Source organism: Ranitomeya imitator, chromosome 1, assembly GCF_032444005.1.
Source record: "Ranitomeya imitator isolate aRanImi1 chromosome 1, aRanImi1.pri, whole genome shotgun sequence".
Lineage (NCBI taxonomy): Eukaryota > Metazoa > Chordata > Amphibia > Anura > Dendrobatidae > Ranitomeya > Ranitomeya imitator.
The window spans coordinates 437,666,327-438,156,610 of record NC_091282.1 but is presented as its reverse complement, the minus strand read 5'-3'; the positions used below and the strand labels follow the sequence as shown (position 1 = coordinate 438,156,610).

The following is a 490,284-nucleotide window of genomic DNA, read 5'->3' as shown; positions in this document are numbered from 1 at the left end:
AAACAGAATTCTGGTGGGTTGAGGAGTTGAATAATAAATGACCCTCTGAAAAGACTTTTCACAATTTAAAAAAAAAAATAAACAAAGAAATAACATTCTTTTTTGCTGCAGTGCATTTCACACTTCTAGGCTGATCTACAGTCCAAATGTCACAATGCCAAGTTAATTTCAAAACCTGCTAAATCTGCAGGGGGTTGAATACTACTTGTAGGCACTGGATACCGGTTTTTACGTACCGGTAATAGGATTTTACAGGGTCCACGACAGCACCCACAACGAGAGACGGGATCCGCCCACCTTCCGGACAGGAACCTACAGGTTAAAAAGGGGCGGTCCCCCTCGCCCTCCAGTTTGTGTTCCAGAGTACAAGGGATACCGCCAATGCATCAGTACATGACAATATTATCTTAAACAATACTAAATACCACCACCTCTATAGAGTGATCTCTAAGGCACACTTTCCAACAGAGTGCAGGAATAAGTAACTAAATACGGGGGGGAATGTATGGGTGCTGTCGTGGACTCTGTAAAATCCTATTACCGGTACGTAAAAACCGGTTTTCCTATCGCCACGACAGCACCCACAACGAGAGACTTTCAAAGACTATTTAACTGGGAGGGACCACAGCACTAAGTACTGAACGGCCAAACTGTAAGCTGGAATTAGCGGATAGATCAAGGCGATAGTGCTTATAAAAGGTGGAAGGTGATGACCAAGTTGCCGCCTTACATATCATTTCAATGGGGACATCTGCCTTCTCCGCCCAGGATGATGCCATGGCCCGAGTGGAGTGCGCCCTGATGCCTTCTGGTGGTGTTACTCCCTTGGCAGAGTAGGCAAGACATATCGCTTCTCTAATCCATCTAGCGATAGAGTTCTTCGTGACACCAGAACCCTTTTTCTGATTCTGAAAAGAAACAAACAGAGCCCTACTCTGTCTCCAGCTTTGTGTCCTATCCAGGTATTCTAATATCGCCCTCTTTACATCTAGAGTATGATATTTTTTCTCTTCTTCTGAACCTGGATTTTCATAGAAAGATGGTAAATAAATTTCCTGACTCCTATGAAATTTAGTTGCTACCTTCGGTAGGTATGCGGGATCAGGTTTTAGGACAATCTTATCCTGGAGAATTATCAAATAGGGAGGATCTACTGATAACGCATGTATATCACTGACTCTCCTGGCAGATGTTAATGCTAAGAGTAGAGCTGTTTTTAAGGTTAAATTTTTTATTGAAATAGAGTCTAAAGGCTCGAAAGGAGGTTCAGTCAACGCCTCAAGCACCAAATTTAAATCCCAAGGGGGTATTCTTACAATATGGATTGGGTTAGAACGCTGATATGCTTTAATAAATCTAGCAACCCATCTATTACCAGCTATATCACTGTTATATAGAGCTCCCAAGGCTGAAACATGAACTCTTAGAGTGTTGACTGCTAAACCCAATTCCCAGCCTTTCTGAAGAAATTCTAAAATAGCCGAAATCGGCGCTTTATCTCCTAATGGCTGTTGATAAAACGTAAGGAATTTTTTCCAAATTTTTGTGTAGATCTTTGTAGTGACCTCCTTCCTGCTTTTCAATAAGGTAGCTATTAAAGCATTAGAGAACCCCCTCTCCCTCAGAAGCTCCCTCTCAAGTTCCAAGCCGTTAAGTGAAGAGTCTCCAAATTTGGATGACGAAATGGACCTTGAGAAAGGAGTTCCGGAACCACTGGCAACACCCAGGGATCGGTCACAGACATTGTCCTGAGGAGAGAGAACCAAGGCCTCCTGGGCCAGAAGGGGGCTATTAAGATCACTCTGGCTCTTTCCTCCCGGATTTTCCTGAGAACTATCGGAATCAGACACATTGGGGGAAAGGCGTATGCCAGCTGGAAATCCCAACGGACACGAAGGGAATCCACTATGAATGGTTGGTCTGCTATCTGTAAAGATGCGAACCTTCTGACCTTCCTGTTCTTCCTCGTAGCAAACAGATCTATTGTCGGCAACCCCCACAGATTGACTAGCTGATCGAATATTTGTTGGTCTAGGGACCACTCTCCCTGACGAAGGGAATGGCGACTGAGGTAGTCCGCCTCTATATTGAGTTCCCCTCTTATATGAACTGCCGACAGGGACTGAAGGTATCTCTCGGCCAGAGACAATATCTGTGCTGTAGTGGTCATCAGGGATCGAGATCTTGTCCCCCCCTGATGATTGATATAGGCTACTACAGTCATATTGTCTGATTGTATCTGTACATGCATATTCCTCAGGGATGGTAGTAAGGAAAGAAGAGCCTGATTGACTGCCGTAAGCTCTCTTAGATTTGAGGAGTTCTGGGACTCTTGAATCGACCATCGCCCTTGGGCTAGAATATCTCCCATATGGGCTCCCCAACCGAACGGGCTGGCATCTGTTGTAACTATCTTGTTCAGATTGATGGTCCAGAGAACTCCTTTTGACAAATGTACCGGATTGAGCCACCATCTCAGATCGTGAAGAGTGGCGGGTGATAATTTGAACCTTCTGCTCAGAGCACCATGAAGATCTTTTTCTGCTTGAAGAACTTCGTATTGCAGCATTCGGGTATGAGCCTGAGCCCATCTCACCGCCGGTATACACGCAGTCAGAGATCCTAGTAGAGACATTGCGTCTCTTAGACTTAAGTTTGTAACTGTCCTTACTGTCGTGATCCTTTGAACGATCTTCTGCTTCTTTTCTTCTGGTAGGAAGGATGATTGATCTTCTGAGTCTAGAAGAACTCCTAGGAACATTTGACGTCTTGTGGGTTCCAGTTTTGACTTTTTCCAGTTGATTATCCATCCAAGTTCCTGTAGGGATGATATTATGGCATTTACCCTAGACGTACACTGGTCAACTGAATTTCCTACTATCAAAAAATCGTCTAGATAGAAACCCTTGTGGTGCCCTCTCTCCCTGATATGGGCCATTACTTCTGAAACAATCTTAGTAAAAACTCTAGGTGCCATGGACAGGCCAAATGGCATTGCCAAAAATTGAAAATGTTTAATCTGATGGTTTACCCATACTGCCATCCTGAGGAATTTCTGGTGATTTCTGTGGACTGGAAGATGGTAGTACGCGTCTTTTAGATCCAAGACCGACATGTAGCACCTAGGGAACAAAAGCTTAGTTGTTGACTTAATGGATTCCATCTTAAAAGCGTGGTACTGAAGATATTTATTTAATTTTCGCAAATTTATGATAGTCCTAAAGGACCCGTCAGGTTTAGAGATTAAGAATAACGGAGAGTAAAAACCCGACTTCTCCTGATGTTTTGGTATTTCTTCAATAACTCGCTTTGTAAGCAATTGTTGAATCTCTAATTCTAAGGCCTGTTGTTGGGCCGGGGTGTCCAGTGATGTTATCACAAAATAATCTGGGGGAGTTCTTAAAAATTCTAATTTTAATCCGGACTCAACCACCCCCATTATCCAGGCGCTAGAAGTAATCTCTTTCCATTTATTTGAGAAGAACTTTAGTCTTCCACCTACTGGTAGGTCTGTATTATCTGTAATTACGACTACGTCTTGAGAAAGATGAAGGGTTCTTATAGTATCCACCTTTCTTCTTTTGATCTGATGTTTCCCAGTCGCGATTATATCCCTGCTGGTCTGCCTGGAACCTTCTGAAGGGCATGCGTCTTCGGAAGGCGTTCCTAAAAGTGGGAGTAAACGTTTTAGGAAAACCCTTCTTCCTATCTTCTGCTTTTGCAAGGATGTCATCTAGTACTGGGCCGAATAGGTACTCACCCCTACATGGAATGGAGCAAAGTTTAGCTTTAGCCTGAGCATCCCCTTTCCATGTCTTTAGCCATAGTGCCCGTCTGGCTGCATTTGAAAGACCTGCCGATCTTGCGGCCAATTTCAGAGAGTCAATTGAGGCATCCGCTAGATAAGCTGCTCCTTCTCTGACTTGAGACAGGGAATTCAACAATTTATCCCTGGGTACCTTCGCTTTGATGTGTTCCTCCAGCTGAGTCACCCAGACCATGATTGATCTGGCCGTACAGGTGCCTGCGATAGCCGGCTTAAAGGCTCCAGATGATGACTCCCATAGTCTTTTAAGGAGCATGTCAGCCTTCCTATCTGAAGGATCCTTGAGGAGCCCTACATCTTCTAACGGAAGTGAGGCTGTTTTTGAAGTAGAGGCTACTGCCGCATCTATTTTCGGAACCTTCATCCACTGAGATAAAGTGTCATCTTCAAAGGGGTACCTCCTTTTCGCAGCTGAGGGTAAAAATCCTTTATCCAGCTTGTCCCACTCCCGTCTGATCAGGTCCTTAACTGAATCGACCACTGGGAAAGCTTTCCTATTCCTCTGGCTCAGCCCAGCGAACATGATCTCCTGGGTTGTTTTTGGTTCCTTACTCTCTGCGACCCCCATAGTCGCACGGACTGCCTTAATTAAGGTTTCCATACCCTCTGTAGAAAAGCAAGGTCTTCCCTCCTCATCTGAAGAGGATGCCGAAGAACTTTCCGAACATTCGCCCTCTTGTACTGAAGGGCTGGAATCGGACACCAACTCCACACTGCTTTTCTCATGCCGTCTGGTTTTAAGGGATGATTTTATCTCTTCCCTAATTACCTCCCTCAAATCCGATACCCGGAGAGGGGCCTCTTCTTCTAACATACGACATATGCATGATTGACAATCTTTTTACATAGGCGTCAGGTAGAGGCTCTGTACATACAGCACACTGCTTATGCTTAGACTTGGAGACCTTTTTCCCCTATAATAAAGCATAGTGTAGAAAACACAGCTGTATCAGGCAATGGTTTACATAATACACTCACCACCGATGGAAAATGTAGAGTACCGGTTTTTGAGGGGGTGAGGTGCGACGTGACGCTGATTTGCCAGGGTCCTGCTGCCCACGTTCACCGCTACGAGAACTGTGCTCTCCTGCCTGTCGGTGTTCGGCGTCTCCTGCTGAAGACATGATGCGGCACACCGATCTCACCTGAGCGCTGCTCCTTTGAAAGTCCCGCTCTCCTCCTCCCGGCCTCCTCCGGAAGTTGTTTACACTACTTCCGGGTCATAAGCGCCGACCTGCTCCCGCAGCGTCGCGCGCGTGTGGACGACCCAGGGCGGCGTGCCTTCCCCCGGGAACGTCACTTCTATCGCCCGGCCATGCCGCTCCTTGCCAGACGAGGGGGGAAGCTGGAAACAGGACTTCCCCCGACGCTGCTTCCGGGCCCCCGACTCTGCCGTTCTCCCCGGACACCGCACAGAGGCTTGGCGGACCCGGGTAAGACGAAATGACCTGTAGGCTCCTGCCGTCCGGACAGGAACCCAAACTGGAGGGCGAGGGGGACCGCCCCTTTTTAACCTGTAGGTTCCTGTCCGGAAGGTGGGCGGATCCCCTCTCTCGTTGTGGGTGCTGTCGTGGCGATAGGAAAAGATAGATAGATCTTGGTATATATATATATATATATATATATATATAATTTTTTTTTTTTTTTTTTTTTTTTAACAACAAACAGAGGTTTATTTTTTCCTGAGTGTGCCAGTACCCTACATGTAAATCGATAAATATTTTTCATGCACCATGCAAAGCTCAGAAGGCAAGGAGCGCCAGATTTTACCGTTATGGTTTGCACTGGGAGAGCCCATGAGGTGCCAGAACAGCAGAACCCCCCATAAGTGACCCCATTTTACAAACTACACCACTCAATGAATTCATCTTGGGGTGCAGTAATTATATTGCCACCATGGGTGTGTCACAGAATTGTATACCATTTGGCAGTGAAGACAAAATAACTATATTTTTGCCAATAAAATTTTGCTTTAGCCAAAGACTACATTTTCACACAAGAAGTGGGTAAAAATGGCACCAAAATTTGTCCCACAATTTCTACTGAACTTGGTAATACCCCATATGTGGCTCTACAGCACTACATATATTTCTAGGCAGCCACACACTCAGGCCCCGAGTGCCGGGTATTGATGCGCAAGTTTCTCCGCCGGCTCATGAAAAGCTGCGATCGCAGCGTTTAGGGGGTTAGAGTGCGGGACCGCTCCTGGCACTTAGTGCTGGGTGTCAGCTGTCAGAATTGCCCACCATCGCCATGACGTAATAATCTGTCCATGGTCAATTAGGTCCAGGGCGCAGTAATTGGTTATTATGTCACATGTCAGAAAGGGGTTAAAGGCCATGTTAACACATATAGTCACCAGTTTTTCTGCAGAACGTCTGATGCTTTTAAATACGAGTTTAATATTTTTGAGTATGAGGCTAAGAACTTACTGACAGGTAGTTGCTAACTACTTGCCTATTCAGCCCAGCGCTGATCTCTGCTGGCTCAGAGTGGTCACGGACCTCTCCTGCCAGCAATTCTGGAACTTCCCCTGATGTCACAGAGAAGCATTTTCTCTTCTGCTCTGTTGATTGTTGAGTTACTGCAGAGGTCATGCTGATTGTCAGTCGGCTTCCGCTGCCCAACTGCGGGGAGGCATTTGTCAATCAGCAAGATGTCTGCAGTGACAACCTGTCAACAGATGACCGGAAGAGGAGGTGCTCAGGAGGGGTGAAATTATGTAGTAGAATCACTGGTTTAGTCAACAGAGATGTTCCCCTTGCAGAACAGGCAGGTAGGTACTAATTACCTTCCTGTTAGCTTTTAGCCCCATATGCAACGGTATTAAAGGGAACCTGTCACCCCCAAAATCGAAGGTGAGCTACGCCCACCAGCATCAGGGGCTTATCTACAGCATTCTGGAATGCTGTAGATAAGCCCCCAATGTATCCTAAAAGATGATAAAAAGAGGTTAGATTATACTCACCCAGGGGAGGTCCCGCTGCGCTGGGTGTCGCGGTCCGGTCCCTCCCATCTTCTTACGATGTCGTCCTCTTCTTGTCTTCACGCTGCGGCACAGGCGTGCTTTGTCTGGCCTGTTGAGGGCAGAGCAAAGTACTGCAGTGCGCAGGTGCCAGAAAAGGTCAGAGAGGCCCAGCACCTGCACACTGCAGTACTTTGCTCCTTTGCTCTGCCCTCAACAGGGCAGACAAAGTACGCCTGCGCGGGAGCTGCTGAAGAGGACGTCATCGTAAGAAGATGGGAGGCCCCGGACCAGACCACGAGGCCCATCGTACTGGGAACGCCCCTGGATGAGTATAATCTAACCTCTTTTTCTCATCTTTCAGGATACATCAGGGGGGGGGGGGGGGGGGCTTATCTACAGCATTCCAGAATGATGTAGATAAGCCCCTGATGCTGGTGGGCTTAGCTCACCTTTGATTTTGGGGGTGACAAGTTCCCTTTAAAAGTGCTGCATAACCCCTTTAGCAGTTTAAGAAAAGTGGATGATAAAAGTCATGCCCACTGACACTGTTCACGTGAGCTTTCTTTTTCCTATGGGCTTCTCTAGGGAGCCAGAAAAAAAACAAAAACCTGAAAATGTATCAAAAAAGGGAAACATGTAATCAAGAGGAGACTGCCATTGTGTGTTTTGGTGTGGACACCTGCAGAAAAAGATTCAGAGATAAGAAATGCAGTATTGCTGCACATTAGAGAGGTTTTCCGCAAATCCAGTCTGCGAGAGCTACCAAAAGGTCATGTATTCAGGATTTCCTTAGTATTGCACAGGCGATGTCACCTGAACAGACAATAGTTCCATCACCTGGAGGGAAAACAAGAGGTGGAAAGGTGCACCGAGTGCCAGTACTTTATTTGAAAAGTCAGTCTCTGCTGTTGAGTCCCTTTAAAGGGAACTTGTCAAGTTCACAAACACTTATCCTGCAGATATGGAGCAAATCCACAAGATAAGGTACCTTCACACTGAACGATATTGCTAGCGATCCGTGACGTTGCAGCGTCCTGGCTAGCGATATCGTTCAGTTTGACAGGCAGCAGCGATCAGGATCCTGCTGTGCCATTGTTGGTCGGTGCAGAAAGTCCAGAACTTTATTTAGTCGCTGGACTCCCGCAGACATCGCTGAATCGGCGTGTGTGACGCCGATTCAGCGATGTTTTCACTGGTAACCAGGGTAAACATCGGGTAACTAAGCGCAGGGCCGCGCTTAGTAACCCGATGTTTACCCTGGTTACCAGTGTAAATGTAAAAAAAAAAAAAAACACAAACACTACATACTTACATTCCGTTGTCTGTCCTCCGGCGCTGTGCTTCTCTGCACTGTGTAAGCACAGCGGCCGGAAAGCACAGCGGTGACGTCACCGCTGTGCTCTGCTTTCCGGCCGGCGCTTAGTGCAGAGAAGCAGAGCGCCGGAGAGGACAGACACCGGAATGTAAGTATGTAGCGTTTGTTTGTTTTTACGTTTACGCTGGTAACCAGGGTAAACATCGGGTTACTAAGCGCGGCCCTGCGCTTAGTAACCCGATGTTTACCCTGGTTACCAGGGGACTTCGGCATTGTTGGTCGCTGGAGAGCTGTCTGTGTGACAGCTGACCAGCGACGCTGCAGCGATCGGGATCGTTGTCTAGATCGCTGCAGCGTCGCTTAATGTGACGGTACCTTTAGTGTTCTAAAGCAGTGTGGCCTTGGTACTCAAAGCCCAGCTATGAGGAGGAAATTAACTTTATTCCTCCCGGCAGTCTCAGGCTTTCAGACAGAGTCACGGCTTCAATCAAGTTCATTGTGAGCAGCGGCTTTTACCATGCCCGACACTGTGGACATCCCCTTTAACCACTGACAGTATGTCCGCATAGGGAAGGGTCGGGCAGTTTGAAATTCCCATCAGAGGCTCTAATTTTCAGGAAGATAAACCTTTACTAGTGGTGTCTGGAAGAGGCTCGCTCCTCTCACCATACAGAGCACAATATCCAGGTGTATGGTGGATTGTCAGGAGGGATAGCTATTGGGCAAATCATTTGGTGAATAGAAATCTAAAGGCACACTTATATTTTACACATGAAAGATAAATATTTCGGTACCATATTAGCCAGTAGTCAGAAGTCAGTAGAATTGAGAGTCCTAAGTGGTTGATACCTTTTAATGGCTAACTGAAAAGATAGTAACAAATTGCAAGCTTTCAAGACTACACAGGTCTCTTCATCAGGCAAATACTAAAAGAAATTCTGAAGAATCACATATTTATGCACAACATAGCACAGAAAAAAAAAGACACATGGATAAAACAGGTGACATGAAGCAGAATTACCATGAGTGATAAACCGTTATGGTCATAAATATTGGACCAGTTCTTAGATAAGGAATGTTTTATTGTCCTCTGATTGGGGTCTGGTTCTGTTGTGATGATCCCTCATAGTCTGAGGGGCAAGTTACTTAGTTGATGTAAAAAGACATAAATCCATGCGACACATTCATTCCTGAACTAAGACTGTCAAAGGTCATCATCAGTTTGTATTCCCATACTCTTCTGTCTCTCTTAGATTTGAATCTACCTTTTATTACAAGTAATTTCATGTCCAGAATGTTATGATTTGGGAGACAAAAATGTATTGCCAAAGGTAGATCCATTCTTTTTTCTCTTAGTTCAGGAATGAATGTGCCGCATGGATTTATGTCTTTTTACATCAACTAAGTAACTTGCCCCTCAGACTATGAGGGGTCATCACAACAGAACCAGACCCCAATCAGAGGACAATAAAACATTCCTTATCTAAGAATTGGTCCAATATTTATGGACATAACGGTTTATCACTCATGGTAATTCTGCTTCATGTCACCTGTCTTATCCATGTTTTTTTTTTTTCTGTGCTATCTACTATATAATTGTCTAAGGGTCACTTCCGTCTGTCTGTTTTTCTGTCTGTCTGTCACGGATATTCATTGGTCGCGGCCTCTGTCTGTCATGGAAATCTAAGTCGCTGATTGGTCGTGGAAATCTAAGTCGCTGATTGGTCATGGCTGTTTTGCCACGACCAATCAGCGACGGGCACAGTCCGGCGGAAAAATGGCAGCTCCTTCCTCCCCGCAGTCAGTGCTCACACAGGGTTAATGGCAGCGTTGACCGCAGTGTAACACACTGGGTTAACGCTGCTATTAACCCTGTGTGACCAACTTTTTACTATTCATGCTGCCTATGCCGCATCAATAGTAAAAAGATCTAATGTTAAAAATAATTTAAAAAAATAAAAAATAGTTATATACTCACCGTCCGTCGGATCAGGAACAGGCCTTTCCCGCTCCTCGCGACGCCCCGGTGACCGCTCCATGCATTGTAGTCTCGCGAGATGATGACGTGCGGTCTCGCGAGACCGCCAAGTCGTCATCATCTCGCGAGACCGCAATGCACTCTTCAGACCAGAGCGTGCGAGGAGCGTCGGTAACCGCTTCGATCCGGGGCCAACGGAGGGTGAGTATATGACTATTTTTTATTTTAATTCTTTTTTTAACAGGGATATGGTGCCCACATTGCAATGTACTGCGCGGCCTGTGCAATACACTACGTGCGTGGTACTGCGCGGGCTGTGCAATATACTACGCGGGTCGGGCAATATACTACGTGGGCATGCATATTCTAGAATACCCGATGCGTTAGAATCGGGCCACCATCTAGTGTTGTGCATAAATATGTGATTCTTCAGAATTTCTTTTAGTCTTTGCCTGATGAAGAGACCTGTGTAGTCTGAAATTTGTTACCATCTTTTCAGTTAGCCATTAAAAAGGTATCAACCACTGAGGACTCTTAATTCTACATATTTTTATATTTTACAGCCAGTGTTCAGGTGGCACTGCCCAGCCCGACCACAGAGCTGATCTTATCTAACAGCATCATACATAAGTGACCATGATATGGTTAGTTCAGGTCAAGAGATCCTTCGTCTAGCCAGGCACTGCTGGCAGAACATGGACTGTATCCTAAAGGTTTATGGGCACCTTCAGTTTTCTGTCTAAATATTGGAGGTTTAGTAAGACACCATTCACATGCCATCTTTTTTTTTTTTGCATCATTTCGTAAAACTTGTGCCTTTTTCAACCAAGTAAAAAGGTTAAAAGCTGATGTATGGATCGATATAAGTGGAAAAGTGAAGAAAAAAAAAAAAAAAACACAACAAAAAAAACTTTGTTTAACCCCTTAATGACCGCCAATACGTCTTTTAACTGACCTGAGATATAAGAGAATAGCCTCCCCATACAGATGACAATCCAGCATCTGTTGGTTGTACACTATAGCTGACAACTTGCTGTATCATCCACGATCAGTGTTTGCACCGTCCAAATCTGTTTAACCCCTTAGATGCTGCTGTCAAAAGTGACTACATCATTGTAAATGGTTAACAGAGTGTGGGGGCTTCTTCTTTATCCCAATTGGTGCCCTCAGATCATGATTTTGTTGTCCTGATGTTTGCGATGGCAATTCATGACCAAATAGCGGCCTCAGAGTCTGACGGCTGTAGTAATCTGTTTAGAAGTTAGCAACATTTAGGTGGTAAAAATACACATTTTCATTTCTGTCATGCCACTTTGCATTAATTCCTGTAAAGCACCTGAAGGATTAATAAACTACCTGACAGCAGTTTTCAATATGTCAGGGGGTGCTGTTTTTAAAATGGTATCACGTTTGGGGGTTTCCCAATATATGAGACCCCTAAAGTCACTTCAAACATGGATAAGTCCCTAAAAAAATAAATGTGGTAAATTTCTTTGAAAAAATGAAAAATTGCTGCTACATTTTTAAACCTCCTAAAATGCTAACAAAATAAAATAACATGTTACAAATGGTGCTGATGTAAAGCAGACATGTGGGAAATGTTATTTATTAATGGTTTGCTGTTGTATGACTATCTGGATTAAAGGGATAATCATTCAAATTTAGAAAATTGCTAATTTTTTAACATTTTTCTCAATTTTTTTATATTTTTTATAAATAAACACAAAAAATGTTGAACTAAATTTACCATTATCATAAAGTATAATGTGTCACGAAAAAACAATCTCAAAATCACTGGGATTTGTTGAAGAGTTGCAGAGTTATTACCACATAAAGTGACACTGGTCAGATTTCAAAAATTTGGCTCGGTCACTAAGGGGTTAATACACACGCATTATTTTCTTACAGCCAAACATGATCATATGTCCAGTGTCCAGTTAACATCTAACTGCAGGGATTTTGGCCAAAAATAAAAAGTATGGGACAGATTTACCAATGTGGTTGCACACAGATCTGGCACACATCATTTTTGACAAGTTCTAAAATGTGCCCAAAACTACCTGATTTTCAAGACGCGCTCAATAGGAAGCCTAATGCTAGCCTCATGCAGTCAGCAAACGTTAGGGGTTAAAAAGTGACATGCAGCCACCATTTTTAAAGCCACATTTGCTTCTTTCCAGGTCCTGTACTGCTGCTCCTCCACAGACCACTAATCCCAGGGCTGGAAGCCCCTAGTCCCAGCCATACTGGCCACCCACTGCAGTCACAGGGAGCCAGGGCAGGAGTGAGCAGCACTGCCCCCTGTGTCACCTGCTGCCCCCTGCCATCCTCAGGGGGAGACCCAGGTGCCCGGATATAACCAGCAAGGAGACCACCCAGCTGGGCACAGGCAGACCTCCACCATGTCCAACAGAGCAGCAAGCCCAGAACATCAGGTACACTGCTGCGCAGAGAGGGCACCACTCACCTCAGAAAGGACTGCCCGCACTAAGAACAGGGACGCTGCAAGTAAGTCCTGGAAGCTCCTCAGTGTGACTAGAAATCCGCCCAAGAGCTGAGGAGCGAGGCGAAAAGTTCCACTCACAGGAGACGTGAGTGCGGCATCCTCCTCTCCGCAGCGTGCACCTCACTGTTATCAGTCTTTGTAACAGGAGGCGCTCTCTGCACATGCGCACTGCAGTCAATAAGCCTCCCTCCTGCCCGGACTTCACACGCTGTGTGCGGTGTGGGGGAGACGAGGGGAGGATCAGTACGGACAGGGCGAAAGGGCAGAAGCGGTCAAACACTGAGGTGAGTATGGTCAGAGATACAGCAGCCTACACTGAGGTGAGTATGGTCAGAGACACAGCAGCCTACACTGAGGTGAGTATGGTCAGAGACACAGCAGCCTACACTGAGGTGAGTATGGTCAGAGATACAGCAGCCTACACTGAGGTGAGTATGGTCAGAGACACAGCAGCCTACACTGAGGTGAGTATGGCCAGAGATACAGCAGCCTACACTGAGGTGACTGAGGTGAGTATGGTCAGAGACACAGCAGCCTACACTGAGGTGAGTGTGGACTGAGGTGAGTATGGTCAGAGATACAGCAGCCTTCACTCAGGTGAGTGTGGACTGAGGTGAGTATGGTCAGATACAGCAGTCTACCATGAGGTGACTGTGGACTGAGGTGAATATGGTCAAAGATACAGCAGCGTACACTGAGGTGAGTGTGGACTGGTGAGTATGGTCAAAGATACAGCAGCCTACACTGAGGTGAGTGTGGACTGTGGTGAGTATGGTCAGAGATACAGCAGCCTACACTGAGGTGAGTGTGGACTGTGGTGAGTATGTTCAGAGATACAGCAGCCTACACTGAGGTGAGTATGGTCAGAGATACAGCAGCCTACAATGAGGTGAGTGGGATCAGAGATGCAGCGGCCCTGGACTGAGCCGAGTGTGGTCAGAGATGCAGCGGCCCTGCACTGAGGCGAGTGGGGTCAGAGATACAGCGGCCCTGGAGTGAGGCGAGTGGGGTCAGAGATGCAGCGGCCCTGCACTGAGGCGAGTGGGGTCAGAGATGCAGCGGCCCTGCACTGAGGCGAGTGGGGTTAGACATACAGCGGCCCTGGACTGAGGCGAGTGGGGTCAGAGATGCAGCGGCCCTGCACTGAGGCGAGTGGGGTCAGAGATGCAGCGGCCCCGCACTGAGGCGAGTGGGGTCAGAGATGCAGCGGCCCCGCACTGAGGCGAGTGGGGTCAGAGATGCAGCGGCCCCGCACTGAGGCGAGTGGGGTCAGAGATGCAGCGGCCCCGCACTGAGGCGAGTGGGGTCAGAGATGCAGCGGCCCCGCACTGAGGCGAGTGGGGTCAGAGATGCAGCGGCCCCGCACTGAGGCGAGTGGGGTCAGAGATGCAGCGGCCCCGCACTGAGGCGAGTGGGGTCAGAGATGCAGCGGCCCCGCACTGAGGCGAGTGGGGTCAGAGATGCAGCGGCCCCGCACTGAGGCGAGTGGGGTCAGAGATGCAGCGGCCCCGCACTGAGGCGAGTGGGGTCAGAGATGCAGCGGCCCCGCACTGAGGCGAGTGGGGTCAGAGATGCAGCGGCCCCGCACTGAGGCGAGTGGGGTCAGAGATGCAGCGGCCCCGCACTGAGGCGAGTGGGGTCAGAGATGCAGCGGCCCCGCACTGAGGCGAGTGGGGTCAGAGATGCAGCGGCCCCGCACTGAGGCGAGTGGGGTCAGAGATGCAGCGGCCCTGGACTGAGGCGAGTGGGGTCAGAGATGCAGCGGCCCCGCACTGAGGCGAGTGGGGTTAGAGATGCAGCGGCCCCGCACTGAGGCGAGTGGGGTCAGAGATGCAGCGGCCCCGCACTGAGGCGAGTGGGGTCAGAGATGCAGCGGCCCCGCACTGAGGCGAGTGGGGTCAGAGATGCAGCGGCCCCGCACTGAGGCAAGTGGGGTCAGAGATGCAGCGGCCCCGCACTGAGGCAAGTGGGGTCAGAGATGCAGCGGCCCTGCACTGAGGCAAGTGGGGTCAGAGATACAGCGGCCCTGGACTGAGGCGAGTGGGGTCAGAGATGCAGTGGCTCTGCACTGAGGCGAGTGGGGTTAGAGATACAGCGTCCCTGGACTGAGGCGAGTGGGGTCAGAGATACAACTGCCCTGGACTGAGGCGAGTGGGGTCAGAGATGCAGCGGCCCCGCACTGAGGCGAGTGGGGTCAGAGATACAACTGCCCCGGACTGAGGCGAGTGGGGTCAGAGATGCAGCGGCCCTGCACTGAGGCGAGTGGGGTTAGAGATACAGCAGCCTTCACTCAGGTGAGTGTGGACTGAGGTGAGTATGGTCAGATACAGCAGTCTACCATGAGGTGACTGTGGACTGAGGTGAATATGGTCAAAGATACAGCAGCGTACACTGAGGTGAGTGTGGACTGGTGAGTATGGTCAAAGATACAGCAGCCTACACTGAGGTGAGTGTGGACTGTGGTGAGTATGGTCAGAGATACAGCAGCCTACACTGAGGTGAGTGTGGACTGTGGTGAGTATGGTCAGAGATACAGCAGCCTACACTGAGGTGAGTGTGGACTGTGGTGAGTATGTTCAGAGATACAGCAGCCTACACTGAGGTGAGTATGGTCAGAGATACAGCAGCCTACAATGAGGTGAGTGGGATCAGAGATGCAGCGGCCCTGGACTGAGCCGAGTGTGGTCAGAGATGCAGCGGCCCTGCACTGAGGCGAGTGGGGTCAGAGATACAGCGGCCCTGGAGTGAGGCGAGTGGGGTCAGAGATGCAGCGGCCCTGCACTGAGGCGAGTGGGGTCAGAGATGCAGCGGCCCTGCACTGAGGCGAGTGGGGTTAGACATACAGCGGCCCTGGACTGAGGCGAGTGGGGTCAGAGATGCACCGGCCCTGCACTGAGGCGAGTGGGGTCAGAGATGCAGCGGCCCCGCACTGAGGCGAGTTGGGTCAGAGATGCAGCGGCCCCGCACTGAGGCGAGTGGGGTCAGAGATGCAGCGGCCCCGCACTGAGGCGAGTGGGGTCAGAGATGCAGCGGCCCCGCACTGAGGCGAGTGGGGTCAGAGATACAGCGGCCCCGCACTGAGGCGAGTGGGATCAGAGATACAGCGGCCCTGGACTGAGGCGAGTGGGGTCAGTGATGCAGTGGCTCTGCACTGAGGCGAGTGGGGTTAGAGATACAGCGGCCCTGGACTGAGGCGAGTGGGATCAGAGATACAGCGGCCCTGGACTGAGGCGAGTGGGGTCAGTGATGCAGTGGCTCTGCACTGAGGCGAGTGGGGTCAGAGATGCAGCGGCCCTGCACTGAGGCGAGTGGGGTCAGAGATGCAGCGGCCCTGCACTGAGGCGAGTGGGGTCAGAGATGCAGCGGCCCTGGACTGAGGCGAGTGGGGTCAGAGATGCAGCGGCCCTGGACTGAGGCGAGTGGGATCAGAGATACAGCGGCCCTGGACTGAGGCGAGTGGGGTCAGTGATGCAGTGGCTCTGCACTGAGGCGAGTGGGGTTAGAGATACAGCGGCCCTGCACTGAGGCGAGTGGGGTCAGAGATGCAGCGGCCCTGCACTGAGGCGAGTGGGGTTAGAGATACAGTGGCCCTGGACTGAGGCGAGTGGGGTCAGAGATGCAGCGGCCCCGCACTGAGGCGAGTGGGGTTAGAGATACAGCGTCCCTGGACTGAGGCGAGTGGGGTTAGAGATACAGTGGCCCTGGACTGAGGCGAGTGGGGTCAGAGATGCAGCGGCCCCGCACTGAGGCGAGTGGGGTCAGAGATACAACTGCCCTGGACTGAGGCGAGTGGGGTCAGAGATGCAGCGGCCCCGCACTGAGGCGAGTGGGGTCAGAGATGCAGTGGCTCTGCACTGAGGCGAGTGGGGTCAGAAATACAGCGGCCCTGGACTGAGGCGAGTGGGGTCAGAGATGCAGCGGCCCTGCACTGAGGCGAGTGGGGTCAGAGATGCAGCGGCCCTGCACTGAGGCGAGTGGGGTTAGAGATACAGTGGCCCTGGACTGAGGCGAGTGGGGTCAGAGATGCAGCGGCCCCGCACTGAGGGGAGTGGGGTCAGAGATACCTGTGCTCAGCAGTCCACCTCATCATAAATCAAATTAATTGGGTTGAGGCCAGGTGATTGTGGAAGCCATGTCATGTGATGCAGCTCTCCATCCCTCCCCTTCCTTGGTCAAGGCCCTTACATAGCCTGGAGGTATGTTTTGGGTAATTGTCTTGTTGCAGCACAATTGGTGCAAACCAGAAGTGATAGCATATCACTGCAGAATGCCGTGGTAGCCATGCTAAGGCTACGTTTACATTTGCGTTGTGCGATGTTGCGTCGGAGACGCAACGCACAACGCAAACAAAAATGCAACAAAACGCACGCTAAAACGCAGCGTTTTGCGACGAATGCGTCCTTTTTTGCCGAAATTTGGACGCAAAAAAATGCAACTTGCTGAGTTTTCTGCGCCCAACGCTTGCGGCAAAAAAAACGCATGCGTCGCAAAACGCAGCACAACACATGTCCATGCGTCACCGCTGCTGCACCCGACGCAACCACGCAAAACGCTAATGTGAACGTAGCCCAAGTGACTTGAATTTTGAATAAATACTAGTGATGAGTGAATATACTCTTTACTCGAGATTTCTCGAGCACGCTCGGGGGTCCTCCGAGTATTTTTTAGTGCTCGGAGATTTAGTTTTCATCACCTCAGCTGAATGATTTACATCTCTTAGCCAGCATAAGTAGGGGGTGGATGTGGGGGTTGTCTGGTTGCTAGGGAATCCCCACATGTACTTATGCTGGCTAAAGGTACCGTCACACTGAACGATATCGCTAGCGATCCGTGACGTTGCAGCGTCCTGGCTAGCGATATCGTTCAGTTTGACAGGCAGCAGCAATCAGGATCCTGCTGTGCCATCGTTGGTCGGAGCAGAAAGTCCAGAACTTTATTACGTCGCTGGATCTCCCGCAGACATCGCTGAATCGGCGTGTGTGACGCCGATTCAGCGATATCTTCACTAGTAACCCGATGTTTACCCTGGTTACCAGCGTAAACTTAAAAAAAACAAACACTACATACTTACATTCCGGTGTCTGTCCTCCGGCGCTGTGCTTTCCGCGCGTGCGCAGAAGAGATCGCGGCGGCCATTTTCCCAAAGCCGAGTTCGGTTCCTAGAAACCGAATTACCGGTAAATCTAATTCTATTTTCTCTAGTCACCTTCCACAACGGCATACGGAGGAATACCAACTAATTTGGCGCTAGGGAGGGACAACAGCCTGGAGAACTTTCCGGCCGAAGACTAAATCCTTGTTGGGCATTATGTCCAATCTATAATGTTTGGAGAAGGTATGTATTGAAGACCATGTAGCTGCCCTGCAGATTTGCTCTGCTGATGCACCTGCTCTTTCTGCCCAGGAGACTGGAGTAGATCTGGTCGAGTGGGCCTTAATCCCCACTGGGGGGGTGTCTTGTTTTGAGCAAGATATGCTTGCACTATAGCTTTCTTAACCCCTTAGTGACCGAGCCAAATTTTTGAAATCTGACCAGTGTCACTTTATGTGGTAATAACTCTGCAACGCTTCAACAAATCCCAGTGATTTTGAGATTGTTTTTTCGTGACACATTATACTTTATGATAATGGTAAATTTTGTTCAACATTTTTTGTGTTTATTTGTAAAAAATATCAAAAATTTTAGAAAAATGTTAAAAATTAGCAATTTTCTAAATTTGAATGATTATCCCTTTAATCCAGATAGTCATACAACAGCAAACCATTAATAAATAACATTTCCCACATGTCGGCTTTACATCAGCACCATTTGTAAAATGTTATTTTATTTTGTTAGCATTTTAGGAGGTTTAAAAATGTAGCAATAATTTTTCATTTTTTCAAAGAAATTTACAAAATTTATTTTTTTAGGGACTTATCCATGTTTGAAGTCACTTTAGGGGTCCCATATATTGGGAAACCCACAAACGTGATACCATTTTAAAAACAGCACCCCTAAACATATTGAAAACTGCTGTCAGGTAGTTTATTAACCCTTCAGGTGCTTTACAGGAATTAATGCAAAGTGGTATGACAGAAATGAAAATGTGTATTTTTACCACCTAAATGCCGCTAACTTCTAAACAGATTACTACAGCCGTCAGACTCTAAGGCCGCTATTTGGTCATGAATTGCCATGGCAAACATCAGGACAACAAAATCATGATCTGAGGGCACCAATTGTGACAAAGAAGAAGCCCCCACACACTGTTAACCATTTATAATGATGTCACTATTGACAGCAGCATCTAAGGGGTTAAACAGATTTAGATGGTGCAAATACTGATCGTGGCTGGTACAGCAAGTTGTCAGCTATAGTGTACAACCGACAGATGCTGGATTGTCATCTGTATGGGGAGGCTATTCTCTTATATCTCAGGTCAGTTAAAAGGCGTATTGGCGGTCATTAAGGGGTTAAATCCAGTTAGCAATAGTACTCTTTGCTACTTTTTTCCACTTATTTTGTCCGGATGGATGGACAAATAGATTTTGATCAATTCTGTAAGAGCTGGCTTGCTCTAAATAATATAGTACAACACATATGACGTCAAGAGTATGAATACTTTCTTCTTTTGGATTTGCTGGATCTTGGCAAAAGGAAGGTAGAACAATTTCCTGGGAGCAGTGGAATTCTGAGACAACTTTTGGAAGAAAAGAAGGGTCGAGACGCAGCACTATGGAGTCATCTCTAATAAACAAATAAGGCTCTCTTATTGAGAGGGTCTGTAGTTCTCCTACTCTTCTTGCTGAGGTTATGGCCACCAGAAAAATTGTTTTGTAAATAAGATTTTTTGGAGAACAGGAGGATAACGGTTCAAAGGGTGGACCTGTAAGCCCCTGTAACACCAAATTAAGGTCCCATAGGGGCACCATCGTTTGTGTTTTAGGATTCATCCTAGAGGCTAATATCATGAACCTCTTAATCCAGCGATGATTTGCCAGATCCTGGTCAAAAATAGAACTGAGGGCGGAGACCTGGACTTTTAAGTTGCTAGGCCTGAGGCCTATTTCTAAGCCTTTTTGTAGAAAATCTAGAATTTGTGACAAATTCGGATTGAAGGGATCTGGTAATTCAGGAAGACAGAAGGATGAAAATTTAAACTTTATTGTATATGGCATTGGTTACTGGTTTTCTAGATTTTTGAAGTGTAGTAACTACTGAGTCTGATAGTCCTTTAGCTCTCAGCACTTGGCTTCAGTAACCATGCCGCCAGATTCCATTTGTGAGAATTTAGGAGAGTAGGTTGTCTCTTACTGGAAACTGGACTGGGCTGTCTACCTGTAAGTCCACGATCAGGTTGTACCAGCTCCTTTTTGGCCACAACGGGCCTACCAATATAGTTGGTGTTTGTTCTCGGATTTTCCGTAAGACTTTTGCCAAAATTGGGATTGGTGGAAACGCATGGGCGAGGCAAAAGTTCCACCTCTGGGCTAGAGCATTCACCCCTCTGGAGCCATCCCTGAGATTTAGGAAGAAGAAGGCTTCGAATTTCGTGTTTTGACGAGATGCGAAGAGGTCGATTTCCGGAAGACCCCACCTGTTTACAAGCATCTTGAAGTTCCGGTTGCTCAGGCTCCATTCTCCCGGCTGTATATCTTGGCGACTCAGATAGTCGGCCTGGGTGTTGGAAGAGCCTTTCAGGTGAATTGCCGTCAGAGATAGTAGATATCTCTCTGCCCAGGAGCATATTCGGGTGGATATGTTCCTTAAGTTGTTGGTCTTTGCACTGCCATGGTGTCTGATGTGAGCAACTGCAGTCATATTGTCCGAATTTACTCGAACGTGATGTCCCCTGATGAGCTGACCACCAATTAGAAGGGCTTCCTCTACAGCTTTTAGTTCTCTCTAGTTGGATGACTTTCTGCTTGTTGCCCGGTCCCAGAGCCCTTGGAAGGGGGAATCGTTTATCATGGCCCCCAGCCTCTCTTGCTGGCATCTGTTGTAATTGTAGTCAATGGGACCTGAGTCCAATTGACCCCTTTTTGGAGATTTTTCAGGTTTACCCACCATGCCAGGGAGGCTTTGACTCGACCCAGCGTGTATAGTCATTTGTTCAATGAACTGGGATGACCATTCCAATTCTGCAGAATATGGGCCTGAAGAATTCTGGAGTGGGCCTGGGCCCAGGGCACCGATTGAATGCAGGCTGTCATGGATCCTAGAAGTGACATGACCTCCCTGATCGTAGGAGATCTCATGTCCCTGAAAGTCTTGACCTTTGATATCAAGGTTAGACGATGGTCCACTGGAAGAAAGGACATTTGCCTTGCAGAGTTTAGGAGGACTCCCAGGAATTTCCTGGATTTGGAGGGCCTTAGCTGTGATTTTTCAGATTCGGGACCCACCCTAGAGACGTCAGAATATTGAGAGTCTTTGAGACATGAGACTCCAGGATCACTTTGGTGGAGGCTACTATTAGTAGGTCGTCTAGATAAGGCACTGTACAGACGCCTTGCTTCCGGATAAAGGAGACTACTTCCACCATTATCTTGGAAAAAACTCTTGCTGCAGAGGAGATTGCAAACGGAAGGACATTGAACTGATAATGTTCTATCAGACATTCCCTTTGTACCGCAAACTTGAGATACTTTCGATGTTTTGGGTGAATCGGAATATGAAAGTATGCATCCTTCAGATCGATTGTCGGCATGAAGGAGTGAGGACTTATCAAAGGGATGGCAGTTTTTACCGATTCCATTTTGAACCTTCGGTATTTCACATGTTGGTTGAGTCCCTTCAGATTTATAATAATACGTGACTCGCCCTTAGGTTTGGGTACCAGAAATAGTCGGGAGTAATGTCCCAGATCTCTTTCTGATTCCTGAATTTGAGATATGACATTTGATTTTGTTAAATCTCTGAGGCCCGCTTTCAATATTGTCTGGTCTTTTAAGGAGGGAAAGGAGGTGACCTTTAGACCCCGTGGAGGGGAGGAGATGAACTCTATTAAGAGGCCCTCTTTGATGACATTGAGGACCCAGGGGCAATTGGTGATATTTTGCCACTGAAGGAAAAAATTTGAGAGCCCCACCCCCCCCCACTGGGTCGAAGTCACCGCTTTTCCTGTTGGGACTGCTGTTGTTGAGGGACAAGGATATTTTTCCCTCCACCCTTCGGATAGCTCCACCTTCCAGACTTGCCTTTTCCTCTTTGAGAGGTTTGGGGCTGAAAGGGCAAAAAAAAAACTTTTCTTAGGGGTTTTTTGTTCTGGAAGAGCTTTTTTCTTATCAGTTGCCTTTTCCCATATGTCATCTAGAGAAGGCCCAAAAACGTAGTCACCCTTAAATGGTATAGCACATAATTTGGCCTTGGACATATGGGATTCTAGTTCCCCTAATCAGCGGAAAAGGGCTCTAGCTACACAAGTTGAAGCAATATTGGCTTTAAGGGCTACCGTAGAAGTCTCCCAAGATTTTTTCAATAGACTTTCTATTTTCCTGTCCATTGGATCTTTTAATTGCGAGGAATCTTCAAATGGAAGAGCCGTTCTTTTTGCCACTCTTGCCACTTGTGAGTCGACCTTGGGGATATCCCACTTGGCCGAATCTCCTTCTAAGAGGAATCTGTGCTTCATCTCAGAGGGAATGCTGAGGCATTTTTCTTGCAGTTCCCACTCTTGGTTAATCATGTCAGTTATATTAGAGTGTAGCGGGAATCCTACACGTTTCCCTTTGGATATTCCACCAAACCTCTGGTCCTGTATGGACTGTGGTTCTGACTCCTCCTCCAGCCCCATAGTACTGCGTACGGCAGATACTAAATCCTCAATCCAATCTGAGGAAAACAGATATTTCCTGGTTTCAGAGGTCATACAGTTGTGGCCAAAAGTATTGACACCCCTGCAATTCTGTCAGATAATACTCAGTTTCTTCCTGAATATGATTGCAATCACAAATTATTTGGTATTATTATCTTCATTTAATTTGTCTTAAATGAAAAAACACAAAAGAGAATGGAGCAAAAAGCAAAACATTGATTATTTCACACAAAACTCCAAAAATGGGCCAGACAAAAGTATTGGCACCCTCAGCCTAATACTTGGTTGCACAACGTTTAGCCAAAATAACTGTGACCAACAGCTTCCGGTAACCATCAATGAGTTTCTTACAATGCTCTGCGAATTTTAGACCATACTTCTTTGGCAAACTGCTCCAGGTCCCTGATATTTGAAGGGTGCCTTCTCCAAACTGCCATTTTTAGATCTCTCCACAGGTGTTCTATGGGATTCAGGTCTGGACTCATTGCTGGCCACCATAGAAGTCTCCAGTGCTTTCAAACCATTTTCTAGTGCTTTTTGAAGTGTGTTTTGGGTCATTGTCCTGCTGGAAGACCCATGACCTCTGAGGGAGACCCAGCTTTCTCACACTGGGCCCTACATTATGCTGCAAAATTTGTTAGTGGTCTTCAGACTTCATAATGCAATGCACACGGTCAAACAGTCCAGTGCCAGAGGCAGCAAAGCAACCCCAAAACATCAGGGAACCTCCGCCATGTTTGACTGTAGGGATCGTGTTCTTTTCTTGGAATGCCTCTTTTTTCTCCTGTAAACTATGTTGATGCCTTTGCCCAAAAAGCTCTACTTTTGTCTCATCTGACCAGAGAACATTCTTCCAAAACGTTTTGGGCTTTTTCAGGTAAGTTTTGGCAAACTCCAGCCTGGCTTTTTTATGTCTCGGGGTAAGAAAGGTGGTCTTCCTGGGTCTCCTACCATACAGTCGCTTATCATTCAGACACCGACGGATAGTACGGGTTGATACCCTCGGACTGCAGGGCAGCTTGAACTTGTTTGGATGTTAGTCGAGGTTCTTTATCCAACATCCGCACAATCTTGCGTTGAAATCTCTTGTCAATTTTTCTTTTCCGTCCACATCTAGGAAGGTTAGCCACAGTGCCATGGGCTTTAAACTTCTTGATGACACTGTGCACGGTAGACACAGGAACATTCAGGTCTTTGGAAATGGACTTGTAGCCTTGAGATTGCTTATGCTTCCTCACAATTTGGTTTCTCAAGTCCTCAGACAATTGTTTGGTCTTCTTTCTTTTCTCCATGCTCAATGTGGTACACACAAGGACAGAGGTTGAGTCAACTTTAATCCATGTCAACTGGCTGCAAGTGTGATTTAGTTATTGCCAACACCTGTTAGGTGCCACAGGTAAGTTACAGGTGCTGTTAATTACACAAATTAGAGAAGCATCACATGATTTTTCGAACAGTGCCAATACTTTTGTCCACCCCCTTTTTTATGTTTGGTGTAGGATTATCCAGTTTGGCTTTAGGACAATTCTTTTTGTGTTTTTTTCATTTAAGACAAATTAAATGAAGATAATAATACCAAAGAATTTGTGTTTGCAATCATTTTCAGGAAGAAACTGACAGAATTGCAGGGGTGTCAATACTTTTGGCCACAACTGTATGGGAAACAGGTTCTTCCCGTCTACCTGAAGATGAGGCATAGGAGAGGTCTGATTCAGACTCAGAATCCTCATCCTGAATTTTTCTTTTCTTTGCTGGAGAAAGTGGGGGTGGAGGGGTAAAGGCCGCCAGGGAAGACTGCACCTCTTGCTTGACTAGCGAGCGGATTTCTTCCAATAGGGAAGGTTACTATGCTCTGACTATTTTGTCAGTACATGATCTGCAGAGTTTTTTCTCCCATAATGAGGGCAATTTAATATTGCAGATGGCACATTTTCTTTTAATAGAGGTTTTAGGGGTGGACTTGTCTCCCTGCAACGAGAGGGAGAGAAGTGTCAGAAAAAATAAAGATCCCCTAGGTCACCTATCTAACGACCCCTGTCCCTGCAACACTTACTGTAGCAGGGGCAGCGCTGGACTCTGCAGGCGCATGGCAGGTATTGCCTTCCATCAGGACAGTCTTACCTGCAATGTTTTCAGGCAGGTTTTTATACTGAAGTAAAAACTCTGCCCCCAGCGAAGGATGATTCCCTCCTCCCCTCCATGGTCCGGGGTGGAGGAACGGCGCCCTGCACAAGGCGCCGCTGGCGGAAGTGCATTGAGCGGCAGAAGAGACCAGAAGTGATGCGCGCTATCACTTCCTTGACGCTGGCAGAGCGTGCAGGGGGAGAGGAGACCGGAGAGCTCGGAGAGGACTCTGGTCAGGATCACTGGCCTGCTTTACCCTCTAAGGGGTGCGAGAAGGCCAGGGAATGGTCCCGAGGACACTGCAAAGCGGCGTGACAGGAGAAGCTCAACGGGGGAGGTGAGACACGACCCATGCTGCCCAGCTTTAGTGAGGCTAACCCCAGTCAGGTCCTGTAGTCGCTGGCCACCACAGTACACGGAACCTCTCTGTCCCATGGGGAACAGGAAAGACACTGGGAGGTGGGAGGGCCTTTTAACCTCTCCGTATTTCCTGTTCCCCATTAGGGCAAAGAGGAAACCTCTGTATGCCGTCATGGAAGGTGACTAGAGAAAATATGTTTCCTCCTGTTTAACATGTGCACGGAACAAGACGCCACAATCTTCTCCTTTAGGGCTCTTTCAATCTCTTCCACTTCTATCCAGTTTATCGTGGACCTACCTCAATCTAAAAAAAAATGACAGCCTGGTTGTGGTGGATCGGCTCACAAAGATGGCCTGTTTTACTCCAACTAAAGGGATTCCTACTGCCGGACAAAGCTCATAATTAATGGTCAGAGAGAAATTTAGGCTGCATGGAATTCTTGACAATGTAATTTCTGATAGGTGTTCAATTTTGTACAAAAATTCTGTACAGCTTTAGGAGTTACTGACAATTTGTCTACTGCCTTCTATCCACAATCCTATGGCCAGACTGAAAGAACCAGCCAAACTCTCAAATACCTGCCCTGTTTTATTTTTTACCTACAGGATGACTGGGTGTATTATTTACCATCAGCAGAATTTGCCAATAACTTCAAAAACAGACTACATCCCTAAGTCCATTTTCTGCTAACTATGGCTTGCATCCAGTGTGTTTGTCCCAATTTTCATGCCCAAGCAATGTTGGCTATCTACAACGAATTTGAAAATAAAAGTACCATCTTCTAAGTTGAGTCAAAAATTCATAGGACCTTTTAAAATTTTTGCACAAATCAACCAAGTTGCTGTCTGTTTAAAACTTCCTAACAGCCTGAAAATCTACCCTGTGTTTCAGGTATCCTTGTTCAAACCATTCAGTGAGAACTTGTTTTCTGGAAGATCTCAGCCACCTCCTCATTCAGAAAAAGTTAATGGTGAAGAAGCACAATGTGAATAAAATTCTGTCTTCTGGAAGATTTAGAGGGAAATTACAATGGAGGGGTTACGGACCCGAAGATAATTAATTGAAGCCAGGGTACAACTTTAATGCATGCAGGCTTACAAAAGTCTTTCATCAGAGACATCTGGAGAACAGAGCTCCTGAGATGTCCAGAGGCCTTCCTATAATCTCTTGATAGAATTCCCTACTTAAACCTGGCATTGAACCTCCTTCCTTGCATGATTATTGAGCTCCCAGCCTTTAGTCAAGCTCTCCTTTCATCTACTGCCTTGTCTAAACTCTGTTGCTGCTCCCATGTACCGACCTCTGGCTGATTCCTGACTACGCAACCTGCTTATCCTTCAAACTATACTGCTGCTGCCGCCTGTACTGACATCTGTCTGACTCCTGACTACACAACCTGCTTATCCTTCAAACTATACTGCTGTTCCCATGTAGCGAGCTCTGGACGATTTCTGACTCCTCTACCTGCCTGTGTTTTCCCTAGTGGTTGAAATACAACTACTCCAACCATGGTCAGTTCCTGAGATAGACACTTGTATCTTTGTGGAATATGGTCGTTTGAATGACTCCTCTACAATCTTTAAATATTCGTAAATTTGATGAGAGAGTTTGATGTTAATGATTGTCATTAAGATTTGCCACAAAGGATTCCAAAGCAGATTTTTAGCCCTGCCAAATAAGCAAAATGTTGTCAATAAAAAACATCTACCATATACAGTTAGGGCCAGAAATATTTGGACAGTGACACAAGTTTTGTTATTTTAGCTGATTACAAAAACATGTTCAGAAATACAATTATATATATAATATGGGCTGAAAGTGCACACTCCCAGCTGCAATATGATAGTTTCCACATCCAAATCGGAGAAAGGGTTTAGGAATCTTAGCTCTGTAATGCATAGCGTCCTCTTTTTCAAGGGACCAAAAGTAATTGGACAATGGACTCTAAGGGCTGCAATTAACTCTGAAGGCGTCTCCCTCGTTAACCTGTAATCAATGAAGTAGTTAAAAGGTCAGGGGTGGATTCCAGGTGTGTGGTTTTGCATTTGGAAGCTGTTGCTGTGAGCAGACAACATGCGGTCAAAGGAACTCTCAATTGAGGTGAAGCAGAACATCCTGAGGCTGAAAAAAAAGAAAAAATCCATCAGAGAGATAGCAGACATGCTTGGAGTAGCAAAATCAACAGTTGGGTACATTCTGAGAAAAAAGGAATTGACTGGTGAGCTTGGGAACTCAAAAAGGCCTGGGCGTCCACGGATGACAACAGTGGTGGATGATCGCCGCATACTTAATTTGGTGAAGAAGAACCCGTTCACAACATCAACTGAAGTCCAGAACACTCTCAGTGAAGTAGGTGTATCTGTCTCTAAGTCAACAGTAAAGAGAAGACTCCATGACAGTAAATACAAAGGGTTCACATCTAGATGCAAACCATTCATCAATAACAAAAATAGACAGGCCAGAGTTAAATTTGCAGAACAGCACCTCAAGAAGCCAGCTCAGTTCTGGAAAAGTATTCTATGGACAGATGAGACAAAGATCAACCTGTACCAGAATGATGGGAAGAAAAAAGTTTGGAGAAGAAAGGGAACGGCACATGATCCAAGGCACACCACATCCTCTGTAAAACATGGTGGAGGCAACGTGATGGCATGGGCATGCATGGCTTTCAATGGCACTGGGTCACTTGTGTTTATTGAGGACATAAGAGCAGACAAGAGTAGCCGGATGAATTCTGAAGTGTACCGGGATATACTTTCAGCCCAGATTCAGCCAAATGCTGCAAAGTTGATTGGACGGCGCTTCATAGTACAGATGGACAATGACCCCAAGCATACAGCCAAAGCTACCCAGGAGTTCATGAGTGCCAAAAAGTGGAACATTCTGCAATGGCCAAGTCAATCTCCAGATCTAAACCCAATTGAGCATGCATTTCACTTGCTCAAATCCAGACTTAAGATGGAAAGACCCACAAACAAGCAAGACCTGAAGGCTGCGGCTGTAAAGGCCTGGCAAAGCATTAAGAAGGAGGAAACCCAGCGTTTGGTGATGTCCATGGGTTCCAGACTTAAGGCAGTGATTGCCTCCAAAGGATTTGCAACAAAATATTGAAAATAAAAATATTTTGTTTGGGTTATGTTTATTTGTCCAATTACTTTTGACCTCCTAAAATGTGGAGTGTTTGTAAAGAAATGTGTACAATTCCTACATTTTCTATCAGATATTTTTGTTCAACCCTTCAAATTAAACGTTACAATCTGCACTTGAATTCTGTTGTAGAGGTTTCATTTCAAATTCAATGTGGTGGCATGCAGAGCCCAACTCGCGAAAATTGTGTCACTGTCCACATATTTCTGGCCCTAACTGTAACAGAGCCTCCCATTGATTAATCAATTGTTAAAACTTTGTCAATAGAGAAAAGAGTTTGTTCCAGCTCCTTTAGAATAAAAATCTTAAAATGTATTTAGTCCTTTTAAAACATGATAGGCTCCAAGACCGCACTGTAATGAACACTGGGACACGAGCGACACGTTTCGACCGCGATCTTTATCAAAGCTACTGACCTTACAACGCATGCACAGTTATAGGGAAACTAGACCAATTAAACACCTGAAAATAGTCACATGGTATATAAGGTCCTACAAATGATGTTCATAAAAAAAAACAAAGAAAAAAACAATAGAAAGGACATGTAAAGAAACAATAAATATAATGTACCACAATTAAAAATTAAAAACTGAATTCTACTAGTAATGAAACATAATTTCATTGCTTCTGATTACCCCTTTTGGATATCTGGATTCTAAGTTGTAGATCCAATATGCTTCACGAGTCAGCAAGCGGCGTCTGATATCGCCATCCAGCAAAGATTTTTTAACACGTTTCAATCCACAAACCCAAAGAGAAAGAATGTTGCGTGAATGTTGATTGATAAAATGTTTGGCCACCAAAGAAATATTACGATTGCTATTAATAGCAGCAGTATTATTGTCATTTAAATGTTCAGCAATACGAGTTTTCAGTTTCCTCATTGTGCATCCAACGTATGCTAAATTACATATGGTTAAAACGTGGTACCTCTCCCACAAGCCAAGAAACAAATTGAGAGTACAATTGTCGTGCCCATCACCACTCCACATTTTTGTAGAAAAAAAAAACAATCTTTGAAAAGAAAGTAATTGTGAGTCAAAACGAACTCAATCAAAGACACATGGCTGAAAAGAAATTGGAGGCAGACAAGCCATGTATGTGGCCTATACAGGTGAAAGGCACTCCACATCACATGTCACTAGATACCCATCTGGTTCCAACACAATCTCATATAGGCATTATAGAACCTCTGTTGAGTCCCTAAGATGTCAATTCAACAATGCATGGTTTAAGATAGAATTCCAATAATTTACAGACAGGTTCATTTGAACTGCAATTGCCAGAGAAAATAGGTTTACCTGTTGGATTGCATAAATCTTTATGAATAGCAAATAAGGACTGTTCAAAATGCCTAAGACCTGGAAAAGTGGTCATTGAAAAAGTGTTTTGGATCCTGTGTCAGTTGTTAACCATTAACATTCTTAGTTGCCTAAACATTTTTTTTTTTAACATTAGCGAGCCTACATAATTTCTGTAATGCCCTTCATTGTTCTTTGGATGTTATTAAATTATACAATTCCTCACACTCCAATTTAGTGAAAGTTCCACTAGTGAACATTACATGAGCAGTGGAAAAGTTCTTACTTTCAATCATAATTTGGGAAATTTATGATTTTCCTCTGCTCAACAAGCAACTCCTCTAGCGTGCATAATGCTTCTAAGGGTATGTACACACCGTGCGTTTTTTATGCGTTTTCACAGTGTTTTCTTCCGCTCAGAAATGGGCCAAAAACGGTATGGAATCCTTATGCAAGCTAATTCAATGACAAACCTGAAGTGTTGTGCACATTATCAGTAATTTTCCTTAAGTATTTGCAGTGCGTTTTTTTTCTGCAGAATGTCAATTATTTTTGCATTTCTGCAGCGTTTTTCACCCACTGACTTCAATTGAATCAATCAAATCCATAGCAAAAACACAGGTATAAAAATGTTTGCGGATTTGCTGAGTTTTTTATTTGCGTTTTACCGGCTTCCTATGATGATTGCCACGCTGTCATCTGTGTGACAGCGTAGGAAACGGCGGCACGGTAGTTCTTATCGGAGGTAACGCTACCGCCGGTAAGACAGTCGGTCAAAGCGCTGCAGGGTAATGCTATCAAGTCAGCATGACCACACCGCTGTGGCTGTGAACCGCGGTAACGCTACCCTCGATAAGACTGTCAGAGTGCTGCGGAGTCATGCTGTCACATGTCAGCTTAACCCTGCAGCTGTGACTGTGACCCGCAGCAGTGACCTGCGGTAAAACGTTTACCGCAGTTCAGCAGGCGTGGGCTGATGAGACTACTCTCATCGAGCTTCTGCTGTCACTGATAAGTGACAGAAGATGCCACTGATGGGAGATGTAATCTCATCTACTGGTGCCTGTGCTCACGGTTAAAAAAATAAAAGTAAAATAATTACATACATGTTCACATAAAAATAAAAACCCATTAATCTCACCTAACGCCAAATCCTCAATGCCCTCATCACCTAGAAATAATGTAAAATAATAAACCACCAAATACTCACCTTCCGCCGTAGTCCACATAATCCTGAGTGTTCAACGGTGATCTCACATGTAGAACAGTCACATCGGAATATATGACTGCTCTACCCGGCTGCCAGCTATACACTGACAGGAGGTTATATCGCTCCCGCAGTGTATAGCACTGAGCTGCTGTGAGAGAGTGATCAGCTGATGAACTCCGGTGAACTCAATCACAGCAGCTCAGTGCTATACACTGCGGGAGCGATTACCTCCTGTCAGTGTATCGCCCTTTGTCTTTCAGAGCAGTCACATCACTGATCTGACTGCTCTCAAAGTGATCAGGATTGTCGTGGGACATTATGGATTATCTTCTCGGCGGACAGGTGAGGAATATTGTTCTTTTATTTTTGTTACAGGAGACTGCTTCGGTGGATTAGGAGTTCAGTAAGTATGGTTTAATTAAGATTCATTAAAGGAGTCTTTGTCATTTCAAATTAAGGACTTTAATCTGGATTTCTCTGTTTTTATACAATATCACTATAGGGTTACTAATGGATAGGTGTCTTATAGACGCCTCTCCATTACTAACCTGTGGGGTTGATGTCACCCGACAATACAAAGGTGACATCAACAAATATGAACCTCACTTGCCACTGCTACAGGGCAAGTGGGAAGAGCAAGGCTAAGCATCAGATTTGGCGCAGTTTCAGTAGAGTGTAAAGAGCGGAAACCGGATTCAAGAGGGTCAAGAAGAGAGTGATCTGAGAAATAGCGGATTAGACGGGAGTGGACCAAGAGTTCCAGGAGTTTAGAGGTGTAGGGAAGATTAGAGATGGGTCTATAGTTAGCAGCACAGTTTTGGTCGAGGGATGTTTTTTAAGTAATGGATGTATGATGGCATGTTTAAATGAGTAGAGAAAGATACCGGAAGAGAGGTTGAATATTTTTGATAGGTGAGTGGTGACAGCAGGGGAAAGGGACTTGGAGATGTGACAGAATGGGGTCACTAGCGCAAGTAGTAAAGCGAGAAGATGGAAGGAGCCTGATCACTTCTTCTACGACTGGTTCAAAGTCAGACAGTGAGGTAGATGCAGTGGGAGAGGACAGTGCATGGTATGAGGGGATTAGGAGAAAATTTCCTGTCTTTTAAATAATTGACCAGAACGTCAGCATGGAGATCCATGGTTGGGGCCTGCACTCTTGGGTTGAGTAGGGAATGAAACGTGTCAAAGAGACGTTTAGGATTACTGGATAGTGAATTGATGAAGGTGTTGAAATAGGTTTGTTTGGAGAGGTGAAGGCAAGGCAAGATTACCTTGTGCAGGCATGTACTATGGAGGACAGAGAATGAACTTCAATCCAATATTGCAGCCAGCATGCAGCCGGCGGGTAAGGAAAGGGTGAATCAAACACCCGAAAACCCCGCCTCTGTGGCTGAAGATTGTTCCCTCCAAATTCAGGTGACAGAGTCCCTTTAACTAATCACAATCCTAATGATGCATCAAGATTTGTACATACTTCCCTAGCTAACCCATCGGCGTTTAATCCGAATCAAGAGTACTCAAATGCATTCTATACTGGTCTCACAAGATATTAGGAAACTAGACCAGAACAAACATAAATATATGCCACAAAATTTAACTCCACAGGAACGAAAAGCGATAAAGGATCTACAATCCAATAATAGCATCGTTGTGCGACCCGCAGATAAGGGCGGGGGGATTGTAGTACTCAGCCATACTATGTACCATCAGGAATCCATGCAATTGCTGGGGGACTGTGTCACCTACAAGAAATTAAGTCACGACCCCACTAGTCACTTCATCAGTAAATTAAATATCTTGGCCCACAAAGGTAAATCTAAAGGTATTTTGGATAAAAAAAGAATACGCTTATATCATGAATAAAAACCCAAGTAGAGCCATTTTTTACCATATACCGAAACTCCACAAAAATACAACTAATCCCCCAGGTCGACCTATCATATCTGGAATTAACAGTTTAACAGCCAATTTATCCAGATACGTTGATGTGCACCTGCAAAAGTGCATGGGATTAATACCAGCATATTTTAAAGATACGGGACATACACTGGAATGTTTGGGGAAGATTAAGTGGAAACAGAATTATATAATGGGTACACTGGATATCAAGTCATTGTACACAGTTATAAATCATGAGAAGGGGTGTCAAGCGGCAGAGTACTTCCTCCAAAGTCTGGGGATATATATGGAAACACAGATCCAGTTCATTCTAGAATATATTCAATTCATCCTGCACCACAATTACTTCCTATACGAGGGGCAATATTATATTCAAATGTGGGGTACCGCAATGGGAACGAGATTTGCACCTAGTTACGCAAATACCTATGTTGGTAGGTGGGAAAACCTACATATTCATAAAGATGGGCTACTACATCCAGGCCTAGTGGTCTGGCGTCGCTTTATAGACAACATCTTTTTTATATGGGAGGGGTCTTATGAAGATCTGAATACGTTCATTTCAGGGCTGAATAATAATCAATATGGCTTGAAATTTACCACCAATACCAGCACCAATAATGTGGACTTCCTGGATCTGAACATTTACGTAGAACAGGATAAATTGTACACTAAATGCTATCACAAAGAGGTTGACTCAAATAGCTTTATTAATATAACTAGCTGCCATTTACCAGTATCGCTAACGAACATTCCGAAAAGTCAGTTTACCAGAATACATCGCAATTGCTCTAATCTGGCTGACTTTAATGAGGAAGCCAAGTACCTAACTAAGCAATTTCTGGAAAAAGGGTATCCCGAACCACTACTAATGAAAGCCCAAAACGAAACAATTGAAGTATCAAGAGAATCTATACTACAAAACAACAATAAATCTGCTAAGACAGGAGAGGGTCCCATAGAGGAACTAATCCGGAATCAGTCATTTATAACACAATTTCATACTGGGCATCAAAGATTTGTTAACATCATACGCAAACACTGGTCAGTCTTGCAAAATGACAAGGTGGTGGGTGAATTACTCCCTAGTAATCCTAGATTTATTTATAGAAAAGCCCAGTCTTTGGGGCATTTAATAGCCCCTACAACGAAAATGACCCTTACAGATGGAATGAAAGGGAATTCCACTATAAATACTCCTAAAGGGATTTTTTACCATGTGGTGGGTGTTATGGATGTACGCAGACTACCTTTAGGAAGACTAGAAAACTAACATTCCAGGATGTGGATGGTACGAAAGAATTTTCCATCAAAGACAATATGTCCTGTCACACCGCTGGGGTGATTTATGTAATCCAATGTCCATGTAATAAGCTGTATGTGGGGCGCACTAAAAGGCAATTAAAGATATTCGTAAAAGAACACTTTAAGAATATCCAAAAAGGGTTCCTAGAACATCCCCTATCACGACATTTCAAGGAGAAACATGGGCAATCCTTGAAAGGCACTACTTTTTACGGTATCCAGGTCGTACGCCCAAATAAAAGAGGGGGCGATTTTATAAAGCAAATGTCAAGAATAGAATCCCAGTGGATTTTTACCTTGGACAGCCTAAAACCGAAGGGCCTGAATTGTGAACTAGAACTATATGCTTTTTAAACTCCAACTGTACTGCCCATTAAGTTATAATTACAACCCACACGGCCTACCCAATTCTGCTGCCGTAGCTCCAAACGATAAGAGCCAGTATGCAATGCGGGATCAGGCATATGCCCCCGGGGGGTTGATAGTAAATCTCCCGCTGCATATTACTAGTGTACGTATTTTAGCCATCTCAGGGGAATAATATAATTTTACAAATATAAATATACTTTTATTGTTTTTATTATAACCTTTGTGCCCCATATATTTATGTCACCCATATATTTATGATTTTTATATATCTATGTTTTTAATAAAAGTGAAGTTTTAACTGTGGTAGGATAGGTTCTTTTAGAATTGCACCATACAGTTGCAGCAACCGATCAGGCATAATGCAAGTAGGGCTTTTAATTCTAAGGACACAGCATTTATGCAAAGACAGTTTAATCTAATGCACATCCAAATAAACATTCTATAATATATGACACATAGTGGGCGATCAGGTGCCTGCCCCTATGCGTTGAGGGACAATATATGGCTGCCATAATTGTGTGGGTGGCCATGAGCGGACAGAGGCATGCAATCTTATGAGGGTGACTGCGCAGCGGGGTGCGAGCAGGGTGCCTATACGTATATGGGGCTGGAGACAGTGGGCGGTAACCCTGATGAAGGAGTGCGTGACACTTTGAAATGCGTCGGTTAGAATTGGCCCAACTGAGGCTCCATAGGCCAGTGACGTCACTCACTGCTCTGCAGTGTCGGCCATTTTCCACATGTATCCAGGGACGCCTCCGGCCGGGACATCTCTGGCGCTACACGTAGCATTCGCAGTCTCCACCTGCAGTACCCACAGCCACCGATATCGGCTGACGCTGGTATCTGCACACTCACTCTCCGAGCGGACGGGAACTGCCTCCTGACACAGCGGACACCTATGTGTGCAGGTCCGACATCTGAATCTGAAGTAAGCAGCCCAGCCGCTCAATGATCTCTACACGGCTACATACAGTAGGTAATTCAGCACCAATAGTCACCATTTATTGTTGCGACATTGTGATAGTACTACACAGGCTCAGCAGTTTAGCCACTAATAGGTGCATTACGTATACAGAGGATCAGTGCACCCCTTCTCTACTGTACATATGGTAACCGGCAAACTAATAAAGCAGTAGTGGCTGCCGCTCAGGATTATAAGGAGTTTCTATACGTCACATTAGGACCGCGGACGAGGTCTAGTCCTAGCCACTTGTAGCGCGGTATCTCCAATTGTTCTATATTGGTTTCCTTGCCTCTTTATCGGATTGGGCACATTATCCGACTGAGATACCGGCAGCACTTGTGTAGTTTACATCTTCAGTTATAGCGCCAGTGTATTTTATATAAATAATTCTTTGCATTGCCAAAAAGCTGTATTTTTGTTTCTTCTGTCCACAGAACATTTTCCCAGGCTTGTGGTTTGTCAAGGTACTCTTTGGCAAAGTCTTTCCTTTTAATGTCTTTTCTTAAGCAATGGTTTCTTCCTTGGCCTTCGCCCATAAAGCTCTGCTTGGTTTAGTGTGCGGTGTATGCTATTTGTTAAAAAACATGACCCCAGACTGTTCCAGGTTGGCCTTCAAGTCTTTGGATGTTTGACCAGAGAGGTTCTTGATGGTTCCATGCTTGGCAAACTTCTTAATAACATTGTGCACTGTTGAAACTCGAATATCAAGGTCTTTGGAGATGGCCTTATACCATTTGGAAGTCTTTGGTTTGCTAATAATACCAGTTCCGATGTCCTCAGACAGCTCATTTGTCTCCACCATTGTGACAAAGGAGCAGGGCCTACCACATGGATTTTTAAAACACTCAAGTCTTCTTTCATTGGCTAATTAATGTCACAAGATCACTGACAATCACAGGAGATTCTCATTCGCGATTTGCCACAGGCGAGTCAAAATGTGTTTCCATGCTAATTGAATGTAAAGGGTGCCAATACCAGTGTACAGCAGGCTTAGGTTTTTCTATTTTTCCCTCCCATTGTATTTTATTTAAAATTATTGTTTATCATTTGCTCTTTTGTATTTAACATGAGTACTCTACACAGAAAAACTGTTTCACTTGAGTAATTCTTTTCAGGAGATATTCCACATTATGTATTTAAACTTCATGGGTGCCAATAACAATGAGCAGGAATGTATGTCTGAAGGCAGGGAGAGTGAAGCAGCTGCTGATTGACCTCAGGGATCGCGTGACATAACAATGTCAAGTGATCCCTGGGAGAGCCAGTGCTGACATTGCTTGAATGGTGGTGGCAAAGGAGTTGAATACAGTATGTGTTATTATTTCATAAGGGGAAAACATACGAATTGAGAAGAGGTTGACTGAGTAGTGGACATCCCCTTTAATAACTCTGGATTTAGAATGAGATGTTTTAAATGCTGCTATAGGTATAATGAGGAGGTATCCCAATACTTTAGTCAATGAAAGGTACCAAGCAATCCTCTACTAAGTTGAGTATTCTTACATAGAATGCAGCCTTGCTCATAAGGTTGTGGGATGCCGCCCAATCATAACTTCTAATGTGTGAACTTGGCTTTGGATGAAACTGCTGTGATGTAAAAGAAAGGCTTGTGGTGTTACACGACTATAGATCAAGCTTGTGCCAAGGTGTCTAGTACTGTACAATTCAGCTTAGTTGAGAAATGAGTTACTCTGTGTGACTTACAGTTCTTGTGCTGGAGTATCGCAGAGATCACATTTTCGTTTTTCTGTACACTGCCAATAAATGAATGTATAAAAGCTAACATGCAGAAAAGCCGCGGACACACAGTAAACTAGCCTGTCTCTTGTAATGCCTATGTAATTGAAAATAACCAATGTTATAAATAGTGCATATTTCATTATTTAAGTGCTTTATTGCTTAGTTCATGTTAACTGTGGCATCATCCAGTAATATCGTCATCACTTTTATTTGGCCATCCATCATTGTCCTAGAAAGCAGGCCGTGCTTGCATCAGTACATATAGTTTAATGCATTACCATAAAGCAAAGTGCAAAGCTGTGACAAAAGAAAGTACTTGTTAATGTCTCATATAAATAAACTAAGAAACTCCAAAGTGCAACAATCCTTCCTCAAGATTAATAACCACATCAGGAACATGAACAAAGGGGGCGCTGTATTCTTCATCTTCTAAAGCAGAACTTGCATTTTATTAGGACTTAATAATTAACCAAGCACTTTGGTTTTCAGGTTATTTTCCTGATCTGCTTACAAACCAATTTATTAAATACCAATGTATAAACCTGAGCACATAACAAAGATTTTTAATCAAAAGTAAAATTACCAGGGGGGCGTGGCTATGCACTAGGAGCGAGAAGACGCACCCGGGGAAAGCTCCTCATATCCTGATAATATTCTGGCACATAAACCCTCCTGGCTGAAAGTTACTTACTGCAGGCGACTCTCTTGGACCCCGGGGGACAAACTGCTGCTGTGGAAAGCGCTTCGGGACTGGGAGAGGAACGGAGATCCGGAAAGACTTGTGCGGGGGACGAGATCCACACGAGGCGGCGGCCATCTTTATAAGTGTGCGCGCCGGAGAGGAACAGAGCGGCGCCGACATTCAACACCGCTGGGATATCCTCCCCTCAAGCGTGAGAGGCTCGGGGCTGCAGGAAGCGGTGAGCGTCAGGACTTACGAGTGCAGGGGGTTGAGGGAGCTGGTCGGCGGTGCCGGAGGGAGGCAGCGGACATTCTATTAGCGCGCGCCTCACCAGGAAGAGACGTGACGCTGTGCGCCATCCTTAGGCGCTGTAGGGGAGGTGTGCACATCTCCTGAACAATAGTGGGAATAATCGGTGTGTGCTCTGGAAAAGTGAGCCCCGCATTTCCACTATCTAAAAATCACCTATCTCCATCGGCGCTAGAGACTTAGAGGGTTTGGCTCCCCTCTTACTGCTTTCTCTCTGTGGGTGCTGCGGACTCTCTTCTCTCCCCCCCCCCCCTCCCTCTCTGGTGCGCTCAAAATTTATCCTGGACTGAACACTGCCCCGTGTTGTGCTGCCTCAGACAAGACTTATATCATTCTATCATCACTCTTGTTGCTTCACCGTCCTCCACCTCTGCCATTTAATCATGCAGCACTCAAAGGGCTCTGGAGCTGCGGACAAATTAAGGAAATTTGCTAGAGAGGAGCACTTGGATGGGGGTTGTACCCTCAGAAATAATTCCACTCAAGCTCCACGCAAAGGCCGCCCATCGGACAGTAATGAAGAGAGTGTACAGGAAGAATTAACCCTCAGGCAGGCTTCTGATCAACTAATGCAGGCCATTTCTTTAACCAGATCTTCTCTTACTGAAAAGATAGAGGATGTGCACACTGAGGTGGGTCGCCTGAGGCAGGATATGCAGACCATGAGGGGTCGTGTCACGGAGGTGGAGATGAGGGTATCACAGTTGGAGGATGTCATCCCTCCCATGGAGGCTAAACTGTCAAAGGTGGCGGGCTCTGCTAATGCTTGGAAACAAAAAGCGGATGACCTGGAGAACAGACTGCGTCGGAATAATATCCGAATTATCGGTCTGCCTGAGCGCTCTGAGGGTCAACGGCCTGAAGAATTTCTGGAAGAATGGCTTAAGACCTCTCTGGGAGGTGAATTCTCCTCAACTTTTTCGGTGGAGAGAGCTCATAGAGTACCCACGAGGCCTCTTCCTCCCGGAACTCCGTCGAGACCCCTATTGGCACGTCTTCTCAATTGCAAAGATAGAGACACCATCCTGCGTCTGGCAAGGCAGAAGAGCCCTATTATGTTCCATAACGCTACTATCTCAATCTTCCCAGACTTCTCAATGGAGCTTCAGAAACAGAGGGCGTGATTCATGGACATAAAGAAGCAACTCAGAGACCGAGGTGTTATATATTCCATGATTTATCCAGCTCGTCTGCGTGTTGTTCATGAGGGCACGTCTGTTTTTTTCTCTGATCCGGAAGAGGCGACTGAGTGGCTGTGGACCCACGGGGGTCCTAACACTAAAAAATCCTAATGTATTTGTATCTGTGCTTAAAATTGCATAATGGAGCTTTCCATGTGGGTGTCCAACTAGGTAATACCGGACGCTGAACCTAGCGAGGGTATCCCCGTTTTTTCTTGTTGATAGGAGCACTGGACTCTACTCCTATATTGTTTGGTTTTTACAATGTTTTTACTTTCATGTTGGTTTTACTTGTTCTGTAGGTAGGAATCGCCGCCAGCAGCTCTACTGCCCTATGTGGTCCACCGCCGGTCCTCGACCGGACACCATCATTTACCATAATGAGTTTTGTGAGTATGGGGTCTGAATTAATCTGTATGACCTGGAATGTACGGGGCATTAAATCACCTCGGAAAAAGATTAAGGTCTTCTCTCAAATTAAGCGTCACCACCCCCATGTTGTGGCGCTGGTAGAGACACATCTGACCAGGGATTCGGCCCGCTGTGTACAAAAGCCATGGGTGCAATGGTCCATACATGCGTTTCACACTAGCTATTCCAGGGGGGTCTCACTACTCATTCATAGAGATGTCAGATGGGAGGTGAGAGAGGCCAGAAGGGACACTGAAGGCCGTTTTGTCTTTGTACATGCACTAATTGACTCCCGGGAGTATGTTATACTTTGTGTTTACAACCCCCCCCCCCAGCTAGTATTTCGATTCTTCGGAAAGCACTGAGCTTTGCCCTAGGATTCCCAGAAGCTAACGTCATTTGTATGGGAGATTTCAATCTTGTCATGAATAACTGCCTAGATAGATTGAGATTGAGTGATGAGACAACTGGAGAGCCTCCTTCACAGGCTCCTACTCAGTTAGCTTTATTTATGGAGGGATGTGGGTGGTTGGACCTGTGGAGAACACGTCATCCCGGGGAAAAGGGGTACACCTGCCATTCATCTACTAGACGTTCCCTTTCCCGTCTGGACTATATATTTGGTTCCGAGAGGGTGGCAATGTGGGTTGACAGTATCGAACATGGTAATAGGGGAATCTCTGACCACAGCCCAATTATTCTTAAACTTAAATACGGACATTCTAACAATGCTATAATTTGGAAATTGAACCCATTTTGGCTTAAATTGATAGACTCTAGTGACAGAACTGTAGACCAATTGAAGTGCTTTCTATCATTCCACTCGGAGCCTCAAGACACTAATGTGCTTTGGGACACCCTTAAGGCGTATCTGCGGGGATGTTTATCCTCCACAATTTCCTATATAAAGAAAGTGACCTCAAGGGAAGATGATGAGGAAGATGATGATGATGAGCGGAAATTAAAGGATACGGAATCTACATACATATCTAACCCTACTAGTGGTAACAGACTTGAGTGGTTATCTTCCCAGAGGCTATATACCCAGCATGTAGACGCCAAATCCAAACGTAAATTATTTTTTGCCCGTCAATCTTATTTCGAATTGGGAAATCAAGCTAGTAAATTTTTAGCTTATCTGGTATGCCAACACAATATATCTAATACTATACTACAGATTCGGGCACCAGGTGGATTATTGGTATCCTCAACAGAGGAGATACTCCAATGCTTTCATGAATATTATAGGTCACTATATTCATCCAAATGTGGCTTTGATATTACGGAAAACTTAAATTATTTATCAGATTTAACATTTCCCGTTTTGAGCCCTGCTCAGCGGGCCTATTTAGATGCTGACTTCACCTTGGAGGAGGTCGAGTATGCTATAGCGGATATGGCCTCGGGGAAAGCTCCTGGTCCGGACGGATTCCCTATTGAACTATATAAGAAATATCGGGATATCCTGGCCCCACTTCTATTGAAAGTAATCCGGGGGATGTCGGTGACAGGCCTTATGCCTGATTCCTATTATGAGGCAAACATTATTGTACTTAAAAAAGAAGGGAAAGACCCTTTGGAATGTGGTTCTTATCGCCCTATATCATTGGTAAACGCAGACTATAAAATTTTCACTAAAATTTTAGCCATCAGACTGAACTCAATTATAGTAGACCTTATACACCCAGACCAAACAGGCTTTATGCCTGGTAAGAGCACCTCCATAAATATTAGGCGTGTCCAATCGGTAGTTCAATATAGTTCATTAGTATCAGATAACTCCTGGGCATTGGCATCACTGGATGCGGCTAAAGCCTTTGATTCCCTTGAATGGCCCTTTCTCCTGGCCTGCCTGCAAAAATATGGCTTCGGAGATAAATTCCTACAATGGGTGGGTCTACTTTATATCAAACCTAAAGCCCGTCTGATAGTGAATGGTGCAAGGTCCGAACCCTTCTCATTTTATAGAGGTACCCGTCAGGGGTGCCCTCTCTCTCCGGCCCTCTTCGCTCTCGCAATTGAGGCATTGGCGATCCGCGTGAGGTCTTCCCCAGATATTAATGGTATAGATATAGCTGGCCGGGTGGACACCATAGGTCTATATGCTGATGACATGGTGATATTTATGGATAGGGCGGAAGAAACGCTGCCACAAGTAATTGCTGTTATAGACAAATTTAGTAGATTTTCTGGCCTGTCCATAAATTGGGACAAGTCCGCGTTGATGCCTCTTTCCCATACCCCTATGCCCCGTCTTGGGACCCTCTCACCCCTCCCTATTGTTACCAGTTTTAAATATCTAGGCATATGTATTTCTCAATTTGGTAAACTAGACCTACAACTCAATATATTCCCTCTGGTAGAATTGGTTAAATCTAAATTTTCAATCTGGGCTAAACTTCCACTCTCTGTTGCGGGTCGTATTAATTTAATTAAAATGATACTGCTCCCTAAACTCAATTACTTCCTTCAACATAGTGCTGCCCCAGTCCCTAAATCCTTTTTCACCACCTTAAATTCACAAACTACATCCTTCATTTGGGGTAACTCCAGACCCAAACTTAAACTGTCTACGCTGCAAGGTCAGAAAAAGGACGGAGGGGCGGCGTTGCCAGACTGTTTTCTTTATTACTTGGCCGGTCAGGCTAAAGCCCTTAATAAATGGATGCCTGATAGGTCCCCTCCCAACTCCGAGAATCATCTATTTCATTTGGCCCAAGTTGATTGCCCACTAAACTTTCTAGAGATGGAGAGAACTAACGTCCCACGCTTGCTGCCTTTGCTCCGTTTGTCGCGCTCAGTTTGGAAGCAGATTAAAAAAACTATTAAATTCACAGCTATCATAGCGGAGATGCCTCTATGGAACAATGGTTACTTTCCAGCACTATCCAACCATCCATCCGCTGATTTTTGGGTGACACATGGTGTCTCCTCGATAGGTGATTTACATAACGAGGGAATCTTTATGTCTTTTGAGCAATTACAAACGAAACATAATATACCAAGATCTCAATTTTTTCGATATCTTCAATTGAGATCGGCTGTCCAATCGTATATGAGACATTTAGGTGCGGGCCATGCTATCTCCTCCTTGCCTTTGATTGGGATCCTCAATTCTCAGGGTCCACAGGGACTCATCTCCTCCCTATATACTTATCTACTATCTTCGGGAGCTACATCTATTCTTGATTCTGTTAAGGGAAAATGGGGGGGACTCCTCTCCAATATACAGGACGAGGATTGGGATGATGTCTTTGAATCTTCAATTAATGTATCTCCATCAGTTAACAACAGGATGACCCAACTATATATAATACACCAAGCATATCTAACTCCGATTCGGCTTCATAAAATAGGCCGATTCCAAACGTCAGAGTGTCCGCGATGTCATACGTCAGATGCAGATTTTATCCATATGATATGGAGTTGTCCGGTCACTTCTCACTATTGGAAGGAGGTAACATCCTTGTTGACACTGTTGTTGTCATTCCCTGTTCCCCCTGATCCACTACTTTGTATATTTGGAGTGTGGGAGGAGGAGACTTGGGATCACTATACTGTGATCCTTTTGCGAGAGACCCTTTTTATGGCAAGGAAAGCACTGGCGCTGCGATGGATGAGTAACCTATGCCCCTCTCGGAGAACTTGGATTGACCTCGTGAACTCAATTATCCCATATGAACGTACACTATATCAGAACAGGGGGTGTCCGGGAAAATTCGAAAAAATCTGGGGTAGATGGAATTCATCCCATCTTACTCTATAGTCATTATATGACTGGTCTTGGCACTGAGTGGGGATGCCACATGGGCAGTGGACAGGTGGTAATTGCGGCGTATTAGTAGTTAAAGTAAGGTTAAAATACAATTCAAGTGTCACTTCTCTACATGTTACAAGCAACTTAACTCCTTTAATTTACAGTTTCGAGAGTATATTGTTATGCAGGAGACAGCACTCTGTAATATACTTGTTGATACACACTTTCATTGTACTGTTTATTAAGTTTACTTGAAACAAATGTTTATGTAACGTGATCCATTTTGTTAATAATAAACGAATTTAAAAAAAAAAAAGTAAAATTACAAAGTTGTTTGTTTTTACAACCTCTTTGCAATTGTAACCCTTTATCATGATGAGAACAAACCCTTTAAGGCAGGGATATCAAACTCAAATACATAGAGGGCCAAAGTTAAAAGCTTGCAGAAAGTTGCAGGCCAACCTTGATATTTGTTAAAAAAATGTCTACAATTGAGGAAGTTTTTCCTTATCAAATAAAACGATTAACTTTTGGAATTATAGTGGAATAATATAATATGTTATGTAACAGCAGTAAAAAGCATATTGCCCAATGGGCTAATATAAATATGTAATAACAAAGGATAAAAAACCTTGAATAAAACAGATAAAGTATTATGCAAACAAAAGTGCTCCCAAACACAGTATGATACCCCCACAGTGAACTCCTCCACACGCACAGTATGATGACCCTACTGTACCCCCTCAGTTTCCCCAACAAACAATGGTGACCCCATATCAGTATGATTCTCCAACTGTAATCCCCACACAGGCCTCCATACAGTGTAGCAAGCAAATAAAGTCCTCCATACTGTACAATGGCTCCACATAGATCTCCATAAAGTATAATGACTCCACATAGTCCTCCATAATAATAATAATAATAATAATGATTTTATTTATATAGCGCCAACATATTCCACATCGCTTTACAAATTATAAAGGGGATTTGTACAGACAGACATTACAGCATATCAAAAATCACAGTTCAAAATAGATACCAAGAGGAGTGAGGGCCCTGATCGCAAGCTTACAAACTACAAGGAAAAAGGGGAGACACGAGAGGTGGATGGTAACAATTGCTTTTGTTGTTCGGACCAGCCATAGTGTAATGATCGAGTGTTCATGTAAAGCTGCATGAACCAGTTAACAGCATAAATATGTAGCAGAACAGACACAGAGGGCTATTAACTGCATAAATTGTATGAGAACATGATGCGAGGAACCTGATTTTGGTTTAACTTATATGAATGGGCCACACAGGGATAATTAGGTTAACGCATTGAGGCGGTAGGCCAGTCTGAACAAATGCGTTTTTAGGGCACGCTTAAAACTGTGGGGATTGTGGGATGTAGTGGCCCCCACATAGTCCTGCATAAAGTGTAATGGGCCCCACATCGTGCTCCATGTAGTATAATGGCCCTCATGATGCTCCATACTGTATAATGGCCCCACACAATGCTCCATACAGTATAATGGCCTCACATAATGCTCTATATTGTATAATGGCCTCACACAATGCTTCATACTGTATAATGGCCCCACGTGTTTCATACTGAGTAATGGCCCCACATGATGTTCCATACTGGATAATGGCCTTACACGATGATCCATACTGTATAATGGCCCCACATGATGCTCCATACTGTATAATGGCCCCTCGTGATGCTCCATACTGTATAATGGCCCCACATGATGTTCCATATTGTGTAATGGCCCCACATAGTGTTTCATACTGTATAATGTGCCCACCTAGTGCTCCATACAGTGTAATGGCCTCACATTAAAAATAAATACCGTATATACTCGTGTATAAGCCAACCCAAGTATAAGCCAAGGCACCCAATTTTGACAAGAAAAACTGGGAAAACTTATGGATTAGCGTATAAGCCGGGTATGCATTGTCCCCTAATCCCTATTCTGGTATGCATGGTTCCTTATCCCCATCCTTGTCTGCATGGCTCCTTATCCTCATCCTTGTCTGCATGGCTACTTATATCCATATCCTTGTCTGCATAGCTCCTTATTCCCATCCTTGTCTGCATGGCTCCTTATTCCCATCCTTGTATAGTGACTTGCGAAAGTATTTGGCCCCCTAGAACTTTTCAACCTTTTCTTACATATCATGCTTCAAACATAAAGATACCAAATGTAAATTTTTGGTGAAGAATCAACAACAAGTGGAACACAGTTGTGAAGTTGAATTAAATTTATTGGTTATTTTAAATTTTTGTGGAAATTCAAAAACTGAAAATTGGGGCATGCAATATTATTCGGCCCCTTTAACTTAATACTTTGTTGCACCACCTTTTGCTGCAATTACAGCTGCAAGTCGCTTGGGGTATGTCTCTATCAGTTTTGTACATCGAGAGACTGAAATTCTTGCCCATTCTTCCTTGGCAAACAGCTCGAGATCAGTGAGGTTTAATGGAGATCGTTTGTGAACAGCAGTTTTCAGCTCTTTCCACAGATTCTCGATTGGATTGAGGTCTGGACTTTGACTTGGCCATTCTAACACTTGGTTATGTTTATTTGTGAACCATTTCATTGTAGATTTTGCTTTGTTTGGGATCATTGTCTTGTTGGAAGACAAATCTCCGTCTCAGTCTCAGGTCTTTTGCAGACTCAAACAGGTTTTCTTCAAGAATGGTCCTGTATTTGGCTTCATCCATCTTACCATCAATTTTAACCATCTTCCCTGTCCCTGCTGAAGAAAAGCAGGCCCAAACGATGATGCTGCCACCACCATGTTTGACAGTGGGGATGGTGTGTTCAGGGTGATGAGCTGTGTTGCCTTTACGCCAAACATATCGTTTGTCATTGTTGCCAAAAAGATCAATTTTGGTTTCATCTGACCGGAGCACCTTCTTCCACATGTTTGGTGTGTCTCCCAGGTGGCTTGTTGCAAACTTTAAACAACACTTTTTATAGATATCTTTGAAAAATGGTTTTCTTCTTGCCAGTCTTCCATAAAGGCCAGATTTATGCACTGTACGACTGATTGTTGTCTTATGGACAAACTGTTCCACCTCAGCTGTAGATCTCTGTAGTTCATTCAGAGTGATCATGGGCCTCTTGGCTGCATCTCTGATCAGTCTTCTACTTGTTTGAGATGAAAGTTTAGAGGGACGGCCGGATATTGGTAGATTTGCAGTGGTATGATACTCTTCCATTTCAATATGATCGCTTGCACAGTGCTCCTTGAGATGTTTAAAGTTTTGGAAATAATTTTGTATCCAAATTCAGCTTTAAACTTCTCCACAACAGTATCACGGTCCTGCCTGTTGTATTCCTTGGTCTTCATGATGCTCTCTATGCTTCAAACAACCCTGAGACTATCACAGAGCAGGTGCATTTATATGGAGACTTGATTACACACAGGTGGATTATATTTATCATCATTAGGCATTTAGGACAACATTGGATCATTCAGAGATCCACTATGAACTTCTGGAGTGAGTTTGCTGCACTGAAAGTAAAGGGGCACAAAAATTTAAAATGACCAATAAATTTCGTTCAACTTCACAATTGTGTTCCACTTGTTGATTCTTCATCAAAAATTTACATTTGGTATCTTTATGTTTGAAGCATGATATGTGGGAAAAGGTTGAAAAGTTCCAGGGGGCCGAATACTTTCGCAAGGCACTGTATGCATGGCTCCTTATTCCCATCCTTGCATGCATGGCTCCTTATCCCCATCCTTGTATGCACGGCTCCTTATCCCCATCCTTGTATGCACGGCTCTTTATCCCCATACTTGTCTGCATGGCTCCTTATCCCCATCCTTGTCTGCATGGCTCCTTATTCCCATCCTTGTATGCATGGCTCCTTATCCCCACCCTTGTTTGCATTGCTCCTTATCCCCGTCCTGGTATGCATGGCTCCTCATCCCTGTCCTGTTATGCATGGCTTCTTATCCCTATTCTTGTATGCATGGTCCCTCATCCCTATCCTTGCATGCATAGTTCCTCATCCCTATCCTGGTATGCATGGTTTCTCATCCCTATCCTTGTATGTATGACCCCCATGAGAAAAGCAATAAAAAAAATCCTACTTACCTTCCCTGCGTGCCCACGCAGCATCTTGTTCCGGTGCCAGCAGCATCTGCCCCAGACATCACATGTCCACGCTCATTAACGCAATGAATATTCACCTCTCTCCACGCCTATGGGAGTGGAGAGAGGGGAATATTCATTACCTTAATAAGCGGGCACCTGTGATACCCCGGCAGCTGCTGGAAGCCGGCGGCTGCAGCTGATACTGTATGCGCTATAAGAGAAATTAATATTCATTGCCAGTGCAGTGAATATTTCTCTTTAGTAGTGGGCACAGGCTTTTGCCGCAGCCGCCGGCTCCTGCCTCATGTGACCCCCTCCCCCACCGTCTTCTAGTCCTGAGATGGCATGCAAGCCCACCGGGAGGGCTTTGTGTGCCCCGCTGCTCGACATATGGTTGGATAATGAGAGCACTGTAAACTGAGGCATACCCAAAGAAAGTTTCATGTTTGTAATTAAGCCTGCGACACTGCAGCCGAGGCCGGACGATAAAATGGAGGAGCAGTTGGTCCTCAGTGAGAGGCAACAGCAGCAGTTGTACCAGCAGCAGCAGCAGCAGAAGAACAACCAGCTAATGCAGCAAATTGCAGCCCTGCGAGAGACTCCTTCACCACCAACCCTGATCTGTTCTGAGGCCCGGGACAAAGTCAACGCTGAGGAAGATGAGTCCTGAGGATGACATGGAAGCTTTCCTCACCGTGTTTGCACACAGCGGAGGGGGAAAACCAGCCGATTTGCCAGTGGGCTGAAGTGGTGGCCCTGTTCCAGATGGAGATGCCCAGAACCCTACTTTGACCTTTGTTTTGAGGGTGCCCAGAACTATGGGAACCTGAAAGGTGAGATCCTTGCCCAACTGGGGGTTATCACTTATGTACGGACACAACTGGTGTTTCAGTGGTCCTTTGTGGAAGCCCAACCCACTAGGTCTCAGGCATATGACTTGCTGCAGCTAGTAAAAAAAATGGCTCAAGTCTGAGACCTTGACTTCCTAGATGGTAGGATGGTAGAGAGGGTTGTGGTTGACTGGCTGGTGAGAACTCTGCAAGCCACAGCGCAGGGTGGGCCAAGGGGATCCAGGCACTTTAGACCAGGTGGTTAGCATGATCGACTGGTATACGGCCACTCAGAACTTCATATGGGACTCTTCCCCACTACTGTTATCATGCCGGGACCCGCCAGCCCAGAAGCCTGGGAAAGGGACATGACCCTCTGCCGGGGCCAGTCGGGACCGAGTCCATACTGGGGGGGGCACCCTGGAGTGAGAGTGACAAGAGACTTGTTTCCCCTAAACCGGTCTCGTGGACTAGCTGTGCCGCAGCTATTAAGTGTTGGTAGTGCCAAGGGCCAGGACATGTGGCTGCCAACTGCCCCCTGACAGCTGAAGCCATGGCCTGCGGGTTTGCTTACCATGTATCAATGTATTCTTAGGCCGTCTTCACCGCAGATCCTTTCGTCCCAGTGGGTGAACCCCATCTGTGCCAGGTGCGCATTAACAGACACCAGGCCCAGGCTCTCCTGGACTCAAGGAACCTAGTTACACTTGTGCATGGGTCATTAATCTCTGGGTTAGAACCCACTGGAAAAAAGTTGGGGTCGTATGCCTTCATGGTGAACTCTGTTATGAAAGGCAATTCAGAATCACAATGGACATGGAGGTCAGAGCACATACAGTGAACTGAAAATAACCCAAAATAATAGAACGAGCTCTGAGACTTGGGAACTCTGCAGACCGCAATCCCTAAGCCTATCAAACCACACTAAAGGTAGCCGTGGAGCGCTCCTGACCAGAACCTAGGCGCCTCGTCACAGCCTGAGAAACTAGCTAATCCTGAAGATAGAAAAATAAGCCTACTTTGCCTCAGAGAAATTCCCCAAAGGAAAAGGCAGCCCCCCACATATAATGACTTTGAGTAAGATGAAAACACAAACATAGAGATGAAACAGATTTAGCAAAGTGAGGCCCGACTAGCTGAACAGAACGAGGATAGGGAAGATAACTTTGCGGTCAGCACAAAAACCTATAAAAAACCACGCAGAGGGGACAAAAAGACCCTCCGCACCGACTAACGGTACGGAGGTGGTCCCTCTGCGTCTCAGAGCTTCCAGCAGGCGAGAAAAACCAATAAAGCAAGCTGGACAGAAAAATAGCAACAAATAACATAAGCAAAACTTAGCTTTGCAGAGCAGCAGGCCACAGGAATGATCCAGGGAAAAAACAAGTCCCACACTGGAACATTGACAGGAAGCATAGATCAAAGCATCAGGTGGAGTTAAGTAGAGAAGAAGCTAACGAGCTCACCAGATCACCTGAGGGAGGAAACTCAGAAGCTGCAGTACCACTTTCCTCCACAAACGGAAGATCCCAGAGAGAATCAGCCGAAGTACCACTTGTGACCACAGGAGTGAACTCTGCCACAGAATTCACAACAGTACCCCCCCCCCTTGAGGAGGGGTCACCGAACCCTCACCAGAGCCCCCAGGCCGACCAGGATGAGCCACATGAAAGGCACAAACAAGATCGGGAGCATGGACATCAGAGGCAAAAACCCAGGAATTATCCTCCTGAGCATAACCCTTCCATTTAACCAGATACTGGAGTTTCCGTCTTGAAACACGAGAATCCAAAATCTTCTCCACAATATACTCCAATTCCCCCTCCACCAAAACCGGGGCAGGAGGCTCAACAGATGGAACCATAGGTGCCACGTATCTCCGCAACAATGACCTATGGAATACGTTATGTATGGAAAAAGAATCTGGAAGGGTCAGACGAAAAGACACAGGATTAAGAACATCAGAAATCCTATACGGACCAATAAAACGAGGTTTAAACTTAGGAGAGGAAACCTTCATAGGAATATGACGAGAAGATAACCAAACCAGATCCCCAACACGAAGTCGGGGACCCACACGGCGTCTGCGATTAGCGAAAAGTTGAGCCTTCTCCTGGGACAAGGTCAAATTGTCCACTACCTGAGTCCAAATCTGCTGCAACCTGTCCACCACAGTATCCACACCAGGACAGTCCGAAGATTCTACCTGTCCAGAAGAGAAACGAGGATGGAACCCAGAATTGCAGAAAAACGGTGAAACCAAGGTAGCCGAGCTGGCCCGATTATTAAGGGCGAACTCAGCCAAAGGCAAAAAGGACACCCAGTCATCCTGATCAGCAGAAACAAAGCACCTCAGATATGTTTCCAAGGTCTGATTGGTTCGCTCGGTCTGGCCATTAGTCTGAGGATGGAAAGCCGAGGAAAAAGACAAGTCAATGCCCATCCTACCACAAAAGGCTCGCCAAAACCTCGAAACAAACTGGGAACCTCTGTCAGAAACAATATTCTCTGGAATGCCATGCAAACGAACCACATGCTGGAAGAACAAAGGCACCAAATCAGAGGAGGAAGGCAATTTAGACAAGGGTACCAGATGGACCATCTTAGAAAAGCGATCACAGACCACCCAAATGACTGACATCTTTTGAGAAACGGGAAGGTCAGAAATAAAATCCATAGAGATATGTGTCCAAGGCCTCTTCGGGACCGGCAAGGGCAAAAGCAACCCACTGGCACGAGAACAGCAGGGCTTAGCCCGAGCACAAATCCCACAGGACTGCACAAAAGCACGCACATCCCGCGACCGAGAGGGCCACCAAAAGGATCTAGCCACTAACTCTCTGGTACCAAAGATTCCAGGATGACCAGCCAACACCGAACAATGAAGTTCAGAGATAACTCTATTCGTCCACCTATCAGGGACAAACAGTTTCTCCGCTGGGCAACGATCAGGTTTATTAGCCTGAAATTTTTGCAGCACCCGCCGCAAATCAGGGGAGATGGCAGACACAATTACTCCTTCCTTGAGGATATCCGCCGGCTCAGATAAACCCGGAGAGTCGGGTACAAAACTCCTAGACAGAGCATCCGCCTTCACATTTTTAGAGCCCGGAAGGTACAAAATCACAAAGTCAAAACGGGCAAAAAACAACGACCAACGAGCTTTTCTAGGATTCAAGCGCTTGGCAGACTCGAGATAAGTCAAGTTCTTATGATCAGTCAATACCACCACGCGATGCTTAGCTCCTTCAAGCCAATGACGCCACTCCTCGAATGCCCACTTCATGGCCAGCAACTCTCGGTTGCCCACATCATAATTACGCTCAGCAGGCGACTACTTCCTGGAAAAGAAAGCGCATGGTTTCATCACTGAGCAACCAGAACCTCTCTGCGACAAAACAGCCCCTGCTCCAATCTCAGAAGCATCAACCTCGACCTGGAACGGAAGAGAAACATCTGGTTGACACAACACAGGGGCAGAAGAAAAACGACGCTTCAACTCTTGAAAAGCTTCCACAGCAACAGAAGACCAATTGACCACATCAGCACCCTTCTTGGTCAAATCGGTCAATGGTTTAGCAATACTAGAAAAATTGCAGATGAAGCGACGATAAAAATTAGCAAAGCCCAGGAACTTTTGCAGAATTTTCAGAGATGTCGGCTGAGTCCAATCATGGATGGCTTGGACCTTAACAGGATCCATCTCGATAGTAGAAGGGGAAAAGATGAACCCCAAAAATGAAACCTTCTGCACACCAAAGAGACACTTTGATCCCTTCACAAACAAAGAATTAGCACGCAGGACCTGAAAAACCGTTCTGACCTGCTTCACATGAGACTCCCAATCATCCGAGAAGATCAAAATGTCATCCAAGTACACAATCAGGAATTTATCCAGGTACTCTCGGAAGATGTCATGCATAAAGGACTGAAACACTGATGGAGCATTGGCAAGTCCGAACGGCATCACGAGATACTCAAAATGACCCTCAGGCGTATTAAATGCAGTTTTCCATTCATCACCTTGCTTAATTCGCACCAGATTATACGCACCACGAAGATCTATCTTTGTGAACCAACTAGCCCCCTTAATCCGAGCAAACAGATCAGATAACAATGGCAAGGGGTACTGAAATTTAACCGTGATCTTATTAAGAAGGCGGTAATCTATACAAGGTCTCAGCGAACCATCCTTCTTGGCTACAAAAAAGAACCCTGCTCCTAATGGCGACGATGACGGGCGAATATGCCCCTTCTCCAGGGATTCCTTCACATAACTGCGCATAGCGGTGTGCTCAGGCACGGACAAATTAAACAATCGACCTTTTGGGAATTTACTACCAGGAATCAAATTGATAGCACAATCACAATCCCTATGCGGAGGTAGGGTATTGGACTTGGGCTCATCAAATACATCCCGGTAATCAGACAAGAACTCTGGGACCTCAGAAGGAGTGGATGACGAAATTGACAGAAATGGAACATCACCATGTACCCCCTGACAACCCCAGCTGGACACCGACATGGATTTCCAATCTAATACTGGATTATGGGCTTGTAGCCATGGCAACCCCAACACGACCACATCATGCAGATTATGCAACACCAGAAAGCGAATAACCTCCTGATGTGCAGGAGCCATGCACATGGTCAGCTGGGTCCAGTATTGAGGCTTATTCTTGGCCAAAGGCGTAGCATCAATTCCTCTCAATGGAATAGGACACTGCAAGGGCTCCAAGAAAAACCCACAACGCTTAGCATATTCCAAGTCCATCAAATTCAGGGCAGCGCCTGAATCCACAAATGCCATGACAGAATATGATGACAAAGAGCAGATCAAGGTAACGGACAGAAGAAATTTTGACTGTACAGTACCAATGGTGGCAGACCTAGCGAACCGCTTAGTGCGCTTAGGACAATCAGAGATAGCATGAGTGGAATCACCACAGTAGAAACACAGACCATTCAGACGTCTATGTTCTTGCCGTTCAACTCTGGTCAAGGTCCATTCACACTGCATAGGCTCAGGTTTAAGCTCAGGTAATACCGCCAAATGGTGCACAGGTTTACGCTCACGCAAGCGTCGACCGATCTGAATGGCCAAAGACATAGACTCATTCAAACCAGCAGGCATAGGAAATCCCACCATGACATCCTTAAGGGCTTCAGAGAGACCCTTTCTGAATATTGCTGCCAGCGCAGATTCATTCCATTGAGTGAGCACTGACTACTTTCTAAATTTCTGACAATATACCTCTATCTCATCCTGAGCCTGACAAAGAGCCAGCAAATTTTTTTCTGCCTGATCCACTGAATTAGGCTCATCGTACAGCAACCCAAGCGCCAGGAAAAACGCATCGATATTACTCAATGCAGGATCTCCTGACGCAAGAGAAAACGCCCAGTCCTGAGGGTCGCCGCGCAAAAAAGAAATGACGATCCTAACCTGTTGAATTGGGTCACCAGAAGAGCGAGGTTTCAAAGCCAGAAATAGTTTACAATTATTTTTGAAACTCAGAAATTTAGTTCTATCTCCAAAAAACAAATCTGGAATAGGAATTCTCGGTTCAAGCAAAGAATTCTGGACCACAAAATCTTGAATATTTTGAACTCTTGCCGTGAGCTGATCCACACATGAAGACAGACCTTTAATGTCCATTGCTACACCTGTGTCCTGAACCACCCAAATGTCTAGGGGAAAAAAAAAGACAAAACACAGTGCAAAGAAAAAAAAAATGGTCTCAGAACTTCTTTTTTCCCTCTATTGAGAATCATTAGCACTTTTGGCTTCCTGTACTGTTATGAAAGGCAATTCAGAATCACAATGGACATGGAGGTCAGAGCACATACAGTGAACTGACAATAACCCAAAATAATAGAACGAGCTCTGAGACGTGGGAACTCTGCAGACCGCAATCCCTAAGCCTATCAAACCACACTAAAGGTAGCCGTGGAGCGCTCCTGACCAGAACCTAGGCGCCTCGTCACAGCCTGAGAAACTAGCTAATCCTGAAGATAGAAAAATAAGCCTACCTTGACTCAGAGAAATTCCCCAAAGGAAAAGGCAGCCCCCCACATATAATGACTGTGAGTAAGATGAAAACACAAACATAGAGATGAAACAGATTTAGCAAAGTGAGGCCCGACTAGCTGAACAGAACGAGGATAGGGAAGATAACTTTGCGGTCAGCACAAAAACCTATAAAAAACCACGCAGAGGGGACAAAAAGACCCTCCGCACCGACTAACGGTACGGAGGTGGTCCCTCTGCGTCTCAGAGCTTCCAGCAGGCGAGAAAAACCAATAAAGCAAGCTGGACAGAAAAATAGCAACAAATAACATAAGCAAAACTTAGCTTTGCAGAGCAGCAGGCCACAGGAATGATCCAGGGAAAAAACAAGTCCCACACTGAAACATTGACAGGAAGCATAGATCAAAGCATCAGGTGGAGTTAAGTAGAGAAGAAGCTAACGAGCTCACCAGATCACCTGAGGGAGGAAACTCAGAAGCTGCAGTACCACTTTCCTCCACAAACGGAAGATCCCAGAGAGAATCAGCCGAAGTACCACTTGTGACCACCGGAGTGAACTCTGCCACAGAATTCACAACAGAACTCCGTGAGTATCCGACAGTGGAGGTTACATTTTTACTCCGTGCAGAGAAGTTAAACATGGGGGGAGTGGTGAAGACTAGTGATGAGCGAGTATATGCGTTGCTTGGGTTTTTCCGAGCACGCTCGGGTGCTCTCTGAGTATTTGTTAGTGCTCGGAGATTTAGTTTTTGTCAACTCAGCTGCATGATTTATGGCTGCTAGCCAGCCTGAGTACATGTGGGGGTTGCCTGGTTTCTAGGGAATCCCCACAAGTATTCAAGCTGTCTAGCAGCCGTAAATCATGCAGCTGCGTCAACAAAAACTAAATCTCCGAGCACTCACAACAACTCTGAGACCACCCGAGCATGCTCCGGAAACCCCAGCAATGAGTATACTCGCTCATCACTAGTGAAGACCCTTCTTTACGGGGCTATTCTGGGAAATGACTTGCCCCTGTTCTGGTCTCTATGGAAGAGTAAAATTAAACCTCCCAGGATAAATATTTTTCCGGGTGCAGAGCCCAAAGATCCCGAGACAGGGATCCCTGCCATAGGAGTCACCTCCTAGAGGTGATGGCAGTAGAGGTTGAGGAGACCATGACAATTCCAGAGCTGGAAGTACCCCTGGGGACTTTTGGGACAGGCCAGCTCCAGGATCCCACTCTGACCCGGGAATGGGAAAGTGTGGTAGAGGAAAATAGGGTGGCTCAGCAACCGGGTGCTGAGGCAGTATTCCCACGCTTGACGGTAACCAGGAGTTACTTTATATCATTGACAAACTCCAGGACAAAGTAGTGGAACAGCTGGTAGTGCCCCAATCCTACCGTCAGGGGGTGCTCGAAATGGCTCACACACACATGCTGGGGGGACACTTATGGTTTTAAAACACATGGGGACGTATTTTACAATGGTTCTTTTGGTCTGGGATTTACGCCGAGGTACAGAGGTTTTGTGAGACATATGCTAAGTGTCAACTGACCTCAACTTCCGGAGTGTATAGGTATCTCTACCCATTATATGCATACCTTTTGAGCGGATTGCTATGGATCTGGTGGGGTCAATAGTAAAATCCGACCTTGGCCACCAACATATATTGGTGGTAGTAGATTATGCCACTCGGTACCCAGAGGCAATTCCACTTCGTCACACCTCACCTAAACTTATCACCCAGAGCTGTTTGCCTTGTTCTGTCGCCTTGGGCTGCCTAAGGAGATCCTTACTGATCATGTGACTCCTTTTCCAAGGTGACAAGAAACTGTGCAAGCTTCTCCAAATAAAACAATTGTGCACGTCAGTGTACCACACCCAGACCGACAGATTAGTCGAATGGTTTAACAAAACCCTCAAATCCATATTGAAAAAGGTGGTTTCCAAGGATGGAAGGGATTGGGACATGTTACTGCCCTATTTTATGTTTGCCATTTACAAGGTACCGCAGACTTCCAGGGGATTTTCACCCTTTGAGCTATTGTATAGCGGTTATCCTAAGGGTACCGTTACACTATACGATTTACCAACAATCACGACCAGCGATACGACCTGGCCGTGATCGTTGGTAAGTCGTAGTGTGGTCGCTGGAGAGCTGTCACACAGACAGCTCTCCAGTGACCAACGATGCCGAAGTCCCCGGGTAACCAGGGTAAACATGCGCTTAGTAACCCGATGTTTACCCTGGTTACCCGGGGACTTCGGCATCGTTGGTCGCTGGAGAGCTGTCTGTGTGACAGCTCTCCAGCGACCACACTACGACTTACCGCTGTGCTCTGCTTTCACTTTACGGCCGGCAGTCAGTGAGTGCGGGAAGCAGACGGCAAGGGACCTGACGGACACCGGAATGTAAGTATGTAGTGTTTTTTTTTTTTACGCTGGTAACCAGGGTAAACATCGGGTTACTAAGCGCGGCCCTGCGCTTAGTAACCCGATGTTTACCCTGGTTACAAGCGAACGCATCGCTCGATCGGTGTCACACACACCGATCCAGCGATGACAGTGGGAGATCCAGCGACGAAAGAAAGTTCCAAACGATGTGCTACGACGTACGATTCTCAGCAGGGTCCCTGATCGCTGCTGCGTGTCAGACACAGCGATATCGTAACGATATCGCTGGAACGTCATGGATCGTACCGTCGTAGCGACAAAAGTGCCACTGTGTGACGGTACCCTAAGGGTCTGCTGGACGTAGCCAATGAGACGTGGGAGCAGGAGCCTACGCCGCATAACAGTATAATAGAGCACATGGCCAGTATGCAGGACTGGATTTCATCGGTCATGCCTATAGTTAAAGAACATTTAGTGGATGCTCAGGCAGCCCAGAGCCAAGCGTATAACAGAAAGGCCACTGTATGGTCCTTTAAAGAAGGAGATTGGGTATTAGTCTTAGTGCCCACTGCCAAAAGTAAGCTTATGGCCAAATGGCAAGGGCCGTACGAAGTCTGGGAAGTATAAAGTATTTTATTTGAAATAAAGACAAAACACACTTTGATTTTTTTATTTAAAAATAGCAAACACATTTATACTCGCGTAATGCCCATTCCATTGAATCCCTTTCACACACATGGCTGCTCACAGTGCACTGTGTGGCTGTGTCTGCTTGTAGTGAGGCGTCCGGGATGATACACAAGCAAACTTAAAGGCGCAGTGTCGGCCCGGCCGCGTCACTACTAGCAGACACAGCCGCACATTGAAAGTGATAGCCATCAAACAGCGCTGGAGGCCCTGCACAGCCACATACCAGAGGAGCTTGACAGGAGACAAGCTGGGGGGAAGTGAGCGAGGCTTGCTGCAAGCTTCCCCATATTAAAAATATTTCTAATGTGTCTGTATGTGAGCATGTATATCTATGTATGCCAGTGTGTATATTTATGTCTGTTTATAAGTATTTTTTTTAATTTGTCTACAAATATGTATATGTACATATGTCTGTATGTGATGTGAGGCAGTGAGGGGGATCATATGTGAGGGTTGATATGTATCCCTCTGGATGCAGACGGAATCCTATTAGACCCCCTGGAGTGCCTTGTGGTCACAGCAAGACGCCTGTGAGTCACAAGGCAAAATAAAAGTAAATGTGGACCTGGTCAAGCTATTTGGCCAAAGCAAATGTTCAAGAAAACTGGTTATAGGCTTTTATTTTTTTAAACGGACTACAGGAAGGTAGTGGGGCAGTCCATTTCCTCCAGGCTGGGTCTTACAAGTGGCCCACGGCCACAGATTCCAGTTTAAAAAAACCCTGCAGCAAGGGTTTGGGTCTGTCAGTTTTGGAATTTGCAACTTGCAGAGCAGATGGCTCTGCAGAAGCTCAGCCTGTGTGAGTTAACACAGAGCCAGCAGAGCGAACTCCTGCAACCCACAGCATGATATGGTGGTGCTGTCACCCTTGGCAACCGGACTCACATGGACTGTCTTGTTTCCTGGCTGCGATCCGGAGGATACCATTTGTTGTTTTGTTTGTGAGTACGTGGAACATTAAACTACGTTTACTTTTGAACTTTCCTGGGTCACTGCCTCATCACTGCACAGCGTGGATACTGCTGCACTACAGTGTATTCATCTGTGTATATGTTTGTGTATGTGCATGCCTGCGTATTGTATGTGTTCATATCTACATACCTTGTGCATGTCTTTGTACTGTATGTGTGTGCATGTCTGTGTACTATATGCATGTGCATGACTGCATATTGTCTGTGCATGTCTGCATACTGTTTGAGTGTACATGTCTGTGTATTGTATGAGTGCATGTCTGCATATTGCATGTGTGTATGTCATCGTATGTATGATGCCTGCATACTATATGTGCGTGTGCAAGTCTGCTTACCATATGTGTGCATGTTTTCGTACTGTGTGTGCATGTCTGCGTACTGTACATGAATGAATGTGCATGTCTGTGTACTGTATGTGTGTCTGTCTGCCTGCATATGTGAAAGATGAGGGGGCAGGTTGGGCCCTGTGTTGTACACCTATATTTCTCCACCGTATCTGTGCATCATGAACCGTGGTAGCTAGGCTTTAGGTTCAGGGGGGCGAAACTTCTCAGTGGGCCCTTAACCAGGTAACCCTGATTACAACTTGATGACGCCCCCTAATAGAGGAGGAGAACCTCAGGAGATGACCGCGCTGTTACTGAAGATAATCTCTATATAAAGACCAATATGGATGTTACCGCCATATAGTCAGTGGTAAATACTAGCCCTACAGAACATATGTGATTACAGCACATGGTGACTTACCGCTGACGTTCTTTCTGATGGAATCGTTCACATTTCCCGTCTTTTCCATCTGGCCCAGACCGACATGACAACATCTTCCAGCCACGACTCGGCTGCAGAGAATACTGCAAAGACACTTTTCACTTCTCATATTCCAGCCATCACCATCTATTCCCAACCTGCAGAAACTCCTTATCCTGCTGATACCCTAATGCTAAGCTACTGCTGCCATATGTGTCCCTATTACTGCACCTACTCTGTGGTTCTCTGTGCCCTCTAAATTCTAAAGCAACCCTCTATAATATAGTAATACCGGGTGCAAGTGCCCTAGATAACAGTGCCCATATTTTGCCCCCTAGAAAGTAATATTGCCCTCTGTGTGCCCCTTTCACAGTCACAGTAACCTGAGTTCCCATATAACAAATAAGTGCCCACTTTACATTTAATAATGTCCCGACTCTTCCCCTGTGCAGCTCCACTATACACAGTATAATCACCCCTGGCTGTATAGTACCACCCACACAGTATACTAACCCCTTAGTAGCCCCCAAACTGATGACTTCAACACTGTATGATGGCCCCCTATATAGCCTCCATATAGTATAATGCACCAGATAGTCCTCAATATAGTATAATGCACTCCCCATAGGCCTCCATATAGTATAATGCACTGCTCATAGGCCTCTATATAGTATAATGGCAGCATGGTGGCACAGTGGATAGCACAGCAGCCTTGCAGCGCTGGAGTCCTGGGTTCAAACCCCACCAAGGACAACATCTGCAAAGAGTTTGTATATTCTCTCCGTATTTGCGTGGGTTTCCTCCGGGTACTCCGGTTTCCTCCCACATTCAAAAAGACATACTGATAGGGAATTTAGATTGTGAGCCCTGTTATGATACGGTGGTCTAGGAGCAACATGGAACGAGCTCTGAAGGACGTGGTAACTGTACTGACCGCAGTCCCTAAGCTAAACACAACACTAGAAGTAGCCGTGGAATGCTCCTAACTCTCCCTAGGCATCTCGTCACAGCCTAAGAGCTAACTACCCCTAAAGAAAGATGCAGGAAAACTATCTTGCCTCAGAGAAAATCCCCAGACGATAGACGATCCCCAGACGATAGACGATAGACGATAGATATTTGCCCCACAAATAATGACTGTGAGTGGAGAGGGAAAAGACATACACAGAATGAAACCAGGATGAGCACAGGAGGCCAGTCTAGCTAAATAGATCGGACAGGATGGAATACTATGCGGCAGCGTCGGACTGGGGTGTCTGGGGCCCACCAGAGGAATAGACTCTAGGGGCCCACCCTACAGCTATATGCAAATATCTGTCATTATAGTGGAGCATCGGCTGTAAAACACCAGCGGCTGCTGCACATCTACCGTGTGCCCCAATAACTGGGATGTATAATTACGGTAGTTTACATTAATGGGGTTCTTGGTTAAAACAAGTTATCATTGATACATGGGCTCCACAGTGTGTCCCTGCCCCAGTATATCCAGCATTGCTCCCAGTGTGTCCAGCAATCTGCCCCAGTGTGTCCAGCATTGCCCCAGTGTGTCCAGCAATCTGCCCCAGTGTCTCCAGCATATTACCCCCAGTGTGTCCATCAATCTGCCCCAGTATGTCCAGCATTGCCCCAGTATGTCCAGCATTGCCCCAGTGTGTCCAACAATCTGCCCCAGTGTCTCCAGCATATTACCCCCAGTGTGTCCAGCAATCTGCTCCAGTGTGTCCAGCATTGCCCCAGTGTGTCCAGCAATCTGCCCCAGTGTGTCCAGCAATCTGCCCCAGTGTGTCCAGCATTGCCCCAGTGTTTCCAGGATTGCCCCAGTGTGTCCAGCATTGCCCCAGTGTGTTCAGCAATCTGCCCCAGTATGTCCAGCACTGCCCCCAGTGTGTCCAGCAATCTGCCCCAGTATGTCCAGCACTGCCCCAGGCCCAGTGTATCCAGAAATCTGCCCCAGTATGTCCAGCATATTGCCCCCAGTGTGTCCAGCAATCTGCCCCAGTGTGTCCAGCAATCTGCCCGTGTGTCCAGCATTGCCCCAGTGTGTCCAGCATTGCCCCAGTGTGTCCAGCAATCTGCCCCAGTGTCTCCAGCATATTACCCCCAGTGTGTCCAGCAATCTGCCCCAGTATGTCCAGCATTGCCCCAGTATGTCCAGCATTGCCCCAGTGTGTCCAGCATTGCCCCAGTGTGTCCAACAATCTGCCCCAGTGTCTCTAGCATATTACCCCCAGTGTGTCCAGCAATCTGCCCCAGTGTGTCCAGCATTGCCCCAGTGTGTCCAGCAATCTGCCCCAGTGTTTCCAGGATTGCCCCAGTGTGTCCAGCATTGCCCCAGTGTGTTCAGCAATGTGCCCCAGTGTGTTCAGCAATCTGCCCCCAGTGTGTCCAGCAATCTGCCCCAGTGTGTCCAGCATTGCCCCAGTGTTTCCAGGATTGCCCCAGAGTGTCCAGCATTGCCCCAGTGTGTTCAGCAATGTGCCCCAGTGTGTTCAGCAATGTGCCCCAGTGTGTTCAGCAATCTGCCCCCAGTGTGTCCAGCAATCTGCCCCAGTATGTCCAGCACTGCCCCAGGCCCAGTGTGTCCAGCAATCTGCCCCAGTGTGTCCAGCATTGCCCCAGTGTGTCCATCATTGCTCCAGTGTGTTCAGCAATCTGCCCCAGTATGTCCAGCACTGCCCCCAGTGTGTCCAGCAATCTGCCCCAGTATGTCCAGCACTGCCCCAGGCCCAGTGTGTCCAGAAATCTGCCCCAGTATGTCCAGCATATTGCCCCCAGTGTGTCCAGCAATCTGCCCCAGTGTGTCCAGCAATCTGCCCCAGTGTGTCCAGCATTGCCCCAGTGTGTTCAGCAATCTGCCCCAGTATGTCCAGCACTGCCCCCAGTGTGTCCAGCAATCTGCCCCAGTATGTCCAGCACTGCCCCCAGTGTGTCCAGCAATCTGCCCCAGTGTGTCCAGCATTGCCCCAGTGTGTCCATCATTGCCCCAGTATGTCCAGCACTGCCCCCAGTGTGTCCAGCAATCTACCCCAGTGTGTCCAGCATTGCCCCAGTGTGTCCAGCATTGCCCCAGTATGTCCAGCACTGCCCCCAGTGTGTCCAGCACTGCCCCCAAACAGTGTGTCCAGCAATCTTCCCCAATATGTCAAGCATATTGCCCCAGTGTGTCCAGCATTTCCCCCAGTGTGTCCAGCAATCTGCCCCAGTATGTCCAGCATTGCTCCCAGTGTGTCCAGCAATCTGCCCCAGTGTGTCCAGCATTGCCCCAGTGTGTCCAGCAATCTGCCCCAGTGTCTCCAGCATATTACCCCCAGTGTGTCCATCAATCTGCCCCAGTATGTCCAGCATTGCCCCAGTATGTCCAGCATTGCCCCAGTGTGTCCAACAATCTGCCCCAGTGTCTCTAGCATATTACCCCCAGTGTGTCCAGCAATCTGCCCCAGTGTGTCCAGCATTGCCCCAGTGTGTCCAGCAATCTGCCCCAGTGTGTCCAGCAATCTGCCCCAGTGTGTCCAGCATTGCCCCAGTGTTTCCAGGATTGCCCCAGTGTGTCCAGCATTGCCCCAGTGTGTTCAGCAATCTGCCCCAGTATGTCCAGCACTGCCCCCAGTGTGTCCAGCAATCTGCCCCAGTATGTCCAGCACTGCCCCAGGCCCAGTGTATCCAGAAATCTGCCCCAGTATGTCCAGCATATTGCCCCCAGTGTGTCCAGCAATCTGCCCCAGTGTGTCCAGCAATCTGCCCGTGTGTCCAGCATTGCCCCAGTGTGTCCAGCATTGCCCCAGTGTGTCCAGCAATCTGCCCCAGTGTCTCCAGCATATTACCCCCAGTGTGTCCAGCAATCTGCCCCAGTATGTCCAGCATTGCCCCAGTATGTCCAGCATTGCCCCAGTGTGTCCAGCATTGCCCCAGTGTGTCCAACCATCTGCCCCAGTGTCTCTAGCATATTACCCCCAGTGTGTCCAGCAATCTGCCCCAGTGTGTCCAGCATTGCCCCAGTGTGTCCAGCAATCTGCCCCAGTGTTTCCAGGATTGCCCCAGTGTGTCCAGCATTGCCCCAGTGTGTTCAGCAATGTGCCCCAGTGTGTTCAGCAATCTGCCCCCAGTGTGTCCAGCAATCTGCCCCAGTGTGTCCAGCATTGCCCCAGTGTTTCCAGGATTGCCCCAGAGTGTCCAGCATTGCCCCAGTGTGTTCAGCAATGTGCCCCAGTGTGTTCAGCAATGTGCCCCAGTGTGTTCAGCAATCTGCCCCCAGTGTGTCCAGCAATCTGCCCCAGTATGTCCAGCACTGCCCCAGGCCCAGTGTGTCCAGCAATCTGCCCCAGTGTGTCCAGCATTGCCCCAGTGTGTCCATCATTGCTCCAGTGTGTTCAGCAATCTGCCCCAGTATGTCCAGCACTGCCCCCAGTGTGTCCAGCAATCTGCCCCAGTATGTCCAGCACTGCCCCAGGCCCAGTGTGTCCAGAAATCTGCCCCAGTATGTCCAGCATATTGCCCCCAGTGTGTCCAGCAATCTGCCCCAGTGTGTCCAGCAATCTGCCCCAGTGTGTCCAGCATTGCCCCAGTGTGTTCAGCAATCTGCCCCAGTATGTCCAGCACTGCCCCCAGTGTGTCCAGCAATCTGCCCCAGTATGTCCAGCACTGCCCCCAGTGTGTCCAGCAATCTGCCCCAGTGTGTCCAGCATTGCCCCAGTGTGTCCATCATTGCCCCAGTATGTCCAGCACTGCCCCCAGTGTGTCCAGCAATCTACCCCAGTGTGTCCAGCATTGCCCCAGTGTGTCCAGCATTGCCCCAGTGTGTCCAGCATTGCCCCAGTATGTCCAGCACTGCCCCCAGTGTGTCCAGCACTGCCCCCAAACAGTGTGTCCAGCAATCTTCCCCAATATGTCAAGCATATTGCCCCAGTGTGTCCAGCATTTCCCCCAGTGTGTCCAGCAATCTGCCCCAGTATGTCCAGCATTGCTCCCAGTGTGTCCAGCAATCTGCCCCAGTGTGTCCAGCATTGCCCCAGTGTGTCCAGCAATCTGCCCCAGTGTCTCCAGCATATTACCCCCAGTGTGTCCATCAATCTGCCCCAGTATGTCCAGCATTGCCCCAGTATGTCCAGCATTGCCCCAGTGTGTCCAACAATCTGCCCCAGTGTCTCCAGCATATTACCCCCAGTGTGTCCAGCAATCTGCCCCAGTGTGTCCAGCATTGCCCCAGTGTGTCCAGCAATCTGCCCCAGTGTGTCCAGCAATCTGCCCCAGTGTGTCCAGCATTGCCCCAGTGTTTCCAGGATTGCCCCAGTGTGTCCAGCATTGCCCCAGTGTGTTCAGCAATCTGCCCCAGTATGTCCAGCACTGCCCCCAGTGTGTCCAGCAATCTGCCCCAGTATGTCCAGCACTGCCCCAGGCCCAGTGTATCCAGAAATCTGCCCCAGTATGTCCAGCATATTGCCCCCAGTGTGTCCAGCAATCTGCCCCAGTGTGTCCAGCAATCTGCCCGTGTGTCCAGCATTGCCCCAGTGTGTCCAGCATTGCCCCAGTGTGTCCAGCAATCTGCCCCAGTGTATCCAGCATATTACCCCCAGTGTGTCCAGCAATCTGCCCCAGTATGTCCAGCATTGCCCCAGTATGTCCAGCATTGCCCCAGTGTGTCCAGCATTGCCCCAGTGTGTCCAACAATCTGCCCCAGTGTCTCTAGCATATTACCCCCAGTGTGTCCAGCAATCTGCCCCAGTGTGTCCAGCATTGCCCCAGTGTGTCCAGCAATCTGCCCCAGTGTTTCATGTATATCTATGTATGCCAGTGTGTATATTTATGTCTGTTTATAAGTATTTTATTTAATTTGTCTACAAATATGTATATGTACATATGTCTGTATGTGATGTGAGGCAGTGAGGGGGATCATATGTGAGGGTTGATATGTATCCCTCTGGATGCAGACGGAATCCTATTAGACCCCCTGGAGTGCCTTGTGGTCACAGCAAGACGCCTGTGAGTCACAAGGCAAAATAAAAGTAAATGTGGACCTGGTCAAGCTATTTGGCCAAAGCAAATGTTCAAGAAAACTGGTTATAGGCTTTTATTTTTTTAAACGGACTACAGGAAGGTAGTGGGGCAGTCCATTTCCTCCAGGCTGGGTCTTACAAGTGGCCCACGGCCACAGATTCCAGTTTAAAAAAACCCTGCAGCAAGGGTTTGGGTCTGTCAGTTTTGGAATTTGCAACTTGCAGAGCAGATGGCTCTGCAGAAGCTCAGCCTGTGTGAGTTAACACAGAGCCAGCAGAGCGAACTCCTGCAACCCACAGCATGATATGGTTGTGCTGTCACCCTTGGCAACCGGACTCACATGGACTGTCTTGTTTCCTGGCTGCGATCCGGAGGATACCATTTGTTGTTTTGTTTGTGAGTACGTGGAACAACTTTTGAACTTTCCTGGGTCACTGCCTCATCACTGCACAGCGTGGATACCGCTGCACTACAGTGTATTCATCTGTGTATATGTTTGTGTATGTGCATGCCTGCGTATTGTATGTGTTCATATCTACATACCTTGTGCATGTCTTTGTACTGTATGTGTGTGCATGTCTGTGTACTATATGCATGTGCATGACTGCATATTGTCTGTGCATGTCTGCATACTGTTTGAGTGTACATGTCTGTGTATTGTATGAGTGCATGTCTGCATATTGCATGTGTGTATGTCATCGTATGTATGATGCCTGCATACTATATGTGCGTGTGCAAGTCTGCTTACCATATGTGTGCATGTTTTCGTACTGTGTGTGCATGTCTGCGTACTGTACATGAATGAATGTGCATGTCTGTGTACTGTATGTGTGTCTGTCTGCCTGCATATGTGAAAGATGAGGGGGCAGGTTGGGCCCTGTGTTGTACACCTATATTTCTCCACCGTATCTGTGCATCATGAACCGTGGTAGCTAGGCTTTAGGTTCAGGGGGGCGAAACTTCTCAGTGGGCCCTTAACCAGGTAACCCTGATTACAACTTGATGACGCCCCCTAATAGAGGAGGAGAACCTCAGGAGATGACCGCGCTGTTACTGAAGATAATCTCTATATAAAGACCAATATGGATGTTACCGCCATATGGTCAGTGGTAAATACTAGCCCTACAGAACATATGTGATTACAGCACATGGTGACTTACCGCTGACGTTCTTTCTGATGGAATCGTTCACATTTCCCGTCTTTTCCATCTGGCCCAGACCGACATGACAACATCTTCCAGCCACGACTCGGCTGCAGAGAATACTGCAAAGACACTTTTCACTTCTCATATTCCAGCCATCACCATCTATTCCCAACCTGCAGAAACTCCTTATCCTGCTGATACCCTAATGCTAAGCTACTGCTGCCATATGTGTCCCTATTACTGCACCTACTGTGTGGTTCTCTGTGCCCTCTAAATTCTAAAGCAACCCTCTATAATATAGTAATACCGGGTGCAAGTGCCCTAGATAACAGTGCCCATATTTTGCCCCCTAGAAAGTAATATTGCCCTCTGTGTGCCCCTTTCACAGTCACAGTAACCTGAGTTCCCATATAACAAATAAGTGCCCACTTTACATTTAATAATGTCCCGACTCTTCCCCTGTGCAGCTCCACTATACACAGTATAATCACCCCTGGCTGTATAGTACCACCCACACAGTGTACTAACCCCTTAGTAGCCCCCAAACTGATGACTTCAACACTGTATGATGGCCCCTTATATAGCCTCCATATAGTATAATGCACCAGATAGTCCTCAATATAGTATAATGCACTCCCCATAGGCCTCCATATAGTATAATGCACTGCTCATAGGCCTCTATATAGTATAATGGCAGCATGGTGGCACAGTGGATAGCACAGCAGCCTTGCAGCGCTGGAGTCCTGGGTTCAAACCCCACCAAGGACAACATCTGCAAAGAGTTTGTATATTCTCTCCGTATTTGCGTGGGTTTCCTCCGGGTACTCCGGTTTCCTCTCACATTCAAAAAGACATACTGATAGGGAATTTAGATTGTGAGCCCTGTTATGATACGGTGGTCTAGGAGCAACATGGAACGAGCTCTGAAGGACGTGGTAACTGTACTGACCGCAGTCCCTAAGCTAAACACAACACTAGAAGTAGCCGTGGAATGCTCCTAACTCTCCCTAGGCATCTCGTCACAGCCTAAGAGCTAACTACCCCTAAAGAAAGATGCAGGAAAACTATCTTGCCTCAGAGAAAATCCCCAGACGATAGATTAGCCCCCACAAATAATGACTGTGAGTGGAGAGGGAAAAGACATACACAGAATGAAACCAGGATGAGCACAGGAGGCCAGTCTAGCTAAATAGATCGGACAGGATGGAATACTGTGCGGCAGCGTCGGACTGGGGTGTCTGGGGCCCACCAGAGGAATAGACTCTAGGGGCCCACCCTACAGCTATATGCAAATATCTGTCATTATAGTGGAGCATCGGCTGTAAAACACCGGCGGCTGCTGCACATCTACCGTGTGCCCCAATAACTGGGATGTATAATTACGGTAGTTTACATTAATGGGGTTCTTGGTTAAAACAAGTTATCATTGATACATGGGCTCCACAGGATAGGTGATCGCTTAGATCCGACCATTAGAAACTGCACCGATCGGAAGAATGGGGAAGTTTTATCCCTGACAGGACGCTTTTATCACTATTTTAAAATGCAGCGGCAGGTGGGATGTCTGACCGCAGCTCCATTCATTCTCTTTGGGGCTTCCAGAAAAAAACAAGTGCAGCCACTGAGGGAATGAATGGATCAGTGATCTAGTCGGACATGCCACTCCAGTCTAATGGGGATAAAAAGTTCCACATTTTGCTGAATGGGTCCAAGCATTCAGACCCCCCCCCCCCACCAATATATTATCACTTATCCTGTGGAGAGGTGATTACTTTTTTTCCACAGGAAACCCCCTGCATCTCCGCCGCTGTGTATTAAGCATTAAAACTCTAATGGAAATAAAGAATCTTCTAATTAATATCAGAGAGAACAAATGACCGCCATACACAACACAATCCACTATACGAAGACCAATACCACCACATACAGGAAGAAATACCACCACACCATGACCAGACCACACCACATAGTGACCGAATAATACTACATACAAGGGACAAATACCACCGCACCATGTCAAGACCACATATTACCACCACTTGGTGACCAAATAGCACATACAAGGGACAAATACCACAACACCATTTCCAGACCACATATTACCACCACATAGTGACTGAATACTACAATACTGATCAGTAATAAAAAACAAAACAAAAAAAAACACAATACTATCACCATAAGTGCCAGTATTCACAGGAGATCTGTACTTAGTATGCAGTGTCTGTGTACAGGTAATACAGAGATCACTGGTGGTATTATACACAGGAGCTCTGTATATAATGTATAGGTAATACAGTGATCACTGGTGACATTGTACACAGGACCTCTGTATATAGTATACAGTGTATAGTGTCAGTGTATAGGTAACACTAACTCACCAGTGACGTCTCTAGGTGAAGTCCTTCATCTTTCATCCAGCACAGACCGCCATCATTTCTTCCAGCCAGGACTCGTTTCTGCAGGAAATAACACAGTTATCTCGAGCTCCGCTTGCAGAACACATTACTTAATTTTTCACAACTTCTACATTACACCACATGGAGAAAAAAAGGCGATATAGTGTCACTTTGCACAGTAACAGGACCGCCCCCCCCCCCATTTAAAACAGTATACTCAAAAAATAAAATAAATACATCACTGCAGTAATAATATCCCTTAATTAGCTCCTATGGTAATAATATCCCCCATCCTGGCCCCCGTTTATCTCATTCCTGGCTCCAGCCATATGTTCTCGCATCCTGCCCTCATGAGTATCCATTCTACACCATATGATCTCCCCATCCTGCCCCATCTGTCTCCATCGTATCCATCCTGCCCCATGATCCAATCCTGCCCCATGTCTTTCATTCTGCCCCGTGTCTCCAATCATGCCCCGTATCTACACTCTGTCCATGCCTCCAGTCCTGCCCCCAGTGTGTCCAGCAACCTGCCCCAGTGTGTCCAGCAATCTGCCCCAGTATGTCCAGCATTGCCCCCAAACAGTGTGTCCAGCAATCTTCCCCAGTATATCAAGCATATTGCCCCAGTGTCTCCAGCAATCTGCCCCAGTATGTCCAGCATATTGCCCTAGTGTGTCCAGCATTGCCCCCAGTGTGTCCAGCAATCTGACCCAGTGTGTCCAGCAATCTGCCCCAGTGTGTCCAGCAATCTGCCCCAGTGTGTCCAGCAATCTGCACCAGTGTGTCCAGCATTGCCCCAGTGTGTTTAGCATTTCCCCAGTGTGTCCAGCATTGCCCCAGTGTGTTCAGCAATCTGCCCCAGTATGTCCAGCACTGCCCCCAGTGTGTCCAGCAATCTGCCCCAGTATGTCCAGCACTGCCCCCAGTGTGTCCAGCAATCTGCCCCAGTGTGTCCAGCATTGCCCCAGTGTGCCCATCATTGCCCCAGTGTGTCCAGCACTGCACCCAGTGTGTCCAGCAATCTGCCCCAGTGTGTCCAGCATTGCCCCAGTGTGTCCAGCATTGCCCCAGTGTGTCCAGCATTGCCCCAGTATGTCCAGCACTGCCCCCAGTGTGTCCAGCACTGCCCCCAAACAGTGTGTCCAGCAATCTTCCCCAATATGTCAAGCATATTGCCCCAGTGTGTCCAGCATTTCCCCCAGTGTGTCCAGCAATCTGCCCCAGTATGTCCAGCATTGCCCCCAGTGTGTCCAGCATTGCCCCAGTGTGTCCAGCAATCTTCCCCAGTGTCTCCAGCATATTACCCCCAGTGTGTCCATCAATCTGCCCCAGTATGTCCAGCATTGCCCCAGTATGTCCAGCATTGCCCCAGTGTGTCCAGCATTGCCCCAGTGTGTCCAACAATCTGCCCCAGTGTCTCCAGCATATTACCCCCAGTGTGTCCAGCAATCTGCCCCAGTGTGTCCAGCATTGCCCCAGTGTTTCCAGGATTGCCCCAGTGTGTCCAGCATTGCCCCAGTGTGTTCAGCAATCTGCCCCAGTATGTCCAGCACTGCCCCCAGTGTGTCCAGCAATCTGCCCCAGTATGTCCAGCACTGCCCCAGGCCCAGTGTGTCCAGAAATCTGCCCCAGTATGTCCAGCATATTGCCCCCAGTGTGTCCAGCAATCTGCCCCAGTGTGTCCAGCAATCTGCCCCAGTGTGTCCAGCATTGCCCCAGTGTGTTCAGCAATCTGCCCCAGTATGTCCAGCACTGCCCCCAGTGTGTCCAGCAATCTGCCCCAGTATGTCCAGCACTGCCCCCAGTGTGTCCAGCAATCTGCCCCAGTGTGTCCAGCATTGCCCCAGTGTGTCCATCATTGCCCCAGTATGTCCAGCACTGCCCCCAGTGTGTCCAGCAATCTACCCCAGTGTGTCCAGCATTGCCCCAGTGTGTCCAGCATTGCCCCAGTGTGTCCAGCATTGCCCCAGTATGTCCAGCACTGCCCCCAGTGTGTCCAGCACTGCCCCCAAACAGTGTGTCCAGCAATCTTCCCCAATATGTCAAGCATATTGCCCCAGTGTGTCCAGCATTTCCCCCAGTGTGTCCAGCAATCTGCCCCAGTGTGTCCAGCATTGCCCCAGTGTGTCCAGCAATCTGCCCCAGTGTCTCCAGCATATTACCCCCAGTGTGTCCATCAATCTGCCCCAGTATGTCCAGCATTGCCCCAGTATGTCCAGCATTGCCCCAGTGTGTCCAACAATCTGGCCCAGTGTCTCCAGCATATTACCCCCAGTGTGTCCAGCAATCTGCCCCAGTGTGTCCAGCATTGCCCCAGTGTGTCCAGCAATCTGCCCCAGTGTGTCCAGCAATCTGCCCCAGTGTGTCCAGCAATCTGCCCCAGTATGTCCAGCATATTGCCCCCAGTGTGTCCAGCAATCTGCCCCAGTGTGTCCAGCATTGCCCCAGTGTGTTCAGCAATCTGCCCCCAGTGTGTCCAGCAATCTGCCCCAGTATGTCCAGCACTGCCCCAGGCCCAGTGTGTCCAGCAATCTGCCCCAGTGTGTCCAGCATTGCCCCAGTGTGTCCATCATTGCTCCAGTGTGTTCAGCAATCTGCCCCAGTATGTCCAGCACTGCCCCCAGTGTGTCCAGCAATCTGCCCCAGTATGTCCAGCACTGCCCCAGGCCCAGTGTGTCCAGAAATCTGCCCCAGTATGTCCAGCATATTGCCCCCAGTGTGTCCAGCAATCTGCCCCAGTGTTTCCAGGATTGCCCCAGTGTGTCCAGCATTGCCCCAGTGTGTTCAGCAATCTGCCCCAGTATGTCCAGCACTGCCCCCAGTGTGTCCAGCAATCTGCCCCAGTATGTCCAGCACTGCCCCCAGTGTGTCCAGCAATCTGCCCCAGTGTGTCCAGCATTGCCCCAGTGTGTCCATCATTGCCCCAGTATGTCCAGCACTGCCCCCAGTGTGTCCAGCAATCTACCCCAGTGTGTCCAGCATTGCCCCAGTGTGTCCAGCATTGCCCCAGTATGTCCAGCACTGCCCCCAGTGTGTCCAGCACTGCCCCCAAACAGTGTGTCCAGCAATCTTCCCCAATATGTCAAGCATATTGCCCCAGTGTGTCCAGCATTTCCCCCAGTGTGTCCAGCAATCTGCCCCAGTATGTCCAGCATTGCTCCCAGTGTGTCCAGCAATCTGCCCCAGTGTGTCCAGCATTGCCCCAGTGTGTCCAGCAATCTGCCCCAGTGTCTCCAGCATATTACCCCCAGTGTGTCCATCAATCTGCCCCAGTATGTCCAGCATTGCCCCAGTATGTCCAGCATTGCCCCAGTGTGTCCAACAATCTGCCCCAGTGTCTCCAGCATATTACCCCCAGTGTGTCCAGCAATCTGCCCCAGTGTGTCCAGCAATCTGCCCCAGTGTGTCCAGCATTGCCCCAGTGTTTCCAGGATTGCCCCAGTGTGTCCAGCATCGCCCCAGTGTGTTCAGCAATCTGCCCCAGTATGTCCAGCACTGCCCCCAGTGTGTCCAGCAATCTGCCCCAGTATGTCCAGCACTGCCCCAGGCCCAGTGTATCCAGAAATCTGCCCCAGTATGTCCAGCATATTGCCCCCAGTGTGTCCAGCAATCTGCCCCAGTGTGTCCAGCAATCTGCCCGTGTGTCCAGCATTGCCCCAGTGTGTCCAGCATTGCCCCAGTGTGTCCAGCAATCTGCCCCAGTGTCCCCAGCATATTACCCCCAGTGTGTCCAGCAATCTGCCCCAGTATGTCCAGCATTGCCCCAGTATGTCCAGCATTGCCCCAGTGTGTCCAGCATTGCCCCAGTGTGTCCAACAATCTGCCCCAGTGTCTCTAGCATATTACCCCCAGTGTGTCCAGCAATCTGCCCCAGTGTGTCCAGCATTGCCCCAGTGTGTCCAGCAATCTGCCCCAGTGTTTCCAGGATTGCCCCAGTGTGTCCAGCATTGCCCCAGTGTGTTCAGCAATGTGCCCCAGTGTGTTCAGCAATCTGCCCCCAGTGTGTCCAGCAATCTGCCCCAGTGTGTCCAGCATTGCCCCAGTGTTTCCAGGATTGCCCCAGAGTGTCCAGCATTGCCCCAGTGTGTTCAGCAATGTGCCCCAGTGTGTTCAGCAATGTGCCCCAGTGTGTTCAGCAATCTGCCCCCAGTGTGTCCAGCAATCTGCCCCAGTATGTCCAGCACTGCCCCAGGCCCAGTGTGTCCAGCAATCTGCCCCAGTGTGTCCAGCATTGCCCCAGTGTGTCCATCATTGCTCCAGTGTGTTCAGCATTGCCCCAGTGTGTCCAGCAATCTGCCCCACTGGGGCAGTAAGGTCCTTACTGACTGGCTTGCAATCATCAACAAAAATATGACGTCCCTCAGCTCCTCAGCCTCCGATCATAGTAGTGCAGACAGTGCGCGCCTGTATGCCTGTGCTGCTTGGGCAGGAGGACAGACGACCAATCACAGCACAGCTCATTGAGGTGTGCTATGACCTGTGTGACTGTGAGGTCACACAAAGAAAACTAATGCTGATTGGCTGCTCCTGCCTGCATCTGTCAGCCAATCAGCATTAGAACACCCTTAGTCCAGACTCCAGAGTTTTAAGAAGAAGAGGTGGAGTCGAGGGCGGGCATCAAAGTAACAAGAAACAGGTCGGTGATGACCCGTGCTGCAGACTCAGTGCAGTGTGTGCGTCCCTGTCTTCTCCTCTCTGACTCACACAGTCAGTCAGCTGTTTCCTCCGACTGTGCTGTGTGCTGGCTGAAGTCAGTGAGGTCGGCACTCGCACCACGCTGCGCACAGGCCGCTCTTATCAAGAGCACAGACTCGGCGTCGCCGTCGGCAGCAGTGCGAGATGATCATCATGTGAAGGAGGGAGCAGCTGCCGCGCGGCTGCTTGCACAGCAGCACTTCACATTCTTCCGTACAGCCTGTGCGGGGGCTAGGCCGCCGGCTATAGAATAAATAAACTGTGCACCGCATGCAGGGCAGGAACAAATGAAGGAGGCAGGGGCGGGGCCCACCGGAGGATTCTCCGGTGTCCCGGTGCCCCAGTCCGAGCCTGCTGTGCGGTCAGTATAAAACACTACAAAAATCCACGCAGAGTTTACAAAAAATCTCCACACCTGACTAAAGGTGTGGTGGGCAAATCTGCCTCCCAGAGCTTCCAGCAAGACCGAATTATTTCACACTGATAAGCTGGACAAACATAGAAAGCACATAATGGATAAGTCCACAATCTATGGACAGAAAAGAGCAAGCAAAAGCCTAGCTTAACTGAACTGGTCAGGATAATAGGGAACTCCAAAGAGATGTGAATCCAACCAGGAACCATTTACAAGTGGCACTGGCTAAAGAAAGAGCCAGACCTAAATAGCCGAGCAGAAGAGACGATAAGTGGAGGCAGCTGATGACAGCTAACTCCAAGGAGCAGCCATACCACTAGAAACCACAAGAGGGAGCCCAAGAGCAGAACTCTCAAAAGTGCCACTTACAACCACCGGAGGGAGCCCAAGAGCGGAATTCACAACAGTACCCCCCCCCCCCCTTGAGGAGGGGTCACCGAACCCTCACCAGAGCCCCCAGGCCGATCAGGACGAGCCAAGTGAAAAGCACGAACCAAATCGGTGGCATGGACATCGGAGGCAACAACCCAAGAATTATCCTCCTGGCCATAACCCTTCCACTTGACAAGATACTGAAGCCTCCGCCTCGAAAAACGAGAATCCAAAATCTTCTCAACCTCATATTCCAACTCTCCCTCAACCAACACCGGGGCAGGAGGGTCAACCGAGGGAACAACGGGCACCACATATCTCCGCAACAAAGATCTATGGAAAACATTATGAATGGCAAAAGAGGCAGGAAGAGCCAAACAAAAAGACACCGGATTAATAATTTCAGAAATTTTATAAGGACCAATAAACCGAGGCTTAAACTTAGGAGAATAAACCTTCATAGGAACATGACGAGAAGACAACCAAACCAAATCCCCCACACGAAGCCGGGGACCAACACACCGATGGCGGTTAGCAAAACGTTGAGCCCTTTCCTGAGACAACGTCAAATTGTCCACCACATGAGTCCAAATCTGCTGCAGCCTGTCCACCACAGAATTAACACCAGGACAATCAGAAGGCTCAACCTGCCCAGAAGAAAAACGAGGATGAAAACCAAAATTACAAAAGAAAGGTGAAACCAAAGTAGCCGAACTAACCCGATTATTAAGGGCAAACTCGGCCAACGGCAAGAAAGACACCCAATCATCCTGATCAGCAGACACAAAGCATCTCAAATAGGTCTCCAAGGTCTGATTAGTTTGCTCAGTTTGGCCATTAGTCTGAGGATGAAACACCGAAGAAAAAGACAAATCAATGCCCATCCTAGCACAAAAAGCCCGCCAAAATCTAGAGACAAACTGAGAACCTCTGTCAGACACAATATTCTCTGGAATGCCATGCAAACGAACTACATGCTGAAAAAATAATGGAACCAGATCTGAGGAGGAAGGCAACTTAGGCAAAGGTACCAGATGGACCATTTTAGAGAACCGGTCACAAACAACCCAGATAACAGACATCTTCTGGGAAACAGGAAGATCCGAAATAAAATCCATGGAAATATGCGTCCAGGGCCTCTCAGGGACCGGCAAAGGCAAAAGCAACCCACTAGCGCGGGAACAGCAAGGCTTGGCCCGGGCGCAAGTCCCACAGAACTGCACAAAAGCACGCACATCGTGTGACAAGGAAGGCCACCAAAAGGACCTAGCAACCAAATCTCTGGTACCAAAAATCCCAGGATGACCAGCCAACACTTAACAATGAACCTCAGAAATTACCTTACTTGTCCATCTATCAGGAACAAACAGCTTCCCCACTGGACAGCGGTCAGGCCTATCAGCCTGAAATTCCTGAAGCACCCACCGCAAATCAGGGGAGATAGCAGAAAGAATCACCCCCTCCTTAAGAATGCCAACCGGCTCCAGGACTCCAGGAGAATCAGGTGAAAAACTCCTAGAGAGGGCATCAGCCTTAACATTCTTAGATCCCGGAAGATACGAGACCACAAAATCAAAACGGGAGAAAAACAGGGACCATCGAGCCTGTCTAAGATTCAGCCGCTTGGCTGACTCGAGGTAAATCAGATTCTTATGATCGGTCAGGACCACAACACGGTGTTTAGCTCCCTCAAGCCAATGTCGCCACTCCTCAAACGCCCACTTCATAGGCAACAACTCCCGATTGCCGACATCATAATTGTGTTCCGCAGGCGAAAACTTTCTGGAAAAAAAAGCACACGGTTTCATCAAAGAACCATCAGACTCCCTCTGAGACAAAACGGCCCCTGCCCCAATCTCAGAAGCGTCGACCTCAACCTGAAAAGGAAGAGAAACATCCGGTTGACGCAACACAGGGGCAGAAGTAAATCGGCGTTTAAGCTCCTGAAAGGCCTCAACAGCCTCAGAGGACCAATTTGTCACATCAGCGCCTTTCTTCGTCAAATCAGTAAGGGGCTTAACCACACTGGAAAAGTTGGCAATGAAACGGCGATAGAAATTAGCAAAGCCCAAAAATTTTTGAAGACCCTTCACAGATGTGGGCTGGATCCAGTCATGAATAGCTTGGACCTTAACAGGATCCATTTCTATAGACGAGGGAGAAAAAATAAAACCCAAAAAAGAGACCTTCTGAACTCCGAATAGGCACTTAGACCCCTTCACAAATAAAGCATTATCACGAAGGATCTGGAACACCATCCTGACCTGCTTCACATGAGACTCCCAATCATCGGAAAAAATCAAAATATCATCCAAATATACGACCATGAATTTATCAAGATAATTGCGGAAAATATCATGCATGAAAGACTGGAACACAGATGGAGCATTAGAGAGCCCAAATGGCATCACAAGGTATTCAAAATGGCCTTCGGGCGTATTAAATGCAGTTTTCCATTCGTCACCCTGTTTAATACGAACAAGATTATATGCCCCTCGGAGGTCAATCTTTTGTAAACCAACTAGCCCCCTTAATCTGAGCAAACAAATCAGTGAGCAAAGGCAAGGGGTATTGGAATTTGACCGTGATCTTATTAAGAAGACGATAATCAATACAGGGTCTCAAGGAGCCATCCTTCTTAGCAACAAAAAAGAAACCCGCTCCCAATGGTGACGAAGAGGGCCGAATATGCCCTTTCTCCAAAGATTCCTTAACATAGCTCCGCATGGCAGCATGCTCTGGCACAGACAGATTGAAAAGTCGGCCCTTAGGGAACTTACAACCAGGAATCAAGTTAATAGCACAATCACAGTCCCTATGTGGAGGAAGGGAACTGGACTTGGGCTCATCAAATACATCCTGGAAATCCGACAAAAATTCAGGGACCTCAGAAGAGGGGGAAGAGGAAATTGACATCAAAGGAACGTCACTATGTACTCCTCGACAACCCCAACTAGTCACCGACATAGTTTTCCAATCCAGCACCAGATTATGTTCCTGTAACCATGGAAATCCCAGTACAACAACATCATGCAGGTTATGCAACACCAGAAAACGGCAATCTTCCTGATGTGCAGGAGCCATGTACATAGTCATCTGTGTCCAGTACTGAGGTTTATCCTTGGCCAAGGGTGTACCATCAATGCCCCTCAAAGGAATAGGGCTCTGCAAAGGCTGCAAGAAAAAACCACAGCGCCTGGCAAATTCTAAGTCCATTAAGTTCAGGGCAGCGCCTGAATCCACAAATGCCATGACAGAAAAGGACGACAATGAGCAAATCAGGGTCACAGATAAGAGAAATTTAGGCTGTATAGTGCTAATGGTAACAGACCTAGCGACTCTCTTAGTACGCTTAGGGCAATCAGAGATAACATGAGCCGAATCACCACAGTAAAAACACAGCCTATTCTGACGTCTGAATTCCTGCCGTTCTATTGTAGTCAAAATCCTATCACATTGCATAGGTTCAGGACTTTGCTCTGAGGATACTGCCATATGATGCACAGCGTTGCGCTCGCGCAGAAGCCGATCAATCTGAATGGCTAGAGACATAGATTCGCTCAAACCGGGGGGCGTAGGAAAGCCCACCATAACATCTTTGTAACAACTCTGCTGGCATCACAGCATGGCCTCACATCTCTCACACAATCTTACCCACTGCTCCAGGCCATGATGTGCTTTCTCTTTAATGCCAGCTCCATGTTCTGTGTCTCTGCTCTCTGCATGCCTCATGGCTATGTGTATAGGGGGCCGGCGCCTGAACTCTCTGGTTCTTATAGGAATCAGCTGCACCTGTCCAATCAGTTCCTGACCAATTACCAAGAGGCCTCCTGTATATAGTGCAGCTCCACCCTGTGGTCTGGGCCTGTGCAATGTGTTAGCTCAGTTAGTGTTTAGCTGCTGAGTTTGCCTGGCCTTGCTCCGAGTTACTCCCTCTCTGGAGGCTTTTCTCTGTGCTATTGCCTTGTTCTTGTAGTCCGCCCTCCAGGAGGCAGAATATCCTGGTCCCTGTGTCTTTGTCCCTGTGTCTTGTTCTATTGCCTTGTCTGTACTTTGTCTTTTCTCGGTCTCCTTGTCCGTGGCTTCCTTCCCTGCTTTCTTTCCTTGTGTTTTCTGTCTGCTTATACTCCGCACTCTTGCGGCTCTGCACTCAGACCTTGCTTCGCACTCTCTGGCTTTGCTCTGTGGCTCCGCTCTTTGCGGTTCTATCTGGCTCCGCTCTTTGCGGTACTATCTGGCTCCGCCTCCTGTGTTTCTGCACTTGGCTCCGTCTCTGCTCTTGGCTCCGCCTCCAGCGTCTCCGCTCTTGGCGTTACCTCCAGCGTCTCCGCTCTTGGCTCCGCCTCCAGCGTCTCCGCTCTTGGCGTTACCTCCAGCGTCTCCGCTCTTGGCACCGCCTCCAGCGTCTCCGCTCTTGGCTCCGCCTCCAGCATCTCCGCTCTTGGCTCCGCCTCCAGCATATCCGCTCTTGGCTCCGCCTCCAGCGTCTCCGCTCTTGGCTCTGCCTTCTCCTTCTCTTTTCTTAGTTCCACCTTCTACTTGTTACTTGGTCCTCCTGTGTGAACAGGTCCCTACCTGTTCCTTCATTCTCCTTTTCTTCTGGTTTGTTTCCGTACCTGCATCTTCTGTGTGTACAGGTCCCAACCTGTTCCTTCATCACACTCACAATAGGACTGCACTCGGGTGTCATCTGAGTGCAGCCTGATTCATACACCACATCAACCAGTCCTGTGTATCCTGTGTTCCTGCCAGTCCTGCCGTTCCTGCCCTGCCTTCCAGTCCTGTGTTCCTGCTGTCCTAGCCAGTCCTGTTTCCTGCCGTGTCTCTGCCAGCTCTGAGTTCTCTGCCGTGTCTCTGCCAGCCCTGTCTCAGCCGTGCCAGCCTACTCGTCTGTGTTCCAGCCGTGCTCTTCTGCCAGTCCTGCCTAATGCCCGCACCAATCCTGGTGTTCCTGTCTCCCAAGTGGGATCAGCAGCCACAGCCAGACACCACCCTGGAGTAGCACCTGGCAGCTGCCTGCTGCACAAGCCTGTCCTCACCATCAGAGGCTCCAGTGAAAACCCAGGCAGCTGTCATAGTCACGCCCCTTCCAGGGTAGTCTGGTTTGTGGCACAGTGGCGCCACAAACCCCCCGAGCTCACGCCCACCATTCAGGGTGTGAGCGTGACAGTTTGCACAGGCCATGGCCTCCGCTGTATCCCATGTCCTACCGCTCTCAGGTTCAGCACCTGTTCACACTTAGTCTATGTTTGGATGTGCAGGTCAGGTTTTTGAAATGTATTCTCGCCTTCTGATCGTGCACTCCGCCTTCTAGCCACAGGTGTTTTAATTACAGCGGGTCCAATACCCCTCCATAGAGAGAGAGAATTTTAGTCTAGGAAGAGGTTTCACATGTACCCATTCAGATGGAGACGTTTATTCTCAGCGAGGTAAGGCAAGCGTAGGACCTGGTATAAGAGAGATGCCGTAAAGTGGCTACCAGGTACACATAAAATTGGCCATTTTTATGCGCTAAACGCTCTCATTTTTCATATTTCTAGTGCAGTAATGCAGTTAAAATTTCGTATTTCAAGTTTGTATGTTCTAGCGCTGCAGTGTGCTGCCTTATTTATTTAACTATATACGAGTTGGCGACTCTAGGTTCAGCACCTGTTCACACTTAGTCTATGTTTGGATGTGCAGGTCAGGTTTTTGAAATATATTCTCGCCTCCTGATCGTGCACTCCGCCTTCTAGCCACAGGTGTTTTAATTACAGCAGGTCCAATACCCCTCCATAGAGAGAGAGAATTTTAGTCTAGGAAGAGGTTTCACATGTACCCATTCAGATGGAGACGTTTATTCTCAGCGAGGTAAGGCAAGCGTAGGACCTGGTATAAGAGAGATGCCGTAAAGTGGCTACCAGGTACACATAAAATTGGCCATTTTTATGCGCTAAACGCTCTCATTTTTCATATTTCTAGTGCAGTAATGCAGTTCAAATTTCGTATTTCAAGTTTGTATGTTCTAGCGCTGCAGTGTGCTGCCTTATTTATTTAACTATATACGAGTTGGCGACTCTAGGTTCAGCACCTGTTCACACTTAGTCTATGTTTGGATGTGCAGGTCAGGTTTTTGAAATGTATTCTCGCCTTCTGATCGTGCACTCCGCCTTCTAGCCACAGGTGTTTTAATTACAGCAGGTCCAATACCCCTCCATAGAGAGAGAGAATTTTAGTCTAGGAAGAGGTTTCACATGTACCCATTCAGATGGAGACGTTTATTCTCAGCGAGGTAAGGCAAGCGTAGGACCTGGTATAAGAGAGATGCCGTAAAGTGGCTACCAGGTACACATAAAATTGGCCATTTTTATGCGCTAAACGCTCTCATTTTTCATATTTCTAGTGCAGTAATGCAGTTCAAATTTCGTATTTCAAGTTTGTATGTTCTAGCGCTGCAGTGTGCTGCCTTATTTACTTAACTACCGCTCTCAGAGCATGATGAACTTTCTGTCTACCAGTATGAGCAAGCTGAAGAATTTGTTCCGCCCTGTGTCGTTCCAATTGAGGAGACCTCGGGCCCAATCATAATTTCAAACGCTCTCTACGATCAACTCCGGGCCTATGAGGAAGAGCACAACCCAGCAGACCCACCTAGGTTCTATGGGAATCCAGAGGAATGCCAAAGCTTCCTGGAACAGTGCTTGCGCTACATCCTGCAGAATGCAGCTTGTTTTCCCTCTGACCGGATTAGGGTGGCCTACATCATGTCCTACCTAGCAGGAGATGCTTTATTATGGATTTGTCCCCTCTGGGAAGCAGGGGATCCTATCGTCTTGAGTCTTGGGGCCTTCCTGGTGGCCTTCCGTAAAGTCTTTGACAAGCCTCGTCCTGCTGCTCCTGTGAAGTCTTCCCCATCTAGATCCGAGAGGCGCTCCAGACGGGCGAAACCTGTGAAGAAACCTCCACGTCAAGCCATGACCGTCTGTGATCCTCCAGTTCCTCTACCCGTTAAAGCAGCTACTCTAATAGAACCCAAAAAGACTGTCAAGAGTGGACTGGCAAAGCATCAGTCTAAGACCAGTCGTAAGAAGGGCTTACTATGTCGCTGCTGTTGTGAGGAACACCTGGAAGACCTCTGTCCAGGGGATCTAAAGCTCCAAAACCTCGGGCCAGTAGGAGAGACTGCCCTTGGTGAGAATAACTCCCTTCCGCTAAAGTCTGAGTCTGTTCCAGTGCCTTGTGGGAGCTTCGGTCCTGCAGATGTGTTAAAGCTGCTAACCAGACGGAGTCTAAGTGTGATTCCTGTTCCACTGCTCCAGAATCCTGTGAAGGTGTTTGGTGATTGCCGAGTCCTACTTATGAACAGTCCAGTGTTGAAGGGACAACTACAGCTCCAAATCGGAGCATTGTATGCGGAGTGTTATGTTTGCTAATGACAGGTGTTATGAAGGCAATCCAGAAACACAGTGTGCTTAGCGATCAGAGCGCACACAGTGATCTGACAAATACCCAAAAATACAAGAACGAGCTCTGAGACGTGGAAACTCTGTAGACTGCACACCTGATCCTATCCTAAACACAACTAAAAGCGGCTGTGGATTGCGCCTAACAACTACCTAGGCAACTCGGCACAGCCTAAGAACCTAGCTAGCCTGAAGATAGAAAAATAGGCCTGACTTGCCCCAGAGAAATTCCCCAAAGGAAAAGGCAGCCCCCCACATATAATGACTGTGAGTAAGATGAAAAGACAAAACGTAGGGATGAAATAGATTCAGCAAAGTGGGGCCCGATATTCTAGTACAGAGCGAGGACAGTAAAGCGAACTTTGCAGTCTACAAAAAACTCTAAAGCAAAACCACGCAAAGGGGGCAAAAAAAACCCACCGTGCCGAACTAACGGCATGGCGGTACACCCTTTGCGTCTCAGAGCTTCCAGCAAAACAAAAGACAAGCTAGACAGAAAAAAAGCAACAAAAAAGCAAAAGGCACTTAGCTATACAGAGCAGCAGGTCACAGGAACAATCAGGAGAAGCTCAGATCCAACACTGAAACATTGACAAGGAGCAAGGATAGCAGCATCAGGCGGAGTTAAGTAATGAAGCAGTTAACGAGCTCACCAGAACACCTGAGGGAGGAAGCTCAGAAGCTGCAGTACCACTTGTGACCACAGGAGTGAATTCAGCCACAGAATTCACAACAGTACCCCCCCCTTGAGGAGGGGTCACCGAACCCTCACCAGAGCCCCCAGGCCGACCAGGATGAGCCGCATGAAAGGCACGAACAAGATCGGAAGCATGAACATCAGAGGCAAAAACCCAGGAATTATCTTCCTGAGCATAACCCTTCCATTTAACCAGATACTGGAGTTTCCGTCTAGAAACACGAGAATCCAAAATCTTCTCCACAATATACTCCAATTCCCCCTCCACCAAAACCGGGGCAGGAGGCTCAACAGATGGAACCATAGGTGCCACGTATCTCCGCAACAACGACCTATGGAATACATTATGTATGGAAAAGGAGTCTGGGAGGGTCAAACGAAAAGACACAGGATTGAGAACCTCAGAAATCCTATACGGACCAATAAAACGAGGTTTAAATTTAGGAGAGGAAACCTTCATAGGAATATGACTATTAGCGAAAAGTTGAGCTTTCTCCTGGGACAAGATCAAATTGTCCACTACCTGAGTCCAGATCTGCTGCAACCTATCCACCACAGAATCCACACCAGGACAGTCCGAAGACTCAACCTGTCCTGAAGAGAAACGAGGATGGAACCCAGAATTGCAAAAAAATTGAGAAACCAAAGTAGCCGAGCTGGCCCGATTATTAAGGGCGAACTCAGCCAACGGCAAAAAGGACACCCAATCATCCTGGTCTGCAGAAACAAAACATCTCAGATATGTTTCCAAGGTCTGATTGGTTCGTTCGGTCTGGCCATTAGTCTGAGGATGGAAAGCCGAGGAAAAGGATAGGTCAATGTCCATCCTACCACAAAAGGCTCGCCAAAACCTTGAAACAAACTGGGAACCTCTGTCAGAAACAATATTCTCAGGAATGCCATGCAACCGAACCACATGCTGAAAGAACAAAGGTACCAAATCAGAGGAGGAAGGCAATTTAGCCAAGGGCACCAGATGGACCATTTTAGAAAAGCGATCACAGACCACCCAAATGACTGACATCTTTTGAGAAACGGGAAGGTCAGAAATGAAATCCATCGAAATATGTGTCCAAGGCCTCTTTGGGACCGGCAAGGGCAAAAGCAACCCACTGGCACGAGAACAGCAGGGCTTAGCCCTAGCACAAATCCCACAGGACTGCACAAAAGTACGTACATCCCGTGACAGAGATGGCCACCAGAAGGATCTAGCCACTAACTCTCTGGTACCAAAGATTCCAGGATGACCAGCCAACACCGAACAATGAAGTTCAGAGATAAGTTTATTAGTCCACCTATCAGGGACAAACAGTTTCTCTGCTGGACAACGATCAGGTTTATTCGCCTGAAATTTTTGCAGCACCCGCCGCAAATCAGGGGAGATGGCAGACACAATGACTCCTTCCTTGAGGATACCCGCTGGCTCAGATAAACCCGGAGAGTCGGGCACAAAACTCCTAGACAGAGCATCCGCCTTCACATTTTTAGAGCCCGGAAGGTACGAAATCACAAAGTCGAAGCGGGCAAAAAATAACGACCAACGGGCCTGTCTAGGATTCAAGCGCTTGACAGACTCGAGATAAGTCAAGTTCTTATGATCAGTCAATACCACCACGCGATGCTTAGCTCCTTCAAGCCAATGACGCCACTCCTCGAATGCCCACTTCATGGCCAGCAACTCTCGATTGCCCACATCATAATTACGCTCAGCGGGCGAAAACTTCCAGGAAAAGAAAGCACATGGTTTCATCACTGAGCAATCAGAACCTCTCTGTGACAAAACCGCCCCTGCTCCAATCTCAGAAGCATCAACCTCGACCTGGAACGGAAGAGAAACATCTGGCTGACACAACACAGGGGCAGAACAAAAACGACGCTTCAACTCCTGAAAAGCTTCCACAGCACCCTTCTTGGTCAAATCGGTCAATGGTTTGGCAATGCTAGAAAAATTACAGATGAAGCGACGATAAAAATTAGCAAAGCCCAGGAACTTTTGCAGACTTTTCAGAGATGTCGGCTGAATCCAATCCTGGATGGCTTGGACCTTAACTGGATCCATCTCGATAGTAGAAGGGGTAAAGATGAACCCTAAAAATGAAACTTTCTGCACACCGAAGAGACACTTTGATCCCTTCACAAACAAAGAGTTAGCACGCAGGACCTGAAAAACCATTCTGACCTGCTTCACATGAGACTCCCAATCATCTGAGAAGATCAAAATGTCATCCAAGTAAACAATCAGGAATTTATCCAGATACTCACGGAAGATGTCATGCATAAAAGACTGAAACACAGATGGAGCATTGGCAAGTCCGAACGGCATCACTAGATACTCAAAATGACCCTCGGGCGTATTGAATGCAGTTTTCCATTCATCTCCTTGCCTGATTCTCACCAGATTATACGCACCACGAAGATCTATCTTAGTGAACCAACTAGCCCCCTTAATCCGAGCAAACAAGTCAGATAACAATGGCAAGGGATACTGAAATTTAACAGTGATCTTATTAAGAAGGCGGTAATCAATACACGGTCTCAGCGAACCATCCTTCTTGGCTACAAAGAAGAACCCTGCTCCCAGTGGTGATGACGATGGGCGAATATGTCCCTTCTCCAGGGATTCCTTCACATAACTGCGCATAGCGGCGTGTTCAGGCACGGATAAATTAAATAATCGACCTTTAGGGAATTTACTACCAGGAATCAAATTGATAGCACAATCACAATCCCTATACGGAGGTAGAGCATCGGACTTGGGCTCTTCAAATACATCCTGATAATCAGACAAGAACTCTGGGACCTCAGAAGGGGTGGATGACGAAATCGACAAAAATGGAACATCACCATGTACCCCCTGACAACCCCAGCTGGATACCGACATGGAATTCCAATCCAATACTGGATTATGGGTTTGTAGCCATGGCAACCTCAACACGACCACATCATGCAGATTATGCAACACCAGGAAGCGAATAACTTCCTGATGTGCAGGAGCAATGCACATGGTCAGCTGGGCCCAGTATTGAGGTTTATTCTTGGCCAAAGGTGTAGCATCAATTCCTCTCAATGGAATAGGACACCGCAAAGGCTCCAAGAAAAACCCACAACGTTTAGCATAATCCAAATCCATCAGATTCAGGGCAGCGCCCGAATCCACAAACGCCATGACAGAAAACGACGACAAAGAGCATATCAAGGTAATGGACAGAAGGAATTTGGACTGTACAGTACCAATGACGGCAGACCTAGCGGACCGCTTAGTGCGCTTAGGACAATCAGAAATAGCATGAGTGGAATCACCACAGTAGAAACACAGACCATTCAGACGTCTGTATTCCTGCCGTTCAACTCTAGTCATAGTCCTATCACACTGCATAGGCTCAGGTTTAACCTCAGGCAGTACCGCCAAATGGTGCACAGATTTACGCTCGCGCAAGCGTCGACCGATCTGAATGGCCAAAGACAAAGACTCATTCAAACCAGCAGGCATAGGAAATCCCACCATGACATCCTTAAGAGCCTCAGAGAGACCCTTTCTGAACAAAGCTGCCAGCGCAGATTCATTCCACTGAGTGAGTACTGACCATTTCCTAAATTTCTGACAATATACTTCTATATCATCCTGACCCTGGCACAAAGCCAGCAAATTTTTCTCAGCCTGATCCACTGAATTAGGCTCATCGTACAGCAATCCGAGTGCCAGGAAAAACGCATCGACACTACTCAATGCAGGGTCTCCTGGCGCAAGAGAAAATGCCCAGTCTTGAGGGTCGCCGCGCAAAAGAGAAATAATAATCAAAACCTGTTGAATAGGATTACCAGAAGAATGAGGTTTCAAGGCCAGAAATAGCTTACAATTATTTTTGAAACTTAGAAACTTAGTTCTATCTCCAAAAAACAAATCAGGAATAGGAATTCTTGGTTCTAACATAGATTTCTGATCAATAGTATCTTGAATTTTTTGTACATTTATAACGAGATTATCCATTGAAGAGCACAGACCCTGAATATCCATGTCCACACCTGTGTCCAGAATCACCCAAATGTCTAGGGGAAAAAAAAAAAAAGTGAACACAGAGCAGGAAAAAAAAAAAAAAAAAAAATGATGTCAGAACTTTTTCTTTCCCTCTATTGAGAATCATTAGTTTGGGCTCCTTGTACTGTTATGTTTGCTAATGACAGGTGTTATGAAGGCAATCCAGAAACACAGTGTGCTTAGCGATCAGAGCGCACACAGTGATCTGACAAATACCCAAAAATACAAGAACGAGCTCTGAGACGTGGAAACTCTTTAGACTGCACACCTGATCCTATCCTAAACACAACTAAAAGCGGCTGTGGATTGCGCCTAACAACTACCTAGGCAACTCGGCACAGCCTAAGAAACTAGCTAGCCTGAAGATAGAAAAATAGGCCTGACTTGCCCCAGAGAAATTCCCCAAAGGAAAAGGCAGCCCCCCACATATAATGACTGTGAGTAAGATGAAAAGACAAAACGTAGGGATGAAATAGATTCAGCAAAGTGGGGCCCGATATTCTAGGACAGAGCGAGGACAGTAAAGCGAACTTTGCAGTCTACAAAAAACCCTAAAGCAAAACCACGCAAAGGGGGCAAAAAAAAACCACCGTGCCGAACTAACGGCACGGCGGTACACCCTTTGCGTCTCAGAGCTTCCAGCAAAACAAAAGACAAGCTAGACAGAAAAAAAGCAACAAAAAAGCAAAAGGCACTTAGCTATACAGAGCAGCAGGTCACAGGAACAATCAGGAGAAGCTCAGATCCAACACTGAAACATTGACAAGGAGCAAGGATAGCAGCATCAGGCGGAGTTAAGTAATGAAGCAGTTAACGAGCTCACCAGAACACCTGAGGGAGGAAGCTCAGAAGCTGCAGTACCACTTGTGACCACAGGAGTGAATTCAGCCACAGAATTCACAACAGCGGAGAGATTTGTTTTCCACTTGTTGACCAGTCCGCCTGTCGGTCGTTCTGAATCGGATACTCTACTGCCCGTTCCGGTCCAAAGACCCAGCGTGGTTCTGCGTTTGGAACTATCAAGTCTCCAGAAGTTTCTTGTTCCTAAACTGCTAGGTCAACCTACAGTGTTGATATCTTCTCCACCCAATCAGCTGGCTATTGAGTCACGGTGTGCTGACCTCACTGAAGTAAAGGAAACAGTGGCATCCTCTCCGCACACCTCCAGTGTCAATACCTGTGACCAGTTCCCAGGAACATCCCTGCCACTTAAAAAATGTTCTATGAACTTTGGGAAGAAGATGCTTCCTGTAATGATGCCTTCGGATTCCATGTGGCAGGTGGATGAAGAAATTGAAGCTGATGCTCTTGCATCTCTGTTCTTCATCAATCCGGAGGAAGAAATGGTCCAGTCTTGTCAGAGCAACTGGCTGATGGGGCTTGCTAAATGTATGTCTTCTGCTTCCAAGTGGCTACTTGCTGATAATACTAAGACAGAGACTTACTCATCCTCTAATCTTGAAGAGGAGGTCCAGTTTTTTCAGGGTACCAGGTTGAAGATGTTTCCTATATGTATGCCACCAGTTTCCATCTGGCTATCGGGCGAAGATCCCAAGACTGAAGTGTTTTCATCTCTGCTTCCCACCGGTCTAAAGGAGAAGGTCCAATTTTCTTGTGACGATGGACTTAAGTTAGATCCAGTGAAGGTGTCTTCAGTGTCCAAAGAATCAGACTATGTTGTGGTCAAATCACAAGCTTCCAAGTCCCTGCTTTCTGTTGACCAGGTGAAAGAAGTCCTGTCCCTTGTGTCTTCTGAGTGGGAGGCTGATCTTACTGGACTCAAAGAGACTGAGCATCCTGAGATCTTTAATGTCTCAAATACCTCATTCTACGAGAGGAATGTTGTGATGGCTATGACTATGTGTCCTCCTATCCTTCTTCTACAGGTTGTTCTGGCGGGCTTGAAGAGGAGGGGCCGTAAAGGGGGGGGGGTACTGTAACAACTCTGCTGGCATCACAGCATGGCCTCACATCTCTCACACAATCTTACCCACTGCTCCAGGCCATGATGTGCTTTCTCTTTAATGCCAGCTCCATGTTCTGTGTCTCTGCTCTCTGCATGCCTCATGGCGATGTGTATAGGGGGCCGGCGCCTGAACTCTCTGGTTCTTATAGGAATCAGCTGCACCTGTCCAATCAGTTCCTGACCAATTACCAAGAGGCCTCCTGTATATAGTGCAGCTCCACCCTGTGGTCTGGGCCTGTGCAATGTGTTAGCTCAGTTAGTGTTTAGCTGCTGAGTTTGCCTGGCCTTGCTCTGAGTTACTCCCTCTCTGGAGGCTTTTCTCTATGCTATTGCCTTGTTCTTGTAGTCCGCCCTCCAGGAGGCAGAATATCCTGGTCGCTGTGTCTTTGTCCCTGTGTCTTGTTCTATTGCCTTGTCTGTACTTTGTCTTTTCTCGGTCTCCTTGTCCGTGGCTTCCTTCCCTGCTTTCTTTCCTTGTTTTCTGTCTGCTTATACTCCGCACTCTTGCGGCTCTGCACTCAGACCTTGCTTCGCACTCTCTGGCTTTGCTCTGTGGCTCCGCTCTTTGCGGTTCTATCTGGCTCCGCTCTTTGCGGTACTATCTGGCTCCGCCTCCTGTGTTTCTGCACTTGGCTCCGTCTCTGCTCTTGGCTCCGCCTCCAGCGTCTCTGCTCTTGGCGTTACCTCCAGCGTCTCCGCTCTTGGCTCCGCCTCCAGCGTCTCCGCTCTTGGCGTTACCTCCAGCGTCTCCGCTCTTGGCACCGCCTCCAGCGTCTCCGCTCTTGGCTCCGCCTCCAGCGTCTCCACTCTTGGCTCCGCCTCCAGCGTCTCCGCTCTTGGCTCCGCCTCTAGCGTCTCCGCTCTTGGCTCCGCCTCCAGCGTCTCCGCTCTTGGCTCCACCTCCAGCGTCTCCGCTCTTGGCTCCGCCTCCAGCGTCTCCGCCCTTGGCTCTGCCTTCTTCTCTTTTCTTAGTTCCACCTTCTACTTGTTACTTGGTCCTCCTGTGTGAACAGGTCCCTACCTGTTCCTTCATTCTCCTTTCCTTCTGGTTTGTTTCCGTACCTGCATCTTCTGTGTGTACAGGTCCCTACCTGTTCCTTCATCACACTCACAATGGGACTGCACTCAGGTGTCATCTGAGTGCAGCCTGATTCATACACCACATCAACCAGTCCTGTGTATCCTGTGTTCCTGCCAGTCCTGCCGTTCCTGCCCTGCCTTCCAGTCCTGTGTTCTCTGCAGTGCCTCCCAATCCTGTGTTCCTGCCAGTCCTGCCGTTCCTGCCCTGCCTTCCAGTCCTGTGTTCCTGCTGTCCTAGCCAGTCCTGTTTCCTGCCGTGTCTCTGCCAGCCCTGAGTTCTCTGCCATGTCTCTGCCAGCCCTGTCTCAGCCGTGCCAGCCTACTCATCTGTGTTTCAGCCGTGCTCTTCTGCCAGTCCTGCCTAATGCCCGCACCAATCCTGGTGTTCCTGTCTCCCAAGTGGGATCAGCAGCCACAGCCAGACACCACCCTGGAGTAGCACCTGGCAGCTGCCTGCTGCACAAGCCTGTCCTCACCATCAGAGGCTCCAGTGAAAACCCAGGCAGCTGTCATAGTCACGCCCCTTCCAGGGTAGTCTGGTTTGTGGCACAGTGGGGCCACAAACCACCCGAGCTCACGCCCACCAGTCAGGGCGTGAGCGTGACAATCTTTAAGGGTTTCAGAAAGACCTTTTCTGAAAATAGCAGCCAGAGCCTCTTCATTCCATTTAGTGAGCACAGACCATTTTCTAAATTTCTGGCAGTATCACTCTGCTACTTCCTGACCTTGACACAAGGCCAACAGGGTTTTTTCTGCATGATCCACAGAATTAGGTTCGTCATACAATAATCCGAGCGCTTGAAAAAATGCATCTACATTCAATAATGCCAGATCCCCTGTTTCAAGAGAAAAAGCCCAGTCTTGAGGGTCACCACGCAGCAAGGATATGATGATTTTTACTTGCTGAATGGGATCACCAGAAGAACGGGGTTTCAAAGCAAAAAACAATTTGCAGTTATTTTTAAAGTTCAAAAACTTGGATCTGTCCCCAAAAAAACAAATCAGGAGTAGGAATTCTGGGCTCTAAAGCCGGAGTCTGGACAGCATAGTCCTGGATACTCTGTACTCTTGCAGCAAGTTGATCCACACGAGAAAACAAACCCTGAACATCCATGCCAAAGCATATATCCTGAACCACCCAGATATCAACAGGAAAAAAAAAAGACAAACCAAAGCACAGAAAAAAAAATGGTTCAGAACTTTCTTTTCCTTCTTTTGAGATGCATTTAATTCCTTTTTTGGCCACTTGTACTGTTATGATACGGTGGTCTAGGAGCAACATGGAACGAGCTCTGAAGGACGTGGTAACTGTACTGACCGCAGTCCCTAAGCTAAACACAACACTAGAAGTAGCCGTGGAATGCTCCTAACTCTCCCTAGGCATCTCGTCACAGCCTAAGAGCTAACTACCCCTAAAGAAAGAAGCAGGAAAACTATCTTGCCTCAGAGAAAATCCCCAAAGGATAGATTAGCCCCCCACAAATAATGACTGTGAGTGGAGAGGGAAAAGACATACACAGAATGAAACCAGGATGAGCACAGGAGGCCAGTCTAGCTAAATAGATAGGACAGGATGGAATACTGTGCGGTCAGTATAAAACACTACAAAAAAACACGCAGAGTTTACAAAAAATCTCCACACCTGACTAAAGGTGTGGAGGGCAAATCTGCCTCCCAGAGCTTCTAGCAAGACCGAATTAATTCACACTGATAAGCTGGACAAACATAGAAAGCACAAAATGGATAAGTCCACAATCTATGGACAGAAAAGAGCAAGCAAAAACCAATCCAACCAGGAACCATTTACAAGTGGCACTGGCTAAAGAAAGAGCCAGACCTAAATAGCCGAGCAGAAGAGACGATAAGTGGAGGCAGCTGATGACAGCTAACTCCAAGGAGCAGCCATACCACTAGAAACCACAAGAGGGAGCCCAAGAGCAGAACTATCAAAAGTGCCACTTACAACCACCGGAGGGAGCCCAAGAGCGGAATTCACAACAGAGCCCCATCGGGGACAGTGATGATAATGTGTGCAAACTGTAAAGCGCTGCGGAATATGTTAGCGCTATATAAAAATAAAGATTATTATTATTAAAGATTATAATGCACTACCCATAGGCCTACTCTATATTGTATAATGCACCCATAGGCAGACTCTATAGCATAAGGCAGCCTACATAGGCAGACTCTATAGCATAAGGCTGCCCCCATAGGCAGACTCTATAGCATAAGGCAGCACCATAGGCAGACTCTGCAGTATAAGGCAGTCCCCATAGGCAGACTCTGAAGTTTAAGGCAGCCCCAATAGCCAGACTCTGTAGCATAAGGCATCCCCTATAGGCAGACTCTGTAGTATAAGGCAGCCCCCATAGACAGACTCTATAGCAAAAGGCAGCCCCTATAGCCAGACTCTGTAGTATAAGGCAGTCCCCATAGGCAGACTCTGTAGTATAAGGCAGCCCTCATAGGCAGACTCTATAGCAAAAGGCAGCACCCATAGGCAGACTACAGCAGAAGGCATACCCCCATAGGCAGACTCAATAGCACAAGGCAGCCCCCATAGGCAGACTCTGTACTATAAGGCAGCCCCCATAGGCAGACTCTATAGCACAAGGCAGCCCCCATAGGCAGACTCTGTAGTATAAGGAAGCCCCCATAGGCAGACCCTGTAGTATAAGGCAGCCCCCATAGGCAGACTCTGTAATAAAGCAGCCCCATAGGCAAACTCTAATATAAGGAAGCCCCCCATAGGCACACTCTGTAGTATAAGGAAGCCCCCCTAAAGGCAGACTCTGTAGTATAAGGCAGCTCCCCATAGGCAGACTCTGTAGTATAAGGAATCCCCTCATAGGTAGACTCTGTGGTATAAGGAATCGCCCCATAGGCAGACTCTTTAAAATAGGGAAGCTCCCATAAAAAATAAATAAATACTCACCTTTCTTCCTCCTGGTTCCTCCACTACTCTGAGTGCCTGCACAACTCCGGATCATGGGTGCCGGGTAATAACATCATTGCGACCCCTGTTAGTGTCGACGTCAGTGACATCAGACGCTGAGAGGAGGATGATGGGAGAGGGAGCGTAATGCTTCTCTCATCAATGCGGTCAGTAGTATCGGCATCCAGCCAATACAGCTGAACCTGTGATGATGGGCAGGGGGCCCACTGCTGGCAACAGGCCCCCCGCCTGCTCAGGGGCCCCATAGCGGCCGGGCGGCATTGCAGGGAGATCGATTCTCCTTGCTCTGCCGCAGAATGTAACTGTGTCGGTGTGCTGAACACGCAGATACAGTTACAGTACTGTAGTTCAGGGTGGGCCCCCTCAGAGGGAGGGCCTGGGGCGATGGCCCCCTCTGTTCCCCCGGTAGCTATGCTACTGGTGGTATGTACTAAAGGGGCCCACTGAGACTCTTTCGTCTTGGGCTCACTAAAACCTGAAGCCGGCCCTGACTTTATGGAGAAAGGGCAGCATGAGGAGGGGCAGTATGAAGGCCATAGTTCATATCACAGGTGCATTATGTAGTTTGGACAGCGTATAGGCCACAGTTATTCAGGGGAGATGGTTTGACGGATCTTGTTCATAAGGAAAGCCAGTGTGGTGGCCATAGTTAATGCTGGAGGGATGTTAGTTATAGTATGTACTGTAAGGGGGACACTGTGGACGCCATGTATCATAATATGGACAGTGTGGGGGTCACTCTTTGGGCAGGGAGCACAGTGAGGCAAAGGTTTATTCAGGGTCACAGCAAAACACTTATGTAATGCATAGCATGTGCGAATATTTTTTATTTAGGAATAATTACGACACTGTTATTTATAAGGGCAATGTGTCGGAATGTGCTGTAGAAGACCAGAAAATAGGGAAGTCTGCAGAGACGAGCTATTGATGTCCAAAGTCATCTTTTTTGGGTCTTGATCAGAGTAAATGTTCTCATCAAATTCATATCAGATATCAACCAAAAAGGTGCTTGGATTTAAGTAGGCATTTATAATGGACAATGGATGCCTGAAAATGAACGCTGACTGGTTATATGAAGCCAATCGGCAGTCATTTAATAGCCTGTGACTGCAGACTTCTGAATATCCACCTGCACGCTATCAGGATTCTCCAGCACTTGTGGTGAGAACGGTCAGTCATGTGACCGCAAGAATGTGATATGCACGCTTCTGGCCACATTACGACTAGATGTGCTTGGCCTCACTCAGTTCACTTGTATGACATGACAAACCTGGATAACTCCTTTAACCCCTTTGCGACATGCGCCGTACTAGTACTGCTCTGCGGGAGGTGCGTTTGTGCCGAGAGCAGTACTAGTATGGTGCCACGATCGCGCGGCTTCACGCTGACACCTCGCAGCTCTATGTGACAGTTGACACCCCGCAGCTGTATGTGACAGCTGACACCCCACAGCAATGCCCACGATTGGTGATGGCACCAATCGTGGACATTTAACTCCTCTGATGCCGCTGTCAGTAGTGACAGCGGCATAGAGAAGTATCGCGCAGGGAGGGGGTTCCCTGCACACTTCCCTCAGAACAACACGATGCGATTGCGTTGTCTGATGGTCTCCATGGAGACCCTCGACACCAAGATGGTCGCGGGGTCCTTCCGGGTCCTGCAGGGAGGTGGCTTGTGAGCGTCTGCTGAGAGCAGGCGCTGGCATGCCTCCTTCCCTGCCTGTCATATCATTGATCTGATACTCTGCAGTGCAGAGTGTCAGACCAGTGAGCTGCTGTAAAATAGTAATGTCCCATACTGGAATAATGTAATAAAGTTTAAAAAAAAATATGTCTAAAAATTAATTTTTTTAAAAATCCCTAAATAAAGAAAAAAATATATATATTTTACCAAGCGCTCTGCACTTACACTGGGGTTTCTGTGTAAATATCTGAAATACGTGATTCAGACAGAACTCCCGGCCGAAAATTCCCTATAATTTTGGCAGATGGGGGCACTGTGGGTCCCATAGGACCTGTGATCCGGCTGTGTTTGTCTTTTTAGGATTGCATAAAAGTGCTGTTGGCCACAGTTTTGTGCCCTTCTGAAAAGGACACCGCTGAACAGAGTCCAGATGGAGTCCAGAGTAAATCTGCGGCCTCATTATAGTGAATGGATCTCCTGGGGGTTTCAACTGAATCACGTCACTCAGAGATTTAGATGGAAACCCCAAAGCAAGTGGTCAGCGTAGAGTGCCGGATAAATGTGATCCCAAACCTTATGTAAAATGCAAATTCTCGGCTCCCAAATTCAAATGCCTCCCTCCCTCCTGAACCTCAGTGAGCCTAAACAACATTTAACGCCCACATGTTTGGTATTTCTGTAGTGATGAGAGCCTGCCTAATTTACAGGTGCGTGTCTTCAGACGCATAAACTATGCATAATGTTCTGGTCAGAAATCTTAGGTCTCTTAATTTTTGCCAGAGCTGTATATGTGGTGCCCCAGGTGCTTGGCGTTGCACCCCCACGTATCAGATATTGATGATAACCTATCTTAACGATATATAATCAGTGTTAAAATAGTGTACAACCTCTTTAAGCAAAATTATTACTTATTTCACTCAATGGACGAACATTTTGCTTGTGCATTGGGTGACTTAACAGCCTCTTCTGTGTAAATGTGTTCAGTGACTCTGTTGGGGACTAGATCCTAACCCCCACAAAACAGCATTCAGTGATATGTGCTGACCAGGCCATTGACTCTAATGATACAGGTGGAGTCAGCATGTTCACTGTTGTGCATCATGTTCCGCTGTATATGCCTAGTTGAGGCAGGTGGCAAGATGATCAAAGAGGCGTCTGGCTGCAAATTTATTTTGAAGCAGGACAACAAACCCAAACAGGGGTGGTCCAGGCTTGGAACAAGCATGTGCATTCACTGTATGTGACTGCTACATTGTCACAGCTTGTGGTGCGCATACTGTTACGAGTCCCTGATGCAAGAAAGTGGTCACGTGACCTTTTGCATGTGATTTGCATACTTTGGGTCACATGTTGACATGACATATTTGGCTTCTCTCAATAAAAGTTAACTGATTGCATTTGTTGCTTAGTGAAAAACTTGAATAAAAACGTGACCTTCCAAGGGTTTGGCATTGGCTGGAGGAGAGCGCCTCTTCAGTGAAAAAAGCGGAATAAAAAAAATTGAAGCAACCTGCATGACAACTGAGAAAAAAAAATCAGTCCGTTTCTCTCAGATTGTAACACACGGATTATCGGCCGAGCGTGTTAATATCGGTGGGTTTGGACGACATTAGTGTAATGGGTATGGGGGACCTTAACTACTATCTAAATGGGCACTGCTAGGCCTCATTGACACATCCGTGTTTAAACACGTATGTGTGCGATGGTTCTGTTGTCATCAGTGTACAGTCCGCGTGTCGTCAATGTACAGTCTGTGTGTCCGTTTTTACCATCAGTTATCGTCAGTGGTTTTCATTCACAGATGGATAAAAAAATTACAAAGCTTCTCCTATACTTTGCCGTGTTATTCACAGAACGCACATGGATGGCACACGGACTGTGCGCTGATACTGTTGTGAAAGGCAATTCCGTATCACAATGGACATGGAGGTCAGAGCACATACAGTGATCTGACAATGACCCAAAATAATAGAACGAGCTCTGAGACGTGGGAACTCTGCAGACCGCAATCCCTGATCCTCTCCAAACACAACTAGAGGCAGCCGTGGATTGCGCCTAACGCTACCTATGCAACTCGGCACAGCCTGAGAAACTAACTAGCCTGAAGATAGAAAAAATAAGCCTACCTTGCCTCAGAGAAATACCCCAAAGGAAAAGGCAGCCCCCCACATGTAATGACTGTGAGTAAGATGAAAAGACAAACGTAGGGATGAAATAGATTCAGCAAAGTGAGGCCCGATATTCTAGACAGAACGAGGATAGGAAAGATAACTTTGCGGTCTACACAAAACCCTAAAGAACACCACGCAAAGGGGGCAAAAAGACCCTCCGTACCGAACTAACGGCACGGAGGTACACCCTTTGCGTCCCAGAGCTTCCAGCAAAACAAATAGACAAGCTGGACAGAAAAAATAGCAACAAATAGCAAAGAAGCACTTAGCTATGCAGAGCAGCAGGCCACAGGAATGATCCAGAGAAACACAAGTCCAACACTGGAACATTGACAGGAAGCATGAATCAAAGCATTAGGTGGGGTTAAGTAGAGAAGCACCTAACGACCTCACCAGATCACCTGAGGGAGGAAACTCAGAAGCAGCAGTACCAGTTTCCTCCACAAACGGAAGCTCCCAGAGAGAATCAGCCAAAGTACCACTTGTGACCACAGGAGGGAGCTCTGCCACAGAATTCACAACAGTACCCCCCCCTTGAGGAGGGGTCACCGAACCCTCACCAGAGCCCCCAGGCCGACCAGGATGAGCCACATGAAAGGCACGAACAAGATCGGGAGCATGGACATCAGAGGCAAAAACCCAGGAATTATCCTCCTGAGCATAACCCTTCCATTTAACCAGATACTGGAGTTTCCGTCTTGAAACACGAGAATCCAAAATCTTCTCCACAATATACTCCAATTCCCCCTCCACCAAAACCGGGGCAGGAGGGTCAACAGATGGAACCATAGGTGCCACGTATCTCCGCAACAATGACCTATGGAAGACGTTATGTATGAAAAAAGAATCTGGGAGGGTCAGACGAAAAGACACAGGATTAATAACCTCAGAAATCCTATAAGGACCAATGAAACGAGGTTTAAACTTCGGAGAGGAAACCTTCATAGGAATATGATGAGAAGATAACCAAACCAGATCCCCAACACGAAGTCGGGGACCCACACGGCGTCTGCGATTAGCGAAACGTTGAGCCTTCTCCTGGGACAAGGTCAAATTGTCCACTACATGAGTCCAAATCTGCTGCAACCTGTCCACCACAGTATCCACACCAGGACAGTCCGAAGACTCAACCTGTCCTGAAGAGAAACGAGGATGGAACCCAGAATTGCAGAAAAATGGCGAAACCAAGGTAGCCGAGCTGGCCCGATTATTAAGGGCGAACTCAGCCAAAGGCAAAAAGGACACCCAGTCATCCTGATCGGCAGAAACAAAGCATCTCAGATAGGTTTCCAAGGTCTGATTGGTTCGTTCGGTCTGGCCATTAGTCTGAGGATGAAAAGCCGAGGAAAAAGACAAGTCAATGCCCATCCTACCACAAAAGGCTCGCCAAAACCTCGAAACAAACTGGGAACCTCTGTCAGAAATGATATTCTCTGGAATGCCATGCAAACGAACCACATGCTGGAAGAACAATGGCACCAAATCAGAGGAGGAAGGCAACTTGGACAAGGGTACCAGATGGACCATCTTAGAAAAGCGATCACAGACCACCCAAATGACTGACATCTTTTGAGAGACGGGAAGATCTGAAATAAAATCCATAGAGATATGTGTCCAAGGTCTCTTCGGGACCGGCAAGGGCAAAAGCAACCCACTGGCACGAGAACAGCAGGGTTTAGCCCGAGCACAAATCCCACAGGACTGCACAAAAGAACGCACATCCCGCGACAGAGACGGCCACCAAAAGGATCTAGCCACTAACTCTCTGGTACCAAAGATTCCAGGATGACCAGCCAACACCGAACAATGAACCTCAGAGATCACTTTATTTGTCCACCTATCCGGGACAAACAGTTTCTCCGCTGGACAACGATCAGGTTTATTAGCCTGAAATTTTTGCAGCACCCGCCGCAAATCAGGGGAGATGGCAGACACAATTACTCCTTCCTTGAGGATACCCGCCGGCTCAGATAAACCCGGAGAGTCGGGCACAAAACTCCTAGACAGAGCATCCGCCTTCACATTTTTAGAGCCCGGAAGGTACGAAATCACAAAGTCAAAACGGGCGAAAAACAGCGACCAACGAGCCTGTCTAGGATTCAAACGCTTAGCAGACTCGAGATAAGTCAGGTTCTTATGATCAGTCAATACCACCACGCGATGTTTAGCTCCCTCAAGCCAATGACGCCACTCCTCGAATGCCCACTTCATGGCCAGCAACTCTCGGTTGCCCACATCATAATTCCGCTCAGCAGGCGAAAACTTCCTGGAAAAAAAAGCGCATGGTTTCATCACTGAACAATCAGAACCTCTCTGCGACAAAACAGCCCCTGCTCCAATCTCAGAAGCATCAACCTCGACCTGGAACGGAAGAGAAACATCAGGTTGACACAACACAGGGGCAGAAGAAAAACGACGCTTCAACTCTTGAAAAGCTTCCACAGCAGCAGAAGACCAATTGACCAAATCAGCACCCTTCTTGGTCAAATCGGTCAATGGTTTGGCAATACTAGAAAAATTGCAGATGAAGCGACGATAAAAATTAGCAAAGCCCAGGAACTTTTGCAGACTTTTCAGAGATGTCGGCTGAGTCCAATCATGGATGGCTTGGACCTTAACAGGATCCATCTCGATAGTAGAAGGGGAAAAGATGAACCCCAAAAATGAAACCTTCTGTACACCAAAGAGACACTTTGATCCCTTCACAAACAAAGAGTTAGCACGCAGGACCTGAAAAACCGTTCTGACCTGTTTCACATGAGACTCCCAATCATCCGAGAAGATCAAAATGTCATCCAAGTACACAATCAGGAATTTATCCAGGTACTCTCGGAAGATGTCATGCATAAAGGACTGAAACACTGATGGAGCATTGGCAAGTCCGAATGGCATCACTAGATACTCAAAATGACCCTCGGGCGTATTAAATGCAGTTTTCCATTCATCGCCTCGCCTGATTCGCACCAGATTATACGCACCACGAAGATCAATCTTGGTGAACCAACTAGCCCCCTTAATCCGAGCAAACAAATCAGATAACAAAGGAAAGGGGTACTGAAATTTAACAGTGATCTTATTAAGAAGGCGATAATCTATACAAGGTCTCAGCGAACCATCCTTTTTGGCTACAAAAAAGAACCCTGCTCCTAATGGCGACGATGACGGGCGAATATGCCCCTTCTCCAGGGATTCCTTCACATAACTGCGCATAGCGGTGTGCTCAGGCACGGATAAATTAAACAGTCGACCTTTTGGGAATTTACCACCAGGAATCAAATTGATAGCACAATCACAATCCCTATGCGGAGGTAGGGCATCGGACTTGGGCTCATCAAATACATCCCGGTAATCAGACAAGAACTCCGGAACCTCAGAAGGGGTGGATGACGAAATAGACAGAAATGGAACATCACCATGTACCCCCTGACAACCCCAGCTGGACACCGACATGGATTTCCAATCCAATACTGGATTATGGGCTTGTAGCCATGGCAACCCCAACACGACCACATCATGCAGATTATGCAACACCAGAAAGCGAATATCCTCCTGATGTGCAGGAGCCATGCACATGGTCAGCTGGGCCCAGTATTGAGGCTTATTCTTGGCCAAAGGCGTAGCATCAATACCTCTCAATGGAATAGGACACTGCAAGGGCTCCAAGAAAAACCCACAACGCTTAGCATATTCCAAGTCCATCAAATTCAGAGCAGCGCCTGAATCCACAAACGCCATGACAGAATATGATGACAAAGAGCAGATCAAGGTAACGGACAGAAGAAATTTTGACTGTACCGTACCAATGGTGGCAGACCTAGCGAACCGCTTAGTGCGCTTAGGACAATCAGAGATAGCATGAGTGGAATCACCACAGTAGAAACACAGCCCATTCAGACGTCTGTGTTCTTGCCGTTCAACTCTGGTCAAAGTCCTATCGCACTGCATAGGCTCAGGTTTAAGCTCAGGTAATACCGCCAAATGGTGCACAGATTTACGCTCACGCAAGCGTCGACCGATCTGAATAGCCAAAGACATAGACTCATTCAAACCAGCAGGCATAGGAAATCCCACCATGACATCCTTAAGGGCTTCAGAGAGACCCTTTCTGAACATAGCTGCCAGCGCAGATTCATTCCATTGAGTGAGCACTGACCATTTTCTAAATTTCTGGCAATATACCTCTATCTCATCCTGACCCTGACAAAGAGCCAGCAAATTCTTTTCTGCCTGATCCACTGAATTAGGCTCATCGTACAGCAATCCGAGCGCCAGGAAAAACGCATCAATATTACTCAATGCAGGATCTCCTGGCGCAAGAGAAAATGCCCAGTCCTGAGGGTCGCCGCGCAAAAAAGAAATAATAATCAAAACCTGTTGAACTGGATCACCAGAGGAACGAGGTTTCAAGGCCAGAAATAACTTACAATTATTTTTGAAACTCAGAAACTTAGTTCTATCTCCAAAAAACAAATCAGGAATAGGAATTCTTGGTTCTAACATAGATTTCTGATCAATAGTGTCTTGAATCTTTTGTACTCTTGCCGAGAGCTGATCCACAAATGAAGACAGACTTCTAATGTCCATCGCTACACCTGTGTACTGAACCACCCAAATGTCTAGGGGAAAAAAAAGACAAAACACAAAGCCAAGAAAAAAAAATGGTCTCAGAACTTCTTTTTTCCCTCTATTGAGAATCATTAGTACTTTTGGCTTCCTGTACTGTTGTGAAAGGCAATTCCGTATCACAATGGACATGGAGGTCAGAGCACATACAGTGATCTGACAATAACCCAAAATAATAGCTCTGAGACGTGGGAACTCTGCAGACCGCAATCCCTGATCCTCTCCAAACACAACTAGAGGCAGCCGTGGATTGCGCCTAACGCTACCTATGCAACTCGGCACAGCCTGAGAAACTAACTAGCCTGAAGATAGAAAAAATAAGCCTACCTTGCCTCAGAGAAATACCCCAAAGGAAAAGGCAGCCCCCCACATGTAATGACTGTGAGTAAGATGAAAAGACAAACGTAGGGATGAAATAGATTCAGCAAAGTGAGGCCCGATATTCTAGACAGAACGAGGATAGGAAAGATAACTTAGCGGTCTACACAAAACCCTAAAGAAAACCACGCAAAGGGGCAAAAAGACCCTCCGTACCGAACTAACGGCACGGAGGTACACCCTTTGCGTCCCAGAGCTTCCAGCAAAACAAATAGACAAGCTGGACAGAAAAAATAGCAACAAATAGCAAAGAAGCACTTAGCTATGCAGAGCAGCAGGCCACAGGAATGATCCAGAGAAACACAAGTCCAACACTGGAACATTGACAGGAAGCATGAATCAAAGCATTAGGTGGGGTTAAGTAGAGAAGCACCTAACGACCTCACCAGATCACCTGAGGGAGGAAACTCAGAAGCAGCAGTACCAGTTTCCTCCACAAACGGAAGCTCCCAGAGAGAATCAGCCGAAGTACCAATTGTGACCACAGGAGGGAGCTCTGCCACAGAATTCACAACATGATACTATCCGAGTGCTAGATGTTTTTTTCCTGGGCTCATAGACTTGTATTAGCACTTTTCATATGTTGTGCTGCAAAAAAAAGGACATATCTCCGGGAGTTCTGCACGGGTACACAATCCATGAAAAAAAACACGGATATGTGAACTGCCTATCTTGAATACATTTAGGAAAACAGTAAAAATGCCAAAACTTGTGTCACTGTCCATATATTTCTGGTCCTAACTGTGTACTGTATCTCTTAGGGGTGTAACCTGCATATTTTGGGTGTTTTACATTTTTCTGCTTTATATATATGTATATATACATACAGGGTGGGCCTTGTATATGGATACACCTAAATAAAATGGGAATTGTTGGTGATATCAACTTCCTGTTTGTGGCACATTAATATATGGGAGGGGGAAAACTTTTCAAGATGGGTGGTGACCATGGCGGCCATTTTGAAGTCGGACATTTTGGATCCAACTTTATTTTTTCCAATGGGAAGAGGGTCATGTGACACATCAAATTATTGAGAATTTCACAAGAAAAACAATGGTGTGCTTGGTTTTAATGTAACTTTATTCTTTCATGCGTTATTTACAAGTTTCTCTTTGTTTACAGCCATTGACATGTCGCAGAGGTTAACATGTGAGGAACGGATAGAAATTATGTTGATGTCTGGTGAACATAGTTTCGGTAGTGTGTTAGTTTTTACCACCAGTGTTTCATCAATGATTTTCTCATCTTAATATATACTTACTATAGTGGAATATGTACATGTATGACCAGCAGTAACTTAGCATCTGTTCTAGGCTGCAGCTCTTCCCAAAGGTCATGACCTATGTTATCCTGAGAAAAAGTCTTCCACACAAGTGGAAACATTTCACACCTTCTGACTCTTTTGAAGAGAGACGCTAATTGCAGCCTGACACTACTTACTATGAAAAAGGTCACACAAATAGTGTTCAAAGAAAAATAATATATTCATTGGTAAAATAGCCAGGATCTAGTCACAATCCAAGGATTAGAATATTAACATGAGAGGCTGGTCTAGAAATTGGATCTCCAGGTTAATCTATAAACTAGGCCGTTACCCATAGAAACGGCATCACAGACTGAGGGACAGCCAAGCTGGTGTGAACCATTCCATATTCACCCCCCCTCAGGGAGCAGAAAGCAGACTACAAAGTTCAGATATTTCTGTAAGTTTTCTTCCTTTTATTTTTATAACTGTTTTGCATATTTGTATGTCGCTTTTTATTTAAATATTTTTTTTATATCCTTTTATTGTAAGCACTGTACCATTTCTATTAAAGCTTTAAACTTTAAGTCTGAACCTTGTATCCACAGCCTTAGAGTATATGATACTGGTGCTTGGCATATAGTGGTAGTATTTCCGGGACTCATCGCCCGTGTGTTCGGTGAGTGGTGGCAGCGTGTATGAAGCGGGGGTGCATGGTCTGTGTCGGGTGTGCTTTATGCTCACATTGCAGCATAGGACAGAGGTTGAATGCTGGACTGAGTGAGAGATAAATTAACCCTTGCTGGTGCAACCCCAAGTCACGTGCTGAGAAGCAGGTACGTGACACTTACCTTGTAATGGCTTCACATCCTGTTCCATCCAGATGCGTCTGGGTCCCAGAATTCCAAGTGTCGGAAGTTCACCGACTGCCATATTGGGACACCCAAGTGATGGGTGTCTCAATATGGAAACTGCTGGTGGTACCAGCCTCTTGTGCGGTACCACCAGTGGAACACCGTCTCACCACACACACACACACACACACTGTATATGCCGTATGCACCACACACACACTGTATATGCTATACACACACACACACACACACACACACACACTGTATATGCTGCACGCACCACAACACACGCACTGTATATGTCATACGAAGCCTCTTGGGATCAGCCAAATGATTCACTGACGCTGCCATCTCTGTACAGGAGGAGCATATGCGCAGTTTTAATGTGACCACCGTTATCTGTCTACACAAAGATGGCGGAGGTCTGATTTACTGCGCCTCCACAAATTCCACGCAGGCGCAGTGAATCATTTGGCTGATCCCGGCCGCAGATGCGTGATGTGTCTACAGGCAGAGGAAGCCGGTCACATTAAAGGGGTTTTCCCACGAACGAAAGTTCATTTTAAAAATTGTCTGTGTCTGACCGTGTACGGAGCATACCACATCTCCTGGGCAGGGGAGGAAGCAAAAGACAATACTGACATTACAGCAGGGGATCACAGAAAATTTCTTTTGTTACGTAAAATATTTCACTCTGTTTTTTAAACAATATTTTACCTCACAAAATGTATCCTCTGCGATCTCCTGCTGTAATGGAGACAGCTCAAACGGGATACCACATGATGGGAGAACACAGCACAGGAAGGAGAAAGACAGCAGACAAGGGGGATAGCACATGGGGTAGCCAGGTCAAAGAAGAGAGCACAGATGGGAGAAGTCTGCACATGGGGAAAGGGAGGGTGGATAGGTGGCTGAGCACATGGGGGGGGAGAGATTTTCAACGCTGCAAAGCCTTCCCCCATCGTGACATTACCACCTTCCATCTAGTATGAGAATAAATGACAAAGCTTCTCCTAGCAATTACAATTTTAAAAGCAGACAGCTCCTTGGTGGCAGTGTGTGCTGTCAGTGATTTCCCAAGGACTCATAGACTTTGTAATTGTGATAAATGATGGGATAAAAAAAATGGTCAGGTTTTGTGATTTTTTTGCAGATATGCAGTCCCTCAAAAAACATGGATATGTTTATGTATTTTCAGACTATAAGACACACTTCTTTCCCTCAAATTTGGGAGGAAAATGGGTGTGTGTCTAAGGCTTTAGTCACAGTAGCGATTTTAAAATCAGTCCGATATTGTTCCTGCAAAGTTGGATGAGTGTAATGCAAGTGTCATTTGTTTTTCATGTGAGTACTATCTGATTTTTCACACCTAGCATCCGATTTACATCTGAATGCAGTGTGATTGCAATGTGATTTTAACATGAACTTTTACATAGAGCAATTATCTATGTCATTTACACATGCATTTCAAAGGAAATATTCTTCAAATCACATACACACACACACACACACACACATATATATATATATATATATATATATATATATATACACACTCCCTGACAGAAGTTATGTCGCTTATCCATGTTATGTAAATAAAAGCTTATAACCCGATGTTAAATTCATCCATTGGTTGTATAAATTATCCTTTTGAAAGCTGAAACCCTCCGAAATGTGGTTTAGGTTACGAAAATAAATTGACATCAATGCAGAAATATTGATCATTTATTGGGCACAGAATGGTCAGATTTTGGCAAGACAAAAGTTTTGTCGCCTGTTCATATAATGCACCCAATCCTAGTTTACATCCTCACCTGTGCTCAGTAAATGATCGGTTAATTAGTGTGTGTGTGTATAAAAAGAAACCCAGCACCCCAGACCTTCACTTGAACTGCAACTTGAGCTCTGAAAACATGCCAAAAATCCACCCTGCAACCATAGCCTGGATTATCAAGAGGCTGAAAACCAGATCCACTGTGTTATGATCCGGGGACCTTGGAGCAGCATGAAAACTTTCACTGGAGTAAGTGGTAACTATACTGACCGCAAATCCTGATCTTAACACCGCAACTAGAAGTAGCCGTGGGATGTACCTAACAACCTAGACACCTCGTCACAGCCGGAGGACTAAATACCCCTAAAGATGGAAATAGGAAGACTATCTTGCCTCAGAGCAGAACCCCAAAGGATAGGCAGCCCCCCCACAAATATTGGCTGTGAGTAGGAGAGGAAAGACACACACAGGCAGAAAAACAGGATTTAGCACAAGAGGCCACTCTAGCTAAAATAGGAAAGGATAGGACAGAGTTCTGTGCGGTCAGTGTTAAAACCCTTCCAAAAATATCCACAGCAGATTATACAAAAAATTCCTCCATCTAACTAAAGACGTGGAACGTATATCTGCAACTCCAGAGACTAATACACTCAGAGCAGGAATACAATAAAAAAACAAGCACACAGCTTGTGTGCCATGGACAAAAATAAACAGACACTTATCTTTGCTGAATTGGCAGCTAAGCAGGAGAAGCCAGACAGAGATCCAACACTTCCCAAGAAACATTGACAACTGGCAAGGAATAATGAGTCCTGCAAACCTAAATACCCCAGTCAGAACTGCAATCAGCAGATACACCTGTCCAGGACTGCCGCCCAGGGACAACTGCATTACCACCTACAACCACCGGAGGGAGCCCAAAAGCAGAATTCACAACAGCACCCCCCCCTTGAGGAGGGGTCACGGAACCCTCACCAGAGCCCCCAGGCCGATCAGGATGAGCCAGATGAAAGGCACGAACCAAATCAGCGGCATGGACATCAGAGGCAAAAACCCAAGAATTATCCTCCTGGCCATAACCCTTCCATTTGACAAGGTACTGAAGCTTCCGCCTCGAAAAACAGGAATCCAAAATCTTCTCAACAACATATTCCAACTCCTCATCAACCAACACAGGGGCCGGAGGATCAACAGAGGGAACAACGGGCTCCACATATTTCCGCAATAAAGATCTATGGAAGACATTATGGATCGCAAAAGAGGCCGGAAGCGCCAGTCGAAAAGACACCGGATTAATAATCTCAGAAATCCTATAAGGACCAATAAACCGAGGCTTAAACTTAGGAGAAGAAACGTAAATAGGAACATGACGGGAAGACAACCAGACCAGATCCTCAACCTGAAGCCGGGAACCAACACACCGACGACGGTTAGCAAAACGTTGAGCCTCCTCCTGAGACAACACCAAATTGTCCACCACATGAGCCCAAATCTGCTGCAACCTGTCAACCACAGAATCCACACCAGGAAAACCAAAATTACAAAAGAAAGGCGAAACCAAAGTAGCCAAACTAGCCCGATTATTAAGGGCAAACTCGGCCAATGGCAAGAAAGCCACCCAATCATCCTGATCAGCAGACACAAAGCATCTCAAATAAGTCTCCAAAGTCTGATTAATTCGCTTGGTCTGACCATTTGTCTGAGGATGAAACGCAGAAGAAAAAGACAAATCAATGCCCAGCCTAGCACAAAAGGCCCGCCAAAACCTAGAAACAAACTGGGAACCTCTGTCGGACACAATATTCTCCGGAATACTATGCAAACGGACCACATGCTGAAAAAACAATGGAACCAAATCCGAAGAGGAAGGCAATTTAGGCAAAGGCACCAAATGAACCATCTTAGAGAACCGGTCACAAACAACCCAAAAAACCGACATCCTCTGGGAAACCGGAAGATCAGAAATAACATCCATAGAAATATGCGTCCAGGGCCTCTCAGGGACCGGCAATGGCAAAAGCAACCCACTAGCACAGGAACAACAAGGCTTGGCCCGCGCACAAGTCCCACAGGACTGCACAAAAGAACGCACATCACGCGACAAAGAAGGCCACCAAAAGGACCTACCAACCAAGTCTCTGGTACCAAAAATGCCAGGATGACCAGCCAACATGGAACAATGAAGCTCAGAAATCACTCTACTAGTCCATCTGTCAGGAACAAACAGTTTCCCCACAGGACAGCGGTCAGGTTTGTCAGCCTGAAATTCCTGAAGAACCCGTCGTAAATCAGGGGAAATGGCAGAAAGGACCACCCCCTCTTTCAGAATACCGACCGGTTCTAAGACCTCAGGAGAATCAGGCAAAAAACTCCTAGAGAGGGCATCAGCCTTAATGTTCTTAGAACCCGGAAGGTACGAGACCACAAAATCAAAACGGGAAAAAAACAAGGACCATCGAGCCTGTCTAGGATTCAGCCGTTTGGCAGACTCAAGGTAAATCAAATTCTTATGATCGGTCAAGACCACAATACGGTGCTTAGCTCCCTCAAGCCAATGTCGCCACTCCTCAAACGCCCACTTCATAGCCAACAACTCCCGATTGCCGACATCATAATTGCGTTCAGCAGGCGAAAACTTACGGGAAAAGAAGGCACACGGTTTCATTAAGGAACCAACAGGATCCCTCTGAGACAAAACGGCCCCTGCCCCAATCTCAGAAGCGTCAACCTCAACCTGAAACGGAAGAGAAACATCCGGTTGGTGCAACACTGGAGCAGAAGTACATCGACGTTTAAGCTCCTGAAAGGCAGAAACAGCCGCAGAGGACCAATTCGCCACATCAGCGCCCTTTTTCGTCAAATCGGTCAAGGGTTTAATCACGCTGGAAAAATTAGCAATGAAACGGCGATAAAAATTTGCAAAACCCCAAAATTTCTGAAGGCTCTTCACGGATGTGGGCTGAATCCAATCATGAATGGCCTGAACCTTAACCAGATCCATCTCTATAGACGAGGGAGAAAAAATAAAGCCCAAAAAAGAAACCTTCTGCCACCTAAAGAGACACTTAGACCCTTTCACAAACAGGGCATTGTCACAAAGGATCTGAAATACCATCCTGACCTGTTCCACATGAGACTCCCAATCATCGGAAAAAATCTAAATATTGTCCAAATATACAATCAAGAACTTATCAATATAAGTCTGGAAAATATCATGCATGAAGGACTGAAAAACCGATGGAGCATTAGTGAGCCCGAATGGCATCACAAGGTATTCAAAATGGCCTTCGGGCGTGTTAAACGCAGTTTTCCATTCATCACCCTGCTTAATACGAACAAGATTATATGCCCCCCGAAGGTCTATCTTCGTAAACCAACTAGCTCCCTTAATCCTAGCAAACAAATCGGTAAGCAAAGGTAAAGGGTATTGAAACTTGACCGTGATTTTATTCAAGAGGCGATAATCAATACAGGGTCTCAAAGAACCATCTTTTTTAGCAACAAAAAAGAACCCCGCTCCCAACGGTGAAGAAGATGGCCGAATATGCCCTTTCTCCAAAGACTCCTTAATAAAGCTCCGCATGGCGGTATGTTCAGGCACAGACAGGTTGAAAAGTCGACCCTTAGGAAACTTACAGCCTGGAATCAAGTCAATAGCACAATCCCCAAGTGCAGTGGCAAAAACCATCAAGCGCTACAAAGAAACTAGCTCACATGAGGACAGCCCCAGGAAAGGAAGACCAAGAGTCACCTCTGCTTCTGAGGATAAGTTTATCCGAGTAACCAGCCTCAGAAATCGCAGGTTAACAGCAGCTCAGATTAGAGACCAGGTCAATGCCACGCAGAGTTCTAGCAGCAGACACATCTCTACAACAACTGTTAAGAGGACACTTTGTGCAGCAGGCCTTCATGGTAAAATAGCTGCTAAGAAACCACTGCTAAGGACAGGTAACAAGCAGAAGAGACTTGTTTGGGCTAAAGAACACAAGGAACAGACATTAGACCAGTGGAAATCTGTGCTTTGGTCTGTTGAGTCCAAATGTGAGATCTTTGGTTCCAACCACCATGTCTTTGTGCAATGCAGAAAAGGTGAACGGATGGACTCTACATGCCTGGTTCCCACCGTGAAGCATGGATGACGAGGTGTGATGGTGTGGAGGTGCTTTGCTGGTGACACTGTTGGGGATTTATTCAAAATTGAAGGCATACTGTACCAGCATGGCTACCACAGCATCTTGCAGGGGCATGCTATTCCATCCGATTTGCGTTTAGTTGGACCACCATTTATTTTTCAACAGGACAATGACTCTAAACACACCTCCAGGCTGTGTAAAGGCTAGTTCACCAAGAAGGAGAGTGATAGGGTGCTACGCCAGACCTGAACCCAATCGAGATGGTTTGGGATGAGCTGGACCGCAGAGTGAAGGCAAAAGGGCCAACAAGTGCTAAGCATCTCTGGGAACTCCTTCAAGATTGTTGGAAGATCATTACCGGTGACTACCTCTTGAAGCTCATCAAGAGAATGCCAAGAGTGTGCAAAGCAGTCATCAAAGCAAAAAGTGGCTACTTTGAAGAACCTAGAATATAAGACATAATTTCAGTTGTTTCACACTTTTTTGTTATGTATATAATTCCACATGCGTTAAAATACAGAAAGCTCTTTAAATGAGAAGGCGTGTCCAAACTTTTGATCTGTACTGTATATAGACACACACACACACACACACACACGTGCTTCTCACAAAATTAGAATATCATCGAAAAATTAATTTATTTCAGTTCTTCAATACAAAAAGTGAGACTCATGTTATGAAGAGTCATTACAAACAGAGTGATCTATTTCAAGTGTTTATTTCTGTTAATGTTGATGATTATGACTTACAGCCAATGAAAATCCAAAAGTCATTTTCTCAGTAAATTAGAATAATTTACAAAAAACACCTGCAAAGGCTTCCTAAGGCCCCTTTCACACATCAGTGTTTTGCTATCAGTCGCAATCCGTCAAATTTTGAAAAAAAACGGATCCGGCGACTGATGCTGCCGGATCCATTTTTTTTTTTCTCATAGGCTTGTATTAGAGATGGATTGCGACGGATGGCCTCACGTTTCATCAGTCATTCGCCGGATCCGTCGAAAATTGTTTGTCTGTCGGCCGGAGACAACGGACAAAGTAAAGTTTTTTGTGTACGTTGACAAAACGGACAGCGATGGATCTGTTTTTTTAAACTGAGCATGCTCCGATTTTTTTAAAGATCCAATTAGCTCCAATTAGATCTTTAAATCCAATTTTTTTCACAATCTGAGACGGATCCGTTGAGCCAATGGATTGTGACTGATGACAAAAAGGTCCCTTAGTCTGTTTCAGTAGGCTCCACAATCATGGGGAAGACTGCTGACTTGATAGATGTTCAGAAAGCAGTCATTGACACACTCCACAAGGAGGGCAAGACACAAAACATCATTGCTAAAGAAGCTGGCTGATCACAGAGTGCTGTATCCAAGCATATTAATGGGAAGTTGAGTGGAAGGAAAAAGTGCGGCAGAAAAGGGTGCACAAGCAATTGGGATTACCGCAGCCTTGAAAGGATTGTTAAGAAAAGGCCATTCAAAAATTTGGTGGAGATTCACAAGAAGTGGACTGCTGCTAGAGTCATTGCTTCAAAAGCCACCACATGGACATGGCTATAGAGTGGCAGACTCAGGAAGGAGTAAAATGGAGTGGGTATTGTCAACGACACTGTTTGTGTACCCGGTTTGCTAGGGTGGATACCCAGTCTGTGCCTAGTTACTTAACGGATTTTAGGGATGTGTTCTCAAAGAAGGGGTGCCAAGAACACCCTCCCCATGGTCCTTATGATTGCGCCATTAATCTCGTTCCAGGTGCCAAGCTGCCCAAAAGCAGACTCTATAATATCCCTGGTCCAGAGAGACAGGCCATGAAGGCCTGGCTAAGGGTCATATTACACCTTCCTCATCCCCCATTGCTGCGGGATTCTTTTTTGCAAAGAGAAAAGATGGGGGGTTACGCCCTTGCATGGATTTCCATGAACTCAATACGATCGCTGTTGTGAATTCCGCTCTTGGGCTCCCTCCGGTGGTTGTAAGTGGCACTTTTGTGAGTTCTGCTCTTGGGCTCCCTCTTGTGGTTTCTAGTGGTATGGCTGCTCCTTGGAGTTAGCTGTCATCAGCTACCTCCACTTATTGTCCGCTATTTAAGTCTGGCTCTTTCTTCAGCCTGTGCCACTTGTCAATGTTCCTGGCTGGATTCACATCTCTGCTTGGATTCTCCTGGTTTCCTGACCAGTTCTGCAAAGATAAGTTCTGGCTTTGCTCATTTCAGTCCACATGTTGTGGACTTATTGTTCTGTGCATTCTATATTTGTCCAGCTTGTCAGTATGGATTTTTTCTGTTAGCTGGAAGCTCTGGGAAGCAGATTTACCCTCCACACCTTTAGTCAGGTGTGGAGATTTTGTAAACTCTGTGTGGATTGTTTTGTAGTTTTTATACTGACCGCACAGTATCCTTTCCTGTCCTATCTATCAAGCTAGACTGGCCTCCTATGCTAAAATCTGATTTCATTTCTGCGTATGTTATTTTCCCCTCCTCTCACCGTCAATATTTGTGGGGGGCTATCTTTCCTTTGGGGATTTTCTCTGAGGCAAGATAGGTTTTCCTGTTTCCATCTTTAGGGGAAGTTAGATCTTAGGCTGTGCCGAGGGGTCTAGGGAGCGTCAGGTACCCCCCACGGCTATTTTTAGTTGCGCTGCTAGGTTCAGGGTTTGCGGTCAGTACAGATACCACCTCCTTCAGAGCTTGTCTCATGTTGTTCCTAAACCACCAGATCATAACAGTACAAGTGGCCAAAAAAGAATTAAATGTATCTCAAAAGAAGGAAAAGAAAGTTCTGAACCATTTTTTTTCTGTGCTTTGGTTTTTTTTTTTTTTTTCCTTCTTGATATCTGGGTGGTTCAGGATATATGTTTTGGCATGGGTGTTCAGGGTTTATTTTCTCGTGTGGATCAACTTGCTGCAAGAGTACAGAATATCCAGGACTATGTTGTCCAGACTCCGGCTTTAGAGCCCAGAATTCCTACTCCTGATTTGTTTTTTGGGGACAGATCCAAGTTTTTGAACTTTAAAAATAACTGCAAATTGTTTTTTGCTTTGAAACCCCGTTCTTCTGGTGATCCCATTCAGCAGGTGAAAATCATCATATCCTTGCTGCGTGGTGATCCTCAAGACTGGGCTTTTTCTCTTGAAACAGGGGATCCGGCATTATTGAATGTAGATGCATTTTTTCAAGCGCTCGGATTATTGTATAATGAACCTAATTCTGTGGATCATGCAGAAAAGACCCTGTTGGCCTTGTGTCAAGGTCAGGAAGCGGCAGAGTTATACTGCCAGAAATTTAGAAAATGGTCTGTGCTCACTAAATGGAATGAAGAGGCTCTGGCTGCTATTTTCAGAAAAGGTCTTTCTGAAACCCTTAAAGATGTTATGGTGGGCTTTCCTACGCCTGCCGGTTTGAGCGAATCTATGTCTCTAGCCATTCAGATTGATCGGCGTCTGCGCGAGCGCAAAGCTGTGCACCATATGGCAGTATCCTCTGAGCATAGTCCTGAACCTATGCAATGTGATAGGATTTTGACTAGAATAGAACGGCAGGAATTCAGATGTCAGAATAGGCTGTGTTTTTACTGTGGTGATTCGGCTCATGTTATCTCTGATTGCCCTAAGCGTACTAAGAGAGTCGCTAGGTCTGTTACCATTAGCACTATACAGCCTAAATTTCTCTTATCTGTGACCCTGATTTGCTCATTGTCGTCCTTTTCTGTCATGGCATTTGTGGATTCAGGCGCTGCCCTGAACTTAATGGACTTAGAATTCGCCAGGCGTTGTGGTTTTTCCTTGCAGCCTTTGCAGAGCCCTATTCCTTTGAGGGGCATTGATGCTACACCCTTGGCCAAGGATAAACCTCAGTACTGGACACAGATGACTATGTACATGGCTCCTGCACATCAGGAAGATTGCCGTTTTCTGGTGTTGCATAACCTGCATGATGTTGTTGTGCTGGGATTTCCATGGTTACAGGAACATAATCTGGTGCTGGATTGGAAAACTATGTCGGTGACTAGTTGGGGTTGTCGAGGAGTACATAGTGACGTTCCTTTGATGTCAATTTACTCTTCCCCCTCTTCTGAGGTCCCTGAGTTTTTGTCGGATTTCCAGGATGTATTGGATGAGCCCAAGTCCAGTTCCCTTCCTCCACATAGGGACTGTGATTGTGCTATTAACTTGATTCCTAGTTGTAAGTTCCCTAAGGGCCGACTTTTCAATCTGTCTGTGCCAGAGCATGCCGCCATGCGGAGCTATGTTAAGGAATCTTTGGAGAAAGGGCATATTCGGCCCTCTTCGTCACCATTGGGAGCGGGTTTCTTTTTTGTTGCTAAGAAGATGGCTCCTTGAGACCCTGTATTGATTATCGTCTTCTTAATAAGATCACGGTTAAATTCCAATACCCCTTGCCTCTGCTTACTGATTTGTTTGCTCAGATTAAGAGGGCTAGTTGGTTTACTAAGATTGACCTCCGAGGGCCATATAATCTTGTTCGTATTAAACAGGGTGACGAATGGAAAACTGCATTTAATACGCCGAAGGCCATTTTGAATACCTTGTGATGCCATTTGGGCTCTCTAATGCTCCATCTGTGTTCCAGTCTTTCATGCATGATATTTTCCGCAATTATCTTGATAAATTCATGGTCGTATATTTGGATGATATTTTGATTTTTTCCGATGATTGGGAGTCTCATGTGAAGCAGGTCAGGATGGTGTTCCAGATCCTTCGTGATAATGCTTTATTTGTGAAGGGGTCTAAGTGCCTATTCGGAGTTCAGAAGGTCTCTTTTTTGGGTTTTATTTTTTCTCCCTCGTCTATAGAAATGGATCCTGTTAAGGTCCAAGCTATTCATGACTGGATCCAACCCACATCTGTGAAGAGACTTCAAAAATTTATGGGCTTTGCTAATTTCTATCGCCGTTTCATTGCCAACTTTTCCAGTGTGGTTAAGCCCCTTCCTGATTTGACGAAGAAAGGCGCTGATGTGACGAATTGGTCCTCTGAGGCTATTGAGGCCTTTCAGGAGCTTAAACGCCGATTTACTTCTGCCCCTGTGTTGCGTCAACCGGATGTTTCTCTTCCTTTTCAGCTTAAGGTCGACCCTTCTGAGATTGGGGCAGGGGCCGTTTTGTCTCAGAGGGAGTCCGATGGTTCTTTGATGAAACCGTGTGCTTTTTTTTCCAGAAAGTTTTCGCCTGCGGAACGCAATTATGATGTTGGCAATCGGGAGTTGTTGGCTATGAAGTGGGCGTCTGAGAAGTGGCGACATTGGCTTGAGGGAGCTAAACACCGTGTTGTGGTCCTGACTGATCATAAGAACCTGATTTACCTCGAGTCGGCCAAGCGGCTGAATCCTAGATAGGCTCGATTGTCCCTGTTTTTCTCCCGTTTTGATTTTGTGGTCTCGTATCTTCCCGGATCTAAGAATGTTAAGGCTGATGCCCTCTCTACGAGTTTTTCGCCTGATTCTCCTGGAGTCCTGGAGCCGGTTTGCATTCTTAAGGAGGGGGTGATTCTTTCTGCTATCTCCCCTGATTTGCGGCGGGTGCTTCAGGAATTTCAGGCTGATAGGCCTGACCGCTGTCCAGTGGGGAAGCTGTTTGTTCCTGATAGATGGACAAGTAAGGTAATTTCTGAGGTTCATTGTTCAGTGTTGGCTGGTCATCCTGGGATTTTTGGTACCAGAGATTTGGTTGCTAGGTCCTTTTGGTGGCCTTCCTTGTCTCGCGATGTGCGTGCTTTTGTGCAGTCCTGTGGGACTAGCGAACGGGCCAAGCCTTGCTGTTCCCGCGCTTGTGGGTTGCTTTTGCCTTTGCCGGTCCCTGAGAGGCCCTGGACGCATATTTCCATGGATTTTATTTTGGATCTTCCTGTTTCCCAGAAGATGTCTGTTATCTGGGTTGTTTGTGACCGGTTCTCTAAAATGGTCCATCTGGTACCTTTGCCTAAGTTGCCTTCCTCCTCAGATCTGGTTCCATTGTTTTTTCAGCATGTGGTTCGTTTGCATGGCATTCCGGAGAATATTGTGTCTGACAGAGGTTCTCAGTTTGTCTCTAGATTTTGGCGGGCCTTTTGTGCTAGGATGGGCATTGATTTGTCTTTTTCTTCGGCGTTTCATCCTCAGACTAATGGCCAAACTGAGCAAACTAATCAGACCTTGGAGACCTATTTGAGATGCTTTGTGTCTGCTGATCAGGATGATTGGGTGTCTTTCTTGCCGTTGGCCGAGATTGCCCTTAATAATCGGGCTAGTTCGGCTACTTTGGTTTCACCTTTCTTTTGTAATTTTGGTTTTCATCCTCGTTTTTCTTCTGGGCAGGTTGAGCCTTCTGATTTTCCTGGTGTTAATTCTGTGGTGGACAGGCTGCAGCAGATTTGGACTCATGTGGTGGACAATTTGACGTTGTCTCAGGTAAGGGCTCAACATTTTGCTAACCGCCGTCGGCGTGTCGGTCCCCGGCTTCGTGTGGGGGATTTGGTTTGGTTGTCTTCTCGTCATGTTCCTATGACGGTTTCTTCTCCTAAGTTTAAGCCTCGGTTTATTGGTCCTTATAAAATTTCTGAAATTATTAATCCGGTGTCTTTTCGTTTGGCTCTTCCTGCCTCTTTTGCCATTCATGATGTTTTCCATAGATCTTTGTTGCGGAGATATGTGGTGCCCGTTGTTCCCTCGGTTGACCCTCCTGCCCCGATGTTGGTTGAGGGAGAGTTGGAATATCAGGTTGAGAAAATTTTGGATTCTCGTTTTTCGAGGCGGAGGCTTCAGTATCTTGTCAAGTGGAAGGGTTATGGCCAGGAGGATAATTCTTGGGTTGTTGCCTCCGATGTCCATGCTACCGATTTGGTTCGTGCTTTTCACTTGGCTCGTCCTGATCGGCCTGGGGGCTCTGGTGAGGGTTCGGTGACCCCTTCTCAAGGAGGGGGGTACTGTTGTGAATTCTGCTCTTGGGCTCCCTCCGGTGGTTGTAAGTGGCACTTTTGTGAGTTCTGCTCTTGGGCTCCCTCTTGTGGTTTCTAGTGGTATGGCTGCTCCTTGGAGTTAGCTGCCATCAGCTGCCTCCACTTATTGTCCGCTATTTAAGTCTGGCTCTTTCTATAGCCTGTGCCACTTGTCAATGTTCCTGGCTGGATTCACATCTCTGCTTGGATTCTCCTGGTTTCCTGACCAGTTCTGCAAAGATAAGTTCTGGCTTTGCTCATTTCAGTCCACATGTTGTGGACTTATTGTTCTGTGCATTCTATATTTGTCCAGCTTGTCAGTATGGATTTTTTCTGTTAGCTGGAAGCTCTGGGAAGCAGATTTACCCTCCACACCTTTAGTCAGGTGTGGAGATTTTGTAAACTCTGTGTGGATTGTTTTGTAGTTTTTATACTGACCGCACAGTATCCTTTCCTGTCCTATCTATCAAGCTAGACTGGCCTCCTATGCTAAAATCTGATTTCATTTCTGCGTATGTTATTTTCCCCTCCTCTCACCGTCAATATTTGTGGGGGGCTATCTGTTGTGAATTCTGTGGCAGAGCTCCCTCCTGTGGTCACAAGTGGTACTTCGGCTGATTCTCTCTGGGAGCTTCCGTTTGTGGAGGAAACTGGTACTGCTGCTTCTGAGTTTCCTCCCTCAGGTGATCTGGTGAGGTCGTTAGGTGCTTCTCTACTTAACCCCACCTAATGCTTTGATTCATGCTTCCTGTCAATGTTCCAGTGTTGGACTTGTGTTTCTCTGGATCATTCCTGTGGCCTGCTGCTCTGCATAGCTAAGTGCTTCTTTGCTATTTGTTGCTATTTTTTCTGTCCAGTTTGTCTATTTGTTTTGCTGGAAGCTCTGGGACGCAAAGGGTGTACCTCCGTGCCGTTAGTTCGGTACGGAGGGTCTTTTTGCCCCCTTTGCGTGGTTTTCTTTAGGGTTTTGTGTAGACCGCAAAGTTATCTTTCCTATCCTCGTTCTGTCTAGAATATCGGGCCTCACTTTGCTGAATCTATTTCATCCCTACGTTTGTCTTTTCATCTTACTCACAGTCATTATATGTGGGGGGCTGCCTTTTCCTTTGGGGTATTTCTCTGAGGCAAGGTAGGCTTATTTTTCTATCTTCAGGCTAGTTAGTTTCTCTGGCTGTGTCGAGTTGCATAGGTAGCGTTAGGCGCAATCCACGGCTGCCTCTAGTTGTGTTTGGAGAGGATCAGGGATTGCGGTCTGCAGAGTTCCCACGTCTCAGAGCTCGTTCTATTATTTTGGGTTATTGTCAGATCACTGTGTGTGCTCTGACCTTCATGTCCATTGTGATACTGAATTGCCTTTCACAACAGTACAGGAAGCCAAAAGTACTAATGATTCTCAATAGAGGGAAAAAAGAAGTTCTGAGACCATTTTTTTTCCTTTGCACTGTGTTTTGCCTTTTTTTTTTCCCCTAGACATTTGGGTGGTTCAGGACACAGGTGTGGACATGGAGATTCAGGGTCTGTGCTCTTCAATGGATAATCTCGTTATAAATGTACAAAAGATTCAAGATTTGGTGATTCAGAAGCCTATTTTTGAACCAAGAATTCCTATTCCTGATTTGTTTTATGGTGATAGAGTCAAGTTTGTGAATTTCAAAAATAATTGCAAACTGTTTTTGGCCTTGAAACCTCACTCCTCTGGTGACCCAGCTCAACAAGTGAGAATTATTATTTCTTTTTTGCGTGGCGACTCTCAAGACTGGGCATTTTCCCTTGCGCCAGGAGATCCTGCATTAAGTAATATTGATGCGTTTTTCCTGGCGCTCGGATTGCTGTACGATGAGCCTAATTCAGTGGATCAGGCAGAGAAAAATTTGCTGGCTTTGTGTCAGGGTCAAGATGAGATAGAGGTATACTGTCAGAAATTTAGAAAGTGGTCTGTACTCACTCAATGGAATGAAGCTGCGCTCGCAGCGATTTTCAGAAAGGGTCTCTCTGAAGCCCTTAAGGATGTCATGGTGGGATTTCCTATGCCTGATGGTCTGAATGAATCTATGTCTTTGGCCATTCAGATCGGTCGACGCTTGCATGAGCGTAAAGCTGTGCACCATTTGGCGGTATTACCTGAGATTAAACCTAAGCCTATGCAGTGCGATAGGACTTTGTCCAGAGTTGAACGGCATGAACACAGACGTCTGAATGGTCTGTGTTTCTACTGTGGTGATTCCACTCATGCTATCTCTGATTGTCCTAAGCGCTCTAAGCGGTTCGCTAGGTCTGCCACCATTGGTACGGTACAGTCAAAATTTCTTCTGTCCGTTACCTTGATCTGTTCTTTATCATCGTATTCTGTCATGGCATTTGTGGATTCAGGCGCTGCCCTGAATTTGATGGACTTGGACTATGCTAAGCGTTGTGGGTTTTTCTTGGAGCCCTTGCAGTGTCCTATTCCATTGAGAGGAATTGATGCTACACCTTTGGCCAAGAATAAGCCTCAGTACTGGACCCAGCTGACCATGTGCATGGCTCCTGCACATCAGGAGGATATTCGCTTTCTGGTGTTGCATAATCTGCATGATGTGGTCGTGTTGGGGTTGCCATGGCTACAAGTCCATAATCCAGTATTAGATTGGAAATCCATGTCGGTGTCCAGCTGGGGTTGTCAGGGGGTACATGGTGATGTTCCATTTCTGTCAATTTCGTCATCCACCCCTTCTGAGGTCCCAGAGTTCTTGTCTGATTACCGGGATGTATTTGATGAGCCCAAGTCCGATACCCTACCTCCGCATAGGGATTGTGATTGTGCTATCAATTTGATTCCTGGTAGTAAATTCCCAAAAGGTCGATTGTTTAATTTATCTGCACCTGAGCACACCGCTATGCGCAGTTATGTGAAGGAATCCCTGGAGAATGGGCATATTCGCCCGTCATCGTCGCCATTAGGAGCAGGGTTCTTTTTTTTTAGCCAAGAAGGATGGTTCGCTGAGACCTTGTATAGATTACCGCCTTCTTAATAAGATCACGGTTAAATTTCAGTACCCCTTGCCATTGTTATCTGATCTGTTTGCTCGGATTAAGGGGGCTAGTTGGTTCACAAAGATAGATCTTCGTGGTGCGTATAATCTGGTGCGAATTAAGCAAGGCGATGAATGGAAAACTGCATTTAATACGCCCGAGGGTAATTTTGAGTATCTAGTGATGCCGTTCGGACTTGCCAATGCTCCATCAGTGTTTCAGTCCTTTATGCATGACATCTTCCGAGAGTACCTGGATAAATTCCTGATTGTGTACTTGGATGACATTTTGATCTTCTCGGATGATTGGGAGTCTCATGTGAAGAAGGTCAGAACGGTTTTTCAGGTCCTGCGTGCTAATTCTTTGTTTGTGAAGGGATCAAAGTGTCTCTTTGGTGTGCAGAAGGTTTCATTTTTGGGGTTCATCTTTTCCCCTTCTACTATCGAGATGGATCCTGTTAAGGTCCAAGCCATCCATGATTGGACTCAGCCGACATCTCTGAAAAGTCTGCAAAAGTTCCTGGGCTTTGCCAATTTTTATCGTCGCTTCATCTGCAATTTTTCTAGTATTGCTAAACCATTGACCGATTTGACCAAGAAGGGTGCTGATGTGGTCAATTGGTCTTCTGCTGCTGTGGAAGCTTTTCAGGAGTTGAAGCGTCGTTTTTCTTCTGCCCCTGTGTTGTGTCAACCAGATGTTTCTCTTCCGTTCCAGGTCGAGGTTGATGCTTCTGAGATTGGAGCAGGGGCTGTTTTGTCGCAGAGAGGTTCAGATTGCTCAGTGATGAAACCATGCGCTTTCTTTTCCAGGAAGTTTTCGCCTGCTGAGCGAAATTATGATGTGGGCAACCGAGAGTTGCTGGCCATGAAGTGGGCATTCGAGGAGTGGCGTCATTGGCTTGAAGGAGCTAAGCATCGCGTGGTGGTATTGACTGATCATAAGAACTTGACTTATCTCGAGTCTGCCAAGCGGTTGAATCCTAGACAGGCTCGTTGGTCGCTGTTTTTTGCCCGTTTTGACTTTGTGATTTCGTACCTTCCGGGCTCTAAAAATGTGAAGGCGGATGCTCTGTCTAGGAGTTTTGTGCCCGACTCTCCGGGTTTGTCTGAGCCGGCGGGTATCCTCAAGGAAGGAGTAATTGTGTCTGCCATCTCCCCTGATTTGCGGCGGGTGCTGCAAAAATTTCAGGCTAATAAACCTGATCGTTGTCCAGCGGAGAAACTGTTTGTCCCGGATAGGTGGACAAATAAAGTGATCTCTGAGGTTCATTGTTCGGTGTTGGCTGGTCATCCTGGAATCTTTGGTATCAGAGAGTTAGTGGCTAGATCCTTTTGGTGGCCATCTCTGTCGCGGGATGTGCGTACTTTTGTGCAGTCCTGTGGGATTTGTGCTCGGGCTAAGCCCTGCTGTTCTCGTGCCAGTGGGTTGCTTTTGCCCTTGCCGGTCCCGAAGAGACCTTGGACACATATCTCTATGGATTTTATTTCAGATCTTCCCGTCTCTCAAAAGATGTCAGTCATTTGGGTGGTCTGTGATCGCTTTTCTAAGATGGTCAATCTGGTACCCTTGTCCAAGTTGCCTTCCTCCTCTGATTTGGTGCCATTGTTCTTCCAGCATGTGGTTCGTTTGCATGGCATTCCAGAGAATATCGTTTCTGACAGAGGTTCCCAGTTTGTTTCGAGGTTTTGGCGAGCCTTTTGTGGTAGGATGGGCATTGACTTGTCTTTTTCCTCGGCTTTTCATCCTCAGACTAATGGCCAGACCGAACGAACCAATCAGACCTTGGAAACCTATCTGAGATGCTTTGTTTCTGCCGATCAGGATGACTGGGTGTCCTTTTTGCCTTTGGCTGAGTTCGCCCTTAATAATCGAGCCAGCTCGGCTACCTTGGTTTCGCCATTTTTCTGCAATTCTGGGTTCCATCCTCGTTTCTCTTCAGGACAGGTTGAGTCTTCGGACTGTCCTGGTGTGGATACTGTGGTGGACAGGTTGCAGCAGATTTGGACTCATGTAGTGGACAATTTGACCTTGTCCCAGGAGAAGGCTCAACGTTTCGCTAATCGCAGACGCCGTGTGGGTCCCCGACTTCGTGTTGGGGATCTGGTTTGGTTATCTTCTCGTCATATTCCTATGAAGGTTTCCTCTCCGAAGTTTAAACCTCGTTTCATTGGTCCTTATAGGATTTCTGAGGTTATTAATCCTGTGTCTTTTCGTCTGACCCTCCCAGATTCTTTTTTCATACATAACGTCTTCCATAGGTCATTGTTGCGGAGATACGTGGCACCTATGGTTCCATCTGTTGACCCTCCTGCCCCGATTTTGGTGGAAGGGGAATTGGAGTATATTGTGGAGAAGATTTTGGATTCTCGTGTTTCAAGATGGAAACTCCAGTATCTGGTTAAGTGGAAGGATTATGCTCAGGAGGATAATTCCTGGGTTTTTGCCTCTGATGTCCATGCTCCCGATCTTGTTCGTGCCTTTCATGTGGCTCATCCTGGTCGGCCTGGGGGCTCTGGTGAGGGTTCGGTGACCCCTCCTCAAGGGGGGGTACTCTTGTGAATTCTGTGGCAGAGCTCCCTCCTGTGGTCACAAGTGGTACTTCGGCTGATTCTCTCTGGGAGCTTCCGTTTGTGGAGGAAACTGGTACTGCTGCTTCTGAGTTTCCTCCCTCAGGTGATCTGGTGAGGTTGTTAGGTGCTTCTCTACTTAACCCCACCTAATGCTTTGATTCATGCTTCCTGTCAATGTTCCAGTGTTGGACTTGTGTTTCTCTGGATCATTCCTGTGGCCTGCTGCTCTGCATAGCTAAGTGCTTCTTTGCTATTTGTTGCTATTTTTTCTGTCCAGCTTGTCTATTTGTTTTGCTGGAAGCTCTGGGACGCAAAGGGTGTACCTCCGTGCCGTTAGTTCGGTACGGAGGGTCTTTTTGCCCCCTTTGCGTGGTTTTCTTTAGGGTTTTGTGTAGACCGCAAAGTTATCTTTCCTATCCTCGTTCTGTCTAGAATATCGGGCCTCACTTTGCTGAATCTATTTCATCCCTACGTTTGTCTTTTCATCTTACTCACAGTCATTATATGTGGGGGGCTGCCTTTTCCTTTGGGGTATTTCTCTGAGGCAAGGTAGGCTTATTTTTCTATCTTCAGGCTAGTTAGTTTCTCTGGCTGTGTCGAGTTGCATAGGTAGCGTTAGGCGCAATCCACGGCTGCCTCTAGTTGTGTTTGGAGAGGATCAGGGATTGCGGTCTGCAGAGTTCCCACGTCTCAGAGCTCGTTCTATTATTTTGGGTTATTGTCAGATCACTGTGTATGCTCTGACCTTCATGTCCATTGTGATACTGAATTGCCTTTCACAACAGCTATCTTTCCTTTGGGGATTTTTTCTGAGGCAAGATAGGTTTTCCTGTTTCCATCTTTAGGGGAAGTTAGATCTTAGGCTGTTCCGAGGGGTCTAGGGAGCGTCAGGTACCCCCCACGGCTATTTTTAGTTGCGCTGCTAGGTTCAGGGTTTGCGGTCAGTACAGATACCACCTCCTTCAGAGCTTGTCTCATGTTGTTCCTAAACCACCAGATCATAACAGATCGCTGTCTGTGATCAGTATCACCTCCCTCTCATTTCAGACCTCTTTGACCAAATTGTAGGGGTAAAATGTATCTATAAGATGGATCTCAGGGGGGCATTTAATCTCATCCGCATTAAGGAGGGGGATGAGTGGAAAATAGCGTTCAATGCACCCAAGGGACACTATAAGAATCTGGTGATGCCTTTTGGGGTGATGAACGCGCCCGCCGTCTTTAAACACTTTATAAATTACATCTTTAGTCACCTGGTAGGCAGATTCGTGGTTATCTATCTGGATGACATATTAATTTATTCACTTGACCTTGAGCCACATCAGGTACATGTAAGGCAGGTCTTACGTATATTCCATGACAAGAAATTATATGTCAAACCCGAGAAGTGTATGTTCTCGGTTGAGTAGATCCCTTTCCTAAGATATGTGTTGTCTTCCACCGTTTTCACATGGATCCGGCAAAAGTCCATAAGGTATTGGATTAGGATGGATGAGGATTTGAAGGCGTTACAAAGGTGTTTAGGTATTGCCAACTACTAACGTAAATTCATAAAGAACTTTTCGGTAGTAGCCAAACTTCTTACACATATGACCAGGAAGGGTGAAAGTTTTTTCCAAGTGGTCCAGTCCTGCCAGGGAGGCATTTGATACATTGAAGAGGTGTTTTTCTTCTGTGCGTCTGAGATGGGAGTGGGGGCTGTATTGTCGCAGGGTATGTCTCCTAGTAAATGGCATCCATGTGCTTATTTTTATAAAACACCTGCTGAGAAAAATGATGGCATTGGTAACAGGGAACTCTTAGCAATCGAATGGGCTTTTGAAGAGTGGCGTGATTTTTTGGAAGGAGTGATTCGCCCAGTTATGGTAATCACGGATCATAAAAATCTGGTATATTTGGAATTGGCGAAATGTCTAACACCTCAACAGGCAAGAGGGGCATTGTTCTTTACCAGGTTTAACTTTTTTTGTCACATATAGGCCAGGGAACAAAAACATTAAGGCAGATGCCTTATCCCGTTGCTTTCCTGGGGGAGGAGATAAGTGTGAAACGGTACCTATTCTTCAAAAAAGGTGGTTATGGCGTCTATATGCTCTGATCTGGAAAGAGGTTGTTGACGCTCAGGGGGACGCCCCTGCTGCCTATTCACTTGGTAAATTGTTTGCGCCTGTTAATCTCTATAATCTATAACCACAGATCGATCAAACCGCTGCATGACAAGCTCTACCCTCGCCTACTGTGTCCTCACCCATCCCTTGTAGATTGTGAGCCTTCGCGGGCAGGGTCCTCTCTCCTCCTGTACCAGTTATGACTTGTATTGCTTAAGATTATTGTACTTGTTCTTATTATGTATACTGTTATGATCCGGTGACCTTGGAGCTGCATGAGAACTTTCACTGGAGAAAGTGGCCACTATACTGACCGCAAATCTGAACTTAACACCGCAACTAGAAGTAGCCGTGGAGGGTACCTAACACACCTAGACACCTCGTCACAGCCGGAGGACTAAATACCCCTAAAGATGGAAATCGGAATACTGTCTTGCCTCAGAGAAAATCCCCAAAGGATAGACAGCCCCCCACAAATATTGGCGGTGAGTCGGAGAGGAAAAAACATAGAGGCAGAAAAACAGGATTTAGCACACGAGGCCACTCTAGCTAGATAGGACAGGATAGGACAGAGTTCTGTGCGGTCAGTATTAAAACCCTTCCAAAAAACCACAGCAGAATATACAAAAAACTTCCTACATCTAACTAAAGATGTAGGAGCGTATATCTGCAACTCCAGTGAAACCAACCAGACTGAGAATACACAGACACAGTCTAATCTGGACAAAAGAAAAACAAACGAACAGTACTGAAAATAAGCACACTGCATGTGTGCCACAGGAAAAGAAACAGACACTTATCTTTGCTGAACTGGCAGATAAGCAGGAGAGGCCAGGCAGAGATCCAACACTTCCAGAGAAACATTGACAACTGGCAAGGGCTAAAGGATCCTGCACACCTAAATATCCCAGTCAGAATTGTAATTATCCGATACACCTGGCCAGAACTGTGAGTCAGAGACAACTGCATTCCCACCAACAACCACTGGAGGGAACCCAAGAGCAGAATTCACAACAGTATACCCCTCATTACATGTAAAGCGCCATGGAATAAATAGCGCTATAACAATAAATAAATAATAATAATAATCTCCGTCTTAGAGTCCTTAGCAAATATCACGATTCAGTGTCAGCCGCACACCCTGGTGATGAAGCCACGGCTGATCTGCTTACTCTGAGTTTTTGGTGGCCAGGTGCTCATCAGTACGTTGGGGAGCATGTAGCCGCCTACAGTGTCTGTACGTGTTCAAAGACCGTTGGAGATTCCCAGTATGCCTTGCACTCACTTGTCTGTCGATTTTTATCACGGATCTTACCGTGTTGGAAGGGAATACTGTAATACTGGTGGTGGTAGATAGCGTTTTCAAAATGTCTCAGTTTATCACTTTTTACAGCTTTACCGAACGCCAAATCCTTGGCACAAGTTTTCATCAGGGAAATAATTAGATTGCATGGGATCCCGACCTATATTGTTTCTGATTGGGTGGTGCAATTTGTCTCCAAGTTTTGGAGGGCATTTTGTACCAGTCTGGGGATTCATTTATCTTTTTATTCGCCTTTTCACCCACAGTCTTATGGGTAGACTGAATGTGTTAACCAGAATCTAGAGGCGTACCTCAGGTGTTTTGTATCTGAAAATCAGGAGGACTGGGTTACCTATTTACCGTTAGCCGAATTCGCTGTAAATAATCGTTGTTAGGAAGTGACCGGTAACTCCCCGTTTTTCAGGGCATATGGGTTCCATCATCACTTTAGTTCATTTAATACTAATCGCCCTTTTGGATTACCGGAAGAAGAATGCTTTTCATCTTCTATTACTACCATATTGCAGGGGGTTACGAATAATTTGAGGAAGATGGTATCCAAATATGAGTGTGGCTGATCGGAGAGTTTCGTGAGTCCGGACCTGTGTATTAGTGACTTAGTGTGGCTGTCCTCTAGGAACATTGAGCTGAAGGTTCCGTCTTGGAAGCAGAGTCCCAGGTTTATCGGTCCTTTTAAAATCATAGCCATCGTCAATCCTGTAGCACTTCACCTTGCTTTACTGCCTACCTTTAGGATCCTTAAACTGGGCTGCCAGTAGGAATTTCAGGTCCCCATATTGGCAACATTTTCAGGCCCCCTTGAGACTCTGCCCAGGTTCCACCCCAGCTCTGCCTCTACCCTCCCACCGCTCACTCTAGGAAAAACTCAACTTCTTCACCACATCCTCACCAATCAGATATTAACAGTTCCCATCAAACACCAGATCACATTCATAACCAGCAGCTTTTGTTCTGGCCAAAATAATTTTTAAGCCGCCACCCTGACATGGTAAACTCTTTTGACCGGGCCTTACTTCACTATAAACTATTAAATATAAATACAGTGTGTTCGCAAAGTATTCAGACCCCTTTACACTTTTCACTATTTGTTTCATTGCAGCCATTTGGTAAATTCAAAAAAGTTAATTTTTTTCTCATTTATGTACACTCTGCACCCCATCTTGACTGAAAAAACCCCCAGAAATGTAGACATTTTTGCAAATTTATTAAAAAAGAAAAACTAAAATATCACATGGTCATAAGTATTCTGACTAGTGATGAGCGAGTATACTCGCATTTCGATTTTCCGGAGCACTCTCGGGTGATCTCCGAGTATTTGTTAGTGTTCGGAGATTTAGTTTTCATGACCTCAGCTGAATGATTTACAGCTATTAGCCAGGTTGAGTACATGTGGGGGTTGCCTGGTTGCTAGGGAATCTGTTATGATTAGGTAATTCAGTACCACAATGGACATAGAAGTCAGAGCACATACAGTGACCTGACAATAACCCAGAAACTTAGAACGAGCTCTGAGACGTGGGAACTCTGCTGACGGCAATCCCTAATCCTCTCCAACCACACTAAAGGCAGCCGTGGATTGCGCCTAATGCTCCCTATGCAACTCGGCACAGCCTGAGAAACTAGCTAGCCTGAAGATAGAAAATAAGCCTACCTTGCCTCAGAGAAATACCCAAAAGGAAAAGGCAGCCCCCCACATATAATGACTGTGAGTAAGATGAAAAGACAAACGTAGAGATTAAATAGATTTAGCAAAGTGAGGCCCGACTTTCTGAACAGAGCGAGGATAGGAAAGGTAACTTTGCGGTCAACACAAAACCCTACAAACAACCACGCAAAGGGGGCAAAAAGACCCTCCGTACCGACTAACGGCACGGAGGTACACCCTCTGCGTCCCAGAGCTTCCAGCAAGCAAGAAAAAAACTAATAAGCAAGCTGGACAGAAAAAACAGCAAACAAAAATAACAAAAGCGGAACTTAGCTATGCAGAGAAGCAGGCCACAGGAACGATACAGGAGGAAGCAAGTCCAATACTAGAACATTGACTGGAAGCCAGGATCAAAGCACTAGGTGGAGTTAAATAGAGCAGCACCTAACGACTTCACCACATCACCTGAGGAAGGAAACTCAGAAGCCGCAGTACCACTTTCCTCCACCAACGGAAGCTCATAGAGAGAATCAGCCGAAGTACCACTTGTGACCACAGGAGGGAGCTCTGCCACAGAATTCACAACAGTACCCCCCCCTTGAGGAGGGGTCACCGAACCCTCACCAGAGCCCCCAGGACGACCAGGATGAGCCATATGAAAGGCACGAACAAGATCGGGAGCATGGACATCAGAGGCAAAGACCCAGGAATTATCTTCCTGAGCATAACCCTTCCACTTAACCAGATACTGGAGTTTCCGTCTTGAAACACGAGAATCCAAAATCTTCTCCACAATATACTCCAACTCCCCCTCCACCAAAACCGGAGCAGGAGGATCAACAGATGGAACCATAGGTGCCACGTATCTCCGCAACAATGACCTATGGAATACGTTATGGATGGAAAAAGAATCTGGAAGGGTCAAACGAAAAGACACAGGATTAAGAACCTCAGAAATCCTATACGGACCAATGAAACGAGGTTTAAACTTAGGAGAGGAAACCTTCATAGGAATATGACGAGAAGACAACCAAACCAAATCCCCAACACGAAGTCGGGGACCCACACAGCGTCTGCGATTAGCGAAACGTTGAGCCTTCTCCTGGGACAAGGTCAAATTGTCCACTACATGAGTCCAAATCTGCTGCAACCTGTCCACCACTGTATCCACACCAGGACAGTCCGAAGACTCAACCTGCCCTGAAGAGAAACGAGGATGGAACCCAGAGTTGCAGAAAAACGGCGAAACCAAGGTAGCCGAGCTGGCCCGATTATTAAGGGCGAACTCAGCCAAAGGCAAAAAGGACACCCAGTCATCCTGATCAGCAGAAACAAAGCATCTCAGATATGTTTCCAAGGTCTGATTGGTTCGTTCGGTCTGGCCATTGGTCTGAGGATGGAAAGCTGAGGAAAAAGACAAGTCAATGCCCATCCTAGCACAAAAGGCTCGCCAAAACCTCGAAACAAACTGGGAACCTCTGTCAGAAACGATATTCTCTGGAATGCCATGTAAACGAACCACATGCTGGAAGAACAATGGCACCAAATCAGAGGAGGAAGGTAATTTAGACAAGGGTACCAAATGGACCATCTTAGAGAAGCGATCACAAACCACCCAAATGACTGACATTTTTTGAGAGACGGGAAGATCTGAAATAAAATCCATAGAGATATGTGTCCAAGGCCTCTTCGGGACCGGCAAGGGCAAAAGCAACCCACTGGCACGAGAACAGCAGGGCTTAGCCCGAGCACAAATCCCACAGGACTGCACAAAAGAACGCACATCCCGCGACAGAGATGGCCACCAAAAGGATCTAGCCACTAACTCTCTGGTACCAAAGATTCCAGGATGACCAGCCAACACCGAACAATGAACCTTAGAGATAACTTTATTCGTCCACCTATCAAGGACAAACAGTTTCTCCGCTGGGCAACGATCAGGTTTATTAGCCTGAAATTTTTGCAGCACCCGCCGCAAATCAGGGGAGATGGCAGACACAATTACTCCCTCTTTGAGAATACCCGCCGGCTCAGATAAACCCGGAGAGTCGGGTACAAAACTCCTAGACAGGGCATCCGCCTTCACATTTTTAGAGCCCGGAAGGTACGAAACCACAAAGTCAAAACGGGCAAAAAACAGCGACCAACGAGCCTGTCTGGGATTCAACCGCTTGGCAGACTCGAGATAAGTCAAGTTCTTATGATCAGTCAAGTCCACCACGCGATGCTTAGCTCCTTCAAGCCAATGACGCCACTCCTCGAATGCCCACTTCATGGCCAGCAACTCTCGATTGCCAACATCATAATTTCGCTCAGCAGGCGAAAACTTCCTGGAAAAGAAGGCGCATGGTTTCATCACCAAGCAATCAGAACTTCTCTGTGACAAAACAGCCCCCGCTCCAATCTTAGAAGCATCAACCTCGACATGGAATGGAAGCGAAACATCTGGTTGACACAACACAGGGGCAGAAGAAAAACGACGCTTCAACTCTTGAAAAGCTTCCACAGCAGCAGAAGATCAATTGACCACATCAGCACCCTTCTTGGTGAAATCGGTCAATGGTTTAGCAATACTAGAAAAATTGCAGATGAAGCGACGATAAAAATTAGCAAAGCCCAGGAACTTTTGCACACTTTTCAGAGATGTCGGCTGAGTCCAATCATGGATGGCTTGGACCTTAACAGGGTCCATCTCGATAGTAGAAGGGGAAAAAATGAACCCCAAAAATGAAATCTTCTGAACACCAAAGAGACACTTTGATCCCTTCACAAACAAAGAATTAGCACGCAGGACCTGAAACACCGTTCTGACCTGCTTGACATGAGATTCCCAATCATCCGAGAAGACCAAAATATCATCCAAGTATACAATCAGGAATTTATCCAGGTACTCTCGGAAGATGTCATGCATAAAGGACTGAAACACTGATGGAGCATTGGCAAGTCCGAATGGCATTACTAGGTACTCAAAATGGCCCTCGGGCGTATTAAATGCAGTTTTCCATTCATCGCCTCGCTTAATACGCACAAGATTATACGCACCACGAAGATCTATCTTGGTGAACCAACTAGCCCCCTTAATCTGAGCAAACAAATCGGATAACAGCGGCAAGGGGTACTGAAATTTAACCGTGATCTTATTTAGAAGGCGGTAATCTATACAAGGTCTCAGCGAACCATCCTTCTTGGCCACAAAAAAGAACCCCGCTCCTAATGGCGACGATGACGGGCGAATGTGCCCCTTCTCCAAGCACTCCTTCACGTAACTCCGCATAGCGGCGTGCTCAGGCACAGATAAATTAAACAGTCGACCTTTTGGGAATTTACTACCAGGAATCAAATCGATAGCACAATCACAATCCCTATGCGGAGGTAGGGTATCGGACTTGGGCTCATCAAATACATCCCGGTAATCAGACAAGAACTCTGGGACCTCAGAAGGGGTGGATGACGAAATAGACAGAAATGGGACATCACCATGTACCCCCTGACAACCCCAGCTGGACACAGACATGGATTTCCAATCTAATACTGGATTATGGACTTGTAGTCATGGCAACCCCAACACAACCACATCATGCAGATTATGCAACACCAGAAAGCGAATAACCTCCTGATGTGCAGGAGCCATGCACATGGTCAGCTGGGTCCAGTACTGAGGCTTATTCTTGGCCAAAGGCGTAGCATCAATTCCTCTCAATGGAATAGGACACTGCAAGGACTCCAAGAAAAACCCACATCGCCTAGCATACTCCAAGTCCATCAAATTCAGGGCAGCGCCTGAATCCACAAATGCCATGACAGAATAAGATGACAAAGAGCAGATCAAGGTAACGGACAAAAGAAATTTTGACTGTACCGTACCAATGGTGGCAGACCTAGCGAACCGCTTAGTGCGCTTAGGACAATCAGAGATAGCATGAGTGGAATCACCACAGTAGAAACCCAGCCCATTCAGACGTCTGTGTTCTTGTCGTTCAACTCTGGTCAAAGTCCTATCGCACTGCATAGGCTCAGGTTTATGCTCAGATAATACCGCCAAATGGTGCACATATTTACGCTCACGCAAGCGTCGACCGATCTGAATAGCCAAAGACATAGACTCATTCAGACCAGCAGGCATAGGAAATCCCACCATGACATCCTTAAGGGCTTCAGAGAGACCCTTTCTGAAAATAGCTGCGAGCGCACCTTCATTCCATTGAGTGAGTATGGACCACTTTCTAAATTTCTGACAATATACCTCTATCTCATCCTGACCCTGACACAGAGCCAGCAAATTTTTCTCTGCCTGATCCACTGAATTAGGTTCATCGTACAGCAATCCGAGCGCCAGGAAAAACGCATCAATATTACACAATGCAGGATCTCCTGGCGCAAGAGAAAACGCCCAGTCCTGAGGGTCGCCACGTAAAAAAGAAATAATGATCCTAACTTGTTGAACTGGGTCACCAGAGGAGCGAGGTTTCAAAGCCAGAAATAGTTTACAATTATTTTTGAAACTCAGAAATTTAGTTCTATCTCCAAAAAACAAATCAGGAATAGGAATTCTTGGTTCCAACATAGAATTCTGAACCACAAAGACTTGAATATTTTGTACTCTTGCCGTGAGCTGATCCACACATGAAGACAGACCTTTAATGTCCATCGCTACACCTGTGTCCTGAACCACCCAAATGTCTAGGGGAAAAAAAAGGCAAAACACAGTGCAGAGAAAAAAAAATGGTCTCAGAACTTCTTTTTTCCCTCTATTGAGAATCATTAGTACTTTTGGCTTCCAGTACTGTTATGATTAGGTAATTCAGTACCACAATGGACATAGAAGTCAGAGCACATACAGTGACCTGACAATAACCCAAAAACTTAGAACGAGCTCTGAGACGTGGGAACTCTGCTGACGGCAATCCCTAATCCTCTCCAACCACACTAAAGGCAGCCGTGGATTGCGCCTAACGCTCCCTATGCAACTCGGCACAGCCTGAGAAACTAGCTAGCCTGAAGATAGAAAATAAGCCTACCTTGCCTCAGAGAAATACCCCAAAGGAAAAGGCAGCCCCCCACATATAATGACTGTGAGTAAGATGAAAAGACAAACGTAGAGATGAAATAGATTTAGCAAAGTGAGGCCCGACTTTCTGAACAGAGCGAGGATAGGAAAGGTAACTTTGCGGTCAACACAAAACCCTACAAACAACCACGCAAAGGGGGCAAAAAGACCCTCCGTACCGACTAACGGCACGGAGGTACACCCTCTGCGTCCCAGAGCTTCCAGCAAGCAAGAAAAAAACAAATAAGCTGGACAGAAAAAACAGCAAACAAAAATAACAAAAGCGGAACTTAGCTATGCAGAGCAGCAGGCCACAGAAGCGATCCAGGAGGAAGCAAGTCCAATACTAGAACATTGACTGGAAGCCAGGATCAAAGCACTAGGTGGAGTTAAATAGAGCAGCACCTAACGACTTCACCACATCACCTGAGGAAGGAAACTCAGAAGCTGCAGTACCACTTTCCTCCACCAACGGAAGCTCATAGAGAGAATCAGCCGAAGTACCACTTGTGACCACAGGAGGGAGCTCTGCCACAGAATTCACAACAGGAATCCCCACATGTATTCAAGCTGGCTAGTAGCTGTAAATGATTCAGCTGAGGTGATGAAAACTAAATCTCCGAGCAGTCATAAATACTCGGAGACCACCCGAGAGTGCTTGGGAAAACCCGAGCAACGAGTATATATTCGCTCATCACTAATTCCGACCCTTTGCTTGGTATTGAGTAGAAGCACCCTTTTGGGCTAGTACAGCCATGAGTCTTCTTGGGAATGATGCAACAAGTTCTTCACATCAGGATTTCGGGATCCTCTGCCATTTTTCCTTGCATATCCTCTCCGGTTTCGTCAGGTTGAATGGTGAACTTTGGTGGACAGCCATTTTCAGGTCTCTCCAGAGATGCTCAAATTGGGTTTAGATCAGGGCTCTGGCTGCAGGGCTGCTCTAGGAATTTTGGGACCCCATAGTGGCAAAATTTTATGGGCCACCTTGAGACTCCGCCCAGGCTCCACCCCTCGAACTGTCCACAGCCCCACTGCTCTCTCTTGGAAAAACTCCACTTCTCACCGATCACACATTAACAGTTTCCATCACCAGATCACAAATATAGCCAGCAGCTTTTTGTTTTGGCCAATACATTTTTTTAAGCCGCCACCACGACAAGGTAGACTCTTTTGGCCGAGCGCTACTTTATCCTATTAATCATTTGTTAAAATATCCAATACAATTTTGGTATATTTTTATTTAATTTTAAATTTTAAAATGATCAATAATATCACATACAACGGACAAATACCACTGCACCATAACCAGACACCATATTACCACCACATAATGACCTATAATACCACATACAAGGAGCAAATACCGCCACACCATGTCCAGACCACATATTACCACCATATTGTGATGAAATAATAGCACATACAACAGTGTTTCTCAACTCCAGTCTTCAAGACCCCACAACAGGTCATGTTTTCAGGATTTCCTTAGTATTGCATAGGCGATGGAATTAATGCTTGAGCAGGTGATGAAATTATCACCTGTGCAATACTAAGTAAATCCTGAAAACATGACCTGTTGTGGGGTATTGAGGGCTGGAGGTTGAAAAACACTGACATACAAGGAACAAATACCACCACACCATGACCAGACAACATATTACCACCACATAGTGACTGAATACTACAATACTGATTATTAATAAAAAACAATACTAATATCACCATAAGTGCCATTATACACAGGAGATCTGTACTTGGTATGCAGTGTCTGAGTACAGGTAATACAGTGATTACCAGTGACATTATACACATGAGCTCTGTATATAGTGTACAGTGTACAGGTAATACAGTGATCACCAGTGACATTATACACACGAGCGCTGTATATATTGTACAGGTTATACAGTGTTCAATGACATTATACACATGAGCTCTGTATATAGTGTCAGTGTAAAGGTAATACAGTGATCACTAATGACATTGTACACAGGACTGCTGTATATAGTATAGTGTATAGTGTAAGTGTACAGGTAACACACTGACTCACCAGTGACATCTCTAGGTGAAGTCCTTCATCTTTGCTTTTCATCTTCATCCAGCACAGACCGCCATCACTTATTCCAGCCAGGGCTCGTCTCTGCAGGAAATAACACAATTATCTAGAGCACTGCTTGCAGAACACATTACTTAATTTTTTCCCAAATTCTACACTACACCAGATGAAGAAAAAAGAGGCAACATATTGTCGCTCTGCACAGTAAAAGGATAGCCCCCCATTTAAAGCAGTATCCTCAAAAAATAAAATAAATACATGACTGTAGTAATAATATCCCTTAATTAGCCCCTATCGTAATAATATCCTCAATCCTTGCCCCGGTGTGTCTCATTTCTGGCTCCAGCCATATGTTCTCCCATCCTGGCCCCATATGTTCTCCCATCCTGCCCTTCATTAGTATCCATCTGCCCCGTGATCCTGCTCCATCTGTCACATGATCCTGCCCCATCTTTCTCCATTGTATCCATCCTGCACCATGTGTCTCTATCCTGCCCCATGATCCTGCACCATGTGTCTCCATTCTGCCCAATGATCCTGCCCCATCTGTCTCCATCCTGCCCCATCTGTTTCCATCCTGCCCCGTGATCATGCCCCATCTATCTCCATCCTGCCCCATGATCCTTCCCCATCTGTCACCATCCGGCCCCATGATCCTGCCCCCTATGTCTCCATCTTGCCCAATGATCCTGCATCATCTGTCTCCATCCTTCCCCATGATCCTGCCCCCTGTGCCTCCATTCTTTCCCCTCTGTCTCCATTCTCGCCCCTTGTCTCATTCTTGTCCTGTGTCTCCATTCTTGTCCCCTGTGTCTCTATTCCTGCTCCGTGTTTCCATTCTTCCCCCTGTGTCTCCATTCCTGCCCCCGTGTCTCCATTCCTGCCCCGTTTCCATTCTTCCCACTGGGTCTCCATTCCTGCCACGTGTCTCCATTTTTCCCCCTGTGCCTCCATTCTTGCTCCCTGTGTCTCCATTCTTGCCCCCTGTGTCTCCATTCTTGCCCCCTGTGTCTCACATCCTGCCCCGTGTCTCCCATCATGCACCCCTGCTGCTTTCAATAAAAATAAAAAATAAACTTTCCTCTTATTTTGCCGCGCTCTTCCGTCGAAGTTCCCTCCACGCAGTTCAAGAGCGCACTCGGCGGCGAATGACAATGACATCATACACCGGCGAAGTGTGCGCTGACGTCAGCTGCCAGCCTCTGATTGGCTGGAGGCTTTTAACTATTGCCGTGTGGGCCCAGGCCCGCGCGGCAATAGAGTTTAACTGAACCTGCGTCTCAGACGCAGGTTCAGTTTCTGCACCATCAGAATCCTGCTGCTGGGGCCTGATCACCACAAGAGACGGGGCCCGAAGTGGTCATCGGGCCCCATATGCCAATCAGGGCAGGAATGCCATCATGGCAGCCCTGTCTGGCTGGGCCAGTCAAGAATGCTCACAGAGTTGTTCTGAAGCCACTCCTTTGTTATTTTAGCTGTCTATTTAGGGTTATTGTCTTGTTGGAATGTGAACCTTCGGCCAAGTCTGAGGTCCAGAGAACTCTGGAAGAGGTTTTCATCCAGGATATCTCTGTACTTGGATGCATTCATGTTTCCTTCAATGGCAACCAGTCTTCTTGTCCCTGCAGCTGAAAAACATCCCCACAGCATGATGCTGCCACCACCATGTTTCACTTTTGGGGTTCTATTGGGCAGGTAATGAGCAGTGCCTGCTTTTCTCCACACCTACCGCTTAGAATTATCGCCAAAAAGGTCTATCCTCATCTCATCAGACCAGAGAATCGTATTTCTCATAGTCTGGGAGTCCTTCATGTGTTTTTTTTATCAAACGCTATGAGGGCCTTCATATGTCTTGCACTGTGGAGAGGCTTTCGTCGGGCCACTCTGCCATAAAGGCCCAACTGGTGGAGGGCTTAAGTGATAGTTGACTTTGTGGAACTTTCTCCCATCTCCCTACTGCATTTCTGAAGCTCAGCCACAGTGATCTAGTTTTTTTTCATATAGCGCTAACATATTCCACAGCGCTTTACAGTTTTGAACATATTATCATCGCTGTCCCCATTGTGGCTCACAATCTAAATTCCCTATCGGTATGTTTTTGGACTGTGGGAGTAAACCGGAGTACCCGGAGTAAACCCACGCAAACATGGGGAGAACATACAAACTCCTTGCAGATGTTGTCCTTGGTGGGATTTGAACCCAGGACTCCAGCGCTGCAAGGCTGCAATGCTAACCACTGAGCCACTTTACCTCTCTCACAAGGCTCTTCTCACACAATTGCTCAGTTTGGCTGGATGGCCAGGTCCAGGAAGACTTCTGGTGGTCCCAAACTTCTTCCATTTAAGGATTATGGAGGCCACTGTGCTCTTAGGAACCTTGAGTACTGCAGAAATTCTTTTGTAACCTTGGCCAGATTTGTGCCTTTCCACAATTCTGTCTCTGAACTCCTTGGCCAGTTCCTTTAACCTCATGATTCTCATTTAGTCTGACATGCACTGAGAGCTGTGAGGTCTTATAAAGACAGGTGTGTGCCTTTCCAAATCAAGTCCTATCAGTTTAATTAAACACAGATGGACTCCAATGATGGAGTACAACCATCTCAAGGAGGATCACAAGGAAATAGACAGCATGTGACTTAAATGAGTGTCTGAGCAAAGGGTCTGAATACTTATTGACCATGTGATATTTCAGTTTTTCTTTTTTAATACATTTGCAAAAATATCTACATTTCTGTTTTTTTCAGTCAAGATGGGATGCAGAGTGTACATTAATGAGAAATAAAAAAGAACTTTTTTGAATTTACCAAATGGCTGCAATGAAACAAAGAGTGAAACATTTATAGGGCTCTGAATACTTTCCGTACCCGCTGTATATTTTTATGTATTTTTCTTTAAGAGAATGAGTCACACACATTTTTTTTAAATGACCATTAATACCACATACAAGGGACAAATACCATCACACCATGACCAGACCACATATTACCACCACATAGTGACCAAATAATATCACATACAAGAAACAAATACCACCACGCCATGACCAGATCACATATTACCACCACATAGTGACTTAATACTACAATACTAATCATTAATTTAAAAAACAAACACAATACTAAGTGCCATTATACAAAGGAACTCTGTATTTACAGTCAGTGTACAGGTAATACTGTGATCACCGGTAACATTGTACACAGGAGCTCTGTATATAGTGTCAGTGTACAGGTAATACAGGGATCACCGGTGACATTATACCCAGGAGCTCTGTATACAGTGTCAGTGTACAGGTAATACAGTGATTACCAGTGACATTATACACAGCTCTGTATATAGTGTCAGTGTACAGGTAATACAGTGATCACCGGTGACATTATACACAGGAGCTCTGTATATATTTTCAGTGTACAGGTATCACCACTGACATTATACACAGGAGCTCTGTATACAGTGTCAGTGTACAGGTAATACAGTGATCACTAGTGACATTGTACACTGAGGCTCTGTATATAGTGTCAGTGTACAGATAATACAGTGATCACTAGTGACATTATACACAGAACATCTGGATATAGTATACAGTAAATAAACCATACACCAAAACATGGGAATAGCCAAGAAATAGCAGACAGGAAATAGAATAATAATTATTTTTATTTAATAATAATGGAAGCAAAATACATCAATAATTAATTAAAAGAACAATTGTGCACGTGTACAGGAAAAAATATATGAAAAAAATAGAAAATGCATAAAAAAGCCATTTCAGAAAAGGCAGTCCCTACATATAAGGCACATAATAAACCTCAGGTACAAGGGAAATATAATTATAAAAGTGAAAAATACGTGATAATAAGCAATTGATCAACATTTATTTAAAAATTAAAAAAACATTGAATAAATCCCACAAAAGTGCTTGTGCCATATATTGTGTAAAAATCAATGCTAAGGGCTAAGCAAGATAACCACGTAACCCTATATAAAGTGCCAAAGTGCAATGGGAAAAATAAAAATAATATACCTTTAAGAATAGTGTGCCTATTAGGGTCGCCAGGTCTTGTAGCCACGTGCACCCCGATGTGCGTTTTAGAAAAACTTCCTTCGTACATTCTGTGTGTTATCCTGATGAAGGAGCTCCGAAACACGTTGAATAAAGCCACTTTTTCATTGGATTATCCATCTGGACTTGTAATTCTTCAAGCGGCGCGGAGAAGAATCTACCCTTTTTTCTGTGTTTTTATACAATATAACTATGAGGTTAGTAATGAGGCTATCTTTTTGATGCCTCTCCATTACTACCCTCGGGGCTTGATGTCACCTGACAATACACAGATGATATCAAACCCCCCAACTAACACCCCACTTGCCACCGCTACAAGACAAGTGGAAAGAGCCTTTTCTGGGGCAGCTGAGAGCTGATGTTTTTAGCCTGGAGGGGGGGGGGGGCAGTATCCATGGACCCTTCCTAGGCTATTAATATCAGCCCGCAACTGTCTGCATAGCCTTTGCTGGTTATTAATTATAGGGAACCCTACCTCATTTTTTGGGGGGGGTCCCCCATTTTAATAGCCAATAAAGGCTGAGCTTACAGTTGTGGGCTGATATTAGTAGTCTGGGAAGCTCCATGGGTATTACCCCCTTGCCAGGCTATAAACATCAGCCCCCAGTTGTCAACTTACCCTCTACTGGTTAAGAAAATTACGCAGGAGCCCAGGCAATTTTTTTCAGAAATATAAACTTCTAATAATTAAATACATGTACAGTAAGCTGCACACACAGTGTACTAATTGTATATATCACTGACAGCTATATATCCATCTAGTCTATGTGTATTTACTGTATGTAATCTATCCATTCTATCCTTTTGGCTCCTGCTGTGATTTTACAGTACGTGACTGCTGAATTGCCATCTTTTTTTAGGCTACTTTCACACATCAGGTTTTCGCCATCAGGCACAATCTGGCGAATTGTGAAAAAAACGTATTAGCGCCGGATGGGCTCACGTTTCATTTGTCGAAAATCCGTTTTCCGGCGGCTGGAGAAAATGTACCTGATTTTGATTTTTTTTTTTACAATGAGCATGCCCCGCAGCTGCATTTTCCATTCTGGAGTCTCTCTCTCTCTCCTCTCCGGAACAGGAAATCCAAACTCTATCCTCAGGTTAAAAAAAAAAAGGATCCAGCAAAAAATGCATCCGTTGCATCAGTTTTTCACAATTTGTGCTGGATCTGTTTTTTTTTTTTTAATTTGTCGGATTCTGCCTGATGGCAAAAAACTGATGTGTGAAGGTAGCCTAAGATAGATAGATGTAATATATATACACATGTATATATGTGTGTGTCACTGACATCTATATATCTACCTATCCTATGTATATATCTATTCTATTGTAACCTGTCACACTGTGATATTACTGTACGCGGCAGATGAATTACTTACTGGCTTTTCATAGGAGATCGGTGTGTAAAAATTTGACAGCACTCGCCTGGTTCGAATGCTGTGCCATTTTTTTTCTCGCACCCACTGACTTCTATTGCGAGATTTTCTTGCAATCGCATCATGCTGCAAGTTTTTTCCAGTATGATCGTGATCATATCAGAGCTGGAAAAAGAAATGCAGATAAACACTCAATGATAGAATAAGGCTACGTTCACATTTGCATTGCGTCGGGCGCAACCGCGGCAACGCATGCGTCTTGCACCCCTATATTTAACATGGGGGGCGCATGGACATGCGTTGCACTTGCGTTTTGTGACGCATGCGTCAGGGCGCAGAGGACGCTGCATGATGCAGGTTTTTCTGCGCCAAAAACCATGAAAAAGTGAACACATGAGTCACAAAACGCTGCGTTGTGCATGCGTTTACATTTGCGTTGTACGTTGCGTCGCTGACACAGCACTGCACAACGCAAATGTGAACGTAGCCTAACATTGGTCCAAATGTTAAAAATCGGATTGCATTCGTCAGATTTCATCACAAGTTGGAATGAGTCCTTATAGTCCGAATTTAGCTTCCCGGGGGGCGGTGATGGAGCGGGATGTAGGAATGTTTAATGCTATAATTTCCTGAATGCACAAGTGAGGGAACAGTGATTATATAGATGAACCACATGTATGATGTGTATGTATTTGCCATCCATAAAAAGTATACTGTTGAAAGTCTTGTTATATTCAGGGGGAGACATAACTATCTACATATTTCTAGCTGTTGCATCTGTATATGTTTGCAAGTAATGACACATCCGGGGCCTCTCACATACATAAGCTTTCAACACCGGCTGAGATAATATTGAAGTAAGAATAAGGTAAACTTGTTATGTCAAGCGTCTACCCCACACTTCTGTGTTTGGGCAACACACCTATCAGTCCTATATTCACATGCTACAAACGTTGTGTCCTAGGACTTTAAGGGTATGTGCACACATTGCAGATTTTGTTGCGTATTTTTCAGCACAGAATCCGCATCTCTTGGTGGCAAACGCAGGCCAAAATGGTTGCGGATTTAATGCGGAATTGATGCGGATTGTCTTGCGTTTTTTGATGTGCGGATTTGCCTTACTCAATGTATAGTCAATGGGTGCAGAACGCTGCATTTCCGCACAAAAAATTGACATGCTGCGGAAAATAAACCGCTGCGTTTTCTGCACGGAATTTTCTGCATGTGCACAGTGGTTTTTGTTTTCCACAGGTTTACATGGTACTGTACACCGCATGGAAAACTGCTGCAGATCCACAGGGCCAAATCTGCTGTGGATCCGCAGCCAAATCCGCAAAATGTGCACATACCCTAAAGGGTTTGTGCCAAGTTTTGAGGTTATTCCCTCTCCATAGTATAGGAGATAACTTCCCAGCCACTGGGGTCTAACTACTTGGACTCGTGCAGATCTCAAGAAAAAAGGAGGAAGAAAGGATAAGGTTAAAGGGAATCTGTCTGAATCTGCAGGGGCAGAGACCCTGATTCCAGTGATATGTCAATTACTAAGGCTGGTTTCACACTTGCGTTTCAAAACGCATGCGTTTAAAAAAAAAAACGCATGGTGAAAAAACGCATGTAAACGCGTGCAAACGCTGCGTTTTTTTGACGCATGTGTTTTTGCATGTGGTGAAAAAAACGCGGCGTTTTGACGCGTTTACATGCGTTTTTTCATGCGTTTGCGTTTTTTAAACTCATGCAGATAAATGTGTGACAGATGTCAAACATCAAAATAAAGTAAAAAACCCACTATAAACAGAAAGAGCTAGGGTTAGGGGTAGGGATCCTAACCCTAAAGGGATCCTAACCCTAACCCTACCCCTAAAGGGATCCTAACCCTACCCCTACCCTTAAAGGGATTAGGGTTAGGGGTAGGGTTAGGGGTAGGGTTAGGATCCCTTTATCAATTTTATGGTGTGGGGTGGTTTATCAGTGTGTTTTTATGTTTTTTTTTTTTTTAAACGCATGCGTTTTTAACGCTTGCAAACGCATGTGGTTAAAAACGCATGCGTTTACATAGACAGCAATGCATTTTTTTGCCGCAAAAAAAAAAAAGCCACTAAAAATACTACATGTTGCATTTCTGCAACACAACGCATGCAGAAAAAAACGCATGCGTTGCAAAAACGCGTCAAAACGCATACAAAAAAAAGCATTTGTTTTTAATGTTAAATATAGGGAAAAAAAACGCATGCCGCAAAAATGCAAAAAAAAACCCGCAAATGTGAAACCACCCTCAGCTGTTTCATGTCATCTAGATAAAATAGCTGTTTTCACAATCACTGTAGATCCGGCAGTTCACTGTACATGGGTAAATATCAGAGGTGAGGGTGGGGTAAACAGAACTTCTGAATATATTTTACTACCTGGCAGCAGGTTTACTAGTCCTCTAGTGATAATCTACTGCTGATAAAACAATTAATTTATTAAAATTATATTATGCAATCTAGAAGTGATACAACACTGGAATCAGGGTCTGTTTTTACATTATACTGCTCTCACATTAGGTGACAAAAACCTTGTGACAGATTTAAAGTTACTCACCATCTATAGGATAGGGGTTAACATCCTGATCGCTGGGACCTACACGAGTCCTGAGGACTAAATAAGGACTCCATTCAATCCCTATGGGACTGTTGGAAAAAGTCGACTACAGCATGTGGCTTTCTCTGTCTTTCCTATAGAGCAGTGTTTCTCAACTCCAGTCCTCAAGACCCACCAACAGGTCATGTTTTCAGGATTTCCTTACTACTGCATTGTTGATGGAATTAATGCTTGAGCAGGTTATGAAATTATCACCTGTGCAATGTTAAAGGGACTCTGTCACCTGAATTTGGAGGGAACAATTTTCAGCCATAGGGGCGGGGTTTTCGGGTGTTTGATTCAACCTTTCCTTACCCGCTGGCTGCAATATTGGATTGAAGTTCATTCTCTGTCCTCCGTAGTACATGCCTGCACATTCCCTCCAAATTCAGGTGACAGAGTCCCTTTAAGGATATCCTGAAAACATGACCTGTTGGTGGGTCTTGAGGACTGGAGTTGAGAAACAATGCTATAGAGAAAGAAGCTAAACCTCCGTTCCATTCAGGGAGCTCTTCAGTGACTCGTTCTTAGGCCGGAGTCACACTACAGCGAGATACGGCACCGACACTCCAGGGCAGAGCGTGCAGCTCCATGTATTGCTATGCGGCCGCACGCTCCGCTTTGGAGTGCCGGTGCCAGAGCTTGGTTTTAACCTGCAAGACTCGACTGTATCTCGCTGTGTGTGATCCCTGCCTGCGTGTGGCCTACAAATATTAATCCACATATAAGAAAAAATGAGGGCACTCACCAGTCTTCACAAAATTAAATCCTTTATTGGTAACATATTCAGATAAAATTCATGGCCGGGGGCGAGGGAGCCGAAGCTCGTGTGAGCAGGGGAGAACGGGGACGACGGCTGTTTCGCGCTGTGCTTGCGCTTCTACGGGTCAATTTGTGCAAAGGTAAGGTGGCAGAAATATAGTGCCGGCCATGACACCTCCCCCCACCACCAGAACCCTCCCACAACTTAAAATACACTTACTGTTAAAAAGCGCACATTAAAACAAAATCAAATGTTATAAACGAATCTACACATTACAAATCACGGCTGATAATACAAGCATATGCTGTTATTACCGGAACACTGAAACACACAAATACAACCGGTATCGCACTATGCGAATCTCTCGCACTACCCACCAAATTAGTTTACAAGTACTTCTGGCTATCATCTACGTCTATTACTGCCCATACTATAGAAATATTGACATGTCTACCCTATCGTTAAAACCCAAGGGTCCCAACGCATTACTGCGCATGATCCACCTTGCCTCGCATCTAAGGAGCAAGTTATCCCGATCACCCCCTCTGGCCGGCAGGCTGATTTTTTCAATTCCCGCAAAGGTAAGACTCTCTGTGTTAGGCCGCCGTCACACATGCGAGTTTTACGGACGTAAGAGCGCAGAATCTACGTCCGTAAAACTCGCAAAAAATACGGCACAATTATTCTCTATGCCCCTGCTCCTATTTGCCGTATTTTACTGATCAGTATTATACGGCTTTCTACAGCCATACAAAATCGCAGCATGCTGCGTTTGTCACCGTACTGCGCAAGAAATACGCCAATGAAAGTCTATGGAAGCGTGAAAAATACGGATTACACACGGACAAGCAGTGTGACTTGCGAGAAATACGCAGCGCTGTTAGAGAGAAAAGCCGGTAATTCAGTGCGGTGTACAGTAAAATCACACTGACAGCTTACAGTAGAATAGGTAGAATAAATGTGTACACATAGAATAGGTATATATATATATGTCAGTGAGACACATATATGTATATATATTAATATTTATTCCAGCGCTATACAGCTTGAAAGCCGGTAATTCAATTACCAGCTTTTTCTTTCTCCTTCCTAAAACCCGACATGATTTGAGACATGGTTTACATACAGTAAACCATGTCTTCTCTCCATTTTTTTTGCAGATTCCACACTACTGTCAGTAGAGTGTATCTGCAAAATTTGGCCGTTCTAGCTCTTAAAATAAAGGGTTAAATGGCGGAAAAAATTGGCGTGGGCTCCCGCGCAATTTTCTCCGCCAGAGTAGTAAAGCCAGTGACTGAGGGCAGATATTAATAGCCTGGAGAGGGTCCATGGTTATTGGCCCCCCCCTGGCTAAAAACATCTGCCCCCAGCCACCCCAGAAAAGGCACATCTGGAAGATGCGCCTATTCTGGCACTTGGCCACTCTCTTCCCATTCCCGTGTAGCGGTGGGATATGGGGTAATGAAGGGTTAATGCCACCTTGCTATTGTAAGGTGACATTAAGCCAGATTAATAATGGAGAGGCGTCAATTATGACACCTATCCATTATTAATCCAATTGTAGTGAAGGGTTAAATAAAACACAAACACATTATTTAAAATTATTTTAATGAAATAAAAACAATGGTTGTTGGAGTATTTTATTCAACGCCCAATCCAGTCACTGAAGACCCTCGTTCTGTGAGTAAAAAAACATAATAAACCAACAATATACTTACCCTCCGCAGATCTGTAACGTCCAACGATGTAAATCCTTCTGAAGGGGTTAAAACATTTTGCAGCAAGGAGCTTTGCTAATGCAGGCTGCTCCTCGCTCCAAAACCCCAGGGAATGAGGCTAAAAATAGATCAATGATCTATATTTAGCTTCATTTGCGGTGAGGCGCCCTCTGCTGGATGTTCATAGATCGTGGGAAATTACCTAGAAAGCCAGGGAGCTTTCTAGGTAATTTTCCACGATCTATGAACAGCCAGCAGAGGGCGCCTCACCGCAAATGAAGCTAAATATAGATCATTGATCTATTTTTAGCCTCATTCCCTGGGGTTTTGCAGCGAGGAGCAGCCTGCATTAGCACAGCTCCTTTCTGCAAAATGTTTTAACCCCTTCAGAAGGATTTACATCGTTGGACGTTACAGATCTGCGGAGGGTAAGTATATTGTTGGTTTATTATGTTTTTTTACTCACAGAACGAGGGTCTTCAGTGACTGGATTGGGCGTTGAATAAAATACTCCAACAACCATTGTTTTTATTTCATTAAAATAATTTTAAATAATGTGTTTGTGTTTTATTTAACCCTTCACTACAATTGGATTAATAATGGATAGGTGTCATAATTGACACCTCTCCATTATTAATCTGGCTTAATGTCACCTTACAATAGCAAGGTGGCATTAACCCTTCATTACCCCATATCCCACTGCTACACGGGAATGGGAAGAGAGTGGCCAAGTGCCAGAATAGGCGCATCTTCCAGATGTGCCTTTTCTGGGGTGGCTGGGGGCAGATGTTTTTAGCCAGGGGGGGGCCAATAACCGTGGACCCTCTCCAGGCTATTAATATCTGCCCTCAGTCACTGGCTTTACTACTCTGGCGGAGAAAATTGCGCGGGAGCCCACGCCAATTTTTTCCGCCATTTAACCCTTTATTTTAAGAGCTAGAACGGCCAAATTTTGCAGATACACACTACTGACATTAGTAGTGTGGAATCTGCAAAAAAAATGGAGAGAAGACATGGTTTACTGTATGTAAACCATGTCTCAAATCATGTCGGGTTTTAGGAAGGAGAAAGAAAAAGCCGGTAATTGAATTACCGGCTTTCAAGCTGTATAGCGCTGGAATAAATATTAATATATATACATATATGTGTCTACTGACATATATATATATATATATATATATATATAGACAGTATATATATATTTTCTTTTCTTTTTGGGACACATGGATCACTTCTATAGCGGTATGTTGGTTTTGCTAGCCTGCGAGAAAACCACGCAGTACGGATGCCATACGGATTACATACGGAGGATGCCATGCGCAAAAAACGCTGACACACCCTGCCTACGGAGGAGCTACGGACCACTTTTTTCGGGACTTTTCAGCGTATTACGGCCGTAATATACGGACCGTATTGTTTTACGCTGTGTGTGACGCCGGCCTTACCCCCATGTTTTTCTTTTATGTAGGTGATCAGACGCGGTACCCCTTTACCTGTTAACACCGACCTGCAATGCTCACGGAACCGGACATACATCGGCCGAATCGTCTTCCCTATGTAGTGGTGCCTACAGGGACAAAAGACCAAGTAGACCACATGATCTGTTCTGCATGTAATAAAATCGTTAACCACATGTTCTAATGCACCCATCTGTAGAACCCGATCCGTTACATGTTGTCTACAAAAAGGAGAGTGCCCGCACCTGAAATTGCCTACAAATATTAACCTTTAAGCTTTTTTTGCAAATTTTGAAGAGGAAACCTGCAGGAAAAATGCATTTCTGCACTTGAGAATATGGCAGACACGTTTCAAAAAATCAGTTAGCTCATACCCTAAGGCTACTTTCACACTAGCGTTGGTACGGGGCCGTCGCCATAAGTCGGTCCGACGTACCGACGCAAACTGCAAAAAAAATGAACAACGGGGGCAGTGGATGCAGTTTTACAACGCATCTGCTGCCCCATTGTAAGGTCCGGGGAGGGGGGGGCGGAGTTCCGGCCGCGCATGCGTGGTCGGAAATGGCGGACTCGACGCACAAAAAAAGTTACATGTAACATGTTTTTGTGCCGACGGTCCGCCAAAACAAGACACATCCATCGCACGATGGATGCGACGTGTGGCGATACGTCGCAATGCGTCACTAATGCAAGTCTATGGAGGAAAAACGCATCCTGTGGGCAACTTTGCAGGATGCGTCTTTTCTCCAAAACGACGCATTGTGATGTCCGTCACACGACGCTAGTGTGAAAGTAGCCTTAGGTGGAAAGAATTGTATTTAATTTACTTGTACAGTGGTAGCCAGGGCCGACACTAGGAATTTCAGGGCCCCATACTGGCAAAATTTTCAGTCTCGAGACTCCGCCTAGGCCCCACCCCAGCTCCGCCTCCACCCTTGACCCTTTTCCAAAGTCCTACCGCTCACTCTTGGAAAAACTCCTCTTCTGCACCACGTCCTCACCAATCACTTATTAACTATTCCCATCGAACATCGAAGCCAGCATCTTTTGTTTTGGCCAAAAGATTTTTAAGTTGCCACCACAACAAGGTAGACTCTTTTGGCAGCGCCGTACTCTACTCTAACCTATTAAATGTTTCTTAAAATATCCATACTCTTTTAGGTATATTTTTCTTTATATTCTTTAAGGGAATGAGTCACATACATTTTTTTTAAATGACCAATAATGCCACAAAGAAAGGACAAATACCAACACACCATGATCAGACCAAATATTGACTGAGTAATACCACATACAAGGGACAAATACCGTTACACCATGGCCGGACTACATATTACCACCACATAGTGACCGAATAATACCAAATACAAGGCACAAATACTGTCACACCATTACCAGACCACATATTAAAGGGAACCTGTCACCCCCAAAATGGAAGGTGAGCTAAGCCCACCGGCATCAGGGGCTTATCTACAGCATTCTGGAATGCTGTAGATAAGCCCCGATGTAACCTGAAAGATGAGAAAAAGAGGTTAGATCACCCAGGGGCGGTCACCGCTGCGGTCCGGTCGATGGGCGTCGCGGTCCGGTCCGGGGTCTCCCATCTTCTTACGATGACGTCCTCTTCTTGTATTCACGCTGCGGCTCTGGTGCAGGCATACTTTGTCTGCCCTGTTGAGGGCAAAGCAAAGTACTGCAGTGCACAGGCGCCGGGCCTCTCTGCTCCTAGTCATCATTTTCAGTCCCCTCCCCCACGTCATCATTTGCAGTACCCCCACTTCATCATTGGCAGTCCTCCTCCCCTGCTTCATCATTTGCAGTCCCTTCCCCCCCACTTCATTTGCACTACCCTCACTTCATCATTTGCAGTCTCCTGTCCCCTTCTTCACTTCACCATTTGCTGTCCCCCTCCATCATTTGCAGTCCCCCTCCCCACTTCATTACTTGTATTCCCCTCTCCCACTTTATCATTTACAGTTCCCCACTTCATCATTTGCAGTCCCTCCCCCCACTTCATCATTTTCAGTCCTCCATCATTTGCAGTCCCCTTTCCCCCTCACCCATTTAATTAATTTTAGAAAGAAAAAAAAGTTAGCACACTGACGATCCCCTAAAGGCTCAGCTCTGCTTCTGGTGTCCTCGGAAGTCTAAGGTGTGCGCCGCGCACAAAACTTCATTGCATGATGGGGCCTGGTGATCACAAGCATAAGAGGCAGGGCCTGGGCTCCCCTCTCTACCGCTGCTCACCGGGCCCTATTCAGCAGTAAGGGCAGTAATGCCCTGATAGTGGAATTATATTACAGGACCATACTTGAATTCGGTGAACTCTTGATTCTTTCACAAATATTAGTAAAGGCAGACTGGCTAAGGGCTGGATTTTATACACCTGTGGCAATGGGACAGAGAGAAAAACCTAAATTGAATGACGAAAAAGTGTGTCTCAATATTGTTGTTGATAAAGTGTATAACATCCATGAATCACGTTACAGGTTTCATATGCAAATTGCCTCTTCAGTTTCAGTACTTTAAAAAAAAAAAAATATTGTGCTGAAAGATTAACTCATATCACCTATAGCTTATGTAACCTTTATGCAGTGAACTGTTTTCCTAGGTCTTTGTAATGAAATCCATTTTAATAATGGGTGACTACAGATCTCAAGGATACATCTGACCTTTTCTGAAGTAGGATTAAAATATCTTAACTTCAGGAGACCGATCTACCATTCAGCTCAATGTGATCCCTGACAGGGGGAGGGAGAAGAACAATCTGCTATTGTGCAGAGTAGACAAGGGTCACCACTCATAGGGACTGTGTACACTGTCAGTATTTACACTGTGAAGGCCAACAACACACAATAATACATGTAAGCTAGCTAAAGTCCAAAAAGGAAATCCCTATAACATTAACATAAGCAAATACTTGGAGTAGCATATAAAATGGGATCAACTTTAGCAAATGTTAAAGTGGTTTTCCCACTAACAGTTAATTTTAATGTTGAATTTAATAAATACATTTTGAATAATAATAATTTCCACAATTGAATGTGTTTAAATAAAATGTTCCTGTGGTGAGATAATCTTCTAAATGTGCTTGTGGTGAAATATATATATACAGGGCCAGACTGGCCATTGGGCACTTCTGGCAAATGCCAGAAGGGCCGGTCCCTCTAATCAGTCACCTCTCTCTTCAGCGCGCACGTCAGGCAGCATTAGCAAGCTGTGCACACAGAATCATGCTGCACTGACGAAACCAGCAGGACCAGGGGGGGCGGCTCTGTGCCGCCCCCTCCCTTGGCCCTGCTGATTTCAATTCTGCTGCGTGATCATGTACACAAGCAGGGGGCTCTGTGCAGGTCCCTGTGCAGAAGTTTTAGGCCTCCCGGCACTGTACTGTACCATAGAGTTGTACAAGGGTCGGCCGGCCACCTCAGGATTGCAGACACATGATGGGAGGGTGGACGTCACCTGTGAGCCGCCAGGTTGAGAGAAGCTTCTGTGATGAGGTCAGCCAGCAGAGCAGGGGGCCGGGGCTGGAGGTCGCTGGCAGGGTCGGATCTTGCCTTGTGGTATCTGCAGTCCAGCTGAGGCAGGTGAGATTTACTGTGCAGCTTGAAGCTTGACACAGATCTGGTCGCGCTGTCAGTGGAGTCATCAGCTCCAGCGTGGCCTGATCTGTCTGTAAGAACAAGCTGCAGCAATAACTCACAGCAGACAGCTGTATACAGGATCATAGGCTGATCACTCCTGAGCTTGGCTGCAGGACATCATACACTGCATATACAGTATATATATATAGAGCCACCATATATTACATCATGTATGTCCTGTAGCCCGGTCCAGGAGCGATCAGTCAGTGCATATATCTTAGCCACTTATTTCCTAGAAAAAATCGACCACATCCATCTGATATCTCAGCCCAATCTCCTCAGTGCCTGAATCCCCTTCCCTGCCGCACCTCTAGCTCACTAGACATCTTTGAGCCTGTTTCAGAAGAAGTTTCCAAGCTCCTCACTTCTGCTCGGCCTACAACCTGCAATAGTGACCCCATTCCTTCACCTCTCCTGCAGTCTCTCTCACCAGTGGCCACCACTCACCTGACTAAAATATTTAACCTCTCTCTTTCCTCAGGCATCTTTCCCTCCTCATTTAAACATGCCATCATTACCCCTTTACTTAAAAAGCCATCCCTGGACCAGAACTGCACTGCTAACTACAGACCTATCTCTAACCTTTCCTTCATCTCTAAACTCCTGGAACGCTTGGTCCACTCCCGTCTAATCCGCTATCTCTCGGATAACTCTTCTTGACCCCTTACAATCTGGTTTCCGCTCTTTACACTCCACTGAAACTGCCCTCACTAAAGTCTCTATTGATCTAATAACAGCTAAATCCAAAGGTCATTGCTCTCTGCTGATTCTCCTGGATCTATCTGCCGCATTTGATACTGTGGATCACCAGCTCCTTCTCACCATGCTCCGCTCCATAGGCCTCAAGGACACAGCCCTCTCCTGGTTCTCCTCCTACCTCTCTGACGGCTCCTTCTCTGTATCTGCCGACTCCTCTTCCTCTCCTCGTCCCCTTACTATCGGGGTTCCGCAGGGCTCAGTCCTGGGCCCCTTCCTCTTCTCTCTATACACTGCCCCTATTGGACAAACAATCAGCAGATTTGGGTTCCAGTACCATCTCTATGCTGATGACACCCAATTACACATTTCTTCCCCCGACATCACCCCTACCCTAATTCAAAATACCAAGGATTGTCTGTCTGCTGTCTCTAACATCATGTCCTCCCTCTATCTGAAACTAAATCTCTCCAAAACTGAACTACTTGTGTTTCTCCCTTCTACTAACATCACTCTACCCAACATCGAAATTACCCTGGAGGGTTCAACCATAACTCCCAAACAGCATGCCCGCTGTCTTGGGGTCATATTCAACACCAAACTTTCCTTTACTCCCTATATCCGATCACTCACTGTCACCTGCATCTTAAAAACATCTCCAGAATCCGACCTTTTCTCACCTTTGAAACTGCTAAGACTCTTACTGTTGCTCTTATTCATTCTCGTCTGGACTACTGCAACTCTCTTCTGATTGGTCTCCCTCTTTCCAAACTTTCTCCTCTCCAATACATCTTGAATGCGGCAGCCAGGGTCATATTTCTGTCCAGCCGCTTCACCAATGCCTCCATCTTGTGCCAGTCATTACACTGGCTACCCATTCGCTACAGGGTCCAGTATAAACTCATCTCTCTCACCCACAAAGCTCTCCACAGTTCTGCACCGCCTTATATCTCCTCTCTCATCTCAGTCTATCGCCCTACACGTGCCCTCCATTCTACAAATGACCTAAGACTAACATCCCCCGTAATCCGAACCTCGCACCTCCGTCTCCAAGACTTCTCCTGTGCTGTGTCAGCTCTCTGGAATGCACTTCCCCAGACGATCAGACTGATACCTAGCCCCGACCTATTCAAGCGCGCTTTAAAAACCCATCTCTTCAAACAAGCCTACCACATCAACTACTCAGTAAACTAACTTTGTCCTGTTCCTTCCTTCCAAATATTATCTGCTTGTGAATTTGCACCCTACTATTCATCTGTCTCCACACCCTCCATGCACATGATAACTGCACTTGATACTTGACTATTGCACTTAAACACACGGGCTGATGACCGGATCATGCAGCTTTATATGAAAATCCCTATTTGTTATAATTGCCAGACCTGAAATAACAAGCACTTTTCACCTATTGTGTCCCCCCATTTCCTTGTAGATTGTAAGCTTGCGAGCAGGGACCTCACCCCTAATGTCACTGTTTAAATTGTCTTAACTTGTACTGAATTTATTGTCTGTACATGTCCCCGCTTAATTGTAAAGTTCTGCCGAATTTGTTGGCGCTATATAAATTAAAATTATTATTGTTATTAGTATACACAGTGTATAGGAGAATATGTTAGTGACATATCCTATACTGTATGCACAGACATCTGATCTTGTATACAGTATAATCTGTGATGATATAAAACCTGATGTCTATATGCATAGTCTAATATATAACACTAGCTGAAGAGTCCAGCATTGCCCGGGCATAGTAAGTAACTGCTGTCCCGCTCTCTCCCTCTGCAGCCCCGCTCTCCACTCGCCGTCCTGCTTTGTCCCTCCAAAGCCAAGCTCTCCACCCACCGTCCCGCTTTCGCCCGCAACAGCTCCGCAGCCCCACTGTCATCCACTGTCACGCTCTCTTCTTCTGCAGCCCCATCCACGGTCCCACATTCTCCCTCCACAGCTCCGCTCTCCCCCTCAGCAGCCCCGCTCTCCACTGGCCATCCTGCTGTCTCCCTCCGCAGCCCCGCTCTCCAATTGCTGTCCGGCGCTCTCCATCCAGAGCCCCGCTCCACTCGCCGTCCCTCCCTGCACTTTCCATCCCGCTCTCCACCCACTGTCCCGCTCTCCATTCTCCATCCACATGAGGTCTGACATTGTCCTGCATTAGGAGGAACCCAGGGCCAACCGTACCAGCATATAGTCTCACAAGAGGTCTGAGGATCTCATCTCGGTACCTAATGGCAGTCAGGCTACCTCTGGCGAGCACATGGAGGGCTGTGCGGCCCTCCATAGAAATGCCACCCCACACTATTACTGACCCACTGCCAAACCGGTCATGCTGAAGGATGATGCAGGTAGCAGATCGCTCTCCACGGCATCTCCAGACTCTGTCTTGTCTGTCACATGTGCTCAGTGTGAACCTGCTTTCATCTGTGAAGAGCACAGGGCGCCAGTGGCGAATTTGTAGCAAATGCCAAGCGTCCTGCATGGTGTTGGACTGTGAGCACAAGCCCCATCTGTGGACGTCGGGCTCTCAGGCCATACTCATGGAGTCGGTTTCTAACCCTTTGTGCAGACACATGCACATTTGTGGCCTGCTGGAGGTCATTTTGCAGGGCTCTGGCAGTGCTCCTCCTGTTCCTCCTTGCACAAAAGCTGAGGTAGCGGTCCTGCTGCTGAGTTGTTGCCCTCCTACGGCCTCCTCCATGTCTCCTGGTGTACTGGCCTGTCTCCTGGTAGCTCCTCCAGCCTCTGGACACTACACTGACAGACACAGCAAACCTTCTTGCCACAGCTCGCATTGATGTGCCATCCTGGATGAGCTGCACTACCTGAGCCACTTGTGTGGGTTGTAGAGTCCGTCTCATGCTACCACGAGTGTGAAAGCACAACCAATATTCAAAGGTGATGAAAACATCAGCCAGAAAGCATTGGTACTGAGATGTGGTCTGTGGTCCCCACCTGCAGAACCACTCCTTTGAGGGTGTCTTGATAATTGCCAATAATTTCCATCTGTTGTCTATTCCATTTCCACAACTGCATGTGAAATTGATTGTCAAACATTGTTGCTTCCTAAGTGGACAGTTTGATTTCACAGAAGTTTGATTTACTTGGAGTTATATTCTGTTTAAGTGTTCCCTTTATTCCTTTATTTTTTTTGATCAGTGCATATAACTGTACTGCGATCTCTTATATGTTCTGTAGAGCTGATATCTACCAGGATATGGTCACGATATGGTGGTAACACCGATCTTGGCCTCTGTAGAGATTTGTTGGTGGCTTAGTGGTCAGCACTGTTGCTTTGCAGCACTTGGGATCCTGAGTTCAAATCCCACCAATGACAACATCTGCAAGGAGTTTGTATGTTCTCCCCTTGTTTGTGTGGGTTTTCTCCCACACTCCAATGACTCATAGGGAATGTAGATTGTGAGCCCCAATGGGGACAGTAAAGATAACATCTGTAAAGTGTTGTGGTATTAATGGCGCTATATCAGTGAGTAAAATAAATAGATAAATATTAGCTCAGTGGGTATATGACTCTATGCATCACTGTCCATCAGCTATATGAAGATGCCGCAGCAGCACTATGTAGAGCAGCATCTTCATTATCTATGAGACTCAGCTGTAATACTGGGTACAGCTCTGTTATATAGTCGTGTTACACTCCCCTCACTTCTTGTGACCTACAGGTACACAAAGATATTACATATTCACCATGTGACAAGTGGGCCTGTGTACCTTCAAATGTCAAATGCCAGGCCTGAATTTTAGTCCCAGTCCGGCCCTGTATATATATATATTATATATATATATATATATATATATATATATATATATATATATATATATATATATATATACACACACATATGTGTGCAGTGGACTATGTATAGATTTATTGTGTCACTGGCAATAATGTAACATCTGTCTCCAATTTCACCAGGGGGTCCTGCTGGAAGCCAAGAAGAAAGGTAACATTTGACACCTCCAAGCTCTTGGAAGAGAGATGTTAATTAGGGCCTGATAGTATCTCTGTGAGAACTTTTACACAAAGGATCTCAAGAGAAAATAATATATTCTTTGGGGAACCCTGGCCGTGGTCCAATCAAAAAACATGCAATTATGATATTAACCTGAGGGTCTGGTCTATAAACCTGACCTCCAGACCAAAGCTATAAATTAGACCTGTATACCTAAAAAAACATGTTCACATGTGAGGGCAGCCTGAGACACCACCCCCAACTCCATTCACCCCCCTCAGGGAGCAGAAAGCAAACTACCAGTTAGATGATTTCTATTTTCTCCTGTTTATTTTTATACTGTTTTGCATAAGTTGTATGTCTTTTTATTATAATATTTTTATACCTTTTCTTACTGTAAACACTGAAGCTTTTTGTATTAAAGTATAAAACTTTAACAAGTTGAACCTTGAATGTTCTAAAAGAATCCGTAGCCTAAGGTGTATGAGCCTTATGAGTGGTAGACATTATTAGTATTAATAATTTCCAGGACTCATCGCCCGTGTATTCGATGAGTGGTGGCAGCGTGTATGAGCGGGTGTGTGGTCTGGGTCGGTGTGTGATTTATGCTCCCATTACAGCATAGGACAGAGGCTGAATGCTGGACTGAGAGTGGGGAGATAGATTAACCCTTGCAGGCACAACCCCAAGTCACGTGTTGAGAGTGGGCACGTGACGAATTAGGGACACCACAGAGAAGGGATCCGTGACAATTGGTGGGATATAATTATTTCTATTAGAGCATTAGTGCATGGTTTAAGCAATTATTCCCTGTACTAAAGAATTGGTATCCTTGCGAGGAGTGCACCAGTTCTACAAGGTTCAACTCAGTGCTTACTTAGACATACTTGCAAACAGTTTCCCCTCCCCGTTTTTCTTTTCTATCTTTTATTTGGCAAAGGCTGTTCATTGATATGGTAGCCCAGTACAAAAAGCAGAGCAAAGAGGCTCTGACTGGCCTCTGTGAGCAGAGAGAAATAGAGACGGCCGACAGATCCAGGGAGCTGCTGGTACACGTCTTAGTCGAGCAGGACATAGAGCAAAGTGCTGGGACATGTGGGCAAGGAGAGAGACCACCTCAGAGAGACCCAGCAATGCTCTTGCATTACCTGATGGAAATGCCAGCAATGCCAGTGTTGAGCAGCCTATGGACTGTACTTTGCAAATGCACTTACAACGGCTCGGAACAAGTGATCCCAATCTGCGCATACAGCACCGACAAGCTGAGAGAGAGGCTGCAGAACGCGGGGACAGGGCTGAGAGAGAGGCTGCAGAACGCCGAGACCAGGCTGAGAGAGAGGCTACAGAACGCCAGGAGGACAGAGCTTTCCAGCTTCAGATGGCTCAAACAGAGTGGGGTATCCGTCCTCAGATAACTCCCTCCCAGGACATAAATCCAAGGAGACCAAGTCTGAAAAACTTCCCTGTGATGGAGAAGGATACGGACTTAGATACTTTCCTTCGGGGGTTTGAAAAAACCTGCAGGCAATACCATCTACCCCATGAGCAGTGGGCGCAATATCTATCCCCAGGGTTGAGAGGCAAAGCCCTGGAAGCTTTTGCTGGCCTCCCACCAGAGCTAGATGGGAACTATGAGGCCATAACAGAGGCCCTGATCAGAAAATACAACCTAACACCAGAAGTGTATCGGAGAAAGTTCCGGAACCTACAACGTGGATCAACTGACAGCTATGCAGATGTTGTGAGCACCTTGAGGACCACGTTCCACCAATGGATCAGGGGACATTCTGATAACAGTTTTGAGGACTTAACGGATCTTATGGTCAAGGATCAATTTTTTCACATGTGCCCCACGGATGTACGACAATTTGTGTGTGATCGGGAGCCACAAACTGTGGATCAGGCTGCAAGAATTGCGGACTACTATGTGGCTAACAGGATGCCTGAGGTGCGGAAGCCATCGGAATTCAGCTGGAGGGGAGGTAAGCCAAACGGGGACCCTTCTCCCTCTGCCGGCCGATCACCAGTGCTGTCCAAGCCCACCTTCTATGAGATCCCAGGGAAAAGACATTCTCTAGGCGATGCACGCCGGTGCTTCTCCTGCAACAAAGTGGGACATGTTAGCGCTGTCTGCCCTGATAGGGAGAAACGCACAACCACAACACCGTGTGTCCCCACCATCTGTCCTCTTTGTGGCCGGCTCTGATGCGAGGGCTAATGAGAACTGTCAAATCTGTCACTGTTGGCAATAAAGTCACCATTGGTCTTAGGGACACTGGGGCAGAGGTGACCCTGGTGCGTCCAGCCATGACAACCCCTGCCGATATCATACCAGGAAAGACTATATCTATAACCGGGATTGGAGGGGTCAACCCTGCCATGCCCATGGCACGTGTGTACCTGGACTGGGGAGCAGGGAAAAGACTGAGGACCTGGGGGGGATGGTGTCTCACTATGTTCCTCCCTTGCAAGTAAATGGTACATAGAAGGTGGAAGAAAGTGACCCACCTGAGATCCCGTGCGAGGAGTGAAAATGTCCCAATGCACAGGACTGTCAATATGTGGCAATTGTGACCCGGAGTCAGGCTCAGGCCCAGAGATTTGAGGATGAATCTCAGACAGAACTGCCAAAACAGGAGGCCCACACTGTGGTCTTGGAGTCTCCTTACATGGCAGGCCCACCAAGGTCCCTTTTAACAGACACTAACGACTCAGCTTCAGACCAGGGCCTGGCAGTCACACTAGGCCAGGCTCTGCAAGCTGGCCGTCAGAGCTTCCAGGAGGCCCCGCGGACAGATGTCAGTCTGGAAGAGCTCAGATGTCTTGCCGATCAGCCACCTGCTGCTTCTGGCAAAGAGAGAGTATACCGGGACCAGGGCAGACTGTATAAAGAGACACTCCCCACGGATACTACAGAATCTTGGGACTATGAAAGGCGGCTGATTGTCCCTTATCCATTTAGGGAACAATTATTGAGAATTACTTCCTTTGGCCGGATACCTTGGAATACAAAAGACTAAAGCTAGCCTGACACAACTTCTATTGGCCCAAGATGGGGACAGATATTGCCAATTACTGTCGATCATGTGTAATTTGTCAGAGTTGGAAAGTCCGGGAATATACAGAAAGCTCCATTGATACCACTGCCTGTGTTCGATGAGCCTTTCCAGCGAGTAGCTGTGGATATCATAGGGCCACTTGCAATCCCTAGCAGCTCTGGCAAAAACTACATCTTCACAGTGGTGGACTATGCAACACGATACCCGGAAGCTGTGGCACTGTCCTCCATCCGAGCAGACAAAGTGGCGATGCTTTACTGACTGTGTTCTCTTGTGTGGGGTTCCCCAGGGAAATGTTAACCAATCAGGGAACCCAGTTCATGTCCGATCTGATGGAAAGCCTCTGTGAAAGAATACAAGTACAGCACTTTGTGGCCAGGGCCTATCATCCCCAAACCAACGGACCCTGCAAGCGTTTTAATGGAACATTAAAGCAAATGGCTCATAATGCTGGTGGAGACTGATGGGAGAGACTGGGATCGGTACCTCCCCCATCTGTTGTTTGCCTACAGAGAGGTACCCCTGGCGTCTACTAAATTCTCCCCCTTTGAACTGGTTTATGGGAGGAGGGTCAGGGGGCCACTTGATTTGATTAAGGACTGTTGGCAGAACTACTCGAGTCTCAGTGGTCGAATATGTACTGCGGCTCAGAGAGAGAATGCAAAAACTGAGCAACCTGGCCCATGAGAACGTGACGCAGGCCCAAATCGACCAGAAGGTCTGGTACGACTGTAATGCCAGACTGAGGGCCTATGAGGAGGGACAGAAGGTTTGAGTGTTGTACCCCTGTGTTACAGAATAAATTACAGGCCGCATGGGAGGGACCATACACTGCACACAAGCGGCTAAATGATGTTAATTATGTGGTGACACTAGATGAGCATGCAAAGCGTCAGAAAGTATTTCATGTGAATATGCTGAAAGCTCATCATGGCAGGGAGACCTGTGTCTTACCTGTCTGTAGTCTGCCTGAAGAGGGGGAGGCTGATCTGTTACTAGATGTGGGGGCTGGGACTCAGTACATGGAGTCCCTGGAGTCAGCAGAGTTTAACCCTGAGCTATCCCACAGTCAGAGGTCTGAGCTGATGGGGGCGCTCAGTGAGTTCACAGAAGTCTTCACCGGGTAGCCTGGGAGGACGCACTTAGCTACCCACCATGTGGACACTGGTACTAATCCCCCAGTACGGCAGTCTGCAAACCGTGTGTCAGCAGAGGTGATGGCACACATGAGGAAACAGGTAGAGGAGATGTTGAACCTCAAGGTGATACAAAAATCCCAGAGTGCCTGGGCCTCGCCTGCGATTCTTGTCCCAAAAAAGGACCATTGTATTAAAGCATAAAACTTTAACAAGTTGAACCTTGAATGTTCTAAAAGAATCCGAAGCCTAAGGTGTGTGAGCCTTATGAGTGGTAGACATTATTAGTATTAATAATTTCCGAGACTCATCGCCCGTGTATTAGATGAGTGGTGGCAGCGTGTATGAGTGGGTGTGTGACCTGGGACGGTATGTGATTTATGCTCCCATTACAGCATAGAACAGAGGTTGAATGCTGGACTGAGAGTGGGGAGATAGATTAACCCTTGCAGGCACAACCCCAAGTCACGTGTTGAGAGCGGGCATGTGACGAATTAGTGACACCACGGAGAAGGGATCTGTGACAGTGCCCCTGCTGTGTACTGTGTAATGACTGTGTCTAACTGTGCAGAAATATGGTCTGATCATACCACAGCTTCTGGGCAGGGGAAGACACAAAAGAGTATCTGAGGTAGTGTCTGCAGGTAGCAGTGAAGCATGGTGGGTCATAAGTTCCTTGCAAGTTTGAGGCTGAATTTTAGCAAATAGACTTGGGGATTTGAATAAGAATAGTTTGTCCTCAATGCTGAGAAACACAAGCGTTGCGGTAAAGCACAAAGGGAGCCAGTCACAGACAAAATAAGCAAGACCCAGCTGTAAAGAATATGGAGATATAATTTCATGTCAATTATTTGTATCCTATATGGTATGGGACTATAAAACGCCCTTCACGTGCAGCTGTACGAGAACACCTAGCTCAGTAGGGGGGAAGGTTGTCAAGCCTCAAAGGCTGTGAGTGACAGATCTCGCTTTTTGACCAGCTCAGAGCAGGACAAAGGCTTACTTGTGATATAGAGTCCTGCTGAAGCTGCAGACACATTCTAGAACATTCCAGAAACATAATTCCATAAGGAGTTATAGATATACTATACGTCCTAGCCATACAACGTGTATATTTTCGAGATCCCCAGAACATGGTGAACGCCCACCTGAATCTCAACCCATTGTAGCACCCATGGGTATGGAGATGCATAGAATAGCTAGTAGAAACCAGATAGCAAAGCTGTGTTTGGTCTTAACAAGTAGCAGGGGCCCGGCCGGATCCGATAATGCCCAAACCGTCTCGCTAGGATGGTCTATTAAGGAATTATGACCCATCTTGCGTTTTTGAATTTTTAGCTGCAGTGGCAATGGAAGGGCATTTAGGTTCAGCCAAGAGGGCCGGAGGGGAATGACCCAAGGGGGCTAAAGGCTAATGTAAGGCCATGTGGTCTCCACTCTTATGCATGCGGTCCACTTAGACCATGCATATCTGACCATTGTATATGTATAAACATTGTGTATATAGTGTATTGTCTAGTGTGCCCTTGTGGTGATTAAAAATATCATTTAACCTTTGGCTGCTTTTATATCTCAATCCATAGGTCCATTTCCTTGCTTAACTTTCCTTGCTACCAGGGCTGGTTCCTGGCCCAATATAATCCATTAATGGACTGGCCTTATATCTAACAAAGAACTGGTGACAGTGCTCTGTTTCACTGGTGCTAGTGCAAGGGGCCTCTCAGGTTTGTGAGCAAGTGTCGTGACACGTCAGTGACTACGTGGCCCACATCCTCTCACTCCTTGTGCCTCCCTGGGCTAGTTTGGACAGGGGGTGTCTGTGTAAAACTGTACCAAGCTGACCTTACGTGTCCCCAGGGGGTGTGAAACATCACGTTGGTGAAAGTGGGGATACCACATTACGTGATCCATCTGACGTAATAGTGACGTCAGGAAGGATGGTGAGGTTCAGGTTTTATTTCATTTATTTTACTCACTTACTGTATATAGCACCATTAATTCCACAGCGCTTTACATACACTATTGGCACTGTCCTCATTGGGGCTCACAATCTAGATTCCCTATCAGTATGTCTTTGGAGTGTGGGAGGAAACCGGAGAACCGGGAGGAAACCTACGCAAACACAGGGAGAACATACAAACTCCTTGCAGATGTTGTCCTTGGTGGGATTTGAACCCAGGACCCCAGCGCTACAAGGCAGCGCTGGGATTTTGCGTGATCTCTCCGGTGTCGTCCTTCATACCACCGCTGGAGCCAGGACAGGTGAGTAATATAGCTACTTTCACATGACAGTATTTTGCTCAGTATTTTACATTAGTATTTGTAAGCCACAACATGGACATGGGTCAAAAAACGGAAGAGGTACAAATCTTTCCATTATATCTTTACAGGTTCCACTTCTGGTTTTGACTTTCATAACGATGCAAAATACTGCCTGTTGAAAGTTTCCTTTTATGATAAATTGTTTATGCCCATCATAAATGACTTGTTTCATATAAAGCCATCAGCCATTACAGTCCTGTCATGTACCTGTACATTACATAGGGCTCATCCGTATATTCATAACAAATGTTTGATCTTGAGTCTTAATGATATTAAATAGCAGAAAAAATGTAATAATATAGAAGTCACTGTCCAATGTATGCATAGGAAAGATGTTTGCTTTAATTTTCCTCATAGTTTTTCACATATTTACGGTCTCACAAGTTTCGCAATCATAAAAATTATATTAAAAAAATCTACACATAAAGCTAGGTATTTTTTAGATGACATGATATGTACGTTAATCATGTTCGGTTTACATAATACAGTAAATTAAGGATGAGCAATTCAATTTGCACAGCCCTGGACAAGAGTCCAGTCTGGTCCTCAATGGCAGACCGTCTTCACTTCTTCACCCAACGTGCTTGGCCTGGCCAATAGCAAACTGAATAGCTGATCAGTCATGTTATTTGGCAGAAGTGAAGACCAGGTGCCACAGACTGGACGCAGGACAACGCAAATGGAATTGCTCCTCTGTAAATTAAGTATATTGCATCTGTATTTATTCTTGGCATTGGAAAAGGACCACAAATAATACTGAATGAAAGTAGCAATTCAAATATATACAGCCATAAGGATGATCTTGTACTGTCATAAGTTTGGCAGTCTTACCGAGACAGTGCATAACATAGTACCTTAAAAAATCTATACAACCATATATATGAAAAGTAAAAAAGATTGCCGCTTGTATTACTTCTATCCCTGCACTGAAACTGTTGATTTTCTATTATCAGCAATTTTAAACCAAAGCACAGTCTAAGGGTATGTTATTCATAGTCTACCTTGCAGACATAAAATGGATCAATCTGTCTCATCACTGGCAGACATGAGTTTTCTATTATGAGATACCTTACTGGTTTTCATACAACTACAACCAGACGGTTAACTGGCAAGAACTCATTAATTCAAGCATCATAGTACTCTAACGATACAGTACCTTCGCATGAAGTTAGTGCTCAGCGTGTACCTGTACTTGTATCTTCCGGCAACTATATTAATATTCGCAAGGCACAAGGGCAAATTAAGGCAGTTAAAGTCTACCTCCACTTATCTATCCATTTAAGCTCAGATTTCTGCATTTTCAGCATATTAGGTTATGTTGATGGCCTGTAGAGTCCTGCATCCCCAGGTATCCAGAAAATGTGGGAACCTCCGCTTCTCTATTATCCTCTGACATAATGTATTGATATTCTTTTTAAAGAAAAAAGATAAAATTGATAGCATCAAACATACAACCGAGGTACAACTTTCAACCCGATCATGATTATGTTTCTGAAAATGTGTGTGTGTTTAGTTTTAAAGTGTGAACAAGTCTATTTTGACATTGTGGTTTACCACTGGCAGGCTAGTCAGTCCTAGGTTAAGTTGGAAAGATATCGCCTATCCAGTTTGGGTTCGCACTTAAAGTCCTGCTGGAATGGAGTACAGTACTCCGCCAGTCCCATAGAGAATGAATGGAGCAGTGGAAGGCATGTGTGAGCTCCACTCCTTTCCAATAGGGCATTTCAGAGCTCCGCTCTCAGAAACAGTGGGGATTCCAGTGATAAGACCTACATTAACCAGAAAAGCTTCCAATTCTGCGAATAACTTTTACACTTGGAAATGTAATCAAGGCTTATCAGATGACCTAGGTTTACGTAATCTTATGAATTCCTATTGTCATGAATTTAGCCTTGATGACATCAGAACAATTCAATCCGTAGAACAAATTGCAACATAAAAGTCAGCCATCCGCATTATAATATCTGGTGTTGCATCAGTAGATAAAACCACTGATTAGATCTGTTTCTTCTGTGGCATATGGAGAGTTTAGTTGATCAGGTCTCCTCTCCTTACGTTGATCCATCAGCTGCTCTGCGACACCTGCGAGTCATATTTTCTGAAGCTGGATCTATGGAGGATTCCCCTGCAAGACAGAAAAAATGTCTTATCCTGTATGTATCATACAGTGGTATCTTATTTTTAGGGAGCTTACCTGAATATAAAAGTCATTAATATTAAAGAGGTTGTCCACTAATTTATTGTTGATGACCTATCCTGATCGGCATTGGCGCTGGGTGTCGGACCCCAACCGATCAGACACTGATGACCTGTCCCAAGGATAGGTGATCAATGATGAAGTAGTGAACAACCTCTTTAATACACAAAACCATCTCTACTGTAATGTCTCTCGTGGCACAAGAAATTAATTTCTTCCAGAGAACAATTTTGCATATTTTTTCCCAGGAAGCATTGCCTTAAAAGGTTGTCTACCCCTCATTTATTTCTTTAAAAATGCTGGAGAGTATGTACAAGGTCAGTCTTTGTACATCCTGTTCTGGCACTACAGACATGTGACCGATAAAGCCAATCACTGTGTGCAGCGGCAATGATCTCATCACCGCTGTGACCAGTGATGGGCTGCACCAGTCACCTGCCCAAACAGGTTGTAGGAGGAAAAGACCTGAATGGGAAGCCGAGAGGAAGAGATTGAACAGTACACTATGTAGGTTTTTTTTTGAAGGGTGGTGGTGAGGGGGAAGGTCTACTGTGTGCTTTTTATATAAAAAAATGTAGAAGTGGACAGTCATGACTCCCTGACAGTTGCATACCATTACTTTTGGAGAATCAGTTGTCTTATTTAATCACTGATTCAGAATGAACATTTATGCATCCTCAGGGGCTCCAGCCTTTTTATGTTATTGCAACTATTTGTATACTTCATCAGGGTAAAAGGTTTTATTTGACTTTGCAGATTTGGATTTTCTGTTAATTAGACACTCCATTCCATGGCAGAAACAAAACACAGAACAAGCTCATTGCAATTCCCTGCATGCCTGGAATACTTTCACCTAGCTCCGACCATCTGAGAAGTGAAGGATGGGTTCAGCCCACAACGCTGAGAATCCCAGTGTGTGTACAATCCATAGAAATAATGGCTCCATTGTCACCAAACCATTTGTTCGCCCCAAACAAATTCAAAGCATCAACATGTTTCCCACTGAACAAACAGAGTGTGTCACACTGGCAATGACTTTGAGAATGGAAGGAAGGAACAAGTGTTACAGGACACACACGAAGAATTAACAGAAATACTTCTGTGACATTTGCTAGTGATTTATATAGTCTTTTTTATCAAGAGTAAAGAAAAAAACTGGGCAAGAGCTGGATATTTCAAGTATTTGCAGTGGGGAGATAAGAATGTATTTCTACAGTCCAGGAGAAAAGCACATACTGTACCTCTGTCAGAAGTGAGGTGCTCAGCTCCACCAGGAATTCGGAAAGCTATACCTGAAATTGAGCCAACAGTTCAACGGCCTAAATAATTCACTGCTTTTGTCAGTCACCTTAACCCTTCACATGATAGATGGTGGTGGTATAATCACCATCTACATATAAAACACTGACACATTACTTTTTTACTTGAATTTTCATACCGAAATTCTATCTTAGAATGCCAAAAAATATTTCGACACAGGATCCAAATACTACCATATATTTCTCATGGTATACTACTATAATGCCCAAAAATTGCCATTCAGTGTCGAAATGCTGCCTACATACAGTACAATCCCTATGAATGGATTAATGGTAAAATCCCTGGTGGTCTGGAGCAGTGAAGACTTAATTTTAATGAATGCTAGGATAATGAGTCGTATAAACAGAGCGGCGTTTTGACAGTAACCAAGATAGCTCAGGATATTGCTCGGCTATCTCCATCAGTCCCATAGAGTAGCTGTATGCTGCCTTCAAAGTTTATGGCTTTGTTCTGTTAAAATGGAGGATGTTCTACCCCTGTTCTCATGATCAGTATAGACCACCAGCAATCTATCACCTATCCTGTGAATAGTTGATAAACTGATTCTGTTAACATCAGGAGCACTAGCCTGGCTAATGAAGCTTCTGCACAAATCTAAGAGTAGATTAGAAGAAAAAAAAATAGTTTTATTGGGTATTAATTTGTCATCTATAAGAGACCTTCACAGATTTCCTCCAGTTAGCTCCACTAGTTCAGGACTCCAGAAATGGAGTTGAAGATGTTTGTATTTTCTCTAAATATCTCTGTATTGATATAAACTATTTAAAGGGTGTCAGTCAACAGGTTTTTACTATGCAATCTGCCAGCAGCATAACGTAGGGACATAGACCCCAATTCCAGAGATGTATCACTTAGTTTACTGGGTGCAGTAGTTATAATAGTTACCTTTCTCTGCAGCAGTTCTAGCAGCTTTCTGTGTACATTATACAGTGACAGAAAGCTGCTAATCAGCGCTGGGGGCGTGGTTGGACTAGGAGGCACAAGGCCAGTTGTCCTATAATGACTATCTCCTGCTGATAAAACACTGATTGTACTGAAACAGCAATATACAGCCAAATAATTGACACTTACCTGTAACCAGGGTTTCTGTCCTATATCATGGTGCTTTCATTACATAGCAAAATCTTTGTGACGGATTCCATTTAATGGATTTATCAATAGAGTAAACGCAGTTATTTCCAGACTATTCGGGAAATGAGGGAGATTATACTATTGGGCATGTATCAAAAAAAATACAGCTGCATCCGGCCACATAAGTATAAGCTTCATGTATGCATGACCTCATCATGACCATTGCATGACCACTGCATAACCATTGCATGACCATTGCATGACCACTGTATGATCTCTGCATGACCACTCTATAATATTCACCTTGAATCACTTGGAAGCTTCACTACTGATTTGTACAGGTCAGGAATCTTGCGCTCGATCATGGGTCGGAGATTCTCTTTCAGCCTATTGTAATTCTTCTTCAGCTCTTGCTGATATTCCTTCTGTTCAGAAGTAATCAGTCTCTTGTTTTTCTCTACTGCCCCTCCACACCTATCAGGAGAAAACATGGTATTTGTAACTGCAACTTAGATATTCATTTCGTTAATGTTTCCCCGAAAGGTAGAGCTTTTTAGGATTTGTCACAAAAATGGCAACTACAAAATCTAACATTCATACCACCACATATATTTGCACAGCTCTTATCAACAAGGGTAAGAAGATCTACATTTTAGCTAAATATAAGTGGATGATGCACTTGTAACTAGAGTTGAGCGAATATGTTCGGAATCGGTCACCGAATCTGAATTTGCCATATTCCTTCCATACCTATTCGTGCCGAACTAATGTTTGATGATCAGAGATATTAGGTTATTTCTACTCCCACTGACTCCAATGACATTTGGCGGTGTTCGGCCAATAATGCAAAAACAATATTCACCGCCCATCATAATCGGAACCGAATTTGGAAAAATTCACTCAACTCTGCTTGTATCATCAGAATGTAATCTGAAAATGATTCAAAAAGTCCATAACTCACACTGCAGGAGATACTGAATATTAAGAAGAATATAACAAACTAGATGGCAGCCCGATTGTAAAGAATCGGGAGTCTAGAATCCATATATACTTTATTTATTCAAATGTAAGAATAATACAATTAATAAATATATGGAGAAAACACCAAACAAAAGTTCAAAATTGGTGTGAAAATGTCACTGAACCACTTCACAACTAAATACATATAGTTTTGGTAAATGGTATTATCATTTTTTTGACGAAATTCGGCAGGAGCTTGAAGAGCAACGTCACTGGGCCCGCCTCCACGCAGTAGAAACTTGCTGTGAGGTAAAAATTCAAAAATCACACCAAAATGGTGGGCGGAGTGTGTCACAGTACGGCATGTTTCTGATTGGTCGCTCGCAGCAGGCGGCAACCAATCAGACACTGGACACTGTTGACGTCACTTATCTCCGGACATTAGCTCCGGACATTAGCTCCGGACATTAGCTCCGGACATTATCTCCGCACATTAGCTCCGGACATTAGCTCCGGACATTAGCTCCGGACAAAGCCACGGAAGTTGGCACAAATTGCAGGAAGTAGTATTCTAGGCAATTAATCTCCGGACATTAGCTCCGGACATTAGCTCCGGACAAAGCCACGGAAATTGCAGGACGTAGTATTCTAGGCAATTATATATTAGATGTTGTGTTGCTATTGTATTTTGGAAAATTGTTATAGTAATCAAAATGTACCTGTCATAGGAAAAATATAGAGTGAGAATAGAGAGTCAAATTGGATCTGTCACATTTCACAATATAAAGGGCATATAATACTATACTAGATGGTGGCCCGATTCTAACGCATCGGGTATTCTAGAATATGCATGTCCACGTAGTATATTGCCCAGCCACGTAGTATATTGCCCAGCCACGTAGTATATTGCCCAGCCACATAGTATATTGCCCAGCCACGTAGTATATTGCCCAGCCACGTAGTATATTGCCCAGCTACGTAGTATATTGCCCAGCCACATAGTATATTGCCCAGCCCACGTAGTATATTGCCCAGCCACGTAGTATATTGCCCAGCCACGTAGTATATTGCCCAGCCACGCAGTATATTGCCAAGCCACGTAGTATAATGCTCAGTCACGTAGTATATTGCCCAACCACGTAGTATATTGCCCAGTGACGTAGTATGCAGCCCAGAGCCACATAGTATATTGCACAGCGACGTAGTATACAGCACAGAGCCACGTAGTATATTGCCCAGTGACATAGTATACAGCACAGAGCCACGTAGTATATTGCCCAGTGACATAGTATACAGCACAGAGCCACGTAGTATATTGCACAGCGACGTAGTATACAGCACAGAGCCACGTAGTATATTGCCCAGCCACGTAGTATATTGGCCAGTCACGTAGTATATTGCCCAGCCACGTATGTCACAGGTTAAAAAATTAAAAATAAACATATAATCACCTTCTGAGGGAGCCTTTGTAGTCATGTCGCCTGTGTGCGGTGCACTCGGCAGCTTCCGGTCCCAGGATTGGTAGCGCAGGACCCGTGATGACGTCGCGGTCACATGACCGTGACGTCATGGCAGGTCCTTGTCGCATACTATCCTTGCCACCGGAACCTGCCGCTTGCATGGAGCAGTTACTGGAGCGTCGCGAAGAGCGGGAAAGGCGGCGGAAGGTGAGTTTATAATGATTTTTTATTTTTTTTAACATTAGATCTTTTTACTATTGACGCTACATAGGCAGCATCAATAGTAAAAACTTGGTCACACAGGGTTAACAGCGGCGGTAACGGAGTGCGTTACCCGCAGCATAACGCGGTCCATTACCGCTGACATTAACCCTGTGTGAGCGGTGACTGCGGGGAGTATGGAGTGGGTGCCGGGCACTGACTGCAGGGGAGTAGGGAGAGACTAATCGGACTGTGGCCGTCGCTGATTGGTCGCGGCAGCCATGACAGGCAGCTGGTGAGACCAATCAGAGACTTGGATTCCATGACAGACAGAGGCCGCGACCAATGAATATCCGTGACAGAAAGGATAGACAGGAGGACAGACAAAAAGACGGAGGTGACCCGTAGACAATTATATAGTAGATACAACTCTTAGGCCTGATGGGGCTGGTGTATTTAAATTGAAAGTCCAGTGAAAAAGTGAACCGGTTCATGAGTCCAAGTGTGTTCATGCCCCGCCCACCATGTCTGACAGCTACAGCTTGTACATGTTAGATTTTAGCACCAACAGAGAGGAGGGACACTGAGGAAATATCAATCAGCCTGTCACGCACGCGCCCAGACTGGGTGGCGCGGGCATATGGGGGTGTGGCCCCACTGGACCACAGACCAAACTTCCCTGGAAGGGGCGTAACTAAGTAGCTTCCTAGGTGTTCGCTGGAGCCTCTGATGGTGAGATCAGACTTGTGCAATAGGAAGCTACCAGGTGCCACTCCAGGGTGATGTCGGGCTGTGGCTGCTGATCCCACTAAGGAACGGAGCGGGCACGGCTGGCACTCTGGCTGACAGGCGGGCACGGCTGGGACACAGGCAGGCAGACGGGTACAACAGAGACACTGAAACATAGGAAGAACCGGTAGGGACCGGTCTGCAGGCAGGTATGTGAAACAGGTAGGAACCTGTTCAGACAGGAGGACTAAGTAACAAGTAGAGAAAGACCGCAAGAGCGGATGCAGAGCGAAAGCACAAGAGCTAGAACCAAGAACAGAAACGCAGGAGGCTGAGTACGAGTAGAAGGTGGAACTAAGAGAAGAGAAGGAGAAGGCAGAGCCAAGGATGGAGCCGCAAGAGGCGGAGACAAGAGCGGAGACGCTGGAGGCGGAGATGCTGGAGGCGGAGCCAAGAGCAGAGACGCTGGAGGCGGAGCCAAGAGCGGAGATGCTGGAGGCGGAGCCAAAAGCGGAGACGCTGGAGGTAACGCCAAGAGCGGAGACGCTGGAGGTAACGCAAAGAGCGGAGCCAGGTAGAACTGCAAAGAGCGGAGCCAGATAGAACCGCAAAGAGCAGAGCCACAGAGCAAAGCCACAGAGTGCGGAGCAAGGTCTGAGTGCAGAGCTGAGAGCAAAGCCACAGAGTGTAAAGCAAGGTCAGAGTGCAGAGCAAAGTTACAGAGAGCAGAGCTGAGGGAAAAGCTGAGAGACACAGAAGCACAGGTTGTGGAAGAACTGAGCAAAGAGAAGCAGAGCCACAGACAGTGGTGAACAGAGCAGAAAAGGCAAACCAAGACAGATATAAACAGACAGTGGAATAGGACTAGACTAAGACAGAGTCAGGAACGAGACAAGACACAGAGACATAGACACAAGCCAGGGTATGATGCCCCTCTGGGTGGCAGACATAGGCCAGGGTACGAAGCCCCGCTGGGTGGCTACACAAGACAGAGACCAGGGTACTAAGCCCCACTGGGTGGCTACACAGGACACAGACCAGGGTACAATGCCCCCCCTGGGTGGCAGAACAAGAGAGAGTAACCGAGACAGGACCTGGCACCTCAGCAGCTAAGAACTGACTGAGGGAGTAAGTTGCACAGGCCCAGACCACAGGGTGGAGCTGCTCTATATACAAGAGGCCTCTTGGTAATTGGTCAGGAACTGATTAGACAGATGCACCTGATTCCTATAAGAACCAGAGAGTTCAGGCGCCGGCCCCCTATACACATAGCCATGAAGCATGCAGAGAGCAGAGACACAGAACATGGAGCTGGCATGAAACAGAAACCACATCATGGCCTGGAGCAGTGGGTAAGATTGTGTGAGAGATGTGAGGCCATGCCGTGATGCCAGCAGAGTTGTTGCACAGCCTAGGTGGCTGCATTTAAACTGTAGACCGCCATTCTGATGTGGATTTTCAATCAAAGTACACCAGGCTACTTGGGTCTAAGGGCTCTACATAATTAATATATGCAATTTATATTATGAAATCTGGTGACACATGCACATAACCCAATCCGTGTTTATAGCCAGTCTATGGTGTCAATCCTATTTGTAGGAGCTATTTTTGTGGCGGTAGATGGGATTTTCAGCTACTAGCCAATGGCCTATCCCTTTATGTTTTATTTCATAATCAAATGCTCCTCAATATTCCAAACTCTTGAGACTAATGACAGTCACTCATGGTAGCAGAATGTGCAAAGCTCACATTCTGTTGACTTTGATCCCCACCATTCTATCAATCTAGGTGATTTAGAGAAGACATGTCATCTCTATTTCCCTGGAGAAAAAACATGGGGTAAGTATAGGTCCTCTGCTTCTCTAGAGACTGCTGAAAGTATAATTTGCTAGTCTTCTAAACAAATAAAATCAAAACAATAGACAAGTAAATGAAGATAAGCCTACTTCCTTTACATCACGAGTCTCAATAAAGTATGGCATGCATAAATAACAGGCAATATAACGCAGCCGGAAACCCCCAGGAGCCGAGATACAAGGCACACATACCTCATAATAAATTCCTTGAAGCACAGTCTCAGCTTGTTGTGATGTCGATATAGTTTAGGGTCAGCAGGGATCTCAGCCAGAAAAACTTGAGCTACCTCTAGTGGTCCCTGTTAAACATACAAGACGATGAAGAAAAATTAGCAAAAAAAATGGCAGTCAAAGAAATAATTATTTGGGCCATAACATGCAACTGCGTTGATAAGGAACGTATAACTTATATTTCTTTTAACATACCACATATACAGGGAGTGAAATAAGTAACACACAGCCAAGGAAGCTCTCAATTGGTTTCAGAGAAAGAAAGTACAATAAAGCTGCTAGAATGGACAGCCAATCACCTGACCTGGATCCAATAGAAAATGTATGGAAGGAACGAAAGCTCAGAGTTCATGGGAGCCTAGGGAACCTTTGAAGAGTGTTTGTATGCTCAATACTATTTCTCTGTATAATTTTTTTATTATTACACATACAGTGAAGGAAATAATTATTGATCCCTTGCTGATTTTGTAAGTTTGCGCACTGACAAAGACATGAACAGGCTATAATTTTAAGGGTAGGTTAATTTTAAAAAAAGAAAGGAATGTCCAGCTTCACCGAGTCCGTAAAAAAGAGTTTTCTTTATTCACAAACTTTAAACATGGAGGATACAGACTTCAGCACAACCATATGGGTAAGAATCTCAATCTGGAGATTCTTACCCATATGGTTGTGCTGAAGTCTGTATCCTCCATGTTTAAAGTTTGTGAATAAAGAAAACTCTTTTTTTCGGACTCGGTGAAGCTGGACATTCCTTTCTTTTTTTGGACCTTGTACGCCTGGACACAGCGGGTCCGTGCTCCCGAGGTTTGGTTCTTGCATCACGGGTGAGCTGGTTTATATTCCTATTTACTAGGTTAATTTTAACATTGAAAGATAGAATATCAAAAATAAAATCCAGAAAATCACATTGTATAAATTATATAAATTAATTGGCATTTTGCAATTAGAAATAAGTATTTGATCACTCTGGCAAGTACGAAATTAACACTTGATGGCAAGTATTTTGTTAATATGTGATCATAAAGGGAAGCCAGGTGTTGAAACCATACCGATTTGATATTGATAATATTTATTTACGATATATACTCCCATATTAGAGTGCTATATCGATGACTTGTATTATTGGTATGACTATTACTATAGCATAATTGCACATCTAGAAGTTTTGCATAAAGATTATATGCACCAAAGTTTCTGGATTTGACTTAGTCCAAGCAGGTGTTGGTAGTTTTTGCTTAGTGGGTCTATATTGGTTCCTATGAAAATGATCAGATTGTAGTTCCTTATGACCTTGGAATAATAAAAAATCATTTAGAAAACTTATTCTGGGTCTACTGTTCGTCACTAAGGGTATGTGCATACGATCAGGAATGGCTCAGTGTTTGTGCAGGATTTGACGCAGAGGAAATCTGCACCAAATCTACATCTGAGGTCACTGGCAGGTCACCTGCATTTTTGATCTGTTTTTTTACATGCGGTTTTGATGTGTTATTTCCGCATGCCTTTTTGATGCGTTTTTTTTTCATTGCACGCGGGGTTTTTTGTCACTTGAAATAAAGCTAATTGAAAGTTGGCTTCTGGGAAGGAAAAAAAAAGTGATTTTCTGTTTGCAGATATATAGGGGTATGTGCAGACGGTCAGTAAACACTAGTGGTTGAACACTGCGTACATCCACAGCGTCCAGCTGTTACAGCATAGTGGATGGGATTTCAAGAAATCCCATGCCCACTATGCGTGCACCGATGCCCGCGGCTCACCCATAGAGACGGACATGCGGCGCGTCTTTCCAGACCGCAGCATGTCAATTTATGTAGCTGAGACGCTCAGTCTCCGCTGAGTAAATTACCCATAGACTTTCATTAGATGCGGTAAAACCGCATTATCTTCCTAATCACATGTGTATTAAGTGCAGGAACGCAGCTTACTATGCATATGTACTATTTTTTTTTTTTTCTGATTAAACAGATAGATTTAATAGTTAAAGATTTGACAAATGCGATATACAATTAAACTAATGTTTGACGACTAATGATGATGCTTCTGTTTAAACTGAAGTCCACAGTATCCACTTGTTCCAGTTTTTGTTTCTTTGTCCAAGTTGATATACACTTTGGGATGGCTCCACCTCCACCATCACAGGATACTATTCTGTTTTCTGCTTCATTTACGGGTTGCTCAGCAATCAAGTTAATCGCAAACTTCTCATTTACCTCTTTCTGCTTTCCGACAAATCTTACTCTTCTGTAGTCGCCCTCATCAAACACCTGTCCAGTGTGGGTAACCTTCTCCCCAGACACTGCGCTGCCAAGCTGTTTCCCGGGACATACGGCTCCACACACGCCCTTCCCCACTACACCACGGACACAGCTACGTCCGAGAGCCAACCAGGAGGCCGCCATGTTGAATGTCACCTCAGGCTTTCCTCCTGCATGTGTACTAATTTAAATAATGGTGAATCTTGTGACACAGCCAGAAATACATGACATAGGAAGTGGAGGAAAGCACAGAGAGAGGTCCCCTCCTTTTTAAATAATTTAAAAAAAATAACGTGTGGTCACCCTGTGTTTGTTAACCAGCCAGAGTAAAGTAGACTACTGGGACTGGTATTTCAGGTTGGTAAGGATCCAATATTCATGAACCTTACCAGCCTGACAATATCAGGCCCCGGAACCCAGTTACCTTGGATGTTTTGCAAAAATAGTGGGATCCCCTCATAAAAATAGTGTGGGATCCCCTATTTTTGTAAACCAGCCAAGGAAAAGGCAGACAGCTGCGGCCTGGTATTCTCAGGCTGGCGAGGCCCGTCGATTTTGGCACTCACCAGCCTAAAGATAGCAGCCCGCAGCCGCCCCACAGTTGGACATCAAAGATGCGCCAATTAAGGCACTTTACCCGACTCTTCCCACTTACCCTGTAGCGGTGGATAGTGGCGTTCATATTTGTGGGGTTGATGTCACCTTTGTATTGTCAGGTGACATCAAGCCCACAGGTTAGTAATGGAGAGGTGTCAATAAGACATAACCCCATAGTGATATTGTATAAAAACACTGACAACCAGAATAAAGAATTTTAATTGAAATAATGACACAGACTCCTTTAAAAGATCTTAATTAAACCAGACTTACTGCATCGCCTATTCCACCGACGCCCTTGTCTCTTGGAAGAAAATTAAAATAAAAATGCAACAATAATCCTTACCTGTTCGCTGAGAAGATATACATACTGTCACACGACGCATCCAGCTCTGCTAAATCTGGATGCCTTCGGCTGAACGGTGGCATTATGCCACCATTCAGCCTGACATCCAAAACACAGCTGAGCTCGAAGCTGATGACCGGAAATAGCTCGGTCCCGGGCGGTCACGTGCACTGCAGTTCTCACAATTAGCTGATCGCGAGAACTGCAGTACAGTGTACTTCCGGCTAAAATAAGGTACACCATTATTTAAATTAGCACACATGTGTAGTAAGCTGCGTTCCCGCACTTAATAGGCATGTGACTAGGAAGTTAATGCGGTTTTACAGCATCTAATGAAAGTGTATGGGTAATTTACGCAGTGGAGACTGAGTATCTCCGCCACATAAATTGACATGCTGCAGTCTGGAAAAAATGTGCTGCATGTCCATCTCCACAGGGAAGCTGGAGGCGTCCGTGCACGCATAGTGGGCATGGAATTTTTTGAAATCCCATACACTATGCTGTAACATCTGGACGCTGCAGTTGGACACTGGGGATGAACGTACAGCGTCCAACCCACTGCGTTTACTGACCGTGGGAACATACTCTTAGGAGGTATACGGAGGCTTTTTTCTAATGCCTTCCAGATACATCCGACAGTCAACAAATAGTGCCCAGCTACAAATATATCCTCCTCCACAACCATTGATTTAAGGTGAGAATATATCTGTAATATGATAGTATACTGACACATCATAGGGTGGCACACAGAGTTGCCATGAATCTTTAGAAAGGAAACACATGAACTCTATGCCTCTGTACAAGCCTTCTACAAATGTGTATTTAATAAATCACAAGCAGAGGAAATGTATACATATGGATTACCAGTGGTCAAATTCTCCAGGGTTCACTATAATCACCTATTAATACAATTGATAAAAATTCAATGTTTAAATGGCTTCCAATAATTGATTTTCATACCGATATTAAATTAAATGACGAATACTTGATTGGCACAAACCTGATTCACCGTGGCTCCTACAGAACCTTGAAGCACCATCTGAAGCATTTTTGCATCTGGAGGCTCCTGATTGGTAGCAACAGCCAGTTCAAGTGTTTTTTTCTGCATGTCTTCTATGGCAACTTCTATGGGAGTCAGAATACACTAGAAACAAAGACACGCAGTTTTGGTTTAAAACCTAAAGAAGTTACAGTTAACCTGGCCATACACATTACATATATGAAAGTCATATATATGGGGTAGCCTAACTACTGCCAATAAAAGTTCCTAGTGACCAAAGACTTACGAGGGCAGTCCACAGCTGTCCCTGTGTAGACATACCCTATGCTTGCCCTGCGTGCCTCCCGACGCGTTTCTCCCTTGTAAGGTCATCAGGGAAAGGCAAATGTGCGCTTAAGTTGGTATATGGACTTGTTATCACAGGCTTTGGTGAGTGGAGTCTGGCATTATCTAGGCTGATACAGCATAAACATAAAAACTGGTTCTATAAATACCTGTATGAAGTGACAGTGTACCAATCATGGAAGCTTCTGTTAATTGCTTGGTATGTCATCACTTCCGAGTTCTGATTGACATTCAGATCGCGTATCAGAAATTTAGATCCAGAGAGGACCGAGATTGCATGTGCATTCTCCTCCGTGGTAACATAGGCAAACATGCCCCTGTTATTTCTACTTATCAGCCAATGCGTACGCGTCCTCTTGACAGCCTCACGTGTCCCATAGACGGCTCAAAATGTCCACACTAATGTCATTGCATTTTTATACAATACTGATTAAAAGTTAAGTTTTATTTATATCAGCAAAAAGGTGAGTACACTACTTAACCAGTGAGTTCATTGGGAGCCTGTGGCACAGCAACGCCTCAATGCTTTGCTATTTTGTCCCTCTTTCTTTGCTATACTTTTTCTTTGTAGTACATATGAGAATGAGTCATGCCAAATCATACACATGTGTTATCAGGATCTTCAACCTGTTAAGGCCCAAAGCAGGGAGGTATGACATGAGCAGATATGCCAAACATTATTTGCAAATATTCACTGGTAACTTGTGTCCATGTACAGGACGCAGTAAGTTTGTCATCGGTCGTTTGTAAAATTACTGATAATTCATAGTAATGTCCACATAAGTTGTGCCAAGTGAAAAATACAGCTTCATTGACAAACTTATCCTGCTACCTTTGTATGCAGGTCTCTTGGTGCTCACACTGTCCTTTACTTACTTACCGTACGGCAAACATGCCCAATGGACAACATACCACATGTATATGCAGTTTGTGCCATTGTTATATTCCTCACCCATTTACAGCTGCCAGAAGTAATAAGCGTTTCATCTGTTTCCAGTATAATAGTTCGCCATTGTTAAAATGTTTGTCATCACGCTCCTGCCATCGTACTGCGTCTTTAAGTCAACATAAGCCTATTGTCCGCTGGCAGTCAATGGCTGCCAATGTACACACCATTGAGCACATTGTGACAATGTCAGGATCGAAAGGGTTCTGTCTCTTTAGTCATATCCATCTCCTTAACACAACATTTCATTTCGATGTTTGTGAGTATAGATTATAGATCATTTTCTGTTTTATTAAACTATTATTTTATCATTTACTTTACCTCTTGTTTCTGGATAACGTTTATGCGGGTCTTGATATACGGAAAAGCATGCATAGTGGTCACAATGGTTTTCCTCTTGTACTGTTCACTGAGGTCTCCTCGAGGACGTCCATCACGAGTAAAGGGAGTGGTATACATAAACCGGCGAAGATTATAGTTTTTCTCAAAATAAGTCATCCTGTATTTCATTTCATATTCCTCAAAGTATGGCTCCACAAACGTAATTTGTATGTAGGCCTGAAGGGCATTGTAGAGAATAAAGAATAAGTATAAAGCATAAGTTATGACAATTATTCTCTTGTATTTGCAATATAGTACAGAACGTTTGCGGTACACTTCATGCGGTACACTTCAGCGAAAATTTTTCCAGCATTTTGATTTTTGTAGCTTAGGCTAGGTTCACATTGCGTTAGGGCAATCCGTTTAGCGCATACGCTAGCGGATTGCGCTAACGCAATGTCCCAAAAGGGATCGCGTTTGGCGATTCCGCTAGCGCAGATACCCGATCTGCGCTAGCGAGGAACGGACCTCGGACGCTGCAAGCAGCGTCCGCGGTCCATCCGAAACTAACGGGACATCGCTAGGGCATGCCAGAAATGGCATGCACTAGCGATGCGCTAGAGATCCGTTAGCACATTGCAGTCAATGGGTGTGCTAACGGATCCGTTACATAGCGTTAATTGCGACAATTGCGCCATGTAACGGAGTCCGCTAGCGGACACCCATTAACGCAATGTGAACCTAGCCTTACTTGGATCCAAAATTCTGTGTGGGTTTGTTTAACACTATAACTTAATAGTTACATGTGTTTTGGAGATTTGTAAGAGAAAAATGGAACTTCTGCCCTTGTAGAGATAAATATTTCAGACTGACATCAGCCATCACAAGGGGTGGTTACTGCATATGTACTTACATACCGTAGTTTCCTCAGAATTTGAAGGGGTGCTCTCAAGTATGGAAGTTATCCCCTATCTGTAGGGACCTCCAGCAATGCAGAGAACAGGGCTCCCGAGTGAATAAAGTGGTGGTCAATCATGCACACTGTCGCACCTTACAGGATTATATGGGAGTGCTGACGACCACCGAAGTGCAGCGCTCGGCTATCTCTGGTGCCATTAAGAATGAATGAAGTGGCAGTGCGGATGATTGACAATTGCTCCATTTACATGGGGCTCTTCAGAGCCACAGTTCTCTGGATCAGTGGGAGTCCCAACAATCAGACCCTGAGCAACCAAGAAGTCATATCTTATCACATGGACAGTGGATAATTTCCAAACTTGAGAAGACCCCTTTAAAAGCAAGGTGAATGCAGTTAGCTAATTGGTTCCTTAAATCAGTACAGTGTGAGATCAGAAAAAGGCCAAATGTATACATGCATGTCTGTTTTACATCTGCAAGCACAGAACGTTTTCCTAATCCGTGGTCTCATTTTTTATCTGTTTGCGCTTTGCAAACGGAACCAGAATATATGTCCCCATGTAACTATATGCTGTGGAAAACACTAATAGAACAAGGATGAAAAACTCTGACTTCTAAATAAAGCCATATTTAGATATAGCATGAAATCAATCAGGGCAGCATTTTGGACCTAAAAATTAAATGTTAACAAAAGTTTACCTGGTAACAATGAGGAAAGCGAAACTGAATTAAAATATTTGTGGTACCTTGTTGGGATCCAGTTTTGACTTATCTAAAGGAGCCGAGTCTTTAATCACCTCCACCATATGTTCTCCAAAACAATTGCCATAAAATCCCTTCAGTGCCAAAAAAACCCAAAAGTTAATTTTGCCAATATTATTCCAGATATAGGACATTTATATTATAGATATATATGATATATACAAAGATAGATACAGTTGTGTGAAAAAGTATTTTCCCAATTCCTGATTTCCTATTCTTTTGCTTGTTTGTCGCCCTTAAATGTTTCCGATCACCAAACAAATTTATATATCAGACAAAGATAACACAAGTAAACACAAAATGTAGTTTTTAAATGAAGGTGTTTATCATTAATCCCTTTCTGACATTAGACGTACTATCCCGTCGAGGTGGGGTGGGCCCCTATGACCACTGACGGGATAGTACGTCATATGCGATCGGCAGCGCTCACGGGGGGAGCGCCGCCGATCGCGGCCGGGGGTCAGCTGCCTATCGCAGCTGACATCCGGCACTATATGCCAGGAGCGGTCACAGACCGCCCCCGGCACATTAACCCCCGGCACACCGCGATCAAACATGATCGCGATGTGCCGGCGGTACAGGGAAGCATCGCGCAGGGAGGGGGCTCCCTGCGAGCTTCCCTGAGCCCCCCGCAGCAACACGATGTGATCGCGTTGCTGCGAGGGTCTGCTCACCTCCCTCCCTGCTCCAGGCCCGGATCCAAGATGGCCGCGGATCCGGGTCCTGCAGGGAGGGAGGTGGCTTCACAGAGCCTGCTCAGAGCAGGCACTGTGAAGCATGCAGTGCTGCATGTCAGATCGGTGATCTGACAGAGTGCTGTGCAAACTGTTAGATCATTGATCTGTGATGTCCCCCCCTGGGACAAAATAAAAAAGTAAAAAAAATTTTTTCCAAATGTGTAAAAAAAAAAAAAAAATATTCCTGAATAATGAAAAAAAAAAAAATATTATTCCCATAAATACATTTCTTCATCTAAATAAAAAAAAAAACAATAAAAGTACACATATTTAGTATCGCCGCGTCCGTAACGACCCGACCTATAAAACTGGCCCACTAGTTAACCCCTTCAGTAAACACCATAAGAAAAAAAAAAAACGAGGCAAAAAACAACGCTTTATTATCATACCGCCGAACAAAAAGTGGAATAACATGCGATCAAAAAGACAGATATAAATAACCATGGTACCGCTGAAAACGTCATTTTGTCCCGCAAAAAAACGAGCCGCCATACAGCATCATCAGCAAAAAATAAAAAAGTTATAGTTCTGAGAATAAAGCGATGCAAAAATAATTATTTTTTCTGTAAAATAGTTTCTATCGTATAAAAGCCCCAAAACATAAAAAATTATATAAATGAGGTGTCGGTGTAATCGTACTGACCCGAAGAATAAAACTGCTTTATCAATTTTACCAAACGCGGAATGGTATAAACGCCTCCCCCAAAAGAAATTCATGAATAGCTGGTTTTTGGTCATTCTTCCTCACAAAAATCGGAATAAAAAGCGATCAAAAAATGTCACGTGCCCGAAAATGTTACCAATAAAAACTTCAACTCGTCCCGCAAAAAACAAGACCTCACATGACTCTGTGGACCAAAATATGGAGAAATTATAGCTCTCAAAATGTGGTAACGCAAAAAATATTTTTTGCAATAAAAAGCGTCTTTCAGTGTGTGACGCCTGCCAATCATAAAAATCCGTTAAAAAACCCGCTATAAAAGTAAATCAAACCCCCCTTCATCACCCCCTTAGTTAGGGAAAAATTAAAAAAATGTATTTATTTCCATTTTCCCATTAGGGCTAGGGTTAGGGCTAGGGTTAGTGCTAGGGTTAGAGCTAGGGTTAGGGCTAGGGTTAGGATTAGGGCTAGGGTTGGGGCTACAGTTAGGGTTTAGATTACATGTACAGTTGGGAATAGGGTTGGGATTAGGGTTAGTGGTGTGTCAGGGTTAGAGGTGTTGTTAGGGTTACCGTTGGAATTAGGGTTAGCGGTGTGTTTGGATTAGGGTTTCAGTTATAATTGGGGGGTTTTCACTGTTTAGGCACATCAGGGGCTCTCCAAACACGACATGGCGTCCGATCTCAATTCCAGCCAATTCTGCGTTGAAAAAGTAAAACAGTGCTCCTTCCCTTCCGAGCTCTCCCGTGTGCCCAAACAGGGGTTTACCCCAACATATGGAGTATCAGCGTACTCAGGACAAATAGGACAACAACTTTTGGGGTCCAATGTCTCCTGTTACCCTTGGGAAAATACAAAACTGGGGGCTAAAAAATAATTTTTGTGGGGAAAAAAAAAGATTTTTTATTTTCACGGCTCTGCGTTACAAACTGTAGTGAAACACTTGGGGGTTCAAAGCTCTAACAACACATCTAGATGAGTTCCTTAGGGTGTCTAGTTTCCAAAATGGTGTCACTTGTGGGGGGTTTCTACTGTTTAGGTACATTAGGGACTCTGCAAACGCAATGTGACGCCTGCAGACCATTCCATCTAAGTCTGCATTCCAAATGGCGCTCTTTCCCTTCCGAGCCCTCCCATGGGCCCAAACAGTGGTTCCCCCCACATATTGTGTATAATCGCACTCAGGACAAATTGGGCAACAAATTTTGGGGTCCAATTTCTCCTGTTACCCTCGGGAAAATACAAAACTGGGGGCTAAAAAAATAATTTTTGTGGGAAAAAATGTTTGTTTTATTTTTACGGTTCTGCATTATAAACTTCTGCGAAGCACTTGGTGGGTCAAAGTGCTCACCACACCTCTAGATAAGTTCCTTAGGGGGTCTACTTTCCAAAATGGTGTCACTTGTGGGGGGTTTCAATGTTTAGGCACATCAGGGGCTCTCCAAACGCAACATGGTGTCCCATCTCGCTTCCGAGCTCTGTTATGCGCCCAAACAGTGGTTTACCCCCACATATGGGGTATCGATGTACTCAGGACAAATTGTACAACAACTTTTGGGGTCCATTTTCTCCTGTTACCCTTGGTAAAATAAAACAAATTGGAGCTGAATAATTTTTTTGTGAAAAAAAAGTTAAATGTTCATTTTTATTTAAACATTCCAAAAATTCCTGTGAAGCACCAGAAGGGTTAATAAACTTCTTGAATATGGTTTTGAGCACCATGAGGGGTGCAGTTTTTAGAATGGTGTCACACTTGGGTATTTTCTATCATATAGACCCCTCAAAATGACTTCAAATGAGATGTGGTCCCTAAAAAAAAATGGTGTTGTAAAAATGAGAAATTGCTGGTCAACTTTTAACCCTTATAACTCCCTAACAAAAAAAAATTTTGGTTCCAAAATTGTGCTGATGTAAAGTAGACATGTGAGAAATGTTACTTATTAAGTATTTTGTGCGACATATCTCTGTGATTTAAAGGGAACCTGTCACCCCGTTTTTTGAGATTGAGCTATAAATACTGTTAAATAGGGCCTGCGCTGTGTGTTCCTATAGTGTATGTAGTGTACCCCGATTCCCCATGTATGCTGAGAAATAACTTACCAAAGTCGCCGTTTTCGCCTGTCAATCAGGCTGGTCAGGTCGGGAGGGCGTGGTGACATCGCTGGTTCTTCCTCAGCTTTACGTTGGTGGCGTAGTGGTGAAGACACAGCGCGCGATCTGCGCTGTCATCCCTTCCGTCGGTGGGGGCGGCCATCTTCCTGGGGCCGCGCGTGCGCAGATCGAGTGCTCTGCTGCACGGGGCTTCAGGAAAATGGCCGCGGGATGCCGCGCGTGCGCATTAGAGATCGCGGCGGCCATTTTCCCAAAGCCGAGATGCAAACTCGGCTTTGGGAAAATGGCCGCCGCGATCTCTAATGCGCACGCGCGGCATCCCGCGGCCATATTCCTGAAGCCCCGTGCAGCAGAGCACTCGATCTGCGCACGCGCGGCCCCAGGAAGATGGCCGCCCCCACCGACGAAAGGGATGACAGCGCAGATCGCGCGCTGTGTCTTCACCACTACGCCACTACGCCACCAACGTAAAGCTGAGGAAGAACCAGCGATGTCACCACGCCCTCCCGACCTGACCAGCCTGATTGACAGGCGAAAACGGCGACTTTGGTAAGTTATTTCTCAGCATACATGGGGAATCGGGGTACACTACATACACTATAGGAACACACAGCGCAGGCCCTATTTAACAGTATTTATAGCTCAATCTCAAAAAACGGGGTGACAGGTTCCCTTTAATGAAAAAATAGAAGATGGGAGCGCACTTACCCTGGTGTGGTTAACATCACTTTATTTGGACATGTAAAACGACGAACAGCAGGGAAGGATCGGGTCAACTACGGACAACGGCCGTTTCGTGCTAGGCGGCACTTCAACGGGTCCTGCCGCCTAGCACGAAACGGCCGTTGTCCGTAGCTGACCCGATCCCTCCCTGCTGTTCGTCTTTTTACATGTCCAAATAAAGTGATGTTAACCACACCAGGGTAAGTGCGCTCCCATCTTCTATTTTTTCATTGAACTCTATTTATATTTTCTGGAAGCGGCACCCATGTGGATGAAGTGTGGAGGATATATACAGCCGTGACCATTCTCATAGGAGCAAGACCGGTAGTTTTATGCAGTCGAGGGGTTCGACATATTAGCAGTGCAGATGTGTGTGTCTTTCATCCTTATCGCTGTGATTTAATTGCATAAAAATTCAAAGTTGGAAAATTGTGAAATTTTCATAATTTTCGCCAAATTTCCGTTTTTTTCACAAATAAACGCAGGTACTATCAAAGAATTTTTACCACTATCATGAACTACAATATGTCACGAGAAAACAATGTCAGAATCAATGGGATCCGTTGAAGCATTCCAGAGTTATAACGGTTATGAACTGGTGATTTAGAACCACAATGGACCTGGTGGTTAAGAGCACTGAAAATTACCTGATAGTTACTAATAACATAGGACGAGCTCTGAGACGTGGGAACTCTGCTGACCGCAATCCCTAATCCTATCACACCACACTAGAGGTAGCCGTGGAGCGCTCCTGACCAGACCTAGGCGCCTCGGGCACAGCCTGAGAAACTAGCTAGCCCTGAAGATAGAAAAATAAGCCTACCTTGCCTCAGAGAAATTCCCCAAAGGAAAAGGCAGCCCCCCACATATAATGACTGTGAGTAAAGATGAAAATACAAACACAGAGATGAAATAGATTTTAGCAAAGTGAGGCCCGACTTACTGAATAGACCGAGGATAGGAAAGATAGCTTTGCGGTCAGCACAAAAACCTACAAACAACCACGCAGAGGGCGCAAAAAGACCCTCCGCACCGACTAACGGTACGGAGGTGCTCCCTCTGCGTCCCAGAGCTTCCAGCAAGCAAAACAAACCAATATAGCAAGCTGGACAGAAAAAATAGCAAACAAAAGTAACACAAGCAGAACTTAGCTTATGCAGGGCAGACAGGCCACATGAACGATCCAGGAGAGAGCAAGACCAATACTGGAACATTGACTGGAGGCCAGGAACAAAGAACTAGGTGGAGTTAAATAGAGCAGCACCTAACGACTTAACCTCGTCACCTGAGGAAGGAAACTCAGAAGCCGCAGCCCCACTCACATCCACCAAAGGAAGCTCATGGACAGAACCAGCCGAAGTACCACTCATGACCACAGGAGGGAGCCTGACCACAGAATTCACAACATATAACCTCATAAAGGGACAGTGGTCAGAATTGTAAAAATTGGCCCGGTCATTAACGTGCAAACCACCCTTGGGGGTTAAGGGGTTTAGGGAAAAATAAATACAAACCCAAAGGGCCCGGTGTGAAAAACTGATTGCCCCCCTACTTAAAACATACATTAACTGTGGTTTATCACATCTTTGGTAGCTCCATTCAAATTACCTAGACACACCCAGGATTACTGCCACACCTGTTTTCAATCAAGAAATTGCTTAAATAGGACCTGCCTGACAAAGTGAAATAGACCAAAAGATCCTCAAAGCTAGACATCATGCCGAGATCCAAAGAAATTCTGGAACGAATGAGAAACAAAGTACTAGAGATCTTTCAGTCTGGAAAATGTTATAAAGCCATTTTCCATAGCTTTGGGACTCCAGCGAACCACAGTGAGAGACATTATCCAAAAACGTCGAAAACATGACAGTGGTGAACCTTTCCAGGAGTGGTTGGCCAACCAAATTTACCCCAAGAGCGCAGCGACGACTCATCCAAGAGGTCACAAAAGACCTCACAACAACATCCAAAGAACTGTTGGCCTCACTTGCAGCAATTAAGGTCAGTGTTCATGACTTCACCATAAGAAAGAGACTGGGCAAAAATGGCCTGCATGGCAGAGTTCCACAACGAAAACCACTGCTGAGCAATAAGCACAAAGGCTCGTCTCAGTTTTGCCAGAAAACATTTTCATAATCCCCAACACTTTTGGGAGAATAGTCTGTGGACTGGTGAGTAAAAAGTTGATCTTTTTGGAAGGTGTAAGTCCCATTACATCTGGCATAGCAGTAACACAGCATTTTCAAAAAAGAAACATCATACCAACAGTAAAATATGGTGGTGGTAGTGTGATGGTCTTTGGCTGTTTTGCTGATTCAAGCCCTGGAAGACTTGCTGTGGTAAATGGAACCATGAATTCTGCTGTCTACCAAAAAATCCTGAAGGAGAACGTCTGGCCATCTGTTTGTGACCTCAAGCTGAAGCGCACTTGGGTTATGCAGCAGGACAATGATCCAAAAACCACCAGCAAATCCACCTCTGAATGAGTAAAACAAAATTAAGTCTTTGGAGTGGCCTAGTCTAAGGGTACCGTCACACTGAAACGACGCTGCAGCGATACGACAACGATGTCGATCGCTGCAGCGTCGCTGTTTGGTCGCTGGAGAGCTGTCACACAGACAGCTCTCCAGCGACCAACGATCCCGAGGTCCCCGGTAACCAGGGTAAACATCGGGTTACTAAGCGCAGGGCCGCGCTTAGTAACCCGATGTTTACCCTGGTTACCAGCGTAAACGTTAAAAAAACAAACATTACATACTTACCTTCCGCTGTCTGTCCTCCGGCGCTCTGCTTTCCTCTGCACTGTCAGCCGGAAAGCAGAGCGGTGACATCACCGCTCTGCTTTCCGGCTGGCCGGCGCTGACACAGGATGCAGGAGGAGTGCAGAGAAGCACAGTGCCGGGGACAGACAGCTGAAGGTAAGTATGTAGGGTTTGTTTTTTTAACGTTTACGCTGGTAACCAGGGTAAACATCGGGTTACTAAGCGCGGCCCTGCGCTTAGTAACCCGATGTTTACCCTGGTTACCAGTGAAGACATCGCTGAATCGGCGTCACACACGCTGATTCAGCGATGTCAGCGGGAGATCCAGCGACGAAAGAAAGTTTCAAACGATCTGCTACGACGTACGATTCTCAGCGGGGTCCCTGATCACAGTAGCGTGTCAGACACAGCGAGATCGTAACGATCAAAGTGCCACTGTGTGACGGTACCCTAAGTCAGGACCTTAATCTGATTGAGATGATGTGGCATGACCTTTAAAATAGGGATTTTTGTGTACTCACCGTAAAATCCTTTTCTCCGAGCCATTCATTGGGGGACACAGACCATGGGTGTATGCTGCTGCCACCAGGAGGCTGACACTAAGTAATACAAAGAAAAAGTTAGCTCCTCCCCTGCAGTATACACCCTCCTGCTGGCTCCCAGCTAACCAGTTCGGTGCAAAAGCAGTAGGAGATCAATAACGACATATAAGCGTAAAGCATGTCACATTATATATAAGAGTATAACATATCAAAAGATAAAAACAAAGCATAAGCTAATAACAGGGTGGGAGCTGTGTCCCCCAATGAATGGCTCGGAGAAAAGGATTTTACGGTGAGTACACAAAAATCCCTATTTCTCCTTCGCCTCATTGGGGGACACAGACCATGGGACGTCCCAAAGCAGTCCCTGGGTGGGGACAACATCACTTCAGGCCGTGTAGCCGCTACTTACAAGTGCGCCACCGCGGCCTGCAAAGTCCACCTGCCCAGACTCACATCTGTGGAAGTGAGTGAATTATAGTGCTTCAAGAATGCATGCGGCCTGGAGGAATTCGCAAGCCTGCGGTCGTGCTTGCCGACGTCTGGCGCCTAGAGCCCTCAGACAGGGAGATAGGCTGGCATCTAGCGCGAAAGGACTCCTGGATGGAGAAAAGAATCCACCAGGCTAACGTGGCCGAAGAAAAACGGCTAAACCCTTCCTGCGACAGTCAGGAAGCCTACTTACCATCGAAAAACCCGAGTAAAATGTCCAACCTTTGGAAGGACGTCGTCCTCGATACGTACCCACTCGGAGCACTCGCTTCTTCCAGATTATGGAGAACCTATTCCGCTTTGTGGACTAGAGCCGAAGGAGATGAGAGGACGATGCCCCTGCAACAGTGGAGATATAATACCCCTTGGCAACGAGGGAAGGGGATGGCTAGAGGGCAACCTTGCCTTGAAGGTAATAAGGAAAAAAGATAAAGAACAGAGCGTCGAGATCTGAAGACTCATCAGGAGGACAAGAGCGCAGAGAAAGAAGGGGAGAGACCCTCCCTGATAGAAAAGTCTATCCGGATCAGAAAAGGAGTCCACTGTAAGATGCCCAGGACCATTAAGGTCCCACGGATTTAACGGTACGCGGTAGGGAAGAACTACAGGTTGAGGCCTGCAAGAAAGACCATATTTCCAGCTTGAGACAATAAGCCGGAAAAATACTAGTACCGCAAGCGAGAAAAAAACCTGACATGGTCAGTGCGGGTCTCCCGGGATCACTGGGGCCCTACCCGCTTCCGAAAAGGTTTCAGACGCAGTGGAAGAGGGGTTATGAAAATTGGTACCATGGAAGAATAGATCATGCACTGCAATGGTCTTGGATCGCGAGGCCAAACCATGAACTGGAGTACATTGGCGTTCAGTTTGGACGCCATCCGAACTACCTCTGGAGTACTCCAGTGAAGGCAGGTCCGATGGAAGATTTCCGAGTGAAGTTCCCACTCACTTGAGGAAAAACCCGGACGGCTGAATATGTCTGCCGCCCAGTGTTCTACTCCAGGGAATGTACTGTTGAGATCACCGAAGATAGATCTCCGCCCATCAGAGAGTGCGAGGTACCTTAGTCATAGCGCTTGACTGAGGGTACTTGCTAGATGGCTAACTTGGGGCACAGCCGAGGCATTATCCAACTGAAGACCCGCCAGAAGGCAGAGGGCCTGCTGAAGGAATAGCCGTACCGTTCGGATCTACAGAGAGATGATCGGGAGAAGAAAACTGGCAATGGTATCTCCCAATAGCCTTTGGGCCAGGAGAAGGCTCTGGAAGAGAAAGGAGCTCAGAGACTACCCTTTGAGAGCCTGATAGACTTGCAGAAAACAAGCGCAGCGAAGGAAACTGCTTCCGTAGACGTCCTTTCCCTCAGAACCCTCCTAGCGAATTGAAAGAACCGAGGGAATGAGAGATCGAGTGCGCAAGCTCCCTGTAGAAGGGCCACGACCTAGACCCGAGAGAGAATAACCATCCTTCTTGGGCAGGATCATCCTCAAAGAGGATCTGCTGGGCTGAGAGTGAGGAAAAAAAAAAAAACTTGTCTAAGTTTAGCTGCTAGCCCAATAGAGAGGTAATTGCAAGTGATATGGATGACTCAGCGTAGTCCTAGGAGAGCGGCTACAAAGTCGACCAAATAGGGAAGGACGACCATGCTTCTAAGGTGCAAGAAGAACATGACAACCGTCATGACCCTTGCGACCACTCTGGTGTGGTAGCCAGGCAGAAGGGCCAGGTCGTGAAAATACTGTTCGCGAATGGAAAGGCGAAGAGATTATAGTAGAGAGGAGAAATAGGTATGTGAGGGTAAGAATCCCAAATGACGATGGATGCCAGAAAACAACCACGTTTCTCTGTTGAAGAAGTGGCTGAGCGGAGGAACTCCATCCGAAAAAAGAAAGGGCCCTGTCAAAGGTTGTTAGAAGTTTGGGGTCCAGGAATGGAGATACTTTTCATTCCCTCCATTTTGGAACCAAGATCCCTTAGATCTAGACTGTCCTGGCCAATGCTTCCACTGCTGGTTGAGCCTGAAGAAGAGATACGATCCCTTGCTAGTCTCCCGCTCAGAAGATTTGATTGGCCAGCTATACTGTGGAACGAAGTAGATAAGGTCTGGGACCCGGAGACTTTCATTCTCTCCCTTTGGTCAAGCAACCCATGTGGCGGCTAAGGAAGGGTAGAGCGCTGAACCCGAAACCACAAGACGGAACGAACTAGATTTGCTATCCGACCGTCTGTGGAATCTTAATTGATGATACACCTGCCAGGATACTGGTAGGAATACCGCAAGAAATTCTGCCCGGCGAGTCTGCCAAGTGACAGAATGCGGGACTGTAACCAGCAGGTCTCTGCCATCGTCGTGCAGAGAAGAAAATAAGGAAAAACCTCGATCCACCATCGTCTTAACAGGGAAGTGGAGAGGAATCGTCCACTTTCTTGCATCTGATACAAAGGGGGGGAAAACCTCCTTGTTGGGACGCCACAAATGTGGACGCCACATCCCCAGAATTGAGGTTTCCGAGTGGACAGGGCAGGTTGTGGCGATAGACCTGGATGCAGAAGAAGATACATGGAGGCGACACTCCGTGTGCTCGTCTGTTGAAGGTGTGGGGGGAAATCGGAGCCCTTTAAGGGACCCGTCGCCCATAAAATTCCGACCAGGTATGGTATCCTACTTAGAGGTCTTCCAGTGCATCACCGTCAAATGTTGATGGAGATTTTCTAGAACCTGTACGTTTTTCTAGAATACTTGCGGCCCCTGCTAGCCGACGGCTCCCATTGTAGGAGAGGGAGCATGTGAGTGCTCCAGAGCTCAGTTAGGGTGACCAGCTTAGGATAGATGATGTGCCCTTAAGACCAGTAAATACTGGTCATGCGCCTTTAAGGCTAGGGGTTACTGGCCATGAGCCTTTAAGACCAGGGAATACTGGTCTTGTGCCTTTTGTAAGATGACATACTGTTCATGTGCCTTTAAAAGCAGGGCATGCTGAAATCCAGGAGATAATGGTCATGTGCCCTTAAAACCAGGGTATGCTGGTCATTTGCGTTTAGGACCAGGGCGTACTGGTCCTGAGCCTTTAAGTCCAGGGCATAATGGTCACGTGCCTTAAAGACCAGGGCATACTGGTCGTGTGCCTTTAAAAGCCAGGGCATACTGGACATGAGCCTTTAAGACCAGGACGTACTAGTCATGTGCCTTTAAGACCAGGGCATACTGGTTATTGCTTTTAAGACCAGGGGATACTGGTCACGTGCCTTTAAGACCAGGGCATACTGGTCCTGTGCCTTGAAAACCAGGACGTACTAGTCATGTGCCTTTAAGACCAGGGCATACTGGTCATGTGCCTTTAAGACCAGGGGATACTGGTCACGAGTCTGTAAGACCAGGGCATGCTGGTCACGTGCCTTTAAGACCAGGAATACTGGTCATGAAAGGAATGTTGGAACAAGTGCCTTAAAGACCAGCAAAGCTGGTAATGTGCCTTTAAGAACAAGAATGCTGGTCATGCTCCTTTAAGACCAGGGATGCTGGTCATGTGCCTTTAAGACGAGGGCATACTTGCCATGTGCCTTTAAGACCAGTGCCTACTGGCCCTGTGCCTTTAAGACCAGGGCATACTGGCCTGATTAAGTACTAAGGAAAAGGAGACCGGCTTCTGGCAGAGCAGAGAATGCTGGGGATGTGACCCTTTTAAAACTAGGGGACCCTTAAGACCAGGGAATGCTGGTCCTGGGTTTAATAAAAAGGCATGGAAAGCTGGGGATGCACCTATGGGCCCAGCGACTACCGGGCAGAGTATTAAATACCAGGGAATGAGTCAACAGGGAACGAGTCACCAGGGAATGAGTCACCAGGGAATGAGTCACCAGGGAATGAGTCATGAGAGCTTCATTGCTGGGAACTCACAGCTCTCTGTTTGCAAGCCTGCACACTGTACTATACATTCTGTAGTGTGCATGAGCACCAGAGATTGCAGCCTTAAGTATATAAAAAACAGGGAAAGCTAGTCCCTTAATGCTGCCGGGATGCGTGCCGGGGGGGAGATATTGGGGCGATTCACCTTACTCAGGTTCTGAGTCCCCCGTCTGGAATAGCGCTGACTTCAGCGCTGAAAAACCGCCGGCCGCAGCCCCCTCCAGAAGAAATAGTGACCGCAATGGAGGAAGAAGATGGCCGCCGAGATCTCGTCTGGAACAAGAAGCGCCTGAATAGGGGGGCGGAGCCGCTAGAAGGGAGCAAGCGGTGGGCGGGGCTTCCCGGGATGCGGCCTAAACAGGGCAGAAGCCGGGGACTAAATTTATGGCTTCGGCCGGCGCGCACCCGCAGACTGAGGGGAAAAGTGCCGCGAAGCTCTGTGGGGACCCAGTCGCTATGGAGCCCTCCTCTGACCGCCGGAAAACCCAAATCTCACGGAGCACTTACCCCAATATGGAGGGGGTGGCAGATGCTGCAGGTAGGAGCTGTGCCCGGGTAGATAGGACGGTGCAGGGTTGGGGAGCCTCCATCCACCATCCCTGCAGAAGAGGGGTGGAGAGGAACCGTCTGCCTCCTTCCATCATCCGCTTTTTCAGTGGTGATGCAGTGGGGGCTGCTCGGACGCCACGCTGGAAGGTGCCTCTGTACAGCCGAGGGTAAAACCTGGTGGACAGGGCTGAATGTCCGGCAATAGGCCTGGCTGCAGAAGAGGATACTGAAGGTGAAACTCCAGTGCTCGTCTGATAAGGGAGGGGGGAGATCGGTGCCCTTGAAGGGGCCCGTCGCCCCTAAAATCAGCTCAGGCAGTGGCTTCCCACGTCGCAGGAGAGGATACGGAGAGGTAAAACTCCCGTGCTCGCCTGTTGATGGTTCGAGGAGATCGGAACATGAAAGAATCCGTCGCCCCATTCGACCGTAGTAAAAAGTAAAAAACGGTAAAAAAAGAGTTCTTTGGGTCTGAATAGCAGACCCGTCCGTGTGCCTCCTACGGACACTAAGCAAGAACTGGTTAGCTGGGAGCCAGCAGGAGGGTGTATACTGCAGGGGAGGAGCTAACTTTTTCTTTGTATTACTTAGTGTCAGCCTCCTGGTGGCAGCAGCATACACCCATGGTCTGTGTCCCCCAATGAGGCGAAGGAGAAAGGCGGTTCATGCTCGGAAACCCTCCAATGAGGCTGAATTAAAAGAATTCTGCAAAGAAGAGTGGGCCAAAATTCCTCCAGAGCGTTGTAAAAGACTCATTACCAGTTATCGCAAACACTTGATTGCAGTTTTTGCTGCTAAGGGCGGCCCAACCAATTATTAGATTAGGTTTAGGGGGCAGTCACTTTTTCACACAGGGCCCTACAGGTTTGGATTTCTTTTTCCCTAAATAATAAAAACTTTCATTTAAAAACTGCACTTTGTGATTACTTGTGTTATCTTTTTCTAATATTTAGATTTGTTTGGTGATCTGAAACATTAAAGTGTGACAAACATGCAAAAGAAAAGGAAATCAGGAAGGGGGCAAACATTTTTTAACACAACTGTATGTATGCCACTTTTGAAAGAACTCTTACTTTTGCAGCATTTTTCCACACCTATATGCTGCAGAATGTTAACAGTTACTTTTTTTTAACCAATTAATATATATACAATTAATATATATACACACACACGTAGTGCATAAAACAGATTTCTGAACTATAGTCAGTTATAATTTTTTTCTAAATCAATAATATAGAAAAGTAAATCAAAGATGCATTTTACCTCTAGTCGGTGGGAAATCTCAGGGAGTTTAGTGATGGCTGGTTCTTTGTAAATGAACTCCTTTTCGTCCAGGTCACCAAACTTTGCTCCATAAAACCCTACACGGAAGTATGTACCAAACATTCTCTTTTGTCCCTGTTACATTCATATAATATATTAGTTTTATTATTGACATCAAGTTTCCTATAGATACAGTGGGGCAAAAAAGTATTTAGTCAGTCAGCAATAGTGCAAGTTCCACCACTTAAAAAGATGAGAGGCGTCTGTAATTTACATCATAGGTAGACCTCAACTATGGGAGACAAACTGAGAAAAAAAAATCCAGAAAATCACATTGTCTGGTTTTTTAACATTTTATTTGCATATTATGGTGGAAAATAAGTATTTGGTCAGAAACAAAATTTCATCTCAATACTTTGTAATATATCCTTTGTTGGCAATGACAGAGGTCAAACGTTTTCTGTAAGTCTTCACAAGGTTGCCACACACTGTTGTTGGTATGTTGGCCCATTCCTCCATGCAGATCTCCTCTAGAGCAGTGATGTTTTTGGCTTTTCGCTTGGCAACACGGACTTTCAACTCCCTCCAAAGGTTTTCTATAGGGTTGAGATCTTGAGACTGGCTAGGCCACTCCAGGACCTTGAAATGCTTCTTACGAAGCCACTCCTTCGTTGCCCTGGCGGTGTGCTTTGGATCATTGTCATGTTGAAAGACCCAGCCACATTTCATTTTCAATGCCCTTGCTGATGGAAGGAGGTTTGCACTCAAAATCTCACGATACATGGCCCCATTCATTCTTTCATGTACCCGGATCAGTCGTCCTGGCCCCTTTGCAGAGAAACAGCCCCAAAGCATGATGTTTCCACCACCATGCTTTACAGTAGGTATGGTGTTTGATGGATGCAACTCAGTATTCTTTTTCCTCCAAACACGACAAGTTGTGTTTCTACCAAACAGTTCCAGTTTGGTTTCATCAGACCATAGGACATTCTCCCAAAACTCCTCTGGATCATCCAAATGCTCTCTAGCAAACTTCAGACGGGCCCGGACATGTACTGGCTTAAGCAGTGGGACACGTCTGGCACTGCAGGATCTGAGTCCATGGTGGCGTAGTGTGTTACTTATGGTAGGCCTTGTTACATTGTTCCCAGCTCTCTGCAGTTCATTCACTAGGTCCCCCCGCGTGGTTCTGGGATTTTTGCTCACCGTTCTTGTGATCATTCTGACCCCACGGGGTGGGATTTTGTGTGGAGCCCCAGATCGAGGGAGATTATCAGTGGTCTTGTATGTCTTCCATTTTCTAATTATTGCTCCCACTGTTGATTTCTTCACTCCAAGCTGGTTGGCTATTGCAGATTCAGTCTTCCCAGCCTGGTGCAGGGCTACAATTTTGTCTCTGGTGTCCTTTGACAGCTCTTTGTTCTTCGCCATAGTGGAGTTTGGAGTCAGACTGTTTGAGGGTGTGCACAGGTGTCTTTTTATACTGATAACAAGTTTAAACAGGTGCCATTACTACAGGTAATGAGTGAAGGAAAGAGGAGACTCTTAAAGAAGAAGTTACAGGTCTGTGAGAGCCAGAAATCTTGATTGTTTGTTTCTGACCAAATACTTATTTTCCACCATAATATGCAAAAAAAATGATAAAAAAACAGACAATGTGATTTTCTGTTTTTTTTTTTCTCAGTTTGTCTCCCATAGTTGAGGTCTGCCTATGATGTAAATTACAGACGCCTCTCATCTTTTTAAGTGGTGGAACTTGCACTATTGCTGACTGACTAAATACTTTTTTGCCCCACTGTAAATTACAAAACTATACACATGATAAAGGTTATTCCTATCTTCATACATGGATATTGTTGGATAGTAAAAACAAACTCTTACACAATTTACTGTTTAATAAAATTTGCAGCCATTCTTAAAATATTAACGCTTTACTTTTGTTTACAGCAATTTAACTGGGAGACCGACCACCACTGCTGTCTGACTTATTAGAATCTAAGAATGCATTGCTAACACTGCACTGTGCACTCCAGCGATCCTGGGCAGCTTCAAGGTAGTGCTTACAAGCTCAAAAGACAAGAGCTTACAAGCACTGCGCAAGAAAAGAAAAGTGTTAATTTTTTAAGAAAGTCTGAAAATGTTAATAAACAGTAAATTGCAAAAGTGCTTGTTTTTATGAGCTCAGTCGACAATATATTTCTATGAAGCTGGGAACAGCCCTTTCAATAAAAGGAATGCCCAAACATCCGATCCGATGTTACCTTGCACATTAGTGTTCACAGTTATCAACTGTGCAGGGAACTGAAACACAGTCTATTCAAGCTCCATTGCTATACTATTATTATTATTATTATTATTAAGCCCCTGCTTCCAACCTTTATTCAAACACATAATACAAAGAAATCAAGAGCAGGCACCTTGGTTATTATGCTATCATATGCCTTCTTCAGTTTCTCGTGAGTGGAAGAGAGTTTTCGGAAGTCTCGATGAGCTTCAAGAACAGGGATGACAATTTTGTAGACTTCATTCACAGTCTCAAAAAATCCTGCCTATAAAAATGGATGCATTTAGGGTAGAGTTTCTGAAGTAATACATTTTCAGTCAGTTGTAATCTTAAAGACTACCTGTTGTTTCAGGTAACATTCCCGAATGAGTTGCCATGCGTGTGTACAGAAGCAATAACTCTATTTCTGGCCATTATAAGACTGGACTGTTCGACCAGTTTTCAAATGTTCCTTAAAGGAGTTAAACAACCATATAATGCTGCAGAAATATTGTGCCTAAATAATTTTGCAATTTACATGTATCAAAACTTATGCCACATAGGAAAGATAATAACATTTTTGATGTTTTGTATGGCGTCCCCTAGTACACCTCTGCAGCCCATTGGACAAATAGCAATTCCTTTTTACCCTACTTGGAATTTTTCTTTTACATTTTGCAGTACATTAAATGGTCAAATGAATGGTCACATTCAAAACTACAAGTTGTTCCGCAAAAAGCAAACCTTCATATGGATTTGTGGACGGAAAAATAAAGTTATGACTCTGAAAAGAACAAAAAGGGGGAAAAAAGCACAAAAATGAAAATTGCCTGGTTGTATTGGGGTTTAAACGGGTATCTATAAGATGTCCATAAAGGTATTTCCAGCTGTATGTATAGCATAGAGGTAAAAGTAGGTTTACGCTATAGTGAATATACCTAAAAACACTTACTTGACTGAAGAGCTCTGCAGCTTGTTCCAACAGGCCAACTAGCCCAGTCTCCGAGAAATACCTTCCAGAACATACTCCATCTTCATCTGGGGTCAAAATGTCATCAGATACTGCCGATTCTTCTATCACATTGGAAGATATGTTCTAGAAAGTTCATTGAGAAAAAATTGTATTACTTGCCCATAGCAAAATATACATAGAAAAGGTTTGTGAGCATCTATTAAGCTAATATTGACATGGCATTAAATTAGCCGCATCCTTAATCAATCTGAGAAAAATGTGCAATCTAATTGCACTTACCTGAAAGCTGACACTCCCAACAGGCAAATAGCTACAATCTTCCAGCAAGCTCAAGTATTCTGCAACCAGAGCGGCGGCATGTACCAGGCACATGGCTGCCTCGGTGTAACACTTCACCTTGACGTGTTTCTCCGCCATGTTCTGTAGCCATGTCAGTCTCAGGTCTGGAGAGGTCTGATATCCCTTCGCAATTCTGATCAAGATTACAAAGTAACAGCACCAATTAAGATAACTTTTCTATGTATCTAACACCTGCCTACAGTCTTATTAAAGAATAACATGTTTTATTAGCAAAAAGGCCACATGAGGATGGGAGGCATTCAGTAAGTCTAATTAAACTTTGACAGTTCTTGAATTTTGGTCAGGTGGGTAGTCTGGTATGGAGACGCCACAAAAGTTAATAGAAGGGGCAAAACTGCTCCATCCTCTGAGACTGGAGAATGGCTGAAGAGAAAGCCATTAAGCCAGGGCTACATTTCAAAGAAAAACAGTGCCTGGTTGAGAGATTTTGACAATTTATTTTAGCCATTGGTGAGAGTCTCATCACCCAGACCCCCACTGATCAGTTTGTGAAAGTACACATACTCTTTAAATACCAAGGAGTGGCACAAGATTAACATTCAGACTGGGTTCTGGCATGTGTTATTATCCTGAACGGGCTAGCTGTAAAACTGAGGCTAATTTTCACCACAGAGAGGGGGATCTCAGGCCAGTACTTTGAACCTTATCTCAGTACAAATAACAGATATATAATAACATTTAAACCTATCATTTTTAGGAGTGGTCCTAAAAGCTTTTCACCTCATTGCAGGCCACATTCCATCATACAAAGACCCCTGACCACAGGGATATGACCTGTAGCAGAACTAGGACTAGACTTCTGATTATAGGAAAACTCCACTTACTGTTAGCCAAGTGGTAAATATTTCTACATTTTTGAAAAAAAAAATCTACCAAAGTTTTCCCGAGCCCCTTTTTTCATCCTTATGGCCGAACACTTGACAACCAATGTCTCAAGGGTCTGTCTGTTTCTTTATACCCAATAAACTTTTTGGGCATCAAGTGGGCAGAAAGCGTGGCATTTATATCCTCTCAGAGCCTCTGCCCGACTACTGTGTCTGCTCTGCCTCTCCACAGAGCTTCTGCCGGATTACAACTCCATCTTGTTGCCCCATTATGTAGCGTTCCTCCTCCCCTCACAGATTCCTGCCACTTTTTGCAGCCGTCACCTTCCCCTAGAGCTTATACCACCTTGTTTGGCTCTCCCACCTGTGCCAATGTTTCACCCATCAGTGATAGGGAGCTGGATAGCCGAATAGCAGAACAATTACAATTTACTGATATTTGGAGGTCAAACTATAAGACAGTGTTTTGCAGCCTTCAGATCGATACATTTATGGCGCATAAGAAGCCTTGAGAAGTAACATGACACGTACCTGTACATCAGATCCATTAACATCTCTGGGTCCTTCTGGAAAGCTCTCATTTTGACCGTGTCTAATAAAATACTGTTCAGATTGTGTAAAAGTTCTTTCACCTTAAAATGAACACAGGGGGATCAGTCCATTTGTGACATTTGGGTGGTCCATAAAGCGGATATTGTTGCGATGGTTTTATTGAATGATTCAGGTTATACTTGGTGTACACCTGGATATAGAGGTACAGATGATCTAGAACTATAGAGGCTTGTACCATATTGTGACAAATAGAAAATAGATCCCTGCTGGAAAACTCTTCTGTTGTATCAATTAGTACAATATAATTGTCGTTTTAAAATGTTACCCACCTTAGTACATTGCATGTGAACTATAAATCTTTAGGGAGTCAATTACCTGCACTGGAAACATGGTGGGCTGCATGTCTTCATCTTCCTCTGCATACGCAAGTATGCTCCTTAGTGATTTCCGCAGGTACTCTTCATTAAAATCTTGGGATTTTCCCACCAATGAAGCCAAAGACATAGTTACCTGCATTTTTACTCTTGCAAAATTCTGCATTAACAATAATAAAAAGAAAAATATTTTCTTTGAGAAAAGGCTTAACCATGAAAATATCTGATATTTTCTTGCTAAATTAAAATGGTAGTAGTTGCACGTGTCATATATGCCTATGCAACTATATACAGTAAGTACATGCATAAATATATGCTGTATATATAAATATAAACACACACTGTTAATATATATGTGTGTGTGACTGACAATCTGATGTAATAAGTGAGGAAGAAGGAACGTAGGGACTTACACTCGTACTGCTGAAGCTGTATCTCATTATCAGGTACAGGGTTGCGCAGGCTTGACTCCTTGTGCATTCTAGGGCACTACTACAATGATGTAAGACCTTCTGGCACAGATCAGAACATTGCTCCACTTCTTCTTCAAACAAGATGTCTCCAAACTAAAGGGGTGGAACCAAATAATTTATTCAAAAACAATAATTCAAATATTTATGTGCAAGAGACAAATGAGTGCACCAGCAAGTACAGCTTGATTAAAGCCATTTCCATACAGCAGGTGTGGGGAATCTTTTTTCTGCCATGGGCCATTTGAATATTTATACCATCCTTCGGGGGCTGTACAAACTCCGCCCACAAAGTACATCCTGACTCTGGCACTGGTGTCAGGACGTAATCTTTCATTGCATGCCCTTCAGTGTTCAGTAGTGAACACTGCGTGTGTGCCAACAGAGCAAGAAGAAATTAATGAGCTGGTTGTAATCAAAATACAGCTCCTTGACCAAGAATGCGGTCCTTGAGAATCTGCTCGGGGGCCTGATAAAAGGTCATCGAGGGCCGTAAATGGTCTGGGGCCTGAAGGTCCCCACCCCTGCCATACAGCCTGAAAGGATACAAATTGCAATAAGGTGTACTGATATTCATGATTGCATCATATAATGGAGTGCAGTCTTTTGTTTCAGGAATGGATATTGTGGTACATGTGTAGAAAGAATAGGGCCAATGTCAGTGGCAGCTGATTTCCCACTGACCACAAGATCAAACAGGCTTCAACCGGCCGGAATTTCTACACTTCAGTATTTCTCCACTCCCAGCCAGAGAATGGCAACTCAGCTTATACAAGTGAATGGCACTAAGTGTCTGTGTTTGAGCAGTGCCTGATGTGAAGGGAAAACTTCAAAAAAAAATCCTTAACCAATCAACAAGCGATGGCTCACGCTAGTTACATGGCATCATTTTTATTCTGAATTGTGCCACTATTTTTACTTTTTCTGACATAAAATCAAATATGATGCAAATATTCTACAAATGTCATGCATAGCCAATTTCTGGTGGAATGGTGGAATCTATTTTTGGATTGTCAACAGAGTGGGCCAAACAGTTAAGGTACCGTTACACTAAACGACTTACCAACGATCACGATCAGCGATACGACCTGGCCGTGATCGTTGGTAAGTCGTTGTGTGGTCGCTGGGGAGCAGTCACACAGACAGCTCTCTCCAGCGACCAACGATCAGGAGAACGACTTCGGCATCGTTGAAACTGTCTTCAACGATGCCGAAGTCCCCGGGTAACCAGGGTAAACATCGGGTTACTAAGTGCAGGGCCGCGCTTAGTAACCCGATATTTACCCTGGTTACTATTGTAAAAGTAAAAAAAAAACACTACATACTTACATTCCGATGTCTGTCACGTCCCCCGCCGTCAGCTTCCCTGCACTGACTGTGTCAGCGCCGCCGGCCGTAAAGCAGCGCACAGCGGTGACATGACAGACATCGGAATGTGAGTATGTAGTGTTTTTTTTTTAACTTTTACAATGGTAACCAGGGTAAATATCGGGTTACTAAGCGCGGCCCTGCACTTAGTAACCCGATGTTTACCCTGGTTACAAGTGAACACATCGCTGGATCGGCGTCACACACACCGATCCAGCGATGACAGCGGGTGATCAGCGACCAAAAAAAGGTCCTGATCATTCCCCACGACCAACGATCTCCCAGCAGGGGCCTGATCGTTGGTCGCTGTCACACATAAGGAGATCGTTAGCGAGATCGTTGCTACGTCACAAAAAAGCGTGACGTTGCAACGATATCGTTAACGATATCGTTATGTGTGAAGGTACCTTTAGAGATACCAGTTCATTGGCTTGCACAAACAAAGAAAAATGATACCAAAAAAGATAGTAAAGAAATTAAATGTACCCAGAGATACAGTTGTAAGCATAGTTTGCAAGGTAAAAGTTAAATAAATACTGACTATATGACAAGGATGTGGCAGAGAGCGGAAGCTATCACTGTCTGTCTAGATTCCTGAGGAGGCAGGTGGTCAAAAATCCTCAAGTGACTGCAAAATTCCTTAAGCATGATTTGGTGGCAACAAGCATTAGATTTCAATTTGCACAGAAAGGTCGGTACTCAACGTTGAAGGTCTCTATGCCTGAACTCTAAGACGTACACTTCTCCTAACCCAAAAGCACAAAATTTTTTGACTCCAATATGCTTAAAACTATATATAAATATATATATATATATATATATATATATATATATATATATATACAGTATAAGCTAAGTTATGGGATTCTATTTTGTGCAATGATAATAGAAAACTGGAACTTTTTGGGCTATGGTATTACAGATATATCTGGAGGTAGAAAAATAAAGTATAATGCTGAAAAGAATTAGCTTCTTCTGGCACTGGAAACCTGCAGCAGCTGAGGGAAAGATGGATTCAATCAAGTATCATACTTGATTCTGAGCTTTCATTCACCCCCCACATCTGATCACTGGCTCGCTGTTGTTATCTGCATCTCAAAAACATTTCTAGAATTCGACCTTTTCTTACTTTCGACTCTGCAAAAACTCTTACTGTTTCCCTTATTCATTCTCGTCTGGACTATTGTAACTCTCTACTAATCGGCCTCCCTCTTACCAAACTCTCCTATCTCCAATCTGTCCTGAATGCTGCAGCCAGGATCATATTCCTCACCAACCGTTATACCGATGCCTTTACCCTGTGCCAGTCATTAAACTGGTTACCCATCCACTCCAGAATCCAGTACAAACTTATTACCCTCATCCACAAAGCACTCCATGGCTCAGCACCACCCTACATCTCCTCCCTGGTCTCAGTCTACCACTCTACCTGTGCTCTCCGTTCTGCTAATCACCTGAGGTTAGCATCCTCAATAATCAGAACCTCCCACTCCCGTCTCCAAGACTTTTCACGTGCTTCGCCAATTCTTTGGAATGCACTACCCAGGTTAATACGATTAATCCCCAATCCCCACAGTTTTAAGTGTGCCCTAAAACGCATTTGTTCAGACAGGCCTACAGCCTCAATGCATTTACCTAACTATCCCCGTGTGGCCCATTCAAAAAACTTAAACCATAACCAGGATCCTCGCATCATGTTCTCATACACTTTATGTATTTAATAGGGATATCCAGAGCAAGAAAAGTAACAGCGCACTCACCGGTGTTGAGCAAAAAGCGATTTATTCACATGCAATCATGCGGTGCAGGGAGGGTGGTGAACACATGCGGATGACAGCTGTTTCGTGCTGCAAGCACTTCAACAGATCCAGTGACGAATGGGGGGGAAGGTGGGCCTTTTGGCTACAGAGCCTCAGAGCCCTTCCCTCTTCCTCCCACGTCATAATGGACAGGTGGCCACTATACGGAGGACAGCGGGTGAGACAATTTAAAAAATGAGTAAAAACAATAACATATAGCAAACAATATCACTATAGGAGGAATGAATCATAATTATGTTTACACAGGATTTTTTACAAAAAAACGGACATGTCTATTTTTTCGTTGAACCCTATTGGTCCAGACGCGTTCGCCTTTATAATCCACTTCACTTCATTACGTAACAGCATACGATTTAAATTACCTCCGTCCTGTGGCAGGGAGATTTTTTCTATTCCCGCAAATCGGAGTATTTGAGCATCACCCCCATGTCGTTCATTTATATGTTTTATTAGGCGGGGAACCCCTTTTCCTGTTCGTATTGAATTTAAATGCTCTCTGAAGCGTATAAACATAGGGCGAATTGTTTTTCCGATATAGAAGAAGCCGCAAGGACAGTATAGAATATAAACTACATGGGTTGTTCTGCACGAGATAAAATCGCGTATTACATGCGTTATTGAGCCGATTTTTAATGAAGCATCTGTTAGATGGTAACTACAATAATTACAATGCCCACATCGGAAATTACCTTTTGGGGCTGCAGTTTGCAGCCAATTATTACGAGAGGAGGTTATTCGATTGCGAACTATCAGATCTCCTATATTCTTACTGCGGCGACAGGCAAATAAGGGACCTCTTTCCGTCATTTCTTTTAACGCAGGGTCTTGGCAGAGAATTTGCCAGTTTTTACGGATTGCTGTTCTAATTTGTGTATCCATTGGCCCATATTTGAAACAGAAAACAAATTTTTTATCTTTTTTTGATCCCTTTTTCGTTTTATTGGGATTATTGCCCTTTGCCTGTTCCAATGCTGAGTTAAGAACAGATTCAGGGTATGCTCTACTCCTAAATCTTTCATAAAGTTCCTGGGACTGTCTATGGAAACCCGTGGTACTACTGTTTATTCTCTTTACCCGTAGAAATTGGCTATAAGGTAGGGCTTTTTTCACGTATGAAGGGTGGGCACTATTGAAATGCAACAGAGAATTGCAGGAGGAAGATTTACGGTGCACTTCTGTACATAAGTGTCCTTCAATTATTTTCAACTTCATGTCCAGAAATGTCAATTCTGAACCCCCAAATTGATGAGTGAACTGCATGTTCATGGTGTTTGACTGCCCCAGGTACTCCACGAAATTCGTGAAGGAGACCTGGTCACCGTCCCACACCACGAACATGTCATCCACGAATCTGACATAAAGTTTTATGTGTTTTAGATATGGATTCTTTGAAGAATATATATACCTTTCTTCAAATACAGACAGGAAGAGGTTAGCCAGGGTACACGAGACAGGTGTACCCATGGCTGTACCCTCCACCTGTCTGTACCAGGTGTTATCAAATTTGAAGGAATTATTTTTCAAGATAAATGCGAGGCCTTCGCTGATGAAAGAAATAGTATTTTCATCTGTAGGGGTGTTTTTTAAGATTTCTTGGGTGGCCTCCACACCCATATCTTGTGGGATACGGGTGTAGAGGCTCTCTACATCTATTGATGCTAAAGAGAATCCCTCTTGCCAATCGAAACCCTTTAAGGTTTTCAAAAAATGTTTGGTGTCTTTTATATATGACGGTATATCACACAATAGGGGGCGCAGGAGCCAATCTATGTATGCTGATAAAGGTTCCGTTACCGAACCCACACCGGACACGATGGGGCGTCCCGGCGGTTCCTTTAGAGACTTGTGGATTTTAGGCAAATGGTACCAGTGCGGTTTTCTCGGGAATTCTGGAAAAAGTTTTTCCGCTTGTGTTCTTGACATGGTACTATTCTCCACATAAGACCTCAACAGAGACCGTAATAAGTTTTGAATTTTGAACGTGGGATCTCCCTTCAGCACTTCATATGTTTTTCTGTCTGACAGTTGTTTTAAAGCTTCTTTTACATAAAATTCCTTCTGCAGAAGGATAGTGTTACCACCTTTGTCCGCCCTGCGTACCACAATATCGGGACGTTTTTGTATGTCTTTTATAGCTTTTAATTCCGCTGGTTCAAGATTTTTGCCAGCTTTATTATACAACAAAGCCTCTACGTCTCTAATCACCTGGGTCTCAAAGGCATCGATCAAATTATCTGGAGACGCCGGGGGAACATATGTGGATTTCACCCTCCTGCAGAAGGGTACTACTTGGGTTGTTTTTTTATTTAAACCTGATGGAAAATCATTAGTTAAACTGACAAGTAGCTCTGCCTCCTGCTGTGTGTTCTCAGAAGAATCTTCTGAAAACGAAAAACCTAAGGGACCCATTCTGCAAGGTTGTTCTGCGGGAAAAACTTTTTTATTTACACCCTGGTTCTTATTTTCCCCTGTGTTCTGTGCAAATGACTTAAACAAATAATTCTTTCTTACAGCCTTATATAGATCTATCTTAAAGTCCACAATGTCAAATTCCTCGGGAAGACAATAATTTAAGCCCTTTGATAAGGCTGATATATGCGCTTCATTTAGGGGAAAATCGGTTGCAGAATGGGTCCCTTAGGTTTTTCGTGTTCAGAAGATTCTTCTGAGAACACACAGCGGGAGGCAGAGCTACTTGTCAGTTTAACTAATGATTTTCTATCAGGTTTAAATAAAAAAACAACCCAAGTAGTACCCTTCTGCAGGGGAGTGAAATCCACATATGTTCCCCCGGCGTCTCCAGGTACATTGATCGATGCCTTTGAGACCCAGGTGATTAGAGACGTAGAGGCTTTGTTGTATAATAAAGATGGCAAAAATCTTGAACCAGCGGAATTAAAAGCTATAAAAGACATACAAAAACGTCCCGATATTGTGGTACGCAGGGCGGACAAAGGTGGTAACACTATCCTTCTGCAGAAGGAATTTTATGTAAAAGAAGCTTTAAAACAACTGTCAGACAAAAAAACATATGAAGTGCTGAAGGGAGATCCCACGTTCAAAATTCAAAACTTATTACGGTCTCTGTTGAGGTCTTATGTGGAGAATGGTACCATGTCAAGAACACAAGCGGAAAAACTTTTTCCAGAATTCCCGAGAAAACCGCACTGGTACCATTTGCCTAAAATCCACAAGTCTCTAAAGGAACCGCCGGGACGCCCCATCGTGTCCGGTGTGGGTTCGGTAACGGAACCTTTATCAGCATACATAGATTGGCTCCTGCGCCCCCTATTGTGTGATATACCGTCATATATAAAAGACACCAAACATTTTTTGAAAACCTTAAAGGGTTTCGATTGGCAAGAGGGATTCTCTTTAGCATCAATAGATGTAGAGAGCCTCTACACCCGTATCCCACAAGATATGGGTGTGGAGGCCACCCAAGAAATCTTAAAAAACACCCCTACAGATGAAAATACTATTTCTTTCATCAGCGAAGGCCTCGCATTTATCTTGAAAAATAATTCCTTCAAATTTGATAACACCTGGTACAGACAGGTGGAGGGTACAGCCATGGGTACACCTGTCTCGTGTACCCTGGCTAACCTCTTCCTGTCTGTATTTGAAGAAAGGTATATATATTCTTCAAAGAATCCATATCTAAAACACATAAAACTTTATGTCAGATTCGTGGATGACATGTTCGTGGTGTGGGACGGTGACCAGGTCTCCTTCACGAATTTCGTGGAGTACCTGGGGCAGTCAAACACCATGAACATGCAGTTCACTCATCAATTTGGGGGTTCAGAATTGACATTTCTGGACGTGAAGTTGAAAATAATTGAAGGACACTTATGCACAGAAGTGCACCGTAAATCTTCCTCCTGCAATTCTCTGTTGCATTTCAATAGTGCCCACCCTTCATACGTGAAAAAAGCCCTACCTTATAGCCAATTTCTACGGGTAAAGAGAATAAACAGTAGTACCACGGGTTTCCATAGACAGTCCCAGGAACTTTATGAAAGATTTAGGAGTAGAGGATACCCTGAATCTGTTCTTAACTCAGCATTGGAACAGGCAAAGGGCAATAATCCCAATAAAACGAAAAAGGGATCAAAAAAAGATAAAAAATTTGTTTTCTGTTTCAAATATGGGCCAATGGATACACAAATTAGAACAGCAATCCGTAAAAACTGGCAAATTCTCTGCCAAGACCCTGCGTTAAAAGAAATGACGGAAAGAGGTCTCTTATTTGCCTGTCGCCGCAGTAAGAATATAGGAGATCTGATAGTTCGCAATCGAATAACCTCCTCTCGTAATAATTGGCTGCAAACTGCAGCCCCAAAAGGTAATTTCCGATGTGGGCATTGTAATTATTGTAGTTACCATCTAACAGGTGCTTCATTAAAAATCGGCTCAATAACGCATGTAATACGCGATTTTATCTCGTGCAGAACAACCCATGTAGTTTATATTGTATACTGTCCTTGCGGCTTCTTCTATATCGGAAAAACAATTCGCCCTATGTTTATACGCTTCAGAGAGCATTTAAATTCAATACGAACAGGAAAAGGGGTTCCCCGCCTAATAAAACATATAAATGAACGACATGGGGGTGATGCTCAAATACTCCGATTTGCGGGAATAGAAAAAATCTCCCTGCCACAGGATGGAGGTAATTTAAATCGTATGCTGTTATGTAATGAAGCGAAGTGGATTATAAAGGCGAACGCGTCTGGACCAATAGGGTTCAACGAAAAAATAGACATGTTCGTTTTTTTGTAAAAAATCCTGTGTAAACATAATTATGATTCATTCCTCCTATAGTGATATTGTTTGCTATATGTTATTGTTTTTTCTCATTTTTTAAATTGTCTCACCTGTTGTCCTCCGTATAGTGGCCACCTGTCCATTATGACGTGGGAGGAAGAGGGAAGGGCTCTGAGGCTCTGTAGCCAAAAGGCCCACCTTCCCCCCCATTCGTCACTGGATCTGTTGAAGTGCTTGCAGCACGAAACAGCTGTCATCCGCATGTGTTCACCACCCTCCCTGCACCGCATGATTGCATGTGAATAAATCGCTTTTTGCTCAACACCGGTGAGTGCGCTGTTACTTTTCTTGCTCTGGATATCCTTATACTAATTGTTTTTTTTCATGAAGCAGCACCCAGGTGGAGCTTGTATAGCGATTACTTTTTTTCTATTGTGACTAAAGGCTTATACGGTGTGGCATTCAATAGCCCTGAAGCAGAAAGGGTCTTATGTATAACGGCTGTGCGATTGCAATATTTCTGGACTGTGGACTTATATGTATTTAATAGCCCTCTGTATCTATACTGTTCCATACTTAGGCCAATAACCGGTTCATGCAGCATTACATGAACACCCGATTCTTACACTATGGCTGCTCCGAACAACGAAAGCAATTGTTACCACCCACCTCTCGTGCCTCCCCTATTCCTCATAGATTGTAAGCTTGCAAGCAGGGCCCTCATTCCTCCTGGTATCTGTTTTGATCTGTGTTTATTGTTATGCTGTAATATCTATTGTCTGTACAAGTCCCCTCTAAAATGTAAAGTGCTGTGGAATATGTTGGCGCTAAAGAAATAAAATTATTATTATTATTATTATTATAATAAGTATCAGGAGATCTTAGGAGATCATGTCATGCTTTCGGTGAGGAAAATTAAGCTTTGGCACCATTGAATCTTCCAAGAGGACAATGATCACAAGAAGTTCAAAATCCCCAAGGCTTGGTTTGAAGTTCTGGAGGATTTTGGAGTGGCCATAGCAGTCACCTGGCTTACACCCCATAGAAATCTTTGGTGGGATTTGAAGAAGTTGGCGGTAGTATGCAAACTCTAGGCTATTAGTGAACTGGAAGCTATTTACCATGAGGACTGTTCAAAGATTGCTCAGGAATGCGGCCAAAAGCTGATTCCATAGGTTGCTCTACTTAGTACTAAAGATGTTTGTAATGAAGGGGTTGAATAATTCTGAAACTGAAACAGCCAATAAAAGTAGCATTTTTTGGTCAGTTTGGAGAAATCACTTAGTGGTGTGGAGCCAAGTACCGTAAATTGTTCTTGCTTCATTGGTTTATAGCAAAGAACCGAAAGTTTGTAAATTTGTCTATTAAACCTAAATGGCAATGGCAAAAAATATTCTTGATAGCAACTGTACTTAATAATATTTTTGTGTGTAATAGTTTATTACCAAAGAAATGAGCCGGAGAATAAGTTGGTAAACATGCAATGTCGTTGTGGGATGGCTTTTACATTTTTTTTTTTTCAAATCAAAATAGTGTTTACTAAGTATGTTATTTACATGTATTATTACTATTTACGTACGGTAGGGTATATGTTCATTTTGTTGTTTTATTACGTGAGTCAGTAATAGTCCATAGTAATTCCCAATACAGCGGCAGTGCATTATTAGGATTGTAGAAACCATTGTAATAACAGTAATGCTATTAATTTGTTTTTAAAGAGAAATATGATACCTTGATAATTAGTAGACGGATGGAGGAGAAGCAGTGAAACAAATAAGTGTTGCTCTGATTAGTGCTAAGAGAGTGCACAAGCACTTTAAGAATTCCTCCTAAAAGGTTGTCTTTGCAGTCCACTGATAAATTGACCTAACGCACACAAAAAGCAAAATTAGTATAGAAGTTTAATGGTGTTTTAAACCTTGACATATCATTACTAAATACTGTCTAAAGTGAAAAAATAAACTCAATTACGTTAATAAGTACCTTATAAAAAGCTAATTGACAGATAATCTCTACATAAATAACATTGGGTATTGCGTATGATTATCACAGAATGAATAAACCACATTACAATATTATGAGAAACTATCAATGCTATAACCTGGAGAGGGAACGAAAGGGAAAGTGAGAAGAGTAGAATAAAAACCATCTAAACATTAAAAAAAGGCTAAAAGGGGTTATTTAGCAAGTAAACATAGGGTTAGCATAGATGCACTGACTCAGAATGAACATCATCAAGGTTTCAATAATTCATTTTGTAAATGTAGCTTCCCAAACATATAACTAACAACAGCAACATAAGACTGCAAGAAAACAAAGCTCAGTGGAAACCCTGTCATTGTTCTATTGTTTCCATATGGGAAAAGACTTAGCACATGCTGTAATAATTAATAATTCAAACAGCCTTTACTGTTGTGTTGTCTTCTAGTATTACATTTTTAGGCTCTGTTCACATGTTCACTAGTTATTTACATTTTGGCATTCATTTTGGGTTTATAAAAACGGAAATAGAATGTTCCACTAGAGGACCCATTCATTTAAATGGGAAGGAAGTGTCATAATGTCATTTTTGCCACCTTTCCAGTTCTTATCCTTTTTTAAAGCTGGATCAAAAACGTAGTTTGCACAACTTTTTTTTTATCCGGCCCAAAAAATTGATAGTAACTGGATTAATATTTTTAACATTGAAGTCTATGGGAAATGGATCCTAATGGATGGTTTCTGCTCTACATTCGTTTGTAACCAATCCAGTTTTTTTAATACTGGATCTGCTACAGATGGCTACTGGACATGTGATTATAGAGGGTTATTTTACATTATAATAGTGTTACATTTTCTTTGAATTTAATTACATCGTCCAAATATTTCGCCCCAATGTAGGCTGTGTTCACACCGGCTTACAATCCGAACAGACCCATGACCGCTGGTGAGTCCATCTTCAAACATACTAACAAATCCCGACAGAATTATAAGACAGCAATCATGGTGCTACATGCTCTATTATTCTTCTTGCCATCAAACTACTGATACCCCTGACAAAAAAATGTAACTATCCTACCTGTATAATAGTTTCCAGCACATCCAGAATGGTCAAGTTGGCTTCGGTAGCCAGGTTTCCACACATAATGGCTTCCTGATCCATTTCTGCCTTGCTCCTGTTATAAACGTTCATTAAATTTATGAATATAAACCAATAAAGTTCCTTTACAGTACAGAATTTTGGATAAAAGAAAAGGTAATCTTAGATAAGTATACTAAGAAAAACATATTGCTGTTTTTTAAAGAATGCTGAACTACAGGAGACTTGTAAGGTGCCAATTAAAGACCAGCTAAATGTGACATTAGGCCCCATTCATTTCAATTCTTTCTGGACGCAAAGCTTTGCACAGTACATGATATTACATTGACAATATTTTACAGTCCCCTCCCCTGCACGGGTAACTTTATTATGAAAAGAGTAGAGGTGCTCACATATTTAGTCGCTCGTTAGCTTGGCGCCATTGCGTCTGCTCCTTCCTCCACCTCAGGTTTTCATTAAGTCCAGAAAATCTGTCATTTCCTGCTGCAGAAGGAAACAATGTCACCCCATGCTCAGGATATTACTCTTGGACATGAATTTTTGAAAGGTAAAAGGCAATTATGGAGTCAGAACAAGAATGAAACCTTATGGAGGCTACAAAAAAACATAATCAGAAGCTCACCAAGCAAAAACTAACCTGCAGTACAACATAGATTACAACACTTAGCTGAACAAAGGGTACACTACTTGCTTTTTAGAAAGTCTCATGGTCTGAATAGATATAGGCTCACATGAGGCCAAAACTGTGCCAGATATCGAAACTTGGGTTTGATGTTGCAGAAGGTGCTACATAAATACAAATATCTGTGATTTCCTTTAGGAAAAAAGACAGATGTCAGGATACAGTATACTGTGACAAAGTCACTGGCAAAGTACTGGAGGGGATTAATTGTCCATATTTAGGGCTAGGTTTAGTGAACAGCTAAAGAGTGGGTGGGAGGATGTTCACCATATCTCCATACCTCTCCCAGGGTGGAATCCAGAGGACAGATACACAGCCTTCTGACTCATTCAGTGTGCATGGAGATGAGAGCTCCAGAGCCGTGTTTGAGGAAAGTTGAACTTTTTGCATGTTTGTTTCTTCAGTGAGCGGATCCCCCACTCACTCTCACCCACAAAGCTCTCCAGTGCTTCACAGCCCTACATCTCCCTCTGTCTACCACCCTACCTCTGCTCCCTGTTCTGCTAATACTAGAAAAAGTCTAGAAAAAGTCCACACACCCACAAAAATGTCAGAATTTGTCATACCACATACCATATCGTACCAAGAAGAATCATTTCCGAACTTTCTCCACCTTTAAAGTAACCCATTTTCTGTATACATTGATTGGGAAAAAACTAACAAAACTACAAAAATTTGGTTGCATAAGTGTGAATACCCTAATAATTGAGGACTTGATTGTAATCAGTTAGTCATGTTAAATAGTCCGATAGAAAGAGAGTGCAAGATACAATCATATACAATAAAAATAATTTTCATTTCAACGTGATTAAAAAAGGGGGATATTAAGATAGTGTAAGTCACAAGATTCTCATAGTTGATGAGACATAATGGATAGTATAATGTAAGTTACAAAGACCATAAACACGTTGACAGGATAAATCATACCATATGCACTCTAGATGTTACACAGTCAGCGAGATGTAATAGGTTAACAGCAGCGGGCAGCACTCTGCTCCACTTGCGGCACTTCTAGTCATATGATGGCTGATTAAATCAGCCATCATCTGCTGGGAAAGATGCAGGCTCTGCATACAAGCCTGAATCAAAATTAGGGTTATGACATATGACATAAATGTACATCATATGATGTAAAGAGGTTAACAGGGGTGTGCAGACTTTTTTAAATCCACTGCAAAACTATATATCCTCCATAATCAGATCCTCTTACTCCCATCTCAAAGTCTTTTTAGTTTCCAGGAATGAACTACCCCAAATAATCCAGTTCATTACCAATAGCCACAGTTTTAAGAACCACTTTTTGTTCTACTTTACTAAATTTTCCTCAGAATCTGTTCCTAACACCTCCACGCACTCAATAGCACTATGTGTCTGGATACATACAGATACTGTCTTGTGACCGGTTCATGCAGCTTTACTTTAATGCCTTATTATGATAGCCGGACCCCTAAAAATACAAGAACCTTTCACCTCTGTTCTCCCTATTTCCTTATAGATTTGCTTGCGAGCGGGGCCCTCACTCCTTAGCTGAATTGTGTTACTATGTTATTTCTGATATTGTTTGCACTTGTACCTGAATTGTAAAGTGCTGCAAAATATATTGGCACTATAATAAAATTATTATTATTTTTAGAAATAGCATAAATAGCAGAGGTAAGAATGCAGAGTTCACTTAGGAGCCAAGTGTCCACATGACACCTGGTGATGAATCTTGTATGTATTGCTATGTACCAGTTTTCCAGCGTCTCATCATTTCTCCTCTGGCTCCTTCTCCACGTAACAAAGCTTCTTCCAAACGGGCCTTAACATCTCTGGACTTCTGAAGAACTAAAGTGCTTACTTTGTCTGGTGACTGTTTACCCTGAAGGAATAATATGACCAAGGTTGTCACTACTGTCACATATTATTATACATCAAGTCACAGGAGGAGCAATACCCATGTGTTCCTACATGAGATCTAGATCCACGCATGTAATTCAAGTAAAAGGCAAGGATGCCATAGACTTATTTCATTACGAAGGATGTTGGACATTGTGGGAATACTGAATCATTACTCAATGAGTAAGGTAATATCAGCTGAAACAACGACTGGTGTCTCTCCAGTGCAGATTTGTATCATTGCATAGTATGTATGGTACGTTACCTTTATTGGTGCTGTCTGGGACTTACACAATGATGGGCTATCTTTAGGGTAGGCTGCTATGCAAGCCTGGACATTTAAGGGAGCATGGTGCTAGCAGGAACGGAACAACCCCTCATTGTGCAGATATTGTGGGTTCCGGAGGACAGACCGCCTCCCTTCAATCACTAGTGAACTATCTTAAAGATAAGCCATCAAGGTTTAAAGGGAAAACCGTCACCAGGTTTATGCTTCTCAGTTATAAAATAGAGACAGACTGTTACTTTCTGGGCTCCTTGCCGTAGTTTCTATAAACGTTTTAGCAGTTGGAGTTTCATTAGTCCTCTCAGTGATGAGCTTGGTGTAACCCCAACCTTGTCCCCAATTGATGGCTTTCTACCTATACTGAATGTAGTCAGAAAGATCCCAGTCAATGATTTAACAGTGGGGTTAGCCTGAGCTCATGAATATTGAGGACTACATAGCAGGAGCTTATCACTCAGAGGACTGTAAAGAGTGGTAAGCTACAATTGTGTTTTATCAAACCTACGGCAAGACTCCTAGTAAGTTATCTAGCGTTATAATCGAGGTTTCTGTCCTTACTTTATGTGGTGCTGCTGTCAGAGGGGGTTGCATAAACTCAGTACCAGATTCTCAGTAAGTCAAGGAAATAGATTTAAAAATTAGTTCAAAATTCTATATATTATTATTTAAATATCTATAGAGATTTCATTAAGAAATGGCAAATTATGCTCTGGGCTAGGAGTAAGGTTTTAAAGAGTCTAACCACCATAACATTATCACTGGATTCACATTGTAGATGATAAGTGTCTGACTGGTGGTTCCCAAACAGATGCAGTGAACAGGTCCCTTTTTTAAACTGAGAGATGGGAACCCCTGCAATATTTATTTTCTAAGGAGCTGACGGAGATTACAGAACGCTGGACTTGGCTATCTCCGCCAGTTCCGAAGATGAAGAATAGAGGAATGTAGCACATTCATGACCATCTTTTCTAGCCAGACACATTTTGCAACTTTCATAATAGTCTTCTAAAGGGTCCGGGAATAACCATAAAAGGAAGATCCATGAACTGCTAAAGACTTATTGTCCGGAAATTTAGGTAAAATAAGTCTGTACTTTTTTGTTTAATTCTGTAAAATAAAAATGGAATTCAACTCTGTACCTTGTATTCGAAGCAGGAGACACACATATAGAGAAGATCAAGTATTCGGGTTAGCTGCAGAGTGGGTAGGTAGGCCAGCCACTTATGGATCACACTTTGCTCTGCGTTCTTCATGATCCATAGGAAGCAGGTGAGAAGATTGCGCGTAGATTCCGGACTCAGAGCGGTGTACATTTTTAGAGGCTGGACATAGGAATAAATGTGTTATAATCTTGAATGTCTGTAACTGAACTATATCTTACTACTGATCGGAGGACTAGGTCCTGTTCAAACACAGGTGACTTGCTTCTTTTTAAAGTCCTTTATCATGGACAGAAGAACCGAAAGACAATATAGCAAATCAATCGCTGCTCGTTTAATAACATTTCCATGTTGCCACCATAGTGAGGGTTTCCTGCGAACAATCAGTCACGCAAAAATTGTTTGTTGTACAAAACCCATTACATTATTCTCCCCATCACATGCCTTGTTTACTGGAGACGATGTACTGCCGACATAGTAAGTTTTGTGTCTGCATGAAAGATGCACTTCATCATTAGTCGTCTGATCTCTAGGCCCCGTGTAAAATGCCCTCTGCTATAGTTGACCTGGTTTGCATGTGCATGACAACAGACATCTTGGCACATAAAGATACCCATACACATTAGTTAAAGTTGGCTGAGGATGCTGATTTGTAGCACGATTTGCAGATGATCTATGCTCACATTGTGTTTCAGCTCTGGGGTCAGTGTACACAAATCAGAAGTATGTCACGACAAGTCCATACAGATTTTACAGAAACATTTTCTGCTCAGCGCATGTTTTTTTCGGCATCCAGTTTTCTAGCTGATTACACTTTTTACCACAGATGAATAGTTACTCGTATACTGGCCAATTGCATGCCAAACAGGAATTCTTTTGCCACACTATCCAGACGGCCGGACTCTATGGGCAAACAAGGTGTATACATTGGTGGCACATCCTCACGCATAGGTCAAAAAGTGGAGCCCAAATGTTATAGAATCAGAACCTAAAATGTATGGTGGCAGTAAAACAACCTCCATGAAAGCATAGATTAGGGAAAAGAGGTGTTTGACATTTTGAGTTTCAACATACCCAATTAAGGTATTTGGACAAGCCAGATGCATTATTATTATTATTAATATGCAGTATTAATTACCTAATCACCTACAGCTTTTTATTGTGTATTGCCACCTCACACACCATGTAAACTTTTAGGTTCTACAATTGTACAGAAAATTGCCCATACTGGAATTTAAAGGGTTTATCCAGGACTATGTTTTTTACTAAGGGTCTTCAAACTAACAGGCAGGTAGTTGCTAACGACCGCTCCTACCGCCGATTCATCTGCTCCACGTCAACAGAGCAGCTCTTCCTGTCGACAGGCATGACTGCTGACATCTTGCTGACTGACAGCCGTCCCCCAGCAGTTAGGCAGTGGGGAGCCGGCTATCAATGAACATGATGTCGGCATTCATGCCCCACCAATAGAGTGGAGCGTAAAAGAAGCTGCTGCTCTGTAGACATGACATTAGTGGAAGCCACTGAATTGATGGCAGGAGCGTCTGTGACTACTCTGTGCGGGGGGAGATTGGCGCAGGGTATAACAGGCAGGTAGGTGGCAACTACATGGCTGATAGCTCTTAGGCACTCCTACAAAAAATAAACAAATAGACCCAGATAACCCCTTTAACCCCTTAGTGACTGAGACAATTTGGTACTTAATGACAGAGCCAATTTTTACAATTCCGACCACTGTCACTTTATGTGGTTATAGCTCTGGAACACTTCAACGGATCCCAGTGATTCTGAGATTGTTTTTTTCATGACATAGTGTACTTCATGTTAGTGGTAAAATATGACTTGGTTTATTTATGGAAAATTTGGCAAAAATGTAGAAAATTAGCAATTTTCAAACTTTTAATTTTTGTGCTCTTAAATTAGAGAGTCATATCACACAAAATAGTTAATAAATAATGTTTCCCACATGTCTACTTTACATCAGCACAATTTTGGAAACAATTTTTTGTTGTTGCAATTTCTCATTTTTGCACCAAAATTTACAAAACCATTTTTTTTAGGGACCACGTCACATTTGAAGTGAGTTTGAGGGGTCAATATATCAGAAAATACCCAAAAGTGACACCATTCTAAAAACTGCAACTGAAGGTGCGCAAAACCACATTCAAGAAGTTTATTAACCCTACAGGTGCTTCACAAGAACTAAAGCAACATGGAAGGAAAAAATTAACATTTTACTTTTATCACAAAAAAACCTATATTGGAACCAAACTTTTTTATTTTCACAAGGGTAACAGGAGAACATGGACCACAAAATTTGTTGTGCAATTTCTCCTGAGTACACCGATACCCCACACGTGGGAGAAAGACACTGTTTCGGTGCATGGCAGGGCTCTGAAGGAAGGGAGCACCATTTTACTTTTTGAACGCAAAATTGACTGGAATCAATGGCAGGCGCCATGTCGCTTTTGGAGACCTCCTGATGTACCTAAACAGTGGAAACCCCCCCAATTCTAACTCAGCCCTAACCCCAACACACCCCTAACGCTAATCCCAACTCTAACCATAACCTCAACACCCTAACCACAACACAACCCTAACCCCAATACAACCCTAACTCCAACCCCAACCCTAACCCTAGATCCAATCCTAACCCTAGCCCCAACCCTAGTCCAACCCTAACCCTAGTGCCAACCATAACCTTAGCCTAACCCTAGCCCAACCCTAACCCTAGCTCTAACTCTAGCCCCAACCCTAGCTCTAACACCAACCCTAACCGTAATGGAAAAATGGAAATAAATACATATATTTTATTTGATTATTTTTACCTAACTAAGGGGGTGATAAATAGGGGTTCAATTTACTATTTTTTTTATTTTGATCACTGTGATAGGGTCTATCACAGTAATCAAAATGAACCACTAGGAAAAATCTCCTATTGTTGCAGGGTGCTAGCCAGCAGATCTCGGCGGGCGCACTGCGTATGCGCTCGCCATTTTCTTTTCTTTCCGGAAGAAGACACCGAGGGCCGCGGGACATCACAGGAGGATGCAGGAGGTGCCAGAGGTACCGGGGGGGTGGGGGTGGGGTGGGGGTTCGGGGAACCCATTTCTCTCTCCTCTGATGTGCTAGATGATATGAGAGAGAAATAAATTGGAAATCGGACTTTTTTTGCGGTCACCGTTATTCTGTGAATATCGGTGATTGCAACACTGGGGATGGTAAAAACCGGCCCGAATCATGCTCTCCAAGGTCTCCGCTTCCCCCAGTAGCTGAGACCACGGAGAATTTCTGACGCTGGGGGGAGCTATAACCTTATTTCTCAGCGCCGTTATAAAGCGGCGCTGAGGAATAAGTACCCTTACCTGTCGCCGTTAATAGGTGTATCGGCGGTCGTTAAGGGGTTAATAACTGGTAAACATTTAGATAATGGAACAAAGTGATTATTTTTTAATTACTGATAAACTTACGACTGAAGATAAAGTCATTGGAGAGGGCTTAAGACCAAACTGGTTGCCGGCAACTGCCATGGCAACATTTGGGTTAATCACACTTGGCGTCTCTGGTTCTTCTGTACTGCGTGTTTTTCCAGTCTTTGAGTCTAAAACTTAATAATAAATATTTTACAATTAATCTAGATGACGATAGGATCAAATAGACCATCATTATGATATGTGAAGCCATTTGTGGAGAAAACGTACAGAAACACATAAATACAGTATTTGAGTAGTGCCTACTCTCACATCATTCAGTTTATTATCTGAAACATATTTATTTAAGTGGAAAGACCACAAGAATCTCTGACGATGACTAAGAGGATGCTACGGATTACTTCCTAAGCTCAGTATTTAGTGCCAGGGATATCGTAATCCAATATTAATCCCTACATAAAGTTTACTACACTCCTGGCAGATTAAAATCTTTGGGCATTTCTAAATGCAATCCATTCTTTACATGTCAAACTGAAGAAGGTAGTTTCTATCATGCCATAAGGTCCTGTAGTAGAGTTCAGCTATTTTGGTCTTCAGTTTTTGTCTTTAAACACTAGTGATAAGCAAACGTGCTTGGATAAGGTGTTATCTGAGTATCTTAGGAGTGCTTGAATAATATGTTCGAGTCCCAGCACCTGTATGTCTCGTGGCTGTTCGACAGCCACAACACATGCAGGGTTTTCCTGTTTGCTAAAGGGAACCTGTCACCTCAAATTGGCGGGATATGTAAATGCCTTTTGTCCTGTCCGATGGTCGGCGGTTCGTCTTCATTTCTCCACCCCATCCGTCTCTGTTGTCCGCAATATGTTCGAGAATTAGAGTACTTGTCCTCCACAGTTCGTGTGTGCGCAATGCAATCTTCGCTCACGCCTGTGCAGTATGCTTTGCCCAATTGCGGGCAAAGCTGAAAAACATTACTCCGAATGCGCCCGCACACGATGTCCCAGAACACAGCTAAATACTTCTGGAACATAGTGCGCGGGCACATGCAAAGTAATGCTTTTCGGCTTTGCCCGCAGTTGAGCAAAGCATACTGCGTATGTGCGAGTGAAGATTTCATTGCGCACGCACGAACTATGGAGGACAAGTACTCTAATTCTCGAACATATTGCGGACAACAGGGCCGGATGGGGTGGAGAAATGAAGACGAAGCGCTGCCCATCGGACCGGACAAAAGGCATTTACATATCCTGCCAATTTGAGGTGACAGGTTCCCTTTAAGCAATCTCTGCATGTGTTGTGGCTGTTCAGCAGTGGGTGAGACATACAGGTGCGGGGACTCGAACATATTATTCGAGCACACATACGTCACACCTTATAACACGTTATCTGAGCACATTCGCTCATCACTATTAAAAACCAATGATGAATGAAGGGTCTTATTCCATAAGAGATGCTATTGGGTTTGCTTGAAACCATAATATTTTGTACTTCTAAAAAAAGTTATGCTTTAATGTATACTTGAAATATGGAGTTTTATTACCAAGGTTTGAACAAACTACTCATTGATTCTGAGTTCTGATTTAACATAAATCTTTATTATATATATATATATATCATTGCCGTATAAAAATCTATATTTTTCCTTCTTGTTACTAGTCTTAAAATCATGAAAATAAAATAAAAGCTTAAAAAAAGAAACATATTTATTTACCTGAAAAATCATGTAGCTGAGGAATGGCATCTAAAATAGTGCTGACCAAAGGCAAATACAGAGCAGCAATTTTGCTCTTTACTTCAATTTTCTGACAGCGAGGGTCCAGATCATGTGAACTCAGAAGACTGTGTACAGCATTGATGGCCTTCCTTTGCACTTTACTGATTCTGGGAAAGTAAAATATAAAACAATTATTATTTCTGGTATGCTCTACATTCCTGATATTTTATTCTAAATTACTATGCAAAAGTTTTTGGCAGATGAGTAAAAATGCTGTAAAGATAGAATGCTTTCAAAATTAGAAGTGTTAATGGCATATTTTTATCAAATAATAAAATCTGAAGTATATAAAGGCATCAAACCATCAATTCTTCTAGTGAAACTTGCGCACAGTTTTTGAAGGAAATCGGCAAACATCATAGTTCCAAACATCTTTGAGAACTAACTACTGATCTTCTATGCCTGTAGAATTGCGCAAATCTTTCTAGCTCTACATCCCAGACAAATTCAATGATGTTGAAATCAGGGCTCTATGCAGATAATATCATCACTTACAGTACTCTTCTTTAGACTGAAAACAATTTTTAATGAGATTGGCTGTATGTGTGGGATCATTGTCCTACTGCAGAATAAATCTGGAGCCAATCAGATGCCACTCTGATGGTACTACATGATGGATAATTATCTACCTATATTTATAAGCATTGAGGATGCCAAAGAATGGGGAATGCTGTGGACCAAAGATATAGTGGTCAGCCAAGGAAACATAGTGCAGCAGATACAAGACACATCATCCTTACTTTCCTTCAAAATTGGAAGATGTCCAGCAGTGTTATTAGCTCAGAATTGGAAACAACCAGTGGTACCCATTTACACCCATCCACTGTTCATAAAAGTATAACAAGAAGCCATACTTTGAACATAAAAACAAAGCCAAATGACTAAACTTTGCACGAAAACATAAAAACTGGGCGGGGTGCAGAAAAATTACACCATGTGTTCTGGATTGATGAGTCAAAATGTGAACTATGTGGCTGTAACAGAAGGCAGTTTATTCCTAAAGGTCTGGAAAGTGGTACACTAATGAGTCTCTGCAGGCAACAGTGGTGGAGGTTCCTTTGGGGCTGCATTTCAGCAAACAGAAGTGAGGTTTTGGTCAAGATTATTGGTGCCCTCAAAGCTGAGAAATACAAGCAGAGACTTATCCACTGTGCGATACTATCAAGGAGTCGTCTGAATTGAACATATTGTTAGGGCTAGCGGAACGCACCAAATAATTAAATAGATATAATAAGGTGCGTTCGCAGCCCGGGGTCCACCGTGCAGAGATGGAACCTGCTGCTAAGTAATGACGGACTATATGGCGACACAATGAGGATACACACATGGGTTAACTTCACCCTGTATGAAGAAAGCGATCCCTGTTAAGTCACAGGGTCGCGGTACCGCACAGAGAGCGCAAGCAAGGAACCACAGAACTCTATCCCAGGACACAGGATTAGAGTTCGTGTAGACCTCTTGCGATCGACACCACAATTGAGGTATCAGAGGTAACTAATATGCACAGAAGTGCATGCTGTGCCACACTAGCGGACGCCACTAACCACCCAGACTTGGGTAAGGTAAGCGCTCTAATAGCGCACGGCGCTGCACTGGCGGTCACAGCAGTTAGACGCTGTTTCGTGTGTTAAAGCTGTGAGTTTAGCCGGGTGCTAGATTGCAGCCATACACCTTACGCAAACAGTCATACACAAGGGATGGGTTTTTTAAGGAATGACTTGCATTCATCAACACACACACGATAACAATTGTATATTAGCACATGGCCGTGCGGCCATGCAAACCTTTTATAGCTGCAGCAAGTACAAGACCTTCCGAGAAGGACCAATGGGAGTCTGCCACAGAAGAAGAACACCTTTAGGACCTTCCTAGAGGACCAATGGGATTAGCTGCAGTATCTAAGCATGTGACCCCCGACCCCCAATGGGAGGTCATCCCGTGGGCATGCTCAGAAAGGGAAAATCTGGACTTAGTCCCAGAAAGACCTGCTCGCTGCTGAACATTGCTGGCTACAAGAACAGAGCCTGGAAGGGCAGTAGTAACCAGTCGTCCAGTATTAGCCTGAGCTAGATGCTGGGACCGACGTCTCCGCTGAGCAGACTCCACTGCGGCTGGAGAAGAATGGGAGACCGCAGTGGAGATGGTTCGAGATTCCCCCTGTGCAGAGGTGGGAACTCGACACCTAACAAATATAGCCAACAACATTACGAACTATTTTCAGTGTAAAGAATAACGAGGAGTCCTGTAAGTGATGATATAACCTCCACAGAGCCTGATCTCAACATCGAGTCTGTGTGGGATTATATGAAGAGAAGGAGGGATTTGCACAAGCTTACATCCACAAAAGATCCGTGGTTAGTTCTTCCCAATGTTTGGAACAATCTTCCTGCCAACCCCCTTGTATCTACAGAAGCTGGTGATGTTTTGAAGGCAAAGGGTGGTCACAACAAATAATGATTTAAATTTGTCTTTTGTTCATCCATTTGGCATTTGGTTAATTGTTAAAAAAAACTATTAACACTTCGATTTTTGAAAGCCTCCTTAGTTTTCGGCAGGTTTTGAAAAAATTCCGCAAAGTTTTGCACAGTACTGTATCTGTTTTTTACAGGGAGAACACATATCCATTATAGTTTATGGAGTCGTTCACGTGTCCATGCTTTTTTTGCAGACTGTGTAAACAGAAAAAAGTCAAAAAGATATGTCCTGGATCAAAATCACCCATACAAGTATATATGTGTGTTGTCCGTTTTTTAACATTGCACGGGCAGGAGAAGCAGTTTTGTTTTATTTCTATGCATATGAGAAAATCCTTTAGAGCAAAAACTGATTCACTAACCAAACACTGGTGAAAATCTGATCCAAAAAAATCATGGAAATCGAACCGTTATGTTTGTATAAAAAAAACATGGAAATGAAGCCTTCGATAGAGTGTCATAAAATGTTTAATACTGCTGTCTCATAAAACTGGAATCTTGGTTTGATTTCAGCTAGTTAGTGTGCGATCATTAGTGTGTGTTTTTTCCCAGACTACAAAACAATAAGATTTATGAGACTTAAGGACAAAACAACAAACCACATGTCATATTTTTCAGACTATAGGACGCATTTTTTCCTCCAAAAACTTGCTCTGGCTGTGGATTTGGAGGAGCGGCAGAAGCGGAGCAGCGGGACCCCAGAGGCAGAAGCCGGGTTCTGCAGCTAACACCTGTAACCGCTGCTAAAGAGAAATGAATATTCACTGCATTACATGCTCATGGGAGTGGAAAGCAGTGAATATTCATTTCTCAGACACGCTGTTAGCTGCAGCCACCGGCTTCCTGCAGCTGCCAGGCTTTCGCGTGTCCCCACTACTTAAGGGAATTAATATTCACTGCTCTCCACTCCCATAGGTGTAGAATGTAGTGAATATTCATTCCCTTAAGTAGCAGGGACATGCAAAAGCCCGGCAGCTGCAGGAAGCCGTCGGCCCGCTACTAAAGAGCAATCAGTATTCACTGCTCTCTGCACACATAGTCCCGGCGTGGAGAGCAGTGATTATTCCGGCAGCTGCCCTTGGCTTGTAAGCAGTGCATGACGTCACTGCCATGTGCTGCTTACAAGCATAAAGCAGCTGCTGGCATCAGAAAAGGAAGCTGAGAGGGAGCACAGGAAGGCAAGTAGGTTTGAGGAGGCCATGCATACCAAAAATAGGGTTGAGGAGGCCATGCCTACCAGGAGAGCGATGAAGGGACCATGCTTACCAGGATAGGGATAAAGGGACCATGGCTACCAGGCTAGGAATAACGGGGACATGCCTACCAGACTAGGGATGAGGGGGCCATGCATACCAGAAAAGGGATGAGGAGGCCATGCATACCAGGATAGGGATGAGGGGGCTATGCATACCAGGATAGGGATAAGGAGGCCATGCATACCAGGATGGGAATGGAGGCTATGCATACCAGGATAGGGATGAGGAGGCTATGCAAACCAGGATAGGGATGAGGAGGCCATACAAACCAGGATAGAGATGAGGGGGCCATGCAAACCAGGATAGAGATGAGGGGGCCATGCATACCAGGATAGGGATGAAGAGGCCATGTTTACCAGGATAGGGATGAGGAGGCCATGCATAGCAAGATAGGGTTAAGGAGGCAATATATACCAGGATAGGGATAAGGGGCCCATGCCTATCAGGCTAGGCATATGGGGGACATACCTAGCACAGGCTAGGGATGAGGAGGCCATGCATATCAGAAAAGGGATAAGGAGGCCATGCATACCAGGATGGGAATGGAGGCTATGCATACCAGGATAGGGATAAGAAAGCTATGCATACCAGGATAGGGATGAGGAGGCCATGCAAACCAGGATAGAGATGAGGGGGCCATGCAAACCAGGATAGCGATGAGGGGACATGCCTACCAGGCTAGGGATGAGGAGGCCATGCATACAAGGATAGGGATGAGTAGGCCATGCATACCAAAATAGGGATGAGGGGCCATGCATACCAAGATGGGGATGAAGGGACTATGCTTAACAGGATAGGGATGAGGAGGCCATGCATACCAAGATGGGGATGAAGGGACTATGCTTAACAGGATAGGGATGAGGAGGCCATGCATAACAGGATAGGGATGAGGGGGCAATGCATTCCAGGAAAGGGATGAGGAGGTCATGCATACCAGGACAGGTATGAGAGGCCATGCATTCCAGGATAGGGATGAGGGGGCCATGCATACCAGGATAGGGACGAGGGGGCCATGCATACCAGGATAGGGATGAGGAGGCCATGTATACCAGGATAGGCATGAGGGGTCCATGCATACCAGGATGGGGATGAGGGGACCATATATACCAGGATAAGTGATATTAGTACACAATTGACCTAATTTTTTGCTTCCATTTTTTTTCTAATTTCCTCCTATAAAGCCTAGGTGCGTCTTATAGTCTGAAAAATACAGTATATTCTCCAACTGCAAAATAAAATGAAATTTCGTTCTACACCTTCACTTCCTCAGTAAAAAAAAAAATCATGTTAAAGATTGTGTGACAGGATATTAGTATTTGTTGATATACTGTAATAAGTAGTGATTGTGCTCTATATGTTTACATGACCAACAAACCCTTCTGCTTCGGAGTCCAGTGCAGCATCTAGTTCTGTGAAGAGGAGCCCAGTTAAAAAATGTTTTTGTCGGAATTCTAGTGAGAGGTCAAACATGGCGGATATTCTGTGGTCCTGGAAACTGGAGCAGGAACTGGAATTCTACACAGGGAAAATCATCAAACTAAGTCAAAATAATGAAGTATAAAAAAAAAAATTACTACAATGGAACCTGTTAAAGGGGATTACAACAATGAGAAAAATGTCCATTTTTCATTTCTTAGTTATTATATAAATTGTTATAGCTTTTTTGGTATTTCGGCAGTGACTAAAAAACCAAACATTTTTATATGATATTTTCTATTTAAAAATTACGTTTTTTCCTCAAAAGCTGCATCAATGATCAAACACTTTTTTTTCATACCTCAGAAGAAATTGAGGGACATGGAGAAGCAGGTGTAGATGATGAGACAAAAAAGAGGTTTAGGCTGAGATAATTCTCGTGACTGCAGAGAATCCTTAGAAATTCTAGTCTCATAGAGATAAGGGTGGGTAGAGAATTCAATTTACTTGACAACTGGAAAACAAGAGAATAGTTTAGACAGAAATAATTACAATATGCCAACTGTACAAACTACAATAAGTACCACATACCGCTAGGAAACTAATTTTTTTCTTTTTTTGTATATAGATATCTTAAAGTTAGTAACATAGTAACATAGTAACATAGTTAGTAAGGCCGAAAAAAGACATTTGTCCATCCAGTTCAGCCTATATTCCATCATAATAAATCCCCAGATCTACGTCCTTCTACAGAACCTAGTAATTGTATGTTACAATATTGTTCTGCTCCAGGAAGACATCCAGGCCTCTCTTGAACCCCTCGACTGAGTTCGCCATCACCACCTCCTCAGGCAAGCAATTCCAGATTCTCACTGCCCTAACAGTAAAGAATCCTCTTCTATATTGGTGGAAAAACCTTCTCTCCTCCAGACGCAAAGAATGCCCCCTTGTGCCCGTCACCTTCCTTGGTATAAACAGATCCTCAGCGAGATATTTGTATTGTCCCCTTATATACTTATACATGGTTATTAGATCGCCCCTCAGTCGTCTTTTTTCTAGACTAAATAATCCTAATTTCGCTAATCTATCTGGGTATTGTAGTTCTCCCATCCCCTTTATTAATTTTGTTGCCCTCCTTTGTACTCTCTCTAGTTCCATTATATCCTTCCTGAGCACCGGTGACCAAAACTGGCTTATTAGTCAATACTGTCTTAAGATCGGAGGGTAGTCCAACAGTCAGCACTCCACTGATTAGCTGCTACTTGGTCTGGCGACCACGGGATGTAAAGTCATTAAATGGAGCTGCTCCATTCAAAGTGTACTGCACAACAGCTCCTATTGTAGAATAGAAGCTGTTCTGCATGTACCATGAGCAATAACAGCTGATCGGTAGGGGTGTCCCATGGAAAGGTCACTAACATTTTGTGCTAAGAAAATCCCTTTAAGGGTATTTACACACAACGGTTGAAATTCATTAAAGCCATTTTGATGGAATTTTGTCATAAATGGCTTTGAAAAGTTTCCACATTTTGGAGTAACTCGAGAGCGTTTGGCGTTGTCAAACCAGTTTCTCCCAGCTAAATGTGCAGAGCTGGGGCATGACGGGGTGATAATTCATGACGAGCTGTTCTGTTGCCTTCCTTACACCAGAAATATTACTCCAGCTGGGGAATGGGGTAAGACTCTGACATTGAGCATAGACGCCCACGTCACTCGTCAGATGCTCCAGATACATGAAGAAGCGGGCACCTCTTCATGAATCAGGAGCATCTGACTTCACCACACTCACTCATCAAGACCGGTGAGAAAATTATTGGTCTTAATGAATGGAACCAATGTCTTTTTCAGGGGGGACTCTGCCTGAACAAGTTCTTAAAGGAGGCTAACAAGAATGAACATAGAGGTGCTTCTCACAAAATGAGAATCATCAAAAAGTTAATTTATTTCAGTTCTTCAATACAAAAAGTGAAACTCATATTATAGTCATTACAAACAGAATGATCTATTTCAAGTGTTTATATCTGTTAATGTTGATGATTATCGCTTACAGCCAATGAAAACCCAAAAGCCATTATCTCAGTAAGTTAGAATACTTTATAAAACCAGTTTGAAAATTGATTTAAAAACCCAAAATGTTGGCCTACTGAAATGTATTTTCAGTAAATGCACTCAATACTTGGTCGTAGCTCCTTTTGCATCAATTACTGCATCAATGCGGCTTGGCATGGAGGAGATCAGCCTGTAACACTGCTGAGGTGTTACGGAAGCCTAGGTTGCTTTTATAGCAGTCTTCAGTTTGTCTGCATTGTGTGGTCTCATGTCTCTCATCTTCTGCTTGAAAATACCCCATAATTTCTCTATGAGGTTAAGGTCAGGCGAGTTTGCTGGCCAATCAAGCACAGTGATACTGTTATTTTTAAACCGTGTATTGGTACCTTTGGCAGTGTGGACAGGTGCCAAGTCATGCTGGAGAATGAAATTTCCATCTCCAAAAAGCTTGTCGGCAGCATGAAGTGCTCTAAAATTTCCTGGTAGACGGCTGCCCTGCCTTTGGTCTTGATAAAACATGGTGGACCTACACCAGCAGATGACATGGCTCCCCAAACATCACTGTTTGTAGAAACTTCACACTAGACCTCAAGCATCTTGGATTGTGCCTCTTCACTCTTCCTCCAGACTCTGGGACCTTGATTTCCAAATGAAATGCAAAATGTACTTTCATCTGAAAACACATTGGACCACTGAGCAACAGTTCAGTTCTTTTTCTCCTTGGTCCAGGTAAGATACTTCTGGCGTTGTCTATTGGTCATGAGTGGCTTGACACAAGGAATGCTACACTTGTAGCCCATGTCCTGGATACGTCTGTGTGTGGTGGCTCTTGAAGCAATGACTCCAGCAGAGGTCCACTCCTTGTGAACCTCCCCCAAATTTTTGAATGGCCTTTTCTTAATCTTTTCAAGGCAGCGGTTATCCTGGTTGCTTGTGCACCTTTATCTATCACACTTTTTCCTTGCACTCAACTTTACATTAATATGCTTGGATACAGCACTCTGTGAACAGCCAGCTTCTTTAGCAATGACATTTTGTGGCTTACTCTCCTGGTGGAGTGTGTCAATGATTGCTGTCATGCCGTTGTGTCTGTATCTGGTTTTCGGCGTGACAATGCATGTCTTTGCTTTAACCCTTTGCTCCTTTCCCCCTAATTGAGCTAGGATACTGTTGGTTGTTACCTGTATGGAGCCTTCTCAGTTCCCTAGTTTGCTGCGTAGTCGTACATGGGTGGTTAGATCTTTGCTCTGCTGTTTGACCATCCGCTTGTGCAGTCCCTGGTTGTCGCTGTGGAAGCTGTCTGCGGGTTGCAAGGTCATTTGAGCTGGTGCATGACTTTCCACGTGTGTCAGTGCATGCAGTCACAGCCAGGTGCCCTAAGCCACAGTTCCTGCACTGATTGTGCTGCAATGGTTTCTGATTGTGCTAAGGGTGGGCGCGGCCACACCTCCCCTGCTTTTATCAGGGTTAGTGTGTTGCTGAGGGGCAGCTCCTATGTAAAGTTCTCCTGCCCTATGGGCGGGGCCTGAGCTACACTCACAAAGCTCCTGAACTTTGCTATGTATGTTTGTGTTCCTGCACCTCTCCCGTCTATGTTTTGGTACCAAAGTCTTTGCCTTGATTCCTGTTTTGTCCTGTTCTAGCGCCTGTCCTGGAGGCGGTATATCCAGGCCCAAATCCTTGATCCTGTACCTGTCTGAACTGTGTCTGCTGTGATTATGTTCCTGGAATCTCTCTGCATCTGAAGTCTCACACCGTGTGACTTTGAGTCTCTTGTAACCGGTGTTTCTGCTGAGCATCTACTACTCTGTGCCCTGACTACCATGCAGTATTAACCCAGTCTGGCCCACCTCCAGTACGGCGGTGCTTGCACCGTCACGCTTGAGTGCGTTCCTAGGTCCGATGCCCGGAGCCTGACGACCGCAGTCTGGAACCTGATGACCGCTGCCTGGAGCTTGGGAGCCTGATGACTGGTAGTGCTTGTAGATCGTGTCGGATGTCCAGAACCGAACGACTCCTCTCTGATGTCTGCCGGTGACCCTGGGTCCAGATGTCCTGTCTGTACCCTGATGTCCTGCCTGTGTCCTGATGACCTCATGGACCCTGATGTCCTGACATCCTCGTGTGTCCTGATGTCTTACCTGCGTCCTGATGACCTCGTGTTCCCTGATGTCCTTCCTGTGTCGGATGTCCTGATGTAACTGATGACCTGGGCTGCCACGCCAGTGTCCCAGCTGATATATAAGAGTAAACGCGTGCACAGCCGTTTAGAGAGGTGCCAGAGTAGGTTCCAATACCATGAATAACAGCAAAAAACTCGGCACTCAGACTTAACTTAATCAGATACAGTGATTTAATGGTGTCCATCACCCATATAGGTGGACCCATCCCCCTGAGACACTGGCTGTGTCCACCTATATATACGGTACGCTCTAGCACATTTAGCTCTATTTGTCCTTTCATGTATACAGCGATGCTTTAGGGTTATATCACTTGATCTCTGTTTACCTCTAGACCTTAATGAAAACCCACAATCCTTCGGGTCCACTATCCTCCATTCACGATCAAATATTGGTATGTTACTTGCCTCTCTTTTTCCCGATACATGTCCTCCTGTCATATACTCTGTCCTGAATATTTGTGACTGTCAGTTGTTCATATTTATCACTAACTTCTAATCTGTTGACCTTGATATGCATTGTAAATACTTTTTTCGTTATTTTTGCTTTATATGCGGTGAGAAAATCCACCATCATGTTCATTATGATTTATTGTCCATTTATTGTTAATTATGGATTATTTATTTTAACACTGTAGTGACTGATGAAGGTCTGGCTATAGGACCGAAACGTTTCTTCTGTTACTTACCGTGGACACCATTAAATCACTGTATCTGATTAAGTTAAGTCTGAGTGCCGAGTTTTTTGCTAGTGCCCCAGCTGATGACCTGGGCTGCCACGCCAGTGTCCCAGATGTCTATCCGGTATTCCTGTGTCCTGATACCCTGCCTGTGTCCTGAGGTCCTTCCTGTGTCCAGATGTCCTGATGTCCCGTCTGTATTCTGATGTCCCACCTATGTGTGCCTCGGTGATCCGTTGGTGCTTTGGGGTCCACTGGGTGGTACCCTTCTGGAAGTGTGGAATCGGGAGCCTGACATCGTCATGTTTTGTTTATGTACTGTGTGACTTTACTTTAGTAAAACCTTACTTTCTCTATACCTGAAGTTGTGCGGTGTAATCAAGTCCTACATATCTCTTTCCTTGTTCACATGCTCAGCTGTCACAGAACCCCGGTCTCTGCCCTCCCCTAGTTCGGGTAGGCCCGGGTCCCCCTCTGCGGTATAAAGGATCCGTATTGCTTTCCCGGGGGACGCGCGCCTCATGCCTTCTGAGGTTGGTCGGCTTGGGGCCTTCTATGGGGCTGGGCCGCATCAGCGGCTGCAGCTGATCGTGACAATTGCCTTCTGGACATCTGTCAAGTCAGCAGTCTTCCCCATGATTGTGGAGCCTACTGAAACAGACAAAGGGACCTTTTTAAATGTTTAGAAAGCATTTGCAGTTGTTTTCTATTAATCATTCTAATTTACTGAGATAATGACTTGTGGACTTTCATTGGCTGTAAGCCATAATCATCAACCTTAACAGAAATAAACACTTGAAATAGATCAGTCTGTTTGTAATGACTCTATATGAGTTTCACTTTTTGCATTGAAGAGCTGAAATAAATTAAAATAAATTAACTTTTTGATGATATTCTAATTTTGTGAGAAGCACCTGTATGTACTGCAATGGTGAAATGACTTGCTGTGCTTATGTTCAATTGTTTTGAGCTACTTTTAACTGCTTTTGTCTCTGAAAGCCATGAAACAGCTAAAAAAGGGACCTGACTAAAAAAGGTCTCTCTAGTTTATATATATACCGTACATACATTCAGAAAAAAAAGACAGCGACACCAAAGCTGCTGCAAAAAGCGATCATAAATATGCTAGAGGAGAGGCTTCAGGAAAAATAACAGTGGCGTCTTCTGCTTCAAACAGTGTCTAAAAGATGCAGTATGCACATACCCTAAGAAAGTGATAATAGTTGTGATAATGGCCTATAAAATAGCTGAGGGACGAGGGAAACCAGATTTTTGACTAGAGATGGCATCACGGATAACAGTCAGTAGTGCGGAGCTGTGCACACATGTCTTATTCCAGAATATGATGTGTCTTGACCTGATAAAAGGTTCTAGTTTTTGTACCTGATTGCAGTAATGCTTGATTAGATTGAAAACAAAGCCACGATCCATTAGAGATAGCAGATCATACAAAAAGAACGCCAGGCTTATGTTCATTTTCTCTGCATGCTCCGCTTCCTGAAATTATAGAGAAATTATACTTAGGTGTTTAGTAGGAGCTGGTTACATTTCGGTTTATTTTTTGCATATCTGAAACCCTTCAGGACAAAGCTATTTTATTCATTGAGGACAGATCGTTTTTTGCTGCTTTTTTTAACTTCCTTTCTACTAAGGCATGTTCACATGTTGCGCTTTTGCTGCATTTTTTTCTGTGCATTTTTACCGTGAAAAAAATATCTTTTACAGTACCAGCAAACTGACAGATATTTCAGAAATCTCATGCACAAGCTGTTTATTTTTTCTTTGCAGATTTGAACCATGAAAGCGTTTTTTCAAATTTGCAGCATGTCGATTCTTTCAGGAATTTTGCAGTGTTTTTCACCCATACCAATGATTGGGAAAAAAATGAATATTTATCACTAATAAGTGAGGCAGGCATAACTGAAAAACAATAATGTAGAGTGTCAACCAGTATGTAAAAAAAACATAATACAGACAAAGGAGGTGACAGATACACACATGAACGGCCGCAGATCTTTCTCTTCCTTTGTGTGTTTTAAAAACAAATCAAACAGTGTTTTATCTGCCAACACTTTTTTTTTTCAGCACAAAAATAAAATCTGCTGCAAATACTCAGTATGTACATAAGACATGCTGTTTTTTGTGTGATACAGTAAGTTGATGTCTAATTAAAAAGAGTTTGGTGTTTATCTGACTTTTGATCACTTTTTATTCTATTCTATTTTTAGCCTATTTTTTTAGGCAGATGAATGAAAACTGGAAATTCAGACCTTTTTTTCACTATATGGTTAACTCCTTCACATAAACAGGAATGTTGGGTGCAGGCATATGGAGCAGGCTCAGGCACTGTTCCATTCTCGGTGGATGCCGGCTGCGTTATGCAGCCAACACCTCTCACAAAGCTCCATTAACTGATATAAAAAATGAAAAAATATACTGGTCAAAAACCAAATTTTTTTTTTTTCATACAAAAATTCGATTTTCTTTTTGACCACTAAAATAATAAAAAAACATGCTTGGTAAGATCATAATCGTACTGACTGAAGATTCTTCTTGCAAAATCAATTGCATTATACACTGAATGTTGTCAAAATAAAAGCAAATAAATAAATAATTTTTTTCACCATGTAACCATATCTGTAATTTTTTACCAATTTTACAGTATGACTAATATTGGGCGTTTTTCAAAGCTACAGCTTGCCCAGCATAAAAAAGCCCACAGATATGTTGAAAGATAAAAGCAACAGTTATAGCTCTAGAAGAGGAATGAAAAGACTACAATGCAAAAAGTAAAAATGGCCATGGCGAGAATGGATTAAATAAGTTGACATTTTTATAGGAGGGGGTGTTGCAAATGTGGTGATACAAATTAGGATTGCCTTATTAATTGTTTCCATGTCTTTATATTTTATTTACTGTATATACTTGAGTATAAGCTGACCCTAGTATAAGCCGAGGCACATCATTTTACCACAAAAAAATGGGAAAACTTATTGACTTGAATATAAGCCTGATATGCATTGTCCCCTCATCCCTATCCTGGTATGCATGATTTCCTCATCACCATCCTTGTCTGCATGGGCCCCTCATCCCTATCCCGATATGCATTGTCCCCTCATCCCTATCCTGGTATGCATGATTTCCTCATCACCATCCTGGTATGCATGGCTCCTCATCCCTATCCTGGTATGCATGGCTACTCATCCCTATCCTGGTGTGAATGGCTCCTCATCCCTATCCTGGTATGCATGGCTCCTCATCCCTATCCTGGTATGCATGATTTCCTCATCACCATCCTGGTATGCATGGCTCTTCATCCCTATCCTGGTATGCATGGCCCCCTCATCCCTATCCTGATATGCATTGTCCCCTCATCCCTATCCTGGTATGCATAGCCTCCTCATCCCTATCCTGGTATGAATAGCCTCCTCATCCCTATCCTGGTATGCATGATTTCCTCATCACCATCCTGGTATGCATGGCTCCTCATCCCTATCCGGGTATGCATGATTTCCTCATCACCATCCTGGTATGCATGACTCTTCATCCCTATCCTGGTATGTATGGCCCCCTCATCCCTATCCTGGTATGCATGGCCCCCTCATCCTCATCCTGGTATGCATGGCTCCTCATCCCTATCCTGGTATGCATGATTTCCTCATCACCATCCTGGTATGCATGGCTCTTCATCCCTATCCTGGTATGTATGGCCCCCTCATCCCTATCCTGGTATGCATGGCCCCCTCATCCCTATCCTGGTATGCATGGCCCTCATCCCCATCCTGGTATGCATGGCCCCCTCATCCCCATCCTGGTATGCATGGCCCCCTCATCCCTATCCTGATATGCATTGTCCCCTCATCCCTATCCTGGTATGCATGGCCCCCTCATCCCTATCTTGATATGCATTGTCCCCTCATCCCTGTCCTGGTATGCATGATTTCTTCATCACCATCCTGGTATGCATGGCCCCCTCATCCCTATCCTGGTATGCATGGCCCCCTCATCCCCATCCTGGTATGCATGGCTCCTCATCCCTATCCTGGTATGCATGATTTCCTCATCACCATCCTTGTATGCATGGCTCTTCATCCCTATCCTGGTATGTATGGCCCCCTCATCCCTATCCTGGTATGCATGGCCCCCTCATCCCTATCCTGATATGCATGGCCCTCATCCCCATCCTGGTATGCATGGCCCCCTCATCCCTATCCTGGTATGCATGGCCCCCTCATCCCTATCTTGATATGCATTGTCCCCTCATCCCTGTCCTGGTATGCATGATTTCCTCATCACCATCCTGGCATGCATGGCCTCCTCATCCCTATCCTGATATGCATTGTCCCCTCATCCTTATCCTGGTATGCATGGCCCCCACATCACCATCCTGGTATGCATGACTCCTCATCCCTATCCTAGTATGCATGGCCCCCTCATCCCTATCCTGGTATGCATGGCCCCCTCATCCCCATCCTGGTATGCATGGCCCCCTCATCCCTATCCTGATATGCATTGTCCCCTCATCCCTATCCTGGTATGCATGGCCCCCTCATCCCTATCTTGATATGCATTGTCCCCTCATCCCTGTCCTGGTATGCATGATTTCTTCATCACCATCCTGGTATGCATGGCCCCCTCATCCCTATCCTGGTATGCATGGCCCCCTCATCCCCATCCTGGTATGCATGGCTCCTCATCCCTATCCTGGTATGCATGATTTCCTCATCACCATCCTTGTATGCATGGCTCTTCATCCCTATCCTGGTATGTATGGCCCCCTCATCCCTATCCTGGTATGCATGGCCCCCTCATCCCTATCCTGATATGCATGGCCCTCATCCCCATCCTGGTATGCATGGCCCCCTCATCCCTATCCTGGTATGCATGGCCCCCTCATCCCTATCCTGATATGCATTGTCCCCTCATCCCTATCCTGGTATGCATGGCCCCCTCATCCCTATCTTGATATGCATTGTCCCCTCATCCCTGTCCTGGTATGCATGATTTCCTCATCACCATCCTGGCATGCATGGCCTCCTCATCCCTATCCTGATATGCATTGTCCCCTCATCCTTATCCTGGTATGCATGGCCCCCACATCACCATCCTGGTATGCATGACTCCTCATCCCTATCCTAGTATGCATGGCCCCCTCATCCCTATCCTGGTATGCATGGCTACTCATCCCTATCCTGGTATGCATGGCCCCCTCATCCCTATCCTGATATGCATTGTCCCCTCATCCCTATCGTGGTATGTATGGCCCCCTCATCCCTATCCTGATATGCATGATTTCCTCATCACCATCCTGGTATGCATGGCCTCCTCATCCCTATCCTGATATGCATGGCCCCCTCATCCCTATCCTGGTATGCATGGCTACTCATCCCTATCCTGGTATGCATGGCCCCCTCATCCCTATCCTGATATGCATTGTCCCCTCATCCCTATCATGGTATGTATGGCCCCCTCATCCCTATCCTGATATGCATGATTTCCTCATCACCATCCTGGTATGCATGGCCTCCTCATCCCTATCCTGGTATGCATGGCCTCCTCATCCCTATCATGGTATGCATGGCTCCTCATCCCTATCCTGGTATGCATGGCCCCCTCATCCCTATCCTGGTATGCATGGCTTCCTCATCCCTATCATGGTATGCATGGCTCCTCATCCCTATCCTGGTATGCATAGCCCCCTCATCCCTATCCTGGTATGCATGGCTCTTCATCCCTATCCTGGTATACATGGCCCCCTCATCCCTATCCTGGTATGCATGGCTACTCATCCCTATCCTGGTATGCATGGCCCCCTCATCCCTATACTGGTATGCATGGCCCCCTCATCCCTATACTGGTACGCATGGCTCCTCCTCATTTCAGCCCCTTTAATTAAACCTCAAATTCTACATTAATTGCATCTCAGTTGCTTCATTTAAATAAAAAATAGTGGCCTGCAGAGCTGAAATTACAAAGATTCAATCACTATCCAAATATTTCTGGACCTAACTGTATAAATGCACACGTCATGGAGCAATAGGGGGTTACAGCTATGGATTACATGCTTTGCTATGTTTACAATTACTGTAAAATATGAAATAAAGGGTAAAGAGATACACAGAAAATCCACTTTATTGAAGGCCTTTACATACCTTTACTGGCTTGTTTAGAAGCGCTCCTATTTCAGATGTCACCACATTAACAATAGTACTTATGTCATCTTTAAAACGGTTGGAGAAGCGACTTCTTCTTGGTACCTCCTGCTTGTCCACGAGGTGAACATACTGAGCCATGCTTTTTACCTGGAACCAACAAGGTGCAATGGATTCTGCAGTATTAGCATAATACATGTCCTACATCTGCAGTTTGGGACTGTAGATAATTGTAATCATAAACAATTACACTAATTTTTAAAGAAATTCTAATTCAAAATAAAAATTCTCAAGGGGCTTGGAACCGCACAAAATAACAAAGTGATGCTCACCTACAGACTCCGGTCTAGATGCAGCACAGGCCGCTTCTTGGTGCAAAAAGACACAAAAAGAAGGATCGTCATCGTTCCACCAGCAGCAGTCAGAAGCATGTTATCAGTAAAATGTTTGATGATGCACTGCACAAGTCATCTGACCGCTGCAGCCAATCACAGGCTGTTGCTGGTGGGGAAGTGACATTTCCTCTCCTTTGTCAGCGCAGACCATGAAGCAGCCTACCATGGATCTAGTTGCATGCCAGCAGGCAAGTATCACTAAGGTTAGGTGCACACTGCGTCTTTGCAGCTAGCCTACAATATACAATGGGAGTTTTTCGTGATGTATCCTGCATCATCGCCATAGGCGTCCGTTCTCTTGTCCTCCGTCTGACAAATATACCACTTGTTAGGCCAGTCTCACACGTCCAGATATTTCCGGTACCGGAAGAAACGGTCCCGGAGCTATCCGTGTGTGCACGTAGGCCATCCGTGTGTCATCCGTGTGCTATCCGTGTGTCTGTGTTCATCGTCCATGTGTTCTTGTAACCCTATGACTTTAAAAAAAAACACACGGACGGCACACGGACGGCATCCATGTGTGGTACGAGTTTACATGCACCCATTGACTTTAATGGGTCCGTGTGATCCGTGCACCCTCACGAACACTGATATGTCTCCTTGTTTTGTACACGGACACACGGTCCGTGAAAACACGCTGACATCTGCAGAGACACATTTATTTTAATGTGTCTACGTATGTCAGTGTCTCCGGTACGTGAGGAAACTGTCACCAGACGTACCGGAGTCACTGATGTGAGAAACCGGCCTTACTGTGTAGAAGAGCACAGCAGTCTGTGGGGCCACTGCAAATAAATATACTAGATGGCATATGTTTCTTTACAGTGGGTTCTTATAGAGGATTGAGGACTCAGCATCTATACTGACTGTGCACACTGTTGGGCACATATCTCCTGTGCAAATGCACCCGACAATGGGCACAGACGCAATGTGGACCGAACCTTATTTTGCTACGCTCTTACGGCTCCAAGCCTCTAGAAATTTTTCTTTTTGTCTGGGCAATCCCTTTAAGTATAGCAACTCTAGGAAGAGTTCGAAGTCCAACATTTGGATATAGGGAAAAATAGGCACATTCAGATTTAGACATAGGAAATCAAATATAGTGATGAAACCTCCACTCCAGTGCATTTTTGTATTTGCCCCTTTGATTGCTATCATGTGTGTGTCATGAAGGTAGTAGCATACTCACTGGTCACTGTCTTCTTATGGTTTCAGTGGTGCTTTAGTCCGCTGCAGCACCACATGGATGTATTTGAAGACTGTCAAATCACAGAGTGGATGCTGTGTGGAGCGGCGGTCACTTTTTGCATTTTCTTAAAGGGAACCTGTCACCTGAATTTGGTGGGCCCTGTGTCCGGTCCGATGGGCGGTGTTTTCTCTTCTTTCATTCACCCCTTCCTTTCCCGCTGGCCGCAATATTTTCTTGGATTTGAGTAGGCTTCCTCCGTAGTACACACGTGCGCAATGCAATCTTGCCTCGCGCATGCGCAGTATGCTTTGCCCAACTGCGGGCAAAAGCCAAAAAGCATTAGTGCGTATGCACCACCGCACTATGTCCCGGAAGTATTTTGCTGTGTTCCGGGACATAGTGCGGCGGCGCATGCGCACTAATGTTTTTCGGCTTTGCCCGCAGTTGGGCAAAGCATACGGCGCGTGCGCAAGGCAAGATTGCATTGCGCACGTGTGTACTACGGAGGAAGCCTACTCAAATCCAAGAAAATATTGCGGCCAGCGGGAAAGGAAGGGGTGAATGAAAGAAGAGAAAATACCGTCCATCGGACTGGACACAGGGCCCGCCAAATTCAGGTGACAGAGTCCTTTTAATGGAAGTTTATGTGACTCAGAACAAGGCTGGAGCCTTACATTAAGGGTCTACTCACATCTGTGTATAAAATTGGCGAGTGCAATGTGATAAAAGATTGCATTGCAGTGGCACCAATATTATTCAATGAGGCAGGTTCATCTGCAAGTTTTCATTAGCTGGAATTTGGATTGAGGAAAAAAAATCACAGCATGCCCAGAAACCAATGACAAGGCGCTCTTGGGCCGCATGAATTGGCCAAATTATGTGTTTAGCAGATCCATTTTGTCATATTACAGTATTTAGAGCATTACTGCAATTAATATTTCAGATATTTCATGTTTACATGCTATAGCGCTACAGAGTGCTACTTTATTTGTTGGTTATATATGGACATGGCTATGGTTTGCACCTGTACACACCAGTCTTCCTGTTTGGAAGTGACTGTAAATCTTTTGTTATTTGTATATATAGGATCTCTGACCGAGCACTTCACCCATCAGCCCGTAGTGGTTTTAACTGCAGCAGGGACCTACCCTCCCATATAAAGACAGGCTTCAGCCTACCTAGGAGAGGATTCACATTAGGATAGGTTCCCAGAAACAGGAGAACTCCTTTTGGTTGGCTGCTGGGCATGCATGAATTGGCCAAATTATGTGCTAAGTGTCTCCATTTTTTCCTATTATCTAGAGCAGTAATGCTATTCATATTTCATATATTTCATGTTTGCATGCTATAGCACTGCAGCGTGCTACTTTATTTGCTTGTTATGTATAGAGGTGGCTGATCTTAGTTTGCACCTGTACACACCACTTTTTCCATTTGGTAGAGACAGTCAGCCTTTGGTTAACAGTAAATTCACAGCCAGAAGCCTCAGGATAGATAGATAGATAGATAGATAGATAGATAGATAGATAGATAGATAGATAGATAAATAGATAGATAGATAGATAGATAGATAGATAGATAGCAGTACTCTTCACCTTTTATTGGCATTGCTCCAGTGCCACGGTGCCATCTTGTGGCTGCAACTTCTGATTGACCAGAAGTCAGAAGCAACGGTCACAAGCTCTCAATGCAAGTCTATGAGAGCCAGAACAAAGTTATCATAGACTTCCATTGCAAAGTGACCTCTTGCTTGCCGTAGCAAACACTGGAGCTATCAGACAGGTCACGACCTGCTGAAGACAGACTGAATCAGTGCTAATAGAAGGTGAGGATGTAAGTACCGTAAAATAAAAGAGTCAGGGACCTTAGTTTAGAAGCACCACTCCAGTGCTGAAATAAATGAAAAACGCTGGAGTGGTGCTTTAAGAGAGTAATCTCCGCTCCCTAGGGCAGGTTACAAATGTGGTCACGTGGTGTTGGAGCGGAAACCGGGATAAAATGGCGAACAGTGAATGTGTTACTATCTTCACACACGATAGCTACGAAACAGGCATAGACATTTTTTTGCAGTAATCAGGCTTTAAGTAAAGTAACTAAATAGGAAGTATGATAGGTCTACAATTTGGAAGATAGTCAGTTTTACACATAGGAAAGCACGTATAGTAATTAAAGCGAATGTTTCATCAGAAAAATAACCTATTGTCAAATCAAGTCTATGTGGTAAATGTATTTAAAAAAAGAGATTTTTTCTCTAACACAATCTGTGCTAAAAATAAAAAAATAGAAATCTTACAATTTTCTTTAACGCCACTGTGGCATTTTTTAGACTCCTACCTTTCCCATGGTTCAGGAAATACACTTTTACATTAGCAGCAACGATAAGATTTTGACACTCATTTTTTATTGAGACATATAACGGGCGTGTTCAAAGGTCATTGTGAAGGGGGGGGAGCAGGGTCAGCTGTGACATCTACTATTATGAATGGTGGATCCTGTGTTATCAGCTGTGTATACAGGAGGTGTTATCAGTCATTGTAATCCTGACTCTGATGATAAGGAGACCACTGAAAATTCTTCCTGAAAGAACATGAATGAGCCTAAAAAAGCCCCAGTGGCCAGTGTGAAACTTACAGGATTACTAATCACTAATCTATTTTTTTTTTTAATAAAAAAAAAAAACCCATTGCCAAAGGTTGTTAAAAGTACAAAATCTGATTGAAATAACAGGTCATTCCCTGTATGTATAGTAACTAAATAGGAAGTAAGCACGCTATCAAATGAGTAAGTTAAGAAATATTTGCTCCTATGATTTTTGGCATAATTTTTGGCAGTCAGTGCCCAATGTATTGCAGACATGAGTGAATCTGGGAAAATAATGCATATTAGGGCTCCTACTCACTAGCGCGGCAATACCTGGCGCTGCACCCCGCACTCAGGAGCGGAGCGTGTGGCTCCATGTATTGCTATGCGGCCGCTCGCTCCGATCTGCAGCACAGGGCATTAACATGCCAGACTCCTCCGAGTCTTGCCCAAGTGAGTACGAGCCCTTATCATGTAAACTGCCGTGGTTCAAAGTAAAAAGAATTCTCACTTATGGTGGCAACAACAACATTTCAGCAAGGTGCAGCAGCATTTTCTCTGCCTATGCATGGCTCGTACAAAAACCTTGTAAAGTGTAAAAAAATAAGTATTGGGGGAATTAGGGGAATTAATGAATCTTACCAATAGCTCAAAGAAGAACCAGGCGTACTTGAAGACATTTTCCCTCACCATGTTGGTGCTGACCACCATCTGCAGAGCCAGCTCCTCATGAAAGTGCTTGAAAGGAAAACACAAATTTACTGATAAGAAATGTGTTATAAATAAACATTAAAGATAGTAAATCCCTACAGTAATTTGCCTTTGGGGAAATTACCACCCATAGGGGTGGAGCCGCATATTCATCACTGTAATGGGCGGCACCACGTGACCGCATACAGGAGAAGGTGCGGCGAGGACAGGACGCTGCGAGGGAGCAGGTGAGTATTTTATTAACAGCGGGCGGGCGCACAGGGTGTGGGGGGGGGGGGGGTGGGGACAGGGATCTTTATTTTAAACACGAAAAAAAAGAAAAAAAAAGGATTTTTCATATCTTCTCTCCAGCAAACGCTGCTGGACAGAAGATATGAATGGCGGCTTCAGCACCAGATGCAGGGGACAGCGCTTATCTCTAGCGCTGTCTCCTGCACGCTCCGTGTGCTACCCAGTCGGCACACGGATGCCGCACGTGTGCCACACTGATGTGCCACATAAACGCATCGACACACGGACACGGATAATTCCGGTACCGATTTTTCTGGTACCGGAATTATCTGGACGTGTGAGACTGGCCTAACAAAGTGTAGACCCCCACCCACATATGAATCCTATTACAGGTGTCGCAGGGATAAGGCCCATCAGACTACACTCTCTTTTGTCTCTACTACACTTCAGTCATAAGAGCATGACCAAAATCATGGTGATGCAGAATCTGCCATAATAGAATTATTAATATTCTTATTAGTTTTGACCAGACAACCCCTTTAACAATTACGGGATAGCTGCTAAACATTGTTGAAAAATAATGGATCTATTTTAAATCAAAATTGCTGTGTACGGCCGACTTCAATGTCCACACCTTACAATGTAGAATGAATAGCTAAATCGATAAATGCCAAATAAAAGGGATCAAGCTCTTTGATCTGAATGACCTAAACCTTATTATGCACTGATAAGTAATCCACACATTATATTGAGAACCTAGAAACAACCCAGTAATGTGTCTGCAAGAAATACACATCAATTCTCACTGCATGGATCAAATTAACATTACAGGCAGGCATGTTGTCATCACTGACGGGCAGTTACACAGAAAATGTGGATGTCATCTGTCAAGAAGGACAAATGTAGTAATTCTCTTTATTTTTCTAGCTGGGGTATAAAGTGTTTAGTATACCTTTTTATTGGATGGTCTGGTGCTGGCCATTGTGTTCTGGAGGTCATTACTAGATTCGATGAAGAATGACATACGATTGCAGCCACGGACGGAAACCTAAGACACATGACAGGTTACTCGTTATACGTAATACATATCCTATAGTTAAAGGGTGCATGTTTCTGTGGCCGCCTTGAAAAGAATGGGGCTATATGGTGCTACTCATCACTGGTCAGGGATAGAGACATGGTCAATTTCAGAAGGTTACATATTTTATATCAATCATTTTGTGCATACACACTTTTGACAGATATTTTGTAGCAATAGACTGGTAACTGCCGCTGCAAAATGTGCTGGAACTAACAAATGGATGTTGACTCTTCTTAAGGGAGACTTTAGGAAATGCTCCCGAGAAATATATGTAATGATTTTCTCTGAAGAGCCCTTTCTGAATGAAGTAGAGGTCAACCATGTGCAATTCCACTTTATTCATTATCTATGGAACTGCGTGGATAGCCGAGCACAGCGCTATAAACTTTTAACTACTAAATCCGAACATCATCAGATATGCTGATCTGTCACATATACAGAATATCTCATTGGCTCTGGCACATGTATTACAAGGACTGAAACTGACTTTGCATGTAAATTACAATTTCTTAACAGTTTTCTACCTTGTAGAGAAAATGTGGCTTAAAAACTTATCCACACAAGGTTATCTCTGGATATCCCTTGAAGGACCATTTCAAAACTGTCATTATAAAACAAAATAAAGAAGCATTACTTATCACTCCAATCTCCTGCCAATTCAGCGTCACCATTTCAGCAGTCTCTTGACAGTAAATGGATGTGAAGATGCCCAGTCTATCAGTTACATTACCCTGCAGCCCACCAGTGGCCTTAGTGGTGAGACGACTGAATGGACAGAACATCATCACTTCCAGTCCAAGGCAGAGAGCAGTAATGCGGTGGTGCTGTAAAAACCCAACAGGCCTTATCTTTCTGCCCCCTAAAACAGACACATATACATGAAATTGTTGGCAAAACCTGCCGTAATCAACAAATGTAGTCAACTTATCTAATGCAACTAAATTTACTGCATGATACAATGGCATGTTAAAGTTTGGGCACCCCTGGCTAAATTACTCTTATTGTGAACAGTTAAGCAAGCTAAAGATGAAACAATCCCTAAAAGGGCTAAAATTAAAGATGACAGATTTCTTTTGTATTTTAGGCAAAAAATAAATAAATATATATATATATATATATATATATATATATATATATATATATATATATATATATATATACATGTATATATATATATATATATATAGTAATTTTTTAAAATTTTATAAATTACAAAAAGGAAAATGGGCAAATGCAAAAGTTTGGGCACCCAGCTTGTAAACGCTTTTTGGAGCCAGCCAAGAGTCTTTCAATTCTTGTTTGAGGGATTTTCATTCATTCCTCCTTGGAAAATTCTCGCAGCTATTTTGAGATCTAGATTTGCAATGATGTTCAGATCAGGGGACTGTGAGGGCCATTATAAAATCTCCAGCTTGCGCCTTTTAAGGTAGTTTATTGTGGATTTTGATGTGTGTTCAACTTCACCTTTTTACAGATGGTGTTATGTGTTGTGAATTTTGTTGTCGGGCTCCCTCCTGTGGTCATGAATGGTACTTCGGCTGGTTCTGTCCATGGACTTTCTCTGGTGGCTGTGTTTCTGAGTTTCCTTCCACAGGTGACGAGGTTAATTCGTTAGCTGCTGCTCTATTTAACTCCACTTAGATCTTTGCTCCATGCCACCTGTCAATGTTTCAGTATTGGTCTAGTTCACTCCTGGATCGTTCTTGTGACCTGTCTTCCCAGCAGAAGCTAAGTGACTGCTTGTTTTTCTCTGGTTTGCTATTTTTCTGTCCAGCTTGCTATTCTGATTGTTGTCTTGCTTGCTGGAAGCTCTGGGACGCAGAGGGAGCGCCTCCACACCGTGAGTCGGTGCGGAGGGTCTTTTTGCGCCCTCTGCGTGGTCTTTTTGTAGGTTTTTGTGCTGACCGCAAAGCTACCTTTCCTATCCTCAGTCTGTTCAGTAAGTCGGGCCTCACTTTCTAAATCTATTTCATCTCTGTGTTTGTGTTTTCATCTTTACTCACAGTCATTATATGTGGGGGGCTGCCTTTTCCTTTGGGGAATTTCTCTGAGGCAAGGTAGGCTTTATTTTTCTATCTTCAGGGCTAGCTAGTTCCTTAGGCTGTGCCGAGTTGCATAGGGAGCGTTAGGCGCAATCCACGGCTATTTCTAGTGTGGTTGATAGGATTAGGGATTGCGGTCAGCAGAGTTCCCACGTCCCAGAGCTCGTCCTATATTATCAGTAACTATCTGGTCATTCCGTGTGCTCTTAACCACCAGGTCCATTATTGTCCTGACCACCAGGTCATAACAGTACAGGTGGCCCAAAATACTAATGCATCTCAATAGAGGGATAAGAGAAGTTCTGAGACCATTTTTTTTTCTTTGCAGTGTGTTTTGTCTCTCTTTTCCCCTTTACATCTGGGTGGTTCAGAACACAGGTGTAGACATGGATATTCAAGGTCTGTCCTCTTTGATGGATAATCTCACTATAAGTGTACAAAACATTCAAGATTTTGTGGTTCAGAATCCGATGTCAGAGCCTAGGATTCCTATTCCTGATTTGTTTTTTGACCAGTGTTACTTTATGGAGCGCTTCAACGGATCTTACCGATTCAACGAATGTTTTTCGTAACATATTGTACTTCATAATAGTGGTAACATTTCTTCGATATGACCTGCTGATACCCCATACATTTGGTAAAAACACTGTTTGGGCGCATGGCAGGACTCGGAAGGGAAGGAGCGCCATCTCACTCTTTGAATGCAAAATTTGCTGGAATAATTAGCGGATGCCATGTCGCGTTTGGAGAGCCTCTGATGTGACTAAATACTGAAAAACTCCACAAGTGTCACCATTTTGGAAATTAGACCCCTCAGGGAATGTATCTAGATGTGTGGTGAACACCTTGAACCCCCTAGGTCCTCCACAGAAGTTTATAACGAAGAGCTGTGATAATAAAGAAAAACTCTAATTTTTCCCTCAAAAATGTTATTTTAGTCCCAATTTTTTATTTTCACAAGGGTAACATGAGAAAATGGAACCCAAAATTTCTTGTGCAATTTATTCTGAGTACGCCAATACCCCATATGTGGTCAAAAACTACTTTTGAGGGACAGTGCAGAGCCCAAAAGAGAAGAAGCGCCATATTGTAGTTTAGATTTTGCTGGACTGGTTTTAGTGTGCCATGTCATATTGGTAGAGCCCCTGAGGTGCCAGCACAGAAGAACCCCCCATTAGATACACCAATTTACAAACTATATCTCTCAATGAATTCATCTAGGGGTGCAGTGATCACAGTGACACCACAGGTGTTGCCGAGTGAAAATTGCAAACTGTTGTTGACGCGACCGGTACCTTGTAGTGACTAGTACTTTGTAGTGACCAGTACAGGCTCAGAAGAAAGGGGGCATTTGGATTTGGAAGTGCAGAATTAGCTAAATTTATTTTGGGGTGTGAGGAGTAATTTAGTTTTCCAGAGATTTTGTGCTACCAGTGACTTGGAAGCCCATTGACAGATGACAGACCGAAGTGGGGACTTTTTTTGTGAATTGAGTTGAAGCTTTTGTTGGGAACATTTTACATAACGTTTGGGATCACATTTGTCCGGCGCACTACGCTGAGCATGCCTAAAAAGACAGACATCGCTGGATCATAGGCAAGACCATGTCCACGTTGCCTCCATCTGCCTTGTTACTTGGAATCTTCTGCCGTGGGTTCCGTCTGAATCCCATATTCCAGAGATTTACAAGGAATCCCCAGTGTAAGTGCTCAGCCATAGCTGCCATACAGGTACTCTTGCACTCCCCTGATGAGTCAGTGACAGGATGAAACGCGTTGGGAGACGCCATTTGATAATAGAGGCCGGTAACCCCTCCTGAATGAAGATGAATGGGTGAGATCTAACCATATTAAAGAGTCATTAGGCTGTATATGGGTTAGACAGTCATTACTAAAGCACCATATACGATATGTAATATAATTGATGCTTTGATAAACCGAATGCCAAAGGATTACATATGGGACTCTCATATGGGTTTTCTTTTGATCTCTTGGCCTCTTATGCTGCTATTCTAATGCTGATTGAAATCAATTATTGGCTCAAATACGCATGTGTTTTTTTTTTGTTTTTTTTTAACCAATGTTTATTGAAAATTTTACATGTTAAACAACACATCAGAAAACTTCAGGGCGAGGGGGGAGAGGGAGAATGAAAGAGGAAGACGGGGGGGGGGGAAGAAAGGGGATAAGGGGAAAGGTCCAATGCATAACATATTAAAGACCACAATGTAATCAGTACACAATACACAAATACAGTGTCAGATAAAGCAAAAAAAAAAACAGAATTAGAGAAGCATACAATTTAAATAAGGGAGAGAGCAGACTGGGATATATATGCCGAGGACATCCAGGGATCCCACCACGAGAGGACCTTAGCTCTCCTCGATAAACCCTGAGCCATAATAACCTCATAGCAGAAGTGTAAGTCGATCCTGGAGATCAGCTCTGCTCTGGAAGGGACATCCGAGGACTTCCAATGCTTCGCGATACATTGTCTAGCGGCAACTAGGATATTAGAAACTATGGGCCGAAGGGGGGAAGGGAGCTCAATGAGGGAGATGCCTAGAACAGCGAGCTGACCACTCAGCACAAGGGGGAGACGGGTCAGATCAACAATCAAAGCTTCCACTTCGCGCCAGAAGACCTGAATCTGCGGGCACGACCACCAGATATGAGAGGAGGACCCCATGGCGCCACATTTCCTCCAGCAGAGAGGGGAGGAAGCTGAGAAAACCTTTGGCAGGTGGACGGGGGTGAGGTACCAGTGGAGCTGAATTTTTTTCACCTGTTCCAAGTGGCCAAGACAAGACGAGAACCTGGAAGGGTGTACCATAGCAAATTGCCAATCCTCCAGGGGGGCCTCAAAACCCAGCGCGGACTCCCAGGAATACATGAAAGGAAGCTTGTCAGAAGAACCAAATGAAATGAGGGCTTTATAGATTATGGAGATGCCATGTGGCACAATAGTGGCCGGTCTGAAGAATCTATGGGCCAGATCCTCTGTCAAAGGCGGGGGCGTCCCGAATGGCCGACATGACCTGAGAAAGCTGCGGATCTGCAGGTATTGAAAGAAGTCAGACTTAGTAAGGGAGACTATCCCTGAGAGGTCCTCAAACGACAAAATGCCGTCCGAGCCGAAAAGATCCGCCACCCGGAGCACCCCACACCTCGTCCAGGAGGAAAGAGAAATGTGGCCGATGGCACACTCCAGAGCCTGCAAAGAAACATAGTCAAACATAAATATTAGATGGGAAGTGCTAAGCAGCGCCCATAGTTTAGAAGCATTCCTAATAGAACGGAGACAGGGGCCCACAAGCGGAACTTGAAGCAGTTGAAGCTCCAAGAGCAATCTAAGCGAGTTTTTGGGGGCAAAATGAGATTCAATCAGAAACCAGGGCAAACATGAGTTCCCCTCCCACCATATTTTAAGGGGCTCAAGGATCGCCACCCTATAGTAAGACTGCACCGCAGGAGCTCCCAACCCCCCCACAGAGTACGGTAGGGACATGATCCGACGCTTGACCCTATGGGGCTTCTTATTCCAAATAAACCGGTCTATAAGGGATTGAAAAGCTGAAATAAACTTCGAGGGGATGAAAAGGGGGAGGCACCGAAAAAGGTACATTATTTTGGGAAGGAATAGCATTTTCGCCGTTTGTATGCGGGCCATCCATGAGAGGGACGCACTTGATAATTGCTCCATGCCCTTTCTAACCTCCGAAAGAGTTTCTTCACAATTCATACGGACTATGTTATCTAGCTTAGTTATCCTGATGCCTAGGTACGTAAAGCCCAAGGGAGCCCAAATAAACGCATAATGAGATTGAATTTGAATCTGAAGGGGGGCGGGGAGGAAAAGGGGAAAAATTGTGGATTTGGTCAGATTAAGCTTATAATATGAAACCGCCGAAAACTCAGATAGGATGGAAGTGATCGCGTTCAGTGAGGTTAAGGGTGAAGTGCAGGTCAGGACCACGTCGTCGGCATAGAGACCGATTTTATGTTCAGATCCCCCCACCGCAATTCCCTTAATGTCCGCGCTCTGCCTGACCATGGCAGCCAAAGGCTCCATGACCAGAGCAAAGATGATAGGGGAGAGGGGGCAGCCCTGACGAGTACCATTCCGAATAGGAAAGGTCCGAGACCCGAATCCCGCCGATCGAACCGACGCGCATGGATTGGAATATAATGCCATAACCGCTTTGCCAATCTGCCCGGTGAGCCCAAATCTCTCCAGTGTGAGTTCAATATAACCCCAGTGCACCCTATCGAACGCCTTTTCGGCATCAAGCGACAGAAATACACTGGGGAGGCTCCCCCTCTCCACCACATCCAAGAGATCTACCAGACGCCTGGTGCCATCCCTGGTCTGTCTGCCAGGAACAAACCCAACTTGGTCGGGGTGGATGAGACTAGGAAGGACCGAGAATAATCTATTGGCCCAGACTTTTGCATAAATCTTAACGTCGCAGTTTAAAAGTGCTATCGGGCGGAAGTTCCCCGGAGATGTTGTGGGTTTCCCTTGTTTGGGGAGAGTCGCAATGGAAGCTTCCAACCCCTCCGCCCTAATACTGCCAACCGACAACCAATTATTAAAAAGGCGCAAAAGATAGGGCGAGAGGACAGAGAAGAACTGAGCATAGTTAAGAAAAGAGAAGCCATCAGGCCCCGGGGAGGAACTCTTATTGGCCTCTCTAACAATCTGCGAGAGTTCAGACTCGACAATGGGAGCGTTTAGGAAAGAGAGCTGCTCCTGGGTGACCGAGGGGGGATTAGCCCTCTCCAAGAACACCAAAATTGACTCCCGCGAAGGCTGGGGAATCCCTGGGTCAGACCCGAGGTCATAGAGAGAGGAATAATAAGATGCAAACTCCTCAGCAATCTGAATCGGGCTGCGAACCTGGGAGCCGTCAGGCCTGAGCAAAAATGGGATCTTGGATTGAGCCTCTCTCTTCCTAACACGTCTGGCCAGAACAGCACCCGCTCGATCCCCCATTGTGTAAAATTTGGCTCTAGTTTTCCTCAGGGCCTTCTCAGCTTTGTGGAGGAGTAGATTACGAACATGCATACGGGCCTTAGAAAGGTCAGAGAGAAGCGCTGGGGTAGGAGATAGTTTATGAGCAGACTCCAGATGAGATAATTCGTCTAGGGCTGAATGGAGGGCCGCATTGTACTTCCTCTTAGCCTTTGCCGCCAGCTTAATGAAATGACCCCTAATTACCGCCTTGTGGGCGAACCAGAGGGTGTCATCACCTATGTCAGGAGTATCATTGGAGGCAAAAAATTCCCCCAAGGCCTCCTCTATACATTGGGAGTTGGATTAGTCAGCAAGGAGATGGGCATTGAGACGCCAGTACGCAGGAGGTCTGATGGCCAAGGGGTCTTTCAGGGTAAGGGATACCGGGGCATGGTCCGACCAGGTGATACTGCCTATATCCGATGAGATGCAGTGAGGAAGAGCCACGTCATTCACCAGCACAAAATCAATCCTGCTATAGGAACCGTGTCTGGGAGACAAAAATGTGTAATCTCTCTCACCGCAATGCAGATATCGCCAGACATCATGCAAGTGGAAAGAGTCAGTTAGAGGCCCGATCTCGCATCTAGTCAAAAGAAGAGGCAGAGCAATCAAGAACTCTAGACATTGGGGCATTGAAATCACCAGCAATCAGTTTGTGACCGTGTTGGATATCGTGTAGAGTTTTGAAAACGCCCTCTAGAAACTTAAGCTGCCCTACGTTAGGAGCGTAGATCGAGGCAATAGTATAGGGGGCATTATTAATAAGGCATAGAACCACAATGAATCTACCCAGCGGGTCCGCTATAGAGCGAACCAGCTGAAAGGAGTTGGACCTGCTGAAAAAAATGGCTACTCCCGCCTTTTTTGACGGGCCATTGGCGAAAAACTGATGCGGGTATAAACCTCATTGCATTCTGGGATTATCACATTCCAGCAAGTGAGTTTCCTGAAGACATAAAATATCATGGCGGGATTTGCCCAACTGACGCCATACCACAGACCTCTTGCCCGGTGAGTTGAGGCCATTAACGTTAATTGAATACAGTGAGATACTCATTGAAAAGGCATAAAAACAGTTTTACAATCCTCAGACACCGATAGCCTGTGCAAAGGCATAGAAAACATGTGGCCAATAGACTAGGACATAAGTAAGGGCAGACCGGGAACAGGGAGGAGAGAAATAGGGAAACAAACAAGACATACGACAAATAAACCAGTGGACCGAGGTCCATTCAGGGATACCCTGAGTCCAGAAGGTGAGAATCAGAAAAACAGTTCACCTATGGGGCAAACAAATGCTGCGGGAACTCTCAAAAGAGAAACCAACGCAGCTTAAAAAAAAGAAAAAGGAAAAACCAAGTGTATCCGTGCGGGAAAATAGCCAGGAACCATAGTTGCAGTGGGCTCAGGCCACCTCCCAGTCCGGTGTAATGCGGGCCCTGAGACCTCCGCCAGCTCCAGGCTTAGAAAGGTTCACGGAGATCGAGGGGTCTGGAGTCGGGAGACCCCATTTGGAGAGAGCAGAAGCTGCGTGGGACGGAGTTAGGCAGGTGGTGATTGATCCGTCTTTGCGGATGAGCAGCTTGGTAGGGAACCCCCAATGGTACAGGATGCCCTTCTCTCTGAGGATGGTAGTATAGGGGGCAAAGGCCCTCCGCAGGGCCAAAGTACCCGGGGAGAGATCCGGAAAGACTGAGATGCTTGCAAATCTTTCAGGAAGAGCTGGGTTCCTCCTCAGGGCCTGTAGAAAGTCCTCCTTCATTTCGAAAAAGTGTATGCGTGCCAGCACATCTCTGGGGATGGAGGGCCCCAGGCCAGAGGGTTTAGGGATCCTATGCACGCGGTCAATTATGAAGTCCTTTGGCGCGAACTGCGGCATGGCTGCCGCCATAAAGTCCTGCAGAAATAGCTTCAAATCCCCTGCCAGGACAGATTCCTCAATGCCTCTAAGTTTGACGTTATTTCTCCTGGACCTATCTTCCAGGTCCAGGGCTTTAGAGTGAGTTTTAGCGGCCAGGGTTTACAGGGTCTCATGGGCGTCCCAGAGTTCGTTATGAGAAGAGACTAGCTCTGCCATCTTGCGTTCCAAACGGTCCATGCGATTACCCAGCTCCGCCACCTCTCCTCTCAGCTCAGCCAGCATAGTGCGCATATCCTCTTGGATGGAGGTTCTGAGGTCTCCAAGTAGACCTTTGAGGAGAGAAGCGGTCACCGGACCGTCGGCCGAATCAGACGCCGTACAGCCTGAATTCAACGCTGCTCCGCCTGAATGCGAAGCTGCTCCGCCTGGATGCGACGCTGCTCCGCCTGGATGCGACGCCTCAGCGCCCGACTGCGACGCCTGAGCGTTGCGAAGAGAGGGAAGGCCTGGGGGAGGACGGCGCCATCTTGGATACCGGCGGTGGCTGCGGGGTGGCCGCAAAGAAGTCAGGAATTCTCCTGGAGGGGTCACGGGTGCCAGCTCTGGATTTCCCCATACACTCACCGACGCACCGGGAGCCAGTACCGATGTCGTGGAGGCAAACGAGGACACCGGAGAGGTAGAAATGTGCCGCTTTAAGGTTCCTGGCTGAGGAGCTCCCGCTCTGTGCGACCTACTCCATCGGCAGACAGGCCACGCCCCCCACGCATGTGTTTTTTGACCTATAGAGGTGTTATTATTACTGTACTGTAAAGACATCTATAGTGTCTAAACATCTGACCGATCATTCTGGGGTCAGCGGGTTAAAACAGCCCTATAGCCAGACAATACTATAGAGGCTGAGACTGCAGTTATGTGAATATATCATTTACTGTATCTAAGCCATTCGCGTACTGCCACTTTGAGAGGTAACAATTATATATGCTGCATTTTGGTCTAAAGAATTAGACGGGCATATTGTCATCAGCTTTTTAATTCCCTTTTGTGTCTTGGGAGTGGCTCATAAAGCCCCTCCTCCCCGTTTTTCACTGAGGTGTGATCGGTATCATGTTGTTTTTTGGATTTTAACCAATATTGTAAAAGTTAAGTTTTATTCCACTCGCTACTTACAATACAGTACATTTTGGTGGCTTACATCCTGCTATGTTTTCTCTTCCGTCTGACTCACAGTTGCTCCAGATGGTAGAGGGAGTTTTTCAGGCACTGGGCCTTGTGTATGATTACCACGGTCGCGTCTCATTAGCTGAAACCTCAATACGCCAACTTCAGCAAGGAGACCGCCTAGCAGAGGAATATTGCTCTGAGTTCCGGAGGTGGGCCACGGACACCAGGTGGAATGACCCTGCACTCTGTAGTCAGTTCTGTGAGGGGCTCACAGTAAGGTTTAAAGATGCCTTAGCTCTGTATGAGACTCCTGACTCCCTTGAGGCAGCCATGTCTCTGGCGATCCAAGTTGATCGCCTTCTTCGCTAGAGATATAGGGAGTCACCTCTGGTTGCGGGAGCTTCGGGGTCAAGGGTGATCAGTACAGAGCCTGCTGAGGAACCCATGCAGGTGGCTGCGGCGTCACATTCTGGTAATTTGTCTATAGTCCGGCGTAAGGGGTGTGTGTGTTTCCTTTGTGGTAAAAAGGGCCATTTTGTGGGCACATGCCCTTCCCTACGTCTATATAAACAACCGCCAGAAAAACTAGAGGTCCCGGGTTGTGGGGAGATTGGCAACCCAGGTGTACTTATCACCTCCGTGGGTAGGACACAGATTTTCTACCTGCTATAATACACATAGGTGGAATTAAGGTGGTCATTTCTGCCTTTCTGGACAGTGGGGCGGGGATTAATTTCATCGACGCTAGGTTCGTCCAAACCAAGGCCTCATCCCACATACACTGTCCAGACCCATACCCATTATTGCCAACTACTCCGCTCCCCTAAGACAGGGGCACTTTATACAGGTTGTTCGAGACTTGTGGCTTCAGGTGGGGGCCATGCATACTAAGGTGTTAAACTGCTATGTGCTTGATGTCCTGCCCTCACCTGTGGTACTGGGACTTCCTTGGCTCAATCTCAACAGTAATAGATTGTGTGGTGAGGTAACCCATGTTACAGCCAGGGGGCGCTGTGTGTGTGCTTCAGGATGCGCTTGGAGGCATAATTATGGTGATGAGACAAAGTCCAGCAGGATTGTAAATGGCCGGTATGTGTCGCAGAGGTGCTCTGTGCTGTAAGCCCAAAATGATATGGTTATGCTGGGCCTTATAGTTCCACAAGAGCTTGTTGAGTTTACTTAAAAGGGCGGGCTTATAGGGTTAGCTGGTGAGCTGGGCGGGACTGGCTAACCACACACACTCCCATCTAGGGGAGCGGTTATAACTATATAATGTGACTGAGGTCTGGTCACATGGTCATAGTGTATGGATCTGTGTGGTCCATGTTCAAGGTCCTGGACGGCCGGTGTTGAAAGCTCCTGTGAGTGGAGTCTTCCTGGAAGCACCTGAGAGACCATGGACCTGGTGGTCGGTGTTGGAGTCTCCTGTGAATCGAGATGTCCTGGAAGCACCTAGAGAGACTGTGGACCTGAATGCTCAGGGTGTTGGATAGTCCTGAGATGGACTGGAGTCCTGCAAGCACCTGGTGAGAGTGTGAGTCCTGAACGCTCAGGGTGTTGGATTGTCCTGGGATGGACTGGAGTCCTGCAAGCGTCCTCAGTTTAGTTCTTTTAATGGTAATCGCCCTTCTGGATTACCGGAGGAGGAATGGTTTTCATCTTCCAATCCTAACATACGGCAGGGGTTACTAATAATTTGAGGATGATGGGTTCCAAATATAAGAGTGTGGCTGATCGGAGACGCTTGGTGGGTCCGGACCTGTGTGTTGGTGACTTGGTGTGGTTGTCCTTTAGGAACATTAAGATTAAGGTTCTGTCTTGGAAACTGGTCCCAGGTTTATCGGTCCTTATATGATCTTGGCCATCATCAATCCAATAGCATTTTGCCTTGCTTTACCAACTTCCTTTAGGATCCATAATGTTTTTCGTTGTTCGCTTCTCAAGATATATGTGGCATCTGCAGTACCATCGCCTCTACCACCTTCTCCTGTCATTATCGATGGTAATCTGGAGTTCCAGATAGCAAAGATCTTGGACTCTCATCTTGTTCGTCGGTCACTTCAGTATCTTGTACACTGAAAGGGATATGGTCCTGAGGAGATGATGTGAGTACCAGCATCTGATGTTCATGTGGCCAGACCGGTTCGGGCTTTTCACATGGCACACCCTAATAAACCTGGCCTTGAGGTTTCAGAGGTCCCTCGTAGAAGATGGGGTTCTTAATGGCTTAAATAAAGGCAAAGTTTTAAAAATATTTACAAGTTTCCTCACTGAATTCCTCCTTCCTTTTTAAAGGGAACCTGTCACCCCGTTTTTTGAGATTGAGCTATAAATACTGTTAAATAGGGCCTGCGCTGTGCGTTACTATAGTGTATGTAGTGTACCCTGATTCCCCATGTATGCTGAGAAATACATTACCAAAGTCGCCGTTTTCGCCTGTCAATCAGGCTGGTCTGGTCAGGTGGGCGTGTTCACAGCGCTCTTTTCTTCCCCAGCTTTCCGTTGGTGGCGTAGTGGTGTGCGCATGTCCAGAGTTCCGACTTCCCTGCGCCCACGTGAAGACACAGCGCGCGATCTGCGCTGTAATCCCTTGCATCGGTGGGGGCGGCCATCTTCCTGGGGCCGCGCGTGCGCAGATGGAGTGCTCTGCTGCACGGGGCTTCAGGAAAATGGCCGCGGGATGCCGCGCGTGCGCATTAGAGATCGCGGCGGCCATTTTCCCAAAGCCGAGTTTGCATCTCGGCTTTGGGAAAATGGCCGCCGCGATCTCTAATGCGCACGCGCGGCATCCCGCGGCCATTTTCCTGAAGCCCCGTGCAGCAGAGCACTCCATCTGCGCACGCGCGGCCCCAGGAAGATGGCCGCCCCCACCGATGCAAGGGATTACAGCGCAGATCGCGCGCTGTGTCTTCACGTGGGCGCAGGGAAGTCGGAACTCTGGACATGCGCACACCACTACGCCACCAACGGAAAGCTGGGGAAGAAAAGAGCGCTGTGAACACGCCCACCTGACCAGACCAGCCTGATTGACAGGCGAAAACGGCGACTTTGGTAATGTATTTCTCAGCATACATGGGGAATCAGGGTACACTACATACACTATAGTAACGCACAGCGCAGGCCCTATTTAACAGTATTTATAGCTCAATCTCAAAAAACGGGGTGACAGGTTCCCTTTAATGTTCATGCTGCAGCTGCTCTGGCTTCATTCGTGCATGGAACTCCATGCTCCACACCCTGTCAGGTGAGCTAACTAACCTTGGTGCAAAAATGAACAAGAACCAGCAATTCAGGCATTGTTTTTTTTTATGTCGTTCTGTGTGTAGTATAATAATATTCTTGGGGTCAATAAGATAACAGTGGTACTACATTTTCACAGTTTTTTTTATGGTTTGCCACTTTTTCACAATAAAAACTGCTTTATAGAAAAAAATAATAATTTTTGCATTGCTTTATTCTGGGAGAGATAACTTTTTTATTTTTCAACTGAAATTTTATTTACATTCATCTTTTTGATCACATTTTATTACACTTTTCGTTCGGCGGTATGATGATATAGTATCGTTTTTTGTCTCTTTTTTTTTTTTTTTACAGTGTTCTCTAAAGAGTTAACTAGTGGGGCAGTTATATAGGTTGGGTCGTTCTGGAAGTGACGATACCAAATATGTTTACTTTTTTTGTTTAGATTTTTTCATAAAGATATTTATTTATGGGTACAATATATTTGTACTTTTTTAAATTATTTAGGGTTTTGTTTTTTTTAATATTTTGACAATCCCCCCCCCCCTTTTTTTTTTACTTTGTTTCACTACGGGACTTTAACTTTCTGCAGTCTGGTCTTGTAAAACACAGTAAAGCAGGAGCTTTGTTATGATCTACAAACTGTCAGCGGCGCTGCACTGACAGACGAACGTGCTACAGCATGCTCTGAGCATGTTGTAGCAAGTTTGCTAGCTCTGTTGACCCGGATGTCGTCATGACGGCATTGGGTCACAATGGCAAGGATCAGCCCCTTGCGATGACATCGCGGGGGCACCGATCGGACAGCATATCGGGCTCCCTCACTCTTCTTGTCTGCTAAATACTGCAGTTGATTTATTTTGATCGTAGTATTTAGGGAGTTAAAGAGCCAGGAGCGGTGCGGGCACCGCTCCTGCACCGAGTGCTGGGTGTCAGCTGTCAGAATCAGTATAGTGTGCAGCTTGTTGCCTAGGCTATCAGCCACCATTTAGTCCCAGACTGGTAGGTCACCTAGATAAGGATGGTGCGGCACGAGCAGGTTTGATGCTTTCGAACCTGCTCAAACCACTCTGTAGATGGCCATTTCATTGGATCCTGACAGCCTCCGAGCCCCTGTGCTGAGAGAACACTTCAGATCAGCAGTGTGACCATGTTGCTGTTCTGAACTTCTAATCTTCGGCATAGTAGTACAGTAAGCTGGGGGTTAGGAGTGGTGTGCTCCTGCAGATACAACTTGATAAAACCCCTTTAGGGGTCTCCCGCATTATATGCAGTTTATACTCTCTACATCTACCTGAATGGTAAGTAAGCTGAACAGAGCGAAGATACACAGTATAATGCAGCTGCTTCATTATCAAGATAATCTCTATATAAGAATTTTACTCTAGGGAAATCATACTAATAAGCTGGCAAAATGATGATTTCACAACATGCCAGTCTCACCTTAGAGGACATGATATTTTTTACTTCATCATCTGAACTCTGCATCCCAGCAATATCTGGATTACTTGAGCTCATGGTCCTTGACTGGGTCAGTTTAGGGCCAACAGTAGTAGCAGAGGTGCGGCCAACCGTGTTGTAACGGATGTCTGTCAGATTTCCACCTGCAGAATAAAAATGCTGCAAAATGTACCAAAAATTTGTAGTTTACCATAAGGAAAGAGAGGTAGAAAAAAATATGGACAGACAGACTGATAGTGTGAGGGTGGAGAAGATGGCTTTCCACCTCTCTGACAGTTCCTGATGTTTTATATGTGTGAAAATGTACTGTGTTTTATTGTGATCCTCCTGTTAGGCTGCAGTTCCTCCTATTCAGGTGTGATAAGGGCTAACTGTAGGGCCAGCCCAGAGTTGGGGAGGAGCAATTGGGATGTTAGTTTAAATTTCTATAGTCAGGAAAAAGAAAGAAAAAAGTTAGGACACCATCAGAAAGGTGATCTTCACCAGGTGTGTATGTAGGCGAAGAAAGCAGAAAGCTCAAGAAACACCAAGACAAGAACCAAACAGTGGCAGTGGTCTTCTGTAAACAGACCAGTCTGGGAAATATTCAGCCAGGAGCTTTTGGGAGATCCCTAAGAGACCCTGAGGAACATACAAGTGTGAGCCAGGTAAGAGACTATGAGGAACATACAAATGTGAACCAGGTCAGGAAAACAGAGTCAGCAAGGCTGGGGGCACACTGAGCAAGGTGATAGCAAGTGGCGCATCGTTAATCAGTTGCCAAGAAGTGGGCTGGAGAACAGTGGTCAAAGCAACAAGCACAGCTTAAAGTGGCGCTAACCAGGAAAAGAATGAAGGTTCCCGACTTAACCTGCAGTACTATAAGGGCTTGTGCACACGTTGCAGCATGTCAATTCTCAGTGCATTTTTGCCAGCATTTTTCACCATTGACAGCACTCAAATCGGTCAAAACCGCACATTTTTACAGCTGCAATTTCCTACCAAGAATGGCAGATATTTCTGCATGCATTTACTCAACGTGTGCACGTACCCTTATTGTCACGGGTTTACTGCGACAGAGGAGCCAGAATACTGCAGCGTCTGATTTCTCCTACTCCTGCACTGATTAGAAGCACTTCATCTTCATATTAAATGGTGCAAGTTTCTTTTAGCAGGAGGCTTTCCTGCGTTTAAGCTCTCAACTGTGCACTGTTAGCCACTCCCATTTCCTATATAAACTGGGTCCTGGCTAGCACTCATTGTCAGAGCAAGCTTATGCTGCATGGCTGTATGTTGTTGTTGGTTGTTATTGGAGAAGGTGTTTAGTGGATTTATCTGTGACTGTTGCTAGGTATTGAGTGTGTGACCGTTCTCCTTTCTTCTCCTACTTTGGTTTAACTCCATCCTCCACTCCCCGATGCATTCCTCTTTTGTCTGTGTGAGTATATTTGTATGTTTGATATTTTTCGTTATCCCTGTTCGTATTACCTTGTTAGTCTAGTTGGTGTATTACGGTACACTACTACTCCCCTATTCCCTAGGTGGGGGAAGGGTACAGACTGAGGGCAGATTCAAGAGCTAAGGCAAGGTACGTGGCCTCGGCGTCTTCACCATCAGAACTAATCCAGGGAACATGGTGAGCTAGGGCACCCCTAGCGTTAGAGACAGGGAAGGATTCCCTGGTCCCTGGACACCTAACAACAGAGTCGTGACACCTATGTTCCCTATTTCAGCAACAGTGACGCTGCTCATATCTATTGGAAATGTACCACTGTTTTGTGTAAAGGAACGTGACAACATTATTTCCTTTTACTCTCTAGGCGCAAGCCTGAGTGCTAGTAAAAATGACTTTGCTGTATTGGACTGGTCTGGTCTCCTTGTCATGGGGTCTCACAGAGCCAATACCGCGCTCTGCGTGGCCGACGAGAATTGGGAGGTGTTTTTCACTGAAACATTGCAGCACACACCCGTTTTTCTGTAGTGGGCAGGGGTGTGGAAATCGAGACTCTCGCCCATGGCTGCCTCCCCGAGCTTCGTTACAATAGATAGACAGACATACAGATAGATAAATAGTACCATAAGATATAAGTGACAGGCATTATATGTTAGGGATAGAGTGAGTCATAGATATAATGTCATAAAGGCAATGCAGTACTATATACAGATACACAACCTTTAACATATAAACTGGACAAAGTAGAAACTAATTATCAGTAAGCTCAAGAGAAAGGGGGGAGGCAAAAAGCCAAAAAGGACAATTAGAAAGTCCATATAAAAAATACAAAACTTAATGAATATAAATATACATAACAGGTATGGATTGACAGGGGTAAAAATGCGACATGCATACACATCTAAAACATGCAGGGGGCATGTGAGACCATATGGCAATTTAATGTTGCTATGGTCATATAAACCATTTACTAGTGGTATAAGTAATTAGCTATAGTAAGCCATTGGGGTGAAGAGGTTACAAAGCAGTTTAAGGGGAACCTGTCACCCCCAAAATCGAAGGTGAGCTAAGCCCACCAGCATCAGGGGCTTATCTACAGCTGTAGATAAGCCCCTGATGTATCCTAAAAGATGAGAAAAAGAGTTTATATTATACTCACCCAGGGGCGGTCCCGTTGCGGTCCGGGTCCAATGGGTGTTGCGGTCCGGTCCGGCGCCTCCTATCTTCATCAGATGACGTCCTCTTCTTGTCTTCACGCTGCGGCTCTGGCGCAGGCGTACTTTGTCTGCCCTGTTGAGGGCAGAGCAAAGTACTGCAGCGCACCGGCCCTCTCTGACCTTTCCCGGCGCCAGCGCACTGTAGTACTTTGCTCTGCCCTCAACAGGGCAGACAAAGTATGCCTGCGTCGGAGCCGCAGCATGAAGACAAGAAGAGGACGTCATCGTAAGAAGATGGGAGGCCCCGGATCGGACCGCCCATTGTACTGGGACCGCCCCTGGGTGAGTATAATCTAACCTCTTTTTATCATCTTTCAGGATACATCGGGGGCTTTTCTACAGCATTCCTGTAGATAAGCCCCTGATGCTGGTGGGCTTAGCTCACCTTCGATTTTGGGGGTGACAGGTTCCCTTTAACAATATCATTTAAAAAGAGTATAGTCACTCATTACCTGAATACACCCACAGAGGTCCAATGGTACACCCGCCCGCCCCAACACACGTTTCGGAGATAGCTCCTTCTTCAGGGGGTGTATTCAGGTAATGAGTGACTATACACTTTTTAAATTATATTCTTCACCCTAATGGCTTACTTTTGCTAATTACTTATACCACTAGTCAATGGTTTATATGACCATAACAACATTAACTTGCCATATGGTCTCACATGCCCCCTGCATGTTTTAGATGCGTATACATGTCGCATTTTAATCCCTGTCAATCCATACCTGTTATGTATATTTATATTTATTAAAGTCTTGTATATTTTGATATGGACATTCTAATTGTTCTTTTTGGCTCTTAGCCATCCCCCTTTCAGATAGATAGATAGATAGATAAATAGATAGATAGATAGGTAGATGAATAGATAGATAGATAGATAGATAGATAGATAGATAGATAGATAGATAGACAGACAGATACACTGCACTGTGACCTAACTGACATCAGTGATTTAGAAATCACTTGGATTATTGGAAAACAGAATAATGTGCATATAGGAAAGTCTAGAATTGCAATAATTACTTTCCTCCTTGTACGCCAGTACTGACCACGCATTTACACGCTGTATTATCTATCTAGTCTATTCTTCGTGCCTAGCACATGACTACAAATCTGAATGGAGTACTATTAAAATCTGTCATAAAAAATCAGTGTAATCATCCAGATACACAGACAGTTTTGGAAAATGTGGTGCTAGCTAATATTCAGCAGAACAATAAGAAAACTGACTGTGATGGGGACACATTACCTGCTATATACATGTCCTTCTGAACGTCTGGAAGGCGGAATATGTAATGCACATACGATGCCAGTAAGCAATTTCTTCCATGCTGATCCTTGCTGAGGTCTTTACTATTATGAAGGCTACTCACTATGGAAACCGCCGATTCAAAGGTAAATTGGGAAAAGGTGGCTGCAAAAATAGAATACAGCTATTTTATACACAGAACAGTACTGCCATCGTCTGGCAGAAGAATGAAATGCAAAACACATTTTGATGTCCATACAGCAGCTATAGAGGAATTTTTGGGAAAAAAAATATTTTTAATAATTTCAATGACCACATCTAAAATGTTTTAATTAACAGTTATAACTACAATGCAAGTTATTATATTTAAAAAGTAAAAAACAGTATGTCCAGATAAAATGATATTCATAAACTCCACTAATACTTTAGCAACGTGGGCTATGATTAAAAGGGAATCGTCGGCAGCATTACCCCCCCCCCCCCCCCCAAACTGAACACTCCTACATTACTGAGAAATCAGTATTTGAATTTATATGCAAATGAGGTTGGCTTAGTACCGTAAGGTAGATCTGACGTCTGTCACTCCAGCTCTATTCTCCAACCAGCGCCACTTCGGAAAAATGCTATCCAATGTTTTATCGGATTGCAGCATTGTGCGAGTGGCTCCGCAAATTGAATCACATGCATTCACACAAAATGTTTTATCAATCTGAGCAGATCCTCCTGCTTTATACCATCCTGTTTGCAAATCAGATACCATTTTCAACATGACAAGCTCCCTTTAATAAATGAATTCTGTTTTTCCATTCAGCTCTACAACTCCTAGCCATACAGTCTGCCTTTACTAACATTTGTGTTACAGTGTGGTGTCACAGAGTGCTAAGGTGAACAGTGTGTAAGTCACCACTGCTCTTGTTATTCAATAACTGCCGAGTTCATAATGTCCTGTTTAGAGATGGGCTGACCCCTGGATGTTCGGGTCGGGCCGAAAAGTTAAAAAAAAATTTGGGTGCCAGAATGTGACCGTCCAGGCTGAGAACCACGGAGTCCAAGAACCACTTTACTGTTTGGGTTTGCCCATTTCTAGTCCTGTGTCATTAACATCAGCTCAAAAACCTATGCCGGGAGGTTCATGGTATGGACTACCATGGCCAAGCAGCTGAACGCAAGCTTCGTATCAGTAAGAACAAAGTGTCGGATGTAGTGGTGCAACAAATCATGGCAGTTTGTTGGATATGTCAGGAGAATGTTACCTCCCTGACTGCTCTTTGCCAACTGTAAAGTTTGGTGGAGGAGGGATAATATTATTGATTTTTTCTTCAAAGGTTGGCCCCTTAAAACCAGTGAAAGGAAATCTTAATGCTTCAGCATGCTAAGACATTTTGAACAATTATTCAACTTTGTGGGAACAGTTTGGGGAGGGCCCTTCTCTATTCCATCATGACTACGCACTGGTGCATAAAACAAGTTCCATAAAGGCATGGTTGGGTAACTTTGGTGTTGAAGAACTTGACATCAATAGTGTATGTGTTTTGCAGGATTTCAGAATCCCTACAATCTGTTCACAATAGCTAAGGGGTCTCTAACTACAAGTTGATTGACAGAAAAATATTATATGTAAATGTAATACTCTATATTCACATGTTAATAATAAAAAAGTGAGCCATAAAAGGGTAATTCTGAAGCTGCTAACGTACTTTTTGTTTCCACTCAAAACTTTTTTAAACTGATCAATAATTGAAGCAGACAAAAAAGGTATTATACCATTATTACAAACATACTAGATGGCACATTTGCTTACGATCTAAACATACGCTTGGACACATCTGAACTATGTGGACAAGGAAAACCCAATTTCTGGAGGACAGAGAATCATGACCGGTGGAGGGCTAGGTTAAAGGCCCCGTCACACTTAGCGACGCTAAAGCGATCCCGACAACGATACGACCTGTCAGGGATCGTTGCTGCGTCGCTATGTGGTCGCTGGTGAGATGTCAAACAGTGAGATCTCCCCAACGACGCAGCAGCGATGCGGCGACCTGTAGCGACCTGTACAACGATGCTATTTCATGACGATTCAATGGGACGTCCTGTCAACGAGATCGTTGGTAAGGTGTCAAACACAGCGATGTGTGCTACCCAGCGGGACCTCAACGATCAAAAAAAAAGGTCCAGGCCATTCCGACACGACCAGCGATCTCACAGCAGGGGCCTGGTCGCTGCTACGTGTCACACATAGCGAGATCGCTACTGAGGTCGCTGTTGCGTCACAAAACTTGTGACTCAGCAGCGATCTCGCTAGCGATCTCGCTTTGTGTGACGGGGGCTTTAGTCTCACAAGGGGTTGTCCAGTTGGGATAAACAATTTAATTGCCAGCACTCACAGCCACCGAGTTCCATGAGGGTATTTCCTAACAATAAAGTAGTATGTTTGATCTTACCAGTTTGCCCTCCAATCACCATTGGCTGTACAGTAAGATGAAATAGTTTGTCCAAAACAAGATGGAGGAAAAGCACCAATGGATCTAGTCTGGAGGAGCTCAGCTGAATTATGCTTAGTTTAAGTTCATGCTCCAAGGAGTTTTCTGTGATCTTTTGATCCAAGACTCGAATTGGGAAAGTCACGGGACCTTCCAGTGCATGGCAGAGAGTGAGGAATTTCTCCAAGTGGCTGTCCTGACAACAGAAATACAATACTTAGAAGGTCCTTCAAAAGCCATGGGTACTACCGTGTTATCATGAAGTGGCATACCTGTACACATAATTAATATGATGGGAAAAAGGACAAAATTACTAGATAATTGGCTCTTGAGCCTGTCATGTGGCTCTCCTGTTTTGACTGGTGCATATACTTGAACAATACTTTGCGTTTATACAGTTATGATGTCTACGACAAACATGAAACTTCTATTTTTTTTTTTTACAAACAAGGCCAGAGTTCTGAGGCAGAGAGGTCCATACTTGTGCACAACAACAGAGGGTACAGCAGAAGCAAAATCTGGATCATATGGATGTGGCACATATAACAGCATGTATGAATAAGATGAAAGCAAGAACACATGGTCCCTTATCTGTACAGATTAATAATCATGAAATCAGCAATCACAAATCTGTAATTGTCTTTTTATACATCCATTTGAGTTCATATTACAGAGACATAATACCTGGGCATGCACTGAAGATACGGCCTGCACTTCCACGTTCAACACCCCCTTGTGCCCATCTACCCATTTAATAGGAATCGGTTGAGCTGGTAATTTCTGTAAATGGTGCAAACAATATAAACACACATGAATTAGAGTAATCAATCATTAATTATCACCTGCTGACTAGGTTTTAGATGCACGACGATCTGAAGTATATCATTCAGTGTGCATAGGCTGCCATTTGTCTTGGCAGCACAGGTGCTGTTTACACAGGAAGATATGCTGCTGAAAAGAATGATCTTTGGTGAAGAACAAAAGATCATTTCACCCAAAGAACAAGTGTTTTGCTCATTCGTCAGGGGATCGGAAGTCTGTATAGACTGCGCAACTATCAGGAAACAGGATTTCCTAGGAACACTTGAGAATTGTGCAGCGTAAAAGGGCCTCAAAGGCATAATCCCATCTTCAAGATCCTAGCCCAATATGTGGTAGATGTAATAATAATTATAGTGTTAGCAAATACCTCCAATTAGAAATGTAGTATAGTTCTTCTGATAAGCTATGTCGCTTACCCCTCGTGCAGGGCATTGTAGTACCTTAGATATCCATGGTTACAACCACTAACTGTGACTATATGAGTGGTCGTATCCATGGATACCTAAGCTACTGCCATGCCCTGCACATGGGGAAAGCGACATAGCGAAACAGAAGAACTATACAACATTTCTAATTAGAGCTATTTGCCAATATTATTATTATTACACTACGTATTGGGATCTTAGAGATGGGAACACCAGTTTCACTTTATTAAAATGATTTTCAGACAATTTAGCAGCACATTAAATATCATGGTCTCTTACAGTCACTTACAAAATATTCCTGTACAGGTTCTCTTCTAATGGACATTGCTACACCTAAAAAAACAAGGCTTTATGGGGTAAAAACTTTGCCATAATTAAGGCAAAACATTTTTAGCCTGAAGATCTGTGTTCAGGTTTTGAATGACCAGGTCATTGAAATCCTTTAGCCACATGCTGTGCTCACCTGAACACAACAAGGAATTACACAGCCATAAAGAATGGACCATGGTGGAAGATTCGCAGCTGTTGGTTTGCAGGTATAAGACTTCACTGAATAGTGGCTCCTAGGTTCCCTTCTCCTTTGCCTATCTTCCCATTGTATACAGATTGGAGGTGGCTGTGAAGACAGAATGGGGGTGTCGTATAGCGCAGTGCTGGATGAATCAGAATGAACCTGACATGGAGATTTCTTGCAATATATTGACTAAAGAAAGGTGTTTTACCATCAAAACTAGTGTCATGTATAGATAGGAGATAATTACTTTACTAACTTGCTACTGCTGCAACCCGCTTGGTACTGTTTGCACCCCAAAAAAACTTACTAGTCTTCTGGTGACCGCCATTGCACATGGAAATATTATCTACTATATAAGATACATTTTGGAGATCTTTGGGGACACAAACATGACTGCATTGGTAACAAGTTATGTGGTTGAAGAAATATAGTACTACATACACAAGTGGTCAAAATTGTTTCTACCCCTCTTTTAATGACAGAAAAACCCACAATGGTCCCAGAAATAACTTGAATCTGATCTATGAAAATGAACAAATGAAAGTCAGACATTGCTTTTCAACCATGCTTCCACAGAATTTAAAAAAAAATAAAACTCATGAAATAGGCCTGGACAGAAATGATGGTACCCTTCTACTATATAATTGTCTAAGGGTCACTTCCGTCTGTCTGTCCCAGATATTCATTGGTCGCGGCCTCTGTCTGTCATGGAATCCAAGTCGCTGATTGGTCGTGGCAAAACGCCCATGACCAATCAGCGACGGGCGCAGTCCAGTGGACACACCTTGATGCAACATGTCCCTTTTGTCACATTCTTTTCAGGGCTACCATCATTTCTGTCCGGGCCTATTTCATGAGTTTCATTTCTTTTTAAATTCTGTGGAAGCATGGTTGAAAAGCAATGTCTGACTTTCATTTGTTCATTTGCATAGATCTTTTATTTATTATTACTTTTGTCAGATTCAAGTTATTTCTGTGACTATTGTGGGTTTTTCTGTCATTAAACGAGAGGTACCAACAATTTTGACCACGTGTATATAAAAGAAAGTGCAGTCATATAGTATGTACCGCAAGGGTGCAGATATATGAGCCTGCCAATAATGTTTCTAAGTTTCTAGCCCTGCACCCTCTCTCTACAGATATATGATATGATGCTTTACAAAAGTGAACTCTCAGTCCAGTAGTACAGGACAATACTTTCTAATAACCCCTTAATCCCCGGGCCATTTTCTGTTTTTGCATTTTCAGTTTTTCGCTCTCCTTCTTCCCACAGCCATAACTTTTTTATTTTTCGGTCAAAATGGCCATGTGAGGGCTTGTTTTTTTATGGGACAAGATGTACTTTTGAACGACACCATTGGTTTTAACATATCATGTACTGAAAACATGGGAAAAAATTCCAATTGTGGTGAAATTGCAAAAAGAAAGTGCAATTCCACAGTTGTTTTTTGGTTAGTTTTTTTACCATGTTCACTAAATGCTAAAACTGACCTGCCACCATGATTCTCCAGGTCATAATAAGTATAGCTTCTTTTTTAAGCGATGAAGAAAAATTCCAAAATTTGTTAAAAATAAAAAATGGCGCCATTTTATCAGGCCGATATGGTCTACTATTTTAGTGATCTGAGGCTTGGTGAGGGCTTATTGTTTGTGCGCCACGCTGTCATTTTTATTGATATAACTTTGGTGTAGATTCTATGTTTTTATCGCCCATTATTGCATTTTATTGCAGTGTAGCGCCGAACAAAAAAACGAAATTCTGGTGGCTTGACTTTTTTTTTCGTTACACCGTTTAGCAATCAGGTTAATTTTTTTTATATTGATGGACTGGACGATTCTGAATGTGGCAATACCAAATATGTGTATATTTTATTTTTTTATTGTTTTATTTTGAATGGGGCGAAAGGGGGGTGATTTGAACTTTTATATTTTTTTATTTTTAAAATATTTTTAAACACTTTTTTTTAAACTTTTTGCATGCTTCAATAGTTTCTATGGGAGACTAGAAGCTGCAGTACTTTGGTCACCTCTGCTACATACAGGCAATGATCAGATTGCCCATGTGTAGTAGAAATACTCACTTGCTATGAGCACCGACTTCAGGGCGGCACTCATAGCAATCTGGCAATGACAGCCATAGAGGTCTGCTGCAGACCTCTAGTTGTCATGCAACCAATCGGTGACCCACGATCATGTGACGGGGTCACCGATGGGTGGAGTCAATGACGCACTTCCAGCATGCCACTGTCAGAGATTAACAGAGGCATTTCACTAGTTAACAGCCGTGGGTGGCTCACGATTTCATCAGCAGCAGATGTGGACACATGTCAGCTGTATAGATCAGCTGTCATGTGCCCGGAAAGGTGCATGCTCAGTGGTCATGTGCCCGGAAAGGTGCGTGCTCAGTGGCGGAACCCGCACCAAATGGGGAAACCAACATGTGCGTGTTATTACGGCACATGTTGGAAAAGAGATAAAGCCTTCTGGAAATATAAGAACAGATATTATTCTAATGTGGATGTAATAGGGTTAAAAAAAAGGGCAGATAGTTGGTCATGTATTAATAAATAATTTCTAGTGTACTGGCATATCTTACACTGATCTAGCTCTGCCAACTAGATTTTTTTAACCTTCTGACTATCTGCACAAGACCACAGCAGCAAATCACTGGCACCAGAAGTGATGGTTGCACAGTCCTCCATAACTACTGATTCCCAGCCGGTGATAGGCTGCAGTGGTTACGTTAGTAGTCATAATGTCATCACTGCAGCAGCTAACAAAGTCCAGCAGAACAACCAGAACAGTGGCGCAGGATCAGAGCAGAATTTATGAGGCAACTATACTATACGTCATTTTGCTATTTTATCCTATCTAATGCTATTCAGCCATTAAAAAAATCCTGGAAGATACTTTTCACTTACTGGTCTGTATAGACCATAACAGCTTATATATCCACCACAACCAGCCATTGCGCTACAGGACAATCCTGTTCTGAACTGCACAGTCCGACAAACCAACTGTGACAACAGTTTCCATATGGCTGGATTCACACATGCGATTTTGATACTGTTTTCTTAAACCAAAGGAAGGAAAAGGATACAGGAATGATTGACACCTTTTTTCTTTGTACCCACTCCTGGATTTGGCATAAAAAATGTGGTAGATAATAAAAGAAGAGATTTATTATTAACCCCTCTGTGACCTTGGACGTACTATCCCGTCGAGGTGCCCTGGGCCTATCTGACCCTTGACGGGATAGTACGTCCTGCCCTTTAATGCGATACCGCGACTTAAGTCGCGGTGATCGCATTAAAATTCCGACGCCATCTCACCTGGGGGGAGATGGCCTCGGCATCCAGGGCATTGTCGCCGCCCACCCGCCCTCTCGATCGCTGTGATTGGCTGTTCAATTCTGAACAGCCAATCACAGCCATTCTCATTGTTTCAGCCAATCGGAGCGGCTGAAACAATGAGGTCACAGGCTAGGATCGAGTACCGATGTACTCGATCCTAGGTCCGGTGCCTGGCAACGCCAGGCACCGGCAAGAACAGCCCGGATTGGCGCGATCGCCGATCGCATCGATCGCGCCAATCGCAGGGCACCGCGCGGTATTACCGCGCTGTGCCCTGCCGGAACCTGCGTGGATCGGTGCTCTAATAGCACCGATCCTAGGATAGGACACAGTGCAGGCCCAGCAGGGCCTGCAGGAGCCGATTGGCGCGATCGATGTCATCGTCGATCGCGCCAATCACAGGGCGCAGCGGCGATCACTCTGTGACCGCTCTGTGCCCTGCAGGTGACCTGGCTGTGACCTGCCTAGGATGGCGCGAACAGATCCGATCCTAGGCAGGTCACAGCCAGGTCACCAGGAAAGCTCTGATTGGTGGGATCGATGTTATGGTCGATCCCACCAATGACAGGTCACAGCAGCAGCATGACCGCTCTGTGACCTGTCTGTGTCACCTGCCTGACCTGTGTATGACCGCTCTGCAGGGTCCTCATTCTAGCTGAGGATTCCTACAGAGCGGTCATACTGCTGGATCTCCCTGCTGGATTTTGTGCCTGGATCTCCCTGCCGTGCTGGGTATTGTGGTGCCACAGCAGCCTGTAGCACCACAATCCCTGCTAAAGAAAGAAGACAACTAAACGTAAGTTTTATCCCTGATCCCTGCCCAATCCCCGTTCATCCACCCCAATCCCCGTTCATCCACCCCAATCCCCCCTTCCCCCTCTTTTTACCCCCTCCACCCCCATTTGTGCCGCCTCCGTGCGCACATTTAGTAGCCGCCGAGCGTTGATTGGTGACGCAGTTCACCGATCAACGCTCGCGCTCGCTTTTTTTCCCTCGCCCCCGTTGCGCCAACTCAGTACACACATTCCGCAGCCGCCAAAGTTTGATAAGTGACGCAGTTCACTTATCAGAGTTTGTGCCTGCCGTTTTCCTTTTTTTTTTTTCACCCCCCTTTTGCGCCACCTGACTACAACCGTACGTTTTGATCACTGATCCCTGCCCAATCCCCACTTCCACCCCCATCTCCCTTCCCCCTCTTTTTACCCCCCTTTGCACCTCCTTCCGTGCGCCCATTTAACAGCCGCCGAACGTTGATTGGTGACGTAGTTCACCGATCAACGCTCGCGCTCGCTTTTTTCCCTCACCCCCGTTGCGCCAACTCCGTACACACATTCCGCAGCCGCCGAAGTTTGATAAGTGACGCAGTTCACTTATCAGAGTTTGTGCCTGCCGTTTTCCCTTTTTTTTTTTTTCACCCCCCTTTTGCGCCACCTGACTACAACCGTACGTTTTGATCACTGATCCCTGCCCAATCCCCACTTCCACCCCCATCTCCCTTCCCCCTCTTTTTACCCCCCTTTGCACCTCCTTCCGTGCGCCCATTTAACAGCCGCCGAACGTTGATTGGTGACGCAGTTCACCGATCAACGCTCGCGCTCGCTTTTTTTCCCTCACCCCCGTTGCGCCAACTCCGTACACACATTCCGCAGCCGCCAAAGTTTGATAAGTGACGCAGTTCACTTATCAGAGTTTGTGCCTGCCGTTTTCCTTTTTTTTTTTTCACCCCCCTTTTGCGCCACCTGACTACAACCGTACGTTTTGATCACTGAACCCTGCCCAATCCCCACTTCCACCCCCATCTCCCTTCCCCCTCTTTTTACCCCCCTTTGCACCTCCTTCCGTGCGCCCATTTAACAGCCGCCGAACGTTGATTGGTGACGCAGTTCACCGATCAACGCTCGCGCTCGCTTTTTTTCCCTCACCCCCGTTGCGCCAACTCCGTACACACATTCCGCAGCCGCCAAAGTTTGATAAGTGACGCAGTTCACTTATCAGAGTTTGTGCCTGCCGTTTTCCTTTTTTTTTTTTCACCCCCCTTTTGCGCCACCTGACTACAACCGTACGTTTTGATCACTGATCCCTGCCCAATCCCCACTTCCACCCCCATCTCCCTTCCCCCTCTTTTTACCCCCCTTTGCACCTCCTTCCGTGCGCCCATTTAACAGCCGCCGAGCGTTGATTGGTGACGCAGTTCACCGATCAACTCTCGCGCTCGCTTTTTTCCCTTCAGCCTTTTTGCGCAACCTCCGTACACACATCCCGCAGCCGCCAAACTTTGATAAGTGACGCAGTTCTCTTATCAGAGTTTGTGCCTGCCTTTTTTTTTTTTTTTACAGGTTTTTCTTCTCCTTTTAGCATTTTCTTTTCAGATAAGTTTGCACAAATCACTATCCCCCCACACATACACATACAGTTATCAATAAAGTGCACCCAATCACCATATTCACACAAAAATGTCCCGCTCGTCCCGTTCGTCCCAACAGCGCTATTCATTGGAGGAGGCATATGCTTTCCTTGCCTCCGACACTGATAGCGAGGGAGAGGATCCCACTTTTCTTCACTTTTCTGATTCTTCATCCTCTTCCTCCTCCTCCTCCTCTTCCTCCTCCTCCTCCTCTTCCTCCTCGGGTCCTGCGGAACCACCACGCAGACGCCCCAGGACAGAAGATGAGGCAGCCCCCACCACTCCTGAACCAGCGCTCCCCACTGCGGAACCCACATGGACCTCGCCCCCCGAAAATTACGAGCCACTGATTCCTGATTTTGTGGCAGAATCAGGAATCAAGTTTGACACCACGGGCCTCACAGAAACAGACTTTTTCAAAGTCTTTTTCTCTGAGGATTTTATTAACCTCATGGTGGAGCAAACTAATTTGTATGCTCGTCAATTTTTGGAGCAAAACCCCGGTACATCATTTTCCAACTGGTCTCCTGTAGACGCAGTTGAAATGATGCAGTTTTGGGGCCTGGTCCTCCACATGGGGATCGTGAAGAAGCCAGAAATGCGGCAATATTGGAGTGTAGATGTTTTATATAACACTCCAGTATTCCGAATGGCCATGGTTCGGAGACGTTTTGAGGCCATCCATAAATTCCTGCATTATTCCGATAATGCACAGTGTCCCGCACGAGATGACCCCAACTTTGACCGTCTGTTCAAAGTTCGGCCGGTCATCGAACACTTCAACAAAAAGTTTTCTGAAGTGTACGTGCCCAAAAGGGACATCTGCGTGGATGAGTCCTTGGTCCATTTTAAGGGGCGGCTCGGATTCCGTCAATACCTGCCCAACAAAAGGGCCAGGTACGGAATCAAACTCTACAAGCTGTGTGAGAGTGCCTCAGGGTACATCCACAGGTTTAGAGTGTATGAAGGGAAGGACAGCAGGATTGAACCCCCTGAGTGTCCTCCTGTCCTGGGAGTGAGTGGGAAGATCGTGTGGGATTTGGTGCACCCACTGCTGGATAAAGGTTATCACCTCTGTACTGATAACTTTTATACCAGCATCCCACTCTACAAATCCCTCTCTGCGCGAGGTACCGCAGCCTGCGGTACTGTGCGCAAAAATCAGAGAGGCCTCCCAAAGACGCTACTTCGGCAGATGCTCAGAAAAGGTGAGAGCAAGGCCCAATGTAGCGACCACCTGCTGGTGGTCAAGTACAAGGACAAGAGGGATGTCCTTCTCTTGACCACCATACATGGTGATGGCAGAGCCCTCAGCACTGTACGGGGTACCTCTACACAGGTCTGCAAACCGGACTGTGTACTGGGCTACAACAAAAGCATGGGGGGGGTTGATCTCTCTGATCAACTCCTCCAACCATACAGTGCTTTGAGAAAGGCCAAGGTGTGGTACAAAAAGTTGGCCGTCCACATCGTACAAATGGCAATGCTCAACGCTTTCCTGCTGTTACGATGTGCACGCCACACCGATACGTCGTACCTTCAGTTCCAGGAGGTAGTGGTTAAGGCCCTGATATTTGGTACTCCGGAAGGAGAGGGCCCCAGTACTTCCGGAACTGAAGGTGCTCGTATCGTACCAGGCCAGCATTTTCCGGGGGTGGTCCCGCCAACCGGCAGAAAAGGTAAGCCGCAAAAAAGGTGCCGAGTGTGTTACAAAAGGGGAATACGCAAGGACACCATTTATCAATGCGACACCTGCCCCGAAAAACCTGGCCTGTGTATGAAGGATTGCTTCAGATTGTACCACACCTCCATGCACTACTAATTTACTTTACAAGAAAGCGTACATTAGTTCCAAAAAGGGGGCACATCTAGATAAGTTCCTTGGGGGGGGGTCTAGGTTCCAAAATGATGTCACTTGTGGTTTTTTTTTACTGTTTAGGCACATCAGGGGCTCTGCAAACGGAACATGACGACCGCAGACAATTTCTGCATTCCAAAACGTCACAACTTCCCTTTCGAGCCCCAACGTGTGCCTAAACAGTTTTTTCCCACATATGGCGTACCAGCGTAATCAGGACAATTTGGACAACAACTTTTGATGTCCAATTTCTCCTGTTACCTTTGGGAAAATTAAAAATTGGGGACTAAAATATCATTTTTGTGGGAAAAAATAGGATTTTTTATTTTCACGCCTGGGCATTATAAACTTTAGTGAAGCACGTGGGGGTTCAAATTTCTCACCACACAACTAGATAAGTTCCTTAGGGGGTACAGTTTCCAAAATGGGGTCACTTGTGGGGGGTTTCTACTGTTTAGTCACATCAGGGGCTCTGCAAATGGAACATGATGCCAGCAGAACATTCCATCAAAGTCTGCATTCCAAAACGTCACTACTTCCCTTTCGAGCCCCAACGTGTGCCCAAACAGTAGTTCCTCCCCACATATGGGGTATCAGCGTACTCAGGACAAATTGGACAACAACTTTTGGGGTCCAATTTCTCCTGGTACCCTTGGGAAAATTAAAAATTGGGGACTAAAATATCATTTTTGTGGGAAAAAATAGGATTTTTTATTTTCACACCTGGGCATTATAAAGTTTAGTGAAGCACGTGGGGGTTCAAAATTCTCACCACACAACTAGATAAGTTCCTTAGGGGGTACAGTTTACAAAATGGGGTCACTTGTGGGGGGTTTCTACTGTTTAGTCACATCAGGGGCTCTGCAAATGGAACATGATGCCAGCAGAACATTCCATCAAAGTCTGCATTCCAAAACGTCACTACTTCCCTTTCGAGCCCCAACGTGTGCCCAAACAGTAGTTCCTCCCCACATATGGGGTATCAGCGTACTCAGGACAAATTGGACAACAACTTTTGGGGTCCAATTTCTCCTGGTACCCTTGGGAAAATTAAAAATTGGGGACTAAAATATCATTTTTGTGGGAAAAAATAGGATTTTTTATTTTCACACCTGGGCATTATAAAGTTTAGTGAAGCACGTGGGGGTTCAAAATTCTCACCACACAACTAGATAAGTTCCTTAGGGGGTACAGTTTCCAAAATGGGGTCACTTGTGGGGGGTTTCTACTGTTTAGTCACATCAGGGGCTCTGCAAATGGAACATGATGCCAGCAGAACATTCCATCAAAGTCTGCATTCCAAAACGTCACTACTTCCCTTTCGAGCCCCAACGTGTGCCCAAACAGTAGTTCCTCCCCACATATGGGGTATCAGCGTACTCAGGACAAATTGGACAACAACTTTTGGGGTCCAATTTCTCCTGGTACCCTTGGGAAAATTAAAAATTGGGGACTAAAATATCATTTTTGTAGGAAAAAATAGGATTTTTTATTTTCACGCCTGGGCATTATATACTTTAGTGAAGCACGTGGGGGTTCAAAATTCTCACCACACAACTAGATAAGTTCCTTAGAGGGTCTAGTTTCCAAAATGGGGTCACTTGTGGGGGGTTTCCACTGTTTAGGCACATCATGGGCTCTCCAAACGCGACATGGCGTCCGATCTCAATTCCAGCCAAAGTTAGCTTGAAAAAGTCAAACGGCGCTCCTTTCCTTCTGAGCCCTGCCATGCGCCCAAACAGTGGTTCCCCCCAAATATGGGGTATCAGCGTACTCAGGACAAATTGGACAACAACTTTTGGGGTCCAATTTCTCCTTTTACCCTTGAGAAAATAAAAAATTGGGGACTAAACGATCATGTTTGTGGAAAAAAATAGGAATTTTTTTTTCACGCCAGGGCGTTATAAACTTTCGTGAAGCACTTGGGGGATAAAAGTGCTCATGACACATCTAGATAAGTTCCTTAGGGGGTCTAGTTTCCAAAATGGGGTCACTTGTGGGGGGTTTCCACTGTTTAGGCACATCAGGGGGTCGCCAAACGCGACATGGCGTCCGATCTCAATTCCAGCCAAAGTTAGCTTGAAAAAGTCAAACGGCGCTCCTTTCCTTCTGAGCCCTGCCATGCGCCCAAACAGTGGTCCCCCCCCACATATGGGGTATCAGCGTACTCAGGACAAATTGGACAACAACTTTTGGGGTCCAATTTCTCCTTTTACCCTTGAGAAAATAAAAAATTGGGGACTAAACGATCATGTTTGTGGAAAAAAATAGGAATTTTTTTTTTCACGCCAGGGCGTTATAAACTTTCGTGAAGCACTTGGGGGATAAAAGTGCTCATGACACATCTAGATAAGTTCCTTAGGGGGTCTAGTTTCCAAAATGGGGTCACTTGTGGGGGGTTTCCACTGTTTAGGCACATCAGGGGGTCGCCAAACGCGACATGGCGTCCGATCTCAATTCCAGCCAAAGTTAGCTTGAAAAAGTCAAACGGCGCTCCTTTCCTTCTGAGCCCTGCCATGCGCCCAAACAGTGGTCCCCCCCCACATATGGGGTATCAGCGTACTCAGGACAAATTGGACAACAACTTTTGGGGTCCAATTTCTCCTTTTACCCTTGAGAAAATAAAAAATTGGGGACTAAACGATCATGTTTGTGGAAAAAATAGGAATTTTTTTTTTCACGCCCGGGCGTTATAAACTTTCGTGAAGCACTTGGGGGATAAAAGTGCTCATGACACATCTAGATAAGTTCCTTAGGGGGTCTAGTTTCAAAAATGGGGTCATTTGTGGGGGGTTTCCACTGTTTAGGCACATCAGGGGGTCGCCAAACGCGACATGGCGTCCGATCTCAATTCCAGCCAAATTTAGCTTGAAAAAGTCAAACGGCGCTCCTTTCCTTCTGAGCCCTGCCATGCGCCCAAACAGTGGTCCCCCCCACATATGGGGTATCAGCGTACTCAGGACAAATTGGACAACAACTTTTGGGGTCCAATTTCTCCTTTTACCCTTGAGAAAATAAAAAATTGGGGACTAAACGATCATGTTTGTGGAAAAAATAGGAATTTTTTTTTTCACGCCCGGGCGTTATAAACTTTCGTGAAGCACTTGGGGGATAAAAGTGCTCATGACACATCTAGATAAGTTCCTTAGGGGGTCTAGTTTCCAAAATGGGGTCATTTGTGGGGGGTTTCCACTGTTTAGGCACATCAGGGGGTCGCCAAACGCGACATGGCGTCCGATCTCAATTCCAGCCAAATTTAGCTTGAAAAAGTCAAACGGCGCTCCTTTCCTTCTGAGCCCTGCCATGCGCCCAAACAGTGGTCCCCCCCCACATATGGGGTATCAGCGTACTCAGGACAAATTGGACAACAACTTTTGGGGTCCAATTTCTCCTTTTACCCTTGAGAAAATAAAAAATTGGGGACTAAACGATCATGTTTGTGGAAAAAATAGGATTTTTTTTTTTCACGCCCGGGCGTTATAAACTTTCGTGAAGCACTTGGGGGATAAAAGTGCTCATGACACATCTAGATAAGTTCCTTAGGGGGTCTAGTTTCCAAAATGGGGTCATTTGTGGGGGGTTTCCACTGTTTAGGCACATCAGGGGGTCGCCAAACGCGACATGGCGTCCGATCTCAATTCCAGCCAAATTTAGCTTGAAAAAGTCAAACGGCGCTCCTTTCCTTCTGAGCCCTGCCATGCGCCCACACAGTGGTCCCCCCCCACATATGGGGTATCAGCGTACTCAGGACAAATTGGACAACAACTTTTGGGGTCCAATTTCTCCTTTTACCCTTGAGAAAATAAAAAATTGGGGACTAAACGATCATGTTTGTGGAAAAAATAGGAATTTTTTTTTTCACGCCCGGGCGTTATAAACTTTCGTGAATAACTTGGGGGATAAAAGTGCTCATGACACATCTAGATAAGTTCCTTAGGGGGTCTAGTTTCCAAAATGGGGTCATTTGTGGGAGGTTTCCACTGCTTAGGCACATCAGGGGGTCGCCAAACGCGACATGGCGTCCGATCTCAATTCCAGCCAAATTTAGCTTGAAAAAGTCAAACGGCGCTCCTTTCCTTCTGAGCCCTGCCATGCGCCCAAACAGTGGTCCCCCCCACATATGGGGTATCAGCGTACTCAGGACAAATTGGACAACAACTTTTGGGGTCCAATTTCTCCTTTTACCCTTGAGAAAATAAAAAATTGGGGACTAAACGATCATGTTTGTGGAAAAAATAGGAATTTTTTTTTTCACGCCCGGGCGTTATAAACTTTCGTGAAGCACTTGGGGGATAAAAGTGCTCATGACACATCTAGATAAGTTCCTTAGGGGGTCTAGTTTCCAAAATAGGGTCACTTGTGGGGGGTTTCCACTGTTTAGGCACATCAGGGGGTCGCCAAACGCGACATGGCGTCCGATCTCAATCCCAGCCAAATTTAGCTTGAAAAAGTCAAACGGCGCTCCTTTCCTTCTGAGTCCTGCCATGCGCCCAAAAAGTGGTTCCCCCTCACATGTGGGGTATCAGCGTACTCAGGATAAATTGGACAACAACTTTTGAGGTCCATTTTCTCTTTTTACCCTTGGGAAATTAAAAAGATTATTGCTGAAAGATCATTTTTGTGACTAAAAAGTAAAATGTTAATTTTTTCCTTCCATGTTGCTTCTGCTGCTGTGAATCACCTGAAGGGTTAATAAACTTCTTGAATGTGGTTTTGAGCACCTTGAGGGGTGCAGTTTTTAGAATGGTGTCGCTTTTGGGTATTTTCTGCCATATAGACCCTTCAAAATGACTTCAAATGTGAGGTGGTCCCTAAAAAAAATGGTTTTGTAAATTTGGTTGTAAAAATGAGAAATTGCTGGTCAAATTTTAACCCTTATAACTTCCTTGAAAAAAAAAAGTTTGTTTCAAAAATTGTGCTGATGTAAAGTAGACATGTGGGAAATGTTATTTATTAACTATATTGTGTCACATAACTCTCTGGTTTAACAGAATAAAAATTCAAAGTTGGAAAATTGTGAAATTTTCAAAATTTTCGCCAAATTTCCGTTTTTTTCACAAATAAACGCAAGTTATATCGAAGAAATTTTAGCACTATCATGAAGTACAATATGTTACAAGAAAACAATCTCAGAATCGCTAAGATCCGTTGAAGCGTTTCGGAGTTATAACCTCATAAAGGGACAGTGGTCAGAATTGTAAAAATTGGCCTGGTCATTAACGTGCAAACCACCCTTGGGGGTAAAGGGGTTAATGTCCCTCAGCTTGATCTCGAGCCATGGCGACATGATGGATGAACACTGTAGGAAGATCGACCTTGTGCAAGCCTAGATAGGTCCACCAGGGTCTTCTTCACGGTTGTCTTGATTGTATCAAGCCATCAGGTTGCTGGTCTTCTTCTTCGCTTTGGTTCCTTCTATTCTTCTGACCAAAAATCTGTCCTCTATACCTTTTTTTTTTTACATTAGTTAAAAAAAAATGCACATGTGAATCTGACCTAATAAACACTGTGTACCTCTGAAAACTGTAGAAATAACTGAAAAGTTCACCTAGTGAGAAACCTGAAATCGGACCCCTGTTCTGACAAATATGGTTGGTTACCTCTGGAGAATGCATCGAGTAGTTAGCGGGCAGCTTCTCAGTGGCCACAGGGAGGCAGTAATATCCTGTCTGAAGCCGATCATTTATCAGGATTGGTAACCACTAAGGAAGAAACAGGAATGAATGTATAACAGGTAACAAACATAACATGGGACATAGAGCATAATATCATGCATAAAACATCACTTACAGAATATCCCAGAACCGTTTCTACTGACGTGCCAAGTTTCTGCTGGCAGCTGATATGGTAAAATGTGAAGAGGAGGTGGTGCTTTACTGTTAGCTTTGCAGGCAGTTTGATTTTAACTTCTTCATAGAAATCAGGGGTCCTGAAATGAAATATTAAATACCTGAGTTATTGATCAGCAGTATAGACAATAATGTAACCGCATATCTGATACTATCTGCTACCGCTCATCAAATTCATGACGAGCGGCGGTGTTCGCTATGCCACAAATTTTCCTACAGCAGGGGCTGGGGTAGGATTTGTGACAAAGCGCACACGAAGGTTCACACCACGCATCTGGCGCTCCTGACGCGTGCACCTCTCCATGATTCAGGATCGTCTTTCTCCATCACACTCCCTTATCAAGGTGAAGATATGCACCAAGATGATGAGTAGGTATCCTTCGGACTAGGAGGTGCAGGTATATTATAGGGTTTAACTACTGGTGTAGATGCAGGTATACTAGAGTGCTAAAGGGGCATACTCTTGAGGTGTGGATGCAAGTATACTTATCGTTCAATCTTTGTTTATTAAACTTAACAGAGAAACAAAAGGGAACATTCATACAGTCATAAACCGTAGAGAACATTACAAGTTATAGGCATACCAATAGTGTAACTTTTCGATTTCCTTAGCTCCGTCAACTTAGAGGGAATATAGAATTATAGTATGATTCCTGATAGAGTATTTTCACGATTTCACTCAATAGTCCACAACTTTTTGTAGCAAAACCATCAGTAGCTGGATACAAGAATCTGTTATTATTCCAATTGCACTTAAGGTATTTAGGAAGTCCTCCGTATCTGATAAACTTATTAAATAAGGGAACAAACTAGTAGTTGTAGCGGAGCTGTAAATAAGCCTTTCAGCCAAGTCACTCAACTCTTATCAAGGGAAGAGGGTGCAAACCTTAATGTAAAGCAAGTATACATAGGATGTGCAGATGAAATTAAATTCAAGGGGTATGGATACATGTACAGTTTTTACATGTAGGTTAAACGGGTATTCCCATTTTGAAGATCCTATTCCAATATGTAGTAGTTGTAATAATAATAATAATAATAATATTATTAGTAAACACCTCCAATTAGAAATTTAGAATTTTTCGCTATGTCTCTTTCCTTATGTGCAGGCATTGCAGGACCTTAGGTATACATGGTTACGACCACTAACAACTAGCTGTCACTGTATCAGTGGTTGTAACCATGGATACCAAAGGTCCTGCAATGCATGCACATAAGGAGAGAGACATAGCAAATCAGAAAAACTATACTACATTTCTAACTGGAGGTATTTGCTAATATTATGATTACACCTTTTACATACTGGGATAGGATCTTGGAGATGGGAATACCCATATTAATGTAGCTGCAGTCTTATTCATGGGACAGTGATATATTAGGGGTATTAGTATCTGAACACTCAGGAGGTAGAGGTGTACCTAATAATACTTACACAGTAAAGGAGAAAATAAATTTGTAGGCAATGGGTATATGTATATTCATGAGTATAGGTTTTTGAACCACAATACACACCTTACCAAGTTACTCTTCATTTTGAGACCGTTATGGAATTACTGAAGTTACATATGCTAACCGTGGATAAAATGTATGAGAGCTTATTAAGAAAATGGACATTAGATACATTTTCAGGCCATTTGCATACAATTGCATTTTGATCCTTATCACGCGGATTCTAAATCTAATGTTCACTTGCTGTGGAACCATACTGTACCTCCATGTGTTTCTGATTTTACATAGAGGTACACAGATTTTTTTCTCCTAAATTCCTGAAAATTATGGACTGCTCTATTAGTTCACACACATTAGATCACACCTTTCCTGAAGAAGCCATCCCTTGACTTGACCTCTACATCCAGATATCGCTGCTTCGGTCTGCCTCCAAACTTCTCGAAAAGCATGTCCATGCTGAACTTTCCTCCCATCCCTAATCAAACTCTCATCAAACGAACACTTTGCCAAACTACAAACTGGCTTCTGTCCCAAACAAAATTGCACTAACCAAAATTACTAACGACTTACTTACTGCTAAAGCTAATGGTCAATTCTCTATACTCCTCCTTCTAAACCTATCCTCTGCCTTCGACACAGTCAACAACTCCCTCCTACTACAAATCCTCTATTCCCTTGGCATAAAAAATCTTGCCGTCTCCTGGATCTCCTCATACCTCTCCAACCGCACATTTAGCTTCTCCCACTCCCACACTACCTCCTCATCCTACCTCTCTGTTGGTGTCCCTCAAGGCTCTGTCCTCTGACCTTTATTCTTCTCAATCTACACTTTTAATCTGGGACAACTCAAAGTCCCAAGGCTTCCAGTTCCATCTATATGCTGAGGATACTCAGAACTACCTCTCAGGTGCAGATGTCACCTCTCTGCTGTCCAAAATCCCTGAGCGTCTACCAGCCATATCCTCCTTCTTTTGACTCTTCCTAAAGCTCAATGTGGAAAAAATTGAACTCATAATCTTTCCTCCATCTCACCTAAGTTCCCTACCTGATCTATCACAATAAATTATATCACGCTTTCCCCTGTACCACAAGTCCACTGCCTCGGAGTAACCCACGACTCTGCCCTGTCCTTTTAACTATGCATCCTAACTTTTGCCATCTCCTGCCTCAAACTAAAAAAATATTTCCAGAGTTTGTCCTTTCCTCAACCCTGAATCTACTAAAATGTTAGTGCATGCCCTCATCATCTCCCTCCTTGACTACTGCAATATCACCCTCTGTGGCCTCCCTGTGGTCTCTCATCACCTCTTCAGTCCATCCTTAACTCTGCTGCCTGACTAAACCAACTCTCGCCTCGCTATTGCTCTGCTTCTCCCTTCTGCAAATCACTTCATTGGCTCCCAATACCCCAACATATCCAGTTCATACTACTGACATTGACCTACAAAGCGATTTATAATCTGTCTCCTCCGCATATCTCAAAACTAGTCCCCACTACCTTCCAACATGTAATCTCCGGTCCTCGCAAGACCTCCTTTTCTCCTCCACACTTGTATGTGCCTCACGCAATTGCCTTCAAGATTTCTTCTGAGCATCTCCCATACTCTGGAATTCTGTGCCCCAACACGTTCGACTATCCGCTAGTTTCGGAACTTTCAGACGGAACATGAAAATGCATCTCTTCAAGCAAGCTAACTGCCTGAAATGACCCTGCTGCCACCTCACTACAGCTTGCAATAACCTCGATGCCTCCTCTCCACCACCAAAGCTGCTGCAACCACCCCAACTACTGTCTTATTCCCCATTATCCATCAGACTGTAAGACTTCAAGGGCAGGGCCCCCGCCCCTCTGTACCAATCTGTCATTGTTAAGGTACCTTCACACTAAACGATATCGCTAGCGATCTGTGACGTTGCAGCGTCCTGGCTAGCGATATCGTCCAGTGTGACAAGTAAGCAGCAGCGATCAGAATCCTGCTGTGATGTCGTTGGTCGGGGCTAGAGGGCCAGCACTTTCTTTGGTCGCTGGCTCTCCCGCTGACATCGCTGAATCGGCGTGTGTGACAACGATTCAGCGATGTCTTCGCTGGTAACCAGGGTAAACATCGGGTTACTAAGCGCAGGGCCGCGCTTAGTCACCCGATGTTTACCCTGGATACCATCCTAAAAGTAAAAAAAACAAACGCTTCATACTTACCTTCGGCTGTCTGTCCTCGGCGCTCTGCTTTCCTGCACTCACTGTGAGCACAGCGGCCGGAAAGCAGAGCGGTGACGTCACCGCTGTGCTTTCCGGCCGCTGTGCTCACAGCCAGTACAGAGAAGCAGAGCGCTGGGGACAGACAGCCGAAGGTAAGTATGTAGTGTTTGTTTTTTTTACTTTTAGGATGGTATCCAGGGTAAACATCGGGTTACTAAGCGCGGCCCTGCGCTTAGTAACCTGATGTTTACCCTGGTTACCGGCATCGTTGGTCGCTGGAGAGCTGTCTGTGTGACAGCTCTCCAGCGACCAAACAGCGACGCTGCAGCGATCCAGATCGTTGTCTGGATCGCTGCAGCGTCGTTTAGTGTGAAGGTACCTTTAGTTTGTTCACTATAATCTATATTTGTATGGATGGAATGCACTAAATAAATAAATAATAATTAGTTTGCATTCAGACGTAAGTACAAACTGGACCGAAATGCACGGAGTGGTCATGGGTCTCCCCATCCGAGCGTTACAGCTTCATTGAAATATATAAAGCTGCCATGCTCAGGTTGTGAGACACATGGCCAGTCGTGCATTGCGGTCCAATCTCAGAACAAAACAAAAAACTGAGCCGATGACACTGTGGCCATTTCACAGACAAAACTAAAGAAAAAAACCAAACATGAGCATGTATCCTACAAGTAACTAGTAATAGTATATGTAAATAACATAGGGTACTGTCACGATTCCACCCCTCAGTGTGTCTGGGATGCAGTTACTGACAGCTCTGCTGTCCAATGTGGTACAGGGGCACGCTGAAGCTGTCAGTTCTTTAACAGTTCAGTGTCCAGTCTGGTGCAGGGGCGGGCTGAGATGTCAGTGTTTTGATCGATAGCTCGACTGTCTAATCTGAGACTGGGAGGAGCTCCCTGTCTCCAGATGTTCATTATCCCAGGTGATTAAACAAGTATAAAAGCCATTCCACCATGAAAGGTGTACCTATCAGGATGGTCCTAACCTGCCTGGAGTATTAACACCTTACATGTGTCAAACAGTGTAATACATGTACTATTACTATTTACTGATGTACTTGCCATTTTTTCCTCTTCTTGGGTTTCTATTTGTTTGGATATCTGAATGCACCCTTACAGTATTTCCTAAACTCCAGTCTTCACAGCCCCCCAACAGATCATGTTTTCAGGATTTCCTTAGTATTACATAGGTGATGGAATTATTATCAAGGCATCAGAAATTGCCGCAGGTTCTGTCACCAGTGAAATACTAAGGAAATCCTGAAAACATAATCTGTTGGGTGCTGTGAGGATCGTAGTTAGGGGAACGCTGCTTTGTTACGTGCCGTAGTTGGCAAGAAAAACACTATGATACAAAGTGTTTTACCTACATTTGTATGAGTTTTTGCTTGAGCTTTTTCCCCATTCACTTGTATGGGTGAAAAAAGTTGCAAAAACGCTAAAAGCATTGACATGCTACAGATTTGAAAAATCTACAAGGAAACAATAAGCAGAATGTGCATGACATTTTAGAAATCTCAATCACGTTACTGGTACTGTAGAGTGCAGCGTTTTTTTACCTTTGAAAAACATGCAGAAAAACCACAGCAAAAACGCAGAGTGTGAAAAGCCCTAATAGAGGTATTCTTCCATCTGTTGAGGCTTTATTGTGATGAAGCTGTAGTTGAAAATGTATCAGTCTATACTGGATTTCCCTTATAGCTTTTTAGTCCTAAACCTCTCCCTAAATTATAAGAATTATGGGTGTCAGGTCCGAGCATTACTACATGAACAGTTTCCTGGAAAGCGGATTGGTCTTCGTGGGCCTGTTGAATGGCCACCAAGGTCTCCTGATCTGACCCCCTTAGACTTTTATCTTTGGGGTCATCTGAAGGCAATTGTCTATGCTGTGAAGATACAAGATGTGCAGCATCTGAAACAATGGATACTGGAAGCCTGTGCTAGCATTTTTTCTGAGGTGTTGCTATCAGTGTATCAAGTGTAGGAGAAGAGGGTTGCATTGACAATCCGACACAATTTGCAGCACTTTGAACACATTTTATAAGTGGCCATAAACTTATAAATAACTCATAAAGAATAAAGTTATGTTTGTTAGGAGTCGAGTTTCCTCTGCTGCACAGGGGGAATCTCGATCCGTCTCCACTGCGGTCTCCCATTCTCCTCCAGCCGCAGTGGAGTCTGCTCAGCAGGGACGTCGATCCCAGCGTCTCGCTCAGTCTGACTCTGTGCGAAGAGTTGCTGCTGCCTTTCCTGCTTCTGCCATTAAGGCCAGTGCTGGGCAGCGGCGAGTGGACGTTTCTGGATCTAAGTCCTTGTTTGCATGCACTGAGCATGCCCAGGGCAAGTTCTCCTGTTGGAGATCGAGGGTCACATGCTCAGGTGCTGCAGCACATCCCATTGGTCCTTTTGGCAGGTCTTGGAAGGGCAAAAGTTCTGTAGCCACTTCCTGTGCTGCAACTATATAAACTGCGCATGACCGCACGGCCATGCGCTAGTATTGTCTTGTAAATATGTGTGTGTGTTGTGAGTGAAAGTCGCTCTTTAAATAACCCTCCCTATTGAATGTCTGTTCGCGGAAGGTGTATGTTTGCTAATCTAGCGCCCGACTTATCCAACAGCACTAAACACACATTGCAGCGTCCTCTTGCTGTGTCCGCCTGTATGGCGCCGTGCGCTTGCCTTGCGCTTTCCATACCCAAGCCAGTGTGGTTGGTGGCGTCCGTCAGTGCGGCATTTCTTGCACTCCTGTGCATTCATATATTTATATTTAGTTACCTTACACACCCAGTTGCGGTGTAGTGCCAGCGAGGGTCTAATCGGACTTCAATCCCAGTTGGGGTTAAGTACGCTGACTACTCGCTCGCGCTTTAGGTGCGGTACCGCGATCCTGTGACGCAACAGGATTGCTCCCTTCACGCTGGGTGAGGTTGAACCCACGTGTATATACTTTAGTGTACCGCCATATAGCCTGTATTTACTAGCAGCAGGTTTTCACCTGCACGGTGGACCCCGGACTGCGAACGCATCTGTATCATCTTTCTTGGTGCGTTCCGCCAGTCCTAACATAATACTAGCGCCAGGGTCTGGCTAGTAAATGATGGACGATCAGCGTTCACAGCGGTACATCCAGCAGCTGGAGGGAAGGTTGGCGGCTCTTGAGCGTTCAACCTCAGCTGTGGATGTCACTGCTGTCGCTGTACAGGCTGCTAGTGTTGCTGCAGCCACCTTGTCCACTGCCGCTCCTGTCCCGACTCTAACTCGCCTCCCGCTTCCAGAGAAATTCTCTGGTGACAGTAAGTCTTGTAGGGGTTTCGTGAGTCAGTGCTCTATCCATCTCGAGCTTCTGGCCTCTCGTTTCCCTACAGAGCGGGCTAAGGTGGGATTTATAGTGTCTCTTCTGTCGGACAGAGCGTTGCAGTGGGCTACGCCGCTATGGGAGCGTAGCGATCATGTGGTGCAGAGTGCTCCGTTGTTTCTGAGCACTCTGAAACAGGTCTTTTTGGGACCTCGTGTCACCCATGATACGGCGCTCCAATTGTTGGCATTGACTCAGGGCTCGTCCTTGGTCAGTCATTTTGCCGTCCACTTCCGCACCTTAGCATCTGAGCTGGAGTGGTCGGATAAAGCCCTCATTCCAATATTTTGGAGGGGGCTGGCTGACCACGTTAAGGACGCCCTGGCCACTAGGGAGATTCCCGCCACACTGGAGGAATTAATAACTCTATCCACTCGAATTGATCTCCGTTTTCACGAGCGGAGGTTAGAGCGAGCCTAGTGTAGGCAGAGGTTTCGGCTGGCTCCCACCTTCGCCAAACCTTTGGAATCTCCAGACCAGGCTCCTGAGCCCCATGAGCCTGTGGTAGAGTCTCGAGCAGGATCTAAGTCCCGGACCGCTCGTGCACTCCAGATATGTCATCTTTGCCAACAGTCTGGACATCTTGCCTCCAGATGTCTCCAGCGGTCGAGGAAACGTCAGCGTCTAGTGGTAGTTGGTGGAGGTGCACTAGACACGGCGACGTTTGCCTCCAAATTGTCCTTTAAGGGGACAATAACATTGGGCTCATCCTCTCACTCGGTGGAACTCTGCGTGGATTCTGGGGCGGAGGGCAATTTTATGTCTTCAGCCTTCGCCCAACGTCACGCAATTCCTCTGGTCATGCTATCTCAACCAGTAACGGTACGAGTGGTGAATGGGTCGACACTGCCCACACAGATTACACATCAAACTATCCCTTTCATTCTGTCCATGTCACCATCTCATCAGGAGATTATATCTCTACTCGTCATTCCTGAGGGAATTGATGAGGTTCTCTTGGGGATACCTTGGTTACGGTACCACTCTCCTCACATCGAGTGGTCCTCAGGCAGAATTCTGGGATGGGGTGAATCTTGTGGGAACAGGTGTCATCGAGAGTGCGTTCAGGTTACTACTACAGAGGTACCCGCAGATCTCTCCTCTCTCCCCAAGCAATATTGGTCTTATGCAGACGTGTTCTCCAAAAAGGCAGCGGAGACTCTTCTGCCCCATCGCCCCTATGACTGTCCTATTGATCTCTTGCCTGGTGCTGAGCCTCCCCGGGGTCGAGTCTATCCATTATCTCTCCCGGAAACGGAGGCAATGTCTCAGTACATACAAGAGAATCTGGCAAGAGGGTTCATCAGGAAGTCAGTGTCACCTGCTGGGGCAGGGTTCTTTTTCGTGCAGAAGAAGAATGGAGAACTACGTCCATGCATAGACTACAGGGGTCTTAATGCTATCACAGTTAAGAACAAGTACCCTTTGCCGTTGATATCTGAGCTTTTCGATAGGCTTCGGGGAGCTAGAGTGTTTACTAAACTAGATCTGCGGGGTGCTTATAATCTGATTCGCATCCGTGAGGGGGACGAGTGGAAAACGGCATTTAACACCAGAGATGGGCACTATGAGTATCTGGTGATGCCCTTCGGGCTCTGTAATGCACCTGCCGTTTTCCAAGACTTTGTCAACGACATCTTCCGGGATATGCTTTCCACCTCGGTGGTAGTCTATCTGGATGATATTCTCATCTTTTCTCCTGATATTGACTCCCACCGGAGAGATGTTGGCAAAGTCTTCGACCTCCTACGGGCAAACTCTCTTTATGCGAAGTTGGAGAAGTGTGTGTTTGAGCAGGAGTCCTTACCTTTCCTGGGCTATATCATCTCCGCCCAGGGATTGGCTATGGATCCTGCCAAACTACAGGCTGTGATGGACTGGCAAGAACCCCATTCTCTTAAAGCGGTACAGCGCTTTATGGGGTTCATAAACTATTACCGCCAGTTCATTCCCCACTTCTCAACTCTGGTGGCTCCCTTGGTAGCCCTCACCAAGAAGGGAGCGAACCCCAAATTGTGGTCGGAAGAGGTCTCCAAGGCCTTCACTTCTATTAAGTCCCACTTTGCTAGCGCTCCCATCTTACATCGTCCCGATGTGGATAAGCCTTTCCTAATGGAGGTGGATGCCTCGTCCGTTGGTGCTGGAGCAGTCCTCTACCAAAAGGATGCTCAAGGTCGGAAGCATCCATGCTTCTTCTTCTCTAAGACCTTCACGCCAGCGGAGAGGAACTACTCCATCGGGGACAGGGAGTTGCTAGCAATGAAGTTGGCCTTTTCGGAGTGGAGACACCTTCTGGAAGGTGCGCGGTTTCCCTTCCAAGTTTACACGGACCACAAAAATTTGGTCTATTTGCAGACAGCTCAGCGGCTAAATTCTCGCCAGGCCAGATGGTCCCTGTTCTTCTCCCGGTTCCACTTTTCTCTTCATTATCTCGCCGGGGAGAAGAATATCCGTGCTGACGCTCTCTCTCGCTCCCTTATGTCAACTGAGGAGGAGGAAGAGGAGCGTCGGCTTATTGTCCCTTCCGAGAGCCTGAGAACCGTGGCGCCGGTTTCGCTAGAGTCTGTGCCTCCGGGCAAGACTTTTGTGCCCATTAATTTGCGACCGGAGGTTCTCTCTTGGGCTCATTCGTCCAGGGTGGGTGGACACTTTGGGACAAAGAGGACATCTGAGCTACTGGCGAGGACATACTGGTGGCCGCATATGGTCCGGGATGTCAGGGATTATGTTCTGGCGTGTGTCTCCTGCGCCAAAAATAAATCTCCGCGTCAAAGGCCAGCTGGTTTGCTCTATCCCCTGCCGGTGGCAGATAGGCCCTGGGAGATCGTCGGGATGGACTTTGTTGTGGGTTTGCCCAAGTCTCGCGGCTGTACCATCATTTGGGTCATCACCGATCATTTCTCAAAAATGGTGCATTTGGTGCCGCTACCACGGTTACCTTCTGCATGGGCCTTGGCAGCGTTGTTCATTAGACATATCTTCCGCCTGCATGGTATGCCAGACAAAATTGTCAGTGACCGGGGTCCCCAGTTTGCGTCTCGGTTCTGGAGAGAGCTCTGTCGTCTTCTCAGTATTGAGTTGAATCTCTCGTCTGCTTATCATCCCGAGACGAATGGGTTGGTAGAGAGGGCCAACCAGACCTTGGTCACATACCTGCGACATTTTGTTTCAGCCAGGCAGGATGACTGGGCATCCTTGCTATCATGGGCAGAGTTTGCCCTGAACAACGCCGTAGCCGACTCCACTGGACAAACCCCATTCCTCCTCAACTATGGTCAGCATCCACGGGTACCTGTGCCTATGCCCGTGTCTTCCGCCGACTCCAGGGTGGCAGACTGGGTTGTGGAGGCACGGGATATTTGGGACCGCACTCAGGATGCCATTCAGGCCTCTAAGGAGAGAATGAGGTCCTCCGCCGATGCTCATCGGCGCCCCGCTCCGACCTTTGCTCCTGGCGACTTGGTGTGGCTCTCCGCCCGTAACATCAGGCTGCGAGTTGAGTCCACTAAATTTGCTCCTCGCTACTTGGGCCCATTCAAGGTCCTCGAGCAGGTTAATCCTGTGGTCTATCGTTTGGCCCTTCCGCCACACCTGGGTATCACCGACACCTTTCATGTGTCCCTCTTGAAACCCGTGTATATGTCCCGGTTCTCCGAGTCATCTGCTGGGACATCGGGTTCGTCTACGGACGATTATGAGGTGAACGCTATTTTGGGGTGCAAGGTGGTGCGTGGTAAAAAATTTTATTTGGTGGACTGGAAGGGTTATGGTCCCGAGGACAGGTCCTGGGAGCCTGTTGAGCACATTCGGGCTCCGCAGCTCATTGCTGCCTTCGAACGTAGCGAGGCCCAAGGAGGGGGGGGGGGGCCCTAGGAGGGGGGGTAATGTTAGGAGTCGAGTTTCCTCTGCTGCACAGGGGGAATCTCGATCCGTCTCCACTGCGGTCTCCCATTCTCCTCCAGCCGCAGTGGAGTCTGCTCAGCAGGGACGTCGATCCCAGCGTCTCGCTCAGTCTGACTCTGTGCGAAGAGTTGCTGCTGCCTTTCCTGCTTCTGCCATTAAGGCCAGTGCTGGGCAGCGGCGAGTGGACGTTTCTGGATCTAAGTCCTTGTTTGCATGCACTGAGCATGCCCAGGGCAAGTTCTCCTGTTGGAGATCGAGGGTCACATGCTCAGGTGCTGCAGCACATCCCATTGGTCCTTTTGGCAGGTCTTGGAAGGGCAAAAGTTCTGTAGCCACTTCCTGTGTGCAACTATATAAACTGCGCATGACCGCACGGCCATGCGCTAGTATTGTCTTGTAAATATGTGTGTGTGTTGTGAGTGAAAGTCGCTCTTTAAATAACCCTCCCTATTGAATGTCTGTTCGCGGAAGGTGTATGTTTGCTAATCTAGCGCCCGACTTATCCAACAGCACGAAACACACATTGCAGCGTCCTCTTGCTGTGTCCGCCTGTACGGCGCCGTGCGCTTGCCTTGCGCTTTCCATACCCAAGCCAGTGTGGTTGGTGGCGTCCGTCAGTGCGGCATTGCTTGCACTCCTGTGCATTCATATATTTATATTTAGTTACCTTACACACCCAGTTGCGGTGTAGTGCCAGCGAGGGTCTAATCGGACTTCAATCCCAGTTGGGGTTAAGTACGCTGACTACTCGCTCGCGCTTTAGGTGCGGTACCGCGATCCTGTGACGCAACAGGATTGCTCCCTTCACGCTGGGTGAGGTTGAACCCACGTGTATATACTTTAGTGTACCGCCATATAGCCTGTATTTACTAGCAGCAGGTTTTCACCTGCACGGTGGACCCCGGACTGCGAACGCATCTGTATAATCTTTCTTGGTGCGTTCCGCCAGTCCTAACAATGTTAAAACCAAGCACACCATTGTTTTTCTTGTGAAATTCTCAATAAGTTTGATGTGTCACATGACCCTCTTCCCATTGGGAAAAATAAAGTTGGATCCAAAAAGGCCGACTTCAAAATAGCCGCCATGGTCACCACCCATCTTGAAAAGTTTCCCCTTCCCTTATACTAATGTGCCACAAACAGGAAGTTGATATCACCAACCATTCCCATTTTATTTAGGTGTATCCATATAAATGGCCCACCCTGTACATCAACCTACATGTACCATTTTAAAGACTTTGGAGTATAAAACGGCAATGAACACAATAAGGCAAAAAAAAAGTCACTTACAAATGCAAATGATAAATTGTGGGCCATAGTTTTCTTTTTTTAGATTTCAACAAAGTGACTTCTATGTTTTCCCAGGCGCACTGAAGACAGACAAGTGCTCCAATACTTGATTCTTTAACCTGTTTAACTCTTTCTATGTAAAACAGACCATATAATTGTCCAAAGGAACCAGAGAAAGCAATACTATACACTACCGTTCAAAAGTTTAGAGTCACTTAGAAATTTCCTTATTTTTTAAAGAAAAGCACAGTTTTTTCCAATGAAGCTAACCATAAATGATTCAGAAACACACTCTATACATTGTTAATGTGGTAAATGACTATTCTAGCTGCAAACATATGGTTTGTGATGCAATAGAGGTGTATAGAGGCCCATTTCCAACTACAATCACTCCAGTGTTCTTATGGTACTCTGTGTTTGCTAACTGTGTAGAAAGACTAATGGATGGTTAGAATACCCTTGACAACCCTTGTGCAAGTACGTTAGCACAGCTGAAAACAGTTTGGCTGATTAGAGAACCTATAAACCTGCCCTTCCTTTGAGCTAGTTGAGAATCTGGAGCATTACATTTGTTGGTTCCATTAAACTCTCAAAATGGCCAGAAAAAAAAAAACTTTCCTGTGAAACTCGACAGTCTATTCTTGTTCTTAGAAATGAAGGCTATTCCATGCAAGAAATTGCCACGAAACTGAAGATTTCCTACAACGGTGTGTACTACTCCCTTAAGAGGATAGCACAAACAGGCTCTAACCAGAGTAGAAAGAGAAGTGGGAGACCCTGCTGCACAACTGAGCAACAAGACAAGTACACTAGAGTCTGTAGTTTGAGAAATCGATGCCTCACAAGTCCTCAACTGGCAGCTTTATTAAATAGTACACGCAAAATGCTAGTGTCACCATCTACAGTGAAGAGGCGACTCCGGGATGCTGGCCTTCAGGGCAGAGTGGCAAAGAAAAAGCCATATCTGAGACTGGCTAATAAAAGGAAAAGATTAATATGAGCAAAAGAACGCAGACATTGGACAAAGGAAGATTGGAAAAAAGTGTTATGGACAGACAAATCCAAGTTTGAGATGTTTGGATCACACAGAAGAAGATTTGCGAGATGCAGAACAACTGAAAAGATGCTGGAGGAGTGCCTGACGCCATCTGTCAAGCACGGTGGAGGTAATGTGATGGTCTGGGGTTGCTTTGGTGCTGGTAAAGTAGGAGATCTGTACAAGGTAAATGGGATTTTGAATCAGGAAGGCTATCCTTCCATTTTGAAATACCATGCCATACCCTGTGGACAGCGCTTGCTTGGAGCCAGTTTCATCCTACAACAGGACAATGACACAAAGCACACCTCCAAATTATGCAAGAAATATTTAGGAAAGAAGCAGGCAGCTGGTATTCTATCTGTAATGGAGTGCCAGCGCAGTCACCAGATCTCAACCCCATTGAGCTGTTGTGGGAGAAGCTTGACCGTATGGTATGCAAAAAGTGCCCATCAAGCTAAACCAACTTGTGGGAGGGGCTTCTGGAAGCATGGGGTGAAATTTCTCCAGATTACCTCAGCAAATTAACTGCTAGAATGCCAAAGGTCTGCAATGCTGTAATTGCTGCAAAGGGAGCATTCTTTGACAAAAGACAAGTTTGAAGGGAAAAATTATTATTTCAAATAAAATCTTTTTTTCAATGTCTGGACTAGATTTTCACTTCATTTGGCAACTCATTTTATTAATAAAAGTATGAGTTTTCATGAAAACACAAAATTGTCTGGGTGACCCTAAACTTTGGCACTGTAGTGTATAAGTGCAAGATAATTTCCACTTACTTGTTGTGATATGTGACAGCTGTGCACACCTCATCCAGGAATTCTGGACCATTGGACTTCCCAAAAATTACCTATATTGTGAAAAGATAATATAGTCAACTCTACTAATGTACAGTAATTCTTACAGACACATTTTTCATTATCAAAGAATAAAGATCGTGAATAATACATTAGAGCTATTGTACTTAAAAGTAAGTAAATGGGTATTCCTATATCAGTGGGAATGTATTTCTATATGCGGCAGCCACATGGTGTGACGTTCCAGGTTGTTTCCTTAACTCCCATGGAAGTTACCGAGACAGCGGAGTGTAATATTTAAAGAGTGTCCCCATCCCTTTTAACATACCCAGTTAAGGTATAGAGACATCATAGATGGGTCTATAAACCAGAACAGAGAGTGGATAATGAACAGGGACTTTAGAGCTCTCAAGTCATCCACGTACTGTATTTCTAAATAGTACATTAAGGCCAGTTTCACAGATCTGACTTTTTCGGTCCAAGAGCGGACCACAGCGCCTTGACTGGCTGAGGGTCTCCTGACTTGAGCCCAACAGCCTCATAAGCATAAATTATGCTGTTGAGTTCGGGTCAGGAGACCCACAGTGGGTCCATAAATCAAGGTTTGTATGCGGCCCTTACATCGTGTTCTAGAGAAGACCTTACTCTGTACCAGTGACTGCAGGGAAAATGTCTAGCAGTCAGCTATGTCATCTAATGGCCAGGAATGTGATGGTCAAGGCCGTTAAATAAAAAGAGGTTATTTTTGTCAGACAACCCCCTTTAAAATATATGATTGTCCCATTATCTGATTTATTGTTTCCAAAAGGTTTTCATGTGACATGCATTATGGAGTAATTAGCCATTGGTCCCTATTCTCTTATCAGAAGGGAACAATTGGTTCTTGCTTCCATGTAGACCCATCAGGAAGGTTAAGGCCCCGTCACACATAGCGACGCTTGAGCGATTCCGACAACGATACGACCTGTCAGGGATCGCTCAAGCGTCGCTATGTGGTCGCTGGTGAGACAAACAGTGAGATCTCACCAACGACGCAGCAGCGATGCGGCGAACTGTAGCGACCTGTAGAACGATGCTATTTCATGATGATTCAATGGGACGTCCTGTCAGCGAGGTCGTTGGTAAGGTGTCAAACACAGCGATGTGTGCTACCCAGCGGGACCTCAACGATCAAAAAAATGGCCCAGGCCATTTCGACACGACCAGCGATCTCACAGCAGGGGCCTGGTCGCTGCTACGTGTCACACATAGCGAGATCGCTACTGAGATCACTGTTGCGTCACAAAACTTGTGACTCAGCAGCGATCTCGCTAGCGATCTCGCTGTGTGTGACGGGGGCTTTAAACATGGATATTTCTTCTGACAGTCCCTAGTTCAACAAGATTAAAAAGGTGAGAAAGCAAAAAAAAAAAAGGATAAGACTTAAAGTGCATTTACACTGGCTGGTTATTTAGAATGAGTATTCCTAGTAATGCTTGTTTCCTGATACTTGGCTTGTGTAATTGAGCTGCCAATCATCCGATGAGCAAGCAAAATGATCATTGGTTGGGTGACATTTATTTTAAGCTTGCACACAGAGTGATTATATTAGCGATTGTTCTGTTTGCATGAAAGCAATTGGCCTATTTAAACAGGCTAATAATAATAATCTTTATTTTTACACAGCGCTAACATATTCCGCCAAATTCTCCAGCCCATTTAAAGGTAATGTGCCAGCATACTTCCTTCATGTGTCCTATCTAAATTTGTTCCTTTTGGCTTCTTCTACTGTTTACACTCTTGTGCCAAGTAATCACTAACTTACTCATGCAACACTTCTGATATGAGCGTCCGCTCTTCGCCAGTCATTACACTGGCTGCCCATTCATTACAGGATACAATTCAAAGTACTTGCTCTCATCCACAAGCTCTCCACAGTGCAGCACCCCCTTACATCTCCTCCCTCATTTCGGTCTATCAGCCTAACTGACCGCTGCTCTCTGCAAATGACTTTCAACTTTCCTCTGCACTAATCCGTACCTCCCACTCCTGACTTCTCCCGTGCTGCGCCAATCCTCTGGAATGCTCTACCCCAAGATATTAGGACCATCCACAATTTACATAGTTTTAGGCGCTCCCTCAAAACACATTTGTTCAGATCGGCCTACCACGTTCCCTAATCAGTCATTTTATGTTTTTGTGTAGCACATTCGCTATCTCCATCTTTCCCCCACCCCCTGAAGATGGCTGGACCATCATTGTAAATACATCATTGTAAATACACACCTGTACTTTGTATCTCCCCCTCCTCATTGTAGATTGTAAGCTCTCACGAGCAGGGTCGTCTTATTTCGCTCCAATTATTGTATTGTTAACGTTGTTACTTATGACTGTTGTGTTTGAAACTGTAAAGCGCTGCGGAATATGTTGGCGCTATATAAATAAAGATTATTATTACTATTTGCCTGGACATGACAACTAATATAAGGTCACTGCCACCATATGTATTCTTTGGAAGTATAATGCATAGCTCTTTCTTAAAGTACTCCTAATCTTATCTGAAACTCTATATTTTTTTGTCCGATCATATTTTTTTCAGGAAGTTTAATTTGAACTCCCTTTATACATTTACCACGTCCATTCAGACCTGATTACTGTTCTTATGGAGTTGGGCATCTTTACTCATTTTACTAATGGTATATTACCATAGATGAGTAGCTCATGTTGCATATGTTGTTCCTAATTTTAAGTCATGTTTTAGTTGTTTTTAACTTATTTGTTTCAATAAGAATTTTGTATTTTTATGGCATTTAGCTTCCCGCTTCTCTTTTGATTTACCGTATATTTGTATTTGGAATTTGCCACTAGGCATTGTTATATTTGGATGTTTTCAGGTTAGTAAAGAGCACGCACTTTGACAAGTGACACATCCCTGAATTCTATATTTCTGCCTCTATCTCCTGCTGATTTCAGATGAAATAGCAACAACCTGCTGACAGATTCCCTGTAACTTATCCCACTATCATGACTTTGGTCCTGTGTACTGTCTTTACATGATATTTATATTGGATTTGCTGCATTTATGTGCCTACTCATTGTTACCTTACAAGCATTTGGCATCTTATATATCCCATCTGTACTTCTTGCTAGACATACACATGATTTTACATTATTTTGCTTATCAGGTGGCCATCATTCCTGGGACTGGCTTTTTTCTTAAATGTACGGTATGTATTTAGTGTAAATGCACTCTTAGAGTTATTAGAAAATCACTATGTCACAAACTGGTTACTTTGTGGTAGATAGCAGCCAGTAGCAGTGATTGGAAGAAATGGTAAATTAAGAGATTTAATCATCATATCACTGGGGTTTCCGCAAACTAATGCTAGCCCCCTGTACAGCACAAGTCAGCCCATGTCCTAGTGCCTTAGGCAACAAACAAAAGTAATAAATTGCAAAAACCTGTTTTCATAATGAATAAGTATATGTAGAGATTGTCGTGGTGTATTATTATGACTGAGATCATCAGAAGGGTTACTATATTATTATCAAAAAATGCCGAAAAACTAGTGGATGTGGAGTAGTAAACTGTATTTCTATTGAATATCGAAAAGGATTGACTTCAGGATTATATGTGCAAAATGGATGGGCATTTTGGCAGCCATTACGGTAATTTATAAGGGTTCCTCAAATGGTGTGGCTTGAATATCTTTAGGACAGAATAGATGAAAAACATCAGAAGAAAAGTTCTTAGATCAGGGGTTACGACACCCCAGAACATCTAACTATAGCACTGCGACAATGGAAATGCATGGGTAACATTTATTAAAGTACTGCAATGCGAAAGTGAAGGTTAACAGCACCATGGAATTAATGGTGCTATATAAATAAATAATAATAATATTTAACCACCGCTGCGCTTCTGGCACGCTACACACCTTTTATCATGGTGCATGAAAAACAATATGACAGATGGAAATTTAAAATACACAATAGTTACGACTGACTCTGAAACAGACATTGCCAAACCATGATTGGTGACCATCAGAAAATGTCACAGCCAAATTGCTTAATCAAAAAAGATTGACGGACTAAAATTGAAAAGGTAATAATAAATAAAAACAGATATCAATTATTCATCGGATGAGGCAGTGTCTATTCAGGACGAACGGCAAAAACAAAAATAACAGATAAATTAAATAAATAAAAATAAGCACTATTTGATGGTAACTACCGCAGTAATGCCCATATTGCTCTCATATTCCGAGAACCCACAAAGGTGTGCAGCCGATAATTTCTGGTGTGGTTTCTATAAGTGAAAGGCTGGGAGAATGGTTGGATGGTGAACACCAGCCTCTCGGCCTGAGAATTCCTGTTTATTTACAGAGATGCTTATCAAAATTTTGAAATCATCACAAACTCAGTGGGGCATTATTTGGTTCATTTGTGACGCTGCTTCATTGTACACTTGTATCCATGATTGGAATGCACTATTAGGTCTGGATCATTATTTAATCAAATGGTTAGCACTGCAGCCTTGCAGCGCTGGGGTCCTGGGTTCAAATCCTACCAAGGACATCTGCAAGGAGTTTGTGTGGGTTTCCTCTGGGTTCTCCGGTTTCCTCCCACACTCCACAGACCTACTGATAACAAATTTAGACTGTGAGCCACAGTGATGATAATGTCTGCAAAAACGCTGCGGAATATGTTGGCGCTATAAGTAAAATAAATAATCAAATATGTAGACCGAGAGAATTTTTATCAAAGATGTAATATTTTTCTTGATGACCCATAGCTATTTCTTGTATAATTGGTATATATTTTAAATTTCCATCTGTCATATTGTTTGCAATACAACATGAGTATGGATATGTAGCACGCCAGAAACGCGTTAGTGCGACAGAAGTTCTATACTTTGCTCAACGGCTTTTAATGACATGGGAATGAGGTATTGAAGATTTTATTACACATCCCCATGAGATGGATCTATTCCCTTAGGAATAACCTCTTTAACCCCTTAGTGACAAAGCCAATTTGGTGCTTAATGACCAAGCCAATTTTTATAATTCTGACGACTGTCACTTTATGAGGTTATAACTCTGGAACGCTTTAACGGATCCATTAACATTTCTTCGGAAAAAAAAAACAGAAATATGGCGAAAATTTTGAAAATTTAGCAATTTTCAAATTTTGAATTTTTATGCCCTTAAATCAGAGAGTGGCATCACACAAAATACTTAATAAATAACATTTCTCACAAGCCTGCTTTACATCAGCACAATTTTGGAAACACAATTTCTTTTTGTTAGGAAGTTATAAGGGTTAAAAGTTGAGCAGCGATTTCTAATTTTTCCAACAAAATTTACAAAACCATTTTTTTAAGGACCACCTCACATTTGAAGTGACTTTGGGGAGTCAATGTAACAGAAAATACCCAAAAGTGACACCATTCTAAAAACTGCACCCCTCAAGGTGCGCAAAACCACATTCAAGAAGTTTATTAACCCTTCAGGTGCGTCACGAGAATTAAAGCAATGTGGAAGCAAAAAATGAACATTTTACTTTTTTCACAAAAAATTTACTTTGGAACCCATTTTTCTTTATTTTCACAAGAGTATCAGGAGAAAATGGACCACAAAGTCTGTTGTGCAATTTCTCTTGAGTACGCAAATACCCCATATGTGGGGAAAAGCCATTGTTTGGGTGCATGGCCAGGCTCAGAAAGGAGGGAGCACCTTTTGACTTTTGGAACCCAAAATTGGCTGGAATCAATGGTGGCGCCATGTCACGTTTGGAGACCCCTGATGAACCTAAACAGTGGAAATCCCCCAATTCTAACTCCAACCCTAACCCTAATCCCAACCCTAACTATAACCACAACCCTAACCCCAACACACCCCTAACCCTAATTCCAACCCTAACCATAACCCTAACCACAAACCTAACCCCAACACACCCCTAACCCTAATCCCAACCCTAACCATAACCCTAACCACAAACCTAACCCCAACACACCCCTAACCCTAATCCCAACCATAACCCTAATCACAAACCTAATCCTAACACACCCCTAACCCTAACCTTAGCCCTAACCCCAGCCATAACTCTAACCCTAGCCCTAACCCTAACCTTAGCACAACTCACTTTAGCCCAACCCTAACCCTAACTTTATCCCAATTCACTTTAGCCCAACTCTAACCCTAATGGTAAAAAGGAAATAAATACATTTTTTATTATTATTTTTAGCTAAGGTGATAAAGTGGGGGGGGGGGTTGGGGGGGGGGGGGTTTACTATTTTTTTTTATTTTGATCAGTTTGATAGGTTCTATCACATTGATCAAAATGAACCAATAGGAAAAATTTCCTGTTGTTGCCGAGTGCCGACCGGCAGATCTTGGTGGGCGCACTGCGCATGCACCTGACACTTTCTCCCGGGAGAAGACGCCGGCGGCCCGGGGAACTTCACGGGGGCATGCAGGGACACCAGAGGTACCGGGTGGGTGATCGGGGGACCCTTTTTCTCTCTCCGCTGATGTGCGATCACATCAGAGGAGAGAGAAATTAAATGGAAAATCGGATTTATTTTTTTTTTTGCAGTCGCCGTTATACCGTTATCCCGGCGATCGCAACCACGGAGTCGGTAAAAACAGACCCGAATTATGTTCTCTGGGGTCTCAGCTACCCCTGGTAGCTGAGACCCTGGAGAAATTCAGACTCTGGTGGTCGCTATACCCTTATTCCTCAGCGCTGTTAATTAACGGCGCTGTGATTTAAGTACCCTTAACTGCCGCCGTTAAAAGGCGTATTGGCGGTCGTTAAGGGGTTAAAGGCCCATGTGTGTGAGTAGAGAGGAGAAAGTGAACTGTATTCCTTTAGTACATGAAGAATATTTACCGGCAAAGCATTCTTGGCATCTTCTCCACACATGAACTGTATTTTGATTGTGATATTTCTTGCAGATGAAAGTCGATTTGCAAAATTCAACCTCTGTGGATACACATAAAGAATGTTTCTGCAATACAAAATCAAATAACAAGTGAGTAAGTGGTGAATTGTAAACACTTTACTTTTTCATTATAGTTCAGAATGTTAGTGTAAGTAGGGGGATCAGTAGAAGTGACTACAATGACAATCTTAAAGAGAGTCTGCCACCAGGTTTTTGCTAACATATCCAAGAGTTACATGGTGTACGGTCAGAGACCCTGATTCCAGCAGTGTATTTCCTACTAGGCTGCTTACTGAAGCTTTGATAAAATATCCATTTTCTTTTCTGGAGTTCTCTGAATGCTGAGCTCTGTAAAACCCCATCCACACCGATTGGGCAGCATTCTGCCTAGGTACAGTGTACACAGAACGCTGCCAATCAGTGATGGGGTGTAACATGTAATCCCTTAAAACATAGATTTATTAGTATATATTAAAAATGCCATTACCCAGTGGGGTAATGGCATTTTTAATATATACTAATAAATCTATGTTTTAAGGGATTACCCAGTGGGTAATGGCATTTTTAATATATACTAATAAATCTATGTTTTAAGGGATTACATGTTACACTACTTATTATTTTTCCCTAGGCTATATATTTTTTCTTTGTACGTTCAATCAGTGATGGGGACAGTGTTATATGAAGCTCATGAATATGGAGTTAGAGTTACTTTATCAAAACTACAGCAAGCAGCTCAGTAAGCGACACATTGCTGGAATCAGGGTGTCAGTATTCCATTGTTCTTTTGTGAATCGAATACTAGTTGACTTTGCTAAATTGTGCTGCAAATCACAATTTAGCATGGTCTGGTCATACCACAGGTCCTGGGCATGGGAGGACACAAAAGAGTGGATACAGACATTACAGCACGGGATCACAGCTGATTCTTTCTGTGAGGTAAACCATTGCTTAAAAACCGGCACGGAAATGTTTTACCTCACAGAAAGAATCAGCTGTGATGCCATGCTGTCCTGTCTGTATCCTCGTTTGCTTTTTCCCCTGCCCAGGAGCTGTGGTATGATCAGACCATGTTTCTGCACGGTCACACACAGCCATTACACAGTATACAGCAGGGGCACATTTATAAGATTATCTCAGAACAGGGACATTTTTTTTTAAACAAATTCAATTGTGGAACTTATTATTATTATTATTCCAAGATCTATTGATTAAATTCAACTTTTATTGGTGGGAAAACCATTTAAGCTTGAATTTTCAGTCTTTACAAGTTAGATATTAATCCCCACTTGATGATATTACTCAAACAGCAGTTATTAATTTACACTGGTCCCAGAGGAGCATATCATACAAGAAAACCAAAACTAAACATAGGCAGGTAACAACATACTGCTCTTCATGGTCACATAGAAGAATACGGGAAATTATTTTGTTTACATTCTGAGATATTCATGAGGAGATAAAATGACTTTTTTTGACCAAAGTATTTTATTTATAGAAGCTTTTTCACATAACTGGATGTTAATATTATCCAATTTAAGAAGTGGGAACATGGAAAACAAGCCAAACAAACAATCAAGGCTATCAAAAGAATCAGAGAAACAATTCTGAAGGTAACAAATTTGCACAAACCTATTAAGCCATTGATGATTGTTAGAGGGGTATTCCCATCTCCAATATACTATCCCAATATGTAGTAGGTGTAATAATAACAGCTATAATAATAACAAATACCTCCAGTTAGAAAAGTAGTATAGTTTTTCTGATTCGCTATTTCTCTTTCCTCATGTGCAGGCATTGCAGGCGCTTAAGTATCCATGGTTACGACCACTGATATAGTGACAGTTAGCTAGTTGCTAGTGGTCGTAACCATGGATACCTAAGGTTCTGCAATGTCTGCATATGAGGAAAGAGTCATAGCAAATAATAAGAATAATTTTATTTATATAGCGCCAACATATTCCACAGCGCTTTACAAATTATAGAGGGGACTTGTACAGACAATAGACATTACAGCATAACAGAAATCACGAGAGGTGGAGGGTAACAATTGCTCTCAAATCAGAAAAACTGGCAAGGTTAGCAAGAAAGCCAACGGCTACAAAAGAACATACCCCTGGGGTTGGAAAAGGAAAAAAGGAATGGAAAAACAAAATTAGGGGGCTTAAGAAAAACACGGACATGAGAAAATTATGACAGCCTCATACAGTCTTTGACAAAAGTTTTGAGACTGACACAAAATTTAGTTTTCACACAGCTTCAGTGTTTTTAGATCTTTAACCCCTATCTGACCTTGGACGGGATAGTACGTCCGAGGTCAGATCCCCTGCTTTGATGCAGGGCTCCGCGGTGAGCCCGCATCAAAGCCGGGACATGTCAGCTGTTTTGAACAGCTGACATGTGCCCGTAATAGGCGCAGGCAGAATCGCGATCTGCCCGCACCTATTAACTAGTTAAATGCCGCTGTCAAACGCAGACAGCGGCATTTAACTACCGCTTCCGGCCGGGCGGCCGGAATTGACGTCATCGCCGACCCCCGTCACATAATCGGAGGTCGGCGATGCGTCAGGATGGTAACCATAGAGGTCCTAGAGACCTCTATGGTTACTGATAACCGGTGGCTGTGAGCGCCACCCTGTGGTCGGCGCTCACAGCACACCTGATTTTCTACTACATAGCAGCGAACAGCAGATCGCTGCTATGTAGCAGAGGCGATCGAGTTGTGCCTGCTTCTAGCCTCCCATGGAGGCTATTGGAGCATGGAAAAAATTGAAAAAAAAGTTAAAAAAAGTGAAAAAAATAAAAAAAAATATAAAAGTTTAAATCACCCCCCTTTTGCCCCAATCAAAATAAATCAATAAAAAAAAATCAAATCTACACATATTTGGTATCGCCGCACTCAGAATCGCCCGATCTATCAATTAAAAAAAAGCATTAACCTGATTGCTAAACGGCGTAGCGAGAAAAAAATTCGAAACGCCAGAATTGAATTTTTTAGGTCGCCGCGACATTGCATTAAAATGCAATAACGGGCGATCAAAAGAACGTATCTGCACCAAAATGCTGTCATTAAAAATGTCATCCCGGCACGCAAAAAATAAGCCCTCAACCGACCCCAGATCACGAAAAATGGACACGCTACGAGTATCGGAAAATGGCGCAATTTTTTTTTTTTTTTTAGCAAAGTTTGGAATTTTTTTTCACCACTTAGATATAAAAGAACCTAGTCATGTTAGGTGTCTATGAACTCGTACTGACCTGGAGAATCATAATGGCAGGTCAGTTTTAGCATTTAGTGAACCTAGCAAAAAAGCCAAACAAAAAACAAGTGTGGGATTGCACTTTTTTTGCAATTTCACCGCACTTGGAATTTTTTTCCTGTTTTCTAGTACACGACATGCTAAAACCAATGATGTCGTTCAAAAGTACAACTCGTCCCGCAAAAAATAAGCCCTCACATGGCCAAATTGACGGAAAAATAAAAAAGTTATGGCTCTGGGAAGGAGGGGAGTGAAACACGAACACGGAAAAACGAAAAATCTCAAGGTCATGAAGGGGATAAGTCAGATTTAAGGCTACGTTCACATTGGCGTTCCGCCAATGTGCGTCGCTGTTGCGCCGGCGACGCAGCGGCGACGCGCCCCTATGTTTAACATAGGGGACGCGTGCGTTTTTTGGGTGGCGTTTTTCGACACTTGCGTCGTTTTCGACGCTAGCGTCGGACGCAAGAAAATGCAACAAGTTGCATTTTCTGTGCGTCCAATTTTGGTCAAAAAACGACGCACGCGTCGCAAAACGCGCGCGTTTTTGCGTGCGTTTGCGCGCGTTTTTGCATGCGTCGCCGACGCAGGGCGGCGCAACGCTAGTGTGAACGTAGCCTAAGAGAACATGACAGCAGCATTTTACTAAATAAACTACACACAGAGGCATATTGGCACTGTCATACTGACAGTGGCAGTTAACATGCACGCATAGGAAGCGCATCATTACCTCCTCCCATCGGCGCCCGTGTCACATGACCGCGGGTCGCCGATGGGTCGGCATGACAACCAGAAGTCACCTGGAGACCTCTATGGTTGTCAATGCCGGATTGCTATGAGCGCCACCCAGTGGTTGGTGCTCAAAGCAAGTGAGTAACTCTGCTACATACAGGCGATCTGATCATCCCCTCTATGTAGCAGACCCGATCGAGTTATGGTAGCTTCTAGTCTCCCATGGAGAATATTGAAGAATGCCAAATGTTTTTAAAAATATAAAAAAAAAAAGTTCAAATCACAACCCTTTCGCCCAATTCAAAATAAAACAAAGAAAAAAAATCAAGCATACATATATCGCACGATCTATCAGTAAAAAAAAAGGATTAAACTGATCGTTAAACAGCGTAGCGAGAAAAAAAAGTCAAAACACCAGAATTACATTTCTTTGGCCGCCGCAACATTGCATTAACCCCTTCATGACCTTGGGATTTTCCATGTTCGTTTTTCGCTCCCCTCCTTCCCAGAGCCATAACTTTTTTATTTTTCAGTCAAGTTGGCCATGTGAGGGCTTCTTTTTTGCAGGACGAGTTGTACTTTTGAACGACATCATTGGTTTTAGCATGTCGTGTACTAGAAAACGGGAAAAAAATTCCAAGTGCGGTGAAATTGCAAAAAAAAAAGTGCAATCCCACACTTGTTTTTTGCTTGGCTTTTTTGCTAGGTTCACTAAATGCTAAGGGTATGTGCCCATGCTGCACATTTTCCTGCGGATTTTTCCGCAGCGGATTTGGAAAATCCGCAGTGCAAAACCACTGCAGTTTTCACTGCGGATTTTCTTGCGGTTTCTTCTGCGGATTCTTCTGCGGGTTTTCACCAGCACTTTTCTATTGGTGCTGGTTGAAACCCGCTGCGGAATCCGCACAAACAATTGACATGCTGCGGAAAATAATCCGCAGCGTTTCCGCACGGCTTTTTCTGCAGCATGTGCACAGCGTTTTTTTTCCCATAGGTTTACATTGTACTGTAAACTTTGGGAAAACTGCTACGGATCCGCAGCGGCCAAATCAGCTGCGGAGCCGCAGCAAAATCCGCAGCGTGTGCACACAGCCTAAAACTAACCTGCCATTATGATTCTCCAGGTCATTACGAGTCCATAGACACCTAACATGACTAGGTTGTTTATCTAAGTGGTGAAAAAAAAATTCCAAACTTTGCTGAAAAAAAATAAATAAAATTGTGCCATTTTCCGATACTCGTAGCGTCTCCATTTTTCGTGATCTGGGGTCGGTTGAGGGCTTATTTTTTGCGTGCCGAGCTGGCGTTTTTAATGATAGCATTTTGGTGCAGATACGTTCTTTTGATCACCCGTTATTGCACTTTAATTCAATGTCGCAACGACCAAAAAAACGTAATTCTGGCATTTTAATTTTTTTCTCGCTACGCCGTTTAGCGATCAGGTTAATGCTTTTTTTTTTATTGATAGATCGGGCGATTCTGAATGCGGCGATACAAAATATGTGTAGGTTCGATTTTTTTTTATTGATTTATTTTGAATGGGGCGAAAGGGGGTTGATTTAAACTTTTATATTTTTTTAATTTTTTTCACATTTTTTTTTACTTTTGCCATGCTTCAATAGCCTCCATGGGAGGCTAGAAGCAGGCAAAACGTGATCGCCTCTGCTACATAGCAGCGATCTTATGTTCGCTGCTATGTAGCAGAAAATCAGGTGTGCTGTGAGCGCCGACCACAGGGTGGCGCTCACAGCTACCGGCGATCAGTAACCATAGAGGTCTCAAAGACCTCTATGGTTACTATTCAGAAGCATCGCCGACCTCCGATCATGTGACGGGGGTCGGCGATGCGCTCATTTCCGACCGCCCGGCCGGAAGCGGTAGTTAAATGCCGCTGTCTGCATTTGACAGCGGCATTTAACTAGTTAATAGGCGTGGGCACATCGCGATTCTGCCCGCGCCTATTACGGGCACATGTCCCGACTTTGATGCGGGCTCACCGCCGGAGCCCACAGCAAAGCGGGGCTTCTGACTTTGGACGTACTATCCCGTCTGAGGTCAGAAAGGGGTTAAAATGCAATCAAAAGATTGTATCTGCACCTAAATGGTATCATTAAAAATGTCAGCTCGGTGCACAAAAAATGAGCCCTCACCCAACCCCAGATCATGAAAAATGGAGATGCTACAGGTATCAAAAAATGGTGCAATTTTTTTTTTTTAAAGAAAGTTTTGGAATTTTTTTCACCACTTAGATAAAAAATAACCTAGACATGTTTGGTGTCTATGAACTCGTAATGACCTGGAGAATCATAATGGCAGGTCAGTTTTAGAATTTAGTGAACCTAGCAAAAAAGCAGAACAAAAAACAAGTGTGGGATTGCACATTTTTTGCAATTTCACCGCACTTGGAAATTTGTTCCTGTTTTGGAGTACATGACATGGTAAAACCAATGGTGTTGTTCAAAAACTCATCCTGCAAAAAACAAGCCCTCGCATGGCCATATTATCCAAAAAACAAAAAAGTTATGACCATGAGAAGAAGGGAAGCAAAACATTGAAACGTAAAAGCTGAAATATCTTTGGTACTTAAGGGGTTAATCTCTGAAGTTTCTTTATATTCATATTTTCATGCATCGGGGCGGGCCTATGAGTGAGACTGTCTTCAACTTTGTTCCTTCCCATTCACTGTGTTTGGGTGGCCATTTTACTGAAGCCCACCATTAGATCAATCTGCCCACGCGTCGCCCACGGCTAGAACTAATGATGAGCTTCCATAAAATGGAGCTGGTTGCGCTGAGCAATCTGCGCAGGCACAGTCACAATTTTTCGGAAGACTTCCAAGAGCACAATCTGCGAAAGAGCCGCCATTGGCTTAGACGCCGCTGGTATGAAATTCCACATAAAGAAGCAGAAGAGACACCCAGACACAGCGGAAGACCCTACCCACAGTATTGCCTACAGGACCAGCCCAATGCAAGAAGATATGAATACAAGGAAGTTTCAAACACAGATTAAAGACAATCTACAAAACAGATTTCTTCACATGAGATATAATTTTGATCAATATGACAGCGTCAATATGTCTCTGTACTTTACTTATTAAAATGACTAGATTGTGGCCCGATTCTAACGCATCGGGTATTCTAGAATATGCATGTCCCCGTAGTATATGGACAATGATGATTCCAGAATTCGCGGCAGACTGTGCCCGTCGCTGATTGGTCGAGGCAACCTTTATGACATCATCGTCGCCATGGCAACCATTATGACATCTATGTCGATACTGTGCCCGTCGCTGAATCAGAAACGTGAGATGTCTACGTCCTTTATGACATCATCGTCGCTGTGCCCGTTGCTGATTGGTCGAGGCCTGGCGGCCTCGACCAATCAGAGACGCGGGATTTCCAGGACAGACAGACAGACAGACGGAAAAACCCTTAGACAATTATATATATAGATGCTGTCAGGTTCTCTTTAATGAAGTACAATTATGCATTTCTTAAGTTTTTTTTTACTTTTACGGAAAGGTATATCTAGTTCATATAAAGAGTCAATATTTACAGTGTTGACCCTTATTTTTTCTGCAATTCGCCCTGGCATGTTGAATATCAGCTTCTGGTTCATACCCATTTTTACCTAATTAGTGTTTGGAGGTTATCGCTATTTCTGTTTTCTTTTGTGTCCACCTGCTTTATGAGGATTGATCACAACATCTCTATGGGAATGAGATGTGAGGAGTTTTCTGCTCATGAACCCAAAATGTTAATTTTTTATTAACTGAGCCATTAAATTATCACTTTTGCTGTGTAAAATGGTTCTCCATCTTGTTGGAAACAGCACTGTTCATCACCAAATTGCTCTTTGATTGTTGGGAGATGTTGCCCTTGGATGATGTTTGATATCATTCTTTATTCATGGCAATGTTCTATGGCAAAATTGTGAGCGAGACACTATCTTGGATGAAAAGCAATCATACATATGAATGATTGCAGGATGCTTTATGGTTGGCATGGTACAGGACTCATGGTTGCACTCATCTTTTCTTCTCCAGACAATCATTCTTGCAGATGTCCCAAACAGTCTGAAGTGGGCTTCATCAGAAAAAATTATTTATGTCATTCTTCACCAGTGCAATCACTGTACTTTCTGCAGAATGTCAGAATTCTTTGATGTTTTTTCTGGAAGAGGCTTATTTAATGCCCTTACTGGTTAGCTTCCAAAAGCATTCTCACTCTGTATGCAGCTGCACTGACACCTGCCTGCTACCATTCCTGAGCAAGCTCTGCACCGGTGTTGAACTGATCCTGTAGCTGAAGGCGTTTCACGAGACAGTCCTAGCACTTGCTGGACTTTCTTGGGGACCTTGAAGCCTTCTTGACAACCTGTCTCTTTGAAGTTCTTGAAGATTTGATAAATGGTTGATTATTTGCAATTCATGTGATCACTCTTCAAAGCAATCTAGAGTTAATGCCAATTGCTGCTATAAAAATGTAAGCAATATACTTAGTGAAAAACAAAAATTGCCAGTCTCAAAATTTTCGTCCACGACTCTAAGGCTATGTGCACACGTGGCGGATTTCAAAAATCCGCAGGTAAAACGCACTGCATTTCACCTGCAGATTAACTGCGGATTTCGTGCATTTTTTGTGAGGATTTCACCTGCGGTTTTACACCTGAGGATTCCTATTGAGGAGCAGGTGTAAAATGCACAAAGAATTGACATGCTGCGGAAAATACAACGCAGTGTTTCCGCGCGGTACTTTCCGCACCATGGGCACAGCGGATTGGTTTTTCCATAGGTTTACATGGTACTGTACAACGCATGGAAAACTGCTGCGAATCTGCAGCGGCCAATCCGCTGCAGATCCGCAGGCAAATCCGCAACGTGTGCACATAGCCTAAATGTGAATTTGTCTGATTCCTGAGATCCAATGGCGCCTGGTGTTTCAGAACTTATCATCAGTTGCCTACAGTAAAACAGTGAGATCCTCCATCCCCATGATCTTCTGGATTTTGTTATGCCAGAGTGAAACCGAAGAAGGGTAGTTTTGATCCCTCCGGCATCTACAATATGCAGGGAGACTGCAGGCATTAAAGAAGAAGGAGTTAAAATTACTTTAAAGTGCCTTAACCAGGTTCAGTGGTCAGTTTGGTAGCTTACTCATTCACATTGCAATGTGTGCTACGTTAATGATTTCTTACAATTTCTGTTTTCCTTTTTCCAATAGCTACTTTGCTTCAAGCAAATATTCAATATCCATTCATGCGATTTCAAATTTATTGATGGCGGTATGGGGCGTACATGATCCAGAGGTAGCGCCTTTCAGCAGTTATGAGGCCACTGATTAGGGGCCCCCAATCAATCGGCCCTACTGGACATGCAAATGTAAAGGAAGCTGCTCCAGTGGTCATTCCAACCTTCTCTCCTACAGCAAAGTAGAAGCGGATGATGCAAACTATCCCCAACATATCAGACTCTCGCCTACCATGGAAACCTTCAAAAAGAACCTGAAGACCCACCTCTTCCGACAAGCCTACAACCTGCAATAACCATAGTTCCACCATACTGCTGCATGACCAGCTCTACCCTCACCTACTGTATTCTCACCCATCCCTTGTAGATTGTGAGCCCTCGCGGGCAGGGTCCTCTCTAATCCTGTACCAGTCATGACTTGTATTGTGTAAGATTATTGTATATGTTTTTATTATGTATACCCCTCCTCACATGTAAAGCGAAATGGAATAAATGGCGCTATAATAATAAAAAATTATAATAATAATCTGTCCTCTGTCATGGGGTAGAAGAAGAATAAATGGCTTTAAACAGTTTGGCCCCATTATAATCTTTGCTATAAGGTTCTACTTCTTCATGTGTATCCCTGACTATTAGATAAAAGTTGGGTGTTAAGTAATGAAGTAAAAATAGATACATAGAAGAAATACTATACAGTAAAACGTAAGGTGGAATTACTATTTGTAATAAAAGGATATTGTATTACAGTATAACCCATGCACATCTGGTGATGTAATATCAGCATGCTTTGTTTTCATAGCTTCATCCCATCGTGGAAGCACAGCTTTTGGCTGCATAGCATTTGTAGTCATGGAGTGAAGGCTCACTTTCTTGCCAACCAAGGCAAAGTTCAAGGCACGCTAGAACTCTGGTAATCCCCTGTAATCAGCATCCAAGCATAATAGTGCTGAGACTTCCACTCCCACACAAAGCTGTCAGTGTCAGCCACACAATGCTATCACTTCATCCTCTATTAAGCCCATGGTTCCATTTTATGCAGTTTATTTGAAACAAAAAAATATAGCTCTAAAATAAAACTTACACAATCTGAATTTTAAGTAGGAAATATTGCAATGTAACTCAGCTGTGATGAACTGCATGTTGCATTCTTTAATACAGTACGTCTAGGTAATGTTAGAAAAAGTATTCTGCACGTCAGTCTTGATGAGGAGTGTACTGGAGTAAGATCCATCAAATTCATTAAATACATTTCTGTTGGAATTTACACCACTTTGGTAGCATAATTATGAAAATTTGCTGGCCGTGTTGGCCCCCTCTCTACAAAGCTCTACCCACTTTCCAAAAGGCTAATGGAGCTGGATGGGACTGGCAAAAAAAGCAAAGTTGGGACTAAATGTAGTGACATTTCTAACAGCTTTCCGACAGAATTCTGGTGAAAACTGGGGAATCGGAGCCTTGTTATGAACACAGCACAAGTTTCAGGAGAATGCTATTGCCTTTTTTGGGAAAAAATTCTAAAGTAACCTCTTCTGCGTCATAACGCAGCCATTAACCCTGTGTGAGTGCTGACTGGAGGGGAGTATAGAAGGGGCACTGACGGAGAGTAGGAAGGGGCAAATTCACGGCCGGACTGTGCCCGTCGCCCAGCAACGTGGGATTTCCGTGACAGACAGACAGACAAACAGACGGAAGTGCCCCTTAGACGATTATATATATACAGTAGATATTGTATGTAAATACTCAACCCCCGCACTGACACCATTCCAGCTATGTTGACGCTGGCTCTCCCAGTGCTCACGTGACCAATCAGCCAATCAGTGTCGGCTAATGGGCTACAGTTTTCACCCTTCTTCTCTATGTCTGCGTTTCATCTGAGGCAAATGTGAATGAAGCAGCCTGTTACACACCTGTCCAGGTCTGGCCTCTGCTCCCTTCGCCCCGGTCCGCTGAACTCTGTTTTCCCTCTGCGTCAGGCTTTGCAAGTGGCCTGGTGTGTTCTCATGTGATCATCCGCCTAGGACTACATACGACATACCAAGATACACACCTGTGTCTTGGCATTAACCTTCTCACGCCGTGGCCAATTTCCCCTTTTGTGTTTTGATTTTTTCTCCCCTTCTTTCCAGAGCTGTAACTCTTTTATTTTTCTGTCTACATAGACATATGAAGGCTTCTTTTTTTTTTGCAGGACAAAGTTGTACTTTTGACTGACACCATCCACATAGTGTACTGGAAAATTAGAAAAAAATTCCAAGTGCAGTGAAATTGTGAAAAAAGCATATTTTTTTATTATTTTAGTGGTGAAAAAAATCTGAAGTTTTAAACAAAAAATTTTGGGGGGTTGTGTCGCCATTTTCCAAGACCCGTAACATTTTTATTTTTTGGCCGAGCTGTAATGGCTTATTTTTTGCGGGCGAGACGTTTTTATTAATACCATTTTGGGATAGATGTGACTTGTAACAGCCCTTTTTGTGGAATTGTGGCGACCAAAAAAAATGTAATTTTGGTGTTCTTGTATTTTTTTTGTTTACGGTATTTATCGACCGGGTTAATTATTTTTATATTTGGAGAGAGCAGACTTTTTAATGGGGGAAAATGGGAATGATTTGAACTTTAAGTTCTTTTAATTTTTTTCATATTTTTTAAAACCTTTTTTTTTTTCACTTTTCACTGTTATTGTTAGTCCCCTTAGGGGACTTGAAGATCCGAATGTCTGATTGATTGTGCTATATACAGCATACAGCGATGATGTGGCATCACTGCATATAGCAGAAATCACGGTCTCCTCTGAAGCCCAGCCACAGGCAGGATTTCCAACGAAGTCAGTAATGACAGGCACAGGGGTTTGCTGTCATGACAACCCATTGGCTACCTGTGATCACGTCACAGGAGGCCGATGGGTGGAGAGTCAGAAGCTACTTCGCAAGATGACACTGTGGGACCGGAGCAACATAAAAAAACGGTGAAGACGCCACAGCGTGAGTATATGTCCAGGGGCAGGGGGCTTACATTTAATCCGCCACTCCAGCGCTGAAAAAAAAAATCCCCACTGGAGTGGTGCTTTAACAATCAAGGGCAGAGCACCGCTCCACCTGCGATTGTTAGCAGCAGGTAATGGCTTTAATACATAGTCATCACCTGGCAGGTATAGGGAGGGCTCGCTGCGGGAATGTGCTCCATACACCCGCTTCCAACATGTGCCGTAAATGTACGGCGGATGTCATGAAAGGGTTAAAACTCTTAGTTCTCCTTTGCTCTGTTGGTCTGTGGCCTCCAGTGCTTACAGCATCTGCTCCATATCTGCTTGCTGGTGTCCTGTTTGCCTGCAGGCCCCCAGTACTTCCAGTTTCTGAGCAGACATCGCTGGAATGGCGCTGGTGCAGGTCGAAAGTATCTGTTATTTTAATTTTACAATAGGGAATACAAAATTTAAGAAGGGGTTGTCCAAGTAGGGCCTGTCCTTTCGATAAGTTGCTGTTCGCTGAGACTCCTACTAAGGCCGGAGTCACACATGCGAGAAACACGTCCGTGTCTCGCATGTGAACAGCAAGCTCTGGTGCCGGCACTTCGGAGCGGAGCGTGCAGCTCCATGTGTTCCTATGCGGCCACACGCTCCGCTCCGAAGTGCCGGCGCCAGAGCTTGCTGTTCACATGCGAGACATGGACGTGTTTTTCGCATGTGTGACTCCGGCCTAACAAAGCCCCTAACAATCAAGAAAACAGGGATCCCGAGAACCTGTTTGAGAAAACCAGCAGTTGAGAATGTACAAGGTTGCTTCATTCAAAGTCTATGGGACTAATAGAGAAGTACCGTATGTGGCTCATGAGAGGAAACAGGTTGCTAAAACAAAATCTTTCTACGTGAACAGAAATGTGCAGGACAGAATATATGAATATGATTCAGGCTATCTGTAACAAAAAAGGACTTGAGGAAAAAATAACTTGTTTACACACAACAGGGAACCATGAATAATCCCATCACTTCCTTTCTGTCCTTTTTACCCTCTCATCTGCTTCTCATTAAGATAAAAAATGTGAAATAAAAGGGAGCATTGGACAGCAGGAAAAATAAAACTGTTTTAATTTTCTATCCACAAGCAGAATATAAAACAGACAATATTTAAAATGAATGTTGCTAATACAACAGGAAACATAAGGCTGGGTTCACACCATTTTTGTTTTTTTCTGCTCTGCCATAGGAACAGAAAAACAAAAATAATGGTGGCGACTCATGAAACTTTCCATCATGGTGTGCGTCATTTTACAGGATAAAATAGCTCAGACCCTCCAGTGCACATAGCCTATTGGGTATTTATTAGAGATGAGTGAATCTTTAGAAATTCTAATTTACTGAATTTTCCAAAATGTCTAAGATTTCGATACTGGAAAGCTTGTATTTGTTTGTAAAATACACATGGGCAAGAAGAGAGAGAGAACCCCACTGATCATAAAGGCTTACTTTATAGGCAAGAAAGAGCGAGCGAGAGGACCCTGCTGACTATAAGAGCTTACACTCAACAAAAGTGAGAATGAGTGTGAGAGGACCCTGCTTATCATAAGTGATTAGACTATACAAGAGAGAGAGAGAGGACCCCGCTGACCATAAGAGCTTACAGTCTACAGAAATGACACAAGAGAAAGAAGACCCCACTGACCATAACAGCTTACAGTCTACAGCAATGTTCCCCAACTCCGGTCCTCAAGAGCCACCAACAGGTCATGTTTTCAGGATTTCCTTAGTATTGCACAGGCGATGGAATTATTGCCTGTGCAGGTGATGAAATTATCACCTTTGCAATACTAAGGAAATACTGAAACCATGACCTGTTGGTGGCTCTTGAGGACCAGAGTTGGGGAACATTGGTCTACAGAAATGAGACGAGAGAAAGAAGACCCGCTGAGCATGAGCTTACACTCTACAAAGGTGAGAACAAGAGTGAGAGGACCCTGCTGATCATAAGAGATTACACTATACAAGAGAGAGAGAGAGGACCCCGCTGACCATAAGAGCTTACAGTCTACTGAAGTGCAACGAAAGAAGACCCTGCTGACCTTAAGATCTTACACTCTACAGACATAAGAACGAGAGAAAGAAGACCCTGCTGACCATAAGAGTTTACACTCTACAAAAGTGAAAACGAGAGGAATCTGCTGATCATAAGAGCTTACACTATACAGAAATGAGAGCGAGAGAAAGAAGACCCCGCTGACCATAAGAGCTTATACTCTACAGAAGAGAGAGACTTCCCCAGTCACTCTGCAGACAGAAATGACTCTGCTGTATAAACTGTGCTCCGCTGGGAACCGCTGATCTGTGACGGCCCTGATACTATCCACCACTGTACAACATACGATAATACAGTAATCCTTAAAATGTCATGGTGGTACGGCATTATGGGGAGGCCTGCACAGTCACTCAAAAACACATTAGCCCTCTCTGATGCTTCAGCAATGTGGGAAATGGTACCCAGCAAGTTTTTTTTTTTGCAGACCACAAATCGAATCTGAAAATGTTCAAATTTGAGTGAAACCATGAATTTCATGAAAATCGTCTCAAACTCGATCCTCTGTGAATTGATCTCCTCATCTCTAGTATTTATAACTCTGACACCATTTTGTTAATGCTCCATTACAATGAAAAGATAAAACACTTTTACAATTTGTCTCAACTCATCTGCTACTGCTTTGTTCTAATAAATCACATATGTCTCTTGTTTCTTGCAGACTTATTTGTGGTTTGCAACCACGGACACACATGGTAGATACATAGCAGCTGTATACACAAAACAGTTGGAGATTTTTAACCTATATGCAAAGTTACCTTGTATTTTTAATTTAGAATAACTTAACCCCCAAATAAATTGAAATTATGTATATCCCATAGCCATGTACAAGAAAATACAATGTGTTTGTTTTAATTACAAAGATCAGTATTGGTGTTGCTTATGTTACGCAAATAGTGAAAGCCAAATGGATCAAAAACAAGAATACACTCCGTGGGGTAATGCAATACCCAAGTGCAAATGTATTTCCACCTACCGGTACATGTACTTTGGCCTGCTGAGCAGGACATCACTGTATGTGGTAGGGTAGACAAGGAGGGCAAATGCCAAGCAAATTACTAGCACTTGCTAAATCACGCAGGGTGAGAATATTATGACAGATGAGGTGTTTAAATAAATGTTATTTTCAGGTCACCATATAATGTGTTGTGTTATTCAAAGAAAATCAACATTTTTATTATTGTTTTCGCCAGCACAATTTCTAATTTTATTCAGCTGTACTGTCACAAGGTACCATAGACTAATAGAGTAATTGCTCCTCCATAGTTCCATTATATTTATTTAGGGTCTGTAGTGGCTGAGACCAAATTGACGAAATAGTGTAAAAAATTGTTCCAATGCTTAGTTAAAAATAATGACACTCTTGGATATTTTGTACCAATAATCATTGATATAAAGAATACACCAGCATGGAGAAGGACAGTAATACAAAAGGATGGAATTTCTGTTTATTCCTTTAGTCTGACGCATGTTCACAATCGACAAAATAAAATCATGCAAGACAGACAAGACAGAAAGAAGGAAAAATCAAGACAAAAAGACAGAAAAAGCAAGACAGACAGAAAAAGCAAGACAGACAGGAAACACAAGACAGGCAGAAAAAGCAAGACAGATCGGAAACGCAAGACAGGCAGAAAAAGCAAGACAGGCAGAAAAGGCAAGACAGGCAGAAAAGGCAAGACAGAAAGAGAGATTGAGAGAAAGACAGAAAGAGAGATAGAAAGAAAGCAAAAAAGAAGAGAAAAAGAATAGAAAGGGAAGAAAGAAGTAAAAGAAAGAAGTACAGAAAGAAGACAATAGGGAAAAATAGTAAAAAAAGAAAAAGAATAGAAAGAGAAAGTGAGAAAGAAGAGACAAAAAATAGAAAGCAAAGAAACAAAAAAGGAAAGAAATGTATACAGGATCCTAAATGATATTAACATATGAATCAAATGTTAGCAAACTACTACTGTACGCTGAAAAAGGAAGTGTTACTACACTTCGTGTGCTGCATGGTAATTTCATTCTTACAGTGTGTCACAGTGACAGATGGTTTCTTAACTACAGTCAGGACAGCTGCCATTGGCTAACAGAGGGTTAACCTGTGGAATTTGGAGAACACTGATTCTGCCTGTCTTGCTGTCTGTGGCTCATAGAATAAGATCTCTAGCCTGAGGAGTGGAAGGACCAGACCGATCACACACGTTCTCCTTTTGTGATCTCCTGTTTAGCTAGTGTACACAATGAGAGGCACTTGCACGTTGTTCTCTTTGCTTTCTTCATTGTGTTTTTTAGCTCCTCCAATTCAGGGCGCTCGTGCAGATTTGAGCTTATATCCTCAGGATGAAATTAGACTACTCTCTGAAGGTCTTCTCCAGATTGGGTCTGGATTAAAAAGGGAATTCAACCATACAAAACATCAAATCAAAAGCATTTTCCAGCAACTGAATCACTTCAATACATCTCTGGCAAAACTCTCTGGACAAGTCAATCAAGCGACTAAATTTGGAGAAGAACTAGGACAAAAAACAAGAAACTTTGAAGATAATGCTAAACTGTATGAGATGCTTGCTGAAATTTCAGAGGAGCTAGCTAGGCTGAAGGAAGAAGAATCCTCACTGGACAACAAAATCAAGCCTCTCGAAAGCAAGATCCAAACTGCCCTGGACATAAGGCATGAGAGGGAATCTGTTCTCAACACCTCGGAGATTCTGGTAAGTATCTATGATTAATGGTCAATTATCAAGGTAGCATAGTGTCTCCAAAGTTGGGACCTGTAGCTGTAAGACTGGTGAATATTTCTCAAATATCAGTTGTTCTTACAGAAATGAGTAATGTATCAGATGCCATATAAGTGCTTGGCTGGATTTCATATCAATGTTATGAAAAGACAGTATGTATATTTTTAGGTATTAATAAGTATAACTGCACTACTTGTTAAAAGGTGGAAATCTTATTGATACCCTACTTCAATGTCTTTGTTAGGGTCCCCAGAAACAAAATATTGATCACTGGTTTTTCCTTTTCTAAGGCATCTATTGAAAGGCAAAATATGCAAATTATTTCCCTTCAAGCAATAGTGGACAGTCACCAAGACAAAATCAATTCCCAGGAAGCTAAAATTCAAAGATTGCAAAAGAAGGTAATTGTGAAACTGAAATATGGAAATGAATGACGGCACATTTACTGGTAGAAGCATTACTTTTTCCTTAGCTCTTACTGATCAGGGCTATATTTAGAGCATTACTGGATATAACGTAAGTCCGTCATGTTTTGTCTGATAGCTTTCATGAATTTACATGTTTATATAACATTTGCTCTGGATAAAGGGTCTATGGAGAAAGTTCTGATTCATCCAAATTAAATCGCTGAATAGTAATGTAAAAATGTAGAAATTGTACTATATTGTAAGATGGGTTCTATAATACAAAAAGCACCCCTACTCTCTATAGGCCAAATTTATTACCTTGCTGGATGGAAAAGAAATGATTGCACCTGATTATTTGGTGGCATTTGGGAGCTGGCTAAGTGGATAATGCAGAGACTGGACACATGTCACTTTTACGACCTGTCAGCTATACAGGTGCTTGGATTTTTTGCAATCCCCATTCAACAATGAGGACTTGGAGCCCCCTCATTAATCACTAGGTTGGGGAAATTGTGCTCCTATTGATATATTTTTTTAAGACTTGTCTAACTGGAAGATCAAAAAAATGAGATATGCTCATGAGATACTTGCCTGCCTTATTGAGGCGTTTGGTTAGCCAACAACTTCTTGTGTATACTAATATACGTCATATAAGTTTTATCCAAAAGTTTGGTCTGCTCCAGCTTCCATAGTGATAATTCTGCAATTGGCTGATCCAAAGTGCACAATGTAATACAAGCATACCAGTAGACTTAAGGCGGCCATACACCTTTAGACAACTGTTGGCTGAATTCTTGTTTGCTCAACACTTATTCCTCCTGACCACACATAGACACGTGAATACCTGGCTTGGCCAAACATGCACATGGATGGTGGAGGGGGGCGACATAAGTGGCTGTCAGACTCCTTTGGTGATAGCTTATTTCCTTTGAAAACATAGGATCAGGTTGCTGAAATTCCCTTTCGTCATCCCCCAATATCTGCCAACAGGGGAAAGTCGGGACTACTCTCATACACTTTAAGTAGGTCCCTCTGAATTTGGCATTGGTCTAATGTGTATGGATACCTTTAGTCCAATAACAATCCATGACAGGACATTATTTTACAGTGTAGGGCTCTAGCCAACATAATTTGGAAAAATCATTGGTCTTGAGATTTGTTCATGGAACCATTCCCACAACCTTGATGATTGGCAAAATGCAAATAAATACAGCTAAGACTATGTCCAAAACACGTTTGTGTGAACAGGTTCGGCATATGCGTCTGGAAAGCTTCTGGTGCAGATGACAAATGTAGCCACAGTCCTCCATTCACCAGAGGCCCAGAGAATGTCCTTTTGGTCTTCACTGGGGTACTAAGCAATAGCAGGCCATTTTACTTACTATTAGGAAAGCACAGCATACAGAACTTTTCCATACAGTGGGTCAACACAACAAAAATAATTGTGCCCAATGGCTGAAGTAAATGACTGAGGCAAAGGTCAAATGTATATGTTGGTGGAATACATCAGGGATTCCTTTAAGGTGGAACACAAAAACAAAAAAGGAAGCATTGAGGGTGCAATTGAAGTCACAATTGCCCATGAACAGATTATCAACAAAATAAGAGCTGATCTTTAAGCATGGCATCTACTATTCCACAGGCCAAATCTAAGTCCAAAAAGAGACGTAATCTGGGTGCTCGGGAAAATAGCCAAGACTGAGTGAGATATAACAGATGGACTTTACCTGCTACAGTAAGTATTATTCTAAAATGCAATTTACTGCTATTGCTCTCATGCTAAACCTGCTTTATAAATGTACTGTATATATCTGTACATACAGAATATAACACATGCATATTTTTTAGAAATATTATAGAAATGTTCTTTACACCCCTATGACATGGCAGGTACCATCTGTGATACAAACGTGAGTCATTTGTATCTATATCTTTCTACACTAATTCCTATTTTGTCTCCTTACAGTTTAAAAAGTATTAGAACTGCATTGACATGAAGAGGATGTGCTGGCCCTCTCGGTCACACGATTAGTGACTTGACTTCATGAAGAACTGAGCTATAATTTATTTCTTTGGAACTTCCTGCTTTGAATTTACAAAGCTGACCAATTCAAGTCCTGAATTCTAACTAGGTAACCCATCAGTCTTCTCTTCTCTGCATGCTTTATCTTTCCTCTGTGGAATTTAGTAGACCGTGAATTACTGAAGACTCTTTTCTGATCCAAGTAAAGTACATTCGGATCATCTGTGTAATGAAGCATGGTTGGACCCCTGGTAGGCGGAGGTTGGTAACAGGAAAGGAAACAATACAGAACTGATAAAATAAGTGGCAACTGAGTTTGTTGCACATAATTGTACTAATGGAGTAGAAGACTGGCTAAGGGTAAGGCCAGAAGGTGCAACCGGCTGCATGTGATCGGAACTCCCCCCACCGCTATGGACAGTTTCTGCAGGGCTTTTTTCACAATTGTGTGGTTATTGACCCACTGTGGGTGGATGGAGCTGTAGCCGGACTGCCACCATTCCACAGTGTGGCTATACTCCGATAGGTTGACATCATCATGTCTATTTTCAGTTACTGATCATAGCCCCTTGACTATATGGGACATGACCAAAAACCGGTTTTGAGGTAGTTTTAAGGCTGCTCAACAGTAGAAAGTAGATTATTCATTACAAATCCCACAACATCCTATTATTATAAATGTAATAAAGTGACAGAAGTAAATCTGCTGACCATTCAAATTTGTACTTCTCAAAGGGAACCTAACAACTGATACATGCAGCTTGACAAGAAAGACTGAGGTGTTTAAGAGGAAAACACACTTTAAAAGCCGCCTGGGACCGCGTCACACAGGAGACTAGTCAAAAAGGCTGGTCCCCGGAGGTTTTTACCCTGCCCACTGGCTATGACTGACAGGTCTCTCCCTATACACGCATGCTGAGAGAGCCCCATTACTGTAGAGAAGCGGGCAGAAAATAGCTTTTAAAGTATCTTTTACTCTGGGTTTCAGAGTCAAACATACATGTCTGAAATCATACAGGCAGTGTTTGACACATGTTGCCTGTGGGTTGGGCATGTATCAGTTGCCAGGTTCACTTTAACAATTTATGAGCAAAGAGGAACGTTGCATGATGCTGAAATCGCAGTGTTAAAGGATCTCTGTGTCACACATTTTAATGGATTGAAATAATAAAAAAAATTATATTCAATTAATTCCAAACATGTCTGTGCAACAACTTCTAGGTTGAATCGAGAAGGAGTGGCACCTGCCAACTAAAGTTAAAGGATTATTCTTTAAAAAAAAAAAAGGAGTTGTCTCCTATCTGTCCTGAATGAAGCAGAGGTTTGCGTGTGAAGCCTCTGTTCCATTCATTGTCTACGGGACTGACTGTGTGTTGTGCTCGGCAGTCTCACAGACAATGAATGGCGTGGAGGCTGTGCATTTGCACCTTTGCTTCATTTAGGCTCTTCAGTCCCGTTTTTTTGGGGGAAAAACCTTTAAAGGGCAATCAAATAATACATGATGTACAGTCTAAGGGATGCCACTATGCTGTATGATACCCAGATAACAATGAAGATTCTAGTTTACCATTGACGTTAACCCCATCCACTTGGAGCTCGGACAATGGCTCTGTAGCAGCCCAAATAAGCGATAAACGAAGAAATAGTCCAGCTTCACGAGTAGATTCTTCTTTATTGAAATACACACATGCTAGCCACCTTAGGGAGAGACCCAAGTTGGGCTAAATGTAGCGGGACGAAAGAGACCGAAAAGCCCTCTACTTAAAGGAAATACATAGTGGATGCTTTCCTAAAACGGAAAGTACTTGCAAGCAGCATAATACAAAGAATAGCAGGTTTACCCAGAATCCTTTGCAGTAGGCGGAGCTATGCAAATCATCTCTTTCCACCCCAGTCTAATCCGCAGCGCTTGGAACCGCCAAGCGTGCAATGCTGCGGATTAGTTTCTAAATTTACACAGCCAACCAATTCCACAGTAGGAATTGGTTGGCTGTGTAAATTTAGAAACTAATCCGCAGCATTGCACGCTTGGCGGTTCCAAGCGCTGCGGATTAGACTGGGGTGGAAAGAGATGATTTGCATAGCTCCGCCTACTGCAAAGGATTCTGGGTAAACCTGCTATTCTTTGTATTATGCTGCTTGCAAGTACTTTCCGTTTTAGGAAAGCATCCACTATGTCTTTATTGAAATGAAATCCATACACAGGACATGAAAAGTCACAAAGACAAGTGAATTCTTGTTAGTACAATGCCCGCATCAACACGTTTCAGGTGAACACTCACCCTTAATCATGATCATGTCCTGTGTATGGATTTAATTTAAATAAAGAAGAATCTACTTGTGAAGCTGGACTATTTCTCCGTCTATATGATACCCATAGGCCCTAATAGTCATATGGTCAGGGACAACCCAGTTAAAAAAATATCAGTAGAATTAGATTGTCTCAGGTTCTCAGTTAATGGAAACTTCCATAAAAAATTATTTCTTCCTCATAGATGAATAAAACGCTATATGTTTTAGTATAGAAACCATGCCCCGACTGTAATGCAAGTGTACAAGTTTGTTTTTTCTACGCTCAAATCCTGTTTTTGGAATGGTATCTTATGATGAAATATGGACTGTAATTACAAAATGTCACATATTAATGTGTAATGTTTGAGTTGTTATGTACATGACCAATTTTACACAAAATAATTTGTATCAGTCCCAAAAATCTCTTTTGAACTTTTGCAACAATCTCAATGAATTATTGCTCCATTTTTCAAGACAGACCAATTTTACTCTATAATCCCTCAATAAGTACGGTAATTTACGCTACGAAAACTCATAAGACAAATATAACATATGTAGATTTTGTGTATAACATTTCAAAACTGAGTGTAATATCTGGATTTTGCGGTCAGTGTAATTCTTCACTGCTCTTTCGACATACAGTAACTCCCCTATAGGCACCGAACAGCTCATGCATGTAAATGTGGAAGAACAGAGTGGCTGCCAAGTAGGGCGAAGTTCAGAGAGCTGAGTGCACTTTTCATCTTCCTCCCGAATACATCTAGCACCCATTCAGCGGATCACCACCGAGCAGACAAAGCACAGTGTCGAGTAACAATAAACAATACTAAAAAGGGAGACTTTTGGTACACATAGATTAATTGCTCTCCAGCCAGGAAATATTTACTGTTTTGTGACCTCAGTCTGGAGAACATTCGTATTTTAGAAATCTTCCTCTGTTCCTTGTGAGAGATAACATTTCTATATAATTATACTTCTCCAGCGAAACGTTAGGGTCAATAAACTTAATCGCTGTGTTATTTTACAATTCATACATAGAAGTAACATTGAGGTTTGGCTTTAAAAAATGTCCTCTAGGATAATGAAAAGAAAGGGGCCGTGTGCACAAAAAACAGAGGAGCAGCTTATATCCTTCAATTTCTTGCAGACGTCGCAAAGATCCTTGGTGGTCCTCCACTGGTTGATTGTAGGATTCCAAAGATGGCGGGTTTTACCGGCACTTGCCCACAGTAGTCAATCAGTAACCTTGGTTGCCAAGTGCTAGCAGCACCGACTGGACAACCTCTCTAGAGGGAATGTATCACAGAAGCAGAATCCTTAGTGCAAAGCACCTTCTCCCATCAGTAGCCAAAGAAAACACTACAAATGGCACTGTCCTGTCTGCTGGCCATCCATAGGAGAGACCATAAGGGCTTTATCCATGACTGCTTTCTTACCCAGGTGCTATATGTTCGGCCACTGGGATATTCTAACCAAGGGTCAGCAACCTTTACCCGTCCAGCTCTGGTGACACTACAACCTCCGACATTACCTAACATCCTCATTCGTCAGGGCATGCTGGGGCTTGTGCTAAAAGTAGGCTATACTTTTATATATTACCGTATTTTTTGCTTTGTAAGATGCACTCCTCCGCCCCCCCCAAATTTGGGGGGGAAATGGGGGTGCGTATTAGGCCTCTTTCACACTTCTGTTGGTACGGGTCCGTCGCAATGCGTCGGGCCGACGTACCGACGGACGATGTGAAAGTTTTGCATGACGTGGGCAGCGGATGCAGTTATTCGATGCATCCACTGCCCATTCTGCAGTCCGGGGAAGAGGGAGCGGAGTTTCGGCCGCGCATGCGCTGTCGAAAATGGCGGACGCGACGGACAAAAAAACGTTCACTTGAACTTTTTTTGTGACGACGGTCCGTCAAAACACGGATCTGTCGCACGACAGACGCGACGTGTGGCCATCCGTCGCTAATACAAGTCTATGGGCAAAAAAAGCATTCTGCGAGCACATTTGCAGGATCCGTTTTTTTTGCAAAATGACGGATTGCGACGGATGCCAAACGATGGAAGTGTGAAAGAGGCCTTACAATGCGGATATACCTTATCTGTGCTGCCACTGCGGGTGTCCGGTGCTTGCCGCCGCGCTCTGTCCCCCATGATTGCCGCTGCCGCTGCACTCTGTCCCGTGCTCATCTCCAGAGATTTCAGTGCCGAGATCTCCATCTGCGTATGCGTCGCCTCCCGGCGGCCATTTTCCCAGAAGGAATCCACTGCACATGCACCGGAAAGCATGGATGGAACGGCAGAGCCCCCCACGCAGCACGGGACAAAGCGCGGTGCAAAGCACTGGGGGACAGAGAGCAGTGGCAGCACCAGGGAGAGAGCGCGGCAGCAGCAGCACTCAGCAGCACCAGGGACAGAGCACGGTGACAGCAAAACCCGGCAAGACCGGGGACAGAGCACAGCGGCAGCATCGGACGGTGCGCCGCACATCAGAACACCCCCTCATCCCAGCCTGCGTCCTGCAGCAACTTTCCACTCCTGCCTCCTCCAGCAGCAACCCTGGGACCCCGCTTCACCGCAGCCACCACCCCCGGTAAGCGATAAGACGCATGGATTATAAGAAGCACCACCATTTTATTAAAAAAAAAAAGGTTTTTTTTCTATTTTTCTCCTCAAAATTTGGGGTGCGTCTTATAATCCAGAGCATCTTATAAAGCAAAAAATACGGTATACATTACATATACCATAAATTCTTGGATATGCTTCAGATATGTCGTCTTCCTAGCAGATGAACCACACATCCTAGGGCCGGTGTGATAAAAAGCCAATTCAGCTACCAAGGTGACTCCATGCAAACCCTATAAAGATGTTTCCATCCTGAGGTGCCTTCCAATAGTGTTTCTAAATTATTTTTAATACCACAGTAAGGGCATTGGATAGCTCAAAAGTATCTAAAAACATGGGAAATTATTTAAGATTAGTAAAGGTGAGAAATATTCAGCAGAGATTTATTCTGCTGCAGGGTGCTAGATTTAGGTGCGGACTACAAAATAGAGCATCACAACTCTTATTAAGAAGGTAGAAGGCTCCTGTCTTCCCTTTCAGAGTCACTGTGATTTGGGATGTTCTCGAGTCCTCTAACTGCCATGTTTCTAAATGGTAATGTGCCCGCTGGCATTTGCACCTTTGCATTGTGACAACTCCTATTTAATGTTTTATATCTGTAATTTTTTTACTGTACATATGCTGGCTGTAGCTTTTGTGTCACAGTATGTTATGCTTTTTCTGTTAGCAGTTTTTGATACGCACCAGTTCTTGTTTTACCTTTTGTTCTTATGTGGATGTAAATAAAGATGTGTTACCAGATATGCTTGCTGTTCTGTATTGTTACATCGCTTTAAATTGGGAGACAATTTGATCTTCTAGATCTATCCCTTCTAGCACTAGGTACGAGGCTTCCGCACAGGCAATACCCTAATAAATGAGGTACTGCAGTAAAAGGGGCCGGGACCAGAGAAGAACTGGGATTCCTATCTAGAAGCTGAACGGTTCCGTATTATCCATGATGGCATAATGATGACATCTAGGGGGTCTCCTCATTCAGAACATCCTCGATGTGACAAAGAGGAGGGCTGTTTGGTAAGGCTCTTGTGCATCCATGATTAGGTTACCATGTAATGCTACAAAGCTGCGGAGGTAATCTATACCTGGATGTATGTGACTTACTGCAGAGAACCAGGAGTGAGAGACGGTGGGCATGGGACAATCAGATGATCGCTGTCCCAGTTTCACATTAAAAAAAAAACTTGTCTTCCGGAGAGAAGCCCTGTAACTCCTGATATGGTATTTTTCTTTTGATAAAAAAAAAATCAGAGACGTCCATTTTTGATCCTTGTCATGGATGACAATTACCCTTGCTAACTCCCTGACCAGACACCAATGAAAATCGGATCTAGAACACTGTTGAAACTTGAGCCGTTTTTGGCGCACCAAAAACATAACGGATGTCTGAATGAGGCCGAAGTATACAGCAGCAAATATATCCAGGAGTCTAGAAAGTTGTATTGCCATTTTTGTGTGATCTGGCCTTCTCTCTCACATAGACAAGAGGATGAAGAGGTGGAAATATATGGGACCTAGGAGCCTGAATTCTGTATTTACTGATATACTGTATTTCGATTGCTGATTAAAGCTAGTTTCACATATCCGAAATTCACAGTCCGAGTACTGACCTCGATTTACAACCTGGCCTCAACAGACTGGTAGGCCGGTCTGGACATCGTTGTTCAGACTTGGATCGTGAATATGAAATACATGAAATCAGTCACAGAAAATTGGTTTTTAATTCAATGACAAATTTTGCTTTAAAAAAAAACAAACATATGATTGATATACGACTTTGGAATAAAATGGGTGAGAGTTGGTTAGATAGAGGAGAGGACCATTTATCAGTATGTACAGCATTATCATTGGCGGCGGACATAGATCACTTCTTAGTAATCAATTAGCGGGGCTTTTGCACATTTTACAAATTTACTATGAACGACATAGGGAGGCATTCACAGATAAATACAGACCCTTTGTTTCTCTCTCTTTTCCAGTAAAAATGCCTGTGTGCACAGGAAAAATCCAAAGGGATTAATGACCCCACAGTACAACTATTACATACATCAGAAATGAGCAATCCATCTGTTTCTAAGAAACTGCCAAAAAACCCTGTCTATTGCACGGCCGCATGAATCTAAATCCTACCTGTAGAAGGTGTGAGGAACATAAACTTCTCTTATAGGAAACTCGAGGACCTCCTTAATGAGACGTGCCCGACCCTCAGGAAATGGCTTAACAGGGAGCAACTCGGGAGTAAGACACCCAATTAACCCATCGTAGGCGGGGGAGATTTCCAGCTTCAGCATACCTTAAGAAAGCAGGCAGATTAAGGATAGATTTGTATGAGAGTTGCCTTAAGAAAAACTTGTTTAACCTTCGTCAGGCCGCATAATTTTACAACGTTAACAGGCTGCAGAGGTACAATTGTACCTTCATATATATTTTATTGAAATTTGGCCAATATATTCTGGACCAAAACTGCAGAGATGTCACGAAATTTCAGCCCTCTACGGCTTTTCGAAAAAAAAAAAGTTATTGCAATTTTAAAACGGAATAGTTACAATTGTACCTACTCAGCCGGACGAAGGTTAAATCACAAATATTTTTTGAAATAAAAACTGAAAATCTAAAATAGTGCTTACCAATTACTCTATTCAAATTGTGTAAGATTTAAAGAAGTTCTCTAGTCATATATTGATGACCTATTCCTGGGGTTGGTCATCAAGATCAGCTTGCTCGGGGGGGGGGGGAGGGGTTTGGGACCCTCCACTGATCAGCTGTTATTAGCTCCCTCAGTGGCCGGATGTATACATTGAACAAAACTGCTGCAATGTGTAGTGGCCGCTGCAGAGAACAGCACATCAGCTGCTCTGCAGGACCCAGCAGCGGCTGCTAAATATTGAATCAATAGGCTATCAATATCATATGACAGGAGGATCCCTTTAAGTTAGAATTAGTTATTAGTGATGAGCGAATATACTCGTTACTCGAGATTTCCCGAGCACGCTCTGGTGACCTCCGAGTATTTGTAAGTGTTCAGAGATTTAGTTTTCCTTGCAGCAGCTGAATTATTTACAGCTATTAGCCAGCATAAGTACATGTGGGGATTCCCTGGCAACCAGGCAACCCCCACATGTACTTATGCTGGCTATCAGATGTAAATCATTCAGCTGCTGCAAGGAAAACTAAATCTCCGAGCACTTACAAATACTCGGAGGACACCTGAGCGTGCTCGGGAAATCTCGAGTAACGAGTATATTCGCTCATCACTATTAGTTATTAGTAAATCATTATTGGCACAATCAATGATAATAATAATAAAGTGTTTTGTAGCCTGCAAAAAAACATAAATAAATTTTAAATAGTAAGTTAAAAAACCTTAGTTGAATTATGTCCGATGCCCCTAATCTCCTGGTAGCTGCTCCATTCCCATCTCTTGGCAGCTTCACTTTTGGTCCTGTACGTTACAGTGGACAGTACTTTTTGAGTTGGCAAATGACTAAAGCAATATGTATAGGGGGCAGATTACATGTTATTTCAAAATCAAAGCCAGACCCCTTCTCTGTCACAGACATGGAATGAATGAATGGACAAGAAGGTAGCTGTAACATGGACGTTTATACAGTGCTTTGAGAAACTATTCCTACCCGGTTACCTTTTCCATGCTGTCATGTTACACCTACAAATTTAAATAAATTTCATTGGGGGTTTTATAAGATACTATAACACAAAGTAGCAAGTATTTGTGAAGCGTAAATGAAATGATGCATGGTTTTCTAATTATTTTAACTATATGGAGAGCATCTGTGAACAGCAATTTTCAAGTCTTGCCACAAAATCCCAATGGGACTGTGACTGGGCCATTCAAACACATTGCTGCTCTAGCAGTATGTTTATGGTGGTTGTCATGCTGAAGGTGAACGAACACCTCAGTCTCATCTTTTGCAGCCTCTGAAAGGTTTTCCTCCAGGATTGACCTGTATTTAACTTCATACATCTTCCCATCAATTCTGACCAGCTTCCCTGTCCCTGTTTGGGAAAAGCATCCCCACAGCATGACGTTGCCACCACCATGTTAGACAGTGTGGATGGTGTTTCCAGGGTGATGTGCAGTGTTGGTTTCCCACCACATATAGCATTTTGCATTTAGTCCAAAAAGCTTTACCTTGGTCTCATCTGACCAAAGCACATTCTTCCACGCTAGCTGTATCCCCTACATGGCTTTTTGCAAACTGCAAATGGGATTTCTTATGACATGCTTTAAAAAATTTCTTTCTTCTTTCCACTCTTCCATAAGGGCAAGATTTGTGGAGTATATGACTAATAGTTGTCCTGTGGACAGATTCTCCCACCTGAGCTGAGGATATCTGCAGCTCTTCCAGTGACCATGGGCCTCTTGGCTGCTTCTCTAACTAGTGCTCTTGCTTGGAATGTCATTTTAGGTGGATGGACATATCTTGGTACGTTTGCAGTTGTGCAATACTCCTTTCATTTTTTGATGATCTTGATTATTTTGACACTGTTTTGCATAAGTTGTATGTCTTTTTATTATCATATTTTTATACATTTTTCTTATTGTAAGCATTGAACCTTTTGTTAATAAAGTATAAAACTTTAACAAGTTGAACCTTGAATGTTCTAAAAGAATCCATAGCCTAAGGTGTGTGAGCCTTATGAGTGATAGACATATTTTTATTAGTATTGTTAGTTCCGGGACTCATCGCCCATGTATTCGATGAGTGGTGGCAGCGTGTATGAGTGGGTGTGTGGCCTGGGTCGGTGTGTGATTTATGCTCCTATTACAGCATAGGACAGAGGATGCTGGGACTGAGAGTGGGGCGATAGATTAACCCTTACAGGCACAACCCCAAGTCACGTGTGAGAACAGGCACGTGACGAATAAGTGACACCACGGAGAAGGGATCCGTGACAAGGGGTATTAGACTACGGAGGGCTTGACTACAAATGCACATTACAATTTTCAGATTTATAAATGTAAAATAATTGGAAAAACACGTATCATTTCCTTTACCCTTCATAAATTCTTACCAATTTGTGTTGGTATATCACATAAAATACCAATAAAATACATAATAAGTTTGTGCATGTAAAGTTAAAAAATGTGGAAAAGTTCACAGGATATGAATACTTTTTCAAGGCACTGTACAGGAGCAGTAAGCCAGGCTTCTTTATATACTGCATTGGTAAACTGCCACCACAGGAAATGTTGTCCTATGCAAAGCACAGGACCGGAAATGAAGCTGCCAGAACCCCAGGAGCACCTACCAAAAATCCAAAAATCGGAGAGGAGGAGGGGTTTGTCTCTATGTAAAGTCTTGTCTAAAGTCCACTTTAAGGGAGGATATTAGCGAAGGGAATGAGGATGTCGAGTCCATATGGGTTGAAATTCATGGAGGGAAAAATGGTAACAAAATTCTCATTGGGGTCTGTTACAAACCCCCAAATATAACAGAAAGCATGGAAAGTCTACTTCTAAAGCAGATAGATGAAGCTGCAACCCATAATGAGGTCCTGGTTATGGGGGACTTTAACTACCCGGATATTAACTGGGAAACAGAAACCTGTGAAACCCATAAAGGCAACAGGTTTCTGCTAATAACCAAGAAAAATTATCTTTCACAATTGGTGCAGAATCCAACCAGAGGAGCAGCACTTTTAGACCTAATACTATCTAATAGACCTGACAGAATAACAAATCTGCAGGTGGTCGGGTATCTAGGAAATAGCGACCACAATATTGTACAGTTTCACCTGTCTTTCACTAGGGGGACTTGTCAGGGAGTCACAAAAACACTGAACTTTAGGAAGGCAAAGTTTGACCAGCTTAGAGATGCCCTTAATCTGGTAGACTGGGACAATATCCTCAGAAATAAGAATACAGATAATAAATGGGAAATGTTTAAGAACATCCTAAATAGGCAGTGTAAGCGGTTTATACCTTGTGGGAATAAAAGGACTAGAAATAGGAAAAACCCAATGTGGCTAAACAAAGAAGTAAGACAGGCAATTAACAGTAAAAAGAAAGCATTTGCACTACTAAAGCAGGATGGCACCATTGAAGCTCTAAAAAACTATAGGGAGAAAAATACTTTATCTAAAAAACTAATTAAAGCTGCCAAAAAGGAAACAGAGAAGCACATTGCTAAGGAGAGTAAAACTAATCCCAAACTGTTCTTCAACTATATCAATAGTAAAAGAATAAAAACTGAAAATGTAGGCCCCTTAAAAAATAGTGAGGAAAGAATGGTTGTAGATGACGAGGAAAAAGCTAACATATTAAACACCTTCTTCTCCACGGTATTCACGATGGAAAATGAAATGCTAGGTGAAATCCCAAGAAACAATGAAAACCCTATATTAAGGGTCACCAATCTAACCCAAGAAGAGGTGCGAAACCGGCTAAATAAGATTAAAATAGATAAATCTCCGGGTCCGGATGGCATACACCCACGAGTACTAAGAGAACTAAGTAATGTAATAGATAAACCATTATTTCTTATTTTTAGTGACTCTATAGCGACAGGGTCTGTTCCGCAGGACTGGCGCATAGCAAATGTGGTGCCAATATTCAAAAAGGGCTCTAAAAGTGAACCTGGAAATTATAGGCCAGTAAGTCTAACCTCTATTGTTGGTAAAATATTTGAAGGGTTTCTGAGGGATGTTATTCTGGATTATCTCAATGAGAATAACTGTTTATCTCCATATCAGCATGGGTTTATGAGAAATCGCTCCTGTCAAACCAATCTAATCAGTTTTTATGAAGAGGTAAGCTATAGACTGGACCACGGTGAGTCATTGGACGTGGTATATCTCGATTTTTCCAAAGCGTTTGATACCGTGCCGCACAAGAGGTTGGTACACAAAATGAGAATGCTTGGTCTGGGGGAAATTGTGTGTAAATGGGTTAGTAACTGGCTTAGTGATAGAAAGCAGAGGGTGGTTATAAATGGTATAGTCTCTAACTGGGTCGCTGTGACCAGTGGGGTACCGCAGGGGTCAGTATTGGGACCTGTTCTCTTCAACATATTCATTAATGATCTGGTAGAAGGTTTACACAGTAAAATATCGATATTTGCAGATGATACAAAACTATGTAAAGCAGTTAATACAAGAGAAGATAGTATTCTGCTACAGATGGATCTGGATAAGTTGGAAACTTGGGCTGAAAGGTGGCAGATGAGGTTTAACAATGATAAATGTAAGGTTATACACATGGGAAGAAGGAATCAATGTCACCATTACACACTGAATGGGAAACCACTGGGCAAATCTGACAGGGAGAAGGACTTGGGGATCCTAGTTAATGATAAACTTACCTGGAGCAGCCAGTGCCAGGCAGCAGCTGCCAAGGCAAACAGGATCATGGGGTGCATTAAAAGAGGTCTGGATACACATGATGAGAGCATTATACTGCCTCTGTACAAATCCCTAGTTAGACCGCACATGGAGTACTGTGTCCAGTTTTGGGCACCGGTGCTCAGGAAGGATATAATGGAACTAGAGAGAGTACAAAGGAGGGCAACAAAATTAATAAAGGGGATGGGAGAACTACAATACCCAGATAGATTAGCGAAATTAGGATTATTTAGTCTAGAAAAAAGACGACTGAGGGGCGATCTAATAACCATGTATAAGTATATAAGGGGACAATACAAATATCTCGCTGAGGATCTGTTTATACCAAGGAAGGTGACGGGCACAAGGGGGCATTCTTTGCGTCTGGAGGAGAGAAGGTTTTTCCACCAACATAGAAGAGGATTCTTTACTGTTAGGGCAGTGAGAATCTGGAATTGCTTGCCTGAGGAGGTGGTGATGGTGAACTCAGTCGAGGGGTTCAAGAGAGGCCTGGATGTCTTCCTGGAGCAGAACAATATTGTATCATACAATTATTAGGTTCTGTAGAAGGACGTAGATCTGGGTATTTATTATGATGGAATATAGGCTGAACTGGATGGACAAATGTCTTTTTTCGGCCTTACTAACTATGTTACTATGTTACTATGTTACTATGTTACCAGAGGATTAGGCTATTTTGAAATGTATTAATAATTACATAGTTTATTGTAAGTGACAACATTGCTAAAACCTATAGATTTTCTTTTTTTGGGGGCGTTGGAGATGAGTGAGGGGTGTTGAAAAACCCATTAATTTCAATATGCAGGAAAATGCCTCTAATTTGGAATTATTGAAACCCAACATGTTCGGTCCCATTTACAAAAAGGATTCATGATACAGTGGACATACATATATTTCAGCAATATTGTACCTCTGTTTGCTCTGATTTCAAATAGAGGCTATTTTATATTTACATACACGGAATATGTGAAAAACTAAAAAGTGTGGCACATTCCAAATATTTAAATATTACTTCTAGGGGAAAATATGGTGATTCAAAGATGTACAATATGGCAACACATGTGCTAAGTGACTGTAATACATCTAGTTTGACAGTATACCAGCATAAAGCTGCAAAAAAATATAATTTAAATAAAAAAGTAAAAAAAGAATGTATTGTAATAAATTCCAGCTATGCCTCATAACTTGGTCCTTATTTTTAGACCCACCCCTGACCACCTACTGTATTTATGAATTGAAGCTACGCTATCATTCTGTGTCATTTATTCTTCTCCCCATCGGTAACAAAGGCTTGTATTGAAGCATTATAAGCAACCCAAAAAACAATAGGAATACTGTTCCTTAGTCAGTACAAAGTTCACCACCTCACACATGGCACTACTGCCCTCACCTGGTATACATTTTGCCCGCTTTTGCAACGATCTTTTATAATCAGTTAAGTACTTGAATAAGTCTTCATCACTTAGTTTGTCTCCTTCCTAGTAAAAAAAAAAAAAGAAGACACAGACATCAAATGTAGTACACTGTATGTGTATACATATATGCAAGTCATAAAGTCAATAAAGGCATGGCCGAAAGTGTTGGCACCCTTGAAATTGTTCCAGAAAATGAAGTACTTCTCCCACAAAATTATTACATTTACACGTTTTGTTATACACATGTTTATTTCCTTTGTTTGAATTGGAACAACACAAAAAAACTGAGAAAAAAAAAGCAAATTGGATATAATTTCACACAAAACCCCCAAAATGGGCCGGAGAAAATTGTTGGCACCATCAACTTAATATTTGGTTGCACACACTTTGGAATAAATATCTGCAATCAATCGCTTCCTACAACCATCAACAAGCTTCTTACACCTCGAACCTGGAATTTAGGACCACTCTTCTTTTGCAAACTGCTCCAGGTCTCTCATATTTGAAGGGTGCCTTCTCCCATCAGCAATTCTGCTATTCATTGCTGCCACCTCAGAAATCTCCAGCGCTTTGTTACCATCCATTTCTGGATAGAAGAAAACTGACCAGAACTGTCACTCAAAGAAGTGCCCACCCACCCAGCAACCAGGAAGTGTAGAGACTGCAAAACTGTGATCTGCTCAAGAGACAACACGAGAATACCATTTTAACAGAGTAGAAGTTAAATGGATTTTCCTCATTCAACTTTCTGTACAAAATCCTTGTCGCCATCTTAAAAATATAACTAGCTTTTACTTATCCTCCAAAGGTCCAGCGCTGCACCACCACTGCTGATTGTTTACAGGCTACAGCAGTGACGTTACATCAACAGCACTGCATCCAGTAGCAGCAGGCCATTTGGCCGCTATGGTGGCTGTGCGTCAGGGGGGCCCAACCACCTGTCATCGCATATTCAACTGTATCAGCATCGGCATGTAGCGCAGTATACTGTAAGGAGAACTATGGGGAATGCAGTACGATGTGTGGAGGACTATGTGGAGTGCAATATACTATATGAAGGACTATGTAGAGTGCAGTATAGTGTATGAAGGACTATGGAGAGTGATGTATACTTTATGGAGGAATATGAGGAGTGCAGCATACTGTATGGAGGACTAAGGAGTGCATCATACTGTATGGAGAGCTATGTCAAATCCATTACACTATATAAAGGGCTATGTGGGGTGTCATTATAATATTTGGAGGGGTATGTGAAAGCCTTTATGCTTTATGAAGAGTTATGTGGGGGTGATTATATAGTATGCAAGCAGTTATACGGTGTGAAGATTTGTGTGGGGTCCATTATTTTGTGTTGAGGGCTGTGTGTGGGTGATAATACTGTTTGGAGGAATAGTGCGGGCCATTATACATGGGCAGCAAGGTGGCTCAGTGGTTAGTGCTGGGGTCCTGGGTTCAAATCCCACCAAGGACAACATCTGCAAGGAGTTTGCATGTTCTCCCGGGTTTGTGTGGGTTTCCTCCGGGTACTAAGGTTTCCTCCCACATTCCAAAGACATACTGATAGGGAATTTATCGATGATAATGTGATGCAAACTGTAAAGCGCTGTGGAAGATGTTAGAGCTATCTACTATATAAAGCTGAATGTGTGTATGCGTGTGTGTGTGTGTGTATGTGTGGATGTCCGGGATTGCCATCTGCACCGTCGCAGCTACAGCCACAAAATTTTGCGCAGTCACACGTCTGGACCCCGAGAGCGTCATAGGCTATATTGTGAGGCGAAATTTTAACCCGCGCGTTCCAATTCACCAAACAATTTTGCCCCTATCTACATAATGGGGAAAAAAGTGAAAGGAAAAGTGTTGGAGGCGTCGCAGCTACAGCAACAAAATTTTGCACAGGCACACGTCTGGACCCCGAGAGCGTCATAGGCTATATTGTGAGGCGAAATTTTAACCCCGCGCGTTCCAATTCACCAAACAATTTTGCCCCTATCTACATAATGGGGAAAAAAGTGAAAGGAAAAATGTTGGAGGCGTCGCAGCTACAGCCACAAAATTTTGCACAGTCACACGTCTGGACCCCGAGAGCATCATAGGCTACGTTGTGAGGTGAAATTTTAACCCCGCGCTTTCCAATTCACCAAACAATTTTGCCCCTATCTACATAATGGGGAAAAAGTGAAATGAAAAGTGTTGGAGGCGTCGCAGCTACAGCCACAAAATGTTGCACAGTCACACGTCTGGACCCTGAGAGCGTCATAGGCTATATTGTGAGGTGAAATTTTAACTCCGCGCTTTCCAATTCACCAAACTATTTTTCCCCTATCTACATAATGGGGAAAAGTGAAAGGAAAAGTGTTGGAGGCAAATTGACAGCTGCCAGATGTGAACAAGGGGGACTTAAAGAATGAGAGTGATGGCGCAAAAGAGTATATACCGTACAGTTGCTAAGGTGGGGCCCCGACATGAGATACTCACCACACACGGGGATATGAACACACACACAAAATGCGCCACACACTACCACGTGCTTAAACACATATACCACCCTCAGCACACATTTCACCACACATACACCAACCTCGCCACATAAAAGTCGAAACACAAAAGTCGCCGCTCAAAACTCGCCACGCACAAAACTCGCCATATGCAAAAACTAGGCTCACGCAAAACTCGCCACAAGTGCAAAACTCACCTCATGGAAAACTCGCCACACGCAAAACTTGCACACGCGGAAAAATTGCCACATGCACAAAAGTTGCAACACATGCAAAAGTTGCCTCACACAAAACTTGCACATACTCAAAAGGCACCACACATAAAACTCGCCACGCGCAAAACTCGCCATGCGCAAAACTTGCTGCACACAACTTGCAACACTAACCTGTCACATACAACTCGACACACAAAAAGTTGCTACACGCATGTTGCCACACAAAACTCATCTCACAAAAGTCGCTACATGCATGTCGCCACACACAACTCAACACACAACTTGACAAACGAAACTCGCCCTAAAACACACACAAGTCTGGTATTATCCTTCAAAAATAAAAATCTGATTAATAAGCAGACAAACTACAAGAGCAACAAATGTACCATATAGGAAATACGGCAGCTGTCAGTCACATGACCTGTCTATTATGTGTATGTGTGAGCTAATATATACTGCCAGGGGGAGGGCTTCCTGTTGGCTGGGGATTTATCAGGCTGCAAATTTATCTTACAAATACTGAGGTAAAAATACTGAGCAAATAATGTGTGAACGGGGTCTAATACAGGAGGAGATGACACACAGGTATATACTATATACAGGGGAGATGACACACAGGTATATACTATATACAGGAGAGATGACACACAGGTGTATACTATATAGAGGAGGAGATGACATACAGGTACATACTATATACAGGAGGAGATGACACACAGGTATATACTATATACAGGAGCAGATTACCTACAGGTATATACTATACACAGGAGGAGATGACATACAGGTATATGCTATATATAGAAGATGACATACAGGTATATACTATATACAGGAGGAGATGACACACAGATATATACTATATACAGGGGAGATGACACACAGGTATATACTATATACAGGAGATGACATACAGGTATATACTATATATAGAAGGAGATGACATACAGGTATATACTGTATATAGGAGGAGATGACATACAGGTATATACTATATATAGGAGATGACATACAGGTATATATATATAGGAGGAGATGACATACAGGTATATACTATATACAGGGGAGATGACACACAGCAGGTATATACTATATACAGGGGAGATGACATACAGGTATATACTATATACAGGAGATGACATACAGGTGTATACTATATATAAGGGAGATGACAAACATGTATATACTGAGGTGAAAATGAGAGGTGTGAGGTGAAAATGAAAAGGTGTGAGTGCAAAATGAGAGGAGTGAGGGAAAATAGTGGAGTGATTGGAAAATGACAGATGTGAGGTCGAAATGACAAGTGTTAGGGGGGAATGAGAGGAGTGAGGGAGAAAATGAGAGGTGTGAGGGAGAAAATGAGAGATGTGAGGGGGAAAATTAAAGATGTGATTGGGAAAATGAGAGGCGTGATGGGAAAATAAGAGAAGTGACGTGCTATAACTAACCACAGATATTTACTATGCCCAGGCAACGCCGGGCTCTTCAGCTAGTATAAAATAAAAGATTATTATTATACAGTGTTATAGTTGTGTTGGGGTCACTATACTTTGCTGGGGGAGTTAAGGTGGGGTACTTTAAGGTCATCATACCGTGCATGTGGAGGGTACTGTGGGGGTATCTTACAGTGTTTTTGGGGCACTTTTGTTGGCATCACACTTTATGGGTGAAATAAAAGTAGAATCTAGGGCTTCAGTAGAACAGTAGAAGAAAATTATTTTCTAAATGTTGCAAAGTTGTGAGATGTGCTCTTGTTTGAACCCGATGAATATATTTATTTATTTTTTTGGAGGGGGGGAATTAAAACTTCTGCTATGGGGTCCCATGATCTCTATGGCTGTATCCCATCACTATCTTGTACTATCTACATTAGTACACCTACTGAGCCAAGTGATTGTCTGCAGCTCTGTGTCACCATTGTTGCCTATAAATAACTGGAGAAGTGAAACAGAAACAGCCCTGGACCTGTGAGATATGAGTAGAATCACATTTTATTATTTTTAATTCAAGAGTGGGGATTTTTTTACAGAAAGTTGAAAGTCCATGCAAAATTGCCATGATGATGAAGCCTAATGCGCCACTCACATGAGCTATTAGTGCAATATAAATAAGGTAGTGTATTTAAAGATGGTGCCTGCATACTTTGCTTCAGCTGCATAGAACATACAAGATGATCGAGACGTCACCAGCCAGCACTAATACTGGTATCTGTGGGCACTCTAATTATGGGATCATTGATACAATTGAAGGAATACAGGGTTGGTAAACGCTAATATCACCTGATGAGGGGGAACAAAATGTGTGTCAGGGTCTATTTTGCATGGGAGGAATATGTGTTATTACCAAATTTATACAGTGATTAATATGTTCTTTCATAGATTTCAGACATTTTTTAGTGCTCGAGATTAATCCATATGAAGCACTTACTAGGGCATTATTGTATATCTAACCATAAAGGCCTATAGAAGATAAATGATATATGACCTGAGTAGCAGCTAGCAATCTGAAGGTCGATTGAAGCATTTATACTTTACGTACATATACCTTAAGGATGAACATAGTAACTGATAATCAATATTTTCACTGCAAAGTTCTTTTCTGTATGGCTATGGATTTATATTACCCCACTGGTGGTGAAAGAGGATATCTGGGACTTTAGAAAAAAAGGCATATAGTTCCTAACAGAGGCAGCTACCTGTCTGTTGTACCCAGCATTGGTCTTTGACTGCTCCTGCCAGAGATTCAGCTGTTCCCTGTCAACAGAGCAGCGGTTTCTCTTCCTGTTGACAGGGCGAGACTACTGGTGTCATGCTGATTGACAGCCGGCTTCCCCTAATTAGGCAACTGGAGCTGACTGCCAATCAGAATGACACAAAAAGTCCGCCCTGTCAACAGGAAAATAACCTACTGCTCTGTTGACTTGGAGGAGCTGAATCTCTGACAGAAGCAGTCAATGACCGGCGATGGGTACAACAGATGGGTGGTTGCCTCTGTTAGCAACTACATGCCATTTTTTCTAAAGTCCTAGATATCGTCTTTAAGTATATCCTCCCTAGTGTCTTTTTTCATTACAATTTTTGTTGTAATAGTCTTTTGTTTTGGCTACTACCGGTAATTTTGTTGGGTTTAATTTGATAGGTGGCAAATACAATACGCCACTTAAAGAAACTAAATGTTAATAAAACATGCCCAACGTGTAGAAACTTGGTTATTGAATAGTCTTTTAGAGGGAGTCATGTTCTAAGGTCCCCATACACATTAAATGGCAGTAAGACCCAGCATTCCGTGTTCTGACGAGTAAGATGAGATGTCTTTCATCGGCTTATCTTTGGAAGAACAAAGCAATTGGCAGTTCGAATTTGGACATTCCCATTTGTCTTCTCCCCTGAGAATCAGTCGCCACAGCCCCAATATGCATATAGATACTGGCAGGTGCGTCCGACATTAGTTTCATATGTATGGGGGTTTATCTCAGAAGGGTTAAGGACAAGACTCTATGTGCAGTATAACTTAGGTTTCAATGAGATGCAAAAGGCTGAAGCAGATTTGCCTGCAAGCACCACAATCTCAAAGAAAGATAAAAATCAGCTAAATCTATCAATTTTGAAAAATGATCTGATGGTTTTATATGAACTGGGGACCCCTCATGGTAAATCTTGGATTTTTTTGTCTCGACTGCAGGAAGTGAGTTGCTGGAAGAGCATTATTATCTAAACATGCACGCTTGCTCGGTCTGAGCGTACATTTATGATTCAGGAAAAGTATCTGAAGTGTTTTTGTGTAGATTAACAATGTATCAAAAGCAAATATTCATTTAATTATAGATCTGCTGTAACTTACAGCAATAGATAATAACATTCAATTACCAGTCAGAGAAGATTTGTGCTTTTACTTACGGAAACTGATAGTGTGTATGATATCTACCAAATATGTGACATATTAGACCCCAGGCAGCGGTATATGCAAGAAATATATATCTTTCACCTGCTTAAAGAAAGTGATTTGTGTAATTGTTGTGGGCTTGAATGGTGATGTTGAGCCTTCGTCTATTGAGCTCCCTCTCCTTGACGGCCCCAGTGAGGATCTCCGGTCAACATTAGTCATCTTACCTGTATTAGTAGAAGAAGATATAGAAGGTTCATTTAGACATTTTAAGTACAGATATGCACATACTGCTGTTTTCTTGTTTTAACAAGATATAGTAGAAAGTATGGGCATACCATTCCCATTTTCTGATTCTGGGGATTCTTTTTCCAGAGTCATAACATTAATACAACTTTGGAGGCTAATTGGTATCCAAGCAAATGGCATACGGTATCTTCCTAAACGTTGACAAAAGTTTTCTGCTTGAGATTTAAGTTTTTCTATTTTTTCTTTTGACTGCATAAAAAAAAAATACATGTCAATAAATATACACAAAATAGAAGTGAGATATACTTTAGTGGTAGAAAAAGTCATATCCTGGATTAGCAATTTAATATCTGTAATTCATTGGTAAAGGAAAGTGCTTTTGGGTTACAATTTTGCTGTTATTAGTACAGACTATCTTTTGATTACAGAGAATCTATCACAACAGTTACATATTATTTAATTCACTTTAACATGATATATAGTTGGCACCCTTGAAATGGTTTCAGAAAATGAAGCACTTCTCCCAGAAAATTATTGTAACTACACATGTTTTGTTATACATGTTTATTTCTTTGTGTGTATAGGAACAAGAGAAAAAAAGACTTGGAAAAAAAGGCAAATTGGACATAATTTTACACAAAACCCCCAAAATGACCAGGAAAAAATTGTTGTCGTCTTTACAAAATTGTGGGGAAACAACTTTGATACAAGCATATGATGCTCGATCAAACTCACCTGTGGCATGTAACAGGTGTGGGCAATATGAAAATCACACCTGGAATCAGAGAAAAAGGGGTGAAATTGACTCAATCTTTGCATGGTGTGTCTGTGTGCCACACTAAGAATGGAGAACAGAAAGAAGAGAACTGTCTGAGGACTTGAGAACCAACATTGTTAAACAATATCAACAATCTCAAGGTTACAAGTCCATCTCTAGAGATCTTGATGCTCCTTTGTCCACAATGTGCAACATAATCATGAAGTTTACAACCCATGGCACTGTAGCTAATCTCCCTGGTCGTGCACAGCAGAGAAAATTGATGAAAGGTAGCAAAGCAGGATAGTCCGGATGGTGGATAAGCAGCCCCAATCACGTTTCAAAGAAATTCAATCTGTCCTGCAGGCTCCGGGTGCAACATTGTCAGTGCAAACTATATGGCGACGTAATGAAATTAAACACTATGGCATGAGACCCAGCAGGACCCCACTTCTAACACAGAGGCAAAAAAAAGGTAGATTGAAGTTTACCAAAATGTACGTGAGAAAGCCAAAATCCTCCAGAGAAAGTGTCTTCTGGAAAGATGAGACCAAAATAGAGCTTTTTGGTAAAGCACATCATTCTGTTTACCAAAAACAAAATGAGGCCTACAAAGAAAAGAAAACAGTGCCTACAGTCAAATATGGTGGAAGTGCAAAGATGTTTTGGGGTTGTTTTGCTGCTTTTGGCACTTGGTGACTGACTGTGTGGAAGCTTTCATGAAATCTGAAGATTACCAAAGGATTTTGTGTCGCAATGTAGTGGCAAGTGTCAGAAAGTGGGTTTCGTGTCCTAGGTCATGGGTTTTTCAACAGGACAATGACCCCAAACATACTTCAAGAAGCACCCAGAAATGGATGGAAACAAAGTGCTGGAGAGTCCTAAATTGGCCAGCAATGAGTCCAGATCTAAATCCCATTGAACACCTTTGAAGAGATGTTAAAACTGCTGTTGGGAGAAGTTGGAAAAGAAGAGTGGTCCAAAATTCCAGTTGAGAGGTGCAAGAAGTTTGTTAGTTATAGGAAGCAATTTATTGCAGTTATTTATTTCAAAGGGTGTCTGGCTCATTTTTGGAGTTTTTTGAGAAAATACTTCCATTTTTTTGTTCTCTGCTTTTTTTGTGCTCTTTCAATGCATACAAAAAAAAATAAATATGTGCAATTGTAATAATTTTCTGGGAGAAATACTTCATTTTCTGGAACAATTGCAAGAATGCCCACACTTTCGGCCATGACATATACATATCTGACAGTTGTTGGAAGGGCTAACTTTGATTGTGTACATCCCAATTATGACGTGTGAGTGCGGGAAGCAGAGTCCCCCCTTACAGTAGCATCTGAAGCACGTGGGTCGCGAGCGAGTGGTGTTTGTGACAAATTGGCAGTGGTGGGAGTGCTGATTCTAACATATATATATATATATATATATATACACACACACACACACAGACAAATGCATATATATGTTCATTAACAATAATAATCATCATCATATTTTATACTTGCTGGTGCTTTTTTTTATTTTCTTGTGATAACTGTAAAATTCCTATTTTCAGACTAGCCACTAGAACAATCACAAATAGCTGATTCTTTCTGTTTTCTGTAACTCATTTGTCACTTTTGCTGTATAGAGTGCGTAAAAATGATTAGCGGAAGCTCATTATCACAGGAGGAAGCTAAAATGACAACTGTATTAATGGTGACTTAAAGGGGCTGATTTCATCTCATAATTGCTCTTTTATGGCCTCATTCACACTGGCTAACAAAACTTTATAGAGATAGGAACATCGTTACTACAGTACAATACAGCAATCTCATCGTCAAAAGCACATCCCTTGCATACACTGTGCGTTGTGCTGATGGCAATGATAATTTAACAGCATGTATAAATGATCCATTTAACCAAGGAGCAACACAGTTATTTTTTTGGCTGACCGGTGGCATGCTTCCACGGGACGATGATCACGAATGAGCATCCTTATGAACGCTTGTTTGCTGATCGGTCCTTGCAGTACACAAAGATAAGGTGCTGTATGTATCTCCCATATCACTCTGTGGTCTCTAGGGAAGTTCTGTGCTTAATAATGTCCTAGAGATGGTCATAATTTATAACTGTCTACATAGACCATACAGGAAAGCAGTGTGGGCCTCCAAGGATACATATTCACACATTTTGATATGTGAGCTATTCCGTTTCAGTTATTAACAATGCTACACTTATCATCAATGTATAAGATACCTTTCCACCATCAGAATCTTTTAACACCATGTATGGCTCAGCACAGTCAGAGATTTCTCCCTGTTGAAGAACTTTCTCAATCTGTAAGACATATCAGAATGAATAAAATAAAGGTCATTGTAAGCCGTCACATCTGATATAAAGTACATTTGCACCGAATGCCAAAACTTACAACGGTTACTCCAATTTCAGCATTTAAAGGTTACTCATTGTACAATTTTTACCAATTACTTGTAATTTTAAAGATCTCGCCTAGAAATTCTTCAATAACGACCTTCACTCTTTCCTTCCAGTGTATGTTCTGGGCATGTTAGGGGCACATTGGAGCACAGCTCATTAGAAGGTAGAACTCTGCAAGTCAGGAACCTGCGAGGAGAAAATCTACGAGGCTGCTGCAGCCAATCACTGTTCTCAGCGACGAGGTCTACATGTAGAGCATGAAAACATCAAGGCCAGTAATTAGTCATAGTGGTCACATGGATGTATACCATGTGATCAGGGGCTACTGCTGCTGCTGGGACAGGCTGTGGTGGGGTGGGAGGGAGCTGGTAATTAAATAGGCTTGTAATATTACTTAATCAAACAAAGTTGCTGTCAACAGATCTAATTATTCACTGTGCTTCACTGCAGTCTTTTCACTGCTTCAGTGCACAAGGAGTTAATCTGGAAGGGAAGCAACTAATTCCCTGCAAAATTAATAGACTGTGCATGGAGCAGATGAAAGATCAGTGTCACAGGACCACTATGGCTTTTGACCTGATCTGTGTGAATGCAGTCCTGGAGAATACAGTAAGTCTAAAGGCAAACTCAGATGGCCATAGAATTCGGAGCGAGATTGGAATGGATTGCATGGACTGGCCGGCGGCTATCCCTACCTGAGCATGGCAGCTGTCACCTTCTGGTAGGTAAGGCCTTTATCCTCATTAATATTTTATTTACTTTGTAATCTGCTACAGGTGTGATGATCCCAGCAATCCTTACACCCCATAGGCAGGGATGATACAGGAGTATGGGCCATTCACATTCGCTAAGTGCAGGATTGTTGGGATCCATTGCAGGCATTATTTTATTTTGAGCTACTGTACATTTTACTACATGTGCGAATCAGCTCATGAGGAAAATCGCACATTGGCCACAATTGGTCCATGTGCTGCCCATGAGTAGTCTGCCATGCCCACGGACAGCATAGAGGCAAAAAACACTTGATGGAACCCTTCATTTCTGTTCATTAACACATACAATTGACACCATGTAATTATTAATATATTATTCAGGCTGGGCAAACATTGCGGCAGGGTAGTAGTGTGCACTACGGCCAGGAACCATGTGGCCATACCCACTCATGGTATACTGTAAAATGGCATAGATATGATGCAAGTACTGGACAAACATTATTTGTGCGTCACTTGTACTCGCTGCAAATATCGAACACCACCATCTGTGAAGCTTCCAGTCCTCCACAATTGATTCCCAAGCAGATAATGTAGGAGGTCATCCTATTCAACTCATGCTCACCTTAACTACTAGGAAGATATCCGGGGAGGGATAGGTAATGCAGAACACTGCACTTCTCGCTTGGCTTGAAGGGGCCACAGAGGGTGTATGAGTTCGTAGATTCTGTTTCAATGCTTCTGAGTTCAAATCACAATGAAAATTCTCTGAAATCTACGGAGAAAAATACAGCATCATAGTCATAAAATAACATCAAAAATAATTCCTGGAGTCAAATAAATATAATTTACAATAAAGAAGTGATTGTAACAAGAAAGCTGGAAGCAACCAGACTCAGCTATTTACTAAATAACTGTGACAAAAGAATTGGAACACCCACAAATTAGGACACCCATAGCTTACACCTATAGTATATTTTCAGAACATCCAATCTAACAACATAGGCATGAACATGGAGTTGGTCCCCAGTTTGCATCTATTACAGTTCCCACTCTTTTGGGAAGGCTTTCTACAAGTTTTTGGAGTGTGCAATCATTGAGTCGGCAAAGCGTTGGCGACTGTCACACACTGTGCGCCTCAGCAGTTGGTGACCCTGCCTTGTATGGTTATGTGGTCCAGCTCTGTGGCTAAGAGGCTGTGATGTTAGGGTTGGCGGAACGCACCGAATATATATATATATTATATATATATATATGAGACAGTAGGTGCGTTTGCAACCTGGGGTCCACCATGCAGGAGAGAAACCTGCTGCTAGTAACAGGCGGTACTATATGGCGGTATAAGCGAACTCTGTTACTTCACAAATTCAATATGAAAAGAGAACGCCGTACCCTGTTAACCTCACAGGAGATCACAGCTGCATTTTAGGATGGTGTTTCCAGCACCAGATTTATAAAAAATAAAGTCTGATCTCTGAGACCCTCGCCTATTGGTTGAGAGTAGATCCAGTGATCACCATTTGACGATTTCCAGCAGCTGCACTCGCCATACACTTTAATGGTATGGTTGTCGTGTTTGCATGGTCCATTATCGTTGAAATCTATAGAACCTAAAGAAACAATCAAGCAAGCAGCCCTTTCTATAAGCAATGAAGTCATCTAGTGGATATGCCATAAGTGCCTAAGATGGAAATATCCCTTTAAATGAATACATACTATCTGTAAAATGCATTGTTGCACATTATATTATGACAAGTATTGCTTTTTGTATATGATATAAATCAGATAACTTGTATAATGCAGGTGTCACGATTTCTCCTGAGTGTCTGGATGAAGTGAGTGACAATTCTGCCGTCCTATCTAGGAATGGGGTGGGCTGAGCTGTTGGTATGGTGATGGACAGCTCAGCCGTCCAATCACATGCTGGAGCATGCTGAACTGTCAGGCTATGTGCACAGGCTGCGGATTACTCTGCAGATTTTTCCAGACTGATTTTGGTAAATCCGCACTGCGGATTTCCTGCAGAATTACCGCGGATTTACTGCGTTTTTTTTTGCAGTTTTTGTGTGGATTTCACCTGTGAATTCCTATTATGGAGCAGGTGTAAACCGCTGCAGAATCCGCACAAAGAATTGACATGCTACGGAAAAAACAACGCTACAATTCCGGGCGTTTTTTTCCGCAGCATGTGCACTGCGGATTTTGTTTTCCATAGGTTTACATGGTACCGTAAACGCATGGAAAACTGCTGCGAATCTGCAGCGGCCAATCTGCAGCAAAATCCGCAGCTTGTGCACATAGCCTCAGTGTCTGGAGTGACAGTTTAGCAATCAAATCATGACCAGGATCATCCATATGTGACTCGTCTCTTCTGCGGAGTAATTACCTGGCTATTCAACCAGCTCTCTGCCTTTTATTGCTGGCAATTGTAGCTATGCTCATGAGGTGAGTGCTTGCTCTGTGCTCCTTGTCTCGTATTCTGATCTTGCTGCTGGACCTTGGACTTGTCTTGATCATCCGTTTGCATAGCCCTATTGTTGTGATCTGCTACCGTCTTGGAATAATTGTGACCTCGGACTGTTTCATGACTAAGCCTTTGCCTCACTCCTTTGTCCATGATGTACTCTCTTGGCTTTTGACCTCAGACCTCTTAACTACACAGATTCATGGCTTATCCGTGAGTGGTTACTATGGTCACAGCAGGTAGGTTGTTTTGCCAGAAAAAATATACTCCCCTACCCCCCAAAAAACAGATGCCTATATTTGTTTCATTCTAGTGCAGTTTAAATTAGCTTTAAACATGACATCTCCCAGTATACTACATTTTATTACCTTTTTTCTATCTCTACAGTCGTAAAGTGCAATAGTTGCAAACATTGGCTCAATGTCAATGTCAAATCTGTTTAGAAAAAGGGGAAGAAAAATTAGTTAAGTTTCATGAAGTACATAAATGTATAAATGTTTTAAGGGAAACCTTTCACATCGAACATACAGCCCTTACTGTGGGAAACACGTTAGAGTGCCGGAGGCGACAAACAGAATTGCTTTATGTGTAGACCTTATAATTTACTATTTTTCCCTCATAGGTAAAGATGGTAGAGTTGTTTGGCAGGACCCAGATCAAGTGGCCAGGTCAGTATTCCATGATTGCTGGACGGGAGTCCCAAGAATCTCTTCTTACATGACATCTTCTGTAGCTCCTCTTTTCATTGGCGCAACATCATCATTGCGTCATGATGAACACACGATGTCACACTAGCCAGACTACTCAAAAAAGGAGCCGCAGATGCTATCAGATAAGGCCGTGGAACTCTGTCTGATCATGGACCGCAATGAATGGATTGGCTGCGGATCTTTTCACTGCAGCACACAAGCTTCATATATTTCTAGGAAGCTGTCCCGCTTGGATCAGGAGGCTCAGGGCCAGTCTGTCCATTGCGAGCCATGATCTGACCAAGATCCACAGATGTCTGCATGACCGTAAGGAGAAATTTGCAGGGCTCTCATCAAAGAGTAACAGAGTACTGACTTGGCAGCTGTACCAAGGTCCTGCAAAATAATTCTGTTGTTTCTATTTCTATTCATAAGCATATAGGAGGTTGTTCAGATAAGGAGATACAGCAATTGGGCTGGGTCTTCTGATCCGTGCACGGTCTTTGTTTGATGGACACGTGAAACCAGCCTTATATATTTCATGGTAACTGACAGCTATCACTGTATCAGCTATCATCCGAACTTTCCTTTACTCCCTATATCCGCTCACTCACTCGCTCCTGTCACCTGCATCTTAAAAACATCTCCAGAATCCGACCTTTTCTCACCGTTGAAACTGCTAAGACTCTTACTGTCGCTCTCATTCATTCCCGTCTGGACTACTGCAACTCTCTTCTGATCGGTCTCCCTCTTTCCAAACTTTCTCCTTTCCAATCCATCTTAAATGCGGCAGCCAGGGTCATATTTCTGTCCAGCCGCTTCACTGATGCCTCCATCTTGTGCCAGTCATTACACTGGCTACCCATTCGCTACAGGGTCCAGTATAAACTTATCTCTCTCACCCACAAAGCTCTCCACAGTTCTGCACCGCCTTATATCTCCTCTCTCATCTCCGTCTATCGCCCTACACGTGCCCTCCGTTCTACAAATGACCTAAGACTAACATCCCCCGTAATCCGAACCTCGCACCTCCGTCTCCAAGACTTCTCTCGTGCTGCGCCAGCTCTCTGGAATGCACTTCCCCAGACGATCAGACTGATACCTAGCCCCGACCTATTCAAGCGCGCTTTAAAAACCCATCTCTTCAAAAAAGCCTACCACATCAACTACTCGGAAAACTAACTTTGTCCTGTTCCCTCCTTCCAAATATTATTCTGAATCTGCACCCTACTATTCATCTGTCTCCACACCCTCCATGCACATGATAACTGCACTTGATACTTGACTATTGCACTTAAACACACGGGCTGATGACCGGATCATGCAGCTTTATATGAAAATCCCTATTTATTATAATTGCCAGACCTGAAATAACAAGCACTTTTCACCTATTGTGTCCCCCCATTTCCTTGTAGATTGTAAGCTTGCGAGCAGGGACCTCACCCCTAATGTCACTGTTTAAATTGTCTTAACTTGTACTGAATTTATTGTCTGTACATGTCCCCGCTTAATTAAAAAGTGCTGCGGAATTTGTTGGCGCTATATAAATAAAAATAATTATTATTATTATTGTTATAGGTCTGCATACATAGATGGCTGTCAATCACTGGATTCCTAAGCTCATAGTGAAAAAGGATATAATAATAAGTTATAAATTGTACAGAACCCTTTCCCACTAAACTATATATTAATCTGCTCAGTAATACAGCCATAGGCACCAAGGGTCCAGTGGTCATGACATACTCAAGTGATTGTAACGGACTCCGGCACTAAGATACATTAGTTTACAAGTGGGTTGGTAAATGTGATTGGACAGATCAACCCATACAACAACTAATTTGTGCGAGCCTCTCAACATTTTTTTTTTTAACATGGGCCACCAGAGGTCACACTAATGTTTTGTTGACTATATGTAAACTCAGCTTAGTCACTAAATAATACTTTTTGGAAAGTATAGGGTCTACCAATAGGTGGCACTAGAGAGATAGGATACTTTCTTCTGGAGGAGAGCTAATTTGCATATTATATAATACTAAAATATGCAGTAACTCTCAAGATAAAGCATCTTACAAAAGGCAAATACAAGATATTCCAAAACAGATATTTATAAATAAGAATGAACCAAAAATATATATTTTATACTATACCTTAGCGTATGCAGCTTGACCATTATCCTGTATCCCATATGTTCCTTTGGACATTCTGGTATAGGGCGTATTTCCACAGTATCCTCCTGAAATATGTGTAGTGTGCATTAGGGCCAAAATGTACCGAATAATCATTATGCTGAATTTTTGTTATCATAAAAATGGCTTTGATTAAAGAAAACACTCAGCAGGAACCTTGCTCTAACCTTACACAGTTAAAGGGAACCTGTCACCCCAAAAATCAAAGATGAGCTGCGGCCACTGGCATCAGGGGCTTATCTACAGAATTCTGTAATGCTGTAGATAAGCCCCCAATGTATCCTGAAGGATGAGAAAAAGAGGTCATATGAGACTCACCCAGGGGCGGTCCTGCAGTGGTCCGGTCCGATGGGCGTCGCGGTCCGGTCCGAGGCCTCCTATATTCTTACGATGACGTCCTCTTCTTGTCTTCCTGCCTCAGCTCCGGCGCAGGTGTACTTTGTCTGCCCTGTTGAGGGCAGAGCAAAGTACTTCAGTGCGCAGGCACTGGGCCTCTCTGACCTTTCCCTGCGCACTACAGTACTTTGCTCTGCCCTCAACAGTGCAGACAAAGTACGCCTGCGCCGGAGCAGAGGCAGGAAGACAAGACGAGGACGTCATCTTTAGAAGATAGGAGGCCCAGGACCGCGACGCCCATCGGACCGGACCGCAGCGGGACCGCCCCTGGGTGAGTATAATCTAACCTCTTTTTCTTATATTTCAGGTTACATCGGGGCTTATCTACAGCATTACAGAATGCTGCAGATAAGCCTCTGATGTTGGTGGCCACAGCTCATATACAATTTTTGGGTGACAGGTTCCCTTTAACGTGCCCCTACACCTTAGAATACTGTTATCTGAGAACTATCAATCCCAAATCCCCAATATACATGCATGCACACTCAGCTCAGTAGAAAGTCCATGTGCTGTGAATGAGGACAGAGAAGTTAGAGAATTATGGCAGGGGCTAAAAAAAAAATAAACAGATAATGATGTATGGAAAAAAAAGATAAAAAACAGGATAAAAGATAACATAAAATATATAATATAGGATGAGAAAGTAATTGGAACACATTTATACCTCATCCATTGGTGGACTGAGGGCAAAAATCTCAGCATGTCTGTTGGCTTTACGAGCTTCTTCAGTTTGCTTCTCCAAGTCATCCACATTTGTAAGTTGGAGAAGGTTCTTTAGACGACTTTCTGGATTTAGGCCACGAAGGTCGAATTCACAGGAAGTATTGCTAGATTTTTCAGACTCACCAGACAACCTCATTACAAGACCCCCGTCAGTCTACAAAAAACACACAGGAGGATCAGGGTATTATATTGTGTGCATAAAAACTACATCATGAATACAGAAAGGGAGTGCACACTGACTGGCTACTAGAAATCCAAAATATTTGCTTTGTGGCAGGAGAATAATTTTTATCTGGATCTACAAAATACTGCACGAAAAATATTACCTGCTCATTTTGCCTAGTCTCCGACTCATCGGACTCAAATATCTGTTTTTGAAGAGTTTTTTGGAAATCTTTTCTAGAGCCACTTCTGCTAAAGTTGCTTGTACCTGAGTTTTCTTGTGTCCTAAAAGTATAGAAAAAAATATAAAAGTGTTTCGTAAGATCCTATAAAATTCTGTCAGAAAGAAGTAATGGTATAAAAAAAAAAAACCTATACTCACCTGTTAAGTAATCCGCCGATCCAGGCACTCCAGGAGTGATCGGTTTCTATTATTTCATCATCACAAGTAGATAATTGCACAGGAATGTTTCAACCCTGACATATATTCGGGTTTTTATCAAGCTAGAGTGTGCAGCGTCCGTCTATGCGTAAAGGCTGCAAGGATGGTAATCCGCTGCGACCAGTGATGGGCTGCAGAGGTCTCATGGGTACACAAAACGTTATCATGGCAGCTGGATTGGCAAATGAATTACAGAGCTTGGCCACTTAATCTTTTTCAAGATTTTATTGAACATTTTTCAACATTATTTTTCAAACACAGAAAGTGTATTGAACGGAAAAGCAAAAAGTAGGAAAGAGAAAGGGCTGACATTGGGGAGATAAGATATGGTAGGTGATCATGGTTCCAGCTCGCATAGCCAGTGGTATCCAGATCTATATATGGCGTTCTCATTTATCAAGACATCAGTGGTCATATGAGTCCATGGAGGATACTGGTAGACCAAGTACATTTCTGGTATGATAATAATCTCGTGTGAGCAGGTTACTGTAGTTTTCTTTCTGACTAAGCCCACTAGGATATAACAAGGGCGAATGGGGATAAGGATAATGGAAGTACTGGGGAAAAAAGAGGGGGTGCGGGAGAAGAGAATGCATGGACTTCACCTATCACTAAGGTCATCCCAACCAGTGAGGTAAGGAAAAAAAGGGAAAATGAGAAAGCTCCATTTAGACCGTGCTCAGGAAACGATGTATTATTATGTAAGGAATCTCGGAATTGCTGTGCGTTGGTAATAATTATATGATTGCCTCTCATGTTTGAAAGAACTTTTTCACTTGGGTCTTCTCCTGTAAATATGCATCTAGCCAGTTCATTCTGAGTGAGAACTTATTTTCTCCAAAATCACATAAACTGTAGGTTTGTTAGGTGCTAGCCATGCATGTAGAATTGTCCTATGGTAGCCACCAATATACAGTAAAGACTTCTCTTAAGAGCTTGTGGAATATTTGTTCTGTAGTTTGCAAAGATCCAATGAGGGCCGAGGCTAGACAAAGTTACACATTATAGGATGTAGATGCATGGGTAAGTGTTCGTATGCTAGCCCAACAAGAGTGAATCTAGGGACTTTCCCATGCACAATCATAGTGGTCTACCTCGCGGCCACCTTGAGGTAAAATTGGTGCAATATATCTCCAATGCATCATTTCTGATATATATATATATATATATCTATAGATATATAGATATATATATCTATAGATATATATATATATATATATATACTAGATTGTGGCCCGATTCTAACGCATCGGGTATTCTAGAATATGCATGTCCCCGTAGTATATGGACAATGATGATTCCAAAATTTGCGGCAGACTGTGCCCGTCGCTGATTGGTCGAGGCAACCTTTATGACATCATCGACGCCATGGCAACCATTATGACATCTACGTCGATACTGTGCCCGTCGCTGATTGGTCAAGGCGAATTCGCGGCAGACTGTGCCCGTCGCTGATTGGTCGAGGCAACCTTTATGACATCATCGTCGCCATGCTGTGCCCGTCGCTGATTGGTCGAGGCCTGGCGGCCTCGACCAATCAGAGACGCGGGATTTCCAGGACAGACAGACAGACAGACGGAAAAACCCTTAGACAATTATATATATAGATATATACCTATCTACATACATATACAGTACAGACCAAAAGTTTGAACACACCTTCTAATTTAAAGATTTTTCTGTATTTTCATGACTATGAAAATTCTACATTCACACTGAAGGCATCAAGACTATGAATTAACACATGTGAAATTATATACTTAACAAAAAAGTGTGAAACAACTGAAATTATGTCTTGTTTTCTAGGTTCTTCAAAGTAGCCACCTTTTGCTTTGATGACTGCTTTACACACTCTTGGCATTCTCTTGATGAGCTTCAAGAGGTAGTCACCGGAAATGGTTTTCACTTCTCAGGAGTGCTCTGTCAGGTTTAATAAGTACGATTTCTTGCCTTATAAATGGTGTTGGGACCATCAGTTGTGTTGTGCAGAAGTCTGGTGGATACACAGCTGATAGTCCTACTGAATAGACTGTTAGAATTTGTATTATGGCAAGAAAAAAGCAGCTAAGTAAAGAAAAACGAGTGGCCATCATTACTTTAAGAAATGAAGGTCAGTCAGTCCGAAAAATTGGGAAAACTTTGAAAGTGTCCCCAAGTGCAGTGGCAAGAACCATCAAGCGCTACAAAGATACTGGCTCACATGAGGACCGCCCCAGGAAAGAAAGACCAAGAGTAACCTCTGCTTCTGAGGATAAGTTTATCCGAGTCACCAGCCTCAGAAATCGCAGGTCAACAGCAGCTCAGATGAGAGACCAGGTCAATGCCACACAGTGTTCAAGCAGCAGACATATCTCTTCAACAACTTTTACTGTTAAGAGAAGACTTTGTGCAGCCTTCATGGTAGAATAGCTGCTAGGAAACCACTGCTAAGGACAGGCAACAAGCAAAAGAGACTTGTTTGGGCTAAAAAACACAAGGAATGGACATTAGACCAGTGGAAATCTGTGCTTTGGTCTGATGAGTCCAAATTTGAGATCTTTGGTTCCAACCACCGTGTCTTTGTGCGATATAGAAAAGGTGAACGGATGGACTCTACATGCCTGGTTCCCACCGTGAAGCATGGAGGAGGAGGTGTGATGGTGTGGGAGTGCTTTGCTGGTAACACTGTTGGGGATTTATTCAAATTTGAAGGCATACTGAACTAGCATGGCTACCACAGCATCTTGCAGCAGCATGCTATTCCATCCGGTTTACGTTTAGTTGGACCATCATTTATTTTTCAACAGGACAATGACCCCAAACACATCTCCAGGCTGTGTAAGGGATATTTGACCAAGAAGGAGAATGATGGGGTGCTACGCCAGAAGACCTGGCCTCCACAATCACTAGACCTGAACCCAATCGAGATGGTTTGGGGTGAGCTGGACCGCAGAGTGAAGGCAAAAGGGCCAACAAGTGCTAAGCATCTCTGGGAACTCCTTCAAGATTGTTGGAAGACCATTCCCGGTGACTACCTCTTGAAGCTCATCAAGAGAATGCCAAGAGTGTGTAAAGTAGTCATCAAAGCATAAGGTGGCTACTTTGAAGAACCTAGAATACAAGACATAATTTAAGTTGTTTCACACTTTTTTGTTAACTATATAATTCCACATGTGTTAATTCATAGTTTTGATGCCTTCAGTGTGAATTTACAATTTTCATAGTCATGAAAATACAGAAAAATCTTTAAATGAGAAGGTGTGTCCAAACTTTTGGTCTGTACTATAAACATGTTGAAGTTCCTTGCTGGCATGTGACTGATCACATGCCCAGAAATGTCCTTTAGGTAGTCAGGAACTGCAGCATTTCTGCAGCTCTAGTGATGTGCAGGTCCTGATGGCTCCCTCTCTGGCACTGCAACCTTCATTCACATACATCGCTGAAGAACAGAGCTGTGCCTCTGCACACTTCTCGCAGTGATCATGAAGGACACTGTGGTAGCATTCTCCTTGATCATAGGTAGCTGCTTCCAGACTACAAGACACACTTTTTAGCAAGATTTTTCTTGCTAAAAAGTGCATCCTATAGTAAAAAAAAGGATATATTAGTAAGTGACACAAAATCATGGTCCACAGACGTTAGTAACAATAAAAATTAAGTGGGCAACTGTTTTAACAGGTGAGTACTGGTTTATTTATTATGCTATACCATTACTGAACTCCTTATGTACGTCCTAACAAGCTCCATTTCGTGGCTTATGGATTTTTGAATCTCCATAAAATCAATTTGATAACTACGGTCACGATATCCTAATTAGCGACTAGTTGTAGAGGTGTTGCTAATCTTACCACGGATCATATTATCTGGCATGCTTTGCAGGGGGGAAAGCGGTGATGCAGAAATCAGCCAGCCATTACAACCAGCTCTTTGCAAATCTCAGGGCTGGAGACCTGCGTCACTGCTGAGCATGCGCTGTTTTTGCATATTACAATAAAACATCTGTAACAATCAGTAGTTCATACTTGTCTGAAATTCTCGACAATTATTAGCCCTTTTTAATATAAATGGCAGAGTATATACTGAACAATATATGGATTCACAACTGCATGTACTTACTTTCTGTTCACAATCAACCAGTCTCGTAGATATATCTGAATGCAATCCCTGACATGTTGATCCAGCTCAGCCCTGACAAGATAAATGTTACCAAGAAATGTGAGATTAATGGATTTTGCCGGTTTAGATTTGAAAACAGAACATACGGTATATAAAATGACAAGCCGAGTCAGGCGGCTGTATAACATGGACGACGATTGCACAGACTGGCCATCGGCTCTCCTGACGGCCAGTCCGAGCATTGCGATGCGATTGTCGTCCGTGTCATACTGCGCCCTTAGACTCAGCCCTAAGCTTTCCTAGTACCACTTCCACTTTGTTCTAGTTGTCAGTAATTTTCACAGCTTATCTTAGATACTCTATAGATGTCTTAAGGTAACTTCTTTAACCCTTTCCTGCAGTACCCATAGCAACCAGGCAACCCCCACATGTACTTATGCTGGCTAACAGATGTAAATCATTCAGCTGCGGCAAGAAAAACTAAATTTTCGAGCACTAAAAAATACTCGGAGGACCCCCGAGCATGCTTGAGAAATTTCGAGTAACGAGTATATTCGCTCATCACTAGTGTTGAGCATTCCGATACCGCAAGTATCGGGTATGGGCCGATACTTGCGGTATCGGAATTCCGATACCGAGATCCGATACTTTTGTGGTATCGGGTATCGGATCCATAGTGAGGTGTAAAATAAAGAATTAAAATAAAAAATATTGATATATTCACCTCTCCAGCGGCCCCTGGACATCACGCGGGTAACCGGCAGGCTTCTTTGTTTAAAATGAGCGCGTTTAGGACCTGAGGAATGACGTCGCGGCTTCTGATTGGTCGCGTGCCGCCCATGTGACCGCGACGCGACGAATCAGAAGCCGCGACGTTATTCTCAGGCACTAAACTCCTCATTCTAGGAATTTAGGACCTGAGGAATGACGTCGCGGCTTCTGATTGGTCGCGTCGCGGTCACATGGGCGGCACGCGACCAATCAGAAGCCGCGACGTCATTCCTCAGGTCCTAAACGCGCTCATTTTAAACAAAGAAGCCTGCCGGTTACCCGCAATATGTCCAGGGGCCGCCGGAGAGGTGAATATATCAATATTTTTTATTTTAATTCTTTATTTTACACATTAATATGGATCCCAGGGCCTGAAGGAGAGTTTCCTCTCCTTCAGACCCTGGGAACCATCAGAATACCTTCCGATACTTGGTGTCCCATTGACTTGTATTGGTATCGGATATCGGTAATATCCGATACTTTTCGGGTATCGGCCGATACTATCCGATACCGATACTTTCAAGTATCGGACGGTATCGCTCAACACTACTCATCACTAGTGATCAACTATGCTCTTGTGCCTCTTTTTAAAGAAAGAGACCACCTCAAACAGACACAATTTGAAGTCAATTTGTTTCATTGTAATGAATGGCTCCATAAGGGGAACATCTGAATTCCATTTGTCAGGGATTCAGATAACAGCCCTGGACAGAAGCCATCAAACGACGCAGAGCGCGGTGTGTACTCAGCCGAAGATTGTGTAGGAACATTCCCTACTGACAAGGGTGAAATGTAAAGGCCAGTTCTTCATTTATTCATACACTTCCAGAATGAATACCAAAGTGATGACAAAATCCAAATATCTAAGTGTCATTTCATGTGAACAATGTCCTACAGTAAATGGTCATTGGTCTGGTCTTCCCCATACATACCCATCTTCAGGTAGAGAAGGCTGAAGTGTTCTACAGTCTTTGGGTTTAGCTACAAGGTCCAGATCATCTTCAGGGAAATCGCCAAGATCTTGAAGAAGCTCATGATTGTGGCTGTTCATATGTGTCATTAGATAGTTTTCAAAATCTACTGGATCCACAGCGTCGTAAAACGGAGGCTATGGAAAGAGAAAAGAATTGTACCATAATACATCTCTGCTCACATTGCATTCAGGCCTTCTGTCTAAGGTATACACCAGGAGGATTTTACAATGTGTATCTCTGATGAAAGGCTCTAACGTATGCCACAGGCATATCATAACATGTCGCTTATACGCTCCCATTTTGATTTTTTACTATTTTTCCTTAATATCACCGCATGGAAAGACCCAATATACACTAATCAAAAGGTAGAGAACCCCTGACAAAGTCCAAAACTCCTTTGACTTTTAGTGGGTGGTTTGGGGTCTAAAAATACATTTGAAACCTAAAGAGTTCATATCATCTTCGTTTAGATGTTGACACCACAGAAGGCAGTGAGATAACTCTTTATTACATGTACATATGCATAAAGTAATGCAAAGCTTAATATTATTCCACAAGGATAAAGAAAACAGACTACTGATGACGCAACGAACAGGAAAAAACAATCTGAAACAAATGACAGGAGCCACGCAGAAAAAGCACTTCACTGCATGAATCTATTCTGAAATCCACGTCACACTCAGCGATGGATGGAAGGAGAACGTCCCTCTGTGGGAACACATCTGCTACTAAGACGACTGCGTAAAGCAGCCTTATTAACTGGCCGATATGTCGACATACCTCTCCGAGAAGCGGCTCATTGGCGTACAGACTCACGACAGGTGTCCTTCAAAATGGCTGCGTGAGGAAACTGAGGAGATGACTATGGTGCAAACACTGATGGTTTGACTCACATTGAAAATATACCACAAGCGAGCAGAGAAAGGAAGCCAGCTCGCCACCGCAGCATCTGAAGAAGGAAGTGCCTGCACTGACAGACATCAAGGTAGCACGTCATAAGCTCACTGATATACAGAAGGAGGCAGGCCGGATTCGGTGTTTTTATGCCTTTATAGTAAATCTAGTAAATTCTACCATGTACTCAGCCTTTCTATGCTCCAGATGGATGCAGCTCTGTGCTGAGCTTAGTGCAAAGCTCGCCTTGGCCTGTCCAGTCATACTTTATCCTTTTTATCCAAATACTCGTCATGTGCAGTTCTTTGATATAAAAAGGGGAAACAATCCAACATTCGAGAGCTGAGAATAAGATATTACTCTCATAAAGCACACACACCGTGCTATACACTACATGTATCCAATGCAGAAAGGGAATAGTTGTCTCCAATATGGCCGCCCTCCAAAAAAAAGTTTTGATAAACATAAAATAAGTAGCTATAACATTTTAAAAAATGAGCAAACATAGTATTTCGGTTTTACACACGTTTTAATTAATTAAACTAAAATAAACTATACCCATTCCCTTAAAGGGTTATTCCCATCCCATAGATGGATATTGTCAGATAGAGCCCATAAAAACAAGCAATTTAGCAATTTACTACATATTAAAATTTTCAGCAGCTCTTGCGATATTAATACATTACATTTGATTAGCTTGTTGTATTGAGATTGACCACTAGACAACAGAACTTACACAGTGCTTACGAGCTCTTTTCTATTCAGCTTGTGCTTGTAAGCACTGCGTTGAAGCTGGAGCACACTGTTATCTCCTAATCTCAGCAAACTAAAGGTACCGTTACACTAAACGACTTACCAACGATCACGACCAGCGATACGACCTGGCCGTGATCGTTGGTAAGTCGTTGTGTGGTCGCTGAGAAGCTGTCACACAGACAGCTCTCTCCAGCGACCAACGATCAGGGGAAAGACTTCGGCATCGTTGAAACTGTCTTCAACGATGCCGAAGTCCCCGGATAACCACGGTAAATATCGGGTTACTAAGCGCAGGGCCGCGCTTAGTAACCCGATATTTACCCTGGTTACCATTGTAAAAGTTAAAAAAAAACCAGTACATACTCACATTCCGATGTCTGTCACGTCCCCCGGCGTCAGCTTACCGAACTGTGTCAGCGCCAGCCAGCCGTAAAGCAGAGCACAGCAGTGACGTCACCGCTGTGCTCTGCTTTACGGCCGGCCGGTGCTGACACAGTCAGTGCGGGAAGCTGACGCCGGGGGACGTGACAGACATCGGAATGTGAGTATGTACTGTTTTTTTTTTAACTTTTACAATGGTAACCAGGGTAAATATCGGGTTACTAAGCGCGACCCTGCACTTAGTAACCCGATATTTACCCTGGTTACCAGTGAACACATCGCTGGATCGGCGTCACACACGCCGATTCAGCGATGACAGCGGGTGATCAGCGACCAAAAAAAGGTCCTGATCATTCCCAGCGACCAACGATCTCCCAGCAGGGGCCTGATCGTTGGTCGCTGTCACGCATAACGATTTCGTTAATGATATCGTTGCTACGTCACAAAAAGCAACGATATCGTTAACGAAATTGTTATGTGTGAAGGTACCTTTAAGTGAAGTGGTTACAAGTTAGAGAGCAGTGGTGGTCAACAAAAGAAAAGTGTTTATATCTCAAGAACAGATGCAAATTTTAATAAGCAGTAAATTGCTCGTTTTTACAAGCTGTACCTGACAACATCCTTTCTAAGATAGGAACCGAACTTTAAAATGGTTCTTTTAATGTTCCTTTTAATACAAATCATATTATAAACATGTAGAAGTGAGGGCCATGGTCACGAGAACTTACTATTTTTGAAGAAATTGTAGTGACACAGGTGGTAAAAGTACAGACTACACAAAAGATCCCCATACAGATTAGCTTAACATCGTCCAAACCTGGAGTTATCGGTGGGACCAGCTGACAATGTGATGTGTGAAGGTGAGCTCTCCCTGACAGATGATGTTGGGGGAGATGAGGACCATGCACTTTGAATTCAAATGCCCAATCCTTGTGTTATCCAGGAGATATGCCACTGCCAATGAGCAATCTGACAGCAGCATCCTCCTCTCTCCCTTTTGAAAACACATGAACGCTAGGGCAAGTATTCATGGGTATGGGATAGGCGGAAGAGATAGCTGCCATAAGCTTAGAGGGGTTGTCCAGGACTTTTACACTAATGGCCTATCCTTAATATCTTATTGTGGGGGAAATAATAGGCTTCCGCGTCGATCGCTGTTCCTGGTGTCGGCTGGAAGTGCTCAGCTGTAGAGCTGCACAGCTCAGTAACTGCGTAAGGGCCACAGATGTGAATCAATAGGGAGCGACTTAGCACTTCTCGATGACGCCGGAAACAGCTACTTGGCAGGGGTGCCAGGTATCAAATCCCTCCCCCCTTTAATCAGATATTGATAACCTATCCTAAAAATAGGCCATCAATATAAAAGTACCAAACAACCTCTAAAATATAGTCTGATGACCTATCAAAATAGAAAAATCATGAACCTAATGTGTCATTATCAAACTAAAAAGGGGATTGTTTTTTTTTTTTCTTTTATAAGACTGGCTACACACAACTGCAAAAAACAGTCGTTGTGAGGACAGCGACATTGAAAGCAGCCGTGAGTCCCTGACCCAAACTCTACAGCCTCCTAGACATACCGTATATGAGCGGCGGCATCGCAGAGGTTGGCAGCACCTGGTGCAAGGCAAGTACTTTGCCTCCCCTAAGCAGTGGACTATCAGCATTAAATCCCTTATCCCCAATGCACCAGTATTGTATTTGACAAAAATACTGATGTAATTATAGTTTGCCTTTGGTCCTCTATTTTTTTATGCTTTTTGCTGAAATCTGACATAAAATTTGACAAATAAAAAGTTATACGTTGATACTTTTAAAAAATCTTTTGCTAACGTATCTATTTTATTAGCCTAGTCCCAACACCTGAGCCAACCTTAGGCCTAATCCTAACTCTAGCCTAAGGATAAGAACAAATGTGTAAAAATGTAACATTCCATTTAATGTATGTGTTTGTTTTTTGTTTTTTTACATGTTACACTTTTTTAAATTTGTGACAGCGGGTGTCGATCTCTCCTCTCAAAAAATTACAAGTGAGAGGAGAGGCAGCATGGTATGGTGAAACACAGTACCGCCCATGATAATATTCAACGCTGGCTTGCTCAGCCTCTGTCACCTACAGGGGTTGGACAAAATAATGGAAACACCTGGGTTAGTAACTGGCTTAGTGATAGAAAGCAGAGGGTGGTTATAAATGGTATAGTCTCTAACTGGGTCGCTGTGACCAGTGGGGTACCGCAGGGGTCAGTATTGGGACCTGTTCTCTTCAACATATTCATTAATGATCTGGTAGAAGGTTTACACAGTAAAATATCGATATTTGCAGATGATACAAAACTATGTAAAGCAGTTAATACAAGAGAAGATAGTATTCTGCTACAGATGGATCTGGATAAGTTGGAAACTTGGGCTGAAAGGTGGCAGATGAGGTTTAACAATGATAAATGTAAGGTTATACACATGGGAAGAGGGAATCAATATCACCATTACACACTGAACGGGAAACCACTGGGTAAATCTGACAGGGAGAAGGACTTGGGGATCCTAGTTAATGATAAACTTACCTGGAGCAGCCAGTGCCAGGCAGCAGCTGCCAAGGCAAACAGGATCATGGGGTGCATTAAAAGAGGTCTGGATACACATGATGAGAGCATTATACTGCCTCTGTACAAATCCCTAGTTAGACCGCACATGGAGTACTGTGTCCAGTTTTGGGCACCGGTGCTCAGGAAGGATATAATGGAACTAGAGAGAGTACAAAGGAGGGCAACAAAATTAATAAAGGGGATGGGAGAACTACAATACCCAGATAGATTAGCGAAATTAGGATTATTTAGTCTAGAAAAAAGACGACTGAGGGGCGATCTAATAACCATGTATAAGTATATAAGGGGACAATACAAATATCTCGCTGAGGATCTGTTTATACCAAGGAAGGTGACGGGCACAAGGGGGCATTCTTTGCGTCTGGAGGAGAGAAGGTTTTTCCACCAACATAGAAGAGGATTCTTTACTGTTAGGGCAGTGAGAATCTGGAATTGCTTGCCTGAGGAGGTGGTGATGGCGAACTCAGTCGAGGGGTTCAAGAGAGGCCTGGATGTCTTCCTGGAGCAGAACAATATTGTATCATACAATTATTAGGTTCTGTAGAAGGACGTAGATCTGGGTATTTATTATGATGGAATATAGGCTGAACTGGATGGACAAATGTCTTTTTTCGGCCTTACTAACTATGTTACTATGTTACCTGGAAACATCAACAAAAGTTAGTTTAATATGGTGTAGGTAAACCCTTAAACGGCGATTACAGCCTCAATTCGCAGAGGTATGGATTCATACAAGGTGTGAATTGTTTCCAAAGGAATTTGAGCTTATTCTGCAGTTAAAACACCCTCCAGTTCTTTGAGCGACAATGGCGGCGCAAATCGACGTCTAACTTGAATCTCTAAAATCGACCATAAATGCTCAATAATGTTGAGGTCTGGGGATTGTGGGGGCCAGATGAGATGCTCAACTTCAACGATTCTAGCTGTATGAATTGGTGCATTATCATCCTGAAAGATGGCGTTCCCCTCCGGGAACAGTGCTTGAATCATTGGATGCATTTGGTTGCCCAAAATGCCTAAATAATCTCGGCTGTTAATTCTTCCATGAAGGGATATCATTGGCCCGGCGGATCTCCACGAAATAGCACCCCAGATCATCACAGAACTTCCACCATGTTTTACGGTTGGGAGAAGGCAGTCTGGATGGAATGCTTCTTTTGGCTGTCTCCAAACGTACACTCGGCCGGAGATCGGAAATAGGGTAAACGATGATTCGTCTGAGAATATCACATGTTTCCACTGCTCGAGGGACCAATTCTGGAGGTTTCTACACCACTCTAAACGCTTGGAAACATTTGTCATTGAGAGCAGCGGTTTTCTAATTGCAGCTCTTCTGTGGAATCCAGATTTGTGCAGCTCCCGACGAACCGTTTTTGTGGAAACAGGGTTCTGTAGGTGTTCATTGAGCTCAGCAGTGATTTTCGGAGCCGTGGTCTTGCGATCCTCTCACAATTCGCTTTAGAGTCTGACGGTCTCTCTCAGTCAACTTTGACTTTAGGCCGTACCTGTGCTTTGCTGCGGACGTTTTTCCTTCTCTTTCAAACGCAGTCATTACTTTAGAGACAGTACCTCTTGACACGCCAAGCATTCGGGCACTTACTGATACACTACTGCCTGCCATACGAGCACCAACAATTTGGCCTTTTTGAAAATCAGAGAGGTCTGCCATTGGTATCAGGTTCTCATCAATGTTCTTTCAATTATGCAAAACAAACCGTTAATTTACATACACATATCACATAACACAAATAATCAACTACAAAACATTACCATATGTCACGGTTTGCATGCTTATCACATGTTCGAAGGTTATGATGCCAAAACGTTAGGTGCTTCCATTATTTTGTTCAACCCCTGTAAGTTTCTGCCTATGCACAGCGCAGCAGTTGGGCTGAGTTTGACAAAGAGCTGTTATTCTCTGCACAAGCAGTCACCTAGATGGAAAGCTTATTTGATTATACTGAGAGCTTTGACATCTTGGTCACTGCCTATGCAGAGCACAGCAGCCAAAGGCAAATTCTTGACTGCTGCACTCTGCGGAGCATCTGAAGGCAGCAAATGAAATAATAAAACAGTCCCTAAACTTTACACATATAGTTGGTTGGCCACAGGGTAGCACTCACTCCGCTCATATGCTACTACAAGAAGGAGTGGTTGTTGTTCCTCCTGGAACATTTGATGGTGGTAGGGTGAAATTTTGTGCCCCCAAAGAATTTGACACCTGGGGTAAGTGTCCGTGTACCACTCTCACGTTCTTCGCTATATAAGTGTAGTTCCTGCCTAAGAAAACATAAAGTGGCGGTTTCATTAAGACAGACGTTGTTGCCTCCTAGAATGTTCTACATTTCTGCAGTAAGCTACATTACCAAAGTGGCATAACTTATCATAATTTGACAGGCGGGCACAGACACCCCCTATGCTATGCCAATATTGGAGTAGCTGGCTGGGACCAGCCTTTAAATGGCAAATGCTGTTGCGCAAAAATACTGCAACTTTTTAAGGTTTTGTTACATCACAATTCTGGCACAAACACCTTAATGAATCTGTCACCAGATTCTCCAAAGCTGCCGATTTTGCAAATTTTCCCACCTACAAAGAATGGAGAAGTCTGTAATTTTTATCATAGTTACACTTTAACTGTGAGAGACAGAATCTAAAAATAAAAACTAGAAAACTACACTGTATAATTTTTAATTAATTAAATTACATTTTATTGCATGAAATAGGTATTTGATACAATAAAAAAACAGAAAACTTGCAAAGTCGGTATATAGTGTGAGTATATATATATATATATATATATATATATATATATACTATATCAGGGGTGTCAAACTGCATTCCTCGAGGGCCGCAAACCATGCGTATTTTCAAGATTTCCTTAGCATTGCACAAGGTGCTGCAATCATTATGTGTGTAGGTGATTAAATTATCACCTGTGCAGTACAAGGAAATCCTGAAAACATGACCTGTTTGCAGCCCTTGAGGATTGCAGTTTGACACCTCTGTACTATATAATTGTCTAAGGGTCACTTCCGTCTGTCCTTCTGTCTGTCACGGATATTCATTCGCTGATTGGTTTCGCCACCTGCCTGTCATGGCTGCCGCAACCAATCAGCGACGGGCACAGTACGGAAGAAAATGGCCGCTCCTTACTCCCCGCAGTCAGTGCCTGTCGCCCGCATACTCCCCTCCGGTCACCGCTAACACAGGGTTAATGCCGGCGGTAATGGACCGCGTTATGCCGCGGGTAACGCAATCCGTTACCATCGCTATTAACCCTGTGTGTCCCCAAGTTTTTACTATTGACACTACCTATACGGCATCAATAGTAAAAAATGTAATGTTAAAAATAATAATAAAAAAAAACCTGCTATACTCACCCTTCGTTGTCCGCCCAGCCGCTCGCGCCGGCTGCCATCTTCCGTTGCAGGTTCCGGTGGCAAAGATGGTATGGGAGAAGGACCTGCCATGACGTCACGGTCATGTGACCGCGACGTCATCACAGGCCCTGCGCGCCTGGGCGAGAAGGACCTGCCATGACGTCACGGTCATGTGACCGCGACGTCATCACAGGTCCTGCGCTCAAACCAACCCTGGGACCGAAAGCTGCCGTGGACTACAAGGGGCCCTCGGAAAGGTGAGTATATGTTTATTTTTTAACCTGTGACAAACGTGGCTGGGCAATATACTACGTGACTGGCCAATATACTACGTGGCTCTGTGCTGTATACTACGTCACTGGGCAATATACTACGTAACTGGGCAATATACTACGTGACTGGGCAATATACTACGTGGCTGGGCAATACACTACGTGGCTGGGCAATACACTACGTGGCTGGGCAATATACTACGTGGCTGGGCAATATACTACGTCACTGGGCAATATAATACGTCACTGGGCAATATACTACGTCACTGGGCAATATACTACGTCACTGGGCAATATACTACGTCACTGGGCAATATACTACGTGTCTGGGCAATATACTATGTGGCTGGACAATTGTTGCGAGTTCTGTTTTTGGGCTCCCTCTGGTGGTTACTGATGGTACTGGGTGATTTGTGCTCTGGTGTCCACCTGTTCTATTAGCATTTGGGAGTTTCCTATTTAACCGGGCTTTCTTGTCATTTCCCCGCTGGCTATCAAGGTTATCAGAGTGTTTTGTTACCTCAGCTTCTGGCTTCAGTAATCTTCAGGACAAGCTAAGTTTTTGATTTTCTTGTTCCACGTTTTGCTTTATTTTTGTCTTGTCCAGCTTGCATATAATTGTTTCTTTGCTGCTGGTTGCTCTAGTGGGCTGTAATTGCTCCTCATGTTCCATGAGTTGGAACATGAGTTCAAGTAATTACAGGATGGTTTTTTGAAGGGTTTTTTGCTGACCGCGCAGTTTACTTTTGTATCCTCTGCTATCTAGTTTTGGCGGGCCTCATTTTGCTGAATCTGTTTTCATACTGTGTATGTGCCTTCCTCTCATTTCACCGTCATTATATGTGGGGGGCTGCTATTTCTGTGGGGTATTTCTCTGGAGGCAAGAGAGGTCTGTGTTTCTTCTAATAGGGGAAGTTAGATCTTCGGCTGGTGCGAGACGTCTAGGACCAACGTAGGCACGTTCCCCGGCTATTGTTATTTGTGTGTTTAGGTTTAGGGTCGCGGTCAGCTCAGGTTCCATCACCCTAGAGCTCGTTGGTGCTTGTCCTTTTGTGATTCCCTGCCATTGGAATCATGACAACAATATACTACGTGGTTGGGCAATATACTACGTGACTGTGCAATATACTACGTGTCTGGGCAATATACTACGTGACAGGGCAATATACGTGACTGGGCAATATACTACGTGGCTGGGCAATATACTACATGGTTGGGCAATATACTATGTGGTTGGGCAATATACTACGTGGTTGGGCAATATACTACGTGGCTGGGCAATATACTACGTGGGCTGTGCAATATACTACGTGGACATGCATATTCTAGAATACCCGATGCGTTAGAATCGGGCCACCATCTAGTGTATATATATATATATATATATATATATATATATACACACACCGTATATACTCGAGTATAAGCCGATCAGAGTATAAGCCGAACCCCCTAATTTTGCCACAAAAAACTGGGAAAACTTAATGACTCGAGTATAAGCCTAGGGTGGGAAATGCAGCAGCTACCGGTAAATTTCACAAATAAACATAGATACCAATAAAAGTAAAATTAATTGAGACAACTGTTGTGAATTCTGCTTTTGGGTTCCCTCCAGTGGTTGTAGGTGGGAATGCAGTAGTCCCTGAGTCGCAGTCCTGGCCAGGTGTATCTGCTGATTGCAGTTCTGACTGGGATATTTAGGTGTGCAGGATTCATTAGTCCTTGCCAGTTGTCCATGGTTCTGGGAGGTTTTGGATCTTTGTCTGGTTCCTCCAGCCTTGCTGCCATTTCAGCAAAGATAAGTGTCTGGTTTTTGTTTCTGTGGCACACATGCTGTGTGCTTAATAATTCTGTGCTATTCATTTGTTTTCTCTTGTCCAGCTTAGATTGAGTCAGTGTTTTTCTCTGTCTTGCTGGATTCTCTGGAGTTGCAGATATACGCTCCACATCTTTAGTTAGATGGTGGAGTTTTTTGTATTTTCTGCTGTGGATATTTTTGGAAGGATTTTAATACAGACCGCTTAGTATCCTGTCCTATCCTTTCCTATTTTAGCTGGAGTGGCCTCTTTTGCTAAATCCTGTTTCCTGCCTGTGTGTGTCTTTTCCTCTACTACTCACAGTCAATATTTGTGGGGGGCTGCCTATCCTTTGGGGATCTGCTCTGAGGCAAGGTAGTATTCCTATTTTCATCTATAGGGGTATTTAGTCCTCCGGCTGTGTCGAGGTGTCTAGGATATGTTAGGCACACCCCACGTCTACTTCTAGTTGCGGTGATAAGTTCAGGATTTGCGGTCAGTATAGTTTCCACCAACTCCAGAGAAAGTTCCATGCGGCTCCAAGGTCACCGGATCATAACAGACATCAGTAGGTTAAGTGTTTTTGAATATCCATATTGAATCAGCTAAATAAAGTTCATGATGGGCCCATACAATGCTCCATATAAAAATGTGCCACATATAATGCTCCATACAGTTCATTATTGCCCCATAGATGCTTCATATAAAACTGTGCCACATATAATGCTCCATACAGTTCATTATTGCCCCATAGATGCTCCATATAAAACTGTGCCACATGTAATGCTCCATACAGTTCATTATTGCCCCATAGATGCTCCATATAAAACTGTATGTAATGCTGCTGCTGCAATAAAAAAAAAAAAAATGACATACTCACCTGTCGTCGCTGCCAGCTGCTCCTCAGCGTCCCGGCTCTCCGCAGTGACTGTTCAGGCAGAGGGCGGCACACACTAATACGTCATTGCGCCCTCTGACCTGAAAAGTCACAGCAAGAGGAAAGACGGGAAGACGGAGCGGCGGCAGCTTCTTCCTCTGTCAGCGGTCACTGGTACAGCTCATTACAGGAATGAATATGCGGCTCCACCCCTATTGGAGTGGAGTCCATATTCATTACTTTAATGAGCGGTACCACGTGACTGCTGAACAGAGGAAGAGCTGCGGCACCCGAAGACCATATGACAGGCAGTTTGCATCTCGGCTTTGGGAAAATGGCCGCCGCGATCTCTAATGCGCACGCGCGGCTGCCCGCGGCCATTTTCCTGAAGCCCCGTGCAGCAGAGCACTCCATCTGCGCACGCGCGGCCCCAGGAAGATGGCCGCCCCCACCGATGCAAGGGATTACAGCGCAGATCGCGCGCTGTGTCTTCACGTGGGCGCAGGGAAGTCGGAACTCTGGACATGCGCACACCACTACGCCACCAACGGAAAGCTGGGGAAGAAAAGAGCGCTGTGAACACGCCCACCTGACCAGACCAGCCTGATTGACAGGCGAAAACGGCGACTTTGGTAATGTATTTCTCAGCATACATGGGGAATCGGGGTACACTACATACACTATAGTAACACACAGCGCAGGCCCTATTTAACAGTATTTATAGCTCAATCTCAAAAAACGGGGTGACAGGTTCCCTTTAAGTATATAATTCTACATGTGTTAATTCATAGTACTGATGCCTTCAGTGTGAATGTACAATACAGGAACTGGAGGCTTTTTGCTAAGAAGAGTGGGCAGCTTTACCATCTGAGAAAATAAAGAACCTCATCCACATCCACAACTACCACAAAAGACTTCAAGCTGTCATTGATGTTAGAGGGGGCAATACACGGTATTAAGAAAAGGGATACGTGAACTTGTGATCAGGGTCCTTTGGATGTTTTGTGTTGTCATTATGATTTAAAAAGAGAAAACACAGTAGTTTGGCAATAAATGGCTTCATCCAACCACTAACCATGAGAGGAGAAAAAGTTTTGGTGTTATCATTCATATTCTCTGAAAAAAGGCCAAGAAAGCAAAAATTCTGCCGGGGTATGTAAACTTTCGAGCATAACTGTATACATATATACACACACATATATATACATACATTTATAGCTGGCACACTCGTATAAAAATATTAGTTTTCAATAGTAAGAAATTGCTCACTATGAATGACATCATCAGCTGTACAATGATCCTGCATCTGTGACATCACTATTCTTATGCCATTATGCAGACATGCAGCACAGTAGCGATTATATTCCTCCTTTCTTCCCTTAGAGCTCTGTGCACATGTTCAGCAGATTACACTGGATAAAATATGTGCATTTTTACATGTGCTTTAATTTTATTAGAATGGATAAATAGAGATGCAAAAATGCTGAAAGAATTGACATGCTTCAGATTTGAAAATAAGCAGCGTGTGCATGAGCTTTCAGGAATATTCCCTAGTACTGTAAAACTGTAGGTTTATTTGCTGGCAAAAACAATGTGTGAACAGGCCCAAACAGAACATTTCCTACCATCTGCACTGCATTCTCCCTAGCAATATTGTCTCCCTCTGCCCACCACCATATTTTATTATTGGCCCTATGTAGGATTATATGAATGATTTAGTAGGCAGCTAAAGGGGCCCAGGCCAGGCGCTCCTACAGCATGGATGATGATACAGTCATATCTTTAGCTACCCCTTTCCTATGATACAGCTAGCCCCAAGAGTACAATCCATTATCTCTCAACAAGCTACTTGAAGTCAACTGGTCCCAGCAAACAACGGCCATATGGGAAGCTGTCAAATTATTTATACAGGGTGGGCCACAAAAAGCAGACCCCTGTTTCTCTCAGGTTTCAATAGGATAATACTTGTAGGGCCTGTCTTTGATGGTCCTACTAACCAATCAAAGCTCAGATTACATTTTACCAGACTACTTAAAGAAATGAATGAGGGCCATCAAATCCTTCCCTGCCAGTTGAGTGGTACTGCATATGGTGGGAATAGTGTTGTAGGTGAATGTGTCCAACATGCCGTATGTGATCCAACAAAGAATTGTGGTAGCGGAGGCTTATGTTTGGAAAAAAAAAATCACAGAAACACAACTCTGATTTGATGGTCAATTTCTGGACCTTCCCGTTACACCAAATAGCAGTATACATTGTGTGGTGCAGAAGTGGCGTAACAAGGATCCGTGACAGATGCCAAAAAAACAGACCACTATGTGTTGTTGCTGACATCCAAAAGAGGAATATAAGAAGCTAGAGGAAATAGACACAAAAATGATCCCAGCAGACGCAGTCAGAAGAACATGTCCACATACTGAAATCCTAAAGCCATACAGGGAATCAGTAGAAGACCACATTCACACTATTAGTAGTTTACCTCAGTATCTGTAAGCCCAAACCAGGAGAGGAACCATCAGAGGAAAAGTATAATAGAAACATATGCCCCACTTCTGGATTTATCACCCACTCCTGGTTTTGGCTTACACATACTGAGGTAAAATACTGACCAAATACTGAGCGTGTGACCGTGGCCTTAAAGGAAAGAGAGAAGCAGAAGCGTGTAAAGTATTGCAGTTGTCTGCCGGATTCGACCCATTGAAGCTTGGTTCCAAAATGTGTTAATTACCTGAACTTACGTAATAATTTCAGACCGAAACATCAGAAACAAACTTGTGCGCAAATATATATAACAACAGGGGCACTTCTAAGATAACCACAAGAGCTGGTAACAAAGGTCGGGGCATATATACCACACATGAGATCTATGAGGAGAAGAGACCATACAGGGGATCGCAGGTGCCCAGCACAATACAGCACTGTGGTAGAATATAAAATAGGATGCAGTCTATATACCCAGAATTGAGTTAGAGACCATCAAACACTGACAAGTAAAGTCACGCGGGCAGACCCAGGCATGGTATTACTATTTCATTTGAACTATTATTATTATTTAGCTGTTTTGTACTATCTATTGATCTTTTTATGTGATCTGCATTGTTCCCTTTGTTTTTTCCGTACTTCCGACATGATTCAGATTATATTATCTATTGTTTTTCCTTTTTCTTCACTCTTCCTCTTCATTATTACCTATGATTACTAGCAATCGGAAATGGTCCTTAAGCTGCTGAGCCCCCCGCTATGACTAAACATTGGCAGTTATGGATTTCTATATAGGCAGATTTTGCCAGAAGGATACATTTCATGTAATTGTCATTTACTGATTGGCTTGGTGTAAAAGTTCTATTTATTAAGTCACCTATTGTATGTAAACCTGTCAGACTGTCAATCATACATAGTACGGGAATTATAACGGCGATACTTACTAGCTGGAGGGCAGATGACGTGGGTGTACTGAGGCTTCGCTGATGTAAGAACCCAGTGCTATGAAGTGTGACATTTTTTCGCACTTCTGCTGAAGAATACCTTAAAAAGAAAACAAAAAGTAAAGGTTTGTAATTATTCGCTAAGCTATTATGAGTTTTCCTGATCTACCGCCATTTCATGCTGCGATGTCTGTATAATGGGGCTACCTCACCTTCATATCAGATCATGTATTTCGCTTAGATGTAGGTGGGTTTTCCAGTTTATTGAATATATTAAACAAAAGCATAAAATGATATCATATCAAACTCGATAATGCCCATCCTCTGCCGCTTCCTGGTCCTCCATGTGTATCTCTTTCCTGGCCTCTACTGATGACATTTTGACACCGACACAATTGCTGCAGACAGTGACTGGCTGCAGTGCTGACATGTCCATGCCAAAAAGTCACATGATAAGCGAGTGTGCTCAGATAAAGTGTTATCGGATCATGCTTGAGTGCTAATAGAGCATCTCCGGCGTGCTCTAATACTATGGTTGAGTGAGGGATGGCCTTCTGTTTCATCCGTTGTATGACGGATCCGTGGTAAAATCTGTGTCCATTGGGCGGAGACAACGCACATAGAAACTTTTTTTTGTGTAAGTTGGAAAATCGCGCAGCGACAAATCCTGCACTGTCCGTCGTAGGCTATAATGGAAGCCTATGGACGCAGGATCTGTCACTGTGTGTCAAAAGACGGAATCCAGAAGGGAAAAATCTCTCTCTCTCGATCTCTCTCCATTTCTCGAATTTTGTTCCTAAAAATTCAGGCAGCACCTGCTTCGACTGATCAGTCAAAAAAAACCGGATCCAGTGCATCAGTTTTTCACTATCAGCACAGGATCCGTCTTTTCAACACTCTAACGAATTGTGACTGATTGTAAAAGACGGAAGTGTGAAAGAGGCCATTGTGACTCAGGTCAGATACAGAAATGTCCTGTCTTGGTCTGTCCAAGAAGTAAGCAAAGCCTGCGGGGGACTCAGTTGCTGGCACTTACATTTACAGTATCTCACAAGAGTGAGTATACCCCTCACATTATCATTATATATTTTCATGGGACAACACTGAAGATGTGCCACTCATATAATGTAAAGTAGTCAGTGTACATCTTGTATAACTGTGCAAATTTGGTGTGCCCTCTAAATAACTCAACATACAGCCATTAATGTGTAAACCGCTGGCAAAAAAAATGAGTACACCCCCTAAGTGCCCAGTAGTCTCTTAACTTGATATACCATGCTCATAATGCAACTAATATGTTATAGAAAACATTGATATATTTACTTCTGTCTAAAGCTACATTGACACAGGCAGATCTCTGACCAATCAGACATGATTTAGAGATTACAAAATTGGTCTGAGTTACGGTAGCTATTTACGCCAACAGATACTTTTGTCTATTTATCTCTTGTATTCATCCTAAAATAAAACTCTCCTATTTGGCCTTGTTAGGCTAGTTTCACACTAGCGTTTCCCTGATGTGCGGAGGGCTGCGGACTTCCTCCGTGAAGCCCCGCCCTCAGCCACACCTCCGCTTGTAGCTCCGCCTACATCTGCATGCGGCCCGCATGCGGCCTGCGTACCTATATTTAACAAACTACGCATGCGGCACCATCCGCATACAGCCGCACGACCTGCGTACCTAATGTTAAATATAGGTACGCAGGCCGCATGCGGGCCGCATGCAGATGTAGGCGGAGCTACAAGCAGAGGTGCGGCTGAGGGCGGGGCTTCACAGAGCAAGTCCGCAGCCCGCTGCACATCAGGGAAACGCTAGTGTGAAACTAGCCTTAGGCTACTTTCACACTTGTGTCGGTACGGGGCCGCTGCAAACCATCGGCCCGACGTACTGACGCATGTTGTGCTAAATTTAGCACAACGTGGGCAGCGGATGCAGTTTTCCAACACATCCGCTGCCCAGTTTGATGAACGGGGAGGAGTGGGCGGAGTTCCGGACGCGCATACGCGGTCGAAAATGGCGGACGCGATGCACAAAAAAAGTTACATGTAACTTTTTTTGTGCTGACTGTCCGCCAAAACATGACGCATCCATCGCATGATGGATGCGATGTGTGGCCGTACGTCGCAATGCGTCGCTAATGCAAGTCTATGTAGAAAAAACGCATCCTGTGGGCAACTTTGCAGGATGCGTTTTTTCTCCAAAACGACGCATTGCGACGTACGTCACACAACGCAAGTGTGAAAGTAGCCTTAGATAGAAATTTGAGAGAGCCCCTGGTAGACATCTTTGGCGACAGCTTATCTCTAGAGATCAAAAGGACTGGAAGTATGAAATCAGATATACTGGATCCTTATCTCATCCAACATTATCTGTTAGGGGACCCTCTACACATTAAAACTATATCTACAAGTTCAGCCAATATGTATGATGGACTTAAGAATGGTCTGGTTGTCTTAACCTTCACCATCCATGCTTATTTTACAGCCAAGATTTTATATGTCGGGCCCCAAATATACATTGGGTGAAGGAAATGAAGCATGGTGGCTCAGTGGTTAGCACTGCAGCTTTGCAGACCTGGGTTCAAATCTCACCTTGGAACCTTGGACAACATCTGCAAGGAGTTTGTATGTTCTCCCCGTGTTTGCGTGTGTTTCCTCCGGGTACTCCGGTTTCCTCCCACATTCCAAAGACATACTGATAGGGAATTTAGATTGTGAGCCCCATCGGTGACAGTGATGATAATGTGTGCAAACTGTAAAGCGCTGCGGAATATGTTAGCGCTATATAAAAATAAAGATTATTATTATTATCATTAACCCCTTCATGACCCAGCCTATTTTGACCTTAAAGACCTTGCCGTTTTTTGCAATTCTGACCAGTGTCCCTTTATGAGGTAATAACTCAGGAACGCTTCAACGGATCCTAGCGGTTCTGAGATTGTTTTTTCGTGACATATTGGGCTTCATGTTAGTGGTAAATTTAGGTCAATAAATTCTGCGTTTATTTGTGATAAAAACGGAAATTTGGCGAAAATTTTGAAAATTTCGCAATTTTCACATTTTGAATTTTTATTCTGTTAAACCAGAGAGTTATGTGACACAAAATAGTTAATAAATAACATTTCCCACATGTTTACTTTACATCAGCACAATTTTGGAAACAAAATTTTTTTTTGCTAGGAAGTTATAAGGGTTAAAATTTGACCAGCGATTTCTCATTTTTACAACGAAATTTACAAAACCATTTTTTTAGGGACCACCTCACATTTGAAGTCAGTTTGAGGGGTCTATATGGCTGAAAATACCCAAAAGTGACACCATTCTAAAAGCTGCACCCCTCAAGGTACTCAAAACCACATTCCAGAAGTTTATTAACCCTTCAGGTGCTTCACAGCAGCTGAAGCAACATGGAAGGAAAAAATGAACATTTAACTTTTTAGTCACAAAAATTATCTTTTAGCAACAATTTTTTTATTTTCCCAATGGTAAAAGGAGAAACTGAACCAAGTAAGTTGTTGTCCAATTTGTCCTGAGTACGCTGATACCTCATATGTGGGGGTAAACCACTGTTTGGGCGCACGGCAGGGCTTGGAAGGGAAGGAGCGCCATTTGACTTTTTGAATCAAAAATTGGCTCCACTCTTTAGCGGACACCATGTCACGTTTGGAGAGCCCCCGTGTGCCTAAAAATTGGAGCTCCCCCACAAGTGACCCCATTTTGGAAACTAGACGCCCCGGGGAACTTATCTAGATGCATACTGAGCACTTTGAACCCCCAGGTGCTTCACAAATTGATCCGTAAAAATGAAAAAGTACTTTTTTTTCACAAAAAAATTCTTTTAGCCTCAATTTTTTCATTTTCACATGGGCAACAGGATAAAATGGATCCTAAAATTTGTTGGGCAATTTCTCCTGAGTACACTGATACCTCATATGTGGGGGTAAACCACTGTTTGGGCACATGGTAAGGCTCGGAAGGGAAGGAGCGCCATTTGACTTTTTGAATGAAAAATTATCTCCATCGTTAGCGGACACCATGTCGTGTTTGGAAAGCTCCTGTGTGCCTAAACATTGGCGCTCCCCCACAAGTGACCCCATTTTGGAAACTAGACCCCCCAAGGAACTTATTTAGATGCCTAGTGAGCACTTTAAACCCTCAGGTGCTTCACAAATTGATCTGTAAAAATGAAAAAGTACTTTTTTTTCACAAAAAAATTCTTTTCGCCTCAATTTTTTCATTATCACATGGGCAATAGGATAAAATGGATCATAAAATTTGTTGGGCAATTTCTCCCGAGTACGCCGATACCTCATATGTGGGGGTAAACCACTGTTTGGGCGCACAGCAGGGCTCGGAAGGGAAGGCACGCCATTTGGCTTTTTAAATGGAAAATTAGCTCCAATCATTAGCGGACACCATGTCACGTTTGGAGAGCCCCTGTGTGCCTAAACATTGGAGATCCCCCAGAAATGACCCCATTTTGGAAACTAGTCCACCAAAGGAACTAATCTAGATGTGTGGTGAGGACTTTGAACCCCCAAGTGCTTCACAGAAGTTTATAACGCAGAGCCATGAAAATAAAAAAAAAAAATTGTTTTCTCAAAAATGATCTTTTAGCCTGCAATTTTTTATTTTCCCAAGGGTATCAGGAGAAATTTTACCCCAAAAGTTGTTGTCCAGTTTCTCCTGAGTACGCTGATACCCCATATGTGGGGGTAAACCACTGTTTGGGCACATGCCGGGGCTCGGAAGTGAAGTAGTGACGTTTTGAAATGCAGACTTTGATGGAATGCTCTGTGGGCGCCACGTTGCGTTTGCAGAGCCCCTGATGTGCCTAAACAGTAGAAACCCCCCACAAGTGACCCCATTTTAGAAACTAGACCCCCCAAGGAACTTATCTAGATATGTGGTGAGCACTTTGAACCCCCAAGTGCTTCACAGACGTTTGCAACGTAGAGCCGTGAAAATAAAAAATCATTTTTCTTTCCTCAAAAATGATGTTTTAGCAAGCATTTTTTTATTTTCACAAGGGTAACAGGAGAAATTGGACCCCAGTAATTGTTGCGCAGTTTATCCTGAGTATGCTGGTACCCCATATGTGGAGGTAAACCACTGTTTGGGCACACGTCGGGGCTCGGAAGTGAGGGAGCACCATTTGACTTTTTGAATACGAGATTGGCTGGAATCAATGGTGGCGCCATGTTGCGTTTGGAGACCCCTGATGTGCCTAAACAGTGGTAACCCCTCAATTCTACCTCCAACACTAACCCCCCCACACCCCTATCCCTAATCTCAACTGTAGCCATAACCCTAATCACAACCCTAACAACAACACACCCCTAACCACAACCCTAATTCCAACCCTAACCCTAAGGCTATGTGCCCACGTTGCGGATTCGTGAGATTTTTCAGCATCATTTTTGAAAAATCCGCGGGTAAAAGGCACTGCGTTTTACCTGCGGATTTACCGCGGATTTCCAGTGTTTTTTGTGCGGATTTCACCTGCGGATTCCTATTGAGGAACAGGTGTAAAACGCTGCGGAATCCGCACAAAGAATTGACATGCTGCGGAAAATACAACGCAGCGTTTCCGCGCGGTATTTTCCGCACCATGGGCACAGCGGATTTGGTTTCCATATGTTTACATGGTACTGTACACCTGATGGAACACTGCTGCGAATCCGCAGCGGTCAATCCACTGCGGATCCGCAGCCAAATCCGCACCGTGTGCACATGGCCTAATTCTATAGGTATGTGCACACGCTGCGGAAAACGCTGCGGATCCGCAGCAGTTTCCCATGAGTTTACAGTTCAATGTAAACATATGGGAAACAAAAATCGCTGTACACATGCTGCGGAAAAACTGCACGGAAACGCAGCGGTTTACATTCCGCAGCATGTCACTTCTTTGTGCGGATTCCGCAGCGGTTTTACAACTGCTCAAATAGAAAATCGCAGTTGTAAAACCGCAGTGAAATGCGCAGAAAAAACGCGGTAAATCCGCCATAAATCCGCAGCGGTTTAGCACTACGGATTTATCAAATCGGCAGCGGAAAAATCCGCAGAGGACCAGAATACGTGTGCACATACCGAAACCCTACCCCTAACCCTACCCCTAACCCTAGCCCTAACCCTACCCCTACCCCTAACCCTATTCTAACATTAGTGGCAAAAAAAAAATTCTTTATTTTTTTATTGTCCCTACCTATGGGGGTGACAAAGGGGGGGGGGTCATTTATTATTTTTTTATTTTGATCACTGTGATAGATTATATCTCAGTGATCAAAATGCACTTTGGAACGAATCTGCCGGCCGGCAGATTCGGCGGGCGCACTGCGCATGCGCCCGCCATTTTGGAAGATGGCGGCACCCGGGGAGAAGACGGACGGACCCCGGCAGGATCGGTAAGTATGATGGGGTGGGGGGGGAACACGGGGGGGGGGGGATCGGAGCATGGGGGGGTGAATCGGAGCGCGGGAGGGGTGGAACGGAGAACGGGGGGGTGGAACGGAGCATGGGGGGTGGAACGGAGCTCGGGGGGGTGGAACGGAGCACGGAGGGGGGTGGATCGGAGTGCAGGGGGGGTGATTGGAGCACGGGGGGGTGATTGAAGCACGGGGGGAGCGGACAAGAGCACGGGGGGGAGCGGAGCACAGGACAGAGGGGAGCCGGAGCAGTGTACCGGACAGATCGGGGGGCTGGGGGGGCGATCGGTGGGGTGGGGGCACATTAATGTTTCCAGCCATGGCCGATGATATTGCAGCATCGGCCATGGCTGGATTGTAATATTTCACCCGTTATAATAGGTGAAATATTACAAATCGCTCTGATTGGCAGTTTCACTTTCAACAGCCAATCAGAGCGATCGTAGCCACAAGGGGGTGAAGCCACCCCCCCTGGGCTAAACTACCACTCCCCCAGTCCCTGCAGATCGGGTGAAATGGGAGTTAACCCTTTCACCCGATCTGCAGGGACGCGATCTTTCCATGATGCCACATAGGCGTCATGGGTCGGATTGGCACCGACTTTCATGACACCTACGTGGCGTCATGGGTCGGGAAGGGGTTAATAAGCCATTTTCCCTCCCCTGTCTCATGTGACTCATTAGTGCTACAAGGTCTCAGGTGTGAATGGGGAGCAGGCGTGTAAAATTTGGTGTTATCCTTCTCACACTGGTCACTGGAAATACAATATGCCACCTCATGGCAAAGAACTGTCTGAGGATCTGAACAAAAGATTTGTTTCTCTACGTAAAGATGGCCTAGGCTATAAGAAGGTTACCAACGCACTGACACTGAGCAGCAGCACAGTGGCCAAGACCATACAGCGGTTTAATAAGACAGGTTCCACTCAGAACTGGCTTCGCCATGGTCAACCAAGGAAGTTGAGTGCATGTGGTCAGCGTCATATCCAGAGGCTATCTTTTCAAAATAGATTTATGGGTGCTGCCAGCATTGCTGCAGAGGTTAAAGGGGTGGAGGTCAGCCTGTCAGTCCTCAGACTGCATAAAATTGGACTGCATGGCTGTCGACTGAGAAGGAAGCCTCTTCTTAAGATTATTGTAACACCACTGCCTGTGTCCCTGCGTGGCTTCCCATCCTCAACCATGCAGGGGCACCGACTTATTCACCACTCCTAGCTGTGCTGTAACCTCCTTTTCTGCTGCTTGCTGATCATGTTTCCTGGCAGCATGCTTGAGGCACAGGAACTTCATTCTTAAAGAGATAGTGGGGTAGCATAATGTGTGGTAGCCGGACCCCATCCAGTCTTCATTCAAGGTACACCAACAGCTCGGTTTAACATTGATTTGATCACAGAACCAATATTACGGCCATTTCTCTAAACTGTCCCATAAGTCATTTTTCAACACGACAACGCCAGCTACTGGCCAATTGCGGTAGACGTACTATGTCAACCACAATCTAAAGTTAGACAGATAATTGGTAAAAAAAAAAATACATCTACCCATATTTTGAAAAATCTTTCCCCAGCCCAATGCAGTTTGTTTAGCCTTCAGTGAGGTCTGAGAAAGGTTAAACTAACTGGACGCAGTTATTTATGACCATATACCATATATACACATATACCATGTATATGGTTTAAAGAAGACGAGGACTCATCTCTTTAATCATGTCTGTTTCAGTAAATACATATACTCTTCATGATGCCACAGTTTTAGATCTTCTTTATTTTAGAATTCAGCTTTTGGATATTCCTCTGTTATTACTAATAGAAACTGATTAATAAATTGACAACTAAGAATGTTCACACGCTGCATTTTTGCTGATCTTGGCAGTAAAGAAGCAACTTCAAAAAAGCAGGTTTTGCTGAGTTCTTGCTTATTTTTTGCTATTTGTTGCGTTTTTATTGTTTCTTGTGCATGCTGATAAAGTTTTGAACACCCCCCCCTCCCCCCCTCCAAAAAAAGATGACGCAACTTCATTAAGGTTTTGGCACAAAAAACGCATTAAAACATGATTTTTTGCTACGTTGAAAGAAGTGATGTGCAGCAGTTTCAGTTTTCCAAATCAGTCAGGAAAAAAAAACAAAAACAATGTGTGTGTGAGAGATTTCTGAAATCTCATACATAGCTTTTGTGGGTACTGTAAGGGCTCATCTCCACTTGTGAGAAAAACGGACGAGTGCAATCCGATAAAAAAATTGGATTGCACTCGGACCAATGTTTTTCAATAGGTGACATTCCATTAGCGATTTTTTTCCCAGCCGAAATCGGACTGAGAAAAATCTGTGTCGGCTGAGAAAAAAATCGCAGCATGCTGCGTATTGCTGAGATTCTCGGACGAGACTCGCCAATGCAAGTCAATGGGTGCGAGAAAAAAACCGCACAGCACTCGCACCATGCGAGTGCTGTCCGATTTTTACGCACCAGTGTCCTTAGAAAAGCCAGCAATTCAGCGCTGAGTACAGTAAAATCACACTGACAGGTTAGATGAGAGTAGATATATACACATAGAATAGGTATATATACATATATATATATATGTCAGGGAGACACCTATATATATATATATATATATATTTATATTTAATGCAGCGTGAGAGAGCTTTAAAGCTGGTAATTCAATTACCGGCTTTTGCTTTCTCCTTCCTAAACCCGACATGATATGAGACATGGTTTACATACAGTAAACCTTCTCATATCACCATTTTTTTTGCATATTCCACACTACTAATGTTAGTAGTGTGTATATGCAAAATTTGGCCGTTCTAGCTATTATATTTAAGGGTTAAATGGCGGAAAAAATTGGCGTGGGCTCCCGCGCAATTTTCTCCGCCAGAGTAGTAAAGCCAGTGACTGAGGGCAGATATTAATAGCCTGGAGAGGGTCCATGGTTATTGGCCCCCCCCTGCCTAAAAATACCTGCCCCCAGCCACCCCAGAAAAGGCACATCTGGAAGATGCGCCTATTCTGGCACTTGGCCACTCTCTTCCCATTCCCGTGTAGCGGTGGGATATGGGGTAATGAAGGGTTAATGCCACCTTGCTATTGTAAGGTGACATTAAGCCTAATTAATAATGGAGAGGCGTCAATTATGACACCTATCCATTATTAATCCAATACTAGTAAAGGGTTAAAAAAAACACACACACATTATTAAAAATTATTTTAATGAAATAAAAACAAAGGTTGTTGTAATATTTTATTTAACGCCCAATCCAATCACTGAAGACCCTCGTTCTGTAACCAAAAAAACATAATAAACCAACAATATACATACCTTCCGCAGATCTGTAAAGTCCAACGATGTAAATCCTTCTGAAGGGGTTAAAATATTTTGCAGCCAGGAGTTCTGCTAATGCAATGCTACTCCTCGCTGCAAAACCCCAGGGAATGAAGGTAAAGTAGGTCAATGACCTATATTTACCTGCATTTGCGGTGAGGCGCCCTCTGCTGGCTGTTCATAGATCGTGGGAACTTTCCTAGAAAGCCTGGGAGCAAACACAGTAGGTATTCTACAAAAAGAAAGGAGTAAAAATCACTGAAGGCTGAAAAAACAGACACTTAAAAAACACAATTAAAACACATCCAAAAAAGATACTCAGAATACCCTTTTCTCCATTACTATGAGTCTATAACGTATTGGTGCCATCTGCTGGCTTACTTTAGAAATTCTTACAATATATATGTCAGAGCAGATTTGGTGTTACTGTAATATTTAAAAATTGTAATTTTCTATCTTGTGTCAGCAAGAAACAGGACATTCAGCCAAATTGGTTGTCAATTATCAATACGCATCTTAACAACTTATAAATGCGCTATTAATTGAACAAACTGATAAAATAAGAACTTGCTTTAAGCTGCTAAGAAGCCAATTCAATTTGTCACTAACCACATGGTTGATCCACAAGGGACATTTATCCCTCAATGCCAGGATAGAGATGATCTTCAAAGGACATTTCTTAGGCTACTTTCACACTAGCGTTTTTTAAAATCCGTCACAATGCGTCGTTTTGCAGAAAAAACGCATCCTGCAAAAGTGCTTGCAGGATGCGTTTTTTCCCCATACACTTCTATTGACGACGCATTTGCGACGGATTTGCACACTTCGCATCCGTCTTGCGACGAATGCGTCGTGCTTTGGCGGACCGTCGGGAGAAAAAAAGCCTACATGTAACGTTTTTTTCTCCCGACGGACCGCTTTTTTCGACCGCGCATGCGCGGCCGGAACTCTGCCCCCACCTCCCCGCACCTTACAATGGGGCAGCGGATGCGCCGGAAAAATGCATCCGCTGCCTCCATTGTGCAATGCAGCAAACGCTAGCGTCGGAATCTCTACCCGACGCATTGCGACGGGGAGATTCCGACGCTAGTGTGAAAGAAGCCTTACCTACAACCAGGATAGGGCTGACCCACAAACTACATTAATTAACTACCACCAAGATACAGTTGATCCACCAGGATACCTAAAAGGTACCGTCACATTTAGCGACGCTGCAGCGATATAGACAACGATGCCGATCGCTGCAGCGTCGCTGTGTGGTCGCTGGAGAGCTGTCACACAGACAGCTCTCCAGCGACCAACGATGCCGAAGTCCCCGGGTAACCAGGGTAAACATCGGGTTACTAAGCGCAGGGCCGCGCTTAGTAACCCGATGTTTACCCTGGTTACCATTGTAAATGTAAAAAAAACAAAACACATACTCACATTCCGGTGCCTGTCGCGTCCCCTGGCGTCAGCTTCCCTGCACTCCTCCTGCATCCTGTGTAAGTGCCGGCCGTAAAGCAGAGCGGTGACGTCACCGCTGTGCTCTGCTTTACGGCCGGCATTTACAGTAGTGAATATGCGGCTCCACCCCTATGGGAGGTGGAGCCGCATATTCATGACTGTAATCGGCGGCCCCATGTGACCGCATACAGTAGAAGGTGCAGCCAGGACAGGAAGCAGCGACAGCCAATGAGGGAGCTGGGTGAGTATTTTCAGAACAGCGGGGGGGCGCACAGGGGGTGGACCTTTATTTTATACACGAAAAACCACAAAAAAATGGATTATTCATATCTTCTTTACAGCAAACGCTGCCGCACAGAAGATATGAATCGCGGCTTCAGCACCATGTGGGGGGGACAGCGCTTACTGGAGTGCTGTCTCCTGCACGGCACACGGACTGCACACGGACAACGTCCGTGTGCGGTACGTGTTTTACACGGACCCATTGACTTTAATGGGTCCGTGTAATACGTGCGCTCCCACGAACACTGATATGTCTCCGTGTTTGGCACACGGAGACACGGTCCGCAAAAAATCAATGACATCTGCACAGATGCATTGATTTTAATGTGTCTCCGTGAGTCAGTGTCTCTGGTACATGAGGAAACTGTCACCTCACGTACTGGAGCCACTGACGTGTGAAACCGGCCTAATAAAGATGCAAATATTCTGACATCCCACTCAGATAAAATCTGGTATGTCTGCTTGTATCAGGTTTCTACATTTTTAAAGGATAAGTTAGGTTTCGATGCTATACCACACGAGGGGCTTAAGAATGTCTTGCAGAAAGCAGTTTTTCCACTTTAATAAAGAAAATACCTTCCAGCAAAGTTATAGAACGCCGCGTTCCCTGTAATCCCAAAGCTGAAAAATTAGTTAACCATTGCGTGAACTTTTCTGTCGGGTTTATACACATCACATGAGATAGGAATCCAAAATCAGATGATGAAAAATTGCCATATACTAAGATGATTATTTATTTACTCACTTATATAATTCCACAGCAGTTTACAGACATCATCATCACTGTCCCCAATGGGGCTCAGAAGCTAGATTCCTATCAGCATGTCTTTGGAGTGTGGGAGGAAACCGGGGAGAACATACAAACTCCTTGCAGATCTTGTCCTTGGTGGGATTTGAAGGACCACAGTGCTGCAAAGCACCAGTGCTAACCACTGAGCCACGGTGCTGCCATTGTTAAAAAGCACTGTTTTCTTTTTTTCCTGGCATGTATTTGATATTTTTCTTCAGGTTTTTTTGTTTTTGTTTTAGGCTGCCGTCAAACTATCAGTAATTGGTCAGTATTTTACATCAGTATTTGCAAGCCAAAACCAGGAGTGGGTGATAAATGCAGAAGTGGTGCATATGTTTCTATTATACTTTTCCTCTAATTGTTCCACTCCTGGTTTTGGCTACAAATACTGATGTAAAATACTGACCAAATACTGCTAGCGTGACGGCAGCCTTATTCGACCCAAAAAAGTTGTGACCAAATGGTCCCGCTTTGCATATTTTTGTGGAGCCTTTGGAGTAAGTGGCATTTTACAAAATAAGCCATATGGTAAGGTATAACATTTATTCCGTGGTTTTTATATACGGTATATACGGGATGAAAGTTGCCAGGAAAAAAACTCTTGTGAAAAAATAAGTCACTGAAAATCATAAAAAATAGTATGAAAAATGCTTGAAACATACATATGGCGTTCTTTTAAAGTATTTAAAAACGCTGACAAAGACAGAGAAAATCTTGGCCACGTGCACACATTAAGTATTTATTTGGTCAGTATTTTATCTCTATATATAGAAGAACCAGTAGCGCTTCTAACCTTAAAGAACTCTCAGCAGGTAATGATACAATTCCACCCTTTTGTATCGTGGTCTATAGAGATACTGAATAAAGTTATACCTGCACTGAGTAAAAGAATCCTCCGTACCCTGCGACCTTATGTTACCCAAAAGGAAGTGTGCAAGTTACCAGACACTAAAAAATAACCGCAATGTGGATAAAGGTCCTGCTATATGAAATGCCAGGAACGTCGTATTTCAGAATAAATGAATGTGGCAGGTTGCTACCTTTGTTGGTAATAATGATGGCTTGCAGGCTCCTTGTAGTGATCTTGCTGAACTGTATCCGCTATGTCCGTGATTCCGGTAGTTATCTTCAGGTAGAGCTGCTATGGGCGCTGCCCCGGCCGGCGGCAGAACGCTCCATGCCCGCCTACCACGCGGAGTGAATGAACGCTGGAGTAGCCGCTAGGTTCTCTGCCGGAGCAGGACCTTCCGTGACGTCACGATCACGTGGGTATACACGTGACTGGGCTAAGGAAAGCGGAGAGGACCAAATCCTACGCGTTTCGGAACTACCCTGAAGAAGGAACACGGTATTTCCGAAACGCGTAGTATATTATTCAAACGCTGCTGCAGGGAAGATATGGATCGCGGCTTCAGCACCAGTGGGGGGGACAGCGCTTAATGTAGCGCTGTCTCCTGCACGGCACACGGACTGCACACGGACAGCGTCCGTGTGCGGTACGTGCTTTACACGGACCCATTGACTTTAATGGGTCCGTGTAATACGTGCGCTCCCACGAACACTGACATGTCTCCGTGTTTGGCACACGGAGACACGATCCGCAAAAAATCAATGACATCTGAACAGATGCATTGATTTTTATGTGTCTACATGTGTCAGTGGCTCCGGTACGTGAGGAAACTGTCACCTCACGTACCGGAGCCACTGACGTGTGAAACCGGCCTTATACTTTTCCTTTGACTGTCCCACTCCTGGTTTTGGCTCATAAATACTGATGTAAAATACTGACCAAATACTGAACGTGTGAACGTGCCAAATACTGAGGTAAAAAACTCACCAAATACTCAAGGTGTGAATGTGACCTAAGTCACCTAAACCTTCATGAAAGTCTCACGGGGTAAAATAGGTTGGTTTTCACTACTATAGTCATCATAATACATGGAGCACATGCAGCAAATGTCTTACTCTCATGTGAAATATAACACGACTAATGTGGCGGAGGGGTGTGAAATGTCTGCACTCATGCCTGTACCTGTGCTGTCAGTATAGCTCTAAAACTAAGTCAATAGGAAATATTTTACAGTCTCACAAGAGTTGAACATAACAGAACTGTTCACTGACAGAAGAGTCATATTTCTCGGAAATATCATTTCAGTCTATTTAGATAATACATTTACTATTCAGTAAACATTTTAATAAATCAAAACCTAAATGTAATCACTTTCTATATTTTATTATTTTTTTGCCTCAAACAATGAATGGACACAGCATGAGGTCGCACATATGCCACCTAGCATTGCGTGTATGATTAATAAACGACTTGATTTACCTTTTTTTTAATCCAAATTGATGACCAAAACTGCCCATTCACTTGAATGGGGCTGTGGAAAAAGAGCAAATAGAGAACTCGGATGCCGTCTGTGTGCCATGCAAGTGCTATCCATGTTTAGAATTAGGGTATGTGCACACGTTAAGTATTTGCTGCTTGTTGTCACGTTTTCTGCGCAGATTTGTCACAAAAACTGAGACTGAGGGATTTCCTAGTGCCAACAAAGTGAATGAGGCCCTAGAAGTCTCACGAGCACATGGCTTATTTCCTTGCAGATTTGAAGCAGCTTCATACCAATTCTGTCAGTGTTTTTGCAGCATTTTTCATCTATTCTAATGAATGGGGAAAACACATAAAAAATGTATGTAAAAAAAGCATCAAATATGCTTGTATTTATGCTGCGTTTTTGCTGCCAACACTTCAGAATTTTCAGTAGATTTTTTCTGCTGTAAATACTGAACAAGCGCACAAAAAGAGTCTGTGCGCATGGTCAGGGGTGATGAACAGGCTCTCCATGCGTGTGTTGTGACTGTGACACAGCCGTGACACACGTAGCTGCGGAGCCGAACAGCTGATCAGCCGGCGCGATCCATGTATCCAGGTTCCCTCTGCAGTTTATTCGGAAAGCGCTACAGCTTGCCAAGTAAGCAGGGACCCGATCAAATTTGCTCACCTCTACTTAGAATATCCCAGCGTTCCGCAAGGATATGTCTGAGGGCGCAGTCAGACGGCCATATTGCTCATGAGAGGATCGCATCGAAATCCTCGCACTGTCCGTTGGCTCTCCTGGCCTGAGCGTGACAGCATGTATTTCTATACAGCTGTCACGCTCAGGTCAGCAGGGCTGACGGCCAGTCCGAGGATTTCATTGCAATCCTCGCATGAGTAATATGGCCGTCTGACTGCTCCCTAAGCCTGAAATCAGACAAGCGTATAAGATCAGATGTGAGAGCAGGAGCCGAGTAGCAGAGCACCATGCTCCGATCCTCTTGCAAAAGAGAATCGCAGCACAGGTGTGGAGGAGACAGAGAAAGTAATTTCTCCATCTCCTCCATTGCCTTTTTGGCGTATATCTGACTGCACTGTGATGGAATCCGAGTGCAGCCCAATATTTCACACTCACCCATAGACTTGTATGGGTGCGCAGGAGCTGAGGCTCGTTGCCAATCGCAGCATGCTGCCAAATCGGCATGAGAAAATAATGATAGATGTGAGCTGCCCCATAGAATAACACTCGTACCCTAGTGTGACCCCGGCCTAATACATCCACTCTGCTGTCAAATATGCCAATAATCTGTTATACGAGATCTAGGCCTCAGATCTTTCACTTCCAATGGTAAATTGTCAGTCAGTGTCAGCCCTCTATAGGCTTCGGATTGATGGCACTTTGAATACATTTACATTGAGGTGTTTGCAGTGCAGCAAGGTTAACATTGAAAAATGCAGAAGTAGAAGCTGAAAAAAGCTGTGAAAGTCTTATGGAAATCCCTAGATCAGGGGGCAGGTGTTCAGTATATGTGGGTAGATAGGTCAGGAAAGAACATCCCATTTTGACTACTTTCTATTTTATTACTATTATTTACTTTAAAGAGCCCCTAATTATAGGACACTGTACATGAGAAAGAGAGTTTACAAAAAATAATTGTTTACCGATAAAATAAGCTTCACAACAAGTACAAATAACCATGGCCAGGGAGTGACAGGCTGGCACAATGGGAGACAGAACCTTGTCTGCGAGGCTTACCATCTACAGGGAGGGAAAGAGTTAGAGTATCACAATTTCTCTGGGTAAGGCTAGTTCACATCTGCCTTGTGGCTTCGGTTTACTAACAAAAGTCATGATGAGCCACATTTACTAGTGATGGTACAGGGTACAACTATAGTAAGTGCAGGGGTTGCAGACACAATCATCTTCGTATAGGCCTTATGAGAAGATCAAACCCATGGTCGTAAGGGCCCTGTTCAATATTTTGCATTGGGGCCCACAAGGTCCAAATTACACCACTGGATGGTACACAGCTACATGCAGAAAGGACTGAGCATCCACCAGCAGCACTACAAGTTATAAGTTATAACACATTCATAACATTCAATCATCCCTATGGAAGAATGGAAAATGAAAGGATGATACATCTGCTATGGGTCTTACCACACTACTTTTCACATATTCTTGATTTTTTATTACATCATTATTGCATGATACTTTTCTTGGCGGGCTTTATGATTGTGCTGTGACTATAAGTGTGCACTATCCCTCTACTGAAGGGGTGGGGAATCTTTTTTCTGCTAAGGGCCATTTGGATATTTATACCATCCTTCGGGCCCCGTACAAACTCTGCCCACAAAGTACATCCTGACTCTGGCATTGGTGTCAGGACGTAATCTTTCATTGCATGCCCTTCAGTGTTCAGTAGTGAACACTGCATGTGTGCTTACAGAGCAAGAAGAAATTAATACAGAACCCTGCCCAAGAATGCGGTCCCTGAGAATCTTCTCGGGGGCCTGATAAAAGGTCATCGAGGGCAGTAAATGGCCCTGAGGCCTGAGGTTCCCCACCCCTGCTCTACTGTGACATCACTGTATAATTCCTGAGTGTGAAAAACAAGATAATCTTGTAGTTATGATACCCTTTAATAGCCAACAAAAATAAAATAAATGATGCGACAAAGCAAGCTTTCGGGACTTCTTTTTAGGTCCCTTCCGCAGGCATTGTATAACAAAGTTTCTGAAGAAACACAAATATATGCACAAACAAACAAAAAAAACAAATAGGAGGGGCATGGTATAATAAATGAACCTTTGAATAAACAAACAAACTGAGCTCAGAGACTGAATCCTTAATTGTATTAGATTAGTGGTGTGAAAGATTTATAGCCTCTCCCCTCTGTATCAGTCTGTAATTGTTAAGGTACCGTCACATTTAGCGACGTTGCAGCGATCTAGACAACGATCCCGATTGCTGCAGCGTCGCTGTGTGGTCGCTGGAGAGCTGTCACACAGACAGCTCTCCAGCGACCAACGATGCGAAGTCCCCTGGTAACCAGGGTAAACATCGGGTTATTAAGCACAGGGCCGCGCTTAGTAACCCAATGTTTACCCTGGTTACCAGCGTAAACGTAAAAAAAAAACAAACACAACATACTTACATTCTGGTGTCTGTCCTCCGGCGCTCTGCTTCTCTACTGAGTGCCAGCCGAAAAGCACAGCGGTGACGTCACCGCTGTGCTCTGCTTTCTGGCCGGCGCTTACACAGTGCAGAGAAGCACAGCGCCGGGGGACAGACACCGGAATGTAAGTATGTAGTGGGTTTTTTTTTTACGTTTACGCTGGTTTACGTTTATGCGGTCCTGCGCTTAGTAACCCGATGTTTACCCTGGTTACCAGTGAAGACATCGCTGAATCGGCGTCACACACGGGAGTCCAGCGACGAAATAAAGTTCTGGACTTTCTGCTCCGACCAACGATGGCACAGCAGGATCCTGATCGCTGCTGCGTGTCAAACTCAACGATATCGCTAGCCAGGACGCTGCAACGTCACGGTTCGCTAGCGATATCGTTCAGTGTGAAGGTACCTTTAGTTTGCTTACTGTAAGTGATATCTGTAATTTGTATGTAACCCCATCTCCTGTATAGCACCATGGAATCAATGGTGCTATATAAATAAATAATAATAATAGCCCCAATATCCAAGTAAGATAAGAGGCCTAGTGCCCTCAACTTGTTTGGAGCAGATTCCTCAGATTCTGCAGTGAGTCAGAAATCCTTCTGATGGATTTAGTCCTGGGTGGATGGAATCAAAGACTTTAACAAGTTTGCATTCACAAACCCTGCAATGATTTTGTGATTTATTTAAAATTGCCTTTTAATATGACAACCTTCATATTGTTTATGTTGCATCCTGGACTATAGAAATGTTTGGCCACTGGTAAATGGGGGGTTTTATCTGCAACTAGATGGTGGCCCGATTCTAACGCATCGTATATAGCACAGCCACGTAGTATATAGCACAGCCATGTAGTATATTGCCCAGCCACGTAGTATATAGCACACACGTAGTATATAACACTGCCCACGTAGTATATAGCACAGCCCACGTATATAGCACAGAGACGTAGTATATAACACAGCCCATGCAGTGTATAACACAGCCCACGCAGTATGTAATACAGCCCACGCAGTATCTAACACAGCCCACATAGTATATAGCAATGTGGGCATCATATCCCTGTTAAAAAAAAGAATTAAAATAAAAAATAGTTACCGTATATACTCACCTTCTGGAGCCCCCGGATCCAGCCGAGGCGTTAACCGATGCTCCTAGCGACACTCCGGTCACGTCATCATCTCGTGAGACCGCAATGCATGGACTGGTCACCGTAACGTCGCGAGGAGCAGGAAAGGCCTTGACTGGATCCGGGGGACCATGGAAGGTGAGTATATAATGATTTTTTTTTTTTTTATTATTTTTAACCTTATATCTTTTTACTCTTGATGCCGCATAGGCAGCATCAATAGTAAAAAGTTGGTCACACAGGGTTAATAGCAGCGGTAACGGACTGCGTTACACCGCAGCATAACACGGTCCGTTAACGCTGCCATTAACCCCATGTGAGCGCTGACTGGGGGGAGTATGGAGCGGGCACTGACGGCAGGGGAGTAGGGAGGGACTAATTCTCGGCCAGACTGTGCCCGTCGCTGCTTGGTCGTGACCTTTTTGCCGCGACCAATCAGCAACTTGGGATTTCCGTGACAGAAAGACAGAACGACAGACAGAAAGACGGAAGTGACCCTTAGACAATTATATAGTAGATTGTGTGGCGATGAGACCTCATTCTTCCTCTCAGTTTCTGTCCTGTTTCTCCCACATAGAGGCCCCCCCCAATAGGACATATAGTGCACAGAATTAAGTACACCACATTGGAAGAAGAACGTGTGAATGTCCTGGGAATCTTAATAGTCCTTCTGTGTGTTGGGAATCAGTATCTGTCTTTGGTCTCTACATGAGTGCAGATTTTTCAGCTCTTCACATTGCACAGATAAGTTCCTCTCAGTGTGTCTGAGGGCACTGAACTTCGGATCATGACGTTTCTTAAATTTTGAGGTTGCCTGTAGCACAGCAAACGAGGATCTTTGAATATTGTCTTTAGCCGGTCATCCTTGTGTAAAGGTACCGTCACATTTAGACATTTAGCGACGCTGCAGCGATATAGACAACGATGCCGATCGCTGCAGCGTCGCTGTGTGGTCGCTGGAGAGCTGTCACACAGACAGCTCTCCAGCGACCAACGATGCCGAAGTCCCCGGGTAACCAGGGTAAACATCGGGTTACTAAGCGCAGGGCCACGCTTAGTAACCCGATGTTTACCCTGGTTACCAGTGTAAATGTAAACAAAAACAAACACTACATACTTACATTCCGGTGTCTGTCGCGTCCCCCGGCATCAGCTTCCCTGCACTGTGTAAGCGCCGGCCGTAAAGCAGAGCGGTGACGTCACCGCTGTGCTCTGCTTTACGGCCAGCCGGCGCTGACACAGTGCAGGGAAGCAGAACGCCGGGGGGCGCGACAGACACCGGAATGTAAGTATGTAGTGTTTGGTGTTTTTTTTACATTTACAATGGTAACCAGGGTAAATATAGGGTTACTAAGCGCGGCCCTGCGCTTAGTAACCCATTGTTTACCCTGGTTACCAGTGAAGACATCGCTGAATCGGCATCACACACGCCGATTCAGTGAAGTCAGCGGGAGATCCAGCGACTAAATAAAGTGCTGGCCTTCTAGCTCCGACCAACGATGTCACAGCAGGATCCCGATCGCTGCTGCATATCAAACACAACGATATCGCTATCCAGGACGCTGCAACGTCACAGATCGCTATCGTTATCGTTGTTAAGTTGTTCAGTGTGAAGGTACCTTAAGATGTGGTGGAGATTTTTAGCAGTTTTTCTCAGTACCTCAAGCTGTGGGTTGTAAGTCACCACCAGAGGTACACAATTATTTTCTTCTTTTTCTCCGTATTGAGGTAATTGACTTCTAGGGATCCTTGTGGATCTAATGATCTGATCATCAGTGGAGGTGGTGTGGTAGCCTTGATTTAAAAATGTCTTTTTAAGAGGTGTTAAGTGTTCATCCCAATCAGATAGGAATGTGACAGATACGATTAAATCTAAGGGCCTTGCTGGAGACGATGGACTTTTTAATGTGTTTTGGGTGGAAACTGTCCTATCTGAGGTATGTGGGACAGTCAATTGGTTTCCGATACACCGATGTCTGCATTGAACCATTTTGAATTTTTATGGTGGTATCCGGAAAGCTGATTTCCGTTTTTGAGTGGTCCAATGTCAGGTTTATTGTGGGCTGAAATGTATTGAATTTGTCATGGAATTTTAGAAGTTCTTGTTCATACTCAGTCCAGATTATTAAGATGTCATCAATATAATGGAAATAAGCCAAGGGTTTGATGGAGCAGGATGCTAAAAAGTTATTTTCCAGTCTAGCCATGAAAAGATTGGCATACTGGGGTCCCATTTTGCTTCCCATAGCAGTTCCGGTACATTGGAGATATATCTCCTCTCCAAAAGAAAAAAGTTGTGTGCAAGAATAAATCTGGTGAGTCTTAATACAGACTCAGAAGGGATCCCATTAAATTCAAGAAACATTTGGTAGGCGGATAGTCCATAATTCCTGTGCACTAATATTAAAGGGGTTTCTACTTTAACAAATGTGGCCCTCAAATGCTTTTATTCATGTAACAAACAGAGCAGGTCCTCACCCTCTCAGAGTCTGGTACCAACTCTCCGTCTCTGCTCTCCTGTGTTTGGTAATGGCGACGTTATAACTACGGTACATTACTGAGCTCAGTGGCTTGTGCTGTCTATGTCAGCATTACCGCTGAGCTCGGTGACTGGTTGCAGTGGTGATCGGGACAGTAGTCATGACACAACAGCAGCAATCAAAATACAGAACAGAGCAGCAGCAGCAAGCCGATGCTGGACCCGGAGAAGACGAGTACCTCTGCACTTAGGGACCACTTTTCTTTCAGTTGAAGCCCCTTTAATCACTAAGGGCACATATACATGGCCAGATTTCAGGTCAGTAACAGGCACCAACTATATTAAGTCGTTCTGTGTTTGATTATGGTCCTATTTACACAGTCTGATGACTAATGATGGGGATAGAACAATCACTATTATGATTATTCAGTAGCTATAGACAGTACATGTTATCGGCAGCTCATTTTATCCATAAAAATCCCTGATTGTCCCATGAATGAGTGCTTGTTATTTCCGATATAATCCTGATACCTGGTCACAATCCAAAACAAACATTCATATAAATGCTCATTCACTGGTTAAAAGTGTTAAAGGGACTTAAGTAGGTTATTTATTATGGGAGCCCAATAAATGGTCGCCTGGGAGCTCTAAAAAGTCTACAATGGACAGGTTTTGTGCTGGCTCCTATGGCTATCAGGTCCGGATGGAGCCATGGCCTTCACCCTTTAACCCTTGTACAAGTACCTGAACTTATACAGGGGCACTGGGCTGTGTCCTCAGAGCAGTGGCTGATCTGAGGTGCAAGGTTGCAGAAAGATTGGTCCCTTAGATGAGTTAGAACCTGAAGGGATATGTAGGGACAAATTCATAAAGCTGGAGAATAGTCAGTATATGAACTGAGGTTACAATCAGAAATATCCACTGTGAATACAAGAGCAAGGTGCACTGGAGTTCACTAAAGCTTGTCAATTTAGAACTGGCAGGAGACACCAAGATTTCAGGAGCTTAAAGGGGTTGTCCAGTCCAAATCAATAAGTCTGCAGTCACTCTGTGTGACTGCAGACTTATGAATCATAGCCACAGCCAGTGGACGCAGCCTTGCGCTAAACAAGTAACTCATACATACCCTTCGTTCCCAGGTCGGAAACCGGCGAATCCAGTGCGTGCACTGGGTGGATTCACAAGTCTGCCGTCACACAGAGTGACGGCAGACTTATTGATTTGGATCGGACAACCCCTTTAAATAGCTTGCAGATCACCAAGGCTACATTGCAGAGAGCAAACACTCATAGAAGTTATTTTTTTATTACAACTGGGTGTGGTGGTAGTGCCAGCATATTTACCTTTAGTCCTTCTGACAGACGATATGGTAACTCCCGAGCTTCCAGCCTGGACGGAACTACAAATCCCAGAGGGCACTGAACTAGAGTTGTCACCCCATGGGGCCCCGCAACAGAAGCAGAGACTAGAAGGGCAGACACCCATACAGATGTCACACTATCTCTGCACTGTGACATTACTGGGCACATTAACCCTGTGTTGTTACCTTCCCGTGCACAATACCCTAGTGAAATCAGGATCAGTGGAGTAAGACCACTGTGCATCACCTGGAGATCAAGTGGTGCCACATTCCTAGATATGATAAGGAGCCTTAGAATTTCTTGCTCAACCCTTGCATGAATTTAGATTACATCTGGAAATTATTATTTTAAAAGTAACAGCATAAAATTTGCACTGACTAGTCCCATATATGATATACGTGCTCTATGAAATGTGCAAAGCAAGTAACAGCGACTTTTCTTCTAGTAAACCAGTATATCTAATAATTAGGATACTAATATTTACAGCTAACATAAAACAATGATAAGCACGCTCTGTTACAGAGGTTTTCCGGGAATATGCTTTTTTTATCAGTGATAATGAATAACTCAGCTGTTCCTTACCCTCCCCTGATCTAGCAATGCAGCTATGCTGCTGTTATGGTTTTTGTGATGTCACAACGACAGCACACATGACCGCTGCAGCCATTCACTGACCCCAGCGCTGATGCCGATGTTATTACCCTTTATTATAATAACGCAGTCATAGTTGGGATGCTGAGTTTAAAGAAAACAAATGGAAAGAAACTTGGGCTCCGTTCACATCTGTGTAGCATCCCTCACAGACATCAGACAGATATTGGACAAAACAGTGCTGAATGCTGCGTTATTTTGTCACGTGAAATGCCAGAGACCGTGTACAACAACAGAACAAGGTAACACTGATGTGAACGGATCCCTAGATAATGCCATTAGTGATGAGTGACCGCGCTCGGATAAGGTGTTATCTGGGCATGCTGGTGTGCTAACAGAGTATCTTCGGCGTACTCCAATACCATGCGTGAGTCGCCGTGGCTGCTCAACAGCTGGGATTTCCTGTTTGTTGGGCAATCCCTGCATGTGATGCAGCTGCGAGACATGAAGCCTCGGGGACTCGAGCATAGTATTCAAGCACGCCGAAGATACTCTATTAGCGCACGAGCATGCTCATATAACACCTTATCCCAGCACGTTCGCTCATCACGAAATGCCATCAGACCCGACAACTCATCCAAAGAATTACTGTATGGAAGTACTATATGTTACTATTACAACATACAAGAACTTTCATATTACCTGCATTAGTTCCTTCGTGTACCACACTTCATAACCTCGGAAGGAAATTGAGAAATGTCCAAAACAGTGCAAACTTTTTCTTTGTTGCTAATTGTAATTAGCTAAGGCCAATTCGCTAAGGATAATTTGTACAAAGTCTAATCCTAAACTTGTCGTAAGTGTCATGCTGTACACAGAATATACAGATACACAATACAAACAGATCATAGTTCTTTCATTCAGTCACATTTGTTAGCGGTCTGACCAAGGTTTCCGACTTGTCTTGGTCTCTCACATGGTGACAGATGCTGGATGACAAACCACTCATGACAACCATTACACTGCATACTGGACAAAAAGAAACTTTGTATGAAGATTGTCACCCAGCCAAATCCTGAATGGTTCCCACCATCGCATTGTTACATAGGTGAATGACTACAGTATTCTTCGCATCTTCTTTTAGAGATTCACACACAGCAAATTTGTTGCAGAAACGTCCGCAACTGCCCCATTAACCTAAATAGGTCTTTCAGAAGTTCATTCACTTACTGGCAACACAGACCATTTGCATCTATGAAACATATTTTCTGCAACAAAGACTGGCAGATGTATATATCCCTTGATGATCTAAATCAGGAGGGGGGCAATATGACCTTGCCTCATATGAAAAAATTAACTCTTAAAAACCAAAGCATAATAGAAACCCAATACCCATATAAAATTAAGCTAGGGTCTGTGTTACCATGAGACCCCCCTTACATCTGCGCTTCAGGATGGGGGGGAATACCATTGTGATGGGGAGGAATAGCTACTTGGGGAGGCTAGTATAGTGAGTGGGCTATGAATTACATTATACTGGGTATGACGGATCTAACAGGGGAAGGGGTTTGTCGACTTCACTCACCTCAGGAGAGTGGAGAGAATGACCCAGCAGGTATTGGCTCACTGGCGCCACCACTTAACCCAGGTCAGTCAGGGAACTGCACCGAGGGCAAATAGTCACCAGAAAGGCTTCCCTTATAGGTACGAGTTATTGAGGCGTTCCCAGTGAGGGGGGATATATATCACCAGCCCAGGCTGGGGAGATATATATATATATATAAACATCCCAGCCATCACTGTCAGAGTTCCTCACTAAGGCTGGTTTCACATTTGCGTTTTTTTGCCGCAGCGTTTGTACCGCATATAAACGCATGCGTCGTGTTTTTCTATATTTAACATTAAAAACGCATGCTTTTTTTTTGTTCGCGTTTTGCCGCATTTGACGACGCATGCGTCTTTTTGTCGCTTGCGGCTTGGCGCGGAAATGCAACATGTAGTAATTTTAGAGGCGTCTATTTGCCGCCAGGAAACGCATGCGTTCGATTGCGCACGGTTTGCGTAAAAAAAAGCATTGCTGTCTATGTAAACGCATGCGTTTTTAAGCACATGCGTTTTTGAACGCATGCGTTTCAATAGAGAAAAACAAGTCTAGACACTGATAAGCCACCCCCCACCATCAAGGTGATAAAGGGATCCAAACCCTAACCCTAACCCTAAGCCACCAGCAAGGTGATAAAGGGATCCAAACCCTAACTCTAAACCTAACCCTAGCCCTAACCCTAATGGGAAAATGGAAATAAAAACATTTTTTTAAATTTTTTAATTTTTCCCTAACTAAGGAGTTGATGAAGGGGGTTTGATTTCTATTTATAAGGGGTTTTCTAGTGGATTTTTATGATTGGTAGCTGTCACATACTGAAAGACGCTTTTTATTCCAAAAAATATTTTTTGTGTTACCACATTTTGAGAGCTACAATTTTTCCATATTTTGGTCCACAGAGTCATGTGAGGTCTTGTTTTTTGCGGGACGAGTTGACATTTTTATTGGTAACATTTTCGGGCACGTGACATTTTTGATTGCTTTTTATTCCGATTTTTGTGAAGCAGAATGAACAAAAACCAGCTTGTGAAATTTCTCATCATGCGTACCAAAAGCGCAAACGCAGGAAAAAAAACGCATGTAAACGCGTACAAACGCGGCGTTTTTTTAACCGCATGCGACAACGCATGCGTCTAAAAAACGCAGCATTTGTACGCGTTTACATGCGTTTTTTTCACCACTTGCGGATGCGTTTTAAACGCTGCGGATTTAAACGCAAATGTGAAACCAGCCTAACACAGTACGGTATGCTGCCCCCAGTTTCTCATTTGAAATAAGCCACGTCAGACAATAGGCTTATATTGGGTCAAAAACCAACTCCGGGGTAGCATATAACCAGCTGAGCGTGCAGACGTGGGGATTCATGAATCGAGATAAAAGAGCAGCCCAAGATTAATTTTATATTTAATAGCCGAAAGGCACACTAGAAAGATTCAGGTATATACACAAAAGCAAATATACAAGTATACAGTCAGAAGTGTAGTACAAGGGTAGGATACAGATACGATTACAATTACCGTGATATGTAGCATGGGACCACAAGAAGGCGCTGATGAATCACAGGACCAAATCTTTGTTACGTAATTCCCTGGACGCATCAGCTAACGGGCCTCCTGTCAGTAGAAGAACTGCGTCCAAAATGAGGAGCTGCCTATTATCCCCTAGGCTGCCCCCTCCCACACGCTGCACCAACCCCAGGGCTGTGCAGCCTCTCTCCTCCCATATCTGAGAGCATGGTTTTCCAGCCGGAAACGTGGATGCCCATAACTTTCCACCCGAACCTCTAAATGGGTCAGCGGCGGCGCCACTGGGTTCTGTTGGATTTTATCTGTACAGGGAGACCAAATACAGCCACCGTATTTAATTCCTGGTGGCTATGCTTTATAACTCAATAACACAAGGTTCTAGAGGTGGCTGCATGGTATGGGCTTGTGGGGGAAGGAATGCAGATTCGGATTATGTGCTCGGCTAGTTTCAGACATATTGCATTCTTTTATTACAGGTCAATTTTAGATGTAATATCTCAGAGCCTTGTGCTGTTGAGAGGAATCTGCGGTGCCACTATGTCTGAGACCAACAAAGGGAGCCAACTGGTGACTGGTAACTGCACAAGAGTTCACACCCCTGTGATAATTGCAGGACTAGGTGCTGGGGAACACAGGGTCTATGCCTTTTTCCCCCCTTCCCATGGAGAGAGTATTTTTAGGCCAGACTGATACCAAAATGATATCAATTAGATATCATTTTCCCATATCTCACACTGGGGACTTAGATAACATTATACTGGGGTGAGTGAAGTTTGAACTTCTGACAGCATATTATGGGAGTCTAGTATTAGTATATATAGGTGAGGTCTACATCTGGGGACAGGAGGAGGGGGTTTGGTCTGCATTAATATGCAAGGGGGTCTGTATGTGGGTGAGTTCTGACCAGCAGTCTGTAGACAGTGATGGAGACTATATTAAGAAGGTCTGGGGCCTGTTTTTTAAAGATGTCTGGTGTGTGATCTGTAATCATCATGAGTCATATATGCTTATGCCATAGGTTGGGGCATATTCTAAATAGGTAGTGTAGTGGGCAAAAATGTTGCACTGTGATGCTTTCTGTTGGGTTAAACAAAAAGCAAAAATTTTATTTTCTGTTCCTTATTTGCCCCCAGCATCCATCACACAGTACTGGATACATCCTTTGGGTACACAGTTGGACCTATTTATCACCAAGTTATTTGTCTCCAGAAGGTTGAAAAACACTAAGGCTATGTTCACACGTTCAGTATTTAGTCAATATTTTACCTCAGTATCTGTAAGCCAAAACCAGGAGTGGGTGATAAATACAGAAGTGGTAACGTGTTTCTACTATACTTTTCCTCTGATTGTTCCATTCCTGGTTTTACTGGGCTTACAGATACTGAGGTAAAATACTGACCAAATACTGAACGTGTGACCATAGCCTAAAGGTACTGTCACACTAGACGATATCGCTAGCGATCCGTGACGTTGCAGCGTCCTCGCTAGCGATATCGTCCAGTGTGACAGGCAGCAGCGATCAGGCCCTTGCTGTGCTGTCGCTGGTCGGGGAGGAAAGTCCAGAACTTTATTTGGTCGCTGGACTCCCCGCAGACATCGCTGAATCGGCATGTGTGACACCGATTCAGCGATGTCTTCGCTGGTAACCAGGGTAAACATCGGGTAACTAAGCGCAGGGCCGCGCTTAGTAACCCGATGTTTACCCTGGTTACCATCCTAAAAGTAAAAAAACAAACACTACATACTTACCTAACGCTGTCTGTCCTCCAGCGCTGTGCTCTGCTCTCCTCCTGTACTGGCTGTGAGCGCCGGGCAGCCGGAAAGCAGAGCGGTGACATCACCGCTCTGCTTTCCGGCTGCCCGGCGCTCACAGCCAGACCAGAGAAGCTGAGCGCCGAGGACAGACAGCGGTAGGTAAGTATGTAGCATTTGTTTTTTTACTTTTTAGGATGGTAACCAGGGTAAACATCGGGTTACTAAGCGCGGCCCTGCGCTTAGTTACCCGATGTTTACCCTGGTTACCGGCATCGTTGGTCGCTGGAGAGCGGTCTGTGTGACAGCTCTCCAGCGACCAAACAGCGACGCTGCAGCGATCCGGATCGTTGTCGGTATCGCTGCAGCGTCGCTTAGTGTGACGGTACCTTAAGGCAATAAATATAGAGGAAATGCAAGGAGTTCCTTTATCAGGGTGTGACTCCAACCCTGGCACAACTTTCTGTCATGCCAAAGGCATGGTAACACAATCCCCACCCATCACCAATAAATAAAAACACAGAAACACAGAATTTACTTTGGAATAAAATTGGCCATGGCGTTTATTTTTTGAGTAACCAAACAAGAATTTAATTTGATAAAACGAATAACCAATACATCCTTTTTTAAAATTCCATAAACAGAATAAACTTCACCACAGAAAGTCCAAATCCACCCAAAAACAGGGCGATTATTCCCACAAAAATAAACGACACGACAAAGATAAGGAGGAGATAAGAAAAAAGGGGAGGGCGGGTGGGATCTTCAAAACTTGCTTGAAGTAACTGCGCTCAGTGCACCCAAAACAGCTGTATTTATAGATAAAATTCCCCCCCCCGCTCAGAGCCTTAAAACCAATCAAAGTCCATGAAATATGCGGGAAGAACATCTGGAAGAAACCGGTTTAAGCCAGAAACAACCTGCTCGTGCGTTGCACAGCTTACCAGGGCAATAAATTAACCCTTTGAAGGGAACCAAAACTGTGCAGATAAACCTAAAAACACATTGTTATCATGGTGGCTGTGTTATCATGCGCCCCCCCCTAAGATTTCACTAAGGGGAGGGCGTTCATGGTAACACAATCCCCACCCATCACCAATAAATAAAAACACAGAAACACAGAATTTACTTTGGAATAAAATTGGCCGTGGCGTTTATTTTTTGAGTAACCAAACAAGAATTTAATTTGATAAAACGAATAACCAATACATCCTTTTTTTAAATTCCATAAACAGAATAAACTTCACCACAGAAAGTCCAAATCCACCCAAAAACAGGGCGATTATTCCCAAACGCCATGCCTCAAAAAGGCGTGGCCCCCCAAAACGCCCCAGCCAATTCTCGGCAATGGCCTGGAGATCCAAATTAAAGATATCCAGGCCAATATCGGACAGGTGAACCAAGTCCCTCCTATACAATCCCGGGACTCCATCTTCAAGGTTGACATGCCTGAAAGAGAAGCCATGAATTAACGGCATAAAATTCTGAATATTCCCGTTAACCCGTTTTCTGATACGTTCGAGGAACGAAGAACTCTTCTAGAACCATACTAACCTAGGAATAATTTCTGAGAATACAAATGTAGTATTAACAAACTCTGTTTTCAATAAACACAAATCCCTCTTAAAGCAAGAAAGCAGGTCAAGAGTTTTCAATTTACCCAGATCGTTACCACCTAGATGGATAATAACTAAATTCGGATAAGGCCTCTTCTCAGCTAGCTTACGAATCTCAAAAATCAAGTTCTGCCATAACATCCCTCTCTTGCTATGCCAAAAAATCTGGATGAGGGAATTATCAAAGGATAAATTCTCTGTATAGCATCTTACGAATGCCCTCTTCTCAGCCCAATAAACAAAGGAATGTCCGATGATCCAAATAGTGAAAATACCTAAAAGATGAATAACATGTTAATCATATAATTCCGGACGTATGTATAATTTAAAACGGTTAGACTCCCATCTACCAATTCTCTTTATGCAGGATTCACTAAGCCCGATTCTAGAAGCCTCAGTAGCTGCCCCAATCCGAAACGATTGGGATGAGATTTTAAGGTCTCCCAAACCCAAATAATTTAATGATTTCTTGAGAATGAAATTAAATTGAAATACCGTTGCTGGCTCTATATTCTTATGTAAAAAGAACGGGCCGTTGGAACTAGGACGGAAGGACAACCATCTCTTAGCATTAGCAAGTGGACAGATGACTGGGTCAGAAATAGCATTAAGTTTTACTGATGAACCTCTGCCTAATTGATCAGTTTTGGATTTTCTGATAAACAGGATCAGGTGACTCCCATGACAAGTAACATGCTCCATTAACAAACCCGCCGGAGCCGACTTTTTGGGGGAGACAATTTCGCTCACTCTCAAGACTGCAAAAAACGCAAAAGAAAATGCGGTGGAGAAAAGAGATGCTTCAAAAAGGTCATTGCAAACTGAAGGAAGCGATATGTCCCTCAGTAATTGTACCGAAATAGGACGACGCATGTCAGGTAAAAAGGTAGCCCTCCTGAAACCTTTTAAAAATTGTTTTACCACGAAAAATTCTGATAACGGTTTTTTACCTAAGATTTTGAGAAAAAATGAAATACCCGCCAGATTTTTTGAAAGAGCTGAGAAGGATAGACCGTTTTTAACTAAATGCTCAGCAAAACATAGGGCAACAGCTGGATTAACTTCCTGACAGGAGTAATTATTAACATGACAGAATCTGACCCACATATTCCATGCGGCCGAGTAATCAGCCCATGTTTTATGTGCCAAAGAATTCTCCACAAACGAATGAATCAAACTTGAATTAACTCCCATATCTGAGGAGGACAAATTGATCTTCCTTCGTTTGTTTCTGCCACTCGGTCCAAGGATTGAAACGTCTGGCGGTGACAAATAAGTTGTGCATTCTCATTATTGACATTGATAGACAAAACAGCTTTGAGCCAAATATTATATTTTAAACAAAGAAGAATCAGTTGTCTGAGAATTACTGCACAGAAATGGTTCTTAGACGAGAGAGTATTTATCATGAAAACAAGGCCTTGCTTATCGGAACGGAAAATAATGCGCTTGTTGGCAAAAATGAACACCCCGAAACTTGATAGCTAGAAAAATGGAAAAAAGATCCAAAAATGCTAAATTCCTAGTAATCTTAGTGTCAACCCAAAATTTGGGCCAGGACTCAAAAGCCCAATTGGAAGAAAATGACAAACCCATTACAAGGTTTTCGCTAGTAAAATACGATAAGCTCAGCTCATCAGAAGATACGAAGGGAGATTGCCAAAGGTTCTTACCATTAAACTCTAAAAGAAACTGCCACCAAATCTTTAAATCATCCTTCGTATCCTCGCTGAGACGTAGATGGGCATGAGGAGAGGAGTGACCGGCTGTGAGATCATAAAGTCACTTAGAGAAAACCCGGCCCATAGGAATCACCTTCAGGGCAAAATTTAACATTCCTAACAACGACTGAAGCTCTTTAAGAGTAACCTTATCCCTAATTAAAAAACTATGAATTAACCCCTTCCCGACCCATGACGCCACGTAGGCGTCATGAAAGTCGGTGCCATTCCGACCCATGACGCCTATGCGGCGTCATGGAAAGATCGCGTCCCTGCAGATCGGGTGAAAGGGTTAACTCCCATTTCACCCGATCTGCAGGGACAGGGGGAGTGGTAGTTTAGCCCAGGGGGGGTGGCTTCACCCCCTCGTGGCTACGATCGCTCTGATTGGCTGTTGAAAGTGAAACTGCCAATCAGAGCGATTTGTAATAGTTCACCTATTATAACGGGTGAAATATTACAATCCAGCCATGGCCGATGCTGAAATATCATCGGCCATGGCTGGAAATACTAGTGTGCCCCCACCCCACCCCTCCGATCGCCCCCCCAGCCCTCCGATCTGGCCGGTACACTGCTCCGGCTCCCCTCCGTCCAGTGCTCCGCTCCCCACCGTGCTCTTGTCCGCTCCCCCCGTGCTCCAATCACCCCCCCCGTGCTCCAATCACCCCCCCTGCACTCCGATCCACCCCCCCGGTGCTCCGTTCCACCCCCCCGTGCTCCATTCCAGCCCCCCGTGCTCCGTTCCACGCCCCCCGTGCTCCGTTCCACCCCTCCCGCACTCCGATTCCCCCCCCCGTGCTCCGATCCCCCCCCCGTGGTCCCCCCCCACCCCATCATACTTACCGATCCAGCCGGGGTCCCGTCCGTCTTCTCCCTGGGCGCCGCCATCTTCCAAAATGGCGGGCGCATGCGCAGTGCGTCCGCCGAATCTGCCGGCCGGCAGATTCGTTCCAAAGTGCATTTTGATCACTGAGATATAATCTATCTCAGTGATCAAAATAAAAAAAATAATAAATGACCCCCATAGGTAGGGACAATAAAAAAATAAAGAAATTTTTTTTTTTCCACTAATGTTAGAATAGGGTTAGGGTTAGGGGTAGAGTTAGGGGTAGGGTTAGGGCTAGGGGTAGGGTTAGGGTTAGGGCTAGGGTTTCGGTATGTGCACACGTATTCTGGTCCTCTGCGGATTTTTCCGCTGCGGATTTGATAAATCCGCAGTGCTAAACCGCTGCGGATTTATGGCGGATTTACCGCGGTTTTTCTGCGCATTTCACTGCGGTTTTACAACTGCGATTTTCTATTTGAGCAGTTGTAAAACCGCTGCGGAATCCGCACAAAGAAGTGACATGCTGCGGAATGTAAACCGCTGCGTTTCCGTGCAGTTTTTCCGCAGCATGGGCACAGCGATTTTTGTTTCCCGTAGGTTTACATTGAACTGTAAACTCATGGGAAACTGCTGCGGATCCGCAGCGTGTGCACATACCTTTAGAATTAGGCTATGTGCACACGGTGCGGATTTGGCTGCGGATCCGCAGCAGAGTTCCATCAGGTTTACAGTACCATGTAAACATATGAAAAACCAAATCCGCTGTGCCCATGGTGCGGAAAATACCGCGCGGAAACGCTGCGTTGTATTTTCCGCAGCATGTCAATTCTTTGTGCGGATTCCGCAGCGTTTTACACCTGTTCCTCAATAGGAATCCGCAGGTGAAATCCGCACAAAAAACACTGGAAATCCGCGGAAAATCCGCAGGTAAAACGCAGTGCCTTTTACCCGCGGATTTTTCAAAAATGGTGCGAAAACATCTCACACGAATCCGCAACGTGGGCACATAGCCTTAGGGTTAGGGTTGGAATTAGGGTTGTGGTTATGGTTAGGGGTGTGTTGGGGTTAGGGTTGTGGTTAGGGGTGTGTTGCGGTTAGGGTTGTGTTTAGGGTTATGGCTACAGTTGGGATTAGGGTTAGGGGTGTGTTGGGGTTAGTGTTGGAGGTAGAATTGAGGGGTTACCACTGTTTAGGCACATCAGGGGTCTCCAAACGCAACATGGCGCCACCATTGATTCCAGCCAATCTCGTATTCAAAAAGTCAAATGGTGCTCCCTCACTTCCGAGCCCCGACGTGTGCCCAAACAGTGGTTTACCCCCACATATGGGGTACCAGCATACTCAGGACAAACTGCGCAACAATTACTGGGGTCCAATTTCTCCTGTTACCCTTGTGAATCAAAAAAAATGCTTGCTAAACATAATTTTTGAGGAAAGAAAAATGATTTTTTATTTTCACGGCTCTGCGTTGTAAACGTCTGTGAAGCACTTGGGGGTTCAAAGTGCTCACCACATATCTAGATAAGTTCCTTGGGGGGTCTAATTTCTAAAATGGGGTCACTTGTGGGGGTTTCTACTGTTTAGGCACACCAGGGGCTCTGCAAACGCAACGTGACACCCGCAGACCATTCCATCAAAGTCTGCATTTCAAAAGTCACTACTTCCCTTCTGAGCCCCGACGTGTGCCCAAACAGTGGTTTACCCCCACTCATGGGGTATCAGCGTACTCAGGAGAAACTGGACAACAACTTTTGGGGTCAAATTTCTCCTGTTACCCTTGGGAAAATAAAAAATTGCAGGCTAAAAGATCATTTTTGAGAAAATAATTTTTTTTTTTTCATGGCTCTGCGTTATAAACTTCTGTGAAGCACTTGGGGGTTCAAAGTCCTCACCACACATCTAGATTAGTTCCTTTGGGGGTCTAGTTTCCAAAATGGTGTCATTTCTGGGGGATCTCCAATGTTTAGGCACACAGGGGCTCTCCAAACGTGACATGGTGTCCGCTAATGATTGGAGCTAATTTTCCATTTAAAAAGCCAAATGGCGTGCCATCCCTTCCGAGCCCTGCCGTGCGCCCAAACAGTGGTTTACCCCCACATATTGGGTATCTGCGTACTCAGGACAAACAGGACAACAATATTTGGGGTCCAATTTCTCCTATTACCCTTGGCAAAATAGGAAATTCCAGGCTAAAAAATCATTTTTGAGGAAAGAAAAATTATTTTTTATTTTCATGGCTCTGCGTTATAAACTTCTGTGAAGCACCTGGGGGTTTAAAGTGCTCAATATGCATCTAGATAAGTTCCTTGGGGGGTCTAGTTTCCAAAATGGGGTCACTTGTGGGGGAGCTCCAATGTTTAGTCACACATGGGCTCTCCAAACGCGACATGGTGTCCGCTAACAATTGGAGCTAATTTTCCATTCAAAAAGTCAAATGGCGCGCCTTCCCTTCCGAGCCCTGCCGAGTGCCCAAACAGTGGTTTACCCCCACATATGAGGTATCGACGTACTCGGGAGAAATTGCCCAACAAATTTTATGATCCATTTTACCCTACTGCCCATGTGAAAATGAAAAAATTGAGGCGAAAAGAATTTTTTTGTGAAAAAAAAGTACTTTTTCATTTTTACGGATTAATTTGTGAAGCACCTGGGGGTTCAAAGTGCTCACTATGCATCTAGATAAGTTCCTTGGGGCGTCTAGTTTCCAAAATGGGGTCACTTGTGGGGGAGCTCCAATTTTTAGGCACACGGGGGCTCTCCAAACGTGACATGGTGTCCGCTAAAGAGTGCAGCCAATTTTTCATTCAAAAAGTCAAATGGCGCTCCTTCCCTTCCAAGCCCTGCCATGCGCCCAAACAGTGGTTTACCCCCACATATGAGGTATCAGCGTACTCAGGACAAATTGGACAACAACTTTCGTGGTTCAGTTTCTCCTTTTACCATTGGGAAAATAAAAAAATTGTTGCTAAAAGATAATTTTTGTGACTAAAAAGTTAAATGTTCATTTTTTCCTTCCATGTTGCTTCTGCTGCTGTGAAGCACCTGAAGGGTTAATAAACTTCTTGAATGTGGTTTTGAGTACCTTGAGGGGTACAGTTTTTAGAATGGTGTCACTTTTGGGTATTTTCAGCCATATAGACCCCTCAAACTGACTTCAAATGTGAGGTGGTCCCTAAAAAAAATGGTTTTGTAAATTTCGTTGTAAAAATGACAAATCGCTGGTCAAATTTTAACCCTTATAACTTCCTAACAAAAAAAAATTTTGTTTCCAAAATTGTGCTGATGTAAAGTAAACATGTGGGAAATGTTATTTATTAACTGTTTTGTGTCACATATCTCTCTGGTTTAACAGAATAAAAATTCAAAATGTGAAAATTGCGAAATTTTCGAAATTTTCGCCAAATTTCCGTTTTTATCACAAATAAACGCAGAATTTATTGACCTAAATTTACCACTAACATGAAGCCCAATATGTCACGAAAAAACAATCTCAGAACCGCTAGGATCCGTTGAAGCGTTCCTGAGTTATTACCTCATAAAGGGACACTGGTCAGAATTGCAAAAAACGGCAAGGTCTTTAAGGTCAAAATAGGCTGGGTCATGAAGGGGTTAAGGAACGCAACCTAACAATTTTATCGTCCGGTAAAGAGCACGTCATTGTGACAGAGTCAATGTGGATACCGAGGAATTCCAAAGAAGTACAGGGATAAACCGTTTTCTCCTCTGCAATCGGAACCCCGAAGTAATCGCAAATTTTTAAAAAACTAAGTAGGAGGGAAGAACAAGCGTCAGATCCCATTGGGCCAACAAATAAAAAATCATTTAGATAATGTAAAACTCCCCCTTTTGCAGCGGAAAATTCGACAACCCATTGTAAAAATGAAGAAAATGATTCAAAATAAAAACATGACAATGAAAACTCCATAGGGAGGCATTTATCAAAAAAGAATTTATTATCAAAAATTAAACCGAGAGAATTAAAACCTTGGGGGTTGACTGGTAAGAGTCTGAAATCGGACTTTATGTCAGATTTTGACATAAGAGCGTTTTTACCGAACCTTTGGAGGATTTCAATGGCCTCATCGAAAGAAGAATATTTTACGGAGCAAATATCGGTGTTCACCTCATCGTTAAAGGAGGCTCCCCTCGGGTAAGACAAGTGGTGTATTAACCGAAAGGAGCCTGTTTCTTTCTTAGGAACAACCCCAATAGGGGAGATCCTAAAGTTTTTAAATGGTGGGGAATCAAACGGACCGGACATTCTACCCGACTCTAGTTCTTTTAAAAGTTTCTCTTTTACTATTAAAGGGTATTCAGCCACCGAGGGTAGATTCTGAACTAATTGACAACCTTCTCCTTTGAATTGAGGAACAAAAAAACCATCACAAAACCCGTGAAAGATTAGAGAACTAATCTCCTGATTTGGAAAAACCCCTAACCATGGGACCATGTTTTGCAGTTTCACTGGGGTCTGCGCCTTTTGCCAAAGATTCTTTACTAGGCTCCTGCTGTCCGGACTGAAATTGTTTCCTGCAGCATTTCGACATTGGGTGACTGCCCCCACAAAAGGAACATTCATGCCGAAAGCGGCAATTAAGCGCCCACTTACAGCTACCCTCATTAAAAGCAAAACAGATACTTTTTTTGGGAGGAGCATTCACATTCTGCCGAGATGCTGAGAATCTCTGAGGCAACATTAAATTTATCCACAAACCAATATCTTTCTTTCCCCATGCTAAATTGGGATACATAGCCAATTTCTGCCTGAACGATTCGTCATATTGAAGCCACGCCATACCGCCAAAATTTCTATAGGCTTCTAAAATGGCATCGAGGTGTTGGAATAGGCCGGAACAAACATTGGGGTATTTTTCCCCTAAAACAGCAGCATAGATAGCAAATGCTTGGAGCCAATTGTTAAATGATTTATTGTTGGCAACCTTTCTCTTATCCTCAGCTTCCTCCTTTTTGTCATATCTATGCTGCTGTTCTTTTACAGAAGGTAACAAAGAGAAAATGTCGACATATTCCTTTTTCCAAATCTGCTCTTTTACAGAGGGGCTCAGATGAAATCCCAAAGGGGATACCTCGCATGTCAGTGACTCCTTTAAAAGCACTTCAAGCAGACCAGGCTTCATAACAACGCTCCCAGAGACAGGTTCGTTGCAAGAAGTGAGATTAGACATTGAAGTGAGCGAACCACTAGAAAAACATTCCAAAACATTCCATCTCTGACAACTGTTTTAAGGTTCGAGGAAGAGACAAACGGGGGCACAATGATAACCTCACCCTTTTCTTGCTGGACGACATCGCGCTCCATGGAGACTTCGGCACTCGAGCCCCCATGAGCTGGAGAATGCTGACGTGATGGCGGGCTGCGATCCTCTTCAAGTTCGGAAACCGGTGACCCCGATCTCCAAGATGCCGCCGCAGCGGCACCTGCGCTCACCTCTCCTGGTCGCGCACTCCTGAATGGTCGGCAGGTCGTCGCTGGAGCTCCCTGGGCCACAGCAGCTCTTTTATGGCCGCGGTGGCTAGATGGACCTTGCGCAGCATGCCCGGCATCCGGTGTCTCAGGAAATGGTGGGCGACACCTAGTGGAGGTTCCGGCGGCTGGCACTGATGACGCTGGCAAGATGAGACGAGCTTCACCGACCTCCCGCGATGGGCTGCGGGACTTCTGGCGCGAAGACCTCCTACTTCTGCTACGCGGTTCCGGCGTCCGGTCAGGAGCTCTAGAAGATGGCGGCGGTGAGTAAGAGTTCCTGGGTCGGCGACTTCTGGCTGAGCTGCGGCATGGAAGCGGCAGGGGCAGTGGCTCACGTGGGACCGAAGGAGAGAGCGGAGATTGCGGCGCAGGAGCTGATAAAGCCTCCGGAGCGGAGGTAGGTTTTACAGCAGGTTTAATAGCTAAACAGCTCCGCAGCCACTCTACTCTGCCCTCATCCTCCGCCCTTCGGAGCAGCTGCTGTATCAGATCTTCCATCGGCTGCTATCTTCTGAACTTCTTATCTTCAAAACTTGCTTGAAGTAACTGCGCTCAGTGCGCCCAAAACAGCTGTATTTATAGATAAAATTCCCCCCCCGCTCAGAGCCTTACAACCAATCAAAGTCCATGAAATTTGCGGGAAGAACATCTGGAAGAAACCGGTTTAAGCCAGAAACAACCTGCTCGTGCGTTGCACAGCTTACCAGGGCAATAAATTAACCCTTTGAAGGGAACCTAAACTGTCCAGATAAACCTAAAAACACATTGTTATCACGGTGGCTGTGTTATCATGCGCCCCCCCCTAAGATATCACTAAGGGGAGGGCGTTCAATCTATTACAGATGTCACTGTCTGCGTTGTATTTTGCAGAGTATTCCACTATTGCCAATCAGTGGCAGACCAGACATGAGAAGAGGGTTTCCTTATAGTTTGTGTAGCAGTCTCCGCCAAAAGTAGGATCAGATGATGAATTGGTTGCACCAAACCTTTTTATGCAACAGATGGGAGTTCCTTAGTAGCACCCACCTCCCCTCCATCATCTACACAATATGTCCAATGAGGACATAAAGAGAAGTAGTCATGATCATTGGTATAGTGTGGGGGGAACACAGTAGAGGTTGCTATGGGCACAGACCTCCAAGTACAGAAAGTTTTAAAAAGAAAAAAAAGGACTACAAAGAAGTACAACCTTTTTTTGCTGTGTGAAACTGTATGTGGTAAATGCTGTGTTACTAGGACCAGTACAGCTAGAGGTTGTGGAGGAGCCCACCACCCTCCATCCTGTAGGCCGCAGGCTGCTATCGGCCTACAGGGTCACTAGGACCAGTACAGCTAGAGCTTGTGGAGGAGCCCACCACCCTGCATCCTATAGGTCACAGGCTGCTATCGGCCTACAGCGTCACTAGGACCAGTACCGCTAGAGCTTGTGGAGGAGCCCACCACCCTCCATCCTATAGGTCACAGGCTGCTATCGGCCTACAGCGTCACTAGGACCAGTACCGCTAGAGCTTGTGGAGGAGCCCACCACCCTCCATCCTGTAGGTCGCAGGCTGCTATCGGCCTACAGCGTCACTAGGACCAGTACAGCTAGAGCTTGTGGAGGAGCCCACCACCCTCCATCCTATAGGTCACAGGCTGCTATCGGCCTACAGCGTCACTAGGACCAGTACCACTGGCACTGTGGAGGAGCCCATCACCCTCAATCCTGGAGGTCATAGACTGCTATAGGCCTACAGTGTCACTAGGACCAGTACCGCTGGCCATGTACAGGAGCCCACCACCCTCTATCCTATAGGTCACAGGCTGCTATAGGCCTACAGCATCACTAGGACCAGTACCGCTGGCACTGTGCAGGAGCCCACCACCCTCCATCCTGGAGGTCATAGACTGCTATAGGCCTACAGCGTCACTAGGACCAGTACGCTGGCCATGTACAGGAGCCCACCACCCTCCATCCTGTAGGTCGCAAGCTGCTATGGGCCTACAGCATCACTAGGACCAGTATCGCTGGCACTGTGGAGGAGCCCATAACCCTCCATCCTGGAGGTCATAGACTGCTATAGGCTTACAGAGTCACTAGGACCAGTACGCTGGTCATGTACAGGAGCCCACCACCCTCCATCCTGTAAGTTGCAAGCTGCTATAGGCCTACAGCATCACTAAGACCAGTATCGCTGGCACTGTGGAGGAGCCCATAACCCTCCATCCTGGAGGTCATAGACTGCTATAGGCTTACAGCGTCACTAGGACCAGTACGCTGGCCATGTACAGGAGCCCACCACCCTCCATCCTATAGATCGCAGGCTGCTATAGGCCTACAGCACCACTAGGACCAGTATCGCTGGCACTGTGGAGGAGCCCATCACCCTCCATCCTGGAGGTAATAGGCTGCTATAGGCCTACAGCGTCACTAGGACCAGTACCGCTGGCCATGTACAGGAGTCCACCACCCTCCATCCTATAGGTCACAGGCTGCAATAAGCCTACAATGTCACTAGGACGAGTACAGATGGCCATTTAGAGTGTGGAAGAGGTTCGGGTGCTAGGATTAGGTGAATATAAACTTTTTTTTTTTTACATGAAGTGGCACAAAAGTGGTATTACTTTTACAGAATTGTAGCGAGGGGGTATTATTAACTTTTAAAGGAGGCACTACTGGGGCAATTAGGGTAGGTATGTGCACACATTAAGGCTACATGCACACGTTGCGGATTAGGCTTAGGAATTTCTGGTGCGGATTCTGCCTCTCCTGGCAGAAAACGCACCTGCGGATTTGTCGCGTTTTTTGTGCGGTTCAGCAGCGTTTTTGTGCGTTTTTGCTGCTGTTTTCTTGCGGATTTGCAGAGTTTTTTACCCCTGCGGTTTTTTATAATGGAATGGGTACAAAAACACTGCAGATTCACAAAAAAGTCGTGACATGCTACTTCTTTTAAACTGCAGTGTTTCCGCAGCGGATTTTCCGCAAAGTGTGCACAGCATTTTTTTTTTCTCATTGATTTACATTGTACTGTAAATCAATTGCGGATCTGTAGCGTTTCTGCACTGCAAAAAACGCAGAGAATCCGCAACGTGTGCACATACCCTAAGTATTTGGTAAATTTCTGCACCTCTTGGAAGGAAAAACCCACATTTTTGCAGTTATTTTTTACTTGCCCTTTTGGTTCAGATTTTTCCCGCTCATTAATAAGGGTGAAATCTGCAGCAAAAACTCTGAGTCCGAGTGAACATGATCAGGAACTGGCATCGCTTTAGACGCAGAGCATGTTTGCTGTATCCAAAGCACTGCCGTCTATTGAACGCAGGTGAATCCACATGTGATCCCTGAACCATGCAAATTCACCACATCGAATACATTCTATGGAAGAAATTTCTCTTGCGCATTCTAGCGTCTCCATAAGGCTACTTTCACACTAGTCCGTCGGTACGGGCCGTCGCAAACCGTCGGCCCGACGGACAGTGTGTTAATGTAGCACAACGTGGGCAGCGGATGCAGTTTTACAACGCACCCGCTGCCCAGTGTGATGAGCGGGGAGGAGGGGGCGGAGTTTCGGCCGCGCATGCGCGGTCGAAAATGGCGGACACGACGCACAAAAAAAGTTACATGCAACTTTTTTTGTGCTGACGGTCTGCCAAAACATGACTCATTCGTTGCATGATGGATGCGACGTGCGGCCATACGTTGCAATGCGTCGCTAATTCAAGTCTATGGAGGAAAAACGCATCCTGCGGGCAACTTTGCAGGATGCGTTTTTTCTCCAAAACGACGCATTGCGACGTCCGCCAGACGACGTTAGTGTGAAAGTAGCGTAAGAGAAAATGACATGCTGCTGTCTGGAGAGACGCTCCACATGTCCGTCTCCGCAGGCGTCTGTGGATGCTTAGTGGACACGGGATTTCTTGAAATCCCATCCACTATGCTGTAACAGCTGGACGCTGCGGGTTTGACGCTGCACAAGTACATAGCGTCCAACCTGCAGCAACTCTTAATTGTGAGCACATACCCTGAAAGAATTGACATGCTGCAGAGACTTTTCTGCACCAAATCTGCAGGTCACAAATAAGCAACGTGTGCATGACACTTCAGGATTCTCATTCACTTCGTTGGCATCAGGAAACCCTTCAGGTTTTTTTTAATAAATCTGCACTGTAAAAACACAGCAAAAACAAAAAGTGTGCACACAGCCTAAGAATCTGAAGGGCGTGCTGATGGGGAATTGCTTTAAGGGGTCTCTCAGGGGGCATTATCACTAGGCTGTTGGGCACAATACTTGCCTTGCCCCAGGACCTCGCAACTCACCCTATGCCACAGTCATGAAAGGACAGCCTTATAATTGACATTTGATGACTTACAATAACTGTATCAAGATGTATGATGGTAGAAATCAGTAACACTCCTCATACTTGTCTACACTGACCACAGAAAACCTAAATTGCATAATGCTACTGCTATATCACAAGATAGAAGCCTATTAGTTGCATACTGATGTGTGATGAGTGATATGTGATGGACTGATGTGTGATATATGAAGTGATGAGTTATATATGATGTGTTATTAGTGATGTATGAAATATGATGACTGATATGTAGTGATGAGCGAATATACTCGTTACTCGAGATTTCTCGAGCACGCTCGGGGGTCCTCCGAGTATTTTTCAGTGCTCGGAGATTGTTTTCATCACCACAGCTGAATGCTTTACATCTCTTAGCCAGCTTGATTACATGTGGGGGGTTCCCTAGCAACCAGGCAACCCCCACATGTACTTATGCTGGCTAACAGATGTAAATCATTCAGCTGCGGCGATGAAAACTAAATCTCCGAGCACTAAAAAATACTCGGAGGACACCCAAGCGTGCTCGAGAAATCTCGAGTAACGAGTATATTCGCTCATCACTACTGATGTGTGATTACTGTGATAAGCGATGCGTAATATGTGATGAGTCATGTGATGAGTGATATATGCTGTGTGATATGTGATAATGAAGATAATGAATGAGTAATAACTGATGTGTGCTGTATGATGAGATTTATGTGAAAATGGATGAGTGATAACAGATGTGTGCTTTGTGCTATGTGATGAGAGCTATGTGATAATGAGTGATAACTGATGTGTGATATGTGATGAGAGCTATATAATGGATGAGTGATAACTGATGTGTGATATCCGCTATATGATGAGAGCTATGTGATAATGGATGAGTGATAACTGATGTGAGATATGTGCTATGTGATGACAGATATGCGATAATGGATGAGCGATAACTGATGTGTTTTGACAGATATGTGATAATAGATGAATGATAACTGACGTGTGCTTTTTGCTGTGTGATGAGATATATGTGATAATGGATGAGTGATAACCGATGTGTGTTGTGTAATGAGAGATATGTGATATGGATGAGTGATTACTGATGTGTGATTTGTGCAATGTGATGAGAGCTATGTGATAATGGATGAGTGATAACTGATGTGTGATATTTGATGAGAGCAGTGCTGGAGTCCTGGGTTCAAATCCCACGAAGGACAACATCTGCAAGGAGTTTGTATGTTCTCCCCGTGTTTGCATGGGTTTCCTCCGGGTTCTCCGGTTTCCTCCCACATTCCAAAGACATACTGATAGGGAATTTAGATTGTGAGCCCCATCGGTGACAGTGTCAATATTGTTTGTAAAGCGTTGTAGAATTAATGGCGCTATATAAATGAGTAGAATAAATTAATAAATAAACTGATGTGTGCTGTGTGATGAGAGCTATGTGATAATGGATGAGTGATAACTGATGTGTGATATGTGATGAGAGCTATGTGATAATGGATGAGTGATAACTGATGTGTTTTGACAGATATGTGATAATAGATGAGCGATAACTGATGTGTGCTATGTGCTGTGTGATGAGTGATATGTGATAATGGATGAGTAATAACTGATGTGTGGTTTGTGCTGAGATATATGTGATAATGGATGAGTGATAACTGATGTGTGATGACAGCTATGTGATAATGAATGAGTGATAACTGATGTGTGATATGTGCTATGCGATGAGAGCTATGTGATAATGGATGAGTGATAACTGATGTGTGCTGTGTGACAAGAGCTATGTAATAATGTAATGGATAAGTGATAACTGATGTGTCATGACAGCTATGTGATAATGAGTGATAACTGATGTGTGGCATGTGCTGTGTGCTGAGCGCTATGTGATAATGGATGAGTGATAACTGATGTGAGATATGTGCTATGTGATGAGAGCTATGTGATAATGGATGAGTGATAACTGATGGGTGCTGTGTGATGAGCGCTATGTGATAATGGATGAGTGATAACTGATGTGAGATATGTGCTATGTGATGAGAGCTATGTGATAATGGATGAGTGATAACTGATGTGAGATATGTGCTATGTGATGAGATCTATGTGATAATGGATGAGTGATAACTGATGTGTGCTGTGTGATGAGCGCTATATGATAATGGATGAGTGATAACTGATGTGTGCTGTGCGCTATGTGATAATGGATGAGTGATAACTGATGTGTGCTGTGTGATGAGCGCTATATGATAATGGATGAGTGATAACTGATGTGTGATGAGCGCTATGTGATAATGGATGAGTGATAACTGATGCGTGCTGTGTGATGAGCGCTATGTGATAATGGATGAGTGATAACTGATGTGTTTTGACAGATATGTGATAATAGATGAGCGATAACTGATGTGTGCTATGTGCTGTGTGATGAGTGATATGTGATAATGGATGAGTAATAACTGATGTGTGGTTTGTGCTGAGATATATGTGATAATGGATGAGTGATAACTGATGTGTGATGACAGCTATGTGATAATGAATGAGTGATAACTGATGTGTGATATGTGCTATGCGATGAGAGCTATGTGATAATGGATGAGTGATAACTGATGTGTGCTGTGTGACAAGAGCTATGTAATAATGTAATGGATAAGTGATAACTGATGTGTCATGACAGCTATGTGATAATGAGTGATAACTGATGTGTGGCATGTGCTGTGTGCTGAGCGCTATGTGATAATGGATGAGTGATAACTGATGTGAGATATGTGCTATGTGATGAGATCTATGTGATAATGGATGAGTGATAACTGATGTGTGCTGTGTGATGAGCGCTATATGATAATGGATGAGTGATAACTGATGTGTGCTGTGCGCTATGTGATAATGGATGAGTGATAACTGATGCGTGCTGTGTGATGAGCGCTATGTGATAATGGATGAGTGATAACTGATGTGTGCTGTGTGATGAGCGCTATATGATAATGGATGAGTGATAACTGATGTGTGATGAGCGCTATGTGATAATGGATGAGTGATAACTGATGCGTGCTGTGTGATGAGCGCTATGTGATAATGGATGAGTGATAACTGATGTGTGCTGTGTGATGAGCGCTATGTGACAATGGATGAGTGATAACTGATGTGTGATGAGCGCTATGTAATAATGGATGAGTGATAACTGATGCGTGATATGTACTGTGTGATGAGCGCTATGTGATAATGGATGAGTGATAACTGATGTTTGGTATGTGCTGTGTGATGAGCGCTATGTGATAATGGATGAGTGATAACTGATGTGTGCTGTGCGCTATGTGATAATGGATGAGTTTTAACTGATGAGGCTGTGTGATGAGCGCTATGTGATAATGGATGAGTGATAACTGATGTGTGCTGTGTGATGAGCGCTATGTGATAATGGATGAGTGATAACTGATGTGTGCTGTGCGCTATGTGATAATGGATGAGTGATAACTGATGAGGCTGTGTGATGAGCGCTATGTGATAATGGATGAGTGATAACTGATGTGTGATGAGCGCTATGATATAATGGATGAGTGATAACTGATGTGTGATGAGCGCTATGATATAATGGATGAGTGATAACTGATGTGTGATGAGCGCTATGATATAATGGATGAGTGATAACTGATGTGTGATGAGCGCTATGATATAATGGATGAGTGATAACTGATGTGTGATGAGCGCTATGATATAATGGATGAGTGATAACTGATGTGTGATGAGTGCTATGATATAATGGATGAGTGATAACTGATGTGTGATGAGCGCTATGATATAATGGATGAGTGATAACTGATGTGTGATGAGCGCTATGATATAATGGATGAGTGATAACTGATGTGTGATGAGCGCTATGATATAATGGATGAGTGATAACTGATGTGTGATGAGCGCTATGATATAATGGATGAGTGATAACTGATGTGTGATGAGCGCTATGATATAATGGATGAGTGATAACTGATGTGTGATGAGCGCTATGATATAATGGATGAGTGATAACTGATGTGTGATGAGTGCTATGTGATAATGGATGAGTGATAACTGATGTGTGATGAGTGCTATGTGATAATGGATGAGTGATAACTGATGTGTGATGAGTGCTATGTGATAATGGATGAGTGATAACTGATGTGTGATGAGTGCTATGATATAATGGATGAGTGATAACTGATGTGTGATGAGTGCTATGATATAATGGATGAGTGATAACTGATGTGTGATGAGCGCTATGTGATAATGGATGAGTGATAACTGATGTGTGATGAGTGCTATGTGATAATGGATGAGTGATAACTGATGTGTGATGAGCGCTATGTGATAATGGATGAGTGATAACTGATGTGTGATGAGCGCTATGATATAATGGATGAGTGATAACTGATGTGTGATGAGCGCTATGATATAATATAATGGATGAGTGATAACTGATGTGTGATGAGCGCTATGTGATAATGGATGAGTGATAACTGATGTTTGGTATGTGCTGTGTGATGAGCGCTATGTGATAATGGATGAGTGATAACTGATGTGTGATGAGCGCTATGTGATAATGGATGAGTGATAACTGATGTGTGGTATGTGTTGTGCTGGATTCACATGGCCTGCAGATGAGTCCTGTATGAGCTATTACATGTATACACACGCTGAGACTCCCACACATTGTGTAGCCTAGCCCCAGACCCAACTCCTCCAAGTTCTGCAGCCGCACACGTGGATGCCATGAACACAATGCACTGACCTGTTCAGCTTGTTAGCAAAAGCCCTCCTCTCTGCGCTGGACAGCGACGCCATGCTAAGCCTCCGGTAATGCCGCACAAGTGGCGCCGCGCTCCTTCATGCCCTGCACTGTCAGCGAGCTGTCACTCTGCACTTCCGTATTCCGCTGCTGCTGCCACCCGGAGCGGGGCTGGGGGAGGGGAGGCACCACTGCAGCCTGTCACTTCATTGTGCGCCCCAAGGTTGGGATCAGATCCGAGGGCGGGGAGCAGACGCTACACGGGTCACACAGGGAACATCCACGGGTCACACAGGGAACATCCACAGCAGCAGTGTCATGGAGAGGGGGCTGAGGGGAGAGGCTCCTCGCTCCGTGGGTGTAGCGCCGAGCCTTGGACAGGTTACTGCTGGCAATGAAGGAGTTAACCAGAGCCTGCTTTCTCACCACGTGGTCTGCACACTTCTGCTTTTTGTAACAACTTCATATCCCTTCTATACTTAGTTCTCTGGTTCTTACTGTTATCTGTGCACTGCCTCATAGCATCCAACCTGCACATGCATCTATCCAACTATATATTGTCCTTCCAGCCAACCATCCGTCTATCCATCTGTCCAACTATTCATTTGTCCATCCAGCCAACCATCCATCCGTCCAACCATCTAACCATTCATTTATCAAGCCAACCATCCAGTTTTCCGACCAATTAGCCAACCATTCATTTGTCCATCTGCAGCGCCCCAGGGTCCTGATTGTTGCAGTAATGCCATTCTTCCACCAGGGGGAGTGATGTTATGTCTGAAGCAGAGGCGTAGCTAGGTTTCAACTTAGGGGGGGGGGGGGAACATCTGAGTGGGCCCCTAACCAGCTAACCCTGATTACAGCTATGGTTGCGCACTCTAATTGTGAATATTGTGGAACCTCAGACTATGACCGCGCTGTTATTGAAAATAAATCTATATGCAAAAACGAACATTGACTTTACCGCCATATTGTGACCATATGCAACTTTGATGGTCACAATACTCTGAGTGCCCCTATAACAATGATGCTTAAGTGCCCACTTAATATTTAATAATGTCCCCTAAGTTCCCTCATGAACTGCTCCATTATACACAGTATGGTGAGCTCAAAGCTTCCATATACACAGTATAAGGCCCCCACATCTCCCCTATACACAGTATGATGATTCTATAACGCCCCGATACACCGTATGATGTTCCCACTGCTCCCCTTTACACAGTATGATAATTCTATAACTCCCCGATACACAGTATGATGTTCTCACTGCTCCCCTCTACACAGTATGATCCCACTGCTCCCCTATAGATAGTATGAGCCCAATGCTCCCCTATACACAGTATAATGCTGACAGAACTCCACTATAGAAAGTATAATGCCCCCCAGAGCTCCCCTATATACAGTGTAATGGGCCAACAGCTCCCATATTCACAATATGCCTTCACAGTTCCCTATACACAGTATGATGGGCCTGCAGCTCCTGTCAAACATTATGATGTCCCCCACAGTTCCCTATACACAGTATGATGGGCCCACAGCTTCCTTATACACAGTATGATGGACTCACAGCTCCCTTATACACAGTATGATGGGCCCGCAGCTCCCTTATACACAGTATGATGGGCCCACAGCTTCCTTATACACAGTATGATGGGCCCACAGCTTCCTTATACACAGTATGATGGGCCCGCAGCTCCCTTATACACAGTATGATGGACTCACAGCTCCCTTATACACAGTATGATGGGCCCGCAGCTCCCTTATACACAGTATGATGGGCCCACAGCTTCCTTATACACAGTATGATGGGCCCACAGCTTCCTTATACACAGTATGATGGGCCCGCAGCTCCCTTATACACAGTATGATGGACTCACAGCTCCCTTATACACAGTATGATGGACTCACAGCTCCCTTATACACAGCACAATGGGCTTGCAGCTCCCTTATACACAGTATGATGGGCTTGCAGCTCCTGCTCCCTTATACACAGTATGATGGGCCTGCAGCTCCCTTATACACAGTATGATGAGCCCGCAGCTCCCTTATACACAGTATGATGGGCCCACAGCTCCCTTATACATAGTATGATGGGCCCACAGCTCCCTTATACACAGTGTGATGGACCCGCAGCTCCCTCATACATAGTATGATTGGCCCACAGCTCCCTTATACATAGTATGATGGACCCGCAGCTTCCTTATACACAGTGTGATGGGCCCGCAGCTTCCTTATACATAGTATGATGGACTCACAGCTCCCTTATACACAGTGTGATGGGCCCGCAGCTTCTTTATACACAGTATGATGGGACCACAGCTCCCGTATACACAGTATGATGGGGCCACAGCTTCCTTATACACAGTATGATGGGCCCGCAGCTCCATTATACACAGTGTGATGGGCCTGCAGCTCCCTTATACACAGTGTGATGGACCCGCAGCTCCCTTATATATAGTATGATGGACCCGCAGCTCCCTTTTACACAGTGTGATGGGCCCGCAGCTCCCTTATACACAGTATGATGGGCCCACAGCTCCCTTATACACAGTGTGATTGGCCCGCAGCTCCCTTTTACACAGTATGATGGACCCGCAGCTCCCTTATATATAGTATGATGGGCCTGCAGCTCCCTTATACACAGTGTGATGGACCCGCAGCTCCCTTATATATAGTACCAGATCGTGGCCCGATTCTAATGCATCGGGTATTCTAGAATATGCATGTCCCCGTAGTATATGGACAATGATGATTCCAGAATTCGCGGCAGACTGTGCCCGTCGCTGATTGGTCGAGGCAACCTTTATGACATCGTCGCCATGGCAACCATTATGACATCTACGTCGATACTGTGCCCGTCGCTGAATCAGAAACGTGAGATGTCTACGTCCTTTATGACATCATCGTCGCTGTGCCCGTTGCTGATTGGTCGAGGCCTGGCGGCCTCGACCAATCAGAGACGCGGGATGTCTACGTCCTTTATAACATCATCGTCGCTGTGCCCGTCGCTGATTGGTCGAGGCCTGGCGGCCTCGACCAATCAGAGACGCGGGATTTCTATGTCGATACTGTGCTTGTTGCTGATTGGTCAGAGACGCAGGATTTCCAGGACAGACAGACAGAAAGACAGACAGACAGAAAAACCCTTAGACAATTATATATATAGATGATGGGCCCACAGCTCCCTTATACACAGTATGATGGGCCTGCAGCTCCCTTATACACAGTATGATGGGCCCACAGCTCCCTTATACACAGTATGATGGGCCCACAGCTCCCTTATACACAGTATGATGGGCCCGCAGCTCCCTTATACACAGTATGATGGGCCCACAGCTCCCTTATACACAGTATGATGGGCCCGCAGCTCCCTTATACACAGTATGATGGGCCCACAGCTCCCTTACACACAGTGTGATAGACCCGCAGCTCCCTTATACATAGTATGATGGATTCACAGCCTCCTGTCATGATTTGGCTGTCCCGGTCATTTACTCATCCTCTGGTGTATTCACTATTTTGTGGCACTGCTGCAGTGCCGCTGCTCAAACTTGTGAGCACAGCTTCTGACTGGCCAGAAGTTAGAAGTTATGTCACAAGCACTCAATGTGACTATGAGGCTATGTGCACTTGTTGCGGATTCGTGTGTGGAATTACCGTGGATTTCCTGTGTTTTTTGTGCAGATTTCACCTGTGTTTTACCACCTGCAGATCTCTATTGTGGAGCAGGTGTAAAACGCTGCGGAATCCGCAAAAAGAATTGACATGCTACGGAAAATACAACGCAGCGTTTCCGCGCTGTATTTTCCGCACCATGTGCACTGCGGATTGGGTTTTCCATAGGTTTACATGGCACTGTAAACCAGACGGAAAACTGCTGCGGATCCGCAGCGGCCAATCCGCAACGTGTGCACATAACCTGAGCGTGAGAAAGAGGCCAGAACGAGGCTCGCATAGACTCACATTGATTAGTGACCTCTGCGCTGCTGCATGAAACACTGGAGCCACGGACTGGTCACTGCAGGAGACGGAGCCGAGCGGAGACAAAAACAGATGAAAGTGCCAGAAGGCGAGTATCAGACAGGGGACGTGGATTTTCAGCACCGCTCCAGCAGTGAAATAAAAAATAATGCTGGAGTGGTGCTGTAAATGTGACGCAGCTTTTGGTTACTGTATGCGGGCTTCGTATACTAATACTCATAAAAGACCCAGGTGGTACGTATCAAACCCCCCCCCCCCCCATCTCCAGCCTCCCCAGACAGCAAATATTACATGTGATGGAGTACATATATCATAACAAAACATTATAATATTCAGCCCCCAGTGCCCTGTCCCCCCTCGCCCACTTCAGCCCCAATACCCCCATCATCTCACATCCACCCCCCAGTGCCCTGTCTCCCCTCCCCCACAATACCCCCATGGTCTCACATTCACCCCCCAGTACCCTTTCCCCCCTCACTCACTTTCAGCCCCCACAATACCCCAACGGTCTCACAGTGACATACCGGAATTTTATAAATCTAATAAGTTCCATCCCCACTTACTGATAAAGTTTGCACTGCAGGGAGGACCAGGAAGTGAGTGAAATGCAAGGAGTGGGCACTAGGACCCAGCGTGCCTGAGTCAATCCCAGCGTGCACAGGGTGAAGAAAACTGCAGCCAGGAAAAGCTTCAGGATCAGGTCAGGCAGGCGAAACCATTCACTGCAGGGGGGAGACTGCAGCCGGCCACTGTGCTAGCAGCCTGCAGAATCTCTGTCAGACAGGAGCAGACATACTGCTTTGCTGCTTCTATGCTGTGCTCTGCCTCCTCACAGAAGTGGCCCTGCCCTGGCTCCCGGTGGGCCCCTTCATGTGACAGGGCCCGGGGCTATGGCCCCCTCTGCCCCCCCTGCCCCCCCAGTAGCTACGCTACTGGTCTGAAGGCAATAAAGGAGATCTCTTTACCAGGTATCACAAACCACGCAACACACTTCACACTCCAGTCCACCAGGGAGAGCTATGCTCCTATTTAGTAGGGCACTCTTCACAATTAGGTAAAACTGCTGGTCTGGGTAGGAAGTTGGGCAGAAGCGAGCTGGGCTTCACCCAGTTAGCTGCTATCTGAGCTCCGCTCAAGTAGTGGGTCCCTGACAGGGGTGGGATCCTGTCAGAGACCTAGACAGAAGGCCACGGAGCTGCGTCGGCCCGACGTGCGTCAGCATCCTAAGAAAGACGAACAGCGAATTGTATTGTAGAGGTGAGAAACAAAGTCATAGCAAAAGGAGAGGAAAACCAGAAGGAGTTCTGCCCTGCACAGGCTGCCTCCTTTCTGAGGCGCAGGATCCGGTAGCCGGAACACCGAGGGAGCAATCATCTCCAAGCCTTGCTCCAGAGACCAGCAGGACAGATAATACCACGTTACATGCCTGACCTACAGTATACCCAGAAAACGGTGGCAACTTGTGGGGGCTGGGGCGTGCTAGAGTCCCTGTAAAAAAGTCTCAGGCCATCAGTCATACGGGTTTCTCCTATCCTTACCATCAGAGGGACAGAGAGAGACATAACATCTACAACAGTTGTGAGGACCTTACCGAGAAGCTCAGCAGGGAGGTACTACAACACCCAGGCGCTAGAGGAAGGCTACTGATTTCCACCTGGATAAGGGGACTCTGGATTTGCCTTCAGACCGGCCGGACTCTGCCTGCCCTGTGATCCGGTGCTCTGGAATGTGGACGCTGAAGCCTTCAGTAAAAGGTAAAGAGACTGCAACCTTGTGTCCTCGTTCTTCACTGCGCCTTACACCATCCACCATACACCTTCTATACACTGGGAAGCCCTGGGGACACACTTCACCTGTGGGAAGGTATACCATCTAGCTGCCAAAACATCACCCCAGTGGACCCCTAAGCAGCATCGGTCATCCTGACCGAATACCACAGGTGGCGTCACAAACATTATCCCTTTAAAGACCTTCCCCCATTTACAACGGACGTCCCTAGGGCCACGGACCGGGTCAGCCACCGTGACATCCCCCTCGAGAACCGAAGGGCCCGGCTCCGAGTACCCCACTGCCCTACACGGGGGCGATCCACATCCATCTGTCCAACCATTTATCCAACCATTCATTTGTCCATCCAGCCCACTATCCATCTGTCCAACCATTTATCCAACCATTCATTTGTCCAGCCAACAAACAGTCCATACATCCAACCGTCCATCCATTCATCCAGCTCTTTACAAACAAACCCCAGTACACAGCAGTACACCATATACACTAAGATTACCGTATATACTTGAGTATAAGCCGACCCGAGTATAAGCCGACCCTCCTAATTTTGCCACAAAAAACTGGGAAAACTTATTGACTCGAGTATAAACCTAGGGTTGAAAATGCAGCAGCTACCGGTGAATTTCAAAAATAAAAATAGATGCTCCATACCGTTCATTATGGCTCTATAGCTGTGCCATATAGTGCTCTGCACCGTTCATTATTGCCCCATAGATGTACCATAGAAAGCTGTGCCACATAGTGCTCTGCACCGTTCATTATTGCCCCATAGCTGTGTCATATAGTGCTCTGCACCGTTCATTATGGCCCCATAGCTGTGCCATATAGTGCTCTGCACCATTCATTATTGCCCCATAGCTGTGCCATATAGTGCTCTGCACCGTTCATTATTGCCCCATAGCTGTGCCATATAGTGCTCTGCACCGTTCATTATTGCCCCATAGATGTACCATAGAAAGCTGTGTCATATAGTGCTCTGCACCGTTCATTATTGCCCCATAGCTGTGCCATATAGTGCTCTGCACCGTTCATTATTGCCCCATAGCTGTGCCATATAGTACTCTGCACCGTTCATTATTGCCCCATAGCTGTGCCATATAGTGCTCTGCACCGTTCATTATTGCCCCATAGCTGTGCCCCATATAGTGCTCTGCACCGTTCATTATTGCCCCATAGCTGTGCCATATAGTGCTCTGCACCGTTCATTATTGCCCCATAGCTGTGCCATATAGTGCTTTGCACCGTTCATTATTGCCCCATAGCTGTGCCATATAGTGCTCTGCACCATTCATTATTGCCCCATAGCTGTGCCATATAGTGCTCTGCACCGTTCATTCTTGCCCCATAGCTGTGCCATATAGTGCTCTGCACCGTTCATTATTGCCCCATAGCTGTGCCATATAGTGCTCTGCACCGTTCATTATTGCCCCATAGATGTACCATAGAAAGCTGTGTCATATAGTGCTCTGCACCGTTCATTATTGCCCCATAGCTGTGCCATATAGTGCTCTGCACCGTTCATTATTGCCCCATAGCTGTGCCATATAGTACTCTGCACCGTTCATTATTGCCCCATAGCTGTGCCATATAGTGCTCTGCACCGTTCATTATTGCCCCATAGCTGTGCCCCATATAGTGCTCTGCACCGTTCATTATTGCCCCATAGCTGTGCCATATAGTGCTCTGCACCGTTCATTATTGCCCCATAGCTGTGCCATATAGTGCTTTGCACCGTTCATTATTGCCCCATAGCTGTGCCATATAGTGCTCTGCACCATTCATTATTGCCCCATAGCTGTGCCATATAGTGCTCTGCACCGTTCATTCTTGCCCCATAGCTGTGCCATATAGTGCTCTGCACCGTTCATTCTTGCCCCATAGCTGTGCCATATAGTGCTCTGCACCGTTCATTATTGCCCCATAGCTCTGCCATATAGTGCTCTGCACCGTTCATTATTGCCCCATAGCTGTGCCATATAGTGCTCTGCACAGTTCATTATTGCCCCATAGCTGTGCCCCATATAGTGCTCTGCACCGTTCATTATTGCCCCATAGCTGTGCCATATAGTGCTCTGCACCGTTCACTATTGCCCCATAGCTGTGCCATATAGTGCTCTGCACCGTTCATTATTGCCCCATAGCTGTGCCATATAGTGCTCTGCACCGTTCATTATTGCCCATAGCTGTGCCATATAGTGCTCTGCACCGTTCATTATTGCCCCATAGCTGTGCCATATAGTGCTCTGCACCATTCATTATTGCCCCATAGCTGTGCCATATAGTGCTCTGCACCATTCATTATTGCCCCATAGCTGTGCCATATAGTGCTCTGCACCGTTCATTCTTGCCCCATAGCTGTGCCATATAGTGCTCTGCACCGTTCATTCTTGCCCCATAGCTGTGCCATATAGTGCTCTGCACCGTTCATTATTGCCCCATAGCTCTGCCATATAGTGCTTTGCACCGTTCATTATTGCCCCATAGCTGTGCTGCCATATAATGCTCTGCACCGTTCATTCTTGCCCCATAGCTGTGCCATATAGTGCTCTGCACCGTTCATTATTGCCCCATAGCTGTGCCATATAGTGCTCTGCACCGTTCATTATTGCCCCATAGCTGTGCCATATAGTGCTCTGCACCGTTCATTCTTGCCCCATAGCTGTGCCATATAGTGCTCTGAACTGTTCATTATTGCCCCATAGCTGTGCCATATAGTGCTCTGCACCGTTCATTATTGCCCCTTAGCTGTGCCATATAGTTCCCTGCACCATTCATTCTTGCCCCATAGCTGTGCCATATAGTGCTCTGCACCGTTCATTATTGCCCCATTGATGTACCATAGAAAGCTGTGCCATTGCTGCTGCTGCAATAATTAAAAAAAAAATGCCATACTTACCTCTCTTGCTTGCAGCTCCTCAGCATCCCGTCTCGGCGTCTCTCTGCACTGACTGATCAGGCAGAGGACGGCGCGCACACTAGTACGTCATTGCGCCCTCTGACCTGAACAGTCAGTGCAAGAGGACGCGAAGACGGAGCGGCGCCTGGCGGGTGGAACATGGACAGGTGAATAAGTAATACTTACCTGCTCCCGGTGTCCCGCTCCTTCCCCCGGACAGCTGGTCTTCGGTGCCGCAGCCTCTTCCTCTATCAGCGGTCACCGTTACAGCTCATTAGAGAAATGAATATGCGGCTCCACCCCTATGGGAGTGGAGTCCATATTCATTTCTCTAATGAGCGGTCCCATGTGACCGCTGAACAGGGGAAGAGCTGCGGCACCCGGAGACCGTGGGACTGCAGGGACAGCGCCAGGAGCCCCGGAATCGGGTAAGTATGCCTCAGCGCCCTCTCCCCCTCACCCGCCGACCCTGCTGCCGACCGTGACTCGAGTATAAGCCGAGAGGGGCACTTTCAGCCCAAAAATTTGGGCTGAAAATCTCGGCTTATACTCGAGTATATACGGTATGTAAATATCGACTATATGGACCAGGAACTGCATTACTTCTATATAGACTATATCTATGAAATAAACGCACTTAGCGGCGCACATATTGGCCAGTTCGTGTGAGCCCACCAGACAAAACAAGAAATGAGACCTTTCTTTGATGGTATTCTAGCCACAGGGCTGGTTGTACACAAATTGGGTCCCTGGGCAAAAGTTTAAAGTAGGGCCCCAAATACTAACATATTGCACATCACACAGAAACATTTCTGTTGTATTTACATGCGCTGAGTTCAGGCCGCTAAACGTGCGTGATTGACAATATTGAAGTCATTCGACGCTTGATCTCGGCCTCTTTACACCATCTGAGAAAGAATTATGGGGACAGAACAATTACTAGTGGATCAGTCTGTCCCCATACAGTATCATGTTATCAGCAGCACATCTGCAGTTTACACCTGCGATGTGCTGCTGAGAACAATGATTTCTGTTACAGCATAAACAATCCAATCACTTGATGAATAGGCAGCATTTTGCTTGTTTAGTATAATACACCCCATGGTCCTCCACATGGTATAATGCATCCCATAGTCCTCCATATAGTATAAAGTGTACCACAGTCATCCATACTTAATAATGCACACCCCATAGTCCTCCACATAGTATAATGCACCCCAAAGTCGTCCATATTGTATATTGCACACCCCATAGCCCTCCATATAGTATAATGTGCCCCATAATCTTCCATGTAGTATAATGTGCCCCATAGTCCTACATATAGAATAAGGCACTCCCTATAGTCCTCATAGTATAATATGCACCATAGTCATCCATATAGTATACTGTGCCCCATAGTCCTTTGTATAGTATAATGTAGCCCTCCATATAATAAAATGCACTCTCCATAGACCTCCATATAGTATAATACACTCTCCTTAGTCCTTCATATAGTTTAATAAACTTACCATAGTCCTCCATATAGTATAATGCACTCATCATAGTTTTCCATATTGTATAATCCACCCCCCCATACTCCTCTATGTAGTACAATCCACTCCCCATAGTATAATGCATCCCATAGTTCTTCATATAGTTCCATAGCCCCCTATATACCATAAGAGACACCACATAGCCTACTGATGATCAGTATGAGACCCCACATAGCCTCCCCATGATCAGCATGAGACCCACATAACCTCCCCATGATCAGCATGAGACCCACATAACCTCCCCATTAACAGCATGAGACCCACACAACCTACCCATGTCCAGCATGAGACTCCACACAGCCTCTTCATGTCCAGCATGAGACCCTGCATAGCCTCTGCATGTCCAGCACGAGACCCCACATAGCATCCCCATATCCAGCATGAGACCTCACATAGCCTTCCTGTGTCCAATATGAGACCCCACCCAGCTTCTCCATGTCCAGCATGAGAGTCCCATAGCCTTCCCATGTCCAGGATGAGAGCCCCATAGCCTTCCCATGTCCAGCATGAGAGCCCCATAGCCTTCCCATGTCCAGCATGAGAGCCCCATAGTCTCCCCATGTCCAGCATGAGAGCCCCATAGCCTCCCCATGTCCAGGATGAGAGCCCCATAGCCTCCCCATGTCCAGCATGAGAGCCCCTTAGCCTCCCCATGTCCAGCATGAGAGCCCCATAGCCTCCCCATGTCCAGCATGAGAGCCCCTTAGCCTCCCCATGTCCAGCATGAGAGCCCCATAGCCTCCCCATGTCCAGCATGAGAGCCCCTTAGCCTCCCCATGTCCAGCATGAGAGCCCCTTAGCCTCCCCATGTCCAGCATGAGAGCCCCATAGCCTCCCCATGTCCAGCATGAGAGCCCCATAGCCTCCCCATGTGCAGCATGAGAGCCCCATAGTCTCACCATGTCCAGCATGAGAGCCCCATAGCCTCCCCATGTCCAGCATGAGAGCCCCATAGCCTCCCCATGCCCAGCATGAGAGCCCCATAGTCTCCCCATGTCCAGCATGAGAGCCCCATAGCCTCCCCATGTCCAGCATGAGAGCCCCATAGCCTCCCCATGTCCAGCATGAGACCCTGCATAGCCTCTGCATGTCCAGCACGAGACCCCACATAGCATCCCCATATCCAGCATGAGACCTCACATAGCCTTCCTGTGTCCAATATGAGACCCCACCCAGCTTCTCCATGTCCAGCATGAGAGTCCCATAGCCTTCCCATGTCCAGGATGAGAGCCCCATAGCCTTCCCATGTCCAGCATGAGAGCCCCATAGCCTTCCCATGTCCAGCATGAGAGCCCCATAGTCTCCCCATGTCCAGCATGAGAGCCCCATAGCCTCCCCATGTCCAGGATGAGAGCCCCATAGCCTCCCCATGTCCAGCATGAGAGCCCCTTAGCCTCCCCATGTCCAGCATGAGAGCCCCATAGCCTCCCCATGTCCAGCATGAGAGCCCCTTAGCCTCCCCATGTCCAGCATGAGAGCCCCATAGCCTCCCCATGTCCAGCATGAGAGCCCCTTAGCCTCCCCATGTCCAGCATGAGAGCCCCTTAGCCTCCCCATGTCCAGCATGAGAGCCCCATAGCCTCCCCATGTCCAGCATGAGAGCCCCATAGCCTCCCCATGTGCAGCATGAGAGCCCCATAGTCTCACCATGTCCAGCATGAGAGCCCCATAGCCTCCCCATGTCCAGCATGAGAGCCCCATAGCCTCCCCATGCCCAGCATGAGAGCCCCATAGTCTCCCCATGTCCAGCATGAGAGCCCCATAGCCTCCCCATGTCCAGCATGAGAGCCCCATAGCCTCCCCATGTCCAGCATGAGCCCCATAGCCTCCCCATGTCCAGCATGAGCCCCATAGCCTCCCCATTTCCAGCATGAGAGCCCTATAGCCTCCCCATGTCCAGCATGAGAGCCCCATAGCCTCCCCATGTCCAGCATGAGAGCCCCATAGTCTCCCCATGTCCAGCATGAGAGCCCCATAGCCTCCCCATGTCCAGCATGAGAGCCCCATAGCCTCCCCATGTCCAGCATGAGAGCCCCATAGCCTCCCCATGTCCAGCATGAACCTCATAGCTTTCCCATTTCCATCATGAGAGTCCCCCATGTCCAGCATAAGACCCCCATAGCTTCCTTTTGTCCAGCATGAGACCCCCATTACCTCCGCATGTCCAGCATGAGACATCCAACCTGCCCCCTGAAGAAGGTGTGTGACCGAAACGCGCGTCGGGATGGGCGCACAGACCCGGGGAAAATTTATATCCTGCACTCTACTAAGAGGTAACATACATCTTATATCCTCTCTTTGTAAAATGCGCGACTATGCTTTATTGTCATACTATATGCAGGGCTATGGCCGAATAATGAATTTAGCACTGTGCACTTAATGCTCCTGTTATAGATGGCATCTCTACATATATATATTGTTTACAATTCAGAAATCTTTTTTAAGGAGGCTTTAGTCCTTGTATGAGAAATTGATATATGCGGGTATTTTGTTTCCCTGGTTCCGTGTGCCTCTGGTATATTCAGGGCCGGCTCCAGGTTTTTGAGGGCCCTGGGCAAAAGAGCCTCAGTGGGCCCCCCTTTAACACATACCACGGTTCATGATCGCATATAACACAGCCCACGTAGCATATAACACAGCCACGTAGCATATAACACAGCCACATAGCATATAACACAGCCATGTAGTATATAACAGCCCACGTAGCATATAACACAGCCACGTAGTATATAGCACAGCCCACGTAGCATCTAACAGCCCATATAGTATCTAGCACAGCCACATAGTATATAACACGGCCCACGTAGTATATAGAACAGCCATGTAGTATATAGCACAGCCCACGTAGCATTTAACAGCGCATATAGTATATAGCACAGCCACATATTATATAACACAGCCCACGTAATATATAGCACAGCCAACGTACTATATAACACGGCCCACATAGTATATAGAACAGCCATGTAGTATATAGCACAGACATGTAGTATAAAGCACAGCCCCCCTCCCGCCAAGAATGGCCCCATAGTCCAGTCCAGCACTCACTGTTATAGTGTTGTGAATTCTGTGGTCAAGCTCCCTCCTGTGGTCATGAGTGGTACTTCGGCTGGTTCTGTCTATGAGCTTCCTCTGGTGGATGTGAGTGGGGCTGCGGCTTCTGAGTTTCCTTCCTCAGGTGACGAGGTTAAGTCGTTAGGTGCTGCTCTATTTAACTCCACCTAGTTCTTTGTTCCTGGCCTCCAGTCAATGTTCCAGTATTGGTCTTGCTCTCTCCTGAATCGTTCTTGTGGCCTGTCTGCCCTGCATAAGCTAAGTTCTGCTTGTGTTACTTTTGTTTGCTATTTTTTCTGTCCAGCTTGCTATATTGGTTTGTCTTGCTTGCTGGAAGCTCTGGGACGCAGAGGGAGCACCTCCGTACCTTTAGTCGGTGCGGAGGGTCTTTTTGCGCCCTCTGCGTGGTTTGTAGGTTTTTGTGCTGACCGCAAAGCTATCTTTCCTATCCTCGGTCTATTCAGTAAGTTGGGCCTCATTTTGCTAGAATCTATTTAATCTCTGTGTTTGTATTTTCATCTTACTCACAGTCATTATATGTGGGGGGCTGCCTTTTCCTTTGGGGAATTTCTCTGAGGCAAGGTAGGCTTATTTTTCTATCTTCAGGGCTAGCTAGTTCCTCAGGCTGTGCCGAGGCGCCTAGATCTGGTCAGGAGCGCTCCACGGCTACCTCTAGTGTGGTGTGATAGGATTAGGGATTGCGGTCAGCAGAGTTCCCACGTCTCAGAGCTCGTCCTATGTTATTAGTAACTATCAGGTCACTTTGTGTGCTCTTAACCACCAGGTCCATTGTGGTTCTAAATCACCAGTTCATAACATATAGTTAAAAAATACACTTCTCACCTCTCAACGTGCCCACGCTGCTCCTTGCTCCAGTCTCGGCTGCTGCCGCTGCACTGCCTGACACACAGCGAGTGCGCGATGACGTCATCGCGCACCCGCAGTGTCAGAGGCTGAGCGGGGAATGATGGGAGAGGGAGCGTCAGGTGACGCTCTCTCCTCCATCATTTGCTTTGAACTTTACCGGCAGATGCCGGTATAGTTAAATGCAACAGGGGAGTCGGCGCTGGCAGCAGGTGGGCCCCTTGCCTCACAGGGGCCCCATAGCGGCTGCATGATGTGCCACTAGCTGAGGGCCCCTGGGGGAGCGGGGGCCCCAGGCACTGGCAGCTGCCTGCCCCTAACGCCGGCCCTGAATGGGCCCCCCTGTCTCGCCAGGGCCCCGGCGCTTGCCCAGGTACGCCGGGTGCTGACGCCGGCCCTGGGTATACTACACGTCGGTGCGGTGTCTGTGTACACCATGTGACACCCTGCCTCACCTGTTTTTTGTATTCCTTAAATTTTAAATGGTTAATAAAGGTTATTGATATATTGTTCTATACGGACTTGGAGGTCGTTTTTTCTGGGCCCTTGTGACCCATGTTCTGTTATAGCATGAGACCTCTGTAGCCTCCTCTCCTCCAGCATGAGACCCACATAGACTCTTTGTCCAGCATGAGAAACACTACACTGACTCTCAATGTGTGAGACAGCTGACGCGATGACATCAATTTATCGCGTCAGCTGTCTCATGTTGATTGGTGGAAGAAGCTGCCAGCGGCTGCTCCTCCACCAATGCATTCACTGCTGCCTGCATCCCAAGTATGCAGATAGCAGTGACAGTGGGCAGCGGCAGACAGGCTGGGGAGGGCATGGTGCGGCCCGTGGGCCAGGGCCACTGTTTTCTGACCCTTGGCTGTCTCAGTCCACAAGCCAGACGGAAACAGCTGGAGCGCAGGATGTAGCCTGCGGGCCGCACTTTGCCCAGGTCTGTTCTAAGGACATAAATCACCTTGCCAACCTACAAAAATTAGAAACAAAGAACTTTCTAATCTACACACGAGGACATTTTTCATCACCTACTATGTGACCACCAGGCCGCATTCACACTGAGTGCACAGTGATGATTTGTCGCATTGCTGCGTTGTCCAACATCCGTATGGTGCGGTTCTTCAGCAGGGGCATGCTACCATGTGATGCCACGATGGACACATCTTCACTGTGGCCAAGTTGTGACACACTGCAGTGTGGAAGAGGAAGTTTTAGGTTTCCTTACAAAATATTATTTTGCAATATACTTCACAATCCACAAAAGGTTTATCTTTGCTTTCCTGCTTCCTGGGTGTGTTGATGCCATTTACCAAAGTAAGATATCTAAAAATACAGCCTGGGCAGCTTGTACCATTTTGGTAGTTAGCAATTTCCAGAAGCTTAGCTACATTTATACAGCACACGTAAACATTATACAAAAGTCTGCTCTGAAGTTACTGGTGAAATAAATACTCCCTCCTGCTGCTATTTTAGGTTTAGGTGTTTACTATGGAAGCGTTACATTTTATTTCCATATTTAAACCAATTATTGCTTTTTGGTTAAAAAAAAGATGGCTGTTATAAATTTAAACATTCACTCTCTGTTTGTTCTAACTTATTTATGATCACTGCTTGAGAAAAGCTCCATAGAGTGAGGTGAAACGTAGCTGGTGTTGAAGAATACACACATATAACACATATATACAGTACAGAACAAAAGTTTGGACACACCTTCTCATTTAAAGATTTTTATGTATTTTCATGACTATGAAAATTGTACATTCACACTGAAGGCATCAAAACTATGAATTAACACATGTGGAATTATATACTTAACAAAAAAGTGTGAAACAACTGAAATGATGTCTTATATTCTAGGTTCTCTAAAGTAGCCACCTTTTGCTTTGATGACTGCTTTGCACACTCTTGGCATTCTCTTGATGAGCTTCAAGAGATAGTCACCGGGAATGGTCTTCCAACAATCTTGAAGGAGTTCCCAGAGATGCTTAGCACTTGTTGGCCCTTTTGCCTTCACTCTGCGGTCCAGATCACCCCAAACCATTTCAATTGGGTTCAGGTCTGGTGACTGTGGAGGCCAGGTCATCTGGTGTAGCACCCCATCACTCTCCTTCTTGGTCAGTTAGCCTTTGCACAGCCTGGAGGTGTTTGGGGTCATTGTCCTGTTGAAAAATAAATGATGGTCCAAGTAAATACAAACCGGATGGAATAGCATGCCTCTGCAACATGCTGTGGTAGCCATTTTGGTTCAGTATGCCTTCAATTTTGAATAAATCCCCAACAGTGTCACCAGCAAAGCACTCCCACACCATCACACCTCCTCCTCCATGCTTCACGGTGGGAATCAGGCATGTAGAGTCCATCCGTTCACCTTTTCTGCGTTGCACAAAGACACGGTGGTTGGAACCAAAGATCTCAAATTTGGACTCATCAGACCAAAGCACAGATTTCCACTGGTCTAATGTCCATTCCTTTTGTTCTTTAGCCCAAACAAGTCTCTTCTGCTTGTTGCCTGTCCTTAGCAGTGGTTTCCTAGAAGCTATTTTACCATGAAGGCCTGCTGCACAAAGTCTCCTCTTAACAGTTGTTGTAGAGATGTGTCTGCTGCTAGAACTTTGTGTGGCATAGACCTGGTCTCTAATCTGAGCTGCTGTTAACCTGCGATTTCTTAGGCTGGTGACTCGGATAAACTTAGTATATATATATATATATATATATATATATATATATATATATATATATATATATACTAGATGGTGGCCCGATTCTAACGCATCGGGTATTCTAGAATATGTCCTCGTAGTATATTGCCCAGCCATGTAGTATATTGCCCAGCCATGTAGTATATTGCCCAGTCACGTAGTATATTGCCCAGCCACGTAGTATATTGCCCAGCGACGTAGTATACAGCACAGAGCATATTGCCCAGCCACGTAGTATATTGCCCAGTTACGTAGTATATTGCCCAGCGACGTAGTATACAGCACAGAGCCACGTAGTATATTGCACAGCCCACGTAGTATATTGCCCAGTCATGTACTATATTGCCCACCTACGTAGTATATTGCCCAGTGACGTAGTATATTGCCCAGTGACGTAGTATATTGCCCAGTTACGTAGTATATTGCCCAGCGACGTAGTATACAGCACAGAGCCACGTACTATATTGCACAGCCCACGTAGTATATTGCCCAGTCATGTACTATATTGCCCACCTACGTAGTATATTGCCCAGTGACGTAGTATATTGCCCAGTTATGTAGTATATTGCCCAGCGACGTAGTATACAGCACAGAGCCACGTAGTATATTGCACAGCCCACGTAGTATATTGCCCAGTCATGTACTATATTGCCCACCTACGTAGTATATTGCCTAGTCACGTAGTATATTGCCCAGTGACGTAGTATATTGCCCAGCCACGTAGTATATTGCCCAGCGACATAGTATACAGCACAGAGCATATTGCCCAGCCACATAGTATATTGCCCAGTTACGTAGTATACTGCCCAGCGACGTAGTATACAGCACAGAGCCACATAGTATATTGCCCAGTCACGTACTATATTGCCCAGCTACGTAGTATATTGCCCAGTCACATAGTATATTGCCCAGTCACGCACTATATTGCCCAGCTAGATAGTATATTGCCCAGCCACGTAGTATATTGCCCAGCCACGTAGTTTATTGCCCAGTCACGTAGTATATTGCTCAGCCACGTAGTATATTGCCTAGCGACATAGTATACAGCACAGAGCATATTGCCCAGCCACGTAGTATATTGCCCAGTTACGTAGTATATTGCCCAGTAACGTATGTAGTATACAGCACAGAACGATGTAGTATATTGCACAGCCTCCCAGGGTGTGATGACGTCGCGGTCACATGACCGTGACGTTATGGAAGGTCCTTCTCGCGCAGGCGCACAGGACCTGTGATGACGTCGCGGTCACATAACCGTGACGTTATGGAAGGTCCTTCTCGCGCAGGTGCACAGGACCTGTGATGACGTTGCGGTCACATGACCGTGACGTCATGGAAGGTCCTTGTCGCATACTATCCTTAGCAGCGGAACGTCGCGAAGAGCGGGAAAGGCTCCGGAGGGTGAGTATATGATGATTTTTTATTTTTTAAAATTATTTTTAACATTAGATTTTTTTACTATTGACGCTGCATAGGCAGCATCAATAGTAAAAATTTGGTCACACAGTGTTAATAGCGGCGGTAACGGAGGGAGTTACCCGTGGCATAACGCGGTCCGTTACCGCCTGCATTAACCCTGTGTGAGCGGTGACTGGAGGGGAGTATGCGGGCGCCGGGCAGTGACTGCGGGGAGGAAGGAGCGGCCATTTTCTTCCGGACTCTGCCCGTCGCTGATTGCTCGTGGCAAAACAGCCAGAACCAATCAGCGACTTGTATTCCATGACAGACAGAGGCCGCGACCAATGAATATCCGTGACAGACAGAAGGACAGACAGACAGAAAGACGGAAGTGACCCTTTGACAATTATATAGATAGATAGATAGATATATATTGTAGTGCAGTGGGGTTGATACAGTGCGATAGATAGATAGACAGGGAACACAGAAAGTTTAACATAAAAAAGGCTTTACTTTCAGACTTACATGACTAGAAGTGATATGCTCCGGTTCGCAGCCAGATTTCCACAAACAGTCCTTGTTCCAACCCGTTACCGTGGGCAATGGCACTGCTGTAACTCCTGAGTGCGTCAGCTGCTGTGAAGTCCCTGGCTCTGTGTTGGCTTCACACAGGCCGGGGTTGCACAGAGCCTCCTGCTCTGCAGCTTGTGAGACTCAAAACTGAGACATCCAATGCCAAACTGAGAGATTAAATGGAATTGTGGCCATAGAGCCACTTCCAAAACCCGGAGTGGAGGGAGGGATTTGCCCCACTGCCAAAATTGCAAATCCCTCTTAAAATAAGAGCCCCTATTTGGTTTTCCTAAAAATCTGACTGGGTCAACTACTTGGACCCAATCCACACTTCCTTTTATTTTGCTTTGTGATTCACAGGCATTTTGCTGTAAACACAGGGCACTCCAGCGGGTTTAATATGACTCCGCCCGCATCCTGGGGGGACACATACCGACCCTCGTATATGATCCCCCTCACTACCTCACATATTTCCTCCCTCTGTTCAAACTTGTGGGGTTGAACACTTGTCACCATACAGGGTGCCCGTGACAGGGCATCTTCATGTCCTTGTGTCTTCCCTGTTCGATGTTCACCTTGAAACTAAAGTTTTGCAGTGACAGGAACCATCTGGTGACAAGATGGGTGCTGTTCTCCTAGCAAAATTAGGTATGAACTATCAATAATACCCAATGATGCCGAGGAACGCTCTAACCTGTTTAGTAGTATTAGGCCAGGGTAAGTTCTGAATGGCCTTGATTTTATTTATTTGTGGTTTGATAACCCCACGGCCAATCACGTACCCTAAGTACCGGGCTTCATCAAGACCTATCGTATATTTTTTTGGGATTCGCTGTCAAGCCCACGGCTCTGAGAGAATTCACTACCACTAGTCCCAGGGACAAGTGGGTATGCCAGTCAGTATTAGAGATGATGATATCATCCAAGCACGCTGACGCATACTTCTAATGGGGCTCTAACACTATGTTCATCAGCCTCTGGAACGTGGCTAGGGCCCCATGTAATCCAAAAGGCAAGATGGCATAGTGATAAAGACCTTCCGGTGTTATAAAGGCTGTCTTTTCTTTCGCCGACTCTGTAAGAGGCACCTGCCTCTAACGCTTGGTCAGATTGAGAATGGTAAAGTACTAGGCCTGCCCCAGTCGCTCAATCAGCTTGTCCAACCAGGTCATTGGATAAAGGTCAAATCAGTACAATGGAGCTGGCCCACTGACTCCTGGACTCCTCAATTACTCCTAGCTGGAGCATTTGTCTTACCTCACCTGCGATGGCTTGCTTCCAGGCTTCTGGCACACGGTACAGTTTCATTCGTACACTTACCTGAGGCTCAGTGACAATGTCATGTTGGATTACAGAAGTACGACCAGGGTGTTCTGAGAATACATCCGTATTCTCTTGCACTAATTTCTGAGCTTCTCGTCGCTGCTGTTCAGAGATTGTCGCCTATCTTTACCTCCCTCTTGGCCTCCGTCCGGGCCGATATCAGAGGGTCCCCAGATGATACGACTGGAGTCGGATCTGTAATAATACACTCCCGTTCCTTCCACACTTTTAGCAGATTTATATGATACAACTGTGGCACCCGAGGAGTCCGGTTGCCACAGTGGCATTGCCTCCCTCACAGGGAGTAATGTCATGCCTGGAAGCACGGAGGGGTCCCCTTACCAGGTGTCAGTAGGAGAGAAGTAGAGCAGAAACTGAGGAGTGGAGCTGTGATTAAACTCGCCCCAGAGCTGAGCGCTAGGAACCGGATACCGGAGTGTTGTGAATTCTGTGGCAGAGTTCACTCCTGTGGTCACAAGTGGTACTTCGGCTGATTCTCTCTGGGAGCTTCCGTTTGTGGAGGAAAGTGGTACTGCAGCTTCTGAGTTTCCTCCCTCAGGTGATCTGGTGAGGTCGTTAGCTGCTTCTCTACTTAACTCCACCTGATGCTTTGATCCATGCTTCCTGTCAATGTTCCAGTGTTGGACTTGTGTTTCTCTGGATCATTCCTGTGGCCTGCTGCTCTGCATAGCTAAGTGCTTCTTTGCTATTTGTTGCTATTTTTTCTGTCCAGCTTGTCTATTTGTTTTGCTGGAAGCTCTGGGACGCAAAGGGTGTACCTCCGTGCCGTTAGTTCGGTACGGAGGGTCTTTTTGCCCCCTTTGCGTGGTTTTCTTTAGGGTTTTGTGTAGACCGCAAAGTTATCTTTCCTATCCTCGTTCTGTCTAGAATATCGGGCCTCACTTTGCTGAATCTATTTCATCCCTACGTTTGTCTTTTCATCTTACTCACAGTCATTATATGTGGGGGGCTGCCTTTTCCTTTGGGGTATTTCTCTGAGGCAAGGTAGGCTTATTTTTCTATCTTCAGGCTAGTTAGTTTCTCAGGCTGTGCCCAGTTACATAGGGAGCGCTAGGCGCAATCCACAGCTGCCTCTAGTTGTGTTTGGAGAGGATCAGGAATTGCGGTCTACAGAGTTTCCACATCTCAGAGCTCGTTCTATTATTTTGGGTTATTGTCAGATCACTGTATGTGCTCTGATCGCTATGTACATTGTGTTACTGAATTGCCTATCACAACAGTACAGGAAGCCAAAAGTACTAATGATTCTCAATAGAGGGAAAAAAGAAGTTCTGAGACCATTTTTTTTCCTTTGCACTGTGATTTGTCTTTTTTTTTCCCCTAGACATTTGGGTGGTTCAGGACACAGGTGTTACAATGGACATTAAAGGTCTGTCTTCATGTGTAGATCAGCTCACGGCAAGAGTTCAAGATATTCAAAATTTTGTGGTTCAGAATTCTTTGTTAGAACCGAGAATTCCTATTCCAGATTTGTTTTTTGGAGATAGAACTAAATTTCTGAGTTTCAAGAATAATTGTAAACTGATTCTGGCTTTGAAACCTCGCTCCTCTGGTGACCCAGCGCAACAGGTTAGGATCGTCATTTCTTTTTTGCGTGGCGACCCTCAGGACTGGGCATTTTCTCTTGCGTCAGGAGATCCTGCATTGAGTGATATCGATGCGTTTTTCCTGGCGCTTGGATTGCTGTACGATGAGCCTAATTCAGTAGATCAGGCAGAAAAAAATTTGCTGGCTCTTTGTCAGGCTCAGGATGAGATAGAGCTATATTGCCAGAAATTTAGAAAATGGTCCGTGCTCACTCAATGGAATGAATCTGCGCTTGCAGCCATTTTCAGAAAGGGTCTCTCTGAAGCCATTAAGGATGTCATGGTGGGATTTCCTATGCCCGCTGGTTTGAATGAGTCTATGTCTTTGGCCATTCAGATCGGTCGACGCTTGCGTGAGCGTAAATCTGTGTACCATTTGGCGGTATTACCTGAGATTAAACCTGAGCCTATGCAGTGCGATAGGACTATGACCAGAGTTGAACGGCAAGAACACAGACGTCTGAATGGGCTGTGTTTCTACTGTGGTGATTCCACTCATGCTATCTCTGATTGTCCTAAGCGCACTAAGCGGTTCGCTAGGTCTGCCGCCATTGGTACTGTACAGTCAAAATTTCTTCTGTCCGTTACCTTGATATGCTCCTTGTCGTCGTATTCTGTCATGGCGTTTGTGGATTCAGGCGCTGCCCTGAATTTGATGGACTTGGATTATGCTAAACGTTGTGAGTTTTTATTGGAGGCCTTGCAGTGTCCTATTCCATTGAGAGGAATTGATGCTACACCTTTGGCCAAGAATAAGCCTCAATACTGGACCCAGCTGACCATGTGCATGGCTCCTGCACATCAGGAGGTTATTCGCTTTCTGGTGTTGCATAATCTGCATGATGTGGTCGTGTTGGGGTTGCCATGGCTACAAGCCCATAATCCAGTATTGGATTGGAATTCCATGTTGGTGTCCAGCTGGGGTTGTCAGGGGGTACATGGTGATGTTCCATTTCTGTCAATTTCGTCATCCACCCCTTCTGAGGTTCCAGAGTTCTTGTCTGATTACCGGGATGTATTTGATGAGCCCAAGTCCGATGCCCTACCTCCGCATAGGGATTGTGATTGTGCTATCAATTTGATTCCTGGTAGTAAATTCCCAAAAGGTCGACTGTTTAATTTATCCGTGCCTGAGCACACCGCTATGCGCAGTTATGTGAAGGAATCCCTGGAGAAGGGGCATATTCGCCCGTCATCGTCGCCATTAGGAGCAGGGTTCTTTTTTGTAGCCAAGAAGGATGGTTCGCTGAGACCTTGTATAGATTACCGCCTTCTTAATAAGATCACTGTTAAATTTCAGTACCCCTTGCCATTGTTATCTGATTTGTTTGCTCGGATTAAGGGGGCTAGTTGGTTCACTAAGATAGATCTTCGTGGTGCGTATAATCTGGTGAGAATCAGGCAAGGCGATGAATGGAAAACTGCATTTAATACGCCCGAGGGTCATTTTGAGTATCTAGTGATGCCGTTCGGACTTGCCAATGCTCCATCAGTGTTTCAATCCTTTATGCATGACATCTTCCGTGAGTACCTGGATAAATTCCTGATTGTGTACTTGGATGACATTTTGATCTTCTCGGATGATTGGGAGTCTCATGTGAAGCAGGTCAGAACGGTTTTTCAGGTCCTGCGTGCTAATTCTTTGTTTGTGAAGGGATCAAAGTGTCTCTTTGGTGTGCAGAAGGTTTCATTTTTGGGGTTCATCTTTTCCCCTTCTACTATCGAGATGGATCCTGTTAAGGTCCAAGCCATCCATGATTGGACTCAGCCGACATCTCTGAAAAGTCTGCAAAAGTTCCTGGGCTTTGCTAATTTTTATCGTCGCTTCATCTGCAATTTTTCTAGTGTTGCCAAACCATTGACCGATTTGACCAAGAAGGGTGCTGATTTGGTCAATTGGTCTTCTGCTGCTGTGGAAGCTTTTCAAGAGTTGAAGCGTCGTTTTTCTTCTGCCCCTGTGTTGTGTCAACCAGATGTTTCTCTTCCGTTCCAGGTTGAGGTTGATGCTTCTGAGATTGGAGCAGGGGCTGTTTTGTCACAGAGAGGTTCTGGTTGCTCAGTGATGAAACCATGCGCTTTCTTTTCCAGGAAGTTTTCGCCTGCTGAGCGAAATTATGATGTGGGCAACCGAGAGTTGCTGGCCATGAAGTGGGCATTCGAGGAGTGGCGTCATTGGCTTGAAGGAGCTAAGCATCGCGTGGTGGTATTGACTGATCATAAGAACTTGACTTATCTCGAGTCTGCCAAGCGCTTGAATCCTAGACAAGCTCGTTGGTCGTTGTTTTTTGCCCGTTTTGACTTTGTGATTTCGTACCTTCCGGGCTCTAAAAATGTGAAGGCGGATGCTCTGTCTAGGAGTTTTGTGCCCGACTCTCCGGGTTTATCTGAGCCGGCGGGTATCCTCAAGGAAGGAGTAATTGTGTCTGCCATCTCCCCTGATTTGCGGCGGGTGCTGCAAAAATTTCAGGCTAATAAACCTGATCGTTGCCCAGCGGAGAAACTGTTTGTCCCTGATAGGTGGACGAATAGAGTTATCTCTGAACTTCATTGTTCGGTGTTGGCTGGTCATCCTGGAATCTTTGGTACCAGAGAGTTAGTGGCTAGATCCTTTTGGTGGCCCTCTCTGTCGCGGGATGTGCGTACTTTTGTGCAGTCCTGTGGGATTTGTGCTCGGGCTAAGCCCTGCTGTTCTCGTGCCAGTGGGTTGCTTTTGCCCTTGCCGGTCCCGAAGAGGCCTTGGACACATATCTCTATGGATTTTATTTCTGACCTTCCCGTTTCTCAAAAGATGTCAGTCATTTGGGTGGTCTGTGATCGCTTTTCTAAGATGGTCCATCTGGTACCCTTGTCTAAATTGCCTTCCTCCTCTGATTTGGTGCCTTTGTTCTTCCAGCATGTGGTTCGTTTGCATGGCATTCCAGAGAATATTGTTTCTGACAGAGGTTCCCAGTTTGTTTCGAGGTTTTGGCGAGCCTTTTGTGGTAGGATGGGCATTGACTTGTCTTTTGCCTCGGCTTTCCATCCTCAGACTAATGGCCAGACCGAACGAACCAATCAGACCTTGGAAACATATCTGAGATGCTTTGTTTCTGCTGATCAGGATGACTGGGTGTCCTTTTTGCCTTTGGCTGAGTTCGCCCTTAATAATCGGGCCAGCTCGGCTACCTTGGTTTCGCCGTTTTTCTGCAATTCTGGGTTCCATCCTCGTTTCTCTTCAGGACAGGTTGAGTCTTCGGACTGTCCTGGTGTGGATACTGTGGTGGACAGGTTGCAGCAGATTTGGACTCAGGTAGTGGACAATTTGACCTTGTCCCAGGAGAAGGCTCAACTTTTCGCTAATCGCAGACGCCGTGTGGGCCCCCGACTTCGTGTTGGGGATCTGGTTTGGTTATCTTCTCGTCATATTCCTATGAAGGTTTCCTCTCCTAAGTTTAAACCTCGTTTTATTGGTCCGTATAGGATTTCTGAGGTTCTTAATCCTGTGTCTTTTCGTCTGACCCTTCCAGATTCTTTTTCCATACATAACGTATTCCATAGGTCATTGTTGCGGAGATACGTGGCACCTATGGTCCCATCTGTTGAGCCTCCTGCCCCGGTTTTGGTGGAGGGGGAATTGGAGTATATTGTGGAGAAGATTTTGGATTCTCGTGTTTCAAGACGGAAACTCCAGTATCTGGTTAAATGGAAGGGTTATGCTCAGGAAGATAATTCCTGGGTTTTTGCCTCTGATGTCCATGCTCCCGATCTTGTTCGTGCCTTTCATGTGGCTCATCCTGGTCGGCCTGGGGGCTCTGGTGAGGGTTCGGTGACCCCTCCTCAAGGGGGGGGGGGTACTGTTGTGAATTCTGTGGCAGAGTTCACTCCTGTGGTCACAAGTGGTACTTCGGCTGATTCTCTCTGGGAGCTTCCGTTTGTGGAGGAAAGTGGTACTGCAGCTTCTGAGTTTCCTCCCTCAGGTGATCTGGTGAGGTCGTTAGCTGCTTCTCTACTTAACTCCACCTGATGCTTTGATCCATGCTTCCTGTCAATGTTCCAGTGTTGGACTTGTGTTTCTCTGGATCATTCCTGTGGCCTGCTGCTCTGCATAGCCAAGTGCTTTTTTGCTATTTGTTGCTATTTTTTCTGTCCAGCTTGTCTATTTGTTTTGCTGGAAGCTCTGGGACGCAAAGGGTGTTCCTCCGTGCCGTTAGTTCGGTACGGAGGGTCTTTTTGCCCCCTTTGCGTGGTTTTCTTTAGGGTTTTGTGTAGACCGCAAAGTTATCTTTCCTATCCTCGTTCTGTCTAGAATATCGGGCCTCACTTTGCTGAATCTATTTCATCCCTACGTTTGTCTTTTCATCTTACTCACAGTCATTATATGTGGGGGGCTGCCTTTTCCTTTGGGGTATTTCTCTGAGGCAAGGTAGGCTTATTTTTCTATCTTCAGGCTAGTTAGTTTCTCAGGCTGTGCCGAGTTGCATAGGGAGCGCTAGGCGCAATCCACAGCTGCCTCTAGTTGTGTTTGGAGAGGATCAGGAATTGCGGTCTACAGAGTTTCCACGTCTCAGAGCTCGTTCTATTATTTTGGGTTATTGTCAGATCACTGTATGTGCTCTGATCGCTATGTACATTGTGTTACTGAATTGCCTATCATAACACCGGAGTCCATGGTTGCGTGGATACTGATGTCCCGGCAGCTAAATCTGGAGGGCAGCGGACTGCAGATCTTCTGGCATGATCTAATACCCGGCAGCACAGCAGCATACCAGAGCCTGGAGACGACACAAAGGAGTGGCACCTGTGATGGGCTCGAGCTGCCTGCCATGCGGGCAACAGTTTGCTTTTAAAAACAGAGAGCGACAGTTAGCAGCAGGAGGGTGAGCTGTTAGGCAGCAATGAAAAAGGGAGGACAGTGCAGAAGGAAGGCTTCCGTACCTACTTGGCCAGATGTATCCAAAAATTGCTTCCAGGCTGCCCGGCTCTCCATTACGATCTGTTACCAGTACCCCCGTCTGTACTATCAACGGTCAAGTAAAGGAAAAGAAAACTACAGCCCTTGTGTCATTCAATGTTCTCTTGCGCCCTGAGTCCTGCACCACAAGGTACATGAAGCCTGACATAAATGCGAGCGGTAGCTCTGGGGCACTCCGCTCCACCTGTGGGGAGCAGAACCATCTCAGCTGCATCACTATCAGCCCCAGCGGTCTTCTTGAGCAGCGTCGGCCATCCGTTGCCGAACACCACAGGTGGCGTCACGTTAAATCCCATATACATATTCCTCATTTTACGGCACAGCCAGGGCCATGGAGTTGGGTCACGGCCCCGTGACTTCCCCAAAGAACTGTCCGACCCGGTTCCAAGTACCCCACGACCCTGGTGAGCGTTTCACAATTGTTCAGGTTTTCTTTTCCCCAGGCTGGTATACCCATTTCATCACCTCCCCAACCTTTCCCTGGTCATCCCTTGCCACTTGGCCACAAGCTTACTTTCGGAGATGGGTACTAAGACCAATACCCAATCTTCTGCTTTTAAGGACCATACCATGGCATTTCTGTTATATGCTCGGTTCTGCGCTGCCTGAGCATCCAATAAATGTTCTTTAACTATAAGCATGACTGCTGTGATCCTATCCTGCATACTGGCCACGTGCTCTATTATACTCTTATAGGACGTAGGTTTCTGCTCCCACGTCTCTTTGGCTACGTCCAGCAGGCCCCTAGGATGCCTGCCATACACTAGGTAAAAGATTGAAAAACTCATGGAAGTCTACGGTACCTTGCAAATGGCAAACACTAAGTAGGGCAGTAACATGTCCCAATCCCTTCCATCCTTGGAAACCACCTTTTTTAACATGAATTTGAGGGTTTTGTTGAACCATTCGACTAATCCGTCGGTCTGGGGGTGGTACACCGACATGCGCATTTTTTTTATTTGGAGAATCTTGCACAGTTTCTTTGTCACCCTTGGACATAAAAGTAGTCCCGTGATCAGTAAGAATCTGCTTAGGTAGCCCAAGGCATCAGAACATGGCAAACCGCTCCCGGTATCTAAGTTTAGCTGAGGTGTGACGCAGCAGAATTGCCACCGGGTACTGTGTGGCATAGTCTACTACCTCTAATATATGTTTTTGGCCACGGGTGGATTTTACTATTGGGCCCAACCAGATCCATAGTAATGCACTCAAAAGGTACCTCTATAATGGGTAGAGGTACCAATGGACTTCAGAAGTTAGCAGTGGGGGAGGTCAACTGACACTCAAGATACGATTCACAAAACCTCTGCACCTCGGCATAGACCCCAGGCCAAAATAACTGTTGTAAAATACGTTCCTGAATCTTTTTAACCCCTAAGTGACCCCCAGCATGTGGGTGTGAGTTGTTATTTCAAGCACCGCCCGACGGTAGGATTGGGGCACCACCAGCTGTTCTACTACTTTGTCCCGGATTTTGTCAATCCTATAAAGTAAGTCTTGGTTGACCGCCATGCGTGGAAACACCACCTCCGCACCCGGTTGCTGAGCCATCCCAATTACCTCTGTCACTCATTCCCATGATCTGTTCTGAAGCTACTGTTATTTTAGCTGTGTCCTTAGGGTCATCGTCTTGTTGGAAGGTGAACCTTTGGCCAAGTCTGAGGTCCAGAGCACCCTGGATGAGGTTTTCTTCCAGGATATCTTTGTACTTTGCCGCATTCATGTGTCACGCACGCGCCCAGACTGGTTGGCGCGGGCATACGGGGGTGTGGCCCCACTGGACCAAAGACCAAACTTCCCTGGAAGGGGCGTAACTAAGTAGCTTCCTAGGTGTTCGCTGGAGCCTCTGACGGTGAGGTCAGACTTGTGCAATAGGAAGCTACCAGGTGCCACTCCAGGGTGATGTCTGGCTGTGGCTGCTGATCCCACTAAGGAACGGTGCGGGCACGGCTGGCACTCTGGCTGACAGGCGGGCACGGCTGGGACACAGGCAGGCATATGGGTACAACAAAGACACTGGCGGGCAGGCGGACACGGCTGGCTCTCTGGTAGGCAGGCGGGTACGGCTGGAACATAGGAAGAACCGGTAGGGACCGGTCTGCAGGCAGGTATGTGAAACAGGTTGGAACCTGTTCAGACAGGAGGACTAAGTAACAAGTAGAAGGTGGAACTAAGAGAAGAGAAGGAGAAGGCAGAGCCAAGGGCGGAGCCGCAAGAGGCGGAGCCAAGTGCGGAGACGCTAGAGGCGGAGCCAAGAGCAGAGACGCTGGAGGCGGAGCCAAGAGCGGATATGCTGGAGGCGGAGCCAAGAGCGGAGACGCTGGAGGCGGAGCCAGGAGCGGAGACGCTGGAGGCGGAGCCAAGAGGGGAGACGCTGGAGGCGGAGCCAAGAGCGGAGATGCTGGAGGCGGAGCCAAGAGCGGAGACGCTGGAGGCGGAGCCAAGAGCGGAGACGCTAGAGGCGGAGCCAAGAGCAGAGCCGCTAGAGGCGGAGCCAAGAGCAGAGACGCTAGAGGCGGAGCCAAGAGCAGAGACACTAGAGGCGGAGCCAAGAGCGGAGATGCTGGAGGCAGAGCCAAGAGCAGAGAAGCTGGAGGCGGAGCCAAGAGCGGAGATGCTGGAGGCGGAGCCAAGAGCGGAGATGCTGGAGGCGGAGCCAAGAGCGGAGACGCTGGAGGCGGAGCCAAGAGCAGAGACGGAGCCAAGTGCAGAAACACAGGAGGCGGAGCCAGATAGAACCGCAAAGAGAGGAGCCAGATAGAACCGCAAAGAGCGGAGCCACAGAGCAAAGCCAGAGAGTGCGAAGCAAGGTCTGAGTGCAGAGCCGCAAGAGTGCGGAGTGTAAGCAGACTGAGAACACAAGGAAAGACAAAGCAGGGAAGGAAGCCACAGACAAGGAGATCGAGATAAGACTAAGTACAGACAAGGCAATGGAACAAGACACAGGGACAAAGACACAGGGACCAGGATATTCTGCCTCCTGGAGGGCGGACTACAAGATCAAGGCAATAGCACAGAGAAAAGCCTCCAGAGAGGGAGTAACTCAGAGCAAGGCCAGGCAAACTCAGCAGCTAAACACTAACTGAACTAACACATTGCACAGGCCCAGAGCACAGGGTGGAGCTGCACTATATACAGGAGGCCTCTTGATAATTGGTCAGGAACTGATTAGACAGATGCACCTGATTCCTATAAGAACCAGAGAGTTCAGGCGCCGGCCCCCTATACACACAGCCATGAAGCATGCAGAGAGCAGAGACACAGAACATGGAGCTGGCATTAAAGAGAAAGCACATCATGGCCTGGAGCAGTGGGTAAGATTGTGTGAGAGATGTGAGGCCATGCTGTGATGCCAGCAGAGTTGTTACATCATGTTTCCTTCAATGACAACCAGTCATCCTGTCCCTGCAGCTGAAAAACACCACCATAGCATGAAGCTGCTACCACCATATTTCACTGTTGGGATTATATTGGGCAGGTAATGAGCAGTGCCTAGTTTTCTCCATATATACCGCTTAGAATTATCACCAAAAAAGTCTTATCAGACCAGAAAATCTTATTTTTCATAGTCTGGGAGTCCTTCATGTGTTTTTTTACAAACACTATGTGGGCTTTCATATGTCTTGTAACCTAATGTTACTGATAAAATTATCCTTTTAATATTAATCGCCGCCTCTGTCTGTCATGGAATCCAAGTCACTGATTGGTCGTGGCAAAACAGCCACGACCAATCAGCGACGGGCACAGTCCGGAAGAAAATGGCCGCTCCTTACTCCCCGCAGTCGCTGCCCAGCGCCCGCATACACCCCTCCAGCCACCACTAACACAGGGTTAATGCCGGCGGTAACGGACCGCGTTATGCCGCGGGTAACGCACTCCGTTACCGCCGCTATTAACCCTGTATGTCCCCAACTTTTTACTATTGATGCTGCCTATGCGGCATCAATAGTAAAAAATGTAGTGTTGAAAATAATAAAAAAAAACAAAAAACCTGCTATACTCACCCTCCATAGTCCGCCGAACCGGCCGCCATCTTCTGTTCCCAGGATGCATTGCGAAATTACCCAGATGACTTAGCGGCCTCGCGAGACCGCTAAGTCATCTGGGTAATTTCGCAATGCATCCTGGGAACAGAAGATGGCGGCAGCCGCGCACTACAAGGGGCCCTTGGATCGGAACGTGAGTATTTTAGAACTACAAGGACCCTCGGATCGGAAGGTGAGTATGTTTATTTTTTATTTTGTAACCTGTGACATACGTGACTGGGCAATTATACTACGTGACTGGGCAATATACTAAGTGGCTGGGCAGTATACTACGTGGCTCTGTGCTGTATACTACGTCACTGGGCAATATACTACGTGGCTCGGCAATATACTACGTCGCTGTGTAATATACTACCTCACTGGGCAATATACTACGTGGCTCTGTGCTGTATACTACGTCGCTGAGCAATATACTACGTCACTGGGTAATATACTACGTCGCTGTGCAATATACTACCTCACTGGGCAATATACTACGTGGCTCTGTGCTGTATACTACGTCGCTGGGCAATATACTACGTCACTGGGTAATATACTACTTGGCTGGGCAATATACTACGTGGCTGGGCAATATACTACGTCGCTGGGCAATATGCTACGTGACTGGGCAATATACTACGTGGCTGGGCAATATACTACGTGCCTCTGTGCTGTATACTACGTCACTGGGCAATATACTACGTGGCTCGGCAATATACTACGTCGCTGTGCAATATACTACCTCACTGGGCAATATACTACGTGGCTCTGTGCTGTATACTACGTCGCTGTGCAATATACTACGTCACTGGGCAATATACTACGTAGCTGGGCAATATACTACGTGGCTGGGCAATATACTACGTCGCTGGGCAATATACTACTTGGCTGGGCAATATACTACTTGGCTGGGCAATATACTACGTGGCTGTGCAATATACTACGTGGACATGCATATTCTAGAATACCCGATGCGTTAGAATCGGGCCACCATCTAGTAACATATAACCGTGCTGACTATATACAGTGAGGCAAAAAAGTATTTAGTCAGTCAGCAATAGTGCAAGTTCCACCACTTAAAAAGATGAGAGGCGTCTGTAATTTACATCATAGGTAGACCTCAACTATGGGAGACAAACTGAGAAAAAAAAATCCAGAAAATCACATTGTCTGTTTTTTTAACATTTTATTTGCATATTATGGTGGAAAATAAGTATTTGGTCAGAAACAAAATTTCATCTCAATACTTTGTAATATATCCTTTGTTGGCAATGACAGAGGTCAAACGTTTTCTGTAAGTCTTCACAAGGTTGCCACACACTGTTGTTGGTATGTTGGCCCATTCCTCCATGCAGATCTCCTCTAGAGCAGTGATGTTTTTGGCTTTTCGCTTGGCAACACGGACTTTCAACTCCCTCCAAAGGTTTTCTATAGGGTTGAGATCTGGAGACTGGCTAGGCCACTCCAGGACCTTGAAATGCTTCTTACGAAGCCACTCCTTCGTTGCCCTGGTGGTGTGCTTTGGATCATTGTCATGTGTCAGTATTCTTTTTCCTCCAAACACGACAAGTTGTGTTTCTACCAAACAGTTCCAGTTTGGTTTCATCAGACCATAGGACATTCTCCCAAAACTCCTCTGGATCATCCAAGTGCTCTCTAGCAAACTTCAGACGGGCCCGGACATGTACTGGCTTAAGCAGTGGGACACGTCTGGCACTGCAGGATCTGAGTCCATGGTGGCGTAGTGTACTACTTATGGTAGGCCTTGTTACATTGGTCCCAGCTCTCTGCAGTTCATTCACTAGGTCCCCCCGCGTGGTTCTGGGATTTTTGCTCACCATTCTTGTGATCATTCTGACCCCACGGGGTGGGATTTTGCGTGGAGCCCCAGATCGAGGGAGATTATCAGTGGTCTTGTATGTCTTCCATTTTCTAATTATTGCTCCCACTGTTGATTTCTTCACTCCAAGCTGGTTGGCTATTGCAGATTCAGTCTTCCCAGCCTGGTGCAGGGCTACAATTTTGTTTCTGGTGTCCATTGACAGCTCTTTGGTCTTCACCATAGTGGAGTTTGGAGTCAGACTGTTTGAGGGTGTGCACAGGTGTCTTTTTATACTGATAACAAGTTTAAACAGGTGCCATTACTACAGGTAATGAGTGGAGGAAAGAGGAGACTCTTAAAGAAGAAGTTACAGGTCTGTGAGAGCCAGAAATCTTGATTGTTTGTTTCTGACCAAATACTTATTTTCCACCATAATATGCAAATAAAATGTTAAAAAAACAGACAATGTGATTTTCTGGATTTTTTTATCTCAGTTTGTCTCCCATAGTTGAGGTCTACCTATGATGTAAATTACAGACGCCTCTCCTCTTTTTAAGTGGTGGAACTTGCACTATTGCTGACTGACTAAATACTTTTTTGCCCCACTGTATACCCTGTCACAGTAGCCTGTTACGTGCTGCCTGTCAGCGGATGTTGGCACCCTAAAACAGAAATACGAGACTGGCGTCCCCGCTCCTCGGCGGCTAACCCTAAATCTCCTGAGTGTAACCTATATTAGTGTCACATTTGGGCAGTCATTTATACACCACAAGAAAAGATAAAGGGAGATAGAAATTGCCAAAAATCAATATTTGGTTATTTATAATATTTGGTTATGCAGATATTGGCATTGGAAAACTGTGACAGGGTGAAAGACACTACAAATAAAGTGCAAAAGTGCTCGTGAACATGAATATCTCACTGTACTGTTCTCTGCTACTGATTAACCTGCATAACTGTGGGGGCTGGCACTCTACTGTTCAGCGGACATGGCGCCCCCACTCCGCGGCGGCTCACCCTTGGAATTTGAAGCTCACTATATGATTTGAATGTCCCTAGTTATCCTAGGAACTAGGGACATTCAAATCATATAGTGAGCTCCAAATTCCAAAGGTGAGCCGCCGCGGAGTGGGGGCGCCATATCCACTGGACATTAGGGTGCCAGCCCCAGCAGTTATGCAGGTTAATCAGTAGCAGAGAACAGTACAGTGAGATATTCATGTTCACGAGCACTTTTGCACTTTATTTGTAGTGTCTTTCACCCTGTCACAGTTTTCCAATGCCAATATCTGCATAACCAAATATTATAAACTAGATGGTGGCCCGATTCTAACGCATCGGGTATTCTAGAATATGCATGTCCACGTAATATATTGCACAGTCCACGTAGTATATTGCCCAGCCACATAGTATATTGCCCAACCACGTAGTATATTGCCCAGCCAAGTAGTATATTGTCCAGTCACGTAGTATATTGTCCAGCCACGTAGTATATTGCCCAGTGACGTAGTATATTGCCCAGTGACGTAGTATATTGCCCAACCACGTAGTATATTGCCCAGTCACGTAGTATATTGCCCAACCACGTAGTATATTGCCCAGCGTCGCAGTATATTGCCCAGTCACGTATATTGCCCACCCACGTAGTATACTGCCCAGCGATGTAGTATATTGGCCAGTTACGTAGTATATTGCGCAGCCACGTAGTATACTGCCCAGTCACGTAGTATATTGTGCAGCCACTTAGTATATTGCCCAGTTACGTAGTATATTGGCCAGTTACTTAGTATATTGCCCAGTTACGTAGTATATTGCTTAGTGACGTAGTATCCAGCACAGAGCCACGTAGTATATTGCACAGCGAAGTAGTATACAGCACAGAGCCACGTCGTATATTGCCCAGCCACGTAGTATATTGGCCAGCTACGTAGTATATTGCCCAGTCACGTAGTATATTGGCCAGTCACGTAGTATATTGGCCATCTACGTAGTATATTGCCCAGCCAGGTTTGCCACAGGTGAAAAAATAAACATATACTCACCTTTCCGAAGGCCCCTTGTAGTCCACGGCAGCTTGCTGTCCCAGGGCTGGTATGAGAGCACAGGACCTGTGATGACATCGCGGTCACTTGACCGTGACGGCATGGCAGGTCTTTCTAGTGCAGGCGCGCAGGGCTAGTGATGACGTCGCGGTCACATGACCGTGACGTCATGGCAGGTCCTTCTGCCATACCATCTTTGCCACCGGAAAGTGCGGAAACTGCAGCGGAAGATGGCGGCCGGCGGGAGCGGCTCAGCGGACTACGGAGGGTGAGTATAGCAGGTTAATTTTATTTTTTTATTATTTTTAACATTACATTTTTTACTATTGATGCCGCATAGGCAGCGTCAATAGTAAAAAGTTGGGGACACACAGGGTTAATAGCGGCAGTAACGGAGTGTGTTACCCGCGGCATAAAGCGGTCCGTTACCGCCAGCATTAACCCTGTGTTAGCGGTGACCGGAGGGGAGTATGCGGGCGACAGGCACTGACTGCGGGGAGTAAGGAGCGGCCATTTTCTTCTGGACTGTGCCCGTCGCTGATTGGTCGCGGCAGCCATGAGAGGCAGCTGGCGAGACCAATCAGCGAATGAATAACCGTGACAGACAGAAGGACAGACAGACAGACGGAAGTGACCCTTAGACAATTATATATATATAGATAATCAAATATTGATTTTTGGCAATTTCTATCTCCCTTTATCTTTTCTTATGGTGTATAAATGACTGCCCAAATGTGACACTAATATAGGGTACACTCAGGAGATTTAGGGATAGCCGCCGAGGAGCGGGGGAGCCAGTCTCGTATTTGTGTTTTAGGGTGCCAACCTCCGCTGACAGGCAGCACGTAACAGGCTACTGTGACAAGGTATATATAGTCAGCACGGTTATATGTTATGTTGTTTGTGGTGTCTCATGGTTTTAAAAGTGATTAATATTAAAAGGATAATTTTATCAGTAACATCATTAGGTTATAAGGTTACGTGTGTTTCTGCTTTTGAATTCGGGACCTTATTTTGATATTATTGTTAATAGTTTTTCTTTCATATGTCTTGCACTGAGGAGAGGCTTCCGTCGGCCCACTCTGCCATAAAGGCCTGACTGGTGGAGGGCTGCAGTGATAGTTGATTTTGTGGAACTTTCTCCTATCTCCCTACTGCATCTCTGTAGATCAGCCACAGTGATCTTGGGGTTCTTCTTTACCTCTCTCACCAAGACTCTTCTCCCACGATTGCTCACTTTGACTGGACAGCCAGGTCTATAAAGACTTCTGATGATCCCAAACTTCTTTCAGTTAAGGATTATGGAGGCCACTGTGCTCTTAGGAACCTTGACTACTGCATAAATTCTGTTGTAACCAATGTACCAAACATTAAAGAGGCTGGTGTACAAAGCTAAAATTGATAATCTTCGCTATCTGGAATTACAGATTTCCCATCAACAATGACTGGATGACGGTGGTGCTGGAGATGGTTAAGAGGAAGCAATGTATTTTTTGAGAAGTGATTGGTAAAACACATTATGAATCTTACAACTAGGTGGCAAAGCAAGGCGAAATGCTACTGGATTAACGACGGCAACTATTTTATAGGTACCAATGAATCTGTGCCCCAGCTTCCTAGAAGAAACATTCAACTTAATGTTATTTGAGGACAACCACACCAAATGACCAACTCACAGGCCCGGACCCACCAAGCACTGCCGATCAGCCATAATCTTATATTTAGACCTCATCTTCCTCAAATATTAAGAATGGCTTGCCACACTAATGTAAAAGACAAAGAAAACCGTGCCTCCTCAGGTACTCCTGAATGATTCCTATTGAAGGCGCAGAATTGAGGATTAAAACTGTATGCCCTGAAGAACAGGGACTTGCCAGTAGATTCATGAAAACGATTATTCAGGAAACTCAGCTAGAGGTAAATAAGAAACCTAATCTTCCTGATTCTCGAACACAAAGCACCTAAGGTATGTCTCAAGATTCTGGTACATTTGTTCAGTTTGCCCATAAGGGTATGTGCACACGTTCAGGATTTTTTGCATTTTTTTGCGGATTTTCCCAATAAAACCGCTATTAAATCGCTTAAAAAACGCATACATTATGCATCCTATCATTTAGAATGCATTCCGCATTTTTTTGTGTACAAGTTTGCGTTTTTTTCCGCAAAAAAAACGCATTCCGCAAAAAGAAGCAGCATGTTCATTATTTTTGCGGGTTTTTTTTTGCGGATTTCCCATTAAATTGGAGTGTCTGGAAAAAAACGCAAACAAATCCGCACAAAAAAACGCGTCAAAAAACGCATGCGGATTTCTGGCAGAAATGTCCGGTTTTTGTCAGTAAAATTTCTGCCAGAAATCCTGACGTGCGCACGTAGCCTTAGACTGTGGATGAAAGGCGGATGAAAATAAAAGATCAATCCCCAAGCGAGCACAAAATGCTTTCCAAAATTTAGAAATAATTTGAACCCCCCGGTCAGAAATAGTATCAGATTGAATCCTATATAATTTCATGATTTCTTTAATAAAAATTTGCGCCAAAGTCTTGGCATTCGGTAAAACAGGTAGCACAATGAAATGAGCCATATTGCTGAAGCTACCCATCACCACCAATATTACAGGGTTCTCTGCTGATACTGGTAGATCAGTGATGAAATCTACATATAAATTATTCCATCTTCTACAAATCGACAAAGGTTGAGACGCTCCAAATAGAAGAGTATGTGGGGTCTTAGAATGTGCACATTTACTGCAGGCAGCTACATATTCCGGAACATACTGGTGCACCCTAGACTACCAAAAACGACAAGTAAAGGTACCTTCACACTAAGCGACGCTGCAGCGATACCGACAACGATCCGGATCGCTGCAGCGTCGCTGTTTGGTCGCTGGAGAGCTGTCACACAGACAGCTCTCCAGCGACCAACGATCCCGAAGTCCCCGGGTAACCAGGGTAAACATCGGGTTACTAAGCGCAGGGCCGCGCTTAGTAACCCGATGTTTACCCTGGTTACCATCGTTAAAGTAAAAAAAAACAACCACTACATACTTACCTACCGCTGTCTGTCCCCTGCGCTGTGCTTCTCTGCTCTGGCTGTGAGCGCCGGGCGCCGGAAAGCAGAGCGGTGACGTCACCGCTCTGCTTTCCGGCCGCTGTGCTCACAGCCAGAGCAGAGAAGCAGAGCACCGGGGACAGACAGCGGTAGGTAAGTATGTAGTGGTTGTTTTTTTTACTTTAACGATGGTAACCAGGGTAAACATCGGGTTACTAAGCGCGGCCCTGCACTTAGTAACCCGATGTTTACCCTGGTTACCAGCGAAGACATCGCTGAATCGGCGTCACACACGCCGATTCAGCTATGTCAGCGGGAGATCCAGCGACGAAACAAAGTTCTGGACTTTCTTCCCCGACCAGCGATATCACAGCAGGGGCCTGATCGCTGCTGCCTGTCACACTGGACGATATCGCTAGCCAGGACGCTGCAACGTCACGGATCGCTAGCGATATCGTCTAGTGTGACGGTACCTTAAGAAGATCTGTGGTGGCTTTACTAGCAGGATGTCCAGCAAAGACCAAATCCTGATGTTTGCTCAACATTTTAAGACCAAGGTTCACAGGGACAAACAGTTTACCTGAAGGACAGGCAGCAGGGGTATCCCCTTGAGCCTCTACGACCTCTTTCTCCAAATCAGAACAAATAGTAGAAATAACTACCCCTTTCTGTAATATAAGAACCGACTCGCAATTAGTACATGCCCCAGAAGAACAAGAAGATAAAGCATGTTAATTAATTTTCTTATCCCCCGGCCTATAAGTCACAAAAAAGGTGAATCTGGTAAAGAATAATGACCATCTTGCCTGTCTAGGTGTTAGAAGTTTGGCAGTTTCCAAATACAAAAGATTTTTATGATCGATGATTACCATGACCAGATGAACTGCCCGCTGCAAAAAAATTGCGCCACTCCTCAAAGGCCCACTTTATCTCCAAGAGTTCCCTATTACTAATGTCATAGTTTCTCTTGGACGACAGTTTCTTGGAGACGTATACACATGGATGCCATTCACTTGGAGATGAACTTTTCAAGAATACAGACCCAACCCCCACCTCTGACGTGTCAACCTTTACAAAGTAGGCTATGGCATGGACGCATGCCATGATACTATTCCAGAAGTAGAGCTTCAGGAGAGAGGTAAATATGAAAAGCTTTTTTATTTTTTAACAAAATTAATTACCGTATATACTCGGGTATAAGCCAAGATTTTCAGCCCACTTTTTTGGGCTGAAAGTCCCCCTCTCGGCTTATACTCGAGTCATACCCAGGGGTTGGCAGGAGAGGGGGAGCAGGGGCTGTCTAATTATACTCACTTGCTCCCGAGGCGGTCCCTGCACGTCCTTGCTTCTTCCAGCGCTGCAGCTTCTTCCTGTACTGAGAGGTCACATGGTACCGCTCATTATAGTAATGAATATGCGGCTCCACCTCCCATAGAGGTGGAGCCGCATATTCATTACTGTAATGAGCGGTAACGGTGACCGCTCACTACAGGAAGAAAATGCGGCGCCGGGGAACAGACGTGCAGCGACGGCGCCAGGAGCAAGTAATTATGACGGGGGCAGTGAGCGATACTCACCTGCTCCTCGTGCCACCATCGGCGCCATTCTGTCTTCTGCATCCTCTGCAGTGACGCTCAGGTCAGAGGGCGCGGTGACGCGATTAGTCACACGCCACCCTCTTCCTGAACGTCGGCGCAGAGGATGGGAAGACACAGCGGTGGTCAGCGGTGGAACGGGAAAGGTGAGTATAGCAAGTGCCGGGGGCCTGAGAGGTGAGTATGTGATTTTATTTTTTTAATCGCAGGAACAGCATATGGGGCAAATATCTGTATGGAGCATCTTATGTGGCCATGTGCAGCATTATATGGGGGCAAATATCTGTATGGGGCATCTTCTCCGGCCATGTGCAGCATGATATGGGGGCAAATATCTATATGGGGCATCTTATCCGGCCATGTGCAGCATGTTATGGGGGCAAATATCTGTATGGGGCATCTTATGTGGCCATGTGCAGCATGATATGGGGGCAAATATCTGTATGGGCATCTTATGTGGCCATGTGCAGCATGATATGGGGCATCTGTATGGGGCCATGTGCAGCATTATATGGGGCAAATATCTGTATGGGGCATCTTATGGGGTGATAATCAACATTTGTGGAGCATTATACGGGGCAAATATCTGTATGGAGCATCTTATGTGGCCATGTGCAGCATTATATGGGGGCAAATGTCTGTATGGAGCATCTTATGTGGCCATGTGCAGCATTATATGGGGCAGTTATCTGTATGGAGCATCTTATGTGGCCATGTGCAGCATTATATGGGGGCAAATGTCTGTATGGAGCATCTTATGTGGCCATGTGCAGAATTATATGGGGCAGTTATCTGTACGGGGCATCTTATTGGGCCATGTGCAGCATTATATGGGGCAATTATCTGTATGGAGCATTTTATGGTGCCATAATCCACATTTGTGGAGCATTATACGGGGCAAATGTCTGTATAAAGCATCTTATGGGGTCAAAATCAACATTTGTGCAGCATTATATGGGGCATATTTTAATATGGAGCATCTTATGGAGCCCATCATTAACTGTATGGAGCATTATATGGGGCTCCTGATTCAATATGGATATTCAAAAACACTTAACCTACTGATGTCTCAATTAATTTTACTTTTATTGGTATCTATTTTTATTTTTGAAATTTACCAGTAGCTGCTGCATTTTCCACCCTAGCCTTATACTCGAGTCATTAAGTTTTCCCAGTTTTTTGTGGCAAAATTAGGGGGGTCGGCTTATACTCGGGTCGGCTTATACTCGAGTATATACGGTACATGTTTGTGGGGGGAGCAAGTGATGTTGAATTAAGGGTGGGGACAGCACATAATGATACATTGGGGTGGGGACGGAAGACAGCAAATGATGATGAATTGAGGGTGGGGGACGAGGATAGCAAATGATGTATTGAAAGTGGGTAACAGGGGACAGCAAATGATGAATTGAAGATGGGGACGGAGACAGCAAATGATGAATTGAGGGTGGGGGACAGCAAATGATGAAATGAGGGTGAAGTATGGGGGAAAGCAAATGATGTATTGAAGGGGTGGGATGGGGAACAGCAAATGATGTATTGAAGGTGGGAGATAGCAAATGATGTATTGAAGGTGGGGGATGGGTAACAGCAAATCATGTATTGAAGGTGGTGGTGGGGAGAGCAAATGATGAATTGAAAGTGGGGGTGGGGAACAGCAAATTATGATTACTTGAGCATGGGGTGAGGGAGAGCAAATAATGATGAATTGAGGGAGGGGGAAGTAAATGATGACGTATTGGAACTGGGGAAATGGGGACAGTAAATTATGATGAATTGAGGGTGGTTGAGAGCAAATGGTGAATTGGGGATGTGGGCAGCAAATAATGATAAATTGAGGGTGGGGTACAGTAAATTATGCTTTATTGAGGGTAGGGGAGAGCAATTGATGATGAATTGAGAGTGGGGAGAGCAGTTGATAATGAATAGAGAGTGTGGGTGGGAGAGAGAGGACATGACTTAATGATTTATGGAGGAGGGAGGCATGCAGTACAACCATGGATGTGTGTTTGTTGGGAATTGTTAATGTGTGATTGGGGAGGACATGGTACAGAAGTGGAGTTTTTCTAAGAATGGGTGATGGGACTCTGGAAGGTTCAAAAGGTGAAGGCAGCGCTTGGGTGGAGCCTGGACGGAGTCTCAAGGGTCTCAAAAATGTTGCTAGTACTGGACCCTGAAATTCCTGGTGGCAGCCCTGCTTCCAATTAGAAATGTAGTATAGGTTTTCTGATTCGCTATGTCTCTTTCCTCATGTGCAGGCATTGCAGGACCTTAGGTATCCATGGTTATGTCCACTGATGAAGTGACAGCTAGCTGCTAGTGGTCGTAACCATGTACAGTTGTGCTCAAAAGTTTACATATCCCAGCAGAATTTTTGCTTTCTTTGCCTTTTTTCAGAGAATATGAATGATAGCACCAAAACTTTTTCTCCACTCATGGTTAGTGGTTGGGTGAAGCCATTTATTGTCAACCGAGTGTGTTTTCTCTTTTTAAATCATAATGACAACTCAAAGCATCCAAATGACCCTGATCAAAAGTTCTCTTATCCTGGTGATTTTGGCCTGATAACATGCACAGAAATTGACACAAATGGGTTTGAATGGTCACTAAAGGTAACATCCTCACCTATGACATGTTTACTTGTAATCAGTGTGTGTGCATAAAAGCAGAGTGAATTTCTGGAATCCAGACAGACTCTTGCATCTTTCATCCAGCCACTGACGGTTCTTCATTGTGAGTCATGGGGAAAGCAAAAGAATTGTCAACGGATCTCTAGGAAAAGGTAGTTGACTATATTATACAAAAAAGGGATGCAAAAATATATCCAAGGAATTTATAATGCCAGTCAGCAGAATTAAAACTGACATAAACAAATGGGAAATCAGGGGTTCTATAAAAACAAAACCACGGTCAGGTAGACCAACAAACATGTCATCCACAACTGCCAGGAAAATTGTTTATGATGCAAAGAAAAACCCCACAAATAACATCAGTTGAAATACAGCACTTTCTGAAAACTAGCAGAATGGATGTTTCAAGATGCACAATAAGGAGGCACTTAAAGAAATATGGGCTGCATGGTCGAGTCGCCGGAAGAAAACCATTACTGCCACAAAGTATCTTGCCTATGCAGCGCCCCAGAGTCCTGGTCGTTGCAGTAATGTCGCTCTGCCACTAAGGGGAGTGATGTTATGTCTGATTGCACTAAAGGAGTTCACCTGACCAGGTATCACAGTCACACATTACACTTCACACTCTGACCACCAGGGGGAGCAAAAGGCACTATGTATTAGGCCACTCCTCACACTTTGGTAAAACTGGGGGTTGGATAGGAAGTCACAGAGAACGCAGCCTGGGAGAGCTCCAGGGAGGACCTGTCAGGGGTGGGTTCCTGGCAGGTGCTTAGCAGAAGGGACAGATCGTTACGGAGCCGTGCCTGCACTACCTTGCGGCGGCATCCTAAGGAAGGACACGAAGAGAAGGATATTGTGGAGAAGTGAGAAACGAAATCGCAGCACAAGGAGATAACCAGTAGGAGGCGACAACATCCTACTGAGGCGCGTAGCCGGTGGCCGTAACGCCGAGGAAGTAACAGACTTCAAGCATTACTTCAAACAGCGGCAGGACAGTTGATTATAGGTTGGCTGTCTACCTTATATCACCTAAGCAGACAAAGGGGGCAAACGTGGAGAGGGGCGTCTCTAGGGTCCCAGAAGAGTTCCGAGCCTTCCCGTCAAACGGGTGCGTCCTAGCTAGATAAACTTGGGGGACGGGGAAGAGAAAGAATGAATACGAAAGTTGTGAGGACTATATCGAATGCTCAGCAGGGAAGGACTACAACACACAGGCGCTAGTTGGTGGGCACTGATTTCCACCTGCAAAGGGAACTCTGGATGTGCCTTCGGACCGGCCGGACTCAGCCAGCCCTGTTAGCAGTGCTCTGGATTGCGGATCCCGAAGTCTTCAGTAAAAAGGTAAAGAGACTGCAACCCTGTGTCCTCGTCATTAACTGCACCTCACATCATCGCCACCTACACTACTGGGAAGCCCTGGGGATATACTTCACCTGTGGTAAGGTATACCATCTAGCTGCCATTCCATCACCCCAGCGGACCCCTAAGCAGCGTCGGTCACCCTGACTGAACACCACAGGTCGCGTCACGAACCCTTGACAACACTCATCACCCCTTTCATTGGACGCCCCTTAGCAGGGTCACGGACCGGGTCCCACCACCGTGACAACCCCAGCACCGAGACAGAAAGGACCGGTACCGAGTACCCCGCGGCCCTGCGTCTGGGGGCGCCCCACCTACAATATACAAAACAGCACAGAGACAAGCCTAAAAACTTCTGGAACAAGGTAACTTGGAGTGATGAAATCAAAATTTAACTTTTTGGCCACAACCATAAACGTTACATTTGGAGAGAGGTCAACAAGGCCTATGATGAAAGGGACACCATTCCTACCGTAAAGCATGGAGGTGGATCGCTGGTGTTTTGGGAATGTGTGAGCTACAAAGGCATAGGAAACTTGGTCAAAGTTGAAAAAAAGATGAATCCAGGATGTTATCAGCAAATACTGGAGGCAAATTTGCACCCATCAGCCCGGAAGCTGGGCATGGGACGTACTTAGACATTCCAACATGACAACGCTCCAAAACACAAAGCCAAGTCGACCTGTCATTGGCTACAGCAGAGCAAAGTGAAGGTTCTGGTGTGACCATCTCAGTCTCCTGTCCTCTGGGGAGATCTCAAGCGTACAGTTCATGCTAGACAGCCCAGGAATTTACATAAACTGGAGGCTTTTTGTCAAGAAGAGTGGACAGCTTTACCATGTGAGAAAATAAAGGATCTCATCCACAACTACCACAAAAGACTTCAAGCTGTCATTGATGTTAGAGGGGGCAATACACGGTTTTAAGAAATGGGGTATGTGAACTTGTGATCAGGGTCATTTGGATGTTTTTGGTTGTTAAAAAGAGAAAACACAGTAGTTTGACAATAAATGGCTTCACCCAACCACTAACCATGAGTGAAGAAAAAGTGTTATCATTCATATTCTCTGTAAAAAGGTAAAGAAAGCAAAAATTCTGCCGGGGTATGTAAACTTTTGAGCACAACTGTATACCTAAGTTCCTGTAATGCATGCACATGAGGACAGAGACATAGCAAATCAGAAAAACTATACTACATTTCTAATTAGCAATTATTATTATTACACTTACTACATATTGGGATAGCATCTTGGAGATGGGAATACCCCTTTAAGTGAGGCCAAAACATTGCAAAGAAGAACAGCTGTAGATCTGTATATTATAGACATGGGCAAGCACCTGCAATAAGAAGACTGACCTAGAAGAAATAAAGTCATTGCAGGAAGTAAAACAGATGTCAGGTTATTGTTAGTGAGCAAGAACAAAGAAAGGAACCTGAAAAGTACGGTGTACAATGTAAATTAACAGGATGCAGGGCTTGATGACTGTACAAACTACATAAATATAAAAAACTTAGAGAAATATGGATTGTATTATGTGGACTGTCCGGAATTAGAAAAAAGGATCTCCTATTGTCCTTGGCAATGTCTGGTTTAGTTCCTCTATGGTCATGTTTATAATGCAAGAATAATGCAAATTAAAATGGACACTGGATAAGTAACTAAGAAGGCACTCACTGGGAAATATGGAAAGCCTCTTCAGTTTCCCACAGAAAACAATGTAATTTCAGCTCTCATTTTTCAGTGTCCCTCTGGAAAATATCACCTATTAGAAAATGGTTCTCTTGTTTTAGTACTCTGCTCCCCTGCCTCCCAGCTTCCTGTTTTCCGGGGAAAGTGTTCTGCTCAACAATTTGGACAAGCAGCATTGCATTGTTGTGCTCAGGGTCGGATTGGCCCACCGGAGAACCAGAGGATTCTCTGGTGGACCCAGGCACTGACACCTGCTGGCATACAGGCCGGCAGCCGCCCAAGGCCCCCCGCTGCTCCAGGGGCTCCCAGCCAGTGGGGTGTCGCTATTAGCAGGACACCACACAGCTGCTATGGGGCCCGTGAGTCAGGGAGGCCCGACCGATGCCAGTGGAGCAGCAGAGGGTGACAGGAGGCAGAAGCTAGCTGCTGTGGCTAAAGCCTGTCCCCACTGCTAAAGAGAAATGGATATTCACTCTTCCCCATGGGCGTGGAGAGGAGTGAATATTCATTTCACTTTAATAGTGGGCAGTTATAGCCACAGGCTGCGGCTAACACTGCCTGCTACCAGGGCCGGCAGACCAGGGCTCCCGCTCCCCCCAGGGCCCCCAGCCCACGCAGCCGCAATGGGGCCCGTAAATCAGGGGGTCCGGTGCCAGTGCCGCCCCCAAATGCGTGCTGCATTTAACTTTATCGGCAGATATCAAAGCAATAATGGAGGAGAGAGCGTCAGATGACGCTTCCTCTTCCATCATTCCCCTCTGCCTCTGACACTGAAGGTGCACGATGACATCACTTCATCGCATACCCGCTGTGTGTTTTGTCAGACGGCAATGCAGCTGCTGATACCAGAGCAAAGCCGGAATCAGTATGGGAGCGAGGAGAAGAGGTGAGAATTTTGTTTGTTTATATATACACTGCTCAAAAAAATAAAGCGAACACTTAAACAACAGACTATAACTCCAAGTAAATCAAACTTCTGTGAAATCAAACTGTCCACTTAGGAAGCAACACTGTTTGACAATCAGTTTCACATGCTGTTGTGCAAATGGAATATACAACAGATAGAAATTAGTGTCAATTTCCATCTGTTGTATATTCCATATATATATTATTAAGATACACTCAAGAAAGGAGTGGTTCTGCAGGGCTCTGTTTGCCTCATATTTATGGTCTGTGATGATGCCATAGAGATGGGTGTATCCACCCCCCCATCATACGGAAAATTGTAGAGTACCATCGTAAATGCTAAATTTGTTAGCATGAGACAGACTCTACAACCCACACAAGTGGCTCAGGTAGTGCTGCTCATCCAGGATGGCACATCAGTGCAAGCTGTGGCAGGAAGGTTTGCTGTGTCTGTCAGCGTAGTGTCCAGAGGCTGGAGGCGCTACCAGGAGAAAGGCAAGTACACTAGGAGATGTGTAGGAGGGCAACAACCCAGCAGCAGGACCGCTACCTCAGTCTCTGTGCAAGGAGGAACAGGAGGACCAAAAATGACCTGCAATGAATGAATGCAAAATGACCTCCAGCAGGCCACAAATGTGCATGTGTTTGCACAAACAGTTAGAAACCGACTCCATGAGGATGGTCTGAGTGCCCGACGTCCACAGATGGGGGTTGTGCTCACAGCCCAACAACATCTAGGACGCTTGGCATTTGCTACAGAACACAAGGATTGGCAAATTCACCACTGGCATCCTGTGCTCTTCACAGATGAAAGCAGGTTCACACTGAGCACATGTGACAGACGTGACAGAGTATGGAGACGCCAGGGACAGCGATCTGCCTGCAACATCCTTACAGCATGACCAGTTTGGCAGTGGGTCAGTAATGGTGTGGGGTGGCATTTCTTTGGAGGGCCGCACAGCCCTCCATGTGCTCACCAGAGGTAGCCAGACTGCCATTAGGTACCGAGATGAGATCCTCAGACCCCTTGTGAGACCATATGCTGGTGCGGTTAGCCCTGGGTTCCTCCTAATGCAGGACAATACCAGACTTCATGTGGCTGGAGTGTGTCAGCAGTTTCTGCAAGATGAAGGCGTTGAAGCTATGGACTGGCTCACCCATTCACCAGACCTGAATCCAATTGAATACATCTGGGACATCACGTCTCACACCATCCATCAACATCATGTTGAACCACAGACTGTCCAGGAGTTGGCGGATGCTTTAGTCCAGGTCTGGGAGGAGATCCCTCAGTAGACCATCCGCCACCTCATCTGGAGCATGCATGTTGTAGGGAGATCATACAGGCATGTAGAGACCATACACACTACTGAGCATCATTTCCTTGTCTTGAGGCATTTCCACTGAAGTTGGATCAGCCTGTAACTTCATTTTCCACTTTGATTTTGAGCATCATTCCAACTCCAGACCTCCGTGGGATATTAGTTGTGATTTACGTTGATCATTTTTAGGTTTTACTGTTTTCAACACATTCCACAATGTAATGAATAAAGCTTTACAACTGGAATATTTCATTCAGTGATATCTAGGATGTGGGATTTTAGTGATCCCTTTATTTTTTTGAGCAGTGTATATAAATATATATGTTTTGAAGATTATTTAAAACATTAAACTATGTGTACAGTTGTATTTTACAATGTGATTTTAACCTGAGCTTTTACATACAGACAACTGCTGTATGTAAAACCTCATGTTAAAATCAGATTGCATAATCATGTCATATGGCTGTTCCGTGGAAAAATTGCACGGAAATCGCATTACACTCGCATGACACTCGTCCGTTATTTCGGTTCGGAAATCGTACCTTTTTTTTTCTCGCAAATGTGTATGAGCCCTCAGGCTGAGACCCAAGCCATGTCCTAGTATATTAAAGAGAATTTTGCTAGGGGATTTATCCAGAAGTCTTCATCGATAGCTGGAGCAGGATTTTTTGTGAATAAATCAGAACACACTGCGGGGTGGGATCTCGGGCCTCGGGTACATGCAGGCGCGAGAACAATTCCATCAGGTGATGTAAGTCGAAGGGCAGCGCAAATGGCGCATGCCCGAAAAAAAAAAGCACAGCACAGGCGCCGGGTACATTACTGAAGACAGAGGAGGTGGCGCCCGGAGGGGCTAACTGATGGCTCGGAGGCGGTTGTGTCCGGGGGAAAAGACGTGCCCCCCGGACAGACTAAAGGTATGGCACGAAAATTATAAAAAGTAATATTGGTGCATTGGAAGGGAGCACAAAAAGAAGAGCCACCTTCACAGAATGTAGCATTAGTGCTGCACAAGGTGGCTCTTTTAGTTAAAAACGCCAGAGGGGGTGACAGGTTCCCTTTAAAGAAGAGGGGGTCTACAGGGAGGTAGTGCAGTGTCGGCGTACCTGCATGCTTCTCCCCCTTCAGGGCCGCTGACTCACCGCTGCGGCCTCCTTCCTGTACTTCCTCCTCCTCCTGATGATGCCCAGGTTGTGCGCATAGTGCGCAGATCTCCGGGCACTGTGGTTAGGGCGCCAATTGTGTCGTCCTAAAGTGGGAGACACTTTTTATTTAGGTCCCCAGTACCTGCCAATCAGTTTACCTGTCCTGTACATGTCTGCCCGTCCTTGCCTTGTCTCCCTGTATTTCAGATGTACTTGCCAGCACCTGCCTGCCAATATATCAGCCGTGCCCACCTATCTGTATACCAGCATGCACCTGCCAGTGCCTATCTGTATACCAGCTTACCAGCCTGCACCTGCCATTGTCTATCTGTATACGAGCCTGCACCTGTCATACCCATCTTTATATCAGCCTGCACCTAGCAGTGCCTACCTGTATACCATCTGTACCAACCTGCACCTGCCAGTGCCTATCTGTATACCAGTCATACCAAACCACACCTGTCAGTGCCTATCTGTATATACCAGCTGTACTCGCCAACATCTGTGGTTCCGTTGTTCGTGCTTGCCTGTATCAGCTGTATTCACCTACTGGGTCATTCCAGTTACCTGTCCATTGGGGGTCAGCAGCCGTGTGTCCGAGGTCTGTCCTGGTATAGCACCTGGTGTCCATCGCGAGCCAAGTCTAAAGGCCCCGTCACACTTAGCGACGCTAAAGCGATCCCAACAACGATACGACCTGTCAGGGATCGTTGCTGCGTCGCTATGTGGTCGCTGGTGAGATGTCAAACAGTGAGATCTTCCCAACGACGCAGCAGCGATGCGGCGACCTGTAGCGACCTGTACAACGATGTCGTTGGTCATTGTGACCCTGTCACATGGCAGCTATTATGACGATTCAGACCTCGATGAGGGACGTCCTGTGTGACGTTGTAGTCACACAGGCGTGCATTTGCGTTGCCTTTTCCGCGCCCATTCAGTTCCGATTGGTGGTCGCTACTGCGTTCTGATTGGTGGCGGCCTTGCCTTATGAGGCGACACAATAGCCCTTCCGTCCTTTGTTCCTGACCGCGTGGTGGTTTGCAGATCGTTGTAGAGTTCTCCGGCCTGCGACTCCTCTTCGATTTATCTATTCTTCAACGGTTCTTCTGACACCTAGGATGGAAGCGCTACTATGTCGCCTTCTGTTGAAGGCATGACCGCCAATCAGAACGCAGTAGCGACCACCAATCAGAGCGGAGGGGTGCGGAAAAGGCAACGCAAATGCACGACTATGTGTCGGTGTCTGAGTCGTCAACGAGGTCGTTGGTAAGGTGTCAAACACAGCGATGTGTGCTACCCAGCGGGACCTCAACGATCAAAAAAAAAGGTCCAGGCCATTCCGACACGACCAGCGATCTCACAGCAGGGGCCTGGTCGCTGCTACGTGTCAAACATAGCGAGATCGCTACTGAGGTCGCTGTTGCGTCACAAAACTTGTGACTCAGCAGCGATCTCGCTAGCGACCTCGCTTAGTGTGAAGGTAACTTAACCCCACCCTCAGGGGTTCTAGTGAAGAGTCAGGTGTTCACCTAGTCACGCCCCTTCAGGCTCTCCTTAGGCCCCTTCACTGCAGCCAATCATTGGGCTCATTGGCTATACCAAGGTAAATGGCATGAAACCCAGTGATTGGCTGAAGCAGTCGCATGTTATAGATGTGTTTTACCTCTGCAGCCAAGTTAGCAAAGACTGGTGGGGAGCAGTGGAGAACACACCCTGGAGCGACAAGGGCAACGGTAGGTAAGTAACAGAATAAGGCTACTTTCACACATCTGTTTTTTTTCCTATAGACTTATTAGCGCCAGATTGCGCCGGATGGCCTTCCGTTTTATCCATTTTTCGCAGTATCCGCAAAAATTATTTATCCATTGGATTTGGATTTTGGACAAAACGGACAGATGAACTTTTTTTGTGTCCGGCGAAAAACCGGACAGCGCCTGATCTGGCGCTGTCTGGCTTTTCCTATAATGGAAGCCTATGTCAGATTCCGTTTTTTAAACTGCACATGCCCAGAAATTGTATTTTTCCATTCTGGTGTCTCTCTCTCTCTCCTTTTCCCCCGGAACAAGAAGTCCAAACTCTATCCCCGGGTTAAGGGGAAAAAACGGATCCGTTGCATCAGTTTTTCACAATTTGCAAAGAATCCGTTTTTTTTCAAAAATTTGCTGGATCCTGCCTGACGGCATAAAACTGATGTGTGAAAGTTAGCCTTTGAAATATTTTACTGTGAAACTGGACAACCCCTTTAACCAAAGCACTAAGCCCACAAGCGAATTACAAACCACTAAGCGTAAAAAAGAAAAGTCTGTGTGAGTCTTAACAAGATTATGATAAAAACACGGTGACTTCTATCAAAACAAGACCAAGCAAATGCTTGTGACAGATTTGAGGTGACGTAAGAGTGGCAGCTGTCTGTGGTCACAGATGCATACACACGTGTAGGCAGAAATACAAGTTCCTGGGTGTGTATTAGTGCATGGCATGGTATGTGCCCCCCTTTATATTTTATTTCCCAGAAGTATGAGTAGATTCTAGAAATTCATTTGGCCTTATATTTTACCTAAAGACAATGATGTTATTCTCTACCTTGCAGAAACTAGAACAGTGCTCCATACACACTGTGTGCACAGAGTTGCCAACATTTTATACAATCCAGGGACACTTTTGAGCCAATGCATTTAGAGCTACCAAGGACTAGTGTTCTTCCATGGAGTGTGTAATTCAGCAAACAACATACATACAACATATCATTAGGATGTGCAACTATAGAATGTCACAAAAAGAAAGGTGTCATCATTAAAAATCCAATGGGATAATAAAAATTCAGTTATATAAAAAAAAGTCCAATGGGATATACAGTATGAGCAATTAACATATTATCTTATATGCCTTTTATATCTAGTGTGTATACACATATTACAAAAATATGCAAATGTAAAACTGAAGGGAGGAGTCGGCTAAAGGGAAATGTGTGCAGGCTGCTGGAAGTCAGCTGAGGAGATACTAACAAGCCACTGTGCTTTGGCCAGGATATTTAGATACATTGTTAGGGCATAAAACTGAGCAAAAAAACCATAAGGTTATGTTCACACGTTGCGTTTTTGCTGCTTTTTTTTTTCTGCAGGCAAAACCTGCTCTCTTGGCATTAAAGAAGCTGCTTACAAAAGGCGGGTTTTGCTGTGTATTTGGTGCGTTTTTACTGCTTTTTTCAGGATCCCAAAGTTCAGCTTTGATTCCACCACAGAAGCATGAACACAGGTCACCAAGGCGAGACATATCTGAAACCATAAAGCCATTTTTGGAAAAAGGGTAATTTGATCAAATAATTTAGTAGAAAACATTTTTATGTGTGACTATACAATTACAATTGTAATAGTGGGGGAGGTGAATTGGTCAGGAAGTTTACCTAAGGCCAGTCTCACACGTCCAGATAATTCCAGTACCGGAAAAATCGGTACCGGAATTATCCGTGTCCGTGTGCTTACCTTGAACATCAGTGTGGCACACGTGCGGCAGCCGTGTGCCGCCCGTGTGCCGACTGGGTACCACACGGAGCGTGCAGGAGACAGCGCTAGAGATAAGCGCTGTCCCCTGCATCTGGTGCTGAAGCCACCATTCATATCTTCTCTCCAGCAGCGTTCGCTGGAGAGAAGATATGAAAAATCCTTTTTTTTTCTTTTTCCGTGTTTAACCCCTTTCTGACCTCGGACGGGATAGTACGTCCGAGGTCAGATCCCCTGCTTTGATGCAGGGCTCCGCGGTGAGCCCGCATCAAAGCCGGGACATGTCAGCTGTTTTGAACAGCTGACATGTGCCCGTAATAGGCGCGGGCAGAATCGCGATCTGCCCGCACCTATTAACTAGTTAAATGCCGCTGTCAAACGCAGACAGCGGCATTTAACTACCGCTCCCGGCCGGGCGGCCGGAAATGACGTCATCGCCGACCCCCGTCACATGATCGGGGGTCGGCGATGCGTCAGGATGGTAACCATAGAGGTCCTAGAGACCTCTATGGTTACTGATCACCGGTGGCTGTGAGCGCCACCCTGTGGTCGGCGCTCACAGCACACCTGCAATTCTGCAGCAGAGGTGATCGTGCTGTGCCTGCTTCTAGCCTCCCATGGAGGCTATTGAAGCATGGCAAAAGTAAAAAAAAAAAAGTTAAAAAAAATGTGAAAAAAATAAAAAAATATAAAAGTTTAAATCACCCCCCTTTCGCCCCAATCAAAATAAATCAATAAAAAAAATCAAATCTACACATATTTGGTATCGCCGCGCTCAGAATCACCCGATCTATCAACTAAAAAAAAGCATTAACCTGATCGCTAAACGGCATAGCAAGAAAAAAATTCGAAACGCCAGAATTACGTTTTTTAGGTCGCCGCAACATTGCATTAAAATGCAATAACGGGCGATCAAAAGAACGTATCTGCACCAAAATGCTATCATTAAAAACGTCATCTCGGCACGCAAAAAATAAGCCCTCAACCGACCCCAGATCACGAAAAATGGAGACGCTACAAGTATCGGAAAATGGCGCAATTTTTTTTTTTTTAGCAAAGTTTGGAATTTTTTTTCACCACTTAGATAAAAAATAACCTAGTCATGTTAGGTGTCTATGAACTCGTACTGACCTGGAGAATAATAATGTCAGGTCAGTTTTAGCATTTAGTGAACCTAGCAAAAAAGCCAAACAAAAAACCAGTGTGGGATTGCACTTTTTTTGCAATTTCACCGCACTTGGTATTTTTTCCCATTTTCTAGTACACAACATGCTAAACCAATGATGTCATTCAAAAGTACAACTCGTCCCGCAAAAAATAAGCCCTCACATGGCCAAATTGACGGAAAAATAAAAAAAGTTATGGCTCTGGGAAGGAGGGGAGTGAAAAACGAACACGGAAAAACGAAAAATCCCAAGGTCATGAAAGGGTTAAAATAAAGATCCCTGTCCCCTCCCACCCCCTGTGCGCCCGCCCGCTGTTACTAAAATACTCACCCGGCTCCCTCGAAGCGTCCTCTCCGCGCCGCACCTTCTCCAGTATGAGCGGTCACGTGGTGCCGTCCATTACAGTCATGAATACCCCTATGGGAGGTGGAGCCACATATTCATGACTGTAATCAGCGGCACCACGTGACCGCTCATACAGGAGAAGCTGGCGCTGAGAGGAAGCTGCGAGGGAGCCGGGTGAGTATTTTATTAACAGCAGGCGGGCGCACAGGGGGTGGGAGGGGGGAGGGGACAGGGATCTTTATTTTAAACACGAAAAAAAAGAAAAGGATTTTTCATATCTTCTCTCCAGCGAACGCTGCTGGAGAGAAGATATGAATGGCGGCTTCAGCACCACGCTGGGGGGACAGCGCTTACTGTAGCGCTGTCTCCTGCACGGCACACGGACTGCACATGGACAGCGTCCGTGTGCGGTACGTTTTTTATATACTATACAAAAAAAGGGTTGCACTCTGTCGTGCCAAAACACGTCAAATATGAAATACATGAAATATGAATAGCAAAATTTCTTTTTGAACATTAGGAAAACATTTTTTTGAGACGCTTAGCACAGAATTTGGCCAAATAGTGTGAGCCCATCAACCATCGTAAAGGTGGTCTCATTAAAACTGATGGGTACCGGACCTCCCTGTCCAAATGTGAACACTTACCGAAGGCTATTGTCTGCATGCTTGGGTGAATATGGACACCTCTCTCAGCAAACCCTACATATGGGTTGGCCGGAACCAAGTGTGAATAGATGTACGGTAATTAAAAACCAGATGGTGAAGGGCGGAGTGCTCAGTCAATAAGCTAACATGAAAATGACAGAAAAAAGACTGGCACATCCAAACTAGTGTGAATAGGTGCATACCAGGAGCAGCTACCTCCATATATAATATACAAAAAAAGGTTGCACTCTATCGTGCCAAAACACGTCAAATATGAAATATGAATAGCAAAATTGCTTTTTGAACATTAGGAAAAAATTTTTTTGAGACGCTTAGCACAGAATTTGGCCAAATAGTGTGAGCCCATCAACCATCGTCAAGGTGGTCTCATTAAAACTGATGGGTACCTGACCTCCCTGTCTAGATATGAACACTTACCGAAGGCTAATGTCTGCATGCTTGGGTGAATATGGACACCTCTCTCAGCAAAGCCTACATATGGGTTGGCCGGAACCAAGTGTGAATAGATGTAATTAATTTAATGAGACAACCTTGACGATGGTTAATGGGCTCACACTATTTGGCCAAATTCTGTGCTAAGTGTCTCAAAATTATTTTTTCCTAATGTGCAAAAAGTACTGTAGCCACTGACGTTTGAAACCGGCCTAAAAGTACCTTCACACTAAGCGACTAAGCGACGCTGCAGCAATACCGACAACGATGTCGATCGCTGCAGCGTCGCTGTTTGGTCGCTGGAGAGCTGTCACACAGACAGCTCTCCAGCGACCAACGATGCCGGTAACCAGGGTAAACATTGGGTTACTAAGCGCAGGGCCGCGCTTAGTAACCCGATGTTTACCATGGTTACCATCGTAAAAGTAAAAAAAAAAAAACACTACATACTTACCTTCAGCTGTCTGTCACCGGCGCTCTGCTTTCCTGCACTGACTGTGAGCACAGCAGCCGGAAAGCAGAGCGGTGACGTCACCGCTGTGCTTTCCGGCTGGCCGACGCTGACACAGGATGCAGGAGGAGTGCAGAGAAGCACAGCGCCGGGGACAGACAGCAGAAGGTAAGTATGTAGTGTTTGTTTTTTTTACTTTTACGATGGTAACCATGGTAAACATCGGGTTACTAAGCACGGCCCTGCGCTTAGTAACCCGATGTTTACCCTGGTTACCAGTGAAGACATCGCTGAATCGGCGTCACACACGCCGATTCAGCGATGTCTGCAGGGAGTCCAGCGACGAAATAAAGTTCTGGACTTTCTGCTCCAACCAACGACATCACAGCAGGATCCTGATCGCTGCTGCGTGTCAAACACAACGATATCGCTAGCCAGGACGCTGCAACGTCACGGATCGCTAGCGAAATCGTTGTGAAGTTGTTTAGTGCGAAGGTACCCTAAAGGTACTGTCACACTAGACGATATCGCTAGCGATCCGTGACGTTGCAGCGTCCTCGCTAGCGATATCGTCCAGTGTGACAGGCAGCAGCGATCAGGCCCCTGCTGGGAGATCGCTGGTCGGGGAAGAAAGTCCAGAACTTTATTTCGTCGCTGGACTCCCCGTAGACATCGCTGAATCGGCGTGTGTGACACCGATTCAGCGATGTCTTTGCTGGTAACCAGGGTAAACATCGGGTAACTAAGCGCAGGGCCGCGCTTAGTAACCCGATGTTTACCCTGGTTACCATCCTAAAAGTAAAAAAACAAACACTACATACTTACCTACAGCCGTCTGTCCTCCAGCGCTGTGCTCTGCACTCCTCCTGCTCTGGCTGTGAGCGTCGGTCAGCCGGAAAGCAGAGCGGTGACGTCACCGCTCTGCTTTCTGGCTGCCCGGCGCTCACAGCCAGACCAGAGAAGCAGAGCGCCGAGGACAGACAGCAGAAGGTAAGTATGTAGCGTTTGTTTTTTTACTTTTTAGGATGGTAACCAGGGTAAACATCGGGTTACTAAGCGCGGCCCTGCACTTAGTTACCCGATGTTTACCCTGGTTACCAGGGACCTCGGGATCGTTGGTCGCTGGAGAGCTGTCTGTGTGACAGCTCTCCAGCGACCAAACAGCGACGCTGCAGCGATCCGGATCGTTGTCGGTATCGCTGCAGCGTCGCTATGTGTGACGGTACCTTAAGGACATTGGCAGAGCATTGAGTTTGTAGGACACTGTTTACTTACACACTTTGGTGCCATTGAGTTGATCACATTGTTCAACCTCACACCTTGGTCCACCAATGTTTACTTTTCACATATTACTAATTTAATTAAACTGTACTAATCCCATCTGCCTTTGTCAGGTGAGGAGACAAAGATATTATGGTTAAAAATTCGGAGAAATCACAAAAATAAATGTGTTCCACATCCTGCTGCACATGCTTTTTTCCCCCTAAAAACGCAATAAAACCTGATACCTGTGTATTTACTGCATTTTTGCACTTGCACTTAAAAAATGCAAGTTTTCCAAATCAGTCAGGAAAACCCCCAATGTGTGTGCATGAGTTTTCTGAAATCTCATAGACTTTGCTGGTACTGTAAAATGCAGCTTCAAATTTGCATAAAAAACACCACAAAAACACAACGTGTGATCATAGCTTTACAGATATTTATGTCGCAAGGCTGTGATCTACTACAGGTTTACATGTGCATTGTGGAACTGAAGGGAACCTGTCATGTTGGATAATACTATTAACCTGCAGATCTATGGTTAATCTGCAGATTAACAGCGTTATGAAGGTCCACGGACCCCGTACTGAAGGTGAGGCACCCAGGAGAACATTAACGATATTCCTTCGGGAGCTGCCAACTTTCAGTCATGCAGGTGTGCTGAGTAGCTGCAGTCATCGCTCACTATACTGAGAGTGGAGGCTATAAGCACGCAGAGTTTTTGGACTGACAAATGGCTCAGCACTGATGCATTGCTGAACTGGCTGTCAGTCAAAGGGCCATGCATGTTTACTGCCGCCACTCTGCAGCAGAGGAGATGGAGAAATTACTTTCTCCGTCTCCTTCGCAGCTGTTCTTCAATTCTCAGATGTGAGAGGACCGGAGCACAGAGCACTGACACTCGGCTCCTGCTTGCAGCAGAGCTGGAGCTCAGTGTCATTAGCAAATCTCATCCTATGCTCTCGCTTGAGAGAATCATCGGATGCCATATGCTAATGGGATCCCGGCCTAACTACGAATCTGCAGATTAAAGTGGTTTTCCACTATTGGGGCATCATATTTTCAATTGCTATATTTTCCTGTATTAAATAAAAAGGTCTGTTCTGATCTCTGGTGCCGGCGCCATTCCAGCAATGTCAGTTCTCCCGTGATGTTATGTCCAGAAATATAATATTCCCTACTCAACATGTATGTGTATGATCATTTTAAAAGGGACAGACATGACTTTTTATTGACATGTCCAAAGGAAAGGGACAATAGGGAAAAGGGAAATAAACAAAGACAAAAGGGTATAGGCCTTCCAATCTTTACGCTGTATCATAGAGCCTCAGCCCTGCCTGTCTTGCAGATCTTCTTCACAAATTCTCCTTGAAACCGTGGTTGAATCTGGAATCTTGACTGAATTTAAGGCCCCTTAGAGCATCCCTCTGGAAAACAGGCTCAACTCAATATCAAGGGAATAACCTATCCCCTTTAAACATCCAACTTTGAATGACAGAAAAGACGGAGACGATAAGCCCTCACCTCTATTTTGTGTGTCGATACAAATAGTGCCACTAGTGAAAGCCTTTCAGTGTTCCCTAGTAAGGTGCCGCTATTTTTGTCCCCCTCCCTCCGAGTTATGTTGCCCCCTGCACAGTGCATTCCCTTGCACACAGTCCACACCTTACATTGCACGTCACAGTGTCCTTCATGCATGATGCCCCCTCACACATAAGGCATTTTCTGGTAACTTCCCAAAACGAAGATGTAAAGTGTGAAATCTGTATTATCATCTGCAGCATAAATTGTCATGCTGTAGATTTCAGATTCATAGAGATGATCCATTTATGCTGCAGATTTTCTTTTTTTTCTCACCACTGGAGTGTAGAGAGCCATCATACTGTGTGGAGGAGACTGTGGGGGCCATCATACTGTGGTCTGGTCATTGTGGGGGCATCATACTGTGTGTCTGGAAGAATTCACTGTGGCGGTATCATACGGTGCTTGGGGGGCACTTTTATTGGTATACTGTGTGACGGCCATCAAATGGGGTAGCTTAGTGCGTGGGAACACTTTGTAAGGGCTGCAAAGATGTGAGATATGCCCTTCTGTGGCCCCGTCAAATATATAATTTATTTTTGGGGATGGGGGTGAGGACCCAATTAGGACTTCTGTTATGGGCTCCATGATTTCTATGTACACATCTGCCATACCCTCACAGATTTTTTGCTGAATCTTTCTGTTTAAAAAAAAAAAACAAAAAAAAAAAAACATCAATTTAATGCATTCTTTAATGGTGTTCTTTTTTTTCAATCAGGTACATGTTTTTTTAAAAACATTTTTTCCTTTAGAAAGAATTCCTGTCATTGTATTCAGCTACATCGGCTTCCTGAGGAGGACACCGTTGCGATGCTGGCTTCTACTGGGCACTTTCCAATGCTCTTATACCAAAGGTCTTGTAAGTGCTGCACTCCTCTACTCGGAAATTGGCTACCTGTATAGATTGCAGTGGTGGTTATTAACCCTGACAAGAGTAGTAAACAAAACTAAAAACTCTGTTCTTGAGGATTTTTAATAAGTGAATAGCAACTGTACTTGTTTTTGCCAGCACTTGTAATAAAGTAGTCTAGTGTTTAGTGCTAGTGATTAGCGAATGTGCTGAGATGGTGCCTGCGTCTTCATAAATCTGGAGCGTCGGGTAGGTGACGTGCAGGGGCGTAACTACCACTGTCGCAGCGGTCACCACTGCGAACGGGCCTGGCGGATCAGGGGCCCGGTGGGTCAGATGCACGCCGACACCAGCAAAAGTTATAGTCTGTTGCCGTGCAGGAGATTCCTCCCGCACGGCAACAGACAGACCTGCCCTCCAAGCAGTAGCGTAGCTACTGGGGGGCAGAGGGGGCGGTGGCCCAGGGCCCCGCGCTCTGAGGGGGTCCACCCGGAGCTACGCTACTGTGACTGTATTGGCATGCACAGAGCGCCGATACAGTTACATTCTGTGGCAGAGCAGGGAGACAAGATCTCCCTGCTCTGCCGCCCGGCCGCTGTGCGGCCCCTAAGGAGGAGGTGGGGGGCCCTGTGCCAGCAGTGGACCCCCGCCTGTCATCGCAGTGTCAGCTTGATGAGAGAGGGAGAGTTACGCTCCTTCTCCCATCATCCCCCTGTCAGCGTTTGATGTCACCGACGCCAACACTGACAGGGGGTAGCGATGACATCAGTACCCGACGCCCCATGTCAGGAGATAAGCAGGCGCTCAGAGCACTGCGGGAACAAGGAGGAAGAAAGGGGAGTATTGTTTTTTTTTTATCGGGTGCATTATACTATACAGGCTGCCTCATGGGGGTGCATTATATTGTACTGGCTGCCTAATGGGGGTGCATTATATTGTACAGGCTGCCTCATGGGGGTGCATTATATTGTACAGGCTGCCTCATGGGGGTGCATTATATTGTACAGGCTGCCTCATGGGGGTGCATTATATTGTACAGGCTGCCTCATGGGGGTGCATTATATTGTACAGGCTGCCTCATGGGGGTGCATTATATTGTACTGGCTGCCTAATGGGGGTGCATTATATTGTACTGGCTGCCTAATGGGGTGCATTACACTGTACTGGCTACCTAATGGGGCTGCATTATACTATACAAGTTGCCTAATGGGGGTGCATTATACTATACAGGTTGCCTCATGTGGGTGTATTATATTGTACTGGCTGCCTAATGGGGGTGCATTATACTATACAAGTTGCCTAATGGGGTGCATTATACTATACAGGCTGCCTAAAGGGGGTGCATTATATTGTACAGGCTGCCTAATGGGGGTGCATTATATTGTACTGGCTGCCTAATGGGGGTGCATTATATTGTACTGGCTGCCTAATGGAGCTGCATTATACTATACAGGCTGCCTAATGGTGTGCATTATACTATACAGGCTGCCTAAAGGGGGTGCATTATATTGTACAGGCTGCCTAATGGGGGTGCATTATATTGTACTGGCTGCCTAATGGGGGTGCATTATATTGTACTGGCTGCCTAATGGAGCTGCATTATACTATACAAGTTGCCTAATGGTGTGCATTATACTATACAGGCTGCCTAAAGGGGGTGCATTATATTGTACAGGCTGCCTAATGGGGGTGCATAATATTGTACTGGCTGCCTAATGGGGGTGCATTATACTATACAAGTTGCCTAATGGGGTGCATTATACTATACAGGCTGCCTAATGGGGGTGCATTATACTATACAGGCTGCCTAAAGGGGGTGCATTATATTGTACAGGCTGCCTAATGGGGGTGCATTATACTGTACTGGCTGCCTAATGGGGTTGCATTATACTATGCAGGCTGCATATGGGGGTGCAATATACTATACAAGTTGCCTAATGGGGGTGCATTATACTATACAAGTTGCCTAATGGGGTGCATTATACTATACAGGCTGCCTAATGGGGGTGCATTATATTGTACAGGCTGCCTAATGGGGGTGCATTATACTATGCAGGCTGCCTAATGGGGGTGCATTATATTGTACTGGCAGCCTAATGGGGGTGCATTATATTGTACTGGCTGCCTAATGGGGCTGCATTATATTATACTGGCTGCCTAATGTGGGGTGCGGGTGCATTATACTGTACTGGCTGCCTAATGGGGGTGCATTATATTGTACTAGCTGCCTAATTGGGGTGCAATATACTATACAGACTGCCTAATGGGGGTGCATTATATTGTACTGGCTGCCTAATGGGGCTGAATTATACTATACAAGTTGCCTAATGGGGTGCATTATACTATACAGGCTGCCTAATGGGGGTGCATTATATTGTACAGGCTGCCTAATGGGGGTGCATTATACTGTACTGGCTGCCTAATGGGGTTGCATTATACTATGCAGGCTGCCTAATGGGGGTGCATTATAATGTACTGGCTGCCTAATGGGGGTGCATTATACTATACAGACTGCCTAATGGGGGTGCATTATACTATACAGGCTGCCTAATGGGGGTGCATTATACTGTACTGGCTGCCTAATGGGGGTGCATTATACTATACAGACTGCCTAATGGGGGTGCATTATACTATACAAGTTGCCTAATGGGGGTGCATTATACTATACAGGCTGCCTAATGGGGGTGCATTATACTATACAGGCTGCATATGGGGGTGCAATATACTATACAAGTTGCCTAATGGGGGTGCATTATACTATACAAGTTGCCTAATGGGGTGCATTATACTATACAGCAGGGGTCCCCAACTCCAGGCCTCGAGGGCCGCCAACAGTGCAGGTTTTCAGGATTTCTTTAGTATTGCATCGGTGGTAATGTGATCATCTGCACAGGTGATGATTCCAACCTCTGTGCAATACTAAGGAAATCCTGAAAACCTGCACTGTTGGCGGCCCTTGAGGCCTGGAGTTGGGGACCACTGCTATACAGGCTGCCTAATGGTGGTGCAATATATTGTACAGGCTGCCTAATGGGGGTGCATTATACTATGCAGGCTGCCTAATGGGGGTGCATTATATTGTACTGGCAGCCTAATGGGGGTGCATTATATTGTACTGGCTGCCTAATGGAGCTACATTATACTATACAAGTTGCCTAATGGGGTGCATTATACTATACAGGCTGCCTAATGGGGGTGCATTATATTGTACTGGCTGCCTAATGGGGCTGCATTATATTATACTGGCTGCCTAATGTGGGGTGCGGGTGCATTATACTGTACTGGCTGCCTAATGGGGGTGCATTATATTGTACTAGCTGCCTAATTGGGGTGCAATATACTATACAGACTGCCTAATGGGGGTGCATTATATTGTACTGGCTGCCTAATGGGGCTGCATTATACTATACAAGATGCCTAATGGGGTGCATTATACTATACAAGCTGCCTAATGGGGGTGCATTATATTGTACAGGCTGCCTAATGGGGGTGCATTATACTGTACTGGCTGCCTAATGGGGTTGCATTATACTATGCAGGCTGCCTAATGGGGGTGCATTATACTGTACTGGCTGCCTAATGGGGGTGCATTATACTGTACTGGCTGCCTAATGGGGGTGCATTATACTATACAGACTGCCTAATGGGGGTGCATTATACTATACAGGCTGCCTAATGGGGGTGCATTATACTGTACTGGCTGCCTAATGGGGGTGCATTATACTATACAGGCTGCCTAATGGGGGTGCATTATACTGTACTGGCTGCCTAATGGGGGTGCATTATACTATACAGACTGCCTAATGGGGGTGCATTATACTATACAGGCTGCCTAATGGGGGTGCATTATACTATACAGGCTGCCTAATGGGGGTGCATTATACTATACAGGCTGCCTAATGGGGGTGCATTATACTGTACTGGCTGCCTAATGGGGGTGCATTATACTATACAGGCTGCCTAATGGGGGTGCATTATACTGTACTGGCTGCCTAATGGGGCTGCATTATATTATACTGGCTGCCTAATGTGGGGTGCGGGTGCATTATACTGTACTGGCTGCCTAATGGGGGTGCATTATATTGTACTAGCTGCCTAATTGGGGTGCAATATACTATACAGACTGCCTAATGGGGGTGCATTATATTGTACTGGCTGCCTAATGGGGCTGAATTATACTATACAAGTTGCCTAATGGGGTGCATTATACTATACAGGCTGCCTAATGGGGGTGCATTATATTGTACAGGCTGCCTAATGGGGGTGCATTATACTGTACTGGCTGCCTAATGGGGTTGCATTATACTATGCAGGCTGCCTAATGGGGGTGCATTATAATGTACTGGCTGCCTAATGGGGGTGCATTATACTATACAGACTGCCTAATGGGGGTGCATTATACTATACAGGCTGCCTAATGGGGGTGCATTATACTGTACTGGCTGCCTAATGGGGGTGCATTATACTATACAGACTGCCTAATGGGGGTGCATTATACTATACAAGTTGCCTAATGGGGGTGCATTATACTATACAGGCTGCCTAATGGGGGTGCATTATACTATACAGGCTGCATATGGGGGTGCAATATACTATACAAGTTGCCTAATGGGGGTGCATTATACTATACAAGTTGCCTAATGGGGTGCATTATACTATACAGCAGGGGTCCCCAACTCCAGGCCTCGAGGGCCGCCAACAGTGCAGGTTTTCAGGATTTCTTTAGTATTGCATCGGTGGTAATGTGATCATCTGCACAGGTGATGATTCCAACCTCTGTGCAATACTAAGGAAATCCTGAAAACCTGCACTGTTGGCGGCCCTTGAGGCCTGGAGTTGGGGACCACTGCTATACAGGCTGCCTAATGGTGGTGCAATATATTGTACAGGCTGCCTAATGGGGGTGCATTATACTATGCAGGCTGCCTAATGGGGGTGCATTATATTGTACTGGCAGCCTAATGGGGGTGCATTATATTGTACTGGCTGCCTAATGGAGCTACATTATACTATACAAGTTGCCTAATGGGGTGCATTATACTATACAGGCTGCCTAATGGGGGTGCATTATATTGTACTGGCTGCCTAATGGGGCTGCATTATATTATACTGGCTGCCTAATGTGGGGTGCGGGTGCATTATACTGTACTGGCTGCCTAATGGGGGTGCATTATATTGTACTAGCTGCCTAATTGGGGTGCAATATACTATACAGACTGCCTAATGGGGGTGCATTATATTGTACTGGCTGCCTAATGGGGCTGCATTATACTATACAAGATGCCTAATGGGGTGCATTATACTATACAAGCTGCCTAATGGGGGTGCATTATATTGTACAGGCTGCCTAATGGGGGTGCATTATACTGTACTGGCTGCCTAATGGGGTTGCATTATACTATGCAGGCTGCCTAATGGGGGTGCATTATACTGTACTGGCTGCCTAATGGGGGTGCATTATACTGTACTGGCTGCCTAATGGGGGTGCATTATACTATACAGACTGCCTAATGGGGGTGCATTATACTATACAGGCTGCCTAATGGGGGTGCATTATACTGTACTGGCTGCCTAATGGGGGTGCATTATACTATACAGGCTGCCTAATGGGGGTGCATTATACTGTACTGGCTGCCTAATGGGGGTGCATTATACTATACAGACTGCCTAATGGGGGTGCATTATACTATACAGGCTGCCTAATGGGGGTGCATTATACTATACAGGCTGCCTAATGGGGGTGCATTATACTATACAGGCTGCCTAATGGGGGTGCATTATACTGTACTGGCTGCCTAATGGGGGTGCATTATACTATACAGGCTGCCTAATGGGGGTGCATTATACTGTACTGGCTGCCTAATGGGGCTGCATTATATTATACTGGCTGCCTAATGTGGGGTGCGGGTGCATTATACTGTACTGGCTGCCTAATGGGGGTGCATTATATTGTACTAGCTGCCTAATTGGGGTGCAATATACTATACAGACTGCCTAATGGGGGTGCATTATATTGTACTGGCTGCCTAATGGGGCTGAATTATACTATACAAGTTGCCTAATGGGGTGCATTATACTATACAGGCTGCCTAATGGGGGTGCATTATATTGTACAGGCTGCCTAATGGGGGTGCATTATACTGTACTGGCTGCCTAATGGGGTTGCATTATACTATGCAGGCTGCCTAATGGGGGTGCATTATAATGTACTGGCTGCCTAATGGGGGTGCATTATACTATACAGACTGCCTAATGGGGGTGCATTATACTATACAGGCTGCCTAATGGGGGTGCATTATACTGTACTGGCTGCCTAATGGGGGTGCATTATACTATACAGACTGCCTAATGGGGGTGCATTATACTATACAAGTTGCCTAATGGGGGTGCATTATACTATACAGGCTGCCTAATGGGGGTGCATTATACTATACAGGCTGCATATGGGGGTGCAATATACTATACAAGTTGCCTAATGGGGGTGCATTATACTATACAAGTTGCCTAATGGGGTGCATTATACTATACAGCAGGGGTCCCCAACTCCAGGCCTCGAGGGCCGCCAACAGTGCAGGTTTTCAGGATTTCTTTAGTATTGCATCGGTGGTAATGTGATCATCTGCACAGGTGATGATTCCAACCTCTGTGCAATACTAAGGAAATCCTGAAAACCTGCACTGTTGGCGGCCCTTGAGGCCTGGAGTTGGGGACCACTGCTATACAGGCTGCCTAATGGTGGTGCAATATATTGTACAGGCTGCCTAATGGGGGTGCATTATACTATGCAGGCTGCCTAATGGGGGTGCATTATATTGTACTGGCAGCCTAATGGGGGTGCATTATATTGTACTGGCTGCCTAATGGAGCTACATTATACTATACAAGTTGCCTAATGGGGTGCATTATACTATACAGGCTGCCTAATGGGGGTGCATTATATTGTACTGGCTGCCTAATGGGGCTGCATTATATTATACTGGCTGCCTAATGTGGGGTGCGGGTGCATTATACTGTACTGGCTGCCTAATGGGGGTGCATTATATTGTACTAGCTGCCTAATTGGGGTGCAATATACTATACAGACTGCCTAATGGGGGTGCATTATATTGTACTAGCTGCCTAATTGGGGTGCATTATACTATACAGGCTGCCTAATGGGGGTGCATTATATTGTACTGGCTGCCTAATGGGGCTGCATTATATTATACTGGCTGCCTAATGTGGGGTGCGGGTGCATTATACTGTACTGGCTGCCTAATGGGGGTGCATTATATTGTACTAGCTGCCTAATTGGGGTGCAATATACTATACAGACTGCCTAATGGGGGTGCATTATATTGTACTGGCTGCCTAATGGGGCTGCATTATACTATACAAGATGCCTAATGGGGTGCATTATACTATACAAGCTGCCTAATGGGGGTGCATTATATTGTACAGGCTGCCTAATGGGGGTGCATTATACTGTACTGGCTGCCTAATGGGGTTGCATTATACTATGCAGGCTGCCTAATGGGGGTGCATTATACTGTACTGGCTGCCTAATGGGGGTGCATTATACTGTACTGGCTGCCTAATGGGGGTGCATTATACTATACAGACTGCCTAATGGGGGTGCATTATACTATACAGGCTGCCTAATGGGGGTGCATTATACTGTACTGGCTGCCTAATGGGGGTGCATTATACTATACAGGCTGCCTAATGGGGGTGCATTATACTGTACTGGCTGCCTAATGGGGGTGCATTATACTATACAGACTGCCTAATGGGGGTGCATTATACTATACAGGCTGCCTAATGGGGGTGCATTATACTATACAGGCTGCCTAATGGGGGTGCATTATACTATACAGGCTGCCTAATGGGGGTGCATTATACTGTACTGGCTGCCTAATGGGGGTGCATTATACTATACAGGCTGCCTAATGGGGGTGCATTATACTGTACTGGCTGCCTAATGGGGGTGCATTATACTATACAGGCTGCCTAATGGGGGTGCATTATACTATACAGGCTGCCTAATGGGGGTGCATTATACTATTCAAGTTGCCTAATGGGGGTGCATTATACTATACAGGCTGCCTAATGGGGGTGCATTATACTATACAGGCTGCATATGGTGGTGCAATATACTATACAAGTTGCCTAATGGGGGTGCATTATACTATACAAGTTGCCTAATGGGGTGCATTATACTATACAGGCTGCCTAATGGGGGTGCATTATATTGTACAGGCTGCCTAATGGGGGTGCATTATACTATGCAGGCTGCCTAATGGGGGTGCATTATATTGTACTGGCTGCCTAATGGGGCTGCATTATACTATACAAGTTGCCTAATGGGGGTGCATTATACTATACAGGCTGCCTAATGGGGGTGCATTATACTATACAGGCTGCCTAATGGGGGTGCATTATATTGTACAGGCTGCCTAATGGGGGTGCATTATACTATGCAGGCTGCCTAATGGGGGTGCATTATACTATGTAGGCTGCCTAATGGGGGTGCATTATACTATACAGGCTGCCTAATGGAGGTGCATTATACTATACAGGCTGCCTAATGGGGGTGCATTATACTGTACTGGCTGCCTAATGGGGGTGCATTATACTATACAGGCTGCCTAATGGGGGTGCATTATACTATACAGGCTGCCTAATGGGGGTGCATTATATTGTACTGGCAGCCTAATGGGGGTGCATTATATTGTACTGGCTGCCTAATGGGGCTGCATTATACTATACAAGTTGCCTAATGGGGTGCATTATACTATACAGGCTGCCTAATGGGGGTGCATTATATTGTACAGGCTGCCTAATGGGGGTGCATTATACTATGCAGGCTGCCTAATGGGGGTGCATTATATTGTACTGGCAGCCTAATGGGGGTGCATTATATTGTACTGGCTGCCTAATGGGGCTGCATTATACTATACAAGTTGCCTAATGGGGTGCATTATACTATACAGGCTGCCTAATGGGGGTGCATTATATTGTACAGGCTGCCTAATGGGGGTGCATTATACTATGCAGGCTACCTAATGGGGGTGCATTATACTATGTAGGCTGCCTAATGGGGGTGCATTATACTATACAGGCTGCCTAATGGAGGTGCATTATACTATACAGGCTGCCTAATGGGGGTGCATTATACTGTACTGGCTGCCTAATGGGGGTGCATTATACTATACAGGCTGCCTAATGGGGGTGCATTATACTATACAGGCTGCCTAATGGGGGTGCATTATATTGTACTGGCAGCCTAATGGGGGTGCATTATATTGTACTGGCTGCCTAATGGGGCTGCATTATACTATACAAGTTGCCTAATGGGGTGCATTATACTATACAGGCTGCCTAATGGGGGTGCATTATATTGTACAGGCTGCCTAATGGGGGTGCATTATACTATGCAGGCTGCCTAATGGGGGTGCATTATACTATGTAGGCTGCCTAATGGGGGTGCATTATACTATACAGGCTGCCTAATGGGGGTGCATTATACTGTACTGGCTGCCTAATGGGGGTGCATTATACTATACAGGCTGCCTAATGGGGGTGCATTATACTATACAGGCTGCCTAATGGGGGTGCATTATACTATACAGGCTGCCTAATGGGGGTGCATTATATTGTACTGGCAGCCTAATGGGGGTGCATTATATTGTACTGGCTGCCTAATGGGGCTGCATTATACTATACAAGTTGCCTAATGGGGTGCATTATACTATACAGGCTGCCTAATGGGGGTGCATTATATTGTACAGGCTGCCTAATGGGGGTGCATTATACTATACAGGCTGCCTAATGGGGGTGCATTATATTGTACTGGCAGCCTAATGGGGGTGCATTATATTGTACTGGCTGCCTAATGGGGCTGCATTATACTATACAAGTTGCCTAATGGGGTGCATTATACTATACAGGCTGCCTAATGGGGGTGCATTATATTGTACAGGCTGCCTAATGGGGGTGCATTATACTATGCAGGCTGCCTAATGGGGGTGCATTATACTATGTAGGCTGCCTAATGGGGGTGCATTATACTATGCAGGCTGCCTAATGGGGGTGCATTATACTATACAGGCTGCCTAATGGGGGTGCATTATACTATACAGGCTGCCTAATGGGGGTGCATTATACTATGCAGGCTGCCTAATGGGGGTGCATTATACTATGTAGGCTGCCTAATGGGGGTGCATTATACTATGCAGGCTGCCTAATGGGGGTGCATTATACTATGCAGGCTGCCTAATGGGGGTGCAGTATATTGTACTGGCTGCCTAATGGGGGTGCATTATATTATACTGGCTGCCTAATGTGGGGTGCGGGTGCATTATACTGTACTGGCTGCCTAATGGGGGTGCATTATATTGTACAGGCTGCCTAATGGAATTCATTATATTGTACTAGCTGCCTAATTGGGGTGCAATATACTATACAGACTGCCTAATGGGGGTGCATTATACTATACAGGCTCCCTAATGGGGGTGCATTATACTATACAGACTGCCTAATGGAGCTTCATTACACAGTACTGGCTGCCTAATGGGGGAGCATTATACTGTACTGGCTGCCTCTGGGGAGTGCATTATACTGTACAGGCCTATGGGGAGTGCATTATTCTATACACGCTTATGGGGGTGCATTATACTTTACTGGCCTATGGGGAGTGGATAATACTATACAGGCCTATGGGGAGTGCATTATACTATCATTATACTATATTGATGACTATTTGGCACATCTATAATGCTGGGAGCGTCACTCTGTCCGAAGCCTTTATAGACTGCGCAGGCGCATGCGCCGGCGCAGTCTGGACCCCACAGAGTGACGCTCCCAGGAGATCGCGGTATGCGTAAGCACTGAACGCACACCGCGATCTCCACCGGAGAGTCAGGGACCGCCAGGAGGGTAAGTATATTCACCTTTCCCCGTTCCAGCGCTGCGTGCGGCTCCGTCTCCCGACTCCTCTGCTGTGACAGTTCAGAGGGCGCGATGACGCGCTTAATGCGCGCCGGCGCCGCCCTCTGACTTACCAGTCACAGGCAGAGGAGCCGGAGTGTGTCTTCAAGAAAATGGCGCCGGAAAGCGCGGACTGCGCAGGCGCCGATTCCTGCTGCCGGAATCGGCGCCTGCGCAGTCCGCGCTTTCCGGCGCCATTTTTTTGAAGACACACTCTGGCTCCACTGCAGGTGTGTCTTCAAGAAAATGGCGCCGGAAAGCGCGGACTGCGCAGGCGCCGATTCCTGCTGCTGGAATCGGCGCCTGCGCAGTCTGCGCTTTCCGGCGCCATTTTCTTGAAGACACACCTGCAGTGGAGCCGGACGATAGGTGAGTATGGTGTTTTTTTTTTTTATATGGCAGCAGCATATGGGGGCATACACACTGGAGCGTCTTATGGGGGGCATATAATACAATGGTGGCGCAGGATGGGAGCAGCACATGACAGAACGTGGGCAGGATGCCAGCAGCACATGACAGAACGGGCGCAGGATGGCAGCAGCACATGACAGAACGGGCGCAGGATGGCAGCAGCACATGACAGAACGGGTGCAGGATGGCAGGAGCACATGACAGAACGGGCGCAGGATGGCAGCAGCACATGACAGAACGGGCGCAGGATGGCAGCAGCACATGACAGAACAGGCGCAGGATGGCAGCAGCACATGACAGAACGGGCGCAGGATGGCAGCAGCACATGACAGAACGGGCGCAGGATGGGAGCAGCACATGACAGAACAGTGGAGCAGGATGGGAGCAGCACATGACAGAACGGGCGCAGGATGGGAGCAGCACATGACAGAACGGGCGCAGGATGGCAGCAGCACATGACAGAACGGGCGCAGGATGGGAGCAGCACATGACAGAACGGGCGCAGGATGGCAGCAGCACATGACAGAACGGGCGCAGGATGGGAGCAGCACATGACAGAATGGGGGCGCAGGATGGGAGCAGCACATGACAGAACGGGCGCAGGATGGGAGCAGCACATGACAGAACGGGCGCAGGATGGCAGCAGCACATGACAGAATGGGGGCGCAGGATGGCAGCAGCACATGACAGAACGGGCGCAGGATGGTAGCAGCACATGACAGAACGGGCGCAGGATGGGAGCACATGACAGAACGGGGGCGCAGGATAGCAGCAGCACATGACAGAACGGGCGCAGGATGGCAGCAGCACATGACAGAACGGGCGCAGGATGGGAGCAGCACATGACAGAACAGGGGAGCAGGATGGGAGCAGCACATGACAGAACAGGCGCAGGATGGGAGCAGCATATGACAGAACGGGCGCAGGATGGGAGCAGCACATGACAGAACAGGGGAGCAGGATGGGAGCAGCACATGACAGAACGGGCGCAGGATGGCAGCAGCACATGACAGAACGGGCGCAGGATGGCAGCAGCACATTACAGAACGGGCGCAGGATGGCAGCAGCACATGACAGAATGGGCGCAGGATGGCAGCAGCACATGACAGAACGGGCGCAGGATGGCAGCAGCACATGACAGAACGGGCGCAGGATGGGAGCAGCACATGACAGAACGGGCGCAGGATGGCAGCAGCACATGACAGAACGGGCGCAGGATGGGAGCAGCACATGACAGAACAGGGGAGCAGGATGGGAGCAGCACATGACAGAACGGGCGCAGGATGGCAGCAGCACATGACAGAACGGGCGCAGGATGGCAGCAGCACATGACAGAACGGGCGCAGGATGGGAGCATCACATGACAGAACAGGGGAGCAGGATGGGAGCAGCACATGACAGAACGGGCGCAGGATGGGAGCAGCACATGACAGAACGGGCGCAGGATGGCAGCAGCACATGACAGAACGGGCGCAGGATGGGAGCATCACATGACAGAACAGGGGAGCAGGATGGGAGCAGCACATGACAGAACGGGCGCGCAGGATGGGAGCAGCACATGACAGAACGGGGGCGCAGGATGGGAGCAGCACATGACAGAACGGGGGCGCAGGATGGGAGCAGCACATGACAGGATGGGAGCAGCAAATGACAGAATGGAGGCGCAGGATGGGAGCAGCACATGACAGGATGGGGATACAGGATGGAGCAGCACATGACAGGATGGGGACGCAGGATGGAGCAGCACATGACAGGATGGGGACGCAGGATGGAGCAGCAAATGACAGGATGGGGACGCAGGATGGAGCAGCAAATGACAGAATGGAGGTGCAGGATGGGAGCAGCACATGACAGGATGGGGATGCAGGATGGAGCAGCAAATGACAGAATGGAGGCGCAGGATGGAGCAGCACATGACAGGATGGGGACGCAGGATGGAGCAGCACATGACAGGATGGGGACGCAGGATGGAGCAGCACATACCAGGATGGAGACCATATACCAATATAAATGCTCGCCACCCAGGCGTAGAACGGGTTCAATAGCTAGTCTACTATATAATTGTCTAAGGGTCACTTCCATCTGTCTGTTTGTTTTTCTTTCTGTCACGGATATTCATTGGTCGCGGCCTCTGTCTGTCATGGAAATCCAAGTTGCTGATTGGTCATGGCAATACGCCCACAACCATTGCCATGACCAATCAGCGACGGGCACAGTCCGGCAGCAAAATGGCCACTCTTTCCTCCCCGCAGTCAGTGCCCGCTCCATACTCCCCTCACACAGGGTTAATGGCAGCGTTGATGGACCGCGTTATGCCGTGGTGTAACGCACTCCATTAACGCAGCTATTAACCCTGTGTGACCAACTTTTTACTATTGATGATGCGTATGCAGCATCAATAGAAAAAAGATCTAATGTTACAAATAATAATAATAATAAAAAAAAACGTTATTCTCACCCTCCGATGTGCGCGGTGTCCTCGGCAGTGCAAGCGGCAGGCTCCGGTGCCAAGGATGCTATGCGAGAAGGACCTTCCAGGACGTCACGGTCATGTGACCGCGACGTCATCACAGGTCCTGCGCTCATACCAACCTTGGGACTGGAAGCTGCCGTGTGCACCGCACACAGGCGCCAGGACTACAAGGGGCCCCTCGGAAGGTGAGTATATGTTTATTTTTTATTTTAAGTCTTTTTTAACCTGTTACATATGTGTCTGGGCAATATACTAAGTGACTGGGCAATATACTACGTGACTGGCCAATATACTACGTGTCTGTGCTGTATACTACGTGGCTCTGTGCTGTATACTACGCCGCTGGGCAATATACTATGTGACTGGGCAATATACTACGTGAGTGGGCAATATTCTACGTGTCTGGGCAATATACTACGTGAGTGGGCAATATACTACGTGAGTGGGCAATATACTACGTCACTGGGCAATATACTACGTCACTGGGCAATATACTACGTGGCTGGGCAATATACTACGTGGCTGGGCAATATACTACGTGGGCTGTGCAATATACTACTTGGACATGAATATTCTAGAATACCCGATGCGTTAGAATCGGGCCACCATCTAGTTATACTATATGGAGGCTATCTAGGGGGCCATCATACAGTGTGGGGATTACAGTGAAGAGGCCATCACGCAGTGTTGGGGGGCCATCAAACAGTTTCGGGGCTAATAAGGGCTCAGTATACTGTGTGGGGGCACATTATATGGAGGAGGCATCATGTTATATATAAGAGAGCATCATGCTGTGTATAGGGGAGCTGTACAGGGGGGAGACTAGGGACATTATTCAATGTTAAGTGGGCACATATTGTTATAGGGGAACTCAGGTTACTGTGACTATCAAAGGGGCACACAGGGCAATATTACTTTCTAGGGAGTAAAATGTGGGCACTGTTTTCTAAGGCACTTGCACCCGGCATTACTATATTATAGAGCGTTGCTTTAGAATTTAGAGGGTACAGAGAACCACACAGCAGGTGCAGTAATAGGGTCACATATGGCAGCAGCATTGGGGTACTAGTAGGATGATGAGTTTGTCCAGGTTGGGAATAGATAGATGGTGACGTGTTGAAAATATGAGAAGTGAAATGTGTTTTTGTTGTATTCTCTGCAGATGAGTCCTGGGTGGAAGAAGTTGAGTCGGTCTGGGCCAGATGGAAAAGACCGGAAAAGTGGACAACTAGATCAGAAAGAACGTCAGCAGTAAGTCACCACATGTAACTGTGCTGTGATCTCTTGTATGTTCTGCAGGGCTGGTATTTACCACTGACCATATGGCGGTAATTTCAATATTGCTTTTTGTATAGAGATTATTTTCAGCAACAGCGCGGTCATCTGCTGAGGTTCTCATCCACTGTTAGGGTGCATCACTGAGTTGTAATCAAGGTTACCTGGTTAGAGGCTCACTCAGAAGCTTCGCCTCCCCTGAACCAAAACCCTAGCTATGCCTCTGGCATGCAGGGCCGCATCCGGCGGCCCTGCGTAACCGGACATACGGCTTGTGTTTCAAAACCGCAACATGTCTATTTATCTTGCGGAGACGCTCTGTCTCCGCAAGATAAATAGCACAGTCTATGAATATGATGCGGTGATTCCGCATGTGTTCAATGAACACATGGGGAATCACTGCGCATACACCAGGGGGTGTCGCTTTGGGCGGAGTGGGGTATCCGCTGCGTCCAATGCACTGGGTTCCTGAAAGTGGAAACATACCCTTATTGTAACTCATTTTCTTTTGGATGTTTCAATAAGGTGCGCCCATGGTAATCTGTATCTCCGCTCCACACAGTGACATATGTGGGATCGCAAGGTTCCCACTGATCTCTAGACTAGGGGTCCTCATACACAGGGCAGCCCGTGGAGAAGAGTGATTGGTTACCTCCTTCAGTCCCATAGACATTGGTATAGCGGTAGGGCACATGAGACTACTGCTCCATTCAATGACCACTGCTCCATTCCAATCAACATCAGACTGGTCATCTGGAAATACTAGCAAATGCCAGTTAGGTGGTCTGGCGGTGGGCCGCATGGGCCCACAACACTCATGATATTATATGGAGGACTATGGGGTGCATTATACTTCTTATATGGATCCCCATGACTTCTATGAATGCCCCTGATGAGTATAATGGTTTATTTTCTTTTATACATTATAGAACAACGGCAGTGCGGGAGACAAATATATACCAGGATGGGGCACCAGATAGTTTTGCCTCTGAGGACAGACTATACAACATTGTAACAAAGCTATAG

At 45.0% G+C, this 490,284-nt stretch overlaps 3 protein-coding genes across 5 annotated transcripts in view; 1 reads left to right on the top strand and 2 right to left on the bottom strand.

Moving 5' to 3' along the window:
• The window catches only part of KANK1 (KN motif and ankyrin repeat domains 1), a 421,162-nt gene extending 408,438 nt beyond the window's left edge, over positions 1-12,724 (bottom strand). The window contains exon 1 of the mRNA XM_069763873.1: positions 12,555-12,724. The gene's annotated coding sequence lies outside the window, so the exon portion shown is untranslated. The remainder of the gene's footprint in view (positions 1-12,554) is intronic.
• A 148,056-nt stretch (positions 12,725-160,780) lies between these two features.
• DOCK8 (dedicator of cytokinesis 8) lies at positions 160,781-415,994 on the bottom strand. 3 transcript variants are annotated; one of them, XM_069763822.1, is made up of 49 exons: positions 415,619-415,777; positions 368,707-368,806; positions 354,278-354,453; positions 352,575-352,646; positions 348,202-348,322; positions 347,817-348,029; positions 346,718-346,803; positions 344,250-344,316; positions 342,043-342,192; positions 340,528-340,608; positions 337,622-337,781; positions 337,386-337,510; positions 330,664-330,751; positions 324,042-324,204; positions 297,494-297,611; positions 290,603-290,673; positions 276,515-276,653; positions 276,325-276,426; positions 263,059-263,211; positions 262,033-262,128; positions 261,310-261,544; positions 258,869-259,033; positions 254,950-255,110; positions 240,052-240,147; positions 238,800-238,895; positions 233,994-234,143; positions 229,225-229,338; positions 223,295-223,447; positions 222,893-223,032; positions 217,725-217,894; positions 216,050-216,186; positions 212,559-212,741; positions 210,987-211,116; positions 208,966-209,056; positions 208,553-208,649; positions 207,226-207,360; positions 197,480-197,632; positions 197,068-197,226; positions 196,672-196,772; positions 195,236-195,428; positions 194,936-195,079; positions 194,138-194,269; positions 191,721-191,855; positions 177,960-178,049; positions 176,296-176,532; positions 174,684-174,827; positions 170,447-170,553; positions 165,352-165,522; positions 160,781-162,585 (listed from the first exon to the last, which is right to left on the bottom strand). In XM_069763822.1, exons 1-49 carry the CDS (start codon positions 415,669-415,671, stop codon positions 162,525-162,527), a joined length of 6,414 nt encoding a protein of 2,137 aa, XP_069619923.1. In that variant the 5' UTR covers positions 415,672-415,777; the 3' UTR covers positions 160,781-162,524. The 3 variants fall into 3 exon arrangements, with proteins under 3 accessions (XP_069619923.1, XP_069619943.1, XP_069619933.1); XM_069763842.1 differs by lacking the exon at positions 263,059-263,211 and having other exon boundaries at positions 208,966-209,053; positions 415,619-415,994; XM_069763832.1 differs by lacking the exon at positions 263,059-263,211 and having other exon boundaries at positions 415,619-415,776.
• LOC138675527 (angiopoietin-related protein 3-like) lies at positions 314,009-318,275 on the top strand. The gene is made up of 4 exons (XM_069763854.1): positions 314,009-314,544; positions 314,862-314,972; positions 316,621-316,713; positions 316,945-318,275. The coding sequence occupies exons 1-3, from the start codon at positions 314,074-314,076 to the stop codon at positions 316,678-316,680; spliced, it is 642 nt and encodes a 213-aa protein (XP_069619955.1). The 5' UTR covers positions 314,009-314,073; the 3' UTR covers positions 316,681-316,713; positions 316,945-318,275.
• Positions 415,995-490,284: the final 74,290 nt, after the last annotated feature.

What these genes read in the sequence shown, in the direction of transcription:
- LOC138675527 (XM_069763854.1), top strand. Translation starts at nt 314,074, where the DNA reads ATGAGAGGCACTTGCACGTTGTTCTCTTTGCTTTCTTCATTGTGTTTT. An exon ending in TCAACACCTCGGAGATTCTG is followed by an intron (nt 314,545 to 314,861) that starts GTAAGTATCTAT and finishes TCCTTTTCTAAG; the next exon opens with GCATCTATTGAAAGGCAAAA. An exon ending in TTCAAAGATTGCAAAAGAAG is followed by an intron (nt 314,973 to 316,620) that starts GTAATTGTGAAA and finishes ACTATTCCACAG; the next exon opens with GCCAAATCTAAGTCCAAAAA.
- DOCK8 (XM_069763822.1), bottom strand. Translation starts at nt 415,671, where the DNA reads ATGGCGTCGCTGTCCAGCGCAGAGAGGAGGGCTTTTGCTAACAAGCTG. An exon ending in GGTGATTGGAGGGCAAACTG is followed by an intron (nt 259,034 to 261,309) that starts GTAAGATCAAAC and finishes CTATTTTTGCAG; the next exon opens with CCACCTTTTCCCAATTTACC. An exon ending in ACAGCTTCAGCAGTACGAGT is followed by an intron (nt 197,227 to 197,479) that starts GTAAGTCCCTAC and finishes TTGTTAATGCAG; the next exon opens with AATTTTGCAAGAGTAAAAAT.